This window comes from Nilaparvata lugens, chromosome 5 (genome assembly GCF_014356525.2).
Source record: "Nilaparvata lugens isolate BPH chromosome 5, ASM1435652v1, whole genome shotgun sequence".
NCBI lineage: Eukaryota > Metazoa > Arthropoda > Insecta > Hemiptera > Delphacidae > Nilaparvata > Nilaparvata lugens.
In genome coordinates, this window is record NC_052508.1 from 56,714,390 (window position 1) to 57,158,356 (window position 443,967).

Here is a 443,967-nt window from a genome sequence, read left to right on the forward strand (position 1 = left end):
CTTACAGACATAAATTGATAATAGTTAATGGTATTAGGATACTACAAGAAATTAATCCTAAAAGAGACATCCCAGACAGACTCAAAACCCCTCAACACACCGTACACATTAAATTTCGTATAAATTCATTTGAACTTCCCTATTTCTATGTTTTATTTTCATTTTTATATATTAATTTTTAATATTATTGTATACTTGCGATCTTATCACACCACTCGAGCTCTATCGATCAGAATAAATTGACATTACTATGTAATTCTCCTCATGATTCACACTATTTCCATTTGTTGACTATTTGCTTGAGATGGCTTATTTTATTATTTTCGGGATTTTTTATAAATTCTGGTAGCTAAGGGAAAATATACTGATTTTATGCGAGGATGTAGTTGTGAATATCATTTGAGCCGTCAATGATCATTACGACTGTCCATACTTCAGCCGGGATCGACGACAGTTTAACGTGCCCATCCGATAACACTTTTTTCACATTAACGCATAACAACAAACCCATCTATCAAAATCAATCAATGGGCTGAAAATCACTAGTTGGTTGAAATCTCCTTATACATTCTAATCTTGAATGTGAATAATTAGATTATGAGAACTAGATTAGCAGCTTATATTGATCACTCAGTTGTGAATCACTTATTTAACGTGTTGTTTAAATTGTTTTAGAGAGAAATCTTTGATTTTTTTATTTATTTTCTTCTTGTTTTTCCACAAGGAAACCCTTGTTTTTTACATATTTTCACTTCTTGCTGTTCTCACCTTTTCCTTCCTATTATTACATGAGGATATTTCCATCCTTTTTTTACATTACTGTTTCATAGTTAAAATCACTATAGTTGGTTGAAATCTCCTTATACATTCTAATCTTTAATGTGACTCATTAGATTATGAGAACTAGATTAGCTTATATTGATCACCCAGTTTGTGAAGCATTTATTTAACGTGTATAATCTTTCATGTTGTTTAAATTGATTTAAAGAGAAATATTTGTTTTTTATTTATTTTCTTCTTGTTTTTCCACAAGGAAACCATTGTTTTTTTACATATTTTCACTTCTTGCTGTTCTCACCCTTTTCCTTCCTATCATTACATGGGGATATTTCCATCCTTTCTTTTTCCATTACTGTTTCATAGTGAAGTGGTAGAGTGGACATATTATTGTTCAAACTTTGTCATGTCATCTAATAAAAAAAATCATTCTATTACACCACACCATTCAGACATGTATTTTCTATTGTAGTTTTCTTATTATAGTGGTGTTGTATTTGTTTTGCATGTGGTTTGTATTTCAATAAATTGATTGATTGTAATCTAGAAACATTTTTGAATATTTTGTTGGTCACTACAAGTATATAATATACTGAGCCCGTACATGATACTTGTATCAAGATAATTCAGCCTAAGAATATGAAACATTGAATTTTATGAATGCAATAAAAATTGTCACACAGTATGAAATAAATTATTCCACACAATATCAACGAAACAAGAGGTCAGAGTTAATGTACATTTGAAATATAATTTGGAGCTAACATGAAAAGCTGAAGAAGTATTTTATAGTTGTTACAAGTACAATTATATCTCTTTGCTCCTTTGTTTTAGTTGAACATTTCTTTTCACTAATAATACCAATCACAAGAAATATTCATACTAATTTATGAGTACAGAGTTCATATCTTTAATTGCTTTTCAAATGAATTACTGGCTATCGTGTGAATCACTGGCCATGTGGAAGTACCATAATCACTTTTATTTTATTGCAGCTTACATGAATCATCTCTACAGTTCTATAAAAAAAACTATTCCAACATACTCATAAAATACTGTTGTCATCTATCAACTTTTTTCAGATGAATATTTATACTCTCAAACAACGTCCATCAATATTTTTTACAAAAATAATGCCAGAAATCAACTAACTCGATTATTTACTAATGATTTTCATCGTTGTTTGAAAGTAATAATTTTTGTTAATCAGTGATTTATTGTAAACTAAAATGAAAATTGTTTCTCCCTTATTAATTCTTGATCTGTTCACAATTGATATCATTAGAATTTGTGAATAGAAAACATTATATACCCTGACTCTTCATTTCATTTAAGTAATGATTTAATTTGGAATCGTTCAGTTCATGGTAGGTTCACTCTAATAATATGCTCTCTTTACTTTTCTTGGAGATTGAAACTTTTTAACCACCTTTTAGCAACAACTTTCAGTTTGCTTTGACACCACTTCAAGGCTCAGAAACCAAACGAGTCAAGGTATCATCATAATAACATATCCTTTAATCTGCAACCATATCTTATTATCAATACTTCCATTAGCATTACTACCGACAATCATCAGGGGTGCCCGCAGGGGAGGGGGCTTGGACGCTTTGGAGAGGGGGCTCGAAATCGATTCTTGGGGGTCCCAAAAGTGTCTAAATAAATTGTTTTGTATATGGGGGGGGGGGTAGAAGCTTAAACTTTTTCTAATTTTTGGGGGGCGGGTGAGTCTATTTCACCTCTGCAATTTCATCATTATAAGTTTTATGTTAATTATCAGTTCAAATTGAATTTGGACAGAAATGTATTTAAAATATAAAATTTAATATAAACTTAGTTTATACATAAAATATGCGTGTGAATAGCTCATAGTTCAAGGCGGTTTAAACATTTTTTTCTCCATGGGTTTAAAACTTACTTTGTCATGACATTACCAATAGCCTTGAATAATGAATAATTATTAGTTGTTTTCAAGTATAATTCATAGTCAAATTTCGAAATTGATAAATTCTTGATATTGCTTTCCATGACGACATTACTACATAATAACTTTGGTGTAGTTCAGACACTGTGTTACTTGTAAATATTTGAAATAACACTTACTTTTCTTGGAGTATTGAGAAATAACACTCCAAGATAGAATAATACTCCTCATATATACAGTAGAATAGATAGAATAAGACTCCAATAACACTCCTCAATACTCTAAGAAAAGTAAGTGTTTTTTTTCAAATATTTACAAGTAACACAGTGTCTGAACTACTGTACACCAAAGTTGATAAATTCTATTTTGATTTCTCATGAACGAATGCACTGAAAAAAATGTTATGAGAAGCAAATATTGTGCGTAACTATTTTTGGATGTATATTCTTCAAGGGTTCAACTCACCTTTTATGAGAAGCAAATATTGTGCGTAACTATTTTTGGATGTATACTCTTCAAGCGATTCAACTCACCTTTTACTTCAAAGCTTTGAAATAATCTCTCGTAGCCCAAGCCATTCTTTATGACATACAGCCAGTAGTAGACGATGTCACCTTTCTTCAGTCGAATTGACCGATTTGTGTAGGTCCAGTATCCGTTCCGTTTCCTCAGGACATCAACTGACATTTGACCGGCCTCTCTGCCGTGCTCGAAATCTTCATTGACTTTTCCGTGGAATGCGAATAGAGTGACACCTTCGTAATCTGTGTTGAAAAATGATAAAAGCTGATCAAGAATTTGAATTCGATTTGAACATATTTCGTTCTTCCAGTGAACATGGCGTTGTTTGAAGAAGAAAGTCGGGCGATTCCGAGAAATAGGCCGTGGTTGTTGAAATGGATTATTGAAAAGGAATAAATTGAATGAAACTCTTTTATGGGATTACCAAAATTATGTTACACCAATTAATTCATAGTACGTTACCATATAATATATTTTTTTCTCATTCATATTTTTCATAGTATTTTTTCTTTACATATTTAAGCCTTCATTTCGAAGAAACTCACATAAAAAATACGGAATTACAATGTAATTATTTTATCACCGTGTGATATATTATAAATTATCCTGAGGGAAATAAATATATTTGGGTAAATAAATGCAATATTATATGGAGAAGAACAGAATTAAAGGCGAGCTGATGACTACCAGCTTTCACATTCATCAATATTACCTCCAACTGAGCTGCATTGTTATTCCATTATTATTGTATGAGATATGTGATTACATTTCTTGTTTTGTTTCTATTTATCTTTTTTGTTTTCACAATTCTCTTAATTGAATTTTGCGAAAATTGAAAGTCAACTTATTGCTAGCGTTTTTTTTTTATTTAGGCTACAACATAAATGTAGATACTGCAAATACTTCATTATCTCCATTATTTATTCTGTTTATCTCAAATCATCTCATAGTTGCGGAATCTTTATTTGCATGTCAAAAAAAAAACAATAAATATATGTAGGCTTTACTGGAATGTGGTCTTTCATTGCCCATGATAATAATTATCAATCATTAACGCATCATTTCAATGTCTAGTCATTAGTTATTTATTTTCAATTCATAATCTCCATCATTAACTCATTTAAGGTTTCTTGAATTATAACAAGGTAGCGGTAGCATATATATATAGACTACTATATTCAGGTTCACGATACAGTACTGCAATAGATTACTCTTAGAAGTAGTCTCACTTCAGTGTTGTTTCTCTTTTTTTTTTAAGTGAAGTTGGTAAATAGAGTAGGCTATTGATTTATTGGAGAAAAAATTGCTTCTTGTACATTATCATGTAAATCACTTCACAGAACTTATCAACTTTTATATTATCTCTCATTCAATGTGTGGCGAAATATTCTGATCTGTCATATTAGTGTAGGCTTTATTTTAGTATTTGTAGCAGATAGTATATTGATTTCAATATTCAATAAATATGCCCAATCTTATCACTTTCTCATTTTTTATCTTGAAGTAATATAACTAGAGTATTGATTATTATTAAAGAAAAATTGCTTCTTGTACATCAGTATCATGTAGCTCAATTTGCAGAACTTTTATAAGTATCTCATTCAATAATAATGTGTGGCAAAATAATCCGATCTTTTATATCAGTGTGGGCTTTATTTTAGTATTTGTAACAAATCGTATAATGATTTCAAATTTTCAATAAATATGCCCAATTTTACTACTTTCTCATATAATTTATTTTTGTTTGTGAAACAATTAAAGTGTATTAATTTATCAGGGAAAACTGCTTTTTTCATCTATCATGTAGATCACTTTACAGAACTCTTATATATCTCACAATCAATAATTTGTGGCAAAATAATCTGATATTTTATATCAGAGTGGACTTCATGTTAGTATTTGTAGTAGTATATCAATTTCAAATTTGCAATGAATATCCCCGATTTTATTACTTGATGGAGCTTTAATTTATGTGCATTTGTTACATAACATACCTGGTATGGAAACTTGTAATCCGCGCGGTTTCAATGGATAAATAATTGCGGGCGGTACTTCATAGCCGTCATTCGCACTGGATTCACTACAAACAGTTAGTAAACACAGAATACATAAACTCAAACAAAGTACAATCTGAGACATTTCTGTTGCTGATACACACTGACTCTATATGACTGCTACCAGAGAAAAACTAATATCCGAGTATTCTATTCTCTCTGCTCTGTTATTAAAGCGGGCGGCATTCCCAACTCTCTAGCTGGTATTAATCGAATCCACTAGGTCAAGACACTGAACTTGCGATGTTGATGTTGAGACTGAAATCGTGCAATCCTATTGCAAATCCAGTTTTTTATCATTAGGTTGCGCGCGCATGTGGCGAATTAGTATAGTGACGGAGATACCATTAGAGCTTTATATACTACTATGAAACCTGTGTAACTATGGAGCTCTTCAGTTTGTGGCTAGGATATATAGCCTATATAGCATGAGTTATAGAATCATTATTGAATCTTCATCTATGTTGGAGATAGCATGAGTCAACGTTTGCATGTTTGTTTGGTCACAAAAATAATAAAACTCTCATCATCATTACCAGACTGTATGCATTCTGTATTCTAAGAGCGAAAGATGTGACGTCATGACGTCCATTCAAGCAAATGGGGAAACTCCAACCGAAACGATTCCATGGAATTTTTAAGGAATGTAATAAATTTATTTGATTTTCCAGGAATTTATTGTCAGTGTTGCAGTCAACCAAAAAAACTCCGACAGTAATAATTATAATAATTTTGACTCCATTATCATGCACAGCCTTGAATAAATTCCCTGTTGTGTTTTCAATTCAGGAAAAGTATATACTCTGCAAACTTGCAGAAAAAGATCGTGGATGTTTATAATTTCCGAAGCCTTTGTGTGATACCAAATGGTTATGGTGAACAAGAACTATCTATGAAAAGAAGTTAGATGAGAAGAAAAAATGGGAAAATTTGAAATATTCCAATGAGGTGATATCAAAAACAATAAACTGGTAGATAGGAGGGCTTACATAAGACATGTATCTTTTGACACGCTTAGAACCGGTTGCACAACAGCCGGTTAAATTTTAACCGTGATTAATTTCACAAGAACCAATCAGAGAAGGTGTTTTTGAAAAGACGGCTTCTCCGATTGGTTCTTGTGAAATTAATCACGGTTAAAATTTAACCGGCTGTTGTGCAACCGGCACTAAATCAGATTTTTTCTCAAAACGTGAAAATTAAAAATCGTCCTTCGTAATTTCAAGTCTCAACCAATAATACCGGTACTATAAGTACATTTATTACCATCAATAGCATATTGCTAGAACCTAGAAGTGATACCGTACTGGTCAATTTCTCAGGTGGATATAATTATTTGGAGTAGTTCAATGATTAGGCTATCATTATTATTTTGAAGGAGATTGGTTGGTCAACGGTCAGTAGTATTCTACTAAAAGAACCGTGTGTAATCCACTTCATAGACGAATATTTTTCATCAAATTAATATGTAGGATACTAGTCCTCTCTACAGATAGAATTAATTCAAGCTGTGTCCAAATCGCCGGACTCAATCAATGTTCAAATAACAATTATGTAATGTTCATTGAATTTGAACTAATCATATTCTAACAATTATGAAAAATTATGTCTTAGGGAAATTGAGATCTTTATTAGTTCAGAATGTGGTGGAACTGGTCTATCTTCATCTGCAGGTCAATGACTTGTCAAAAGTGCAGTACCGTATTCAAATCTATGGCATATTATGTCATATTGTGTGTTGGAACACACAATCAATAATCACGTGATTTTAACTGCTTGTAGTTGTTTTTCTCACATTTTAAAGCAGTAGAGTCAGTGAGTCACAAGGTACATACGGTAGTATAGTAGGCTACAGTACATAATAACTACTATAATGAGGTTCACGTTATAATGGCAGTGAAGAAAGATAGGAGAAAAACGTTGCCGATCCTCTGTCCTGTCAATGCCTTGTAGAAGGTAGCGGATACAGGCTTATTAATGCAATATTAACTGTTTATTCTCGTTTAAAATAATCAATTATATTTTATCAAGCAAGAAATTATATTTTTAATACTTTCATAACGAATTTTTATAATTAAGATAAAATACCTTGTTAATTAATTATAAATATTCTACATTGTTAAAAGACAATCTTTTAGACAATCTAAAGCACAGCGAGAAAGAGATAGCGCTATCCGCTTTGTTGAATGATAGACAAGGATAGCAATACAATTGCCAATCAAGCACTGCCATTATAACGTGGACCTCACCATTAATAGGCCTATATTAGTTGCTGTTGATCAGGATCAGTATTCCAGAGAGATTTTATTATGACAGCAAAATCTTCATATAGCATGAAATTTGTTTCATTCTCTTCTATTGAATTTACATCCTATTGCATTTTCTTTTCTATTGCTAGAGTTAATTGATGAAAATAATTATGTGAACCGTTACTTGAGAAGTCGATTTTTATTAATTCAATGTCACACTATAGCATCAGTCTCATTTTGAATGGTTCGTTTCCATTCTCCAAAAGTGCCATCATTTTTGCTTCATTCCAAAATTCTATTCTATTTTTATCATATCTACAGTGAGATTATCACTGGAAAGCTGTCAGCATTCCTTGAACTTGAACATCAATACTTCCCATCCAGTACGTACTGACAGTTTGAAGTGGATCTTACCATGGTTCGAATCAATACCTACCTGTAGGCATATTCTATCAACTGGTTCAATTTTCATATTGTTCAATTCAATTCAATTCCACAAAAAATTATATGCATATTCAATAATAGTTGCAAACAAAAACAAATAAACGTAATATATTTTCCCATTAGACTACGTATTAATCCATGTGTGGGGAAAGAAAAGCCTTGAGAAATAAAATAGTTATTTGTGCAACTAGTGCGCAAAGTGACAGTTTGCTGCACCGAAAGAAACGTTTACGCCCGAGCCGTAGGCGAGGGCGGAATGGTTTCTTGAGTGCAGCAGAGGAACTTTGTGCACGTATTTCACATTAAGTTTTTCCTACAGTTACCATTGAATATGAAAAGTGGGTAATTATGGGTAAAATTGCCTGAAATGCATCAAATGTTTTTCTGTGTAATTTTATTATTGATAAAAGCCTTAATTTATTGTCAAATTGAATAAAAATGTTGTCCTTGGTTATAATATATAATGTAATAATTTGCGCGTTGTGCTTCGTTGCACCTCTGTTCACTATAGCAGCCCAGTCACTGTTACCAACTTCATTTTGATTTTGCTGCATTGTTGCTCCATATAACCTACTAAGTATTTTGCGTTGCCATGTTGCAAATCTGGAGTGCAGAAAAATTTTTCCCGCACTAGAGCGGAAAAGTGATTCTTTGCGTTCTGTAATCAGTGCAGCAATGGCCACTTTTCAACGTAACTGTAGGAAAAAATAATTTAATTCATTTCTTAATTAACTATAAATTTTATTTTTTTAACCCTAAAAATAAACTTTAATATTAAACACCAATAATTTCAAATATAAAAAATAAAATATCTCACTACAATAGGTTGGTGCTATACAGAGAGTATAGAATGTAATTACATTCTATCCTCTTTGGTGCTATAAGGTCGAAAGAGTAAAAAAAGCGCTGCATCGAAAACAAAAAACTAAAATATAAGCAAGAAGAGAAAAACTAAATAATGAAAAATTATTGATCTATAAACAAAATGTAAAATGGAAATATCTGTAGAAGATGAAACCTAGGTGTATGGCAAACACACAAGGGCTTCCGAAGCAACCCCGCCAATGTTGAACAACCATTGGACTGTTTTTATTTTGTAAACAAGTACACTGCGCTCCTCAACCTCCTGGATTGATATAGGATAATTTCGGTAGAGTAGGTGCAAAATGTAGAATGGGGTATATTTGCAGGAGCTAAAGTGGCAGTAATGGGGTATATTTGCAGGAGCTACAGTGGCAGGAGTACGGTACCACTGAAATTTAATCTATGTCTAGTTTGGTAATTGTGTGGTAGTTCAGTAATTTATCTTGTCAATCTATTAATATAACAAGTAAGTGAAAAGGAGTAACAGAAGTGAAATTGCACTTCGTAAGGAATACCGGTAAGTTGTAAGTTCAATAACCAAGTTACAATATTGTTGTATAGGTTTTAATAAGTTATCAAAATTAAGTTAAATGAGTAGGCTACAAATTGTTATAAAATGACAAATTTCAAAATTAATCTTATATGGGCTTTAATTGGAATTTTTTGTATCATTCTGTTGAATAATACAGCATTCTGTTTAATGTCAAAAGTAGAAGTACCATTTTATTTTATTCTATTACTTTTGATAATGGCATCATGGCCGAAACATGTCGTAAATAAACAATTTTGAAAAAGGGTACTTAGATTTTTATTTTTTATTTCTATTCAGGAGTATCCCTAACGAAAAAAGATAATATATAGTAGAAGTACCATTATACATTGTATATCGTATATACATGATAATCGTCTATAATCTAGATAAAAAAGCAAAACGTGATTAATAAGTAGTACGTGGAATTATAAATAATACTGTATACATGATAATCGTCTATAATCTAGATAAAAAAGCAAAATGTGATTAATAAGTACTTGGAATTATAAATAATACTGTATTTATAGCCATTTCTGTAAGATATTTTTGTTATTGTTATAATATTAAATATAATATAATTGATCAATAAATAATTCTACTAACTAAAATTTAATCAAATTGGATTCTACCAACTAGAATTCTCAGTCTAGAACTTTGATTGATGACTATTCTAGAAATAGGGAAAATAACTTTCAAACTCTAGCCTTTGTCTTACACATAAGGTTCATCGTATTTGTTTTTGTTGAAGTGAAGAGGAAGCTGACACGTGAAAACACCATTATACGTTACCGTATTGTTGAAATGTTTTAGTCTCTGAATGTTGATATGTAATGTTCATTTTAAACTTCCAACTTATCTTCTTGCATTTCCATGCTTTCATCTTGTTATCTTCGACCTTCTATCCTCGGAGAGGATAATCCTGATAGAGTTTTATCATTATTAACAAAATGTTAATAACTTAATCCTTATAGATTCTATTAGATTGAACGGAACTTGACAAACACATATATGTTCATCATGTTAAGTTATGTTCAATCTAATAAACTCTATAAGGATTAAGTTATTAACATTTTGTTAATAACTTTGGTGTAAACACAGATTAAGTTTCTTACTGCAACAATACAAGAGTCTGCACTACAATTATTTAATACGTGTCATAAATAGGTGAATGGAAATAAAGAGTAAAATTGCTATAAAAATCTAAAATTATCCATTGTCTGAATTGAGTATGGTGCTGCTTTACAACACCAGCAGGGTTAGGGCCTATAGGATAGGAGCTGCTCCAAGGGCTTTGACACCCCCTCCAACAGATAAAATATTGTTGAGGCTACTTAAAATTAATGTAGTTGATTATTGTAACTTTCATTTCAAACAATTATTCAGTTGCATCATCAACACTATAGATGCACCTTCTATAATTACATCTTTATTCATTGCTTACAAATTACAAATATAGTGAATCTCAGCTCCCAAATACTTGTTTACAAATCCAAAATTGCCTATACCTTGAACATACAAATAGCCGTAGTCTGAACAACATTGTTACATTTTGATAAATGCATTTTTGCCAGGGTCTATAAAGCGTATACTCTTATGTAATCGATTTTCAATTTAGTTTGATCATTCCAAGTAGCATGCCAGTTCTTGAGATCTTGGTAGAAGGAAAACAGTCTCTGAAAACGAGAAAGAAAACAGTTATAGGCAAGCAATATTGTAACAAATCTAGACTTCAGTAGGCTGAAAATATGTTTAAAGTAGAAATTGTGATGGAAAGTGAAAAATGACTTGAACATTGAACAATAAACACTGTTCATTAGTCTTAATTTGTTATAGAATAATGATGGGTTTTCCGGTTCCCATCTACCAATATCATTCTCATGATAAATGCTTGCTGTAAAAATGAATAAATATATTAATACTATACCATTACACTTTCCATGACAAACTGGTTGTTAATAATTTTTTTACCTATTCTCGACGACACTTCAATCTTATTTTTGTATAATAATAATAATCAAAAACTAGTACGTACCGGTACTAAGGTGAGATAGAACTATAATATTAATAAAGTTAAATAATAGTTATTGAGAACTCTTACTTGCTCACGTGTGGTAGAGCATACGTGAGTAGGTACTAGTTTTCAATAACTATTTTCAAAAATCAGACTATGGAGTAGTCAAAAACAGTTTGAAAAGTAATAAATTGACACTATCAAATATAACAAGCTTCTTTGAAGAACATTACATGTAAACAGAGGAACTCTGGTATAATTTAAACAATTTTTATGATAATTTTGTTCAAATGTGTTTTTCTCCTTAGTATAAAATTCTATTCATTAATCTCATTACTAGCCTATTATGAGTTGGAATTAATGTGTCGACTACTCTCAAGCACAATTCCAGAGCTTATGTGGGCATCAACCTCAGCAAAAAATCACTCTTCAGCAAATCTGAAGTGTCCAAATCATATATCATTTTATGATTATGTGTTTTTATCTTTGTTGAATGAATAAATAAATAATATGCGACTAGTTTCGTTGTGCAACAGTACTGTACAGGAGTCTGCGTGATCTATATAAATCTATAACCATATCCTACTTAGTCTAATCTATAGTGTATAGTTGTTGTCTCTTTTTTGTTTAGGGCTACTTGTAATATAAATAGAAATACAAATCTCAGTAAACTTTTTTGAATTATTTTATCACAACATGTTTCGGACCTATTTATCTTATTAATTAGTATTTAGCTCCTTCAAACCAATAAACTGTGGTGTTCCGCAAGGATCGGTCCTTGGACCTATTATTTTTTTTTATATTTATTAATAGTCTTAGTAGTGGACCCTTTAGAGGATCACTTACTAGTTTTGCGGATGATACTGCTTTATGTTACAACTCAAAATCTGCTTTGGAATTGCAAAAGGATGTTCAGTATGATCTTCAGTTATTAAAATTATGGTTTTCTTTCAATAAATTATCCCTTAGTAATAAAACTAAGTTTATTCATTTTTCTTTAAAGGATAAAATTTCTTGTATCAAACCTTTGTATTATAAATGTAATATTTGTTTAAAGTCTGATATTGCAATTTTATATGATTTGAATTGTCATAGTTGTATGCTTATTGAGCAAGTTGATAAAATCAAATATTTAGGCCTTTTTATTGATAAAAATTGTAATTGGAATGAGCATATTAACTCTATTAATAAATATATGTTATCTGCTATAAGAACATTCTACTACTTAAAGAATATTTGCCATGTAAATGTATTAAGGTTGATCTATTTTTCCATTATTGAAAGTAAGCTACAATATGGGATCACTTGTTGGGGAGGTATTTATTTCACAAATATCAATACACTTTTAGTTGCACAAAAGAAAATTATCAGAATAATGGCGCGTGTAGCCTACCTAGAACGGAACATGCAATGGCTTTTTTTAAACAATTTCATATTTTGTCATTAAGATATTTATATGTCTTTAGAGTTTTAAGAATATTTTTCATTAGAGGAGGAAATGTTCAAAGTAATGCTAGAGTTTACTCTAGTCGTTTGAGATTTCAAAATAAGGTCATTCTGTTGAAGGCTAATGTTGAAGCTTTTCGTAGGTTTTTTACTTTTTGTGCTTTAAAGTTTTATAATTATCTACCTTTCCATGTGTCCTCTAGTTTAAATTTAAGAATTTTTCTCAAGGAATTGAAATCTTGGTTGTTTTCACTAGAAGATGTTGAGTTTCTGTTTAGATAGTATAGTTACTTTTATATTGTATTTTTGATATTATCATATTGCAGTGAATGATACATTTATGAAGGGACAGTTTATCTCTTAGTACTCTTCAACAATTTTTTTTTCTCTGTATTATAAACATTTATCAAGTTTTTATATAATTTTAGCTAGGCTCTAAGCTACTCTTTCTTTATTTTCAGTGTGATGGTGCCTCAACACGTTTTTTCAAATGAGGTTACCTAACCACTTTATATTATTGTTTTGTAATGTTTTGTGTATTATTTATTATTGTAAATTGTAAAGTGTGTCAATAAATGAACTATAACTATAACATTCATGCCATTTTCAAGTAATTTGGAATCACTTATTTTCTATTGTATTCCTATTTTCTGGATTTGTATTTCTATTTATATTTCGTATAGCTGTTGTATAATAAATAGGTGAATGAAAATAGAGTTATTGCTGTAAAGAATGTTCATTTTCTGAATTGTGTAAGATGCTGCTTTGCAGCACAAGGGTAGATGAAAACAATGTTTTAACCTGAATGCTCTCATTTTCTGTTTCTCTCAGAATCTGTTTTACCTTAGGATGAGAATTGCTCCAAGGCTTTTCCCGTCCTCCGCTAACAGCCCCATTGATAACATCATAGTATCCTCCAACGTGTATGCCAAGAGATAGATAGAACTGTAAATATTCATGAAAAGTACATTATTTATCTCAACTATTATGTGTGTAATAACTAACTATGTTGTGTAATTCTGAAAGATTAAATAAATGAATTAAATTAAATTAAACTATATTACTACAATATCAACTTGACTGATGCCTGGTTTCTTAGTCGTTCGATGAACCAATTTACCAGTCTTGGTTATAACCACTTTTTTATTTACCAGTGAATAGATCAATTTAATTAGAACTATCAACTCGATAAACAAAAAAATTTGATTTATTCAGTCACACTATAAATGAATCTCTCTAAGAACAAAAAATAATAATTTTATCGGAATTTGATGAATTTGCAGCTAGAGACCGATTTAACAAACGACTATGAAACCGGGCACGAGTTGGACCAACTAAAATATAGACTTAAATATTATTAATTTTATTCCACCAAAAAATTGTCTATAATATGTGGGCTATATTCAGACAATATTATTGATTAAGTTTTATATTCCAAATTAAGGTTTGAAGCAGTTTTGGGCGAATGCCTGTTGTTTTTACCTGGATTGTATTTGCATATGAATAAATAAATAAATAATATATCATCGAAATGATTCCAGTAAGAGAAAAATATATCAAAACTGCAATAGGTTAGTACTAAATTTAATATAATAACCTTTATACGTGGTATAAATAATAACCGATATAATAACCTTTAAATCTTTGGTATCAGAAAAGTCTTGAATCTTGAAGCTTTATTTACAGATATCGAATAAATGAATTTGTAGAATAAAAAACAAGTTAACACACTTTTTTATGTATTTGAACACGACATGCAGTCAATTTATTAAGTAAATAATTAAAAACTTTTACTTACTGACTGAAGCAATTTCGACCGTCTAGCGATCGAAATCATAAATTAAAAAGTAAAAGTTTTAATTATTTACTTAATATTTGACTGCATGTCGTGTTCAAATACATAAAAAAGTGTGTTAATGCAAAGCAGCTCGGAATGGATCAAGAAACCATCACCTTTAAAAACAAGTTGTTTTTCAACGTGCTAGAAGCATGCTGTGAATTGAGTTTTCATTAATTTTTTTACCGATAATCATCATAAGCTATGTCGTAGGCTATTCTTATACAGCTATAAAGCTATAAGCTGTGTTATAATCGTACCGTATATAAAATGAAAATTGAATATTTTCAATCGGCACTAATTTTCTGCTATAACTTTACTCACCTCCTGATCGAAGGGTGAGACGGGACCGTATCCTTTCAGTAATGGCTCTCTGTCTCCCTCCCAAGTACCATAGGGCTCATTATCAACATAAAATATTACTCCAGCTACGAAAAAACAACAATTTTAGTGAAACAAGCTAACTACCGGCACCATAAAATTATTTATAATAGAAGACGATGATTTATGTTAAAATAATAATTGGATAAAATACCACTAGAATCTAGAAGTGGGCGATATGATTAATTGTTGGAGAATATCCATACGTTCAAGCTGCAGACCGTACTTTAAAGAGATGAAAATTCTTCCTCTACCGAGCTTGTACATCCTGGAGTCCGTATGTTTCATAGATAGGAACAAGAATAAATTCAGAACTGGTGCACGTTTCCACAATTATGGAACAAGGCATAGGAAAGACTTGCGGGATGAAACACACAGGACCACTATGTATGAGAGAGGAGTAAAGTCATCCAGTGAAGAGTGCTGGGATTCGACTGTACAATAAATTTATCAGCTACCATAAGGGAAGAGTGTTTACAAGTTTGTGTTTCTTGAATAGTTCCAATTTTCTCAAATAACTCAATATTATTTTTCAAAAGTGGTAATTGAGTGGAATATTTCTAATTAATTTATCAATTCAAGCCATCTAAATTCAAATTTTTTTATAGTTTTAATGTTTATTTTGGACCAAAATTTTATAAAAATTGTACACGTGAAATTCTAAACTTATCTTGGACTTTGCCACCTATAAATTTGGAAGAAAAATAGCACAAGGACTACCTTATTATTTTATCTTTCAATGTTATTACATTAGTGTTATTTGCATTGTAGATAAATAAATAAAAAAAATAAATATACAGGACGTAAATTTGGAGTATTGATGAATGAGCAGCTTTTAAGCATTTGTGCAGCATACTCAATTAATGAATTTGAAGAACATTACTAGATGAGTTGGGCTGCTCAGTATTATTATGTATATATTTTATGTATTTTTGCTATCATGAATAGTTGAAATAGGATTTGATTTGAATAAATTATCGACATATCAACGGAAGGGGTACCGTGGGTAGTAAATTGGATGAATAATAATAATAATAAAAGTTTCTTCATCACTAAATCCCTTACATCTATTTTAATAAAACTGGTCGGTCATTATCTCCAGTAGTCAATATTAAATTTGATACTCTCTTCTGTACGATAAGCTCCAAACTAGATTTTCTATTAGTCACAATTATCTTGTTAATTATGAAAACTTGAGAATTTACAACTGATCTTTAATATGAAACTTTTCGTTTTATTGGAACGTGAAGTTAATTGTGATTGTAATAGGTATATACGATTAAAAGATAGAGATGCACGCAGAAATATTGATAAAATAATTCAAGTAACTCTCATGTAAGAGATCATTATTAAAAGCACTGTCGGTTCACGACTCTTCCCTGATGAATTCAATCCTGATGAGTTATGAATCTCAATCATAATATTAGAACTAGGAAAAACATTTTTTGAGGATCACTTTCTATTTGATTTAATTTCAACTATTTTGATTGAGTTTTTATTGTACAAAGAAATTATTCTTATGTAAGAGTAAGTAGGACTGACAGAAGATTGTAAATCATATTGTTTTGTTTTTTATGAGGAATAAAGACATTTTTCAATTGAATTGAATTGAATTTTTAAATTTATTTTAACCGAAGTTACATTTCAGGCGGGTGAATGAGTTTTTGAAAGCATGAAAAGTAATTCCAAATTATAAAAATATGCCATTACTATCAAAAAAACTCATTGTTTAGTAAGTGTCACTCACTTGATAAAATATTATTAGATCAGCGCAGATAATAAAAGAGTAATATTATTTTTGAATGTTAAATTATATCTTATCTGTAGTACTATCTTTCTATGATACAATTAAAATTATGTTTGAATTTTGTTATTGTGCCACTTACATGGAGTCCAGTCAAGCTTGAAGTTATGAAAACGTTCAGACCAGAGTCCATTATACGTTATTTTGCGGAATGTTTTGTTAGTCTTCTCATTCACTTCTAGGCCAGCAGTCAGAACACTGTTACCCAAGGGAATGTCATCATATGTGAGAAGGGCATTTCCAATTGATTTGGCAATAACGATTCTGCCAGATTTGTCTGATCCGTAAGGTCTATGAGCTTTTGGGAGGAGCCATATTTCTGGAAACCAAATATTTCAACAAACATTGGAATTTTACAGATTGGTGGAGTATATTATTTGTAATCGTAATCTCTACTATAAAATATACTATACTATAATCTATACTAGTATTATTTCTATAATACTATTCTAGTATTATTGTTATTATACTATTTTAAATTCTTCAAGAGGTCAAGTTTTTAACCAGACCCTAGCGAAGCACGGGTTACTTGCTAGTTAGATATAATTTTGCTTATTTTTGGAACATGATTTATCGATTGATACTGTATTGAAATAGGAACACACATTAGGCTATTGTAAAATTCTACAGTTCTATTTGGTACAGGACCATGGTTTCGTGGCCACACAGGTCACATTTTCAATGATTGATACTCTATTTATTTGTAAGATAAAATAATACATAAAAAACTTTGTCATTACTTTTATGAGTCAACATCACTTTCAAGTATTCTCTCAGATGAACAGAACAAAACGAAAAATTAGGTATTGAAGAACATGCAACATACAGAGTGGGTGTAAAGTCCGAAAACGGCTTCATATCTCATACACTTGAGCAGGATCCCCAATCACACCCACCATCAAATTACCTTTGTGTATGATATATGAAGCCGTTCTCGAACTTTTCACCCACTCTGTATACTGCGCACCGAATAAGTGGCCTTCACACTCACCTGGTACTACCCAGTTGCCTTTCGGAAGCTTGGCTCTGATATCAACAGTTCCATATTTAAATGAGAACCGATCCTTAGTCGTGAGTCTAGCAGATATGACTGGAGGAAGTATTGAGAAGCCAATTGTATCCTGCTTGCATAGCAATGGGTCGTGAGATGTGCACCTGAATTGTTCACAAGAATAACTTTTCAATCAAATAAGTGAAATATTCACAACAGGCATAATTTTCATGGCTTTCAAATTTCCCACATTAACTATATTGGGAAACAAATTGACAATACACACAACAAATGGACTACAAATTCGAACATACAGTACAATACGATAAATTAATATTCATTTGAAATGTTTTATTTCATTATTTTATATTGTATGCATGTAAATCGATGATTCAATACTAGTACAATATTCAATAGCTATATTATACATGGTGTGTTTATAAAATAGACCGACAATCTTTGCGAATGGTTTCCTTACATCAAATAATATCAGTAAACATGGGTCCTAAAAGTGCTATTTCACCGAGATAATAATGACGGAAGATTGAAAAATGTTCATGAATTTTTAATTCTATAAATTTCTGGCTGCCTTATAAGGATTCTTGAATGATCGATTCTTATTTAAAACTATAAGAGAATTTTAATCACGGAATGTAACTCCAATAAATTTCGAGGTAGGAAATGAGAAAAATATGCCAGAAAATAAAACTTGATGGGTACCGTACTTATTATCGTATTATGGTATTTTAAATCTAAGGAAATGATTGTGGATACCGTAATGTATTTCTAAAGAAACTATGGTACGGTACGTTTTTTTGTCTAAAATGCTCTCAAATCTCCTGATTCTGGTATTTTACTGTGATTTTAGTCTGGTCTGTCTCCTTTCAATCATGATTTATGAGGTTTGAGTGCGTTTCTGACAACGTAGTAGGCCTAACTGAAATTTTTTCTTCCATATTTGAATTATCTACGATACTAATACGATGTCCTCTGTTCCAAAATATAGTTGAACAATATACCTAATAAGTAACATAGTTATATATCTGTTACACAGTTATAATAACCCTTTAAAATTGAAAATTGCGCTTTATAGAATTCATTTTTTCCATCGTTTTAAAATCATTGAAGTTACATCAAATTAGAATTATTCGACAGCTGATTTCACTTGTTAAGAATTGATCATTCATGTATCTCCCCTTGAGGCAGCCACAAATTCATAAAATTAAAAATTTCAACAAAGATGTATAATTTTCCGCCTTTATTTTTTCAGTAACAAAGCAAAATTTAATAGCCTACCCATATTTAACGGAACTATTTCAAAGTCAGGAAACCACTAAGTTTATCTGTTTATTTTATAAACTGTCTGTATATTACACATTTATTTTGTTACTGTTATCACAATGTAATGGAAGGTTCACTTATGAACTGTTTGTAACTTTTGAAGTTCATAGGAAAAGTTTAATTTCAGCTGTTCACGTTGCTTCATACTGACCGTTCAGTGAGATCAAGAGGCCCTCTCCTAGTGAAGTCTGCTCCATATTCATCATCTAATAAGGTCGGTTGTATAGTTAGGTGATTGGACTCGATATAACTGTTAGTTTCTCTCCGATCAAATACTACAAACTCACTCTCCTGTCAATCAAATCAAACGTTATTTTCAGATATTTGTACAAGAAAATGTAGCAATGATGTACCGTTATCAACATGACTACCGTATCTATAAATTTATGAAAATGAATGGACTTGTAAACCTAAATTACATAAACAGAATGTAGGCCTATTTATCAAAAGAACTCAGAAATACACTATATTCAATTGAAAACTTCCTGGGAATTTACGGAATATCAATAAAAATTTCCAATTGAAAAAGAACAGTTTATTGGTTGCATTTAGCGTGTTCAAATCTTCTCTGAAGGCTGTTGGCTGTGGGATATTTATCCTAACTTGAACCTTTGGTAAATTATTAATCGTTCTATTCACTTATATCACATTGTCTCTTCTTTTCAATAGAAGAGTACTGTTGTAAAGAACAAATTTCATAATCTTATAAACCTTTACTTCACTTGACTCTCACTTTTACAATAGTGCCTACTTTACCTGTATTTCTGCATGTTGGAAAGAAGTGAATCATTGGAATTTAAAATTTGAAATTATTGTTCTCAACAAGTGGAATTGCAATAATTAGGCCTACGAGGTAAGTTAGTTGATCCAGGCTACAGTGTGGTCCACGCTATAATGGCAGTGAAGAAAGAAGAGGCAAAAACCCAAAGTATATTGTTCTCTCTATCAGATGTCAGTGAGTGTTTGCAGCCGGTCACTGGCCGGAGTGTTTGATGCCAAGTTACTCTGTGAACCTCATATAGACATGGTGTGCTCCAGTCTCAGCAGCATTGTCTATCTACTGAGAAGGCTGATGTCTGAACTGCCAATTTCGGTGGTCAGACAGGCCTATTTTTCTTTTTTTTTCATTCGAGGATGAGTTATGGTTTGAAACTGTGGGGTCATGCATCAAGCACTTCTAAAGAGCTGTTAATTCAAAAGAGAGCGGTCCGGGTGATTTCTGGGGCTGGCTATCTCGATCACTGTAAGCCCCTTCATTCTAAAATTGGCATTCTATCCGTCATTAATGAGTTCATTTACCAATGTTTGAAGGATATACATCGGATGCAGGATAGGCTACCAAAAAACAATGACATTCACATTCACAAGAAACCGTGAGAGTATATACGGTACCTATATTCCAAGATGCAGACTTGAAAAGTCCAAGTCGAGCTACCCTGTGATAGGCTACAAATTCCATAACTTGCTACCAACTCAAGTTAGATCCTTGCCAAATAAACGTTTTCTCCAAGTACTTAGATCCTGGTTGATTGTGAATCCATTTTACTCAGTAGAGGAATTCATTACTGCTGTTCACAACACCCTAGTCAATTTTTAATATAATGCTTTTTTTTGTCTATTATTAATACCCAAGTACAGGAGACCACTAAATTATCTGATCTAATTGTAAATTTGCTTCAACTGATTTTATTAATAATTGTCTATTGTATGTATTGTACCTGTGCAATTTATTTATGTTTCATTTATGTGAATTGTGACTTGGCTATATGTAACTTCTATGTTCAACTGGCCCAATAAAAATTTGAAACTTGGAAGATAGAAGAACAGCCTTGCTGATTCTCCGCCTTGCCACTGCCTTCTGTAGAGGATAGCTGACACCAATTTCACAATCTCTGTGTTTGATAAGAGGGCTATTATACATGTGTAATATTAACTGTACATTCTTGTTAAAAATACCGTAATCAATTATATTTTATTCGTCAAGAAAATATATTTTTCAATGATCGAATAAAAAAATTTCCATAATTTATTGAGGTGGAATATTTTGTCTGACTAATTATATTTCTTCATTGTTGGAAAACGATCTGGCAACGTTGCGCAGCTGGAAAAGGATCTGCTTTGTCGAATTGTGTTGCTGTCATTATAACGTGGACCTCACTATAGTGTAACATAGCAAGCAGTAGTCTAAGTTTTTTCATTTTTTTTTTATTTTTCCAATCTATTGGACAGGTTCTTAGGACATAATCTATGCAATTGAAATATTTTCATCAGCTTCTGTTAGCTAACAATAGGGCTTCAAAAGTCACTTTCTTGAGGCAGAAGGTACACATACCCTACAAAAACTACTGGTCAGAAAAATTTGAGAAAAATATGCAAGTCTCCTTTTCAATATAGCAAAAATTATGTCAACTTTGTTTTTGAAAATCTGAAAAAAATTAAATTTTTATTCATTTTAAATTCCTTTTTCACATTTAATGTTCGGTCTATAGACTTCAAATTCATAGCAACTTGTAGCGCTGTTCTTGTAAAAAAATAAAGTTGATGCTTAAACTTCTTTTATAGACACAATAATAGCCGCTGGTATGTGTACCTTTAAAGCACGGTTTTACGCCTGCTATGCTCGGGCAGCAAGTGAATAGTACAGCTGGAGCGATCTAGCGGAATTAGTTTGTCCCTAGAGCTAAGCGCTCGACGTTAATTCAGAAATTACTTTCTAGCATGTTCTATACATTTATCAATTCTCACATCTCTATTGAAGTGAACTTCCTTCGTCCAATTTCTTCCGATTTCTTGTGAGAAATCCGAATCGAATATCAAGTAGCCTTGGCAAGCTCTCTCCCCATTCACTGTAGTGATGCCTAGTTTACACGGGCCAGCTCCGGGATTGCGAATGTCAATAAAGTCAGTCACTGACTGCGGTGGGACACTGGTGGTACGAGGAGGTGGTTTTCTGGTGGTTGTAGTTGTTGTTGTAGTGGTCGTACTTGTCGATGTTGGTTCTCCAAATCCTGTCGAAGATTAGTTTCACATATTTTAGGTACATCAATAAAATGCATTATCTTTTTATGTTATTAGAAAAAACTTTCTGTGTAGGAGGAAACCGTCCTCCATCTATAATATGAAGGTGGTAGTTGTCAAAAAGTTATAAATATTATTAATGGTTCTCAAATGGAAAGATTTGAACATTCAATTAGTACGAATAAAATCATTTCGGCCGTAATCGATAATTGAATAAAAACATGTAGTCTTTCTTACTCGTCTAATTTTGTCTATACTATTCAATGTTGTATTTTACTATTATATTAAGTTATCAGTAGCAACATCGGTAAAAAAAAAATGTGCAGGCTGTATCAGATGGGTAATAATGTCTTGCCATTTCTGCAAGATATTATGTTGGTTTAACAATAACTCAATTTAAATGTGTCAAGCTTCCATACAAAAATAATTTGAGACAATAAGTTATATAAATTTGTACGGTAGCCTAATTATTTTACTTTTTCAATTTACTAGGTACCTAATCGGAGAACTCAAGAGAATGGAGAGTTTGAAACTCAATGCTAGATTGAAAGACACAGTTAAAATTAAACTCTCTGTTATCCGATGTTTGATAGCCTAATTATAAATGTTAGTATGATTGTTCCACAATGGAATATAGAATCACAATATCTCAAGTTATGAAATGAAAAGTTAATTGATTGAGTATGATGTGAACTGGAGACTCACCGTCAACCATATAGCTCTGGAACAATCGTTCATACCCTAAGCCATCTTTTATCACATACAGCCAATAGTAAATGATGTCACCTTCTTTCAGCTTTCTGTCTCTGTTTGTGTAGGTCCAAAATCCATTCTTTTTCCTAAGAACATCGACTGCCATTTCACCGGCTTCGCGACCATGTTCAAAATCTTTATTTATATTGCCATGAAATGCAAAAAGTGTTATGCCAGGGTGATCTGCACAGAAAATGTAGTATTAGATTATATTAAGTAATTTAATAACTTTGTTGTAGTTCAGACACTGTGTTACTTGTAAATATTAAAAAAAACACTTACTTATTTTCTTGGAGTATTGAGGAATGCATTTCACTCCTGAAGAGGAGCTTTTAACTCTCGCCTGAAGAGAAGTAATTTAACTTTTTGATACAGAACCTATATCACATGTATAGGCTAACTGCTTTAGATTGTAATAATAACAGCAAACAACATAAGTATAGCAAACAATCAGTGAATCATAGAGAAAAGATAGCATAAGCTTTCACAAACTAAGCATACGCATAAGAAAATCATAAGATTTCCTTGCTATCTTTTTCTGTGGTTTGATGGCAAGTGCTTCCAACTAATCACAATAGTATCCTTATTTTCATAGAAATAAAAAAATAGATCAAACGAGGTCACATCAAATAATGCATAATGGGATTCAATGAAAAAGAAATGTTTAACATTGCTTAGTAGATTTATAGAATGTGGATTATTCACAGTAAGTTATACAGGAAATCACTTCCCATCATACAAGATTAGGGCCGGGTTGCACAAAAGCCGGTTCAATTTTAACCGTGTTTAATTCCATGAGAACCAATCAGAGAAGGCCTTTCAGAAAAGACGGCTTCTCTGATTGGTTCTCGTGAAATTGATCACGGTTAAAATTTAACTGGCTTTTGTGCGACCGGCACTAGGTATAACAAAGGTACATACGGTACGGTAGTTACTAAAATATGAAACAAGACTAAATGAGTAACTGAATAAACTAAACTCAATAATCAACCTTAGAAGTACATTACTAAAGTATACATTACTTTGCTGAAAAATATATAGAATCTATTCGTGATATTTCAGGAATATCATTTGGTATATTTGAAAAACTGGAAATTAAAACAGGTGAAACAGAGGCAAAAATATGTCATGTATATATAGAATCCACATTCTATATACTTAGTAATGTGAAACATTTATTTTTCATTGGATCCCATGTTGCATTATTCATATCTAAATGAACTATTTAGCCAATCTGTACTACAGTAACTATTTGGGTAATATAGTTACTGTAGTCTGTACATGCTGTGTATTATAATTAATAGAACGCACAGTATTAGTAATATTATTAAGAGTATATTATTATTAGCGTATGGCTTTGAATGGTGGGGAGACCCAAGGGTAGTTCCACCTCGCCGTGTATAGTCCAAAGTTCCCTGATGGGAAACCGAACACTATAAGGTTATAGTGAGCACAAAATACTTTAAATTTACACTTTTCACTTCGGAATAAAGTTCATTTTGATGTTAAAAAGTTCAAACATACACACATACAAAAAAACGAAACAATACATTATTATTTTATTTGTAGTAGCATTTATTATATAAACAAGCCCCTACAGTAGTACTTTATAGATTGGTCAAATCGTCTTCCTACATTATTGAATACTATGTGATTTTCACATACAGTACGGTATGTGAATCACAAATTATGTTTTAATCACATTGACAGAATATGAAACAAATATTCCTATTGTTCTAAATATGTTTTGTCATTTTGAAGATACAAAAAAGTTCTTACAGAGATTTTAGATGCGTAAATTCATGACTAAAACATGAATAAAATCCAGGCCATAGCCTCATTCAGAAATCAAGTCCAACGGGATATCCACTCAACAGACGACCACTAATAAAGTAAAAAATAAATTGACCGCAGTCTATTTGTTGCCGTAAACTGTCGCTATTTTTCAACTTTAGAGATGGAAAACAACTTTTCATATGGCGAAGAGATAATATTGAAGTGTGTATGTGCTGTAGTTGAATTGTTTTGTGAAAATCAGATAATTTATTTTAATTTATTTCAAGACGGACTTGAACCATCTCTTCAAGCAGCAGAATAATCAATTGAATAAAGTTTTTAATACTTTCTAAAGTGATTTCAAATCATTTCAAATGACTTTGCAAAGATTTACAATTCTTTGTAAGCAAAATTGTTATTTTGAAACTAAATTGAAAATAATTTGAAATCACTTTCAAATAATTGAATAAATTCTTCAAACACATTGACAAATGCACTTTAGAACATTTCAAAGTGGAATAAAATCAATTTAAAATGATACACAATGCTTAAAGTGGGCAAAATTGAATAAATTGATATTCTAAAACGACATATGAATAAACATACTCCAAATAATAATATAATGTTCTTACCTGGAACGGATACCGTGAAACCAACAGGCTTTAGTGGTACGATAATAGCAGGAGGAACTTCATAAGCACCTACTATTTCTCCAGTAATAACTATTGAACAAAAAGTTTTTATAAATAATAAGTAAACTCTGAAATTTGCGATATGTAACATCATGGAGTCACCAAGGTATCACAGGTACGACCGACCAATGCAGACTGAATGTTAACTTTCCTGGATGATGGATAAGAAACTCACATAGGTACTATATAATCATATAACTACAGTTATAACTACTGTCTGTGAGCTTCTCAATCCGGTTTCCAATGTAGGTACCTACTATAATTTTGCAAGACTTCACGTTCACGTTGGTTGTGCTTGGAATATGAACTACCTATCTTACCTGCGGTTCGCAGAAATAAATATTCAAAATCGTTTTTTTCCTAGTTGATTAATTTATATGTCATTGAACTGAATATTATTGGAGGATACGCCATTTTATTGTCTTTTTTCTTCAGGGCTACTTTTAATATGAATAAAAATATAATAATAATTTAATAATAATTGTGACAAAATAATTTAAAAGGGTACAGAGATTAATATATTTTTTATATTGGAGGATAATATGAATAATCTATATCATCTACGTATCCTATATGGGTTTATTGGAGTTGATAAAAAAACAAATTTATGAATAATAAACTTTCATTGATTGTTACTGCTCCTGAAAATTTCCAAGTTTTCTCCTAAAGTTCCAGTTTTTCCTCCTAAATCAGTAGAAGGTAGCTGTAGTATTACAGATCTCATGACGGCTGAAACTTCATGTCACAATACACTAATCGTTCTTATTTTTCACATCTTAAAATCAGAGAGGTTTTTAATAGCTGTGCAGTAAGTTTATACTCATTTCGACAGTCTCTATAAAGGCATGATGCTTTTAACTAACCGACATCAATATTCAGTATGGCTACTCCAAATAGGATTTACACTATGATTTCACCTTAATATTCCAAGTAGCATATCTACCAGATCTTGAGAACTAAAAGTTTCTGAAAAAACGAGGAAAACTGGGATACTCAGTGCAGTTAATAAGTAGGCTTATCAAACATATTCCGCTAGCAATTTCTCCTGATCGATTAATTTGTGTGGCCAATGTTAAACTGTATACACAACAGTTTGATATGAATATAATATGATGCATCATTTATTATTTTTACAAGAGAGGAATGATCGGGAGAGAGAAACTAAGGATACTCCTTGTATTATTTCTCTCCCAAATTTAGATTACATTTTGATGTGATGTGATGTTTGATGTATACCTGCCCTATTATTATTATTTATTATTAGTGTCTAGGTCCGAGATACAAACAGACTGCTTGTTTTCCTGGTACGGTATTCACTCCATATTAGAAGGATACAAGAAATAACTCATCAATTGTAGATTGCCTACTTAGATCTTCTCAAGCATCATTTACTTATACAATGAACGAGAACTAGTTCAATGTTTTTTTGCTGTTAGTTTTATACAGATAACATAGGCGACAAGAGTATTTGCAGATTACGGTAACAGAAAAACAAATGCACAAGCACATAAGTAGGTACCTCAGCACATTATTGGCAAAAACCCTTACAAATCGGGTCGTTGATACTGTAAAAATATAACAACTTCAAGGTACGGTAATTAATAAAATGTAATTTGTTAATTCTAGACGTGTTAAATTAACAATATATTTTTTATTCATTACCTTAATATAGAAGACTTATTAGTATGCTTATTAGTATAGAAACATTTGAACTATAAGGAGCTTCAATTATATTTCCAATTTCTTTTCATTTAATTCGTATTGGAAAATCTATTTTATTTCTTAAATCTCTTAATAGATAATTATATAAGCTAATCAAAGTTTGTCATTATATTTTAATGAGATTCTCTCTTAGTACCTGATTGAACAATTAATTTTTGTTATAGACCTACTGCAGGGCTTTAAAGTGATTTAAATTGGAAAATGCTGATTATTTGAAAATACAGTCCCGTACCTAGGTACCTATTTGCTTTTCGAATTGACTTTTTTTATTACACTCATGAGTACTAATATAATAGTACTCATATTTATTAATATACTAATATAAAATTACTCATATTTATTAATATGAGTACTATTATATTAGAGTTATATTGATAAATATGAGTATGTGTTTAAGAAAAAATGGTTTTCAAAAGACTTTGAAGAATTCAAAAGAAACATAGTAGTCACATAGTGAGGAAAAAATTCTATGAATGAGTGATTCAATAAGCTAGCATTGAATGAACGTCGTTTTTATTGTGATGTAACACTCGATCCTACAGTTGGACTGCCCATGTGTAGAGTATTCAAGCTGACCTCAAGCATCTCAGTCTATAAGGAAACTTGAAGATTATTACAGAAATGGAAAAAACTGTTCAGAGAAATTTGTTATTGCACTTTCCTTGTAGACGATATTGTTCTTGGTTCTTTCAGGGACTCTTTTCCTGTAACTATTTGCAGCGATCGGCATTGACCTTGGTAGGATGGAGGTGTCAAATTTAACGAAATAAAAGTTGAAAACTAATACAATAGTAAATGAAAATTATTGTTTTTATACAGTAGTACTATAGTACAGTACTATATTATATACGGTAGCTCGTTTTCTTCATGAACGACTGTCTTCATCATTTTTTGAAAACGTTACAGCTCTACAGTATGTCGACTATTATATTTTAATTATATTCATTTGTGATATTATTGTGCATATTTGTGATGATATAAGATATAGCAAATTCATTGCTAATATAGGACCACCTACTAGAATGTACTATAAGTACAAATAAGTACAGATATGTGCTTATTTTAAGACCTAAACATATCATTAGGTTCAAGTTTACGTATTGGGCTACAGAACTTCATACATACTGCAGTCGCATGCTTTTGTTTGATTCTATTCTATTGTTTCATCACCCAGATTTTTATCATAAATAGGAATCAGGCACCGTAATATTGACTCTATTTTGTATCTACAATTCGAAACTGATCATTTATTGTATGTATGGAATAGTAACACGTTGATCCAATTTGATGCAACATTTAATCACTATGAATACATAAATTCCAATAGATGACTATTGATTCAAAAGTTTGTGCAATATTGTGCGTATTAAAAACTAAATAATTACTTTACATACCAAAAACGTTTTCTTCAAAGACTCTCATCTTCCAGTAGATCTAGAAACTCTTTTCAGTAGACCCAGCAAAGGAAAATTTGACCATTTAAACATTACCATAGAGAAACAATAGCGTAAGTAGATATCCCATGGTATAGGGAATTTATGTCGCAACTTTTACTGTTATCTCAAGCTTATTATTGTCGATTATTGTCAATTTTTACTGTTCTGTTGGGGTGAAAGTGTATGAACGGCACAATTTGAGAGACTACCAGCGTCACACAGCTGCATAGGAAACAACTACGTGAACTATCGGCTTGGGATAACAGTAAAACTTGCGACATAAACGCCCTATACCATGGGATATCTACTTACGCTATTGTTTCTCTATGACATTACCTACCTTTGAGAGGTATGTCAGGAAGACACTGGATCTAATGTAATTCTACCTCTACATTATCAATCCTATCATATGTATGAGTAATTGTTTTACTTGATCCCTTATGCTCTACAAAAAATACGATCACTAAATAAATAAATACCGTACATAAATACTGTCGGTAGTAATAATCTCTTCCTGTTCTCCAGTGGAACAATAACTTACATTCCACTTTCTAATACCATGTTTCTAGACCTTTAGCTACAGTAATTTTTAAGATATGTGACGAAATACGGTACGCGAACTTGGTCCCGAAAAACAAGCTCCTTTAAGGTTTGAATCAGATTTACTATGTTAAATGTACAATAAACAAAGAATATTTTTTTACAGAACTTGTAGGAAATTTAATTTCGAAGAGAAGATGTAGAATGAGTCTATAATAGACAAACGCTACTCTGAAAAAGTACTGTAATACAAAACGCATGACAAATTGAGAGCTTAACAGATTTTGTCTATTTTTCATGCGTTTTGTATAAATTAATAATTACTTTTTCAAAGTAGAGTTTGTCTATTATAGACTTATTCTACATACTAACAGTCAGGCTCGCTTCGCTCGCCATATCCGTCTAGCCAGGGGGCTCCGCCCCCTGGACCCCCGACTGGATCGCCAAGAATGAGATCAGCAGGCTCGCTTCGCTCGCCTGCATTTTTCATTTGAGCATTTTTATCATAATATGTTAGGACAATCCAGTCGGGGGTCCAGACTAAACGTCTGGCTAAACGGTTATGGCGAGCAAAGCGAGCCTAACGGCTAGTAATATAATATTCCCAGGATTGAAGAAGCAGTGCCCAATCAATTTTTCCGCGATAAATGCATTGAAATCTTCAACTTGGTGCCAACCTAACAAAGTCAACTCAACTTAGTGCCAACCTGACAAAATTATTAATTTAGTTGCCAGTTAACAACTGTTTCGAAGAGGTACTCTATCTAGATTATAGTTCTATAGTAACATATGATATATGATATGGAAATTTCAATTATAATTAAGAGATTGGGAGAAGAAGAATATACATGCTAAAAGACGAACTTTAAACCCTTAAAAACCACCCTTAGAGTTAAAATATTGTCAAAAGATTTCTTAGTGCGCCTCTAAAGGGCCAACTGAACATACCTACCAAATTTGAACGTTTTTGGTCCGGTAGATTTTTAGTTCTGCGAGTGAGTGAGTGAGTGAGTGAGTGAGTCAGTCAGTCAGTCAGTCAGTGAGTGCCATTTCGCTTTTATATATATAGATATGTAAGAGAAAGATATCTTTCTCTTCAAAATTTTCTACAAGTTCTGTAAAAAAGTATTTTGTGTTTATTGTACATTCAACATAGTAAATCTGCTTCAAACCTTGAAGGAACTTGTTTTTCGGGACCAATTTTCATGTATTTCGCCACATATCTTGAAAATTATACTGTACCCAAAGGTCTAGAGACAGTATCAATTTGTCAGTTCATTTTACAAAAAGTACGTTAAATTGTACACCCTAATTAACAGCCGACAAATACCCGTAGCAGGGGCACAGAAATTCAGACGAAATCTTCCACCCTGTAACTAATAACTTGGTAACCAAGCATTTTCGGACCTATGTTAATATTAAAACTTTTTTTTCTTCTTTTGATGTGAGGAATCACGCCCTGACTTATGGGCAGCTTTTGGGGTGCTGAATTCGAATATGAAATTTGCTGACACGCCAGAGGGCGGTTTCACCCCCAAGACCCCCAAAATTTCGTTTTTTTTTTTAATTTTTCCATTTCAGATCTACAAAATGTGTTTTATATTCAAGAAATAGTATATTTCGCACCTAGAGCAGGAAAAACATTTTTGCCCGTGGTGCGAACGCTATTTTTCGCCACACACAAAAATAAACAATAGCGTAAGTAGATATCCCATGGTATAGGGAATTTATGTCGCAACTTTTACTGTTATCTCAAGCTTATTATTGTCGATTATTGTCAATTTTTACTGTTCTGTTGGGTGAAAGTGTATGAACGGCACAATTTGAGAGACTACCAGCGTCACACAGCTGCATAGGAAACAACTACGTGAACTATCGGCTTGGGATAACAGTAAAACTTGCGACATAAACGCCCTATACCATGGGATATCTACTTACGCTATTGTTTCTCTATGACATTACCTACCTTTGAGAGGTATGTCAGGAAGACACTGGATCTAATGTAATTCTACCTCTACATTATCAATCCTATCATATGTATGAGTAATTGTTTTACTTGATCCCTTATGCTCTACAAAAAATACGATCACTAAATAAATAAATACCGTACATAAATACTGTCGGTAGTAATAATCTCTTCCTGTTCTCCAGTGGAACAATAACTTACATTCCACTTTCTAATACCATGTTTCTAGACCTTTAGCTACAGTAATTTTTAAGATATGTGACGAAATACGGTACGCGAACTTGGTCCCGAAAAACAAGCTCCTTTAAGGTTTGAATCAGATTTACTATGTTAAATGTACAATAAACAAAGAATATTTTTTTACAGAACTTGTAGGAAATTTAATTTCGAAGAGAAGATGTAGAATGAGTCTATAATAGACAAACGCTACTCTGAAAAAGTACTGTAATACAAAACGCATGACAAATTGAGAGCTTAACAGATTTTGTCTATTTTTCATGCGTTTTGTATAAATTAATAATTACTTTTTCAAAGTAGAGTTTGTCTATTATAGACTTATTCTACATACTAACAGTCAGGCTCGCTTCGCTCGCCATATCCGTCTAGCCAGGGGGCTCCGCCCCCTGGACCCCCGACTGGATCGCCAAGAATGAGATCAGCAGGCTCGCTTCGCTCGCCTGCATTTTTCATTTGAGCATTTTTATCATAATATGTTAGGACAATCCAGTCGGGGGTCCAGACTAAACGTCTGGCTAAACGGTTATGGCGAGCAAAGCGAGCCTAACGGCTAGTAATATAATATTCCCAGGATTGAAGAAGCAGTGCCCAATCAATTTTTCCGCGATAAATGCATTGAAATCTTCAACTTGGTGCCAACCTAACAAAGTCAACTCAACTTAGTGCCAACCTGACAAAATTATTAATTTAGTTGCCAGTTAACAACTGTTTCGAAGAGGTACTCTATCTAGATTATAGTTCTATAGTAACATATGATATATGATATGGAAATTTCAATTATAATTAAGAGATTGGGAGAAGAAGAATATACATGCTAAAAGACGAACTTTAAACCCTTAAAAACCACCCTTAGAGTTAAAATATTGTCAAAAGATTTCTTAGTGCGCCTCTAAAGGGCCAACTGAACATACCTACCAAATTTGAACGTTTTTGGTCCGGTAGATTTTTAGTTCTGCGAGTGAGTGAGTGAGTGAGTGAGTGAGTCAGTCAGTCAGTCAGTCAGTGAGTGCCATTTCGCTTTTATATATATAGATATGTAAGAGAAAGATATCTTTCTCTTCAAAATTTTCTACAAGTTCTGTAAAAAAGTATTTTGTGTTTATTGTACATTCAACATAGTAAATCTGCTTCAAACCTTGAAGGAACTTGTTTTTCGGGACCAATTTTCATGTATTTCGCCACATATCTTGAAAATTATACTGTACCCAAAGGTCTAGAGACAGTATCAATTTGTCAGTTCATTTTACAAAAAGTACGTTAAATTGTACACCCTAATTAACAGCCGACAAATACCCGTAGCAGGGGCACAGAAATTCAGACGAAATCTTCCACCCTGTAACTAATAACTTGGTAACCAAGCATTTTCGGACCTATGTTAATATTAAAACTTTTTTTTCTTCTTTTGATGTGAGGAATCACGCCCTGACTTATGGGCAGCTTTTGGGGTGCTGAATTCGAATATGAAATTTGCTGACACGCCAGAGGGCGGTTTCACCCCCAAGACCCCCAAAATTTCGTTTTTTTTTTTAATTTTTCCATTTCAGATCTACAAAATGTGTTTTATATTCAAGAAATAGTATATTTCGCACCTAGAGCAGGAAAAACATTTTTGCCCGTGGTGCGAACGCTATTTTTCGCCACACACAAAAATAAACAATATATAAAATAATAGTTTACCAAGCACTTCCGAAAGCAGAAGTGGAAGGTGATAGCTCTAGCAAATCTGAGGTAATCTGAATATCAGGAAATTGTCCAAGTATTTTTATTTTTTATTCTGATTTGTCTAAATAACCTAAAAGATGGTGTTCAATTATGTGGGAGGTTGAGTTTATACTTTTTTATTCTTTCAAATGACAATAAGATGATATCATTATAAATGTTTAAATGAACACAAATAATGAAAAGTTTTTTGATCAGCTGTTTTTTTATCACCTTTCTTAGTTCCATGTTAGTGGCTGGAAAGGGTACTCTTTCCGGCCTAGGCCGGAAAGAAACCTGTTCTGACGTCAGACGAGAGTCGCTGCAAACAATGTCTTTCGGATCTATGTAGGGACTGGAAAACAGCTGCTTTCTGTGCAGTGTGGCGAAAAAGCATTCTCTACAAAATAAAATATAATAAAATTTCCAATAAATTGAGTGGTCGCTCAGAACTCTACCATGTTTGGTTCCGGGGCCACGAATTTTCAAAGAAGGGGTATAATCTAAATTTTACAACAATAGAAGTTATTTTTACAGTTGAGAAAATCTACTGATAATAATTAATGAGAAATTTTTGAGTAGGGTTCACGGAAATAAATGAAACTTTTCAGTTGATCTACGAAGTATTGGTTGATTCTATAATATACAAATCGACACACTATCAACATAGCAAATGAGCTAGAAAACTTTTCTCACGATAAATATATTAACTTGGTAAATTAAATGACAATGGCTAACTACAAGTAATCCAATAAAGATACAAAAAAGTAACATATCTATTGGTAGATTTTTAATAAGGTACATAAGGATAAGGGTACATATGAGTTTATAATGTGAAAAAAGGAATGTCATGGACTTTTACATCTTAAAATGAAAGTAGGTCTAATATACATGTTATACATTTTATCTCGATGTTAACAATCATAGGCCTATTCGTCTCTTTTGAAGAGATCTCTTGTTTTCTATAGAAAGAGAGTAAATGGTACAGGTATCAAAGATCAATTTCTAGTAGTAATTACATTATGTATTTATGTAAGCTACACAGTAAAACCACACTAGGTACATCAACAAACATATTTTTATCCTTTATTATTCATTTGGTATCCATACAGTACAATTCAATCCCAGGTGTCTCCAAAGACATAAGTTTCTACGTTTCATTCATACAAATCGCCCAATTTTTTAGTCTTTTCTTTTTTATTTCATCATTTTTTGAAGTTATTTCGAGTGATCATTTACTTCTGACGATAAAATGTGACTGGATTCAACATCATAGTGGTATTTCAATAATAGTCTCTATTAATATAGGGATTCTCCTTCATCAAAAATAAGAGAACTAATCTCTATTTTAAAATAATACATTAATCAATTCTACGAAAATCCATTCATGCTTAATCTTATAAAAAAGAATATCATAAAAAATATGATAAAGGTACTAGTAATTTTTACAGTTGAGAAAATCTACTGATAATAATTAATGAGAAATTTTTGAGTAGGGTTCACGGAAATAAATGAAACTTTTCAGTTGATCTACGAAGTATTGGTTGATTCTATAATATACAAATCGACACACTATCAACATAGCAAATGAGCTAGAAAACTTTTCTCACGATAAATATATTAACTTGGTAAATTAAATGACAATGGCTAACTACAAGTAATCCAATAAAGATACAAAAAAGTAACATATCTATTGGTAGATTTTTAATAAGGTACATAAGGATAAGGGTACATATGAGTTTATAATGTGAAAAAAGGAATGTCATGGACTTTTACATCTTAAAATGAAAGTAGGTCTAATATACATGTTATACATTTTATCTCGATGTTAACAATCATAGGCCTATTCGTCTCTTTTGAAGAGATCTCTTGTTTTCTATAGAAAGAGAGTAAATGGTACAGGTATCAAAGATCAATTTCTAGTAGTAATTACATTATGTATTTATGTAAGCTACACAGTAAAACCACACTAGGTACATCAACAAACATATTTTTATCCTTTATTATTCATTTGGTATCCATACAGTACAATTCAATCCCAGGTGTCTCCAAAGACATAAGTTTCTACGTTTCATTCATACAAATCGCCCAATTTTTTAGTCTTTTCTTTTTTATTTCATCATTTTTTGAAGTTATTTCGAGTGATCATTTACTTCTGACGATAAAATGTGACTGGATTCAACATCATAGTGGTATTTCAATAATAGTCTCTATTAATATAGGGATTCTCCTTCATCAAAAATAAGAGAACTAATCTCTATTTTAAAATAATACATTAATCAATTCTACGAAAATCCATTCATGCTTAATCTTATAAAAAAGAATATCATAAAAAATATGATAAAGGTACTAGTAATTTTTATGATAATTAAACATTCAAGTAGCGCTATTGAACTACTTCATTACTTATAATAAAGTTCTATTGCAACAGTATTTAATTCAATAGCTATTGAACAATGACATACATAGCCTACTGTTTTACCAATAACTTTTACTCTATTATTCAACTATCATTCGATATAATCAATTATGGATCGATTTCGTCCTGTTTGTTCACTACCAAATATCACTAGATTCAAATGATCTAAGTAAAATATATAGGCTAATGATTATTAACATGAAACTGAACTTCAATGCTTTGATTCTTGGAGAACGTTTCAATCAAACTTTTCCATACAATGACAAGACCATAAAATTATCGTCTTCACTACCTACGGTATATTATTTCGAATTGTGAAAGATCATAATATCCGTTGTTGGTTATCCATCTTGTTTTCACTATTATTATTACTATCGTATTTAATAAAACTTTTAAGTGAAAAAACACTCACAATTTTTGCCACAAATCAAAAAATGTGAGTGTTTTTTCACTTAAAAGCTTTATTAGATACGATAGTAAGATCATAATATTATATTTTTCACAATTTTATTAATTGTCTTCACACATTATCTCCACAAAATAAAAGTCAGTAATCGTATTCAATTGAATTTGAATTTTCAGAAACTTGATGAAATCCCAGTGAAAAAATGTTAAAAATCGATTGCTAAATCAATGTTAAGTATTCATGTTGTTTGTTGACTACAACATACAAGTCTAATGCAATGTGCATTAATAATAATAATAATAATTAATCTGTTTTTGCTGTTATCTATGTCATACAACATGCAATGATGATTATTGTGAACATGGTGCAGTCAAGATAGATACCAAATATTAGGCTAATAATCAAATACCCGTAAACAAAGCTATTTCTCATAAAGCCCACACTTTTATGTACTCGACTCGAAGTTTCGTATCATCATTCCAGGTCTTATACCAGTTTTTGAGATCATTGTAGAAGACGATCACTCTCTGTTGAAACAAATAGAATCAATAATTTAAAAAAATATATTCAAGAATATTGAATAACTTACACATTAAAGAAAGTTAATCAAAGAGGTGGAAATTTTTCATCTTTCCAGAATAACGTCCTCCATGTTTTTACTTTCCTTGCCCTATTACCATAGGTAAGGAAAGTATTGCTTTCCAAAAAAAATTAAAGTACCCTAATTTCATGTTTTCTATACGTTTCATTACTTTCCTTGCCCTATTACCATAGGTAAGGAAAGTATTGCTTTCCGAAAAAAATTGAGGTACCCCAATTTCTATACGTTTCAAGGTCCCCTGAATCCAAAAAAGTGGTTTTTGGGTATTGGTCTGTATGTGTGTGTGTGTGTGTGTGTGTGTGAGTGTATGTGCGTCTGTGTACACGATATCTCATCTCCCAATTAACGAAATGACTTGAAATTTGGAACGTAAGGTCCTTACAATATAAGGATCCGACACGAACAATTTCGATCAAATGCGATTCAAGATGGCGGCTAAAATGGCGAAAATGTTGTCAAAAACAGGGTTTTTCGCGATTTTCTCGAAAACGGCTCCAACGATTTTGATTAAAGTAATACCTGAAAAAGTCATCGATAAGCTCTATCAACTGCCACAAGTCCCATATCTGTAAAAATTTCAGGAGCTCCGCCCCAGCAATGCAGATAGATTCCCAATTATCAGGCTTCAGATACAATTGAAACAAAAAAAATCAAGTGGAGTAGATTGAGCATGAAAATCTCTACAATTAATGTTCAGTAACATTTTCAACTAAAAATTGAAAATAAGCTTTAAATTCGGGAAAATGTGATTATTCAATTGCAAATTATTGTTGATTCTATTACATCATTCACTATGAAGAGATAGCAGACCTCATGTGTGTCTCCAGCGTTATTGCCCTGTCACCAGCTGGCTCAAATCTTTGAATAGTAGACTTGTGATGCGCGGGAACACTAGCGTCAGGTGATCAATTTTCATAACGGCAAGGAAAGTTGTGTGAGTGCGCCACACCAGATTCTTGGGTATTGGTCTGTGTGTGTGTGTGTGTGTGTGTGTGTGTGTACACGATATCTCATCTCCCAATTAACGGAATGACTTGAAATTTGGAACGTAAGGTCCTTACAATATAAGGACACGAACAACTCGACAATCCGACACGAACAATTTAGATCAAATGCGATTCAAGATGGCGGCTAAAATGGCGAAAATGTTGTCAAAAACAGGGTTTTTCGCGATTTTCTCGAAAACGGCTCCAACGATCTTGATTAAGTTATACCTGAAATAGTCATCGATGAGCTCTATCAACTGCCACAAGTCCCATATCTGTAAAAATTCCAGGAGTTCCGCCCCATCTATGCAAAGTCTGATTTTAGATTCTTAATTATCAAGCTTCAGATACAATTTAAACAAAAAATTTCGAGTGGAATAGATTGAGCATGAGAATCTCTACAATTAATGTTCAGTAACATTTTCACCTAAAATTAAAAATAACTCGAAAATCGAGATAATGTGATTATCCAATTGCAAACTATTGGCAACTGTTGATTCTATTAAATGATTCTATAACTATGAAGAGATAGCAGACCTCGTGTGTCTCCAGCGTTATTACCCTGTCACCAGATGGCTCTAATCTTTGAATAGTAGACTTGACATGCGCGGGAACACTACCGTAACGTCAGGTGACAAATTTTCATAACAGCAAGGAAAGTTGTGTGAGTGCGCCACACCAGATTTTTAGGTAGAAATATCACTATCTACTGTACTAAAAGCCTAATGCTGTACTTGAGCCTTTCTGTCATCAACGCGAAATGTGGGACCCAGACGAGATTTCTGATTGTATAATAAAATCTGTCCCACTTCCGCGTCAGTGTGCAAAGCCAAGTGAATAAGATTGAGTCATGAATGAAGAAGTCTATTGAGAATAATCATTGAATAATACAGGTAAAAGAGGGGTAAAATTTGATTGTTTCAATCTGCAACTGAGCAGTGATGTAATACTGTCTTAATTAGAATATAAAGAAAATAAAAATCTCAGTACCCTTTTTTTGAAATATTTTATCATAACATGTTTCGGACATTTATGCCATTTTCAAGGACATTTTGTTCTTTGACTTGAAAATGGCATAAATGTCCGAAACATGTTGTGATATGCCGTGCTACCAATTTTTCCTTAAACGGTTGGAATAGCATTTAACACCTATCAACCTAAGGATAGTTGTCGGCTCCAATGAAATAGATTCTTGATAAATTGTGAATGGATCTATTGCCTATGAATGAGAAATCCAGTTTTCAGAGCAAATTAACTTATAATCTTCAGATGAATTTTGGCAAAATACAGAAATATAGGTACAAAGAACAATAACTTACAAGTCTAAGCGTCTAAAATTACTACCTACGAACTAAGTACTTAACCAGTTTACAGTTGAAAAACAGTGGCTATTGGCTTGGATACAGAAAAAACAAATTATCCACAAAATAGAACACTATAAACTGTTTAAAACTCAATTTAAAACATTAATAAATTCACTTAAACAGACAATAATTCAGAGCACAAAATTACACACACAACAGCCAGCCATGTTTTCAGAAGAAGAAAGAACAGGAAAAAGGTACAAGCCAGAACAGAGAGACCTCAAAAATTCATTGTCCACGCTACAGACACGTCACCAAAAAATTATAACTTACAAGTTTAGAATTCACATTTTATATTTGTTCTCAATAAAACTTTATTTTGAAACTGTTATTTTAAATTTTTATATATATTCTATTTAAATAAACTATTTATCTAGTAATTTGTTAACCCTGCCTCGGTGACACCATGGAACAATGCAACAAACATTTACGATAATAAATTCTCCGTCAAAAAGTTTGTCCGTCTATTGATGACTCTGACATTTACTATAAAGTTCCATAGATCTCGAATTGAAGATTCGATTCAAATGTGAGAAAAAATGTAATATTACAGATAAAATATTTCAAAAAAGGGTACTGAGATTTTTATTTTCTTTATATTTATATTACAAGTAGCCCTATACAGAAAAGAGATAAATAAGATGTCTTAATTAGCTATCTTGTCTGTAATAGTAGGTAATGTTATAAAGTACAGTATGATCAATATATTTCTTGTGATGAATAATAATCAATCATCATAGTTATTGTATTTGTGAAAAATGTCTCAAAACTATTCCAGGGCATATTCTCGCATAGGCTATAAGCTACTCGTTGAATGAGAGAATTTCACAACCCAAGAACTAAATTACTCATAAGAAATAAAATGAGGGAGCAACATTCTAAGCTGCTACAATAAAATTCATAAAGTACTCATTTTTAATTCAACAAATCACAACTAGTTTCAACTTGCAGCTATTTTTCAGTGTGATTCAGACTTGAAAAACGCTTTTTAATGAGTTGAAACTAGTTGTGATCTATTGTAATAAAAAAGCATACTTGATAACTTCTATTGTGTTTCTACAATATATTTTAATAACCCTAAAAAGGAAAGTGAGTACAGCTGAAGTTATTTTTTGTGTTGCACACCACAAGAGTTTTATTTCAAGAAACCAGAATTTTACACGCAATTGACAAATAATATGACAGAGCTGGGAAATTATTAACCTTCATATTTTTCTCGCTTTTGAATTATTCAAAGGTGTTATATCTTACCTTAGGATCGCTATTTCTCCAGGGTTTTGGTTGATCGCCACTCACGGCCCCATTTGGAATATCGTGGTATCCACCAACGTGTACTCCAAGAAGCAAGTAAAACTTGAAAATAAAACAATTTCCTGGTTAATTTTCATATCCATTGATTTTAGGAAAACACTAGATGTTGAAGACACTAACAGATATAGTAGATACTATAATAGATATAAGTTAATATTCAATTCAATTCAATTCAATTCAGTTTATTTCCAAAAACATCTTACACGAATAAGAAATACAATATACAACATATTTTGGAATCCCCCTACTAGACTATCCATCTGTGTGTAGGGGGGGAGTTCCACTTTATACATAATAAGCTTAATCTGCTCATAGAAGTAAATAATAGAGAAAACACTTATATTATGGATGTATTATTAATATTCTGATTATAAAATAGATAATATATGTGCTGATGTATATTTAAGAATGAGTATGTAGGAATATGTATGTAGGAATAAGTATACTTAATACCTTGATTGATAAAAGAATAAATAAAGAAGAAATAACAATATTTTTTTGAAGACCGCAGTGGCAGGGATTCCAGAAATTCTCAGAAGAGAGAATGAAAAAAAGCATAAACCAGAAAGGCAAAACAGTCAAATCGGTTATATCAATGATAAAATAAATACCAATCAATTGTCTGGAAACCTTGAAGTCGTGTTGGTCACCAAGCATAACGAGATTGGAGTAGTTCTTCTGAAGCTTCCCAACCAATCTGGTACAGCCACCTGTCCACCCTCTTCCTAAACACTACCAAACTAAATGCCTCTGCTTCCCTAATCACCCCTGGCACATTTCTGTACAAGACATGGGCCAGGTATGAAGGATTTGTCAATTCAGAGCCGTGAGTCAGCTGAGGTATCTCAAAGCTGTAATTGGATCTGTGGCGAGTTGAGTAGCTATGGTTGGTTAACTGTTTCTCCCAGAAGTTCAGTTTTGTATTTTTTTTATGTGGATCAACAAGGATTTAATAAAAAGTTGTCTAACATTCAGTATGGGAAATTCGATAAACAATTGTCTTGTTGGGTATCTAAAGTCTCTCTTTAAAATTGTTTTTATAATTGATCTTTGGGTGACTGCGAGAGGCTCAATGACTGAGGAGGAAGCCCCTCCCCAAGCTAGAATTCCATATAGTATTATAGATTGTACATAGGCAAAGTAAACTACTTTGCACTGATCCACACTCAGAACATTACTAAGCTCTGAAAATGCGTGAAGCAGCTTTCTGAGCCTATTCTTAGCACACTGGACATGTTGTACCCAACTCATCTTGGAATCCAAGACAACGCCCAGGTATTTGTAATGATCAACGCGCTCAATCATACTACAATTACATCCAGCAGACCTGGGATTATTACAAGAATGCATCGTTAGTATTAGAGAGCCTGGATCAGCTATTAGGATCAGGATATTAGTTTTATATCTCAGATATTTTGTTATATTTATATAACACACTTCTATTATTGAATCACTTATAACTTGTAACTACTAGTTATATAGATAGCTCACTTTACACTTCTCTGCACAAATACTTCAATAATTCTAGCACATATAGCCTTTTTACAGTCCAAATTTTGCAGAACAGACTCCAACAACTTTTATAATAAAAATACATTTTCAATTTTTTTGGTTAATTGATTGAGAATGAGCCAATAAAAATTGTTTTTAAAATTTAACATCTATGTTTTACTTCAAAAGATTTGAATAGATAATGCCATTGATTATATAACAATTATATGGAACGAATTGAATTCAAAGCAGGAAAACTGAGGGAAAATCAAACCTGATAATTTAACTCAACTTCCTGTATAACTCCTTTCTTATTCTGTCATGCAACGTGTAGAATATAATATCGTTGGAATTCTGTGAAATGAATCAATCTTCTATACCTCTCCTAAACATCTATAAACAGGATAAAAGTCGAGAGATTTGTGTAGAAATAATAAAAGCTGGGCTTTTGATTAGAATTCATTTATAAATTCATATTTAAACTAATTCCAAGTCAAACACCAAATCATATCAAACTAACATAATATTATTATAAAGCTATTAATTTGAATAGACTTAAAACGTTGTCAAAAATCCACTTTAATTAAATAAGAATTAATATTTTACAGGAGCATGCTGTAACTTACAACTGATGATGTGTGAGCACACACGAAAGCATGCTCCTGCTTTAAGTCTATTCATGGCTTACTTTAGATAATAGGCTATATTATATATATATTATCTGTCTATAGTAGGCTGTGGTCTATTCAATTATGGAAAAGTTCCGCAACATCAACATTCACGCTACAACTTTATTAATTTGAATTGATATTATCATTTTTCAATCGAATACATTATTGCATTACAAATTATCAATTGAGACTTTATGGTGATGAAATCAGTTGGTTTTCCTGTTCATAGATTATTAGTAGGATTAGGCCTGGATTTTATTCCACTCCATATTAGTGGAATGAAAACCCAATTCTCTTCAATTAATTTTAATTCCACACAACCTCAACTTATTCGATAATATGAGAAAAATATAAGATGTATGAAAGGATTATAAGTAGACCCAAAATGAGGGAAATAATTATTTTGGTAATTTGAACAAGTTTGTACAAATCAAGGCACAGGGCTCTGTCTCATAAAACTTATGATGTGTGAGCACACACGAAAGCATGCTCCTGCTTTAAGTCTATTCATGGCTTACTTAGATAATAGGCTAGGTATATTATATATACAGAGTGATTCATAATTATGGTAAAATATTTTAATACGTGATAGTAGAGTAAAAAATAAGAAAAAAGTTCATATAAACATATATCCATAAACGCTTCATTAGCCAGCTATAAAGGGTGAAAGATTTTGCCCGGAATCCAGTTCCTCTGGTGAAATACACCGATGTTGAATTGTTTGGGGACTAGTTTTTGAAAAACTTATGCTAGATTCGTATGGTAAAATATCTGAAAAATCGAATAAAACTAGTCTGGGAGTTGTAGTGTAAGTAGTTTTTGAGAAAAAAGATGAAATATGCAAAAAATTCAAGTAGAAAAGCACAGACTTCTACGTTTGATGCCCAATAACTTTCTTTAATGACCAGTAAACAAATAATTTTTCGCAATAAAAATTGTAGAGAATTTAATTCTGGAAAGAATTATGTAAGCTGTGTATTTTACCATAATTATGAATCACCCTGTATATTATCTGTCTATAGTACCGTAGGCTGTGGTCTATTCAATTATGGAAAAGTTCCGCAACATCAACATTCACGCTACAACTTTATTAATTTGAATTGATATTATCATTTTTCAATCAAATTATTTTATTTTCAATCAAATACATTATAGCATTACAAATTATCAATTGAGACTTTATGGTGATGAAATCAGTTGGTTTTCCTGTTCATAGATTATTAGTAGGATTAGACCTGGATTTTATTCCACTCCATATTGGTGGAATGAAAACCCAACTCTCTTCAATTAATTTCAATTCCACACAACCTCAACATATTCGATAATATGAGAAAAATATAAGATGTATGAAAGGATTATAGTATACCCAAAATGAGGGAAATAACTACTTTTGGTAATTTGAACAAGTTTGTACAAATCAAGGCACAGGGCCCTGTCTCATAAAACTTATAAGTCACGTAATTCAGGAGAATCACACCATTCAAATTATAATTGGAGTAATAATTATTATTTGAATTATAATTGGTGATTCTCCAAAACTTATGTCACGTAATACAGGGGAATCACACCATTCCAATTATAGTTGTAATAATAATTATAATTTGAATTATAATTGGTGATTCTCCTGTATTGCGTGAATTATAAGTTTTATGAAACAGGGCCCAGGGGCCAGATCACAATAAATATATTATTCTAAAGTATATTACGGTTTATAATCGGAAAATGTTATCATAATGTAAAGAATAACTATTGTATTCAATGATGTCAAAATAAAGTTACTTGATTTGAAGTAATTTTTCCAGCTATAGCTAAATACTTTAAATATAGCGGTTAGCAGTTCTTAGATACTCTTGGTCTCCCCTCATTCAAAAAATATATTGTAGGTAGGTATTATATAGAATACATGTTGAAACTTACTTCCTGATCGAAAGGTGAGACAGGTCCATATTCTTGGGAAAGTCCATTTGCTTCAAGAAGGGGAGAATTCTTATTTCCAAGCCATTCACCAAAACTTTCGCCATCAACAGAAAATTTCATTCCATCTGTAATAAAAGTAGAATATGATTGGTTGATTCATACGTTACAAGAACTAACTCAGTAATGATAAATGCCAATGAAAGCCAATCTTACTCCAAAGAGTTTATTCGGCACATTAAGTTTCTAATCATTCAAAATATTATCATGAGTCTAGAATTATCAAATTTATAAACATCTCTAGACTTTTCCATTCCAGCTCCACATTAATAACTGCAACCTTTCATATTGATACAAATAATATCGGTATGCAATTTATCCTTCTGCTATTTGTGAATAATTTCCTTCCACAAATTATCTAAAACTGTTTCCAATTGATTAGACAGTCAATTGTTCCATATTGAATGTCTTCCAATATAATTGACTGTCTAACCAAATTCTAATTGATTTGAACAAAGTTGAATAAATGACAATTTAAGGTAGATAATCTTACTTGAGATAACGGTACCTTAAGTGATATCTCAAGATACTCTCACTTAAGGTTCCATGAGCTACAAAGTAATTCATGTTTATATCTATTGTACACATCACATTAACTTGGTAGAGAAATTTAATTTATAAGGCATTATGTTGATATATTGATTTGAACTTTGGTACTGTACCTTAGGCTTTCTACATGCACATCGATTTTTGCACTTAGGATTTTTTGCTTTCCTTTTAAATTCTATTAAGTAGATTAAACAGATGATGTTTATCAGATTCCGTTTAATCTCATAAAATTCATAAGGACGGCTAAAAATCAAACGTCCAAAAATCATTTGTAACTGGCTTTAGATTCAATGTGATATCAGGCACAGTGAAAAGTATCAGCGACACTTCAATAATACTCATAATATTGCAAGTATTTACTTAAAATTAATAATTTAAAAAAGCTCGTTTGACATGATCTTGAGTATTTTTTATTGTTTAGTTTGTTGCTTGACAAGAAGTCTGAATCACAATAATCAGTTCCCTTATCAAAATCGGGAGTAGTTTTTGGATTCCACCTGTCTGATTCCAAAAATTTGTTCTTTACTGAATATTATTCTGTAATAAATTAACTGATTTGACATAAATTGGGATCTTATTTTCTCTAAAGTTTAATATTTTCTACTCACATGGCGTCCAATTGAGTCTATAGACATGGAATTGATCAGACCAGAGTCCTTCACGTTTCATTTTCCTGAATTTTCTTGTTGTCTCATTCACTTCAAGTCCAGCATAGAGCAAATTGTTGCCTATCGAGATTCCGTCATGATGAAGATCGGAATTTCCTATTGATTTGGCTAGAACAACCCTCCCGGAATTCTTAGCTCCGTAAGGATTGAAGGCTTTGGGCTGGAGCCATATTTCTGAAAAAGTCAATCCTTTGATTGAGATGAAGTGTCAAATAGATTGAAAATGAAGATATCGTCAATCGAAAAAGATTGACATTGAAAGATAAAGATTGAGATGACTATATTTATGAGATTAAAGATACACAGATTCAATTGAAGAGATTGAGATTAAAAGATAAAGTATCGGTTGCACAAAAGCCGGTTGAATTTTAATCGTGACTAATTCCACGAGAACCAACCAGAGTAGAAAAGCTTTTTCGAAAAAAGGCTTCTCTGATTGGTTTTTGTGAAATTAATCACGATTAAAATGTAACCGGTTTTTTACAACTGGCACATAGAGATTGTATGAAATATAATTTTAGCTTCTTGATAGAGCGTTAAATGATATCCTCTAATCCTCATCAAATACAGATACATTTTACAATTCACAATAATTTTACAAATTTTATCATGATATGATAATATTGTTATCAGGCACTGTACATTGCCTAGTACACGGAAATAACTATATTTCTATAACACCTATTAAAAATGTGGAAATATCTCATTTGAGACCTTTGTTTTGAATATAGAAATTGAAAAGAAATGAAAAAATTAGATTATATATTTTTTTTAATATTCATTTTCACTAATAAAATTGAATGAATATTGAGGTATCAAATGCATTTGGAAAGGAAATTCAAATTCATATGTGAGTCTTGGTGCTAACCACTCATGTTAAACCTCTTATAATATTCAATTTGAATAACAAATATGCAATATTCTAATAATCAGGCCTACACTAGCTAGTGCACTATGTAGTGCACTATGTAGTGCACTAGCTTACAGGAAATAGATTTCAATAGATAGAATTTGGATGAAGAGAATGAAAAGAATTATTGTGGTCAGAGTAAACATATTCCAATGATTATTAATCTGATTATCTTATTATTATTATTGTTATTAAGTAGGGCCTAGTAAGAGGTTTCTGAAAGTTTCATTTTTTTAAATCCTCAATAAATTACGCAGTAATCATTACTCAATCCACTGTAGCCTATACAACATTACTACAAGGTACATAATTGAATGCATTTAGAAAGAAATATTATATATCTGAACTATTAATGAGTAATTCATTCATTAGTCCACAATTGATACACTTCTATATATGATAAGCAAGAATGACGCTTATCATATACGTCATAAAAATAGCAAGAGATACTTCGATGAGTTACACTAAATTTAAAAGAAATTTCCTTGTGTGTAATTTCCTATGAACCCAATGTGTTGTTGCGTGTGTGATTACCTGGAATGACCCAGTTTCCTCTTGGGAGTTTTGCTTTGATCTCTACAACTCCATATTTGAATGAAAAACTTTCCTTAGTTGTGATTCTTGCTGACATTACAGGAGGAAGTATAGTTGCAATGAACCATTCCCTTTTACATAACCCTTCTTCCCTTGTAGTGCACCTGCCATTTGAACAAAATACATGAATGAATGTTAGATAAACTTATTAGGCCTATATTCATATTATATTTCGGGTTGCGATGTTAAAACAGTATGACAGGACAGTATACATCATACAGTATGATTACAAAAACACTTCTTGAAATGGGCTGCTTTTAAATTAATAAAACAAAATAAAACTTGTAGCACCCTTTATTTATTAAAAAACTTAAAATAGTTGAACAACTAGTTTCGGTTCTAAAACCATCTTCAGGTTCTAAAATAAATAAATTTAAGTTATTGAATTTTATTTATTTATTTTAGAACCTGAAGATGGTTTTAGAACCGAAACTAGTTGTTCAACTATTCTAAGTTTTTTAATAAATAAAGGGTGCTACAAGTTTTATTTTGTTTTATTAATTTTAGTATGATTACCTATAGCTTATGATAACATTATTTATTTTAACTTCCGAGAAAATAACTCTACGAATTTATGGTTGTTCAAGACATTTCTTTTAATATGTATTGCAAACACACAACCGTATTCTATTAAAAAATATTTTCATTAAATCTAATTCTGGTTAGATTCATAATTCATTCTCCTTTCTAAAGGCGGATTCTCATATATCAGTATTAGAGTCAGTGACTGAATCAGTGAAAATATAATTCTCATGATTTCTAATAAGACTATTCCCACTCAGCCCGCCCGAGCGTGTATAAAGCCACATTAGAACTATTGAAAATAATATTCTCACTGTATCGGATTCGTTCACTGATACTGATATGTGAGAATCCAGCTTTAGTGTTAAGTATATTCAATTCTAGTGTCAATACGGTACCATTCTAATGTAGCCCTACATTATTAATTCTCAATCTAAGATTTTTAACCATTATTTAACCGAGAAATTAAACATATAAGTATCATAGCGAGTTGTCTAAAAGTGTTCACCAGCATACTTTGTTGTATAACATTTTGCAGGAACAAAGTTACTGTATTAGAAACCTAAATACTTATAAATACTCAAATTCTATTAATACTTAAAATTAATTAATTATGTACCGGAAACGTTAGGCTGATACTGGTATAAGGAAATCTACCTTGAAGGTATTTTCACTCCATGAAATTTATTGTCATAATTCAGGCCTACCCTTGAATTTATCGCTTTAAATATTCATTTCAATCTTTTTATGCTACCCCGCTTTTTTATCAATATGTTATGAGGCAGGAGTGTTTCCTGGGCTATGCTTCTTCCTCAACTATGCAATTCTAAAGAAATATACATATAAGCCACTTTATCACCTATCAGTCAAGATATTGATTTGGATTTTGTATCACTGTACTACTCACTTGGTGGTGAGATCTAGAGAGTGTGTGCGTGTGTAATTCTCTCCATAGTAATCATCCAGCAATGTTGGTTCAATATTGAGAACATTGGATTTACAATATACGTTGACTGGGTTATTGTCGAAAACTACGAACTCACTCTCCTGTAAAAAACAATCAACCAATTATAATGTAATATAAAATGAAAAATGTCAAATGTAAAAATGTTTTTTCAAAATAAATTCAATATCAATATTTTCCTTAGTACTAAGCCCTATATGGTAACATAATTTTTATTATTCAGCACAAACTATGATAACTTTTCTTGCTACGTATAGGATATTACCAAGTGTTAAAACCACAAATAATTTCACATTTACACAATGATGATGTATACATCTCATGTCACACTTGACTTTATTTGGTGAATCATTAAATTTTTCTGACAATCAATATTTTCATTCACACCTTAATACGGATTTCCTATGTACTTAGTCATGCAACATTTATTATTCCGAAAACATATTCTTCTCGATCAATTGGTAGTAATATCTATCAGTAAAGTGTTGAATTAAATGAAAAATAGATAGGTTGAATCAGTGTTTCAAAGATGAATTTAATTTATAAGATGTAATGTTGACTTGCTCACTACCAATACCTACCATTACTTAAGTAATAGTAGGTATTGTCACTACCGTATTTAATATTGTGAAAAATATGAAATATTTACTCCCTACATGGAGCATGTTATCACATGTTATCACATAGGTTTCACTGTAGAAAAGAGTAAACAAAAACTCACTGTAAACATTTCATTTCATTTTACATTCCACTGTAAACAATAATGTAACGTAGTAAATTCTCACTTCCCTATCAATGTGAAAATTTTGTGAAAGTGACGACCTAAAAGATATAACCCTATTTCGGACTTCAAAATATATCAAAAGATATCCTTATTTTTTCTTCCAAATCATTTTTTAATTATGTGTTTTCTAAAAAAGTGAATAAATAATAAAGCTAAGTTATAAGATGAAGGTCATGAACTTGGTTATCGCATTGTACTTACATCTCGATTAAAATGTATATCACTTGTCCAATGTCTATCGAGGTTGTTTTTGAAATTTGACTCAAATATCAAGGACTTGGTGCACGCTGGAACTCCGTTAACTGTAGTTTGTGACTTTTCACAGTGTTCGCTGGGATTTGTGACAGTTGGCGTCGTTCTCCTCTCAATCGGCGTCGACCTCACAATCGGAGCAGACGTCGTCGGGGGGTCAGTCGTCGGGGGTTCAGTCTTCGGGGGGTTAGTCGTCTCAGTTGAGTCGTCTGGTTGTAGAGGATATGGTCGACGAGCTCCAGAGGGGAATGGTTCTCTCTCTGGTGGGAAAAATTCGTTGAAGCGATCTTGCGGGTTGATCCTGTTGTATGGAATCCCATAGCGATTGGTATTTCCTATCCCTTGGAAAGGATCATTTCGATTGTAATGTCCTGCACAGAAATTTTAATTTATTTATTTATCCAACAATGATGAACATACAAATGAATTGTACTCAAATTAAATTCTACATTATATCTACAGCTGACCGGCAGAGTTTAAATATAAAATATCCCTTACTATTAAACGAGCAACATATGTTTAGAGTTGGACCACGATGTATCTTACTCGATTCATGCAATTGAACGCACTGGGAACAATAGATGCAACCAGCATAAGACATGTACCTGTGAATTAGTGTCTGATGACGACCCAAACTTTCAGGAAAAAATTCCAATAAACGGTAATTTTAAGAAATTCTATTAAGATTATAATATTAGATTCGACAGTAGTTCTTCTTTTAGATGAATCATTAAGGCACCCTACCACAAGATGCTCTGAGAATGTGCCCATCTCACCTACTAACTCCTAAGCCTATGCTAATTGAACGCATTTATGAAACTGAATATATGTCTATATTATGAAGCTCAACATTAAGAGAAAATGGGAGATAATGAACTCACCACCCAAGTCTCCTCCATCGTGATCCTCAGATTCGTAGACAACTTTTCCATTTTCCTTCACAACAGTTTTCGACGATGTTTTCCAGTTACCAGAAGAATGTACGACAGACTGTGAGGGGTCGCCAAAGTGCGTGGACAAAGGATTTGCCAATAGCCCTGGTTCTGTAAGAACAAATAATCCATCAATAGCAGTTAGTTTCTTAATAAAAAAGTGCATTCAAATAACACATTGAGAGATGTTTGATAATTCGACAAAATTTATATTGATGAATCAAAAAGAAAAACTCTTTTCTTTTGATTCATCAATATAAATTTTGTCGAATTATCAAACATCTCTCAATGTGTTATTTGAATGCACTTTTTTATTAAGAAACTAACTGCTATTGATGGATTATTTGTTCTTACAGAACCAGGGCTATTGGCAAATCCTTTGTCCACGCACTTTGGCGACCCCTCACAGTCTGTCGTACATTCTTCTGGTAACTGGAAAACATCGTCGAAAACTGTTGTGAAGGAAAATGGAAAAGTTGTCTACGAATCTGAGGATCACGATGGAGGAGACTTGGGTGGTGAGTTCATTATCTCCCATTTTCTCTTAATGTTGAGCTTCATAATATAGACATATATTCAGTTTCGTAAATGCGTTCAAATTAGCATAGGCTTAGGAGTTAGTAGGTGAGATGGGCACATTCTCAGAGCATCTTGTGGTAGGGTGCCTTAATGATTCATCTAAAAGAAGAACTACTGTCGAATCTAATATTATAATCTTAATAGAATTTCTTAAAATTACCGTTTATTGGAATTTTTTCCTGAAAGTTTGGGTCGTCATCAGACACTAATTCACAGGTACATGTCTTATGCTGGTTGCATCTATTGTTCCCAGTGCGTTCAATTGCATGAATCGAGTAAGATACATCGTGGTCCAACTATAAAAAATTTTTAGCTGAAAATTACCTGCAAATTTATTAGCTGAAAATCATGATACCGGTAGGCTATGTGAAAGGAATTTTTAAGCTCTGGGAAAACGTTTTTCATCTTTTTTTCAGCTCTTGAATAGTTGAGAAAGCAGACAGGAGTTGAAATGTAGTCACTTTACATTTTGTAAAACTGTTGAAGCAAGTCAAATAATTTTTTTAGATGTGGTTAACTTTCACTCAAATCCGTACTATCAGCCCGGGTGTCAAGCCAGGCAGCTGTATCAAGTAATCCGCAATGTTAAAATTCATATCCCGATACATAAATAGTTCTACTATTAGTTGCATTATACTATAGTTCTACATAACAACTAAAGTATCATGGATTTATGTTTACTAATGTAAGGGATTTTGAAAATATAAGAAATTGCACTAATGTTTATCCCCTCCACGGTAGGAGTCTCTCAACTAAAACTTGCCATACATTTATACCATAGAGAAAAGATAGCATAAGTGCTGTATTGTACTATATTTTTACTTTCCCTGCCCTATCACCATAGGTAAGGGAAGTATTGCTACCTATGGTGATAGGGCAGGGAAAGTAAAAATATAGTACAATACAGCACTTATGCTATCTTTTCTCTATGGTATAAATGTATGGCAAGTTTTAGTTGAGAGACTCCTACCGTGGAGGGGATAAACATTAGTGCAATTTCTTATATTTTCAAAATCCCTTACATTAGTAAACATAAATCCATGATACTTTAGTTGTTATGTAGAACTATAGTGTAATGCAACTAATAGTAGAACTATTTATGTATCGGGATATGAATTTTAACATTGCGGATTACTTGATACAGCTACCTGGCTTGACACCCGGGCTGATAGTACGGATTTGAGTGAAAGTTAACCACATCTAAAAAAATTATTTGACTTGCTTCAACAGTTTTACAAAATGTAAAGTGACTACATTTCAACTCCTGTCTGCTTTCTCAACTATTCAAGAGCTGAAAAAAAGATGAAAAACGTTTTCCCAGAACTTAAAAATTCCTTTCACATAGCCTACCGGTATCATGATTTTCAGCTAAAAAATTTGCAGGTAATTTTCAGCTAAAGATTTTTTATCGTTGGGCCACGATGTATCTTACTCGATTCATGCAATTGAACGCACTGGGAACAATAGATGCAACCAGCATAAGACATGTACCTGTGAATTAGTGTCTGATGACGACCCAAACTTTCAGGAAAAAATTCCAATAAACGGTAATTTTAAGAAATTCTATTAAGATTATAATATTAGATTCGACAGTAGTTCTTCTTTTAGATGAATCATTCAGGTACCCTACCACAAGATGCTCTGAGAATGTGCCCATCTCACCTACTAACTCCTAAGCCTATGCTAATTTGAACGCATTTACGAAACTGAATATATGTCTATATTATGAAGCTCAACATTAAGAGAAAATGGGAGATAATGAACTCACCACCCAAGTCTCCTCCATCGTGATCCTCAGATTCGTAGACAACTTTTCCATTTTCCTTCACAACAGTTTTCGACGATGTTTTCCAGTTACCAGAAGAATGTACGACAGACTGTGAGGGGTCGCCAAAGTGCGTGGACAAAGGATTTGCCAATAGCCCTGGTTCTGTAAGAACAAATAATCCATCAATAGCAGTTAGTTTCTTAATAAAAAAGTGCATTCAAATAACACATTGAGAGATGTTTGATAATTCGACAAAATTTATATTGATGAATCAAAAAGAAAAACTCTAACTGAAAAATATTGATAAATTTGGTCGTGATACAGGTGAAAACTTATTAGTTTCCATTATGGAGATCCTTTATAATACAAAAACTTGAAATCATTTACTACTATAATGACGACATAAAAATGAGAAAGTAGCTTTCTGTATTTGGAAAGTGAGGGATTACTGAGTGGTGCTTCAAATTGGGGTGGGGGGAGGCTCTAAAAGCTTCAACCCCTAAACACCCCCTGTAAGTTTCCTGTGGTGGAATGGGGTAGAATAGAGCCCCCTTTTTCAGATGCAATATGTGGGTCATAATTAGATAATTAATGAATTCCCTTAATTCTCTAAGTCATCAGGAGTGTACAGACTGCAGACTGGAAAGTACATTGAAGAAATAAATGACAATCAACAGATCTACAGTACTTGACATTCAATCCATAACACTTTGAAATTGAGGTACCTAGTTACTGAGATCCAACATACATAAAAAAATGAAATGTGAAAGTGAAGTTTCTAGTACCTCGCTTTGAAGACTCCTTTGTTAATGAGAGGGAAATTCCTTCCTCTCAAATGGGGAACTAATAAGTCATGAGTAAGTTAGTTATATTTAGAGAGTAATTATTGTAATAAATTCTCGTGAATATTAATGTATCTTATTGTATAATATATTAAAAGTTCTACCAACGTACCTGGAATTTGACCATAATTCGGACGCGACCAAGAAACTGACGATTGTCTAATTATAGATTCTCTATGACCACCAGAATTGAAAGAGCTTTGTGGCCTTCCTATATCAAAGTTAAAATGGCTTTGTGGTAGTCCCTGAACCTTGTTATGGAGGATACTTAGTAGACAATAGAATATTGTAAGCAATACACGTATTTTGATAATATTATTGTCAGACATAGCCTAATAAGTGAAAATCACAGAGCACTCTACACAGATACTGCAGCTACAACGTGTGGACTTCAACTGACAACTGAGTCTTCCGGGAAAATGAGATACAAATTCTATGTTCAGCTCAAACTGAATACTTACTGCGAAACTGCTCAATCCGGTTTTCGCTGTAAGTAGAAGACTGTATATTATATTTTTACTGCGGAACGTGAGTGTGCGTGTGCGTCAGCTACGTGTGTGTAGCTCTCAACTTTGGTTGCGGTTTCATCAGAGATGTAGTAGTGCATACACCATCAAAGAATAAAGTGGAACGCATTCATACAATTAAGTGCACGATAAGTAATCATATCAGAGTAATAACTATTCATGAAAAGTCCACGATAAGTGACCATAACCGAGTACTGTAATAACTATAACTATTCATAAAAATGTTTACGAACTTGATTTGTATTTTATTTTTTTTTTTGAATCATGTAATTTCAAATAAGTTAGTATGACATTTTGAAATTTAGCCTTCCAAAAATGTTGGATTCATCAGACGAGCACCATCTAGAATTCATTTGGAGTTAGTTCAGGAGGTATCTAAGATTGAGTATCAACTTTTGACTCCACGTCGGAGAAGTTGAGGAACAGTAAGCTCACATGTCGGAGAAGTGGTGGAACAGTCAGCTCACATAATATCGGAGAAGTGGGGAACAGTCAGCTCATATGTCGGAGAAATGGTGGAACAGTCAGCTCACATGTCGGAGAAGTGGAGGAACAGTCTCCTCAAATGTTGGAGAAGTGGAGGAACAGTCAGCTCATATGTCGGAGAAGTGGAGGAACAGTCAGCTCAAATTTCGGAGAAGTGGTGGAACAGTCAATCTCTGTATGACGACGTCTTGGGCTTGGCGCACCAACGGAGAACAGAGCTAGCTGCAAGTCAGTATGGAATGGCAACACATTGCCAACCAAAGGCAACTGGGAAAAAGGAGGTGAATGATTCAGAATGAGGAAGAAGAAGTAGGGAGAAGCAGCAAGAAGAAAGAAGAAGGCAGAAGAGAGAGGAATAAGACGGAAATAGACGAAGATGGAATTGGAGAAGAATGAAGAAGAAGAAAGAAGAAGGGTGATAGAATAAGATTAAGAGAGAAAAAGAAGAATGAAGAAGAAAGGAGGTTAAAGGGGATGAAGGGAGAAGAAGAAGGAGGAGGAAGAAAGAATAATGGAGAAGATGTGAGAACTTTATTATTTATTGATTCATGCAATAAATACATCATCAAAATGATAGGGAGATAAAAAATAAGTTAATCTTGTGCTATTACTCTCCCAAATTTAGATAAGGTTACACATAGTCCGAAATAGGTTAAGTCTTGTAGTTGTTCACTTCACAAAATTTTCAGTCCTTAATTATTTTCATAACATAGATTTTTGAATTTAGATGCTTCAAAACCAAACATAGAAGAAATATTTTATATTTTTATTACTAAATTAGAAAATATTCACATATTAAAGAAATAATTTTGCAGGACTAAACAACAAACTTAATATTATAAAAACGTAATATGAAATATAAAACTGATAATATAAAACTTTATAAGATTTATTGTCTCTTTGTTGTTATTTGTTTATTTATTTAGAGGATTTATGTTTGTTACAGTATTACTTTTCCATTGTTACTTTTGAATTGAAAATGTGCAACCAATTTGTATGAGCCAAGGATCTTGAACACATAAAATTACTATTTATATTATGAAACTTCAAACTAGGAAGAAAAAGGAGAAAAGGAGAAGATGTGAGTTAAAAAATAAGTTAAAAAATAAGTTAAAAAATACAAGGAATAAGAGAGAAGAAGAAGGGAGGAAAGAAAAACACTTGAAGTGAAGTATAACTGGAGAAAAAGGAGGGGAGAACAATGAAAGAAATAGTGGAAGATGAGAGTGAGAGAGGAATAATGAGGGAGGTTGTGTGAGAAGAGTGAGAATATCAAAGCGATGTTTGAAATGAAGGAAGGGTCGTGTAAAGGTCAAAAAATGAGGAAGACGAGGGAAGAAAAAGGAAAAAGGAGAAGAAACTCGGAAGATGAGTGAAGAAGTAGAAGATAAAAGAGAAAATAAGGATGAAGAGGGAAGAAGAAAGGAGAAGAAACTAGGGATAACAGGGAAGAAGAAGAACGGTGAAAAAACTAGGAGGAAGAAGAAGATGATGATGGAAGGAGAAAATAAGATGAAGAGGGAAGAAGAAAGAAGAAACTAGAGATAAGAGGGAAGAAGAAGAGAGAAGAAGAAGATGGAAAGTGAAGAAAGGGAGGAAGATTGGCGAAGTAGAAGAAGAAAAAAAAATAAGAAGAAGAAGAAAAATGACGGTAGAAAGAGAAGAAAGTAGACATTTTATTATCAGCATGAAGGCTGGTAGACTGGTGTAGTGGAGGGAGAGAGAGAAAAGCACGCGACTCTATCGCTGTCCTCGTTGGTGGGTCGGCTTCTCTCCCGTTATCAATATCACTCCAACTGCAACTCCTCTATTATCTCGCTATCAACTCGATCTTTGCTAACTATCGAGTATCGACTCTTCACATGTCGATTGCTTCAATCCAACTGTTTGTGTGACTTTTTCTCGTGACCAAGTCAACTACCGTTCCTTTTGGCTGTCCAAGTTGGCTGTATTCAGTTGGTACTTGCTGTCCCCAACTTGAAACTATTATAACAATAGTGATTCTGGAATTCAATAGGATGATATTCCAGTTGAAAATTACAGTTAGACCTTAGGCTCATCTATATAATATATAAGCGAAATGGCACTCACTCACTCACTGACTGACTGACTCACTCACTCACTCGCAGAACTAAAAATCTACCGGACCAAAAACGTTCAAATTTGGTAGGTATGTTCAGTTGGCCCTTTAGAGGCGCACTAAGAAATCTTTTGACAATATTTTAACTCTAAGGGTTGTTTTTAAGGATTTGAAGTTCGTCTTTTAGCATGTATATTCTTCTTCTCCCAATCTTTTAATTTATTATAATTGAAATTTCCATATCATATGTTACTATAGAACTATAATCTAGATAGAGTACCTCTTCGAAACAGTTGTTAACTGGCAACTAAATTGATAATTTTGTCAGGTTGGCATTAAGTTGAGTTGACTTTGTTAGGTTGGCACCAAGTTGAAGATTTAAATGCATTTTATCGCGGAAAAATTGATTGGGCACTGCTACTTCAAAAATGCAGGCGAGCGAAGCGAGCCTGCTGATCTCATTCTTGGACGACCCAGTCGGGGGTCCAGGGAGCGGAGCCCCCTGGCTAGACGAATATGGCGAGCGAAGCGAGCCTGACGGCTAGTTACTCATAGTGTAACGTAATACACAAAACACAATAGCCTTCATAATAAATCGTTAAATATTTATTTATTTATTCAATCATTCAGAATTACCCAACTTACAGAAAAGTACCACAGTCTTGTAAGCCCAAAACGGTTCCAATTCTGATTTATACAACAGTCCAAATGTAGATAGGTGTGTCACTTGTATACTGCGTTGTAAATCGATTCTTTTCCACTGTTATTTGAAACTTTGATTTTTTTCTTGCTGAGGGTGATGCCCACATGAGCTCTAGGCTTGTGTATGGGTTATGCGGCGGATGTTGATGAGAGATGAATGGACCTACCGTTGTAGGTGGTTTCCGAACCACCGGGAAGCGATTTTACAACTCATGAGTCATATTCAGAGGATTTGGCTCAATTAAAAACACTTTTAGAGTGGAAACACTTACTCTTTAGTAGTGATGACCATTAAACCTGTAGTGGGTCATCTCCAGACACTGCAAAAAAGTAAGTGTATTCAAGTGTTAATTAAAAGTGATTTTAATTCAATGTTTACATTAGGTATAGTTCTGCTCTTGATGATTATTGATGATTTGTCGCATTTTTACTGTGAACTACTCTGGTATTAAAACATTTTATACTTCATAAATATATCAGAAATTTATTATTTTTCGTAAGTCTTTCAGCTTTCCGAAGTTCAGCTGGCTCCTTCCCCAAGCTCGAGCTTGCTCTTTTGGGGCAGTAGTTTGTAATTTATTTAAAAATTGGTTTCATTATTACAGTGTATATTTTATGTCAACATTTTGAATTATGATTAAAAAATCAAGGTATTAAATAGAGATATCCTAATGTAGTTAATTTTTCCCACCTCTACAATGTTATATTTTGCTAAGTGTAACTCAATATAAAGCATAAGCACAATTGATAATATTTTGTATTCAGGAATTTTAGTAATTTTAAGCCTATGAGTTTGAAGGTTAATCTTTGACAAAAATAGATTATAGCTTCATCATCCACTATTATTCTGATTTCCTTTGCTTCATTTTAATTTTTAATGGTCCTGTGGTTGAGTTTCCTTGCTGTTGCAAGAAATATGCGATATTTTTCTCATTTTCACAGTCTCGACAGTTTTTCGATATAAACAGTAATGCAAGATCAATTTAGGGCAACTCAGCTTATAGAGCATGAAATTTTCTCTCATTTAAGACCAATCGCAAGTTTCTATCATGCATTGTACTCATTTTAGAGACTCTTTAATAACAGTAAAATCGCAAGAAAAATGAGAAAATAAAGATCATCATTCAATTGGCTGTAACTTTTGAACGGTATTGAAAACAGAAGTATATTTCATGGGAGTGAAAAGAGGAGAAAATTCATCACAACCTCGACCACTTTTTGGATTTTGCATCTGAAGTGTTCCACAAGATACGCAACGTTGCATATGCCAGACTGTGAGAATGGGGAAAATATCACAAATTTCTCGCACATTCAAAGTTGCGTATCTTGTGGAACACTTCAGATATAAAATCCAAAAAGTAGTCCTGCGCGACCACTCAATTCATTGGAAATTTATTATCTTTAATATTATATAGAGAATGCTTTTTCTCGAAAAATTCAAGGTTCTCGAGATTAAATGGAAAACTTAAAAAAATCCAAAATTTTGGGGTGAAGTCGCCTTCTGGTGTGTCAGCAAATTTCAGATTAGAATTCAGCGCCCCAAAATATATATAGAACCATCGAAAAAAATTATTTCGGGGCTGTTTCCTGAAAAACGACCATTTGACTGGACTATAAGTTGTTATCCTATTATAATAGCGAGCAATTTATGTATATCTGTTTATATTTTTCTATTTCTATATCTGGTTATCTGGTTATTTATGTTCAACGGATCTCGGAAACGGCTCTAACGATTTTCACGAAATTCGGAATATAGTAGGTTTATGATATCAAAATTCGATTGCACTAGGTCTCATCCCTGAGAAAACTCCCTGAAGGACATGAAAAGGATAATTCATCCTTGGAAAAACAGATGATGATTTCGTCTGTGAATAAATCACAGACGAAATATATTTTTCGTAGTGAATAAATCAAAATTCGGGTAAGTAACAGTTTTGGGCTGTGCCTGTTAGTACTTCCCCAATCATTTTAAAGAAATGATTATCAATGAAATAAATCTGTTTATCAATGAATAAATAACGAGCAAAGCTCGGTGCCCCGATATTTGGTATTAATAGATAGAATTTACAAAATGTACTTGTTCAGATGATATCTTTATTCCAAAAACCAAACCATTTAAAGATACATTTTGTTCGACTTGTGTTATTTACTCCTGTAATGTTAAAAAGTAAATACTACCAACAACACAACATCAGTGACAACCTATTCCAATTCATGATAAATATCGGGGCACCGAGCTCCGCTCTAGAGTACCTACAAAAGCATATAAAAATTATTACGAAAGAAGAAATTATAATAAATATTCATAGTTCATACAGAAAGGTTCTATCTAATCACAGTGGATTGAGATTAATTCGCAGAGGAATGCAAAAATTTCTCTCACAAAAGCATGTTAAATTTTAATCCTGATTCATGTCACGTGAACCAAATCACAGAAGACCATCTCAAAAAGATAGCTTATCTGATTGGTTCTACTGGAATTAATCAGGATTAAAATTTAACCGGCTTTTGTACAACTGTCACTAAGTACCTGATTGAATTATGTACAAAAGTTCAACAGCTGAGTCATAATTTTGTCTCAGTCCCACACACATGCACTCGCTCACTCACTTCCATCATCAACAGACGCCGAAATTATCAGCTGTTTTTCCAAGGATGAATAAATTCTTTTAATGTCCTTCAGCGAGTTTCCCCAGGGATGAGACCTGGTGTAATCGAATTTTCATATTATAAACCTACTATGTTCTGAATTTCGTGAGAATCGTTAGAGCCGTTTTCGAGATCCGGTGAAATACAAACATATAAACATCTAAAAATTTAAACATCAAAACATCTAAACAGAAATTGCTCGTTTAATAGTATAGGATTTAGAATACCTAAACTTGCCGACATTATATATTGTATGAATAAAATCGTTCCAAATTTGTATGAATGTTTACCAAGATTGCTATGCAATATTCTTTTGCAATAAAGAATTATCAATGATATTATTATTCAACTTTTTATAAGTAACCTTAACATTTAAAAAGCAAAGCCTCCCTTACTTATCTTTTAATATCCTATTAAAATATGTGTCATGTAGTTTTTCCTGATGTAATGAAGTTCTTTCTAGTCCTCCCGAACAAGAACGGGTGCACTGCTAGTCTCAAAAATAATATCAAAAAAATACTTTATTTCTATTTTAAAGAGATAAGAAACGATGGTATATATTTTTACAATATTATGAAAACAGAAAGAATTCCTCACAAGACCAAAGGTAAATAATGTCCTTTGGAAGATTAGAATGTAGAGGTGCGTACAGATATACGCGCCGCGAACATGAGCAATTCACTTTCAATCAGCTGATTATATCTGTATTTTTACAGAAACGGTAAAATACAGATATAAAAAGCTTGGCATCAGCTGATTAAAAGTGAATTGCTCATGTTCGCGGCGCGTATATCTGTAAGCACCTTAAGATGTGAATTTTATTGTCATACACTGACTAATGTTAAAAACTAAAGAGTTGGGAGTTGGGGTACTTTGGGGGGGGGTCATTACACATGGATTGGGGGGGGCATTACACTTGAATTGGGGGGGGCATGCGCCATTGGCCTTGGGGGGCTGGGCACCCCTGAGTACCATTACGTATATTTTTCAAGTGATATTCACTTTTTTATAAATCTAGTCACATTATTGTTCATTTGGAGCTCGAGATTATATTATTTTATCCTGAAGAACATTGTTCATTGAAATTTGTAGTTTAACAAAAATTGTATTACTCACGAAACTTTGAAACAGTATGGACAGGTCTGATAGTTGAAGATTTTGATCCTTTCACGAATAATTAGGCTACTTGTTTCTGATCAATATTAATTCTGTCGTGTAGTATTTAAGTAAAGTGAATGACATTGCTAGTGTAGATTACTTACTTACTTCTCAGCTCTACAGCTAGCTACAGCCCCTTGCCTCCCTCACAAATAGATTACTATCAATTAGCCGGCAGAGACCCGTAAAACCAACAGGTGTCAACAAATCGGCTTATCAGCAAGTGGCCCAAATTGACTGCAATCAGTACATCAATAAGCTAACACAATGTCAAGGAACAGTGCACAGAGCAGTAGGGGAGTCACCACTACTCGAGCACTGAGCTGAAATGCGACAAAGAGCGAAGAATTTGTGGAATGCATATGACAGCGCAGCGCTGCAGTATGCCATGATAGTGTGATAGTGGCAGAGCCGACCTGCAGATCACTCCAGGACTGCAGCGCTCCAGCGTCCAGCAGGAGAAGGCATGAGCCAGCCAGCGCTGGAGTCACCTGAGCAGGGAACAACGACTTCACCATACCTCTGCTGCACAAGTTGGCAACGTCGGAGGAAGCCGAGACCCATTCTTATTGGTCCCGCGATCACTTCTCTCAATATTACCATCTTTCTCCGATCATTCGGTCAGCACGCATTCTTCTCACTCCCACTCCAAACTCCTCGCTTGCTGCGCTCTTCTTTCTCTTTCCAGGTTATTGTAGAAGAAGAGCTCGAAAAGACGAAGAAGAAAAACAAACAAATAAGATGGCCAAACTACATCGTTCCGTGAGAGAGCTTGTATTCATAGCTTAGGACTGTGTTTGGTTGTATCTTAAACTGTGCTTGTGGTGAAGGGTTAATCATTTTTCTCCCTGCAACAACTCTTCAGTGATATCAAGTTAGATGTAGTTCAAGTGTGTTACTTTTCGATTTCTCAGAACCTCGGTGTCGTTCTGCAACCAGATGAAATCTCGTGCCATCGTATCAAGTTCTAACCTAGAACAGCCAGTCCGTTCTTCAACGTAGCAAGCATCGTGACCTGTGATCTTTCTAGTTATCGAATACAACGCTTCAATTGTTATATTAAGATTGTGTCAAGTGAATATTGGATGCATGTGTACAAATCATCAAGCCATCTTCACACAACAAGTCTCCACTCTGTGCCATTGAAAACATATTGGATTAATCACAATTTACTCCGGTACGTACAACTGAAGTATTCTTGAGAAATACACAGCTTTCTTATCTGCATTACTTTGAAAATTTGGTTATGATCAATCAGCTTTGCATGACTTGGTGTTATACAGTACTTCCAAGTGTGACTAAATTTCAAGTAACCTACCTATATAATTATTCAAACTCCTTTTTGTTTTACCATCCCATCTTACTCTATAATATCCTTAGGTCTGTCCTAGCCAACGAAATGTCTCCAGGTCCTCATTTCTCTTCAGCAATAATCAGGAATGGTATATAGATTCCACCAAGTGGATTATTTTTCAAATTACACTAAACAGCATTATTAAACCAGTGGCGTTTATAAGGATGGGAGGGATAGAATTGCGAGAGTCGTGGAAAATATTTTTGAGATTATTTACAATTGCTAAGGACTCTTGGTTTCCTATTCCTCTTTCTTTCTGCAGGACCTACCAAATCAGGGTGATCAAATTCATTTGTTTTTTTCTGAGGATGATGCCAACATGAGCTCTAGACTTGTGCGTGGGTAATGGAACGGATGAACTATATATATTCATAACCATAATTAGAATAAATCTATGATCACGCCGAATATAAATAAATTCCATCTATATATCTATATTGCAATCTATAAATAAATATTTTAATTTATAACTATACGATTAATCTATAAAGTACAATTCAGAAGTAGATTTAAAATATTGAAAAAAATTATAAAAGCGTAGCAAAGTATTTGAGCCATGATTGCTCAAAAAATCCCTTTTTATCAACATTGAAAAGTATTAAAAGTGGGCTGTAGTAGCCTAAGTGAGTGTGTTGGAATGCAGCAATTTGCATTCCAATCTTTTGAACGCTTGGTGGGTTTGTTACGCACTGCCTGTTACACACCAAACAGAAAGTACACACACTAATGTACAAGTACTCTGCCCTCACATAACTGCTATTAATTGGCCGTATAATTTTTATGGCAATATATATATATATATATCCATATAGTGTGAATAGAAAATGGAGATCGATAAGCGAATTGATAACATAATTTTATTTTCACAAGGAAGTTTCAGAAATTTCATAGCTATAGTGAGGTCCACGTTATAATGGCAGTATTTGATTAGCAATGGCATTGCTATCCTTGTCTATATACGACAAAGCGGATAGCGCTATCTCTTTCTCTCTTTGCTCTGTTGCCAAATAGTCTTTTTACAATTTAGAATTAATAATTATTTAACAAAATATTTCATTTTAATTATGAAAATTCATTATGAGATTATTGAAAAATATAATTTCTTGCTTAATGAAATATAATTGACTATATATCCTATTGGACAAGGAAAGAGGTAAAAGTTATTTGAATTTAAATTTGGATAAGAAGACAGTGGGTTTCATCTTCAAGGCACGTGGAGCTCTTTTAAATTTAAATTTTGAGCGCGGGAGGGAAGAATCTCAATGGCTCTGCTCTATGTGTAATTTGAGGCAAAGAGAAGACATAAAGCATTTCCTAGGAGTATGTCCTGTTTTAGTGGGGTTACGTAAAATGTTTCTGGGGAAGAATGTATTAAATGATATAGAGATGATGGAGTGGTTAAATGGAAAAGAGTGGAGTCTCTTAGCGCGATATGTGGAAAGGGCAGTTAGTATTAGAAATGAAATGATTAGGGAGTTTAATTATTAAATATAAAAAGGAAAATTACTGAGGCTTTATAGTAGTATTTATTTCATTTAGTTCAGCTTCATTGATATATTTGTTCTTTATGTAGCAGGTTCTTTATTTATTTTTTTCTTTGTTTGGTTTCCAATGATAATTGTTTTCACAAAATTTCGAATTTCTTTTGTTTTTGTAGAATGGGCCTACCAACTCTGGCAGACAACCTTTATGGTTATGTCAAGTTTTTTGTATCATGTTTTTTATTCAGCACAATCATTATCTTAATTATATAATTTTTAATTGTTTATTTTGTAACATGATTGTAGTCTTATTATTTTTATTTATATTGAATAAAGGCATTTTCTATCTATCCATCTATATAATTGACTATTTTAAACAAGAAAGAACAGTTAATATTACATCAATAAACCTGTATCAACTACCGTTTATAGAAGGCATTGACAAGACAGAGGATCGGCAACGTTTCTCTCCTATCTTTCTCCACTGCCATTATAACGTGGACCTTACTATAGTTTATCGACCGTGTCATATACTTAAATATATATTGTATTTTGTGAATTAAAAACGAAACGTTTCTGAGGGAGTCTAGATTCCATATTGAATGAATTTGATCGAGAACGTTTGGTAGAGTAATAAGTTATGTTTATGTAGAGCTTTGCTAAGGGAGGGGATGGGAAGACCTGTTGAAAGAACAGGGGTTTACTGACGGGGAGGGGAAAGAGTTGATACCTGAGCTTTTGGTGAATTATCGTAATAAATTGACATGTGTAGCTTTTTCAACTAAAAATTGACTTTCTATCACGAGAAGAAGAATGAAAGAATAGTTTTCCTAGTTTTTGAGAAGTTTTCATATGCGATTTGGAGTAGTTTCGGTTTGCTTTATGAGGCCGTATCTCGTTGCAGAGAATTGTGAATTGTATAATTTTCTCACCTCCAATGTTAGTGAATCTATCCCCTCTTATTTCTGATTGCTCTATGATTGACTCTTCGTTCAAAATGCACAATTGGGGTTTTATTCTCCAGCTTAGGTAGGAGGGTGTTTATATTTACACCATTGAAATTTTGGGCCGTTCGGAAAATACTGGATTTTTCATTTTAGAGTTTAAAAAAGTAGAAAATTTTCAACCTTTGGCATTGTTCAAGAAGTATGAAAAGTCACTTCATATTTTTTTAGAATACCTGCTGATAGACAAACTCCTTCTTTTCTATCATGTGGTGCAATTATATTATTTTTCGAACAAATGTATGTTTCTCCATTTCTGAATACTGACAAAAACACAGAGAAAACCCCAGTGTTCCCCTAATTACCCCTAAAAAACCCCTACCCAGACTATGAAGTTCTCCCGCAAGTTCATTTCTCCTGAGAATGATGTCCACATTATCTCTAGACTTGTGCTAGGATAACGAGTGCATAATGAGAAATGAAAGAGCTTTACAGCTCTAGCATTGAGCCAAACGGTACTTGGAAAAAATTATAAATTTTGTGAATCTTTCTCAATTTGTCATCCATCCAATGACAGTAACAGAAGCAATACATTTATCTAATCTGAGCGATTATCGTCGATATCTTATTGTGAAAATATTGTTCAATAATGTTATTGGTAATAAAAATGTAATCCTCGAGGATAAAATGGCTTTCGATGAGAAAGTTATGGTAGGAATTTTAAAAGGCAATGTGATAGAAGATTTATTGATAAACCAACGTTTTCAGATGGCTTTCGAACCACCAGGAAGTAATCATGAAAGCTCCTGGAAGTTGGTTAGTGATGATGACCAGTCATCAGTCTAATGAGAGTACCAAGCTCTCATTACTCATCTTATCCAACGGAAAATATATAGTCGAGAATAAACTAAAAATAAATAAATAGCTCACAAACCCTTTCAACCCTCACACCATCCTTTGGTCACATTTGGTTACACAACTGAATCCATATTATGTTTTTTAAATAATTATTATCCAACAAAAGCTAGAACAATATATTTTTTCTTTAGCATCTCTCAACTTGATCATTTTCTTCCTCTTCTTCTCTTATTTGAGTCCCAAATACTGTCTTCCTTCTTCTCCCATTCTACTTTATTGTGTTCTTCCTGAACCTAATACTCCTCACCTTTTGTGCCACTACCTTCTGCTTTCTCCAATCTTTCATCACTCACTCTCTCTAATCTAATCTGTTTTGAAAAATCAAGAAATTTGCGATATTTTCCTCATTTTCACAGTCTCAACAGCTTTTCGAAAATAAACAGTCATGCAAGATGAATTTTAGGCTACGTAGCCTATAGAGCATGTACTGTACTTCTCTTTAATTTGAGACCAATCGCAAGTTTCTATCATGTATCTTACTCGTTTTAGAGCCTCTTAAATAACAGTAAAATCGCAGAAAAAATTAGAAAATTAAAATAATCATTTTTTCAATTGGCTGTAACTTTTGAACGGTATTGGAATCAGAAAAACGATTTATGGGAGCAAAAAGAGGAGAAAATTCTCTACAACATTGTCTACTTTTTGGATTTTTTACCTGAAGTGTTTCACAAGATACGCAACTTTGAATAAGCGAGACTGTGAAAATGATCAACCAATCACAAATTTTTCGCATAAGTTATTCAAAAGTGGCGTATCTTGTGAAACACTTTAGATAAAAAATCCAAAAAGTAGTCAATGTTGTTGAAAATTTTCTCCTCTTTTTGCTCCCATAAATCGTTTTTCTGATTCCAATACCGTTCAAAAGTTACAGCCAATTGAAAAATGATTATTTTAATTTTCTAATTTTTTCTGCGATTTTACTGTTATTCAAGAGGCTCTAAAACGAGTAAGATACATGATAGAAACTTGCGATTGGTCTCAAATTAAAGAGAAGTACATGCTCTATAGGCTACGTAGCCTAAAATTCATCTTGCATGACTGTTTATTTTCGAAAAGATGTTGAGACTGTGAAAATGAGGAAAATATCGCAAATTTCTTGATTTAAAAGAAAAAACGTTTACCTCACAATTATATTATTACAAAATTCATTTTGACGAGCTGAGAAGAATGCGCTGTAGTACGAGGAGATCTGATCATTCTGTCAAACGTTATAAGTGTTTCAAGTTTTGATCCTTGACGTATCCTTATGTCGTACCCCCCCACTAGGAAACACTAAAATTAAATGTTTCTAACGGATGATTCTCTTAGAAAATAACCCTCGTGGGATAATTTCAGCCGAAATATGTATTTTTTTTGTTAGGAAGGCCTAGAAAAGGTATTATATTGAAAAAAATTTATTTTGGCTGTAGGACATGATTTTCTATTTTTGGGTGTATTCCCCCTCCCCCCACTACTAAATTGAAAAAAATCCTGAGGAATCCTGTTCAGAATTAATTGTTCTTTCACGTGATGTGTGGTTTTTTATCTATACTAGAAAAATATCCAAGTTGTATAGGGTAGAAGTGGTAGGTTTGCATAATTTGGAAAACCCCTTAAAAAATACCCTTTTTTTAAAAATTCGTAGCTCTGGAACCAAAAATGGTAGAATCTTTCGCGACCACTCAATTTATTGGAAATGTTATTATCTTTAATTTTGTAGGGAATGATTTTTCTCCAAAACTCGAAGTTTTCGAGATTAAATGAAAAAATTTAAAAAGTCCGAAATTTTAGGGGGTTTTGGGGGTGGAGCTGCCCTCTTGCGTGTCAGCGAATTTCAGATTCGAATTCAGCGCCCCAAAATACATATAGAACCGTCGAGAAAAATTCTTGCAGAGCTGTTTCCTGAAAAACGACCATTTGACTGGACTATTTAGAGGATACTATTTTTAATAGTATTTTCTGAATTAAACCTCATTTTTAATACCCTTTCATCATTAATAACCTTCTCTCAACCCATTTTTTCCTATCTATTTTCCTTATTTTTCTCTTCTCTCTCTATCTCATCTCCTCCTCTTCATCCTCTCCGTTCCCTTCTACTCTTTCTTCCATTCCTTTCTCCTTCTTGCTTTATCTACTTCTCCAACAACCCAAGCTGCTAGAGTGGTAGAACCCCACCGAAAATCCGAGTTCCTTTATATCCATAATCTTCCATATTCTACATCCTTACCCATCAACAAGCCAAAAATTAGTTTCATCATTTGTATGAATTTCCACTAATATTTTTCATTATGTATTGTATTTAAATTTAGAAGTGTTATTTTTGTTTTGTTTTATTTTATAAGTGTTTGCCATAGGTCTTGTCAGACCTGGCTATGTAAGATTAATTGAATGAATATCAAATATCTCCATCTCTTCATAATATGGTTCATGACAAATTTCAATTTGCAATTCTTTTCTTTCGAAATTTGTCATGAACCATATTAGGATCAAGAGAGAAGAGGTGAAAATGCGAAAATAAGGAGAAAGAGGCATGGAAGATTGAAGAAGGCAGAAGGTTGATTGATGCACAAAAGGTCAGGAAGAACAAAATAAAGTTTGAATACGACTTATTGTCGTATTGACCAATTTAATACAAAGTAGAAAACTATGTCCTGCAGCCAAAATAAAAAAATCCATTCTGATAGCTTTCCTAACCAATCAAATCAATATTTTGGATCATATTTTTATATAAGAGTTATGTTCTATCAAAATCACACGATAAATGTACTTAATTCCAGGATTTACTAGTGGGGAGGCCACATCAAGGATCAAAATTTCAAACACTCATAACTCATAACCGTTCTTCTCGTACTATAGCTCATTCTTCTCAGCTCGTCAAAGCCGTTCAAAATCGTGTATCTGAACCTCATTACTGAAATTCGATCAAAAAATTAAAATTACGTGAGTGACTGATAGATGTTGGAGAGAATAATGTATTTGAGAATTAATTGAATATGATCATAACCCTTCAATGACGATGATTCATTTATTTTCTCATGATGTTTTGAAATTAGAGATTTCATAATGAGCGAATAATATCTCTTTTTCAAAAATCTGTAGCTCCAAAACCAGAAATCGTACAAACCTGCAATTTTTATCAATATACCACTCAAAACCCTGCAAATTCAGTCTTCAATTTTGTAGAGGATGCTTTTCCTGGAAAAACCAGAAGTTTTCGAAATAAAATGAAAAAAGTCTTAAAATTTGGGGGTTTTTAGGGGTGAATCCGCCCTCTGGCGTGTCAGCATGTTTCAGATCCGAATTCAGCGCCCCAAAATTAATATAAATCCGACGAGAAAAATTCATCCGGGGTTGTTTCCTGAAAAATTCCAACTTGACTGAACTATAATCATATTGTGTTCTCATAGAAAAACTTCGAAAGTTATTCGTTGAACAAGGAGCAACGTTTTTATTCAGTACCCAATCATTGGATCACAGTAGACGAAATTAACATTTGTTGTATCAAGAAAGAAATTTACTAATGAAAATTATACAAGTAGAGAATCGTTGTATCATGGTGCCGTGTTTTTTCATAAAATATGTTTACTCTTCAACATCGAATCTTATAAACGTTTATGGATAATCAGAACATATAGTGCATAACAGGAGAATAGCTTTATTTGGGCTCTACTCCTGTTTTTCTGAAAGTATAGCCAACCTTTTTTCTGACGTACCATATCAGATTTTTTCCTGAGGGTGATGCCAACATGAGCTCCAGGCTAGTGCGTGGGTGACAAGACGAATGTTGATGAGTGGTCCTGCAGCTTTAGGTGGGTTCCATAATATCGGGAAGCGATTGTACTCACAAATAATATTTAGAGGAATCTGCTCTATTAGTGGTCACCCTTCCAACGGGAGTAGCAGGAGCTTGACTCTTAACTAATTCAAGGTCAATCTCAATTTTCTAAAACTAAAAATAATACAGTTAATTAGAGTATTGAAATGTTCATTATATACTTCAGGAACAATAAATCCAAAACCTTTGAAAAATAAAACCAGACAGAGGTCTAATCTGGTTTAAACTGATCTTTTCCCTATTAATAAATCCCAGCTAACTCTGAGAGACTTTCTCAGTAGATCGCGTCTTTCCAATTTTTCCGTATTCTACTTCAATTTACTCCCTTACTTCCTTAATCTTCCACTTGTTCCCATAGCTTCTTCTTCCTTCTTATCGGAGATCCGCTACACACAGTCGAAGTCTTCAGGTGTTTGTAGGGTGAGTAATGAATCTCTATCCCGGTAGTTGTCGACCAATTGTTTTACAGCTAGTTGTGTCGATGGTTTAAGATAGGTACAGTATGAATCAGACAAGTGCGGTTCCCCTTTATACCTCTTGAGGAGGATCACTCACATTTATCCATCGATCAAATGTCATTCATCTCCTTGCAATATACACTTATCACAAGATTTGCTGAGATATCCAAAAACTTATTTATTCACTGATGACAATAACATGCCAATACTTGGATGAGAAACAATAGGTTTAAGTTCAACCCAAAACTTTTCTCTCCTGAACTTTGATGAGTCACTGGTGTAACTTACATTTCAAAGCTGGGGTCCCACTTCTTGATGTAGATTCAACTGAGATCATTTAAGGCTGTTAGGTACACTTATTTTATTCAAATTGGATAATTTTTTCAATATAATTTATAAGATTATTATAAGAGTGAGAAAAAGTGGCAACTGAAAATTTTAAGTGGTCTAATAAGCGAGTTATGAGTTGTTGAAGTGCTAAACTCCGTCTTCTTTCCAGATCTTAAACGGTTGCGAATTTTTCCTATTCATTCATTTATTTAATCATTAGGAATTATTACACAACTTACAGAAAAGTACCACAGGCTTATAAGCCCAAAACGGTTCCAATTCTAGTTTATACAAAAGTCAAAATGTAGATTTTTTAAATACATTTAGTATATCATTGGCTTTGTTCTAATATGCGTTTTTTCGCGATTCATGTCAAAATAAACAAGTTTGCGAATTTACAAAAAATGTTACTTTTTCATTATGTACGATATGGGGAATAAAATGTTTTAGTTTGGAAAAATACATTTTTTTGAATTTTTAAGAGAAGTTCTGTTAATATAGTCGAACCCGTTTAAGATCTGGAAAGAAAACGGATTTAGCACTTCAACGACCCATCCATAACTCGCTTATTAGACCACTTGAAAATTTCAGTCGCCACTTTTTCCCACTCTTTATAATGATCTTAACAATTATATTGAAGGATATTATCCAATTTAAATTAAAAAAGTTTACCGAACAGCCTTTTAATACTCCTGCCTATTTTTTACGGAGATACTGTCTGTAGGTCATAATATTAAAATTATCGAAATAAAAACACACATATATGTAGTCAAATTCTACAGTTTTATTTGGTACAGGATCATGGTTTCGTGACCACACAGGTCATATATTCAAGCTGACTCTGCAACATTAACAGTGACTCAGTCCAATTTTTAAAATTCTTGATTTGGAGGTTTTCCTGTAGCCTCCAGTGTGTTCTTTAACTGATTTTGATGTGGGTTTTTCGAGGGAACAAGCCGTATTGGTTGTGATTTTTTTGTCATTTGCAGCTTCAGTATAATAAAGATCAGGCTACTAACATAACAATTTAGAATCAAACTACCCTTTTTACATTTATCATATCAACTCTGGTTGTCAAACTTCTGAAATCTATTCAATGATAATGATGATGGAGATCAACAATCATAAAAATTTAGTTGAACAAAAACAATTTTTCATTTTTGGAAGACTGAAATCTGTTCAATGATGATGATGATGATGATGATGATGATGATGATGATGGAGATCAACAATCCATAAATATTGAGTTGAACAAAAACAATTTTAATTTTATTGTTGCTGAAAAATATGGAGTCTTTCTTCCGAGATTGAATTGGAATGAAAATTGTCAATTCCTCAATCAAGCCTGAAAACTTGACTCTAAAAGTGATGAGAAATTTCCACAAAGATTTTATTCCTAGTGGAGATTTGATTGGAGAAGACATGCAGAGTAGAAGAGAGAATAGAGTGATATAGTGGTGAAGAGAAACTCATCAATTTGTTGGCTGAGTTCAATATATATCTTGAATCTTGAATATTCAAGATTATAGGAGATCATAGGGTCATATGATTCTAGGGGACTCAAACATAGGATCATAGGATACTCATAGGGGACTATAACTCTAAAGACCGATTTCACAATGTGAAAAGTCATACGATCGATAGGGGGGATTCCATCATAGGATCACAGGAGACTCATAGGGGAATCTATAACTCTTAACACCGGTTTCACATTGTAAGTTTGAAATCAAATCTTGATAACTAATGGATTAAATCGAGGTATCTACATTCATCAAAATTTTGAGTTAAAATCATTGCCTTTTCCAATTTAGTTCAAACTTACAAATTTCGTTTAAATGATTTAAGTTGTATTTAAGTTCTGTGTTTATTTTTTTAATGTGCAAATGAATATTCTATTCTTCTTTGTGAAAATGGTTCTTATAGTTAATAGTCAGACGATTATGGAGATAATGGTCCTTATACCTGTCTAGTTTACCTCGATGTAGCTTGTATTATAGGAGAATCCTTGTGATCTGCGATTTCAACATTACTATCGATTGTTTTCCGTTGATGACTCTTCACAAAAAACTTCTCTATTGAATGGTTACGAAGTACAGTGTACCAAGTATTAAGTTAATATCGGAATGTCTATTGTATAATCGGTCTGTGGAATCGCATACTATCAGTGCTATTGGTTGTGGCTAGAGACGTGAGCCAATGCCTTGAAGAGTCGGTATACTATTCATTTTGCACGATACTCCGTGATTCAACTACTTTTCCAGTTCAATCCACATCGAAAGACAAAACAAATAATGTGAACAAATTGCATGCATTATATTCAGAACTGTGGTTGCCAACCCCAACATGCTTTGTCGTGAATTCATTGGATTGTTGCAGTTCATTGTTTTTAGCTCGCTTATCTCAATCGAGAATCAATTTTCTCTTCACGCACGTATATGACTGTCAGGAAACGCCATATACTACACATTGTATGCTGAGAATTCATATTGAGAAGATATTATTGTATCTTTTTCTAGGAGTGTTTTTCTGTTTTCATGATAGATTAAAGATTAAATTTCCCTTATTAGAAAATGTGTATAGTTTATACCATTCATCAGGAATCTTGAAATTAGATTTGGATCAGGCGTGGTTTGACATTAGACTAGGCCGCAATTGCGGTTAAATTGCTTATACTACATTCCCAACAATCATGTTTTTTCAATAATTGATCATGAATATTGATTATCTGGAGTATAAGTACGTAAATTGCAACTTCCAAATGAATATTGCTCTTATTTGAATAGTTTTCCACGTTCGTTCCCACGTTTCATCGGAAGATGATTCCCCCATTATTTTATGAAATGTTGAATATTTCTTTATTCACAATACATTACTGATCTAGTCCCAATTCAATTAAAACCCATCAATTAACAGCTTATAATCAACAGATTAATCTGTTTGACAGCAAGCTCATTCGAATACAAGAAATTCTAAATAAATTTCAAGTCACAGAACAAAATTCTATATTTTATAAGAGCATAAGAGGTTTCACTCTCCATAAAATCTGTACATAGGTGAATAGCTGATAATCTCCAGAAAGTTGGATTACGCTGTTTATTGCGTCATTTATATTGATTTTAAAATTTTTTTGTAATTATTCAAGAAAGCAATAAACGGGTTATTTATTTATTTATATTGAGAATCATAGATTTTTCAATATTTCCAATACATTTTATCTGGGCGGCAGAGAGAGCGGATGCCGATTCAATCACCTGAATTCAATAGTTTAAAATGTTGAATGTTGAAGTATTAGATGAAGCATTGAAAACCACTCGGAAATCGCTGATATGATAAGAACTAGAATTCATTGAGTCAAAGCTCCATGTGGGAGTTGCAGCATAGAGAAAAGATAGTACTATCTTTTCATATATTTTCTCTATGGTTGCAGCTCAGAGATGTGGTTAGTGTTTTCAAGAACAGGTCAAATTTTCTTTCAAATCTGTGAGGAGGTCCACCACACTTACATCCAGAAAGTTTTTTGTCTAACATTCAATTGATGCACTTAACCACAGAGATTGGAAGGTTAGTGAGTGTTATGGGAAATTTTCAACTTGTCGAAATTGAGTGAAAATTGCAACGATGACCAATTCTTATACTAAAGTTAAGAGGTGAATATTAGGATTCTCTCAACTGCATTGATCCTTTATAGGTTTGCTAGTAAAATTCCATCGCTGGATAATTTGAGAGTGAGCTTTGGTTATCGTCAGTTGAGTTCTATAATACCATGAAATAATATCTAGGATTTTAAAGCACGTATCATTCATTTTTTCATTTATTCATTCATTTATAAAATAAGTACATTATCAAAATGATAGGGAGAGGAAAAATAAGGTAACCTTGCGCTATTCCTCCCCCAAATTTGGATAATACATAGTCCGAAATAGGTTAAGTCTTGTCGTTCTTCATCACTACTCTTTGAAGAGCTCTCTAATTTATATAATTATTTTTTAGAAATTTTCAAAGATATTATTCCTAAGACCGTTAGTTTTCCCTCTATACCCTCTTTCCCTCTATTGTCACATTCTGTGACAATAAAGATATTTATTTATTTATAAACTGGAACAATTTTATCCAATCAGTATTATCAAGGAATTATGATCATGCTGACCATAGCTCAGTTTACATAACAGAATATTCTATTTCCATAATAGAATAGCTCAGTTATTTAGGGATAGAATTGTACGTGAATTTTTATCAATGAGACACTATTCAGGTGAGAAAATGTTGATTTTCCTCTCACTGTTGAACTATCTTTTTTTTTAGCTGAGAGACGTTCTAAAACCACGAAGTTCTCAGCTCTAATTTGGAACTTCTGCAGTCCCTGTCATTCTCTTTAATTGAGGAGTAAAACTTTTCTTGAAAGAGTACCATTAATCCAAAAATTGTTTATTCAAAGTAACTCAGAGCCACTAAGTGAGGCCTAATTGAGGAATTTTTGCAACCTCATGTGAATCTCACTTGATGTGAATGTTAAATCAATATTCTAACGAACTTATTATATACCAATATTCTAATTAACATGTGGTGTTGTTCATTCTGCATTATATTGCTCGATATAGTTGTGAATATAATTCGCTTGAGAATGAAAGCTTGGAGATTGAGTTGAGATGAGCATCAATACAGGGCATACATGCAATTCTCAATCTCTGATGAAAGAAACATCCACCATGCTCAATTTGTTGGATTTGTAGTAGAATGTAGGTTGCAAATCAATAATCACATGTTAAACCACTTGTTCACTTGATATCGCAGTAGGTTGACTTCTGAAATTGTTCCCCAGATTTTTCTGTAATCACTTATCGAACTGACAACATTATTATAGTTTATTGTAATTGTATTCGAAAAATAACGTAATCTAATTCTAGCATGACATGAGAAACGGATGTGGACTTGCCATATTTCTTTGGATTTGACTGGCTTTGTTGGCAAGCTGAGCTGCATTTGAATTTGAATAAGACGTTGTTGTGTTGGAGCCGCAGCGTACGGCGCGCCACGAAAGTGCAGTAAATAAACGCGAACTAGAGTTAGTACAGGTAGGCCTCTACACACGAGAACTAGATCGGGCCTCCCAGCATGCCTCGAACAAAAGCAACGCAACGCACCTTAAAATATGCAAACCGTTCAATGAATAAATGATTTATTCAAAAGAAATCGAATCCTCGGCGAATAAATTATCGAAACAATTACCGAGACAAATTACACATGTCAACAGTCTTGGCTGTCGAACGAATACATTTATTTTTTGTAAAGTGCAAGCTGGATACTTGGCTGGTGAGGCGAACTTCAATGATGTCCCGAGGGATGGGTGACTTGGCCAAGCTAACATTAATCTCAGGCCAATTCTCATTCCCTGTTGTACATCAGTCTTGCCCCGTATTATTTGTCATTACAGTTTTACATTTAATATCAGTTGAAATGTCTAGTCAAAAGAGAGCTCTCATTTGTCGCGTACCTATCCCATTTACATGTGAATTTACTACAAGACTTACGGTAACCTATCTCGGACTATGTGTAACAAGAATATTCAAAGACTGAAAATTTTGTAAAGTGAAGAACTACAAGACTTAACCTATTTCGGATTATATGTAACGTCATCTAAATTTGAGAGAGGAATAGCACAAGGTTACCTTATTTTTTATCTCCCTATCATTTTTATGATGTACTTATTGTATGAATCGATAGAGAATAAAGAATATTGTTACTTTTCTTGTAATGTGTCAACACTTATTGATGTAGCACTCATTCACAAGTAGTGTGAACTTCATTCAGCCTGATTCTTCATTCTTTATTTATACAATAAGTGCATCATCGAAATGATATAGGGAGAGGAAAAATAACATTACCTTGTGCTATTCCTCTCCCAGATTTAGATGACGTTACATATAATCCGAAATAGGTTAAGTCTTGTAGTTCTTCACTTTACAAAATTTTCAGTCTTTGAATATTCTCACCAAAAAATTGGTGGGAGTGCTATAGGTTTAACAAATCATTTTTACATTCCACAAAAAAAATTAATCTTGCAGGTTTATTATGGGAAACAATCATAAAACAACAGTCTTGAATGATTCATGAGAATGATCTCAGCCTATGTAATGTAAAGCTCTTCCTGGGGGAGTCACTCTCACCTCCAAGGATAGGACAATACACGTAGGGTGATGTAATGCTGTATCTAAATGCCTCACGTTGGGCTGGCAAATCATGTGGTGCGTTTTTTAACGGCTTCACACATGTAGGGTGAATCTTGCACTGAGTCAGTGGTGTAGTGGCTATAAATTTTGCAATGGCGTGTGAGGACGCTGAGTGAACACCAGACTGATTGACTCACTACAAGACTCAATACAATTGTCGGAATCGTGGGAGGCCTAAACGCTCGCTCACCCTTGATTCTTCTAATGACAGATTGTATAATGATGAAATTTTTATAAGTAGTGTAGCGGACGCTAACACTGAATACGGATACCTTAAAATTATTACCTGTGAAGAATGAGCATACAAAATCATACAGGTCGAGCAAAAATCCCGATGTAGATAATTTACGGGACTGCGTCTCTAATAAGTTCTGAAGGATTAAAAATACGGTATTTGAACCCAATATCGTTCAGAATATACTTCGAGAACAGAGTCTTGTCGGGTTTTAAGCTCTATTGTAGGAATTTATATGATCTATGGCTGCCTCTGCTGTACAATTGATGAGTTCGCTCCTAAGTCGAGGTAGGTAACAGATAAAAGCTGATATATGAGCAGGTAAGGACAAAGAATAAATATCTTGATCTGACCCCACTCGCTACATCCACTTAGACCTGTTCCAATATCCAGCTCAATTCAATCATTCCAATGATCGTATTCGATTGGTTCTTGATGATATAGAACGTATCAGACACAATAATTGACAGGCTTAAGAAATAATCGAACTCAGAAAGCGAATTAACAAAACTGAAATATATTACAATAAAATATGCAATCATACAGTGCAGATTCAGAATTTGATTTACAGGTTGATAATAATTCAGCATTAATAGAATAGTTAAAAATTTTCTTGTGTCTGCATGATACCATGCGTGATTCAACAGAATTTTACAATTGATAAAATGAACAATTTTGAAAAAATAGTGAAAAAATGAATTATAGAAATATTTTTTTTAAATGTTCGGGGTCGTGGTTCAGGCAGCGGAGGATAGTTAATCAACTACAAATTCTTAGAAATTAAATATGAATAAATTTTAGGCTCTTAATAACTAAAAGCGCTTGTCGGCGTGGCCAATAATTTAACGAAGAAAAATTTATGTTTTTCTGCACTGAAGTATTTTCGAAGCGTAGATTGGGGCCCCTTATGACTTATAACTCACGTGAAATTCCTTGGTCGTCGTGGTTTTCTTCTTTAGATCAAAAATCGTTTGATCGGCGGCAATCCAGGCTTCGGTTTCAGCACGTGGGGAATTTTAATTTAAATATCTCCTTCGCCGAATTAATTAAGGGATAGTTTACTTTAAGCTTTTAAAAATTTATCGATTGATGAAAACAGAAATTTATAAATAACAAATAGATTGGCCTAAAATATCGGCTCACAAATAGAACATTTAAAAATCGAACAAGAAATTTTACAAATAGGTCTTTGGTAACTATAAAAAGAGATCTACACGGTAAGGATTTCAAAAGGGAAGTGCTCCTGTTTTCTCTAAGCTTTTAGGCTAGACCTTGCTTCTCGGAATCTCAATGTAATAATTTGCATAAAAATTTGCCATTGGTAGAACGCTTGTGACGTAAACATGACGTCAGTGGCAAGCAGTAGAATACAATTCCTTTAATTACAATAATAATTTAATTTATGTAATTCTTAAAACTGCTTAATCTTCTAGACATAGTTCCTCTCATACAATGTACATGTGCTAGTGTAACTGATAAGGCAGGGTTGTTGTCTGATAATAGATTAACATGTGTTGCTTTCAAACGATCACCGTCTTGGTGCTATTTCTATGCACTGTGATTGGTTTAGACCTACCAAAGAGATTTAATTACCATGTGGTTCAGTTGAATTAAATTATTAATAAATTAATATTCTTGTACAATTTTTATTAGGTTTGAGATTATTATAATTAATTTCTGCCATTTTATCAATAATAGAATTTCATGCTATGACCTATTTAGTTACAATAAGACCCGACGCATAATACAATTTCTTAAATAATAAATAATTTCAACAATAATACATACATTTATTTTTTTTATTTGAAATTCTTGATCCTTTATTGATAGTTTTATAATTTTTAGGAATGATATTTTACCTTGCATGAAAACCGGCATGATATTTGACAATGCTTTGAATCAGTCAGCTGCGTTCGAACTGTTTTAAAAACATCTGATCGATAGTAAACAAAGTGTAACCTCAAAATCAGTGAGCAATTCGTAAATAATTTGTGCTTTATTCGCAAAATAATTATAATTTTATTGAATAATTTTCCTAGAAAAATATTCAGTACAGAACGGTACTCTTATCAAATATACAGTTATTGATAAGTAAGCTTTATCGCTCGGTCGCTAACTATTCCTTTAGCAAATTCTTTCATTTTAAAAGGTAATCACAATTTTTCTCTCTTTTCATGAGATCTATTTGAAAAATTCATCACACAAAAGCCCCCAGGATATTTTAAATAGGTAATTGGGAGACGAGTCGAAACAATGACTATTTGAAAAATCCGATATTGTGATGAATACACCATTTCATCTCCTTACTTCTACGAAAACTCAACACTTAACACTAAAAACAATATATCGTGCACTTTTGGCCACGAGAAAATAAATAATTGATTGTTCCTTCCATTGGATACAATCGAAATACAATAATTAATGAGGTCTCTTTGGATCCTTCATTAAAACAACTCCACAACTTCCATTCACGGGTGGCTTATGAGCAGACCCATAACTATAACAAATATACAAAATTTCACATATTACTTCTTAAGATTCGAACAGTATTTGCAACAAATATAGACTTTCATCATTTTTTCATGGTTATTACAAGTTTCGACTCTTTGGTTTGGCTTTTACATAAATTGGGTGAGAGTGTGATTTTACTTCGGTGACTTGACAATCGTCTACCGTTTGACTCGAGCAATTTCTTATTTGCGCTTAGTACGTTGCGTACAAACAGGGTTACACTTGAAATGGCTTTCTTGATTTTTATCAATGTTGGTTACAAATATTAAGTCTTACATTTATCAATTTGAATTACAATTCATGATCTTTTGATGCAACAGTAATAAATTTCACATTTAAAGGTAAGAATTTCATTTTCTTTGGAGTTTTTTAGAGATACATTCATATATGACATAGAACATGCGCATTTCGTGCAAATTAACATAAATATATATTTTTGGTTGCGTTTTTTACTTATAATTCCCACATTGAATAATAGGTTACATTAATTGAATAACGATATTGCTTGGATTCTATTAACATTGACTCTAGGATTTCGTACACATTGGTTGGTGGGACGAAGAAAATTATCGAACAGGCGTTGGTTCTGAATAGATTTTTCTAGTGATTCTGTATTTCGAGGTTAGATTTACATATTTTTTCAAATAAACTTTGTTTATTTTCTTTCCTCCTATTCACTACTAATTTCATCTGATTTCTAATTTACAAATATTTTCTGTTGATGATATAATTCTTGTTTCTGTTTTTCAGTTGGGCGTATTGTACCAGGCGATTGTTTCCATGATGACTGTAACACGATGCGGATGGCTTGATTAGGTTGGTAATTTTTTAAAGTTGTTTTCAGTTTTATTTTCTTGATTTAAAGTTGATAATAATTTCTTCATTTGAAGTAGATTGTTGATATTTCCTTATTAGCTGGGATGCGGCGATGTCTAGGTTATGTTGATTAGGCTGCAGTAGAGGGATGCTAGTCTGCAAAGATATGATTCGGTGGGCAGGCTGTGATTATGACAAGTTTGATGATTTATGTATTCACAACGTAGCTTCCAAATTAATTCAAAAATTATTTCTTCCTCAAGCCCCCATCTAAATTTGATTTCGGTATTTGTTTCAAGTTTCCATTCTAATTTGCAACTATCCGTTTTATCAAACTTGGTTTAAAACGAATGTGCCGGCGAAGTAGGTAGATCTCTTCAGCTAATATTGACCTTCCTTGTTGACCGGTGACATGTAGTTCGATCTTTTTAAACCTGACATGCCGGTGGTGCCTGTTGATTTTTCTAAATGATATTTTTCTTTTCTGCATGGCGGTGTACAGTCTGTTTGATTTCAACCGGACATGACTGCGGTGATTGTAGGTCCTTCTTGAGACTATTTTCCTTTTTTCTTGCATGCTGGTAGGAAACTTGATGTAGGATTTCAGCCTAACATGACGGCGGTGTAAATGGATCCTTTCAGATATTATTCTTCTTTCTTGAATTACTTTGCTGCTTGTGTATGGTTTTGATTTATAGGTTTTCAGTTTTGGTTGTGATTTTGGTTTATTTTGGGTTTCCGTTTTACTTCTATTGTTTTGTGGGTTATCTTCATCCATGCTGGGTTTATATGTTGCAGGCGCTGTCCTCGGTGGATGGACGGTGATGTGGGCGGTCGGCGGTCCGGGCTGCTCTTCAACGTGGTGGGCAACGTCCTTGGACTCCTGGTGTCCGGCGCGCGGTGGTACGGGCTGTCCCTCTACCTGATGGATGTCGTCCTCGGCCTGGCGGGTGATGTCGGCTGGTCCCTCTCGGCGTTCTGCGGGGTGCGGCGCGACTTCAGTCCTGACATTCTCGGTAGGTTGGTCTCCCATACATGTGTCGTGTTCGCTTAACTGTTTTATATCCTCTCCTTCGATTATGTCCGCTTTCGCATGCATGGGCTCAATCTCTGGTCCAATATTGATTTTAGTTGTCTGACGTTCCTCCTCGATTTGCCGTGTTACCGTCCTGCTTTCCTCTGTTGCTTCTTTCAACCTTTGTTCCGGTTTATCAAAATCCTGTTCATATACTTTCTTTAACTCTTCATTTGTTTGTTTGGTATCTTCAATTATTTGGTCGTAGTTCTTATCTATATTGTTTAGTGTTTCATTCATTTGATCGTAGTTCTTATTTATATTGTTCAATGCTTCCAGTGTTACTGAAGAACTTTGTTTTATTGCTTCCAGGATGATGCTCCAATCCAGCATGGGAAGGGTGGGTATGTAGCCTTCGGTCGGCGGCGAACAATCGGGTGAGATGTCCTCGGTGTCTGACAGACTTGGGTTGACCTGGTCGTTTCCTGCCATGGTTTGCGAGGAGATAATGCGACGAACGTGTGCGGTGAATAAAAAACGTGAAAGTGTTGATGTGATATACAAAATAATTAATAAGAAATCCAACAGAAATTGTTATAGCTTCGTAGTGAGTGAAATACGGAAAAAGTGGTTTAGCAATGTGTTCAGTGATAAAATGAGTCAAGTTAGCAATATCGTTAACATAAAAATGATAAACATAAAGGATACAATATGGATAATGCGATGACAAAGGTACGCCTCTTACAATTTATTATTATTATTATTATTATAAATATTTTATTCTTATAATTTCTTGCCGCAATTCTATATATAGGGCTAGTATTCTTTGCAAAATTTTATATAAAAGCAGCAGTGTTCTGCTTGAATTATTCCGCAATATATCCGTGATTTAATTTTACTTCCCTCTTTATGTTTTAAAAACTTTTAAAAATGTAAATAACTTCAATCCTCTTTTCTGTAAATATTTATAAATTGTTTCAATATAGACCTAATATTCTTCAAATAATATGACCTTTCTTATGGTATTTCTTAAACCTATGACTTATGGTATGACCAATTTTCGAATAACACGATAATAAAATTCTGAGTTCGATTTTTTCTCTAAAAATTCATCAATCGATAAATTTCTTTTCTGTTCAAAAATTGGGTATGGTACGACTTGTTATTTTATATAACAGTGAACAGTTAATATTAAATTTGAAGAAATTCACAACCATGAATTTTTCAAAAAAAAATTTTCCCGTTGTCAGCGCTATAGTATACTGAGCAACTAAATAATCCTCGCAGTCGATTATCCACCTCTTCAATGCCTATCACTGTTGGGCGCCAAATCATGTGGAGCTCTTCCTGGGGGAGTCACTCTCACCTCCAAGGATAGGACAATACACGTAGGGTGATGTAATGCTGTATCTAAATGCCTCACGTTGGGCTGGCAAATCATGTGGTGCGTTTTTTAACGGCTTCACACATGTAGGGTGAATCTTGCACTGAGTCAGTGGTGTAGTGGCTATAAATTTTGCAATGGCGTGTGAGGACGCTGAGTGAACACCAGACTGATTGACTCACTACAAGACTCAATACAATTGTCGGAATCGTGGGAGGCCTAAACGCTCGCTCACCCTTGATTCTTCTAATGACAGATTGTATAATGATGAAATTTTTATAAGTAGTGTAGCGGACGCTAACACTGAATACGGATACCTTAAAATTATTACCTGTGAAGAATGAGCATACAAAATCATACAGGTCGAGCAAAAATCCCGATGTAGATAATTTACGGGACTGCGTCTCTAATAAGTTCTGAAGGATTAAAAATACGGTATTTGAACCCAATATCGTTCAGAATATACTTCGAGAACAGAGTCTTGTCGGGTTTTAAGCTCTATTGTAGGAATTTATATGATCTATGGCTGCCTCTGCTGTACAATTGATGAGTTCGCTCCTAAGTCGAGGTAGGTAACAGATAAAAGCTGATATATGAGCAGGTAAGGACAAAGAATAAATATCTTGATCTGACCCCACTCGCTACATCCACTTAGACCTGTTCCAATATCCAGCTCAATTCAATCATTCCAATGATCGTATTCGATGGTTCTTGATGATATAGAACGTATCAGACACAATAATTGACAGGCTTAAGAAATAATCGAACTCAGAAAGCGAATTAACAAAACTGAAATATATTACAATAAAATATGCAATCATACAGTGCAGATTCAGAATTTGATTTACAGGTTGATAATAATTCAGCATTAATAGAATAGTTAAAAATTTTCTTGTGTCTGCATGATACCATGCGTGATTCAACAGAATTTTACAATTGATAAAATTGAACAATTTTGAAAAAATAGTGAAAAAATGAATTATAGAAATATTTTTTTTAAATGTTCGGGGTCGTGGTTCAGGCAGCGGAGGATAGTTAATCAACTACAAATTCTTAGAAATTAAATATGAATAAATTTTAGGCTCTTAATAACTAAAAGCGCTTGTCGGCGTGGCCAATAATTTAACGAAGAAAAATTTATGTTTTTCTGCACTGAAGTATTTTTCGAAGCGTAGATTGGGGCCCCTTATGACTTATAACTCACGTGAAATTCCTTGGTCGTCGTGGTTTTCTTCTTTAGATCAAAAAATCGTTTGATCGGCGGCAATCCAGGCTTCGGTTTCAGCACGTGGGGAATTTTAATTTAAATATCTCCTTCGCCGAATTAATTAAGGGATAGTTTACTTTAAGCTTTTAAAAATTTATCGATTGATGAAAACAGAAATTTATAAATAACAAATAGATTGGCCTAAAATATCGGCTCACAAATAGAACATTTAAAAAATCGAACAAGAAATTTTACAAATAGGTCTTTGGTAACTATAAAAAGAGATCTACACGGTAAGGATTTCAAAAGGGAAGTGCTCCTGTTTTCTCTAAGCTTTTAGGCTAGACCTTGCTTCTCGGAATCTCAATGTAATAATTTGCATAAAAATTTGCCATTGGTAGAACGCTTGTGACGTAAACATGACGTCAGTGGCAAGCAGTAGAATACAATTCCTTAATTACAATAATAATTTAATTTATGTAATTCTTAAAACTGCTTAATCTTCTAGACATAGTTCCTCTCATACAATGTACATGTGCTAGTGTAACTGATAAGGCAGGGTTGTTGTCTGATAATAGATTAACATGTGTTGCTTTCAAACGATCACCGTCTTGGTGCTATTTCTATGCACTGTGATTGGTTTAGACCTACCAAAGAGATTTAATTACCATGTGGTTCAGTTGAATTAAATTATTAATAAATTAATATTCTTGTACAATTTTTATTAGGTTTGAGATTATTATAATTAATTTCTGCCATTTTATCAATAATAGAATTTCATGCTATGACCTATTTAGTTACAATAAGACCTGACGCATAATACAATTTCTTAAATAATAAATAATTTCAACAATAATACATACATTTATTTTTTTATTTGAAATTCTTGATCCTTTATTGATAGTTTTATAATTTTTAGGAATGATATTTTACCTTGCATGAAAACCGGCATGATATTTGACAATGCTTTGAATCAGTCAGCTGCGTTCGAACTGTTTTAAAAACATCTGATCGATAGTAAACAAAGTGTAACCTCAAAATCAGTGAGCAATTCGTAAATAATTTGTGCTTTATTCGCAAAATAATTATAATTTTATTGAATAATTTTCCTAGAAAAATATTCAGTACAGAACGGTACTCTTATCAAATATACAGTTATTGATAAGTAAGCTTTATCGCTCGGTCGCTAACTATTCCTTTAGCAAAATTCTTTCATTTTAAAAGGTAATCACAATTTTTCTCTCTTTTCATGAGATCTATTTGAAAAATTCATCACAGTAATTAAATTGGCCGATTGTTGAATTTGTAGATGTTAAAGCATCTATGTGACGAACTTTCTTGGCAATTGAACAAGTTGTTAATTGTTAATTGATGAAGTTGACTGATGGAGGCGTATCTAGATTTCATAGCTACTGTCCACACGTATACCACACATTTTCTACAACAAAACTTCTAAATTACATTGAATTATTATTATGGAATGTATACTCAATTGATTGTAATGAAGACTTGCAGATGTTGTCTGATAAGTTCATCCCTCGTTTTTCGGCGCGCGGTGGCCGGGGGAAATTAAAGGAAGCACACTACGTATGCCTGGCTGCTGTATTCCTAATTATAAAATACGGCATTCTGAGCTGTTTGACCAAAATTTGAAATGCGACTCAAAATATCTGAAAACAATATCCATGTCTAAATGGCTAAATGGATGGCTAAATATTATTGCTTTCCGTAGTAGCGTCTTGGAAGGGGTAAATCGGTTCAGGCATCACCTTCTGAATTTACACCCAACAGTGACAGTGAACAGTGAAAATGAATTTCCATGAGTTCTAATTGGACTATTCGCACTCAGCCAAGCCGAGTGAGTATGCCTAATACCTTTAGAACTTATGGGAATTATATTTTCACTGTCGTGTGCGAATCCAGTTTTTTACAGGAACGTTTTGAATAGAGAACCTCTCTTTTGATATGAATTAGGTCCCTTCTCCAATAGTCCCTAGAATAATCACTGGCAACAATAGTAACAGAAGGTAAATAATAAATATTATTTCCCATCAACAATGTACAGTACCTTCAACCGTTCAATCATAGAGAAAGCTCTCCAATGCTATCTTTTCTCTATGCATAAACTAAATAGCTATTCCCCATTCTTGTTGGAATTCTGACAGAACTGCAATGAACTGTACTATCTTGAGTTTCAGTTTCAATCAATTGTTCATTATATAAACTTGTGTTTTGAGGAATCCAAATTTATCAATTTGAAGGCCTACTTGAATTATAGTTACAATAAATATTTAAAGCTGTTTCTTTTCTGGCTCAAAATTTTGCAAAATTTCCAATTTGTAGAGATTTGAGTAGAATATTTTTCTTTTTAATCAGTTTTCAAATATCAAAATTCAAAATTTTTAGTTTAGTCATTAGTTTTGAAGTGGAAATTGGAATTTTTGAAGTGAAAGTGAAATCTTAACCTTATTCTTTTTTTGAAACTTTCATTTGTAAAAAATTGGGAGAAGACAGTTTTAGGCTATGCCTGTTGTCTTCTCCCAATCATATTATATTTATTATAATTATGATTTGTAATTGTCAATGGAATAAATAAATAAATAACCCTCCAGCTCAGGCTTCTTGTATTATACTTTGTATCCTGTGAATAATCTCTTTACTCAGGGGTGCCCATCGCCCCTCTCAAGCTCAAGGGAAAAATATCATCGGTGATCATTTTAAACACTGCTGACCTTTTTTGGACTCCCCCCCCAAGATTCGATTTTGACCCCCCCCCTCCCAAGAATTCCAGTCTGCGTCCAACCGCCCTCTCTGTAGGCACACCTGACTTTACTGAATTCTAGCATCTACATTCAGCAGTTTACACTCCACTCCTGGTGATAAATATATTTTTCCTCCACCTACTGGCTAAAGTACTTACTTTATTCCCTGAAACATAATACTCAAGTGTCACTTTTTCGCTCTCGGTAGTAAAAAACAGAAAAACTCCCTAGGGAGTAAAAGTGACTCCATTTAAATAACATGGGAAGCATCTCTATTTTAAAAACTTACATTATAATAGGTTAGAAGGTCTAAGCTCAGATGAGAAAGCATAAAGAGGTTCTGTCATTGAGTCAACTGAATTCAATACCACAACCAGAAATTTGATCAACTCATGAAATATATGTTTGTATGATATTATATTCTTAATATTAGTAGACGATAAAAATTTATACAATTTTTAAAATATCTTATTCTATTCAAAATACTAGCCAACAAATATTTTTGATCTGCAATTCAAATCTGAACCGCGTGATCTGGAGTCAGCCATTTTTGGTAGACACCCAGCTGATATAATTGTGACAACTTTTGCTAGATAGCGTAATCCGCAGTGCCAATCAGACGGCCGGTTTTTAGGTTTTAGATTTTAGGTTATGTTGTTAGGAAACATTGTCACCAATACGTAAGTTATTAGAATGATTTTATTTGCAGTTTCTATAAAAAAATGTAGATGGAGGAAAAATGTTGTGTACATCACGAGTGAAAAATACTTTTCCTCCCTCAGGAAAATTGTTGCCCTCGGCTTCGCCTCGGGCTTCAAACTTTTCCCTCAGGGAGAAAAAGTCGTACTTTTCACTCTAGATATACAAATAACTATCAAGCTGTAACAGTTACCTCAGGCTCAACATAGCTGGCACTGTTTCAATATTCACTATTGGGAAGCCACCTCTATATTGTTTTGGCTTACTCATGACTGATTGTGCAATCTGGTAGAATTGCGATGCAATTCACGCATGGCTGTGTCTAATTATGCATGTTGTTAGGAAAGGGTCGCTTTCCGACCGAACAGCTGAAGGGTGAAAGCTCTCTGTACCGATTTGGTCAATCGACTCCTACTATCGGCCAAGTAGCTCAAACCTGAGGTGTACCGATTTCTTCCAGACAACTACTGTGTCTATGTCACATGGTGTTTGTTTATTTAGGAGATTAGCAAGATAAACGCACAGATTCAACTGCAAGCGTGCACGTTCTCTCATTCACAATCCTCGATCTTGTTCGATTCATTCTCAATTACACTTTCTCTTCATTACGTTTTTCAATAAATTAAGAGCTTTATCTGTACTATGGGTTTTATCTGTGACAGAATCAAATATAATACTGACATGTTATCTGAAATTTACTTTATTATACCTATTTTTATTGCCAAAACTTTCCAATAAAATCTCGATTGTGGATGATAAACGGCCTTTGAGTTTGCTTTACTTTGGGTATACAATATTTTTGGGTTGTTAGACTTTCTGATATAATCGTTCGAGTGTTCAATGGATTTATTGATTGTCATATTCGATTTTTAGATGTGATTTGATAATAATAAGATACGCCAGTTCTTCTCAATATGAAATTCGTATATTGTATATTATGAGTTATAGGCCCGGTTGCACAACAGCCGGTTAAATTTTAACCGTGATTAATTCCACGAGAACCAATCAGAGAAGGCGTTATTGAAAAGACGGCTTCTCTGATTGGTTCTCGTGGAATTAATCACGGTTAAAATTTAACCGGCTGTTGTGCAACCGGCACATAATGTGTTAATATACTGTAGATGATTTCTCTTGGACCTGAGACTGCGGTTCTTCCTTGATGAGGAACAATTATTGCACAAGTATGACATTCACTTGGATTGTATCCCATCAATACATAATACATAAAATACATAATACAATGAATATTTAGTGAAATAATAAACAAAGTCTTATCAGCGATTCTTCGGTTTTCGAATTTCTCTCCCCGTCATACACTCTTTAATTCTTCATACATCCTCTAGTCCTTCAAACATTATATTAAACTTTTATTTTCCCCATTTACTTTGATATACAATAGATTAAACATCTATCGGTTCTACATTTATACTGCACTTGAATTCTAGTATCAACTCTTTATCTTTCATAACATTTTATAAAAACTCACTCTCCGGAAAAGAAACTTGAATTAGTTATTTTATGGATTTGAATTGAATTTTTTATAAATGATATTGGAGTATTGAATAAATAAAAATTTCTTGTTGAGGAGGACAAATATTGTGATTTTATCAAATTTTGAATTATTTCATATGTTTTTAATTTTTCTGTCTTGTGGATGATGTGTGGTGTAAGGTGTCAGTTTGAGAGAGTACCAGTATGAGACTAGTGTGTATCCAGTATGCTTAATCAATTACCAAGATAGACTCTTCAACCACTTCATTTTAGAAAAATAGAACGGCTAACTACTAATAGCTAGATTTCAGATTTCACATTTTAGCGTTCATTGTGTGAAAGAAACTGCATTATCACTACTTGTAGACATTCTTTGGAAGAACGTTGTTTACTTTCTCATACTTTACATAATTCTTAACTTCATATTTTCATACATAATATATCTTCCTTATCCACTTTTAAAATCCACAATATTAATGATACGTTAGTGGTCCGTAGTTTATTTAATCGATTTAGATGTCTTCGCGATGTACAATGATGACATTTATTCGTACCCTGTATAGATCAGAAACAGAATTTGTTACTTAGTTCATGATTACCAAGAATCGCTGATAAAATTATTGATTGTGTCCAAAATGAACGAATGAGTTAAAATTCCTTAATCAATTTCTTGATTCCATTACACACTAGTTAATTGTATACTCTCTCAACAGTGGTTACTGGACTTGAAAGCGCTTGAGTCTGTTAGTAAAAAACCGTACAGTTGAAATACTGACTGCATGTCAGTAATACGAATAAAAATCACAAATAAATTAACTTTTGTACACTATTTTCAAACCTTATTGAAATGTAATGAAGATGCGGAGACGATCCAGTCTTAGCTTTGTTGTGAAAGTTTGGATGCTTCTCAATTACTTTATCTCGTAGACAGAGAGGGAAACATACCCAGTCAATAATCAATATTATTATATCAATAATCCAGTTATCAGTAATCAGTACCCATATACAATAAGAACATAACATGAGAGAAAGCAAAAACACGTTGGATGTGAGTCATATGTATTGTATACAGAAGATTCATGTTTGTTTCAAGTATTTGTGTTTTGTTTCAATGTGGAAATTAGTGAAGAATTGGAAAGTCGCACATAACCTTTATTTGGACAATTTATTTTATGAAATTTGGATAAAAAGAAGTTTTGGACTGTAGTCTGTTTCTTTGTCCTCAAGTTGATTGTAAATGATAGATAAATGAATAAATAAATATGTATTGTTGTATTACTATGATAAGAATTCGTGGTGAGATAAAAAGAAATAGATAATGAGATTGGAAGAAGGATGGAGTGAATATGTGGCCAGGAGAATTGAATGGACTTGAAAGGTTGTGGTGGAGAGTGGTACGGTGAATGTTCCTCGACTATTAGGAAAGATCACAATATCGCATCTCTAAAAATCGTTGTCTGACGTATAGTCAAACTGTGTTACCTAAAAGGTGATCAAACCTAGAAGGTTTGAGAGGTGAAATGTAGGTTGAGTGAAGAGGTTAGGTCTTTGCTTTTAAATAGCAATATATACTGATATTATTTGAAATGTGTTGATAATTATTTAATTGTAAAGCAGAAAGCTTGCATCTCATGTTTGTGCTATAGAGTTTGGCTATAAGTCACCGTATGATTTTCAGGGATGCGATATTTTTTGCCTACCGTGGACAGCAGGTGTATTTAGGATGCTTTGCGAGGGTCGCAGTTCTTCAAAATTAAATTACCTCTCGGCTGACTGGTTCAACCCTCATTTTATCATACGTTTATTGTATGTATATCCTTAATAGTGGGGAGTGGCATTTATCGAGACACCGCACTTCATTATTTTCAGGCCTAAACACAGCGACAACTCTGACCTCTTATAAAGACAGCTCTTGTGAAGAGCTAATTTTTCATCTGCTGCTCTCTTTTCTTATCCTTCCCCTTGTGCTACTCATTCTTTCTCTATCCTTCTCTTACTCCTTCTCTTCTTTGTATCTTCTCCTACTCTGAAGAACTCTAATCTCTGCCATCTCGTCAACTGGAACGAATAGTCTCACCATCGAGCACCTCTCAATGGACAGTGCAACTTATCTTCATGTGTTTTGTAGTACTGTCTCATTTACAGTCATTGCTAGAAGATATTTTTTAGTCGCCAACTTCTATAAATTTTCGTTTTCTTCCAATTCTGCAGCACGTGCGCTGTAAAGGTGCGTACAGATATACGCGCCGCGAACATGAGCAATTCACTTTTAATTAGCTGACTCTGTATTTTCACAGAAACGGTAAGATACAGATATAAAAAGCTTGGCATCAGTTGATTAAAAGTGAATTGCTCGTGTTTGCGGCGCGTAAATCTGTATACACCTTAATAATGAATCATCTTATTGAATGATCATATACTAATAATTAATAGAAAAATAATAATAATAATATCATTATAATTTATTGATATTATTATTATAATAGATAAATAATTACATTGTACCTTTTTCAAAACTATTCTATATAATCACTTACATAAAACACACGTAGTTTCGGTTTTCAAGCCATTTTCAAGTTTTTCTCCAAAATTAATTATTATTTTCCAATAAACAAGAATAATATGATTGCAAAATGATAATCCCATAATACGGTATCAGATAAAAACTCATAGTAAAAAATAGTCTGATAAGAATCATTATGAAATGTAATAATGTTTCATTGATTAACTCATTCAACTCAGATTATTCATTCATTCATTGTATAAAACACTATAATCATAATATAATCATGACTATAAATATAAAGAAAATAAAAAATGGTACTGAGATTTTTATTTTCTTTATATTTATATTACAAGTAGCCCTCTACAGGAAAGAGATATATAATCATGACATTGGAGGAAAAACTAGGCTGAGCCTGTACTATTTCTCTCCAAAAATGTTGATAAAATGTTAATTTTGTCCAAAAGTCAAGGTTATGTAATCACACACTGCTTCGTCACTTGATTTTAGACCCAGGAAATGACTTGAAAATTTTGAATTTTGAAGGCTGATGTTATACTATAAATGAATCACAATAAATTAAAAATTTGAGAAATATTACAAACTCATAATGAAACGGCTACAATATTTAAGACAAATGACGAAGGATCTGGGTGCTATGAGCTATTTACAATGGAAGAGAGTAGCAATGGACATATTCAGATGAAAGGCTGCCAACCAATCAAACGATTGAGCTGAAAGAAGAATGAAATGTATTATCTTTTTTCTTTAGGGCTACTTGGAACATGTCGTGACTAAATAATTGAAAAGGGTACTCAGATTTATATTTTTATTTATATGAAACATATTAGTACATGTTTATTTAATTTATGTGATGAGTGAACTAATACATGTGATAGATCTTCACTGAGAAATGAATCTTAATTATGAACTATGTTAGTTTTTATAAATAACCTTTTTTATAAATAACGATTCAGTTTCACATAAGTTGTAATAATTCTATCACAGAAATTAAATAATAACCCTTTGTAGTCTATTCATCCCATGTCTACTCTGGATACAATAATAAAGTTTAAAAATTTTTTATTTATTTTTATGCACCAGTTGATACATTTTTATAGAATGACCAAAATTTTTGACTGGAAAGTATTAAAATTAAATAATCCGAATAATACCAGCATATTGCCATTCAAAAACAAAAACCTAATCCCTAACCTCAACCTTTACCAACTTTCACTTTTTGTGTAGTTGAGAAGTTGATATTGTGGTAATTATTCATATTGAATGAAAAAGACTAAGAAATTGTCAAAAAACCACTGATTTATTGATAATCAGAAAGACCGGTTTCGGTTATTACACCATTGTCAATCTCTGATAAACTAAAACCCAACTTTTCTCGAGCCTCAACCATAATCCCAACATCTTGTAATAAATTATTAATATGACGTCCCCATGTGGATTTTCAGCCATTCTTGAAAATTCATTGAGAATGGGTTAGTTCACTACATTTTTGGGAATGAATAAATTGAAAGGAGTGAAATGATCCGTTCATTTTAAGGAGCAGTGTAGGCAATTTCATGGTCAAATAGGCCTGAAATGAAGTTGTATTAACGCAACCATGTAATTCAGAGCTAGTAATGTGTAACTCGGGTTGCATATACTTTTCCTGCAAATGTGGGACAGTATGTTGTCAGGCTTGAATGCACTCGAAAGTGAAATATCAGCACAATCATTTTATTACTGGAACATTCGATTTACAATGATTGTGTAGGAAGTCTATCATGATGGTTTATATTCAGACTATTTTTTTAATGTCTTCTATAAAAGCTATCATAAAAGAGAAATTCACCACTCTCATCTTGCTCTCATACATGAAGTGACTGTAAGCTATCATTTCCCATAATGACTTCCTCTACTAATGATATATTTTTTGTTAATTTCATATATATTATATACTGTATATATATTATTTATTTTTCATATTTCCTTTCACGCTAATTTCCATTAGCGGATTTTGAAGTTAGTTATTTGATTACTTGAATTAATTAGCAGACAACATTGCTTCAAAGAAAGTAATTGGTTTGGAATTTTATCATGTTGATGTGTTAATCAACACTGTAAATAGCCTATGTTCTATGTGTTATATGTAAAATACTATTATTTGTTAGGTATAAGTTCATTCTCCTTCTGACGATATTCATATTCAATTTAATAGTTTGAAACTCTACTGTGTTGAGTAAATAAATGGGTATTATTTTTGATCAAAAAGTTCAATTGGAGAATTTAACGCTACATGGTGGGCTTTATTGTCATGAAATATAATTATTTTAATATAATATTACTGTTTTTAAAGGGTTTTATTCGGAAGCAAACCAAATTCTTATTATAAATTAGAAGTAATGCGTATTTAAAGACTCAAAATAAACATTTCAATTATTTTTATAGCGCCATAATCAATCATGTTGTATAGTTTTAGGTGCTGAAACTTGAAAGCTACTGATTTCTTTAAATTATTTTTCTCAAGTAAAGGTCGATCAATATTATAAATGATTTCTTATGCATTTTTTCATTTTTCCCTTCATGTCTGATTTTTCAATCGTTTTTGTCTTTTTTAAATAACTACTTGCTAACTTTTTTTAAACTGTATCTCCTCATTGCTGTTGTATTTTTTTTTAAATACGTGAATCGGTACTTGTGGATTATGCATGACTAGAATACCATGGTTTGCTAAATAAGTGGTGATAATTGGAAACTTGTAAACTTGTGCCATTATAGTAGAGGAACAGTGAAAGGATAATGGATTATAAGGTACATCTCATGAGTAATAACTTGATTAGTTAATCGACTCCCTATTTCCGTCTTATCAATGTTGACTTCAACTTGTGAATAAGTGATTGTGTAACTGATGAATATTTGGAGCGGTGGCAAGTTGGCATTTGCGCTTTTATTCTATGTTCAATCTGCAAGTATATACTATTTTGATTATTACAAATTTTGTTGCTTAATAATATGCACATTATTTGTTATGTTTGATTGTGGTGGATGTGGGGGAAGGAGTGTGATTGTTGAGTGGTGGTCGTCGGCTAACGTAAACATTCTTTGCTTTATTTCAGAGGTGGAGGAGGAGGAGTAGAGGAGGAGTAGTGGTGCAGGCAAGAGGGACAAGTGACAGAGCAGGTTGCGGTGGCGGTGCCGGCCGCCATGTTGAATACCTGGCCGGCCTAGGCCCATCTATTTGCGGCCATAGGATCCCTCGCGGGCTCACGGCACCAAGGAGAGGGGGCATGCTGCACGCACTGGCAGGATCGCGTGCGAGCGCCCGCACAAACGCCACAGCGGCCAGTCCATGTTGGGCGGCCGCATAGAAAACATCGCACATCTCTCTCACAGTCGGTGCTGCCCCATACTATTGACTGTTTCGTGCGCGTTCTCTCGTTCAATCGGTTCGAATTGCGGTCGCCGCGGCGCGATGTACTTATCAATAATAGTTAGTCGGTAATCGTGTTGACGGACGTGTTGAGTGTGATATGCGTCGGACACCGGTTTAGTGCGACGAACATGGTGCGAAAATAGTGCGTTTGCGGTGATGTCGGCACTGGGCTGGCTGCTGGTGCTGCAGCTGCAGCTGGTGCTAGTGCAGCTGACAGGTGGCCATGTGGGTGTGGGTCCCCCCGATCAGATGCAGTCACGGGCCGTCGACACCCGCGTCCAGCTCGAGATCGCGGAAGGCAGGCCGCGTGGCACCCTCGTCGGTGCCATCCCCGTCAAGCCGGGCTTCACCTATCGTTTCAACGAGCCTCCGCGAGAATTCATCCTCGATGCTCACACCGGTGACATCCGAACGGCTGTTGTTCTCGACCGCGAGAGCTTGGCTAACGACCGATACGATCTGGTCGTTCTTTCCAGCCAGCCCACCTACCCCATCGAAGTTAGAATAGTCGTCCTCGACACCAACGACAATGCTCCCGAGTTTCCAGAGCCTGTGATTGCTGTCAGCTTCTCGGAAAGTGCTGCTGCTGGTACCAGACTACTGTTGGATGCAGCCACCGATCGTGACATTGGTGTGAACGGTGTATCTGATGACTATCGTATTGTTGCTGGCAACAAAGAGGACAAATTTCGATTGGAAGTGACTGCTAACCCGAGTGGTGAAACATCCTATCTTCACTTACAAACCACCGGCAAGCTGGATAGAGAAACAACAGCCAGTTACAGGCTGAACATTTCAGCAAGAGATGGCGGTGCTCCCACGCGTTTCGGCTACCTCCAGGTCAATGTTACCATCTTGGATGTTAATGACAATCCTCCAATCTTTGATCATAGTGACTACAGTGTATCACTCAATGAAAGTGTTTCTCCGGGTACCCAGGTGCTTCAGGTAATGGCAACAGACAATGACATCGGTGATAATGCAAAAATCACTTATTATTTGGCTGATAACGAGCGTAAGTTCTCAGTAGATCCGGAAACTGGAGTCATTACAACATCAGAGCCATTGGATTGTCCACAACAGAACTGTTTGCTAGTTGATAGACATTCCAAACCGAATGGGGGTGGCTGCCCGAAAAGTTGTGTGTTTACAGTGTATGCCAGGGATCATGGCACGCCTCGACAAGATGGACGGACGTATGTGACAGTGAATCTTGTCGATGCAAACGATCATGACCCGGTAATTAAGTTTCGTTATTTTCCCCCCACCGCCGAATTCGCCACTGTTGACGAAAACGCAGCCAATGGATCAGTGGTGGCTGCTGTGTCTGTTATCGATAAGGACGAGGGCTTGAATGGTGAAACACGAGTAGAAATCAAGTCAGGTAACGAGATGAATCATTTTAGATTAGAATATAGTTTGAGTTTTGATATAGTGCGTGTGAATGGAGTTCTGGATAGAGAGCACACAAACAAGTACAATCTTACACTAGTGGCCACGGACAGAGGATCACCCCCGAGGACAGCCACAGCCTTCTTGATCATCCACGTGAACGATGTGAACGACCACGAGCCGGTGTTCGAAAAGAGTGAGTACTCGGCCATACTGAGCGAACTCGCCCCGACCGGCACCTACGTGGCCGGAATAACAGCCACTGATGAGGACTCGGGAGTCAACGCACAAATATATTACGCTTTTGTCTCCGGCAACGATCACCAGTGGTTCCAGATCGACTCTCATTCCGGACTTATAACAACAAAGGCTGCTCTCGATAGAGAAGTTCAGGGAACAGTTGAGTTGAAAATATCGGCTCGTGATGGTGGACCCAATCCAAAGTGGGCTCACACACAACTCAAAGTACTTGTACTGGATGAGAATGACGAAGAGCCGAGGTTCTCCCAGAGTCAAATTAATATTTCTCTCTCTGAAAGTACACCACCTAATACTCTGGTAGCAATGTTAACAGCCACTGATCATGACCAGGGCACCAACGGCAGTGTGACATACAGCCTACACAGTGATACTCCACCAGGTGTGTTTGCTTTAGATGCGTTGACAGGTCAGTTAACTATTAAAACAAGACTTGATAGAGAAAAAATACCTCATTATGAAGTAAGAGTCATTGCCAAGGATCAAGGCAATCCACCCCAATCTTCAACGGCCTCTGTCTACCTCACTGTCCTTGATGTTAATGATAACAACCCAGAGTTCTATCCCCAACAATATTTTGTGCAAGTGAATGAAGAAACACCTGTAGGAGCATCAATAGTGCAAGTGATGGCTACTGATTTGGACGAAGGTGATAATGCTCTCATAAAGTATGCTGTTGAAAGCGGTAGTGAAGGTATGTTTCAAATTGATGATAAAACAGGTGTAGTTACTCTAAAAGCATCACTCATCAACTCACAAAAACTATTATACAAATTGAAAATCTCTGCCAAAGATAAGGGTGACAGGAAAGCAGAAGATGATGCAATAGTAGAAATAATTAAAGATACTCATGTTGAAGAGTTGGATTTCGATTCATATGGCAGTTATTCTTTCCAAATTCAAGAGGATCATGATGATAAAAAACCGATGATTGGGAGAGAAGTGGGCAGGGTGCATGTGAGAACCATGGATTTCCATCAAAATGAAAGGTACTCTATAGTTTATGGTGATCCCAAACATTACTTTAAAATTGATGAGAGGAGTGGTATAATTACAACAGCTGCAAAAATTGATAGAGAACAACAATCTAGTTATTCTTTGACAATATCAGCCAGGGCTGGCCTCTCTTACGGCAAGACAACAGTCACAATCACCGTGTTGGATGAAAATGACAATCCTCCATTATTTCCAAGAGAGAAAGACGAAGTGCACATACCCGAAAATGCAGCAGTTGGCCAAGAAGTATTTTTAGCTCGAGCAAGAGATAAGGATGCAGGTATAAACAGTCGTATAATGTATAAGCTCAGTTCAAATCCAGACAATCAATTTAGAATAGTCGAGTCGACAGGAGTTATTTATCTGAACAGGCCAATAGAAGCGGACCCTGGTGCTATTTTAGTTTTACAAGTGACGGCTTCAGATGCTGGGACTCCTTCTCTATCTTCTAAACACACAGTTGTTGTTATTGTAGATGATGTGAACGATCACACACCTGTATTCGATCACACATCTTATGAAACGTCTCTATTGGAATCCACTCCTATGAACGATCGGTTTTTCATGCTTTCTGCAAGTGATGCCGATTTAGGTGCTAATGGGCGTGTGTCTTACACTATAACAGAAGGGAATGTTGAAGGAAAATTTGGAGTTTTCCCAGACGGTTATATGTATGTGAAGAGTCCACTGGACAGAGAGGATCGCGACTATTACAGTTTGTCAGTGACAGCCAGTGACGAGGGCTCTCCTGCACGCAGCTCAGTGGTGCCAGTTGTCGTGCATGTCATTGACGAGAATGACAACAGGCCAGAGTTCACCAACTCAACGTTCACTTTCCGAGTCAGAGAGAACGAACCCCCTGACTCGTTTGTCGGGAAACTGACAGCAATCGACCGCGACATCGGCCGTAATGCTGAACTCACATTCTCTCTAACTAATGGAAAAACTGATTTTGCGATAGATCCGAAAAATGGATTTATTAAAACACTACACGTCCTCGATCGAGAACATTTGCTGGAAACTACAGGACAAACCTTCCTTACACTGGAAGCCACTGTGAGTGATAATGGGTTCACCAGACTGAAAGATAAGGTGAAAGTAAATGTGCATGTAACAGATGTGAACGATAATGCACCCGAATTTCTCCGTTTGCCTTATAGAGTTCAGATATCGGAAGGGTCAAATGTTGGTACACAAGTTATGAGAGTTTTCACAACTGATCTTGATGAGGGGTTGAACGGCGACGTGTTTTATGCGCTTAGTGGCGGAAACGAAGAGGGGAGATTCTCAATAGACGAAGCAACAGGTCAAGTGATTGTTGCCAAGCCACTGGACAGGGAAACGGTGAGCAATTACAAGTTGACAGTGACTGCGCGTGACGCCGCCCCCGAACCTAAACGATTATCATCCACTGCTGAACTGATTGTCGACATCCTCGATGAAAACGACAACGCCCCCGTTTTCACACAAACCGATTCCAAAATCTCTGTACTTGAAAATACTACTATCAACACAAAACTCATACAATTTCGCGCATCTGATGCCGATCTGGGAGTCAACAGTGAGGTGGTGTTTTCAATTACAGCTGGCAACAGAAAGGACACTTTCCAAGTGGATTCAGCAACCGGCACTCTCTATCTACACAAACAGTTAGACTATGAGGAATATAATTCTTATCAGTTGAATATTACAGCATACGATGGAGGCAATCCAAGGCTGTCCACTACAATACTATTTAGAGTTGAAGTTGAGGATTGTAATGATAATCCTCCTGCCTTCCCAAATACAGCAATAGTGAGACAAATCAGAGAGTGTATACCGATCAATACTCCTATAGTTACTGTGACTGCTGAGGACCCGGATTCAGGGGTGAACGGGAAGATAACGTATGCTATTTTGAAGCAGGAGCCAATCGATCCACATAGGCCAGGAATGATGCATTTCCAGATTAATCCGAAAACAGGCGTGATTCATACCAGATTGCCGATTGATAGGGAAGCTGTGGACACGTTCCGATTGACAGTGGTGGCGACGGATCAGGCGGTTGACGAATCGGCTCGACTGTCGGCCGAGAAGTTGGTGACAGTGATCGTGGAAGACGCCAACGACAATGCGCCCATGTTTGTGTCGATGAACGCGGCATTGTTGCCTGAGAGAGCCGAGGATGGAAACCAGGTGATGACTGTCGTCGCCAGGGACCTCGACTCCAGCACCAACGGCCTCGTCACTTACGACTTGGTATCTGGAGGAAGTGATCTGTTCAGACTGAACAGGAACACAGGTGTAGTGACGTTGAAGAGAACGCCCCTCGCCTCCGAGCCCAAGTTCCAAATAGCTGTGAAAGCAACCGATGAAGCCGTGCAGTCAGATCGAAAGAGCACCGACACTTACATCACAGTGCTGACTCCTGGCAGGCCGGGACCCTCGTTCAGCACGGATACGCCCTCGGGCAGCGTCTACGAGAATGAGCCTCCTGGCACCAGCATCCTCACAGTGAGTGCCAAGTCGCAGGATGGGGGTGATGTGGAGTACTTTGTGACTAATGTGACTGGCGTGGGGGGAGAGCAGGCTGATCGACTGTTCGACGTCGACATGAAGACAGGAGTCGTCTCGACGGCCGAGGTGCTCGACAGGGAGGCAGGTCGCGAGTGGTACGAGATCGAAATTCACGCTATCCTCATCAACACTGGCACGCCTAGGACTTCAAAAACTAAGGTAATCACACATTTTATTCTCACAATTATAATAAAATTCTACAGTATTCTATTCTATTATTGGGTATTTATCATTATTTATAATATTCTTTATCATAATATCAAGGCGATAAACATATCGCCTATCAATTGCAAATAAATTTCTATGATATGAAAGATAAGATTCCAATTGAACTAAGAATCTACTACCCCATTTGAAAAGAATGTGAATGATACCTGGAATTTCATTGTATCAAATTGCATTATTATATCATACTCAACCCTGTTGCTATATCAACGTTTCCGATTCAGATAGAATGAATTTATGTTATTAAAAGTTGAAGAAATTATTGTAGTATTGAAGCTCTATAATAATCGTACATTTTAAAAGAAAAGGCTTTTTTGAACAAAGGGTAGGCTATACCTAAATTTGAAACCTGGAAATTAATATGTTCACTAGTTTAGTGGAGTTTTCTTCACAGAAATTTTCAAGAGAAACAAAAAGTGATTTATGCAATTCATCGTTTTTTAAATATATAATTCATAATAATGGCGTTATTCTCGCTCAACGTGAATGACTCTGATAGCTCTTGTCAATTGCAGCTGAATCCAGTTAGGGGTTCTCAAGTTAATAAAATAGTCCTGGGTCAGTTGTAAAGAATTGTTCTTATTCAGTCTCAGAAACCCATATAGTCTTCACTATTATTGTTTGTTCCTCAGTTTGGTGCATACCAAATCAACCATTCACAAAATGAGCCGAATGTTGTTGAATTTTATTCCGGAAGATGCTTTATTCCATTGATGAAGTCACTCTACCACTACATGTTCATCGAACCATTTCCTGAAGTCAGAAATAGAATTCACGTTGATATTCAGAGGTTCAAGTAAAATAGTTTCTAGTAGATTACTCAACAAAGAATATTTGGCAGTTTGATACGTGATTCATATAGAATATTATTCAAAAAAGTTCCAGTTTGACAGGTGATTCATATTGAATATTTAAAAAAAATCCCCAGTATTCATAACAAATAAATAATATATAGATAATAATATTTATAAATAGATACATTTCCTTTGCCTTTCGATCAGCAAATTCCTTTTCACCTCCACTTTGAATATTTCTTGGCTATAAAAGATATCTGCTATGATATGATTTAGTAAGGAAATCTGTACTTCATGACGATATCACAAGCCTTATTTATTCAATCATTCAGAATTACACAACTCACAGAAAAGTACCACAGGCTTATAAACCCAAAACGGTTCCAATTCTAATTTATACAACAGTCCAAATGTAGCTAGGTTATAGCCTAGGTTGTAGTTAGGTTAAAGCCTTCAGGTTTTTCCAGTTCCTTCAGATAAATAAGTTCATTTCCTTCCTCAATTGTGAATATTTTTTTGGCTATAAAAGATAATTTTATCGACCGCTGTGACTTGGAAAATCTCTGTACGGTATGATGATATCACATCCCTACAGAATTTTCCAGTTCGTCCAGATAAATTTGAATCCGATATGCCTAATATTATGGAAATCTCAGAAAAAAATGAGTTAAATGAGAGATATTAGTTGTAGATAATGTTGGAAGCCGTCTGAAAGAAGAGCTAGCTGCTAATCGTGATGGGGCATGGATAGGTATTGGACGGCAGGCTAATAAAACTGTAATAGCCGATGATTACTGCAGAGCCGATAAGGCCTTGCTACCGCCTTTCAGTTGAAATAAAGCTCGCAAGTGTATACAACATTAGCTGGACGAGTTCAAATTAAAATATAGTGCAACTCTAATAAAAAAACATCGATCGCCTGATAACAATCTAAACAGCCTGTTTCTTCGATTTTTAATAAATAAATTACAGTTATTAGTTTTTATTGCCATATAATAATGGTTTAAAAATTACACTAGCACTCTTATTAGCTTATTTATTGTTCTCAGTCCACTGCTATCAGTCGGTGAGAATATAGCTTTGTATGTGTGTATTCACTCACATGAATTTCAGCATTCATTCGGGAAATCTTCAACCTCTTTCTCATAACACAATGCTATGTTGTTGTTCCGGTCATCAATTTGAAAAATACAGAATGTATTGTTTTGCAGCTGGTTAATTTAATGAATTTTTCTCTGAACTGTCAAAAATCATACCATCTTAATATCTTTTAATTGTTCCTTCAACTTTTTAAATCTAAAAATGTAAAAAATCAATCGGTGTTTGAATCAATTATTTGAGATTTTTTATCAATTATAATATTAGAACAACCCATTTATCTATTTATTGAATGAAGCAATTGAGCAACCCAAATATTTTCTCAAATTCAAAGTTTAGTAAGAAAATTACATGCTCCAAATTCGAGTTAGGCCAAGAATTTAAACAACTTCAGTTCTTCTTCTACTAGTGATAAAATATTATGAATAATGAATTGAAAAATAATTGATGGTTTTCTATAAGAAAACCAAACCTTTAGTCAACCTTTAGAAAAATCTACATTTAGTTGTAGGCCTAACTAATGTTAGTTACCTTTACTTTGGTTTCAGGGATATTTCCTTTTCTCTTCTCATCTACTAAATATAATAAAATATTATAAATTGAACGAAAATCCAAATTGAATGTTATAAATCATCCCAAAGAAAATTTCATCTAATAATAATTATTTATCAATTAGCATTCGGATAAATGCAATTTCTCGTAATAAAATATATTTTCTCATGACTGTTTCAATGATTGGTATTTCTAACATAGGCACTTTCATCCATCCAGTTCTCATTATAAACACTGTAGTATACATCTGAACAAATACTTGACTGAAGAACTCTAAAACTCTTAATAAATATTTTATGTATCATTAGTACAATAATAATAAATTCTTATTAAGAATCCTTTTATGGAGAGAAATACGTAATGACCAATATTACCAATATTAGGTCTATATTCTGTTAGGTACGTTTTGAAGGAATTTTTTCCTTCTCAGATTATGTAGTTTTTATATTCTTCTATAGGCCTTCATTATTGGAATGATATTAAATATTAACAAGCATCGGATATTACATCCTTTGACAATGAATTATTGTTGTTTTGAAAACATCAGGTTTAAGACAACCTGAAACCATCAGATTTTATTATAACTGAATACATTCCTTTCCAAGTTTTATCAATGAAATTTGCATTGGTAGATTACTACTTGTGTTTTCAAAAGGCTGTTTGGAAAACCAAGTAATAAATAATGGGTTCTATCAATTAGAAAAAGTTTACAATTAATGATAAATGATCGATCGAATGCGTAGTTGTCTGAATGCTTTTTCCGTTCAAATTACAGTTTTCTTATTGAAATTTGAATGGGTTCAACCAGCTCTTCCTCGCCATTAAACTTTTTTCTCTCTCAAGTCTGCGGCCTCTCATTAGGTCTTGTCTACCACAACAGTATAATTTGTTGCAAATACCTGTCTTGGCTGTGCTGTTTATTGCCTACCGATCCATTCCAAACCTTTTACTGCTATCGTGATAAAGCTTTAGCTTCGGCACATCCCCAAACTGTTTGTTTCCAGATTAAGTTTTCTGTTACATGTTAATGCAATCAATTTTTTGCCTTTCGATGCTAACTGTCTGTCTGAAGAGGTGATTTTCTTTTACTCTCGTTTTCGGTCGATATTTCTTTCAATAAAGCACAATCTAGTAGCTGATTACCCGACACCAACATTGATGTTACCACTTTACCAATGATTTATAGAAAAATAGTTTAATTCTTTGAAATTTATACGTAGTTAATTTTGTATATTCGTAAATGAAAAAACCTTGGGATTCTCTTCAAATAGCTCCATTTTTTTGAATTAATTTTTCTCCCTCACATACTTTGGTCTCTCCTTGATTTAGTGAATTTATTTATTACAACAATATGGGAGCACACGGGAAAATCCCAAAAATTGCTTTCCAATCAAAAAATTATCATAATCACCATAGATAGAAATTTAAAATTGAGATAAATAAATACAAGGCAAAAAACTCATTTATTTTAGCGAAGAAAAATGTGTCTTGAGAAACTAAATAAACTTATTATACTGAGTGAATATTACTTTATAAAGGGCATAATTTCTAATGTATACAAAAAGGTACCGTAGTAGTTTACTGTAAGATTATAAAAATTCTTCCTTTACCACTTTTATATTTCGCTTTCGCTTTTATATACGTCCCGTAGTTGCTGTTTTACACAGTAGCCTATATCTTCAAAACACGAATCATTGGGAAAAAGAAATATTTTACATTTTTATTGTTGGACAATATTGAACTGCTTTTCAACATTTTAATCGAAAATGCTGAGTGTGAAAATTGTATTTGACAGTAACATATTAAGTTTCATGAAACTGCATTATCATTATCTAATAATGACAATATCATATTATGGTAACTATAATATCATGAAACTGGAATATTCGATTCATGAAGCTAATAACTCAGATAACCTTCTATTAAACCAAGATCCTTAGATATCTATGTAAGCCACATCATTAATAGAAGCTATCAAGAGAATATTTCAATTTTATTTCAGTACTACATTATTTCCTTGTTTTGATTGGTGTGTTGCACATTCCAATAAGATTCTATGTACTGCTGTGGAAACTAGAAAGCCTTTAGTGATACTCGATTGTTATATTCAAATTGAGTAGATCAGTTGCTCTACATACCTTTCCCTCATTCGAATAAACTATTGGAAATACTCAATTCAACAATAAATCAATGATTAAATACAATGTAAGCTTTTGAAATGTATTTCAAATGCTGTGATAGAAATATCCAATGGAATAAATTCAAAGTAGCTCACTTATTCAATGCTCTTAATTTCAATTATAATATCAATCTTCAAGTATCATGAACTAGACTGGAATTCTACAATAGCCTGGCAGGTTGGACTGTTTATGATGGCTATTTGATCTGACTTTGTTTTCCGTCCTGATCTGAAATGACTAGTCATGAACATGAATTGACATAAGCTATAACTTAACCAGTGCTGCATTACCTACATTTAAATGTGGAACGGTAAAGCGCAGCTAGGCCTATAATTTCCAATTCATACTATAATGGCTACGTACAGCATTTCAAAGTATATATGTTTTAATGTGTGCCATATAATATATGGAACACTGAGGTTGTGTCTGTATGCGACAATAATCAACACTACTCTGGACTCAAAGTCCACATAATATGAACACTACAAAGTGTATTTGAATTTGTAGGTTATAATACGTAGGCTTTGTAGGTTATCAGGTACTGTATTCCAATGAACGAGTACTAGGATATTGTTGCATAATAACGGTTCCACATGTTTCTGTAACTGAAAACCAACACAAATAACACAAAGCTGTGTTGAAGATTATGCACATCTCAGCTAACTGATAATTTTGTCCACAGATTGAAATCAATTCGATTAACTTGTGATGATTACAAACAAATCGTAACTTCAAAGAAATTAAATTAGGGGATTGGCACTCCATGCAGTAACAATAGGATAGGGAATTATTTCATCGAAAAAGTATGTGCAACTATTAAGACCTAATATATAAAGCTGATTGAAGCTAGTTCACACATTACAAAATAAATCCTAAATTTTATTCTACTAGTCAAAGAAGTATTGTAGTACCTAGTGGAAGTATTGTAGTAGAATATTTGAAGTTATCATGATCAAATCTATTTATTTTTTAAAGTATAACAATATTGCAATAATCTGTATATCTGTAACAATATTGTAAAATCCATATTGCAATCACAAGCAGTTCATTAGTTGACCTGCAATATTGAGTTTAATGATGGTTCAACAAGTTGGAACTTGTTTCTTGTTCTCTTGTTTGAATTAATGGTTGTGACAACTTCCAGTCTTTTTAACTAAGAGCTATTCCATTTTTTCAGAATGAATGCATGCTACATGTAAACTAAAGCCTACTACTTACAGATTTATGAGAATCTGCTAAAATAATTATATATTCAAGTAGGCTGAATAGTATATCATCAGATCATACTCATATTCATAAACTCAACCACTAACATAATCCTCCATAAAAATATAATTTAAAAAAAAGTGGCAACAAATTATTAAGAACAATATGAAAATAAACAAAGTAATCAGCTAGTAAACTTGGTGCTATTGATGATATGGAAATGCAATGTTTTTTAATATTTTACGTTGTTCGTATTCTTCCCCCATAAAGGAGCATGTATGGCCTTCCTTTCAATAACGTCAGACTCAAACATCTGCAATGCATGACCATGTCTAACGTATTTACTTTTATTCAATCCCAAAATTTGCTTTCCTTCTCACTTGGTAAATAAGTTTTCATCGATGAAAATAAATTTGTATAAGATTTTCTAACTAATGCAATTCATCTTTATTGTAAACCTTTTCTACATTCATAAAAAAATGTTGGTTATAGTAACTAAATTCTCAGTTCACTCTACATCTAGTTCATTCTCCTGCAGGTTGAATATTTCTTTTCCTCCTATCGTTCTGGCTTATTAGAATCTCGATATCTTTCTGCCAGAACTTTAATGCTTGAAACCCGACCTGTGACAACAATAGGATCAACCATCCTCATTTCCTCTGCAAGACGAACAAAACAAATCCGGAAAAAGTCTCGTATTTCATTTTCTCAATTTATTGTGGGTGAATGCAGAATCCTCAACTTGAACTCTTTTCAATATCTGACAGTCTGCCGCCCCATTGTCTCCTTTGTTAGGGAGCGGCTTGTTAATAGAACGCCTTCAATCAGTCACAGATGTTTGATTCCGAACACCGAAAACTGTTTCTTGAGTTCTTTACAATTTTCTTCAAATCTTTGATCCTTGATGCATACCTTGTAAATGTAACATATATAATGTTAAAACTTGTATAAAACTTTATTTTATCACTTGAGAATTACATTAATATGCCCAAACATGTCGTGAGTAATAGAACTAAGTTTAAGAAAAGAGTTGATTTTTTAATTTCCTCATAAATACGAGTAGCTCTCATCTTGTGTTATGTAGTCTCTTGTTGATATTGAAGAAGTTTTGGACAATAGCCTATTTTTCCTTGTATTTTTGTTTGCTTTAACCCATAAATAACTGAATAAATGAATATTGAATCTGACTGATATTCCATCAACTAAAAATAATCTTTTAAACTCTTCTTGAACAACACTCTTCGATAATAGGAGGGACATGAACTTTTGAACAAGTTTATCGAGTTGATTATAGAACAAATATTTCTCCATTATTTGTAATAAATCAAATGGTTTATCCCAATCTCTAGAGCTTACCTATTGGGTATTTATCCATATCTACTTACTTAATCAACCATATTTTGAAAAAATGGTCATTTATTTATTGATAACATACTCTCATTGGGCTTCTACAAATTGAACTATTAAACTACCCTTGACAGGTTGTAGTTTTAAAACTGTTCAGGGATCAGGTTATTGTGTATTAGGAATAATAATTTTATGAAAAGATAATAATCAACAAGATTGTTCAAGGGTGATACATTTCAATCTTTGATAAAAAATATGTTAATCTATTTTCACCCCATTAATTAATTTGTAGATCATTCGAGGAAAAATACCCCCTATAATCACTAGGAAAAGCCTCAGGGGTCATCTTAACCACCCTTTCTCATTTTTTCATCCAATTTTGACTTTGAATTTTGATGACTTATTTATAACAACAACTCTCAACGAATCAATCAATTAACTTTGATAATTAAACTGGAGTTGAAAAACAGATATTTCCGGTCATATAACCAATCACTCACTCATCATATTAAAAAAACTGAATTATAATATTATCAACTAGTTTTATTCATTCTACTTAAAAAGATGGGGGACGAAGATTGTTTTCAATATAGAATATGTATGAATATGATGAAAATATGTGTAAAAGAGTTCAAAAACTACAGTAGGCTAGAACTCCAGGCCACCGCTATTTACAAAAACCTTCACACTAGGCTAAATTTATTATAATATTCCAGTTGAAGCCCGATTAAGTAATTTTTCTATAGTGTAGTGAAATTTTGGAACTGCTTCATACGAATGATGAATACACTATTACTTCACTTTTTATGTATTTAAACACGACATGCAGTCAATTATTAAAAAACATAAGTAAATAATTGAAAACTTTTACTTACTGACTGAAGTACTTTCGATCGTCTAGCGATCATTTTCAACAGTCAAAATTAGAATGTTAGACTGTTGAAAATGATCGCTAGATGATCGAAAGTACTTCAGTCTGTAAGTAAAAGTTTTTAATATTATTTTCCTCCACCTACTGTCTAAAGTACTTACTTTACTGTCACTTTTTCGCTCTCGGTAGTAAAAAACAGAAAAACTCCCTAGGGAGTAAAAGTGACTCCATTTAAATAACATGGGGAGCATCTCTATTTTGAAACTTACATTGTAATAGGTTAGAAGGTCTAAGCTCAGATGAGAAAGCATAATAGAGGTGTCTGTCATTGAGTCAACTGAATTCAATACCACAACCAGAAATTTGATTAACTCATGAAATATATGTTTGTATGATAATTATTATATTCTTAATATTAGTAGACGATAAAAATTTATACAATTTTTAAAATATTTTATTCTATTCAAAATACCAGCCAACGAATATTTTTGATCTGCAATTCAAATCTGAACCGCGTGATATGGAGTCAGCCATTTTTGGTAGCTGCTCAGCTGATATAATTGTTCCAACTTTTGCCGATAGATAGCGCAATCGGCAGTGTCAATCAGACGACCGGTTTTTAGGTTTTAGATTTAGGTTATGTTGTTAGGAATCATTGTCACCAATACGTAAGTTATTAGAATGATTTTATTTGCAGTTTCTATAAAAAAATGTAGATGGAGGAAAAATGTTGTGTACATCACGAGCGAAAAATACTTTTTCTCCCTCAGGAAAATTGCTGCCCTCGGCTTCGCCTCGGGCTTCAAACTTTTTCCCACAGGGAGAAAAAGTCGTACTATTCACTCTAGATATACAAATAACTATTACTCATTAATTGACTGCATGTCGTGTTTAAATACATAAAAAAAGTGTGTTAATACATAGCAGCTCGGAATGGATCAAGAAACCATCACACTATTACTTGTTAAGTAATAACTTCATAATCTTTTGAAGGAGCCTTTCATATATAATAATGATATCGAGTGACCTGGTTGGCTCAGGTCTGGTGTCAGAGTTTTCAGGTCGCAACTGATCAATTTTAGGGCCTCTGACATGACCTAACGACTGCTTTTTAGACAGCTGGGACCGACGAATTGAAGTGTCCCTCCGAAACACGGGAGTGGGCCGAGATATTTTTGAAGTAAATCTTAAACAGGAATATGTAGAATCATATATCAACTCTCAGGAGCATGGCAATCCCATTGGTAAATATGTCAAATGTCCAATCTAATCTAGGAGTTTATATATATAAAAATTCGATAAAATAGATGAGATTCCTTAGCAGAATAAAGGGCTGTACCGCCGGGCCCACATACGACGATATAAGCCTTCAACATGACTGAAAAAGTTAAATTATATCGCAACCAGTGGAGAGAGCATGTCAACAGATGCCAATAGAGAGCATTTCCTTGAAAATTCTAAACTACCACTCCATAGAAAAGAAAGATATAGGTAAACCTCGGATAAGATGGCAATAAAATATGGGATAACCAAACTTTTTTTTTATGTGAACTTTAGAAATATAGTACTGTAATAGATTAGATATCAAACTGCAGGCAGGCGTGGAGCTACCGATACGCACTGGTCAGGGAGTTCAACTATTGAAAATTGCCAACCAACCCAAATGTCAACAATTGACCTGGGATATAAGCCAGCGACAAAGTAACGTGTGAAAAATGAAGGACTATGGAAAGTTATCTATTGTATATTTAATGTTATAAATTTTTCATGCATTTCCTGTATTTCTATTGCAATCAATAAATGCGTTATTATTATTATTCTCCTCTTTTTCATGCAGTTGCGGATAGCTTATGCGAAGAGGGGCAACATTTATGCAACCTCTTGGCATTATTTTCTATTATTGATAAAGTTTTTTACCAAGTATGTTGGAGCGTTTGGCGTACTATGCGAGCTGTATCAAGCAGAACAGACTTCTGCATTTTGCCTACCAGAGTTTCTGAGACATCAATAACCTTACAGCTCTCCACTGTTGAATTAAGAATCAGACCATTCACAGATATTACGATTGGGATTATTCTAACATTCTTGAGCCCATACATATCTTTGAGCTCAAATGCTAGCTCTTGATACTTCCTCAATTTCTCACCTCTTGTTCTTTGACAATTTTCATCTGCTGGTATGGCTACATCAATAATTATCAAGGCTTCTTTTTGATTCATTATTATTATTATTAGATATCATATTCTGTTGTGAGTCGGAAAAGGCAAAGAAAGGTCTAACCCTTGAATGAAAGAAGAAGAAGAGATTCTATAAAATTGAATATTAAGATTAATCTTTTATAATAAATAAATTTTTTCACATGAAATTTCAATATTGTGAAAATTATGTCGAGAGAGTTAGTAGACAAACACAGTGCACTGTTGTATTGATTACCATTCCAATTAGTGAAAATTCTCTATAAGAAACAGAATTCATAAGTTCTTTTTGACATACACACAGCACACACCAGGCACCAGCCACACCGTGAGTGAGACACAATGAGTAACAGCTTGGCGTGCCTAATTGTGTCGTCTTTCTTTTCTACCCTCTCCGTCATCCCCTCCCCCTACTCTTCTCACCGAACCCCCCTCCCCACCACGAACCCTTTCCTTCCATCAAACCCAGCCACGAGTGGAACCAAAGTCGCTAATCTCAACACGGTCACGAGGACACGAAATTTATTATAGACAATAATGGCAAGCGGTGAGGTACGATGAAGGCTGCGATTTTCAATAGAACACTGCACTCTTTTATTTCACCTCAGCTGCTCCAATACAAAGAACAGGCCGCTTTTCTAGGAAGAGAAAATCTAACTCAAATAGTCGATTCGGAAGGCTTCTTGTACTCGCAAATAGGTTTGTTTCCTTTTCCCTTGTTATTCCACATGTAAGTTTCACTCTACTATTGTTTCATTCATTACCTTTTCACTGTTATTCAACCAATAATGCGAAAAAGCCCAAGTAAAACAAACAACAGAACTTATCCTTTCAGAGATGTTGATCCATGGTAAACAGATCAGACAAATCACGATTCTGTAGAGTGTGTAGGAAACTCAATTTCTTCAAAATATTTTCTTCTTGTGTACTCTATCCGATCAATAATATTCAAATTCGCGTACCATGTGATACTATCATATCTATTTTGTTACACATTTCACGTTTCATCTCAGTCAATAACAATAATTAAAATTTTATTGACGTAGAGCATTGATAGTCCTTGATGATTAGCGAAGCTGTTCGTTGAAGCCTATTGCTAATTTGAGAGCCATATAATAATACAAACAAAATTATGATTTATGAATGTGTAGAAAAAACTTCATTACATATTTTTGAAGACTAGGTTTTTTCGGGTTGTCATACATATCACAGTTTAGTTATCTCAGCTCTTCAAAACATTTTTTATGACTGTTTTTGTCGAGTTTTATACTAATATTACAGTTTAGTTCTTCTCAGCTCTTCAAAACATTTATTTAAGACTAGTTTTCGTGTGTCTTACTAATATCACAGTTTAGTTATTGTATAATTATTGAAGGGTCGATTGGGATATTGACGGTATTTGATGATGTGAGCTCTCAATTGAAGGCAATTGCCAGTTGCCGGAGAATGCGTGTGTAGTGTCGGCGGTGTAGGGCTGTTAGTCCTACCTGGACTCGGAGCAAGAAGTCCTTCCACACGACCGTAGGAGGGAGTCACATGTTTCTTCACGCATCCCATATCCAAAGCAAGACGAGGGTTAGAGTGAGAGGAGGCGAAATGCCTGTTGTGGAAAGAAAGAGACGGATGACGTGTAAGAGAAAGCGATAACCTTCTGGAGCGAGTGAGAGGGACAGCCTGTCTTCGTTATACTCGGACTTGCAGAACAGAACAGCGCTTGGAATGTGGTCCTCCCCTGGAACAATGTTGGCGATCATCTATTGTTAAAAAAGATGGCGCATAATTCGAATTCCGGCCAGGATAGAGGCAGATTCCCGAAAATTCAACAATTGCCGTCGCCTATCGTCATAGCCTGCCAGTCTTCGACGACGATTTAAAATCTCTGAAGAAAGACAGAAAACAGAACTGAAGCGAGAAACGAAAGAGAATTCAAACGGCCCCTCATTTGAGTCGCCGAGCGTCCTCTCGAAAGCGGGTTTTTTCATAAATCGGAGTCGTATTTTCAAACTGCTCAAACCTCGCCTGGAACCTGGAGCCTGACGCAGTTGCCGAGTTTGACGACCAGACCGGCGACCAACGATTGATGCCCTCTCACCGACAGAGAGCGAGCGAGAAGTTGCCAATAAAAAATTCGTCTTCCAACCAAGATGAACGACAATTTGCCTTCGGACTTCAAAAAGGAAGCGAAAACGTCAGTGGGATACAACAACAAAAGCTTTAATATTGCCATTTCAATACCATCGTTTAAATTTCACCCCATTGAAATGTCATCTGTTGGAATGAGAACCCATCAACGATTGCCCTCTAATTTCGCTCTCAGTGCCTATTAACCAGACATCAGTCAGTTGTTGATTTGGTTTGTATGAAGAAAGGTGGTAACCACCCTTCTTCAGCCCATCCTAACTGCTAATAATGCAATACATACTCAAATCAGAGGCTTCCTGTATAATCTAGTTTATCTGTTTTTGTTAATCATCAACAGTTATAAACTGAGAGAATATTTTCGAATTGTGGGAAGAATTTATAATCATTGTAAAAACACAATTCACATGTTCATTCTGCCACGGAGCCCTAATTTACTTCTCAACTCACACCAATCCACAACCCAGACCCTATATATTTATTTTTATTAAGCTTGACTCATTTCAAACTGTTTATACTATTGCGAAGTAACAGTTGGTACAGTATGTACAGAACTCAAACTATACTCAAGTTTCTATGACCGTCGGAAAATACTATTGTAAAGTAACAGTGGGTTCTGTACAGAACCCCAACTCTAACCCAACTATACTCAAGTTTCTAATTCCGTCGGAAAATATTATGGTAAAGTAACAGTGGGTTATGTACAGAACTCTAACTTAACTCTACTCAAGTTTCTATGACCGTCGGAGAATGAAACTCAATCCTGAAGTGAGATTGCCAAGGTTCTGTTGAGCTATTTATTTGCTATTAATCTCTATTGTCGTACTAATAGGTGATGGGCGGACGGGTGGAGGGGAGGAGCTAAGAATGCAATTGTGATGAGGAGTCACAGTCATGAGGATTGAGGAGGAGAAGGCCGTAGTCTGTAGTGAGTGCTCACTAGTCTGCTGTCATTTTCACGCCGAATCGTAAATAATCACGCGCCTGCGCCCTGCGCCCCCGTCACGGGGTTCAGTTTATTGCGCCGAGCTCGGTTGATTATAATCATAAGAATGGATATTATTTTTTAATAAGAGGAAACCCCTTTGTGGTGACTGGAGAGCATAGAAAGAGGAGAGAGAGAAAACACTATTTTATGTTACCTCTTTCGTCTGGCTGAATGATTTATGGGACATAACTCCTTGAGCGGAGATTGCCTATATCAGAGCTTTGCTGACCTTTTCTCCGCAGCGTTTTACTACAGAAACCTGGCACACCACAAAACTCTATGTGAAACAAAGCAAAGGCGGTGCTCTGTCATGGACATTTTTTCAAATCCGGCATTTTGATGGAAACATCATAACTCAACTCTCACTTTCTCATACTCTGTACTGCCGATTCTGGAAGGTTAATTTTTGAATACACTATTTTCAATAATCGTTGAATCTAACCTAGCCTATAAGTTCAATCATAGAAAAATCAAATCAAATAGCTTTTTATTCACAAAAACATAATACAGATTTTTAAAATTAATTTGAACATTCAACAGTGAATACTCTCCACAAAGACTTGAGTCTGTGAGTAGAGAGTGAGTTTTTTGAAGCTAAAAATGATCATTAATTGAAGGTAATTACCATCCTTCAGTCAGTTTGCATGGTCAATACACATTCTTAGGATTGATAAGCTAAACCATAGATAAATGAAAATGATGGCTTTTGTCTTGAGACCTAGACCTACTGACCATTTTCCTCCACTAGAAAAGAGTCTTCTCAACTTCGAAAAAATGATTTTTATTAGTATACGATGTAGGCAGGAGGGAGGCTACATACTACACATAACTATTCAATATCGGGGCACCGAGCTTCGCTCGTTATTTATTTATTGACTTTTGATAAACCGAACACAATTCTTTAAAATGATTGGGGAAGTACTAACAGGCACAGCCCAAAACTGTTTCTTTCCCGAATTTTGATTTATACACTATAAATAGTCCAGAAAGTAGGTTATGTTCCATACACTTGAATTCAGGTTTAATTTTCTGTTCAAACATTTGAAAACAAAAAAATTATAATTTAGATTATATACAAACCAAATTGAATAACAAAATAACACTCACTAATCACTTGAAATTGTCAAATAATGATCAACTTTGAAAATTATGATATACTCTAGTTTAGGAGGATTATCATGTCATGTCAACAAATCAGATTATGTCGATCAAATCGATTAAATTGTCTAGCTAGATAAAATTTCTCGCTGATTGATTATGATGATTGATTACACAGCTGGAAATAATTCTGTCTCTCCCACACAGGCACACGCATCTTCTGTTATCGAGAGCCGATGGAATTATCATCTGTTTTCCAAGGATGAATTATCCTTTTAATGTTGTTCAGCGAGTTTTCCAAAGAATGAGACCTAGTGTAATCGAATCTTTATATCATAAACCTACTATGTTCCAAATTTCGTGAAAATCGTATGAGCCGTTATCGAGATCCGTAAAACATAAATACCCAGATATAAAAATAACCAGATGTATAAATACAGAAATTGCTCGCTTAATATGATAGGATTTATTTATTTATTTGTTGATACAATTAATAATATGATAGGATCCAATTAATATGATAGGATTTATTTATTTATTTGTTGATACAATTACAAATCATATGAATATTATCGGGGAAGAACAACAGGCATAGCCCAAAACTATTATGTTCCCAAATTTTGATAAATAATAACATGTCCGGAAAAATAGGTTATGCTCTTACTGTGGAAATTTGAAGTTCAATTTCTGTCCAAAAATATATATGAGCTAGACATTTTGAATTTAGAATGATTCAAACACCAATTTATAGTCAAATATTGCACTTAATATCACCGCACTTTCAATAAATTATTTATTAGTTAACAGTTATTTCAGAAAACTGTTGATATTGTAAACACAATAAAAAATAACATTCCAAGTAGTGTTCTTCTAACTGTTTACGTACTGCAAACATTTTTGGGGTGCTTCCTTCGTTGGGAAGCTCTTCCTTCATTCATCATTCTGACCAAACTATTCAAAAACTGAAGTTTAGAAACAATGTAGGGGGTAGAGTTATTGTTCCACAGAAACCTTCTTGCTGCACTATAAATCAGCGTCATCCGTTTCCTTTGTACGCTCTTTCAAGGATTCAAGGTTCTTTTCGCAATGAACAATGCTCGCACAAATGGTTTGCTCTTGATTAATTATGATGGCAAATAGTTTCACTGATTACTGAATCATTAGTTTAAATGAATATAAGAATACAATTTACTTCTACTTTTTTGAGGCAAAGTTACGGAAAATTGAGGGTTTCCGTTCAATTAAGAATTTAGAGGAGAGAGGGATGATTCCATTCAAGATTCCAGGGTAGAATATTGAACGCTTCTAGAATAGCATTCGCTCATGATTCGACACCATACAACACGTTTTTAGTTAATTATTGTTTGAAAAAAGGAAAAAGGTCTATTCACCCACGTTTTCTAATAGAGATAACTTCTAAAATACTTCTCACTAGCATACATCTTCAGGTGCATATAGACTTATGCGCTACAAACAAGCACAATTCACTTTTCATCAGCTGATTATATCTGTATTTGTAAAGAAATAGTGATTTTCAGATATAATACATGTAGTATCAGCTGAATTGAAGTGAAATGCGCGTATTCGTGGGGATAAAGTCTCTACTCATCTTTACATTTACATTAGCTCTTCAAATTGTCAGTGTAAATGAAATATTAATCTTATTCAATCGGAGAGGGTTTAAAGTGATGACCTCTAAAAATTTTTGATTATACCACCTTCATTATTGTAAGTGATGATCTTTGTTAATCAAAGGAAACATTTTCAACTTTAGTAGAACTCTTCTAGATTGTAATACCAGAGTAGTGCAACTCTTGATCGATTGAAATAGCATATGCTTCAGTGATTCTGCGTTCAAAGTAATCTAGCAAATGAACAAAAAGCATCTTATTCCGTTATGGAAGTGAGATGATAGATGATACACATGTATTGCTAGCGGAATAGTCATTGGAACACCACTTAAAGTTATATGAAGATTATATAAATTTTTATTACAATTTGGACTTTATTATTCAAGTTCAGGCAGAGTTAGGACTTTCAGTTGTTCAATCGTAAGAAGTAGTTATACTCCAGTAGTGATAAATCTGTGTTGGATGTAGTAGACCTGGCTTATAATCACCATTTTTGACAATAATTATTGATTCCACAGGCTCTAGATTACAAAATACGATGATTGAGAGAAGCCACTAGGTCTGCCAGGGTCTCCTCGAAATTCTCCATCTAATCCGTGTCTTCAAATCGCGTGTAAAAAAGGCGGGGTAAGAGTTCAAGATGGGATAATTTTTTACCTGTACTGATGGGACTGTTCCACCACGCCCCTGGATTAGAAAAAAGGCAGCACCAGATCAGCTGCTGGGGACCTGATTCAGGTGTGAATGAAAATGTCACCGTGCAGATCGATGGAGTTTAGATTGTACAATTGTTAGCAGGATATCGTTGGTCGTTCATAGCGGCGCCATTTGAATAAGTTGCATTGATTGGCATTATTGTTCGGTGGGACTGCTTCAATCTCCTTTTTCATCTTTATCACTCGTTAACTGTTTTCTCTTGCATCGCCAAACATTCTTACAACTTGTTCTCCTCTGCATGTATGAGTGTTTTAGCAGTGACTGCGCGTGAGTGTACGTCCCCACAAATCTTTCCATAAATCAGTCATCAATCTAAAGCCACGTATGACAACGGACTTGGCAATAATGGACTTCTATTCATTGTAGCTCTGTCCGCTTTCAGGGAATCACCAGTTTCCTGCGGACCATTCTTCTTTTCTTTCTCACTTTTGTCCATCTCACACATAGCTCTGCTTCTTTCTCCTACCTGCCACCTCCTTTCAATGCTTTGCAAAGACCCTTCTCCTGTTGCATGTGTGTGTTTGTGTTGGAAAACGAGCTGCTGGTGTATTGGGATGGCATTTTTGTAGTCTCCGTTTAGTTTGGGCGACCCCTTTGTCCCTTTTCGCCCTTCAGGGAAACGCACCTTCTGCTTTCTTCATATGTGTTGATTTGCTCCCCTCCCTCCTACACTCTGCTCTCCTGATGACGAGCCATTCAAAACGGAATGACAAGTGACACTTGGAACCTTTCAGTTGTATTTATCTTGTCACCTCAGCGCTCACTACCGAATACTTGTCCGCTTTTCGTTTTTCTGTTTGCTTATAATGATGGATCGTGAGTTTGAAAGATGAGGAAGCGGCTATGGAAGCCCTCGTTCAACTGAATGGGAGACAAGCGAGAAGTGATAACTCCCTGGTGTCACTAAGCAAACTTTGTCTTTTTTTATGACCCAGCAGTAAATTTCTCTCATATAGGTTATCATAATTCAAGCTTCTGTTATTAGACTTATTGAAAATTCGATCTGTATTGATATAGTAGGCCTATGAATTCAATCTTAACTTGAATTGAACATAACTATCAATACCAGGAATAAGTTTAACATTATTTAACCTCAAATAATAGGAATGAAGTTAGAAAATAGTTGTCAAATTTTGTAGGTTTCCAGTTATCACTTGAATTGCACATAACTATAAATACCAGGAACAAGTTGAACATCATTTAACATCAATACTAGGAATCAAATGAGAAAATTCCAGTTCAATTCTCAAATAAGAAAATTCTAGTTTTAGGCTGTGGTACTTTTCTGGAGTTGTGTAATTCTGAATGATTGAATGAATGGATGAATAAATAAATATAAAATACACGATTCATTATCATGAGGTAGTTGCAATAGTGCAATAATGTCTTTTTTCTCTAGGGATACTATTAATATAAATAAAAATATAAATCTTAGTACTCTTTTAAATTATGTTGTCACAACATGTTTCGGACATTAATGCCATTTTCAAGTCAATAAAGACTTTATTTTTATGCAATAATGCCCTATAATATTCTGAATTTTTCAATTATTAGAGTTATTTTCACTGTTTTTCTTTATATGTTTTTCACTGTGTTTTTATGTTTTGTACAGTACCTGATGGGAACATCGATAATATTATAATGACGCTACCATTTGATTAAATGTTTTCTGTGGTAAAGGTGGTTAGAGAATGCAATTATTACTGCATTCCGGCCATGGGTTTGATTCCCAATCCATGGTATTTATTTATTCACTCCGGAATCATTTATTACCTGTGTACAATTCATAGCCTCCAATAGTCTTAGCCTTCAATATTTATACCATTTTTAATAGAATTTTAGTTAATAATGATGCAAGATGAAATTAGAGTAGTTCTCCTTCTGCTATAGTGAGGTCCACGTTATAATGACAGTATTTGATCAACTTTGGTTTTGCTATCCTTGTCTATCATTTGACAAAGCCGGTGGTACTATCCTTTTCTAGGTCCACAACGGTGCCAATTATGTTTTTGACAGTGTATAAATATGATTAAATAATGCAGAGAATCGGCATCGCTATTATTCTATCTTCATCCACTGTCATTATAACGTGGACCTCACTATAGTGCCTATTCGTTCCTATTGGCGATCAGCCTGAATTTGGATATCTTATTTACAACCATCCTGAAAATTTCTCTTGTGTCTTGGAGAAAGAGTAGTTCATGTGAATGTAATAGTCACAGCCTTCAATTTATACAATTTTTAATAGAAGTTAATAATTATACGAAATGAAATTTGAGTAGTTCATGTGAATGTATCTAATAGTCATAGACTTCAATATTTATACCATTTTTAATAGAAGTTAACAATGGTAAAGGATGAAATTTGAGTAGTTCAAGTGAATGTATCTAATAGTAGCCTTCAATATTTATACCATTCTTAATAGAAGTTAACAATGGTACAGGATGAAATTTGAGTAGCTCATGTGAATGTGAAGGGCCAAAGCCCTAACTAATAGCTGAAAGCTAACTTCTAAGCTGACTGCAAGTTGAAGGCGGGTTTAGGACTATAGCCATGCCGGAGAAGCAATGCCTTCTGCATTGTGGCCCGTTTATCCCAGCCATAAAAGAGATGCCAGGTCACAATAATTTTTTGTCGAGCGCTGCCACTTAGTGGGGAATCACCCACCTACAGTTATCGCCTGTGCATTTCAATGGTAGGTTGTAAAACACACTAAACACCTTCCACTCTGGAGACAGAAAACTACTTAATAAAAAAACAGTCTATAAATTAAATCATAACGTTGGGTTTACTCAATTGGCTACTGGCAGAAGGATGGTACATGCTCCACATTATCCTTGTTATTGTATTCACCGCTTTGTCATTCACTATTTACAATTGAAAATAATGGGCTCGTGAGAATGATATCCAAATTTCATTTTACACCATTGTTAACTAAACTTCTGTTAAAAATGGTATAATTATTGAAGGCTATGAATTGTACACACACAGGTAATAAGTGATTCCATTTGAAGAAACGATTGAGAGGAGCTACAGGGTTTGCCAAGGTCTCTCCGAAATTTCCCTTTTAATAATCAGTGAAAGATTTCCAGGAGATTAGCCCGATCTTGTTTTTGAACAAATTCAACTAATGTGTGTTATAAATTTTTCTTGTTTTTAAATTATACTGGTACCAATGTTTGTATAGACGCTACCAGTTTGGAATAGTTTATAATACATTTTATTCAGTTAGAATATCTCTTTAGTGGGGTTGCTGCAAAGTGAAACTTGCAAAGCTGCAAAGTGAAACTGATCTCTAGGAGATGAGTACGATCCTGCCTTCGAACAAATACACGATGAGTGTTCAAATTTTTGTTATATTAATTATACTATAATAACTACTTCAACCTAGGTATCTAAATAGGGCTGGAAGCGAATGTCCATAAAATTATTCAACTGCCTACCTGAGTCCGTGAGAGTGATGAATATCGCATCTTAAGGTGCGTACAGATATACGCGCCGCGAACATGAGCAATTCACTTATAATCAGCTGACTATATCTGTATTTTTACAGAAACGGTAAAAGTTATAGATATAAAAAGCTTGGCATCAGCTGATTAAAAGTGAATTGCTCATGTTCGCGGTGCGTAAATCTGTACGCATCTTTACAGGCCGTATTTGAGGGACTTGTTTATTGGGAAATGTCTGTATACAGTGGATGAGTTTTTCGCAGTTGAATTTTGATTGGCGTGTGATATGTTTTTGTGTTAATATTTTTAGTTTATATCTTGACGTTTCCAATGTTTTTTTTTAACAATAAATGATTTGATTTGATAGGTACCTCATAGCAACAATTTGTATAGACAAGTTTGAAATAGTTAGAATTCTAGAATTTCTCTTTAGTGAGTTTACTGAAATAGATTGAAATAAAATAATATTATTCTCACCGCAATTTAGAATTCTAAAATATCTCCTTAGTGAGGCTACTGCAATAACTTGAAATACAATCATTATTTTCATTATGTTCTCTCACTGCAAATAATATTATTGTAATTGCATTCATAAGCAATCAGAAAAAGATATGAATCAAGAAAAAGATAGGCACAGTTATGAGAAACAGTTTGGATGTTACACTCTACTGTATAATGAGTTTTATACTATATCAATTCATTTATTCATACAATATGCACAGGTAAAAACAATATAAAAACTTTTAGTCCCTTTTATTAAAAAGGGTTTTATTGTATGAATAAACTTAAAAGTTCAAGTTTTTAATAAAAGGGTACTAAAAGTTTTTATATTGATTTTATTTGAATGAAGTAGCCCATATGAGCGAAGTGATTTTAATATACACAGGCTATTCTGTATATTGTTATGAAAATTACAATTTTTTTTCCCACGCAAGAACTTGTAAAATTTAGTATTAGTAATCAGAAAGTATCCTGTAGTTTTATACAATGGGAAAGGAAGTGATGAGTGTGAAAGGGGTCATGGAGGAAAGGATAAAAAATGACTGAGAGAAAGGAGGGGATGTCGTGAGAGAGATAAACGTTGAAATTGGTTGTGGCTACTGTAGAGAGAGAAAGAATACAAGAGTAAGGAGTGAGCAATGAATTCCATTGATTAAATGAAGTAGAGCTGTGAGGTGAGCCGATAGCGATCCAATCAGTACCGGCCAGTTTGCCATGCCATTAATTATTAGCTATATCAATTAAATGATGGTAGCATCCCTTGATTGATAAGGGTCTTCCACTTGTGTTCGCCCGGTTTCATATCCGCACGTCTAATTCAATAAATCGCTTTATGGCAATTAATTAACGACCAAACGATTTATAATATTATTCGCCGAGTACCGAACAATGAATGGATAAACGACCGAGTTCAAATTTCACACACGAGGAAGTCGGCTTCTCTCGATCATGATTTCGAAAATCGGCTTCTTTGATTTACTTTCCGTGGCGATTAGACCCCTTGGTAGATCTGTATAATATCACCATAAGGAAAAGATAGATATCTTCCTTATACATATGTGTATATCACCATAGAGAGAAGATAGATATAGTCCTTATGCAGATCTACAGTACCAGAGAGCATAGAGAAAAGATAGATCATAGAGCATAGAGCCTAAAGGAAAGTTATAGTGAGGTCCACGTTATAATGGCAGTGGATAAAGATAGAAGAATAGCGATGCCAATTCTCTGCATTAATTAATTATATTTCTACACTGTCAAAAACATAATTGGCATCGTTGTGGACCTAGAAAAGGATAGTACCACCGGCTTTGTCGAATGATAGACAAGGATAGCAAAACCAAAGTTGATCAAATACTGTCATTATAACGTGGACCTCACTATAGAAGAAGATCTTCCTTATGCAGATCTGTATATCACCAGAGAGCATAGGAAAAAGAAGCTGTCTTTAGATACTATAGATTTAGATTTCTACTTTTATTTATAAAAAAGAAGCTTCTTAGGCATCTTATAATACGCTATCTTTTCTCCACGATATCACACAATCGCAAAATCAGATAGATGATCCGGAGAGAATCAACAGGATTAAACCCAAAAATATTTCTCTCCCGAATATATATGATGTGAGGAAAGGAATGGAGGAATGGATGGGATGGAGGAATGAATATAAATATGATGGATATAGATAAAATAGTTCATATGTAGTTACTCTATCTATAAATATAGCTTCCGAATTGGTTCAAAACAAGGTCTATAGAGAAACGTCTGGATTCCAGACCTCTCTCTGGATCCTGGGCCATATTGAGTCTTGTTGAAGAGTTTTTTACTTGCTGTTAGCCTGAGCTGATAACATCTCATTAGTACTGTATAGGAATACAGTGTTATAAGTACGTCTCGTTAGTATAAGGAATACAGTGTATAATACTATAGTATATCATATTTCAAAATCATATAACTCATGATTTGAGACTCAATATGGCCAATTGGTGTCCTTACCTGTTTTCATAGACCTTGGTTAAATCATAGAGGGGATCTCTGGTTTAACTAATGCGTATATTCGAATTCTGAAGTTAGATCAGTAATTAGAGTTTAGGTCAGTTTTTGTCATAGCAAAATCATCACGAAGAACGTTGACTGGTAGGTTCATCCGGGGTCTGACCACCCTGTAAATCTATTAATGTTGACAGATCTGTTCTCACCCGCACTTCAATGGATGACAAAAAGTGTAGTGTTGGTGCGTGTGTGGGGTTGTGGTAGGGAACATGTGGCAGGCCAATGTCACGTTCGAGATGATGCTTTTGATGACAGTTATTATCGTCACAATACAAATTGTACATTCATTCGATTTGGTGGAAAACGAAGTTATTTTCACACGCTATGCGTGCCCGAAGGATAATTGTTGAGATGCAGACGACTGTGAGGAGTGCGAGGTGTCCTTCTCCTCCTCCCCTGTGGAGGAGTGAGGAGTGCGAGATGTCCTTCTCCTCCTCCCGCCAACCCCCTCTCACTCCTCGCGACCGAATCAGACGAAAAACGAGAAGAAGAAAAAGAAGGGCGAATTAGAATTACTCATTCCGAACACGTATCTCGTATGACCTTCACGGATGTCGCAGTCTCTGCCCCACCCCCACCCCATGACTCACATGTAGGCCTATTGTTGTTACAAGATCCTCTTTCATCCAGTCTAGTTCGAATATAATAAAATTATCAAAAATCTAAATTGATGTTAAAAGACCGAGTTCAAATTTCACACACGAGGAAGTCGGCTTCTCTCGATCATGATTTCGAAAATCGGCTTCTTTGATTTACTTTCCGTGGCGATTAGACGCCTTCGTAGATCTGTATAATATCACCATAAGGAAAAGATAGATATCTTCCTTATACATATGTGTATATCACCATAGAGAGAAGATAGATATAGTCCTTATGCAGATCTATAGTACCAGAGAGCATAGAGAAAAGATAGATCATAGAGCATAGAGCCTAAAGGAAAGTTATAGTGAGGTCCACGTTATAATGGCAGTGGATAAAGATAGAAGAATAGCGATGCCAATTCTCTGCATTAATTAATTATATTTCTACACTGTCAAAAACATAATTGGCATCGTTGTGGACCTAGAAAAGGATAGTACCACCGGCTTTGTCGAATGATAGACAAGGATAGCAAAACCAAAGTTGATCAAATACTGTCATTATAACGTGGACCTCACTATAGAAGAAGATCTTCCTTATGCAGATCTGTATATCACCAGAGAGCATAGGAAAAAGAAGCTGTCTTTAGATACTATAGATTTAGATTTCTACTTTTATTTATAAAAAGAAGCTTCTTAGGCATCTTATAATACGCTATCTTTTCTCCACGATATCACACAATCGCAAAATCAGATAGATGATCCGGAGAGAATCAACAGGATTAAACCCAAAAATATTTCTCTCCCGAATATATATGATGTGAGGAAAGGAATGGAGGAATGGATGGGATGGAGGAATGATATAAATATGATGGATATAGATAAAATAGTTCATATGTAGTTACTCTATCTATAAATATAGCTTCCGAATTGGTTCAAAACAAGGTCTATAGAGAAACGTCTGGATTCCAGACCTCTCTCTGGATCCTGGGCCATATTGAGTCTTGTTGAAGAGTTTTTTACTTGCTGTTAGCCTGAGCTGATAACATCTCATTAGTACTGTATAGGAATACAGTGTTATAGTACGTCTCGTTAGTATAAGGAATACAGTGTATAATACTATAGTATATCATATTTCAAAATCATATAACTCATGATTTGAGACTCAATATGGCCAATTTAACATTGGTGTCCTTACCTGTTTTCATAGACCTTGGTTAAATCATAGAGGGGATCTCTGGTTTAACTAATGCGTATGTTCGAATTCTGAAGTTAGATCAGTAATTAGAGTTTAGGTCAGTTTTTGTCATAGCAAAATCATCACGAAGAACGTTGACTGGTAGGTTCATCCGGGGTCTGACCACCCTGTAAATCTATTAATGTTGACAGATCTGTTCTCACCCGCACTTCAATGGATGACAAAAAGTGTAGTGTTGGTGCGTGTGTGGGTTGGGGTAGGGAACATGTGGCAGGCCAATGTCACGTTCGAGATGATGCTTTTGATGACAGTTATTATCGTCACAATACAAATTGTACATTCATTCGATTTGGTGGAAAACGAAGTTATTTTCACACGCTATGCGTGCCCGAAGGATAATTGTTGAGATGCAGACGACTGTGAGGAGTGCGAGGTGTCCTTCTCCTCCTCCCCTGTGGAGGAGTGAGGAGTGCGAGATGTCCTTCTCCTCCTCCTGCCACCCCCCTCTCACTCCTCGCGACCGAATCAGACGAAAAACGAGAAGAAGAAAAAGAAGGGCGAATTAGAATTACTCATTCCGAACACGTATCTCGTATGACCTTCACGGATGTCGCAGTCTCTGCCCCACCCCCACCCCATGACTCACATGTAGGCCTATTGTTGTTACAAGATCCTCTTTCATCCAGTCTAGTTCAAATATAATAAAATTATCAAAAATCTAAATTGATGTTAAAAGAATTAACCAAATTATCCAACACCTCTGTCTAGTATAATAGTTTATACCCACCTTATTGATATGATGCAACATCCAGGCATAAACATTCTAATTAATCTGTGAATTAGAAGATTTACTATCAAGTTGATGTATTATTGGGTTCAACTGTTACAAGTTAATGCTACAAAAATCCTATAAGTAATTTAATTCCTATGAGTCTGTACAATCTTTGCATACAATCTGAAATTAAAATAATGTTAATAAATTATGTTGCCAATCTATCATGAAACCTAAGTGGACCTATGGAATGTATACTATTTTCATTCAATGACATTAAGACTCATTCAATGATGGTTGATGGAGCCTATGCAATATAGAGAAATAATTATATATGAAATATTAATAATGAACTAGTCACAAGTAAGTTTTTCTTTTCATTCATTTCGTAGTCCCCCTATATTGTGTTTTTAAAATTCAAATTGTATGAGACCCTTATACTGTGCTTTCAAATATTGACTTTGTTTCTTAGCACGTGAGAGACTTTAACGTATCTGGTGACTTTAACGCCTCGACAAACAAATTATTTCTTAATGAGTGGTCTGGTATATGCATTATTTGTTTGTTTTTGATGTAACTGCTCATATAAATATATAATTTACTCTAGCAGTAATGAATTCAGTTTCAACAAATTGTATTGAAGCTCCCTAATTTATTAGTTGGTTCCGAAAACTTGAGTGAAGAATGGGTTTCTGGGTTGGACTCAGAATAAATTGTCAATATTAATTCTATTTACTATGTTGTATTATGAATTGAATAATTTCATCATATTGTATGAGTTTCATTATTCTTCTAAGATTTGTTTCTCTTTGTTACAGGTATTTGAAACTCTGATCGCAATTTTCATCACTAACTGAGATCCTACTTTTTAGTAAGTAATCCATTCCAAATTATCAATAATTTATTAATATTCTATGAACATACTCTACTGGATTTCTGATGTGGATTTAGTGAAAATTCAGGCCTATGGAGACAATTCTCTTCAATGGAATTTTGAATTACCTTTCTATCTTCAATGTGATGAGTCTTAAATGAGATTATATTTTGGATTGTTATCCATCTTCAAATGGTTGAGTCACTAAAACTAATGGTAAATCCATGGGGCTCATGTAAACAAAGTTATATTTTACAAAATTCATCCTCAAGACTAGCATAGATTCATCATTACCTTAGCTTTCTGAGAGAGTAGACAGTCTGCAAAAAGTTTCTCCTTGGCTCTCTGGTTCATTGGTTCATGGTTGTGTCGTTGTTTGTTCCATTTATTTATACAGTTGCATCCATAATTTTATTTTCTTTACAGATGGAATTAAATAGAGAATGCATTTATTCAAGTGCAAATGCTAGGATTTTCGTTGAATAATAATTGTTTTATTTTCTTCTTTATCCGTATCAACAATTCTATTCTAATCCTTATTATATACCGTATAACCAGACAATCGATACTCCAAAGAATCATTGGTGATGCTATGTGTTCTGATAATTAATTTTCACCAAAACTCCATCCAAGCCTGTTATCTCCACTGAATGACCTGACTAAACATTTCTTCAAGCCACACTAGATATTTCTCCAATTATTGCCGGAACCACGTCACTATGATTGCTATGCCATGCAATTCTTCAGCATTGTCATTAGATCAGAATCGATTAGGAAAGCACAAAGCACTGTTACCATCCTATTATTGGAATACTAACGGTAAAGAGTTCCATCTTCCTCGCAAACTATGTGACTTCGGATTATTTTCAAATTGGACTTGCATTGCGGTTTCCATCTCCAATCTAGTGTCACTGGAAATGTAGGTTGGGTCAAATTCTTACTGCACTGGTCAAATCCATCAGATGCTCTCAGCGTTTAGATTGGTTGTGCGGATATCCCGAATTATTAGCCTACGCCCCAGACCACCAGGATTCGATTTCTGAAGCTCATACAGCCGCTGAGTGAAGAATGAAAAAATGGGTGTTCGAATACTTCAACCTCACCGTTTGATTTACATTTTAACTTCTTACAACCGAATTTTGAAATCATCGTCATCTTAATTCATTGTAGAATAGGACTCAAGTTCATTTTTTGTAGATTTCATAGAATAGTAATTTAATTCCCAACGACCACATTCAAATGGAGAGTAGAGGTCTCTTTGAAGGAGACTGGATTAAAGGAAAGATGGCGATTGGGGTGCGAGAAGCGACATATCTGAAGTTGCACAAACTTTCATTTCATTCATTTATTGTATAAAACACTATAATCATAATACAATTATGACATTGGAGGAAAAACTAGGCTGAGCCTGTACTATTTCTCCAAAAATTTTGATAAAATGCTAATGTTGACCAAAAGTTAAGGTTATGTAATCACACACTGCACTGCTTCGTCACTTGATTTTCGGTCCAGGAATAATGAATTTTGAAGGTTGATGTTATACTCTAAATGAATCACAGAATTTATCACAATAAATAGAAAACTTTAAAATATTGCACTTATTTGGAAAATTTGAATACAAAATCAAAAACCTACTCACTATAAGTTATTTACAGCTATATATATATATAGTAATTTAATGCATTCTCGTTGATAATAAAGGCTTGAAAGACCCATGTACATTGATTCGATTCCAACAAAACTAATAATTGATGATTCAAATTCAACTTCCAGTCTAATTCGTCTTAGAGGATTTGTAGAATTATTGATGATGATAATCATGACGACCACAATAATTATGATGATGACGATTATGATGATCGATTGTACATCTTCCAAGTCTTCATTTAGTCCTAAAAAACTGTTTCCCTACATTCGTTTCATTATTTATGTCATTCAAATTATACTGTGGATACATTTTATTCATTCTTCTACGATTGTTGTTATCTGTGAATTTTCAACTTGTTTTTGATAACATATTGTCTTTCCCATGATAATTTTTAAATTGACGCGGTGGAACTTACTCGTTTCCTTTCAATCTGTGATATGAAACGGATTCTTTCTTGCCAATCGCTACTATGGCTGATATGGTTCTTTAATATGGAATTGAACAGTATTGTATCTTCAAATGGTTGATACAACCCTGAATACCTCTGAGCTCATAAATTGATAGTTCCGGTCCACTTTGCATCATCCATTCACCAACACGGGTTTCAGTTATAGAAAACAATAAGTCTGTAAAAATAGAATGGTCTATGTGCTGAACTTATCTGGAGGAATGAAGCTGGTAAGAAGTATTTGATCTGAATGGAGAGAGTGAGTCTGGGCACTGAGTGAGAAGGATGCAGCCATGCAGTTTCTATGTGGAGTGAGAGAGATGGCTGGTCTGAGTGAGAGCAGGGTGTGTCATTATGGTCGGGTGGGGTCTCAGGCTGTGGAAAGTCGTTCAGACGTCGCCTGACTTATGTGACTGACTTTATGTTTGTAATGGTGCGAATCTATTCATTATTCCAAGATCAGGGGAGTGCTCACATACATATACACTCACTGAACAACAGAGAAAAAACACCGAGAATTTGTGTGTATGAAAGGGAGTGAGACGGAGTGGGAAGAGGAAGAGATAAACATGCACATGCGCGGGAGGCAACACTGCACATGTGTGTGCGTGTATTTGTAGAAGCGAGATTTCGAGGTTGTAGGTTAGCTCCGAAGAAAGATAATAAAATATTTCTTGGCTCCAAGCAGTCACTTCTCACTCCACTCAGTCCATGGTATATGATCTTATGAAGTTACAGATCATAACTTTTTCTCAGTCTCATATTTGACAATACATTTATACCGCTGTCTTACACCACTTACCTCTGAGACAATCACCCTTGGAACCAGTGCTCGCTCAATAGGTGACACTCATTGAGATAGATTGCTCTCTCGAGGCAATCCTGCTGCACGATTCATGAGTGTCACTATGTGCTTGCTGCAAGAGTCAGCTTAAGTCTAAACTTCTCTAGATGTAGTCTACTGTCTTCTAGATGAAAGTAAACTACCCATTCACATAGAGTATAGAGAGTACTCTAGGTGTGGTGTCTGAATTGCTCTAGGGTCTGGGTGGATAGATTATCAGAGTATAGACACATGATGGGAGAGCGTGAAAACCGATCTCAATCATACAACACTAGTAAGTGCAAGTGCCTGTGTCTAAATAGTTCAGCGAGATTACACCTCATCCCTACAAAAATTGTTCGACCTGTTTAGTCCCATTGTTGTTCAGGTTCACCTTTCAATTAGGAATCAAGAGTGAGTCTATGTTATCACCAAGATATATTCACCAAGATATCTGCAACTGAAATTCAGTTTCTATATTCACTGAGTGAATAGAGATGCGAAATATGAACCTATCATGGAATAGTGACCGGCAACACTGAACACAATGTCTCAAATGGCAGTAGTGGAAGACTATAGTAAGAGGTTGTTGTGATAATAGTCATAGAATACCAGTATTACTCTAACAAAAGGTGAATCATCTAAATAATCAACAAGAAGACTAACATGAAATCAGTCAACACCTTAAATTCATTCAGTTCAATAATGATCACTAGAGATCTGGTGATTTTGCTGCTTTTTCTCAGATTGGAACGAACATCAGAGACAAATAATATAGTTTATATACTTCAGCGGTATCTTTTCTCTGTGGTAACATACTTTATAATTTAACCCAAATTCATATTTATATACTTATTATGCAATTTAGGTACAAACAATACGCATTCGCCCAAAACTCTCTTTAGAGGCTATGTAGAGATAATACAGATAGGCTGAGTAGACTTAATACACACACAATTTTGAGTCCAAAAGGAAATATTTCTACTAACATTTAAAATTTACAGATCAGTTGATTTCTTAGCACAAAAAAAAACTCCATCAAAATTGAAAATATATGGAAATAATCCAACTCTATTGATTCAATTTTCTGTTTAATCCTATTCAGAATTCAAACCACAGTTCCTCTGATTAACTTAATAAAAGCCTTACGACAAATGCAACAGTTACAGTGACACAGTGTGCTGACTTTTCAGGGTTGAGGGCGGGGGGTGAGGGATGTCAGGGAGGTACAGAGGGCAAAGACTGTTGGTGACAAAGGACAGGGGGGTAGCAAATACTGTCCTACAGTTACAACGGGCAAGGCGGCTCCACGTGTAAGTTTATGTGTTCTCCACAAATTACAGTCGTAAAAAGCGGCGTCACTAACAACAGCTGCGGTGGCACGCGATTCGTGAAATTAATATGGTATACAGATGAATAATAAGAGGCTGGTGTCATTGAGGAAATTCTAGGTTGCGGTGGCCAGGACCAGAGTATACTGCATTTAGAGTGCACTTGCATTTGAGCCAGTTTACGGTCTTCCACAGGTTTTGCTTTCTTACAACTCTTTCTCTTGCGAGATTCACCTCTCCCCCTACCCCGTCCGATGCACTCAGCACTGCACTGGCCTCTAAAAAACGCATGCTTGCGTCTGTATGCGTCCCCGTAGTCGTCGCATGTTCTGTTTTTACGTTAATGTCCTTGCCCCGGTCCGGTATTCGAATCTCCGCAGTCTGCTCACACACTCACTCTCTCTCTCTCTCCACTCTCCCGTCCGGTCTCCGCGGCCCAGACACTACGGATTCCTTGCTCGCTTTTTATTGTAATTCGTTCTTTTTGTCTGTGTGTCGCCTTCCTTCTTCTTATTGCTGCCCTTCAAATTTAATATGACTGTTCTGCTCTGCGATCTTTCAATTTTTCTCATATTGTTTTCTCCAAACATAACTTGAAAGATTGCCTTAATCTTCTTCAACAATTTGAACGGAAGTATTTTAATAATCATAAAACATTTCCCATCTAAATTTGATAATTTGTGGAGTAGGTTCTCTTGAAACTCTGAGTTTTAATTATTGATATTCTCTTTAAGTCAATTCGGATCTTAAAAGCATTACAAACAACAGTCACAGGCACAGTACATGAGATTGAGGTTGTTTTGTAGCATAAGGAATTTGATTCAAATTGAAGCAATTGTGATTTGGTGTAGAAATTGGAATGGACATAACCTATGTTTGGACAATTTGAAACTAAATTATGAAATTGAAAAAGTTTTGGGCAATAACCTGTTTTCTCTTTTCCGATCATTGTATTGTTTGTGCTAACCTAATAAATAAATAAATAAATAAATATAACCTACCTTTTAGACATTGGCTTACTACTATCAAAATTCGGAAAGAGAACAGTTTTGGGCTAGGCCTGTTTGTCCTTTTCTAATCATGTATTTCATTTGTGCATTGGTTAATGTAAATGAATAAATGAATAGTACTCAAAAATAGGTATAAAACATAAGGCCGATGTGTTCATATGTAAAGTACAAATAAATCACATTGTAAGGTGATAAATCCTCATATTATGTTGAAACTCTTATACAAAAGAATCTGTTATACTTGCTTAAAATTATAATTGATGAGCAACACATTTATCTAAAATAATTGAGTAACCCACTTAATAGAAAGTACTAAACTCTCATTACTGTAAGAAAATGACAGTAAGAGAATGTCAACTATTTTTCTTATTGAATAAATTCCAGCATTTTGAAAACAGAATTGCACTATTGGAGAATATACAATTAAGAAAATATGAGAGTAATAAACTCTCATTACTTGACATCACTTGACTATGGAGTTGACATTTTATTACTTTTCTTATTTATGTATTTATTTATTCATAATGGAATTAGTGAATAATTTAATCTCAATTACTTGAGAGTTAAGTGTAAGAGAGGGCCGGCTGCTCTCTAACTTCGCCCTCCTAGAATTAAATAAAGGAAGCAATTCAATTCAATTGCTCTAATCAGAAGTAAACTGAATGGGAAAGTCAAAAATGTTTCGAAACTCATGGAAAGGTTATGGAGATAGACCTGAATGGGAGAGACCCAACATTCTAAAGTGATAAAGTATTGATATAAGAGTAATTATAATAATGATTTTATGAGGAATAACAAATGTTTCAGACACCCTTAACGTTGTTTATAACAGTATTCACAAGAGTTGATAGGATAAAATATTCTGGCCATATGGCACTGCATGTAGGATGCAAATTGAGTCAATGTAATTGTATATTCTCCAATAGTGCAATTCTCAGTTTTCAAAATGCTGGAATTTATTCAATAAGAAAAGTAGTTGACATTTTCTTACTGTCATGAGTATAGATACTTGGATATTTCTCATAGAAATTTATTGCCACGCATTGTTCTGCTTGGTGCATTTCAATGTGGAGGAGCTCTAGAGAATCAATAATTAGAATTCGTAATTAAAATTATGAATAGGGAAGTTTATTCGAAAGGTATTGCCAAGGTTTTGAAAACTTCACTAGACTTCCTGAGTCTGACTATGTTGTTTCATATAGACATTGTCTATCACTTTTTCATTCTAAATCTGAAAGCCACCACAATCTTTTGAGAGACATGGTACAGATTTATTCGAATTCAAATTCTTTCAAAGTGTAAAAACATGATTTACTGAATTAATTGTGATAACTAAGCTAATGAACCGAATTATAACTCAATAAATTGAAATTAAACGAGCTTACTGAATATAAAGAAAATAAAAATCTCAATACCCTTATTTTGAAATATTTTATCACAACATGTTTCGGACATTTATGCCATTTTCAAGTGATATGAAGTATATAAATGTAATTATTGTAATTTATTTACTTCATATCACTTGAAAATGGCATAAATGTAATTATTGTAATTTATTTACTTCATATCACTTGAAAATGGCATAAATGTCCGAAACATGTTGTGATAAAATATTTCAAAAAAAGGGTACTGAGATTTTTATTTTCTTTATATTTATATTACAAGTAGCCCAATACAGAAAAGAGCTTACTGAAATATACTGAGATTGTAATCATAAATATTCAACAGGTATTGTTATTTTTCACAGCATGTTTAACCTTCTTTAAGCTCAAAATATCAGATTTTTAACTTGAATATGTATAACGCTAGTTCGCCTCCATGGTGCACATTGGGTAACGCTAAATAGACTACGGTAGCAAAAATAATGGCGGTCAGACAAACTTATGTTCTCCTGACCGAAAACTACAGAACATCTCAAAGAATTTGGAATATACAGTGTATATCTAGGCATTTGTGACTCATGAGCTATATATTTGTTGTGTATCTGCCACACGATAAACAGCATGTTTCAACATTAAAGTAATTTTCAAGTGATTCACTTGAAGCATGTTGTGAAAAATAAAAATACATGTTAAAAAGGGTACTCTGATTTTTAATTTTTATGTAAATACGAGTTGCTCGTATCAAGAAAGCTATCATCAATAATTTCTAGTATAGAAAACAACAACTAGCCTATCCATGAATGTGATAAGATGTATGTTTACATCATAGTTGAGACATATTTTTGAATATTCATATTTTGTAGAGTATTCAACAGAGAATATTGACTGTTGTGTTATTCAAATTCCAGTAAGATGAAGACTATTCGTGTGCAGGACAAGGAAATATGATGAAGAAAATAAACAAAAAATCAAGCATGCAAAAAGGAAAAAAGTTGAACTACCTGCATCCCTTCCTATATAATCCGATTGAATGGAGCTGAAGAATAAAAACTATTTCTACCTGTGCCTACCCAAGGGTCTAAAACCCTTCGCCCTTCACAATGATTCTGCTATTCTTGATTAGGTGCTATTGATAACTTTTGGTAAGCCTTAATCTGTAGTATCAAGGGCGTAGAGTGTGAATAACATGACATTCTGGTATTTTATCCAAGAAAAAACCCTGTAATGTATGCTGTACTCTAGACTAGCATATAGGTAGCTAGTCTATAGCATATAGCAGTGAAAATTCTAGTAGTTCGTATTTTTATTCATTCTATTCATTTATACAATAAGTACATTATGAAAATGATAGGGAGAGGAAAAATAAGGTAACCTTGTGCTATTCCTCTCCCAAATTTAGATAACTGAATTTGGAATTTGAATTCTATGATGTGTAATGAGTTTTATGAAGTTAAGTTTCATTATGTTTTCAAGATTGATGAAGTTAAGTTTCATTATGTTTTCAAGATTAATGAAGTCAAGTTTCATTATATTTTCAAGATTGATGAAGTTAAGTTTCATTATGTTTTGAAGATTAATGAAGTATGATTTTCAAACTCAGGAATTAAAACCGAATTAAAATTATTGTAAAGTTGAATGAACGCTTGAATAGTCTGGAATTAGCAGTCTGACAATTACCTCCAGGATTCAGTCTTGATTGATTTGTTCCTGATTGACATGGTTTGCGGATCGAGCAATCCAATGCCATCCTAGAATGGTAGGAATGTGATAATTGTCGCAAGCAATCAATCAATTATTATAAAACAATAAATTCAAGTCACTGCTGGGTAGAGACGATGCTACCTACAACTACGTGATGCTTTATCGAATGTGTGATGCAACCGAATCAAATGTAGTGTTGAAATGATGGCATCTATCTTTTTGAAATAAATTACAAAATAAATCAGTTGTAACATTTTTTATGAAGTATATCATATAATATGTAACAGAAAATGGCTTGTAATCCTGATGTATTACAACATTCCAGAGTTATAATTTGAATGTGATTATTTCAATCATTGTAATCTAATTTAATTTTAGAAATCTTTGTTTTAGTCTCTTTATATTCAAGTGTAAGGTAAATTAGCAGTAAGGTAAAATTTATAAACTGGAATGTAGTAATTGTGAAAAATTTTACATTGGTCAAACACGTAGATGTTTTCAAACAAGGTTCAATGAACATATTCAGGCTTTAAAATAAAAAAATACTACTGAAAAATCAGCGTTTGCTGAGCATAGTCATTCAAAACTAATCATAATTATATCAATATAAATTCCAATATGAAAATATTAAGCATTGGTAATGAAAGTAATAAATTGAATGTAAAAGAAGAATTTTATATCTATAAAACTGCAAAATTGAATAGGAATGATTTAATAAATATAATTCAATTTGACTTAAATAATCCTATTCTTGATAAAATTAAAAGTAAATAAAATTTAAAAATTTAAATTTAATCACTTTATCAAAAATAAATTAATCATATGAAAATAAGCATAATATTATTGTGTCAATTAGTAAACATTTAATTTATTGAATTTTATTTTATAACCTGACGATGGTGTGATCACCGAAACTAGTTGCTGAAATATTTCAAGTTTTTTTTTTAAATAAAGGGTGCTGTAAGATTTTTATATCGTTTTATCAAGATCCTTCAACTATATATAACAAAAAATACTTTTATGATAATCAAACAAATGTCCACTGACCCATTATATTTATTTATTCATTCAAGCATTCAAAATTACACAACTTCCAGGGAAATACCACAAGCCCTAACCCAAAACTCCAATTCCAATTCCAATCTACACAACAGTCCAAATGTAGCTAGGATATATTTACCTAGATTTACAAATCCCTATCACCTCATAGTTTGGTCACATGTCAGGAAATTTTCATTTTACCACTGGTTTTATACTAAAGAGTTACCTCCATTTATATACTTTATTTTAATCATATATGAATAATAAATATGCATATTGAATCCATTCGGTATTTCTACTGTATTGTGTATTTACCTATACAGAATAATAATTCATGTAATGGTAGAAACAATAGAATACTGTAATATCCATATGATACTGGAAAATTTATTGTACATCTATTGACTTATTGCTTCCATGGTCTGGAATCCTCATAACAACTATAATGAATTCTTCCAAGCTTGCTCTTCTCATTTACTTCTCCAGATCTTTAATTTGCCTTTTTACTTTCTGTCTCCTCCAACTTCTCCACTTCTTCCTCTCCTAGGTTTCGCACATTCTCTCTCGCTCATACACAACTTATTACTTTAGTTTTATTAGTTGTTCTGGCTCATTAAGTCGACTGAATAGAGTTCGCTTTTATAATTTAGAATAAACTTAATAAGCTTGTGTGTGGTTGAAGTGCACTAACACTCACTCACATGTAGTCCAGGAAACCAAGTATTATAATAAAGTATTAGTAACATATCGTTCTGTTTTTCGCTTGGCAGTGACAATAAGGTACACAAGATTCTGAGAGCCATGTGGATGTCTTAAAAAGGCTTTGAGAGAGAGGTGTATAATTGTACAACATTGCATGTGCATATGCATGAATAAACGCGGCCGCTGCAACTACAAGACTGCGCATGCGCGCGTGTGTGTGAACTGGCGTATATGTGATGCAGATTGGGAAAGGTGCAAATGATCAGGCTTGTTTCTATTGATGAATCGATTTATTTGTCGTGCAAAGTCTGAAGACAAAACATCACAGAATCGAAAACATTTTGTTTTTCTTGAATGAAAATAATGTATGTATTTTCGTTTTCTCTTGTACGTACAGCATAGAGCCTACATTTTTGAAATGCTCGTCTTGTAGCCAAATGAGTTTGTGAAAACATCCATTTTTGTGTATTCCATTAAATTTAGGAGGGACACTGCCTCTTGATCAATACTCCCACAATCAGTGCCATATAATTAGTGTTTGTGTTTGTATATAGTTTTCGCTTGTACCATAGAGTAAAAAAACTATATTATTTCTGTCAACTCTGCTTGTACGTATAATATAGTCTACGGGTTTTGAAATGTTCGTTTTGTAGTCAAATGAGTTTGTAGAGTGAAAACATCCCCCTATTCATGGATCTTATGAAATTCGGGAGGGATACAGCCTCTTGATCATTGCCATATAATTAGTTTATGTATAAATAAATTACATGTGTCCCTTTTGCTGGACACATCCAAACCGTACATATCAACAGAATGAGCTGAAATTAGTGAGTAATAAACCAGTCTTTCACACAGAACGATTGAATATTCAAATGTATGATCAACTTGCCATTTCTAGTAATCCTGACGTTCGAAACTTGCCATTTATTTGTATCTTGGTCAAACAAGCGATTCATTTTTATTACGCTCCACATAAATGTCGAAACATATAATAAATGTCTTCATTTACGGTAATAGATAAAACGTTGCGAGATCTATGGAAGAAAAAGTTGTAATTAATGTCCCTCTTGCACTACTGGGCAACCTGGAAGAACTTGTTTGCAAGATGCTGAGTTTATTGATTTATTTTAAATGTTTACATTCAAATAGGCGACCTTCACTGCTAGAATAGACTAGTTACCGGTGCTTGATTTAATGAAACAGCTCTACTTCTTTGCGTAATTCAAGTCGTAACCTTACGCAATAGCTTAAACGGTTGAAGACGCCTATGTTTTCTAGTCTTTTTAAACCGTAACGGTAATTTAAATAGTTTCTGGTTGGGACATAATTCACTGTGAGGAATGCTGGTGCTCTGCTCCCCTGGAATGAATGGCATTACCATTTAGATCGGTGTGTTATCGTGTTTTGGTGTTGGGATGGTGTGGTGTACTAGGGTCGACCCAGCGCCCAGCATCCGAAGCTCCGCAGCCCCGTATCAGTGGATTCCTTCTCATTCCTTCCTTCAGCCAGGTAACCAAGAGACACCGCATTCTGTTCTTGAGGATCGTTCAATTTGGCAACGTCGCAGTCTCCACTCCAAACCCCCTCGTCCACCCGCATTGATATTGACTCACTTCCATTCTACTCCTCTCTCTCTGTCACTCTTGTGGCCTGGCCGCGGTCGTTATCTCTGTGTCCCTTTAGCAGACTCCCTTTCATTTGAGTCACTGCTCCCAATTACATCCGTAATTTCTTTTCTGCGTGAAACTTTCTGTGACTCCTGTTGTGAGAGTAATTGATTGTTTGTTGTAAAGTAGTAATCAATGTTTCAACTGATAAGTAGGGTTATGAAGTGGAGCATCTCTTATTGTAGCCTACTGGAGTACCATACCTATAATATTATTACCTATACTGAATCCTTACAAGAGTATCTTTTGTTAATAATTGTGTAAGTCAATTCTTTCAAAACTCAATTTTGCAATTATTATTATTTTGCCTACAAATGACTTGATTTGAACCGTCGAAGCTCTTATTGGTATGATTCGTAAATATTATAACAATTCAAACCCCGAATTGATAAAAAGGGCAATAATAGAAATTGCAATAGGAATTAATACAAATTCAATCTTTATTTTCCATGTCAATCACTTAATTACTCATCTCGATAGTATCGACTTTTATTGAACTCGGGGAGTTCGGTCTCTCAAGGTGTCAAACTATCATGCGATAAGTGAACAATCTTAAATAAATTACTACAAGGCTGATTTGAACACCACAGAATCATCTTTATATTTTAGATGTTCTTATAAAGGGGCTTAAGCCCATAACGGTACTAATTCCAATTTATACAACAGTTCAAAAATGTGGCTGGGCTATAATTATGTGCCCAGCACGTACAATTCCTTTATATCTTCCAAACGATTCACAGGCAGGTAAATGTCTACATTCGCTGCTTCCATTGTCCAAAATTCAAACAAGGATTTTTTTTAAAAGAAATTAGTAACGGTAATTAGTTGTTATTTGTGTAAATCCACATATATTCCGTAGCTAGAAGCTTGAAAATGTATTCTAATAAACAGAATGAATTGGATGAAGTTCGTAATTGAATATCATGAGTTAAGTTAATTCATTATCATAAATCATTATCATCGTAGGGTAGTGGTGGTGGAAATTCGGTCAATTTTCATAACTCAAACGTTCACAGTAATTTGACCAGAAATAGCATAAATTAAATTTTCAGGTGAAGATACTCGAGCTCTAGCGGCGCCTTCTATGGGGAGTAACACTGTTTAATTCGCCCATATTCAACCCACAGATCCATCCTCGAACTAAATTTCGGGTTTGCAGAAGATTCAGCTCCAATGTACCCACCCTATTTACTATAATGATGTTTACTTTATTATAACACTAGCATCCACGAAAAAAATGTAGTATCCCAGATTGCTTAGTATTGGAATAGAGTTTGATTTGATTTGCTAGCTTAAAATCAATATGTTCCCTATAGTTTTATTCATATTAAATTCGTATAAAATACTTTTCGCACACTGCACAGAAAGCAGCTGTTTTCCAGTCCCTACGTAGATCTGAAAGACATGTTTGCAGACATCTGTTTGCAGACGACTCTCGTCTGACGTCAGAACAGGTTTCTTTCCGGCCGCTAAATTTCAAGTGTGCTAAAACAGCTGATCAAAAAACTTTTCATTATTTGAGTTTATTATTTAATAATTGGAACATTTATTATAGTATCATCTTATTGTTATTTGAAATAATAAAAAGTATAAACTCAACCTCCCACATAATGGAACATAATCTTTTAGGTTATTTAGACAAATCAGAATAAAAATACTTGGACAATTTCCTGATATTCAGATTACCTCAGATTCGCTAGAGCTATGACATTCCACTTTTGCTTTCGGAAGTGCTTAATAAACAATAATTATTCTCATATATATATATATATATATTGTGGAGCGGTATTTGATGGCTTCACACATGTAGGGTGAATCTTGTACTGAGTCAATGGTGTAGAGGCTATAAATTTGTAATTGCGTGCGTGGACGCTGAGTGAACACCAGACTGATTGACTCACTACAAGACTCAATACAATTGTCGGAATCGCAGGAGGCCTAAATGCTCGCTCACCCTTGATTCTTCTAATGACAGATTGTATAAAGCGGAAATTTTTATAAGTAGTGTAGCAGACGCTAAACACTGAATACGGATACCTTAAAATTATTACCTGTGAAGAATGAGCATATAAAATCATACAGGTCGAGCAAAATCCGATGTAGCTAATTTACGGGACTGCGTCTCTAATAAGTTCTGAAGGATTAAAAAATACGGTATTTGAACCAAAGATCGTTCAGAATATATTTCGAGAACAGAGTCTTGTCGGGTTTTAAGCTCTATTGTAGGAATTTATATGATCTATGGCTGCCACTGCTGTACAATTGATGCGTTCGCTCCTAAGTCGAGGTAGGTAACAGATAAAAGCTGATGTATGAGCAGGTAAGGACAAAGAATAAATATCTCGATCTGACCCCACTCGCTACATCCACTTAGACCTGTTCCAATATCCAGCTTGATTCAATTATTCTAATGATCGTATTCGATCGGTTCTTGATGATATAGAACGTATCAGACACAATAGTTGACAGGCTTAAGAAATAATCGAACTCAGAAAGCGAATTAACAAAACTGAAATATATTACAATAAAGTATGTACTCATACAGTGCAGATTCAGAATTTGACTTACAGGTTGATAATAATTTAGCATTAACAAAAGGAGTTAAAAATGTTCTTGTGCTTGCATGATACCATGCGTGATTCGACAGAATTTTACAATTGATAAAATTTAACAGTTTGAAAAAATGGTGAAAAATGAATTATAGAAAATATTTTTTAAAATGTTCGGGGTCGTGGTTCAGGCAGCGGAGGATAGCTAATCAACTACAAATTCTTATAAATTCAATATGAATAAATTCTAGACTCTTAAATGCTAAAGCGCTTGTCGGCGTGGCCAATAATTTAACGAAGAAAAATTTATGTTTTTCTGCACTGAAATATTTTCGAAGCGTAGATTGGGGCCCCTTATGACTTATAACTCACGTGAAATTCCTTGGTCGTCGTGGTTTTCTTCTTTAGATCAAAAAATCGTTTGATCGGCGGCAATCCAGGCTTTGGTTTCAGCACGTGGGGAATTTTAATTTAAATATCTCCTTCACCGAATTAATTAAGGGATAATTTACTTTAAGCTTTTAAATTTATCGATTGATGAGAACAGAAATTTACGAATAACAAATAAATTGGCCTAAAATATCGGCTCACAAATAGAACATTTAAAATCGAACAAGAAATTTTACAAATAGGTCTTTGGTAACTATGAAAGAGATCTACACGGTAAGGATTTCAAAAGGGAAGTGCTGCTCTTTTTCTCCAAGCTTTTAGGCTAGACCTTGCTTCTCAGAATCTCAATGTAATAATTTGCATAAAAATTTGCCATTGGTAGAACGCTTGTGACGTAAACATGACGTCAGTGGCAAGCAGTAGAATACAATTCTTTTAATTACAATAATGATTCAATTTAGGTAATCCTTAAAACTGCTTAATCTTCTAGACATAGTTTCTCTCATACAATGTACATGTGCTAGTGTAACTGATAAGGCAGGGTTGGTGTCTGATAATAGATTAACATGTGTTGCTTTCAAACGATCACCGTCTTGGTGCTATTTCTATGCACTGTGATTGGCTTAGACCTGCCAAAGAGATTTAATTACCATGTGGTTCAGTTGAATTAAGTCGTTAATGAATTAATACTCTTGTACAATTTTTATTAGGTTTGAGATTGTTATAAATAATTTCTGCCATTTTATCGATAATATAATTTCATGCTATGACCTATTTAGTTACAATAAGACCTGACATATAATATAATTTCTTAAATAATAAATAATTTCAACGATAACACATACATTTTATTTTTTTATTTGAAATTCTTGATCCTTTATGGATAGTTTTGATTTTTAGAGATGGTATTATATCTTACGTGAAGCCAGCGTGACATTTGACGATACTTCGAATCAGTCAGCTGCGTTCGAACTGTTTTTAAAACATCTGATCGATAGTAAACAAAGTGTAACCTCAAAATCAGTGAGCGATTCATAAACAATTTGTGCTTTATTTGCAAAATAATTATAATTTTATTGAATAATTTTCCTAGAAAAATATTCAGTACAGAACGGTACTCTTATCAAATATACAGTTATTGATAAGTAAGCTTTATCGCTCGGTCGCTAACTATTCCTTTAGCAAATTCTTTCATTTTAAAAGGTAATCACAATTTTTCTCTCTTTTCATGAGATCTATTTGAAAGATTCATCACAATATATATATATATATATATAATATATATATATATATATATATATTTTTTATTTTTCTATGTGGCGAAAAATAGCGTTCGCACCACGGGCAAAAATGTTTTTCGGCTCTCAATCTTTTCTAGTCCTCGGCCTACGGCCTTGGACTTGAAAACCGATTTCGAGCCGGAAAAGTCTCATTTTCGGCCCTAGGTGCGAAATATAATATTACAGTTGAGGTATTGTGAGTGATGTTTTGGTATTTTTCCGTAATTAATACACAAAGTAATGTTGTCATCCACTTTTTTATTACTATCACAAATCCTTTTTCCTCTGTGTTATTTACCTTTATAACACAACCAGGTTTCTGTTCATCTGTCTTGTCTATTACTTTGTGTATTCAACTTTCTTTAGATGCAAGGAAGAACGGAGTGCATATGCGAAGTTTGTCAGTTTGTTGCCGTTGTGAGTGCAGAAAGCTTGGGCATGCTTGGGAAGGACCGGTCGACCGTGAAAAAAGAATAAATTACAATAGATAACGTTATTAAGTCATCGTCTTTTATTGATCAAGACTATGTTAGCGGTCATCTCTTATCTTCTTACCACGCCAGCCTACTCCTTGTCAGAGAGCCAGCTATCGGCTTCTGTATGCTGACTCTCTCACTCACTCTCTCTCTCTCTCTCTCTCTCTTATACAGCACCCCTTCCTCACACGCTACCATCCAGTCCTCGAAAACTTTCAAACTCCTGAATTGAAATAAAACTTTGAAAACAATCCCAATAAATTACCAAATTCAATAGCGACTTGGGAATAGTTGTCAATTTGAATGACTTCCATCTTAGTAAATAATATTCAATTTGCATACTTCATTATTGCTCAATACAATCTATATAATATATAAAAGCGAAATGACACTCACTGACTGACTGACTGACTGACTCACTCACACACTCGCAGAACTAAAAATCTACCGGACCAAAAACGTTCAAATTTGGTAGGTATGTTCACTTGGCCCTTTAGAGGCGCACTAAGAACGGATTTGGAAAAATTTCCAAAGTTACGCCCAAAATTAGCGTTTTTCTGCGATTTCTTTCTTTTCAATAATTGATGGAAATATATTGAAAAAAATTCAGTACACAGGTTTAGCTGAGCTGGAAGAATTTTGTTCGTCAAAGATACGCCGATATAGTAACAGGCGTTTTTACCAGCTTTTTTCTACGTTTCGTCAAATTTTCTAGATCAAATTGACATAAAACGTTCGAATTCGGTACAGAGGTTCCGCTGAGGTCTACATGCAGGCAAGCGAAGCGAGCCCGCTGATCTCATTTTTGGACGATCCAGTCGGTGGTCCAGGGGGCGGAGCCTCCTGGCTAGTCGGATATGGCGAGCGAAGCGAGCCTGACGGCTAGTAATATATACATATAATAATATAATTCATAACATAGCTAACTGCTGATGAAAAAAAGCTCAAATGAACATGATGGAAAATAATAATTCATCTCCAATTAGGAAGATAAATCATGCTTATTACCATGAGAAAATTTTGAGTTTTACCATTCTCCCACGTTGTATAATATTGTTGCAAATTATCTTCTCATGCTGGTGAGTTTAATTTGTATAGTGAAAATTCACATATTTTCCGTAGCTGGAAGCTTAAAAATGTATTCTACAAAGAGAATGGATTGGATGGAGTTCATAATTGAATATCATGAGTTTAGATTTATTATCATAAATCCTTCTATCTTAATGTATCAATTGTTATGTTAATAGCCTTATAGCAACTCAGAATTCAATGTTTTTAGAACACAATTTTAGGTAATAGTTATCGGATTGAACTGTTTTTGTTAATAATGTGATCTCTTGTGGTATCATGGAAATGATCACTCTATAGAAGAGAAAATTATTTATTTTGAGTTCATCTTGAAGGTGATTGAAATATGCAACTGAGAAAGTTTTGGGAATAATAATTTTTAGACATAGATAAGAATTACATTCTGATTGGCATTTCATCAGAATAAGATTATCGCTGGAGTATAAAAACTAGACAGAATTACCTTGTCTCTCATTTTCACCTTCAATTTACAGTAAGTGAATCAATAGAATATTAAAACGACTGACTTTCTCCCTTTCGGGCTTGTGGAAAGTTATTGATTAAATTGAGATGTTAAAATTAAAGCGGATAACTGCAGCTATAAAATGGATTGTTTAATTTATTCAAAAAACTAAATTATTTACGATAGTACTCCGTTGTATTGGCTGATTTTAATTACCCTATCGTACGTTAATTGGTAAATTTATATGCGTGGACTCATTCACCCACAATTTATATTTATGTGTTTCAGTTTCACCAGAGTTTTCTCGAGAGTTATTTCTCACCCATTTGCTAAAAAAGGTTATGGAATGTAGACTCTGGATATTGATGGGATTCAACACATGATATACCTAGTTATCATTAACCTGAACCAGAAACAGTTTACCTGCACTCTGCACTGTCAATATATGTGTGATCATTAATATTGAGTACAAATAAACAGTAGGATGTTGGACAATTCATTTACTAGTTCTTATGATATTTGTTTTCGCTTTTCTCTTGAGTAGATATGAATTTATTTAGGCCTAATATTGTGCACAGTCAAAATCAAGCCTTGAAAAAATAATGTGTATTAGATATTGTTCATTTATAAGCTATCCTATGAATATTTATTTATTCACAGACTATGGATACAATCCAGGTGTAAAAAACAGGCATTCGCCCAAAACTGCGTCTAAAATAAACTGGCCAGAGGTTATGTAGAGTTCATGATTTCATTTACACACAATTGAAGGGCTCAGAGGAATAACGCACATATTCCAAAATTTTCAAAATTGAGATTTTTATTTCAACAGGTGGCTATCATGCTATACTATAATACAGATATATATTGAACATACTTCTAGATATAAGCTGAAGAAGAAATAGTAGCATACAGAGTAGTAACGCACAAAGTGCATGGCCTGACATGTAATAACGAACAAGATCAGAAGAAAAATGAACAGAGTCCATGTAACATTTTCTTCAAAAACGTTCTCCTGTAAAATTTGCTTTTTGTGACTATGTGTATTATTTCTCTGAGCCCTTCAATTTCAAGTCCAAAAAATGTCTCTACTAGGATATTGAATCAATCTGATTAGTTTACTTCCAAACACGTAACCAAACAAGAAACTTCCAACAAATTTTTTAAATGATTTGAAATTTCACTTGAAACAAAATGAAAATAAGATTGCCTGATTATTGCTGGATAATTAATTTGTTGGATTATTCGTTGAGATTCAAGATAAATGTTTTTCTTTCATTTACATTATTTCCCAATAGTTTTGTTGATTTTCTAGTAGATGGAAAGAAGTATTGTTTCGTATTCAGTATGAATTACTACACATCAACGAGTCAACGCTTCAATTATGTATGGTGAGAAGGAACAATATCAAGGTATTTAGATTCATTTATAAATTTCATTATTATTTATCCTCGCATCGCGGTTTGTGGTATCCTCACCCCTTCCTCTGGTCCGCCATTGTAATACAGTCTTATTCTACTACTCTTTTTATTTCCTTAATATCCTCAATTCCCGAACAAGTATTTTATTACATAACAGGAGTTGAATAGGTGCATTAAAGAAAAATTGGAGTAGTTATTTGAACTGGAGTATTATTTCAGATTCTGGAGCATTCTTCAAACATCTTTCTTGGGTATGGTAAACTAGAGATTACATGACAATAAGCGTTGTTATTCGAATGGCCTGTAACTCAGTTTGAGATACATGCTTTTTCGAATAGATTCAGTGTAGGTGATAGTTGAGTTGTGGATATCATTGGTATTCAGCTCAGTTGTAACACTGTTTAACGTCTTTTACACTCGTGTTAGTTGCTGTAATGGTCCAGAAAATGTAATAAAAGTCACATTCGGTCGTCCACTTTTTGTTTAATGCACAATTCAATGGAAGCGTTGTCAAAACGAGTGTGTGATTCCGATATTTTTCCTAGTTACACTATGAAAAGAAAACTATAAATATTAGAGACAGCCGACGTAAATCACCGTCTTTCTGGTGAAACGAGTGTCAGATGACCGAGGCGGGGCTGCACTGACCGACAACGCACACAAGTCACCGACAACTCACACAAGTCACACAAACGAGCAGAAAAAGCCACTTTTCTTCATTTTTCTGTGCCCAAACATTCCTATGTTTCCTCCCTCCCAAGCAATCTGACAGGAAATATTTTGTGACAAGAACATTATAAGAGAAAGATGAATGCGAATTCAGAAACGGGTCATCATCAATCAAACGAATCAGATATTTTTGCCAAGGAATGGGAAAATGAGCTGAAACTCATATTTTCAAAACTTGATATAAGAAAATAAACTAGAGATTACATGAGTATATGACAATAAACGTTGTTATTCGAATGGCATTTACGTAACTCAATTTGAGGTATATGCCTTTTGGAATAGATTCCAATAGTTGACTTGTGCATCAAGCTCTTTTGACATCAAAATGTATATTTTGTATATCAACTTATGAAACTATCAATTATTGTAATCCTATAGTTCATACCTTGTTCAACTATTAGGAGTTGAATCGGTGAAATGCTTGGATTGGAGAAAAATTGAATTATTAGAGATGAAGATGATTTTTATATATTCATTTTATCCACCAAAAAGTATTCACGATACAATATCATATTTTAATAGGGCTACTTGAATTGCTTAATTATTATAGCAATAACTAGTAACCTACCTTTTTACATAAAAGGATTTTAAAAACTTGATAAAGGACGCATACTTGAAAATGGCATGCGAAAGAGTGCTGAAACTAGTAGTGTTTATGTAAAAAAATTGAAAGAGTTGATAGTTATTTCTGTAATAATTTCACAATACAATATATTCTTAACAAGATTTATTTTTTATTCTTCCATGAGTGTTCTTTGCTACATTTTCGGTCTGTTCTCGCCACCTTATCTTCATTCTCATTAATAATTTAATTGCTTTATACGTTTTTCTTCATATTTAATATTTGTCAATTCTAAGTTAGCTGCTAGAAGTAGTAGTCCTGGTGAGAACTACCTATCTTATCAATTAAACTCTTCATTATATTTTTCATTTTGCTCATTAGTAAAAGACTACTTGCAATTTTCAGACTACTTTGAAAAAAGTTCTAGAAGCGACTTTTAGACTAGATTGACTAAATAAAAAAATTCTTAGTCTTTTCTGTCTCATAACCTTCTTGTCTTCCATTTCATTCTAGTGTTATTCCCAGTCTCTACTTCTAGTCATGTTATTCGTTCCTCTACTTTGAACTCTTATCAGAGGTGTCTAAAATATGAAACAACCTCTAGACTGACTTCAAATCCCATGTTGATTTAGCATTACATTTTACGACCGGATGCCCTTCCTGACCATAACCACAACCCTAGTCAAGAAATGTTTACAAGTGTATTCCTCCTCATAAATAAAAAAAGAAATCATTTCCCACTGAATCGCTATGAATTCAACAGTCACATGTTAATAAAGTGTTGCTTCTTACTCTTTCTTAATACTTACAGCTCAAAAAAATCTTGTTATAAAACTTAAGCAAAATTTGTTTTATTTTGAGCTCCACCAACCAGAATAATATTTCTTAATCTGTATATTATGATTCTATCTGTAACATTATCACTTGACATATTCAATTCCAGTTGACAGATTGACAATATCAATGCGTTGTATATTAAACTGCATTGATCCTGCTTTGAAATTGATCTTGCTTATCAGCACAGATTAACAAATATTTTTTGTTTCTCTATGTTATCAATCTACAATACTGTACCTTACTGACGTTTGTAGATTAGACTTTGTACTTGATTTGATAGCATTGTAGTACCATACTGACTTCTAAAGATGATACTCAGTAGGTTACTTGATTTGATATAAATTTAGTTATCGTTGAGTAGTTAAATGATTGAGCTACATCAAGCTTTAACAGGATACGTTCAGTTTTCCTTATCTGTTTATTTTCAACTATTCATTTCATAAAGAAAATACTTCTTGCTGAAGAGAGTAGCACAGGACAGAGAGGAATGATAGAGCATGCACAACATTATTGTATAGTATGTTTTGTGTTTTTTCTTTGTTTCTCATATTGTGATAGGCTTCACTTTCATGGCTATTGTACCGTCGCTGTAACTTGAGATGATTTTTCAAGTACTTCCTTCATATGTTCTTAATGCTTAACTAATAGTCAGTTAGAATTTAAGAGAGGGAAAATTTATGATGTTCGAACATTCAAAGTTCGTTCTTGTTGAATTCTGTATATATATTTTTTTTATTCAGTATCTATCATGTGTAATTCATAATTTATATATTAAGTATTCGATACTCCCATATGCGGTCATGCTCGGGAGAGCTTGCGTATGTGTAATGTTACTTGTAATTATTGTAATAAATAAATAACTAAATAATAAGAATGGAGAAGGAGGAATCATGTATGCACAAGGGCAGAATACTGATTATGATGATGATGATGATGATGATGATGATGATGATGATGATTCAACTATTTGCCCCACTGTGATAGTTCAATATCACTTAGGCCTACATGTAATAAATTATGTTATGAGAGATGATGATCCAGCTATGTTGATGTTCTAGAAATCTAGAGAGATGACAGACTGAGTCTGTCATATCCGACTGATTCTTGATTCTAGCCAAGTCAGTTTCCATGATGTCCATCATACATCAGGCCTATTTCCTTTGAAAATATTGCTGCTAAACTATACAACGGGTCACTTCACAGTCACAGAGTCGAGTCCCGTTCCCACAATCCTACACAACGATTATGATCAGACGAGGGAAGACAGAAAAATGAAAGATGACGTCACACATTCCGCTACATTGTTGATCATTCCGACGTTGAAACTCCGCTCTCGGAGGAATTCCTGAAACAGGTCTTGAATTTTAATTATTTTCTTCTCACTTATCGTTGTGAATTATAAAGTACGTCCTGCATGATTTACGATAATTCTTTCGTGACAGTTGAATGCACTTGACAGCTATTAATAACATACTTGATATCCATGGATACATTTTTCCAATTCTTTTTCACGAGAAAATTACAGCTTTTATTATATGAATGCTCAGTCGAAATCGGTTGGGTGTCTACTAATTTTATGTTAAAAATTCGCAAAATTATATTATTCAAGACACTCAGTTCCTTCGCAACTCAAGATAACACGCATGTGTCTCATGCAAATGATATATTCAATTTGAATACGCCTGAGAAGGTGGCATGACACCTCTCGGTGCCTAATTAATTCTGTGATTTATTGCACTAGTTAATTTGTAGAGATAGAGGAAGTAATAACCTTTGTGGGCAAAATTAATTTGCCACATCCGAATGTAGCAATGGTCAAAATGAGATACTTTTTCATTAGTTGAGAATATTTTGTAAAATAATATAATGAACGCCTCTGATTAAGCTACCAGGAGCCTGAGCTATAAAGCTTCAAGGAGACTCCACTATAATTTTTTTAGGGAGATTTATTATCCCATCTAACGCTGATTGTTCTGAAAAAATGATCAGATTAAGGCCAGAGTTTTGGTGATTCGAGCTCCCTTTCGGTACGCGTTTAGTATAATTTCTTCTTTGGAAAGACATTAAACTGCAATGGATTTTTTATGGACTGATGTTATAATTGATTGTTGAAGAGATGCGTTCTAACATGAAAGTATCAACAAAGACCAGACAGAAATTAAAATATCCCTAAAATTTGCGATTTAGACCATCTAACAGAATAAGAATTCTGTAGGATTTGAAAATTGAATGGATTTGGAGTTTTGTAGAGTCTGTAGTGTTTTGTTGGATTTGAAAATTAAATGGTTCAGTCGTTCAATGAATGAATGAATAAATCAGAAATCAAAGCCTAGATTCTGTTTGAATCACGGCTAGAGCATAAACTATGAAGCTCTCCGTGTGAAAGGGATATGAGATCTAAGGCCCCTATGAAAGAACACTTGGTTTTTGATATGTTTTCTTGTAGATAATGAAATAAGCTTAAAAACATCGTTTCATAGAACTATACAAATAGTGAAAGTCTTAATTTGTGTAGGTTTATCTTGATACTAAAAATTTATAGAAACAATTGGTAAATTTTGGTTTGTATATTTCTGGACTAGGAATTCGATTCAAAGTGGAGCAGCATAACCTACCTTTTAGACATTGGCTTACTTCTATCATAATTCGGAAAGGGAAAAGTTTTGGGCTAGGCCTGTTGGTCCTTTTCTAATTATGTATTTGATTTGTGTATTGTTGAATGTAAATAAATGAATAAATAAAAGTATGATTTATGCAACTATGATACTATAGTGTGGTCCACCTTATAATGGCAGTGGATAAAGATAGAAGAATAGCGATGCCGATTCTCTTCATTAATTAGTTATATTTCTACACTGTCAAAAACATAATTGTCATCGTTGTGGACCTACAAAAGGATAGTACCACCGGCTTTGTCGAATGATAGACAAGGATAGCAAAACCAAAGTTGATCAAATACTGTCATTATAACGTGGAGCTCACTATATGCAACAAGCATAGGAAAATCGTATTGTAGATCTATGAAATAGTAAGTCTGTGTTGTTTTATCTTAATACTAGAAATCAATAAAAAATATAGTGAAGCCATGTTGTTGATGACAGTTAATCGGATCATATCTATTCATTGTATTTGAGTGTCAAAATAATATCTTTTGTGAGCCAAAATAGTGAGTGAAGTAAGAAATATAAAGTGTGACACAATGCTATGAAGGCTTTTCATAGAGGATTGAAAATCTTTGGATAGGAGTAGAATGGAAAGAGAGTAATGTAGGAAAGTAATGTAGTAAAGAGATTGTTCTGTATTATAGTGTGAAAGTCCCATTAAAAAAACTCTTGGAAGAAAATGTGTTTTCCAAAATTGATAATATATTATTAAATTACAATCACGTGAGTTATATTTCACCCCATTACAGTACTGAGTATATACGAGTGTAAATGTAGGAATGCGAGAATGCAAAAGTAAAAGTGTGAGAGAGAAAGAGTGTGTTTGTGTGGGAGTGTGACGGTCCTCACACGCGCAGGCACTAGCACTCAAAGAAAGGAGAGACAAATGGCTTCATCGAGTGACCCCATACACATTTGCATATCGGTGCCGATAACGTTTGGTGAGAGGAAGCACCACCAGTGTCATCAATGAAAATAAACCCGTGTTTTTATTATGTTGGACACGAAAGCATCCATTGTAGGCTACATACATCACACAACATCCCACAAATAATTGCTGTCAGCTCAGTATTGCACTGCAGTATTCGGTCCCACGATTTGGCCCTGTTTCATTCAATGAAAGTGCCAAAAAGTAACACATTGGTGTTATTGCTATTCAATGTGAGATTCACTTTAATCTGTCAGTATTCTACATAAATAACAACAATACTTCTCATACAATCAATACTGTTCAGAGTGAACCTCATTTATAGTCGTCTTTTCTGCTTGAAAATTGAGTTTCTCATTTTTCTACAAGTAGATCACAGTTATAATTTCTCTATAGATGGATAGATAGATAGATAGATAGAGATAGAGAGAGAGAGAGGGAGAGAGAGAGATTGATTGATTGATTGATTACCTTTATTAGGGCGGAGTTAGGACTCCTGGTCCTCTCTGCCACACAACCCTTTACAAAATAAGAGAAAATTTACATAAGAATACAAAAGAAAGATTGATTGATTGAGTACTTTATTTATGTAGATTACAACATTATACTGGCTTATACACTTATTTACAATAGATTACAATGCAGCAAAATTATAGATGAATTTACATAATATAGACTAAGAAAATAATTATTGAACTGTATATTATGATATGAAAAAACCAATTTGGAATAACTATAGATAATACTGTTATGATCTGAATAAATTGGATGAATTTACATAACGACTAAGAAAATAATTATTGAACTGTATATTATGATATGAAAAAAGAAATTTGGAATAACTATAGATAATACTGTTATGCATCTGCATAAATTGGCTTTGGACATATCAATGTCATATTCAAAATATCCTTCCCACTAACTCTCTCTAATTAATCAATTAGTCCATTAAACTAATTAATTAATCAATCTGTCCATTCTTCGGGAAGAGAGAGAGAGAGAGAGAGAGACTCAGAGATTGTGTGCATTGGTCAATGATCGATATGCAGTAGCAATCACTATTCCCCACTAATATTGAATTGTTATGAATCCTGAAAATCATACTTTTTCAATTTATAGACAATAATATTCCTAAAACTTGTAATATATTCGATTCCGAGCTTACCTGGCTCATACTTGGAGTTTACTCTATAGCCTATGTTTCTACGTTCTCTCTCGTGAATGAATGATCAGCCTGAAATCTACTGGTCTGTTGTCTCTTGCTTCTTCGAGAGAAAGCCACCTACTCCTACTCCAAAATCAGTTCATCACCAGCAGGCTTTGAGAGAACTGAAACTTTTGAACGAGTTTTAAATTATTAGGATATAGTTTGTGCAAACTAAAACGTACAATTTATGCTGCTATCAGAATTACTTCAGTCATCAATCTGAAGTTTCATAGTTTCTATGTGGTTCAATAAGTGAACTGGAAATTATAGTTTAGTCTCTGAGACTATGTCATATAATATTCACATAATCATGAAAACCACTTTCCCATTATCGTCTATTGAGCGCCTATGAAAGGGGTATGTGGATTTGTTTGTGTAAATATTCAAATCATTCGTAAAAACCTTCTTCTCTTTTTTCATCATTGTTCGAAATGAGCTCTGAATTTCTTTGTGCAGTCCATACATGTATCATAAATTGACTTGAAGTTGAACCTATCCTTGAGCTGTTGGGAAATTGAATACCACTAGTCCATTGAGGTTGAAATCAGGAATTTATTCCATTCCCATTATTTATGATGCACCCCATAATCATAAGATCATATCTTTGCATTTCTATTTGAATGTTTTTAGTGATTTTGACTGTTCAACAAAATTCCAATATCCATTTGCTCACATTCACTTTATGAGCAATGCATTGTTACATCAATTAAGAAGAAATACATGCTAATATATGGTATATATGCTATGCTACAGGTCAGAGAATGTCTATACTGTAACTAGAAAAGTGATGAATATACTCTTTATATAGGCTTTAGTGATAAAATTAACTATCTTTTCACATTTGGTACTATCGCTATCATAGAATCTACTGGGCTATTGTTTCTTGATATCTAATGGATAATAGATCATTCTTAGCTTCATAAATTGATGAAGATGAGCTATAATATTTTCCATACAACATATTTGTTGCATTGATGTCTTGTGAATTATGCCTGGAGCATAAGTTTGTTTTTTCTTGAAATTGAATTTATCTCTTTCTTTGCTCAGTACCAAGAAGATTTTTTTGCAAGAATTCCTTTGTACAAGAAGATCAATATTTTCATAGTAGGGTTGAATGCGATACCGAGATCGAATCAATCTACGATTTAGAGTTCATTGCATTTACGTTCTATCATTTCAAATATCATGCCCCCAATAAAATGGCAATAAAAATACTAGTGGCCGGCTAGATTTATTGCAATTCGCTGTTTTGCGTCGAATCGTCGTGAGACTAGCTCTCGATAGAATGGATCTGGTCATTTCGAGTACTGTAATCATTCTAGTCCTGTTTGAGAGATACGATGATAAGTTGTGCAGACAAGGATCTGCAGACGGTACGATCGTCTCAGCTATATTTCGTAACAATGAGCAATAACAATAACAAAATAGGTTGTAAGAGACGCGTTGTTACCAACAATGCAGACTTCGGAGTTTATCTGTACATTCGTAGTCTTTCTATATAGTCTACATTAAAGTTTTTCAGTACAGATTACGATTCTACGTTCGTGCAATTATTGAGCAATTGACTTTATTAAAGCAATTGACAGTCTATTCTTCAAGTATTTGTCTTTTATTTGATAAGAATTAGAGGTATCTTGATAAGATTTGATGAAAGGTATATTCTATTTGATAAGAGCAAAGAGAGGATGAGATTAGAGTGTTTCATATACACATTTTCGACATTTTGATCACAAAGTTCTTTATTAATTATTGCAATTCATTTCAATTTCAGCACGGATCTCTGAAGGTCTCGAATCGTAAAATATGTAGAAAGGAATGAGAGTATTTGATATTGCATGGTTATCTTTGATGTGTATATTTCTCAATATTAGGGATAATATAGTGCAATATAGAACGCAAGGTGAATTTGGATCAACAAAATATACAAATATTGAGTTAGTAAAGTTGTAAATTGACGCTACTGTATGGTAAACGATAGATAAGACAGAGAGATCTTCTCTTTCATTACAACGAGAATTAAGTACAACAATAGTATCGATTTTATCCAAATAGTTTGTGGTGATAAATTGATCAAAATCAACTCCCTTCGATCTCAGCCTTCCAAATATCTTTAACGCAATTCTTGAAGTAATGAAATGACACCATATTTATATATTTATACTATTACATATTTATAAAAAGTATTTCATTCATTAATAGATGAATGAGTGGGTTATTTTTTGATACATTGAATTTATATTATCATAATCAAGATTTATTTATTGGATATAGCAAACTATACAATTAACAGGAAAGAAAAAATAGACTATTGCCCAAAACTTTATTAATTTCTAAATTTTGTCTTACATCAAATACTTTTGAATCTCCTTCTCATCAAGGATAGACAAATAGTCATAAATATTTTCTGTTTAGTCCACAATCTATAACTACGTAGGATTCACCTGCAATAAAAAAGTCTGAAAGATAATTGTCACGGCGTGGAATTTGAAATGGCGCTAAATCATTGTGAGGCCTGTTAACTCGTAATAAAGTTCCTTTCGTTGAATGTCTGAGTAATAGTAAACACTATTATTCATTATAATATATCGAAGGTCGAACACGAGACTCCGTGCTACTGAATAATGAACTCCTCGATTATTCATCGATCAACAAAGCCAAAGAATTCGATCATTTTTCTCCCAACGATTATCACCTATGTGTTATTCAATAGAATATTTACTAGGCTTGAACAATTTCTCACGTTGATTGTGTGATAAAACAAGGTAATTGTAAACATATGGTCGGTTTAATAAGCTATCCTGGAACTTTAAAACAGATGATTGAATACATAATAACGGTAATAATGCTACTCGCTATAGTAATCTAATAAAACATTACTAGGTAATGTTGGTTTCCCTACACACTTTATTACCTTGACTTCTCCTTCACTCAAGAATCCCCTTCCACAGTCGTACAACTGATCGACAGAACTGCATTATCTTTTCTTATGTTTGTACGTGTCGTATAATGGAATACTGTACATGTGCATAAACAGCAAATTGCAAAACTCTTAAAGTTACTTTTCAGTACTCTGCATTGATGTAGGCAGTAAAAATATTCGAGTAGGTCGAACTGACTGAGAGTCTGTAAGTCTTCTGTAATAACTCTTTGGTCTCTGTAGTAAACTTCCAACTAATCAGTTATTTAGAAACACAGAGGTCGAATCTAATCAGTCGTGGAATTCCAACCAAGAAACTTGTTCGATGTTGATATTATTTTATTTGTTTTCAATAATCGAAGATCAATCAATTTTATACCTTTCGTATTAAGGATTCTAATTGGTAATAATGTTCGTATCAATAAATCCTGCTGTTCTGTTGCACTTCATCAATTTTTTCAGGAAAATGATTGATGTTGATGTAGAAAGCCGCGAGGTATTATAAATAAGTTCATTAGGATCTATCACTCAATTATAAATAGGTTCGTAAAACGGTGATCAAAGTATTTTACGGATTTCACTGCCTCTTTTGAGTTTATGGGCTTTCACCACTGCTAGATGTTATGGGATTTGAGAAGATGACCTTTCCTTATAATTGAAAACTATTCGAAATAAACTCACATGAAGTTGATAATTTTTGTACTGACTCAGAGTCTAAGACATGAGGCATTCTTAGAACTTACTACATTTGAATATAACTTATCAAACTTTATATACTGTAATGAAAGTTGCTATGTTTGAATGTTCTTAGGTTATTAGTATGCTATCATTCAACATAACATGTGCCTATCTCTAACTCAATATTCAAATAATCTAACGTTTTTCCTATTTTTCCAGGTAAGGATCGTATCCAAAATCATTCGTGAATCAACCAGCAGTTAACCAGTAAGTGAGTTAAGAGCTAACTAGTATGTAATAATGAGATTTATGACCAAACATAAATTCAATCCAAATCCTGGAGTATCAAATAGTTCTCTTGCCTCAATAATTGCTTAAATCAATGGAGTAATGAAAGTATTCTTTTTACCATGACTCAATAAATGTTCGAATCACAGATTTTGGGTAAACCGTTTCCTCCATTGGTATTCCCTAACAGGAAATAGAATGAGAATAAATATTAATAATAAAAGGAAATCGAGTGATATCCACCCTGGTGACGACTCTTAGCCAAGGATGTTCAAAGCTGGAAGTACAATTTGAGTTGAGGAATCTGTAAATTTTATACAATTTTTACTTTCCTTGCCCTATTACCATAGGTATGGAAATTATTGCTCTCCGAAAAAAATTAAGGTACCCAAATTTCCAAATTTCTATACGTTTCAAGGTCTCCTGAGTCCAAAAAAGTGGTTTTCGGGTATTGGTCAGTATGTGTGTGTGTGTGTGTGTGTGTGTGTGTGTGTGTGTGTGTGTGGTGTGTGTGTGTGTGTGTGTGTGTGTGTGTATGAGTGTATGTGCGTCTGTGTACACGATATCTCATCTCCCAATTAACGGAATGACTTGAAATTTGGAACTTAAGGTCCTTACACTATAAGGATCCGACACGAACATTTTCGATCAAATGCAATTCAAGATGGCGGCTAAAATGGCGAAAATTTTGTCAAAAACAGGGTTTTTCGCGATTTTCTCGAAAACGGCTCCAACGATTTTGATCAAATTCATACCTAGAAAATTCATTGATAAGCTCTATCAACTGCCACAAGTCCCATATCTGTAAAAATTTCAGGAACACTGCACCATCTATGCAAAGTTTGGTTTTAGACTCCCAATTATCAGGCTTCAGATACAATTTAAACAAAAAATTCAAGTGGAAAGATAGAGCATAAAAATCTCTACAATTAATGTTCAGTAATATTTTCACCTAAAATTGAAAATAAGCTCGAAATTCGAGAAAATAAGATTATTCAATTGCAAACTGTTGGCAACTGTTGATTCTATTAAATCATTCACTATGAAGAGATAGCAGACTTCGTGTGTCTGCAGCGCTATTGTCCTGTCACCAGCTGACTCTGATCTTACAAAAGTAGACTTGAGATGCGCGGGAACACTAGCGTCAGTTGATAAATTTTCATAACGGCAAGGAAAGTTGTGTGTGTGCACGACACCAGATTTTTCTGGTTCTTCAAGGGAAACTGCCATCAATATAATAATAGGAGCAAAAGTGAAGGAAATTTGCTACTATATAATGGCGATCAACAGATGTTCACATGCTCCAGAACTACATGAGAAATTATAATTCTCGATTTCTTTTTCCCTCCAATTGTATGGTATCGAACACAGTCTATCTCCCAAATTGGAACTGGTTTTTTCTATGTAATTGTATATATTTAAATAGTATTTTCGGTGTTCTACCAGTTGGCTCTCTCCACCTGGAAAGAAAGCCTGAATAATTCCTAGGAAATTAGAGGTTCAGTCCGTTTAACAGTGAATTATACAAGTTCGGAATTGAAATAATGAGCGTTTGAGAATAGATAAAGATCTGTGGGAACACTATTGTAGTCTCAATTTTGTGTCTGAATCAATGTCTCATTATACAGGAACCTGTGAGGCTGTTGCCGTGTTGCCTCTCTTTCGGAGAGCCAGGAATTTCGTGTTCGCTTTGCACTCCTAATTATCTTGAGCCTACGCGTATCTCGAACATTCCAGCGATATGATTGGTGGAGTGTCGGCTTCGAGTATATCATCTCTTGATTGTTGCTGTTTCTAAACAATGGTCATAATAACAGAGTAGGACCAACCAAAGTGTTTCTGGTCATTGCTTACCTATTGTGTTGACGCCTTGCTGAAAGCCAGTAGCTCACAAACTATATGTGCCATCTGAAAAAGTAATCCTCTCTAAATGTGAAATTCCAATTATAACTGACGAGGCATTTCACATACCAATTATAATAATTTATAAGGCATTTCACATACCAATTACAATTATTAAGGCATTTCACATACAAATTTAAATCCATTTGATGTAAGACAAAGGCCCCCTACCACACTGGACCTTGATTGTACAGTGATTTTATTTGTCTAGTATCAGGTATTTTTCTCTCATACAGGATTTTCAAATATTCAGATCTTAAAGACTACTTTCTTGAATTTTCAAAGTTCTATAACACTGGAGAATACTCCATACACTTCATCCTCCTGTAAAAACACTGGTGAATACTTCATACACTTTATCTTCCTGAGAAAACACTGGAAAATACTCCATACACTTTATTCTCCTGAGAAAACACTGGAAAAACTTCATCTTTCTGAGAACTCCTTCGTATTACATCCTTGAAATATCAGTTTCGTTTGACAACCCTCTTGTAATGAATCTAGTCATACATAAAGAGAAATCCATCATGATATAATGGAGAACTCTCCTAAGATTCTTTTGAAATATTCATTTTAGTCTGAATCAGCTCAATTTCGGTTGAGATAATTAGTTTAATTGCTCCCTATTCTTAAAATAGTATTATTTGTTGATTATTATTATACTACTTCTCAACAATATCAGTTATAAGAGAATAGAATTTTGTAACTGAAGTTTATGAAAATCGCATTTTTAATGATAAGGTTTATGATAAGGCAGATATGAGTGTGGTAGTAACAGATCAGTAAGGTAGTTTGCAGGCAGGGACACTGGTATAGCAAAAGCATACCGATACAATTCTCCAAAAGTCATTGACGCATGCGCATGTGAGGCTAGAAACTAGTTGACTATAGTGCGTTCACGCATCTGTATCTTGAGCATCTCTTCAGGCGACCAACAGTGAGAACTGTTGAGATAGAGTGAGATGGAAAGTATGTGGGAGCATCATCTAAGTGTGTTGTTATACACTGTACTACCTATAGCTCTTTCACTCGTCACAAGCGAGGGAGAAATTTCTGTGTGTGTGTTCAGCATTTGAGAGTGAGAGAAATATACAGCGCGGCAAGCGATGCGAGAAGGTGCGAGATAGGATAATGAGAGCGAGAGAGAGAAGAACAGCCCTGCAGTCATCCCTCTTCCCCTCGCCTTACTCAGCTGGTCGACGCTTCCCAGCAGACGTCCGTCCTATCTCCTGTAAAACAGCCTGAGGGGGCATGTATTAAATGCTCCGGCATCGGACAATTTAAATAATTTATGCATAATTCAAAGGAGTATCTGGTTCATTTTTATTCTTGAAGTTTTAAACTTGTGAAACAACGAAGGAGAAGCACTGTTCGATGAAGAGTAGGAGGGGAAGAGAAGAAGAATTGGGAGGAGAGAGAAATGATGGAGAATGTCTAGGCTCTAACCAGGGACAGGGACTGAACGCTTTTGAGATTCTATCCGGCCTTATTCATTGTTGTTCCTTTTTCCACCGTTTGTTGCTCCCTCCTCGAATCCTACCAACAACTCATGAAAAAGCGAAGCCACCGCATTTTATATCTGTATAGAAATTTATAAATATTTTTTCTTTCTCGATAGATATATGTAAAAGCGCTGTTGTTGCCGAGCACCCCTAGGCGAAAACCTCTTCTCTAGATCTTCATGATGTCCAGTCAACATTTTTCTTCGCAGCAATAAAACAACCATCACTTACCACTTACCTCACTGGCTATTCGTTGAATAGATTTCATAGAAGTTTGAATAAAAGAATAAGAAGTAAGAAAATAAAAATGATTAGAAAATAGATGATCGAATTTTTGATATCATGAAATTTTACAAAATTGTAAGCGAATTAAAAATTCCTTGTTGGTTATCCATCTTGTTTTCACTATTATTATTACTATCGTATTTTAATATAACTTTAAAGTGAAAAAACACTCACATTCTTTGGTGTGGCGACGACCGTTTCGTGCTGGTATTGCACATTCTCAAGCCCGACAGAAACTAAAGTATTTAAGGTTATGAGGGTGAGTATTTGGTCAAAGTGGTGGTGGAGGGGAGTTAAAAATCAATGGATATATATATTTTCAAAGTTTTTACTCGGTTATGATTTTCATTGAATTCACGAACACTTTTCCCGACTACGAATAATTGAGAATGATTATTATTCTCTAGTAGAATAATAAAGTAGTCAAATGATAACCCACCTGGAAAGAAATTCTCTGTAACCTTGGATGTTTAACTGGATGAAACATCCTTGGTTGTAAGAGAAGCGTTTTACAGTGGAGGGATTTATGAAAATACTCTCGGCTCTCTAGTTGACCTCATATTTATCATGTGATGGGATTTCTGATTTTGAAAAATAACAAATAACAAATTTTTTATTCGAATCTCAATAATAGACAGCAATTAAACTACTGTAGAACGTTAACTCATTATGTATTTGATAATATTATTCCATTTACATGAACTAAAAAATAACAAATTGAATAGCGGAATTTTAAATCTAATCTTCATGAAAGACAGAAAGTAAACTATTGTAGAATGTTGATTCACTATAATAATTTTCTAATCTTCATAATAGACAGAAAGTAAACTATTGTAGAATGTAGATACATTATAATTATTTTCTAATCTTCATAATAAGCAGAATCTTCATAATAGACAGTAAGTAAACTATTGTAGTATGTTAATTCATTATAATAATTTGCTAATGAATTCATTCACAGTGTATGGAAGTATATTTATTATTCATTTATGAGTACTGTAATATATTTTGATATTTATTTGATTTCAAATAATACAGTTCAATGGCTAAATCCCCCCTCCAAGGCTTAGATTTATACATTGATACATGCAATATCATTCTCACCTACTAATTTTTTGCTCTTTTCTAATGAGTTAATAGAATTCAGTTTTTAGAAATTTGTTATATCTACCCTTATATTAAAAGGGAAAAGGGATAACAAGTTTCTCAAGAATTTTTTTAAGATTCTTCTCATTTTGAATTGAACTTATGATGATTGGAAAGGAACAAAGGCATTTATTAGGTAATTAATTTATTAATGACGTTGTATTATTAGGAGAAAGCATGCTCTCTTTTGAACTGGTCAACGCAATTTTCTGTACCTGCAGAGCATATTCGATCGTTAATAGCATTTTGAACTGGCTTTATTAGCTTGCCGGGTTGGGTTCTTGTAATAATATTATCGGCATAGTGCACGGCGCAGCGCAAAATGGTGTGCATTAGTGCAGCGCTCTCTGAGCTGATGACATGTTTGGCGGACGACGGACGTCCCGTGTGTGTCTCGGTGGTCCGGGATGCTTGCAACTGCCCCACCCCCCACCATCCACAACATAATGCTTTTTTACTCGTGAACAAACTAAATTGCTCGGCTTACAGCGTGCGTTGCACTGACGGGAATGTTTCGATCATGCATAAATAACAAGAATCGTGCGTTAGCTCTTGACAGTTTTACATTCGACGTCTCCTCCCGAGTCCAACCGTGCCTGGGGGGTGACGGTCACCTGACCATACTATCCCCCCCACCCTCCGAGAACGAATGTGCAATTAGTAAACCGCAGGATATTATTATACGTAAGGCACTCGCGGCATAAATTGAGCTTCGGCGTCGCTGTAGACGACGTAAAACGTTCAGGCCGATCGTTATTAATTTTTCTACGCGAAATGACTCGTTTTCTAATTGTGAAATACGTAAAACGCCATGCAAAGAATGTTGGAGAGCACGACGCGTTGCCAACTTGACGATGAGTTACTTGAGTGTTGTTCTCCAGGCGGCAGCCCTACCTACCATACTACCTAGCAACATACCTTACATGTGTATGTGGTACTCTCTCCACACTTGCCAGACAAAAACTAAAATCTGGAAATTATTGGACGACCTTACAGTTTTCTGCATCCTGGAACTAATGGTAAATAGCAAATAATATTTTATAGGTTATAGAAGCGATGCTCTAACCATTATAGTACTATTAAAACTATTTGATGAATAAATAAATCGATTTCCCAATCAATGTGGAAATAACTCCATTGTACCCTTTCTTAAAGCGTTTGTATATAAACAATACTAGTTTCAGCTTTCAAGTGTCCTTTTTCCAAAAAAGAAGTCTTTGTATAAATGTTTAGTTGAAAAGTTTTTACTTTTTTAACTTTTTAAAAAGTTTAGAACGAAATTGGTACTATCTAGTTATTTTTATATATCCATTATTATACAATTCAAGTAGCCCATACTTCATTATTAAATATTTATTATCAATGTTTAAGTATAAAATAACAAGGATTGATGGCAGGGATGAATGAAGTTTAACTGGCTGTGATCTCAGTATGTACCGTTTTTAAGAGTTGATTCAAATTCCAAATTCTAGTGTAGTTTTTATAGAAGGTTGAGCAAATGGGTTGTACATCCTCAACATCCATAAAAAGATTTAGATCAATTTTGAATTAGTTTCTCAGCTTTAAGACTAGTTTCTGGTGTGAAACTCTGAAGGAAAAATGCAAGTTCGACCCTTCCGAGATGAACTTATGGAATCACATTGTAATTCCATAATTGCTTCGGATGGACACGTTAAGCCGTCGGTCCCGACTGCCTAAAAAGCAGTCGTTAGGTCATGTCAGATGCCCTGAAATTGATCAGTTGCGACCTGAAAACTCTGACACCAGACCTGAGCCAGCCAGGTTACACGATATTATTATTGTAAAGATTATGAATCATCAACAAATTATATTGTTAGAAATCTTGAAAAATATCGGTGGACAAGATCAATGCATACAGAATTGATATGGAAGAAATAAATTGTTCATTATGAATATTATCTCTTGAAAAGTCCTGTGTATGACTGTTTTAGAATTTGCCGTCCTCAATCATCTGCCTTTCTCAACTTAATGAATTAACTAAAACTATTTTTACCTATTCTCATCTGAGACTCTATTTTCTCGATTATTTTGCGTGAGCTGCACAGGTCCATTCTAAATGGAAACTGTGAGTCTCTCCAAAATTAAATGTCATTTAAAATACAAGAAATAATAAAGGTATTCACTTCTAGAATTGGTTGACCAATTATGATCATTATTGACACTTCTGGGTGATAAAAGAATTAAATCTTTGGGAGCTACGGATCTAGAGGCACATCCTGTTGAAATATTATTATTGGAGAAGGCTGTCCTTATGAAGTGGTCATGTTAAAAGATAAACAAGACTGTCAAACAACTTGATAGATGATCAGTGTTAACCACTCAGTCGCATGGTCGGTTACAGACTTTTAAGATAGTTTGGTAATCTATGCAACGTTGGTCAACAACTAACAGCAATAGGAAAAATCCGATTAAATTTCATTATGTTTTCAAAGTTTTTAAGAGTATTCAGCTCAGAGCTGAAAGAACACTACAATGCGTAGAACACCATGAAATGAATATACTTTGGTTTTTTGAAAAGAATATAAAATTCATATGAGTTATCAGTGACTTCATAAATTCATGAACTCAATGCGAATACTTAATTATTCAGGTATTTATTTGAATCTAGATATTGCACGCGTTATAGGCCTACTATTCATGCGTGAGATTCCTCGTGATTGGAGATGGGTATATTTGGAATTATACACAATACCGTAATTTACATGCTCCAATTGACTATCATCCAATAAAAATCATACAATCATTAGGGTATATTGTTTTGTTGAATTATGAAAAACTTCTTGGATTTATGGAATCTTGATATTGCACGCATTATACTATTCATGTGTGAGACTCCTCGTGATTGGATATGGGAATTGAGAATAATGCAGTAATTTACATTTCATTTATTTGCAATACAAATGAGACTAATGTTATAACATTGGTAGATAAAATAATAAGGTAGTCCTTGTGCTATTTTTCTTCCAAATTTGTAGGTGACACAGTTCAAGATGAGGTTAGAATTTCACGTGTACAATTTTCACAAAATTTTAGTCCAAAATAAACACGAAAACTATAAATTTTGAATTTAGAAGGCTTGAATTAATAAATTGATTAGAAATATTCCACTCAATTACCACTTGTAACTAATAATATTGAGTTATTTAAGAAAATTTGGTACCATTGAAGAAACACAAACTTGTAAACATGTTCGGAATCTTATCGGAAATTAATGTTATCCTCTAAAATATGACATTTAGGCATAAGGAAGTCATAAAGAAAGACATATATTTTTACATTTCAACAAAACAAGAATATCATCTTAACATGTCTGGGATTCGATGGAGTCATACTGCATTCTTCACTCTGTTGAACAAAATCTCCCAGTCTACATTACTTATCTACATAAGTAATAACAAAGCTCCTTCTTCTCCCAGAATGTAATCAATCTACATAAGTGATAACAAAGCTCCTTCTTCTCCCAGAATGTAATCAATCTACATAAGTGATAACAAAGCTCCTCCTTCCTTCTTCTTTCGTGAAATTCATAACTCATGTATCATACCCTTGCCTTCAGAAAGTAATCAATCCACATGGTTGATATCTCCTTTTCCGAAAATGTTCAAAAAATTGTTACATTCTTCTTCTGTGAAATTTATCACTCATGTATCATACCCTCGTCTTCAGAATGTAATCATTTCACATAATGATTCCTCTGTCTCCTCTTATCTTGAAAGTTTCAAGATAGGGGCTTCCTATTTCATTCATGAAATCCATAACTCATGTATCACACCCTTGTCTTCAGAATGTACAAAAGTGATAACAGAGCTTCCTCTTATTACCGAAAGATTCAAGAAAGGGGCTTCCGCCGTTAAATACACATAACTCTCGAGTCCGTCTCCGAGCTCTCGTTTGAGATGAATAATGAACATCTCCGCCCCTTCAGCATCGACAGGCGTCAGTGTTCAGTTTGTTGAGCGGGTGGTGATATATTTGTAGCAGTAATTATCGCGACACCGCGCAATACAGCTGCAGATTGCGGTCCGCGCACAACGCAACGCAACGCAACGCGAACCTCGTTACAGCAGCAGCAGCAGCAGCAGAGCCAGCAGCAGCGACCTAAACTGGTTTGTGGAATGCTGGATGTTGGTGATTCTTTAGCCGGTCTTCTAATCTGTCTGTGCCCTGTCATCTATTTTACGCTGGCGGTATTGAACTAAGTTATTTCCATTGCTGGTAGCTCTCGCAATGTGCACCTAGGCCTGCCAGATAGATGTTGGACAGTGTTATCATTTCCCCAGATTAGCGCAGCAACGAACTGCCCTAGAGACGGCTTAGAGACGAACTGCCCTGTAGGATTCTAATTGGAACGAAATTCTTAGGATCTAGGGGTGGGCTTAGAGAAGCTTCGTTTGGTTTAATTATTAACTTGTAAATTATATACTCGGTGGTTATTCACATCCTTTATTTATGTATGGAGTTTTCCCGATGCTGGGACCAAGAGATTTCTCACTACTATACTCCGAGATATTGTCAAATTTCACTAGAAATTTATTAAAAACTGTGTGTTTGTACTTTCACGCAGAAATAAAGTCAAATTTATTATTATTATTATTATTATTATTATTATATTATTATTATTATTAATTCAATCTCCTTACTAGTTCCTCTCTCACTAGGGGTGAGTTATATTGTATGGATTGAAGAGACGGCTTAGAGAAGATCTGCTGTACGCTTCGTTTTGGTTCAATCATTCACTTGTCGATCGAGTACTCGTTGGTTATTCACATCCCTCATTTCTTTATGGAGTTTTCCCGATGCTAGGACCCTCAGGTTCTCACAACTATATTTCGAAAAATTTAATTTCCATACTGGTTCCTCTCCCACTAGGGGAGAGTTATATCGTATGGATTGAAGAGACGGCTTAGAGAAGATCTGCTGTACGCTTCGTTTTGGTTTAATCATTCACTTGTGGATCGAGTAATCGATGGTTATTCACATCCTTTATTTTTGTATGGAGTTTTCCCGATGCCGGGACCCTCAGGTTCTCACAACTATATTTCGAAAAATTCAATTTCCATATTGGTTCCTCTCCCACTAGGGGAGAGTTATATTGTATGGATTGAAGAGACGGCTTAGAGAAGATCTGCTGTACGCTTCGTTTTGGTTTAATCATTCACTTGTGAATCGAGTACTCGATGGTTATTCACATCCTTTATTTTTGTATGGAGTTTTCCCGATGCTGGAACCCTCAGGTTCTCACAAATATATTTCGAAAAATTGAATTTCCATACTGGTTCCTCTCCGACTAGGGGAGAGTTATATTGTATGGATTGGAGAGACGTATAGAGTTGAGGTTATGTAATGTTGAGTAGTATCATGTGGGAGAGAACTCAGGGTATGTATGGATTGGAGAGGAAATACAGGATCGATGTTATGTAATGTTGGGTGGATCTTCTCTAACTAGTATCATTAGGGGAGAATTCAGGGTATGTATGGATTGGAGAGAAAATTCAGAGTAGAGGTTATGTAATGTTGATTATCATGAAATAATGGAAGCATTGGACTCCTATGTAGAAGAGTAATAGTGATTGAAGCGGAATTTTGAGAACCTAGGAGTGAGCTTAGAGATATTGTCCTGCAGAATAGTGATTAAAGTGGTATTTTTAGAATTTAGGGATGAGCTTACAGATTAACTGCCTTGTAGAATAGCAATTGGAGCGGAATTTTTAGAATCTATGGATGCGCTTGGAATCGAACTGCGGTTTTATTTGTTTCAATCGGTGATTCTCGTTGCAGTTATCAAATCAGCAGTTATTTGACCATTGCTTGCTATTAGTAAAAATTGAGTTGTCTCGAAACTAGTTGACAGGTATCCATGAAGCTAAAAATCTATGCCTTGCTAAATCTATATCTTGGGTTGAGTCTATCGCTTACTTTTCGGCTCACTTGTTTCAACGCTAAAATTTACATTCAGGACAATGCTTCCTGTGATTGCGGCTTAGAACAAAACTATACTCACTTACTATTGCAGTGCGAGTTGCTAGACACAAACTGCTCTCATGACGACCTCCTCAAATGCAATGCCAAAGTCCTTCGGGTGGCTAAATTTTGGGAGGGAAATATATAGAATAATAACATGATGATGATTTTGACTTGGAAAGTAAGTAAGTATCGCCAAAAGGCTACCCACATTCACTCTTCCTCTCTGACTCTTGACTCTTTCTCTCTCCCATATTGAGTCCTTCGCTCAGAATTTCAAAACCAGGAAGAAATTTCAGCGTGTTTGGGTTTGGTGTTTATTATATATAGATAGTAGTTTCTCAATAGTTAGTTGTTCAAGAATTCAAGCTTCCATGAATATAATCAATAGTTCTGGCTGTCTTCGATGTTCCTCAATTCTTCAACTAGATTGTTCATTTACATTTTTTGATCAATAAAACCATTTTCGTTCACATCCCAAATTTGCATAGTTCTGACTGAACTATTGTTTGAATGCTTCAGATGGATTCGCTGATCAAAAGCGATAAACTTCCTACTTTGTGCATTATTTTCCCTGGAATACTCGCTACAGTCGCTTAGATCAATGTACGCTCTATAATCGACTCCCAAATTTAAGTATTAAATTTACTCATAAAAACTATACTTCTCTACAAACACACGTACGATAGTTTATGTACAGTTTTCGATTTCGATGATGAATTCTGAGAATCATGTACAATTTAAATATATTTGTTGCTATTAATTATTGTAGTTCCTTTACAGTCTTTGATAATGTATCTATTTGAATTCTATGGTGAGAATCATGCCAGGTTGAACAGTGTATTAATTGCGTACTCCTGTGTTCCCGAGGCTATTCAGTAAGCTTGCGATAATAAACCCTGGTGTATATAAATATATTTCCACATAACTCAAATCAAATTCAATATTTTCAAACACAACTCAGTCGTGAAGTATTATAACAACGTTTTGAAGAGACCAGCTTTCCACAATTCAAGCAAAACGCCAGCTTCGAGGATGTCAGCCGGCTTCCCTGGGAATATCAGCATGACCACGAATTTTATTAACCAGTTTCGAATAATATATTTTTATGTCTTCACTAGTTCGTTCCGAAATATAAACGAGCTGAACAGGACCCAGGGCTCGCTTTGGAAAAGACACTGTACAAATCATCGACAACGAAGAAGGCAGAAGGCAGAAGGCACCTGCTGCTTGGGTCTGACGAACTTTAGTAGGCATACGAGGGTGTGCATGCATGCGCATGCGTGCGTCCAACATTGCGTGTTATCCACTTCTCCTTCTCCCTTCTAATCATTCCTATTTTTCGAGTTTTCCTCGTCGTCTCCTCTTTCCCCACAAAATTTATAGTTCTCATTCGGTGTATAAGTCTTCCTAAAAAGTTAATAGTTGTGATCCGTGTGGAATCTGAACGCCGGACACTTATATTTATAGGCCGGCAAAGAATTTGGGTGAGACAAGCACGATTAACATGAAGAAAAAAGAAATGGAAAATTATAAACTCGAGAAATGGAGTAGAGATAATGTAATATTTGTATGCGCACGTGTGAAGAGGAGATTTGTAACTTTTGACAGTCTTTCTGCCAAATTTGCTATCATTCAACTACAACCGATTATCATGTTTTCGGAAGAGATACAAAAATAATACAACAAGAAAAAATATGGTTTCTGGTTATCATGCTTATTTGTGTTTCTGTCTTATATCATTTCATGTACTGTGTTCAAGTACAGTATATAAAAAACTTGAAATTCAACTCCATTTTGTATATAACGGCGTTAGAACTTTTCTAATAAGTGAGCTATCAAGTCGTCAATACTGAACTCCACATGAGGGGAATACTGGTTGAAATATTAACAGTTCTTAGGATATAGAACTGATGATAGATGAATCTATTAATGAATGAGGAAGCTGCTTCAAATTCAAATTCTTTATTTGCCATAATTCAATAAATTTTTTTCAAAACATAAACACAATTAAAAACCTAATTTATTTAAACATTAACATGAAATAAATAATAATTCTTCTCAAAATTAGCTTATAGGCGTTGCCAGCAAAACCAGAGGTTTGTGTGCTGCAACGAGTATCAATCTTAACTTTCAAAATTAATAAACCTTCGAAACACATTTCATGAGTAACACTGCATGAAGAAATCATCTGACAATAAGTAACTAATATATGGTATATTGAAGCCTCAATTGTGCCATCCTATTTCAAATTTCCAGACAAGAGGGATTCTATGTTAGCGAAATTATGATCGCTTGGTTTTCTCTCATCCCGTACTCCGGAACTTCTCACGCTTTCCCGCGTTTTCCCACTATAATATATGGTAGTATGGTGGTAGAGTGGTAGTGTTAGTGATGGTCCAAACTAAGCCTAATAGTGCATTCCAATTGCAGTACAGTTGCATGTGTGTCTGTTAATGTTCAACAAAATATAATAAGTTGAGAAAATCAAGGTGATCTGAATAAGTTTTACGTTCATTCATTATGTCAAATGCCAACTAATGGATGTATTTCGCTTGTATATTTCACGAGCGAAAATTCTTTGTTAATGTCACGAATGATTACATTGTGTACAAAGAGACCGATCGCCCTAACATGATTGACAATAATAATTATCGATAGAAGCTTGCATCACGAGAGCGCGTTACTGTCTCTGGACACGAGAGATAAAAGTCGGCAAACTGAGTTCGTGGTTTATAGTTGGTGGATGCAGCTTGTACCACACTTCTCTAGATGTTAGCTGTTTTGTCTTTGTTACTTATTTACGTTTCGAAACCCCAGTGGGAAGACACAATTAGCTAAACGCGATGAAGCAGTGTCAGATTCACATGACAACTGCAGATAATTCAGGCGCTTGGCAACGATTATAAATTTGTAGATTTTTTCTAGATCCAAGCAAGATACAGACATCATAAATCACAGCGAGTTTGAGAGCGTAACTTACGTTGGTTCGGATTGAGCAAGCATTGGTTGGAAGTTATAACTTGATGTGTGAAGTTGTGCCATCTGCATTGACAAAAATCGCATGACATTGTAGCTACATGTAAAAACGTCTGCGGCTTCTTTCCACGAGTGTCCTTGAGGAGTGGTCCCACTCCCCTTCCCCACGCATCTTGACCGCCATCTCTTATTATTTATCTGCGATAATATATTTATAGCTATTGCAATACAGAGAAATATAGGAATTTTTTATTATCATAAATAAAACGCACACACTGTCAGGGCAACGTGAAAATTTACAAACTCGACTTTGGGATTCGCACGTGCGCGTGCGTACATCTTCTTATTGCTGCTCGCTATGAGATGATTAACTACGAATACGATTAAGGTAGGCCCGGCGTCCCATGCTAAGGCGTTTCCTTCAATCCTATGCCCTCGCTTCTTCCTCTCCTTTTCTCAAATTGTCTAAGGTCAACCGAGGGCCGATAAAGTCTCCGGATGTCCACCGACCGAATTCTCATTCCGAACGACTGCGACAAACTTAATTCCAGTGTCCGACAACCACCCCCTCTTCCCCACTGGACCAAGATCCAATCACATGACCAATTCCTCCGTCTCATCCTTCTTTCTTACGACCTCCAGTTCATCAAAGGCGGCGATTAAAATCATCCTCTCTCGCTCCCTCCCAACCCTTATCCCCTGATGTCACTCCCAACCATACCGATCGAAATCTAAATAACTCCTCGAATAAATTCACCGGCTTCTCTGTCTGACAGCAAAAAATGGTAGACTGAAAATTGATCGTTAATTTTTTCAACCGACAATCTGCCCGAACTCACTCATTTTTATGCTAAATTCACTCAAAACTGACAAGCTAGCTGGACTTGTTCATCAAGATCTCATCCTCAGAACAACATTGTAATATCCTTGTCTCCGAATTGAAAATTAAAATAAAATCATGATTTTAATCATAATATGAACATCGAAGTTGTTCAAGCAACCTTATAGTTTTGCTCAACCCACGGTCCTATTCAGCTATCAAATTTCTAATGTCAATTTTTTCCAAGTCGTAAACGGGTGAAATGGAATCATGATCAGAATCTTCAGGTTGATAGCCTTGAAATTCTGTGAGCGAAGCTGTCAATCTTTTTGTCTCCACTGCCACATCAATATTTTGACAAATTTTCACTCTTCCATCACCCTTTTGATCACATTTGAGTTAACAAGCTTTTATAGAGATCAAACCACTCCTATTGTTCGTTTGTTATCCTGATTGATGAAACTTTGAATAATAGCAATTATTCGTTGAATTTTTTGAAACAAAAAAGTAGGTTTGAGTTTCTCATGAAGGACTGACTATTTCAACTTCAAGCTCCTGTTTGAAAAATGATGAATCGTTATTATCAGAAAAGAGGTAAATGGAAAATTTGTAATCCATGAAGTATTTCAGGAGAGGCAGAAATGAAAAACTCAAAGTTTATTGCCAAAAACATTAATTAATAAAATTCGCATTTCGAATTAGAATTAACCTAAAACTACACAAATAAAAAAAACATTATTTTATTAAATCTTCTATCATTAAGATAAGGGATAAGCTCTATCAATATCAGAATCATCGTCTAATTCCCGTTAATTTTGCTCAGTTGCATGCCGGGATCTCACGATACTCTGTCATTCTTTTCGTGTGACCTCATTCCAGCACTATTGGAAAGGAATTCAGAATTCCACTTTCTTTGTTGCAATTATTTTCGGTGCATAGGATGACGAGGAAGAAGAGGAATGATAACCTTTGTTCATTTATTAGGGTGTACAGAAAAGTGGTATCAGGAATTACATGGACAATTTCTTGGTAGTGAAAGTAAATCCATGGCTCGTTTTTCAACAAATAACTGAATCGAAATTATCTCTTATCTGAATAGCAATCTTTTGAGGATTGAATTGTGCGAGATATCGGACATAAAGCACAAGTTGGAGAAAGCTCGATATTCTCATTAGGCATCAATATCATGCTGAATTATCTATTGCTTTTACATTTCTCTTGGTGGAATTGAATACTGATTGTTCCATAATCTTGAGTCCTATATAGGAATGCCAAATGTAAGTTCAGTTGGTAACCTTCATTACATTTTTCACTCTCCCCGAAAATATTTTCTCATTCACTGATAATAATGGTCTGAATGTAACATAATTGTAGCCCAGTTTCTCAAGGTCAAGTATCTCTGATTTCGTTTTATAAATTGTCAAACTACTCATAAAATCAAAGTTTCGCTTCTTGTGAATTCTGAACGTGGATCAATTGAATACTCATAACGTGGAAATTCTCTCATTCTGGTACTTGAAGACTTTACATATTAGGGCTTTAATATGATTATTGATTGAAAAAATACATAGGGGAAAGTAAGCAAATGAACTACTGAGCAGGCAATAAATTTTATCCTTGGCAAATTACAATTGACATGAATTGATTTCGAAATCGATAACCATCCTCGATTCTGGCAGTGCATGTGACCAATGTAAAACAAAGCTTAGTTCTCTCGGTATAAAGGTAGCCTAAATTATTTCTGTGTTGTAAATAATTTATTTTCCGTCATCAATCAAAACTTTGAATTGAAAACAATTTTGAAGTGGAAATACGTAATTTTAAGTAAAAACGAAATTTTAACCTGTTGGTCATCTTCAGTCTTGCTATTCATAGTGTTTTTAATAAATTCAAAGCTCAGAAATTATTTTAATCTTGTCACCTTGAAGATAGATAATAGTTATTCGTGCAACTAGTGCGCAAAGTGACAGTTTGCTGCACCGAAAGATACGTTTACGCACGAGCCGTAGGCGAGTGCGGAATGATGGTTTCTTGAGTGCAGCAAACGAACTTTGCACACGTATTTCACATTAAATTTTTCCTACAGTTACCATTGAATATGAAAAGTGGGTAATTATGGGTAAAATTCCCTGAAATCCATCAAATTTCAGGTTTTTCTGTGTATTTTTATTATTAATAAAAACCTTTATTTATTTTAAATTGAATAATAATAATTGGATTATAATGATTAGTAATTCAATTGAAAATTTATGTGACTGCTTGAAGGGTGTTTATCTTATGTAAGCATTGAAATGACTATAATCAAGGCACATAATGACAAGGCAACACTGTTTTCCACTGCCATTATAACATGGGCCTCACTATGAGTATTACCATCTTAATTTTGATTTTCCTGCACTGGTGCTCCATATTTTGCGTTGTCATGCTGCAAATCTGGAGTACGCAAAGTACTCACTTTGCGCACTAGTGCGGAAAAGTGATTCTTTGCGGCCTGCAATCAGTGCAGAAATGGTCACTTTTCAAGGTATCTGTAGTAAAAGTACAATTTTCTCACAAAAACCTGTGGTGCAACGGAATAGATCATCTCAATCTCTTGAATTCAAAGAGACGAAGATGTTTAGAGAACTAAATTACAATATTGATGAAGGAATCATAAACAATTTAAAAGGAATTATTTATCAATTCAGCAGGTGGATAGGGTCTTAACACACTATCAATATCATTAGAAGGTAATAATAATAATTATCAGTTATCAATGTTCAATAATTAATTATAATCAGACGATCATAGAGCTGTTAAGTGGGCTCCGATCCACCCAAGTCAACTGCCCGGATTAATATCTGTCCCGCATCGAACTGTGAAACAACAATTCGGTACCAACACAAATTGTCTGATAGGAGCAAATTGAAGCAGCTTCCGAGCGATATCGCGGTTTGTTGGGGAGAGAACCTGTTGAGAGTTTGTTGGTAATGGACGGGGGAGGGGAGAAATGTTTGAAAAGAAAATCGAAAGAAGTGGCATAGCCAGTCAGTGTACAGCTGACGATAGCAAAAAGAGGTCCTTGGTTCTACAATAGCGCGCGCAACTCTTTTTCCGTTGTTAACTTCTCATCATTTCAATTTCTTCAAGTTCTTTTCTCTCACTCTGATAGGGGAGGATGAACGCTGAGGAAGAGGACAGAAGATGGGAGAAGAGTGGTGGTGCGAATGAGTGCAGGAAGAAGGGGAGCGAGCATTGCATTGCGTCGCCAAGATCAGAGCAGACATTCACAGAATAAGAATTAGATGTCCGCGGCTGTAACTCTCCGGAAAAGAAGACAAAATAAGAAGAGGGCGAGGAGCGGTCGAGTGGGTGACAAGAGCCAAATGTGAGAGAGAGAGAAAGACTGAGAAAAGCCATGTGAAGGGAGAGAGACTGAGAAAAGCCATGTGAAGGAGAGAGAAAGGCTGAGAAAAGCCATGTGAAGGAGAGAGAAAGAGTGAGAAAAGCCATGTGAAGGAGAGAGAAATACTGAGAAATGCACTGTGGAGGAGAGAAAAAGACTGAGAAATGCGTTGTGAAGGAGAGAGAAAAATGAAAAAGTCATGTGGAGGAGAGAGAAAGACTGACAAAAGCCATGTGAAGGGGGGAGAAAGACTGAGAAAAGCCACATGAAGGAGAGAGAAAGGCTGAGAAAAGCCATGTGAAGGAGAAAGACTGAGAAGAGCCATGCGAAGGTGAGAGAAAGAATGAGAAAAGTCTCGTGGAGGAGAGAGAAAGAGTGAGAAAAGCCATGTGAAGGAGAGAGAGAGACTAAGAAATGCCATGTGAAGGAGAGGGAAAGACTGAGAAATGCCATGTGAAGGAGAGAGAATGACTGGGAAAAGCCATGTGAACGAGGGAGGAAGACTTGAAAAAGCCATGTGAACGAGAGCGGAAGACTGAGAAAATCCATGTGGAGGAGAGAGAAAGACTGAGAAAAGCCACATGGAGGGGAGAGAAAGACTGAGAAAAGCCATGTGAAGAAGAGAGGAAGACTGAGAAAGCCATGTGAACGAGAGAGAAAGACTGAGAAAAGTCATGTGGAGAGAGAGAAAGACTGATAAAAGCAATGTGAACGAGAGAGGAAGACTATGAAAAGCCACGCGAAGAAGAGAGAATGGTTGAGAAAAGTTTCGTGGACGAGAAAGAAAGACTGAGGAAAGCCAGTGCAATAAGAGTGAGACAGTGATTTGAGGGATGGAAGGAAAAGGTGGTGAAGGAAAATCAGTTGCTGGAGTGGGTGGCTGTAGTGTTGTAGAGTGGAGAACTTGTTGAGAAGGAGGTCCACATTGCACAACTAAAAATTCAGCCTGTCAGCGATGGCTACTCACAAATCGCTTCTAACAACGGTTATCTGTCACCTCTAATTTCCTGACTTCACCATTGCAAAAAACTGATTTAAAGCTTATATGAATGTACAAAATCACGAAATGTATTTTATAACCGGTAAACTACTGTATGATGTAGCATGTTTTAGAAAAGGTTGTTGTTTCATGTTCTAAAATTAGGGAACATAATATTGAAAATAATAAATTAAACATTGAGAAAACAGTACATTTCTTGCACATCTTCCTTCTTGTAAACCTTCAATTGCATAATCTCATTCGTGAAACACTGTTATACAGATTCTGATATCAATTTATAGTATGGTTCATGAAAATTATGAAGAGGAGATATTTGTAGTTAACCAGTAATATTTATCAATTCCTTATCGAAAGATCGGAAAATATTGTGATTATTCTCTTTGTTACCCTTTAATTGCCACAGTGTGATGGCGCTGGTGAGTAATATTCAAGCTCGTAGCTTAAAACTCGTAGCTTTAAACTCTACCATAGAATAACCAAGTATCGATACTCTCTGATTCTACACATCAATATTTTTGTCTCCCACAAATGCAGTAATAGATATACTGGCACACAACACCCTACTATGGAAGGCTCATAGCTTCAATAATCAAAAAGAACTCTTCAGCGCTTGGTAAATACATAGAAGAATATCGATAGCATTGTAATTAGGGTAAAACAATAGAGTTGTCTGGGGAGTCCGATGGTAGCAAGCATTCAAAAGGCACACCAGTGTTTTAATGTCAAGCCGGGCCTAGGCTACAAACTCAAGTTCTGACGTAAATTTGTCAAACTCTTTAAATAATAAGGATGATATAATAGAGTTGATCATTCATAATGAGTTCGTACATTCCAATCAGATTCTTGACAAATGACATTCCCAGTAGAATAAGAAACATTAAACAAAGCTAAAAAAGTGTGTGCATGAGTACGAGTAAGTTTTATTGGCATTCTAGGTGGAACAAAAACTTCTCACATGAGGTTGAGTTGTTGAAATACTGCAGAATACATCATTTTATCTAAAATTTCAAAGAATTTGAAGTAGTGTTTATCCAATCTTAAAGAAATAGTTGATTCTCACGTCAAGCTACTTGATTCCTGCTATCCCCACCCCTGGAAATCTCTTTCTTGAATGGAATGAATTTTTGTGGAGCTCATTCATAGACTCTCTGTGTGGAGCATTGTATTCTCCACGGAGGAATCCTCTAGCCTACACAACACGTTTTTCTGAGTAGGGACTGCTCGATAGTACATGGATTAGAATTAATTTCTATCCACTTTTTGCATTCTAAAATACTATTTTCTTTTGCACCGCTTCAAGGAGGTCTTTGTCGACAAGTGATGCACTCGAACGCATTTCCATAAGCAATCGGTGGGTGATGGTCGTGGGGGGGTGGGGGGTGAGGGTTGAGAGGGGGTCTGGAGATGTGCTTATTAGCTGTATGCCGCTCGGGTCGACCGATCCAACGTATAATTTCGCGTCTACAATGATGGATTGCCGCGACAAAAAGGGTCAGCACCGGTCGATCGCGTTTATAATTTTACAAGCGTACTGTATTTATTCTGCGATGGCGGCGACGTCGGTCGAACCCCCACCCCCCACCGATCTCCGCAACAAATAATTATAATAATAAGAACAATTTCAACGTCAGCAAGATAAAATGTGTAGATTTTTGCGGCGGCCAAGAGGAACAAAGATTTATGTCTCTTCCTGACTAGATAATGACCATTTCAGGGTAATTGATTTCATTCTCCGGGATATATAATGCGGGATTACCTACTCCTCCCTCCACGATCGGTTTGCTTCTGCATCTTTATCAACTGCTCTTCCTTTCTCGACGACTGACTCTCTCAATCCTTCCCTTCCGTACAGTTACACTGCAGTGTATTATCTAGCAATCCATCTTTCTCCATGGGACCCCCTATCCACAATCATATCCATCCCTCCTCTTCTATCCACAATCATATCTATCTCTCCTCTTCTTTCCTCCTATTCACAATCGTATCCATCCCTCCTCTTCTATCCACAATCATATCCATCCCTCCTCTTATATCCTCCTGTCCACAATCAAATCTATCCTCCTATCAACCACCATATCTATCCCTCCTTCTCTTCTACACCACCACATAACGTGAGTTCCTCTCCAGCATTCCTTTGCGATGATGAAAACCAACACATTAAAATTGTTTATTATAAAGTATTAACTTGCAGTTGTACCTAGTGACAACTGTTTCCAGTGGATAATAATTGACGACAAAATAATTCTAATCAATGATAGGTGCTGGTCAGAGATTGGACCTGAGATAAAATTATTTATGGAATCATTAAAATTGTCTGTCATTTGTTTATCTATTCATGTTTATTTATTAATCAAGAGTTCCATTGTTAATGTAAGCAGTTATAAATCAAATATTCAACTTTGCATTAGCACTGCATGAAAGATAGTTATTTATTGTAACATAGAATTACGATTCATGGTTTTACATTATCGATTTATGGAGTAACAACTACTGATAATATTGAGTTTTTAATTAATTTTTAGCAAGAATAATCAACTTATTTTCTGAAAATAATTAGGGACTGAAATTTTTGTGAAGTGAACAACTACAAGACTTAACCTATTTCGGACTATGTGTAACCTTATCTAAATTTGGGAGAGGAATAGCACAAGGTTACCTTATTTTTCTCTCCTTATCATTTTTATGATATACTTATTGTATGAACCAATGGAGAATAAAGAGTAACTTAAGCAGGATAACACTTGTGGACAGTCATGGATTGAAGTAGAGAAGCCTTGAAAGATATGTCTTAGGAAGATTACATTGAACTACATGTAATGAGTTTCATGGATATCTGGAAGATTACCTTGAGTTTGAAGGTTTTGTCATGAAAATGTTGCCCTATTTATTAAATAATATCGGGGCACCGAGCATCGCTCGTTATTTTTATTTATTGATAAACAGAACACAATTCTCTAAAATGATCGTGTTCATATTTCACAGCTGGCTATATGTCATCTTATGAATTTCGGGGATGCGATATTTTTATTTTTCATATACTCACTCGCTCACTCACTTTTTTACTATCCACAGCTGTTTCAGCCAAGGATGAATTAATTATCCTTTTAATGACGTTCAACAAGTTTTCCCAAGGATGAGACCTAGTGCAATCGAATTTTTATATCATAAACCTACTATTTTCCAAATTTCGTGAAAATCGTTAGAGCCGTTTTCGAGATCCGTTGAACATAAATAACCAGCTATATAAATATAAATAACCAGATATAAAAATACAGAAATTGCTCGTTTAATATAATAGGATAGAAAAGTTTATAGGAAGAGAATATCCACCTCCACCCAACTATTCAATAATTATGATAAATAATTGACCCTGACATTTTGTCAATGAAACTTATAAACATTTCAGTTCAAGATATTTTCTTCAATCAATAAATGATAAATAAGCAGTAAGTACTAGTATGAGGTTGAAGCATAGCCACCTCTAATACAAGGCCCCGGCCTACGATATTGCAACGTCGCAGTGTAGACCTAGAATCTAATACATGATTGGTGAAAAAGATTTTAAAAATTACCAGCTGATGTTTTCCACCAATCATGTATTAGATTCTAGGCCTACACTGCGACGTTGCAATATCGTAGGACAGGGCCTTGTATTAGAGGTGGCTGTGGTTGAAGTGATTTATGTATTCCATACATGAATAGATGGCAATTGAGCACGAATTTAGAATATGAATGTATCCTTTATCCTACCATGAAGTACCCTACTATGAATGTGAGACCAATTAGACCACAGAGAAAAGATAGGATATGATACTCTTTATGGTCTTCCTCAAAGTTCCTCCTTATGGGATCTTATAGTCTTCCTCGAAGGTCCTCCTCCCTATACTATCTTTCCTCTATGGTGGGACACAGTAATCAGTCGTCGATATCCAGATTCTTTCCACACAGTTTCATAACGATTAAGTGGAGGTGGGGTGAACGGATAGAGTAGTTCCGAACGGAGCCGATAACAATAGCGATCGGCAGCGTCGATCGTTGGAAGGCGTTTAGTGAGCAGAATAAAATTTGATACGTATAAATTATTATGGTTGATGTTATCGCGTTCAATGGAAGGATGAGAAAAAAGGACAGCGGAGGTTTTCCTTCTCCTGGTTCGGAACTAATCGGTACAGTGTGGCTTGTTTTTCCTGCCTGCCTCCGGGGCACAAATTCAAAAGGCATGACTGTGATCTCGGGCACCAAGTATCTCCCAGCTTGTATCTGGAAATACCGAATTTGTTTCGGATCCATCCGTTAGTCCCCTCACAGCATTGTTCTAAACCAGCGGTGCACAACCTCACCAGTATAGCCAACGGCCGAATTCTTCGGTATCTAAGAAAAAATACTCTTCGAAACCATTCATCTATCCCCTCCCTTCTAATCCCCCATCCCACACCAATAGATCCTGTTCTGTCTTGGAGACTATCGTGCAGTGGCTTTCCTACTACTAATCCTGAAGCTTGAAAAACCTTCATGAATATGTGTTCCAGTTCCAAATCTCGAGAATAAAAAGAGTTAACAACTCGCAGAAATACTACATTTTATTGAATACATTCAGTTTACACTTTAAAAACTTCAAGGCTACTAGAAGTATTGGAACACTGTAACAACACTTGAAAATGGCGTTTCAAGTGTTGAAACTTCGAGTTGTTGTGTTGTGATAAAATAAAAGGGTACTTGATATAATATGCTATTGTGTTCCACTACAAATTGATTATATGTTTATTGTTGTTTCACTGCATATTAATTATTGTATAGTGTTCATTGTATTGATTCATCAACAGAGAGAAATTCTTTTTTCAAAATTCCATGAAAATGTCAAGCTACTTCGAAAAAAGAATTCTTCAGATTTACCATAATGAAGCGACACTTTTAATTATTCAATCAAGTATTATTATTTTTATTGTCACTCATATTATCAAACTATCCTGGTAATATTATTGTATATCTGTCATGCATTATCAAAAAATAAATTAAAAAAACAATTTTTCTCATTTTTTAATTTTTTACTAAAAACTTTTCAACAGAAATGTCATTATCAAGTGAGTGAATCACTTGGATTTGAGGGTACTTAGATTTTTTATTTTATTTCTGGTTTTGTATATTTGCTGCGCATTTTTCTTAGCTCCGCTTTTGAATTCTTCGGAAGGTGAGCGAGGGTAATGTGGGAGCAGGGGAAATATATTTCAACCTCAATTGAATGTTTTGGGTGATTGTAGCTGATACTAGTGTAGGGGTGTTGGGGGCACGGCATGTCCCTGCCGCGCACGATGGACCACATCATTAGAGACACTGGATAGGAATGCGATGTTGCTCACCATTATATAGCTGTGATTTCGTTTTATGTTTTATTATCGTGAAAATCGTATAACATGTGGGCCGAAATGATATAGTGTTTACTGTACGCACACCGGTCGGTTTTTAAAAGAAAAATATTAATATGCAAATGCAAGGTGTTTTAACAGCAAGGGATCTTCACCGGCGCATACACAAACTGGAAACAAACATTGAAGATCGCCCCCTCCCGCGCTAGTTCTGGTCTCCACTTTATTTCGAGTCACTGCAGGGGGGCGCGCCCCCCACCCCCGGCCCCCCCGCTGCTATAGCGTGTTACAAGGGCCACTGGAATACTTGACCGGCATTAAAAACTCAAATTTATATCACCGTAGAAACAATAATTTTATTGCCACGGTGGAAAGCCGTCCCCCGTTAACTATCCTCACTCCTCGTCCTGACAAATCATAACAATTATGTAAGCTTATTTCATTCAGACAACAGAACAAGCATGCGTCATGCGTCATGCCTAGGTTGCAGCGATTAGCTCACAGTCACAGATGATAGACCAATAAACCAGGGGAGAGTTATTGCTTTCTGTTTGCACATTTTGGATATTTTAATCTCCTATTCTATCTTGATGAACTATACTATCATCAAAATATAGCAAACAGTCAATGATCAAGGTTTTTCAGTTCATTTATTTCCTTCTCAATGATATCACATTGTACAAATCAAATACTCAACATGAGGAAAGGCACAACAGGCTCATGCCCAAAACTGTCCCATTCCCAATTTATACTATACTGTCCAAATCCAAAAGTTGGTTATGTCACTTTCACTTTCCAAAATAGAATTTACGCTCTTCAATACTCAGATAAACATGATACAAACATGTTTGATAATAGTAATAATAATAATAATACAAAGAATGAATTTACTCCACTTGTGCTGTAGTACCAAAAAGAGTCTGAATCGAACAATATTAATGTTTTAATCATTACTTTTAACACTAACCAATAAATGATGTACAGTATCCAATGTGTCAATGAGTTCCTTCTTCGTTTTTATGTTGTTAATCAAAACATAAGACGGTTGAAAAAGTAAGGGGTCGCTCAATTTATGGTTAAAGATTGGAATGTTGATGGTTGTAGATTTATAGAACTAATAAAATTATGATTTTTCTTAGTGAATTATTTACTGAAGGGATTTCTAGTAGGTAGTCGGAAGCCACAACATTTGACATCTATGGAATCAGAACTTCGAATACTTCAAACAAGATATAGCAAAATAGGCCTTGACAGAAACTGATGCAGAGAGATGGGAGAAGCTTATTGCTCTTGAAAACAGATACAGTAACACAAAACCCGAATCAACGCTGTATCTGTTGAAGTTCTTGTGTTCCAGAGTGAGAAATCCGAGAATGGAGACAGTCATTAGTGCACACCTACAGTACCAGAATAAGCTGTTGAGGAATTCCCCTTATAATACTGAATCAGTATTCCCTCACATCCCTTAGAAAATTAGCAATGTCAACCTTCACAAAGGCCTATGCTGTATTCTCCATGCCCCATTCCCTTGTGCTATAAATTTCACTTTGTAAAATTTCACAGTACGATAGTCGGTAGTAAAGAAAATGCAACAAACATTATTTCTGAATAGAGAAACATTCTATGAGTATTTCATTACAGAAAGTATTGAAGATGAACCAATCAAACTTCATTACAGAAGTTTTGAAGATATATCAAATCAAAAATTCCAATTTGTAGAGATTTGAGTGGAATATTTTTGTTTTTAATCAGTTTTTAAATATCAAAATTCAAAATTTTTAGTTTAGTCATTAGTTTTGAAGTGGAAATTGGACTTTTTGAAGTGAAAGTGAAATCTTAACCTTATTCTTTTTTGAAACTTTTATTTGTAAAAATTTGGGAGAAGAGAGTTTTGGGCTATGCCTGTTGTCTTCTCTCAATCATATTATATTTATTATAATTATGATTTGTAATTGTCAATGAAATAAATAAATCGGTGACATACCTTGAAAGATGATTATTCTGTATCGTGTAATTTTAGCCTGATAACAATGATCTGCTTCATAAAAGGATACGTTCTCTAGATGCAATCTGCAATCATCTTAATAAATCGCTACTCTAGTCTACTAACTTGCGAAATAGCCGCATTTGTGGAGTGAAGTGATAATAATTCATGAGAAACATGGCTGACAGTTATTAATATAATATGTTGTCCATATCAGGTAAAAAGAGTGCGACAGATAGACAGCAGCAGTGGTGGAGAGGTCTGTGTGTAGAACATACACGCATAGCAGATAGTAGTGAGCATGGTAATGAGGGGAGCTCTCTACTTAGCCCCAGGTCCAACGTTGCTCGTCCAAGTAGGTACGCTTCTTGAAGAAGGATATAAGGCATTTATCAGATTAATTGCGTACAGTGTCCTCCCACGGTATTCCGGCCAATCATCGGACATCATCGACACTCTTCTCTTTTTCCGCCATTTTGTTTTCTTCTCTCCCTTCTCCTCCCACCGACAATTTCCCCCCAAACCTGTCACTCATCCGACCGACGTTCGTCTACTCCACTTCCTCCTCATCATCCTCCCCATGTCCCCTCTGTAAGTTCACTTAGTTCTTACTAAACTTTCATACATACCACTCGTGGATTATTTACTCAAATATTTTGTGTTTTACCGGTTTTTGACATTCATGTATAAGTAGGTGTTTATTTTATTTTTATCATGCATGAAATCATTGGAATTCAAATAGACTGATTCAATACGCGTACTATCTTTGTTTTTTGAAGTGTGAATAAATTGTTATTTTGATGAGTGATAGTAGCTTAACCTAGATTTTGTTTTGGACTGTAGTATACATTTAAAACGGGACAGTTTTGGGCATAAGCCTGTTGTGCCTCCTCATATAACAGTAAAAATAATTGAACGACTGAGAAAATGAATAAACTATAAATTCAATCTTTGGTTATAAATTTTCTATGCTTTTACACTCCAGAGCGAAGCTAGGTCCCCAGATATTAATAATAATCGTGAATCTAATCCATGATGCCAGTATTTTGAAAGGATCTATTGGATAGTAATTGCCAATATATAATTATATGCAAGAAACCAATAATCCAGGCTTCCAATATTTTACAACTAAACATCATTTTGAATGAGAATATTTTCAATAGTTAAGTCTGAAAATCATACTCACAAAATGTAATCGACTTGTCTCGGCCGAAATCAGCATTTCCACAAATTTACGAAGCGGTGCAATCCGGCTATATGCATTAGGAATGTGAATTGAAGTGAATTTTCTAATTTGACATAAGTTTTATTCCGTGAAACGTCTTCGTTTACCAGGTAAAAAACTCCCACTCGCGACATCGGTATTTATCTAATTAAAATTCTTTCCACTGTAAGCTGGGAGAGAATTATATTAAAAATTGTATGGCTAAGGACGAGATGTCTGCTTTTCTCATTACACCGATGCGTTTTCTGTTTTCTTCTGTCATCCTGGTGGGATTCTTCTTTCGGAGGTTCCTCGACCCTCCATTCCACCATCCGATCCCATTCGTCTCTTCCCTTTTATCCGCCACATAAATCATCCGACATGTCTGCTCGCCTGATATACGCTGCTAATAAAAAAGCCAGCTACACCGAAATGTAAACTTCATCCCAGCTTCTCTCATATGTTGCCGCTTATGAAATCATTTCTTTTTAGTCATCCACGAATGTCTGGAATGAATAATTAGTAACTCTATCAATCAATTATTTTTCATTCAGATCATTATTAAGATCAGGCACAAAGAACGAATGAAAGCAAGTGGGTTTGTAGAGACGAATCCGTAATGAAACTGAAAAGTCAATTAGAAAGTCAAAAAATATTGGGTCCAATGTTTTTGGGTTTAACAATATTCATCTAAGCCATGAAATTATACAGCAATGAACAATTAATATTGAAAGAGAGACATCGATCAATATTGATATATAAATAATATTTGATTATCACTTTAGTGTCCTGGAGAATATGAAAATGAGAAAACCATAATTTTCCGGATTGGACACAAAGAACAAATGGAAGCAAGTGGGATTGTGGAGACGAATTCGTAATGAAACTGAAAAGTCAATAATTTTGGCTTTAGCCATAAATCATTACTTTTCTAAGCAACGAGTAATTAATATTGAAATAAACATCGATAAATATTAATTTCTAAACTATATTTTATTATCACTTTCGTGTCCTGAAGAAAATGTAAATGGGAAAATCATGATTTTCCTGATCAGGATAACTAATTCAATATCGCCTCAAAAATTTGATCATTACCAAGAAACATTACAGCAATACAACATTTTGCGTTTTTCTTGAATATTGTGCTGTTGAAAAGCATACAAGATAATATTTTGATATTATCTTTGCAGGCGGTGTTATATCACGATTACCTGCACGGGTAATTGAAACTGCGTCTTCTTTAAAGACCCTGTGCAAGGAAGTTGGAGAAATGCAATAAAAACTATTCATATGTAAATGACACAGGGGACGCATGCGCGGTGGACACACGTCCCTTGCAACCATGTACCAGGCAAAGCAACAAGAGTACAATGGGCAGTGTTCTCTAATTATTCAGATTTCAAATAACTGTGTCACTACATTACTGCGGCAGACCTTATACTACGTCTGGAGTTCTTACTAAGGGCCCCTTATACACGAGTTTACTACGAGTGGACTTTTACGGCTCTATTCCTTTTTCAAGTGGCATTTCCTATAGCTTTACCGTCCATCATCGTCTATGATTATTCATTGTAATGCATTCCAGTTTTCTCGCTCTATCATTCCAAGTTGTCACCAAGTTTTCCAATATCAGTTGGATGTTTCATTCATCAACAAATACAATAGAAATTACTAATACTCTAATCTTCCAAAAAAGCTAACAATATTCATGATCTATGCCAACAAGAGAAATTCTTTAAATTAAATCATCAATGGGAAAACTAATTTAGGCTTACAATCAACATCGTAATTCATCTCATTGATTAGAAATTCAAAAATGTTATCAATCACAACATCATTACCCAGGAAGAAAAGACATGCCCCTGTTGAGGATTCCTTGTGGAAATATTCGATAATAAAAGGCTCAAAGTTGAATGGATTATTTTGAGTCGTCTTGAATATTGAATTTCAATTCAATCGTCTCAAATCAGGTTGTTCTCTCAATTTTGTTAGAAGACCAATGTCAAAAAAGGCCGTATTGTATTATGGATCTTAGGCGCGGTTGCACAAAAGCCGGTTAAATTTTAACCGTGATTACTTTCACGAGAACCAATCAGAGGAGGCCTTTTTGATGAGACGGCTTCTCTGGTTGGTTCTCTGGTTAATCAGGGTTTGAAATTGAACCGGCTTTTGTGTAACCTGGCCTTCGTGTTTTGATAGACGACTCAGGGTTAAATCCTATTATATTAAGCGAGCAATTTCTGTATTTATTTATCTGGTTATTTTCATATCTGGCTATTTTTATATATAATTATTTATGTTTAACGGATCTCGAAAACGGCTCTAACGATTTTCACGAAACTTGGAACATAGTAGGTTTATGATATAAAGATTCGATTGCACTATAGGTCTCATCCTTGAGAAAACTCGCTGAACGACATTGAAAGGATAATTCATCCTTGGCTGAAACAGCTGTGGATAGTAAAAAAGTGAGTATGTGAAAAATCAAAATATCGCATCCCTAAAATTCATAAGATGCCGTATAGCCAGCTGTGAAATATAAACACGATCATTTTAGAAAATTGTGTTCTGTTTATCAATAAATAAAAATAACGAGCGAAGCTCGTTGCCCCGATATTATTAATGAAACTATCTACATTCCAAATCAAGCAACAGGAAGAGTTAATATGGTTTAAGAGGCTCTTTTATTGATAAATCTTTTGGGTAATCTGGATTGAGTGAAATTATTGGAAGTCTTGGTTATTACTGTTCATGCTTCAGGATTTAATTCTTGCAATTTAAATCTTGGGCACAGCATGGCTCGTTCTGTAAATGGAATGAAATTACAAATTGCACAAACGTCAGAGCTACTACATGATCATCATAAATTGATGAATGATAATAATCATTGATAATTGATTCATCATGATCATCATAATTGATAAATTGCATCTTTTGCAATTTTAGTATCTTAGATAACCCCCAAAGAGGAGAGTATACATGAGTTTCATTGAATTTGGAGAACAGTGGGATTATTGAAGCTTGAGAAAATATACAATTTAAAGTATAGTTTTAAACTAATATTGAACTTTGAACGTCAAATTAAAACTATAAACTAATGAATTAGCTATCAAATTGTAAGGCTCGTAACAAAAATCTCAACGTTGGAGTTGAAGGATCTTGAGTAAACCTTCCAGCTGAAATAACATGCCATATTTATTTTCTGTACATATTTCAGTCTAGTCCAGAAAGCAAGTCAATCATCATAATTCATGTTCGAGTATTGTGACAGCTTGCACTGGAGTTCACGCATACAATCATTCTAAGTAGGAAACGTTCAATAAATGTGCGTTACTTGTAAATCATTAGCTAGCATTCCTTCGTTTTAATAGCAGATTACTTTATGATTGGATTGCTTCACTAGCGAGGCTAGGAAACTGTGATGACTAATTGGCTTATTTCACTAGCACTGCCCACCGTGCAAGCTGCAACTTTTCTTGAGAGTTTTACACTTACTCACAAATACTTATTATTGGGAGACTTGACGCAAGACCATTTTAAAAAAATCTGGTGTGGCGCACTCACACAACTTTCCTTGCCGTTATGAAAATTTATCACCTGACGTTAGTGTTCACACGAATCTCAAGTCTACTATTCAAAGATTCAAGCCAGCTGGTGACAGGACAATAGCGCTGGAGACACGCGAAGTCTGCTATCTCTTCATAGTGAATGATTTGATAGAATCAACAGTTTGCAATAGAAATAATAACGTTTTCTCGAATTTCGAACTTATTTTAAATTTCAGGTGAAAATGTTACTGAACATTGATTGTAGAGATTTTCATGATCAATCTTTTCCACTTGGAATTTTTTGTTTAAAATCAAAAGCCTGATAATTGGGAATCTAAAATCAAACTTTGCATAGATGGGGCGGAGCTCCTGGAATTTTTACAGTCGATGACAGTCGATAGAGCTTATTGATGACTATTTAAGGTATAAATTTGATTAAAATCGTTGGAGCCGTTTTCGAGAAAATCGCGAAAAACCCTGTTTTTGACAACATTTTTGCCATTTTAGCCGCCATCTTGAATCGCATTTGATCGAAATTGTTCGTGTCGGATCCTTATATTGTAAGGACCTTACGTTCCAAATTTCAAGTCATTCCGTTAATTGGGAGATGAGATATCGTGTACACAGACGCACATACACTCATACACACACACACACACACACACACACACACACACATACAGACCAATACCCAAAAACCACTTTTTTGGACTCAGGGGACCTTGAAACGTATAGAAATTGGGGTACCTTAATTTTTTTCGGAAATCAATACTTTCCTCACCTATGGTATAATATGGCAAGGAAAGTAAAAAATCTGGTATGGTACACTCACACAACTTTCCTTGCTCATTGAACTATAAGCCTCATTATCAAACGATAATAATTTAGGGGAATAACATAATGACGATTGACGGCAACATATTTGCAGCTACGATCAGACTACTGTATATGTGTATATACAATTGTTTTCAGAGTACTTTTTCCTTTATGTAGTGAAATTCGATGATTTTTTTTTGAAATTCGTCAAAACAGCTGTTCTACAGATGAAATATCTTGACTATGACTGTGTTCTTTTTATAAACTGCTCTACCTACCGTACCCACGGTATATGGAAGAAGAAAAAGTAAAAACCGTGTACCTACCTATCTCATGCACGAGAAGGAGGTTACAAAGTCCATTTCTCAAGGATTGGGTGGACCCCCCATCAGTACCCCAGGAAAAAGACTCATGCTAGTTGATAGAGCTAATAAATAACTATACAGGGTATAGATTTGAAAAAAAATCGTTAGAGCCGTTTTTGAGAAAATCGTGAAAAACATGGTTTTTTAGTAACTGTCATTTTTCTCAAGAATATTACGGAGCTCCTGCAATTTTCTCAGAAATGAGACTCATGTCAGTTGATAGGGCTTATAAATAGCTATCCATGGTATAAATTTGCAGATAATCGTTAGAGCCGTTTTCGAGAAAGCCGTGAAAAACATGGCTTTTTAGTCATTATCCGCCATTTTTCTCAAGAATATTACGGAGCTCCTGGAATTTTCCCAGAAATGAGACTCATGCCAGTTGATAGGGCTTATGAATAGCTATCCATGGTATGAATTTGAAGGAAATCGTTGGAGCCGTTTTCGAGAAAACCGTGAAAAACATGGTATTTTAGTCATTATCCGCCATTTTTCTCAAGAATATTACGGAGCTCCTGAAATTTTTCCTGAAATGAGACTTATGCCAGTTGATAGGGCTTATAAATAGCTATCCATGGTATAAATTTGAGGAAAATCGTTAGAGCCATTTTCGAGAAAAATGTGAAAAACATGGTTTTTTAGTAATTATCCGCCATTTTTTCCGCCATCTTGAATTGAATTTTATTGAATTTCTTATTTTCGGGTCCTCATGGTATAAGGACCTTAAGTTTAAAATTTCAAGTCAATCGGTTAATTAGGAATGGAGTTATCGTGTTCACAGACATACACACACACATACACACACACACACACACACACACACACACACATACACACACACAGACCAATACCCAAAAATCATGTTTTTGGACTCAGGGGACCTTGAAACGTATAGAAAACTTGAAATTGGGGTACCTTAATTTTTTTTTGGAAAGCAATACTTTCCTTACCTATGGTAGTAGGGCAAGGAAAGTAATACCTATGGTAGAAGGGCAAGGAAAGTAAAAATCACTACACTCATATTTTGTTATGTGTCAACACATATTTCAATTGTGCTTTCTTATATAGGGAACACATTCACAATCTACGTTTTTCAACCATATAATTTATGTGATTTACTCTCATAGATAGTCAATCTGTGATGTTTTTTGTAATTTTCCACCAATTGATTTTCATTTTTTTTCCAGGTATGTTCCAATTCTTGCTTATAAGAGAAGAACCGATCTTGATGGGTAAGTCATCACTTTTTCATTGAAAATCAAGTAACAGCCAACTATTATCTAACTATGATCTGTTAGTTTGGATTAGAACCAATAAAACCACTCCTTGCTGATTAAAGTAGCAGGCAGCAATCAAATACCCTGTGAGATTTCAGAACTTGAATAATCGATTTCAATCTTAGTAATAGAATAGTTCTCATTCATGGAAAGAATCCTGAAAGAGATTCACTAAATACTTTTCAAGAGTCGCAGACTGTCAAGTACGGTACTCCGAAAAAATCTCTAGAAATTCTATTCTATTAGTCTCGATTGAATTACATTATTAATAATAATAATCAATAATCAACCGCACTCCAAATTGCAATGTCTAACATAACTCATCAAAATTTTGGTAGGAGGGGGGGGTCTGTGTACATGTTTATAATCTATTATATGAAGCGAGCAATTTCTTTATTTATATATCTGGTTATTTCTAAAACAAAATAAATCTTATAACACCCTTTATTCTTTAAAAAACATTAAAAAAGTTGAACAACTAGTTTCGGTTTACATCATCTTCAATAGATGGTGTAATGTGTTTAATGTTTTTTAAAGAATAAAGGGTGCTATAAGATTTATTTTGTTTTATTAATTTAAAAGCAGCCCATGTCAATAAGTGTTTTATAAAACTGGCTATTTCTATATCTGGTTATTTTTTTATCTGGCTATTTTTATATCTGGTTATCTATGTTTTACGGATCTCGAAAACGGCTCTAACGTTTTTTTACGAAATTTAGAACATAGTAGGTTCATGATATAAAGATTCGATTGCACTAGGTCTCATTCTTTGGAAAACTCGCTGAACGCCATTAAAAGGATAATTCATCCTTGGAAAACAGATGATAATTTCGTCGTCTCTCGATAACAGAAGATGCGTGTGCCTGTGTGGGATAGAGGATAATCTTCCTAAACTAGAGTATATCATAATTTTCAAAGTTGATCATTATTTGACAATTTCAAGTGATTAGTGAGTATTATTCTGTTATACGATTTGTTTTGTATATAATCTAAATTATAATTTTTAAACAGACAATTGAACCTGAATTCAAGTGAATGGAACATAACCTACTTTCTGGACTATTTATAGTGTATGAATCAAAATTCGGGAAAGAAACAGTTTTGGGCTGTGCCTGTTAGTACTTCCCCAATCATTTTAAAGAATTGTGTTCGGTTTATCAAAAGTCAATAAATAAATAACGAGCGAAGCTCGGTGCCCCGATATTTTTTATTAACTTAACAGGATTGAACTAGATCCGCTGCAATATATCTTATTATCTAATTTTATTGCATTTGATTGATCAACAATATTGAGAGAATGATTTCTGTATTGAAGCCTCATTAAGAGTGTGGGAAACTTGTAGGAGACATTGCCAAAAAAGTTTCTTCGAGAAACACCAGCAAGAGAAAATATGACGAGACTTGAAACTGTGAATGAACTACAGCGAACAAGGGAACTCCTATCGAACAATAGTCGTCTCACAAAGAACCTTCGTAATAATTTATTGGCTTATTCATTTTATTTCTAATAACGGTACATTATGCACGAGTCTGCGGTCACGGAACAATCTCTCTTCTCTCCATGGCAATGACTCCCAAGGATTAGTCCCGGCTGTTGTGATTTTCCATGCTCTAATGCACAAAACTGTCCATCACATCCTCATCTCGAAACATGGATCACGATCATGGAAGCTTCCCTAATTATTGCGATTTGTGATGTATGTGTGAAAATCACACTTCTATCTATCGAAGCTACTATTTCCAATGCATAAGAGGGACCACAGTGCAGCTAATAGGTGATCAGTTTGTTTCTACAAATTGTGAATTGTGTCCAGTCAATCATTTTCATTTTATTTTATAATTCTACATGAAACCACATAGCAGAGCTTCAGTGATTTATGAAATGTCACAACTATTCTAAATGGAAGGAATGATAACAAAACATGAATAATGAATGATGATACTATAGTAATAATGATAATAATAATAATAATGATACCCTATAGTATAAATAGAGTACTAACAGTAAACATACTGATATTAGCAAGCTATAGAGGAAATTTTCTCGAAAAACTCATCAACTTTATAAGGACATATGCTACGAGAATAGCTTTAAATTTATTCATGAATATACCAGGAGTAGGACTCTCTTTGATAATCTGTGGTAGGGCGTTGAAAACTATGTTTGTTGAATTCAGGTGGTAAATATGTTCATTGCTTCCTATCTATCGAAGCACTTCCAGTGCATTAGACGGTTCCACAATACAGCTAATTGGTGATCACTTTGTTTTTATAAATGATGGATTGTCCCCAGCCAATTAACATTCAATCAATTTTCATGGAAACCATTCATGTTTGTTGAATCCACGTGATATAAATTATAAATTCCATCTGTTCCATCATAATTCCATCATAACTCGATTCCATCTGTTCATTCCTAGTCCTATTGCTAATCCACGCTCTATTTTTGAGTGTTGGTGAATTTGCATCAAATTCCATCATAACTCGATTCCATCTGTTCATTCCTAGTCCTATTGCTAATCCACGCTCTATTTTTGAGTGTTGGTGAATTTGCATTACTCACCCTTCAACTGCATCCTATGTGACAAGTTGTTCAGATGAATGCAGTGACATATTCTCGATTTTCCTCCCAATTTTATGCTTTACCAATGAAACGGGTCCTTTTCACATTATCAGGAGTCACAAGTTTGGTAAACTCTATCTGATATCCGATTATTAACTGAACCAGTGAGGTAGGAATCAGTGATAGGTAGGAATCAGGATAGTGATAGGTAGAGTAGGTAGGAATCAGCGATGAGGTTCATGTTCACTTGAAAAATCATTTTCATAGCGTTTCTCAAGAAATCTTTGTATAAATGAGTATTGAATTGACGAAAAAGTGCTTCTTTTGACAACAGAAAACTGTTCTCACATTCACACAGATACATCAATGTATTCATGTGTTTGAAGTGTTATGGTTCTATGAAAAGAATTATTAGCTTCATTTATACTATTCCACCTTGACTCTTAGTTTATTCCAGGATCTTGGAAGTACTTTCAGTGAGTTCACACTCATTATTCACTTGTTCCCAGGTCAAATAGTAGGGAGATGTGCAAGGTTAGGATTGGAAAACCTGAGTGACAGAGTTGTTTGATTGGAGGAATTTGTTTGTTCTGAATACTTATTTCCAGCGTTATTGATTTAATTCAAACGATTATCATTCTTGAATTATTACTGTTCATGGATTGGTGTTTTAAAAGAAACTCAGTAACTAGAAATCGGTATCTTCATAAGTTATTTACACTTTTGTTAGTAAATATCAAGTTGTTAGTAATTGAGAATCATGCTCAGTTGCCTAGCTGATGCATGTTGAACATGATAAATTCAACGACTGCGTAGTTGGGAAGGGAGACCTGTGGAGACAACCTGTTGCCTCCCGGCCGTTTTGTTCTCTTTTCCCGACCGACAGTTTTATAAACTGTTGGGATTTTTCTGGATGCAGCTTGGCTCATTTGAATCTCCTGAACAGTTAGAATACTACAAGTTCAACTACCCGTCGTCTTGATGAATTCTTCTATCCCGCTCTCTATTTATATTATTTCTTTTTTGTCGGTCAGCTCTTTTTATTTGGAGTCTGTCAAGAGCATAGAGTCTTGGCCTCGGACAAAACTTCTTTGATTGTTGCGTTGCCTGAGTTCCTCCATAGTCACTCTTCTACTACTTGAGAGGATCGAAACGTACAACCATTGGGCTGCATTGCTCTCTCTCTCTCTCACTCACGCGCGCACCCAAGCAGACGCCAATCCAAAATGATAAGACAGGTCCGATATAACTTACATTACATCAAAATTGAAATATCATTCAGCTTCTCTTTTTCAAACCCGTTTTGAGCATTGCTACACTACACTCGACAAATAGACCAGTGTGATAGCAACCTTCCTTCCCGACTAGATGACTACTACAGTACATTTAATATTACAAGCTTGTTTATTTTGATTTCAAATAGATCAACTTCTTCCTGTGTATATCATCTCAAAACTCAGGTCAAATATCAGGCAGATGTGTGAGGTTAGGTTTGGAAAACCTGAGTGACAGAGTTGTTTGATTGGAGGAATAATTTTTTCATTTAAATACTCATTTCCAACGTTATTGATAGGAATTATCATCATTCTTGAACGATTACTGTTCATGGATTTTTGTGATAGGCAATTACGGCCATTGATTCGTATTTAATTTATTTATTTCCAATGTCTCATGAAGAATCACTCGTTCTGATCAGTATGTCAGAAGCCGTTATGTTATTCCATGATACAGATTTATTACTTGAATTTCCAACAGTAAAAACTGTTCTGTAGACATGTTATTCATTATCAAATTTTGGGAATAGAATAGTTTTGGACCAAGCCTGTTATTCTTTCCCAATAATATTCATATGATCTGTGATTGTTTCCACAAACGATCAATATTCATAGTCAATATTCATATGACTATACAATTCATTATTGAATTTACTTATCAATAATTATAAAAAAATATCAGAATGATTGAGTTTAGAAAAGCAATACGTGATCGTCAGTAAAAAAACATCTTTTGCATTCCTTTACATTAAGAGTATGGGAATGTACAGTTGTATCAAGTATTTGACTCTAAGTTGTATTTAGACTCTGAGCATATTTTATTTGAAAAATATATACAAGAGATTTTGGAAGAAAGATAGAATTCACGTAACTCAAAGAAAGATTTTGATTTGAACTCTATACATAAATTAATCATCGAATATGATTACATTACATTACTTATGGGAATGTACAGTTGTAGCAAGTATTTGACTCTAAGTTGTATTTAGACTCTAAGCATATTTTATTTGAACGATATATACAAGAGATCTTGGAAGAAAGGTAGAATTCACGTAACTCTAAAAGTGATTTTGATTTGAACTCTATGCATAAATTATTCATCGAATATGAGTATACTTTCTACTACTCTTATAAAATTAGCATACAGTTGAAGTGATAAACTCCAGTATACCCGGTAGGCTAGTTAGATACACATCGATTTTTGGTCGTACGATATTTTACCGTCCTTATAAATTCTATTAGATTGAACAGATGATTTCAAACAGATGATGTTTGCCAAGTTCCGTTTAATCTCATAGAATTCATAGTGACGACAAAATATCGTACGACCAAAAATCGATGTTTGTGTAACTAGCCTTACTCTCATAACGTTACAAGCCTGTTCCCCTTCATAAAATGCCTCAAATTTAATGAATTCCATCGTTTCACGTTAAATTTTAAGATGGAATGATTTAATCGATCTTATCAAGATTTGACCCTCAAGTTACTGACTGAACATGAACGTTTTTATTTATTGCGTTCATTACTCCTATGAAGACCAGTGTGTGATAACCTTCCTTTTAGCTTGTGCTAGAAGCAGTGGGCACAGTGCACAGTGTATGCTGGTCCTGCTCATTCGCTTTCTCTCTCACTCGGCGATAAAAACTAGGCGAAATAAGAGAAAAACAGATTGAACGGGAATCGAACCCGGCGTAACAGAGTTGGAAGCTGCTCGGCACACTGATCATCGAAAACCGTGGGGTTTCCCTTCCTACCTCTCACCCACCCATTTCAGTCGTTATTAAACGCAGGTCCAAACCGTGCAATTAATCCATTTGGACGTTCAAACGGTACGAACATTTGATATAAACTGACGCTCGTAATTGGTCATACTAAGGAATTATTATTTCTTTACCAGCTAATTGCTAGCTATGCGGTCCACAACGATAATGAGCGATGACCGAACTCAAGCGCGGACGGCTGTTCTCACACACACACTCATGCGCATGCGCGTAGCCTTCTCTCACACCCCCTTCCCCCTCCTAAGACTCTAGTCATCAATGAACACATGGAATTATTATCACAACCGTGGTGGAGATTTTTTCATCTCTCATTGACATCTGTCAGGATCAGGATGTCGGAGAGTTGGAATGTTGGAATGATTCAACCACCTTCACAATAATTATTGGAGAAGTCAACGGTTTTTTCCATTTATTCCTCATAAATTACAAAATAAATCGACAAACTATACAATATACATTACAATAATACTATATTAATCTACAACATTAAATATTACGAACTTCTTCCCCGAAAGAGGAAGTAGAGTAGAGGAGGAAGAAAGAGAAATAGAGGAAGAAACTACTTCTCGAGATTTGGGTAGGAAAAGATCTAGATTTTCTCATAACAGACTGTTGATGAATCATTACATTAATAATTATTATCATGTGATGTTAGTAAACTGTTTATAGGAGAGATAACGTAAATAAGTTGATAACGTGGTTGTGATCAATCTCAAACAGCTGTTTCATTCGATTTGGATATCTAAACAATCACATTATCACCTTCTCTATGACTGGGAGAATTAATCATAATCTATTATTGCCGTTTACCCAGTGAAAGCTGTTGGTCTCAATAGGAATTACCTTGTATAGCAAATGAATCTAACATTGATTTAGTCCAGTAGTAGCTGAATTTCCGTTCAAACGGGCACTGATGAAACGTATCTATTAACTTTGATACTGTCACGGATGAATCTCAGTTTAAAGAGATTATATATAACATAACCTAGCTACATTTGGACTGTTGTATAAATTAGAATTGGAACAGTTTTGGGCTTATAAGCCTGTGGTACTTTTCTGTAAGTTGTGTAATTCTGGATGATTAATTTAATAAATATTCTGAGTTTAAGAAAAAAATATTCTCAGACTCAACATTTATCTAATCTCTCCTTCTCCACGTTTAGAACGAAGATGCTATCAATTCGACTGTACTTGAATCATGATTATATTGCTCATGGGGATGAAGTGAATATAGCAGTAAAGTATAATTATTAAAAATCTCTATCTCGCTCCAATTCTAACGATTTTGATTTCTGAACACAAAATGATTCAATGTCTATTGAAAATGATAGTCAAAATCATGCTCCTCAGAAGTAGATAAATGTATGAGATATATATTCAGTTCTCTCAGAGAAAAATCATTTAAATTGATGAAGTAATTTTAAATTCAGACAAATAGTTATGCCTTGAAGATCATCGTTTCAAATAGTGAAATTAGATATTTTTGTATCACTATTTTCCCACCATTTTGATTCTACAAGCCATACAACCTGAACCACAACTCTACAAGCACCTGATGGTACAGTTTACTTCTATTTTCCTGTTCAACACAGCCACCCCGCTTATTTATTGATCTAAACCTTTCTGATTCATATCAAACCCTTTTCCTCCAGTTCTCGGTCTCCTCTTTCGTGTGGAGGATGGGTGGGGGAGGAACGGATCTGCCTCGGGCTGCTTTTACGGTCGTTCGTTTCTCACTTGGTGCGAGGAACAAGCGAAGAACGGACAGAGAGATAAAAGGTGACTAACGCATGACTGGAGGATCGGAAATCGTAGTGGTGCAAAGCATTCATCTCTCACTCTCCCAATCCATTCGTTTCTTCCTTCCTCTTTCTCTTATCCCTTCTCTCTCCTTCTTATCTCCCTCTTCGTCCTCTTATCCTCCATCCCTTGTTCTGACCATCAGGTATAAATCGGCTCTGTTTGATCCACCTCCTTCTTCATCTATATTTCTCCACACACCATGACCGTGTAAACTTTCTCCTTTTTCCATTCCTCCCTCTCACACTCTCTCTCTCTCTCTTTCTTTCACTCTCATCCTCAATCTCGTTCTTTCACTCTCATCCTCTCTCTCATTCCCCACTCAATCTCCTATCCACGCGCACACTCCAGCAATCGCCTCGCGCACAATACACTAAAACTGTAGCGCCTTATTCTCCAATTCTTCTGCTGTTTTGTAATATATTCGCCTATAAACTGTCAGATAAGCGATAACCGATAATAAGGACGCTGTAATATCGGAGAAGATGGGAGTGAGAGTGAAAGATGAGTAGGGAAGGAGAGAAAGAGAGTTATGAGGAAAACGGAGCGTTCGATGACGAATACGAAGAGGTAGAAAAAGAAGAAACGAAGAACAGTAGAATGAGATACAGCTGCATCACGTTACAACTCTAATGATGCTGACTTTTATGAAAATTACTTGCCAAAACATTAAGAAACTATATCAAGGAAGAACTCTGGAATAAATGTTGAGATAAGAAACGATTACTGAAGATTATTCCATGATAATAATTATGATGAATATAAGGGCCGCAACACACAAGGCGTATTTTCAGACGAGTCGGCACGGCACGACTGGACAGGAAGCTCTCCGATATCTCCGATTTGCTGTTAGTGTTGGTGTATCGAGAATCAGCCAATCGGAGAGCTTCCTGTTCTGTCGCGCCGTGCCGATTCGTCTAAAAAAAACACCTCGTGTGTCTTGGCCGTTATTGTTGATCAATATTGATGAGAGATTATGAATATTGGAAACTGATTCATTTTCATGTGAATCACGAATCATGTGGATGAAAATTTATCGATGTTGAATGAATATGAGAAGTTGCTTTGATATTCTGTTTTCATTTCATCTTAATCTCTTAATAAAGTAACAAATAAATTACTAGACTCAGTAACCAATCATATTATCTAGAACGATTACAGTTTCCAATTGAAGGCATCTTCACTTTCTCATAAAAAATGTGATTTTGATTCTCTAGCTCAAATCATTGAGTTCTGAAATTCTGTATGGAAAAACTATTTGATACGTTTGATGTGTATAAAAATTGGTCGATGTATTTTATAATTCTCAGCTCATATTCTTGAATTTTGTATAATCATCATGAAAACGTTTAATGTGTTTAAAAATTGGAAGATGTATTTTATAATTCTCAGTTCATATTCTTGAATCCTGCATAATCATTACGAAAACGTTTGATGTGTTTAAAAATTGGTCGATGTATTTTATATTCTCAGCTCATATTCTTGACTTCTGCATAATCACAGCGAAAACAATTGTTATGAGGATTGATAAATGAATTTGTATCGGAAATGACCAAGTTCGTTTGTTGTGACATTAACAGTCTGCAAACTTCAGTTCCAAGTTGGATTGTAGCTGATGATGAATTATGTGCAAAAATACAGTAGAGCTTGCTGTTTGTGCTGAAGCCGTGAAGTAGCATTTTAAACATGTCCGAGGTGATTTATTTCCATTAATGAATATGAACGAAGCAGTGGAATGATGTTTTCCCTTGTACCAATTTCGGCTGTTGCCCGGTTGGAAGCGAGATATGCATTATGTTAGCAGATGAAGTGGGTGGAGCTAGCAGTGGGATTGATGCTGTAGCACAATAGTCTACTAATTGTCTGTGACAATATGATTTTGTGGTGGAGACACTCTTGTGCGAGAGAGCGCGCGTGCGTCAGTGAGAGTTGATTGTGGCCGGGCGAAGGGAGGCTGCACCTTCTCTCCTCCTCACCTTCACCAAATCACTAGTCCAATATGTCCCAGTGGGCATCAACTGCACATTCGCCAACAACAATAGATATTAATAGGGTATTGATGACACTCATTGATGATGCAACCAACTCTGCGTAGTGATGCAGTCTGACGTTATCAACCTTTTTCTAAATTGACAAAAAAGGACGTCTGAATCGTCATGGGTACAGGCACAGAGAAGGATAGGAGGCTCCTTTTCCCTCTGTGATAGAGGCTACCTACTACTTTATTGTGCCATCTTATGCTTGATTTGACGATGGAAGGGCTTGGAATGTGTGTGCAAAATGATGTTTGATTGTTAGCTAGTGAATCTCTAATTGTGGGAGATGCTTGCTGCTTTTTAGATTGTGTGCAGATGGGGAATTTTACATGTTTTCATTATTCACGTTTTTCGTGAAAGAAATTATTGAAAACAGCCGTTATGTTGGAACAATTTTCCAAAAAATTTGAAGACTTAACACGACTCCAGTTGAGGATCTCCAATCTCTCGACTATACGAATTTATTATTGCTTATTGTCACTACTTCAGTTCTATGCTACTCCATTTCTAACCTCATCCCAAATTTTATTATTGTGATAATGAATATTATTATTGTCTTATCTAATTTGTTATTACTGTCTCATCTAAAATGATGAAACGAAAAAGAAGCTACAAGAAATACAATGTTTCTTATCTGTGAAAATGAAACTTCAAAGTTCAAATTCTAACCTCACTTCATCAAAAATACATCGTACTAGGCAACACAAGTCACTTCTCGACCAATAAGTTGAGTCGCCGCTCGACTCAGTCTCACGGTCGTGAGGTCGCGGAGACTGGAATCGACTAGTCCGAGTTTCACCATTTGAAAACTCATGCTTCGTCGCGAAGGGACTAGAGTTGCAGTCTCTTCTCGACTAGCGTAAATGTAAGATGAGCCTTATTATTATTCTGTAGTTTTGCTTTGTAAACTGCTATAGCGTAGTTAGATAAGACTTCATCAATCATCAACACCGTTTTTGTATATTTCTGAACTTGAAATTTGATTGAAAGTGAAGCAACATAACATACCTTTTAGACCATTGGCTTACTACTATCAAAATTCGGAAAGGGAACAGTTTTGGGCTAGGCCTGTTGGTCCTTTTCTAATCGTGTATTTGATGTGTGTGTATTATTAAATGTAAATTGACGTTGTTTCGAGTACTGATCGTAGCCTGGTCATCTCATCTTATCACATTACCCCACCCACCTTCACATATCGGCGGAATAGCTGTAGTCGAGTGGTTGCTGGCTTTGTAAACCAAAGGACCCGGGTACAAATCTCGGCCAGGCAATAACATTTCCTCTGGTGAATCCCGTGTTTCGGATGGACATATTAAGCTGTAGGTTCCAGATGCCTAAAAGCAGTAGTTAAGTAACTTCTGAGGCCCTGAAATTGATCAGATGTGACCTGAAAATCTGACACCAGACCTGAGCCAGCCAGGTAACTCGATATACATTGATCCACCTTATCATTGCTGTGGGAAATATTGTTCTACCCCAGAGTATGTGGGATGGTTTTTATTGGTCAACTATGCGCATTTAATTTTTATCTTGTCTTTGCTTTCCCACGTGTATGTTCGTGATGTATCGATAGCCAAAGCAGGATTCAGCCAATAGTAATTCTACAGAGATTAAAAACTCTTATTATTCTGTAGTTATCCTAAATATCGTTATAATAAAAGTGACCAATAGCAGGTTGCGAGAGCTATAAATTAGAAAAAATTCATAACAGCTGTATGGCAAAGTTACCGTTATAATGTATGGCTGGTGAATCTACTGGGATTTAAAAGTGTTCGAACAAGAAGTGGAATACAAACGGCAAATATATTGTGAAAAGATATTTTATGGGTTCTATGCTTCTATAATCTATAATGTATGGCATAATATAGGTATGGCACGGTAATGTTATAACATTATGATACAGCGATATTATAATGTCGGATCTGAATGAAGGAGGGTGCTTGGCTTGAGGAAACCGCTTGTAATATTGGCTAACTGATCATTATTAGGAGAGAATAGACGTGCTTCACAATTCAGGGATTTTCTGGATCGAAGGCGGGAGTTATGATGCTATCCTACCCCGAGGCTCCCCCACTTATTAATCCTCTCTCTCTTCTGATTCTACCACTCCCTCAACTTCCCGGTCTTTTATTTTCCTCTTCTCTATTTTGCTTGTCCCGATTCTCAATGCTTCAGGTCGTCCAACTCTTTTCAATAGCATAATAACTCATTATTGTCTCTCCGATCGGAACTGTTTTTTATATCAGTTCAGCATCTCAAGTTCTGCAGATCTGATGCCAGAAAGTCAATGACGTAGTCCAGGTTGAGAATGAAAATAAATACAAAATTCAGATTAAAATTGAAATTCTATTCATTCCTATAGACAATATTTACAAATATGAGCAATAAGATAACAAAATCACACATATCAATAAAATTTAAAAAAAAAATAAGCTGATGATTATACAATAGACAATAATAATGATTGAATTTTTTGTATTAGGACAAAATTTGTGAATCAGAAAGAATAAAGATGTGGCGAATCATCTGATTGCCACCTGTGATGTTTTCAACTGGTATAGTTTGTTTATAAAAACATAACCAAAAATACAAAAAAAAATATTTACCAGGCAATGATTGAGCCAGTCATGACGTATGGGTCAGAAGTGTGGTGTGTGGACAAATTAACTACTCAAAAACTTCTTTCAGCGGAAATGATGTACTGGAGGAGGAGTTTAGGATTGACGTTGCTGGAGCGAATCAGGAATGATATAATAAGAGAGAGAATGAGCGCAAAAAACACAATAATGGATGTCATTGGAGAGAAACAATTGAAATGGTATGGACACCTGCGCAGAATGAATGAAGGAAGACTTCCTTTGCAAGTATGGAATTGGGTACCAGCGAACAGGAATAGGCGTGGAAGACCGCGAAAGAAATGGGTATCCAATGTCCACATTGAAATGGATAGTAGAGGTCTCTTTGAAGGAGACTGGATAGATAAGGAAAGATGGCGATTGGGTGCGAGAAGCGACACAACTGAAGTTGCAAAAACTCGCTATATATATATATATATATATATATATATATATATATATATTATATATATATATATATATATATATATATATATATATATAGTTTGTTTATCACTTGTAACAGTTTATTTCAATATTTATCCAGAGTTCAATTTTGTCTTTCCAACATTAAAAATATTTCATATTCATCTAGTTTCATTTAATCAATTTCAATATAGGAAATCAACAAATTAAATTCCTATAAAGACTCCTCGTTGAAAGTACAATACTCTACGTCTGCAAGTAGGTACGAATATCAACTTTGGAATGAGTTGAAATATCGACGAATATTCTCTGAACTGAATAGCCTCAATGTATTATATGGGATATATATTATTTATTATTCCTTCTCATTTGTAAATTGTAATCAGAATTCACTTCGATTTTACTGTTGGATTATTCTTCCAGCTACATCAACTATCTCATAATTTTGAGTAAGAAAGGTACCTATTATCATAAATAGAGTATACTCGAATGACCTGAACTTGGTAACTCAAAACTTTCGATACTGTGGAGAGGCTCACTCCTATTTCTTGAAAAGTTTCCATGCTATTATTATTTTTGTGAACCACTATATTCTGCTTAATAATGTATCTGGTTAATATTCGCCATAAATGTTTAATGATAACAATAATAATTATGATTAATCAATGTGTTCTGGTTCAATTTGTGATTATATCTTTTTACTTTCCTTGCCCTATTACCATAGTTAAGGAAAGTATTGCTTTCCGAAAAAAATTAAGGTACCCCAATTTCCAAATTTCTATACGTTTCAAGGTCCCCTGAGTCCAAAAAAATGGTTTTTGGGTATTGGTGTGTGTGTGTGTGTGTGTGTGTGTGTGTGTGTGTGTGTGTGTGTGTGTGTGTGTGTGTGTGTGTGTGTGTGTGTGTGCGCGCGCGCGTCTGTGTACACGATACCTCAACTCCCAATAAACGGAATGACTTGAAATTTGGAACGTAAGGTCCTTACAATATAAGGATCCGACACGAACAATTTCGTTCAAATGCAATTCAAGATGGCGGCTGAAATGGCAAAAATGTCAAAAACAGGGTTTTTCGCGATTTTCTCAAAAACGGCTACAACGATTTCGATTAAATTTATACCAAAAATAGTAATTGATAAGCTCTATAAACTGCCACAAGTCTCATATCTGTAAAAGTTTCAGGAGCTCCGCCCCATCTATGCAAAGTTCGATATTAGATTCCCAATTATCAGGCTTCAGATTAAATTTAAACAAAAAATAGTGGAAAAGATTAAGCATGAAAATCTCTACAATAAATGTTCAGTAACATTTTCACCTAAAATTGAAAATAAGCACGAAATTCGAGAAAATGTTATTATTTCAATTGCAAACTGTTGGCAACTGTTGATTCTATTAAATGATTCACTACGAAGAGATAGCAGACCTCGTATGTCTCCAGCGTTATTGTCTTGTCACCAGCTGGCTCTGATCTTTGTTTATAAGTAGACTTGAGATGCGCGGGCACACCAGCGTCAGGTTATCAATTTTCATAACGGCAAGGAAAGTTGTGTGAGTGCGCCACACCAGATTTTTCCTAATTGGTAAATTATTCCTTCCATTACTGATTAAAAGTTATTATCCAATGAGGGAAACAGAGTGATTTGCCACCTGAAATGACTGGTATCAGCAGATTTCCCATCATCTCACACATTTCCTTAATACGGCAGCATCTTATTCTGAAATCTTCCGAAGACACACCTCCGACCATTAAACAACTTATCTCAACTTGTACTGGTGCTCGTAAAACTCTTCTACAATATTTAAACTTCCGATTGATCAAGTAGGCTCGCTGATATGCCTTCGAAATAACTTGACATTTCATAAAAATACCTTGTCAAGAGGCTATAAAAGTATCGTTTCCCTACAAAAAATCTCGACTCGAATATCGTTACATGAGGTCATGATGATAGTGTACCAAACATCTCTTGGACTGTTGTTACTGGCCATTAAAATATGAATAGGGTGGTGGCAAGCGTCAGTCTATTCTCACAGCATGAATAGCCCTGAGTGATATGATCTGAATCTGCAATTATAGGATGGTGTAACCTGCAGTATGTAACATCGACAAGAAAAATTGAGGAGGGTGACTGTTGATATCAAACTTATCTGTAAGATCTAAGACTCAACAACCACCTCGAATGCTGAACAAGGAAAGTTGTGAATAATGAATTTGAGAATAAAATGTAATGTCCTAATATGAAATTGAAAACAAAAGGAGTTTCAATTTTTTTCTCAACATCTCTAACATATTATTTAGAATGATGCACAACATGGAAATTTCCAATACCATCGGCTAGGATTTCGAAAACCTTCTCCAACTTTGGAAGAATAAGACGTAGATTTATTTATTTATTCATTTATTTATTTATTTATTTATTTATTTATTTATTTATTTATTTATTTATTTATTATTTATTTATTTATTATTTATTTATTTATTTATTTATTTATTTATTAGAACAGTCACAAACACGATATTTGGAAAGAGAAACAGGCATTGCCCAAAACTTCTTCAATTCCTTGATTTTGGCACATAAATAGTCCGAAGTGAGGTTAAGTTTAAAATTTCTGTTTTCACCAAAGATTAACACTCAGAGAATACGTATTCGAGATATGACTGATGAATTTTGAATTTCGAAGGGTTGATAAGAGCCGGAAATAACACTAAACAATCCGAAAGTTTCAATAATATTGAAATAGACTTGAAAATTTTGAGCAGAAAAATTAAAACTACTATCACTGCAACTATCAGCTAGATACTTAGATGTTGTCAATACCATTATATTTGTTCAAAATCAATTCAATCTTGGAGAAATAACACAACATCTCCTCCCATACAATAATTAAATTATTCTCCAACGTTGGATGAGGTGAATTTTTGAATTCATTTCAACATACCTGCTTTCAAATTATCAAATATTGGGAGAAATAAATTGTTTTTGCTCTTGCCTCATGGTTCTCATTTTCTTACGATTTTCTCCAGTTCACGAGTAAATATCGTGAGCTATTGTATGTTATTCTCGATATTCTTAATGATTGTTAGTAAAATCTTGCATTTTTGGATCGCTTATTTCCCCAAGTTATAATAATCTTTCAACTATTTTTTTGAAGAGAATAAATTACATCTAAGGAAAAATTAGAATCTCATGCATCGTGTACGAAATTCATCTAATGTTTGTTTTGAAGAAATTATATTTCATGAATGATCAGTGAACGTTATTGTTACAATAAACTCATTTTTTTTTAAAAAATGATAAATCATAATTCCAGAATTATTTTTCTCCACAATCATAATCAGTGATGATATTTCATACATGTTCACTATATTTTCCTTCAACATCCACCAAGGCGCTTCTTCTCAGGCCCTCTCTTTCTTACAAATATTTTCCCATTCTTGGTCTCTCTCCAACATGTCCTTCATCCATCTTCAGCCTCCTTCTCCATCAAGGGAAATTGGATTAGAATGGAATTAGTAGTAGGTGCCTTATTCGGCTTTTTCATACGTTGCAAGTCGATGAACCTGCAGCCACAGTTAAATTCCCATTAATCTTATCGTTATACGCGAACCTGACAGACGTACCAACTCAATAATAAACTCCATGAAGATCGTACCATCGCTTTATCTTCCAATGTGAAGTGTGTCTCTCTCCTCTTCAATCACAAACTTTCCATTCATTTTCACCTTTCTCCAATTAATCCAATATTTGGAGTTTTGCAAATAATTTTCTGCTTCCTGAGTCAATATCAGTTTTCAGTTGTAGATTGTGGTGAGAATCCCAATTTTCGATGAATTATGAGAATTTTCGGATCTCATTCATTCATATTGTGAATAAATTTGATGCAGATACTAACTTTTTTTTGCTCTCGTGCAGTTACTAAGATATGTTACTGGTTATATTCTTGAAGAAATAAGTATAATAGAATATAAGTAGTCAGATTAGAGTAGGACATGTGGATTAATTAGAGTTCATAGCGTCTCTGACATTTTTATATATTCCTTTCTGAATGAGGAATATCTGCATAGTTGGTTTTCCCCAGAATACTTAGTTTTGCGTGGAAAAACTGTTTTAGATTATTAAGATTGTTTTGTACACTTAACTTTAAATAATAAAAAATATCTCTTGATGAACAATAGCCTGTGGGAGAGAAAGACACAAAACTTGATTCAAGTTCAAAGAGCATTGATATTGTTTTGTTAGTCGTGATAACTACAATCGGGAGCTAGTTATGCAATTTGCTTCGGATGAATTGGTATTCCAACTGCATATCATCTGCTCACCTCAAATTATAAAAGAAATAGATGACGTTTGTCAAATTCCACCGTTAATAGCTCACTATTGCTTATTATTATTATTATATTTATTTAACAATTCACTAGAAATTTACAAAATAACACTTATCAACTAATATACATTGGTGTGGCTGGAAAAAGAAGCCTTGAGCTCCAGCCACGAGTTCTAAAATATTCTTTAAATTATTGGTACATTTGCCGTGATAATATTCTAAAATACAAACCAAAAGATAGTAAACCAAAAACCAAAAATATGTATAAATAAACACACAAAATCAATTCTTGAATCAAAAATCAACAAGCCCAATAATAGAAATAGGTTATATAGAAATTATAATAATAATAATAATAAAAACAAAATTTTTCTTTTAGGTAATCAAAAAACCAAGTTTAAACTGAGCGTGTTAAAAACAAGTCATAATTATAATAATTTAGTTTTCGATTTTAAAAAAGTAATTCTCTTTTACCCAGGATCTTATTTTATTCAATTTATTACTTGTAATTTAATTATAATTATAATCTCTTGCCTTCTGTAAAATCTAAGCTTGAAATGCTTTTAAAATATAATATTCGATTCCTTCGCCGAATGTATGATTTCTAAACATTTTTGATTCTCTTCACCAAATTCAATGCTTTCATGTAAATAAGCTAATCACTTCCAAGTATTCATTTGAAATTTCCCAATATTGAAGAAACTATCTTCTCCAAAGAAATAATTCGTCCCTATAGCATATTTTTCCATACTTTTTCAAAATTCGTTAGTAATATTTTCATTCTCATGGAAAAGTGTTAGGAGTTTATAATAATGTAGCTCATAGGTTGAGGAAGAGTTGTGTTCCAAAATACATTTTTAAAAAACATCAGTCTCGTACGGACTTTGGAAAATAATGAACAACGGTTGTAAATTTGTGGAGTGATAAATAAAATTAGATATGGTGTGTATGAGCTTGTGGTTGACAAGCGGCAATCTTTCTACAGATCTTCTCAAGCACATATTCTGTCATCTCGTGGTGGAGTTCCCACCTGCAATTGCATCAACACCTATTCCGGCCGGTAACTCTATTGTCTTTGATGGCCGTACAAAAAATAGAAATATAATTTTCTGTGCACAAAAAATATCAAACAGTGAGATAAAAAGAAATTAAAACTCGATTACGGGACAAATTCCTACAAGGATCAGGCGCGAAGAGCATTTCTACTTTTCTTGTTCTCCCTTGTCTTAGCTTTAATAGAATGCGCCAGTCGCATCAATCATATTTTTGTAATGTTGTGGCGCATCGGCCTTAGTCTCTCTCCATCTTTCATCTCATCTCCTCGAACGTTAATCAAGCCGCTATTAGTTAGTCAGGGAGGAAAGCGAGAGCTATAAGAAGAAGAGAGACGACGATCACAGGATGGATGAATGGAGTGGTGGTGGAGAAATAATGGACATGACAAAATGTGGTGGAGTGTGAGATGCTCAATTGGACAAAGATAAAAAACTCGCTGGAGATCAGTCAAGCATGTAGATCTGGCAACAGCCTGAGATATTCATTGAGATTTCAATAATCTTCTTGTAATATCAACCAGTAATGTTCCCATCACTCTATGTAAGAAGATCGTTATAGATAATTCGATTTCAATACACATTCACCCAATACCATTTATCATCAAACTAAACAATACAGGTATGATGAATAATACCAAATACCAATACTAAATACCATTTACCAATACACTATACCATTTATCATCAAACTAACCATATACAGGTATGGTAAATTATTTAGCACCAACAACTAGAATAGTTTCAACTAGGCAAGCGATTCTAAAACTTCAGGGAAACTAGAGGGAAAACTGTCAACTTTGAACTAGGGATCCGACTGGTGCAGTGGTCGCGCTGATAAGCAATCGATAAGATTGGTTAAGCTCCAAGCGCCTGCTACTCCCGTTGGAAGGGTGTTCACTTTAAGAGACGTCTTCCTCTCAATATCATGTAAGAGCTCGAAAATCGCTTCCCGATGGTTTGGAACTCATCTAAAACTGCAGGTCCACTCATATCTCGTTATCATCCTTCTCATTGCCAATTACTGTTACTGAACATGTAATTGAGGAGGAACAATTGGTTAAAAATGCATTAAACTGATTTTTGCCAATCCCGGGATCAGTCTCGGGATCCCGGGATTGATATTGGATAATTCCGAAATACCGGGATTGGAAATCAATCCCGGGATGGACATTCCTACCACGAACTCATGTGAGCATCATCCACAGCAAAAAAAAAAAAAATTAAACTTAATAAAAAAAATAAAATGAAAATTCTCAGTCCAAAAGTACAGTAAGTTATAGGTTCATGTAGTATATAGTGAGGTCCACGTTACAATGGCAGTGGAGAAAGATAGGAGAACAACGTTGTCGATCTTCACAGTATAGTCAATACCTTCTTGACGGTAGCTGATAAAGGTTTATCATGTAATTAATTTATTAATTGTTCATCCTCGTTTAAAATAATCAATTATATTTATTACGCAAGAAATTATATTTTTTAATCATTTAATAATGAATTTTCATAATTAAGATAAAATATTTTGTGAATTAATTATTAATTCTACATTGTTAAAAGCCGATCTGGCAACAGAGCAAGCGAGAGAGAGATAGAGTTATCCGCTTTGTTGAATGATTGACAAGGGTAGCAATACCATTGCTAATCAAACACTGCCATTATAACGTGGACCTCACTATAGTGATATACTCCTCATCTTACTTCTTGAAATGGGTCATACTTCATTGTTTAGGTCAATTCGTTGACTAAACCATACATGGTTTTCTGTTCAAGATTGTGATCCCAGAACAAGGAGGATCTTCAAAATACCCCTAGAACGAGGAGGATCTACTGAATACAAAAACCATGATTATATTCAGTAATATGGAACAGAATAATTAGGCCCTGACCCCGTTACATAGTTATTCAGAAACGGAATGTTTGCAGCATGGTGACACCAGCAACAAACTACAGTTTGTTGTACTGCAATGTGCAATCGGCGATTCTAATCTGGAGGATGAGACGTGCGTTTCATTTTCTCAGCCTACTTGCTGCACGACACAACTGACTAGAAACATTTCAGACTAGATTGCTGGATAGTGTACTGCCATATTTGTGGTGCAACTGATTGCTATTGAAACAAAACCACAGTATGTTTAAATCCATGATGTCTCCCGCTGGTTGAAGGGGTTTGCTCAACATGTATTCTATTGCATTGTCATCGAACTTGGGAACCAGACTCAAGCGGCCGGCCTACTGATATCAATTGCTACAAAGCGGATAGAATATAGATAGATGGATATGGAACGGGTTCGCCAGAGTTTGACGATGCTAAATGAAATGACGTCGGCTTGTTACCAATGTCCTCGTTCTCCACAAACGATAGACACGAACTCCAAACGTGGTCAGCAAACTTACGGTAACCGATGCCATGTTCTGGCATAGAATTATAGTGATATTGTAGATAGACATGAATTAGATACAGATATACGGGTAAGCAGATGCATCTGATCAGCTTCTATTACTTGAAACAGGATGGAACACTGGAAATCGTTCTAGTTATACCGGATGATGGAATGATCTATGATAATAAATTTTATTTCCATTAATATACAAATAAGCAATCTAATCAATAAAATGTACATAATATTCAAAAATACAATATATGAAATTTACCACAATCTTAAATAAATTGCATTTTTTCGGAAATTAACGAAATGATGTTCTAGAGCAGGTATCTAATAACATACATTTCTTGACAACGTTTCCTATACTCTTACAGAGATGTAAACATTTCGAATCGGGGGTTTATCATGAAACTATTATTCAGCTACAATTCTTTTGCTGAGTTTGATGCCCACATGAGCTCTAGGCTTCTGCGTGATTAATGAGGCAGATGACAATGAGAGATTAGTGAACCTACAGTTTTAGGTGGGCTCCGAACCATCAGAGTCATTAGAAATTATTTGTAATGTAAATGAATGAATAAAAGTGGAGTCGCAATCATAAGAGAGGAGTTACACTGATGTGTAGAAATACATTTTTTTGACAGATTTCAAGATTATAATCTTAGATTCTAAAGGTGCGTACAGATATACGCGCCGCGAACATGAGCAATTCACTTTTAATCAGCTGATGCCAAGCTTTTTATATCTGTATGTTACCGTTTCTGTAAAAATACAGATATAGTCAGCTGATTAAAAGTGAATTGCTCATGTTCGCGGCGCGTATATCTGTATGCACCTTAATAACTCTCTTTGCTCGTTGCAAATCCAGTCAAATTTTAACTGTAATTTGAATTCACGAGAACCAATCAGAGAACCCTTCTTTTCAAATAAGCCTCTTCTGATTGATTCTCGTAAAATTAATCATGATTAAAATTCATTTATTTATTTATTATTTATGATACCATCCGGCTTTGTGCAACCGGACCTCTATTGCCTATAAAACTCTCAATAAAACACGACATTCCTCAAAACGCAGATACTATTGACAGAATGAGATGTTGATGTTGTCAATACGACTTCATTTGTTCAAAATCAGTTTAAATGATGGAGGAATACCATATCATCTTCTCCAATACAATCAAATTATTACAGTAATTATTCATTAAAAGAGCCAAAAATAATAAAATACAATAAATTATCCCAGTTGATCATTTTCGAGAAAAAAGACACTAAGCGACTATCAGGCCTAGACATATCAGTAGGCCTACTATGGCGCTGGTGCACAGAAGCAGATATCGCTTCTCTTCATGTCATGCGTGCTCAACGCCGCCCCAAAGCCAACGCCGTCCATTCATTTCACATACTTGCTGCTATATGTACTGTATGTATATATGTTTGTACTCACAGCATCGATTCACACATAGCTATGAGAAAGCGTGGAAAGCCACCATATCTGCGATCAGCACTTCCAGTAACGGATGTCGTATTCCCCTTGCAATAAACCGTCGTCCATAAGCAAGGGTAGGATATAAATACTATAGGATAGGATGTATGCTATCCTTGGTCCATAACAAGCTGCAATTCACACCTTACTTGGACGCTTCGTGATTTTGAACGCTCTTACGCGTCGGCGCTTGAAACCAAAGAGATTATGAATGAAAAACGCCTATATAACGCGATATTCTATTACTTCAAAATGGAACTGAGCGCTAACTGGCAAAATAAGGTGGTGAATGGGGTACCTATCTGGAATGTGTATTTTGGGTTTTATTGTCATTTGATCTCATGATTTTATATTTTTTGTGTAGCATTCATTGTCAAATGCGTATTTTATGTATTTTATAGGTTCAAATCTGAATTTAGGTATTTTATTCCAATGTGTATCTCAGTAGCGCAATACTGTTTTCAAAGCAAATGGGTTTATTCTCTTATTCATGCATTTCCCGGAAAATACTAGTGGTACTGATAATTGCTATCTAAATTTTGATCAACTCTGAACACTGATTCAAAGTAGAAACTCCAAATTTTGATTCTTATCAATAAAGTTTGAAATTCTATCTATTGTAATAGTGTTGTAGGATTGTATTTTTCGTATTAAGGGGCAATAAATGAAAAATAACGAGCGTTAACACTGGTTTGAAAGCTCAAGCTTAAAGTCATTGTGATTAATTGAATTGAGATGGTTCATGATGGATCATCTTTTTGTGGTTCTATCCTTAATGAAGAGAATCGAAGACTTCCCTTACACTTTGTATTGTACTATCTTTTATTCTTAGAGCTACTGGAAGTATTGAAACAGAATTGAATATATCAAGTACCCTTACCACAACACAACTAGTTTGTATCACAAGTCACTAAAAACACTTGTGGTTCTTGAAACAATTGAAAATGGCACTTCAAGAGTTAAAGCTAGTTATATTATGATTAAATAAAAGGGTACTTGATATATTCTATTGTGTTCCAATACTTTGTAAGGTGCGGCCCTTAGACGGGAAAGTAGAGGCCGCAAGTTACTGTCGGCAAGTACTTTCCATCACGTCACGTTCCACCAATTTCAATTTACCAAAAATCTGTGCGAATGGAAATTAGAAAAAAGTACTGACCGCCAGTAACTTTCCTACTCTACAATATACTACGCCACTAATTAGCAATATAGATTGGTTGGGAGTAATATTTTTCAAGTAGCCTACTGGTGGTGTAGTCAGGAGATAAATACCGAATGGTCTTAAAAAAGGGCACTCTAATTTCATCTTTTTCTCCTGACTGATCCATTTTCAACGATTTAATTATACACAAGTAACAAGATTTATGATGTGCACTAGGTTGTCAATAACAATGGAAATATTCATAGCAACTGTACATAGCTCAAAAATCCATCAATTTTATCTTTGTGAAGTATTTATCAATTCTTCGAGAAGTATTCACTTATGGTTGATTAACAACATAAACTTCACATAACAACACTGTATCAATCCAGTTTCATACCAACTTGTGAATCAATAGCTGGGAATAACATCAATTTATACAAAATATTGAATGAGTGAGTATCGATCGCAGCTATTCGTTCTGTGTAAATAATAATCTATGCAAAACAGCATTATGGTACACAGCTTACAGATCAGTAGTGACCAGGAGAGAACGACTCTGTTTAGAACAATCAATTATGCGAGATTTCTTTGCTAGCAGTCGAATGGCCTAACCAAGCCACGCCGCACTTCTGATTATTTATAACGCCCACCTAAACACTGACGAGTCTGAAAATACCAAAGCGTATGTAAATTAATTCAGGAAACTTATTAATCGTCGCATAAAAATGTAGAATTAATTAGGCCCTTCCAAGTGTCAGACTGAATGATGAAGACTTAACTTGAAAGCTTCGCATTAAATGACCAGGTTTGGAATGTTTTCGTGTTTTATGATAATGTCCTCCACTACTCAACCATCAGCGAGAGAAATACAACTCGTGAATTCATGTATTCGTTACATTATTTTCAGCGTTTACCTCGAATTCGTTTGTGAACATAATTCGCGATTATGGAAACATTCATTCAATCCTAAAACTTCAAGAATTTAGAATTCTTGGATCTAAATTTTTGTGAACACATTTTAATATAGTAATTCAGGAAATTGTTGTGTCACTCTTAATATTATGTGTTTGATTGAAACTTCACGATATCGAAATTAATTGACATAACCTATATATAATATTTGGACAATTTAAATCTAGGTAAACTAGTAGTTCTGTGAACAGTAGACCTCACGCAGTATTCTCGTCCACAAGTACCTGACTGAAACTATAGACCTTATGGAAATACAGCAATAGACTGGCTTCTCCACACATCTGTGTAATCACTTGTCACCTGATTTATGATGAATAATATTCTATAGTCTGATTTCTACTCTAATATTGGCGTATGAAGGAGGCTCCTTTTTCCTTTTTTATTATCCTTGAAATGCAAAATTTCCAAAAACCTTGTATATACGTCGACGCGCAATTTAAAAAGGAACATACATACCTGTCAAATTTCATGAAAATCTATCACTGCGTTTCGACGTAAATGCACAACATGAAAACATATAAACATATGAATATTTAAACATTTAAACATTAAGAGAAATGCCAAACCGTCGACTTGAATCTTAGCTTGGTTAATTAGGAAATTGAAGAAATTTTGGGCAATAGCCTGTTTTTTCTTTTCCGATTGTTGTATTCTTTGTGCTAACCTAATAAATTCTTTCTAAAATAATGTTCTTCCTTATTTTCAGGTGAGGATTCAATGGATTCAACCAGTTGGATACCATACAATTCAACTATGTACGTACAACTTGTACAGTGAGTTATCCCAATTTGTTTTACTATAGAAAACCAGAGTATCATTGCTCTATTTAAAGACTTTTATGAATTTTTTTTATTGAATCAATTTATTTATTATTTTTACAAAAAAACACTGATCGAGAGAGAAAAACTAAGAATACAAAAACCAAATTTAGATGACATCTTAAATGTCCGAAATAGGGTTATGATTTCACTCTTCTAAAATTTTGTCCATTTTTACTCAGAAACAGAAACTGAAAATTTTCAATTTTGCAGGTTAAAGAACTGGATAAAAACACACAAAAACACTATTTATTTCAAATAGAAATGTTCATTCATTAATAAACCGACTTCAAAATCACCGGTATGAATGCCTTGAATAATATGTTGTAATATAATGCTTCATATTATGTTCTAGTAGATATACTGTTCATTGTACTCATATTATCATCAGTACAGAAATTATTATGATAGGAATTGCTTTCTCCACATGATAAACTTTCTGTTAGTTGGAATTGAGAAACTCAATTCTAATTAGAGTTAATGTGCATTTGACCTAAAAATCATGCCAAATTCACTTTAATATTTGGAATTCACCAGTTTCCCTCTTTGGGGTGCCAAATTAACTTACTTCATGAAGGTTATTTGAAAAAGTTTAGATCTAGGCCTGAAGATTTATGCTGTATAGGGTTCCTAGTTCGGTAGACTGCATGCTATTACTCTCTGTCATATAGTAGCTATAGTATGTGTAATCAGCGGAAAGGAATAAGGGGATAGGAATTTCTCACTATGATTGATCTCAAGCCGATCAGCCAAAGATCAGGCTACTGTAAGTGTAATGGGGTATTTCAGCTTAATTACTTCCCCCATGAGATTACAAATCAAATATTTCTTTCTCTCTCTCTCGCCTACTCACTGTAATTTTTTTACTCACTCATTTCCCTTTAGTCAGATTCGAGTAGCTGCTAAAACTCAACAACTCACAATACATCTTCTTCTTCGACTATTATTTATATTAGTGATTGCACGGTCGGTCCTCAGGTACCGGTACCACAGTGTGGCATTCCCGGCATAGTCTTCAATAACGTTATATTGATTATTTCATGACTTGTGGAGGCTCCTGAGATAGCTTCTGCTAATAACTTCTTTTAATGATGTCCATAAAGGCTTAAACTCTATTGACCTCATCATATATGTTTCTTGTTCTACAAGGAGAAGATTATTTTCTACAACTCAATAATCAATAATTCAGTTTCAAGAAAAAGTTGGGAAAATGAATGGAATGGTTATCACTGCATACTTGCTAGAGACGCTTAGCTTCAAGTGGAGTGTTTTATGTACTCAACATACATTGTTTGTATGATTCTCGTATATACAACTAGATAACTATACATGGTGCCTATTCATGATGTATTATATTGATCAGATGCCTTTTTGAAGTTGGATATTCTTATCCTTTCTTCATAGACGAGATGCCCATTACTCCCACCCATCACCCTTGTACACTTGAAGCAAATGAGAGTGTTTCCCGTAAGCGATGTGTGAGGTCGAAAAAAATAAATGTCGCAGTTCCCTACTGTGTCGTCTTGTTTTATTATCTATTGATTGTGCTGCGCTTTTTGCAAGAAATTCTCTAAATAAAGTAGTAGTTTGTCTTTTTCTATGGTCGTCTCAAATGAACCCGATCGGAAGTTAATGTCACTGATTGAAGGAAGGCATAGTGCAGATGGCACGCACTCTCAGACAGCCATTCGCAGATAAAAACAATGGAGCATCAGAAATACGAACAAGGAGCCGACAGAAGAACTAGAAAAGAAAGAAAGAGGAAAGAGTAAACCCGTTCTCCAGCATTCCGTCTTCTTGGGGAAATCGATTGAAGAAACACTGGCGTCCACATCCAAAGTCCAACTTCCACCGGCCTGGGCCTGGGCCCACCAACACTGTTCACTCTGCCATATGACAAACGCACTCAACACACACACACACACACACACACACACACACACACACACACACACACACACACACACACACACACACACACACACACACACACACACACACACACACACACACACACACACACACACACACACACACACACACACACACACACACACACACACACACACACACACACACACACACACACACACACACACACACACACACACACACACACACACACACACACACACACACACACACACACACACACACACACACACACACACACACACACACACACACACACACACACACACACACACACACACACACACACACACACACACACACACACACACACACACACACACACACACACACACACACACACACACACACACACAGAAGATTTATGCTGTATAGGGTTCCTAGTTCGGTAGACTGCATGCTATTACTCTCTGTCATATAGTAGCTATAGTATGTGTAATCAGCGGAAAGGAATAAGGGGATAGGAATTTCTCACTATGATTGATCTCAAGCCGATCAGCCAAAGATCAGGCTACTGTAAGTGTAATGGGGTATTTCAGCTTAATTACTTCCCCCATGAGATTACAAATCAAATATTTCTTTCTCTCTCTCTCGCCTACTCACTGTAATTTTTTTACTTACTCATTTCCCTTTAGTCAGATTCGAGTAGCTGCTAAAACTCAACAACTCACAATACATCTTCTTCTTCGACTATTATTTATATTAGTGATTGCACGGTCGGTCCTCAGGTACCGGTACCACAGTGTGGCATTCCCGGCATAGTCTTCAATAACGTTATATTGATTATTTCATGACTTGTGGAGGCTCCTGAGATAGCTTCTGCTAATAACTTCTTTTAATGATGTCCATAAAGGCTTAAACTCTATTGACCTCATCATATATGTTTCTTGTTCTACAAGGAGAAGATTATTTTCTACAACTCAATAATCAATAATTCAGTTTCAAGAAAAAGTTGGGAAAATGAATGGAATGGTTATCACTGCATACTTGCTAGAGACGCTTAGCTTCAAGTGGAGTGTTTTATGTACTCAACATACATTGTTTGTATGATTCTCGTATATACAACTAGATAACTATACATGGTGCCTATTCATGATGTATTATATTGATCAGATGCCTTTTTGAAGTTGGATATTCTTATCCTTTCTTCATAGACGAGATGCCCATTACTCCCACCCATCACCCTTGTACACTTGAAGCAAATGAGAGTGTTTCCCGTAAGCGATGTGTGAGGTCGAAAAAAATAAATGTCGCAGTTCCCTACTGTGTCGTCTTGTTTTATTATCTATTGATTGTGCTGCGCTTTTTGCAAGAAATTCTCTAAATAAAGTAGTAGTTTGTCTTTTTCTATGGTCGTCTCAAATGAACCCGATCGGAAGTTAATGTCACTGATTGAAGGAAGGCATAGTGCAGATGGCACGCACTCTCAGACAGCCATTCGCAGATAAAAACAATGGAGCATCAGAAATACGAACAAGGAGCCGACAGAAGAACTAGAAAAGAAAGAAAGAGGAAAGAGTAAACCCGTTCTCCAGCATTCCGTCTTCTTGGGGAAATCGATTGAAGAAACACTGGCGTCCACATCCAAAGTCCAACTTCCACCGGCCTGGGCCTGGGCCCACCAACACTGTTCACTCTGCCATATGACAAACGCACTCAACACACACACACACACACACACCTACTCACTTACCAATGCTCCATATCAGCATGCTGGAGTAGATCTTCAGTCGTTATTAAATAGAATTTTCAACTTTTCACTTCGTATACCGTCAGAGGCCCACGGATGCGTGAAATTTATGCATTCGGTAATAGTCGAAGACTACCGTGAAACAAAGTCCTGTCTGGTGCCTACCCCAGACAGATTCCACTTTCGAATTAAGATATCGTGTCTCATCCTTCCTATCGTGTTTTATTTGAATGTTTATCAATATTTTTCGTGTTCGACGACGCTTGGAAATGATAAACGTGTTTGTGGAAGGTTTTTGAGCAGGAACAACCAATGATTTATTATCGAAAATTTGTCAACTCTGATCTATGAATATGTAGGCTACCCTTATCCTATCTATCTACACTCTAACATATCATAAACGATAAAGAAGTATCACAATTCTTTAGAATTCAACAATTTTGTTTTCTGATTAATTAATATTGTAAAATATTAATATTAAATATATAATGAGGGAGAGAATTCTTTTAATCACTACATACATGCACATGTACACTTAGAATAATTCACTTGTTCAATCATAAACAAACAAAGCTTGTTGTTCTTATTCTCCAATCATTAAAGAAATTTTTCTTGAAAAATTCTAAGAATTTCTGTGTTAGTACAAAATTGGTTTGGGTTAAGAAGATTTGAGAATTATAAAAAGTTAATAAAGTTGAAGTTTGCTTGTGCTAGGGATGAGATGAGTATTTTTCAATTTTTCTTTTCTTGAGTGACATAATGATAAATTGTAATTCTAATGTGATTTGACTTTTCAATAAACTTTCGATCACATGCAAAGGAATTGAATTGTAAGTCGAATATATATATTCTCAATATGCTTTTGACCTGAGTTTAGCACGAAAACGTTGAAATTGATGTTGTCCATAAAAGTCAACGACTGGAAGAAGATGGATTTTATCGAAAACACACACATAATGAAAGGCTTGAGGAAGATGACAGGCGGAGAAGAAGAGGAGAAGAATCTAGTGTAACCGATTCTCACACAGGCATTATCAAAGTTCATGGACATGGAGACTAACAGACAATTGAAACGTTGGAAGAGAGGCCACTTCAAAGTTATGATTTTTATAGCTATTTATCATAAATTATGCATACAAATACATGGTATTATGGGCGCAGGACTATCGGCCGTCGACAACAACATACTAATTAGGAGTTATGAGGAGGGACAACGGTTAAGACGGTTTATGTATGCTCTCTCTATAGATTTTGATTTCGGACATTATAATCTTTTCTCGATAGCTTTTTATTTTATTTGAGCGATCCTTACGTACTACGCCATTACTGATCTCTTTGTCTGACTGCCGTCTTTGTCTAGATCATGTTGTCGTGGATGGTTTTCTTTGGATTTTTTCATACTAGCTGCACCTCCTTTGACCAGATCCGCCTAGTTCTGGACAGTCAGTCTCCAGTCTCCGGACTCAGCTAGATGGCCAGCAGATAAGCCGCGGTAATATGCCGGTGTGAGCCCGTAACAACCAATTTGATCGCGCGGCTTGATGTATTGCGTGTAAATATATATTGTGTGTTAAGTATAAGCGAGCTAGCGAGCTGAGATGGTGGATGCGATAGGAGACGACGCTCGACTGCGTCGCTGCGTCTTCTGTCGTCCTCCAGTCCGACCAGCCCCTAATGAGTCTGCCCCCAAATAATAGTAATTCCCGGTTGTAAAATTTTAAAGGGGTCCACGAGGGCGGAGTCCTCTCGCGTGGCCCGCGGCCAGCCATCCCAACCTTCAATGTAATCTATAATAAATCCAGCCAGCAGAGCACTATTCGTCCACTATATAATAAAGCTTCTCAAGAATTTAGCATAGTCGATCGAGAACCGGCATTTGCGATCATAATCTCACCTCCTGTCAAGTACAATGCTCTAAAATCGAGCCGTACAATCATTTGTTACAAGACAATAGCTTCTCAATCCAATATTACAATTTATGATAAGGATACATGAATTGAACTTTCTGGTAGGTCTTTATTCAGATTCTCTTATCAAATATATTCGATACTACGTTGTAAAAGTCTTCAAATCTGATAGATTGGATGGATAAATATTCTAACTCTATAATAATTATTTCAAATATCCAATTGAAGGTCATCTGCTAACATCAATATCATCAAATGCCTTGTCAGATCTAAACGATCTTGTCGACCGCAACAGGTGTGGTGTGTTCGCCTAATCCTCGAATGAAGAAGAAGATATAATTAAAGCTATATAAATTGGACTAAGGATTTCTGCTACTGCATCATTGAACAAAAAACTAGATAGCAGATGAAAATTTGATGAGTGGAACAGTCCAAACATTGCGCCTAGACCGGGAATCGAACCCGGTACTCCTCCTTTGCCGGGGAAGCGGCTTGGATAGATATTCAGTTGTTCAATATACCAGTAGAGCATCCCATTCTGTTAGAATTTGCATTCATTCCCACCTTATTTCATTGCATGTAAAAAAATTATCTACTTTTCATATTTACCTTTCTGGTTGAGCTCCATTTGAATCTTCTTATACGATTATGCAGTCTTGGTAGAAGCCTCTACTGGAGACATAAATAATAAATATCTATAATTTTGTCTCTGATTCACTCGAATACTATCCATATTTTCATTAATGAATTGATTTTATTTTGTTTAAGAATATGAACTTATCAAAGTTCCTGAAAATCAATCGATAGATGAAATCTAAAATATATAGAGCAGTGTTACAATCTACTGCATTTGTAGAAGTGGTATCCAAGGTTTGTTTAAGCCGAGAAAGCATCAAATGCGGAACACCAAAATTAAGTCTCAATGTGACAGTTGCCTCTTGTTATCACTTAGTCACAGATAGGGTTCCTGGTGACTTTTCTGGAAAGAAAATTCAGCCTGGCATTCATGAATACACCTTACTTCTGGTTGAGATGAACAGTGAATTCCTCTTGAGATGTTAGAGGAATTATGATGTATTGGTTAAAACGGTGCATCTTCCGTGAGACTGGTTGATAAGAGAATATTTCGGAAGTCGAATCGATAAGCATACCATAAATCTCCAGTTCTCTCCAGGTAGATCTCGACTATTTTATCTGAGAGCACAGGAGTTTTTGGTTATTTATGGCTATTTATTCAAGAGTTAGTTACCTTATCTTATCATTCCGCTTCTAAAAACCATTCACACATTCACTAGGGATTTCAAGCCTCTGTAGGTCGGAATATTTTAATTCCATGAAGTCGATCTGATGAATTTCAGGAAGGTGTTAGTGTTCATCAAGTAAACAAATAGGGAAATAGATAGAATATTATTAAATCGAATAATATTTATTCATATTTAGCTTTTATATTTTTTACGAGAACTAGTGATCGATTCAATCAGGTTTCAAGTGACATTAATACACGACAAAACTATTCTTCCCTGTAACTTCTGATAATATTCACAACCCATACCCTGCATGAAAAATGCTATTTTTTATTTTACAATCATAGAATCATCAACTGAAGACAAAATATTTATGAAGCATTGGATAAGGTAGTATATAAGTATTTTCAAAAACCAATTTTTCATGTTTCTTAACATTAAAACTACTCTCAAAGACTAACCATTAATTTTCATGTGGATATAATAATACTATAAAACTTCAGTTCATCCATTGATGATCCAAATAGTTATGAGATTATAAAAAATCAATGAATATTAAGGTTTCCGATATCAATGATTGATAGCAAAAATAGATCGAGTTGAGATTACAGTAACTAGATAACTAGTCATATAGTTACTGTAGTTGAAATTAGTTTAATATTCAATTTGATGAGATGATTAGATGCACAATTTTCTTCATTGAAAGCTGATTTATTAGGATCAAATAATAGGAGTTTTATATACTGCCTCTACGAGGCTACAGTAACTTACTGTAGTGAGTTCAGTATGTTAACAAAGAAATATGAAACCTTGAGAAAAATCCATGAATGATTAGTAACTACTGCTAAAGTCCCAACGTTTTTGGTACATATCTCTATACGGGATTGATGAAGACATTACATCTATTTATTTTATTTTATTTATTGTATAAAATACTATAATCATAATACAATTATGATATTGGAGGAAAAACTAGACTAAGCCTGTACTATTTCTCTCCAAAAATTTTGATAAAATGCTAATGTTGTCCAAAAGATAAGGTTATATAGTCACACACTGCTTCGTCACTTGATTTTCGGTCTAGAAATGATGATTTAAAATTTTGAATTTTGAAGGTTGATTTTATACTCTAAATCTTTATTTATTTATTACAAGAACAAGGTAGGCTAAAAGCATATTGAGTGAAATATAATTTTCATGAATTTATCAATCACATTCTACGATTCAAATCACTAAATTACCATATTCTCCCATACATTGAACAATTTTTGAGGAATTCAATGTTGTTTGACTGGCTAGGATGAGTCGACAGTATCAGATGTGATGATTAGCTCCAGTTGAAGAACTGATCAAACATGGAGAGCATCTCCAGGGGTTTGCTGTGTGTGGCCTGCATTTTCGACAATCATCACCTCTCCCTCACACAATGGTATGTCAAGGACCATCAAAGCTGTCTAGCTTATTGATTCATGTCACTTCTCTGTTTAAACATCACGTGGGATTGTTCAAAAAATATTGTTTGTTCAATATTTATAAATAAAATATTTTATTGTTCAATAAATATTAGAAGTTATGTAAACCCTTAATGATTAAATAATAATATTCTGAGTATTTTTCCATAATCTAGGTTATTCACGGCTTGATATTTTTTGGGCTACTCGCCACTGTATTATGTTATTTTTGCTAATCCCGGATGTAACCAATTAAACATTATTTGATTCCATATCGGTGAAAAGCTAAGGATGACAAGGGAAGCAAGACTAAATATTCATTGTCTTTCTTCTTTAGGGCTACTTTTATAGAAATAAAAATATAAATCTCACTACCCTTTTAAATTATTAAGTCACTACATGTTTCGGACATTGAAGCCATTTTAAAATAAAATAAAAGGGTACTGAGATTTATATTTTTATTTCTAAATATTCATTTATTTCATTAACTGTCAATATTCTTTCAGATCATTGTGGTCATACCATAAATTTTGTATAGAATATGATAATAATAATTCCAGAACATATCTTGATTATCATTTGCATTCATAATTTGTTGAGGATGACAAGAAAAACTAATAAAAACAATAACCTGGCTACATCAATTTCTTCTGGCGTCTGGATTTACAAACAATGTTACGCAATCAGACTAATCGGATTGAATTAGATCAGTGTTCAAGAAGAAAATGTTTCTTGATTGCTGTTTGTAGACTGACTACAAACGATTAAGCAGTTGAAAAACTAACACAGACTTGAGTTTCGAGCACAAACCCACGAAAAATGTTAATTCAATGTTTATTCGAGTGTTTTATTTGTTTTGCTATAAAGTTATACGATCACAGTTTGCCAAAGGTATGGACTAATAATTCGCAGGAGACGGTGGGTGCAAGTGAACGATGGACAATTTTTTTCTGTATAACAGCTTTGTCCTGGTGAACGAGAGAGATAATCACAAGTCGGATCGGTCTTTTTGGAAATCTGAGCAGATAGCCTGCTTCTGATCAGGATCGGCATATGTGCCAGGAACTCTTCAATTAAACATATGTCCTTGTCACTTTTTAGTAGGTCATTTAGATTTCGGCAATAAATTCGAAGCCTTAATTGAATGCGTTGAACCGAGCGAATGCCATCTCCCGTCCTAATGCCAGTTGTTTTTCAAACTTTCAACCTGTGGTTCCCTCATTACAAAATTCCGCATGTCTGCAATAAATTCGCTTCTCTAGTCTTCCCTTTTTGCATTGGGAATACCGTCAATATTTTCTCAGATCATTGTGGTCCCTCCATTCACTTTGTATAGAGAATTTGTAAGGACTTTATTTGTAAGAACTACCGCCAATTAGTTACTTTGTGTAAATAATCATTCTCATTCACTACCACAACAATTTTACATATTTCATTTGCGAAGCGAACCTAAACTACTCAAGATCCAATTTGCATAGTCTATTTATTCCACTTTGAGAATTTGTAGCCTTCTTAAGAATCTTAAAGTTGATATTTTTAAATCGTAAGTTGAATATCTCAATTGACCTCCTGAATATTTCAAGTGACCATTTCTGAACAAATGACTGGAATTGTACAATACTTGGTGGCTCTACATGAAACTGTATTCCAATTTCATTCATCTGTGACATCTATTCAACAATTTTTTTCCATCCATGCCTCATTCTGTTTTATTTTCAATTATGTATTATAATGCATATTCATTTTTTTTTGTTTCATAATGGATCTTCAATATCTAATACAGTAAACACCTTCTTGTGTGACAATTTTGGTGCTAGTTCTTCCACTGTTGGAATGAGACAACGTTCCCTGATTATATATTTATTAAGTTCAACTGGGTCAATACAAATTCTCAGTGATCCATCCGGCTTTTCAACAACTACAACGTTATTTATCCAGTCAACAGGCTCCTCAACTGGGGTTATAATACCTTTTGACTTTAGTGATTCCAAAGTTTCTCGAAATTTCTCTTTAATTTTGAGTGGGATACGCCGAGCAGGACTTATTGTTGGGGATGTATTTTTTTTCAATTTAATCTTGCAAATATCAGGAAAGATATTGAATAAATAACATGGCTGCCTTTTTAAACATCGTTTTGATTATTCCAACTGCCTTTTCTGCTAATCCATTTGATTTTGAATGGTATGAACTTGATGTGGTAATTTTGAATCCCCAATTCTTTGCAAATTTATGCATTTCTCTGCTATTAAATGGCATGTTATCTGCTATTAGTGTTTGAGGTATTCCAAATCTGCTGAATGTTTCCTTAAATTTTTTAACTACGGTGAAGCTGCTTTTGCTATTGATTGGGTATGCTTCAATCCATCTCGAATAATAATCGAGATATTTCCATTTCAGCTCATCTTATTGTTCAAGATATTTGGATAGAGCTAGTAATGGAGTTTGTAGATGAGATGTAGCTTAGCCAAAAACAAGGTTCAAGTAGATAAACATTTGATTTAGATTGGATTTGATCTTCGAATTGAGAAAATTATCCATCGACAGAATCCCCCACCACAATAATGATAAATCTTCAACTGCTGAAATTGTATTTCATTTATACCATTCTTACTTTATGAGAGAACGTCATTTTTGATCCCAGTATGAAATAAATAAGTAGAAAATGCAGCTTAATCTTGTATATCAAATATCATAATTGTACATCTGATATACGAAATTTATTGCTATCAAATCCCTTCCAACTCCCCCCCCCCCCTAAAAAGTGTAATGCCATCTATCAACGTATATAAACATTGGTATAATAAATATTATTGTGAGAGTAAACATTCTTTGAATTGGTATAATAAATATTATTGTAAGAGTGGACAATCTCTTTGTGGACGATATCTTTGTTTACTTTGATTACCACCAAAGTTTTTTTACTTCTATAGGATATGCGGGAAAGTTGAAAATTCAATTAATTTTGGATTCCTTTCTTGTTACACCATTCCCCCAAAATCTAGAAACGTTTCAGTGTTTATTTATTTATTTATACATTGATAGATACAATATAATTCTCAACTATGAATGATTGAGAAATCAACAACAGGCTTAAAGCCCAAAACTGTTCCTTTCCCAAATTTAGATAGAAATTGTCCAAGAATAGGTTGAATATGTTGCCGAGTTTAGCTATCAGTAATGAATGAATGAATGAATTTATTTGCCAAAAACAAAATACAAAAAAGCTTAACAAAAAATAAATATAAAATTTTGGCTCTACTGGTAAAAGTAACACTTGAGTGCCAGTAGTGAGTTCAATTAAAGTAATTATATAATGTACATGTTGACATTACTGTCCAAACTTCAAAACTTCATCAAATAAAAAATCATTCTGTTCTATCCATCAGGGTAAACTGCCCTCTCCTATGGAATTTCTGCCAGCACTGCATTGGTGTGTGTGTGTGTGTGTGTGTGTGTGTGTGTGTGTGTGTGTGTGTGTGTGTGTGTGTGTGTGTGTGTGTGTGTATGTGAGCAGCGAATCGACTTTTGTTGTAAGTGATGGCGAAGGGGTGGGGGGAAGGAGATGTGTGCTAAGGGCGGAGAAGATGATAGCAGCGAACGGGATAAACGCTCGATCGGGCTGCTGCAGTGATGCGGTGATGCGATGTTGGGCCGCGGGCCTCAGAATCGGTAATTATGCTAAGTAAGGGAGGTTTGATAGCATCTATCTTGGGCCGGCCAGCACCGACAGTTGTTAGCCAGATTATGCGCACTAGTTTTTACTATACAATCGCCCCTACATCATCATATTACAGTAAATCTACTGCCGGGGACCTGTTGCCCCTTCCCCCAACCACAACCCCGACCACGCCCCCCTGCCATCTATCTTCTTCGGACTTATATCACCGTTCGCGCTCCTACTTACCTCCGCTGGAAATTTTTCACTGTGCCGATCCTGATCCTCTATTGTTGCTGTATCCACTCTCCACTCTTCCTGCACATTTCAGCCATTCATCCCACCTTTTTTATATTTATTTTCGGCAGCCACACTCACACTAGACAGCCACAAATAAAAACAAATCACGGAATCTAAGGCCGGCTAACATAGTCAACGAGCTACACCGGTCACTGGAGGGGAGGGGATCTCTCTAGAGACATACTAATATGCGTTAATGCTTCACAAATGATCGTATATAATAATTCCTCGTCTCATTTATTCCCCACGGATTGGCTACTACTAGCTTTTTCGCTGAATCCAGATGAATACTTTCCATTGCATACCTATCAACTATATACTTTAAATAGACTTGATTCTAGTGCTAATGATATTACGAGTCTTTCTATCTACGAAATGTAATATTCTCAAATATCACCAACTTGAAGGAATTATTGCAAAGTTAGGCAAACTGTTGAATATTTGAAGTTAATATCTTCAAATATCACTAGTTGATAAGAATTATTGCAAAGTAGTCATAGTGCCGGTTGCACAACAGCCGGTTAAATTTTAAGCGTGATTAATTCCACGAGAGCCAATCAAAGAAGCCGTCTTTTCAAAAACGCCTTCTCTGATTGGTTCTCGTGAAATTAATCACGGTTAAAATTTAAACAGCTTTTGTTCAACCGGGCCATAGTGTTGAATCGATGAAAGAATGTAACCATTTCCAATGGTATTGAATTAGATTTCAATTCCGGCACGTTTTTTCGATACGATGCAGAGCCTCTAGTTTGTAGAAACATGTACCAGTATCTCCATTCATATGTAAACACAGGATTTTCAACTATGATGAATAAGTATAGAAAGATGGATTGCTCATCTAGTCCAGGCAATAAATGTATTGTAGGTGACATGGAATATTTGACTTCGGAGATCTATGAAAATGGTGTTAGTTCATCAATGGTTAGAATTCTCTTTCATTTTCCATCCACTATAAGATGGCAATTGGTGTGTGAAAAAATTGAACATTCACCCTCCTCATCAACATGTTCATTATGCTATTCGCATATTAATTCATTTATTCAATCATTCAGAATTATAATCTTCTATAATAATACCAAAGGTTAGTAGAGGCTAAATATTGAGACGCGGCGCGAAGTGACATGACGTTAGTGGGGGTACATGCCCCAAGTCTACAAGATGAACTAATATCAAAAGATACTACTACTACTACAGAAATTCTAAATTTGGATTTTTAATGTGATAAATTACAATTTGAAGCGATTTTGGACATTTGTAATGGTGAAGATGACTTTGAAAAAAAATTCTCTGAAAATTGAAAATTGAGTTTTGCCTTATTTAACCTCTAAATTGTTCCAGCAATCAGATTTCTTACTTAAATATGTCTAATGCTAGTTCGCCTTCATGTTGTACATTGGGTAACGCGAAATGGACTAGCAAATGATGGCGGTCAGAAAAAACTTATGTTCTCCTGACCGAAAACTACACAACAACTCAAAGAATTTTGAAATATATAGTGTATATCTAGGCATTCGAGACTCATGAGCTATATATTTGTTGTGTATCTGCCATACGCTGAATAAGTACTTCAAGGTTTACACATGCTAGCTTCATATCAATGTGAACATTATAATATGATCGTATGTAATTAACTCATCTAGCAGACTCGTGTCTTGATTGTCACGTCGTGTCTCAATATGCGACTAGACTTTACACGTGTATTGACTTCGTTATGTAATTGTAATGAAATTAATGTTGAAAAGGAAGGTTCATCCATGGAAAATCTCAGAAAATCAGAATCTCAGAAAGATGCCATGATTTGAAAGGATCCAATCATTCAGAATGTGAGAAAAAGAAACGATGATTTGAGAGAAGTTGCGATGGAGATGCAAACCGTGAAACTCGGTACTGTTTATGCACGTGAAGGCGAGATTATTGGCGTCTTTTTTCTTGAATCACGAACAGTTTGTCTGCTTGTCAGGTAGCTGTTACCTCTTTAATCTTGCTGGAGAGCAACTGCCTTATCAGTTTTGTCGATCTCTCCTCTTTCTCTTTCTGCATGCGCTTATGACGCCGTTCAACTGTCGGCCGATATTTATAATCCCTGTTCGGCTGCTAAGAAGATTTGCTGCACTGTCAAATTTCAAACAGATTTTTATTATTTCAACAAACTGTCTCTGTTCTCAGTGCGCTGATGTTGTGGGCCATGTATTTCTGATTTCAAACGAGAACTTGGTCCAACTTTGAGTGTGATATTGATGGAGACTTATCATTAGAGATTAGTACAATCTATCTCAACAAGTTCATTTCTAAACTTATTAACAGAAAATTCATGCAGATAGTAAGATTCCCTAGAAAAAAGTTCAATGGCATCTCTAAGATTTCTCAGACAAAACTGAACTGAACAGTTTTAATTAATTATTGTATAAAATTACTTCACCATTAGAGTAGAGATAGATAGATTAGAGAGAGAAAAGAGCTTTTCAATTTTGAATTATGTTGAATGTCGTGGGATCCTGTTGATGTCCAAATTTATATCAATTGTAATTTTTTGTAACAATAGATTGAGTGTAATAGTTTAAAATGGTTGCAGTATGTGCTCTTGAGCAAGTCAGAAATAGGGAATACCATCCAAGATGGAGGAGGAAGGTCATAAAGAGGAATTGATCAAAAGCATAAATAATATTGGAGAAGTAGCTCTCACTCTCTCTGTATTATTATCAAAAAACTGTGTTTCCAATCGTAAAATACAACTAAATCAATACTTGGACTCATGGATAAGTGTATTACCAGTGTATCTCTTTGATGGACTGCAGGTTCTGTTTTATAAGAAGATATTTATTGTCTCTCTTCGATGAGATTTGATTGAAAAGTGATATAATTCTCTATCAACCAAGGAAAGTATTGGGAATAATATCATCTCCATGAACTACTCGATATTACGACATAGTAAAACTATTTCAAGGTTATGTCCATCCATCGCCGATATGAATTTTTCTCATGGTGTCGATCGAATTTTATCGTATCAATTATCATTCTTTTAGAGAACTGAATCCTCAATATTCGCTATTGAACATCAAGCATAAACTGCTTCAAAGTGATCCTTTTCTTCCTTGATCATTGAAGAAAGATGTGATTCTCCACCATCATTGTTATTGAGAACTGAATCCTCAATATTCGCTATTGAACATCAAGCATAAACTGCTTCAGAATGATCCTTTTCTCTCTTGATCATTGAAGAATGATGTGATTCTCCAAGATGTGTGAGATTGTTGAATTTTAGTTTCGACCTTTTGGAATGTCTGTCAGTAGATTATTTCCTCGCTGAAAGCATAATGGTTAAGATTCATAGAGGCTTGGTAAGGTCCTTGGCAGAGACTATTTGTTAAACTTATTACAGCGCATCAGTCATCCTGTGGTAACGATGCTGCCTTTTGTCTTCTTTTCTTTTTCTTTCTCCCACAGTTGTCTATTTCCATCGCGGTTTCTAGTCTCTACGCCGTATTCTATTTGAGATGCGTGACGTATATTCACAAATATTTCACGTTCCAAAACACATGCATCATTTAGTTAATTGAACAATTATTCAAGTTAGCTTGTGACTGACAGAGAAACTAATAATTGGGATTGAGAGAACCAGGCTGTTCAGCTCTGTGAAATCACGTAAAACATAAACAGCTCTATATCTATCATCTTTTTCTACTAGTCGATCCCGACAAACACATACCTAATCGTTGACTTCATCAATCGATAGTGATAGATCGATCGCAACCAATAATTCATCGACGGAGCAGTTTCGCATATAAATGAGGTTCTTATACTTGTCCAACATTCCAATAGTTTCTTGAAATTGTCATGCTCGTCTCACAGCTCTAATGCTAATAGTATTCGTTGTACATTATCCATAGTATGTGTGTTTGTGATATGTGATTTCTATCTAATCAAAATAGTTTATTTTCACGAGTTTTAGCAAATTGGGTCAGTTGAATTTATCAATGTTTCATCACTACACCCCGTTTCAATTGTTTTGCGATTTTCTGTTATACGTAACTTTCATATTAATTATTACTCTTAATTGAACATAAACTCATTCATCACAGTATTTCAAGACTCCAAGATTCATTGTAGATTTCACATCAGTAGATATTATCTTCTAGTTTTTTGTGGGTGTAATTTAGTTTGTTGCAACTTGCCTCTTGTAGCTTTTTCAGTCGATTCAGCTTCAATCCCTAATCCAACCAGCATAGTTTTTTCATTTTCATAATTTCTCAACTTACTTATGAATTTCATTTTTTACCAATAATTAATTTTAGTAGCCCCATAGAGAGGAGCTAGTAAGTTCTTCCTACTTGGTCTAATTGGTATTTTTATTCCAGTATTGTTCTAGCATTGAAACAGAAATAGTCAATGCTTCTCCGTAGTTGCATGCTAGTAATAGTAACTAGTTACTTTTATGGAATACATTTCAACTTTCACATTCAATCAAACGAGTCAAAGATAAAACACTATATGCATGATCTCACTATATCCACTATAATTTTTATTAAAGTTCGCACTATAATTTTATTGAACTCACTTTTCAAATGAATTCAATAATTTGAATATAATAATCATAGTTATGATTTTCAACTATGACTATGATAACTATGATCAGGTCGGTCATCTTAGCCCACTCATCTTGAGTAAGATTTTCCAAGGATTTCTAAGCTGGATAGAGACAGATGAGATTACTGAGGGTTTTCTAGGGAACTAGCCTGACTGTAGGTTGGTGACTTTAACGATGGGTTTGACATGAACAGTGAGGAGATTTGTAAAGAGTTACCGTGGGCTAGGGCGGATTGCGTGGATGCCCTTGCTCGAATCCCTGGATGCTGAGACCCTGCTAGGGAGGGGCCGCCCAGCGAATAGCTGAGAATAAATTCTCTTTCGATTCTCGACTGACAGAATAATGAGCGATAAAGAGTGAGAACACTGCATAAATTTTAACAGCTAAAATTTCCAGACATGCACGGAGAGCCTGCAAGCTGTTACAAAATCGTGGAAAACATTTCCTTCAACATCACTCCTAGTTGTAAAACAACATGATTCGCGCGAGTCTGATCTACAGAATGGGTTTGCAGAATTTATTGGCATAAATGTAAAATATGAACTTTTATGCAGTATTTCATCAAAGTTATGGAACAAATAATAGCCTTTCAATGGTGGAATTTGAAGCACAAAGGGCGTATAAGAAACGTTCAGATGTGAACAATAACAAATACATTCTGCATGAAATCTGGATTTTTTCTTAGCCTACTTATAGGCTAATATTCAAAATAATATCAGCTCTAACTAATTGGTTTGGATCAAACCTTGATTATTGTCAACCTTAAATATTAGGATCAACCCCAATTAGGACCAACCCAAAAGCTCAATTAACGTCATCCTTGTATATTTGGTGTATGAACTGCATATCTGCTCACAATATAATATGCAAACTCTATAATTTAATTGTTATAGATTTAATGTTCTGGGATACCTGGTAAACGTTCTCCCTACTTTCCAATTGGATTCATTTCTATCGGGAAAATCGTATTTATTTATTTTTACAAGCAACGGTTGGGATAAAAGTCAGGTGAACTTCTAGGCTTTATACACATAATACATATGTTTTACAGTTCTTGTAAAGTAAACTCAAGATCACAAATTATATATTATCATACTGACATCATCAAGAAATATATCAAGGAATCACAATGATTTGTGAGATAACCATCTTCTACCATGACTCTCTCAACCATTTTCCATCCTTTCAATTAATTCTTTTGGCTTTTATTAGCAGAGTAGCAGAGGGATTCATCTGGAAGTTCTGTTCAGGTTCGCCATATCACACAATGTCACTTTCTAAAAAAAAACAAGCTTATAAGTTATACATTGGGTTTAAGTTCTATCAAAACACAATTTCCACTCCCACCACTACCTCCTAGTTTTTGAACATCCAAAATCGATGAACACAAAATAACATTGAAAAATTACATTTCAACGATCACTTTGAAGCTTAAAATTGTACATTACAGATTTCTTCATGACAGATGACTACCAATTAATGACTTGAGCCCGGTTGCACAGAAGCCTTTTAAATTTTAATCATGATTAAAATCTAAAAGAACCAATCACAGAAGAAAGTTTCTCCGATTGGTCCTCGTGGCATCAGGATTGATAGACTTTTGTTGAACCGGGTGATAATATTCTCAGTTTTCGAGTCTGAAGTGAGGTATTCTCAGATAATGGAATCAGAGAGAAGTTAATAGACTTTTGTGCAACTGGATGATAATATGCTCAGTTTCCAAGTCTAAGTTCGGTTCTTCTTGGATAATCTAATCAGATAAAAGTTAATAGACTGCTGTTGAACCGGATGATAATATGCTCAGTTTTCGAGTCTGAATTGGGGTCTTCTTAGATAATGGAATCAGAGAAAAGTTAATAGACTTTTGTGCAACCGGATGATAATATGCTCAGTTTTCGAGTCTGAATTGGGGTCTTCTTAGATAATGGAATCAGAGAGAAGTTAATAGACTTTTCTGCAACCGGATGTTAATATGCCCTGTTTTTGAGTCTGAGTTTGGATCTTATTGGAGATTGCAATCAGAGAAACGTTAATAGACATTTGTGCAACCGGATGTTAATATGCCCTGTTTTTGAGTCTGAATTTGGATCTTATTGGAGATTGTAATCAGAGAAAAGTTAATAGACTTTTGTGCAACCGGATGATAATATGCTCAATTTTCGAGTCTGAATTCGGGTCTCCTTGGGTACCGCAATCACTCCGTTTCAGAACCAACGATGAAATTCATGTACATTGTGGGCAATCCTACTCAGTTTCATGGAGTGAGCCTGAGCATCTCCGTTGGTGACCAGGCCACAGCACAATACACACCAACACAAAGCGGCCGCCTCTCGTCTTTTTTAGGAGCAGCTGGATGAGGGGCTAAGCTACTAATTTAATGCACGTTTTGTTAACATCACCAGCTCGTTACTTTCTTCAGTCAGTATCGTATTACGCAACATTGCTCTTCGATCAGAAAAGACAGGTCGCCGAGCTACCAAACCTCATCCTTTGACCCCTGTCCCCCTCTCCGCCCTAAACCACCCCCCTACCGCAACCGGCGAGCCTGTTACCCGTCTGTTACACTCCGACCCATAGATATCCTATTACTCGGACATTGTTGAACCCGGATTACCCTCTTCTGTTCTCTGTTCAATGTTTTTTGCACTCCGATGTTCAATGTTTTTGAACACTGTATTAGGTGAGATGAAGTGATACTTTATCCATAACGAAAACATTAGAATATTGTCTAACAATATCAGGAATCTGAATTCAAGAAAACACTAGAATATCGTATAATTCTATAGATTCACGAATCTAAGTTCCTGATATTATTAGATATACAGTGTTAATGATATGAAGTGTTACAATATTCCACTTGCATTTATTCCACTTGCATCAATATACATATAATACATTATTTTTTGGTTGTACAATGTTAATTAATAATATAATATATTTGTATTTTTGAGAAGATATATTTTATGTTCATTTGGTCATAATACAAAATTCCCTTCAAATTTTAAAATTTACAGTTTATTATTTATAAACAAATAGGTAAAATGCTAGTTATGTATTATATACTCTTTATTCATTTATTTTTAAATGTTTTGTAATAATATCGTATAATGCATAAATATATACTATGTACTATATATTCATATTGTATTGCATTTTGAGCAAGTGAAATAAAATTTATTCTATTCTTCTATTCTATTCTACTCTTAATAATGAAAACAGTAGAATATTTTTTTTTTTTAAATATCCTATTATTTTAAGAGAGCAATTTCTGTATATCTGTTTATATTTTTATATTTGGTTATTTATATTTATTTATATCTGGTTATTTATGTCCAACGGATCTCGAAAAAGGCTCTAACGATATTTTCACGAAATTTGGAACATAGTAGGTTTATGATATAAAAATTCGATTGCACTAGGACATGAAAAGGATAACAATTATTAATACTTGGAAAAACAGATGATGATTTCGTCGTCTGTCGAAACAGAAGATGAGTGTGTGGGAGAGGAACAGAATTATTTCCAGCAAATTTTAATCGACTTGATCAAAATAATCTGATTTGTTGACATGACATGATAATCATTTTAAACTGGAGTATATCATAATTTTTAAAGTTAATCATTATTTGACAATTTTAAGTGATTAGTGAGTGCTATTTTGTTATTCAATTTGGTTTGTAAATAATCTAAATTAAAACTTTTTTGTTTTTAAATGTTTGGACTGAAAATTGAACCTGAATTCAAGTGTATTGAACATAACCTACTTTCTGGACTATTTATAGTGTATAAATCAAGATTCGGGGAAGAAAGAGTTTTGGGCTGTGCCTGTTAGTCCTTGCCCAATCATTTTAAAGAATTGTGTTCTGTTTATCAATAGTTTATAAATAAATAAAGAGCGAAGGTCGGTGCCCCGATATTCTAATTTAAATTTGTAATACTATTAGACAATATTCTAGTGTTTTCATTATTCTTCAACACTGTTGAACTGTTCTTCAGTTGCTGATCCACTGGAAGTAGGCAGAAGTAGGCACATTTGTTTCTGCCTTCAAGTGCTCTTCAAATTCAATGGGAGCAAGCGGAACACTGATTATTCCCTACAAGTTGACTATAACTTATTCGTATGACAGTGCAGAGTCTTCATATCAGTGTATGCCTTCTATACTAGAAGACGGCACATTGGATTTCGTCAAACTATCTCCAAATGAATGGAAACACTCATTATTTTCAACAAGTTGACAAAATTGGTATTTTCATTCATTCGCTAAAGTCAGAACAATGTTGATTTTAATGTTGGTAAGCTTGGGAATCTGCTCAAATTAAAACAATAAAAGTTATGATTTAGATATACTGTGAAATATTTTCCATCCAGTAGATAAGTCGAAGCAATAGCTAGACCGGAAAGTTACTCCAATTGAAACAACAAATCTTTGGGATAACAAAGGGGGTTTTCAGGGAACAGGGAAGATTGTTTAGTTTTTTTATAAGAAGTCTTTTCTGTTCATTCTCTGTTATAGTCGTTATAGTTTTTTATCTGAAGTATCATGGTCATTAATGGGTTCCAATTATTTTGTAAACTTTGACGTTTATAGTTTTTTGAATGAGAGAAGTAACTATCAATTTCATCCTCATTAAATCTAATAGGTCTACTCTCGAAGAAAATGAATTCTCTTAGAAAAGGCTATGTTGAGATTCACTTACAATTGTTTTTACTTACTTAATTGTTAGCATTGATTGAGAGGGAAGTCATTCATAGAGATTGCTTTATTACAGTTTAAAGTGAATCTCGATATAGATTATACTTCGTGTCTACAATAGATTCTTCTCCGTATATTGCGGGCAGAAATCACAAAAGCTGTTGGTTTCCTAGAAGTTTGAAATGTTTGCATTCGGAAAATTGGTTGAAATTGGACTGGGTGGCAACACTGTTCAATCAGAAACAATTTCATTCTCACGAAAGCATGCAACCGGTTATCGACCCATCAATAAATTGGTCGGTCTTTCCTGTGAAAAATAAACGAAATATACAACAAGACATGGAATGAAACGCAAACAGTGATATAGAATCACCTTGAATAAAAAGAAACCCTTTTTCTGTTGTTTGAGACTCATGCTAATTTTTCTCCATTACTGCTCGGAAAAACTATCAGTTACAATGGAACCTCAAGTTATATTCATTCAAACTACAGTCTCACTCCATAATACAGGTACATCTTGCTCATTCAGGTTCATTTTTCCACTCTTACTCTTTGATATACTCTTCGCACTGTGCTTGAATAAACAAATATTTCAAATTACATACGAACTAAGGAACTACGACTAAAAAGAGAACGATTAAAATCAAAGTTTTCACTTAAACCTACCTCATTGCATTCAAGAACTTTTATATTAATAATTATTAACTATTCATTTATCTGTAACTTTTATATTATTCTTCATGATAGTTTGAGAACTGAGTTTTGATTGTAAAGTGGGTCTATTCTCAATTCCTCACCAATCATCCAATAATCTATTCTTGTTTGAATATAATCTTAATTATAATTATTGGGGTATCCCAGTTATTGAAGAGACGCTGTCTATATTAATCGTATAACATTTGAAATTGTGATTTCCATCAATACTTATGTCCATGTTCAAAGTTATGTATCCAATAGCTAGTGTGAGTTTCCAGTCTGCAACCGGCCCTAAATGAATTAATAATGGATCAATGAAAAGTCGAGTTTTGTAGCCTTTTCCGTCTGTAGTAGTGATTCAATTCTATCAAGTTTGAATTGTATTGTGCTATAACATTTGAAATTGTGATCTCCATCAATACTTATGTCCATGTTTCAAGTTATGTATTCAATAGCTAGTGTGAGTTCATATCGCAACTCTGCACCCGGCCCTTAATAAATTAATGATGAAAGATCAATGAAAAGTCGAGTTGTGTATAGTGCGGTCCACGTTATAATGGCAGTATTTGATTAATTTTGATGTTGCAAACATTGTCTATCATTCCACAAAATAGGTGGTACTATCCTTTTTTAGCTGCATAAAGATGCCAAATATGTTTTTGACAATATGGAAATATAGTTAATTAAGGCAGAGAACAGGCAACGCTGCTCTTCTATCTTTATCCACTGCCATTATAACGTGGACCAGCAATTTTCGCCTGTAGTTGTGATTGAATTCTATCAAGTTTGAGTTGTATGGTGTTATAACTTCATTAAGTGTAAGTGTAGATCTAATTGTTAGCATCTACTTCTTTACTCTAGATTATTTTTGCCAAAAGTGGTATCAAAGAGTGCAATCTTTGGACGTCTCCCACACCGGCTGGTTAGCTGCTATATTGGTGTTGGGGTGTTGGCGCAGATTGTTGATTGAATGGACAGGTACTCATCTTTTTATCGATGTTGGATCCATCCATTCATTCATGGGCCAACCGAGTTACTACCGAGTTCGATTACAAACTCAGTTAGATTGGCTTCCATTCGATCCTAACGAGTAACAGTATGAGCGGCCATTCCCCTAATTGAATTCTCGCTCCTCTCACATGCTGATCACGTTCATATTATAACGTGTTCCCTACTAATTGCAACCTATTTTCCGCAGCCTCCTGCAGCCTATATTTATCGCGAACAAAAACGACGAATTAATGTGGGATTTGACTGGTTATTTAAACACTGATTAGAAATTACGCTCCACTATACCAATAGCTGGCTGCTCTATTGTGAAGGTGTGATCACTGCCACTCACTTCTAAATACGAATCACCTCATCAAATTTTATTAGAGTCGACGGTTTGGATTTCATTGAAACTTCGTATCGAACTTCTTTTCAATTCATCTACCTCCTTCTCCTAGAAGTGACTTGAAGAAATCCAATAACATCTCTAGTTAAACCTTGAAAGATTCCTGTAGTCATGTGTTTGAATAATAGTTTTCCAAATTTAATTGATTTCCAAATAATTGTTTCCTACGGATTTTGTAGATGTAATGCCTAGTGAGATCGGACTACCCAATAATCACTTTCAGAGAAAACTTATTGATTGTTTTATTCTATGTCACAGTGTTCTATTCTGTATAATATAACTGCTTTAGTTTGCTCACTGATGTGCTTGATACAAGTATTCTCTAGATCGGAATCTATTGATTTTTATTGATTCATACAATAAGTAGATCATAAAAATGATAGGGAGAGAAAAAATAAGGTAGTCTAAAGCCGCGTTTCCACCAAAGTTATTAACAAAATGTTAATAACTTAATCCTTATCGATTCTATTAGATTGAACTTGACAAACACTTGATCAACATGTGTATGATAAGTTTTGTTCAATCCAATAGAATCTATAGTCTAAGGATTAAGTTATCAACATCTTGTTAATAACTTTGGTGTAAACGCAGCTTAACCTTGTGCTATTCCTCTCCCAAATTTAGATAAGGTTACACATAGTCCGAAATAGGTTAAGTCTTGTAGTTGTTCACTTCACAAAATTTTCAGTCCTCAATTATTTTCACAAAGTAGTTTTTTTAAATTTAGATGCTTCAAAACCAATCATAAAAGGAATATTTTACATTATTATCACTAAAATAGGAAACATTAAAGTATTAAAGAAATGAATATTTTTTTAGCTTAGATTGATAATTGTCACATGGTATTCAAAGTTCGTGATATCATCTCATTTATTACACCTGTATCACAGTATACACTTGATACCACTCTCTCACTTCAAAATTTTGTAAATTATCATCCTCGTTTGAAAAATTTCACTCTATGAAAATGACACAATTGTGAATACATCATCATCTGAAACCTTGGCACTGGAAAAAAATGTCAATTGGGTTTTTTAGGAACAGAATTTTAGTTTTCGTCACCGGCTCGAAAATCAGAATACCAGATCCTTGTCAATTTCCCAGTTGATCTGCAAGATTAAATTCTCGATTTTGTTTGTTTATGACTGACTGATGAAAATACCAGTTTGAGAAGTTATATAGAAGGCATTGGAAAGCGAACGAGCGACTCATAATCCGGCAAATGATTGTGATCTGAGTATATTCTAGTGTTCTAGTTCTTGTCTCCCGTTTTGCAGTGTCCGATTTCACGTGCAAGGTCACCATCGATCAGCTCTGTTGATTCGCGAGATCAGTATCGAAGTCCACATTCCAAAAATTGCTATTTCGCAGGCGATGACAACCTTCTGGTGTCAATCATTTGCCTCCACGTGTAGAAATAATAATGTTTGTAGTGAATTCACTATCCTATTCTCCATTCACAAATGAATTAAGTATTGATAACAAGGAATATTATAAGTTCTCTTTTTATGTTCTCTAAGACACGTCTAGTTTCTGGTATTAATCAAAGTAAATAAAAAGGGTAATTTTAATTCTTTGTAATAAAGCGTTCAAATAGCCATATTGGAATAGATGAATAATAGAATATTATTTGTTTCTATTGTAAACAAATTATTTGTTCTTAAATCCGATGGAAAATTTCAAATAATAAAGCAATCAACATTGGAATAAGTTACATGCATGCATGCATGATGAGTGACCTTCCTAGGAATTCCAACGTTAGTATTGTTTGTCTTGGGGAAGGTACAGACTTGAGCGACACGAACACGCGTATTTCTTTTCACTTTCCTTGCCCTATTACCAATGGTAAGGAAATTATTGCTTTCCGAGAAAAATTAAGGTACCCTTTAATTAGGTGTGTGTGTGTGTCGTTGTACACGATATCTCATCTCCCAATTAACGGAATGACTTGAAATTTGGAACTTAAGGTCCTTACAATATAAGGATCCGACACGAACAATTTCGATCTAATGCAATTCAAGATGGCGAAAATGTTGTGAAAAACAGGGTTTTTCGCTATTCACTCAAAGACGGCTCCAACGATTTTGATCAAATTTATACCTAAAATAGTCATTGATAAACTGCCATAAGACCCATATCTGTAAAAATTTCAGGAGCTCCGCCCCATCTATGCAAAGTTTGATTTTAGATTCCCAATTATAAGGCTTCAGATACAATTCAAACAAAACATTTCAAGTGCAAAAGATTCAGCATGAGAATCTCTACATTTTTCGTTTCGTAACATTTTCACCTAAAATTGAAAATAAGCTCGAAATTCGAAAAAATGTGATTATTTCAATTGCAAACTGTCGGCAACTGTTGATTCTATTAAATCATTCACTATGAAGAGATAGCAGACCTCGTGTGTTTCCAGCGTTATTGTCCTGTCACCAGCTGGCTCACATCTTTGAATAGTAGTTGACTTGGAGATGCGCATGAACACAAGCGTCAGGTGATCAATTTTCATAACAGCAAGGAAAGCTGTGTGAGTGCCCCACACCAGATTTTTTCATCAGCTTATATGCTAACATTATTATGTATCCTACCATTTGTGTACAAATACTGATACAATCAGCTGATGAAAGGCTAAATGCGCGTGTTCGTTGCGCAAAAATCTGCATACAGCTATTTAGTTCCTGTTTATAAGTTACCAAGTATCAGAAAGTTCACAGAAACACTAAATACCTTTTCGATAATTAAGCTTATGGCCTATATTTTACTACAGAAAGTGGAAAGAAGTATATTGGAATGGATGATGGATCTCCCGCATATCATAATAGGATTATTTGAAGGAGCAGATTATGTTTAGAGTAGGATGTATAGAATAGTCTCAAAACGGATGTCTAGAGATGTTACATTTTTGACAGGTGTTCTAAATGATAGCTTTTCAAAACGGACAGTAGTCAATTGTCATTGTAATTCAACTGTTGAGCTTAGTCAATCTAATTTGAATCCTATTCGGAACTAGTTTTGTAATAACAGAGGTCCCACAAAGGAGACGGATAATCAACGGAGTGGCTTCTTGTTTCTGCTGGGCGCGGCCAATACGCGTTTTTGCCAAATTTCCTCATTCAAGTCTCATTCACTGGTCATCAATCTACTCACATCCACATGGCTAACTCCTCACTCCCCATTAGCTAATTACCGACCAACTATCTAGATCATCAGCATTGAAAACAAATTCTCATGAATCTATTTCTCTGAGAATCTTTCCAGAATCTCAAAAAACAATGAAATATGGTTGATGTTGAAGCTGAGGGAGGATTGTCATTTTCTTTACAATTGAACTATGAGTGTTGTTATCTCAATCAGTGATAATGATTGACCTGTAGTAGAAATTGATTCATTGAGATAAGACATTTTTTAATGTATGGTCAACGTGGGGGTTGTGACAACCCAATTATACCTATTCAATGCTGATAATCTTCCACATCATATCTTTCACTACAAAGAATGTATCAACTCTCTCTGATTTCCGTCAATATATTCGATTTTCTGTACTACTAAATTCTGATACTTCTGTTGACTGTGAGCCTGTTTTTCAAAATCTCCAGTTCTATATCTTTTCGTTGCTATTTTTGCACTCAACATTACTGATCAATGATCCTCACATGGAATCATACTTTTGCTCCTCACCCCAATAATTTTCCAATCCTCACATTGATATAATTTCTCATTCTATATCAGTGTGCTCCTCACCCCAATAATTTTTCAATCCTCACAGTGATATAATTTCTCATTCTATTATCAGTGTGCTCCTCACCCCAATAATTTTCCAATCCTTACATTGATATAATTTCTCATTCTAGAATCAGATTTCCATATGAAGGTCATGGAGCAGCCGCATTTTCCAATCATGTTCCATCCTCACAGTGATAGAATTTCTTATTCTAGAATCATATTATTTTTATGGAGCAGCCGCAGTATAATGGGAAAAAGTGTGATAACATCGATCACATGATCTGTAACTGTGTAATTGCATAGTTTTGTGCACTGGAGAGCCGGGCACATCGTTAAGTAAGTGAGTTAACTTGACGCACCAGCTAAGGAATAGTTCCAGTTCATGTGTGAAACAGGCTCTGCTTTGGTTTGCTTTTCTGCGTGGCTCAGTGACGGTATCGGCATGGATCCCTGTGTTACCCCTTCGGAGATCGTCACTGCCTGACCTTCGCCATACAACGTGAACAATTCCTGCTTCTCGCTTCTACAAATCCCTCCTTTTCTAAGCTTTCCGTGCGCACTTCATATTATTTTAAGTTCCGAAATGATTTACCAACACGTGTATAGGTATTTTACTTCGACCGCTTCTACTTTGTTCGATCGTGGCCTCTTATTTGCTTCTTTCTCCCTGGAGGCGCCTTCCATAATTACGATTTACGGCTTCTTTTGGAGAGATTCATTCTTTTATCGGATCGGACAGCGACCGTTTAGGTCTCTTTTCCATACCATTGTCTTTTTTCACCGTCGCACACACACACACACATGCTCAATTACCGGATTCTGCGCGTGCGTCTGCCGTTCTACAGACTTGTCCACATGGTAGAACAACATAATACTTGCGCCGAGTGTGATTTAAAAGCGTTTTGTGCCAAAGTCACGCTGGACTTGCAGCTGTAACTGTGCCCCTTCAACTTTAAATCAAGTACTTGAATAATTCTTGCGGTTGATCTCCCCCATGATAAAAGATAGGTTGCATTTACACAGTCCTATGGATTGTGATATACAGTATTATCCTTTCATACTTTGTCACGATCTCTACTGATGGTGGTGAGTCTCAGTTCTATAGTATATGAACGTTCTAAGTATTGTCACTGGATAATAATGTGACAGAATCTACGAAAAAATTATAAAGTGGAAAATCTTCCATCTTATGTCACAATATGACATTTAAATCTAATATGATTACTTCCTTGTTATCATATATTATATCATACATATTCTCCATGAAGAATTCTAATGGAGAATTAGAGAGAAAGAAGATAACAAGGAAGCTATCATATTAGAGAGAAAGAAGATAACAAGGAAGTATTAGACTCAAATGTCATAATTGTGACATAAGATGAAATATTTTCCTATCTATAATTTTTTTGTTTTTGAGAGAAAGAGTCTCTTCAATCATCTTCATCCTTAACTAGATTAGCCATCCTAGATTAGCCATCTTTTGGAATCTTAATTTCTTGAAACCATTTCCAGGCCAAGTAGTGGTGATAATGCATGCTGCAGCTTTTCTCACAGGATTTTTTGTGCAACTTCAATTGCAAATAAAAAACCCTCTCATAGTATTAAATTTATTATATTACATTTAATTCCAATATCCCCTCACTTACTCATTCACTTATTACTTATTCATCATACTTCGTTTTTATCGTTTTCTCTTATCTTTTTGAGAAGTATGGGAATATTATTCATTGAACTAAATAATATAGACTATGACTCCTTCTTTGGAAGTCTATTTGTGTCCTGTGATGACGTGTTTATAGGATAAACATCAATATAAACTATGACTCCTTCTTTCGTAGTCTATTTCTGTCCTGTGATGACGTGTTTATAGGATAAATATAAAATTTCTCTTGGGTACGTGAATCCACGTTTATTTCGGCTGGCCTTGGTTGTATTCCACATTTCATAATACACAAATCATAAATATACATGATCAGAAAGGAACCAACAGGTCTACCCCAAACCTGTTCCCTCTCCGAACATTGATGAAAGTATGTCCAAAAAGTAGGGTATGCTGCTCCACTTTATTAATTTGATTATATAAAATTCTATTATTGTGAACAATAAAACATTATTCAAATATTAAAAAAGGGTCCTGAACTGTACCCATCCTGCATATTCATAAGAGTATGTTCAAAAATTAGGTAATGCTGCTCCACTTTATTCATATTATTCTTTATACATTCATACAATGAGTACATTATCAAAATGATAGGGAGTGGGGAAATAAGGTAACCTTTTGCTATTCCTCTCCCAAATTTTGATAAGGTTACACATAGTCCCAAATTGGTTGTCTTGTAGTTGATTCACAAAATTCCCAGTCCTCAAGTTTTTCCACAAAGTAGATTTTCAAATTTAGATTCTTCAAAACTAAACATAGAAGAAATATTTCACATTATCAGATTATAACTAAAATAGGAAATATTCACATATTAAAAATATAATTTTGGAGAATTACCGAAAAACAAACTTAATTCTCTTAAATTCAAACTCAATTTGATTATAAAAAATTGCATAATATTGTGAACAATAAAATAGATCGTGGGAAATTATTCTTAGAAATTTCATTTCTCGTTCTATGAAGGACTGCTGTGATGTAAACAGTTATGATATGGTAGTAGTAGAATACATATCTGTTTGTAATCTATTTATATAGAGCGTTATCAAGAATATTGTGAGTTAGTAGTGCGATGGCAGTTGATATGCCTTCAGGTGGAGTGGAGCGCGTTCGTTCACTGGCTCAGCCTCTCATCTGAGAGCTGCATAACTGAGAGACAGTTTTAGTATTTTCCCTGGGTCTCGTAAATCGTCCCACTGGACCGACAGTTTTACTGCATCCCCCCCTTCCGACCCCTTTGTGAATCAGAACCCCCCGCCCCGCCCCTTACCAACCACTCCGGGCGCTCACGCCAGTCCACAAATTACCGGCCGTAATATTTCCTTCTCTCGAGTCCGGCAAACAAAAAAAGAGGGAAGATAATAGGGATAACAAGTAAAGAGGAGACGATTACTAAAGACTAATCTAATGATAATGATGAAATAGTGGACGCGAATACCACGATTCTAATAAAAAATGCAAATATTCTTTCACAATTTTTCAACTTTGTTATCGAAGCCATTAGCAAATGTTAAGAGCTAGAACGATCTTATTTTCTTGAATTGTGAGCTTTTGAAAAATTCAATAGAACATTATGTACTGTATCAGTAAAGATGTGTTAGATGTACAGTTATGCATTTCATATTCATTGAATTGCTTCAATATTCCATATATAAAACCCATTCAAACATTGAAATTATGTTAAACATTCTTATTGGTTATTATTAAAGAAAATTCGATGTATGTACAATGTATTAAATCTAATGCCATGAGCATTGTATCTTTAAGTTTGTTGATATGATATTATTAGATTAAACAACATATAATTCTATTATCCAATATCAATTCGGTACGTAAGGCAAATAAGGTTTTGTTGTGGTTTTTATCCTCACCAGAATATTAAGGAAAGAGTTTGAAAAATCCAATAGAACATTATATACTGTATCAGTAAAGATGTGTTATATGTACAGATATGCATTTCATATTCATTGAATTGCTTTAATATGCCATATATTATAACACCCATTCAAACATTGAAATTATGTTAAACTTTTTTATTGGTTATTATTAAAGAAAATGCTATGAATGTACAATGTATTAAATCTAATGCCATGAGCTTTGTATCTTTAATAATTATCAATGAAGTTTGTTGATATGAAATTATTTGATTGAAAAACATAATATAATTCTATCATTAAATATTAATTTGGTAGGTAAGGCGAATAAGGTTTTGTTGTGGTTTTTATCCTCAACAGAATATTAAGGAGAGAGAGAGAGAGAGAGAGAGAAGATTTTATCGTCATAGTACTTAGACTATGCTATGAAATACATTATATTTTTTATTGTTTTTTTTTTAAATATAATGTATTTCATAGCATAGTCCAAGCACTATGACGATAAAATCTTCTCTCTCTCCTTAATATTCTGGTGAGGATAAAAACCACAACAAAACCTTATTCGCCTTACGTACCGAATTAATATTGGATGATAGAATTATATTATGTTGCTTATTCTAATAATATCATATCAACAAACTATTATTGTATTCTTTGTTATTGAAAATATCAGATCCACAATTATCAAATCTTAAGTCTATCATACTATCTCAGTCTATCATTATTTTGATGTCATCCATCAATTCATGTGAAGCTAATAAACGTGAAAATGGTAAAGAATTATTGTTGAGTTACTCGTGACTATTGGTAGTGTTTGTCAGTGTTTGACTTCTCTAAGGCTTCTTAACAAGAATTATTTGTTTCTTTTTCAAACGTGTGTAGATTACATAATCATAAATGTGCTCTCATACGATGGGAAAGTTTCCATTTTTCATTCGGGATTGGATGAAAATGAAGAGATAATCGAGTGCTGCAAAATGTTATTGGAAAGCATGAAATTTATGAATAAATGTCGTCTCTGTGAGGTTGATGCTAAAACAAAGATGACTGGGAACAGACAGAGACAAATAAAAGGGATTAGTGGTGGGGAGAGAGAAAGGGTGGAACTATAAATATAAAAGAATCTTGATCCGAAATATGTTTACTGAGCGAGTCGAATGTCCCAACAGCTCATTTTAACAGAGACTCGCTTACCGCTAACAGTCGTCTCTTCTTCAGACCTTTATTGCCTGTTATTTGATACGTCCAGAATTATTGTCAGCCTGTCTCTGGTCCTAGTCGTCTCAACTCCTCTCACTTCTGCTCGTTCATTCCGTAATCTCCCTTCTCTCTCCACATCAATTTCATCCGCATATTGCTGTTGGTGTTTGTTGAGGAGTGAGTGGTGGGCGAATAAAACACAAGCGGCCTTTTGTAGGCCTATTTATTAGTATCGTCTGACATAACCGACAAACCCGCCAACCACAGTTTACGAATGAAGATCGGATCTGATCGATTCTTTTCTGGTTTTTCGTGGGACGTTCCCAACTTATTTATATCCATACCATACAGTAGGAATCCTATTTGGAAAGAGGAGAAATGACTAAGAAATTCTTCAACCACGGAAATACTTCTCTGATGAACTCTGCGGGAGATTTCGATGGAATTGACTTGAAAGACTTCCTGCATAGGTAGCCTTTTCACTTCTTTGGATGGAGACAATAATAATTATGTAATTGAACTTCATCAAAATGCATAAGTAGAATAATTATAATGAGATTTCAATACCATTCATTGTCTTGTTCTTGGATATTCCACAACTGGAAAATGTATAATATTTTGTTTTTCATTCAAAGGTGCGAACAGTACAAACAATTCAGTGCAAACAGCAAGTCGCGGAGTAGATTTTGGTTTCGGTCGATACCACCTCTAATCAGCTGATGATGATGAAACCATTTGAATGCGATTGTGCTGAATGAGAATCAAGACGTAATCGTATTCTTTTACCAATACCTACTATTACTTAGTAACTAATAGTAGGTATTGCTTTTACCCATGCTTTACCATGTGTTTGTGTACAGGAAGGTCGATCGTAATCGCGACTTATATTTTAAGCTGATTATCGACGTGACCGTTTTGTTCTGACCCTAAGTATAAAATGACGAAATATAAAAGCAGCTGTGAAAAATGTTGATGAAGCGGCTACAACAGGGTACCCAATATTCCAAGAGATACATGAGAATACACGAGAATACATAAGTAATAGGCTTTCCAGAAGGTTGTAGAATGTAGCAAGTAGTGATTGTTGGACTTATTATTCAATTCAATCTTTGATAAAAGAGTTTTTGGGAATTGAGGAGCTCATTTTTCTATTACTGTATATTAAAAATCTCAGTTAACCCTGGTTAAACTATTATTTGATTGATCAATTATTACTAACTTGACATTGTAATAGAGAAAATCATGTCCAGTTCTATGCAAAATCAATAAATAAGATCAATATATTATTTTCTGGAATTCAAAGATTGTCCAACGAGCATTGTTTCATATGAATTATTACATTTGAATCCCACTTCTAGAGATATCATTCTACTCGTCCCTACCACCTCAAACTCAAATGTTACCTATGTCAAAACTAATCAAGGAAAGTTACCTATGGCCAAACTAATCATCGAATCAATCATCATACGAACAAAGCTCCAAGTGGGAAGATCTAATGATATCAATTTACCTTACCTATACCTTATGCTTCCTATCCGTGTTCCATTTTTCTATGTATTCTGTATGTATTTTTCTATGTATTCTATTTCTAGTATTCCGTTTCTCTATGTCTATTCTATCTCAACTAATCAAGAATCTAACATAATGAACAATGCTCAATGTAAAGAACTAAGGATGTAAGAGTATCTTCACGCATTTTAGATACCTCATAGTTGAAAAGTGGATGAAGAAGTTACATGTAGATGGACAAAGTAATTGGGAAACATCAACGCTTTGTTTAAAAAGTCTTATTATTCATGTAGTATTTAAAACAACGCTTTCATTACACGGTTTTGAAGGACACACTGACACTATCAGTGCTTGCAGAGCACTCATTCAAATTCAGATATGCCTGCCCTCGCCTTTTGGTGTCTGCTTTGAATCGAATTATTGAGATGGACCGCGCCGCGCGATTACCGAGTCCTAATACAAGAAAGCTGTTTGAATTTGAAAAGCTGTAATTACGAAATGCTCCATGATAGCTTGTTACGACGTTTCCGTTTTGCTTGCATCTCTTGACCGGGCCCAACAATTCGAACGACTGCTGCTTAATTTACAAATAGCTCGCCATTGATTCTTACACGAGATAATCGAAATTTACATTTGTAAAGATGTGCTTCCATCGTCATTGTTCACATATCTGACAGAATTCGCAGGGATAAGCCAGGTGACGAGGTCTGTCTTCAGAGCAGGCCAACTCGAATAGAACAGCATATCCGTAGCAATTGGCTGACAATTACCTCTTTTATTACTCAACAACAGTTTATTCATGCCCTGCAATTAGACCAGCTCCTTTGAAGCATGGAAGGAAGATGTTTTCAAACATACCAACCATTTATTTGATTGAAAATCATGAAACAACAATAAAATAGTTGAAAAGTAATTATAAGATTTGAAATAAAATGGAAAAATTCTTTATAAGGCGGAGATTCCAGTTGATTGGACAGTTAACTTGACTTCATCAAAACAACGTATTCTAGAGCAGCCTCTATTTGCAGTTTTCGCAATCAATTTTTTCCATCAGCGCTAAAAATGATGAAAAGTCTTATCGCTTTTGAAATGGTCATTGAAATTGGTTACTGATTGAATAATAATTCTTCGAGAACTTGACTTGATTGGGTCATAATTTTCAAACTCATACAAATACCTCTTTTATGAGACTATCTGAGTCTCTCTCTCTCACAATTCTTATATTCATTGTTCCTAGTTAATTTTAACATTTGCAAATATATTACTCATGGGTGGCCCACAGGGGGCGGATTTGAATGCAGACTGCGTCCATGGAATTCTTGGGGTGTGGTGGGATCTAAATTTTTATATATTTTTTTGGTTTCTATTTCATGGAAGGCACCTCTTATTATGGTACTTAGCTTGTCTATAACATTTTACTCATTACAGTCTTATTAAACAGTTTGTGGCAATGTAACTGCATTTTCATGTTGTTTTTTTATTGTATTGTCAAATCAAATGAAGTTTTATTCACAAATTCAGTACAGACATGAATCAAAATAATATACAACACTTGTAAATTTTCCCCCACATAGACAAGTCTGTGTGTGGGGAAAGAGTTCTAATTCATTCAATTTATTTATTTATTTTACAAAGGCGACTTTCTAGAAGTATTTTAAGCCTAGTTGATGATGATGGGATGAATGATATTAATACAATGAAGGTAGAGTTATGAATGAATAAAAATTATGGGTTATGTTATCCACTTGAATTGATTTGAGTCCACTTTTCAGTACAGAAGTGAATAAACTAGAAATTTTGAATTTGAAACATAACTTGGAACTAAAAAGAAAATAAATATTCACAATTCACGGTAACTTAATATAAAAAGCAAATTAAATCTAGTGAAGATAATATATTGTTCTTCAACATGCCATGTTGATGATAGAGTATCAATATACTCATAAGTTAGATAGCATTATTAATATAGCACTTGAAATATCATCATGAGCCAATTATTATCACAAGGATGTTGAGAACATTACTCCATGATTGCTCTAGTATTTTCTATCACTATTATTATCTATTATCTATCAAGTAGCGATACACAAAATATTCTTCATAATCAAAGCACAAAGTGTGTTTACATGTTTCCAGTAAAAAGGCGGAAAGCTGTGCTTGGATGATCAAATCATCGTGCAGTGCTTTCCTTTACTACCACTTTGCAGTAATTCAACGCTTCAACTTCATTTTCAACGATAATACCGTAATTGTTATTGTGTTGTTTACGACAGTCATTTTAACACTTGGCATGATGTTCTTCGCACCTATCATGCTGTGCAATTGGTTTAGTGTCGGATGACATTACTTCACACATTCGATCCATCCGTTCAGTTGCCAATAAAATAACTTACTATAACTTACAACCGACTTCAAGTATTTCCTGCTTGTCTTCGCTCAGATCGTGAAAATTGATAACGGTTTTTATTATCTCGATGTTCGGTGGAGATACGCAGAAAGGTCAATTGAAAATTCATAGTCTATCGAATGCCAAGCGGTTCATGGAAGTGATGGAATTGAAGTGGCACGTGGCAAGTAATCTCTTCCTTGATAGAAATGGAAAAAAAATTGTACTTACAACTTGGAGATTGTTTCTTTCAAAAATGAAAAACTTATAGTTAAAACCTGCCATGGATTGTTTGTCTCAAGTATTTAGATTTACATCACAATTTTCAATAAGTTTGAGTGGCGAATCAGCCAATTCTCGTAATAATGAAAGGTGAATTCATAATAACTAGTAGTTCTGTGAACAGTAGACCTCATGCAGTATTCTCATCCACAAGTACCTGATTGAAACTATAGACCTTATGGAAATACAGCAATAGACTGGCTTCTCCACACATCTGTGTAATCACTTGTCAGCTGATTTATGATGAATAATTCTATAGTCTGATTTTTACTCTAATATTGGCTTATGAAGGAGGCTCCTTTTTCCTTTTATATTATTATCCTTGAAATGCAAAAATTCCAAAAACTTGTATATACGTCGACGCGCAATTAAAAAAGGAACATACCTGTCAAATTTCATAAAAATCTATTACCGCGTTTCGCCGTAAATGCGCAACATATAAACATTTAATCATTCAAACATTAAGAGAATGCCGAACCGCCGACTTGAATCTTAGACCTCACTTCGCTCGGTCAATTGCAATACAACCTGCGATAAATTCTATATAGAATGTTTTGACCATTCATCACAAACTCAGATTGGATAATATTCAAATCGTTGTATAATATTTTAATACCATATACAGACACATCATAGAATGTAAGGCCCAATTTACACTAAAGTGGCGCTGACTTTCATAACTTCCAATTAAACATATGTTTTAATGCAAAGACCTTAAGATATCTCTTTAAGGTCTTTGGTTTAATGCTAATAGAAGTGGCGTGGCGAAACGCACTCCAGTTTGCATTAGACTATATGTTCATGAGTGGGGTGGAAGTGGCAAAAAGCCAGTGCCACGTCACCGCCACGTCACCGCCACGTCACTTCAGTGTGAATAATTGGACCTCGCATTCCAGAATATTATTGTATACTCTCTGACCGTAGGCCCTGTCAATATTTTGTAATAATTGGTAGTTGAGTTTATTCTTCCTCCGAGAAAATTCATGTATTACAAAAGTTTTACATTGATGTTTATAAGAAACGCAACTATATATTTCTCATCTCCATCTGGTCCTGAGTTAATTCATGACCATTGTCTCACTATCGCAGTACAAATAAGTTGCCTAGCATGCTGCTTGGAATGTAATATCCACACGTTCCAAACATATTTTTTGAATTTTAATTCATCGTCACGTTCCAACACAGGAAAAACTGGAGTCTGATGAAGCTCATCTGAGATTAATACTACTGTGGGCTACCCCCAACAGAGTGATGAATACTACCACTTACAGCTGCTTCCCTTTCACTTGATTTGTGTGTGTATGTGTGTGTGGAACTTGGAAAACGCCCGTGAGTTTTATGAATAATAGCGAACTAAAATATGGCCGACTAGTTTCGGATCGTATATCGCTGCGAGATAACCATCTCCACCCTGAGAAAAAGTGTCCGGCAATTTTGAAACTGGATGCAGTGCTAAGTTATTGCCTGGAGACAAAAACGAAAGATGAGAACTATGACAGAGCGGCGATCAACCAAGAAGACATATTGAGGGACAGCCTGATTGAGGAAATGATAAAAATGTGCCTGAAAACATGGATCAACGTTTGTCCCTGCATGGCTCAACAGTAAACTATGGGAATTTGTACAGTTCGAATAAATTGTGGATCCGGACACACGTTTTTTGAACTTGATAACATCTTCTGAAGGTCTATCTTGTAGAGGCTACATAGTTTCAAGAGTTATTTCTTGTTTTCGTAAAATTTTGGTTTTTATTCGGTCTGTAAATAATTTGATTAGTTATTGTTATTGGATAGCATGTGATGAAAATGCCTTCACAGTTCCAGATTTTTTCCAGCCTCTCACGGATGCCAGAAATAGTTGGCTTTGTTAGTTTTCTGTCTCTTTTTTCTTTAATTGCCGTTTGTTTCCCTGCGCTGCGCAAGTGTAGGGAGGATAACGGTGGTGGTAGCCGAGGACTCGTTCTCTTCCAACCATTAATCCCACAGTCACTATCCGATCGTAAGTCAGTTGTACGACAGAGACAACTACTACTCTCTAGTTTTTCTCTCACTTGCTCCATCTCTATCACCCACTCTCCGATACACTCTCTTCCTCCGTCAGCTCCTTCCTCCACGACAGGACAACTCTTCCAACCTCTGACGACCGTTTCATCATTCTCCATTCCACTCTGTCGTGCGCCAGTTATATTGTGCTAGAAGGAGAAGGTGGATGACAGAGACCTGTCTCCTCCAATCCGACCTGTATGTCTCCTAGCGGTCGGTTCCTTTTGAGACAGTGTCCGTCGATTTATTAAAATTTATAACAAATCTGACATGGCTACCGCATAACTCTTTCTAATATACCGGTCAGAGCCAACTAAAACAACAACAAAAAGCAACACAACTGCTCTTGAAAGCGGCAATTTATACATTCTGCTTATCAGGCTATCCTGTCCGAAAAACTACTAATCAAACCATGTAGAACAAACAGATACTTTCCTTCCATTCGACTCCTAACTAATATAATGATCAACGAATGTGGCACGTCTCCTAGACATACTTTGCTCGCTCAATTGAATCTTCAATCAATCCAATAGAAACACTGTATTGAGCTTATCGAGTTGAACACACTTCAACTTTATGAGTCTTGTTCAAATCAGAACTATCTTCCAAATTGAGAGTTTTTTCCAGATAATTCATCATTCTCCTAAATAGAGACCGATGTGTATTGTAAACACTGTAATGAGCTTATCGAGTTGAACACACTTCAACTATATGAATCTTGTTCAAATCAGAATATTCTTTCAAATTAAGAGTTTTTTCTGCAGATGATTCATCCCTCTCTTAAATAGAGAACAATCCAGAAAACATTTTGTGCATGTTTATTTATTATTAGGCGAGTGATTCGTTCCTTCTCCACTCAGACATGGTTCAGTGAATTTGTGAGAATAGTGATAAGAATACCATGTCCATTTGGAAATTCACTATCCCAGTAATTCGTCATTAAATTATATTATTCAATGAATACTGTCAATTTGAAAATAGGAAATAATTGATTAACCACTGGTATAATTGATCAACTGATAATCGATTAGAAACTTCTGAATTAGCATGAGTATGTAGCATAAATTCTACCTTCAGATTAAATTCAGGATCAGAAGAAGTTTTGGGCTGGCTACTATTTTTTCCATTCCGATATTGTAATGTTCTTAAATTAATAAATTTGAAACTCGCCCAGGGAACTTGTCTATTTAACTCGTGTAGAGATTACTAATGGATTATTCCAATAAATGACGCAGCTAATCTGAATCCAATAATTATCATTCTAAATTTAAAATAATATAATCTGTTGAATATTATTCTTAATTCAGAATAATAGAATTAGTTGAATTCATTCACGAGTTTCTCTGGATCACATTATTATTTTCTTCATAGCTCTACAGCCTTGATCACATCCCTATTGAAATAGTAACCAACATGCATTCTTGTCATTTGATAGGAGTCTCTATCCATTACCACGTGGTGTAAGGATTCGTCCATGTAATGAGCATTATATTTAATCGCTGACCACAATGCTTGTTACTCGCTTGTTATCGATTACCTTCACAAGAAGTCCGCAGACTTGATGGGTTTCGGAAATTTAATCATCTGTGAATGATGATTGTATTTGTTCGTATTCTCTCAAAGCTGCTGCAGCTCCCAGGTTACCTCAAGTTTATGTAATATTATTTATTGGTAATGAAATTTATACAAGTGATGTAATTGATGCAACTAATGCAATTACTCTTCTGAAACATGTGTCTTCATAATCAGGGATTCCCATCCCACCAAACGTAATTGCGCACCTTTTCCCCAAAAATCCCAAATATCAACTCCAATCCCCCGCCTTCTAACTCTAGAGGAAACACCACCCTCACACATTTCAAATATCAACTCCACCAACCCCCTTCAAGCAAAAACATGTTGGGAGGCCTCTCAAACCCCAAAGTTTATTTTGAATTAGTTTCTAAAAAACTCCCAATAAATTTTAATTAGGAAGTATGCGTCAACCACCCCCTCCCCCTTCCCATGGTTCTCCTGCCAAAGCCCATCCTTATAATAATTTGATACATATATCTCGTATTGAGGAAATGTTCAATTTATGTTTTATCTGGTTGTGAATCTAAAAAAAACTGTGAAATATCCATTCTACAATCTACAATAATACAAAATATACACTTTGAATACATTTATTTCATAAACTGGAATGAAATATATTACAGTGAACGATATTGGGTTGCTCCATATTTTAAATTCAAGTTATTTTGAGTAGGAGACCCTATGGAGGATTCTCTTGTATGAAGTATTTATTAGTATTATGGGACAGAAAAAAGTTGCTCATTAGTCCCTAGACTAGATTGCAATCTATCGTTGAATATAAAAAGAGAAGTTATTTTGATGGGCTACTTGAAAGTTTAATATAACTCTTTGATTACAAAGAACTACTAGCCTTATTTTAAACACCACTAGAATCTTGACACTTGATAAGGGCAAGTTAAAATGAGGGTGATAGTAATTCTTTGTAATTATACTACAGTGTATAACAAGCAATAATATTAGTTCAATTTCGATAATAATTTGGTATTACATGCTGATTCTTATTTGGATTCTCACAGGTATCTCTGATTGTCTCATCTATTCCGGTTGTCTTGCTTATTAACTGCCGCACCTTTATAATTTTATCAATGTTGCGAGTTTGTTGTTTTAGGACAAATATTAGAGTTTATATCAGAAGATTACTGTAGTGTTGTGTAACTGCTACGAGCATAAATTTTATAAGTTTCAATTAACGTTCGAGTTGCAAGGTATGTGAAGCTTACAATGTATAGTAAATGAATAGTTATGTATTTATATTGTGTGAAATTGAACTAAGGAAACTAATGTTGGAATGAGTTGAGAGAGAAGAATGGCGAACAAGTGAAAAGAAAAGAGCGAGAAGGAAATGATGAAGATTTCGAGGCCATGGAAGGAAGCACTCATGAATATTTTATGCAGCGAACCAACTGATATAAGCGTATACTTTGCAGCCTTCTGTAATTACATACATTTTCCTTTCTCGACCAGGTTTCTTTAAATGATTTCACGATATTTTTCTGAAGGATCACACAAAACCATCGGTTAGAGTCGTTCATGTTTTGAGATGATCTTATCAGTTTTCATCTTTGATTTTTGCGGCCGCCATTATATAAATCAATACCCGAATAAGCCATGGTAAGTTCGAAGCAAGGGTATCACCTGCTTCATCTCTCTCTCCTATCAGTAATACCAACCTCACAGCTCATTATTCAGATACACTTACCGATGCATAATTACTATTTAAACGAGATTTTAAAAGCGCCTTACGATTATCTCAATGTAATCTCCCGGTAATAATTTGCATCGCAAATTCATTCGCTTACACTCGTACAATTCGTGATTAGTTCGAATTTCGTTCGATATCCATGGTTTCATGACTACATTAGCGGAGCAATCACCAATCAATTATTCGCCTTCCATCGAACTCATTTTTGAAGATGATGTGACAATTAGCATGGTCGGATTCACATTCAAACACAGAATGAAACACGTATAAGATAATCGAATGGATAGGCGTGACAGATTTTTCGACATTGTTGTAAAGAGCGTTCAGGACCATCAAGGTTGCTCTGAGACCAGTTTTAAAATGCAGGTAATGGGATAACTAAAGTCTTCTCCATGTTAGACGAGCAGGAGTGAGTGACCAGCCGACAGTTTCTCTCTTTCTCTCCAGCCGGGCCAACAGATTTCGAAGCTCCTTCTATTATAATAGTTGTTTTTAATGTAATTCCCATTGGAATAGAAGCGCGCTCCTCGAAAATGTTTGACTGGCAGATGTGAAATTTGAATTATGGATATGACAGCACAAATATAGCTTACGTAGCTCCAAATGAAAATAAAACGTGAATTAAAGAATTTTTCAATATAACAGAGGTTTTAGGAGGTTTTTCATCTATCAACTTTTCAGGATCAACTCTGTTTAATTCATTTATTCTCTCTCCTCATCTGCTCCTATATCTTACGACTCGTGGACACACACATCATATTTCCACCATCTGTGTTCCACCTGTGATTCTCAATTTATTTTTAAATTTCATCGCCAGAGAAGCAACTCATTCCTTTTCCTGTACTCATGATTATAATCACAATCGTCAGCGTCCTCATCGCAATAATCGTCTTCCTATATTCCCAAAGTTAATGATTTCTGTACGTTCCTCACTTGCCTGTATAAACGCGCATCGGAGATGAAAGGTAGAAATTAATAATATAATGAATGATATTCGCCTACGTAAGCCAAGCGGTTTGATGTTTGTCCGCTGCTTCTCAGGACAGCTGAAGAGATGCAACTTAATAGATATCAGCAGGCGACGTCTCTTCTTCACAATAAAACATGCAGATGATAATGCAATAAGACTTATCAAATTGAACTCTCAAAATTTTACTCGAACCAGGAAATTGCTATGGAAGATTGAGGAAATATATATTCTTAGTACTTTAACTTTTGGGAGAAACAGTGACAAGTATTGCTTGTGACGTGAGAAAAGTTGAATTGCGAAAACCTTCAATAACTCTCTCTATATCTCTCTCTCGCTCTGAGTATAAGCTCTGTTGATAGATTCGATATTCAAGAACTATAGTCTCCAGTCATTATCATTATATCACAGCTTTGGATTGTGTCTGCAGATAATATTTACGTTTCCCCGATTATGAAATAATTAATTCCCATTATATTGAAAATTATTGATTGTATCCTTCATATCCAAGTACAAATGATTTTATCTATATTAAATTAAGTATTTCTAAATAACTCAGTAACCTCTTATAATTTAAACTAAATTCAATCTTCATAGAAACAGTTTTCATTTTCCAATGATAATAATAAGATACAATACGCAATGGGGAGGGAAGCTTGTGATGATTTCTCAGAACATGCAGCTGGAGTGATAAATATCGAAGTTTTAATTTTTAATTTATAAATTCCGCAACTTCTATCATAACAAACAGCTATAGTATACACTCATGATCATCATATCACAACTTTGATTTGTGTTCGCAGGTACCTAGTAGAGTATTTCCCATTATGGAATTTAAGGAATAGATTTGGGAATGAGTATGACCAGCACTGCTGGTATCCCGCAACTCCATTTTATAACATTTTATTAGTTTCCTCTTTCATCTTGTTTGTGAAAATTCCCAATATTATTCAATCCCAACTTGATTTCACAGCATTTCATCAGTTTCTTCGTTGTTGGTGAAAATTTTCAATATTATTCATTCCCAACTTGATTTCATAGGAGTCCACAAGTTTTTTTGTTCATCTTGTTGGTGAAAATTCCCAATATTATTCAATCCCAACTTTATTCCATAGCATTCTATCAGTGAAAGTTCCCAATATTATTCAATCCCAACTTGATTTCATAGCATTCCATCAGTTTCTCCGTTCATCTTGTTGGTGAAAATTCCCAATATTATTCAATCCAAACTTGATTTCACGGCATTCCATCAGTTTCTTCCTCCATCTTGTTAGTGGAAATTCAAAATTCAATTCAGAGATTGCCTTCATTGATGACTTCAATCACTGCAACTTTCGACTGGCGAACGCGTGTCTGAGAGGAGAATTGCGAGTTATAATGTGTTAACTAGTGTCAACGAACAGTGCCTAGTGGAGAGTACAGAGAATGAATGTTGCGGTTAGTCGAGCCTCCTTTATCGTGATGATTCAGCGGAACGCGCGTCGGTGGGAAGAGTCTCAACCGTCTCGCTTCATGAAATAAATCACGTCCACAAATTGAGCAAATGATCGCGCTGTCTCCCAGATGATGGTTGGCTGGCAACATGACGTATCCTAAATCAAGCTCTCTCAGGGAGGAAACCGTGAAGGGCAACTGGGATGTGAAGCCCTCCGGATAGGATAGCACAAAAACGACAACTGCAAGAAACTGGAGGGAAATTAAGATTCGAGTACCAGTTCACAAACAGCTGCGAGGCCTGTTGCGCTGGATGAGGTACTTGGCAGAAGGATGTGAGAAATTTGTTGTGATACAGCTGAAATCAGCATGGGTTTTGCGATTGATGGCAATGGAAAATTTTATATTTGTATCCGGTTCATCAGTATCTGACCTCTCATGAGACTCCTCGTAAGAATGAGATAATGATGCCAGGGAAATCCACTAGAAAAAGTCATAATTGAAAACTGTTTCTGGCTTCATAGACAAAAAATATAATGAAGCTATTTGATAACTGAATTCCATTTCAGTTGTATTAATACTGTCATCATTTTTATGAATTCTTGGAAGACACTCTAAAACTGATAAACGTGATGAAAATGTATTGAAAACGATTTTTTCAATGAAATCTGTATTAGGACAATCAATTCTTGTTGTGAGTAGATGAATTAAATCTGGAAATTAATAAACTGGGACCAGTTTCTACTACTAAAACGTCTTCATCGTTGTTCTACTGCCTTCATCACCGTGTTATGTGTTTTGTAGGAGTCTTCCACTGTGAAATAACTTTACCAAACAAAGGTGAAATCACCTTTCGAACTGATAACTGTTCTAACAAGTACATGATCAAGTTCAATTCATGATCAAGAAGCAAGTTTGATTCTGCCATATTATATTACATGAAATATTTATACAGTATTCATCCGTATTTACAATATTTAACAATGCTTATCAGAATAACAATAGCTGGTTGAAATGAGCTTTTAAACCCAGAACTCCGAGTGAAACCATAACTCCAATCTCAGTAAAATGACCAATATTTTTTGATCAATAATGATGACCCCTAAGCCCTAGTTTCGTGTGTGAAAGAGGATGATCGTTTAGTAAGATACAGTTAAGGTTTGTTTCAAGCACCAAGTGCTCAAAAATTTTCAACAGAATAATGCTGTACAAGACAAGGCTCTCGTTCAACTCTTCATTAAATTGCAATCTTGAGGTCAAAGTATCACTGGAATATTTCAAAAATTGGATGAGAGAGCGATTATTTAAGAACGGTCAGCAAGACACACACAAATGCATGCAACCTCTTTCCTCCAGTCATTCTTTCTCTCATTCTTTGGTGTGTTCTCTTTCAATAACCTCGCTGGTTGGCCACTTTGTTTGAGTCGCTTGAGGGTAAATTCCGTCAGACAGAACAGCATGCTCTTTTCAACCTGAGTCTTTACCAGCCCCTCCCCCATAAATGGTGCTCAAACCTTGCTGCGTCTTGGTTGGTGTTACCTACAAGATATTTATCCGAATCTCAGCCTCATGAAAAAATAAAACACTATAATAAGAATAAGAAAAGAATAACGTTATAATAGTCACTGGACAGCAGAATAATTCTTAGTCCATCAGATATAATGTTTGGGCTGTACAACTATTCATGCAACGCTGGTAGAGCATTAATTGTTATGAAGCTATGAAAGGTTAGAGGAAGGGCATCAGAATAAAAGACAGTTGAAGTTCAGAAAAGTTCATTGATAGTTTGAAAAAAAATATCTCTAAATAACATAACTAATTGGTGTAGATATACGTTTTCATAAATTCATGAAAGGTACTAATTATTTTCAGTTTAACTTAACTTTACAGCTAGGAGGAAATGTGTCCATAGAATTTTGTCTACTCAAATTAAAATCATGAACTGCGATTATCAATTCACTAAATTTTTTCATAAATTAACGACAAAAAGTCTCTTTTCCATAACTGTTGTTTTGAAGTTACTCACATTTGACAACGAGATCTTTCGGATAGTATCCATTTTCAGAATTTGATCTAAGACTAGAAGTTTAAAGGTAGAAGGTTGGAGTGGCAATTCTTGTGTACTCTTTTTTGTTGTCTAATGATTATTGAGAATGTATGTGAGGAAGTAATCATTGTGAGGTTTAAAATTGGTCGGTTCGTTCAATTTGTTCTATTGGTTTTTATGTGGCTGTAAATTCCAAATTGCTCTATGATGCCAAGTTCAGGTCATTTGTTTCTTATGTGCATCATTTGAGAATCAGTGTATACGTGGTTGTAATAGTTATGTTTTTCTTTTATTAAGTGGTAAAAGCTGATTGGTCGAACATGGCGATCTTTTAACTGGAGGCACAATAAGCATTTCCAAGCATTTAAAACATAGACTTAATCAGCATATGTCGATCATCAATAAAAGAAATCCCAAATTGATTATGTATATTTTGAGCATATGTATGTGCATTATGGTGAAGGATGTTTGATATAAATCTATTAAAAAATTAGGAATCCGTTCATCAGAGTTAGAGAGTCATCAGAGCTATGACAACTACTTCAGATAAAAACCTGGTTTTCTGTGCCACTACCAAAGGGATGAGAAGTTTAAGGGATAAAAACCTGGTTTTCTGTACTACTAACAAAGGGATAAGAAGTTAAAGGGATAAAAACCTGGTTTTCTGTGCTACTAACAAAGGGATAAGAAGTTTGAATGCATTTTTTTCTATGCTACTACTATAACTACTACTACCACTAATGTACACTACTACTGTAGACTTCTGCTACTGTATAACTACAGAAATCTTCTGTGATTAATAACTGTTTCATTCGTAAACGAGATTCATTTGACATCGTTTGATTAGTGACTAATCTACCATTTTGTTTTTGTTTCACAGGTTCGCGTGAAAATCTTGGATCGCAACGACAGTCCGCCGACCTTCCAGGAGAGCAGCCTGCACCTGTCGGTGTCCGAGGACATGGCGGCCGGCCAGGAGGTGGCCGTTCTGAGGGCAACTGACCCCGACACTCCCGGACCAATCAGCTACACGCTCGTTTCGGGCGACGAAGGGAAGTTTGAAGTCGACTCGGCCACGGGTCGGCTAAGGCTCAGAGACTCGCTCGATCGGGAAACTAGAGACGTCTACAAGCTGCTTGTGAGGGCTAGTGATGGAGTGCAGAGCACCGAGGCCGTTGTCACTGTACAGGTGAGCTCAAACAACAAAATTCATCATATTCCTCTATGAATTAAACTATAATTTTCCCCTAGTTTTGAATAACAGGAGTTTGACTCCACTCAACAATCAAGCTGGAATTTGAATTAGAGTTTGGAGTTTGAATTGGGGTAGTTTTGGATTAGAGGAGTTTGACACTTCTTCACTCAACAATCAAGTTAGAATTTGAATCAGAGTTTTGAGTTTGGAGTTGGAGTTGGAGTTTAAATTATAGTACTCATGAATCAGAGAAGTTTGACACGTCTTGACTCAACAATCAAGTTAGAATTTGAATCAGTGTTTTGAGTTTGGAGTTAGAGTTGGAGTTTAAATTATAGTACTCATGAATCAGAGAGGTTTGACACGTCTTGACTCAACAATCAAGTTAGAATTTGAATCACAGTTTCGAGTTTAGAGTTAGAGTTGGTGTTTGAATTAGGGTAGTTTTGAATCAGGGTAGTTTGACTCGCCTTGACTCATCATTCAAGTTGGAATTTGAATAAGAGTTTTGAGTTAGAGTTGAAATTTGAATTAGAGGAGTTTAACACGTCTTGACTTAACAATGAAGTTTGGATTGATATTGGCGAAGATATCAAATTTTAAACAGTGATTTCTGTAGTCATACTCTTCAATCATACGCTCATAGTTTTGCATAAAAACCAACATAAAAAGGCATCTGGGGCTCATTTTTTTTGAATATGTTGCTTGATACTATTCAAACCTGACCCCTTCGAATGATATATTACGTAGTTGAAATTTTGTTTATATTTTATGGTAGGTTTTGATATGATGAAACAGAGAAGAAAATTTCAACTACTATTCAATGCTAAAATAGGTGGTAATTATTGACATTTAATTTCTTGCTTTATCCATCAAATCATCTATCAAATTTATTATGTATTTGATCAACATACATGTAGTAGGAAGTAAGAGATATACTGGGTCACACCCCCCTTTTCGTGAATATTACAATGTATTCACCCTTACAGAGGTTATGTAACAATTTTTCCAACTGATGTATGAATTGTGTATGAATTATTGCTGGATGGTTTTGCAAGATTCGGACATAGAGAAACGATAGCATAGATATCCCATGCTATAGGGCGTTTATGTCGCAAGTTTTACTGTTATCCCAGCACCTGTGTGACGCTGGTAGTCTCTCAAATTGTGCCGTTCATACACTATCAACCCAACAAAACAGTAGAAATTGACAATAATCGGCTTGAGATAACAGTATAAGTTGCGACATAAATTCCCTATACCATGGGATATCTACTTACGCTATTGTTTCTCTATGATTCAGATCACTGAATAAACCTATGTTAATGTTGAAGGTATAATGTATCAAATGCTAATTCACGCTGCTTACCAAAAAGGGACTTTTTACCAACCGTATAATTCAGGGAACTGGATAATAATTTTCATTTACAACAATAGTTCCTTCTCCCTTCAAACCCTCTATAAACATTCATGTGAAAACTAAGCGGAGAAAGCCATTACATGCTAATCCCTATGCTCTATGCTCTAATCTCTATGCTCCCTATATGCGCGATTCATGCAGAGTTGCCAGGTTGAGGCCAGTTACACACATATCGATATTTTGCCGTCCTTATAAATTCTATCGGATTACACGGAACTTGACAAAAATCATATGTTCAATTTAATAGAATCTAAAAGGACGGTAAAAAATCGTACGTGCAAAAATCGATGTGTGTGTAGCTAGCCATAGAGAGAGACAGTAATAATGAAGATCATGTATCAACAGAACACATTTCACGGATGCCCAACAAATTATCAATCTTCTCATTAACTAAAACAAACATCGACTTGGATGTGTAACTTCCATTCGACCCAGATGTGGCTACTAAATTCGTGACAGTATAGCATACAATAAAACGTAAAGGCTCTCTCCGACAGTAGCTAGAGCCTTACTCAACACCGATTCCAACCAATCTGATTCGTATTACGATAAGAAACAAGTAATGCTACAGCGGTTCATTGATGTATGTGTGTGGGTGCCTTCGGAAGCTCGATGACCATTCTATTATGTTATCAGCAGCAGACTGTGGAAGAGGAGAGGAGAGGAGCATTTCATTAGAGTGCAGTGCAACTAGTTATTGATTGGTGGCGGAGAGGAAACTAGCTGAACAAATGTTGGACAGGAATCCGAGGAAGTAGTGTGGTGTCGGCTGCAACAACGTAGTCGTGGACGAAAATTAGTGGAAAGGAAGAAAGAATCTGAAACAGTAGAGAGAGTGAGAGGGGAAGACTGTTCTGTTGCACGTTTTCACTACTGGCTTCGTCATTACCCTATACTTAAGACCTACCTATTTAATACTACCAGTTAATAACGCTGGTTAATATAAACTACTCGGTTGTGGCCGGGTTATTTGGGCTGCACGGCAGCAGTAGACCTCTGCCCGGTTGCCTGACTACTCTCCTTCCAGCCTACTGGGCTACTCCAGTGCTAACAGCCGGCTTTACTCACTCTCCACTCTCTTTTCTGGCCTTGCCGCTTCTTACAAAACTCATCCAATACTCATCGATTCATGCGTTCAGTAGGTTAGACTAGATTGTTCAACCTACAAAATACTTATGTCCACGTTCTAGAAATCAAAATTTATGAGTAAATATCCTGTTAACTGTCGTTTGTACTACAGTTTGCACAGTGTCGGTTTAAACTAGATTGAATCCATGTTATGTCTCATTTGTGAAGCTGCGTACAGACTTGAGCGCCACGATCAGGAACATTGTACTTTTCATCTTCTGATTATATCTGTATTTGTACATAAATAGTAATGTACAGATATGATAAGCTTAGCATCAGCTAATGGAAAGTGAAATGCGTTTAAACTGGATCTAATCCATGTTATGTCTTATTTGTAAAGCTGCGCAAAGACATAAGCGCCACAAACACACGCATTGTACTTTTCATCTTCTGATTATATCTGTATTTGTACAGAAACAGTAAGGTACAGATATGATTAGCGTAGCACCAGCTAATGGAAAGTGAAATGCGCGTGTTCGTGACGTACAAGTCTGTACGCGCCTTTATATTATGTTTTATTTTTTGAGATTAAACTACCAACTGATTCAATTCAGTTTGAGCTTTTACCGTGTCCTTGAAGTTTCAAATACAGAACTGAAAATATTGAATGTTATAGAGTGCAATGATAGTAATACTGTGATTCAAACTGTGTAGTTTAATAGTCCTCTAATGAAAAGTAGTCTATGTATCGTGGTATCGTGGACCATACACCCCTGACATGACAACAATAGCAAAACCCCTTCCTACTAAACCAACAGAATTCACACATAAAGTATTCAGAGATCAACAAAGTGTCTGTTCCTTGAAAATTAACTCCACATGTCTTGATTTATTTTCAAGATTGATTTGATTTTTTTTTGTGTAGTTGTAAAGGTTATTTGGTAGATATCCATATTGGATTAGAAGACAGGATATTGAGAAAACACTGATTTATTAACATTATATTTAGATACGAGTTTCGGTTGTCATACCATTATCAGTCTCTAGTGAACTTCATCTGAGTTGAACAGTCTGAGTTCACCAGAGATTGATACTAGTTACGGTTGTTACATCATTTTGAGCCTCTGGTAGACTTTATCCGAGTTTACTAGAGATTGTGTAACAACCGAAAAAGTATCTAAAAATCGTTGGTTATATTTGGAGATTATTAAGTTCCCTTAAATTAGTACAATATTGAAAAAGGGAATTCATTATCAGCCTCTGGTAGACTTCATCCGAGTTTACTAGAGATTGATAATAGTGTAACAACCGAAAAAGTATCTAAAAATCGTTGGTTATATTTGGAGATTATCAGTCTCTAGAAGACTTCAGCCGAGTTCACAAGAGATTGATTATGATGTAACAACCGAAACAGGTATCTCAAAATCTTTGGTTGAATCAGTGTTTTCAACAATTCAAATACTCATTCAATCTTAATTTATTCGAAGGTGTAAAGTGTTACCACTCAGTCAGTTCCCTTAAAATAGTACAATATTGAAAGAGGGAATGAGGTTCGAAAGAGAGAGACAAAGGCCAGTTGAGACTTGTGTGGGAGAGAGGAATAGTAGGTGTGGATAGGGAGAGCAAGAGAGAACATGTTAGCGGGGCACCTAACCATGATTTTCCCACCGTAATTGTTTCAGGAAAAAGACAATTAATGTCAATTACATGTTATGTAGTGGGTAATGCGAGTGGCAACTTTGTTAAAAAGAAATGAGCGATAATAATCTTGGTCAGAACTCACCAACACCAACCATACTTCAACGGATTGCTGTAATTTCGATAACTTCTTCAGTGAGATTACTTTTCTCAACGTATTAATTTTCTCCTATATCAGAGTGATCAACAAAAATTTCAGCCTCAAGAACAAAAGCTAGGTTGTACCACAGAAAAACGGAGTTAAAAGGAGGAATGTAGCAGGAGCATCCCCAGGAGTTTAGTTAGAATTCTTGGCTAAATTTGATTTTCTATTAACTCTCAATTCATTTTCTACAATATAGCCTAAAAGATGTTAAATTACCATCTTCATTACACCCACAATCCATTTTCAGAAACCTCCCAAATGAAATTGACAAGTTTAGTGAAATATGTGATTATTATTATTGAATTCTAACTTAATTATTGTTTTTCACAGTACAGAAGATCTACACTCTTGTCGTGATTGTATTTATTCATTTATTTATAATTTTCACAAAGTAGCACTGATTGGGAGAGAAAAACTAAGGATACTCCTTGTACTATTTCTCTCCCAAATTTAGATAACATTTTAAAAGTCCGAAATAGGGTTATGGTTTCACTTTTCTAAAATTTAGTCCATTTTCACTAAAAAACAACGACAAACTAATAACTTTGAATTTTGAAGGTTAAAAACAGAATAAAAAACAAAAATATCACACTCAAATCACCATTAATTGGAACATTTTTGCGTAATTTGTCAATGAATAATGTTAATCCTTACAGTGATCAGTAATAAAGTGATTCAATTCTCATTTAAAGATAAGTAATATAGTATTGTAATATGCTTGCATGGAATCAAATGGAACTTGAAAACGTTGAATATTATACTCAAAAACCACGCAAACATGCAGGATATAAGATGTAAAATAAAAAAGCACAGACTGTGAAAGAAAGAGTGTATTAGAAGGAGAGGAGAGTTCAGCTTGCTTCAAATTGTGCTTCCACTGAGAACTATGAATAAGATGAATTATGATTCTTAGCTTGTCAATTATTGTGGAACGCAGTTCTTTCTCTCACTCTCTCAACCCTTTCAGCTCACCACTGTCTATGTAGTTGAATCTTATTTATGTTCCTTCACTGTAATGCTTTTCTCATATGTAATGATGTAGACTCTGTATAGGTCTGTTAAGTAATGGGGATATGAAACAATGTTGCTATGATTTTTACCATTTCTTATTCAAACAAATAACTGAGTTTGCAATTGTAGAGTAGATAATCTACGATTATGTTGGAATATTCCAATTCCATCTCATGAACTTTCATGAGAATTCAATGAATTCATGTTTTTCCAGTATTTATTATTCAAGCTCGATCCAATCAATCAATACATCATTACTCTCGTCTATGGCTCTCCTGTGTATATTTATAGGTAGTAGTTCATTTGTAATATTCTCTGTAGTAGTAACATATAAATGATTAGAACGCTGCTGCAAACACACTAGACTTGAGCTAAGGATTCAAGCTGAGGAAAACATTTGTACATTCAATTTGACAATGGATTCTCGAATATAATGATTTTATCATTTATATATGAAAATTCTGGAGAGAAGTAGCTCAAGGTTAACCGTATTCCTTCTCTCCCAATCATTCTGATCATTATCGTTGATATGTGATGATATTTGTTGAAGAATAAATAAAGAAAAATTTAGAGTGGATAAGCTACGATTATGTTGGAATATTCTCACCCAATTTAATCAGCTATGAGTTCATGCCTTGCATCAAGAGTATTCATTATTCTATCAATCAATAATTTTTTCAATTCAACACAAAATACATAAAGGAAATCAAAATACAAAAAAAATAAACCTAATTCTTCTACAGACGGACTTTATTTATGTACATCCTACTTAGGACGATCGTCTATTATGATTCCGACGTTTTTAATGTTAGTGACTTTTTTAAAGAGGGACAATCACAATTACCTAGGTTTGAAGTGCACTTTGAGTGGAGCTTTAATTCCTCATTATCAACAGGCTGCCCTATTCTTTTTACTGAAAAGGTTCTGTAGCTAGTTTCATCTATATTTAAACATATACATTCATATATTCAAGTTCAATACAATACTATTTATTTCCAAATCTCTCTTTGGAAAATTGTGGAGATGAAAGTACTTAATTCATTCCAACAACAATAATCATCTCGTATTATATTATCTGCTCTCGATATCACACAAACTCTCACACACTAACAGAAAATTTCAACTATTACTCACACTCAATTTCTTTCATGAACCCACTATATTTCTCTCATACATTCCCTTTCTCACTCATCTACTCTCACTTCAAATGTATCTCTCCATTTCTCTCTTTTCAACCATACGTTGGCTGTGTGTTTCCCTTTCACACTCATACGCACAAGAGGTTTGCTATCTGGCATCCAGTCGAGCGAACAACGACTCTGTCTCAGCTACCGGACTGCTCTTGCTCTGTCTGTCTCAGGAAAAGGAGACAGGGACTCGCGTGATCAGAACGAGTATTCTACATTTCTGCAGTATGTGAGAAGCAAACAGAACTGCAGTCTCAAGCGCGCATGCGTGACTCGGTGTCCGAGTATTTATTATAGATTTGTACATACACAAATACAACAGACATAATTCATCCTGTACACCAGTTCCGTAAACTGTTATTTATTTAGTTTCGCCCGGTAATTTGTGGAAATTAGCTTCTTAGCAGAGGAATGAGCGACGGAATAAATTGACAACAAATTTGTTAATTACAGTCACAGACTTTTCACAGTACCAGTGAACTTCAATCATACTAGGTGTTGATTCGAATGGGTGCTGCTAGGGATTCATTGTTACTATAGTAACTATAAAACTCTCTGATATAGTAACTGTAATTGTAACTAGCACATAATATTGCAGTATGAATTAATCACTTTGTCTCTACCATACTTGTATGTGGTGCAACCTTACTTCTCAATAACTGTACAGTATAATATATCAATATGAACAACTTCTATGCTGGGAGTAATTATGCACCATCCTACTAAATTTCCAAAGGAGAGGAGAAATCTTTCACTTTTTTTAGATTGGTAGGAAATTGGTTGCTGTCTTGATGATTCCAATGGATCTTGATAATTCGATGAATTCTATCAACTCATTTCATATTATATTATATCATGTGAATTTCACAATATAATATAATTTCTAATGCAATTCATGTGTATTCTCCTATTCTCTATAATATGGGTATAATTGGGAGCATTCTATCTACTCTTTGGTAGAGAGTTAGTGGGAAGGATACTTCGAATATTCTTTCCGAAGAATGGACATTGATATGTCCAAATCTCCGCCAATTTATGTAGATGCATAACAATATTATCTATTTTATCTATAGTTATTACAAATTGCTTTTTTTCATATCATATACAGGTCAATAATTATTTTCTTAATTTATATTTTGTAAATTCATCCATAATTTTGCTGTATTGTAAGCTATTGTATTTAAGTGTATAAGCCAGTATATATTGTAATCTACATAAATAGAGTACTCAATCAATCAATCAATCTATGATTCACTTGTATAAAGATTCAGTTCCATAATATTGTGTGTCTCACTGTTACAGTTACAGGAGCGTATGAGTAGTGAATTCATAAAAGTAAACTTTGAATGAAAATAATATTAATTTAATATAAATACTAATATCAGTAGTTATCTTCTCTCACAAAATACACACTACAAAAAGTCTCTCTCATTCAAAATTATTATCAACATTTCAATTCTTTCCATTTATTCACACAAGCCCAAAATCAAATTAACGATTAATTGATTGATTGAGTACTTCATTTATGTAGATTACAATATATACTGGCTTATACATTTATATACAATAGCTTACAATACAGCAAAATTATGGATGAATTTACAAAATATAAATTAAGAAAATAATAATTATTGAGCTGTATATAATATGAAAAAAAAAACAATTTGTAATAACTATAGATGAAATAGATAATATTGTTATGCATCTACATAAATTGGCGGAGCTTTGGACATATCAATGTCCATTCTTTGGAAAGAATATTCGAAGTATTCTTCTCACTAACTCTCTACCAAAAACTGAGAAAAATTGAGAGAGAATCAATACCCACAACTGTTTCACTTCCCAATCATAAACTTAATTCCTCCCTATTTCTTGGAATATAGTAATATCTGGAGTCGTCAGATACAACATTTTTGAACATCTTCCCTTTCATGGATTCATTTGAGGTTGTTGATGGGCCAGAAAACAATTTTCGTACAGCTCTAAACGCATGGCGCTTGCTTGAACCGGTGAACTACTTTATCATTAGAGCACAATAATAGAAGCCAAGTATCGAATATTGTTTATGAATAGTTGGCTTCGTGTTGCGTCGACGATTTTTTATTGGGTTTGACCTATTATTACGCGGCAGGGTAATGTATAGGTTTTGACCCGGATGGATTATCTGTCCATCTAGCTCCCGACAGCAGTGTGGTATTATTCATTTTTGTTGTTAGCTATCTATATCCATTGCGAGTGGCAATTATGCGTCTATCGGAGAAGTGAGCGAATGGTGTAGCACAAAACCGGGCATTAAGATGGTTCCCCGGTAGCAGCAGCGGGTTCAGGTTCAACTCCCGTCCCCTGTTGGCATCCCCCCCACGCCCCGCCTTACGTCAGCTACGTCCTATCATAACTCAAATGTGTTATTTACTGCCCGTCTATCTTGTATAAAAGGGTGCGACTTCCCCACGCCAGCGAGCAACCACTCGAAAATATCTCTGATCAACGGCCAGATTAGAAGATTTCTGGGTTTGTGTGCTGGTCAGCGCTTATGCTGGTTACTTCTTTAATCATCATCTATTTTTCACGTAATTAATAGGTATATAAAGAGGGATTTTTCGAATTTTATCCAATCACTTCTCCACTTTTTATCCACGTTAAAATTCGATATTTGGATATATGTGATCAACTTCATTAGTTTTTCCAGTTCAAATAATGAGTAAACTGGACCATTGAATGAAAATATAAAAAAATTTCACAACTCTTATCCATTAAGAGAAAAACAAGAAACTGAACTGTTGAGAGTATTGAATATTCTGATATTCAATAAGCAATATTGAGAGTATATTAACTACTCGTATTTCCAAAACCACTTACACATTGGAAAGAAAACGAGAAGATGAATCGTTGAGAGTATTAATTGAAAATATTAACTGTTTCCACCATTGAGAAGGAAACGAAAAGCTGAATTGATGAGAGTATCGAATGAGAATATTAATAATTTCCACAACTACTAATTCATTGAGAAGAAAACGAAACACTAAACCATTGAGATTATTGAATGAACATATTATTAACAAATCCCATAGCCACTCATTCATTGATGAGAGAACGAGAAACTAAACCGATGAGAGTATTAGATGGTTCACTTCTCACAAACACTGATTGAACCATTGGGAAGGAAAAGGGAAACTAGTACAGTATTATAATCAAACCATTTAGTTATTTGATCATTCAATCACATGAGAAATCTCTAGAAATAAGATGACTTTCATAACTTTGAATGAATCAGGTATCAAGAATTGGAAACCTCCTAACCAAGGTTTCTTCTCCCACTGTATCTTCATAATTATAGTCATACACTAGCAGTAGAAAAATCAAAATCTTGTACTAGAATTAAACTCCGAATTCATCTTATAATGTGCAGCCATTTGTATTTGTAATACAATGCAGCCATTTGTATTATCTTCTAATGAAAATAATAGAATATGGATCAAGCAGCTCATGAGGGGCTGTACGAAACAAACCGAAAAACACCAGCAGGTGTGAGTTTTCGACGTATGGCTCATTGAACCCAATCACTCTTGTTGTTACGGTGAGTATAAATCATCACGACGTTCGAGAAAATTTAAACGACACCCTCAACACTATCCTAGCGTGAATGGGACGTTTTTTGAATAAAAACTCGTTTCTTTGGTGGGACTGAACAATAGACTGAATATTGGAGGAAGTACAGCCTTAGCCCGATGCGTCTACATAGATGACCGTAGTACCACCTCAAATTAGGATCTTTGTGCTTGTCTCATCTCGCTTGTCGAAAATAAAAGGACAGGATCTATGACAACCGGAAATCGTACCTAATCATCACTTTATTCCATTTTTGAAAATAATGAGACTTGTTCAAGTGGTGACTACATTATTGCCGTAAGGAGGGTGAGGGTGTGACCCTTGACTCGTGAATCAATTTTTCGCTCCAACCCCGGAAACACTTGTTTTTGGGGGTTTTGTTTTCCAAGAAAAGTTGAAAAATTGGATTAACAAATAACAGTTTACGAAGCAACGATTGTGTACCCTGTTTACCTAACGGTTTTCAGTGTGATTAACGGTTTGTTTGAATTAATGTCATTCACAAGGGTTGTTACCATCTGTTTTCTCATGAATGTTCAAGCTGAATGTGCTTATTTCACATCGACGGTCGAGTTTACTTTTGTAGTTCGAAGCTATAATAATTTCAGATACTTTACTTGTTTATATTTTGTATTTTATCAATAATAATAGTACATGTTTCTAGTATAAGAAAATTGATTGGATTCAATTTGAATTGCCTGACTTGAAAAAACATAATTTTATTTTTGTCATATCCACATTTACTAGACTTAACTAACACACTACAGCTGAAGATGTGTTAGTTTCAACACGATACTGCAGTCCTGTATACAAGTCTAATAAATGTGTATGTGACAAAAATAAAAATTTGTTTTTTCAAATATGGAAGAAGTCCACAATATCAATTCTCAATCAACAAATTTAAACAATTGCCTGACTGTTAATGTCTAGGGGAATTAATCTCGAAATCAGCATTATCCATCTTAATTTCCAATATAGGTATCTATATAATAAGAGAGAGAAGGGTTGTGTTTGTTCGTGTGTTCGCATCAAAACATGTCAACTTGTGGATTGCATACCGGAAAAACCGGAATAATTTAGATCTCCAAATTTTGCACATAGATTCTAAAAATATCAATATTTTGCACCTCGAAGCCCAAATTTCAATTTTCCTTCTAGATTTTTCAAAATAAATGTTTAAATTTCATTGATGGTACATACGATTCCATAAAAAATAACCAAATCATATGATCGAAATAGAACTGGCTTAAACACGTATACAAGTGTAAAGGATAGGAAAATTATGTTTGACGCATCATCACATCTGAACTACTGGACTGATTTACTTGAAATGTTGCTTATAAATTCTTAATCATCCGAGGATTCTTATAGGCCTATTTTAAATTCTTCTAGATTTCATTACACCAAGTTTCCAGTTTTTCAAGTTTTAAAATAGACCCTTGCGAAGCACGGGTTACCTGCTAGTGTGAAATATTTGTGAACCTGAAGATGATGAGAATCTTCCCATATAGTCATTGTTATATGCTCAGTTCGCTTATATTTTAAAAACTATCAAAAGTATTAAGTTTCCTTTTTTCACTGAAATCATTTTACTTCCTTGCCCTATTACCATAGGTAAGGAAAGTATTGCTTTCCAAAAAATAAGGTAACCTAATTTCAAGTTTTCTATACGTTTCAAGGTCCCCTGAGTCCAAAACATGATTTTTTTTATCAGTCCAATACATTCCAACATTCATGAATCTCCTTTCTATTACTATACATTCGCAATCAATTCTGTTAATTAATCAATCAATAATTTTCTATTCTCTGACTCTCCACACACTCTTTGTTGCTCTTCTTACCTCTCTTTTGTAATGGCCTCATCACATCTGCCCATCTATCGCTTTCTCTCCTCATCCACTCGTATATTTTACTTGGCGAGTGAGTGAGTGAGTGAGTGTGTGCATGCTGTTGTAGCCTTACATGAATGACAAGAACAATAAGTCATGCATTGTACAATATAAACGACCAGCCTGGGGGCTCCAACCCTGTACGCATACATGCTCACCAACACGCGCATTTCTCATTCTCTTTCTCTCGTTCACTCTCTCAATCGTTGCTTCTCTCTCGAGGTCCATACCAACAAAACACACAGCACCACATCAAAACGTATATTCTCACATCATGTTTCTGGGAGTAAGCAATGATTTTTTCACAGTGTTAGCTCAAAGGAGTATACATAAGCACGAGAGATTTGAAACAGAAGATACTGTATACATGTATATGAGAAGTATACAGAAATACGACAACCAATTAAAATGCTTCTTGAGTCCTTGGTTTCTACCTTACTAACTACAACCACAAACCAGTTGGTGTGGTGGCTCTATTCATTCCTCAGTAATCACCACGCATATTTATATTTGTTAGGGAGTCAATGAGCCGCACCAATCACTTCATTCCGTTAAATTATATTTTTGTTCCTCATTCGACTCTCAAGCCATGGAATCAAATGATGTTTGAATCATCTGGACTCTCATAATATTTGGTTCATTCTGTGCATTATTCTTCATCAACTCTTGTATAAGGAATACTACAAGAAGCATGTACCATGAGTATTTGGGTGATAACGAGACTTAAGTTGCTTTTGAAAACATAAAGATTTGAATGGCATTGCTCACAGTGAGGGTGATAGCAACGAGACGTGTAGAAAGACGTTAAACTTACAAAATTACTCCAGATTCTGTTGTGTCGCAATCACCCAGTTGCAGTCTTATTATATGTTCTATTACCGTCTACAAGAACAGATAAACCAAAAAGAATTATTGATTATCCATTAATAATCGATTTAAGAATCATTGATTGAAAATTACTATTCCTATAAGTGTATCACTCTATTACTTACCATCATTCGCAGGAGCTGCCTTGAATTGGAGGGCGGAAGAGAAAATGAAATATTTGTCGATGATCTTTCTGACAATATTCAACTGTGTATTGTATATGTATGTTTAGCTGAATCAATGAATATTATCCTATCCTTACCTTCTCAGATATCCTATAATATCCTACTCTATCCTATCCCGGTCATGTGTTGATGGGAAGGATATTATTTTATATCCTTCTTAGAGAATCGAATTATTTGTTGAAACACCGCCGATTTATGAAGTTACATTACAATTTTATATTATCATTATTCTAATTGCATTTAATCTTTATTCTTACTTTGTAAAATTCGTTGAATAATTAGCATTATCGTCATTTAATGTAAATTAGTGTATTAGCCAGTAAATATTGTAACATATATAAATAAATAAATCAAATCTAATCTAATCTAATCCCATACTATAAATAATATCCTATGATTTTCATATCTATTCTATCTTGTCTTATCCCACCTACACGACCGTATCCTATGTCATCTTATCCTTTCCTGTACTGCCTCCTGTCCTGTCCTATCCTATTCTATGTTATTCTATCCTCTACTATAATGTCTTTATCATATCCTATTGTATTATTTATGCTATCCTATCCCATACTATGCTGTCCTCTATTGTACTATCCTACACTTTAATATATTATCCTATTCAATTCTATTTTATTCCTCCACACACTGATTCGTCTACAGGGAAAAATTCACGATTTTGTTTCATTGTGTATATTTTTCTCACGATTTCATTCAATTCACGATTTTGTTTCATTGTGTATATTTTTCTCTGTAAATTTGATGATTTCATTCTACCTTAACCTACCCAACACTACCTTATCCTATTCTATCCTATCCTATGGTATTTTCTGTGATCCTACCCTATCCTTTCCTATACTTATTCCATTGCATTCTATATTATCTAATGAATTAACTAAATTAAATAAACTAATCACGTTTTGTTTGTTTTCAGGTGCTGGACACCAATGACAACGCGCCTGCGTTCGCGGAGAGTGCGTACTCGTTCGACGTGGCGGAGAACGCGGGTCGCGGGTGGCGTGTGGGTCGCGTGGAGGCGCGTGACGACGACCTGGGAGCCAACGGACTGCTGTCCTACTCGGTCGTATCCGACTGGGCCAACGATGTATTCGCGCTCAATCCCAACACCGGTGTCTTCACGCTCACTGCCAGGCTCGATTATGAGGAGGTCAGTTTCATTCAAATTGCATTTCTCATTTTTTGATGTAATCCTAATAATGTAACTTATTTAATTTTTCCATTATATACAATAAGTACATCATCAAATGGTAGTACATCATGATAGGGATAGGAAAAATAAGGTACCCTTGTGCTATTCCTCACCCAAATTTAGATAATATTCTGGTTACACATGGTCTGAAATGGGTTAAGTTCACTTTTCAAAAATTTCAGTCCTTAATTATTTTTACAAAGTAGATTTTTAAATTTAGATGCTTCAAAACCAAACATAGAAAATATATTTCACATTATTATCACTAAAATAAGAAATATTCACGTTCTAGTCTATATAAAAAAATAATTTTAATGAGGGACCGAAAAAACAAACCTAATTCTAAAATCACAGCTGTATTAGTATCATTCTAGTATCATTAGTATAATGTTTTTAGCGCTTATAATTCAATTTAAGACTAAATCAAAAATTTGACAAACTGAAAGCTTAACGTGATAAAATCTTGAAGAATAGAAAATAGGCCTATAACCATCATCGGTTAATTAAGAATCTATATGCAAAATTTCAATTTAATCAGTCCAGTAGCTTAGACGTGATGATGTGTCATTCGAGAATTTCCTATCCCGTACATGTATGAGCAAGTTCTTTCCTTTATTTTCCCATATAGAATATTTTTATTATTGAAAAACTCATTTACATTTCTCGATTCATTAGTATAGTTCTCAAATAGTCAGTTTTACCTTTAGTATAGCCTACTTCGATGTTGAGTCTCAGATGTCTTCTATCTCCCAAGAAAGAACTATGATCCTTTGTAGCTTATCCTCATTGTGATTTGTATCAGAATTGACTTTTGCCTGATTAATTCGATCGGAAATGTATATTTAGAAGTTGTGCAATGCCTTTTTAAATAACAATCACTGCTTGTATCATTGTTTGATATTGAAGTCGTCACGATCTATCAAAATATCGTGACCAAAGATTAAAATCTGCTCAATGATATTTCCCGACCGAAGCTGCAACATAGTATCTGTAGGAGATAATTCATTCTAGACATTTCAAGTACCCATCATGATAACATCAGTTATACCAAATTTGCTCGGTGATTGGAAAAAATCCCAAATTACACTTTTTGGGATCATTTGTTGGTGATCCCTGATACATACAATTAAAATCGATGTAGTCCTCTTCTTTGGTATGGGAAGAAATGGTATGGCAAGAGGCACTACCACCTAAATTCACCCAATGTAAATATAAATCTAGGTGGTAGTGCAAGAGATCATCCTCTTCAAAGCAGCCGACTCCAAGGTGATGATTTCCAATCTTCGTTAGAAGAATGCAACGGAATAAGATCATTAGTCCCCCTAATTTTTATCCTACTATCCATTTATTTGTCCAAACTTGTATAAGTGGCAAATGATTGGGTGGACTGATCAAGCAACTGGTACTAGATTTACGTTAAAGTTGAATCATGGATTGGAAAATAATAATCTTCACAAATTACAGAAACAGAAATATCACTGCATTTGATCGAATCAATCATGAAATCAGAAGCTGCTCCCCGCCAAAAAATATTAAATCAATAAATGAGGCAAAGTGGTGTAATGTAAGCGTACAACCATATTATTGTATTTTTTGTTGTTATTCATTTTAATCCTTGTGGTCCATTTTAGACTCTTATAATATGAGAATTCGAAATCGATGAAGCTGGAAGGGTTTCCGCTTATAATACTCACATAAGTGAGGATAGTACAGTGAGGGGTTTATCAGTTTCCAAGGAGATAAAAATTCATTTTAATAATAATATGGAAGGTGATAAGGGGATAGGAAGCCCATTACAATAAAAAGTCATGTAGAAGAAGGATGTTTTCATTTTCATAGAAAACATCTCTTATAAAATCCTTCAACATGTTTCCGTTTAAAATTTTCATGTAAAATCTGAAACTTTATATGCGAGGGGAGATGAAAAAAAATTATAGATCAATAGATTTTTACTGTCATTATAATATATTAGTAGGTTATATGTAGGTTTGCGATAAATTATATCAGTAGGAAGATGTGCTTGAGCTTTTACAAGGTTCATTATTGTTTCCGTTCTGTTTTGCTAGATATCGATCGATGTTCGAATTAATGTATTGCTTCCTTATTCAACGCCGTTATTTTTTGCTGAAAACGACAAAAACCTGGAAAAGATTAAAGTCTAATTGGCTCAGTTTTCTCACGCGAGTTCAATGCCTGTCAAGAGCTTTTCCTGGCCTTAGTCTATGATAAGGACAGTTCTAGTCCAAAAACAGTTTCTATGAACTATAGATTGCCGTACGTCGTAGACCTCTATTAATGCTAAGATATCGAGAGCTAAATATCTCTATGCTGTGTGTATGAAAATACAAATTCTAGTTATTATCAACTAATGTTAGGGTCTTTTTGTGTAGTTGAGAAGTTGATATTGTGGTAATTATTCATATTGAATGAAAAAGACTAAGAAATTGTCAAAAAACCACTGATTTATTGATAATTAGAAAGACCGGTTTCGGTTATTACACCATTGTCAATCTCTGATAAATCAGTGGTTTTTTGACAATTTCTTAGTCTTTTTCATTCAAAATGTTAGGGTCATTTGCACTATCCTCGGTGACGCTGATCAACAATCACATGAAGGAACGATCGCATTTGCACAGAGAAGAATGTGATCCTTTTTCCTCTGAGGCATCCTATACTATTAAACGAGTAATTTCTGTTTAGATGTTTGTATTTCACCGAATCTCAAAAACGGCTCTAACGATTCTCACGAAATTCAGAAAATAGTAGGTTTATAATATAAAAATTCGATTGCACTAGGTCTCATCCCTGGGAAATCTCGCTGAAGGACATTAAAAGGATAATTATTATTCAACTTGGAAGAACAGCTGATAATAACTATTTCGTCGTCTGTTGATGATGGCAGTGAGTGAGCGAGTTCATGTGTGTGGGACTGTGTCAAAATTATGACTCAGATGTTGAACTTTTGTAATCATTCAATCAGGTACTTAGTGCTGGTTGCAAAAAAGCCTGGTTATTTTCAATCCTGATAAATTCCAGTAGATCCATCTTTCTGAAATGGTCTTCTCTGATTTGGTTCACGTGAAATTAATCAGAATTAAAATTTAACCGGTTTTTGTGCAACCGGGCCTTTGTGAAGGAAGTTTTTGCATTCCTCTGGGAATTAATCTCATTTCACTGTGATTAGATAGAACATTTCTGTATGAACTATGAATGTTTTTATAATTTCTTCTTTCGTAATAAATTTTTTATGCTTTTGTACTCCAGAGCGAAGCTTGGTTCCCGATATTGTGTTATCATACGATACATTCACCGTTCAAACCAACAGCTGATTAATCTCCCTTAAAATCTAGATCAGATGTAGTAGTTCAACTAGAGCAAACATTATTTTCAACTTCATTACATCATGTAAAATTTCAAATATTTTTAAGATTGTGTTTGTAAATTAATGAGATAAATTTGAAATTCTAGTTGATACATTGTTTTTGGACTTAGAATTGTGTGTAAATCAAATCAAGAACTCCACATAACCTCTGGACTGTTTATTTCAATTCAAGATTTAAAGCAGTTCTCGGCTAATGCCTATTGTTTACACCTGGATTGTATCTATTTCCTATGAATAAATAAAACCAAGATGGTGCCCAATTTTCACCCAATAAAGAATTCTTCGAAGAACACAAATATAAATTTTTAACCACAGTTTTTTTATCAATAAAAGTGTGTGACAATTTCAATTTGTGTTTTTATTACGTGAACTCTACATGACCTCTGGACTATTTATTTTAAATCAAGGTTGAAAGCAGTTCTTGGCTAATGCCTGTTGTTTATACCAGGATTGTATACATTTTCTATGAATGAATAAACAAATAAAACCAATACAGGATTGAATAACATCACATGATATCCAAACAAAGATGGTGCCCAATTTCCACTCAATGAAGAATTCTTTGAAGAAAACAAATAGAAATCGTTGACCACAGTTCTGTTTTTGATAAAAGTGTTTGACAATCTCTATTTGTCTTTTTATCACGGAAAAATACAACATCACACATAACACAAGTATAATGTGAACCGTTCTTAGTTGTTGATATTAGGCTAATTCTTGTGTTTGTACTGTCCAGGTGCAACATTACATCTTCGTGGTACAGGCTCAGGACGCGGGTCGTCCCAGTCTGTCCTCGACTCTGACCGTCTACTTCAATGTGATCGACCTCAATGACAACGCACCGCTCTTTGACCCGATGAGCTACAGCAACGAGATGCTCGAGAGTGCTCCCCCGGGAACATCCGTCGTTACTGTCACCGCTACCGATCTCGATTCTGGTGAGTCACCATTGCAATGCAACACCTCTAAATATTTATATTTTCATTTTTATCAATATTCCTAATCTCGGGTTTTGGAATCTTATTGAAGCGTTCATCTCGTCTATCTTAAGTTCCTCATTTCCATTAATGCATTCCGCATTTTCCATAAAAATGTGAGTGATTTTTTCAATACTAGTAGTTCTGTGAACAGTAGACCGCGCGCAGTCTCCTCTTGTACTGTCCATCAGAGTAAATCCTGTCTGTATGTCGTGTCGGCGAGATATCGGTGTGAAAACTGCTAATGGCTGTTGGGGCTGGTGTATCAAAAATGCTAACATTAAAAGCTAATCTCCTTCAAGACATACTGGCAACAGGACAGCCCCAGTTCAAAGCAGAGAATGGTCGAGAGACAATACTATGTTATTAATTGCATGCGTTATTGTATGCAATCAATGGTCCATTTAATAGTGCATAAAAATTGCATTCAATGAGGCATGCAATTAATAGTCCACACAGCAGCTAATTTTTCATCAAGTTGCATGAGATATTTAAATGCATGCAATTTATAATCCACTCGACAGTTGATTCATGATGAACAATTCTATAGCCTGATTTGTACTCTAATATTGGCGTATGAAGGAGGCTCCTTTTCTTTTCATATTTTCCTTGAAATTCAAAATTTTCAAAAACTTTGTATATACGTAGACGCGCGATTTAAGAAGGAACATACCTGTCAAATTTCATGAAAATATATTGCTGCGTTTCGCCGTAAATGCGCAACATAGAAACATTTAATCATAAAGAGAAATGCAAAACCGTCGACTTGAATCTTAGACCTCACTTCGCTCGATCAATTAACCTAGAAGCACAGCAACAGAGACACATTAGACTGCAACAGAGTTTGTAGTATTCTTATTCTTAACACATCTTGATTGAAAGTCGGGATTTGGAATCTTATTGAAGTGTTCATCTCATCTATTTGAAGCTCCTCCTTGGGAGAGAATTCCTCATCTCTCATCAAAAAGTGAGTATTTTTTTCAATATCGACGCAGAAGCACAGTGTCTAGACTACAACAGTTTTCTTGATACTCTGATTCTGAATAAAATATCTTTCTCAATAATAAATTGATGAATCCTACAACACGGGTGCTCTATGTGCGATGATGGAGGGGGGGGGTTCAGTAGTGTTTAAAATGACAGCTGGCGACCTTTTGCGATGGCGAATTATTTATGGTTGGGGGGGGGGGTGTTTGAGGCCAAAATATAGAATATTTAGAGGGTTTGTTTGTAATTAGGCTTGAGCTTTTGAATCACACTCTAGGGTTCGGAACTCATTTATAATAGAAGCTTCATTGATATTTACCATTACTCTCCCATTACCTATCCTAAATGAGCTCAAGTGTGCATTATCCCCAGAAAAAAGTGGATTTATTCGCACTGTCCTACAATAATAATTGATTTTATAATCAGATGGAAGCTAAAACTGTTTAAAAGGGATTTGAAAGTCTTTACAAATTCATCATTTTTGACAAAAATCTTCGTGTTTCATGTTGAGAGTACAGCAATATATGAGGAATCTCTGACCTATATAATTTATATTGATCTATGAAAGAGTAAATGACTGCATGTCGGGTCTGAACCTCTAGTGGAAGGAACATATCTGTCCCTGGAATTCCTTGATTATCCATTGAATTTTGTTAAAATTTTCTATCATTTACGTAAACTCATAGAACCTCATTCTTGTTGGCGTGGATCACTGTTGGAAATTTGAGGACTTACTGGATCATTGATCATATTAATATAAGGCGACTGAACATGTTTTTGCTGCCCACTAACTCTTGCTAACAAATTCTTGCTCAAAAAACGTCTGTAACTAAAGTATGTCATCCTTATGCATTTGTACTTCGGAACTGATGATGTGGATTCTAGAAGCTACGTGCTGATATTCCCCTGTATCTGAGACAAAGGTTATAACTGAATACAAAAACTCATCGTCATATCACGGTTCTTATCAAGTAAATCTTACTCTAGTATTTTACCAATGTAAACCTTAGATATTGAATAAATAAATGAAGTTATATCTCACATCCTTCATTAAAATATTGTTTCGATGCTATCATAAACCTTTCTATGAAAAAATGTAGTAAAATTGTTCGAATTTCTGAAAATTCAACAGCTCAAAATGATTTGCTATATAGAAATGTTTATTTTGCTGATCGAGTAGAATATTTAAGGTAGACTACTCATGGCTAGACACAATCTCTGTTCTATATTAAGTTCAAATCAAATCAAATTTATTGCCAAATTCAATAATTCACAAATGCATGGAAAACAAAATTCAGTTCCATACATTATAAATTTACTAACAAAATTACAAAGGCTTTCATTGAAACTGAATAATAATCTAATATGTAATATTGGCGTTGCAAGCAAAACAAAGTTTGTGCGCTAGCAACGAGCATTCAGTAAGCACTCCAATTAGAGAAAAATAGAAAAAAAAAACTGTATGAAACAAAAATTTAGCAAACACTTAACAAAACATTATCATACACTTTCAAAAAAGAAAAAACACGATAGCGGAGTTGTTCATAGCATGAGCATAAACGAAATATAATTAATTTAACAAATATTCATTTTGATACATCAACAATTTGAAATACAGTACAGGATAACATTACATAAATTGATTTCAATCTGGGAGACAACTTCCAGGTAGTAAAGGGGGAATAATTAAATAAAACTTGAAATAAAGAATTGTTGAATTCCTAGAATAAAAATATTTTGACTACAATATTTTCGGTCTTGACCCAGTTTTCAATTTTCGTTCTAAGTGCTTTTGAGGGTTTTATTTTTATAAAATGTTCAGGGATAATATCTATTAGTTCATTTACTGTGTAGTTGAATTGTCTTCTGCATATAGTTAAGTCAGTTCGAGGAACAATATATCTATTTGCAGATCTGAAAATATAATTCATATTCATATAGTTCATATTTCATAATTATGATTTTTTGATAATTATTTCTTGAAGAGGAGGATGTATTGTTGACCATTCTCCCTTTTATGATTAGATTCAACCATCCATCAAGAATAATACCCAAACTTCTATTTTTCATCCATCTCGATGATATTTATTATCATTACGACACATTTCTGTTATTAATATTTATAAATGGACTTTAAAATTTGTGGACTGATTGAGTCCACAAGTGATTGGAATACTCTTTTCTCTAATCAAGGAGATGCGCATTGGTTCGATGAATGGTTGAAACTGATTCATTACTCACCAAATCTATGATGAGCATCTGTATTAATTGGGTTATACCGCCTTGAAAAGTTTGATGCTAGTTTGTTTCAAACATTTGATGAGAAAAAACTTTAACGAATTTAATTCTAGTCGAATGATGTTTATGAGTTCCGTGTGGGTTCCGCTTAGGTGATCGATTCTGAGGATTCCAGAGGAATAATAAAAAGGAAACCAGCAGTAGAAATAAAGTTGGAGCTCTCAACTCGTAAGTGTTGAGAGAGGAAGAGAAGGATAGAGCGAAGGAGCGTTAATGGGCGCAAGAAGGATGGAGAAGTGATGCTTTTGACTGCTAGTGTCGAGTCCCCGATGTTTTGTGTGTTAGTTTACCGGGCCTTTCGAGATAATTGTCCCTCTATTCTGCATAATGCATGAATCTCTGCCAGGCCAAGTCATTCATAACTTTCAGTCTATTCCCAGGATATCGGGTGAAGGGAGAGAGAAAGGGTATGTGCATGTGAGAGAGAAAGGGTGATAAGAAAAGAATGTGGAGGAAAAGATGTGATGACGAGGAACAAAGAGGAAGATTGCTGGATAAGAAGATGAAAGTAAAGGCGAAGAATTAATTATCTTTGTGTCTTGAACAGGCAATAAAACAATGCTCCCAGAATGTATTTGGTTGTTAGTTGCCTTGCATCAGTGGTTGTGTGCACAGCGACCAACGAACAAGCAATAGTCGAGCACTTCTTCACTCAGACCTCAATAATGCCAATATGGTTGCAAATTAAAATTGTTTCACTCTAATTCCTTTTCCGAATTCAGCTTGTCTATCAATCCTCAATTCATAGCGAAATGATCACTGGTTGAGGACATGGATAGTCAGTCATCATATCCCAGACTAGATCTCAATCATTATTCACTATTTCGATTATTCATTATTCTATAATTGTTATGATAAGAAATAAAGTGTTAACAAGCAAAATTTCTGTAATAAAAACTCGTCTGAAATGAAAATTGACTAGATTAACTGATTGTTAAGGAATTAGTTGTTACTATCAATAAAGTTGAGATAATAGGGGTTTTATTGTCCATAACACTACAACTTCATGATATTTTTAAATCATCACTGTTTTGAAAAAAATATGAATTTGATTCGGGAAGAGACCAAACTATCATGGGGATTGTATGATTTCGATTTCAAAAGAGTCCAGAAAATCAGTACAAATCAAGATGACTGTATAAATTCGATTTAAAAGAGTCCAAACGATGAACAAATCATGAAGATTGTATCACGATAAAGAGACCAGATTTGTAGCGTGTTGATGAGTATAATTCATCCCTCTACGTGATTCTAAGCTGATCATTCTGAAATGAGCTTGAAATTCTTCACGTAATCTTCTCAATCATTCGATTTAACTTCAAATGTCATGGTTGCTTACATATCAAACATTTATTTGTCCCGTTTTTTGAGGACCTGCAGTGAGTAGAGGAGAGCAAGATGAAAAGACAAGATTTGGGGCGTAGACTTCAATCTTGCTCTGGTCGACACAGATTTTATCTTACTGCATTTATGCATAATAATGAAAATAATCAGGGTAGGATTGAGTGCTGTCTATTTTATTCGTTGGGATGTGAGGATGAACATTGAAATGTTTCTGGTTGTTGCCGCAGATGAAACCACCCAACATGACGTTACAGGTCGATTCTTTCCAGAAAAAATCTCGAAATATGTCCAGCATCCTACTGACAACAGGCGTTCCGGCGGGGATTAAAACGAATTTGTTTGTTGGAAGCATTAACGTCAATTAAAGTTGATCTATTCGGTTCCGCGGGCGGAATGCAGGGTGGAATCCGACAGAACGCAGCCGCAGCGCCGCAGTCGTAGACGACTGACCGACCGCAGACCGCATCCACGACCGCCTCACTAGACGTCACTCAAATTATTGTGCCTTTTCAACTGCCCTGAGCCCCTGAGCAACTGTCTTCGTTCCTATGGGAATAGCGTTTTGGTCTACATTTTTGTTTGTAAGCTGCTGTGTAGAACTATCAATACAGATAGACTTTCGAACTTTATAGATTTGATATGATAGTATATAGACTACATACCTGCAATACAGTATATAGATTACAGTATATAGACTACATACCTATCAATACAATATAGATCTATTGTCCTATATGAGATTGGGCCCATAGTCGGAGATTTGTACTTTCACAAATCATTAGATCTATATTAGAGTGGTCAGTCTAAATATATTTTAGAGCTGTGAATAACAAATAGTGAGTAGGTTTTTGATTTTGTATTCAAATTTTTTAAATAAGTGCAATATTTCTAAAGTTTTTAATTTATTGTGATTCATTTAGAGTATAAAATCAACCTTCAAAATTCAAAATTTTAAATCATCATTTCTGGACCGAAAATCAAGTGACGAAGCAGTGTGTGACTATATAACCTTATCTTTTGGACAACATTAACATTTTATCAAAATTTTTGGAGAGAAATAGTACAGGCTTAGCCTAGTTTTTCCTCCAATATCATAATTGTATTATGATTATAGTATTTTATACAATAAATAAATAAAATAGAAAAATAAAATATTGAAGTTGTACAAGTTTATTTATCCGCTTTGTACGAATGTTGTAATATCATACTTTTTGTATTAGATTTGTACAAAAATCAACTTCTTATAAAATGATGTTATATCATCTCATAATATTTATTATATATTTATTCCTCAAAAATAAAAAAACTGTTTCATTCATGTCTTGAAAGTAGTTGCTAGTATGGAGTTAAAATTAAATGAATTATGGAATGGGATTAATAATAAAATAATATTAATTTGAGAGATGAATGAGATTAAGCTTTTGAGTGATGTTATAAATTTTATATGTCAATTTTATTGAAAATAGCATGTCACTCCATATCGTCCAAATATGAGATGGAAATATCATCGAGGAAAAGTATTGTATAATCTTGATACAATTTCTTTATACGGTTCTGCTCCTTCACCAATTTTGTTGAAGATTATTGTATCGAAAATCACGTTCAACAATTGTTTCGGAATACCTCAACTTTACTTATCACCAAGCTGAAAAATGTTCTTGAACATTCCAGTTCCAGAGAGTAACGCTTTTATCATAATTATGGTCAGGATGGATTAATCGTGGAATAATCTGAACCACTTGAAAACAAAATGCTGTGTTGCAATAAACAGAAATATGAGATTAAACTGAATCTGGAACCGAGACTGAGTGAAGAGGGCTTAGCTGCTTTCATTATAAGATTATGATAAGAAATGTTTCTGTCTTGTTTATGCAAATTTCTCGAGATTTTGAAATCCACGAATCGCATGTTTCGGGTACACTAAAAATGAAGGACTTTCATAATTCTCCATTGTGCTCTGCATAATCGCCAACTTCCCATCACTTCATCAACCAATTATAAAACAGAGTTTGATAAAATATGATTCTTCTCTGGTGAAAAACGATAATGAAAGAACAAGTTTTTCATTTTTTTCAAGTGGTGATCCTACTGTTGATAGTCGAAACCATGTTGAACGTATTTGTCAATAATAATTATTATTGATTCAACATAATGATATCGCTAATCTAACAAGCGGAGCCTGGTCTGCGACTAATAAGTGAGGGAACCGTGCTGATCAGATCGTCTAGATGTTATCATCAGAACAGGACCTGGTTTTCCATGTGGACATCTTTCAAGGACGCTGCACAAAAATCATCTTCCCAAAGCTGGCCTGAAGGGCTTCGATAAAAGAAACAAAAAACGCCATCCAGTCCACTGTCGAGTGGGAGAAAGAACCGGGCATGTTTATTTTTGTCTAAACGCTATGAACCACCGATGTGACAGCCGGCCGAACAAGAAAAAGTATGTTAATTTGGGAATTCTTTTGAAAAAAATGTATAGTTGGACGCCAGAGGGCGCTTTCAATCATTACTGAATCACCAAAAACAGCGGCTGATCGTCATCACACCAAAAACGAACACGATAACTGGATGATTAATCGTGTTACAGGCTGGCCTATCAATTAGATAATGAGAATTCATTCGAAATTATGAGATACCTCATCAATTAATTGGATCTTTGTATGCGGGGGCTCCCCTCCCCTCCACGCATGCAGCTACTGTACTGCTCTCTGCTCAATTTTATCATTATTGAATCAGATAAGTGATTAATGCAAGCGGCTCTGCATTCGCAGCATCCTTCCCTCGATCCATCCAACATGTCGCAACCTACCAAATCTAGTAACTTATCCATGAATTGGACGAAAATTTATCTGTTTACGATTCTTTGCTTTTCTATACCATCTAAAAGTGCGTACAGATACGCGCCGCGAACATGAGCAATTCACTTTTAATCAGCTGATGCCAAGCTTTTTATATCTATATCTTATACCGTTTCTGTAAAAATATAAAGATATAGTCAGAAACTTGAAACAGTCATATAAGAGACATGAGCAATTCACTCTTAATCAGCTGATGCCAAGCTTTCTATATCTATATCTTATACCGTTTTTGTAAAAATACAGATATTAAAAGTGAATTGCTCATGTTCGCGGCGCGTATATCTGTACGCACCTTGAGAATAACAACTTTACTCATGTGGAAACATTATTCTTGAGATAATTATTGTTATATTTATCATACATATTATGTTTTGTGTGTAGTCCAATTTTTGAATGAATAGTTCTGATACGATTGAATGTTTGTTGTTGAAATATTAGAATACCTACATCATATCAGTATATCGTATATTCTATATTATATTGCTAAATTCAAATTTGTCAGTAAATTCAGGGTATATTAATTTCATACCGTTCATGTAGTATTATTATAAATCGAGTTGAGAGTGTGTGTACTGGGATAGATGGAATTCATGATCATCAGTAGAAAAACTTTAGGAAAAGGGAGAAGAGCTTCAGCAATTTAGAAGTTTGTGCTGCAAACCATTACACCATAAGCTAGGAAAACATTGAATGAATTACCGTACACGGAATATGAAGAACAAGTAGACTTGTTATTTTCACTTAGCAGAATATGTTGGTGATATCACTAATTCTCATCGAATATTTCCCATGTCTAATTGAATAGTCATGCACATGAACAATTAAATTATACTAGGATCTTACTATGATTTAGGATAATGATCAGAAATAGATTTTTGTGTTCTTCCTAAATCTTACAACACAATCAGAGAAAACGGATACATCGAAGATTGTTTATCCCATGACACTACATAGAATATAAGAAGCAGAACAATCCTTAACTTCCTGCTAAGTTCCTTTATTTCCCCATTTTATGATTCATTTTCATGAATCAGAAAGATATGAATTTACTTATATTTTTGATACAATACATTCTTGATGATAAGCGTTCGTTCATCTTTATTAATCAAATCAAATTCTTATTTGCTATAATATTACTACTTTGGCGTATTTGCATTTTCTGTATTTTGTATTATATTATTTCCCATAATATTACCTCTATGATGTATTTGTACTTTCTGCAGATATCTGCATTTTGTATTCGTTTTTTCAAGGCAGAATAAAACGTATTTCCATTTTCATTTAATTTTAATTCTCTTATACAATTCTCAAAACAAAAGTATTGTTATTGTATGTTTATAATTGTTGTTTTTCTGGTTTCAGGTGACAATGGTCGTCTAGAGTACAGCATAGCATCAGGTGACGAGGAGGGTATGTTCAGGATAGACGCTCATAACGGCACCATCTACACTAGACGGGAGTTGGACAGAGAGAGTCGCAGCCTGTACAACCTCGTAGTTGTGGCCAGGGATCAGGCTTCACCGCCACAGGCCAGCTTGTCCTCTACCGTACAGGTTCGTGCGAGACACACACCAAATTATGCGATAAATTATCATATAATTTCATAATATAAATTTTATTCCATCGAATATCATGTAGTCCGTATCTCGAGCGCTCCAACAATAAAAATCAACCCTAAATTATCAAATAATCTCGACACCAACCTTTCGTGTTTTTTATTTTCGAAAATTCCTGTACATTCTGGTGAATTTTTTATATACGACCCACTTGCTATTCTTTCCCTTCTCTTTTTAATGATAGCCTTCATTATCGGCATTCCTTTTTCGCGCCCCCACGAATCACGCCGGCCTATAGCAACACAAGGTGCCCGCCCGTACGCCCTAGCATTATCCCAATTTCGTCCTTGTATGATGCACTACACCGTCAAGCAATACACTTCGACAATCGTAATTTTTCATGTCAATACGTCATCTTCGTTTTAACCTATCAAAATTTTGCCGCTAATGAGGTAATAAATTGTGGTTTTCCAATCTTCCAAATTTATTCATTCATATTTATCTCACGTAGTTTGAAGTTCCCTCTTCTCCATTAGTATCAAGTTTTCTGTTGGGAAAATAGAACATTTATTGTTGATTCAACAATGAATACTGGTTTAATTTGAAATTCCCTCTTCTCCATAAGTATCAACAATACTCTTGTGAATTTTTTTTTGTAAATATGGCAATGATTGGTTTAAATTTAAGTTTAATTTTTTTTCTTCTGAATTATTTGTATTGATCACTGTTCTCGACGTTGAACAGCTACGTTCAAATTATTACGATTATTTTTGTAAATATGATTGAATACGGGAAAAATACATTTATAACGAAAATCCCTAAATCAAGATTAACTTACTCAAGTGCAACTCAGCAAAAGGGTCCTGAAGAATTCGTGGAAAATATTCGATAGAAATTTTTTTTCTTGATCCAACTGATGCTGTTCATCAGTTTTCTGTTAAAACTATTGAATACTGCGGTTTTTTATTCATCTCCTATTAAAATGAGCTATGATTTCGTAGGCAATCTCTCATTAATTACGTGCATTAAATACAGTTTGTGAGGTTTCAACAAGAAGCATGAAGATTCTCCACTCTGATTTTCGTTCATCTGTAAACACCTCAAGCCTGTTCAAACTACATAGCATTTTCTATGTAGTTCAATGCAGTTTCTCTATGTTTATAATTCATTCCTTACGATGATAATATTGTTATGAAAATCATTATAGTTTCATCGTTCAGTGCATTCAGTACGATGACTCTTCCAAAACTGAAAACCTATTAAATTCATGAATCAATTATCGAATTATTTATTGAGATAATTTTTTCTCTATGTTAACTCAATATTCGGGAAATATCAACGCGATTTATGATTGCCGATCCAAATTACACATTATCTGTTATTAATCAGACAATATGCGAGACTAAATCTTCACCGCCTTTAAATTAGAAACAGCATACAAAAAACGCAACGAACGTCATTTTTGGGCGGAGAGGTTTTGCAGGGTGAGAGGGGAAGGGTTCCTCTGTGAGTTCTGTATTTTACAGTTCATTATTGGAAAGATAGATAAATATTTTATGCGTCAAGGAATCCTGCCATGAATTTCGAAATAAAAATATGTAAATATATGCTGAATAAAATTACGCGCGATAAAGCACTGGGAGACTGTATATAGTGAACATATGCTGCATACATGTATAGTTTTGAAGGAGTGGGATATTTTGAAGAGGGGAAGGGGGGGTTGTGTGCCGGGATGCTGTACACACGCACGCGCACACGCGGGCATTGCTATACACAACAGGAGATTGAAGAAAGAAGAGAAAAAATACTTGTTCCTCTTCATCATGTTTACATAGCTCTTGGACACATCGGTTTAATAGGTGGGCACTTGGTAGGGGGCTCGGGGTACGTGGTACGGGGTTCGGGGTACCGTCAGTGACTCCACTCTTTTCAGACGGCTGCTCCATAACTTCCAATATTGTACTCGGCTCTTCAGGTTCATCCATTTCTCACCCTTCTTTACTCTTATTCTGTGAGCAATATTTGAATGAACCATCATTGAAAGGAAGAGGATCCTTCACTTGAACCTCTGATTGCTTTTCATCCAATTTTTCTCTTCTGTTCTTCCATTAGAGTAATTTTTTCAAATTTTGTTGAAGATTCTATTTCCATAGATTTATAACAAATACACTTCTACATAATGTACATAGGCCTACAAATAATAATCATAATATATAATTTTCCATAACTGGCGACTAAGATCCAGGAGAGCCGACCCCAAATAATGGGAAAAAGGCAAGGAAGAAGAAGAAGAAGAATATATAATTTTCCATCATATTTCCCATGATCTTTCTTTATAAGCTCTTCCTAGCCTATTGATCCTCTGATTGCTTATCATTTAATTTTCCTATTCTATTTTCTCATTAGAGTCGATTTTCTCCCCGTTTTGTTGAAAATTCTATTTTTATAGATTTATTGCAACTAAATTTCAACTTAATATCATCATCATAATAACATTTTGTATAATATAACAATTAAGTATATGTTTTTTCAATAAACTCCTCTGGTTGCAATTCATTGGCGATCAGAGAAATTATTATTATTATTTTATTCATCATCACATTTTAATGTGAGTTTTTCTCATCAAAATCGGCCGGATTTTGATGTTATTCTGTTGCTATATTCAGGAATGCCCTAACCTGTATAAGATACAGTATTGAGCACCACTGCCTTCTGCATCAAGTAGCTTGTGTTTCTTGAAATTCCCAGCCGACTCAGATTTGCAGTCACCTTTGTTTCCATCAATCTAACTGCTATTATTATTATTATTTATTATTTTCTATAATTTTTAGCCTGTTTAATTTATCCTCTCTACTCTAATTATTATATATTTTACTATAATTTCTCCTTTATTCCCTTCTACATCTTTACATGAATTTTTGATACTTCTTGATTGTCTACATCACTTTTTTTGTCTACATCACTACATCAATTTTTTCCACTGAATACTTCTTTTCATTTTTCCTGTTCTCGCGCATCCATTTCATTTTTTCTTATTCATGCCTGTCTTCTTGGTAGTTTTCCCTTCTCTTTCCACATAATTTTTCTACACCTATTTTCCTTCCATTCTACTCTGATTCTCTTCATTTCATAAATTTTCATACGATTATTGTTGTCACTATTAGTCTTTTTGTTCCATATTTTTCAATTGGTTTGAAAAAAAAATTAATTTTGATTCAATTTGATATTCAAATATTGTCTCTCCCCTCTTCTATTCACTTTTCTGTCCTATGCTTCTGCTCTCTCAAGTCTTTTAGAGGGAGAATCATGGATGGGAACTATCACGTATACTCTCTCCTTTTACATTTTATCACTCTCGCACACACTCATGAGTGAAACTATCACACTCTCTCTCTTTTTCTTTGATTCTGCTTATTTATATTACATTTCTCATTTTCCATAACATATCCTTGTCTCTCGCTCTCTTGCTTTCCCTCTCACCATATCCTCCTCTATCAGCCCAACTCGAATAATTTCCAGTACTCTTATCCCCACCAATAGTCATACCACCAGCCAGTCATATCCAGCTGACATTTTCACTGCTTTCCATCACCCTCTGTTACCTCCTCTGTCTCACCACATCCAGGACACCAGCTTGCAAATTATTTTCATTTTTGTCCCTCCCATGAAGTAAGAGTGCCTCTCTTCTAAAAAGTTATCACTTAGTCCGGCGTATAAATAGTTTCGTTCATTATAGTAGTATGACGGTGTACAGCAACCAACCACTGCTTGCTCTCTCACTCACACTGACCCGCGACCAGCAACCAAGTGGATTCTCTCTCTCACTCACTCACACACACACCAATCCTCGTTAGACGAGTTACAAGAAATTCACACTCGCGACACTTGGCTTGTCACTGCGATATGAAATACTAACGAGCGACTCCCGACTGTTCCTCAGAGTCTCATTTCAACCCCCCTCCCCCCGAAAACCCACATCACCACCGCGCATGCGTGTGTTGCCAAACGACTATTTCGAAAACAAAGACTCTGATTTTATGTCTTCCTTCAGCAAATATGACAGTGATAGATATGACTTTGCTCTGCAAGAGCGAATAGAAAAACCAAACGAGAGAAAATGTCTGAATAAGAATATAAAATTTTCAACCTGACCACAAGTTAATTAATAGCATGAGGGCCGAGCGACTGTTGGCGACGCTGCCTAGCTGCCATTTTAGATAGTCGCAGGTAAACTTGATAATTAAGGGCCTGCACATTCCATACTTGTTACATCTTTTTTCATAAGCTATGGAATGCACTTCTCTGTTGAACAACCAGGGGTCGTTGAAATCGCCCACAAATAATTGTTGCATGACCTTGTTCTTACTTTTATTGAATAATTTAATCACGACTTCCCCGTCTCGAAGTAAGTGATCTAATCTGTAGAAAACCAATGGAAGAATATTTTGATAGTTTGGCAGTAGGTATAATATTCATCAAGATGGTGTTGTAATTCATTACCAAAACCGTCTCTTCTCTATCATGCTCACAATTGTCTAATATATGTTTTACAAGAATTTATTCATTATTTATCTATTAATGATCATTTCATCACATCAATTTTGGGAATAATACCATTCGACAGGTAACTTGTCAGTACTAATACTAATATTATAATACATACAATCAAACAAATAAAATATTTATTACAGAATCACTGAGATATTATTTATCAATCTCACAATATTCCAAATTACTCTTGGATCAAACCAATATGTCTGTAATTCTACATACATAACTGGGGTTTTGAGAGATAACTACGAAACTAAAGAACATTTTTATTGCTTATTGTATATTGAAGTAAAATATATAGGTATCGGGAATCAGCTTTGAGTTTTTTCTAATCTATTATGATGAAGAACTTACATTGAGAAAAAAACGTAAATTGAAAAAAAAACTATAGGGAAGGATATTTTTGTCATTTCGTCCATCTTTATTCTCAAAAATTACAATTACTTTATCTTTCAAGACAAACTTCAATCATACGAATAATATAAGTAGAGGGCGTGATCAGAATCACCTGCATGTCCATAAAAAATGGAAGTCTAGTGAAAATTAAGGCGATTATTATAAGTAGCTTATTATCGAATACCTGTCATGTATTCTTTAAATCATTTGATCGTACATTTCTCGATGAGATGTGAATTTCCTGCATTGTTGATCAAGTTAATCTGACAACTGTCCAATGTTGACTAGAATAGATTCTTATCGACTATCTATCGAAGTAACTCTAATTTGGTCGTTGTGTTATGAAATAGGGGCTTATTAGTTGTTTTCATGGGCGGTTTTAGGCTGAAAAGTGGACTGTTATGAATGTTCTGGTGGTGGGAGTAGACACCGTACAGTTTTGTTATAACAAGGTAGACATTTGCATAAATACTCCTGGGAAGATAGCAAATTCGAGGCAGTTGAGTATGGAAGTTGGAGATTTCTTGTAAAACTTTAAGTTACAAAGGCTGGGCCAGAAATGACGTGTAACTAACTCGTTTTCGATGATGAAGGAATGAAGTGGGAAGACCAATGAATTGGACACATTAGTCCTGTTAAATTTGATGTACATCCTCTTATCCGGCGATTAGATCTCTTCTCTTTTCTACTCTCTGTCAAAACCATGGTCACAGATCTACTGATTAAACAGTTAGAAGCGAAAAGCTAGATCTGGTGCCACTCAAGCTACTCTTTTTTCAATTATTATTATTATCATCATCATCATCCTTGAACTGAAAGAATAGAGATAAGAATAACAATTCTAATTGAAATATGATTCTATCTTGTAGTACGCGTATATCCTATCAATCTGTGAGATGATACCTGAATATTCAAGCCAAAATTTTGGAGTTGAATTTTTCAAAAGTTTTATTTATTAATAAAGACTAACATGAACCTCATTTTTAAAATGTAAATGTTATGACAATGATCCCTGCAATGAGCAATTGATACAATGAGATTCAAACAGATTACATTTAACCTTACAGTTGTGTTGTGAGTGATGTTGTAGTACTTTCTATAATGAAAATACAAATCTAAAATTTTAAATTTGTATTTTCATTAGATTACATTTACTTTTTCCAAGTGTAAAATATTGATCTAGAGCACAGTGTATAACGTACATACGAGCACAGTGTATAACGTGTATAACGGAAGAGGTACAGTACAGTTTTAGGTAGGAATGGAGTCGGTTGTGCCTTCCATAAGTATATACGGTAGTTGTGAATGTTGGAGTAAATCAATAAAAGTTGAAATTGAATTAATTTTCAAACCCTGACATTTAAAAGGAGTAGAATGACCCTGCAGGTTTTGATAGGGTGTAATACCATAGACAAATTAATAAAAAAACAATATAAAAAATTGTAGTACCCTTTATTATTAAAAACTTCAAAATATTTGTTGAAATATTCAAATATTCAATATTCAGGACCCTTTTTTAGACTATTAAAAACTTTGAATATTTCAACTAATATTTCAAAGTTTTTAATAATAAAGGGTCTACAAGTTTTTATATTGTATCTATTAATATGTACAAAAGTAGCTCAAATAACGTTTTTTTACCATAGACAAATTATTACTACAAGTATCATAAACGGTATGTTTACTCTGTTCGCAGGTGTCCATAGTGCTGAAAGACGTAAACGACGTGGCGCCTACATTCATCACACCAAACGAGACATCAGTGGCCGAAAACATGCCGGGCGGCACAGTCGTGTTGGCCGTGAAAGCAGTCGACGGCGACGAGGGTCGTAACGGTTACATCGAGTACTCACTGCTCTCCGACCAGTACCACGGCCTCTTCTCGCTGGGACCCGTTGACGGGTTGTTGCGGGTCGTCGGCAAGCTGGACCGCGAGACACGGGCCAACTACACTCTGCGTGTGCGCGCCAAGGATCGCGGCGACCCTCCCCTCGCCACGCAGGCCGACATCCTGGTGCGAGTCATCGACGAGAACGACAACAGTCCCGTCTTCGATCCCAAGCAGTACTCGGCTTCTGTCGCCGAGAACGCCAGTATCGGGGTGTCCGTTCTACAGGTCAGTTAGATTCAAAATCAATTCATAAATTTCAAATTTTTTCTCCAACTAATCTGATGTTGGAGTAGAGAAACATTGATCTGTTTATTTATTCAATTGATTATTTGTCTATTCAATGTAGAGAAACAATGATCTGAATATTTATTCAATCAATTGACATAACACAACTTCCAGAAAAGTATCACAGGCTGAAGCCCAAAACAGTTCCAATTCTAATTTATACTCTATGACTGTCCTAGACTGTCTAGATATAGCTAGGTTCTGTGTTATAATCATTCTCATTTGAACTAATAATTAATATTAAAACGTCAATTAGTTATTCCTCAAGTTTTGAGGGAGTTCATGAACTAGAATGATACAAATATATCCATTATAGGAATATTTTTAAATGGGATAGTTCGAAAACCGATTCGATTTTAATGTAATAGGAATTGTTTTCCCCTTGAGCAATAATTTATTGTTTGTGAATGGCAATCATAATTGTATTTTTTTCTCAATGATAGGAGTATTATGGGGATCGAATCGAAGAAACACTGATTCAATTCTCAAAGTGATTCATCCCCAAACAGTTTATAGAATGATGAATAGAGGTAGTATATCAAAAATCCGTTTTGGAATGGGTGTTTCTTCTATTATTGGATTTGATGCATTTCAGTGATTCGAGAGAAATGCAAATCAATTCACTCCATAGAATGCATTTCTTATTTTGTTTGGAATAGGCCTATCTCCAATTACATTAAATTTTCGACGCACTGATTCAATAAAGGAATATGAGAACTTGAGGTGCAATGGAGAAGGAGTTGAAAACGTATTAAATAGGGTAAATCTAACGGTTTTTGAATACCTTACATTTAAGGGATAGGATTAATAGAAAGCATTCGTTCTCTACTAATAGATTTTGAAATTAAGTGCTCATTGAGCAAGGATATTAAAATGACTATCAGCTAACTCTAGCTGATTCCTCCAGTTATGGAGAAACCGAAGGTAGTAGCTCCGTATACAACATTTGGAGAATATTGTATGTAGCATGGAAGCAATAAAGTTTGAATGTGACCTGAACAAGGTAAGGTGAATGATTGGTTGCAGCTTTTCATTGTTTCTTCTTTCTCTTTTCTCTACTTCTTTCAGCAATTAATAAATTGAATGATATTCATTTCTATAGTACGGTCCACGTTATGATGGCAGTTTTAATTGATTAGCATTGATATTGCTATACTCGTCTATCATTCGACAAAGTAGATAGCGCTATCCTTTCCCAGCTCTGCAACGTTCCCAGATAAATTTCCAACAATGTAGGAATATAATCAATTATCAAAATATCCTATCTCAATAATGAACATATATTATAATAATCATTGAAAACTATAACTTCTTGACGAGTAAAATGTAATAGATTATGTTGAACAAGAATGAACAGTTATTATTACATCAGATATACCGGTATCAGATACCCTATACAGAAGGCAGTGGCAAAGCAGAGAATTGAAAATCACACTGTTTATTACAGTGACAACGCTGTTTATTTATTAGGTAAGCTCAAACTATACATAGATCGGAAAAGAAAAAACAGGCTATCGCCCAAAACTTCTTCAATTTCCTAATTTAGTTTCAAATTGTCCAAATATTATACATAGGTTATGTCTATTTTAATTTCTACACCAAATCACAATCTAAAACTATAGATGGAATTAAATAGAGAATGCATTTAGGATTTTCGTTAAATAATAATTACTAAAACTATAATTAGAATAAGACAAACAATTTTAAATTTGGAGAGATTGATAATAAAACTTTCGTAAAAACATGAAACAAACTTTAAATTCACAAAATAAAGAATGTTCTCTTATCTTTCTCCACTGCTATTATAACGTGGACATCACTATAGTATTTTTATTTCTGATTCACAAATTTCATTCAATTTTGTCGTGTCCTAACTTGATTTCGTTTTGTGATTTGTTGTTCAGATCTCAGCGACAGACCTGGACGAGGGTCCGAACGGACGCGTGCGCTACTCAATCGTAGCGGGCGACGACAACCGTGACTTCAGCGTATCAGAGGACAGCGGAATGGTGCGTGTCGCCAAGAACCTCAACTACGAACGCAAGAGTCGCTACACGCTGACCGTGAGAGCGGACGACTGTGCCGACGGCTCAGCCGCGCGACACGACACGGCACTAGTTTCGATATCGGTCGCAGACATCAACGACAACCCGCCCGCGTTCCTTGACTCGCCGTATGTCGCGTACGTCGTCGAGAACTGTCTGTCGACGCAGCGTATCATCCGCGTGCACGCTCATGACGCCGACACGCAGCCGTTTAATGGACGCGTGCGATACTTCTTGAAGGACGGTGACGCAGATCTGTTCCGTGTGAATGCGTCCACTGGAGAGCTGTCGCTGCTAGCCGCGCTCGATCGCGAGCGACAGCCGCGCTACACTCTCACCGTCGTCGCTATGGATACCGGTGAGTAGTAACTGAAGTTGATATTCAAACTTAATAAAAACTTAACAAACTTAAACTCGATGTTGATAATGAATGTAATACTGTATTTATAATGTGAATTCCGTTGTATTGTTGAATGCTCTAGAACTCTAGAATTTATTTGATCCAGGGAATTGATCCAGTAAAAACGCTCTCTATTATAATTCATGAAATCAATAAAAATAATTATATCATATTTTACCTAGTGGAAAAGATAAATATTGGATGAAGCATTAAGATTATTGATATGATAAATTTGCATGAATGCATGAGATAGAAACAATAATATCTAGTTTCTGCTTACACTCACCTTTTTTAAACAGTAATGGATAAATTCATCCCTTAATATATTAATTTTCCAATAGTATATACTTGAAGAAGTAAGAAGAACAAGAACTTCATTGAAGAACCTTTTTGCAATTGAACATACTCATATGAGGAAAATGATTGAGTGCGTTAATTATCGCAAATTTCTATTTTGCTATCTATAATTTCTATTTCACTCTATATTTGTGAATATTTAAGAATCGTGTATCTCATGAATGCATCTCTTGGTTACCTTGGCTACTTCAATTTTGATAGAAATGAACTTATTCATTCATTCTTTGGATACTTTACAAAAATACATAGAAAACTATTTCAGAAAGTATACTATCGAAATCCATTGGGTCTATTTAATCAATTCAATTAGGTGTATTCTTATAATACGTATTCATCAAGAACGTATTTAGATATTGACAAACATTTTAGATTTGTCTGTATAATCTAATCGCTTTTAGAACTTCCCGACAAAGTCGCTCCGGGCGTATTAGTCGCATATATCTCCAAAGTTGACTTATTTGCAGATGGATAATTCTGATGGATGTAGTATTTAACATTGAGCAACGCCTTTTTCGACTAGAAGCCTGTGCACTATCAGACCAATTAATCCTCAGCTGCTGTGGGAGCCGCAATAAATTTAGCGCATAATGCATTTATTCGCGAATTCCTGTAACAGACCTAGTAAAGGAGGATATATTAATGTATATACGGGAGTCTTGCGCCTGGATTTATTGCTGCAGTTTGTAGGAGTGTGAGTGTGGCTGGGATGAAGCCCCTTATTTCACAATATAAGATGCAAGACAGACGTGAGTTGTACGTAGTGTATACATCCGGTAGACTCACGATGACCTGTGATAAATTTTTGCCGTGACGGCTAGGTTTATACTGCGTGATGGTAGTAGCCTCATGTGCAGATTTGTTAGTAAACTAGGAATATGCCTTCACAACTATATAAGTCATCATTTATATAGATATAGGTGGCGGTGTTGTTTCATGGTTCATGGCATGTCAGTAGTAAGTAGCTTAGGCTGCTTCTTCAGCAATGGTTTCAGCTGTAAACTTATCGAGTCGAGTTATGCAAATATGAACCCCCACCGTTCGGAATTAGCTCAACTCCAACACGTCGCCATATTAATTGCACCGAACTAGCACTAACTTATTGTTGTTACTGAACCGGCAGCTTTAACGGGTGCGCGAGCGATCAACTAAATAATTATCGACAAAAACTAACAAAATATAGTTTCGATCGAGTCGAATGAGTTCTTTCTCGGTAGCACGCCATACCAACCGCCTTTCGTGGTAAACACCGTTACCATTCCAAAGGTGCTATTCACTGGCAACGAGACCTTAACCTCCACATTCAGTGTTAATGTTATTTATTATTTGTATCCAGTCCTTTCCAGCCAATCGATTTTATTCGCTCCCTTGTGTACATCATACCATTCTTCAATATCTACTTTATCGTAATCAGAGGCTCAAACATCTTCTACAACCGCTTTCAAACGCCTTATCGATCACCATTGAATTTATAACCTTGATCTAAGAGTCATCGCAGTAATCTTTCAGACCTCTATTTCTATTCAATCATGAAAATCATCTGGTAAACATTCTTGTCTAGACCTGAATATCATCCACATAGAATAAAATAACTCAAAATATTGTAGTAGATGTCTAAAGCTTGAAGCAAAATCTTTCAGAGCATGGAAGTATGAATATTGAAGTGAGTGAACAAGAAAAGCTTGTAATGAATTTTTTGTGGGAAACAAATTTATATTTGGGGGTGGCCAGGGGTCCTGGGGGCAGAATTTGGAAGATCTGGAGGTTTTCCCGTAGCTTCCAGTGTAGTATGCAACAGATTTGGTGTTCTGCGAAACATATGAATAAACAATCATTTGCAAGCCGATAAATGTTTTCTGAGTTCTTTAGACTTTCCAAGTTTGAGTTTGTGTCTAGTGTAAGCCTATAATCAAAGAGGACTTGAAGAAAAAGTCTTCAATATACATTCTATATCCAGTCACAGGAGATGAGATGAATCACAATAAAAAATGGTCCAACGACTGCGATTATGACTGCTTTATACTCTGTACAGAATTACAGATGGACATGCGCAGCAGAGAAAGCAGACAGCGGGAGGGATACAGAGGTGCGATGTTGCCGATTTGAAGTGACCAAAGATTAGTGAGGAAATTGAATGAAAAAGACTCAGAAATTGTCAAAAAATCTCTGTTTATCAGAGATTGACAATGGTGTAATAACCACAACCGGTCTTTCTAATTATCAATAATTCAGTGGTTTTTTGACAATTTCTTAGCCTTTTTCATTCAATATGAATAATTACCACAATATCAACTTCTCAATTACACAAAAAGTGAGGAAATTGGCTAGGCTGTAATATACGAGATGACACTATGAACTATTGGTTGATAAATGAGATGTTATCATGTAGGCCTACTGTCCAATTCAATTCAAATTTATTTCCTCCACAAAAATAAACAATTACAAAGTTTGCAAAATAACATGTACCTTGACTTCTAGCGACTTCTATTGACACAAACAAGTAAGAACTAAGGCAGAAGAGGTGGAATTGAAACCACTGCAATGAGTGAAAATCACTTGTTTACTTGAAAGTTGTTTTTAACAATCTGCTGAAATCTTGCAAAACCGCATTCACATTTTAAAGGGATGAAATGGATGTAGATCATGTACTGAACGATTCTTGAAATGCCGATATTTTACTGAAAGGTATTTGAAGAGATTTAACGTGAATACTCACGATTCTCAACAATGGGGTAAATGCGAAAGAAACTCACCTTCACTTTTATCCGATAGAGAAACTGAATACCTTATAAAAATAAAAACTTTGAATGCAGTTGGGAACTTAAGAGCACTTAACTCATATTACAATTCGTTGGCTGTGGTAAAGTTTGCATTAAATTTGTAAGTGAGCATGAACAAAGCAGGCGCTCGATGACACTCAAGAATAGTAGGCCTATATAGGTACAAATACTATATACTATCCTTGGATGTCACTGACTACTGGGTGAGATAGTGAAAATCATTGCAATCCCTTTCTTCAAGTTTTATTTCCAACTTGCTCCTTCTTACTTTAGAACTTCCAACTTTATCCGCTCTTCTTCTGTCCCTCATCTATCTGCAACTTGCTTAATTGCTTGTAATTAATCGATTTTTCGTGTCGGTCTGATAGTGATGACATTCCAGACTGCTCTTCCATCTTCATTTCTCTTATTCTCTGTCTCTTTCTTTCTACCTTTCTTGCCAATTCCTTCCACTGCCACTATCAAACAAAGTAATGGATATTCAACGATTATCATGAATGGTTTTAACTGGAATTATATAAAATTCAGAGGTAAAGGTATACTGTACAGTATTATTATGTTATCTGTGGCAAATAGATTCCAGTTCACTCCCATTTATCCCTCCATTATATATTCACATGCATTCTCATTGACATGCATTCGCTTACCATTCTCTATGCAAAAATTTCCATTCTTTTGTAATATTATGACTAGTTGATTATAATTTGAAATATAATATACTAAAAATCGAATGCCATAGTCGTGACTCATTGGAACCCTGACTTTCAGTTCTGCAATCCAAAATTGATCGAGCTTCAGTTCTATTAATACTGGTTCTGGATACATTTGCTTCAGTATTTGTTATGATGGAAAAAATCACAGATTTGGAGTATTAAGGACATCTTGAATAAGCTCAAATGAGGATATCATATCTGAACACTTGGACATGAATTTTTCATCTTATTCAATGCAACCACTCCAAAACTGTGATACAATTGACTTTATACAAATATAATTACTGACAACTATAATTAACTATATTTCAATGAGGTAATTCTTGATATTCAATTCTCTCTTCTATAAACCACTGCAATCTACTAGCAGAATAAGAACTATGCCAATTTCAAAACAAATGTCGAAATCTTCAAGCAATCACAAGCGACACATATCTTCTTAGTGAACGCGTCTTCAATTAGTCTGAACAAAAATCTTGTCCTATAGACTGCTGCATCATGACCACTATGACGTCTGTCATTGGTTGAAATTTCTCCTTCTTACGAAATGGCGTCTGTGTGACTCCTTATTTGTGAACGACCAATGTGTTATGTGAGTGAGGGGGCGTTCACTACAGAGATGTTAGTCGCTCCAATGAAAATGAAGGGGCGTTCATTACGAAGGTTTTAGTCGCTTGTGATTGGTCGAAGAGTTAAAGGAGGGATTTGTTTGACGTTGTACCGTATTTTTTCGATAGGATGCAGCAGTCTATGGGACGAAATTTTGTTTAGACTAAACAAATTCAAGGGGCTTTTACCATTGTGTTGTTAGTCACCAATTTGTCAAAACAAACCTTAACTAACGATCCATATCATTTTCACCAATTATTAGCACAACTTGAGAGCTGATGTAAAATTAGCCTGCACTAATTGTTACTCCAGAATCCAGTATCTAAAAGCTCAAAAAACATTGATTTTGTCAAAAATAAACCTAGACTAACGATTCATAACAATTTAATTTGGTAGGCTGTTATCATGCCGACCACCTCACAGACGTTGAAGCATTACTTGTTGGAGCCGTTAATTTCCAATGGGTTAGAGCTGTTCAAATCTACAATACTCTGTGACCTCACTTATCAAAATGATAATTATTATATAACATTCGTAGGTGAAGAGACACAAAGATTGTTCAACCGCATCTTTCAACCAAATTCACCTAATGTCTGGGAAACTTCGTGAACCAACAATATACGATATAGTTGGTGAACACTTCAAACTTCTCACTATTAAATAGATTTTTTTTTAATTAATCACACAAAAAATAGTTAAGTCGTCGGTCCTGGCTGCCTAAAAAGCAGTCGTTAGGTCATGTCAGAGGCCCTGAAATTGATCAGTTGAAAACTCTGACACCAGACCTGAGCTAGCAGGTCACTCGATATTACTATTTTTTTTTTACAAAAAAATAGGAAAAATACTAACCATTTTATCAAACGTTTAGAACATTAAATTTTCACGCTCAGAGGACAAAAACTAACATGAATTTTCAAACAAGGTTACCGGTATCAGATTTTCATAGAATTGATGAACTTCATTCAAGATTCAAATTCTGAAATACAAGTTGAATGCTGTTTTGCCACTACAAATAACAACTTTTCTAAAGTGTGACGAAACTGCGCAAATCTCTACTGTATCACTGTTCTACAGCGTTGACCATCGGCTATAAGTGTAACAAATACAAAAACCACAAACCAGGACAAAGCATTCGCATTCGGTGAGGTGTTGATTGGCGAAAGAGGGTGCAACAAGGATGTCTCTATCACTCTTTTTTCTCTCTCATCATGAATTTACATTGTATATGTTGTTTCTCTCTCACTTACTCAATTTAGAACAGTGCTTCTCTTTCACTTACTCAATTTGGATCAGTGTTTCTCTTTCACTCACTCAATGTGCTCCTCTTTCACTTACTCAATTTAGAAGAGTGTATCGCGGTGGCAATCGCTTGTTGTTAGCAATGCATTTGTCAAATGACTTGTGTTACTTTGGAGAGTAGCGATAATGATATAATGTGGGCCTTTCGATATTAGCGGGGAGGGGGGTGGTTTGGTTTCCCAGTGAGACTGGAGACCAAGCCAAGCGTGCGTGCTATGCGGTGTATGGACCGGCCTAGTTAGTACAGAAATGAGAGGCAGTGCGTGTGCAAACATTGTCTGTCTCTTTCTGTCAAACATTGTCTGTCTCTTTCTATTTGTTTCTCTCCAGTAAGGGATCGGTGGTCGTTAATAAGGCGAATTGTCAGACGAAGGGAAATAAAGAAGCCTGGTTATTGGGAGAGATCGCATCTGCGGCAAGGCCGAGCCGAGCCTCACCTCACAGCTCCGTTTGAGCATCTCTGCTTGACCGGCTAGGGAACCGACAGCGTCTATGCTCGATTTACTTGCCGAGTTTCTGCAGTTCACAGTTTCACGGTTATCGCTTCTCCACTTGCTAACAACCGCCTGCTGCACAGAACCGTATCATATCGGCAGACGACATTATTTCAAGGACTTGACTCCTTGCTTAGCATTGCCCAGGTCGTGCAAAGTGTCCAGCTTATATTATTCCCACAACATTATTGTTGCTTAGGGCCGATATCAACTTTACCAACCTGTTACAGAATTTAAGCTTGTTTATTAACAGAGAAACTTGTTACTAATTCACTACCAGTGAATGTGTATTTCAAAAATGTGAAAGTGACACATAACCTAGCTACATTTGGTCTAACAGTTTTGGGCACTTATACTTGTGGTACTTTTCTGAAAGTTCTGTTATGTTGAATGATTAAATCTATAAATGAATAATTTTTTCCAAGGGTCGTTTGTAGAGTGGAAGATTAACTGATATGAACCAGTTTAAATTCAAAATGGACTACATTATAACAAACAAAACTCAATATGGATTTGATTCAGTTTAAACTAATAATTGATGAGAACTGAAACTGTGCAAAATGCACTTAATTCACATCTGTAGAGCAAATAATGTTAATGTCATGAAACCTCTCCTAAATTTGGATGAATTGATTTAATTACAGTGGAATTTAAAATATCTTCAATTTGTTTAAACTACTTGATTCCTGTTCTTATAACATCGACTTGCTATTTTGAAGATAGAAGCTACTTGGAGGGGGATAATTCGCCTATCATTAAAAAGTTTAATAATTTCATGACCACTCTCAATGTTATGATTCTTGGAGGGGGATAATCCAGGTATCATTAAAAAGTTTAATAATATTTCATGATCACTTTTCAATGTTATCATTCTCTTGATACTATTACACTTTTATGCGATTAGTTTTGACTCCATTCATTAAACTTCATTCTTGTATATCATGATATGGCATAAGAGTTTTCTCTATTCACAATCATTAGGTCGTTAGCTTCCATATTACGCGACTCATAATAGAGATTTTGAAATAATTTTCAAATCATTGCAAATTCATACTATTCATAATTGTAGATTCATTTTATTGAAATGCCCAATTTCTCTAGTTGTGAATAGATAAATCGTCCATGAATAGACACGTATTGTCCTTGAGAATATCTGAAGAACTCAAATCAATTGTATTACAATATCAGGATAATATAAAGTAATTGATAGGAAATGTTAGTGATTTTTCCAGTTTCAGACAGTACATCTAATTAATTTATAAATATAATATCTCAAGAATTACAATCAATTGTACTACAATATCAGGATAATATCAAGAAAAATGTTGATGATTTTTCCAGTTTGAGACATTCCATCAAGTGAAGCTGACCAGCCAGTACTTAATCATGCTCAACCGAACAAAACTCTTAACTTCATGCAGTTGTAGCCATTAAGTAGAAATCGAAAATGGGTGTGAAAAATTGAAGCAAATTTCCTTTAATATGCGGTGTGCATGAGACAAGTAGTGTTGTTCTAGCAGTGCAGATCGCTATCTGCAAGGAATTTTCTGCCCGTTGTTGATGTGGAGCCAAATGGCGCGGCGCGTTGGTTGCAGCTCGCACACGCGTGCGTGCGTGCGTGCACACATATCTTTAGTTGCTGTTGATATCCGTTGATGAACTTGTGGGTGGAGCTGTGTACGTACATTGAAGCTGTCGACAAAGCCCATCCCTTTTTTCCAAGGGAAATCTTCGTCCATAATCCAAGCTTGATGATGGCACGGCCTACATATCATTAATTTGGTCTTTGCCTACGGTGATATCATGTCAACGTCGGTAATTTCCCTCTGCCAACATTTCCTTGCCTGATTATTTTTCATACTATACACATCCATAGATATTTATATAAAAAGAAACAGTGAATGTGCAGGATGAGAGAGAAAACAATGAAAATGGTGGGAACGAAGAGAGATTTTGTCCAGCAATTATTTCCAGAGCGGGATGATGGAGTTCAACATTTGACATTTGCCTTCATGCAGGCGAGTCATCAAGTATAAATAATCGTTTGATTTCTATCAATAGAAGGATTTGAGTATTACCAACTTACTTTATTGATTTCATTCTAATGTATAATTATTATTCAACGAAAATCCTAAATAAATGCTGTAAATCATCCCGAAGACTTCTGCTACTGCAGACATTGACATCAGGGTTAACAGCTAGATGGAAATGCATTCTCTATTCAATTCAATTCCATCTGTCATTCTAATGTATTTGAGAGAAAAATGTCCCCACATAAAATATCTCAGGTTCTCTCTTAGTAACCAGCTGAGGCTATATCAAAAATACTTATAAATTGATTCTACTTCCTTGGAAATTTGTCAATGCTGTTGTAGGTTTTTGTGGGTGATTCTCACGGGATAGCTGAAAACTGTTATGCAGAGGCCTACAAGGAGTACTGTTTGATTATCAGTCAGATTGACTGTGTGGACGGGAAGAAGATGTAATGGGAAGGAAAGGTCTTGGAGCGACATCGAGCCGAGTGGATGAACGTCCAGAAATTTCAACGGAACTCAATTAAATCGCCCGTGCCCGTTTTTCAAGTGAACTCTGGTGGTGCTCTGCTCATCATTCTTTTGTGGCTGTTTCTTTCCCCCTGGCCATGGCCACAGCATTTTCCCTGCTGTCCTCCTCTCCCAGCTGTTTCTCTCTCACTCTCACGAGACTTGATGTTGGCCGACCAGCGACACTGACCACGCCTCCTCTAATACTTCCTTTTCCAAAATTCTTCTCTTCATTCCTCGGACAGCACTCATCTGATTCCTGCATCGCTGTGCCGATCAACGCATAATCACCTACGGGCTCTCCTCTCACTCTCTCTCTCGCACACTCTCCTCTCTCTCTCTTTGACTGAACGCTCTTCCGACGTCAACCCCGGGGCTATACAGTCTTGTCTCGTCTTCTCGGCCTTTCATTTCATTCCTCACAACCCATTACTTATTCATTCTTTATTTCTTCACAACTATTTTCCTAGTCTTCTTGTTCTTATTATCATACTTCTTCATATTCTCGTTCATCAACATCAACATAGACGTCGTTTTCTTCTCATTTTTCTTATTCACTTCTCGAAACGCCGTGATACTTGTGCCGCAACACATAATTGGCATGCAGCCTTAAACTACCTCCCGCGCCTAAACGCTGCCCTCCCCCCCCCTGCAATGTTCGGACGCCTACAATTCGTTCTCACGTCATCCCGGCGGCCGGCGGTGGCCCCCACCCCAACCCCAGCGGCCCACTTTTGCTCACATCCTCTAATCACCACAATACATGTATTTCCGGTACAATCTCAACAATAATCATGGCCAACCAACTCGAAAAAGAGAAAAATACATGTTAATTTGAACATACGCACTCAAGGGTTGATGAATGATCGCACTTTCAAATCAAATATAGATTCAGTCCTGGTTGCAAAAAAACCTGTTACATTTTTACCGTGATTAGATGATTAACTAATCAGAGAAGCCTTCCTTTGTATTCAGAAAAGTTCTATGTGATTGATCCTCGTGGCATTTAATCGTGACAAAATTCAACAGGCTATGTGTAACTGGGCCTTAGTTTCAGGAAGAAATCAGAAACCAAGTTTTCTGAAATCACCTAAAGATAAAATCATAAATTAAAATCGATTTTCTAGGCAGACAAAGAAAAAGGTGGGAGAATGTTTGATGGTGGAACAGGTATTAATGCCTGCCCCTGTAAGAAGACGACGTTCCATTATCCATTCCAGTCCCATCTATATGACAGCCATTACTTGTTGAACTGAAAACGTTTGTGCTTGTGATGAATAGGTTAGCACTTAGGCAAAACGGCAATCATTTGAGATTTAAATATTTCTACTTCAAGTGGAAAAAGAGTTAAATCATAGTTAATTTAACCTTTAATTGCATTTTGAGTTACATATGAAGATGAATATCTTATTCCATAATAAGCATTTAGGCACTTCTAGGCCACAGTAGGCATTCTTTGTAGTACTCACTAGAATCACCTCTTTGTCATTATTGTAATGAATTTTTCTACACTTAACAATACCGTTTTAAAAAATAAAAAACCCTTCTGTCTCACAGCATCGGTGGAACATTGCACACTAACCATAGCCTACAACACAATTTGTGATTTAGTAGAGTAGTTGGTCGGAACTGTACTTATATTAAAAGGTGCACTACAATTAAATTTATGATATAATTTGGAGTTTTATTGGAACTCCATAAAGTTTTAAATTCATAACAATGCTATTGCAACTACTCGTATGTCAATCATGTATTCAATTTACCAGTTGAGCCTCACTCTATCAAATAAATAAATGATTAGGTATCACTGCAGTCTATGCTGAAGCTGAAGCCTACAATGCAACTTCTTCAACAGTTGAAATCTTTAATGAAAATATTTCCATAGATCAATGAATACAAGCACATTAGGCCATGTTACAATGCATTATTATATTAATTATAGAATCAAAAAAATTGAAATTGGATAAAATAATACTTCAAAACATCAATGGTAACTAACTAGCATAATAGAGAATCTTCGAGGCCTAGTGTTTTTTAACGGAGTTTATCTCTTGCATGAACTGTTGCGGAGTAGTTCAAGTACGCACGACCGCTCTCACGGGCGTTTCCTCATTAGGAGAAGTCTCCCTCAGAGAAGAATTAAGATGGGGAAAGGAGAGCAGGCGACAGAGAGGGTGTGTGTGAGGAGAATGGCAAGAGTTGCTCTCGGCGGTGGCGCTGGTTTTATCATGATTTATATGTTAGTAGGGACAAGTACGCTAATGCACCTTTCAAAGGAATGTCCCTGTCTGCTGGTTGCTGATACCGTGCAAAGTCCAACACACTTCAATTAAACTCATCTAATCCCTGCACCCCGCAACTTGGTTGCGTTTGTTTTACTCATCAGTCTCTCGCTAACATTTCACCAGTTTCTCAGCGAACCGGTCACCTGATACCGGTGAATAATGATTTTTATAACTTGCTCCCATTCGAGTTCACAAGAACTAATTGATAATTTGAGGATGAAATCGAATTTTCATGTGCAATTATCGTACTGGACACGTTTTGCAATTGCGGCCTTCGTGATTCCTTCATCAGCTCGAGCGTGGGATGTAGGTTAGCCTATGCATTGGGATCTGCAGCATGAATCTGAGCTACACGTCTATTTGTATTATACAAGTACTAAATACAATATACCTTTTTATGCAATTGATTCTTATAATAATGTTTGATAGCTTAATACCATAATAAGACGATTGAGGAAAATTTTCCTTTTCATGCAATTGCTTCCCATGATAATATGTGATAGCTTATTATCATAAGGCGACTGAGGAAAAAATGCATTATACTATTGATACATTTGTTACTCTTGAGGTGCGTACAGATAAACGCGCCGCGAACATGAGCAATTCACTTTTAATCAGCTGATTATAACTGTATTTTTACAGAAACGGTAAGATACAGTTATAAAAAGCTTGGCATCAGCTGATTAAAAGTGAATTGCTCATGTTCGCGGCGCGTAAACCTGTACGCACCTTTACATGCATAATAATATAATATTCTCCAATAAGACCAATGCATTCATTGACAAAAATTGTCATTCATTTGTTGTGTACCCATTCTTCTTCACAATCAATTCAACCATTTTTCTTTTAAAAATCCTTCTTGAGTAGAAAAACACTGTAACCGATGGAGGTATTTTTAACCCTACACCACACCTGACATCATCTCTGCAACTGGTGACATATTTGCCTCTATTGAGTTAACCTTCCAAAAAATGGAATATATAAGAATACATGTGGTTCGATGGGCATTCTTGCAGACTATACCACCGCTGGCCACCAATGTAAACGGAGGGGGGTTGTTTCTTCTCTTCTATAATATTTGCTAAAGTTTACTGCTATCAATCCATCTACCAGTATTTGAATCCTCGATTGGTTGGGAGCTTTTAGTGGATTCGTTCATTCAAATGCACAGATTATCATCATTATCTAATTGTCACCTATTTTAGCAACTAGCAACTGCGAGCCAGGAACTTCAATGAAATACTAATAAAATTCAACTTCGGGTTTATTGAACTCTAAATAGGTAGAACGAATTAATGAAAGTCAGGTAACATGTAAATTTTCAAACAGAACAAAGTGATTCAGCAATTGATTCACAAAAAATATATTCAATTCCAATCTACACATTTTGGGAACCTGCTGCATTTAAATTTGGGCCTCGGTCATTCTATGAAATTAAATTTTGAGCTTAATAAGAAAAACAACAAAAGTTTGGCACTCACCAGTTTAACAATATTCAAACTTGGACTCTTCAGAAACACTCACATACGCTTTAATAAAACTCACTATACTTGAACTCACACGCACAAAAAATTTCCTGATTCTACTCCTACTAACTCTATAAAATTTGGTTTCCAATTCAACTAGATAAAAATTACTGATAACTGAAAACTTAACAATTTGTCCCTCTGAATGGGAAATGGGCCCATTCAGAGGACCGAGGCTCGCACACCGTTACATGTTTTCCCAGTTACGTCTCAATTCGAACTGAGGCCTTTTCACTGAAAATTATTCCCCCTCCACGAACGTTGAGCATAATTCCCAGTGGAAAATCCAAAGCTGCAAAAAGGTCAATGGTCGTACAATTCCCAAATACAGTAGCTTTTTCGACAAGAAATTGAAACTGCATTTGAAAAATGCACGAAAATTGCTTTAATTTCGACAACTAAGCAACAAGTTAGAAAATTCAAACAAGACAGAGTCAATTCTCAGACTAAAACGCAGGGTTCAACATACAGTAAAAATCAAAGTTCATTCCAGTTCAAAAAACTGAAAAATAATATAAGATACACAAAAACAACTACAATACTACCCTCTAAATATCACACTATTACAACACTTACTTTTATTAGTTACGACCTTGTGTGGGACTTCGTCAGGGAGTGATGTATGAAAAAGTTCATCCAAGTCTTCCAACCAAAAAGGTTTTTTTACTGGTATGGATTCTCATTTCCCAGATCCAGCTCGAATATGAATGGCTGGAATTTGCTATTAGACCTGTAGTCTTGTTAGAACATAGAAGTTGTTAGTGAATTGAAAAATTAGAGGTAAGATTTGTGAATATATTTGCGAAATCAAAATGGGTGCTGCGTCTGGTGCATTGGTTGTCTTTCAATAACTCGTAATAACTACACAACAAAGTTTCTCATGATTTATGTGTCCACTTTTGGCTGTACCCTTTCCGGACAAAAAATGGAGGTAGGTAATGATGGCCAATGTGAAAAAGTAGTCTAAGCGCAGTCTCCATCGTTATGACAAACGAACAAGTCAGACGACAAAGTATTCCTCGGCATCTTCAATCATCATCTGTTTTTTGACTGAATCGGCTCGGCTCGTTTATTTTCGGCGACCGTCGAAACAGTGGAATAACTCAAAAAGTTGTCATGTCTCAAAAATTGTTGGCAGCCCGAGATGCAAGTCGCAGACCGCTGTGGAACGCCAGGAATCGTTTGACGAGATGCAGTCACATAAACTCTTTCAAGAATTTATAATTTGAAGGTTGGCTGTGATTGGGAGAGGGGTGGGAGCGCGTTTAAAGAAACAAGCAACGTTAAACGACGAATGGCATACAGAAAAACGCGGTCGTTTAGAAGGATTTTGGTTTGTGGGAGGGTTGGAGGGGGAAACTGCAAAAGAAAGTCGGACGCGACTGAAGACATATGAGACAATAAGTAAAGAACGAGAGAGCGAACAAAAAGATGGTGCAAATGTTTTTCCCGCTGAAATCAGCCGCCGGACTTTCGCCTGTGACGAAATTCTTATTCTGCTCCCTCCACTACAAACATCACTTCTTGAAATGCACAGCGACTTGTTTTTTGCTGTTTCCGATTTGACATTGTATATATCGATCTGTGGCGGTGGTGACGGCTTCTCTCTCTTTGTTTCAAAATGAGAGAGAGTGAGAAAGAAAGTGAGTGAGGTGAGAGAGAATGAGAGGGAGAGAGATTTTTTTGTGTGTATGTGAGAGAGAGAGATTGTGTTAGAGTGAGAGTGATAGGGTGAGAGGGTGTGTGAGAGTGAGAGAAGTGAGTGAGGGAGAGTGATGGACCAAGAAAGCTGCTGCCGCTAATGTGTCTCTCAAATCCAGCTAAGTCATCCAATTGATTACCATTTTTACTATTTATTTGCTTTGAATAAGATCCTCAACTTTGTAGTGAATCAAGTAATAGTTTGTAGCCTCAAGTAATAGTTATTTATTTGGCATTTGTGGGAATCACACTGTGCTAATTTTAGGCTCCCTTTATTATGGAGTTTTTCATTCCTTATAGATCTCAAATTGGTAAAACAATCAAATTTGTGTGAAATTAAGGGTCCAGCGGAACAGATGTAAATCAAAACCGGTTCAGTAATCATTTTCGTTTTTTCGTTTTCTATGAAACATTAAGTCATTCAAGGTTCTGATCCAGAATCCAGAAATCATAATATGATATAATCTCCAGAAGCTCAATGATTCTCTCAATTGAACAAGTTTTGAAACGAATGGGGAACTAGAACTCCAAGTGTACTATTGTGGGGTTTAATAATTTCGAGCGTTAAATAAACCATTGAAAGGAAAGAGTCTGTAATCATGAGTCGAATGAAGACTTGAAATGAAGATTTATATAATCCAGGAATGAGAATAGTAATGTGAAATGTATTCTTAAAAATATGATTTATGACAAAAAGACAATGAGGGCGGAAAGGAAACGAAGCAATATAAAAACACACCTACAAGTATTATGTATTTTTCAATGCATGCGAACAGAAGCTGGGAATATTCTCGTATGGAACGAATATTTTTATTTTGTCTTCATTTTGATTCTTGACTTCACATGTTGGTTGCTCGTCGGCTTGTTCAATTGGACTGCCTTTGAAATTAATACTTGGTCCATCCGAGTTCTTTTCTGCAGACTCAATAAATCAACATAGCGGGCAAGCCCCTACTCCTACAAAATCAGTCGAGTGTTATGTCTCCCTTTCCATCTCTCTCCTTCGTTTGCGATCCTGGTTGCTCTGTCTCGTTCTTATCATACAAGAAGTAAACGTTGAGGCATAGTGACACCACTTGGAGAAGGGATTGGGAACATTATATGGATGTCGGACCGCTGTTAAGTGACCAGTAGATCCGCTCATGTGCAACGAATTAGAAATATTGCAGGGTATATCTCACAAGAGAATGTATAAATATCAGTACATTATATCTCTACAATTTCGACCTATTTAGAAGTATATGGTACTATTATAATAATTATTATAGCATCCCTACTACCCTACCAAGTAATACCTAAGGGTCGAAGAGTAAGACTAAAGTGTGCTTTACTACAGTTGTGTTGTGTGTTGTTTTGTAGGGTCTACAAAGTGTGGTTCACTTTTATGAATAAAAGACGGACAGAATTTCAAAAGTAAATTAGACAGAATTGACAGAATCTTGCTATTTATCACCCCCATGTTGTTGACAATGTTGTTCACTATCCAAATTGACTCTTTACATTTTAACCCTAAAGAGACACACTGGGGTGTTTCACACTCCAGGGATTTTTTCCTGTTCTGCAGTTGACAATACCAAACAGATAGGAATTTTTGCCCAGTCTAAATTAGGTTTGAAGCATTGTCAACTGCTCTCCACCACTTCCAGTCAGTAATAGCATTCTACAAGGTCACCAGCTCATCTTGTTCTTCGTTGGGGGTGTCTAACACCCCAGAGTGTCTTTTACGTAGGACTTTTATCAAATACTTTTTTACAAAGATTTACTTGTATTGACCACTACGAATGAGGTATGGAATGATGGATCAGATTGGAATAACTGGTATGATTCTCTACAACTTGAGATTCAAAACAATAAAATGAAGAGACGTGAGTTTTTGATGAAGTTGTCATTGGCAATGATCAAGCCATTCCTTCAAACCAGATTAGGAGCTCCAACACTCAGGTGGAACATACGTACTTCTAAAGTTAGTATAAATTTTGATAAGCAGTGTTTTACTTTCGATTTCTATATGCACTTGAAACAAAAATGATTAAGAAATGATGAAGTATGGGCTAAGTACTTTTTTCTTTATATTTTTAAAAGAAACATGCAAAATTAAATTGGGGTGTTCAACACCCCAGTGTGTCTACTGTGTTAGCATAAAGTAAGTGTGTCTCTGTAAGGTTAATTTTCACTTTTCTAAGATCACATTATCCCGCGCTTCTTGCTATTTAAAAAAAAACTTGATGTTCATAATGAGATGGATAGAGAGATGAAACAGCTTCCATACTCCTCTCTGATCATCTACGACTTCTAGCCCCACCCTTTCCACCGTTTCTTATCTTTATCTCACTCTTGATCTTACATGTATCCTCTTTTTTCCGCATCCTCACAATATACATTGTAAGATAATAAATGTATGAGCCTTGAAGCTTGACAAATCGGAGCAGTGTGAGAGTGCCCTGCTCATACGACGTGGAAAAGCATTCCGCTAATAAATTATCATTAACGATGCATGAAAAGTGTGGACGAAGATGATTAATCGTTGCTCTGCTACAGCAGCGATATCTGGTCGTCAGGAAGCGTAACTTCGTACGGTCTGAGATCGCTTTTCGTCACACCCCATCGGTAGACACAACTACTAACTATGAAGAGGAATTACGTTTAAACGGAATATGGTATAGATTTAATCATTAAATGCTTTTCATCTGCCACTGTATTTCTTTTGCAATTTCTCGACGTCATTGGTTGATGAGACTAGAGGAAATTGAAGAGGATGTGTTCTGAAACGATGCTTCATAAGCTTGTCGACACATGCACTCGAAAAAAAACGAATGTAGATACATTCACTTTATATGGTACTGTACCGTAATTGAACTCAGTTTATGAGAAAGCATGTGAAGACTTACATGATTGCTAGTTTTGCTTGATATCAATTTCTTATAATATGATTTATCACTACCAGGTGGTTCGGAACCCTCATGGAACCCACATATCAGTACGGTATCGATTATCTCTCATCTTTCATTAAATATATACTGAATCTCTAATCTCTCATCATTATTATTCCTTCTATCAACCACACTCAAATCTGAGAACTAGGTAGCTACTACTACAGTTATTCTATCAGAGATGGTTATATAGTTAGTGTAGCTAACATCATAGCCTAAGCGTGTCTTAAACTAAAAAATAAATAAACTTGAATGAATAAACTAAATAAATTGGGTTACCTTACATCTGAGCTAACACTCTCAGGAAAACGAGTCTCATAATCTTGTAGAATAATATTAAAACAAAACATTAATCATAGAATTTATTACTAAAGACGTTACCAAATCGTAACTTATCAAATAACTCTAGGTGTAGGCTATTATTACAAAAAGTAATTAGTATTATTACACAAACAATCAATGAGAACGGCTTCACTTTCTTCAGGTCTCTTCAGTCTGCGAAAAGAACGTTTTTGGTGTTATTACTGAGAAATTTTATGATAAACTTTTGGGATGAATTCATATGTGAAATATATTTTGATATATTTGAAATACAACCGCACTGAAGAATCTACGGTGGGTAATTTTTTGCCAGTTTATACAGGATATTTTGTTTGTATTACGTCACCGACCAGTGTGATTGTACCAACATGAACCATCATGCATCATCATTTGTCTGTTGGTTGATATGTATTGTAGGAGGTGGAGAGTGGAGTGATTCCACCTCAAATCCAGACAATAGGTCGTCCGATTTGACACGGTGTCGATTGTCCCCTCAACCTGGGGCCTCAATTGATCTCTCTCCTCGCCCTTCCTGCTCTATCGACGCCAATAATAACAATAATCGCATTCGGAATGATTCGCGGCCGCAGCATTCCCTCTCACTCTCTCCTGCGCACTCCTGCTCTCTTGCTCACTCCTCCTCTCACTCGCTCGGCAGGCCGGTGAACTCGTTGCTGGCTATGTAGCTGTCATCTGCGTCTGCCTCTGCCTCGACTCTACACTAGCCATGCCATGACCAGTGATAGAGGAACACGTGACCTGCAATTGGTACTACGTTGTTTGCACAATTATCCATACATAGAAGGGTCAAATAAGTTACTGTAATATTGAAGAAAGTATTCAATAATGCTTCATGCATTCCCGGATATTTGATGCATATCCGGAAAAGCTCACTGGAAAATTTGAATTCTTCATGTACCTATTATAAGAATCTCTCTTCAATACTTGCTCTTCCAAATAAATCCAAAACATTTTAGAATAAATGTTTTTCCTGAGCCTGTGAAAAACAGGTTTATGTATGGATTGAACAAGGAGATTATTAGCTTATATGTTTTTGAATATTGTTTCATGAATGTTTCAGATCTCATTAATAAATATCTTTTCTTCCAAGCTTTTGTGATGAAAGTTCTTCACGTAAGAAATGAACTTGATACGATAAACCTCTGTTCATTCCCAACTCCATAAAAATACATGGACAGATTTTACTTGTAGATTGTATTGAACTGTAAATATTCAGCTAACACAATCCTTAACATAATTTAAAGCATTCACATCATCATTTTCAAAAGCTAGGTTCACTACAGCGATCAAACGATGATGAATCATTCATTATTGGCACACCAATATGAAATATAAATATTTAGTGATAGTAAAGGATACCTACACTTTAAAATATTTTTAATTTGTTGCAGATATTCAATTATGCAAGAATCATTATTTTAATTTTCTTTTCTTATTCCAGGAACACCGCCATTGACTGGTTCAGGAACGGTGCACATAATAGTACAAGACGTCAACGATCACAGCCCTGAGTTTGAGCGACAGATCTATTCAGTGACAATATCTGAGAATATGCCGATCGGATCAACTGTTCTCACAGCGCAGGCTACTGACAAGGATGAAGGACTCAATGCCAAAATCAAGTACGTTTTATTCCATACAGCTTCAATAATGAGAAAGCCATATTGTGCCCTTCATATGGCATTGGTCACACAGTGAAATCCAGATTTGTTCATCTTTCTATCCATTTTCAAACATTCAAATAGAATTCTACATATTCGAGTATGAAATTTTATTGATTTCTATTCAAATTGAAATTTTATTCAATTTATATTTAAATTGAAATTTATTCAATTTATAAATTTATGAGTTTATTCAATCTTTATTCAAATTGAATAAAAGTTTAGTTTTAGTTATAGAAATTCCATTGATTTTTATCATAGAGAAAAAATAGCATAAACTTAGGCTATTGTTTATCTATGTTTTTATTCGAATTGAAATTTTTATTCAATTTATATTTAAATTGAAATTTATTCAATTTTCATTCAAATTGAATTCTACATATTCGAGTGTGAATTTTCATTGATTTCTATTTCTCATTCATATATTTAACAGTAAAAAAAATGTTTCTCAGGATAAAATTCGTTGTTCTCTATTAGTTGTTCAATTGTTGAGGTCTAGTCAACCGTTAATGTGTATTTCATTACTCCATTCAGTCATGGATAGCTTTAAACCAAATAGCATTGAAGAATCGTATAGAATTGCAGCCAACTCTATGCGGCTACCCCAGGATTTTCTGTCTTCTGTCAAGAATACAAGAGTGTGGTTTCCTAGAAAACCAAATTCTAATTTTTAGTATTTTTTCATTAGTCTAATATTTTATTATGTAAATATTCCACCGACAATCACATACAGATGCCTTCGTTTTGTATTCTTTACCATCAATATATAATATTTTATTTTCTAATAACTTACATATAAAGGTGATGTTTCTTGATCCATTCCGAGCTGCAATGTATTAACACACTTTTTCTCTATGTATTTCAACACGAGATGCAGTCAAATATTTGATATTTTAATGTTTTTCAAACATAGAATAAAGAGTGTTAACTTACATATTTTATTTATCCATAATTTTCGAAAACTGAAGAAATGTTTATCAATTGTTTGTTTTTCTGAATGAGCTCGTTTCCAATTAATTAAATGAGGATTTTTAATAACAACCATCAATACAACACAAACATGAAGTGCTAATTATCCTCATGCATTCCATTACACCAAAAAAATTGAAAATTTATATTCAAAAGAACTGAAATCATTTTTTTAATCCAATTTGTAGTGAGAAAACTGATTCCTTTCTATTATTTGTTTCAGGTACAGTTTACTGGGAGATAACGTTGAGAGGTTCACAGTGGACGCTGATCTGGGAATAATAGTGACTGCCGTGCAGTTGGACCGAGAGGACACATCGGTCTACTATCTCACTCTGATCGCGCAGGACTGCAGTCTGACTGAACCCAGAGCCACCGCCGTCAACCTCACCATTACAGTGGCTGACCAAAACGACAACGCCCCGCATTTCTCCAGCAGCAAGTACACCATTCACATACCGGGACGTACTCAGCCTGGTGAGTAATAAGTAGCCTCATAAATGAATGAGTAGCCTTATAAATGAATTCACTTTAGTAGTATAAAAAGGTCACCCCACCCAGTCTGACCTTAAGGTCACCCAACAAGGTCTAACCTAACCTAACCTATTCAAGGTCAAAAAAATAAAATAAAATAATAATAACTTGAAGATGAACACAGAAACATCAATATAAACAGGACAAAAGTATAGTTCTTGGGCTACTTGGATGTTTAATTATAGAGAATTACTAGTAGTGATATTTTTAAATTAAATACGACTAGTTTCGACGTTTGTGTCATTCTCAAGAGGCATGATGAATTATTAATTCTATAATGATTTTTGAAACTTGAAACTGAATTAAATGTCGACACTAGACCTGTTTAATCAAAAAATATCACAATGGTACTTGGTAATTCTCTATAAATAGACTGGAATATTGACCATATCATTGACTATGACATGAAACGTTGAACAATAGAAGAGTTAGAACATAAACAACGTCGGTAAAGAACAAAATATCACATCTGTACAAATTTATATAAGGAATTTACAAATTTCAAATACATATTGAAATGATGTGATGGAGGAAGTAAAAGGAAGAAGTTACTTCCAATTCTCTCATATATCTTCATACCTTGTGATTTTTTGATGAATATTTTTCTCAAATTCACATTCTATAGTGATCCACTCTTTTCTCATTCGTGTTTTTATCTCTCCATTTGATTATTTTGGAGAAACTAAATGAAATTTGAAAATCCATTAGATTCATTTTTATTGGTTAGGTATTCACATATACAATTTTCAAATTCATTTATATTTTATTTATTTATAATTTTTACGAAGATTGGGAGAGAAAAACTAAGGATACTCCTTGTATCATCTTTCTCCCAAATTTAAATAACATTTTAAAAGTCCGAGATAGGGTTATGGTTTTACTTTTCTAAAATTTAGTCCATTTTCACTCAAAAACCAACGAAAACTAAGAATTTTAAACTTTGATGGTTAAAAACAGAATAAAAAACAAAAATATCACACTCAAATCATACGATAGTGAAAATTATACAGATTTCAAATATTGCCTCCGTCTTGAAAATGTTGTAGTTAAGACGGGATTGATTTGTTCAACATTATATCCGATGTTAATATGATTTTTTCTGTTCCAGGCCAATTCGTTTTTGGAGCGAGAGCGGTAGATGACGACATAGGGATGAACAGTCTGATCACCTACTTCCTCGGAGGAGAGGATGCGGCCAAATTCACAATCAACCAAAACACAGGCGTCATCAAGGCGGCCGAAGCTAACGATAACCCACCTGTGATGGAAACTAGTCTCTACAATCCTATGGTGCTAGAAGAGGAACCTCCTTCACAGCAGGTTGTCACTGTTCACGCCACTGATGCTGACTCTGGTCTCAATGGCAAAGTCAGGTATCGATTGATCAACGACGGCGATGGAGCTTTCTCACTCGACCCCGAGACTGGCGAAATTACCACCAATTTCAAATTGGATCGTGAAGAAACACCAAGTTATTCGCTGGTAGTTGAAGCTGTGGATCAGGGAACACCTCATCTGACTGGAACATCTACGGTGCTGATCACAGTTCTCGACAAAAACGACAATCCACCCAGGTTCACTAGGTTATTCAGTGTGAATGTTACAGAAAATGCAGAGCCAGGATCATTTGTCATCCGTGTTACAAGCTCAGATCTAGATATTGGAGAGAATGCAAATGCTACATACAGTTTCACGGAGAATCCAGGGAAGAAATTTGCAATTGATCCGATTGCAGGTAATGTGACTGTGGTTGGTACTTTGGACAGAGAAACTCAGGACGAATATCTTCTGAAAGTAGCCGCTGTTGATGGAAGCTGGAGGGCTGAAACTCCCATCACAATCACCATACAAGATCAAAATGACAATGCTCCCGAATTCGAGCACTCGTACTACAGTTTCAACTTCCCAGAGCTACAGAGGAATGTTGTTTTTGTTGGCCAAGTATTAGCTACAGACAGAGACAAACAAGGTCCGAATTCTGTGATATCCTACTCTCTCAAACATCCATCAGACCTGTTCACAGTGGACCCAGCCAGTGGCGAACTCTTCTCGAAGAGAGGACTCCGCTACAAGTACACAGCTCTCGATTCATCTCCAGAGAACCAGTACTCGCTCACTGTGTTGGCCACAGACAACGGCAAGCCACCCATGTCATCCGAGTGTCTCGTCACTGTCAACGTTGTAGATGCTAACAACAATGCCCCCAAATTCGAACAGAGAGAATACTTCTCTCCAGTGCCAGAGAAAGCAGTAACTGGCCAACAAATCCTCAGAGTCAAAGCCAAAGATGAATTGGACTTCGGAATCAATGCTGAAGTTGAGTATGCTAAGGTTGGAGGAAACGGAAGCGATCTGTTCAGTATCGGTAAGAGTAGTGGGTGGATATCGGTTACAAAATCGTTTGAAGGTACTGGGAAGCTGAACAAGCAGTATGTGCTGAAAATTAGAGCTATGGATCATGGTGTACCTCCGCAACAGGACCAGGTCACTGTTACATTGGTGATTACTGGTGAAAATCGGTACAGCCCAATTTTCACAGCAATCAGTTATCAAGTTATTGTTCCGGAGAATGAGCCAGTTGGATCGACCATTGTGACTGTGGCAGCAGCTGACGGTGATGAAGGACCCAACGGAATGGTGCGCTACTCAATATCCAGTGGCAATGATCAGAAACACTTCATGATAAATCCAGTTACTGGAGCTGTATCGATTCTTCAAGAACTAGATTTCGATACAGTTCATGAGTACAAACTCAACATTACCGCTACTGATCTGGGATTCGAGCCTCGTCACACCAAAGCCACTCTCACGGTTACACTCACTGACATCAATGACAATGCGCCATCTTTCAATCAAACAGTCTACGAAGCTTACATACCAGAAAACTCACCACCAAAAACGTTTGTATACCAAGTCAAAGCAGAAGATATTGATTCACCAAAGAACGCCATCATACAATATTCGATTGTTGGTGGTAGTGGGAAGGATATGTTCTCAATTGAAATGAAAACTGGGATCATTTACTCCAAAGCCAAATTCGATTATGAGGAACGACAATCGTACACTGTTGATATACTAGCTGTCAACCCTGATTCACCAATGTATGGTTCCTCGAAGGTAGTTGTACATGTTACAGGAGTCAATGAATACTACCCACGGTTTGTTCAACCTGTGTTTCATTTCGATGTTTCTGAATCGGCTGAAGTTGGAACTAGTGTTGGAATGATACAAGCAACAGATCAAGATGCTGGTGACGAAGGCAAAGTGTATTATCTGTTTGTGGGATCTAGTAACGATAGAGGTTTCTCAGTTACTTCAGAAACAGGAATTATTGCCGTGTCAAGGCGGTTAGATAGGGAGACCCAGAACAGGGTCGTTCTCACAGTTATGGCGAAGAATGCTGGTGGGATACGTGGCAATGATACTGATGAAGCACAAGTGATTGTATCCATACAAGACGGCAACGACCCTCCTGAATTCCTCGAGAAAGTGTACGAAGCAGAAGTGTCTGAAGCTGCAGCGATTGGAACGAAATTGGTGGTTGTCCAAGCTCAGGATAAGGACGTCCGTCCTCAGAACAATCAGTTCAGTTACTCTATAATCGGAGGAAACAACGAGAAGACATTCAAGATCGATCCTCAGAGCGGAGAAATTGAAACCACGCTGCAACTAGACCGGGAGACAATACCGATGTACACGCTGACTGTGGGTGCTATCGATACGGGAACTCCTCCTGAAACGGGATCGACGATTGTGAAGATAACAGTTACTGATATCAATGATAATGGACCAGTGTTTGATCCCCCGAATGTGGTTGGGTATGTGACGGAGAACGAGCCACCCAACACTAGTGTGATGACTCTGAGCGCCACTGACCCAGACCTGCCTCCGAATGGAGCCCCGTTCACGTATCGCCTGGTCGGCGGCAAGCAACAGGATCTGGTCACCATTGAGAACAACACCGGTGTGGTGCGAACACGGACCAGCATTGACAGGGAGTCCACGCCACATCTCGACATATTGGTAAGTCTCATTCATTACATTAAAAAAAAACATATTTTTCTATAAATATAATAGAGAAAAAGAAAATGCAGTTTGTTTACAGTTAAACATTAGATAATTATCACCATTATACAGGCCACCAACAGGGCTTTACTGGAATAGACCGACGAACTTGATAAGTGGTTTCCTGACATTACCGAGCTAATGGCGGTAGATTGCACAATTTTCTTTATACATTCTTGTATACTAATAAAATTTAGTATCGTTAAATGACTTTGTATTGTAAGAATCCATAACTATACCATAGAGAAAAGAAAGCATAATTTAGTATCGTTAAATGATTTTGTATTTTAAGAATCCATAACTATACCATAGAGAAAAGAAAGCATACTTAACAGTGAAATTTGGAACAGAAACGTCCTATACCATGAGCTATCTTCTTATGCTAACTTTTTCCATAATAGTAATACTTACCAACCAGACCAATCCCAACGTTTATCAAGACTACTATTCAAATAGGCTTTATCTCAATATTTGATTAATACCTATTCAATACTGGATCAATGATTTCTCTGATGAATATCTCTCATGTGATTGTAAAGAGTATAGTATTACAGATTCTATTTCATGGCTTAGATTATAAAATACAGATCATATGAAAAAGGTCTGTATTCCTTGACCAATTTTGAATGATAATAATTACGGTATCATTAGAAAATATCATTTCAATTACCGTATCATTAGAAAAGACAATTTCAATTATCGTACTCATTTCAATCAAACTCAGCCACTGTAGAAATTTTGAGAGATAGTTCCTGCTTGTGTCAATTGAATTGTTTAGATTTGAATATCTTACTCTTTGTTTAATTCTGGTGCATTGAACTGAATATCATAAACTGAATATTAATTTGAATGTGATTTTTGAACCTGGCATTTGAATTGTTTGGATTTAATTTTTTTTCTCATTAGTTAAGTTTCATTCATTGAATCAACGATTGAGATTAGGAAATGATTGTCAATATAGAGTTAGTATCTGACACTTAAACTGTATGATTTAAATTTGTTTGTTATATTTTTCTAGGTTGAAATAGAAGACAGCGGCAAGCCAGCACTGAGATCTCGTCACCCAGTCTCCATAGTAGTGTTGGACCAGAACGATACGCCGTCGACACCTCGCTCGGTTCACATCCTGGTGCACGCCTTCAACGACATGTTCCCGATCGGCAAAATCGCCGACGTCCATCCGAACGACGCCGACACGTCGGGCGACTACCAGTGCAAACTAGTCAGTCAACCGAGCATGCGCGCTCGCGTCTTCTCCATCCCTTCCAGCTGCAACCTGCACATATCACAGGTGGCGGTCGGCACCGGTTACTCCATGAGTGTCCTGGGCAATGACGGACGTCACCCTGACGTCACCTCCACCGTCACCGTCGAGATGCAGACTTTCGACAACTCTACCGTCGACAACAGCATCACTGTCCGCGTAGAAAACACCACCGCACAAAAGTTCCTCACACACTTCTACAAAGGATTCACAGATCTGCTCAAAACCACTTTCAACGTAGGAGATCTGCCTTACTTGTACGGCATGAACGAGAAAGACAGCGGACTAGAGATCACAATTGCTGTGAAAGGTGTCAAGGGTTACCAGAACAAAGCTCATCTCCTCGATGTGCTCACTAGAAAACAGGACGCTTTACAACAGTTGCTACAAACCTCATTGATCACCGTGGGATATTCCCCCTGTCAAAACCCGATCTGTGAAAACGGTGGATCGTGCAGTGAGAATATCAATGTGTTTGAAGAGACAAGAATCACAGACAGTCAAACGTTGATATTCACATCTCCGTTGGTTGCACATGATTTCCATTGTAGATGTATTGAAGGATTCACCGGTAAGAGATGTGAGAGGCGACAAGATCCATGCTCTCCGAATCCTTGTAAAGCAGGTGGCTCATGTAGGAGACAGGGTTACGACTTCCAGTGTATCTGTCCACCGGCAAGGGAAGGTCGACTGTGTGAGTCGGAGAAGGGAGATGCTTGTGATGGAAATCCATGCCGAAACGGTGGGTCGTGTCGAGAGAGCCCAGATGGCTCCAGTTTCTTCTGCCTGTGCAGACCAGGATACCGCGGCAACCATTGTGAAACGATAGCGGACTCATGTCGTCCCAACCCTTGCCTGAACGGAGGCCTGTGTGTCAGTTTGAAACCAGGCTACCGATGCAGCTGCACAGACTCCAGACATGGCCGACACTGCGAGAAATCGACGTTCGGCTTTAAGGAGCTTTCCTACATGACATTTCCGCCTCTTGACGCTAGCACAAACGATATTTCTATGATTTTCGCCACAACTAAACCAGACGCTCTGCTTGTATACAACTTCGGCGCGCAGACTGGTGGGAGATCGGACTTTGTTGCAATTGAATTAGTAAACGGGAGAGCGGTGTTTTCGTATGGAGGAGCGAGGACAGCGATTACGTCGGTGACTGTTGGAGGCAACACTGAGGACCAGTCGCTGGCCAACGGAGAGTGGCACAAGATCACAGCCACCCGCAACGGACGTGTCATCTCGCTGAGTGTTGCGCTCTGCACGGAGAATGGGGACGTGTGCCACGAGTGCCGGCCTGGTGATAAACAGTGCTATGCTGACGATATTGGACCTGCAGGGTGAGTTATCTATTCATCAATGTTGTTTTCCATCACGAACTTCTTATTATAAAATCACTTTTTTCTATTAAAAAGAACTACTAGCAGTCAGAATTTTTTACAATAAATGAATTAATCACTCACTGTGACAACGAGATCTATTAATTCATTGTGTTAAAATTTCGATAATTAATTCATTTATTGTAAAAAATTCTGACTGGTAGTCGTTCTTTTTAACAGAAGAAAGTGATTTTATCTATTCAATGAAATTGATATAATTACTTTATTTATAAAAATTTAAAATAGTTTTAAACGATTTCACGTATATCAATAAATTCCCGATGAATAACTAGTTATCACACTCACTTTCATACAGAACATGCCAAAAGAAATATCAACAGTATAGCTTTGAAAGTACAGTTTTAGAGGCTGACTACGTGTTGCCAATTATATCTATTACTCTTTCAAACCTAACTGATTTAGAATCTATTCATCCATTTTTTAATTATGAGAGTTTTCATCGATTTAATATTTAATCACAACTTTATTGAATAGGAATGGGAAGTTTCAAATTTTATTGAAATTAATTTATGAAATAGAATTTGTCTTACATGACATTTATTCATGACAAATTATAGTACCTTTTTAATTATATTATATAAATAAAAATAAGTAGCCCTTCATACATTTCAAGAAGATGTGACATTAATTTATAAACTGACAACATACAAACAAAAATGTATGCAGTAATTTTATTCAATAATTGGAATGTTATAAGCTATACTGAAAATATAGAATATAATTCTTTATCATTTTTATCTCTCGAAATGTATAGGAATGTAGAGCTAAATTGAATATCATGAAATGCATTTTATTATAAAAATTGAAAGAGTAATCAACTGATGAACATTGATTTGGTTAAGCTTGGCATATTTTTCCCACGTTATTGATATCCTAGTATATTTGCTATAAATCCCCCATCAATCATTAATTCAATTATTTTCTTTTCCAAATTTTCGAGCCAACGTAAATGTTTCCAAGTTCTTCATACTTCACTAACAACTGAGCTTTCTGAATGCATATAATTATTATCAATCGTTATCATGCTTCATAATTTATTAGAAACTCATATTCACACTCAATTTTCATATTTACTGATACTTTGATATATCATTCAGATTTACTAATAGAGTATTTTAATAAGGCTACTTGAATTGTTTAATTAATGTAAGAATAACTAGACTACATAGTACACTTTTCCACATGAACGCTACTAGTTTCAGCTTTCAAGCCATTTTCAAGTGTCAAAAGTTTGAAAAAGGGTACTATGTAGTTATTTATATATTAAGTTCAAGTTTCAAGTTTTATTGTTTAGCAATACAAGAAAATACAAAACATCAAATCAGATACCTATAAATAACAATTTAAAGATACTACTTCTTAATTATTCTCCTCTTATTATACTCCTCTCATAGTTTAGTTAATCTATTAATATTATTTTTTGATCAACCTTCGAGTTACAAGAATGCTCTTATAACATGATACGACTTTGCAGGACTCTGAACTTCAACAACCAACCGATGTTCGTGGGAGGCCTGATGTCGGCCGATCCGATCCTAGAGCGACCCGGTCAGGTGAGCTCGGACGACCTGGTCGGCTGCGTGCACAGTCTAGCCGTCAACGGCCGACCACTCAACCTGACCAACCCACTGCGGTCCCGTGGGATCGACGCCACCTGCGGCCGATCGTCCCGGAGTCCCTGCGCCGCCTCTCCGTCTACTTTCTCCTCACCCGACATCACCGAATCGACATCCGTCTCGACACAGAGCTCCCAGTGTGGCATCGCCGGCGTCTGCTACAACCGCTGGAAGAGCGTGTCCTGCATGTGTGAAAGCTCCAACCTCATCTCGCCGAATTGTTTCGAGGCCTTGGAGCCGGTCACTCTCACTGATGGAGGCTTCATAGAGTTCAAGATATCTGAAACGCATAGACGAATGCAGCTGCTGGACACACTGTATGGGGGTTCGACTCTGTGGCGGCTGAGGAACGAGGTCCCGAAAGTGAAGAGGTTCGCGACTACTGGATCGTCTCTGGCCAACCTCGCCGGCAATCAGCCTCCCAAGAAGATCAGCCTCATGTTCAGAACACTCAGGACAAGTGGTCTCATATTTTTTGCCGCCACTAATAAAGACTACACCTCATTAGAAGTGAGTAAATCAGTTCTATATTTCAATGCATTCACATATGAAATTATCAAGTTTTATTAAAATCAGTGAGCTACTTTATGAATTTCATAGATAATTGATTTCATGTGTAAAGAAACAACTGTTAAAAAAAACATCAAACAATGTTTAAAGTTATGAATGATGGAAATACAAGACGACGACAAAGCGGAGCCAAAAAATACTACAGTAAAATATTGATATGAATTGGCATTATTTGCTAATTTTAAAGCCTTCATTATTTCCTAATCTTCATAGCTTTCAACTGCCAAGCAATTTTTCTTCCAGGTGATGAGGATCCCTCCCTTATTTCAAGCAAAAGGATTTGAAAATATTGAACCTCATAACCAGTCTCCATACTAATATTCTATCAGAAAGCATTATTTAATATGAAATTATTTGAGGAACTGGTTCTCATTAAAGTGTTAATTGTTTATTATGAATTGACAAGAACCGAAGGTGATACAATAGAATTTTTAGTGAAATTTGACAATATCCTTGTTTTCTTATTATGGAGACTTGTTTTCTTATTATGGAGACTTGTTTTCTTATTTCACAACATCACCGTCAATTCTACTAATTTTAATAATACAATAGAGTTGGATAGAACAGGAATTGTACACTTTCTAATTAATTCAATCTTATTTGTATTAATTTTTTGAAACAATGACATTTAAATGTTGTTTTCTGATCAGATTACTGAAACTGTTTACAAATAAAGCGATAGTTTCAAAAGTATAAGCTATTTGATGCATGAGAAATTCTACAAAAAGAATGCTCATTTTCCACTAATTTATACAATTATAAATAATATATTACAAATTCTATTTATTTTATGAAAACTAAATTTGTTCAGTCGAATTCAATCATTGATTCACAGGATAGGTAGAGATCTTAGTTGGTTAATTTTCAGTAACTTAAAAGATCCAACTAATAAATATCATCACAATGAAACTCTGTTCACAAATAAAGCGATAGATTCAAAAGTATAAGCTATATGATGCATGAGAAATTCTCCAAAAGATTGCTAATTTTTACAATTATAAATAATATATTATAACTTCTATTTATTTTATGAAAATTGAATTGGTTCAGTCGAATTCAATCATTGACTCACAGGATATTATGAGATCTTAGTTGGTTAATTTTCAGTGACTAGAAGATCAAACTAATTAATATCACAATCGTCTGCTAACATCAATGAATAATCCACTCAAAATCTAATTAAAAAATTATTTTTCCAGCTGGTTGGAGGCTACCTAGTCTATGTGTCGCAGTTGAGCTCAGCAGGATCACCGGTGAACATGACCGTCAATGAGAAGGGACTCCTGTCGGACAACCAGTGGCACAATCTGACCATGATCTCGCACAACAGAGGGCTGCGCCTGATGCTTGATGGAGACCGGGTTGGCGAGGAGCTCGACTCAGCCGGTGTTCACGACTTCCTCGACCCCTACTTGACTGATCTGTTCCTGGGTGGTGTTCGTAGAGACACCATTCGGGGTGGTGATACACTTCCATCAGGTGAGTGCTTACAGAATACATTGTTTATTGTGTATTAGATGTGATTAAATAGTAATCAATTATTTGAACTGAAATGTAATATTAAACTGTGAATTTGAATGGAGCACTATAGTTTTGTCACTGGAGTAAATAAAACTACTATGACGATAAGCAACATCAATCACCGTATTAAACCAATACCTACTATTACTTCAGGCCCCACAACTAATTAATGACGTCATAACATGTAGATTGATTCTTCCTAGATCATAGTTGTTTCTACTAGCTTATCAATGTAACTTTTGTTACTATATCGAATTTTTATTGGATCGAATACTATCTAAATTTCAGATTGAAGACATTTGTAATTTAATAAGTAGAAATTTTATTAAAATAAAAACACTTTATTCCACAAATGCAATAATTTATCCATACTTTCAGTTAATAGATAGACATAGGCCTACTCGATTCAGTGTTATTGATGCCTGTATCGGAATCGAAGGAGAGGTAAATCAAAGATAAACCAAATTTGATCTCTTTGAACTCTTTTTGGGAAAGAGGCTCCCACAAACTTGATCACAATAAATCTGTAGTACAAAGAAACCCATCAGGAGACTGTTTTTCACTTAGGAAAAACCTTTAATATTATGATGTTATGGACAGTTCCAACACTTTGCATTTACTTTCTAATTTATTAGTTCAAAAGTTCTTTCATACACTTTATTTACACTGTTCTTCCATACTCTAATTACACTGTTATTTCACATTGAGTGTGTTTTTCAAATAACTCACCACTCATTGATGGCTGTTTAATTTTGTTGAATTTTTAGAGAATTGTGTTTTCATTTCATGAATTCCTTTGAATGTTTGGTCACTATTGCTTGTAATGGAATGTGCTTAGTGCCATGCTTGACAAATTGTGCTTCAAATTCGTCTGAAATAAATTTTTGTTTTGAAAAGTGGTATGATTGACAAATTGTATCAAAAACTTTTACATTCTGTTGATACTTGCATAATACACATAATTAGATGTTATCCCATATTTATATATAGAAGTACAATTTTATAAGAGAAGTAATATCCGACACAAATTTTCAATTCCACTTTTCTGTCAATTTTAATTTTATTAGTCGCGTTATTTGCTTTATTCATCAAAACCAGGGCATAAAAACGAATCAACTATGATCATAATCACCATTATTCGTGAAATTCAATCGATGAAACTACTAAAATGGAATTTTTTACAGGTTTTTCAGGCTGCCTTGCGAATTTCACAGTTAACGACGAGGTGCAACCGATGAATGGGTCTGGAAGCATATTCTGGGATAGCATTCAGTATGGAAAAGTTTCGCCTGGATGCACAGGTCAGTTTATCATTTCGTTAAATTTAATTTTACTTCAGATTACTCAGTGGTCAAAATACAAAATAGAAGTACACAGTATTTCTCTAAGTAGTTCAGTAGTTGAACACATGATTCTGCAGGTTTTATATCTATGAAAAATGGAATAAGAAAATTTATTATTCATCAATATTCTGGCTAGGATGATACATGAATAATACTAATTTCATAAAATCAATATGAATAGATACTATTCTACAGTTCCTTCAGTGATCTGTTGATCGGAGCATCGGATTATGAATGGTATATGCATCATCTAAAATTTAGTGATGTTTATTTAGATACACTCTATCATCAGTCCTATCAATTGTTTTATTGTTGATAGATTATTTATTTTTTATCGTCCATAACTAACCGAACTAATAATTGTTCTTATTACTGTATTCAAATATAATCGTCAAGGTAATCTGATGAAACCATGATTTTTGGTTTTGCACCACCTCACTTAAAGATTATTATTCAACCAAGGTAGTACTATTCTTCATTGTCTTTAAAGAAAACGTCCAAAAACAATAAATGGGATCAATTTGAACATAAATTCACACGTTCACAGACCATCATTTCAATCAACACTCTAATTTGTTGTTGTTTGAATTATAGGATAATTCCCACTTTCGTTGAAGAGATATTTCAGACTTATTCCATTGTATCTTTTCAACTGTGTTCTCTAATCCCTAATCATTTCGACCAGTTTTATCTCTGATACGAGAGTGAAAATCTTCTGGATTAAACAATATTTGTGTTTGATGATTACAGGTCCAATCGGTATCGACACAGCAGCCAGCACCACCGATCCACTCTCAATAGGCATATCACTGGTTCTAGTCTTCTTCGTGATTCTGCTGGTGGCGATTCTCATCAGCTTCGTGGTTTTCCGACTGCGCAAACAGAAGAAAGAGAAGAGTGGTGGTGGGGGAAATCACACAAAGCAGAACGGGGGGACGACTCTGGTGGCGGGGGGATTGACCAATGACGGCGGTCGGACGGGAATGCATCCGGAAAATACGGTCCCCAGCTTCATGACCGACAACGGTGACGTCATCAGAGGTGTCGGCGGTCATCATCTGGTTGGGCCTGAGCTCATATCAAAGAGGTTGGTAAAAATATTAATGATCTAAAGTCCAAAAACCAATTTCCCTCAATAAAATCTATTTGAATTTATTTATCTACAAATACAACTTTCTAGAAGTATTATAAGCCTAGGTGATGATGAAGGGATGGATGATGATACAAACGTTTTTATTATTGATGTACGTTCCGTAGTGCTTGTTCGAGTAGTGTCCAGTGAAAGAGGAGAGCTTCCTGTTTCTAATGGAATCTAGCAGTTATTGCAGTCAATAATAAATGCAATAGATTAGTGATGTCCAGTGAAAAGCAGAGCTGTGTTTTTGATGAAATCAAGCTTTTATTGCAGTCAATAATGAATGAAATAAATTAGTGATATTTAGTGAAAAAGTAGAGCTGTGTTTTTGATAAAATCAAGCTGTTATTGTAGTCAATAATAAATGCAATAGATCAGTGATGTCCAGTAAGAAACAGAGCTGTGTTTTAGTGACATCTTGCTCATATATCAATAAGTGTTCATATTCAATAATAGCAGCATAGGATACTTATGGAAAACTCATGGTATTATTCTACAATCAGTGTGTTAGGATAGAGAAAAATTGTTTTCCAGTCTCTAGACAAGAAACCCATGGTAGGCTAATAACAATTTTCCTAAAAATCGTTCTTTCATTTTATATAACTGTTTCAGCGTTATTTCCAATCGTAGCCTGATGTGTAAGGAAATCAAAGAGAATGGTGTATTCATTGTTTAATACTTTTGATTTGATTATTTAACCAGACAAACTGAATCTCGTATACAAGCTGCTGAAATGAGATTTTTACGAGCGGTCAAAGGTTGTAGTAGACTGGATAAAATAAGGAATGACAACATAAGAGCTGAATTGAATGTAGAACCGCTATTGGATATTCTGAAGAAATATCGGGAAAATTGGTCCACTCATTTATTCAGAATGCCATCCAATAGGCTCCCAATATTAGCATTGGAGTACAAACCCGAAGGAAAGCGAGGCATAGGAAGACCAAGGAAGAAATGGATGCCGGTACAGGTCAATAGAGCCTAATCCTTGTAAGATGATGATGACGATGATGATGATTATGATGATGATTATGATGATTATTCATGAGTTGGTAAGAAGGAGGTCGTGAAATAACTTGAATAATTTTCAATATTCCAATTAACATAGACTATATCACATTCTGAAAACTCTTTTTTCACACGATTTGGAAGAGATTTTGCATTCAAGGGTAATGTGTTCCGGTTGATGAGAGAGATATGGAATTCAAAATGATATAAAACGACCAAAAACTGTCACAACTAGTTATTTCTGATGAAAAACACAAATAATGGAAATTGTCAACCAATTATTATTATTTTATATTTATAACAGAACCTGGTTTCGTGTGGCTCCATCAGCCACAAATCTTTCAAATTTTATTCAATCCAATTCACAATATTTACAAATTATAAGCAAAAAGACAACAATATTACTCAACTCAAAAAAGAAGAAAAAATTTGCTGAATATAATTAAGAACCTAATAATCATTATTGAACAATAATTTTAGATGAAAACTTCGAATATATATCAGGACTAATTTGTTGCTGCTACATTTGTGGAGCGGCCTTACTTCTCTGAATATTTTTAGTTGTTTTATTATGAGTAGTACACCCCAATCGGGCTTATGGCTAGGGTTGTCCACTTTTATTTCACATTTTCATATCTTTCTTAGTTATTTTGTATTATGTTTTTTTTGTGGAATAAATGAATTGATTGATTGAATTTGTGAATGAGGATTAATAAATACTACAATAGTAAAATCACTTCACTTATATGGGCTACTTTTGTTCTAATTAATAAAAACAAAATATAAAAACTTTAAAATATTTTAACGATTAGTTTCGACCATAGGTCATTTTCAATCATTTTAACTTGACCTATGGTCGAAAATAATTTAAAGTTTTTAATAATAAAGTTTACTACAATTTTTTATATTGTTTTTATTAATTTGTACAATACTAAAATTTGAAAATTGGAAAAATCTTCATTTAAACTTAATGTCAATTCTTCTGTTTACGTTTAGGTACAAAGACTCGGAGGTGGTGGGGGGTGAGCACCAGCGACCACAGCGACCGGACATAATCGAGCGCGAAGTGGTGTCCAAGTCACCCCTGCCTCGCGACGATCCGCACCATCCGCCTCTGCCGCTGCAGCATCACTCGCACGACCCGCAGTCGCCGTCTGCCGTCATGGGCGTGCCGCAGTCGCCGTCTGCGGTCATCGGCGTCGACTCCGAACTGATGCCCGAGCACTACGACCTCGAAAACGCATCCTCCATCGCTCCCTCCGACATCGACATTGTATATCACTATAAAGGTATCCAATGCACAAAAGCCTATTCACAAATACTTATTTTTTATTTCTCTATGAATATAATAAATTATTCATACTCTTGAATCGATAATGAGTATTCTTGGTTTTTAATTTTTAAAGTAGAGCAAACTAAAAATTCTTTGCCAACTCATATACTCGTACAAATAAGTAACTTATAGAATAAAAAAATATTTGTTGAGTACTATTCTAGATTTTCAATGTTTATATAAATTCTACTCTTGTGAAGAGTTTCATCTTATTTTTATGTATTTGTTCTCTAATTTGATTGATATTGAAGTGAAAACAAAAATACTTTTTCTCTTTTCATTGGTAATCTTCAATGCAAACTAATATTCATCAAGAAGGGGACCAATATTTTCTTACGTGAATTTATTCATAAGAGACTTATTAGTATCTTCTCAATAATTTACTTGTATGAATTATATGTTCAATTGAAATTATAATTCTGTTGCATTCAATCTAGGAGTTCTGATACTATAATCTAATTTTTGGATACTCGTTTCATGTAACATTTTCGTTTTTGTTAGAAAAGATAATTATTTTGATCATTCATTTATTATATTTTCCCCCAAAGCTCTATAATTATATCAATAAGTGCATTCGACTTTTTAGGAAAGTTGTAGTATGAATTGGGTGATAAACTAAAGTATTCACAATATTAGTAAAGTACATATGCACTCAAGCATCAATATATACGATATAATATATACGCTAGGAAAAATTATTTTGAATGTTAATTTGCTGGTTCAGGTCTAGTGTTCTGTGGAGTGTACTTTCACTTTCTAGTAATAGGAAACTGAAGAATTGTTACTAGCTATCTCAAACCGAAAACACCTATTTTTATTACTCTTCATGAATGTATAACCAAACAATAAGAAAATTGAGCCTATTAGGACTCGTCTTACAATACTACTACATCTGTGTTGCTCTTTAAAATAATAATAATAATAATAATATTAATAATAATTCAAAAAATCTTTATTGACATCAACCACAAAAAAAATATATATATATATAATAACTTGATAAATTTTATACAGCAATGGCCTTCAGGCCTTCTGCCAGAAAAATAAATAAATAAAACGTATATGTAAGTTATAAAATGTATATGCAAATGAAAGTATGTCAGACGAAGTACCTATTCTTCAGTTTACTTCAGTATATTAAGATAAAGTATACTGCAGTATAGGCCTATTTCAGTATATTCAGATGAAGTCTTCTTCAGTAAACGTCAGTATATTCAGAGGAATTGAAGTTTGTCGATGCAATTTGGTTTATGACGATAAAACATTATTGATTCTTGATTATTTTAATAGAATGATATTATTGACAATAAGTTTGAATTTTTGAATGGAGTTTGAATCTATGAATGTTCTGGATACAATTTTCACCAAACTAACCAGCTATGTTTTGCTCAGGTTACCGAGAAGGAGCGAACCTCAGAAAGTACAAAGCGCCCGTGCCGCACCTGACGGGTGTGCCGGCGTCGCACAAGCACGGCGTCACACAGTCGCAGTCGCAGCAGCCGCAACCGCAGCATCGGCACTCGCCGCACCACGGCCCCCTGCCCTCGCCCTGCCCCCGGCCGCCGCCCCCCAACAGCCCCCCGCACCAGAGCACGCCCCTCGCCAGGCTCAGTCCCAGCAGCGAGCTGTCGCAGGGCATCACACGAATTCTCACGTTACAAGTATGTACAGCTACCAAAATCACACGTTAAAATTACTATACTCATCATAACCACCTATTAATTAACAATGAACACAAAAATTTGTGTACAAAAATTTACAAAACATACAAAATATGATACAGATGGAATTAAATAGAGAATGCATTTATTCAAATGCTAATTATTATTTAACAAAAATCCTAAATAAATGCTGCAAATCACCCCGAAGACCTCTGCTACTGCAGACATTGACAACAGGGGTAATAGCTAGATGGATATTCGATGAGAACTATTATCCAAAAATTAGTTGCCAGCCCGGGAATCGAACCCGGTACCTCCCAATTGCTAGTCAGGAAAGCTTGACAATGCTTGAAAAATGCATTGAAATGCTTGAGAAAAGCATTCCTGACTAGCAATTGGGAGGTACCGGGTTCGATTCCCGGGCTGGCAACTAATTTTTGGATAGTAGTTCTCATCGAATTTCCATCTAGCTGTTACCCCTGTTGTCAATGTCTGCAGTAGCAGAGGTCTTCGGGGTGATTTGCAGCATTTATTTGGGATTTTCGTTAAATAATAATTATACAAAATATGTTGTACAAAAACAAAATGTACCACATTTGTAATAGATATTATTCAATCCTTCGTTTACACAATGTTATGTACACAATCCTTATTCACAATCCTTATTCACAATCCTAATTTCTAGTACAATTTTCAGTCCAATAATGATATGCAAATAGTTTCAATGCCTAGAAATCAAATTGAAATATTGTTGTTCGAAGATATATAACAGTTTTTTCAAATATGAAAAATTTGGGTACAAGAAGCCTTGCCTAATCTTCAGGCATATGTCAGTTTTTGAAGATGATAATTATATTACATTTTGAATATATAAATATTTGATATCTATGAAATGATGTGTATATCACTCTATCATAGTTTACAGAATGTGATAACGTAGACTAGCAGCAAGACATCAGATGAATACATTTACCTTCAGGTACAAAAATAGAATAAAATCAGTTATAGAATAGGTCGGTTTTAAAGAGAAAATTCATTGAATTCTATAAAACACATATAATAACACATTTCACAGACTATATATTGCAACAAGAAATAAGATAATATGAATACAAATCTCATCGATAATTTTTAAAGGTTTGAAAGTTTTTTATAGGAGCTTTTATCGAACATTAATTTACTTGTTGCTTTTTGTCCATGGGATTCACTTCCTTAAGAACTTGCTACTATTTGGAACTGTCTATTGGAGTAAATTGAGAATGGTTCCATGGTACACGATTCTTCTAGCTTAGTACTCTAGGATTTGGTTTCATTGATTAATGTATGTGTTGCAGGACATAAGTGGGAAGCCACTGCAGTCAGCACTACTGGCGACAACGTCATCCTCAGGGGGAGTGGGCAAGGATGTGCTACACAGCAACAGCGAGCGAAGCCTCAACAGTCCGGTCATGAGTCGGCTGAGCGGCCAGAGCTCGTCGGCCAGTCGCAAGACGCCAAACGCGGGGCAAGATGTGGGCAACATCGGCCTCACCTCCAACGGGGGTATGCCCATCAACGGGGGCATGCCCATGGGCCTCACGGCCGAGGAGATCGACCGCCTCAACGTGCGTCCGCGAACCTCTAGTCTGGTCAGCACACTCGACGCGGTGTCGAGCTCTAGCGGCCGCGGAGTCAACCAGGAGAGTCACCGACTCCACGGAGCCGTGAACGGAGGCGGTGACCACAGCTCCACCACAACCGACGAGAGCGGAAACGACTCGTTCACCTGTTCCGAGATAGAGTACGATAATAACAGTGTGACGGGTGAGAAACTCAGTGACGTCATCTTCACGAAACTCAGCAACGACGACGAACGGTCGTCGCGGACACGGAACAGCGACACGGGCACCCCCGACAAACCTCCCCCACCACCCACCTCCTACGACGGGTTCGACTCGTCGTTCCGCGGCTCCCTCAGCACGCTAGTGCCATCAGACGACGACCTGTCGCACGTAGGTGGCCCGCTGTATCGGCCGCAGAACGGGTCGCCGTCATCACTTCCGGCCGCTGACAGCTGGAACTACCTGCTCGACTGGGGTCCCGACTTCGAGAGCCTGGTCGGTGTGTTCAACGATATCGCTGAACTGCCAGACTCGGTGAATGGCCGCGTGCCAGCTTCGCTCAGACTCCCCAATGGCGCGACCAAACCATCCGAGGAGTACGTCTGACAATACTCGAGTAATAATAACGTACGTCTCTTAGTGAGTAGGCCTACACGCTTCTAGTTCATTCTTATATCAAGTCTTATATAAATTGGAAATTTAATTAAGTATTCACACAGAAAAGTTAACAAACTAAAAATATGTTGCATGACTGAGTTAGATATTGTTGATTCCTTGATTTTAATTCTCATCCCAAAGATCAATTACTGTCGTGGAATTGGAATTTTTCCACATCCATGTTGATGAAAATAATTAAATCTCAAATATGTTGTAAAATTAGTAAATAGATTAAATGAAGAGTGAAAGGAGCAATAATCATAAGGAATTATGCAATAATGAGATTCATCCATTTGTTCAACTCAGAGAAATAGTTCATTCCTATTGTTGAGGGGTTATGTCAAGTCTTAATATAGATTCTAAAAATATTCACATACTTTACTCAGAACCGTTATCAAATTTCTTCACACTGAAAAGGTGTTTTACTGAAAAGATGTATGAATAACATAATTTTTGTTTTAAAATATAAATTATTATGGGATTGACAATATTTATACATTTCATTCATCTATCTTGATGAAAATTATTATACCTCAAATATACTGTGAACCTTGTAAACGCCATCAACCAGGAGTGAAAGTAATAATTATTAGAAATTATGCAATTATTTCATTTGTTGAACTCAGAGAAATAGCAAATCGTATATAATAACTCAGTGCAAATAGAAACTCAGATGGACTTGTTAATGTGTTTGTGTGAATTACTGAATATTGCAAATACCTGATTGATAGAAGATGCACTAAAATTATGATCTTATAATAGGCCTAATTGAATTCAACGGTTAATTACTATCCTTTAGCATATAAAGTAGTTTCATGCATTTCATCAAAATGTTTAGAAACGTGTCAAAATAGACACGCATTGTATTGCTATTACAATAGCATTCGACAATATTTTTGTTCAACTCATTATAATGTGTAAATATTTACTTGAGTTTTCATATAATTTATTACTTTTGTAAGATAGAAAAGAATGCTTTCTTTAAACCCCTTCAAGCAAATCTTCTCAACTCTGTTACACATAAACAAGTCTGGGTTTCTTTTTGTGCTGGTTTGAAACCCACTGAAGAATCAGTGTAATCAATTGGATTTTTTGAGATGTACACACCATTGCGAATCGTATGACGACGACGGGAGCGGGAGTATTTTTGAGCGATAGTTAAATGGTTGCCATCGGCGTCGTGCGAATCGCATTGTTGTACACAAGCCTCAATGCTGCATAAATTCAAATATCTGTTAATAACAAATTGAAGAATTGAAAGATAGATATTTTTCTTCCAAATCATGTTTCTAAAATATTAGCATGTTCCTTTTCAGTTAACAGAAAATTAAACTGAATTAATCTTGGTCTACGAAGCAGCAATACAATTCATTCAAAATGATCATCCTGTATTTTTTACATACTCTTTGATTCATATTTAATATATAGTTTATGATTTATACATGATAATGACACTATAGCGTGCTCTCCCTACAGCTGGATAAATCATCAAACTTATTGATGTTGGGAATCTTGGAATGAGATATTCAATTATACCTCAAGGATCCTTCTTACACTAGGACTAAGCATATTTAGTAATATTCTTTGGTTTTAATTTTTTAAATCCATAATAAGAAGTGATTTCATGTTTCCTATAAGCAGATATGTAGAAGTAGACCCTCGATTTATTATTAGATGAAGTAGAAAATTTGTTGTCAGAGCAGTTATTTCCTGCTTGAATGAACGAGACTGATATCATACTTTTTTCTGACTACAGTACAATATTTTTTAAGGTAGTGCCATGCCAATTTAAAAATACATCTATATGCTTTTTTCAGAAATTCCCATAGATGAAGAGTCCAAATTTGACTTACATAATCCATTTCTCATCACTATCAAGTATCATAGTTTTATGTACCTGAACTACTCAACATATTATTTAAGCTGCGTTTACACCAACATTTTGTTAATAACTTAATCCTTATGGATTCTATTAGATTGAACATATCATACAAATGATGAACATATGCGTTTGTCAAGTTCCGTTCAATTTAATAGAATCTATATGAATTAAGTTATACACATTTTTTATAACTTTGGTGTAAACGCAGCTTTAAATTCTTCACATATTCTACTTTTGCCATAATTGAGTATTAGAAGAATATTATGGATAGTAAACTGCAGTAATTTATTTTGATGTTTTACAAAAACAAAGTCTGATTATTTATTACTAATTTATTGATTATCCTGCCATAGGTCTTGCCATTTTTATGAAATATTGATGCCAATCATGATGCCACTCATTCATGTAACTCAATCTGAACTGACATTTTACAATTTTTTCTACTTCACTGTGATATTATAGAAAATAATGTATCATAGTGGAAAAAGCTTTAACATACTATATTATCTTGAATAAGCCAATAGTATACTTTAGTTATAGTAATTGATATTTTATAAGCTGAATCATATAGTATTGCAGCATATTAATGTAGGAATCAATTTATCTTTATTCATTTCTACAAATAAAATACCTACTTTAATTATAGCGTTCCTATTTATAACTTTGGTGATTTCTCCAGCTCAATATATTTCCATATTCATTGGACTTGAACAATATTATCCTACTGTATAGCATGAATTTCTGTTATGAAGTGTAATCATGACATCAAATAATTGATTGCTATTTTAAATTATTATAGTCTTTATAATAGTTATAATAGTTTTGTCAGAATATATATTATTTTAGATGTCCTACCATTCTTATTGAAAGTATGTGTTGCATATATCAACAGATATTAGAGGTGAGTTCGAACTGAATATCTTATTTGATAGGACTCTTAAGATATAGGGTAATACATTTCCATATTATATAAACTTGTGACTTGATATTAGACATGAACTAGAAGTATAATTATTATAGCTTATGTGAGCATCTACATATTAAGGCAAACACTGAAGACTGTAATAAATTATACAAACCTCTATTTAAATAAGTATTGATAATTTCTGGCGAATATTAGTGTTCGATTGAGTAGTTGTTAATTCTATAGTTGTATTTAGTGTTCAAATTAAGTTCAGATCATTCGCTATCTTGGTCTGAACAAAATTCAGGGATTTCGTTACGATGATGTAGTCATTAGAACGTTTTTATTTAAAATGTAGATTTTTTCTGAAAATCGTTTTCTGTTTGCCATGAAATATATTGTACAGTTTGTTCCATTCGCTTGAGAATGGATGTCTTTGTAGTTGTCCGGTTACTGTACATTATTGAAACATGACGCTTAATATTTTGCCATGCAAGTTCAGTGGAGGGAGTCTTGAACAACACCTATCATAGAATAAAGCAAACATTACTCCTTCCTTGAACACAAAACTTTCAAAAAATGGCGATTTATTCATTTTATCAATAGAATATTTTGTATAGACGTCGACATGCTCAAAGAGATTTTTTATTAATATCAGTATTGTTGATATATTGGATAACTATTTTTTATTAATAATAGACTTACTATTGTAGGTTTCATCTCCAATTGTTTGCCATAACAGTAATGTATAATTAAATATTAAACTCGATACCCTTTGTAAATTATTGCTATATATTGGCAAATTTGTAAAGTAATAGTGATGTAAGACAAAACCACGATTGTAAATATAAGATTTAGTGAATGCCTGCTGACGATGTGTTATTATAAAATTGAATAATTCTTCTATTCATTTCAAATGCAGCAGCCATATTAAGTAGTGCCAAATATTGTGTTTGAAAACGTCCGTGTACCTTCTACACATGTACAATACTCCATTGTGTATAGCTATGTATAGGTTTTTAAAAAATAATGTATACAATAATGTATAGAAACTAATGTATGCGTGACTTGTACATGAAAAAGTGCCTGTTTTTAAAGACTGAATGGAAGGAAATGAATGTTTTGTAATAAAATATCACAACAAAAATAAAAATGTCCACCTTATTATTTTTAAAAGACCCTTTTAAAGTCACTCACAAATACTGATTATATTGAATCCCGGTCGAAAAAACCCTTTAAATTTTAATCATGATTAGATGCCACGAGAACAAAAATCGGAGAAGGCTTTTCTTAAAAGAAGCTTACTCTGATTGGTTCTCATGGTATTTAATCGAGATTAAAATCTAACAGTCTTTTGTGCAACCGGGCCTCACATCACGTTTTATTAAGATACGAATATAGAGAGCTTTTTCAAGTACAGCGTTATAAACAGCAAAGTAATCTTATTAATCATCCAAGATGAATTCAGTGCAGGTTATATTGCTTTTTCGAATAATTTTAATACATTTTTTCAGAAGTTATGAACACCATGACTATGCTATACTTATTTCATGATACTGCGATTTATCATTAACAGGTACCTACTATTATATAGGCTACTAACTTTGTAACTTAAGTTACAAACTTAAGTTATCAACTTGAATGACGCATTAACGTAGGCGCACACAGATCGTCAGCGGATGGATCGGAGGATTAGATTTGATGCATTGTTTTCAATTGGAGTGCGCATACCTATCCGCATCGTATAGAGAATAAGATAATAAACAAATGTATAAAACTTCTTATTGAAGTTTTGATTCATATGTTACATATTTATCTATTTTTCGTTACAATGGATATATGTATATTTATTCTTGACATCCTGATCTTGGTTACTATACATCCCGAATTCAATGTACTCGTTGCCAAGTCAATTGGAAGATACTATGCACATGCAGTTATAGTCTTAAGTACATAAGTCTTCGACAAAATAATACATTTAACAAGCATTCTCATAAATTAGAAAAAATCTCCGACCATTAATTGCAAGGATTTTTATTTATTGAGATCCAAAGTTTGATAAGTCAATATTATGATCCAAAATTTGTTAAGTGCTAAAGTTTGTTTATGATATATAAAGTAGTTGTTGAGGATTTAGGTTTAGAACTCATCTTCGGCCAGGAAAAGTGCGAGGTCATTTTCTTCTAGAATATCTTCGATGTCCTGATTATTCTCAGTTTCCTCAACTTCTGCAATCGCCATGGCTGCTTGTTGTTGATTTCCGGAACTATTATTATTCTCCATGGACAGTAATTTCTGGCGCTTCTCTTCCATAAGTAGTTCGCGATGCTTGTGGATGTAGTCTGTTATATTAGGCAGGCCCATGATCACGCATGCTGACAGGGCTGATCTGTAGATATTCATGTCAGTGGCTTCATACCTGCAATCATTCACAATATCAAGTGAAAATCATGGAACACTTTTAATATTCTTTCTAACACAACCAGAGAGTAAAGTATGTAAAATTCTAAGTTACAAATTAATAAAAACTATATAAAACTTGTAGTAACCTTGAAAATGTTAACTATGAAAAATTTAAAATGCTTTAATAAGATGATACTACAAGTTTTATATTGTTTTTATTAACTTCACTTATATAGACTACTTTATTCAAATTAATAAAACTTTTAGTACCCTTTTATTAAAGAATTTCAAAGTTTTTAAACTTTAGACTACATGTTTTATATTGTTTTTATTAATTTGAATAAAGTAGCCTATATGAGTGAAGTTAATAAAAACAATATAAAACTTGTAGTATCATTTTATTAAAGCATTTTAAAGTTTTCATAGTTAACATTTTCAAGGTTACTACAAGTTTTATATTGTTTTTATTAATTTGAATAAAGTAGCCCATATAAGTGAAGTGATTCTAAGTTACACTCTATACTCTCTGAACACAACATGTTGCAGTAAACACTGCAATTATTTTTTCAGCAATACAGTTACAGTTCATTCAAAGTCAATGAATGACATTACATGATGGCTTCCAACTTAATCTGTGAAAGCTAATAGCAGAATCAATAATTTGAATGAAATTGTACAAAAATACTACCACCCACATACACAAACACAACCTCAATAATTACTGAGAAATAATTCTTATATTGGCTTTTTTCAAAGTGAGATTCAGTTTCAACTGTCAGCATTAAATTGAAAAAAATCATTGTTCCCAGTTTAACAAATGTTGACAGTAGGAAATCGAATTTCAGAAGAACCTAAAATCATCTTCTTCTTTCAATAAATACTTTACATTTTTATCAATTGAAAAACAGAGATAGATAAGAATGATTGAAATGAAATAGTATTATCAAGCACTGGATGTAAATGAAAGTAGTATATTTTATTCAGTTTTTGAACTATTTTCGATGACACTACAGTCTAATTTTTGAATATTTATTAGAATATTATAATCGTGTCGTCGAAAATAGTTCAAAAACGGACTGTTACTTGCAGTTAGTCATGGATAGTGGAATAGTTGAGTATATTTTATTATATGAAAGTATTTTTTCTCCACGTACTGCTATGATGAGGTCCCCATCATCACGGGGCTATATCAGTTGTATTTTTCCCTCAGTAAAATTTTTGTCCGAGAATCAATGTTGAACCAAACGTTCCTCATGAAAATAGAGATTGCTAGTTCCTCAAATAGTCGTCCCTCCAAAAATTCATTCAACCTCAAATAGTCTCTCAAATAATTCGTTCAGCTCAAATGACAAAACTATTCCCTAACCACATTATATAGTTAGAAGTCCAGTTCCAAAGAATCGACACCATGAATTGAACCTATGATTGTAAAAAGGGTATTAGTCCAATTTTTCGTCAAAATGAGTTGTGGTAGCCATTTTGTTGTATTAGGTTGTATTATTTGTTGTATTGAACATCTGATTGTAAAAGGGTTAATAGTCCAATTTTTTGTCAAAATGAGTTGTGGTAGCCATTTTGTTGTATGAGGATAGACCTTTCGTTTAGATTAAAAAGGATATTAGTCCATAGAACCAATCGGAAGTTATAGCCATTCATTATTGGTGTCTAGTACGGGCCTACATAGAAATAGAAAATAGAGGCCTAATGCGCATGTCTACTTCTGCTATATACATATATTGTATACTAGCAGTTACCCGTGCTTCGCTACGGGGAACATGACAGAATAGGATTTTTTTATTGGACTGATATTGGTATTGGCTTCTGATGAATAAAAACTGTATGTTGTAAAAAAATTGACATATTATCTTTACTATAAGTCAAACAGGCTTTTCATTTGATAATTGAGTGAATGAGACAGCAATCGGACATCTGGTCGGAGGAAAAATATACAATGAATAATAATAATAATAATAATAATAATAATAATAATAATAATAATATAATAATAATAATATAATAATAATAATATAATATAATAATAATAATAATAAATAATAATAATAATAATAATAATATAATAATATAATATAATAATAATAAATAATAATAATAATAATACATTATATTTCCATTAATATACAAATAAGAAATCTAATCAATAAAATTTACACAATATTCAATTACAATTTATGAAATTTTTTTACAAATATAAATAAATTTCATTTTTTCGGAAATTAACCTACTCAACTATGGAAAACCCATGTTCTAGAGCAGGTGTAATAGTAATACATTAAGTTTAGAGTGGGGGTGCAAATAACCCCTGAGAAAGTGAGCTTACAAATATTGTTCGAAATTTATGTTTCCTATATTATGCCTTCCAGTTGTTTGATCCAGTTTTTAATGGCGCATTTAAATTTTCTTGAGTTTTCTATTATCTTGATGTGCACAGGAAGTAAATTGTGGTATTTTGGTGCTAGGTGGTTGAAGTAGTGTTGTTGGTATGTTGCCTTCCTAGCCACGTTCGTGATGAGAAGGCTTCTATTCCTTGTGTTATGACAGTGGTTTCTGTTTTGAAAGCTTTCTGGGTTTTTGTGTAGTCTGCAAATAATTCCTAGGGAGTAGAGTTGTCTTGCGTCCATCACACCAAACTCATTGTAGAGCTGGTCTGACGGATAACGAAGAAAGTGGCTTCTGCTTGATGATTTAGATTATTAGTTTTTGCACTTTTATAAGGGGGTCGAGGTGAACGTAGTTTGTTCCTCCCCATCCTACAATCTTATAGGTACGCAAAAACTGAACTAATAATGTGTTTGTCCATCAGTTCGCCGTGCAGCTCGCCATACAATATTTGGCTATCCATCACAAGTGGAAAACATGCGAACATGAATACAGAAGTATGAGCCATTTTTTATTTGATTAAATTCATGTTTTGAACAATTCATTGTTACGAATGACAAATTGATAGGAGCTTATAAATATTTTCTAATTCAAATGAAATAACTTCTGGAAAAATAATGATTGGATAAATACCAATATTAAATTATTGTTGACCAAGAACTCAGTACATCGACAATTCATTCAACTAATTCGGTACTGATAAAATTATAATCATTTTTTTTTATTGATAATCAATTTCATCAACTAATCATAAACTGACTGAAAAAAGTACTTCAATTTCCATGAATTCAATTAATATAATTATATAAATCTAAAGTGTAGGTCATAGTTTATCTAAATTCACAAAGAGTTCGATTCTTGTTGGCAAGAAATCATTGTTATTTCACTAAAAGATAGGATAAAATGAATAGTTTCCCTTCCAGGGGGAGCTTTGACAACCCACAAGACTCATTTTTCATTAAAATTAATATCGAAAAAGAGCATAGGACCTTATTTTTTTGTTCAGCTTGCCAAAATACCCCTCATTTCAATATTAAAATTTTCGACTGACTGTACAGTGAGTCAATCATTCCATCAAGGCTTGAATAATAATTTTGAAATTGTAATTAAATAAAAATGGCAGAAAATAATTATCATGTGAATATCAACACCTTTAATTAAAGACATATTAACTGCATGCGTTTTCATATTGCCGATACAGCATTGATAAAACTGCAGACGTTTATTTAGCAGTCTCAAAAAACTGTTCTAGCTGAAAAATTGATAATCCAAGCCACGTGTAGGCCTAAAGTTCAAAACTATGGTTTTCCTAAACATATGTTTTTGAGATAATTTCTTTGATGCAGCTGTTTCACATTCACCATTATATTATACAGAGTTTATGAAAATTAAAATATTTATTGATTACCAAAACAATACTATTATTATATTAATCATAATAATTGATTATCAAAACAATACTTTTATTATATTAGTAATAATAATATTATTAAACATATTTATCAGTTATCAGAACAATATTATTGAGGTTAAGTGGAATCAGGTAGAAAGCAATAGTAGAACAGATGTTCTTTTTTGAATTTCTATCATATTATTTTGTTATTTACAATGACTACAACATATGTTAGAATATCACATGTCAATAAATAAATTATCCCTTACCATGTTCATAACCTTACTTAATAGGATCCTTTTTCATCCTTTGAAATCCTTAGAGGCAAAATATCTAAAAATCCGTTCTTAGTGCGCGTCTAGCATGTTTGAAGAATATTTGTGCAAAGTTTCAAGTCTGTAGGACAATTAGTTTGAGCTGTAGTGTGATTTTACATAAACATTTTCGAAAAATGCCCTCTCCTGGACCCCCCTGTGCTCCTGATCGAAATTTTCCTGCATAGATCTATTTTTTTTTCGTAGCTGAACAAAAAAGTTCCTCACGACTTTGCTGTGCAATGAGCGGTTAAAAAGTACAAAATTTTGGGGGGGCCCCAGTTCCCTCAGGGGGGCAAATTTCTGAAAATCCTTTCTTAGTGGATGTTTTCAGGCTACCATAAACAATTGTGCAAAATTTCAAGTTTTTAGGCTCAGTAGTTTGGGCTGTGGTGTGATTTCAGTCTGTCGGGGCTTAGCCTTTTATAAGTATAGAGAAGATGAATAACAGCACAGTGACTTCTTTGATCTAGAAGCAGCCTCTGCCATCTAGCAGCAAGATTCAAAACTACGATCCCGTTCATCCATCTTCTAAATAGAGAGATAAGTTGCATATTATTCTATTTAGAAGATGGACAGTTAGTATAGTACAGTTCTATATTATAGAAAACTCTGGACAAAAATATCGACAGTTAGACGCCTGTCAACTAATCTGTATTTATCGATCTCGATGGAAGTTGCATGGTTTGCAAGCTCTGCCAAAATAGTTCAATTTATATTGAATTTACAAGGAACGTTTTTAAAGGAAAACAAATTAAGCGTATTGATTTTATTCATAAAGCTCAGATAGGTAGTAGCATAATATAATGTACATAATAGATATGATAACCCGGTATAATATATGATATAACATAATATAATATAGGTAGTAGCATAGATAAATAATGTACTAGTTAGTACTGTACTACAGGGTGCTATATATATAGTGTACTGTATATATGTACTATATATAGTGGATCACTGGAGGTAGCTACAAGCTCAAGAATATTGAATGTAAAAGATGCCTATAGCATATTTGAATGGGGCAAAACATAATGCTCTACTATGTGAACCACCATATCTAAACACATGCATTACATTCGACACTCTTTTCAATCTTGAAACTACCTTCGCTTCTCTACTATGATCTTATCTATAGAGAGAAAACAACATGAGTACTTTCTTCAATCATACTCCGTGGTATGGAAGGGTACCATCCCTAATTTGAATAGTAATTTTAATTTAGATAGTAGGGTAAATTGTCGGCAACATACCATTCACCAGCTTTTTCATCGAAACACTCAACGTGAAATATTGTTGTGACACCATTGAAGCCTCCTATAGCAAAAATCATGTCATCTATGACCTCAATAGCAAAATTACTGCGAGGATTGTACATGTCTGGGATTGGATACCATGTGTAGGTCTCTGTATTGTACTTTTCACCACTACTCATTCTGCTAATACCATTGAATCCGCCTGGAATCATAGTGTCAGCGATTTGTCAGTGATGACGTAAGTACACAATTGTATAATATTACTTCAAACAAGATAAAGATTACAATTTCCAAAATAGAGATGAGATGCAATGAAGACGCTTTCGAATAGATTAATGAAGATCAACGATTTTTGGAACTTGAATATTTATTTTAATGCAAGCAAAAGTCTGATTTCATCACTGCTCATTCTCCTAATACCATTGAATCCGCCTGGAATAATAATATATGTCAGGAATTTGAGAGTGACGATATTGTAGATAGGTACAATTATACAACTTCAAATTATCAAGATGAACATTTTAATTTCTAAAATATTGAGGAGAATGAAGACGCGAATGAATTAATGAAGATCAAAGATTTTCTTGGAACTTGAATTTTTATTCCAATGCAAGCAAAAGTCTAATTTTTCAATGGTTCGAATTCTGTCAATAATGGATTGGTCTAGATCAGAATAAAATGAATATAAAAACTGTACCTCGACAATTTAATAATATATTTATTGAAACGTTTCAAAATATTTGTTTAATAGACTTATAGAGACCAATCGAAGAATCTAAATTTCTTCAATTTATAACTTATGGAATGTTTTTAAACTTACCAATGACGTAGAGTGCATTATGATATGCTATGCAGGAGACTCCACTTCGACGCGATCTCATTGGAGTGATCATCGTCCACTGATTGAGCTCCGGATCGTAAACCTCAGCAGAACTCAGACACTCTTGTCCATTGAATCCGCCCGTTATGAAAATTTTACCTGTCATTGGTCATTAGTTTGGTGATACATCTGAACATCATTTCACAATAATTCATAGGACTCATCACAAACACGCAATGAACAGTAAATAATTGAATAAGTTAATGTTCCTGGATTGTGAGTTTTTAATAATTTCATTTAAGGTAATAGGAACGGGTTAGGCAGCTTTGCAGCTTCATAGATGCAGCATTTATGCTTTTCAAATTGATTTTTTCTTCATAAAGTGTACATTTCACAATACATTGTCACAATACATAGTGGAAATTACTCCTCTAATATGAAACAAGTCCGTGTTTAGAGGAGGAGTCAATACAACAATAGTTACAATACAAGAAATAAGAAGTTGACTTTCTACAGCTGTAGTTCAAAAGCATAAGCTATTCAAACATTTATTCACATCCAATAATATTAACACATAAAACAACTGTAAGAAATGTGATCTCAGATTCTCAGCCAATAATAATAGAAATAGATTCAATGAACAAAAACTGATTGCTTCCATTTTTTTGTCATAGTTCTGGAAACATTACCAATGTACTCAATGCACTCATTAACACATCTGAGAACAATAATTTTTACAATATATAATAATTATTATTAACATAAATAGAAGAATAACAATATCATTTTTCATAACAGATGAGTCTATACTTATCTAGGGTCAATACTAAACTGCATTCAAAAGCAATGCCAATTCTGAGTTAATATCTGTAGAAAAAATTAATTTTTTGAGCTCCAGCTTGAAAAAAAAACTTTTTTCTATAAATATTAACCCAGAATTGCTTTTGAATGTAGTTCAGTATTGACTCCGAGAATCCTTTTTTCCACAAACCTTACTCTTTAGAATTGGCATTGCTTTTGAATGTAGTTTAGTATTGAGCCTAAATAAGTATAGACTCATCTGTTATGAAAATTGATATTGTTATTTTTCTGTTCATGTTAGTAATTTTATATATTGTAGAAATTATTGTTTTCAAATGTGTAAATAAGTGCATTGAGTACATCAAATTTTTGCAGCCTATGTAGTTCCAATGGCAGAATATCTATCAAAACCATGTCGAAATAATAATTAATAGGAAGAGGAAATGCAGCTTCACACTAATGAGTTCAGGCTACACTATATGGTGTGGTTCAAGAAAACACTATTATAAAATCATTGAAAAATAAATGATAAGAATAAATTTTCAACCAAATGAAATAAGTAAAGCCAGTAATTTAAAATAATTTTGTTTATCAATTTGCAATCTAATTTCTAATTCTATTGTTACTGCCAACATAATTTTCTAAATAGAATTCTTGATGAAAATTATTTTTGGTAGGATAACATCAGTACTGGTAGCTTATTATCATATTGAATCATAAAATTGCTAATGGGAAAAGTCAATAACGCTAGTCTAGTGAAGATAAGTTCAGTCCTTCCTCCAGATCTGAAGTGAAAGTTGAACATTTTCCTTTGGTGGATTTTTTCCTATAAAATTGAGAAATGTTGAATACTGGGTGAGATAAAACCGCATAATTTTTAATGATGTATTTCCTGTATTCATGAGTGTGTTAGGGCTGTTATGCCTGTTGCACTCCTAGATTTTTGTAAGAATAAATAAATAAATTTATCAATTTTTGTACGGTACTTACCATTCAAAGCAGCAGCACTTGCGTCACTTCTCTGCATGTTCATTGGTGCTATCTGTGTCCACTGGTTCGCTTTATAATCGTACTTTTCCACCGAGTTTTGCCTGTTATGGCCGTCAAATCCACCCATGGCATAGATTACATCTTTATCGACAGCAACACTAACATAGCACCTTGCAAAAGTGAAAACCAGAAATGTAAGAGTGAGAAATCAAATTAAGTTTGAAATGATTAGTAGGAGGTAGCAAGAAATTGATGTATTAAGATATAAAATAACGCATTTACAAATATTTTATCTGAAAAACTATGAGATAACATGGGGATGGTAAATATCCATATTTTTGTGTTTGTGTTTATTTGTATTATTTTTTATAACCACACATAAACATAAAATATTCTCCCTCCACCGCTATAATTATAAAGATAGAATCAGATCTACTTGCATTTGAATTTCAATGACTTGAATTAATCAGTTCCTCTTATCTATCCAATGATAAAAAGATAATATATTCCAATCAAAGACTAGTCCCTACATCCGAAGCATTACCTAATCAATCTATAGTGAACTCGTTAGTTACTGTGTAACTGTCATAAGTAGCACATGATTAAATTTTTCAATAATTTGATAAATATGTAACCTAGTCTCTATCATTCGAAGTAGTTTTAGAAAATTGGTTTAGTGAATTCATGTTAAAATGTTAAATATTGATTCATACATCAGATAATAGAGTTTGCTCCTTTTCACTTGAAAATTCACGTTTCTCAGTGAATGATATTGAGAATAACTAATGTCATATTAAATTTATAAGCTGATATTATAGTCTATTCAATTCATTATGAATTAAGAATTGTTTTGTGTATTGTCAGTTCAATCATTAATTATCTCTATTTACCTGCTAGCATACATCGGTGCAATTTCTTTCCATTCCTTCGTCACTGCATCAAAACAGCGACAAGTATTGAAATAGCTCACACCGTCGAAGCCACCGATCACATAGATTTTGTAGCCAATCACAGCAGTGCCATGGTATGCTCTTGGTCCCGTCGAAGCCACCGATCACATAGATTTTGTAGCCAATCACAGCAGTGCCATGGTATGCTCTTGGTCCCGCTGAGTCTACTTCTTCAACCTATTGACAAATATGTGTCAATTAAATGCATAGAGGTAAAAAGGCCTTCGATGAGCAGGTGATCATTGAACACTATTCATTGAATTTACACTATTAACAGAGGTACTGTATTGTAAAATTACAATCAACTATATTTCTCCATATTGGGGAAAGAATAAAAGTTTACCAAAAGTTAATAAAAAAATATCACTGAAGATGATGCCTTAGTGCATTGAAACTTGAGTTTGGCTCAAATAAATTATGTGGAGCTGACAGTTTCGCTTCTATTTCACCTTACTATCAATTGAACAATATAAATTAATACTACTCTTTTACAAATTCCAATACATGGAAATCCTACCCACGAAATTGGAATATTCAACTCTATAATGTAATTAGCTGCAATTCGACTTTTATTTGAGGAACGAATGATTCAGTTCAAAAATTTCACTTAACTTTATCCAACGGTCAGCTCTTGTGTCATAAGTCTCAATAAAGTTAGTGGGACTTCCTCCAGACCAACCCCCGATTGCAAAAAGAATCTCATGAGGAACACGTGGCCGGGCTATTGCAGGGGTGGCAACTTCTCCATGTTTCTGTGTTATCATTTCCAGATCATACAGAAATCTCAGTGTTTCAATTATCAGTGGCTTGCACATGGCATTTCCCACTACAAATGGGTGCTCTTTCACCTGCAATCAACATTATGAAATGCTTATATATTATAAAAAATATATAACATATGAAAACACAACAAAATGCTAACATTATAAAAATGTAACATAATATCAGAACATAGTGCCTAAATGTGGGGAATACACTATTCTTGAAGTTGTGTTTCAGCTATTTATTATATCATAAAAAATATATAAGATATGACGAAGAAACAACAAAATGCTTACATCTTATAATAAAAATGTAACATAATATCGGAACATAGTGCCTAAATGTAGGGAATTCAGGTAATATTCTTGAAGTTGTGTTTTAGCTATTTATTATCCTGATCCATACAACGAATTGATCACATTATGAGACCATTAGCTTAGATAGGCTATTTATATTGATTGGAGACAATGAACAATAATAATTAGAATTAATTTATCAGCTGCAGAATCATCGAGTTAGAATAATAAGTTGACAATGTTCACATTGAAATTCCAGTGGAATTAGAATATTTTAATATATTCAAATTTACTCTTTGTAGTGTTTAGAGTGTACAGTTTGGACTTGAATTTTTCAAATTGTAAGGATATCTTAGTGGTTTATTCGAAAAAATAGAAAAATGAGTGAAAATTGTGAAAATAGCCACAAGACTATTTTCTTAGACAAGACTTGTCTACTTAAAATACTAAGTAGATAAATTATTACTAGTTACTAGATAATAAGTAAGTCACCCATTCTTTCCATTTTCACTCCTCTTCACCCTTTATTGATTGATGCATACAATAAGTACATCATCAAAATGATAGAAAAAATAAAGTAACCTTGTGCTATTCCTCTCCCAAATTTAGATAAGTTTACACATAGTCCGAAATAGGTTAAGTCTTGTTACTGTTCACTTTACAAAATTACCAGTCCTTAATTAATTCAACAAAGTAAATTTTTCAATTCAGATGCTTCAAAACCAAACATTGAAGAAATATTTCACATTATTATCACTAAAATAGAAAATATTCACATATTAAAGAATAATATTCTCCATTTCTTATTTTTATACCCTCTACTAGCCTAATAAATGGGAAACCATAGTCGGCTAGGTATTTTTCCTCCTTTCTTTTCAGCACACCCCACCATAGAGCCTGTTTTTAGAATTTTGTATTTTGATTGTGTTGTTTTGAATTTTAATTTCTTCTATGTATCTTGTTTTGAATTTAACACAATTATTGATTAATTAGATAGTAGATAACTTACTTTTTCAAGGAAATAAGTGGTCTCCAGCAGACCAAGTCTTATACTACGCATGAAGTCAACAGCAAAAAATTTTCTGTTGTGCTCGTCATGCATCATCCACTTGAGGGCACACTCCCAAACTATTTCCTCGGATTTGACGTTCAGTTCATCGGAGCCAATTATCTTGCACAGCTCTTCCACCTCCATGTGAACTATCTCTTCGCTGACTCCAGCAATTGTTACAAAGTCACGCAGAATGTATCTCAGCACTTCATCTTCAAGATCGTAGCAGAAGTGATCTCTGAGAAATATAAATGCATATTATACACTTTTAAAATAAAATGAGAAATATTTATTTTCATTTATTCCTACAGGGCTAAATGATACTGTACTTTTTCATAGAACTACTACATCATTTTTTATTATTTGCTGTGTTTTAATTTTCTGTACTGGATATTTTTCAGAGACTAAGTTTAAAGACTTTTTATTTCTTTCAATATTTGTATGAAATATTGCATTTACAATATTATTTACTTGTATTATGTGTTAAGAGAGCAAATATGGGATATTATCCTTGTGCTCTCATATGTATCTCAAATGAATAAATAGTAGTTATTTTTATAACCGGTTTTAGCCATTATCAGGTGTCATAAATATATCCTACTAGCTTACCCGGCGAACTTCGTACCGCCAAAAAGTCAATGTATCTCATGTCACACTTGACTTTATTTGGTGAATCATGAAATTTATCTGACAATCAATATTTTCATTTACATCTCAATACGGACTTCTATGTGCTTAAAACTACCGTTTTAATACCAGTTGACAATTTTATCACAGAGTGACGTGTTTATTACAGCTGGTAAGTTTAGATGCTAAATCATTCTATCACAACATGATCTATCTTGAATCATGATGATCTTCCCGTTCTACGTTACCCGCTCGGCCGACAATTTCGAAAACATAGGTCTGTAAAATGGATTAATATATAATTATTATTAACCCCTGTATTAAAATTTCTGGTCAGAAACCATCCCCAATATTCACACAACATATAGTATTCCCAAAGTTTCATGCCGTTCTGTCAAGTACTTTTCGAGTCTATAGGGGACAAACAAACTAACACACAAACAGACATTCATTTGTATATAATTATATAGATATCAAGTGTAATAAAAATAAAAACAATTTTGAAACATCAATTGCTATCAATTAAAGGTTTACAAGTTAACCACCATTATCTTACCGTGCAAACTTTAAAATACCCATGCAGTTTTTGGGATTAATGTGCTTCTTCAGAAATTGACAACATAGATGAATGATTCCGAGAAGGCCAAGAAAGTCAGCTGTTACGAGGAGTGTCCCAACGTTTTCACTTGTTATCCTCAAACGTCTCAAATAAACATATTCTAGAATCAATTTCATTGTATTTGAATCCACTCCTGGAAGTTCGATTTTTGTTCTATCCTTACCATTCAAGGTTGTTGTGAATAGGGTTCTGGAATATGCAATATGAATATCAATACTTGAAATAAGAATAATAAGATAAGAATAGAGTTGCTATGAATTTTTAATTTCAATTTATTGGGAGAAAAGATCGATACAATGTACGGTAGTACATCAGAGTGGATGCGACAGGAACACTGCCCAAAACCGCACTCCACACAAAATAAAAAGAAGAAAAAAATATAACGTATACATAGATTGAAACAAGCTTCAGAATTACATGATAAATCTTAAAATAAAATACATTATTTATTACAATCATTATTCATACCATTATATTTGTACCGTACAATATAAATAAGTTGGATTAAAATAAGAAAAATTTAACAGCAACATCTTAAAGAGTCATAATATTCCAGGTCCGTGCCGGTATGCAGATACTCGGTTTAAACGGAGAAATTTCAGTTGTTCATTTAAACCCCATATGAGGGGGTCAGAATACAAGGGGTCCAAGTGACATTTTTCATTTTTTATGTGTAGCTAGACAATAGAGTTTTGTTTGGTGAACAAGGGGTACAAGTTATACTTCTTATCACTATTTAGCTGATAATTGAGAAAGGAGAGCAATTTGAGACATGAAACTGTACATTTGATTTGGTAAAAGTATATTGAATGGTTTTAGGAATAGGTGAATATAATTTCTATATTCATTTCATGAATGAAAAGTTAATTAATGTAAATAAACTTTAGGCTCAATTTTCTCGAAACTGACAATATGTCACTTGGACCCCTTGTATTATAACCCCTTCATATGAAACACATTATGATAAATGCAATCATATCTACAAGTAAACCACGTTTTAGCGTTGAACGTAGTGTTAGCGTATGGCCTTTAGATATACAATAAATAAGAAAATAATTAACTAGAGCTCATTCTTAAGATACAGTGTAAGAAAGTTGTAATAAGAATAACAAGTTACCACAACTCCTTATAAGTAACGATGATTTGAAGATCATTAAAGAACATTGAAAAAATATTTAGTTGATGGAGTATTTTATGGTGTACAAGAGTTCCTTTCAAACCAACACTAGGTTTGATTTACTTAGAATCGAATTATGTAACTTAGTGTTGATTATGAATAAACTTCACTTCATTGATTAATAACTGTTGTAGCTATGGTGAAAGTGGTATTTTCGAGCTCAAAATTTAAGTGATTTTATTCTATATTTTGTGAATATTTGAAGTTTGGTTTTTGTTTTAACGGAAGTTTCATTATCAATTTATCTAAATTTGAAACTCTTTGTTTTATTCTGATTCATAGTTTCAGATTGAAGATTTGGTGTTGAAATTGAAGTGAACATAACCTACATAATATTTGGACGATTTGTGACAAAATCAGGAAATTGAAGAAGTTTTGGGCAATAGCCTGTTTTTTCTTTTCCGACTATTGTATTGTTCGCTCTATCTAATAAATAAATAAATAAACTCTAAAATCTAAAATGAGTGTATTTCGACAGAGTGAATTCTTTTCCATTCTCATTAATGGATTAACCTAACGAGTGCAATTTTATTTTGTTGGATGTTTATAATATATTTGTTTTCAAGTCAATGCATTCAGTAATTTGATATTTTTCTTCTGTTTATTTATAATATATTTGTTTTCAAGTCAATGCATTCAGTAATTTGATATTTTTTTTGAATATAGGCTTAGTGCTGGATATTAAGCTGGATTGCAATAGTGAAAGCAGCTTGTATTATCATTGTCTGCTATTGGAAGAAAGTATGAACTTTGCAATACAGGTATTGTGTGATATCGGCCTGAGTGCTAAAGTGCTGAAGTCGGTTAGAGTGGTTAGGTACTTTGGAAAGACCATTATGAAAGAATAGTTTGAAAAATAGATTGTTCTTCTTGTTGTGTTTTTGTTGTTTATATTTATGGACAAATCATTATTCTTATTGTTGTTAGATTTAAAATATGACGAACTGCCAAACATTGTAAAAAATGTACATGCAAAGAATACGGTAAATTGATTGATTGAATTGATTTGAATGATATTGCCTGCTTTAACTTAACACTAATTTGTTACTAACATTATATTACGAATATTTAAGATGAATAATATCATAGCCAGCTCTAATACAAGGCCCCGGCCTACGATATTGCAACGTCGCAGTGTAGTCCTAGAATCTAATACATAATTGGTGAAAGAGATTTTAAAAAATACCAGCTGATCTCTTTCACCAATCATGTATTAGATTCTAGGCCTACACTGCGACGTTGCAATATCGTAGGCCGGGGCCTTGTATTAGAGGTGGCTATGATAATATTAGTTATTATATAAAACGAAGTATAGAAACAATAATAATAATTGTTGTGAACAGATTATGCTGATAATGGTAGACCAAAATACTTCTAACCGAAAATAGCTACTGCATGCAGAAATGATAGCTCTGTGCACATAGAATATTTCTCCATTATCCAGCTTGATAGTGGCATCACATAGAAGTCTCTCTTCTCTCAACTCATAGAGAGCTTGCAGTGCTTGACTGCTCATCACGGAAATGTCCCTCTGACATGAAGAATTTTCAATTGAACCTTCAGGAGCATCTGAAATTGTTGATTCTACTTATAGAATTGGATTTATAAAACTGGATGTATTAGATTCTATGAGAATTGGCTTTATTTTGTACCTTGTGTTTTGTCTAAGAAAATATTACTGATATTCTTCCAATAAAATCACACACCCCCCAAGTTTTGGAAATTGGCTTTATAGAACTGGCTATATTAGACTCTATGAAAATTGGCTCTATTTTGTACCTTGCGTTCTGTCTAAGAGAATATATTATTGATAATCTTCCAATAAAATCACACACCCATCAAATTTTAGAAATTGGAGGGAAGATAATGTGGGCTGAGTAGGCTCCCCATAATAGAATGAGTTGACATTGTTATGATTCAATTATTTATTAATGTCATAATATTACCGTCCATTACAGGTCGTCACAAGATTGGTATGAAACCCAAGTTTTGTAAAAAATATTAGTTGAGAAAGTGAACAGAACAATAATAGTGATTATTCATGTATTGGAAGAAGCACTCTGAATTCTTAGAGTAGGATATCAATAATTTGAGTACCGTATTTGATTTATTTCCTCCTTGCTGGTAGCTTATGAATTTTGTCATAGTCCAAATTTGAGCTTTTGTATTTAATACAAGAGCTCAATCTCTTTCTTTTTTTTTAATAATCATTACATTACATCAATTTTGGGAATAATCCCATTTGACAGGTAACTTGTCAGTACTAATACTAATCCTAATACTATAATACATACAATCAAAATATCTATTCAGGTATCAAGTGTCAAGTATCATTAAGGATGGTGATGATATATATTATATTTAAAAAAATCAATTTTCTTGTGAATAAAATTCTGAGATTGCGTATAGGCTTTTCTCTAATAACATTTTTTGACTGCCTGTTTGAATAAAATGACTGATTCAATGTCAGTAATATTATGTCCTAATACTATAAAAGAGATATTCGAAGAGGAATTGATATACACACTTTCCACTATAATTTTAAATTTTCATTACTTTATTTATTAGCATTATATAATCATAAAATATGCCACTTAAGATCATTTAAACCCCTATCAATATCAGTATTAAACTCACCAGTAATTTATATGGATAAACTTTCATGAAAAACAGGCTAATTAACTTGAGGGATTTGACATTATTTAAATAAAAACGCATTCCACCATCTAATTCATAATCTGGATATTTTTTGGGTGTGGTGTAAGTCTGTGTTATTTTATATGTTTTGTTAATTTAAATGAAAACTATTTATGATGGATATTTTTAGAAAATGTTTTAAATTTAACTCCATTTAAAAGAGGGCATAACAAGTTTTACTAAAATATTTTGAGTTTGAATTAAAGGTTATGTTCATATCACTTCAGGTTAAAAAGAAAGTTTTTGTTTCGTCGACACGTAACAAAATATGCAAAATATACAGCTTTCTCCATGAAAAATGATAGTCTGTAATACTAGTGTGTAATATGTTTTCCGATCGCATTTATATGATTGATTCCAAATAAACAAATCAATTCCGTTTGAACAAACTGTAACGAAAAAACAATAAAATGCTCTATTATACTACAGATAAATGTCCAAAAAATCATATACAGTTGACTCACCATTTCTCAAAGACTCCATAGGAAATATTTTGATCACTTGTTGAATTTTACTGAAATTTTTCTTCTAAATTTCCAAAATAGTGTCAGATATGAAACTTGAATTTTGAAGGGTGTTGAATTAAGATTCATTTCATGTTGATCCTGAAAAATTTCAGCCGAATGGATGAGCGGTTTCTATGGATACCTAAAAAACGAGTTTGGAGGAGATGAGCGTGATTATAAACTTTGTATGAATAAGAATAAGAATATTCCATTCGCTTTAATAGGCTTTCTGAATCTCCATTGAAGATAAAAAAAAGTTTTTTTGTCTGTCCATTTAAAAGCTAAACATCGATTTTTGTACGTTCGATTTTTTGACATCTTTATTTCTGATTAGATTAAACATAACTTGAGAAACACATAATTTCTACTATTTGTGAAGTTGAATGATATTACTCTCAGCAGCTAGCCTACCTCAATATACCTAGAAATCCATTGCATTCTAGGTACAGTGTATCAGAGACAAATGATTACTTCAAGGATCAAACCGTATCTTTACTCTATAATTTTATGTAACTAGATAAAAAATAATATAAGATTCTGTTTAAGATTCGTTACGAATCACCCTTGAAGAACAGTCCTGAAGATTTCAATAGTTAGGCTTTCGGATGCTTTCTTGTCTACAAGCGTTAGAAATCAAGGGGAATATCATTATTTCTAATATCATTCCTTGATCTTGTGTAACAAGAAGCTTGTTGCAATTTGAATAATAGCAGAGCTCCAGACGGCAGTTTTCTATTATTTAGTCGCTTGACGTCGTCTGTCCTTCCACTGAGGGACTGTGTAGGCGGACTCATTACCATCCTGGAGAATCAACGAGTCGTAAGTTGAGTTTTCCATGCCTGAACACTTAAATGCAGCATGAAATGTGACTTTCAATAAGCTCTATCACCAACTTTTACAAAAAACGTTATTTTTTGGTTCATTCCAGTGCTGAAGAAGCAAATGATATTATTATAGATTAAGGTTTCTCGATGTATTCCGAGCTGCGATGTATAAATACATTTTTGATGTATTTAACATAACATGCAAAAACATTACCTGCACGTCGTGTAATATACATCAGAGAAGTGTGATTTTATTATCATTTTATAATATTAAACGAAAATCCAAATTAATTGCTGTAATTCACCCCGAAGACTTCTGCTACTGCAAATATTGACAACAGAGTAAACAGCTAGATGTAAATTCAATGAGCGCTACTATTCAAAAATTATTAGTCAGCCCATAATTTATTATAATAATGATTAACTGAACAAAAATCATTTATCATAACTGACAATATTATATAATTGAGACATCTCATGATTTATTTTTCAAACTTTCTATTTCCTAACTGAACATCGTGTAATATACATCAGAGAGGTGTGATATTATTATCATGATGATTAAATGAACAAAAATCATTCATCATAATAACTTACAATATATAATTGGGACATCTCATGATTTCTTCTCACAATGTGGGCATCTAAAGAAACAATTGAAATTCATGAACATGAAAGCCTACAACACATTATGCAGGTTGCGTATTAATTTTTAAAATATCAACCACACCTACAAGAGCACAGTATATCCTTGCCTTACACTGTGTAAGTATGAATATCTTAGACTTTTATAGCTCTTCTGAAAAAATTCATATAGAAAATAGACTTTTATCAAGATTATAGAAGACATGAAACTTGATAAAATAATATTTCAAAGCTGAGAATCATCAAGTATGGTTGGTGAGTAAATTCGATTTTCAAGTATACTTGTTTTCATTCCCACAACTTGCTTCAGCAGCTCATAGAATTTTCAACTGATTTGTCGATGATTTGTGGCGTGAAATGTGACTGTTGATAAGTTCTATTATTATAATATACAGATTTTCACACGCTGCAATTTCACAGCTTTTTAATGTTCTGGATTCATGTATGGACCTTTTTTCCCTTAAAGGGCGGCAGAATGCATTTACGCACAGATATGGACTTAGCAAGCTGAGCCTTACTTGTGTGGAGCTCTCTAAACTGTGTAGGCTGAACTGTCTAGTGCTTTTAAAGAATAAGCCTGGACTTCTCATACAGAATTAATTAATTCATTTTAATGATACACAGAACATCATTCATTAGAATGATTTGAATTATGGACCTAATATACCTACTATCCTCTTCTGAGGGTTTTCTTCAAAGATACACCGTGCTCATTAAGAATATCGAAGTGCTTCCTTCCAAAAGCTTTGGAAGATTATGAAATCTGATAAGATCTCCTAACATATTGTGTTCTCTTATCTACTCACACGTTGTAGTGGGATCAAAGAGAAGGCAGATGATGAGCAAAAAAGTCTAAACCCCTTTTCATCATAGTGATGAATTCGGTATTGCGTCACAGCCTAATCATCAGCTTTGACTAAATAGGAGCCTCGATGTGTTTCATTGGCCACAAGGCTTAGAGGATATGATTAGTGGGACACGATTGGGGTAGGAGATGAGAAGAATAGTGACGTCACAGTAGATGCGAGCGTGGGTGCAAGAAGCGTAATTTTGAAACAACCGCGTCGGCAAAAACTTCCTCCCCTTACCCGGTTATCAATGAAAGCTGGCGCCTCATGTGCCGGCATGCGTGTAAATTGACCAATCGGAGCAAAGATGCGCGCGCAAGTTTTGCCGCCAAGTTCGAGTCAGTTTGCGGACTATATCACAAGTTTGCACGGCAATAAGTATTCCATTTAAACCCCTCACACAGTGCTAGCATAAGCGCGCGCACGCACATTCACGCGGGGCTGACTAGCCGAGCACGCTTTCAAGGTAAAAAAACTACGAGTATCTTCAATACAAAGTAGTTTCCAATACAAAACTATCTAATTCAACTCATAATAATTGTTTTGAAAACAGGGTGAGAAAATATTGTAGCCAATCTCAGTGAATAATAAATTGCGCGTCTTCCATTGCAGCGTTCCACAAGCAGCTGAGCAGCTGTCCTGACCACCTGTTGTGGAAGATCCTATTCTACACTGAGTGGAAGAGGTAAGTTGCTCAGAGTATCGTGTTAATTAGAATATTAATGAATGAAAACATACTAGACTATGTAAACCTATTATTTGAATTCTTCCACATCTGGAACGTGTTCTATTGATTAGCCAGACACCTTTTTCAGCTAAGTTGTGCTGAAGATGTCTGAGATCTTAGTTACACAACTTAGTTAAGAAAACTTGAAAAATTGAGAAGGTTATGGTTGACAGCATTTATTTCGTATTTACCCATCATGCAGAAATACCAGAAAATTAGTCACAATGAAGTATAATTTTGAAAATTATCAATGGAAATATTGTTAACCAACACCATTCGATTAAAAATTTGAAAACCCGAATGCTATAAAATTAAAGTTCTTGTGATGCTATATTGATATAATAGGCGAGAACATTATTGAGGAAAAAACAGGAATGTTTTGTCGCAATTAAGGAATTAATGAGAAACATTTAATTTTAGAATACGTTGGAGATAATACTATGGTAATACCTAGTTACCATATACATACCGTACACTCCCATTTTTAAAGGTTTGATTCACAAAAAGAGTGAGATTTCGACAGTGGGAATAAGTAAATTTTATCAACTCTTGAATTTATGACCAATATATAATATTATTTCTTTCTTCATTCTTTATTGATTCATACAATAAGTAGTACACCATCAAAAATGTTAGGGTGAGATAAAATAAGGTAAGATTGTGCTATTCCTCTCCCAAATTTGAATAAGGTTACACATAGTCCGAAATAGGTTAAGTATTGTAGATGTTAACTTCACAAAATTTTCAGTTCTTGATTATTTCCACATAGAAGAATTTTAAATTCAGATGCTCCAGAACCATACATGGGAAATATTTATATAATATGTACTAAGAGTTGCCTTTGAACATAGACTGTCAGATTCATTTAAATTTATTAAAATCTCGAAATATATATCTCAATCGATCTTTAATTCAATTCAATTTATTACTTGTCATGGCTAAACAATGGTAAGCATAGACAATAGTCACATACATTCAAATTTTAACATTCATTTACAAAGTAAGAGTAGATACATTTTTAAAGTTGTGAAAATATAATATTTGAAAACTTATAAATAATGTCAGTTACAACTCATACTTATATAGAAACAATAAAATCTGGAAACATTAACATTGCACTCGAAAGTAACACGATAGATTCTTAGTACATTTTTTTCAGTCTTATTTTGTTTTTCTCTAATCAGTTTATTAGGGATTGCCAACTATAGGGACACTGGGCTATTAACCAGATTTTCAGTCTTGTCCTGAAAACTGTCAGTGTTTGAGCCTCTTTCGAGGCTCGGCAACGAATTAAATACTTTGTTACCCATATGCTGTGAGCTAGATTTGTAAAAGGTCGTTCTGTGTGGCTCAATTCTCAACGCACCTCTGGATCTTGTGTTATGACTTGTATTTGACCCTGTTGTCCAATTTGTCTTGTATTTTAATAATCATAGTAGTCGTTCAAGTTGAAATTTCTAGGATGTCATGTCATAACACCATAATTTGCAACAGCATTAACTGGGTGATGCAATTATGGAACGTAAATCAAACAATACTGGATTAATCGCACTAATGGACTTTGTATTAATCAGGAACTGTGGGTGGTTAAACACTTGTGGATTCAATATTGATACACTTGGGACTGAGAAGCAGTATTTTCATTGAGACTTGGTTAGTTTTGATTCATCAACTATTCAATATCATGCATCATAAATTAGATACGAAAAGTAGGTTCCATTGAAAAGACCTTTTTCTAAATTCTTATCCAATTCTCGATGAAGGGTTGTTCTGGATAAGGATAAAGATTAGAATAGACTGATTATCCATGAAGATTAACTGTTTAAACGTTGCCTTGAACCCTTCACCCTTAAACCCTTCAAACACGGCAAACTAAAGAGTCAATCGATAATAAGAACATAAGATAAAATATTATGATAGCCGGCTTGGTTTGGTGTGCTGTATCCATATAAAACGGAAAAGTTTGAACACCTTGGAGCAATGTCCTTGAAAAAGAATAAATGATTATATTTTTCCCATTACCACACTTGACTGTGATCAGGGATACATTACTCTCATCATGTGCTAAGTCATTTGGCAGCGACGTTACAAATTCCTTATACGTATACATTGTGCTATATTGTTCCTGAAAGTAAAATACAAATGGTAGATTAGATAAGAAGAGACAGCTCCACGGCGAAGCCAGTCATTCGTTTGATGTTGTTTACAGTGTGAAAATGCTACGAGATCACAACGATTCTCAGGGTTCATTGGGTGGAGCACTAAAGCGTGAAATGTTCCATTACTATGATAAGCTACAGCAATGTGCCCAGCGAGAGACATCCAATGCTTTTTCAAACCAGATTCATAATTCGCTGTTCATAATGAGGGGGTTGAAAATAATGTAATGGTTATCTTGCACCTTTCTGTATGGTTACCACTAACAAATTATTTGTCAAGCTGCTAAGAGGAGGATTGACTCCTATGGAGTTTGATTCTTTGCGTACAGTAATATTGTATAAATTAGAATTGGAACTGTTTTGGGCCTGTGGTACTTTTTTGTAAGTTGTGTAATTCTCATTGATCAAAAATAAATAAATAGATTCTTGAAATACATTAAAATCTCAAGAAATTTTTAAACTACATTATTTAAACTACCAATTTCAAGCTAATCTTTATCTCCCCATCTATTTTTAGAGGGCTACTTGATACAGTTCGTTCAGATTAAGATGGTACTAGTTATTTATTTTTTAGTCATATTTATCTGAAGCATTTTGAAAAGATGATCCACATGTTCAATAACTGAAAAATTCAGTTATCACTGAAATCAGAAAAGATCAACGCTGAAAGAGTTTAGAGTTGCGAACACATTAAATAATATTGAAAAAACTCTTATTGGAACATAAATTCATCACATCGTGTGATGAGTGGTCTCAAATCACTATATTGAGATCTGAACGTATATTAGAGAATGAGATCATTTATCAGCATACTCAAATCACAGTAAACTCACACTTGAAGCGTATTTCATCAAAGTAAAACACAATATTATGATTAAAAATTATTATTCAGTTTCTATTCCATCGTCAGCAATAGAGTAATGACAAATGAAGTGGATTTTTCACAATAATGTTCATCATCAGCTAATGGACCAATTACTCAAAGCTCATGTCATTAAATCATGCGTGATACAAGAAACAAATACAATATAATATGAATAATTTGAGTTGTCAGTTACCATCAGTAACTTGATCCATGATGATGCTTTCAAATGATGAGATATGAACAGTGTTAGCTCTTACTATACATAGTACGACTATCAGAAGTCAGTGCTTCATTCACTCAACTCAAAAATAATGTGATCACATTATTTAATCTATTTTTTTTTCATTTTCAACATGAATTAATCTTTCCATTAAAATTTATGACAATATTTCGCTGATAAATGAGTTCATCATCGCTAATCATCATTCTATCTCAACAAATCACATTGAATCGATTGGTTGATTAAGATAATAATCAGAAAACTCATTGACAAATCGATTGATTGATAGGTATCAAGTTAGTGCTCCGATCTAACTCAGCTAATATAATGAAAATTTTCGGTTAATAAATAAGAATCCTTTGAGTAGTCTATGACTAGAGAGTGGCACATTGAAATTGAGTTTCTGTCTGTCATACGAGAGAAATCAAAACGTCAAGCCATAGCACTCGTGTATAAATATAATCGTATGTCAATATCAACTGCTGGTGAAGGCAGACTGTGTATTTGCTGTCCCGTGCAGTTGACATCCGCTCAAATATTATTGTCGCATTGAAATCGGGACTTCGTGAATCAACAGATTACACGTGTGAAATCATTTCATAATCAACACAGCCTTCCTGTTCTGAAATGCTGAATCGTAACTTTGATTTGAACTGTCCTGCTTCAATGAAGTGGAACTCCTGCTGAAAAATTGAAGGATATCACTTGTCAATAAATGTGAAAAGATAGCTAGCTCTTCGTAGCAAGGACGATCAGGTTATCGAGTTGAAAAATAACTGCCAGTAATCGATACTGGAACGCTTTCACTTAGGCCTCTGATCATGGAACTCGCATGTTATTTTTCAAACAATATTATAATTCAAATTACTAAGTTGAATCGTTGACCTATAGTGTGGTCCACGTTATAATGACAGTATTTGACCAACTTTGGTTCTGCTATCCTTGCCTATCATTCGACAAAGCCGGTGGTACTATCCTTTTCTAGGTCCACAACGATGCCAATTATGTTTTTGACAGTGTAGAAATATGATTAATTAATGCAGAGAATCAGCATCGCTATTCTTCTATATTTATCCACTGCCATTATAACGTGGACATCACTATAGGTATTTTGAAGGATTTAATTGTCATTTACTTGAAATTACGGACTCCATATTGAGCAAAAATCCAAAGTTGAATGCTGTAAAGTCGATAAACATTTTAATAAAAGCAATTTCCCATCTGGATGTAAACGTACTTCTATTGCACTGGTCTATTATAGGTGGGCTCATTCTTTGGTAGATACACTACATGCCTTTTCCAAGCATAACTTACTACATTGAGAGTATGAACAATTCTCCTTGATTCTAGGTAATACGTTTCAACCCTCATACTATAAAACGTAATTTACAAAAGTAAATTTCCATAATCTTACTTTAGTTTTAAACTTTTATCTGTAAAATATCACACAGGACTATACTACTAAACGTGTAGCATATACCACACGATTATACACTAGTATATACCACACGATTTAAACTGACAATGTAGAGTGTAGATCTACACTCTACACTCTCTAGTCATAGACTAATCAAAGGATTCTTATTTATGAACTGAAAATTTTCATTATATTAGCTGAGTTAGATCGGAGCACTTGATACCTATCAATCAATCGATTTGTCAATGAGTTTTCTGATTATTATCTTAACCAATCGATTCAATGTGATTTGATGAGATAGATATGATGATGAGCGATGATGAACACATTTATCAGCGAAATATTGTCATAAATTTTAATGGAAAGATTAATTAATGTTAATATATAGTGAATAAAATGTTAATATATAGTGAATTCGGCTTGTTGTAGAACTAATGAAACATTTCATTCAAGATGAAAATGTCATTGTATATTTCTCAATGAAATAACAAACTTCTTTCTTAAGAAACATTTAATTCAGAATGAAAATGTCATTCTACATCTCTTAATTGAATAATACACTTCCTGTACAGCAATGGTTTTAAGATAATATATAGTGAATTTCACACAATGACTCTCTTCAACTGATTATATCCACAACAAGCCGATACTATAGGTAAGTTAACAATTAGTCTTTTCAACTACAAGGTAATAATCCTGTTGAGATCGATTTCAGTCAAGTTAATAACAGAGTTGGTAGGCAACATTTATGTATCGGGATTGGAGTGTGTTCTCACAGTGTCTGAACGATAATAAACTCTTGCAGAATATTGCTGCAATTCATCTTGGATGTAAAAGAAAGTTGGTCCCTGCACACTCTCCTTCCATATTCCACATCATTTCGCATGTGCCATCTCCTCTCCATTTCTTGTTTGTTGAGAAAAATGCACGTGCAATTTATGTAGAACAGTACTCAAAGAACAATTTATTCTTATCAAGACTGTTTCACATCTAGCGAAACAGTTGCGAAATGAAATGTTCAAGCTACATCACTTGTTTGCCTGTCAAGATTTATTCCGAAATGAGACATTTATCTTTCCTTCCCATTCACAGCCAATACACTGCAAAGAAATGGAGAGTATGCTTGGAATGATGGCAGCTTGAAAATTGTGAGAAATTGCGGCTATTCGTTTCTTTCAGGCAGCTCACTTTTTCAAGATGTTTGAAAAGTTGGAGGACTGAGCTCTGGAAATCTGAATCCCACATCACCTGGGGATAATCCTTTCTATCTCAACCAGTTTGATAGTTGTTGAAGTAACTTATTGTATTTTTGTAGTTATCTATGCATTCGCTTTCCACGAAGCTTACAGTGACTTCCTCATTTATGAGAAAAGGAGACAAAAGACATTCGTCTTTCAAATGATGTGTATCACGTTCACGTAAAAAACTAGAAATTAAGTCATGCCACATGACGATATTATAATATAAATTCTACAATACTATTTTATAGAATGAGATCCATGACAATTATTGACAAAACTGAAATATCAATACCACTATACTAGATAATAGAATGAGATCTATTGCAATACTACAATACTAACTTATAAAATAAGTTCCTGCTTGTCAGAATTGTTTCTTGGGTTCGACTAGATGAGCAGAATCAACATTTTTGATAGTTCTTGGATTATCGTTCACGAATGGCTGATATGTGGAAGTGGCCTATAATCAATATTGATCTCACATGTCATTTCCTTTGGTGTAAAATGAGATCAATAATACACCGTGATTCAAAAAGAATACATCAACTTGATAGCTATGCAAAGAATAAACGGAGAGTAAAGCACTATCTGTCATCGATTTGAGGAAGCTCTGAAGTTTTTTTAGTTCCTTATTTAGTCCCATTGGCACTCATCTGTCCGTGCCTATTTGAATGAAAACTATCCGAGGCAAAGGATCGGCTGCTAAGCAGCTCGAGACAGAGCACTTCATCACTGGCCTCCAAGAAGCCCTGACCTCACCCCCTGCGATTTTTTTCTTTGGGGGTTAAAGAAACTTTCGGATTGTTTAGTGTTATTTCCGGCTCTTATCAACCCTTCGAAATTCAAAATTCATCAGTCATATCTCGAATACTCTGAGTGTTAATCTTTGGTGAAAACAAACATTTTAAACTTAACCTCACTTTGGACTATTAAGTGCCAAAATCAAGGAATTGAAGAAGTTTTGGGCAATTGCCTGTTTCTCTTTCCAAATATCGTGTTTGTGACTGTTCTAATAAGGTGTATCGACCGCCTGTACCGTCTAACATTGAGGAGCTCAAACAAGAAATAACAGCAGCTATACAAACTGTTACGCCCGATATGCTACTTAGGGTGTGGAACGAGTTCGAGTATCGTATTGATATCACTCGAGTGTCTGGAGGGGGTCACATTGAACATTTGTGAACTTGTTTTCTAGTGGGGAGAAACTTAATTTAATACTCTTCATTTTGATTTACAACCCAAGTTTCTATTATGTTTCCTTAATTAGATACCGATTTTCAAAGTTGTGGTATTCTTTTTGAATCACTCTGTACCCTGTTGTATTTAAGATCATAGTTCCATAGAGTAAAGATACCTAGATTATTTGTCTCTGATAGCTCTTAGAAATATCGTTTCATTCAGATATTTATTACTCTACTTCATAATTTCACAACGTTACTCTACGTATACCGAGTATCAGCCTCTTTTTTTAGGAACTTGACAATACATAAACTGAACTATCACTCAACTTGCAAGCTCCCTTCCAACTTCGCCGTTAATTTTTCCATTATCCGACACGCCCTGCCTTTCCCTTACCCTGCGCGCCTGCAGTTGACGACACAAATTATTAGATTCGACGAGGAAAGAGGAACCAGACAGTAAAGATTTTTCCCATCGGCTGTTCCAGACTAATTCCATTAGCAAACGGCTTCCTCGGCTCTTCTTGCTTTACTTCCGTGTAAAAATGCTATCATCAGCTATAATCAACAACACTCAACTCGTTGGATCAACAGGGTAGGGATCAAACATGATAGAATGAGGTTGAAGCGTTGGATTTGGGCGTTACTCATACGAGAGCCGAGCTCAACTTTTGTAATGTTTTCCATGACTCTGAGCTGACCAACACTCAAATATATTAATAAAAAATTATTCATGAATGAAGAAACTGAATACTGTATTTTGAGCTTATTCGATTATTTATTCATCCAATCAACTCACCGAACACTCAAGAATATTTCATAGAAAATTATTCATGAATAAAAAACCGGATACTGAAATTTGAGTTTATTGAATAATTCAAACATCCAATGTTACACAGTAAATTAAAATTTCATAAATGGACTATACACACATTATGGAGGAATGCAACAACATAAATTTAATGAGAAGATTAATAATTCGAAGAATAAATCTTCGAAGTACGTTAGTGAATTTTGAATAATATGCAGTAGGAGATTAGTGTGTTCCATTTATAGTTATGCATCACATCACATCACATGTATATTTTACTTACAACATAATCAATATTTATGTGAGAATGATCAGCGAAAAAAGATTCATGAAGCTTTCAAAAATGAGAAAAGAAAAAAATCTGGCTTAAGAAGGAGCAGGTTGTTTTTCCGTGATTTACTTACATAAATGTATAAATGATGTTCTTCTCATAAAATCATAATATAGCGAACAATAAGCATGACAAAGTGATGGGATAGGGAAATATAATGGAGATATAAATATGAGATGTGAGGTGAGACTAATGTTTTATAAAATGGTTTAGGCTCATGAACCAGTTTCCATAAATCACATACAGTACACTCTTCGAATGTGAAGAGCGTCTTCAGATAGGAAAAATCTGGTGTGGTACACTCACACAACTTTCCTTGCTCATTGAACTGTGAGCCTCATTCTTAAACGACAATAATTTAGAGAAATAACATAATGACGATTGGCGGCAACATAATTATTTGAAACTACGATCAGACTACTGTATATGTGTGTATATAATTGTTTTCAGAGTACTTTTTCCTTTGTGTAAATTGTGAAATCCGATGATTTTTTTGAAAGTCGTCTACAGCTGTTCTACAGATGAAATATCTCGACTATGTGTTATTTTTATAGACTGTTCTACCTACCTACCTCATGCACGAGAAGGAGGTTACAAAGTCCATTTCTCAAGGATGGCGTGAACCCCCCATTAGTTTCCCAGAAAGGAGACTCATGCCAGTTGATGTAGCTGATAAATAACTATACAGAGTATGAATTTGAAATAAATCAGTCAAGAAATTTTTGAGAAAATCGTGAAAAACATGGTTTTTCAGTAATTATCCGCCATTTTTCTCGAGAATATTACGCAGCTCCTGCTATTTTCCTAGAAATGAGACTCATGTCAGTTGATAGGGCTTATAAATAGCTATCTATGGTATAAATTTGAAGAAAATCGTTAGAGCCGTTTTCGATAAAACCTCGAAAAACATGGTTTTTTAGTAATTATCCGCCATTTTTCTCGAGAATATTACGCAGCTCCAACAATTTTCCCAGAAATGAGACTCATGTCAGTCGATAGGGCTTATAAATAGCTATCCATGGTATAAATTTGAAGAAAATCGTTAGAGCCGTTTTCGAGAAAACCGTGAAAAACATAGTTTTTTAGTAATTATCCGCCATTTTTACCGCCATCTTCAATTGAATTTTACTGAATTTCTTATTGTCGGGTCCTCATGGTATAAGGACCTTAAGTTTAAAATTTCAAGTCAATCGGTTAATTAGGAATGGAGTTATCGTGTTCACAGACATACACACATACACACACACACACACACACACAGACCAACACCCAAAAATCATGTTTTTGGACTCAGGGGACCTTGAAACGTATAGAAAACTTGAAATTGGGGTACCTTAATTTTTTTTGGAAAGCAATACTTTCCTTACCTATGGTAGTAGGGCAAGGAAAGTAAAAAAGAGAACCAATTGAAAACGAGAATAAGACCCGAATAATGGGGAATGATGAAAAAGGATTTCTTCAATTTCCAATACTTTAGAATACATTGAATTCGAAGTGGATTAAACTGATAAAGTTTATAGAAAATTGAATATTTCTTTAATTTGTTGTGACTGAATCACACTGAGAGCCGTTTGCACAGTGGAAGCAAACTGAATTGAATCAGCTGGTGGATTAGACCAAAAATGAATCACATTATAACAAATGAGGCTTGATATGAATTTAATTCAGTTTAAAATTAAATACAGCTTAAACTGGCACAGTGTAAACTTCACTGAAAGATTCAAAGTCGACAATTGTAATAATTATTGTATCTCATCATTGCAGTACCTCATTCCAATACAAATCCTGTATACACCTGATCGGTTACAGCGATGAATTGAGTTGCCGCCTCCGGCACTAAATTAATCGGATAATGTATGGTTGACCACATCCAAGCCATAAGTGCAGCTGTTCGACAAGCGGCGTTGTTTTGTTATTTTCTGCCGGTAAAACAGCGGCAAAAGTTGATTTCCCGAGAGCGACGAAACGGAAATTGTTGCTTCTGGACAAGAAACGGGCGAGGAGGGGACCTGGGGGGTTGGAAAGGGGGTAGGGTGGCCTCATTCGAAGTTTACTTGTGCCTGGGAGGCGTCGCACAACCGAACCTGATAAGGGAATATAGGCGCTCCCTTTCAATCACCCACTTACCTTACTCCTCAATCACACATTCTCTCACTTCTCTCTCTTTCACTCTCACTCTCACTCTCCCCCTACCAAACCCTCTCTCTCCTCACCCAGTATCATCGCATCAAGCTCTCGTCACCAACCCTTTACGAACTGTGTTATTGGCATCATCTCTATTTTACGAGGCCCCGTTCTTCTCCCAAGCCTTGAGTCTGTTGATGGATGTCACCAAGGTAGCCGATCATCATAATGCATGAACTGCTACCACTCTAGCAGCCTTCTCATCCTATATACATCTATAAATAAGGGAGCTTCATGCAACAAGTTCATTGGAATCCAGCTAGTAACATAGTATGAACAATCTAATCATTAAATTTGTAGCATAATATGTTAAATATATTTCTAATAAATATATAGTTTATATAAAATATAAATTATTCAATTATTATTGGATTATTTCCATTGATAACAGACATTCCATAATATAACAGATTATAGAATATAATACATACACAGGGTATGTTATCGCTACAAATATATTAGACATTTTCTAAATATTTCCAAGTTTATTGTTTATTCTATGCTAGTGGTTATAATGTAGTTTATCTGCCAAGCTCATAAAGATAATCATATGAAAATTCGTCAATATGGACTTCATAATTGATTGATCTTATCACATTCTTCATCTTATATCCTTCATTGAATTATTGAATTTGAATTCTATGAAAACAATTTATAGTGAGAATTCATAGACAGTGTAAGAATAGAGAATTCTCCAGTCGAGTCAGTTTTTCAATATCTTGATTGGAGTGATGTAAACAATTATTGAAGAGACTTGAGATATTTTCAGAAAATTCAATTATGAAAAAGTTTCACAAAATCAATATTCACCTACAAACTTGATGGAATAATTATATTTTTTCTTGAAAAAAAAGATTGTTCCCGGTTAACCTATTTCGAAAGTATTCTACCTTATTAATTGTATTTTGAATATGTAAACTATGTTTAAATATGGAGTGAAATACTGTGTAGATTATAATTGGAAAACGTAGGAACAATGATGGAAGTATGAGTTGAATTATTAAATATATTTTGAATTATTGAATACCGTATACGTTTCATTCTTCAAAGTAACATGAGGTAGGTGAGAATTTACACCTGAAAAGAATATTTTTATAGTGATAATACTATTTAAAATATTCGTTATAGTGATATTATTAGTTTTCAGTCGATAGAATAATAATCCATCAATCCATGTATGATTTTTCATTGTTTGCTCAACCATCCATAAGAGTGCATTCTATCTCGGTATCTATTTTAATCAATTGTAGGAGTTCAATGTGTTCGAGTAGGCTTTTCATATGCAGTAAGAAGAGCAGACAAGTTTTTGTATGCGGTAAACAATAGAATCGATAAAATTGAATACAAAAAGAATACTAGAGATATACTATTGGAGTACCGTACTCCTAGATAGAGTAATTGAAAACTTAGAACTGTGTATTGAAATTTCGTTGAAACCAAAACCGGGTAACATTTCGTTGATTGATGATTGAAAACTAATCAAAGAATTAAGGGCTTTGAACTTTAATGCAGTCCTAGCGTTCGTGTTGATGATTTTGTGAAGCTGTATTATTGTCATTCACAACTCGGAAATGCTCTGGTATTCAATGATAGAGAGTGGACTTTCATTATACGCATGCCAGAGTGTATTAGTTATGGCTGCAAACTGTTATCACATACAAACAATAAACTAATAGACTTTAGCTACGAATTATCCCACATGATCTCACTCGGATACAATCATGTTGTAGTAACGCAAATCCTCCATTACAAGAATTAGGCCATCCTATCAGTGGCATCTGCTTTCTGTTAGCCGCTTGGTCAGTGGTCCGATTATTTTCATTTGCTCAGCCCTGTTAGTTGTGACAATAATATATTCTCGAGAAAAATGGCGGATAATTACTAAAAAACCATGTTTTTCACGGTTTTCTCGAAAACGGCTCTAACGATTTTCTTCAAATTTATACCATGGATAGCTATTTATAAGCCCTATCAACTGACATGAGTCTCATTTCTAGGAAAATTGCAGGAGCTGCGTAATATTCTCGAGAAAAATGGCGGATAATTACTGAAAAACCATGTTTTTCACGATTTTCTCAAAAATTACTTGACTGATTTATTTCAAATTCATACTCTGTATAGTTATTTATCAGCTCCATCAACTGGCATGAGTCTCCTTTCTGGGAAACTAATGGGGGGTTCACCCCATCCTTGAGAAATGGACTTTGTAACCTCCTTCTCGTGCATGAGGTAGGTAGAGCAGTCTATAAAAATAACACAATAACAGTCGAGATATTTCATCTGTAGAACAGCTGTTTCGACGACTTTCAAAAAATCATCTGATTTCACAATTTACACAAAGGAAAAAGTACTCTGAAAACAATTATATACACACATATACAGTAGTCTGATCGTAGTTTCAAATAATTATGTTGCCGCCAATCGTCATTATGTTATTTCTCTAAATTATTGTCGTTTGAGAATGAGGCTCCCAGTTCAATGAGCAAGGAAAGTTGTGTGAGTGTACCACACATTGTTGAAGGAACATAATCACAAAAGTTCAGCTGAAGATGTGGTAGGTGTTACCATGAAATCTGGTTCTGTAATGTGAATTAATTTTTGACCAAATATAGTGGTATTGACAACATCAACGTCTTATTCTTTCAATTATGGAGAAATACCACAACATCTCATACCATACAATCAGATCATGGTATAAAATATAGTCATATCAGTAAGTTTGATTTGCCTCATCTTTTTGCTAAACATATTTTATAGATTGTTAATGTTATCTGAAGATGATGTTGATAAATCATTTTGAAATAATGTGAAATAATCTATCAACAGTCAGAACCATCTAAATTGTCCCTGGAATGAAATTCGTGATGTATTTACATGGATCTATAATGAAATTATAGATCCATGAAATTAGATCCATTAATAATAGATCCATTCTATGATATCCATGAAATGATATCCATCCATGAAATAATAGATCCATTCTATAATTAATTATAGAATGAAATTATCTTATGAAAAGCATTCATGTATTGATTTATCTATCTCCATAGTGACTTGGAACGCTGAAGATGATATAGGGCAAGAGTTTTGTATTATCCAAAATTCAGAAGGAAGTGCATTGGCACCTCACTCTATCAATAGGCCTTCCAAGTATTTATGGACTTTCTGGTTTAAGGCTTCTAGTATTTTCATTGTGCATGAGGTGAAGAATAACTCCTTGAAAAATAGTCCGTGACTATTTCTTCGATGAATAGCCCTCCAATTAATCAATCCAAACAAAGAGATTTGCAAAGATTAATCCATGAAATTATATGCATAGTCAATGGATTACATCTATAGTGAATACATGAAATTCGGGTAGGAACAGCAAGTATTCGCGCAAAACTGTTTCAAGCCCTAATTATTATTTAGAATTATCAGTCCAGATGTTATGTTAAGTCCCTATATATTCGATTCACTGATTCACACATAATTTCAAATCACTATCACACTTCAGCGGCCACTGTCTATATATTGTCTGAAATGTATATTAGTTACCAATAGATTATCTATTGAACTATTGGAATTTCTCTGAACAATCCAGATAATTCAAAAAGTAGAATATCAGCAACCCAACAACCGTAAAGATGTTCAAGTTGGGGAAACTGCATTGAGCTGAAATTGTCAAACCAGTAAACTCAATCAGGAGCAGTGTGAATTGAGCCTTTGTGCACTGATTATCCATTTCGCATGAGTCTGGCTCGTCTATTCTGTTCCAATTACCCGATGGCTTAGCCAATAAGGCAGTTGTGAGTTTTACGGTTCACGTTCAGTTACGTTTCAGACACGTGAAAGCAGCTGAGGTGCTCATTGAATGAGGGCTGTCAATGCTCGGCGAACACTTTACTCGAAAATTCAAGAAAAGCCTCTTTTCTCCCTCCAGAACGGACGATCAGCTTCCACAAACATTCTTTGTGCTTCTCCGACAGTGGACAGTTGTATTATCAATTATGTTCTGAAATCGTTTCCTTGATACTTCAACAGCACTTAGTTCACCGAGTGAACAGTTGTAGTTTCAATAATATTGAGCATCACTTTAAATGATTTGTGAGTGATGGAATACTAAGATAAAATACTGTTTCTTGAACATATATGATGTAATGAGTTTTTCATAAGGGTCAGTAAACAATGTTTACTTGTCATTTCAATGATATTACGCATCACTTTCAATGCTTTGTGAATGATGGAAAACTACGATGAAATACTGTTTCTTGGAAATGTATGTAATGAGTTTTTCATGAGGGTGATTCTCACGTGAATTCTAGAGTTGTGCGTTGCTTATGTAAAAGTGCGAGGAATGATGATGATGATGATGATGATGATGATAAGAGATAATACAGTCTGAAGGGTTCCGAATACTAAATAATTTCTGGTGTGCTAAACCACTGGGCAGTGATTTCCAAGTGAATTATTATACTGTTTAACTGATGCAGAACGCGTCTCCCGACCTACAGTTATTGTATCTTTCTTCACAGTAAATATCTGTAATGTACAATAACTATACGCAAACAACGGAAATGTGAAGTTTTCACCGCTCATCTGAACTGAGAAATTAGACGAGAATCACTCACTAATACTCATCAGTTCCCAAACTGTATCATCGATAAACTTTAGCTATCACAATACACATAAATACAAAGTTCGATAATGCTTCAAAAGTGACTCTAATAGACTCTATTGAGTATGTTAAAGCTAGATGAATCATTTTCCAACAAAAAACTACAATATGTGAGAGCACCAGGGAGATTTAATTATTGCTTTCATAAAGATAGCTCCATGAAAAAATGAAAGTAAAGAATGATATAGCTTCCATGTCTATGATTCATCCTCTTACATTCGTAACTGGTTTCATTCAAATCCATAAATATCAATGATACATAATTAATACATACAATGATACATTGATACATATCAATAAAATATCATAATCCAGTATTTGAGAGTACACTTTTAACTTATCTTTTATCTTGTTTGCCCTTGATTGGAATAATTCATATTGTAAAACTAATTTTAAGCCGCCTTATTGATGATATTGTTTTTCCTCAGCGATATTGGAGGAAAAGTCAAGTTAAAAGTCTTCACATTTTGATGAGAGTATGAGAGGAACATTGATTGAATATTGTAAGATCTTCCCCTATATTGAACTGAGACGGCAGTATACAATCTCAATAATCTTTTTTATGCAGACCCTGTGCTTTTGATAATGTCAGAGAGCTAAGAGTATGCCAGGGTTGGAATTACTGGATTATACTAGAGACAAAATTGATAAGCTTCGCCGGGAAAAGCATTTTCGTTCTTATCCATTTGCTATGCGCCAACTTCACCACAAGCCACAACGCCGGATACAATGCAATTTTGCCAACATGCTCTCTTTTATGTCTCTAAATTCAGCTCGCTATGCCAATAAAATGGTTACTCAGTATGAGAGAGCACACTATTATCTCTATTGGACTGCCAAGCAACAACATTACAACCCTGTTAAAACTCTATATACAGTTGAAATTGTAGAGCTAAACCATTATTAACTGATCTTGAACTTCATTCGAGAGAATACATCCACATGTGAAAAAGTCTACATCTGAAGCATGATACATTTTCTATTCTCCACTCTAGAGCTGTGAGAATCTTATCAGGCTTCTAGAGTTTATCAAAAGATGGAAAAAGCTGTGAGAATCATCTCAGACTTCTATCGAATGATGGAAATTTTTTTTATCGAATCTATTTTATCGAATGATGGAAAACTAATATCTTGCTACTAACGCAATAAAAATAAATTACACTCCAACTCATAATGATAGTTATTCGATGTAGAAAAATGATATCAAAAAGAAAATATATTTATTGTGAATTATTGACCATGTTGTGCTGGGTATTGTAGTACATAGGCCTAGTATCTTCGTGACATGAACAGAGCAGAGTATTCGTATCATAGTTTTCATCATGATACTGAACCAATACATCTAAAACTCTCTGATTTTCAATTGATATATTATCTTTGTACACCTGATTATAACCAATGGACCTTTTATAATATTGTCATATTATTAGTTTATTATTTCCATTCTATTGAACAATTTATGTCAATCAATCACTGTATGAACAGAGTATCCGTATCATAATTTTCACCATGATACTGAACCAATAAATTTAATCTAAAACTCTCTGGTTTTCAATTGATATATTATATTCTTGTTCTCCTGCTTATAACCAATAGACCTTTTATCATATTGCCTATTATAAATTTATTATTTCCATTCTATTGTACAATTTATGTCAATCAATCACAGTCCACATTTTTCAAGAAGCACATATCTGAGCTGATCTAGTTAAGAATGAATTAGACAATTTCTCATCAACTGGATAATGGTGTTCAACTACAATATGTAAACAAAAATCCTAAAATAGAAATAAAAATAAAAATTGAAGTACCATTTCTTAAAATTGTTTATTTACGGCATCTTTCGGTCATTACGCCATTATCAAGTAATTTTAGAAAAGGGTACTTGAATTTTTATTTTTTATTTCTATTATGATTAGCCCTAACGAAAAAAGATAAAAATCCTAAACCATATTTATTTATTTACAATGCAAATGACTAATGTAACATTGGTAGATAAAATAATATGGTATTCCTTGTGCTATTTTTCTTAAGTTCAATATAAGGTTAGAATTTCACGTGTACAATTTTTATAAAATTTTAGTCCAAAATAAACAATATATTACTAGTAAAATGCTAGTGAAAACTTATCTGATAAGAACAATGATACTCGTTTTGCGATCGGAAGATGTTTATCACAGATTTGTATCTTAATTAGTGATCATGATTCATATTTGTTTACGATGGATTGAGAAGTAACCCGCTAATGATTTAGAAAAAGTATTGCCGAAAAGTAGGAGATTCCTGTATCGCTCGAGAGTTTGAGTTTCTAATGATTATATTCTTTCCTAGTCAGAGTTTTCCGAAAAGAAAGACGATTCCTGTATCGCTCCAGTGTGCGAGAGCTTTCCAAGTAAAGCGACGATTGATGAAGTCAGCTGCCACTTCTGTACTTTGGTCGATCTCTGAGGCCGTCTTGATGAAGACTTCACCTGAGCCCGTCAGGGCTGACTGATGTTTTACTACCGACTCGTTTCAAAGAAAATCGGCTTGACCCTACCTCTAGCCAACAAAGGCTACTACCACCTACACTTTACTTCCAACTTGTTATCCCCAAGGAAAAGGGAAGATAAGTTACTGTACAAGGAGCAAGTTTTGATCAAATGAATGGAAAGTTTAGTATGTGAACCATTATGAGGTTAAACTTATCACATGGTTTTGACTGCTGTATGAACGCAGTCGCAATAGACACTATCAAAGCAAGCTTATATTTTCACCGGATAATGAACTCCTAATGAACTCGAGAGTTCCATTGGCGAAGAGGCACAGGGAAATTTCCATATCAATGGTTGAGTTCTCCTTATTCATCATTAGAGACATTTGTTGGAAGCTTGAAAATCGGACCTCAATGAATGAATAATGAATTTATTGCTAAATACAAGAAATACTTTTACAAATAAAAATAATCATTAAATACAATAGTTTCTGGCGTTACTGGAAGAAGACCTTTGGGCTACAGCCTCAGTTCTAAAAATAAGAAATACATTCCTCAATCTAATAACAGCAGTAAGAATGAAACAATTCTGTTGATGAATGATAATCTATGGATGTTGTATTTCATCAACCATCCAAGTACTTGATGAACAAAATATAAATGCACAAAAATAATTACATCAATTGTTGAGTTTTAATATTTTTTACACAATAATACATAATTAATATTGCATGAATTAGTTATTCAACTTGATTTAGCAAAGTTGATAATAGCGTGGAGAATAATGAACAAGTAGTTTGAGATTGATAGTGGAGAGATTTACTTTCTATGACAGAATTGTGGGGTTTGGAAATTATTCAACATCTGGAATAGGTTTCCAGAACCAAAACCAAAAATAGTTCGATATTCAAATAATTTATTATCAGAGCCAAAATAATGTGATAGTTGCGGAAAATTTGGCTGAACACCATACCTATTGACTTGATGAGCTCTTAGAAAAGCAATGAGAAATATTATACGTGAAGAATATCTCCCGAATATTCTGAATAATGAAATACTACATGAAATTGAAGAGAATTTGAAGCTCTTTGAGCTAATCTCATAACACGGATTTTTTTCAATCAATCGTTAAAAAGCTATAAGTCCAAAAAGATGAGAAATCGGAGCCTGAATCGTGTTTCTTGAAAATGTAATGCCTTCGAAAGCTCATACCCAGAAAACTAAAACTTGTAGGATAATTTGTAAGCTCCAATTTTGTATTGGACAAAAATTTCCAAAAGACGCTTATTGTTTGAGATTATGCAAAAAACAAAAATATGGTACTTTCAAACCACCTCCACCCCCTCAGGACAGGGGGTAGGAGTGAGGACTTTTGAAATGTTTATCCCCTTACTATAATTTAGGAGCTGCGGGGTTGAAAATTGTGTTCCAAAATTTTCCCTCTACACCTTTTTTGAGCATTCGTTGCCTGGACTATAGAGAATTATGTAGAGTTTTATCATACGAAAATAATGACCCAATAATTAAACTTTTTTGAAAAATTGATATAATGAGTTTTGGAATGACCCACCTCAAATATAAATATATTAAGAACAGAAATTAATGAACTCAAACACAGAAATGAATATAATATATTTATATATAGTAAATATAAATATATACATAAATACCCAGTTACTACAATGGTCAGATCACATTGAGCGTTTCCTCAACCGGTTTTTCAGGCGCTAACCCAATCAGCAAATAGGAGTGCTTACACGGTGCAGTACTTGATCAAAAAACAATGCAACTCGGTCCCCGCGCACAGGCACAGCCCATGCGGGGACCTTCCTCCTATTTAACAGTTATTTGTGTTAACAGCAATAATAGTTATCAATGTTTATTAATTCAACAGTCACAGTTTTGTTAATCATGATCATGTATTTTTAGAAATATTTTACATACATTAGAATATTAACATAGGGTACTAGACTCATAGTCAGTCATGTTATTATTCTGTGAATATTTTGAGTTTTATTGCTGTTATATCATGTATTGTGTTTTTGTTTTTGAGGAATAAACAGTTTGATTTGATTTGCTTCCTGCCCTGCCGACTCCAAAATGATTTACCTAAATTTCCTGCAATCAATCTAAACTTGAAGATTTTATTGAAATTCATAAAGCATGCTGGAATCTATTCATTGATTCGCATTAACTGTGAAGCACTCACGCAAATTTGAAGTAACAAACAGGAATATCAAGAATAATTACTGATTTGAAAAATTCTGACGAAGTTATAGAAAATAAATATAAATATATTAAGAACAGAAATGAATAAACTTAAAGACAAAAATGAATATAATATATTTATATATTAAATATAAATATATACATAAATACCCACAACAAGTTACTACAAGGGTCAGTTCACATTGAGCGTTTCCTCAACCGGTTTTTCAGGCGCTAACCCAATCAGCAAATAGGAGTGCTCACATGGTGCAGTACTTGATCAAAATACAATGCAACTCGGTCCCCGCGCATAGGCACAGCCCATGCGGGGACCTTCCTCCTATTTAACAGTTATTTGTGTTAACAGCAATAATAGTTATCAATGTTTATTAATTTAATTCAACAGTCACAGTTTTGTTAATCATGATCATGTATTTTTTGAAATATTTTATATATATTAGAATATTAACATAGGGTACTAGACTCATAGTCAGTCATGTTATTATTCTGTGAATATTTTGAGTTTTATTGCTGTTATATCATGTATTGTGTTTTTGTTTTTGAGGAGTAAACAGTTTGATTTGATCTGCTTCCTGCCCTGCCGACTCCAAAATGATTTACCTAAATTTCCTGCAATCAATCTAAACTTGAAGATTTTATTGAAATTCATAAAGCATGCTGGAATCTATTCATTGATTCGCATTAACTGTGAAGCACTCACGCAAATTTGAAGTAACAAACAGGAATATCAAGAATAATTACTGATTTGAAAAATTCTGACGAAGTTATAGAAAATAAATATAAATATATTAAGAACAGAAATGAATAAACTTAAAGACAAAATGAATATAATATATTTATATATTAAATATAAATATATACATAAATACCCACAACAAGTTACTACAAGGGTCAGATCACATTGAGCGTTTCCTCAACCGGTTTTTCAGGCGCTAACCCAATCAGTAAATAGGAGTGCTTACACGGTGCAGTACTTGATCAAAATACAATGCAACTCGGTCCCCGCGCATAGGCACAGCCCATGCGGGGACCTTCCTCCTATTTAACAGTTATTTGTGTTAACAGCAAGAATAGTTATCAATGTTTATTAATTTAATTCAACAGTCACAGTTTTGTTAATCATGATCATGTATTTTTTGAAATATTTTATATATATTAGAATATTAACATAGGGTACTAGACTCATAGTCAGTCATGTTATTATTCTGTGAATATTTTGAGTTTTATTGCTGTTATATCATGTATTGTGTTTTTGTTTTTGAGGAGTAAACAGTTTGATTTGATCTGCTTCCTGCCCTGCCGACTCCAAAAACGCAATCTGAAAGCATTTGTAAAATGCTTGATATGGTATGGCCCTAATACCAACAACAAATCGAATTCCTGATTTATTGTATTTGATTTTGTATTTTTGATTGTTGTGTGGCAGGTGCGGGCGGCGGGAAGATGTTGCTAGAGACAGTGTGTCTGATGTGGCTGGCAGTGAGCGTTGCCTCCCAACAGGTAGACCCCTCGAGCACACTGGACTGCCACCGGCGGGTCTACAACCACAAGGTGTCCAAGGCGGACTCGCAAGGTCGCCTCTGTTGGGACACCATCAGTGTCATGAGCTGCTGGGGGCGATGCGACTCCAATGAGGTCGGTACCGACTCATCAATAAACCATAAGGCCCATGTTATACGAGCGCTAATGTCGCGGCGTTCTCAGCGTCGCGTTAACTGGTTACTATCTTAACTGGTTAAATGGCTAACTGGTTAACTGTATATTAACTAATGGTTAACTAATGGTTAACTGGTACTGTAACTGGTTAAATGGTTACCTTCCATAGTGCGCGCCAACAACGCTGTGTATAACTTGGTTCAGGCTGTGCAAAGGCTAAAAAGAAACCTTTCTACTGGTGACATTTTTTGAAGTTTTTCGATTTGTAAACTATCACAGAGAAGAGGAATGATCTCTCACTTTGTGATACTATCAAGCTATCAAAATAAAAAAGCTTTCTCGGGGAAAAAATTTTCTCCAATCATTACTTTTTGAGATATGGGTGCTGTTGATTTAAATATATGTCAGCTGTCAGCTGAATAGTGTGTTGTGTTTTTTCTGGCTCTAAATTTTGTGAAATTACGCAGAAATTTTTCAGTCAATGGTAAATTGCGTTTAATATCTTTCTTTTTTATTATGTTTTTTAACCGTCAAAATTTAAAATTCTTAGTTTTTATTGTTTTTGACTGAAAATGGACTAAATTTTAGAAAAATGTGAAATCATAACCCTATTTCGGACTTTTAAAATGTTATTTAAATTTGGGAGAGAAATAATACAAGGAGTATCCTTATTTTTTCTCTCCCAAACAGTGCTTCTTTGTAAAAACAATAAATAAATAAAGTTTAAATTTTTGGGGCAGGTCATTTCAAATTTGATAAGAGATAAATTAATGAAATTTCGAGGATACTTCATGGTATTTTTGATTGTATAAAACAATTTTTTCAGATCATATTAATTTTTGAGAAAGTTATTCAATTCACCAAAAATGACCAAAAATAAGTTTTAATTGAGTTATTTTTGGTAAATTGCATAACTTTCTCAAAAATTGATATTATCTGCAAATTTTTGTTTTATGCTCTCAAACAAGCTTGCATATTTCGGCCATATCATGTGGAATGTGGAAAAATACGGCCTGCTGAAATCCGTTCTCAAAGAAAATATCTATGGCAGAAGAGGGGACAAGGAAGAAGGAGAATATCATGGCTGAACAACCTGCGGACCTGGTTCTCCAAGACTATATCAGAACTTTTCAGGATGGCTGTAAATAAGATATTATCCATAGTAAGGCTGATCACCAATATTCGGAACGAATAGGCACTAGCAGAAGAAGAAGCAATCAACAATACCATGAAGAATTTTATCCTCGAAATTTCATTGATTATCGAATTTGGAATAACCTGTCCCAAAAATGTAAACTTTATGTGCTCATATCTCAAAATAGTATAATTCGCACCTAGAGCAGAAAATGAGATTTTTCCGGCTCGAAATCGGTTTTCAAGTCCGAGGCCGTGGGCCGAGGACTAGAAAGGATTGAGAGCCAGAAAAAACATTTTTGCCTGTGGTGCGAACGCTATTTTTCGCTACACACAAAAATAAATAATATATATATATGAGAATAGTTTTGTTTACTAAGCACTTCCGAAAGCAGAAGTGGAAGGTGATAGTTCTAGCAAATCTGAGGTAATCTGAATATCAGGAAATTGTCCAAGTATTTTTATTTTCCATTCTGATTTGTCTAAATAACCTAAAAGATGATGTTCAATTATGTGGGAGGTTAAGTTTATACTTTTTTATTCATTCAAATTACAATGAGATGATATTATTATAAATGTTTTAATTATTGAATAATGAACACAAATAATGAAAAGTTTTTTGATCAGCCGAAAAGAAACCTGTTCTGACGTCAGACGAGAGTCGTCTGCAAACAATGTCTTTCAGATCTACGTAGGGACTGGAAAACAGCTGCTTTCTGTGCAGTGTGGCGAAAAGTAATGATCGGAGACAATTTTTTTTTCCCGATAAAACATTTTCGATTTAATAGGTTGATAGTATACAAATCGAAAAATTTTCAAAAATTTCTCCAGTAGAATGTTTTTTTTAGCCTTTGCACAGACTAATTCACAAATCATAATCACAAGTCATATAGATATGACTGGGCAAAAGCAACCGGTCAAGCCCAAAATTGTTCTACTCCCAAATTTTGTAAATAGTAAAATTTTCAAAAGATAGGTTTTATTTTCAATGCTAAACAATTGAGTCCAATTATAAGTCTGTAGAAGAGAATCTGAATGAAGAATAACCAGCTTGGTTATTTTGAAATTGAAAGGATGAAGTACTGAATAGACAACAGAATGCATCTACGCACTTATTAACGTATTAACACATTAGCATATAGACATATTCTACGCAATCGTGCACTCAACATTTAAATTAATTTTTTAAAGAAATCATTTCCAAAATTACGATTGCACATTGAATTATTTTTAAATTATTAACTCTGTTACAATAACTGCCACAGATATTTGATAACACTGCTGCGATAGGTACCGTTTTCCCTATTAAATATTCTTCTCTAGAATCGAAATCTTTTATTTTCACTAGTATCTGGAACCACTCTTCCATCAATGATTCCCATCTATTCACTTTTTCATTCATCCATCTAACATCTCTCCATAAAAATTCAACAGAAGTGTCCATTTTCAAAACTATCCCATCTCTCTGAAGGTGAAGGTTGACGAGTTCGTCAATCTATTTTTCACAAAACAAGAGAAAATTTCAGAGTTCCTCTTCAGCATTCGTGAATGATAGCTGTAAACCTGAAAACTCAGTGTTGCTGAGAGGTAGAGGTACCAGTGGTGAGTGGTGGCACTCATCATTAATCATTCATTGTGAAAATATAGTCCGCGGCGCAGAAATTGGTCCGTTTCTCACGCTTCGGGTGAATTCTATCCCAGTTGAATATATTGTTGTTATGATATTGTGTTAATCCTGTAAGCGCTCGGACCTTTGTGATATTCAGAAAATGTGAAATGTGTGGTGGAAAATCCAGGCTTGTGCTGATCCATTGTACTCGGGAAAGACAACTGACAGAATTCGGGGTGCAAGCTTCCAGTCCACACAGGAACTGATTATTTGCTCACAGTTGTGTGCTGACGACATCTGATTAAGGAGCGGTTTCTAATTGAATTACTCCTTTGTGTAGCTGACAAATAACTGAATGACCTTTTCCCACATCTTGACCACAGGAAAAATAAGGAATAATGATGAAAAATACATAAATTTACCATGCTTTGAAAACTTACAGAAACAATATTTTATCCTCAACAAACAAAAGAAAACTTAGAATTCAAGATTTAGTAATCACAAATTACTAAAAACACCGGAAGAACACCTTGATCAAATTTTATAGAGCCATGGCGATACCCACTTTGACTTACGGAAGTGAAGCATGGGTGCTGACAAGGAAGCTTGAATCAAGAATACAGTCAGCAGAGATGCGATTCCTTAGACAAGTCAAAGGATGCACAAGAGAGGATCGGATTCGGAATGAAAATATAAGAAGAGAATGTGATGTCCAACCAGTGTTGGGTTTGATAAAAACATATAGAAATAAGTGGTCAGATCATGTCCTTAGAATGCATGAAGACCGTTTCCCATTGAATGCCCTACTCCACAAGCCAATAGGCAGAAGAAGTATTGGTAGACCGGGGGAGAGATGGACGCCGGAACAGGCTTGAAAAGCCTAATCCATGACGATGATGATGATGATGATGAGTAATCACAAAGTCAAAATGAATAAGGATCTACTTTGGGGCCACTTCTGTTCATTATTTACGTGAATGATCCCATAGTTGAGAATGATATTGTATCTATCAATGTATGAATAAATAAATGATATTCTTTGTACTTTTCTCAGTGCCTTGACACTTGCATGTAGCAATGTAAGTTTTGAGCTCAGATTGATAAAGTAATTTCGTAAGTTTGAATCAGGAAGTGTGATCGATTACAGAGCCAAAGAAAGGATGCTGAATACTTCAAGCATGGCAGTGAGGCGCTGAAAGTAAACTGTTACATCGTTTTCAGCTGAAAAACTTGTAGAAGTCAAGCAGGATTTGAATAAAATAGCTGCCTTCATTTCGAAGTTGAGGAGTTTCTTTGCTGCGAAGTTCATTCCTTCTCTTACTTACACCTTACAATATTGACGTTCTCACATAGTGAAAATATTTAATTGGGAGGTTTCTGAAACTTTAGTAATTTTTCAGAAAATAAAAAATGCTGTACGGTACTAAAGAGAGAAAATCCAATGAAAAAGTTGAGATAGTAAAAAAATTAACCATTTAATAAGATGGAAACTCCATAAGAAGCAATGAATCTAATAATAGAATGAGATCGAATACATTGAAAATAAGAAAATATCACATACTAATACCATCCATTTGAGTACATGCATCAGTGCATTTTACATTCCCAATAGCCCCGAAAATTCAACCTCCCTGGTCCACTTTGATCAGCATGACTAATAAAATGCATCATAATAGAAATAATTATTCCAATCAACGTTATCAGAAATAAGGATTCTTATGGAAAAGCTGCTTTTGAACTACTATTCTATAGGTTCTCACATTTACAATTATTAAGGCTACAAAAAAAGAGAATATAAAGGTACTGTGATATTGTTTGATAGAATAGTGCTCTCGATAGTATGTATGGAATATTTCATTATTTTGTTCAAGATGAGGAGTATAAAACTATAAAAATATGAGCTAATTGTGAATAAGTTGTAGTGTCACTATCTTCCCGTAAGTGACTCCCCAGCAACCAAAAGTCAATCTTCTTCTCTTAGTTATTGTTACGTCAATGGTAGTGACAAGAAGTTGATAGCGAAGTGCAGTGTATGGACAGAGAAGCATTCTAGCGAAGAAAGGCAGAGCTTACTCGTAACACCAGAGAAACTGAGTAGTAGGAGTGTAATAAGTAGTATTAAAGAATAAGAAGTTCTAATCTTTCTTATCTTTATCTATTTCATAGAAGTTCATGCTATTCAGAGCAATACCGATTGACGAATGAAATGTAGCTTCAATAGCCTGGAACCCACTTATATTTTTATCATGAGCCATGAAACTATGAACTTTCACTTCTAAGATACTCTAATAAGTTTCTAATGTACCACTATTTTCATGACGTTCTATACGTAATTACAAAATATGAATTTATATGTGAGAATTGGAGCATTGCGGTGTACTACTCACAAGAGAGTAGTTTAGTGATGAGCATTATTTTGTAAGCTGGAAACCACCCCAATGCAGTCGACACAAGAACAGTCCGCACACACGCACAGTCACGCTCGCGAGCAAACAGTAGGACGCCGGTGCCAAACTGAAGTGTGACGCTGTGTGTAATTAGACCATTACAAGCTAAGCTTCCAGTCTCCTTTATCTCTATCATGCACGCGCTTTAAAACTGTGTCTGTCGGAAATTTGAAGATACGAGCTCGTTTCAGCGACCACATTCTAAAATCCAATTCGAAGTTGATATTTTCATGTACGAGCATTTCGTTTGCAGATTGAAAATTGTGGACTAATCCCCATGTGACATTATTAATTGAGCCGTAACAGTGACAAATTCCCACTGACTCATTCTCTCCAACTTTATCTGTTAAAACTCTGGCCACCGTGATAACAGACGGAAGTAGAACTCTATTGGTAGAACGAGTGTTATATTATCATGTTCAAAGGGAAATATGAGTTCTCCAATTGATTTGTATGTTCCACTCACTGTAAGCATTATAAATGATTTGGAGTATCCCCTATCCTCACCATCAACCCCTGTTTATACCTTAACTACTATTATTCCCAATGATCATTAATTTTATTGTCGAATTGTAAAAATCAGTTCATCCTTTGAAAAAATCACAATTATAATGAAGATGAATCGCGATATGGTGTTTAATCAATGATTATAATATAATATATTGTAGTAATATATATATAATTTAATATAAAATAATATATATAATAGTTGGTAGGCCTTATATAGTTTTTCATTCAATAATGTATGATTCTAGGAGAACTAGAACGTTAACTAGAGTTGGGGAGGGAAGAAAATTATTATGCCTAGGGGTGCCAAATTGCTAAATCCGGACTTGTAAATAAATGTACACCTCAATATTCCAATTTTCTAATAAACATTGAATGTATGCCGAATAATACTGTTTTGAATCGTAAATAGATCATAATATTACCCTTTTAAAACTATACATTGCAAAAAATGAATAAACTAATACTTTGAAGTAGAATATTGAAGGATTCCTTGAATAGTTCATGATTATTGGCAAGATTTTTTATACTGATCAATTCAATAGATTAATACAATTTCCAAAAAGGGATATCATTCCTGACAAATATGTTTTGAGAAAAATTTAATAGAACTGGAGCTTATGAATCCCGAATTCTATAGTCAGCTAGACTTGGAGAGAATAAAATTTTATAACATACTATACTCTCTGGTCAGACTAGCAACATTATTTTTCAACTAATAATGAGGATACAAACATTGTCACATGTACTAGCTTCACGTCTCTGTAGAATTTGATTGATTATTGATCTGTACTCCCAAATAAATAATGGGGGTTTCCTCTCCTAGTATATGCAACGATTCTCCAAAATCCTTTTTTTTGCGAGAAACGCTTTGCAATACAAATAAGGTTGACTGTCGTTAGAAGTCCAGTGGGAGCGCTTTTGCAGGAAGTAGCACTTTGTACATGAGTGTTATTTCTTCAAAAGGCCATTCCCCCTTCATTATAAAGGAGACGTCTTATATAACAAGGCTGATAGAATAATAATCCTGTAAATCCTATCAAAATACACACAAATAATGCCGTTGGTAGAGAGGCCAGTTTCGGGCACGTCTCCTATCCGATGATATTTTATTGAAGTGAGGGGAAATAATCTGAAAATTGATTTTCCCTTAGGCTACCACCTCGTCCACGATCTCAAAATAACCTGTTACCGGTATTCATTGCAAGCATTATGAAACCAATTTCCTTGCATCCAAATCACTCGTTAATTTTCTACCGTGTCAAATCGATGTTCTGACTGTATACAATCCAGGGGTTTCCATAGAAGATAGAATCGAGTCGTGATAGAAAGGACTAAAAATCCATCCAATAGAGAATATTTCCATTTCATTTAGATCTAAGAATTTCATTGATGGACAACGCACATTGTGATCTACGGAGATTCAACCTCTCTGTAATACATTTAAATGAATATAACTAAATAAACTTATAATTTAACTAATGTACATTATAAGAGCATTAGAATGAATGATTCAGTTGGAGCATGGATGATATTATTAGCTAATATTAGTGTATTTTTATACAAGCTTTATACGTGAGAAAGAGAGATTTAAAGAAACAAACTGAAGGAATAAGTGAGGAGTTTTTCAGGCGAAGATAACGGTAAAAACAAGCAAACTGGAGAACAAAGCGTGCTAATGAGGTAAGAACTGACGTCATGTAGCTCTGAACGAGATGTTGTTGCACGAATCTCTATCATTGCATTCTTATGATGTGAAAATCTGTCCAATAAAAATGAATAATTTCCAATAGTAATTTGTAGAATATCCTATTCAAGAGTATCTTATGTCTTCGATCAATATTCACTAAATTGATAAAGCTGTATTGGCTATTATAATAATATCGCCTGGTATTGGCCATTATAATAATATTGTCTGACTTTATCATAATAATATTGGCCATAAGCCTGGTTGAGGGCTGTTCGGTACACTTTTTTCTATTATTTAAATTGGATAATCTTTTTCAATATAATTGTCAAGATCATTATAAGAGTCAGAAAAAGTGTCAACTGAAATTTTTAAGTGGTCCAATAAGCGAGTTATGGGTTGTTGAAGTGCTAACTTTCCAGATTCCGTTTTCTTTCCAGATCATGAACGCTTTCGACTATATTATTAGATCTTCTCTTAAAAATTCCAAAAATGTATCTTTCCAAACTATAACATTTTATTCCCCATATCTTTCATAAATAAAATGTAACATTTTTTTATATTTTCGATAACTTGTCTATTTTGGCATTAATCGCGAAAAAACGCATACTATTAGAACAAAGCCAATGATATTAAATGAATGTATTAAAAAAACTCCAATGGAAAATTCGAAACCGTTTATGATCTGGAAAGAAAACGGAGTTTAGCACTTCAACAACCCATAACTCGCTTATTAGACCACTTAAAAATTCCAGTTGCCACTTTTTCTCACTCTTATAATGATCTCAATGATTATATTGAAAAAGATTATCCAATTTAAATAAAAATAAAAAGGTGTACCGAACAGCCAACAGGATATTCGTATAGAATAAAGGAGCCCTGCCTATTCTTGAGTGGGTGGAATAGGCAAGGATCAATAATCTTATAGTATTTGTATCACATTGCTTGCTTGTAAGATGAAATATGGAATCATTTGATCATTTCTCAATAGAGAGAATATAATAAAAGTTTGTGATTACGCGTAATATCACCAAGAATAGCACATAAAAATAGTTCCTTCTCTCACACACTAATCATTAATCGATAATAGATGATAACCGGGAAACTCTGGGGCTGATTTCCACAGCAAGCAGTTTCCACTGGGCCTATTTCTTATTTGGTCTGAATTATGTTTTCTTCCAAGAAAATATCATTTCCCGATTGGAGAACTATTAGTTTAGAGTCTTCAAAGGCAAGTAGTTTAGATTGTTTCTTCAGATTTCCCTGAAGTCTGTAATCAATTCTAAAGAATATGCAATTTGGTAGAACTCAAATGAGATTAACATGCTGATAGGTGTTGCTACATTCATTAAGTTACTACTCTCATGAATGAGTGAATTTAAGAAGTATACCGTATATTGTTAGTGACATAAATGACTTTAGAAACACTTTCATTACATTCTTGATATTTGCCAGACCAGCATAATGACCTATCCTCAGGTCACTTATTACTTATTCTTCTTTGAATAATAACCCTCTTCCTAAGGTTTATATTCTATAAAACTTGAAATATTATGGTGGTTGACCGGAAAATGTCCTCCATTCTTTGTTTTCTGCATCACTGGAGAATAATATTTGATATATCATGATCCCATGGCTGGTGTCATGCCAGTTCAATATTGATTAGCTCTCTATTGAAATCCAATTCTCAGTTGCCGTAGTAATTGAAGTGGTTGATGAAATGATGTCTATCACTTTCCTTTGTAACTGAACTACTTAATGAGATCCATGAATCCATAGGTTTTGAATTAATGGATTAATGATCCATAGGTTTTGATCAATAAAACCTATTCTCTCTTTATTCTTTATTTGTTTATACAATAAGTACATTTTCGAAATGATAGGGAGTGGAAAAATGAGGTAACCTTGTGACATTCCTCTCCCAAATTTAGGTAATGTACCACATAGTCCGAAATAGGTTGAGTCTATTCTATTCTATTCCTATTCTATTCCTATTCTATTCTATTCCTATTCTATTCTATTCCTATTCTATTCTATTCCTATTCTATTCTAACGATTCAGATTTGTTCTGATGGAATAACTTTTCCAAGACCAGATTGGTAGACCATTATTAATGACAAATTGGGTTTCCAGGAAACTTGTTGGGAAAAATGACAGTGTTGTATCTTCCCTTGAGTGGATAAGACCTGTAATTGTTGGTTACTTTTCTAATTTGAGAGAGTGGAGTGGTGTTGTGTGTCACGTGATACGAAACGAATACTTGTTTGCAGGCTGGAAAGTTGTATTCTTTTTCCAGTAGTTGCTGCCCAATCTAATAAAATAGCTTGAATGAAACCAGGCTCCGTCTGAGCAGCACATTGATCCAAGCTTTTAAAATGTCTCCATTATCCTTGAATGAGGAACCTAATAGCTTATACTCTGTACAGAATATTTGTGAGAAATTGCAGTCTTGCAAGAAATCCTCCTTATTGTATTGAATATTATATATCTTATTTATTTTTTTAAAAATAAATTCTTGACCTCCAACAATATCATGATAATACAAGAAGAAACACCCTTATGATAACAATGAATTGGACCATTACCCTGTACAGAATTATTGTGAGAAGTTACAGTCTTGCAAAAAATCCTCCTTATTGTATTGAATATTATACCCCACATTTATTATGTAAAAATAGACTCTTGACCTCCTAAAATATCATATACTAGAAGAACGTTCACCCTTATGATTACAATGAATTGGACCATAATAAAATTACAAAAATCGACATATTATGGTGCCATGTAATGCAGTACATATAACAGGAGTATTCAATAGTTTATTCTATTAATTTCTGTTGCTACTTCTTCCCTGTGCTATTCCACGATACCTACCTTATTGTGATACTTGTTGAAGAATAGCACTGAACATAATAAAATACAGGTCACAATCTACAGTATTCCAGTAAGAGGATAGTCAGGGGTGTCCAAGCACTGGAATACCCCCCCGCTTATACGAAACATTTTTTCCAGTAGTCATTAAAACACTGCAAAACTTTTCAATGATATCAATAATGACATTGAACCGGGGTATGGTTAGGTTAGGTTACCTAATATTTATTATGATATGGAAGATTCATGATTATTAAGAAAGGATTAAATTGACCCTAGAAAATTGATTTTTAAGTACCCACCCAATATAATTTCAAGGACGCAGTCTGCGACCAAACTCCCACACACCTATCCCTGGGATAGTGATAGCGGAAGAGTAAAAAATGTTGTTGACATTATTTGATTGTGCTACAATATAGTTCTCATGAGTTCCCTAATTTTCCTGTTCATCCATGTTTCAAGAAGAATTGAAATATGTTTTGCTTCCGAGTCTGCTTCTGTTAGCTTCATCCTGTTGGGGAAAATTAGTTCATTGGAAATAATAATAATAATAATAATAATAATAATAATAATAATAATAATAATAATAATAATAATAATTTATTTGCCAAAAACAAAATTACATTATAAAACTTACTATAATTTAAATTATACAATACAATTCGAATCTAAATCGAATCAGAATCATGAACATCCTCCCATTTAGACGCCAAATAAACTTTGAATGGATTCAATATTTATCTGAGCTATCATTCCATCCATATCTGATATTTGAATATCCTTCATTCAGACGCCAAATAACCTTTGGGTGGATTCAATATTTATTGAATTCAGTTTATCAGAGATTGACAATGATGTAATAACCGAAACCGGTCTTTCTAAGTATCAATAAATCAGTGGTTTTTGACAATTTCTTAGTCTTTTTCATTCAAGATTCAATATTTATCTGAGCTATCGGATCTTTTGCTGTGTGTTTTCATGAATGAAGTAGAGCTCCATTTATAAGAACATTCTTTCATGCTTCATAATCATGGAAACGTTTTATAAATTATAAGTATTGAGATGTTATTCCAAGGATAGTATTCGAGGTCCTCTTTCGGTGAGACCCCTAAAAATGCACACACTCATTAGTTCTTCATCGAATCCTGGTGAATAATTCGATTACAGGGAATGTAGTGTGCAGTAGTAAATTTTTGATGACTTGGTTACTTCCCTCTATGAACCGGCAATAATCACATCTCTTAAAATTAGGCTTGAGCAAAGGGGAACTATAATTGGTCTACACTTTGAATGGAGAAGGCATGCATCAGAGTGCTTACCCAACTCATACCATACGACAGTAAACTCCATTATACAAGCCTAAGTGGAGCATGGATACATGTCCTTCCTCTTTGATATCAAATGATGTTACCAGGCATCTGATCTTGGAGTTAAATTGTACAGAATACAACTAAAGACTATTATAATGCCCGGGAGTCTGTTATTATACTTACAACTAGTAAAGACAATGATCAATGTTATTGTAATATTGCGTGAATAGCTTATAAGATTAATGGACGATTATCAAAAAGCAAGGTGGAAAAAGAATTTCCTCCTTCTATAACTGAAGGTGCTCACACTGCAGAAATTTCATTCTTCCACTGGAGTCACACTCTCATTAATGAATCGAAAACATCGGTATAACGTTTACATTACGCTTTAAAAAAATGTAATAATAATTTATTAATGAGGATTACAATTTCAAACATCATACAATCCTTTTATCTTTCTAGATTTATTGATATAGCATAGCTCTTCTACAATATTCAAATTATACATTCATAAAGTATATCCATTTCCAAACCAAATCAAATGTAATCTAGCCATGATGCTGCCATGGAGATTTCCAACACAAAAACTTTGAACCATTGTACAGATCAAGTTAGATGGTCAACTTACTTTTTCAAGATATAACAGGATAACATTGGGAAGGTATAGAGAAAAAATTGTACCGTCTTATCATACAGCAGACTGCTAATTTTTGGGTGTTTGATCACAAAGACTGCCTGTCCTTTATGCGACGACGAATGATTTCAGCTGTCTGTCTTCAATTTCGATTCCAACTTGTACTTCTATACTAAACGGAGTAAGCTGAAAAGTTCTATTCAATCATATTATAATCACAAGTTGTGAATATCAAAATCATTTAAACAGCTCATAAGCGAGTTTTTCAGCCCAGGGAGCTCACTAGTTTGATCACGGTTAAATTAAATAGCCTTTTAAGCCAGTTACATAACATCGTATTTTGAACGTACGATTTATGCCATCCTTATAAATCAGATTGAACAGAACTTGACAAACATCATCTGTTTGAAATCTTCTGTTCAATGTTATTGGATCAATAAGGACGGCAAAAAATCTATGTGTGTGTAACTAACCTTACGTTTAACCGGGAGAAAGAGGTATTCTACGTGAAATTACGAGTTATTAATGAATAGGAGTTTGACTGGGGAGTTAGTCTCAGAAATGATATGTAGTGAACAGTTCAACCCAGTAGCTTGCGACACCTACCGGCAGAATTGAGAACAACCCTAGTAGGTGATACAATCTACCAATCAGGAGAGAGAATGGGAGCTTGGAGGCGTGGCTTACAGTCATTGGTCCGTTACTCATAAGTCATGATTTCGGTATTCTGTATCATTCGCTCTATCACTCACACTCCTTCTCTCTTGAAGAAGAGTGTTAAAAATGGGAAGGATATTCTTGGGAATCATTTTCAAAAATTGGCACATTCCGTACTCATTACACATACATAGTTAAATTATGCACAGTCAATCAGTAGAGTAATATATTATCATGAGCAAATTCTCCAGCTTAATTTAATGAACGAGTAATTAGTTATTTAATGAACTAGTAGTTGGTGTGTTCTTACTGATGACTAGAGCAGCCTTGAGACTATCTGTCCTTTATGCACCGACACTGTAACATTCAGTAAGATCTACTTCAAATTGTCAGCATCAATAGAATTTATGTTATTTTTAATGATATCTTGTTTATTTGAACCACCGTATTTCTTGTTCTACAGTTCGTATATTCTTGTTCACAGTTTCAGGTAAATCTCAATGTAATATACTGAACAAATTCAAGTGTGTTTTCCTTTTCCTGTGCGTCTGTTTTCAGTTTTCCTTGGGAGAGGAAAAGCGTAACACAGCTGACGAGTGGAAAGTGTCAGATCGATGGTTGACGCAGGAGTGTTGTTGAAACGGCTCCTTTCTTCTCACGGGAATAGTCTTGATTGGATACAATTTCATCACCTCTATGGAAGCGAGTTGCTTACCAAGATTATTCGGATGGAAGCGAAAGCCTGACTGTAGTCAATATGATAACCTGATTCTCGGTTCACATTCGCCTGGAACTGAACCGATCTCTCGGCTCGCAGGTCCCTCAATCACGTGTACAATGTCGCTTTGCTCGAAATGACTTTGAAAGTTCTATAAACTTGAAGCTAGTCTTGTTTGTGATCAATTTCGGCTTCGCCAGCCACCTACTAACGTTGTTGGTGGTTGTTGCAACGGTCTACTTAGTGTCTACCAGCTCATAACACCAACAATAACTCATTTCCTGCTTGATCACTTCAGACTAGAGGTACTCGCATACATTTGGCAAACATTGATTTCATTGAGCCGTACATATGAAGCTCGATTGAGTGGTTGTTCTCCATCCTACTATCCTGATGTAAAGGATTTTTCCAATTGCTTTTGAAATTTCTGTTCAATTAGCTCCCACTATTTGAATGAAGATTTCATAAGCTCATGAAAGAATAGAATTCTCCAGACATTAATTCATTGATTTATATGCATATTGCGTATGAATTAGATGGTGTCCTTATATTCTATGTTTATCGAATGCTAATTATTTGTTTTAGAACATGGATGAATTTGATTCAGATTGTTTGTTTGGGCTTACCGTGGAAGAATAACTGATATTGAAGATGTTTTAAGAGGTTCAATTGCTCATGTTCCATTTCACACTAAGGCTTTCACAAGTCATTCAATGTAGTTGGAAAACACAAAATTTGAGGAGATTTGACAAAACATATTATTGTCCGATATGATGAAGTGATATTACAAATATCACTGATTCGGACTGTACCAATAAATATATTCTACAAAATCATTCATCCTCGATCATAATAATTATGATCGAGGATGAATGATTATTATCATATGATAATTATTATCATTACAAATGCAGAGATGTACGATTTTCAATCTTATGCGTTCCATTCCTAAAATATCCCTTATGATATGAGCTTGATTCTAAAATGTTATATTCAGGGCTCGTATCCAAAGGGTTTTATTATAATTATCTCCAATGTCCGGTTTCACCAAGGTGGGTCGGAACATTTGAAGATGCGGGCAGCCAGGAACACTTTACAAGTGTGCACTCAAGTTAGTACTGATAGTAACTATTGCCAAGGAAATCATATTATAATTTATTATTATTAAACGAAAATACCAATTGAATGCTGTGAATCAGCCCGAAGACTTTTAATCGAATTTCCATCTCGCTGTTCACCCTTTTGTCAATATTTGCGGTAGCAGAAGTCTTCTGTGTGATTCACAGCATTTAATCGGTACTTTCGTTTAATAATAATTATTCATTAATTAGCATCTGAACAAATGCAATTTCCAATTATTTCCATCTGTAAATCATTATTATGTTCCAGTGATTGCAAATAGTAAACGGTACCTGATTTGACCATGTTCGAATGTCTTGAACAAGCTTGGCGAAACCGGGCAAAATAGAGTCTTTTTTTCTATTCAATCATGTTGAAAACAATGGATAAGTGCACCCAATCATTATTCATTGCCTGAACATTAACCATTGGTTAATCATTATACTCCGTACAAATTAACATCTGACTTGGAAGAACATGCGGCGCAGAAAAATGGATGGAGATCAGCCAATTACAGTGAAGGATAGAGTCATAGGTAGAAGCGCAGTTGCCAATTTGTCGATTAGAGTCAGTCGAGTGAAGGATCCCAGACAGGAAACTCCATAAGTTTAACAAGAGCGCTTGAATACTCACGAGAAATTAGAGGAATACTGGCCGGTTAGAACGGTAACTTCGCAGCCGTTGTATCCCTACCTCTGTATGCCTTCTCTGCTGCGCATGTCCCTCCCAAGTATGAAGTTAATTTGTACAGAGTATAGTGGTAGGCCTACTTTATTTCAGCATTATTGCTAGCGACAATGTTCTATGCGCAGATATCTGACTGGCGATTCCCCTACAAGAGGAGCTTCCACCCGGTCTGCCTGTTCGATTCGAGGGAGATCGCGGTGGCGAAACTGTCCAACTGCGACCCCGATGTGGAGCCCGGCACAGAGCTCTACCAGTTCCAGCAGGCACTCTCTTGTCGCTGTCTCGTCTGCAAATCATCCGAAGCTTCCTGCGAAGGTTTAAGGTACCGACCTGTTCCTGCTGGCTAGATAGCTGTTCAAAATACTTCAAACATGATGGACTGTTACTAGTTGAATATTTTCCATTTTAAACCTTCCCTTTTCCAATAATTTACGAAATTGTCGTTGTATATTACTCCTTCCTATACTTATATCAATGTGATTCAAGTTACCATGTTCCAGTCAATCAAGAGTGAATTTTTCCTCAATACAAAAGCAGTTCATGAATTGTTCCTATTTAATTGTAATCACTTAAAAATTTCATCATAGAGAAAAGATCGAATAAGAATAGCTGATCTTTTCTTCATGATTCTATTGACTTAAATTCTATTATTTTTGTTTTGTCAGAGATCAAAGACCTGAATATTTTTGTGAATTTATGTGTGTGTGTGTGTTTATGTATTTGCCATACGCTAATAATAATAATAATAATATTTTTGTCACTACTTATTTTATTGGGTGGTTGAAGAGGTTGATACATGGGATGTTTATAATAATTTGCGAGATTATTCATTACTAGAATGAAGTAAAGGGTTCCAATGTCTTCATGATTTGAAGATATTAACCATTTCCCATTAACTAAAATCTAAAATAGGGTGTCTGATTTAAGTAAGAATTGTAAATCTATTCAAGGGTTAACTTCCTCCTATTAAAACTGATCTAAGGCTTACATCTAATTATCTTTGGCTTCTTTAATGATACAACTGATATCAGAGAGAAATCATTGTTATGCAACTTTTAATTTTTCAGTTAAACGCAACTGTAATTTAACTTAACCAACTGTAACTTTTATTATTAATCCATCCAAATTTAAAATTGTTTGTTTTATTCTAATTTATATTTTAGATTGTGATTTGGTGTAGAAATTTGAATGGACATAACCTATAATATTTGGACAATTTAAAACTAAATTAGGAAATTGAAGAAGTTTTAGACAATAGCCTGTTTTTTCTTTTCCGATTCTTGTATTTTTTTGCTAACCTTATAAATAAATAAATAAATAAATAATTCCGATCTCCAAACAAAACAAAAACCAATTTGTCTGATGTTTCTGTTGGTACTACTTGAGAATGTGATATACTTGAATTCTATAATATTTTTATTAATTGTTATATTATTATTAGTGTTATTAAGAAGAAGAAGAAGATTATTAGTGTTATTAAGAGTTACATTTTCTGAATCTATTGGATGGTTGTGATGTCATTTACAGTTGGTGAATATGATCTCGAATCTAGTACTAAAACTTTTCAATAATCATTCTGTTGCTGAATCGTGGATTGATCAAATGTGCATGGAAAAAATCATACAGTACATTCCATTTTACGAAAATTAGATCCTTTTGTAGCTTACAATTTGAGAACTCCGATTCAAGAGGAGTTTGGAATATGACATTCTGATGGTTTCTGATACTTATATTATTATTATCCTACAAGGATTAATTTTTTCAATATTCTGATTATACAATTTTGATAGATTATTCAAATGCAAATCAATTTATACCAAACACAGTTTGGTATAATTCTTATATTTCTCGTACTATGCAGTTATAATAGAAGAGGAGAAACTCATTTTGATTCATTAATAGAGGGAATTCAAAAGTAGAAAAGGATCCACAAGTTCTGGAAAATGTTTTCCAATTTCGATGTAACTTTATTCCAGTTACTGAAACTTTTTTTCTGGGGATAGTGAGAAATATTTCAGGAATATAATCCAATTCCTTCCACAACAAATACGTTGTTAGGAGAGTGAGGAAATCGTTCTCCAATCATATTCTATTGTATCCGATCTTGGATTTGGTGGTGTCTCCAGTATAGTCTGAGATACGGAAGAATACTTTGGGAGAAAATGGAGGCAAAACTCTCAACAATGGGATTGATTTATTACTATTTCACATCACTTACTGTCAATTCGTCTACACTGAATATCATGTGGAAATTCAAGAGAACAGTGTTACCGAAATAGAGGAAAGATTTATTTATCATTTACAATCAACTTAAGGATGAATGAAAAGCAGGGATGAAACTCCTGTATCTAGTTCCATATAAAGAGTATCAAAGGCTTTAAGAGAGTAGTGTTACAGGTACTAATTGTTTTGTATTTTTTATTCACGTATCAGCTTTAGGCTTCTATGTGATAGGAAGTTGAACATAAACATACTCGTATAACAGACTTAAGATTTCTTGCGAACCAATAGGATGTGCTTAAGAGGTTCATGAAGACTTATCCAATCCTTGGATAATAAAACTATTCTATATCCTTTTAATATTTCTATGTGCTGTCTTCTATATGGGGAAATTAATGATCTTCGTTCCTGAAGAATCTTTTTCCAATTATATTTAGGATAAATACTATAAATTCTATGTATTAACATTGGGTACTATTCTGTGATAAACATCCAAAGGTATCAGAAAATAGAGTGATCATTCTCTCTTCGTCTTTTGAGCTTGGAGTGAGGTATATTGCAGTAGAATGCTATTCATTATTCAAAATGTAGCTAATAAAAGTTGCTGGTCAATGTCTAAAATATTTTAACTGAGAATGAATTAGGTTCGAAATAGTGGCAATTATAATTTGCTCTCGATCAAAAAAATGAAATGTATCCAATAATATATGTATTTTCTTCTTTATTGAACCTAAGTGGAATTCGTATAGACTACTTTTGTTGGAATGAACCATTATGGTTGTAGCTTGTTTGATAATAATGATTATATAAGAATAATATCAACTCTATCATAATCATAAATATGAGTGGATATTATTCTCCCAACTACCGGATAGAAAACTATTGCACCAGTGACATTTTCGAGTCAAGTTCCTGAAAGAGCTAAATGGAATTTTCAGCAGTAAAGTATGAATAATTTTCAAAAATGTTCTGTCTACTAGTTTGCAGAAGTGGCTGAATAGATTGGAAATAGCTTGCGAGTGATTATATCTAATCTGATAAGCTACAAAGTATTTAGTTGTGTTGCAATCAATTAAATTCTCAAGTACAGATTCTTTCTACAATTTTTCTCTTCACCAGTTTTTATGATTCGAACTCTTCAGTTCATAAAATCTTAGAAAAATGGTTGAAACTTATTATTATATAAAATCAACCACTCAGAGTCTATGAGGTTTCATTGCAGGTTTTTTCCCATGCAAGGTTTCCAATGAAATCAATTAAAAATAATGTATCTGATATGCTCGGCAATTTACAGTTTTCCACTTATTTTTATTGCTCTATTCACACTATTTTTATATATATATATATATATATATATATATATATATATATATATATATATATATATATATATATATATAATATATATAGTAATTTGTACTTCACCTTCTATGTTATGTTTTACAATAATATTCTTTACAGGCATGGATAATACTTCTAAAATTCTCAAGGTATCTCTGAAGGAGTGACCTGGTATTCTACAAGCTAAATCAAATTATTTTCCCTAGTGAGATTCTGCCTGCCTATTTTCTCTCATGTTCCCCACAAATTTTGATATTCTGGTGGAAGACATTATATCTTAAAAACGAGATCGATTGAAAATGAAATGATCGTATGTACTGGTAAGATTTTATGTAAAGTACACTATAGTGAGGTACACGTTATAATGGCAGTATTTGATTAACATTGGTGTTGCTATCCTTGTCTATCATTCGGCAAAGCAGATAGTGCTATCGTACTACAGCTCCGCAAGGTTGCCAAATCCGTTTTCAGCAATGTATAAATATTATTAATTACGGCAGACAATCGGCAAAGCTGTTCTACTATCTTTATCCACTGCCATTATAACGTGGACCTCACTATAGCTTTAACCAGTAACAGTAAGTAGTTTATTGCTTCAGAATATAAATAATATAAGAATAAACTAGGGGTATTCACAATGTTGTTTTAGCCAGCTAAAGGTGCGTACAGATATACGCGCCTCGAACATGAGCAATTCACTTTTAATCAGCTGATGCCAAGCTTTTTATATCTGTATCTTACCGTTTCTGTAAAAATACAGTTATAGTCAGCTGAATAAAAGTGAATTGCTCATGTTCGCGGCGCGTATATCTGTACGCAACTTAAATTGATATTTGACAACAACTCTGGATTGTGAACGCCCCATCTAGAACCATCTGCTATCAGCTAACTGCAGTAGCGATCTCAGCGGATAATTTGTGTAACTTGAATTTAGTTTGAAAAATTAAGATTAGAAACATATGGCTGCCTTTTAAAAGAGATAGCTAGAGTTAGCGGACTCAAATCTGTGCTATCTGCTATCTCGTCTGTTAATTTTTTTCTAACGTACCACTATAGCATTGAGTTAACACAGACTTAGTAAATAGCTCGACTTAGCCAGCTAACTACAACATTGTGAATACCCCTATTATTCGTGAATTTTCAAGGTGAGAGAGAATCGGGAGGTTTTGTTCTCAAGCTTGTATGATGTTGCCGGGGTCACTTTACTTCAGAAGGACGCCCTGAATTCCTTTTCATACTCTAGCTTTATCGTTTTGATATTTTTGTACTATCTATTGTTCTCACTTTTGTTGTAACTAACAAGTATTTTTTGCAGGCATGGTTGACTCTACTATATTAATCATCACTTCAACTTTCTAACACACTTTGTATTCTGTTGTAGGGAGTCAAATTGATCGGAAGAATTAGTGAATGAGACTGCAGCACCTTCAGCACTCAAGCACTACCTGTGCACTACTCACACTATTTACTCTCCACTCACTCTCTCTCTCACTCTCCACCGATGCTTGCTGCCTGAACTTTATTCTCCCTCTTTTTCTCACTTGTAGTTCTCCCTCACAACCCTTCATCAGCTCGATCTTCACTTGTTTACACGCAAACTCGCAACACAGCGCACCATTTGAAGTTACACTGATACGCAAACTCATGCCACTGATATAGCTATACATAACGTTGGTCTGTTGCCGATTATAAGCACCCCACGTCTGTTTGATTTTCTAGTTGACTGTGCAGCCGGCTCACATTTCAAGCGTTAACGAATACAATGCATGCGTAGTGCTCCGAAATTCGAGCAATCACATTGGCATGACTTTATATTCTGGATTATTCTCAATTATCTCCTGTTAAATTGAGTTACAATAGTTAACCCCGAGCGTTGAAAATATGAGGAATTTCGACTGCATGCTCAGTCGTTATTTGCGAATTTTACACTGTACTACGAAATCGAACGAGCATTGTTAGGTTTTGATTGCATCTACCAGATTGTGATATCTTTGAAAAAACACATTCCAATTTTAAAAAACAAGATTTGACTTGATTAAACCTCCAACAGAACTCTAGAACAATCAATAAAGCAAGATTAGTTTCTAAAGTGTGTTCGAGACCTGATGCACCCATTATTATGCCCAAGACATTTGTTTCTTTTTCCCTTGTGTGAAAAGGAACAATGTTGAAGTTGATCCCCAAAACAGAAACATTTCTATATTCTGTACATTATATATATTAAACAGAATCTATAGAATAATTCGACTTTGAAATCAATCAAGGTCCTGGAAGCTCATTCCATCCATAGTTCAAGAACAGTAATCAGAGTGTTTACACTAACAATTATATTTGGATTTTGGAACTACAATTTGGATTTTTATTGAATTTTGATTTCAATAAAAGTTTTTGAAAAACTTTGCAAGTACAACATCTACTCAAGAAGCAAGTACTCAATCCCATCAAGTTCTTACTCTTACAATAATTACTCAATTGCCATTCAAAGTATTCTTTGGCGAGGAAAGGTCAAAGTTTGATAGTTGAAATTTTCACTAAAATAGAATGTCCTGACAAGTTTAGAACTCATGAATGCAGTAAAAACGTTACGATTGGATGTGTGCATTCCAATCTCGATAAGAGAAACATAATTGATGAACATTTTAGAGTTAATTGATTGAGTGAAGGAGTTGGAAGAACATTTTAGAGTTAACTGATTGAGGAAAGAAGAAGGATTAAAGTAAGTTGAGTAAAAAATTTTACATAATATTTTTCTGCAAGGAAAGTCTACCTCTTGACCACATTTTAGCTGTGAATGTTTATGAAATGGAGATTCAATCATCTACTAGTTCCTGAACAGTATCTCTCTATTGATTTGTTATTCTAGTAAAGTATCACTACCAAAGGAATATTCTTGATCAGTTGTTTCAAGTGGACCATCGTGAGTGAATCATCATGTCCGTAGCGAAAGATTCATTGATTACACATTGCACTGATGCAGTTGCTGATGCCTCTAATATTATTTTAGAACGAGTCAATATCATCATAAAAATAGAACTGGGTTAAATGTTACTTCCATTACAATCATTCATTCGATCCTCACATCATTATTATCAGTAATATTTTCACTTACAAATTCTAAGTTTAGTGTAGATACACGATATCAATGCATGAGAACTGTACTGTAGTCATCTAGCACATGACATAACTTCCATATAGAATTCCTGATTGTTATTTCTCAGTAGACCTCAATATAATTATATCTATTTTGTTACAAACTGTTACTAATCTGATTTCAATAAATTATTTCGGCAGTATTAATCCTCTCTATGAAAATATTTGTTCATTCAGAGCTATTGCATTGTTAAATAAAGAGAATATTTTGACGATGTTGAAGAATCTCCTGTTCATTATTTCTTCCCACACACAATTCCACCTACCTCTTAAACTCAATATATTTATTGATTCTTCAATCAAGAGAATTTAAATCATTGCTCTCTGGGCAGGTAACAGGGAGAGATGATTGATTAAATTATTGAGTGGGCGAGATTCTAAGATTGTATTTTTCTTTTAATTCCCATTAGAGTGATTTGACTTTTGAAGAACCAGTATTAGTTCTCCAACAATTTTTAATAATAGAATAGTATAAATTGATCTACTATTGAAAGTATCAAATGGGGTCCCTTTTGTTATATGAGATAATATATCTCAGGTCTCAATTTCAATTAATCGAGAACCCATACGTTGTTCTCTCCAATCAATCAATGAAGAACTGTGAACCTATCACAAGAGTCGAGGTTATTTAAATTCGGAATATTCATCAAGAAAAATACGATCTGATGATAATGATACTTTCCACACCAAAGTATTGGTGAAGTTGAATCCACGCTTAAAAGCGTTTAAGAAAATTGATCTCTTGATACTCTTCAGAAAGACAAACACTAGCTTATTTAAAAACGTAACTATAGTCTAATTAGAACATCTTTCAACTCGGAGGAATATGTAGAGCAGAGAAGAATAGGGATACAGCAGCCGCGATGTCGCCGTGCTAGAGTGGACAGTGGTCAGACAAACAGTCTTTAGTAAGTTTTCAATACCTCATGATCACTGCATCGACTGAGCCTGTTTTGACAACTTATATATCCATCACTTAAATTTGCTTAACTGGAGCTTCATCTCCCTCCATCTCTCTGGTCCGTATATCCCTCCGATTTGAAAGATGTTTTAATTCAACTATAATACAAAATTCCAGTTGAATCAACTTAATGTCAACTCGATCAACAGATAATTCACCAGATATTCTTCGTCCATTTTTAGAGGCACGATGAGTTGGGTTTCTCACAGGAATACTAGAGTAAATTGATTGTATCAACTAGTAGTTCTGTGAACAGTAGACCTCACGCAGTATTCTCATCCACAAGTATCTGATTTAAACTATAGACCTTATGGAAATACAGCAATAGACTGGCTTCTCCACACATCTGTGTAATCACTTGTCAGCTGATTTATAATGAATAATTCTATAGTCTGATTTTTACTCTAATATTAGCATATGAAGGAGGCTCCTTTTCCCTTTTATATTATCCTTGGAATGCAAAATTTCCTAAAACCTTCTATATACGTCGACGCGCAATTGAAAAAGGAACATACCTGTCAAATTTCATGAAAATCTATTACCTCGTTTCTCCGTAAATGCGCAACATACAAACATTTGAACATTTGAACATTTAAACATTAAGAGAAATGTCAAACCGTCGACTTGAATCTTAGACCTCACTTCGCTCGGTCAATTAAAGTTTGTACACTAAGGGTATCTCTCTTTCAAGTGCTGAAGAAAACTCTCTTCGAGTGACAAGGTTGATATGAGGAACGCTTGATGACTGGATTCGAGAGGGTATCCCCCCTACATCACTTGTAGTAAGTGCCTGTAATGGATACCTTCCGTTTTATTTCCAGCTCTCTAACAAGATTTAGTCATAGCAGAAACGTGGAACGTATTTCAGCCGTCTGCTTTGGCTGCACATTGGAAGGCAGTAAAAATGAAGAATCACCTTTCATTCCATACGATCACATTTATTGTCAGCCATCAATTGGAACATCTCCTGCCTGACGTAGCAAAGCGCTACTGATGCAAAATAGTCGTACATTTGTGATGTGAGCGCTGGAATAGGCCGTGATCATTGGTGCATGCTTGCAGTTTAGCTTATTCAGCCTCCACTTGGTCACATTCACATGCGATATTTCAGAAAGCCTATTTCAATTATTCATGACCGTTCCATAGTCCATGAGTCGACTTTGATAGTAGATTAATTAATTTTCACTGGAATACAGAGAAATACATACGTACGAAATACATGAACCTGTACGTTTACGTCTATGCTGAGAAAATAGCCTACTCAAATATATCGCCATTTCATGACTGAACCTCAGGTCAGCAAGCTAAAGCAACCACCTGCTGATCAGATCTATTTCGTCATGGAATGATAAATTATAAAAATCTGGTGTGGCGCACTCACACAACTTTCCTTGCCGTTATTAGAATTGATCACCTGACGCTAGTGTTCACGCGCATCACAAGTCTACTTATAAACAAAGATCTAAGCCAGCTGGTGACAGGACAATAACGCTGGAGACATACGAGGTCTGATATCTCTTCATAGTGAATGATTTAATAGAATCAACAGTTGCCAAAAGTTTGCAATTGGATAATCACATTTTCTCGAATTTCGAGCTTAATTTCAATTCTAGGTGAAAATATTACTCAACATTAATTGTAGTGATTTTTATTCTCAATCTTCTCCACTCGAATTTTCTTGTTCAAATTGTATCTGAAGCCTGATAATTGGGAATCTAAAATCAAACTTTGCATTGATGAGGCGAAGCTCCAGAAATTTTTACAGTTATGGGACTTGTAGCTGTTGATAGAGCTTATCAATGACAATTTTAGGTATAAATTTGATCAAAATCGTTGGAGCCGTTTTCGAGAAAATCGCGAAAAACACTGTTTTTGACAACATTTTCGTCATTTTAGCCGCCATCTTGAATTGCATTTGATCGAAATTGTTCATTGTTCGTGTCGGATCCTTATATTGTAAGGACCTTAAGTTCCAAATTTCAAGTCATTCCGTTAATTGGGAGATGAGATATCGTATATACAGACACACACACACACACACACACACACACACACACACACACACACACACACACACACACACACACACAACACACACACACACACACACACACACACACACACACACACACACACATGCAGACCAATACCCAAAAACCACTTTTGTGAAACTCAGGGGACCTTGAAAGGTATAGAAATTTAGAAATTGGGGTACCTTAATTTTTTTCGGAAAACAATACTTTCCTTACTTTTGGTAATAGGGCAAGGAAAGTAAAAAGCCACTTTTCAACACATTTCATTATTCTCTCATTTTCTTTATTACTCCCAAATTTTAATTTACGTTTATATTCGAATTATTCTCTAGTGTTCATGTGATACTGTAAACTTATAATAAAGACTCTTTCACAGAATGAAAGAGTACTCGAATGAATACTTGAGAGAGTATTGAATGAATATTCGAAAGATGGTACCAGACATATTCATCATGTCATTTCGGAATGTAATTGCATGGCAAATGATGTTCTGACGTTGTTGCAGACGTATTATATGCGTCGGTACGTTGGAACGGAACATTCTCATTCACATTATATTGCAGAATAATTCTCTGTCTGTCACTTTTCATACTAAAGCAAGTCAACATACATGTTTGGGGTGGTTTCCTACATATTAGTATCAGATAAAAGGTCAAACACAGTGATAATATTACTCTCATAAGGTCTAATGTGACTATTCATACTTGCTCGGCTGGGCTGAGGAGGAATTGTCCCATTAGAACTCATGGGAATTATAATTTCACTGATCCGATCACTGACTCTGATACTGATGTGTGTAGATTCGCTTCAAAGATAAATGGAGAGAGTTCGGTTCGGGCTGTGAAATACAGCATTAATGCTACATCTATTCCAAATTTTGACACTTTCAGGCAGCCAAAGCCGTATTCGGAATCAAAATATAAGATATCGTGCCTCTAGTGGCAAAATAAAAATTTAAAACATTGCACCATGTGGTAAAGTGAATTGCTGTATCACAGAACTGGAAGTACAAATCAATACTTTATCTCAATACAGGATACAGGTTACTAAAACTGAAACAATAAAGGTCTGAATCAGGTCTACTCTGTCAGGTAGTACAATACTGGTACCTACTATATTGTGGTTGAGAGAGACGAAGCAACTTACAAAATGAAGTACGAAAGGCGCGAAAGAAAATTAGTTCCTAGCATGAAAAAATACAAATACTGTAATTACAATTCCAGGCTTGTCTAAAATCAATGTATCGAGATACGTTGAGACCTCGTATTATATCTAAGAAACAATTTGTGGTCATATTTGATACTCACTACTTACATTATTACTAGTAAAGGCACACCAGTGTTCAATATTAAGTCGGGCCTAGGCCACAAACTTAAGTTCTGTCGTAAATTTGTCAAACTCTTCAAATAAGGATGATATTACTGAGATTGAACAGGGAAGAGATTGCCAGTAGCAATTTATATTTATGAACAATTTTATTTTTTAAAAAATATTATCTTTCGTTGACTTATTCGACTAATACATTTGTACTTGAACTTAGACTCTTCCATAGACTTATTCCATGATCAAATAACAGATCATGAACAATATTGTACCTCAATGCTCTCTTATCCTGTTGGAATAATTCATCTTAAGGGTATTTTGGAGAAGTTGTGTAGGAGGTCTCCACATACAAGCGAAGAATTGCCGTTGGCACTATTTTCTTATTGTTCATTTCAAAAGGAATGACGTAGGCTCTAGCTGGTAAGTCAGGAAATTGCTTGATAAATGATTGAACAAACAGGAACAACAAACAAGACCCACATCTCAAAAAACTTACTGTATTCTTCAGGAAAGATTCAATTACAAAAAAACCTGGTGGTGAACTTTTTCTACCTAATGCATGCAAACTGCTAAATACTAGTAGTTCTGTGAACAGTAGACCTCACGCAGTATTCTCATCCACAAGTACCTGATTGAAACTATAGACCTTATGGAAATACAGCAATAGACTGGCTTCTCCACACATTTGTGTAATCACTTGTAAGCTGATTTATGATGAATAGTTCTATAGTCTGATTTTTACTCTAATATTGGTGTATGAAGGAGGCTCATTTTTCCTTTTATATTATCCTTGAAATGCGAAATTTCCAAAAACCTTGTTCATATGTCGACGTGCGATTGAAAAAGGAACATACCTGTCAAATTTCAAGAAAATCTATTACCGCGTTTCGCCGTAAATGCGCAACATATAAACATTTAAACATTAAGAGAAATGCCAAACCGTCGACTTGAATCTTAGACCTCACTTCGCTCGGTCAATAATTCTATTTTCAAGGGTGATTTTCCACAATCAACTTGTGAACAATTTAAACTATAATAGAATTCAAATAGGGAGAAATTTATTCCACTATTTTCATGGAATACACATCAACTTGTTTACGTGAAACTCACGTAATAAATAAAGCTAATTGACATCTTCTTATAACATGGATTCGATAGCAATAAGTTATTCTCCCAAAAATATTCCCATCATTTTTCTCATATTGAGAATCATTAGATGCATTCAACAGCCTTCGTATTGATGAAGTCGTTAAATAGAGGCTCAATAAATGACGATAAACGATAATATTGTTCATTTTTGCCTGTTTATCACCTCGTTCAATAGTTGATTAAGATCTTTTATCATCACCTTATCAAGCGGTTGTACTTCCGTTGATGATAAGAAGATAGTGGATCAAATTCATCTTCAACTGTGCTGAAGATATTAACTTTATTAGATATAAAACGATATGATATTATTGAGACATTCTAAAATGATATTGCTTATCAGAAACACAAGATAAACGAGAGAATATAAATTATGTCACTCATTAACACTAAGTGACAATCATTGCTAAACCTTTTTAATGTAGTAGGATGTAGAAGGACAAAATGTGAGAAGCACTGAGTAAACTAATATGAAAAGAAGCAGTTTCTTCAATATAATGTTGATAGCTTTACCTACCTTATTCAGATTGACAGTTTTGGTTAATTAAGACAATAATAGATCATATAAAATTGAAAACAAAGTGAAGTGACTGTAACTCACCAAATCTGTTTTACAATTATTGTTTACTCACCTGGACTTTGAACTTGATCATGAGACTATCAATCTATAGTGTCATGTATATTGTTCATCCACAGTCAGACATGGGCTGCTGCTTTGGGATCAGACTGAATTTCAACAGAACATCTCTGACATTTTTTATTCGATATGCTTTGTCACCATCCTCATAGCAACACGAAAATATAACTTTGTGAAGGGATAATAACTCAGCCTGTAACACTATAATTGTTTTTCTATGGTGAATGCTATCTCAGGTCTATCACGAAGTTATATTTTCGTGTTATCTATCAACAGAAGAGATGAGTTAAGCCCCGCACATACACATCGATTTTTGTTCGTGAGGTATTTTGCCGTCCTTATAGATAAGTTTAGACAGATGATTTCAAACAGAGGTGTTTGTTTAGTTCCGTTTAATCTGATAGAATTCATAAGCACGGCAAAATATCGTTGGAACAAAAATCGATGTGTGTGTACCGGGCTTAATGATCAATAGTAGTGATGAGTATAGATAAAAAAATATGAAAATATCAGTTTTACAGTTGTTTAAGGTTGTTTTCAAGTTGTTTTATAGTTCAACGTTTAATGTTTCTCTCAACTACCACATTACAATTCGCTTAATAATTCTGATAGGAAAATTATTTTCCTGACACTGATTCTTTGATGATTGAATGTTGATTTGGTATGGGATAGAAATCCAATCAAAAAAATTAATGACGAGTGAGGTGACTTTTACATGAGTAAAGCAACTAATCAATTTCATCAAAAAACAGGTTGTGACTTTGATTGGTACTGGTTAATGATAAGAATTCCTAAGACATGAAGCTTACAATAATTAGTTTCCAAATATGCAGCTGGAATAAATTGAATGAAAAAGTCTACAGTATGAAATTTGTATCATGATGATGGTTATCTTTCCAATCATTATTTGAAAATGTATTACATTGCGTACAGACTCATGCGCCACGAATACGCGCATTTTACTTTTTATCAGCTGATTATAATATTTTTATTGTACTGTTTCTGTACAAATACAGATATACAGTATATAAGCTTTTATATGGTTGATTGATGGAACCAAACACCTTAAAGAGATAGACCCACAATGCCTATGCCTTCCCAATGATAGCTCTTACTTGTAATTGAAGGCCGCCATTGGGGTATTTTAGCACGAGATATTATATCTATATATTTGTTATATTATAGATTACAAAGGCATTGATATGTAATAATCTTATAGGTTGCCCCCTCAATGGCCGATTTCAATTCCAAGTACGACACTAGCGCTGCATGTGAGTCTATGAATCTTTAAGGTCTTTGGATGGAACCAATCAAAAGTTGTAATATTCTTTTATAATATATATACACACAAACGGAGAATGACTCCGGGTTCCAGCCATCAATAAGAAGCATCTATTTAATTTAATCATATATTTCATAGCATCAGCTGATGAAAAGTGGAATACCTGTGTTTGTGGCGCAAAAGTCTGCACGCATCTTCAGATGCAACCAATTTACCAAGAATGCATGTATTCTAGGTACATTGGATGTAACTAAGGAATTTGTGTTCTACATAAAACCCTCTTGGTATTACCATTTAATTACGATCGGATGTAAGAACACGGGATAGTTGTTCCCTAAATGATTCCGGCAGCGATGGAAATCTATTACAAGGTCTTTAATTACGACCGAAGAACTCTGAGTGGAAAACTTCACAAAACTTGAAACTTGAATGAATCAGAAATCAACTACTAGAGGAAAGTCTTGATTTTGTGTAATGCGAATCACTTTACAACTTTATTCTACCTTCATTCAAGTTGGCAAATCGATGATTGCTGACTCGAATGCTAACATGTTTCTTTCTTGCCTCTCAATAATCATCGTCTAGAAATCGAACTTCATGGTTTAAAACTTTTCGCTGTTCATTTTCTGAACAATTTTCTGATAGTATATTTGAAATTACTTCTGAAAAGCCTCATATATAATTATGACAATTAGTAGTGTCTAACGATCGTTTATTCTTGAAGGCCTGGAAGAAGGAAAACATCCTGGTTGAAAAACCTGAGAGAGTGGTTCAACATTGACTCAACATCCCTTTTCCGAGCTGCAGTCAATAGAATCCAGATTGCATTGATGATCGCCAATTTCCGTCGCGGAGCTGGCATATAGAAGAAGTATGGGAAACATAAATATAATGATGAAGATAATAATACTATAAATTCTAAATAAATGTGCTTCTTGTAGAAGTGGGATTCATAAACTTCAACGAACAAATATGATATTAACACAAGTTTATTCTTTTCATAAACATAACAACTTCCACTTTTGACGAGACAGCTTCGCTCCTAATACAGTAACTATATATTATCAACAGTATTTGCCATAGAAGACAATAAACATAAGATTATTGTATATGGGATTGGGAAACTATTTGATTCAATAGATAGATTGAATTACATTTTGCTAAACTCTTTCAATTTGATTGAGATGAGATGAATCGAATCTTCATAATGCTACCACAGTAGTAGATTGAGTTCAGATACTGTAGTTTTCAGGCTCTCTCAATCACTCATCTAATGCCTCCAAGACAAATGAACCTTCAATCATAATTTCATCATTTTTTTTATCTATGAAGCATGATCTGTTGATTTTATCCCAGGGAATAACAGCTACAAAAATATCAAATCTGCCGGATCCACCCGAGAATTCACCCAATTCTTCATCGAATCCGAAACTGCACGTTGTTTCAAATACAAGATCGTCGTACTTCTTATCAATTGCTATCACTCTGAGCTTAGTTTTCAAAACAAACAAGTATTGCCCAGTAAATTCAACTGGAAGCAGCCTAAAACAGATGTTACCTTTGCATTTGAATACGTTTATTTCAAATCCGCAATCGAATGATGAGAAACAATAGGCTTCACATGACCCGTAGCAACAATATGGTGTTGGAAACGATTCAGAACATAATATTTTGAAATAATTTATGTGTTTAGACTTGATTGTTTTGAGTGCTGAGAAATCGCGTTCTTGCTGTGATAATGACAAGTTTGCTGGATACGGTGCTGAGCCAAGATTGATGACGTTGAGTCCAATGTTGAGCTTCTCCTCCTCTGTTAGCAACAATGACGACGCTGTAGCTTTTGCAAATTCATTTGCCTTCATTGTCAGAAAGCGTATGTGATTTTTAAGGTTGTTGAAGTTCGTTGCTATTTCCTTATCACTCAGTCTTAATCTTTTGGCTTCAGCAAGAGCCCATATTTCAAAGTAAGTGAATAGCTCAATTTCTGATTTCAACTTCAATTTTTGAAAACTCATTATTTTATCTATAGTATCCATATGAACGGATGAAAAGTGTTGACTCTCAAAAACATCTCCAGTTTCCTCCTGAATAATTTGGATACATTTTTCAACAATGTCTGGAATCTCTCTGTCTCTGCAATATTCATACAGCGATAATACTTCTGAAGGAGGAATTTCTTGGTCTTCGATATATTTGATACATTTTGCGCCAAGCTGGGGAATCCAGAATTTCCGTGAAGCAATGTAAGTAAAGCAGGCCTGCATTGCAGTTTTGAAATTGATACGACCAGTATAAATATAGTGTTTCATCCCTTCAAATCCATCGAGTTCCACGTCATTTATCTTGATTTTACAACCTTCTTCACGTTGTTTGTGGAACTGGTTTTGGAAAACTTTACTAGCCATGGAAAATATCAACTTATGTCCTTTCACTATATTCTGTTGAGGACCGACAATGAACTCACAATCACATACAATACCACCGGATAGTAAAAATTTGAATTTATCTTGATCTAAAAAACTGTTTTCCTTTTCGAAGGATGAAAGTGATTCTTTCGACTCATTGCTGAAAGGTACTTTAAAATTCCGTTTCTGTGAACAGTGGGTATCAAAGTAGTCTGGCATTGGTATCGAATTGGGATCCATGATATTGAATAGAATGCTGAGCTTTTCTTCTTGTGAAAGCAACAAAGACTTAGCAGGTCCTGAAGTGAACTCCTCTCCATCCATTGACAAGAATCTGATGTGTTTTTTAAGGGAATTGAAATATGAATACATTTGCTCTGCACTAATATCTAGACGTTCAGCTTCTGCTGTCGCCCACCTTTCTAAATGATAGAAAACTTCTTGCTCGGACTCTAGATGAAGTGATTCTAATCCTAGCAACATAAGAATAGTACCCGCATTGGCCGTTAAAAAATGATCGCTTTCTACTACTTCTCCAGTTTTTTCTTGAATGAGTATTCTGCATTTTTCTTCCAATTCTGGAATTTCATTAACAATACAATATTCATACAACTCCAGCACCTCAGATGGTAGAATCTCGATGTTTTCAATGTATTCGAGGCATTCTGAACTCAGTTGAGAGATAAGATATTTTCTCGCAGCCACATACGTTGAACTTGCCTGGAGAACTGATTTGAAATTGGCATGACCAGTATAAATGAAATGTTTCATTCCCAGAAAGCCATCGAGCTGCACGTCTTCTATTCTCACAATTGAATCTTCCTTGAGTTGACTGTAAAACATTGCATAGAAAACTTCACTCGCCATTGAAAATATCAATTTATGCCCTTCAACAATATTTTTTTGGGGACCAACTACGAATTTACAATCACTAGCGATGTCTCCTTTCAGTAAACGATAGAATCTTTCTTCAAATATCACACTGTCAGGATTATCCAATTCTTCAACTTGATACTCATCTGAGTCCTCATGATTGGAGACTTGACGTTCATTGGAGTCCTCACGATTGGAAACTTGACGTTCATTGGAGTCCTCACGATTGGAAACTTGACGTTCATTGGAATCCTCACAATTGGATACTTGACTTTCACTTGAGTCTCCACAATTGGATTTTTGACGTTCGTTGTAGTCCTCACAAACAGATGAGGCTGTTCGCTCAACTGGTTTCATAACTACATGAAAATTCACAGGATCGGCCATTCTGGTAGTCTCATCTGTGAACAAATTATGGAGTTTGTAGAGAGATGCACACTCATGAAATACAGAATAGTCTCGAAATACAATAAGCTTGTTATGTGAGGATTTCTACTGTCTAGAATCTTTCAGAATATGTTCCATGAATATTCAAATATCGTATTCGGAAACTTGGAGAAATATTTTGCATTAAAAAATATACATTTGATAAAATTAACTAACCATTCCTTTCAATGGAGATAATTTTTCTGTGGAGTTTGATCATTATGTCGATGTAAATTTACTTATACAGATTGTTCGGAAAATATATCTTTGGATTCATAGTTAACTGAATGGATCAATTGATATTGATGGAGTGTGTATACGAATAGGTACTATTACTGAAAAGCAGGTACTAAAAAGCATATTCTATTTGAATCTATGAATTTTAAGTGTCCAGAATCGACTCAATTGATTCCGAACAAGGTCTATGAAAACTTATCTCTAAAAACCTCGATTCCGATTCGAAATGAATAAACATACATGTGACCTATTAAGCTGTGTACAGACTTAATTCGCGCCACGAACACGCGCATTTCGCTTTCCATAAGCTCATTGACCGAAGCGAAGCTGAGGTCTTTCGACTCGATCGGCTTTTGTCTGTTTGTTTGTTTGTACCGCAGTTACAGCCGCAGTTATTGTCCGATTTAGATAGAATTTTGTATACAAGTTCTTCGAAACAAGGCGCAGAAACGTATGTGTAACGATTTTTGATAAGACTTCCGGTTTTTTTTTGTAATTTAAAAAACTGCAGACCTACCTCCTTCCAGAAAGTTACTTTTTCGTATCTAGCGCCGTTATCTTGCAAGATACAGCAATTTTTATTTTTTTCAAAATAAAAGATCATTGTATTCACAATACGTTAAAAGTAAATCTTGCTCAAAATTAATATAAGTGAAAAATTGGCTCTCATTTTTTAATAGAACTTGTGCCGCTCTAAAATGTGCTGTATTTATTAATTGTATAAAACTACTCACTTGACTGAAACAATTTTTTCCCCTTTTCAACACGAAATTCCCCTGTTTCATAGTTTCTGAAAGACTATTACCTTTTGTTTTTTCTTTTATTATGAGATCGGAAACCAAGTTGTGAGCATTTAACATTCTGCATAGCATAACAAGCCATAACATGAAAACCATCATCAGCTACCTCCTGTCATTGACACCAACAGACCCATCTTATTTAGAATCATTTTCTGTCTCACTATCGTCTAAATTGCCTACTGCATATTCCATTTTTCCGTCAGCTGACGGAATTGATCTTATAATCAATTATTAAAAATCTGGTGTGGTACACTCACACAACTCTCCTTGCTCATAATTGAAACTACGATTAGACTTCTATATTATGTGTATATATAATTGTTTCCAGAAATATCTCGACTATGTGTTATTTTTATGAACTGCGCTACATACCTACCTCATGCACGAGAAGGAGGTTACTAAGTCCATTTCTCAAGGATGGGGTGGACCCCCCATTAGTTTCCCAGGAAGGAGACTCATGCCAGTTGATAGAGCTGATAAATAACTATACAGGGTATGAATTTGAAAAAAATTGGTCAAGTTATTTTCTAGAAAATCGTGAAAAACATGGTTTTTTTAGTAATTATCCGCCATTTTTCTCAAGAATATTACGGAGCTCCTGCAATTTTTCCCAGAAATGAGACTCATGTCAGTTGATAGGGCTTATAGATAGCTAACCATGGTATGAATTTGAAAAAAATCGTTAGAGCCGTTTTCGAGAAAACCGTGAAAAACATGCTTTTTTTGTAATTATCCGTCATTTTTTCCGCCATTTTGAATTCAATTTTATTGAATTTCTTATTGTCGGATCTTCATGGTATAAGGACCTTGAGTTTAAAATTTGCGGAAAAAATTGCATTCAAAATGGCGGAAAAAATGACGGATATTACAAAAAAAGCATGTTTTTCACGGTTTTCTCGAAAATGGCTCTAACGATTTTCTTCAAATTTATACCATGGTTAGCTATCTATAAGCCCTATCAACTGACATGAGTCTCATTTCTGGGAAAAATTGCAGGAGCTCCGTAATATTCTTGAGAAAAATGGCGGATAATTACTAAAAAACCATGTTTTTCACGATTTTCTAGAAAATAACTTGACCATTTTTTTCAAATTCATACCCTGTATAGTTATTTATCAGCTCTATCAACTGGCATGAGTCTCCTTCCTGGGAAACTAATGGGGGGTCCACCCCATCCTTGAGAAATGGACTTACTAACCTCCTTCTCGTGCATGAGGTAGGTAGGTAGCGCAGTTCATAAAAATAACACATAGTCGAGATATTTCTGAAAACAATTATATATACACATAATATAGAAGTCTAATCGTAGTTTCAAATATGAGCAAGGAAAGTTGTGTGAGTGTACCACACCAGATTTTTAATAATTGATTATAAGATCAATTCCGTCAGCTGACGGAAAAATGAAATTATCCGCCATTTTTCTCAAGAATATTACGGAGCTCCTGCAATTTTTCCCAGAAATGAGACTCATGTCAGTTGATAGGGCTTATAGATAGCTAACCATGGTATGAATTTGAAAAAAATCGTTAGAGCCGTTTTCGAGAAAACCGTGAAAAACATGCTTTTTTTGTAATTATCCGTCATTTTTTCCGCCATTTTGAATTCAATTTTATTGAATTTCTTATTGTCGGATCTTCATGGTATAAGGACCTTGAGTTTAAAATTTGCGGAAAAAATTGCATTCAAAATGGCGGAAAAAATGACGGATAATTACAAAAAAAGCATGTTTTTCACGGTTTTCTCGAAAATGGCTCTAACGATTTTCTTCAAATTTATACCATGGTTAGCTATCTATAAGCCCTATCAACTGACATGAGTCTCATTTCTGGGAAAAATTGCAGGAGCTCCGTAATATTCTTGAGAAAAATGGCGGATAATTACTAAAAAACCATGTTTTTCACGATTTTCTAGAAAATAACTTGACCATTTTTTTCAAATTCATACCCTGTATAGTTATTTATCAGCTCTATCAACTGGCATGAGTCTCCTTCCTGGGAAACTAATGGGGGGTCCACCCCATCCTTGAGAAATGGACTTACTAACCTCCTTCTCGTGCATGAGGTAGGTAGGTAGCGCAGTTCATAAAAATAACACATAGTCGAGATATTTCTGAAAACAATTATATATACACATAATATAGAAGTCTAATCGTAGTTTCAAATATGAGCAAGGAAAGTTGTGTGAGTGTACCACACCAGATTTTTAATAATTGATTATAAGATCAATTCCGTCAGCTGACGGAAAAATGGAATATGCAGTAGGCAATTTAGACGATAGTGAGACAGAAAATGATTCTAAATAAGATGGGTCTGTTGGTGTCAATGACAGGAGGTAGCTAATGATGGTTTCCATGTTATGGCTTGTTATGCTATGCAGAATGTTAAATGCTCACAACTCGGTTTCCGATCTCATAATAAAAGAAAGAACAAAAGCTAATAGTCTTTCAGAAACTATGAAACAGGGAAATTTCGTGTTAAAAAGGGGAAAAAATTGTTTCAGTCAAGTGAGTAGTTTTCTACAATTAATAAATACAGCACATTTTAGAGCGGCACAAGTTCTATTAAAAAATGAGAGCCAATTTTTCACTTATATTCATTTTGAGCAAGATTTACTTTTAACGTATTGTGAATACAATGATCTTCTATTTTGAAAAGAATAAAAATTGCTGTATCTTGCAAGATAACGGCGCTAGATACGAAAAAGTAACTTTCTGGAAGGAGGTTGGTCTGCAGTTTTTTAAATTACAAAAAAAACCGGAAGTCTTATCAAATTCATACCCTGTATAGTTATTTATCAGCTCTATCAACTGGCATGAGTCTCCTTCCTGGGAAACTAATGGGGGGTCCACCCCATCCTTGAGAAATGGACTTACTAACCTCCTTCTCGTGCATGAGGTAGGTAGGTAGCGCAGTTCATAAAAATAACACATAGTCGAGATATTTCTGAAAACAATTATATATACACATAATATAGAAGTCTAATCGTAGTTTCAAATATGAGCAAGGAAAGTTGTGTGAGTGTACCACACCAGATTTTTAATAATTGATTATAAGATCAATTCCGTCAGCTGACGGAAAAATGGAATATGCAGTAGGCAATTTAGACGATAGTGAGACAGAAAATGATTCTAAATAAGATGGGTCTGTTGGTGTCAATGACAGGAGGTAGCTAATGATGGTTTCCATGTTATGGCTTGTTATGCTATGCAGAATGTTAAATGCTCACAACTCGGTTTCCGATCTCATAATAAAAGAAAGAACAAAAGCTAATAGTCTTTCAGAAACTATGAAACAGGGAAATTTCGTGTTAAAAAGGGGAAAAAATTGTTTCAGTCAAGTGAGTAGTTTTCTACAATTAATAAATACAGCACATTTTAGAGCGGCACAAGTTCTATTAAAAAATGAGAGCCAATTTTTCACTTATATTCATTTTGAGCAAGATTTACTCTTAACGTATTGTGAATACAATGATCTTCTATTTTGAAAAGAATAAAAATTGCTGTATCTTGCAAGATAACGGCGCTAGATACGAAAAAGTAACTTTCTGGAAGGAGGTTGGTCTGCAGTTTTTTAAATTACAAAAAAAACCGGAAGTCTTATCAAAAATCGTTACACATACGTTTCTGCGCCTTGTTTCGAAGAACTTGTATACAAAATTCTATCTAAATCGGACAATAACTGCGGCTGTAACTGCGGTACAAACAAACAAACAGACAAAAGCCGATCGAGTCGGTCAATAAGCTTGGCATCAGCTGATGGAAAGCGAAATGCGCGTGTTCGTGGCGCGAATTAAGTCTGTACGCAGCTGGAGTTGCACTTCAGGAGTTGAGAAGTTTTCGATAGTAATCATGAACTAGCTGGAACAATAGTAGTGTGAAATATTTGACAATAGCTGGAACAGTAGTGTGAAATATTTGACAATAGCTGGAACAGTAGTGTGAAATATTTGACAATAGCTGGAACAGTAGTGTGAAATATTTGACAATAGCTAGAACAGTAGTGTGAAATATTTGATACATAACCGATAACATGTTGAGGTGCTTTACCGACAAGCATTCGCTAATGATAGTTGAACATACCTGGAAGAAGTGAGATCTATCGTTATGCATATTACTTATACTAGATTTATTTTGCAGGAATGAAAGGGAAATAACTATTTTCATACATTTCTCCCACTATCTAGTATTAGGATATCAGGAAGGAAATGTAGAATGTATTAAGAATTGAACTTTTAAATATACCTACATGAGATTTTTTGTACACATTTTGATATGTTGTACTTGAGCTGGAAGTGATTGCTGAAATCAGACGCTCGTTTTGTTCCAACATTATCATTAGTCGAAATTTGATACCTAATAATTCTTGTCACGGATCTTTCAATACACATGCATAGTATAGCTCCTTTCGTCCTCAAAACGAATTCTCAGTTTACTTCACTTGGGCTTTAGTGGCTAAAGAGCAGTGCTCTACGTATCAACTATTACTTTTATCGTCACTTTATCACTCTATAGTGAATATTGTTTGAAATTTTTGATTGTAAAAAATGGATCCTACATTAAATTCTACTAATTTGAACTATTTGAAGTATAATATCTCATTCAAAACACTCGCTTATGACCTACTCCAATGGATTTACTGTCGAATGTATATTAAATATAGTAAAAAGATAGTTGATTCAAAAGAGAATCAGTTGATAAATCAACCCATTTGAACCCTATTCTACCAAATTCATTCCATACTTGAGTAAAAAGGTAGTTGATTCAAAAGAGAATCAGTTGATAAATCAACCCATATCATTTTGTAATATTACATTACAGTTGATTTATCAACTGATTCTCTTTTGAATCAACTATCTTTTTACCCAAGTATGGAATGAAATTTGGTGAAATAGGGTTGATCGATAGTTATTGTTATTATAAGAAAAGTTTTTCTCTAATAATAAATAATAGCTTACCTCCAGTTTGTACTATGTCTTCAAATCCTAACGTATCAGAGCTCTCACAATCAGAAAGAGCAGGTGATATGACGAATGACATTTCCACGCTTCCTTACAACTTCGAAGTGTATATTGGAGATCTGAGAACAAGATGGCAATGGTGATAGAAAGTTATAGAGAGGTTAAATAAACCACATGGATCAATAAATATCAATGAGAAAATAACAATACAATTCCAAAATTATACACAATTCTTTGAATCATCAAAAAATAACTAAGAAAAATTTATTAGGTTTGGAATGTTTGATTGCAATTGATCGATGTATGAATACTCAATGCAACTACACAGAAACTACTCATATTTTAATATTAATACTCTTTTATCATTTTGAGGTTCCATCAAATCTGCATGATTTCGTGATATATTCAGAGAGTATAGATTATATTATAGTGATCATGATCAACGTCTCCTATCTTGTGAACAAGACTAAGATCTGGTTGCACAAAAGTCTGTCAACTTTTAATACCAATTGAATGGCCCAAGAATCAATCAGAGGCCTTCTTCTTGAAAAACCTGCACCGATTGATTCTCATGTATTGGATTTAACGGGTTTTTATGCAACCAGGCCTTAGGCCCGCCGCAAAGTAGACCCACGCTAATCCACGAAAAGCAACCCAAGCCGTGGCATGTTTTGTAAACCATTGCCAGGCTTTTCCAGACATCTGTGTAATGATAATAATACATGCTATGAATAATTCACTTGTAAGATGATTGATTATGAATAATTCTATAGCAATGGTTTACAAAACATCCCACGGCGTGGGATGCTTTTCGTGGATTAGCATGGTTCTTCTTTTCTCTTTTAAAGGTTCAATTTTCTATAGCTCAACAATATATATTCTATTTATATATTCCAGATCAACTTGTTCTTCAAATGGCTGTATTTTCTAACTGTGAAATTCTGACTATTATTCATTATAACTTTATGGAAAGCTCGCCTGAATGGCGATAGATGATAATACCACTAGAATAGTTTTCCTATAAATCTCATCCGTCATACATTCCCCTCAATTTATGAATTATTCAAATAAGACAATATTATATATGATATAATATAAGTATAATACAACTAGAGACTCCCTGGGTTGAAGAACTCGCTCATGAACTGTTGTATTGATATCTGAGATCCGCAACTTGGAATTATACACAGTTGGTGAGAATTATTATGGAAACAGCTAAGTATATATTTACAAGTATGATAATATTATTACAGTAGTAGGTTCCATCGGAATCCTATTCCAATTGAAAAAAAAACTTTCTGTAGCTTCAGAACTCTTGTCCGCCATCTTGGATCCGTCATATGGATCCAACTTCATTTCGAATCCAACTTCATTTTTTCAAATGGGAAGTTGATAATGTGATACATGATTTCGATACAGAATTTCAAAGGAAAATCAATAGCGAAACCCGCACATCGATATCTCAAACTGTTTCAATTATCTCAACATCATTTATAGGTACTAATAGAATAATGATACAAAAATGAAATGAATGAGTACGGTACCTATACATTTATCAAGTGTTAAGCTCGTTTACACCAAAGTTATTAACAAAATGTTTATAACTAAATCCTTATAGATTCTATTAGATTGAACGGAACTTGACAAACACATATGTTCATCATGTGTATGATAAGTTATGTTCAATCTAATACAATCTATCCTATTATATTAAGCGAGCGATTTCTGTATTTATATATCTGGTTATTTTTATATCTGGTTATTTATGTTTAACGGATCTCGAAACCGGCTCTAACGATTTTCACGAAATTTGGAACATAGTAGGTTTATGATATAAGGATTCGATTGCACTAGGTCTCATCATTGGGAAAACTCGCTGAACGACATTAAAAGGATAATTCATCCTTGGCTGAAACAGCTGTGGATAGTAAAAAAGTGAGTGAGCGAGTGAGTATGTGAAAAATCAAAATATCGCATCCCCGAAATTCATAAGATGACGTATAGGCTGCTGTGAAATATAAACACGATCATTTTGGTGTTAACGCAGCTTTACGCTCGTTTAATTATTATAGAAAATATTCAATAATTCATGTTTGTTGTTTGTTACTTACAGGTTGGCTTATGAATCAATCTACTTCCTTAGTTCCTACTGCTATTCAACTGTAGCACCAACTGACCAAAACTCTGAAGGAAGCTCTTCGATAAGAATTTATCGTTTGTTCAATTTATATCTCTGTAAGATAACGGCCACTGCCAAATCAACATGATTCTCTGCCGCGAGATTAATAAATCGTCCTTAACAAGACGAGTTGATGTGAAAGTTGTGAAACATTATGAAACCTGAAATATTCTAATTGAAAGATATAATTTATATTATCCGCGTCTTTCGGAGGAGACGATAAGCCGTCGGTCTCGTCTACCTAAAAAGTAGTCATTTATTCATTTATTCATTCATAGACAATAGATACAATCATAGAGAAACGATAGCATAAGTAGATATCCCATGGTATAGGGCGTTCATGTTGCAACTTTTACTGTTATCCCAAGCCGATAGTTCACGTAGCTCTTTCCTATGCAGCTGTGTGACACTGATAGTCTCTCAAATTGTGCCGTTCATACACTATCACCCCAACAAAACAGTAAAAATTGACAATAATCGACAGTAATCGGCTTGAGATAACAGTAAAAGTTGCGACATAAATTTCCTATACCATGGGATATCTACTTACGCTATTGTTTCTCTATGATACAATGCAGGTAGAAACAACAGGCATTCGCCCAAAACTGCTGTGAACCTTAATTTGGAATACACAGTCTGGAGGTTATGTAGATGATAACTTAATTCACACACTATTTTGAGTCCAAAAAATGTATGTACGACAATAATTTAGAATTTGTCAGATTAATTAATTTCAAAATACAAATCCAAACAAAAATATCCCTTCACAATCACAAAAAAATATTTAAATTTTCAGTTATTTCCACAAATAAAATTATACTCATGTTAAAATTCTAAACGTTAAAACATCTAAACAATATTTAGTCGTCATCTGTCATCATCATCCCTCTCACTCATTACCCACGCACAAGCCTACGAGCTTATGTGGGCATCACACTCAGTATTATTTTATCAACTTAAAATATTATCATGAATCCAAAACCAATTCATGATCCATGTTTTGTAGCATGAGGGAACGACACTGCTTTTCCAATCGCCATCTTACTATTAGATTGTTCTCGGACAAAAGACATTCTCAGCTTGTTACTGAATAACCATTGCAAAACGAACTATGGAGCAGGGCTGCCTCTCCAGTGGATGAATGCACAAATGAATGAATGAATGAATGAATAATAATGACGAATCTGTTGTAGTTGGACGTCAGCGGACCTCTTTGTAGCCTGATGCACAAATGGGCCGAATTCTATGCATGAGCGAATCTCTTGATTATTATTCCTTCTCCGATCTCCTCCCTTGTCTTGTTTTCTATGTCACTCACTCCTCAAATCTATTCAAATTCCCTCTGCAGCCTATAATTTTTCCAGTTGAAATGGAACAACAGTAATACATTCATATCGAGTGTGAAGTCATTCTTTTCTCCTAGATTTGGGTGCATTGAGAAAGGGTACTTATTGAATATCTGATAATAGTTTTCAATATATGACTTTTTTGTTAGCTGTCTCTATAGATTCACAAGAGGGGCGCGTAGCTATTGAGGTGGGGAACCCCGATTTCTCCACCCCTCCCAACGTGAGTAGAATATAACTCACTGTCAATTTGAATTACACATTTGTTAATTGGAACGTTTATTAGGTAAGTGAACAGTAATTGGAATTTGTTGGGCGTGGACATGAAAACCTATTTCGGCTTGCCTGTAGTTATTGACAAGACCAGACTGAAAATATAAAGAGAGGATGAAAAATGAATGCAATGTTGGAAATACGTGATACTCAAGTAATATTATTTATCATTATAATGGGATAGTTGCATTGCTCAGAGAATTCACTGACGATTCGAGTACTTCGTTCAGATATAGAAAAATTTTCAATTTCGCTTATTTAGATAAGGTTAAAGTAAATAATCAGGTAAGGATAATAGGATAATACAGGTAAATAATAGTAAGGATAAAGTATAATAATCAGGTTTTATTCAATGACAACATTTCCGTTTGAAAAAAATTTGGTTACACAAAAATTATATTACAGATCACTGAATACAATACTGTTTGATTAAGAAAATTTTTGTCTGCAAACAGGAGTGAAATACATTCAGAACTCAACTAAAAATGCTTATAAATAAACTCAAATTAAAATACTTATTTGATTATGTTTAGTTCTATTTTCAGTTTTCAGTCCCTGTACAAATTCTCTATTTTAAATGGTTCATAGTGTGAACAGTACTGGCCACATTACCCAGTATTGTGTATGGGTTATGATTACACATGATCAAAGATATTATATCCAGTAATACATGATCATAGATATGTTCCCTTTCATATTCATCAAATATTCAAAAGCCTTATCACAGATGAAATTAATCAAATCTTTGATGAAGGTAGTTCAAATATATATATGATCCAAATCAACAGTATCTGAAAATAAACTTTACTATACAGAGGAATTATTGAGAATCAATTCTCAACCGGGAAAAATTAGAGTGGGAAAATTTTAGCATTGGAGGAAACTTGTGAAACGTACAGAAACCATAGGATTACTACAAAATCTTTTTTTGTCATTTTTATCGCATAATGCCTCGAGTGATCCAGCGAAATCAACTTAATGTAAACTCTCCCATTGAAAGTTGAGTATTTAATAGAGTAGTTACTTCTAGTATAATGTTGAAATAGGTAGTCTCTAGCTCTACTACACCTACCATTCGTAATAGGGTTACACTTGAATTTCAGATATCCTGGTGTTACTTTTGTGAAGAATTGTTCTAACTGAATTAAAATAAAGTTCTTAGTAAACTATGATTAAGAGTAGAACTGTTTAGAGGGAATAGAATGTTGAAAGTAGTCTGAAAATGGAGTTTTGCTTATTTCTGGAATTAGCACTCTCTTTTGAGTCTCTCGAGAGTTTTGCGAGCGCTAAGGAGAATATCTAATTGAGACAAATCATCTACTAGCTGAGCAGTAAGGCAGCTATCCCTTGTCAAGTCCCCCATGAACCTCAGGAGCCTCATCAACCTAATTCGCTGTCATTCTCGAAGGATGCAGTCACTTTTCAGAGAGCATTGAGCTCTTGCGTGACTCAGACAAAATAATACTTTTGACTTTTGATACTTTTGATGGATGGTGCAGCCTGAAGCCTCCGTATGCTAGTTAAATACTGGACAAACTTCCACGAAAGAAAATGACCCACTTTGAAAAACTTCAATGACTCTTATTCCTTGAATAGTGATTGATTAGGTAGAGTGTAGCAGTTACTGCTGTATTTGCAGTCGAATGAGTTCAAAAGTGAGATTGAAAGATGCTATAGTGAGGTTTTAAAGTCAGCATGTGATAAGCATTGGTTTGTCATCCTTGTCTGTCATTACACAAAGCAGATAGCTATATCCTTTTTCATTAAGTGCTTATTTGCGTTGTGTTTCATCGCAATCATGTACTGTACAATATAGTTTATGGAATATGCTAGTTTTAGATTCACTTTTAAATTATTATATAATTGAATTTTTATTTCAATCTTCATCATCACAACCATATCTAGCAATCCAATGCCCAAAGGCCTGGCCACATTGAAGAATTTTGTCTGTCAGATGACCTGAAATTAGCATTAGAATCATGACATTGATATTCAATGAAAAAGACTAAGAAATTGTCAAAAACCACTGATTTATTGATAATTAGAGAGACCGGTTTCGATTATTACACCATTGTCAATCTCTGATAAACTAAAACTTAATACAAGAGCAGCAGAATTTATACTAGTAGGTGAGTACTGCTATTGGTCGAGGGCATGAACGCCTGCCATTGGCCTAGCTAGACAGTCTCCTCCCACTCAACGGTGTGACAAAATGGCGGCATAAGCAACAGAATCGCCATGATAACAAAATTTACTTTCAGTACAAAATGAATGGCAGGCGTTCATGCCCTCGACCAATAGCAGTACTCGCCTACTAGTATAAATTCTGCTGCTCTTGTATTTAGTTTATCAGAGATTGACAATGGTGTAATAACCGAAACCTGTCTTTCTAATTATCAATAAATCAGTGGTTTTTTGACAATTTCTTAGTCTTTTTCATTCAATATGAATAATTACCACAATATCAACTTCTCAACTACACAAAAAAAAAACATTGATATCCAGTCTGGTACGGAAGAAATATTGTTTTCAAGAAACTGGAAAATTAGCTTCCATGCTTATTTCAGGGAGCTGATAGGCTAACTAGATGACCTACTATTGCGATTTCGCCGTTTTCAGGAGCCGCGACTTACTTCTAGAGTAGGGTTGGTATAACCCTTTATAAAATAGTTGTTATTTGTACATCTAGAGTGAAAAATACTTTCCGCTTGATCAGTAGGAATTGGGATATTCAGTGGCCTCCTCGATCACCCGATCTAAGCTCGTGTGATTTCTTTTTTTGAGACTCGTCCAGCAACAATACAGGACTTAAAAATGCGGATTACACAAGAAATTCGTGCAATAACACCAGAGGTGCTACGACGTGTTAGTGAGAATTTCAGTTCAAGACTTAGACAATGTGTGCAAAATGATGGTCGCCACCTTACTGGAGTAATATTCAAAAAGTAACAATTTTTCTGTTTATAACAAAAGTTTCCATTCGTGTTCTTACTATTTGTTGACATATATTACTTAAAAATATTTTCTGTGTAAGCTATTTTAATACCTAAAATAGTGCCGTTTGACTGCCCCACCTTGTATATAAACTAATAGAAATTCATAATAGTTGAAATTTAAAAAGAATCTATTCAAATTCCTAGCACTATTTGCAAGTTGTATATCATCATTCAGAAATGATAAGCATTTATAAGTCTCTGATTTATTGTATTTGAACTATTGTAAAATCATGATAGATGGAATTTAAAGAGAATCTGTTCAAATTCTTAACAATATTTACAAGTTGTATACTCTCATTCTTCTCTAGCTCTTGACAATCATTATAGTTTGTAAGACTGAGGCCGGTATCATCCTATTGCAGGTCTCCCAGTTTAAACTTGGAGGAAAAGCCTTTTCTAGACAGGACTAGACTAGAAAACTGATAGAGTTACTGATGTAAATGGGATCCAGCGCTCGCTATAGAGTGGAATCACCTCATCCGAACCACTTCCATTAGCTGCATCTTCAACTCATAATCATGTTAATCTACTACGAATAAGGTATAAGGCTTTCAGCCTCCACTAAATCAGTTACTATATCCGTGAAAGTGGTACAATATGTTGAGAGAATAGTTGTGGAGTTCAAACCAAATAAAGAGAATATTTTTCAAAATTTACAATCTTCCACCTTGTTATTTTAAGCTGCGTACATACTTAATCAAAGACATTAAAGATTCAAGATTCAAGATTCAAGATTTCTTTATTGCAGAAAACATTTATACAAATGCATAGCATCGTCATAGCAAAGAGGTATAGACCCACAATGCTTACTTGAAATTGAAGGCCACCATTGAGGTATTTTAGGGCGTGATATTATATACAATTTGTAATATTATAGATTACAAAGATCTTGGTATGTAATAATCTTCCAGGTTGCCTCCTCAATGGCCAATTTCAATTCCAAGTACAACACTAGCGCTGCATGTGATCCTATGCAACTTCAAGGTCTTTGGACTTAATCGCTACGAAACGCGCATTTCACTCTTCATCAGCTGATGATAGAATTATTATAACTGTATCCTACCATTTTTGTACAAATACAGATATAATCAGCTGATGAAAAACTAAATGAGCGTGTTCGTGGCGCAAAAGTCTGTTCGAAGCTTTATATGATGTATGTTATTCTGATACATTAATTGTATGTTATTCTCATTACTTGTTGTAGACAAAATGTTATGAAGAACATGTCTAGTTGATGAACCGTCAACTTGATGAATCTAGTTGACATGATTGAACCTTCTCAACTTGATGAACCGTCAACTTGATGAATCTAGTTGACATGATTGAACCTTCTTCGTGAAATAAATTACTCATCGCAGTAATTTTAATCTCAATAGCTGTAGACCTTCATAGCGCACTAGAATATCATAAGACAAACCAGATGCAAACATTTTACAGTAGATCAGTGGAATACATTATTTTTCATTATGCAGCTGTAGAATTTGATATTTTTGCTGTGTTGCAACTTTCAAGGGTGAGCAGTGGAAGGGTTTCTAAATCCTTAGAAAATGGGTTTCTAAGCTGGTAGTATAGTGAAAAATTCATGAACCCCCAAATAGTTATTTGTGCAACTAGTGAGCAAAGTGACAGTTTGCTGCACCGAAAGAAACGTTTACTTGAAAGGAATAATGGTTTCTTGAGTGCAGCAAACGAACTTTGCGCACTTATTTCACATTAAATTTTTCCTACACTTACCATTGAATATGAAAATTGGGTAATTATTGGTAAAATTTCCTGAAATCCATCAAATGTTTTCCTGTGTAATTTTATTATTAATAAAAACCTCAATATTTTTTTTTAAATTGAATAATAATAATTAAATTAATCAAGGCACATATAGGCAAGGCAACGCCGTTCTCCACTGTCATATTATAACGTGGACCACAGTCAGTGTTACCAACTTAATTTTGATTTCCCTGCACTTGTGCTCCATATAACCTACTAACTATTTTGCGTTGTCATGCTGCAAATCTGGAGTACGAAAAGTAATACTTTGCGCACTAGAGCGGAAAAGTGATTCTTTGCAGCCTGAAATCAGTGCAGAAATGGTCACTTTCCATGGTATCTGTAGGAAAAATTAATTTGTTACATTCTTGTAAGAATGACTGAATCGCCTACAGAACGAAGGTAAAGTGTTGCAAAACAACAATTGGAGAAATCAATTATTGGAGAGGAATGGACTGATAGAGATGGGGGTTGAGAGCTCAAGCCCGCAGAGGGAAAAAAGTGGTTGGCTACTATTAAGTATTTGAAGATGACAAATTAGTGGTGATTCTGTCAATTTTTGTTCAAATAATGTAAGCTTTATCTCCAAAAACTTTATAAAAATGCTTGAGAAACTCTGGTAAACGATAGAAGCCACATACTGGACTACTGATATGATTCAGTATCACTACTACTAATAACTAGCAGATCCTATAGCCAGTTACATACACATCGAATTTCGTCTGTGCGATATTTTATCGTCCTTATAAATTCTATCAGATTAAACGGAACTTGACAAACATCATCTGTTTGAAATTATCTGTTTAATCTCATCATAATATTCACTTCGGGGATTAGGTTTATCAATTAACCTGTTCCGGTAACCATCCCTTTCTAGGCATTCCTATATCTCTTTTTCCAGTAGATTTATAGTTTTGGACTTCAAGTAGCATTCTTCAGGTTGCATTCTATTCAAATGACTGCTCCAATTGCGTCTATTTTGTATAATTCTTTCATGCAGAGGAGCAACCGATAAAACCTGTCTTATATCAGTATTTCCGATTCTATCAATTCTAGTGCAGCCAAATACACTCTTCAGAAACCTTATTTCTGCAGCTTGAATTCGACTGTCCATTTTCCGTGTATGAATCCAATTCTCACCTCCATCTAATTGAATCTGTTTAATCTAATCGAATTTATAAGGACGGCAAAAATATCGTACGAACAAAAATCGATGTGTGTGTGAGTACCGTACTTCATTATCTAACACAAAAGAATTTCAAGAAAAACATCAGTAATATTGGACTAGACGATTGACAAGTTCATGTAGGCTGTGATTCCCTGCTGAGAGGATGGTACAAACTGGAACACATATCAAGGCGCATTTGAAACAAGGATGTGCCATTTTACAGGAAGAGGAAAAAAATGGAAAGTCGTAGCATTATTATTGTGACTACTGAGATGTCAAGAACATTCTCAAGTATTGATCGCTTTTATCGGAATATCAAGGAAATAATACCCTGCTTAAACAAACCCTTACTCATACGAGAATAACAAACTGAGAGAATAACAAAATATCTTGAGCGATTGTGGAAACAAAAATTGAATGTGAAAGAGGAAATCCCTCTCAAAGTGATCTTTGACATAGAAGTAGTAAAGCTTTTCGGAAGAAAGAAGCTTCTATTTCGGATAGTTTGAGGCTTAAAACCATTGAGGATGATTCAAGATTCAAGATTCGTTTTATTAACCATCAGGCTACAATTATAGCATTAGGCAAGTCATAATACATACTTTCAAAAAGTAGTCTACACACAATTGAACAGAAAATCGATACAAATTGAACAGATAAAGCATATCTACATTACATAAAATACATTCAATTCAGGTATTCAGGTATTCCTCAAGTGAGTAAAAGGCATTATTTTTCAGATAACTGTATACAATTTTCTTAATGAAAGTAATAATAATGTTGTATAAACATCCTCATTTCAAAAATGGATGATTCACTTTCACATAGGTCAGTCACATGAAAAGAACTAATTATTGCTTTTTCCATTTCTGATTTTCTGTCACTACCTCCATTATATAGGAACCTCCATTGTAAAGAGTTACTCTTCAACCAATCTTTATAAATAATGTTGAAGCTCTTCAATTAACATAACAATGATAAGTGATATAAAATTTGATATGCACATCAATATAATAAATATAGTGATATCGGGAGTGTAATTGGAGAAGTAGTAAATAAAATGAATATTATCATGAGTTAATAGAATTTAATCGAAATAAAATGAGGCTCAAATCTCAACCATTTACTAGTCGGGTTTCATAATACTATGAAATTAGGTTTCTATGACAAACTGTAATTTATACGACAGCATAAGGCGGGATGCACACCGGAGATACGCATTTCGTGAAGCCCTCTTTCATGAAATTTGTTTCATGCAATCCATTTCACTCACGCATGCATAGAAAAGAAACGTTCCCTGCTTAATCCTATCAGTCGATTGCGAGCAACTTTCGTTTCACGTTTCCTGAAACTTTTTTCACGAAACGCGTTTCTCCGGTGTGCATCCCGCCTTATACTATGTATTATTTTGGACAAATATTCAAATATGTGGACAAATTAATATTAACAAATATTCCTGACGGGAAATTAGGAGGTACCGGGTTCAATTCCCGGGCTGACAAATAATTTAATAGTAGCACTCATCGGATATCCATTTAGCTGTTTACCCTGTTGTCAATATTTGTAGTAGCAGAAGTCTTCAGGGTGATTTACAGCATTTAATTTGGATTTTCGTTTGATCATAATGATAATATAATTATTCAGATTTGTGTGTGGTTTGTAGCTTACATGGGAAAATAGAGAACGGAAGGAGAAATTTGAAAAGTAAGAAGAGTGAATGAACATGACCTACCCATGAGTCAGCAGTTGATAGTTATAAGTAAGAATATATATTATCTCATAATAAGTAAGAGGAAAAGAAGATAGCTCAGAACAAAAACTACTAAAGTAAAGGTATTTTATCAAAATTCAACAGAAACTAGAGCGAGTAATCACGTAAATTGAAATGTAACAAGTAGACCTAATAAAATTGAAGTAACCTATTGTACTCGAATGATTAATTCATCAAGCCAAGAATATATTTGGAGTTTGCAGGTGGGTATTATTTTACTCCTATCGTGGTGCCATGAATTTTCTTGTGAATCAATATTTTGAAAGAAAATTTTGAATTGAAAAGAGTTAAATAATGATGCAGGCTGAAAAATAGAGCATTGAGATCGAATATCTGATATTATATGAACCAATATCATTTGAAATAATAATGCCAATTTCAAATTATATTTCTATCATCATGAATGACACTAGCCTGACTGGAATACGACGAAATATCTCTCAGTTATTGCTGTTTCTATACGGCTTATAAAAACATCACAGGAGATCGTGTAATATTGATTTTATGAGTAATATTGATATTGGATATCAATAGAGTTGATATTATTGCGCCAAACTAACGAATTTTTGGATTCAAGGCATGATAAATAATGAATGATAATAAACAAGCTCCAGTAAAAGATGTTGGATAAATAATAATCATTGTTTCATTCATAAACATTGAATGTATTCAGAATTCTCATCACTTGGAATTACAGTTCACCATTATTATTTATTATCATTTTCAACGCTCACTCTTTAATAAATTTTGAATTATTATTCAGAAACATACAAGGTCACTGTGAAGCAATGAGCGGAGTAGAATAATTCAATTGTAGAGTTTCACAATAGAAAATGGGAATAAGATAATAGGATTACCATGAAACAATCAATCAATCAATCAATTCATTTATTTCACAAACAAACATAATACAGAATAAAAAAGAAAGATATAAAAATGTGAAATCAAAGTGGACAACCCTAGGCATAAGCCCGATTGGGGTGTACTACTCCTAATAAAACAACACAAGACACAGTTACAAGATTATACAGAGTGGGTGAAAGGTCTGAGAACGGCTTAATATCTCATACACAAAGGTTATTTGACGGTGGGTGTGAATGGGGATCCTAATCAAATTGAAAATACTACTTTAATATGACTTCAAAAATCTGGTCCGCCATCTTGGATCCGCCATATTGAATGCAACTTAATTTTTTTTTAATAGGAAGGTGGTAATGCGATACATGATTTTGATACGAAATTTCAAGAAAAAGAGAATGGCGGAAACCGCATATCGATATCTCGAACCGTTCAGAAGATATTTACATTATTAATCAATACCACTTATGTATTTCATTTCTGATATGTGTGATATTGATTAATAATGTGAATATCTTCTGAACGGTTTGAGATATCGATGTTCGGTTCTCACCATTGATCTTCTCTTGAAATTTCGTATCGAAATCATGTATCGCATGACCACCTTTCTATTTAAAAAATTAAGTTGCATTCAATATGGCGGATCCAAGAAGGCGGACCAGATTTTTGAAGTCATAGTAAAGTAGTATTTCCAATTTGAGAGGGTTCCCCAATCACACTTACCTCAGAATCACAATTTCCTATGAGACTAATCCGTTCTCATACTTTTTTTCTCTCCTTTCTGCTTTGAACGATAATGTTAATATCTTCTGAACGGTCTCAGATATCGATGAGCGGTTTTCACCATTCATTTTCTCTATAAATGAAATTTCGTATAGAGATCATGTATCGCATGACCACCTTCCTATTTAAAAAAATTAAGTTGCATTCAAGATGGCGGATCCAAGATGGCGAACCAGATTTTTGAAGTCATAGTAAAGTAATATTTTCAATTTGAGTAGGATCCCCAATTACACTCACCATCAAATAACCTCTGTGTATGAGATATTAAGCTGTTCTCGGACTTTTCACCCACTCTGTATAGGGTAAAATTGAAAAGCTGTTCCAATGTATCAAAATATAGAGCTTATCTATATTGCTAGATAGAGGAAATTAAGTGAATGTAGTAATAATCTTCTTCTTCTTCTTCTCTTCTTCTTCTTCTTCTTCTTTCAAACAGGGACCAGGCTATTGCCTGTTCCGACTCACATTCAGCTTGTAATTAGAATAAAAAATAATTATAATAATAAAAATTTATAAATATTAATAACATCAATATAATCCAATCTAATAACATCACTATCATCATCATAAGAATCACTATAATCTCCTGTTTTTTTTATTTCATGATAAATAATAATGACACAAACTTAGAGTACCTATCTTCATCTACAAAGATATTTGGATATTGAAAAATAAGATATAAGTATGAAGAACTTGTAAACTATATATAGCTGAGTGTGATGCAAACAGCTCATGTATTTCCGACCTAGAAACAGAAACAGACTACTTAGAAACTGGATAGACACAGCGTTTGCTTAGAAGCTCATGCATATTCAACCTTATACTTCTTCAGCCAGCGATTTCTTAGTGAGTTCTCAGTGATGTTCGAATTTGTCAAACAATTTTTCTGTAGCTGGAAATGAGAATTTTTTACAATTCACGTAGACCTACCTGTTGAATATTTCATAGGTACAATTTTCCCAGGTTGAAAGTCAACACAATATAAATGCTAATATAAAATCTGTAAACATGAAAGGTCGGCATAATGTGCTCTAGGAGTCTATTTTTGAGAGTGAATGGGTAGTGGATCTTTCCACTTGTAACACTTTGGATTCTGGTTTTGTTCCTCTCTTTTCCAAAACTCCCTTATGCCATGTAACTCCCTATTTCCATTTCTTCGTAACTCCCTTATCCAATAAACAACTGTGACCTTCTCTGAATAATTATCATAGTTCTCAATCACTACATTACCGAACAATTAGATTTTCCTACTTAAATGCTGGCATGGAATGTATTACCCATTTACTTATGGGAGAGAAGTAACCATCCAATTCGAAGATCCAAAAGGCATAGAACTCGATTGATCCTAAAGATGAAATCATTGTTCGTAGTTCTCCAATCTTATTTTGTATATAAATAACAAATTTTGTGATGAAAACTCATTTGTGTCTTCTTCCGATCAAAATTTTTTAATCACATTTTTTCAATACTTCTGTGATGAAAACTGAGATTAAAAGAGCGTTGAAGACAATAGAACCAGATCGAATATTTATTATGATCGATCGTAATCGATCGTAATCGATCGTATGTCTACTATATTTATTACGATCGATCGTATGTCTACCATTAAAGTTTTAAATAAGACTAGCTATAAAATAAGCAAGTTTTACTAAAGGATCAAACCATGTATTAGTGTAGTCCTATCAATTGAAATTGAAAAACCCTTCTTATGCCTCAGTATGTACATTGCCGTTCAATTGATTGATTGATGCCTTTAATTTAAGCCTAGGAGAGCGAAGTAAGTGCACAGCCGGACAAAGGTGTAACATTATTAGATAGGTGAAATATCAAATGTCTGGATCATAATATCAACAAAGTATGATATCAATAAAATTATAATTATCGGAGAGAAAAGAGAAGAAGATGAGGAGGAGAGAAAGAAGAAGAAGAAGAAGTAGGATGAGAAGAAAAATAAGGGGAAGGAAAAATGAAGAAATAATAGGAAATGAAAAAGGAAACCTGCCAATGAGCCTAGGTTTGACATAGTTGATTCATAATTATCATCATGGGATCGTTAATAAAATAACTGCAAAATGTTTCTAGAAATCTATTCTAAAGAGGTTTGAAAGTGATTTTCGCTGATTTTGTATCCCATTCACTAGTGTGAAATGGTGCTACATTGCTACAGAGAATATTGAAGAATGAGATATTCTGTAAAATCTTTGTATGAGAATTCATGGGGCTACTGGAACGTGAAGATATAGAATTGTGAAATGAACTAACCAGCGATTTTCAGATGAGATATTTTTCTAATCCAAGGTATCCTTTTGAGAACGCAGTATCGATGGTGCACACGTATATTTCTCTGTCTGTGAAAGGAAACCACTATGGGAGGTATTTTTTCTTGAGCGATTGTCTCCCAGAATATTTCTCATTGTTGTAGGGGCGTAGCTGCTGGAGCGGAAAGTTTCAATAGACGATAAATGCGCTGAGGGGAGATCCGAGTGGGAGTCACCGAAGAAGAGAAATCCATTTATGACACTAGCAACCTAACCTATCAAAGCAAGTGGCTGGACAAGATACGTCACTCACTAAATTGCTATTACATTTTCCATGCCTCAAAAACGCCCACTTTGTTAGTTTGTTGATTTACTACACTGGTGTTTCCTTCTTAGCGAACAAGGGGGATGTCTCCACCCCAATATTTTTTCCAAAAACTAGTACTGCCTTATCATATTTCAAAAATCGTTACTGTCACCTAATCATTTCATGGTGGAGTGGACACTACTGTCATTATGGGACATCATCACATGAAAAAGTAATAAATTCTATTCCAAAAACTCATTTCTCAAGTTCATTCTAAATACAATTCCAATAGTAGTCAATTTCAACTTTTGTGATCTGCTGGTTAGGAATTGAATGAGTAGCAACTACCAAATAATAAAAAAATAGAACTCATAGAATTTTCCCTGTTTGACACCCAACTCCCTTTTACATGATTGTATTAGGCCTACTAGTCCAGTCACTATATACATTGGTGCATGCAATATATATTGTAGTTCTGATTTTTTAATATATTATTTGGGTACATAAGAGAAGTCCAGAACCAATTTCTTCATGCGAAATTTCCTTGTGCTAGATACAGGCTGGCCCAAAAACCTCGTATTTTCGGCTCATTTCCCAGTTTTCAGCTATTTCTGCCAAATCTCCTAATTGGAAAGAAAAATTTGCTCATGCCTTTTTTAGTTTATAAGAATCTGAATGAAATGCGATCATTCGGAACTCTCTATCTCCAATAAGTACTGAATTATGATTTTTCAAAAATGAGTGGAATTTGAAGAAAAAAAATTTTGATGGATTTTAGTTTTTGATCAACAATATCTTCCGATTGTTACCATTTAGATGTATAATTCAAAATCCTCATAGGCGTATTTTTGTGCTCTACAATCTGAGATAGAGCGCTCTATCTCATATTATAGATTTCCAGTACACCTGACAACAATGCTCCTTGTATTGTGAAAAACACCTAATTTTCAGCTTCAACCAGCATCACCAACTACATTTTCCTCAAATTATTGATATTTCGCACAATGACATAAGTTCATGAGATTATGTTCTATGAGAATCACCCGTTAGATGCACTTCATTTCAGTATTTCCTAGTGGAGAGGCGCGCTTAAGGGCACCTCAAGGATCACAATTTCAACTTTTGACATAAAGCTCGGATCCCATCGTTCTATAAACTATACTTCATTCATCTCTGCTCGTCAAGGCGGTCCAAAATCATGCATCATAAGTCAAATTCGGTCGAAAAATGGAAAATTTATTGTTGAGTGTACTTAAGCCCATATTCCAATACACAGTGGGTAGAGGGGGACAATTTTCACATCCTCACTAGATTTGGAAATTTTATCAGAAGTATTCCACAAGACATGCAGCTTTGAATTTAGAAATTGGTCATTTTTTGTATATTGGAATACGGGCTAAAAAAAGGCATGAGCAACTTCTCTTATGTACCCAAATAATATATTAAAAAATCAGAACTACAATATGAATTGCAAACACACCCTCCTTACTATGTCTATATTGACTGGACTATACCCAATTGTCCAAGCAGAAAGTAATAACTTTTTTGCTAAGGGTGATCCCCGCATGGGCTCTAGGCTTGTGACCCACTCAATAAGGCGAATGATAATGAGAGATGAATGGACCTACAGTTTCAGGTGGGTTCCGAACCGCCGGGATGCGATTTTACCACTCATTAATTATTTCCAGAGGAGTAGGCTCAAACCAACTCTCTTCAAACGGGAGTATCAGGTTCTCAATTATCTAAGCGACAGTTTATCAGTGCGACAAAGTCAACCCGCACTGAGTCCAAGGATAGTATATATTTACTATCTTAGTATATACTAAGATATAGTTTATAGTATACTATATACTATTCTAGCACTGAGTTAACCCGCTCCTCAAAATACTTCTACTTTAAATGCAATAATGCAATATGCAATTATTGTAAATACAATTCAATTTTATCATGTGATATTCTCATTTTGAATGTATAATTTCATTCATATTTCAATCATGTTATTTACATTATGTAAATAATGTTTAAATGGATAAAATAATGTTTTCATATTATTAGATGGATAAAATTAAAAAAATATTATATCGAAAATAATCTTTTATCGAAGGGGAAGTTCTACACCCCTTCGACCACATAAAGTATAATGTATTAGTACCCTAGCAATAACTAAGCATAACTACATAAAGTATTACTGAGCTTGCTAGAAAATTCAAAATGTTTTTTTATGAATCCAGAATTCTAATTCTATTATCCCTGCTGTGTACTTGAGCTCCTTCAATCAAGTTACCATAAATTGAAAACGCTTGTGAATAGTAAACATACGTGGAAAGCTGTAGTTCGAGAGAGAGAACACCCTTGCTATGGTGTATTCATCCATTATGCATGTACTGAAAGTCCATAAACCCGTGATACGACATGTTATAGCTTCTGAAGCACCCAAACACTACCAGATGAGCTACTTTGTAGTCTTTCTATCTCTATCATGGTATCACTGACTATTAACTTCATCAGATCTAGTCATTGGATCGAACATCGATTTCAAGGAAATTTGAAATGAAATCGGAGAAATAGCGTGTCCAAATATCTCTAGTAAATTCAATAATATTATCATCATCAAGTGTTGATGATCATCGATCTCTTCTGAGACGATAGAAAGTTAATCAACATTTGATAAGCCTGCGACTTTATAAGAAATCTAATTGAATCGCTAACCGCAGAAAGGCAACATGTCCAGTTTTCATAATTTTACAGGAGAGACCTAAACCTGCAGTAAACGATATATTCAAAACGTCGCCATTACAATGCTTTCAGTTGGACATGTTTCCTTTCTACAGTAAACGATGAATCTTTCATTGAATATTCCATTTATTGAAAAAAAAAACATTTTTGGAAAAGTTGGACATGTTTCCTTTCTGCGGTTAGCGATTTAATTATTCCATTCCATTTTACTACTATTTTACTATGCTACAGTTGAAATGGAATTTTGTATAACCTTCAGAGCCCAATATCTTTCCCGCTCAAACTCTAGTAAGAATAACTCAGAGTTTGTTAGAGTTGGAATATAGAAACATTTTTTTTCTTAAATCTATAGCAGGCCTATATGTTGATTTCTTGAATCGAGATGCAACTACATTATTGCTATTATAGAAGAATGAAATATATTTTAAAGAAATATAATATTTGTTGTTCACTTCGAACTGAATTGTAGAATAATTTATTGTAAAGTGTGGAGAGAATTAATTTTAGCGGAGAAATAAAGAACTAATACGGACACAAAAATGTGTTACGCCTCAAATTCAACGAGCAGTCTCATGCCACTGACTTCTATGTGACATTCTAGAGCTGCTTGCTTTCTATTGGCAGTGAGCTGTTGAGGTAGAATGGCGAATAATCAACCCATTGACCAATCAGACAGTTTCTTGCCTTGGGAGGCGTGAACTACTAATCCAGCCACTTCTATATCAATTTCATGTCAATGCCTTGAATAGCAAACGATAAGAGGGTTATTTATTTATTTATTCCAAGAACGTCCTAACTAGGGAAGTTTCAATTGAATTCACAGGTTCAGATGGAAAGCGTGGCTTA

The 443,967-nt window shown here is 34.5% G+C and overlaps 6 protein-coding genes across 8 annotated transcripts in view; 2 read left to right on the plus strand and 4 right to left on the minus strand.

The window, feature by feature from the left end:
• LOC111064638 overlaps nt 1–25,565 on the minus strand; it is a 62,538-nt gene extending 36,973 nt beyond the window's left edge. The window contains exons 1-11 of the mRNA XM_039429552.1: nt 25,357–25,565; nt 22,901–23,131; nt 21,923–22,185; nt 19,329–19,468; nt 17,837–18,000; nt 16,928–17,164; nt 14,985–15,088; nt 13,667–13,768; nt 10,950–11,039; nt 5,218–5,386; nt 3,235–3,465 (exon numbers count right to left, since the gene is read on the minus strand). Coding sequence (XP_039285486.1) covers nt 3,235–3,465; nt 5,218–5,386; nt 10,950–11,039; nt 13,667–13,768; nt 14,985–15,088; nt 16,928–17,164; nt 17,837–18,000; nt 19,329–19,468; nt 21,923–22,185; nt 22,901–23,131; nt 25,357–25,510 — 1,885 coding nt within the window. The 5' untranslated portion in view covers nt 25,511–25,565. The remainder of the gene's footprint in view (nt 1–3,234; nt 3,466–5,217; nt 5,387–10,949; nt 11,040–13,666; nt 13,769–14,984; nt 15,089–16,927; nt 17,165–17,836; nt 18,001–19,328; nt 19,469–21,922; nt 22,186–22,900; nt 23,132–25,356) is intronic.
• Nucleotides 25,566–34,546: 8,981 nt separating this feature from the next.
• On the minus strand, nt 34,547–54,033 carry LOC111064637 (beta-1,3-glucan-binding protein). 2 transcript variants are annotated; one of them, XM_039428849.1, is made up of 9 exons: nt 53,715–54,033; nt 52,761–52,922; nt 49,431–49,852; nt 48,389–48,528; nt 46,900–47,063; nt 45,396–45,629; nt 44,182–44,306; nt 40,043–40,144; nt 34,547–36,367 (listed from the first exon to the last, which is right to left on the minus strand). In XM_039428849.1, exons 1-9 carry the CDS (start codon nt 53,929–53,931, stop codon nt 36,269–36,271), a joined length of 1,665 nt encoding a protein of 554 aa, XP_039284783.1. In that variant the 5' UTR covers nt 53,932–54,033; the 3' UTR covers nt 34,547–36,268. The 2 variants fall into 2 exon arrangements, with proteins under 2 accessions (XP_039284783.1, XP_039284784.1); XM_039428850.1 differs by lacking the exons at nt 52,761–52,922; nt 53,715–54,033 and adding an exon at nt 50,363–50,598.
• Nucleotides 54,034–61,321: 7,288 nt separating this feature from the next.
• Nucleotides 61,322–339,652, plus strand: LOC111064644 (cadherin-related tumor suppressor). Its single transcript, XM_039428848.1, has 19 exons — nt 61,322–62,381; nt 94,467–100,144; nt 261,713–262,021; nt 276,038–276,271; nt 280,432–280,633; nt 289,524–289,714; nt 296,361–296,780; nt 298,745–299,243; nt 318,303–318,483; nt 319,715–319,968; nt 321,134–324,048; nt 325,109–326,697; nt 328,232–328,883; nt 330,143–330,422; nt 331,649–331,765; nt 332,558–332,894; nt 334,947–335,239; nt 336,676–336,944; nt 338,279–339,652. Exons 2-19 carry the CDS (start codon nt 94,940–94,942, stop codon nt 339,149–339,151), a joined length of 14,820 nt encoding a protein of 4,939 aa, XP_039284782.1. The 5' UTR covers nt 61,322–62,381; nt 94,467–94,939; the 3' UTR covers nt 339,152–339,652.
• Nucleotides 339,653–344,006: 4,354 nt separating this feature from the next.
• Nucleotides 344,007–361,173, minus strand: LOC111064636 (kelch-like protein 10). The gene is made up of 11 exons (XM_039428851.1): nt 361,006–361,173; nt 359,224–359,413; nt 356,605–356,856; nt 355,380–355,659; nt 353,924–354,160; nt 353,427–353,489; nt 353,253–353,359; nt 352,363–352,532; nt 350,572–350,730; nt 349,749–349,953; nt 344,007–344,407 (listed from the first exon to the last, which is right to left on the minus strand). The coding sequence occupies exons 1-11, from the start codon at nt 361,022–361,024 to the stop codon at nt 344,128–344,130; spliced, it is 1,962 nt and encodes a 653-aa protein (XP_039284785.1). The 5' UTR covers nt 361,025–361,173; the 3' UTR covers nt 344,007–344,127.
• Nucleotides 361,174–363,712: 2,539 nt separating this feature from the next.
• On the plus strand, nt 363,713–406,466 carry LOC111063980 (thyrostimulin beta-5 subunit-like). 2 transcript variants are annotated; one of them, XM_039428854.1, is made up of 5 exons: nt 363,713–363,830; nt 363,977–364,049; nt 385,283–385,491; nt 401,018–401,214; nt 405,835–406,466. In XM_039428854.1, exons 3-5 carry the CDS (start codon nt 385,300–385,302, stop codon nt 405,845–405,847), a joined length of 402 nt encoding a protein of 133 aa, XP_039284788.1. In that variant the 5' UTR covers nt 363,713–363,830; nt 363,977–364,049; nt 385,283–385,299; the 3' UTR covers nt 405,848–406,466. The 2 variants fall into 2 exon arrangements, with proteins under 2 accessions (XP_039284788.1, XP_039284787.1); XM_039428853.1 differs by having other exon boundaries at nt 363,748–364,049.
• Nucleotides 406,467–415,956: 9,490 nt separating this feature from the next.
• LOC111064634 lies at nt 415,957–426,946 on the minus strand. The gene is made up of 3 exons (XM_022352394.2): nt 426,794–426,946; nt 424,680–424,801; nt 415,957–418,664 (listed from the first exon to the last, which is right to left on the minus strand). The coding sequence occupies exons 2-3, from the start codon at nt 424,759–424,761 to the stop codon at nt 416,248–416,250; spliced, it is 2,499 nt and encodes an 832-aa protein (XP_022208086.2). The 5' UTR covers nt 424,762–424,801; nt 426,794–426,946; the 3' UTR covers nt 415,957–416,247.
• Nucleotides 426,947–443,967: the final 17,021 nt, after the last annotated feature.

Excerpts from the sequence above, each read along its gene's own strand:
- LOC111064636 (XM_039428851.1), bottom strand. Across the intron at positions 355,660-356,604 it reads GGTATTTTAAAGTTTGCACG|AGATCACTTCTGCTACGATC; the intron begins GTAAGATAATGG and ends TATATTTCTCAG. Across the intron at positions 353,490-353,923 it reads GAGCTGACCGTTGGATAAAG|GTTGAAGAAGTAGACTCAGC; the intron begins TTAAGTGAAATT and ends ATTTGTCAATAG.
- LOC111063980 (XM_039428854.1), top strand. The coding sequence starts at position 385,300 with ATGTTGCTAGAGACAGTGTGTCTGATGTGGCTGGCAGTGAGCGTTGCC. Across the intron at positions 385,492-401,017 it reads GGCGATGCGACTCCAATGAG|ATATCTGACTGGCGATTCCC; the intron begins GTCGGTACCGAC and ends TTCTATGCGCAG.
- LOC111064637 (XM_039428849.1), bottom strand. The coding sequence starts at position 53,931 with ATGTCTGACAATAATATTATCAAAATACGTGTATTGCTTACAATATTC. Across the intron at positions 52,923-53,714 it reads GAATTATGGTCAAATTCCAG|AACCAGGGCTATTGGCAAAT; the intron begins GTACGTTGGTAG and ends TTGTTCTTACAG. Across the intron at positions 45,630-46,899 it reads AGGAAACTGGGTCATTCCAG|AAATATGGCTCCAGCCCAAA; the intron begins GTAATCACACAC and ends TGACTTTTTCAG.
- LOC111064634 (XM_022352394.2), bottom strand. The coding sequence starts at position 424,761 with ATGTCATTCGTCATATCACCTGCTCTTTCTGATTGTGAGAGCTCTGAT. Across the intron at positions 418,665-424,679 it reads AGACATAGTACAAACTGGAG|ATGAGACTACCAGAATGGCC; the intron begins GTAAGCTATTAT and ends ATTTGTTCACAG.
- LOC111064644 (XM_039428848.1), top strand. The coding sequence starts at position 94,940 with ATGTCGGCACTGGGCTGGCTGCTGGTGCTGCAGCTGCAGCTGGTGCTA. Across the intron at positions 100,145-261,712 it reads CTAGGACTTCAAAAACTAAG|GTTCGCGTGAAAATCTTGGA; the intron begins GTAATCACACAT and ends TTTGTTTCACAG. Across the intron at positions 296,781-298,744 it reads TCGGGGTGTCCGTTCTACAG|ATCTCAGCGACAGACCTGGA; the intron begins GTCAGTTAGATT and ends TTTGTTGTTCAG.